Raw genomic sequence first — 491571 nt, 5'->3', positions numbered from 1 at the left:
GTGGAGCGACATCTAGCCCACGAGGGGAAGTAAAGCAGGAGACCAGGCGACCAAAGGTCCGGGCACAAATGACAGGTGTCTGGGAGCACGGATCGAGGGCTATGATCCATCAGCAGCAGGATGGGACATAGGGGTGGTCCCCTCATCTCCTCCTTTGGCAGCGGCAATGCTGGCAGCGGTGTGAGGCACTCCGGCAGTGACCACACTGCCAGCAATGCAGGGCACTCCAGCAGTGGAAATGCTGGCAGAGGCAATGTTCCCAGCTGCCTTCCCACAGCCCTAGGAAAGGGGGTCTCCACCGGCATTAGCAAGGCTGGCATTTGGTGAGCATTCAGGCAGAGCCATTCCTCCGGTGACTACAACTCACTACAAAATAGGCCTCCTGGTAGAGGGGGTCTCCCATGGGCACTCCTTGAAGCTGTGCCCAAAGTCCCCACATGATCGAAATATCTGAGCCCCTTCTGCCTCCAGCCGGTGCTGCTGCTTGCCCACGCTTTCCTTTTCCATCTTTTTTTAAATCTCCAGGGGCACTATCCCGCAGCTAACACCAACTGTGACAGGGTAGCGTCACTGGCAAGGCTGTTTCCTTCAGGGAGAGAGACAGACGGGAGAAGCTGCATGTTTGAAGCGCACAAACAAAGCTACTGTGCTTATATCCAATACATTAAAGCACAGCACAGCATACATCACCAACACAAACACTAACCTTCACCAGCACCGCCATTAATTTCCACTAACACCTGTGATTCCCCTAGACTCTATTCCTGCGGATAGAGTCTCATTAACCATTAATCATTCAATTATTGCCCAACAGGAACTTAACCCCCTCCCTGCCAACCCAAAATTCCCCCCACACACACACCTTATACTGGCAAGCTTAGATATGAGACATATATGACAGCAACAATACCCAGAAGCACTCAGTGATTAAAAACACCATATTATGGTAAGGAACATTGTAAATAAAAGGAAATTTAAAACATCTGAAATGGGATTTGATGCAACTCATGTTTTAAGCTTACAAAGCATACAGAAACTTGCAAAATGCTTGCTATGACAAATCTAGAAGTCCAATTCAAACTCAAATATAGACAATCAAAGCAACAGTAATAATATTAAAAAACAACAATTTTGAACATTATTTTCTGTTATTTATGTTTAAAATGCAATTATGTGGGCTTGCTGGTGCTTATTATAATGAAATGTATTGTTGGCTCTTGCTATGACATACTCAGAAAACAAGCTGTGTACCTTTCATTTAAATCCATTGCTTTATCAGCTCCTGCACTCACATCTGTTAATGACATTCTATATTATCATTAATGGTGCTCCATTGTGCTGCCGAGGTATTGCTCGGAGCTGCAGGGTGACATTTCTGCTTTGTATATTATCAGCTTAAAGATAACAGATGTTTTTTTTTCTAAAAAAAAGAGTCAGAATTATTTGAGATGACAAGCAATAAGTAAGTGAAGCAAGACATACACATGCACTTTTATGTGCTTGAGAAACCACTTACTTTCATCGCCCATCCTAATATAAAGCCTGCGTTTGGCTTTGAGTATGTTCTCAACACAAATGGATGAAGATGCAGATTAAATCAGCATGAAGTTCAACATCTACTCTCACGTAATGGAAATCATGAAGATCTGGACACATCCAGTGACTGCTGTGAATAGTACAGCTGGCAACAAGGGAAAGACCTCATGACAGCATGGAGAGACAGCTGACAGGAGGAAATAGACCCCATTGGGTCTGGCAAGGGTTAGCTACCCTGGTTGGCAGTATCCAACTCTTTGTTTTCAAAGGTAAACTGGATGTTGGAGACACCCGCCCAAGGCTTCTAAGAAATTAAACAGAAAAATACCCCTAGAATCTGCGAGAGCGGGGGCGGAAGATGACTCAACGTTGGATAACACAGTTAATGATGGAATGGAAACGGATATGAGAATGGAGAGTACTTCACAAAAGACTAGTTCAAGATCTGCAGTTAGCAAAGACATGGAGCAATGCAACAACGGTCAGGGTTTTGAAGATTCATCAAGGGAGAATGAAATGCATGAGGGAGAAGGGACAAGTGCCTCGCATTGATCAGTACTTCTTACGAAGTCAGTCAAGTTAGTCCAATGAAATCCAACGACAGGAAGCAAGACACAGTTCACAGGATATCAGCGCCCCTGTCATAGACGTGAGGAGGACTTGGATGCAACTAGTGGATGCAACTAGTGATAAACCTAATGATCTTTGCGAACCTGGTCAGACAAACCAGCATAACAGAGAAAAGAACCTCAACGGGCACAAGCCTGGAGTTAAATGGCCAAGAGCTTGTGAGAAAACTATATGGGACACAGTAAATACAGATCTCTGCTTTGCATTGGAAAGGATAAATGGAACAGTTGAAAAGAAGCTGGATAAATTTGGGGCCATCATCTATGCATATGGAAGCGAGAGGTTTGGAATTGAAAAAAGGAAGGAAAAATTACAAACTATTCCTGGAAAGTCTAGACGGCAGCTGGAGATTGAACGATTAGTTAGAGAAAGGAGGCAGTTGAGGAAGCAATGGAGAAAAGCAGAACAAAGTCAGGAGGGACTCCATCTGTTACAAAGGGTCATAAAAGATAAGCTTGCAACACTGCGCAGAGCTGAGCACCTACGGAAACGCTACAAAAAGAAAGAGCATGTGAGAACTAACTTTTATAAACATCCATTCAAATTTGAAAAGAAGATATTCAACAGTGAGAAAAATGCATTGTGGCAGAGAAAAGCTCTGCCCTTTTTAAATTGGCAGGGATGGGGTTAATTTCCCCTACCTGCCTGGGTTTATTATGTTCAAGTGGCTGGGGTTGATTAGTTGATTAGGTTAATTAACGATCAATCAGCGCCCAGCCACCTGACATAAAAGGAGGCCTCTGCTTCTCATTTGAGAGGAGGGAGCTGAGGAAGCAGGTTTGTGATTTGTGATTTGTGATTTGTGATTTGTGATTTGTGATTTGTGATTTGTGAATTCTACATCCAGTGAAGGCATTGCCCAGCCAGGAAACCTTTATTTTTGTAAGTTTGTTTTTTGTATTAGTTTTTTTTGTATTTAAACCCTTTATTTTGCCCTTGTGCACTTTTATTTTGTGTTATTTATAATACAATTAGTATTTTTTTGAACTGCAGACTGCAGGCCTCTATCCACTCACCAGCCTGCCACATGCATACTAAAATCATCTAAGTTTGAGCTGGAGAGATATTTGGAGGAAACACATACAGATTCAAAAAGGCAGGAGCCTATGTCAATACCTTCAGACATCCCACCTATCAATCTACCTAAATACCGAATTTCCTAAGTGGAAAGAAGTAGAGCAAGCTGTGAAAAAAGCAAGGGCATCATCATCTCCAGGGCCAAATGGAGTTCCGTACAGAGTGTACAAGAGTGCTTCTGGAGTTCTACGAATCCTGTGGAAATTGATGAAAGTGGCATGGGAAAAACAGATTGTACCAAGAGCATGGCGCCTAGCAGGTGGAGTCTTATACCAAAAGAAAAGGATTCTATAAGCATCGGTCAGTTTCGTCCTATTTCCTTATTATATGTAGAAGGCAAGATTTTCTTCAGCATTATTGCTCAGAGATTGTCAACCTACCTATTAAAGAACTGCTTCATTGATACTTCAGTACAAAAAGCAGGCATTCCATGTTTACCAGGATGCTTAGAAGACATCAGCGTAACCTAGCAACAAATTCAATCAGCAAAAAAGGAGAGGAAGGTGCTCCATGTGACATTCCTGGATTTGGCTAATGCATATGGGTCAGTGCCACATGAACTTCTTTGGGCAGCATTTGATTTTTTCAGTGTACCGATGACAATAACAAATTTAGTGAAAGCCTACTTTGGAGATTTGTAATTTAGTTTTTCAACTTCAGAATTCAGCACTACATGGCAATGCCTAGAAGTTGGAATAATGGCAGGATGTACCATTTCTCCACTGGCTTTTACCATGGCAGTGGAAGTAATTATTAGGGCATCAAAATGGGTAGTGGGAGGAGAGCGCTTGGCTTCTGGAATGCGACTACCACCAATTCGAGCACACATGGATGACATGACAGCAATGATTACAACACTAATTGGTTATTGGCAAATTAACCAGGGCATCTCTATAATTAAAGGTAAAGTAGTAAATAAAAAGTTCTACATTAATGGTGAGGCAATACCAACAGTGTCCGAGAAGCCAGTGAAAAGTCTAGGGAGATGGTACGACAGGGATCTAAAGGACACAGTTCGTGTGGGAGAAGTTAGACAACAAGCAGTGGAAGGGTTGAAGAGCATAGACAGCAGCGATTCACCAGGCAAATTGAAATTCTGGTGCTTTCAGTTTGGTCTACTGCCAAGACTGCTGTGGCCACTGACTGTGTACAAGGTTTCCTTGACAACAGTTGAGAAGCTGGAAGCTTTAATCAGTTCATACGTCAGGAAATGGTTGGGAGTTTCAAGCTGCCTCAGCAGAGTGGGACTTTATGATAAAGGAATACTGCAGCTACCAATCCCTGCTCTAACCAAGGAGTTTAAGTGCGCGAAAGTCTGACTGGAAATGATATTAGTAGATTCATGTGACAAATGCGTAAGGGAGGCAACACCTGTGTTGAAAACTGGAAGAAAATGGACGGCAAAGAAAGCTGTGGAAGATGCTGAGGCTGCCCTTCGAATCGGAGATATTATGGGGCAAGTTCAGCATGAAAAAGGAGGTTTTGGTCTCAGTTCAGCTCCTACGACATGGCACAAGGCAACCCCAGGTTTGTAAAGGCCAAGGCCCAGGCCAAGCAAGGAGAATGGATAAGATGGGAGAGTGTGGAACAACGCGAGATCGGCTGGCAAGACCTACGGACAGTGGAACAGAGCAGGATTAGTTTCCTCATCAACTCAGCATATGATGTTCTCCCATCGCCACAGAACCTAAACCTCTGGGTGGGTGAGGATCCCTCATGTCCTCTGTGTTCATCACCTGCAACAATAAGGCACATTTTGACAGGGTGTTGTAAGGTGGCCACGGCTTATCTTTCCACCAGAGGGTCTTAGCCAAGCGGAACAGCGAGGAGACGGTTTACCCTTGGGTTGTTGAGGATTTGTGGCACATGTTTCTCAGGTGTTCAGTGCGAGAGTTTGGCGCACAGTGAAGCATTGAAGCAAGACAGGAGCAGTAACCTGTGGTTGAGACGGAAAGATAAGATCTGCACACCTGTGTCCAGGTCAGTAAGCTGGGCAGTTAGGGGGGTGATGCTGGGACGCCAGAATCACTGTTGAGCCCTCTTGAGGTGTTGTGGGCTAGTCAACGAAACACAGAGGATGGAAGGTGCCCACTTGAAGACCCCAGAGATGTACCCTACTTAGCTCAATCCAAACGGTTGTCATGCTGATGCGCAGGAAAGCAACCACCAAGAAAAGGTGTTAAAGCTGATCCCCAATTACACTTCAGCAATCAACACCCAGGACAGATGGAAAACAACGCAAATGGATGGAGATGCTGGCACATTAGTTTACTGCAAAGCTACGTCTTAGTTGGTGCTTATCTTGGCGAGAGCCGAGTTCAAATCAACATGAAGTTCAACATCTACTCTCATGTAATGGAAGTCATTATTTTTTTTTTTTTGGTAGCCAGGCATGCAGACTAGAATTAACTGTTGGATTCTATTGTTTGTAGAAGTAATCCAACAAATCACTATGATGGTGGCTAAAAGTACTGTTTGATAATTTAAACTCTTAATACTGTCTTAAAGTGGTTACACCTAATCTTACTTGTCATGCATGTCAATTTGCTATTTATATGCAGTTTTCTGGTAGTTTAGTAGGTTTAAGAAAGCTGTCAGTTTGCATGCCTTACTTTTAGTTTTGTCTGTTACGGTTTCACTTCCTTAGTAATTTCACCTCAACTGTGTTTTTTGGACTCAAAGAAGGTCATAAGAACTTTAAGAACACTTACAAATGAGAGGAGCCATTCGGCCCATTAGAGAATGTCAGGTTCCTAGTAGCTGATTATTTCTCAAAACTTTGTCACATTGGGTCTTGAAGGATCCATTTAATTTCCAACTGTGGCCTCTGATCTTAGTTTCTGTACTGTGCTTAAAAGTATTGGTTTGGGTTAACTATGTCAATGTCATTGGCAGCAATGTAGTGTATGCAATAATGACAGGAAAGAAAGTATTAAAGGTAAGGACAATTTCCCTCTCCAGGTGAAATGAACCTGCCGAGACTAAAGTGCTAATGTTAATTACAGCATAGAAGGGATATATACAAGCAGTGACCATTATTGTGCTGTACAGTAGGACACATTGGGTCACCATTGAATGTAGTAAATGCTTGAATTGTAGGTATAAAAGTGCAAAAAACAAACAAACAAAAAAAAAAACAACAACATCACACAGAAAAGGAGAATCAGTGATAATATTGATTGTGCTAATAAAAGGTAAGACTCTTTCTTAAATATGAATGCTAAGACAAAATGGTTTTTAACACAAGATGGCAATGTTACTCTGATTTTGGATCAAAGTGAGAATCTCATTCAGCATCACTTTATCAAATCAATTGGAAATGTTTCAGAATATATTGTGTTTGACCTTTTTATCTATCCACTGGAATTGAATGAACTGACAAATAGTTTTTGTTATTTTAAATAAAGTGGTTTCCTAGCAACACACCTCTCTCACTTCATGTTCTCTGTTCTAATTCACAGCACTAATGTGTCCCTTTATAATATTTAGGGCGTTTTGTTTTACCTGTTATGCACTTTCTTTCACTGTGCAGTTTTTAAATGGCAGTGTCTTCTGGGTCAGAACATCTTACAGGTTTCAAATCATTTGGGGAAGGAGCTGGTTGGTTGCCAACAGGAAGGAAGACTCTGAAGAGGTGGTGATAATTTCCCTTTGCCAGTGAAATAACCAAGGATGTGTAAGTCGTTTTGGAAATAGCTATTGTAAATCCATAAATATTTGGCGAATGTGATATAAATTTTGGCGACCTGTTGCAATATACAAATGATGTATTAGTGGAATTTGATATTATTGCCAAAAATGTTAGCGTTGTTTTTTTTATCATACGCGAAAAACGCGTAATAAAAGGCTCGCAAATATTTATGGCTTTACAATGTTTATTTAACTTATTGTAGTACCAGATAGCAAAAATAAATTCAAAATTGCGCGTTTGAGTCTAGGGATGGGTCGGTATACCGGTGTTTTAATTTGCCGCTGTTTAGGTACATTACGCTATTCATATCGTTCCTTATTCTACACCGCAATTATCGTAATTCCTTTATACAGCCAGCCTCCCGCAACAAAATTTCAAATCTGCGCTGGGCTATGCAGGGTCTGCACAGATTTATGTGGGTGTTGAGAGGCGTCTACAGTGCAGCTCCGCGATTCTGTGCAGCACTGTGGAAATCTGCGCTATAAGAACACGACAAATACCTCAAATAAAATTAGCACCGACCTGCGACTGCAGCAGGATAGCCTACTTATTATCAACGTAGTTTTGTTTAAGTAAGTTACAGTATTCCAATTTTCATAGGTAAGTGAATAAATCTTTTTTGTTTGTTTTGTTTTTTGTTCCAATAACACGTTTCAGTAGTACAATACAGTTTTTTTGCTATACATATTTTATTTATCCGGTTGAAAAAAATAAACAACTCATCAATGCTCTTAAATAATAACCTGTGGTACATGTTTGTGTTTTAAGCAAAAGACCAATCACTTCCCAATTATATTTACCATCAGTTAAACAAAGTATTTATTTATTTATTTATTTATTTGTGTTTATTTATTTAATTTTATACGTTAAAATGTTTTAACAAACTACAGCACCACATCATTTTTAGCAAATAACAGATCTTAATACTGTTGCAGTATAACACTGAGAGCGTACAACTTGAGTTTTTTTTTTCAATTCCGATTGTTTTTATAAAAAAGAAGCTTACCAAGTTATTTGGCATAATAAAATACTAAATACCAAATGTTTAAATCATTCCTTGAAATGAAGTGTGGTTTGTTGGTTTTACTTTCATTTGAGCCTTTATTTGATAACTTGCATGATGTACTGTATACCGTGATATTAAGGTTACCATGGTATTTTTTTTAATGGTTATCAAATTTTATACCATCCCATCCCTCTTTGAGACTTTTATAGCAAATGGATATGCATGTATGAAATTGTTTAATTAGCTACAATCACTTTAAATTCAGTGGCTTATTGCTCATATATGCCTACTTATTGTCATTAGCTATTTGTATATTTAATTATTTGAGGACAAATTATATTACATAAAGTTTGTTCAAATAGCATGACACCACCTGACTGACAATTGCAAAATATAGTTTTGGCAGTACACAAATATTTCTGATTATGAAAATAGGTCATCTAGATCAAACCATCAAGTATATTAAACAGAGAACCCAAGAGATACCCCCATCCCATGTAATTCATGGTATGCTTTATCAAATCTTAACAGTAAAACACACACTGCAATTTAAAACCATAGATGCAAAGATTTATTCCTAAGTGGCAAGTGGTGTCAGTTCAAATTAAGCTGGAGAAAACTACTGCATGAAATGCTCAGTTAAGTAGAAAACCTAACCACAGCAGTTCAACTGAAGTGACCTCCACAGAACTGCTGTAACACATTGCCAGTTATTGATTTGTACTGGTGAACCCCACAGAGCTGCTCTAACACATTGTCAGCAATTGATTTGTACTGAAGTGACCTCCACAGAGCTGCTCTAACACATTGCCAGTTATTGATTTGTACTGAAGTGACCTCCACAGAGCTGCTCTAACACATTGCCAGTTATTGATTTGTACTGGTGAACCCCACAGAACTGCTCTAACACATTGTCAGCAATTGATTTGTACTGAAGTGACCTCCACAGAGCTGCTCTAACACATTGCCAGTTATTGATTTGTACTGAAGTGACCTCCACAGAGCTGCTCTAACACATTGCCAGTTATTGATTTGTACTGAAGTGACCTTGTCACAAAGACGGCCGGAGTGGGGGACGTCAGACCAGAAACAGGAACCCGGAAATAAACAGAGAGAAGTGGAGTTTGGTGGAGCTGAGCGAATGGTTGTTTTGAACAAGTCAGCCAAATGACGGAAGACATTTTTGGTTGTGATCCAGGACTATTATTCATGTAAGCAAATCCAGAGAAGCATAACTTAGCAAATGTAACTTGAGGGTATTTAAGGCATCATATTTCATACTTGTCTTTAGGAAACCACTAAACACCTTAAATGGTTAACACCCCATTTTTCTTCAACTTCGTCAATAGGCAATGCCAGACAGCAATTACAGTATGCTGACTATCAGCCTTTAATTCTGACTAATGGCTCTATCAATCAGCTTACAAAAGCAATAGCTGATGGGTTTGTGCTGCTATACAATTTAAATGGGAAAAAATGTTTGATAATGTTTTATTTTAAGGGCCTTTTTTTGTTTATTAATTCTTAACATTGTTAATTTTTAGCTAAGGGTTAGGGTAAAGGTTAGGGTAAATAAAAAAAAACTGATTTAATTTGCTAAACATTACTACAGTAACAATTTGAACCGATTTCAAGCATATGATCGACTGGGTATTGATCATCTATAGGGCTCTGATGTTTGATTGATCATCCATAGGGCTCTGGTGTTTTGCAGTTAACAGAAAATAAATGTACATTAACATGTTTATTAGCTGTTTAACAGACCTTAAAAAAGCATGACCGATAATGCTACCACAAAGCACAGCTTTAAAAGACAATATAAAGAAAAACATCAACTCTGGATAATTTGTTTAAAATTTTTATTTTTTACCAAAATCACTGAAACACATGGAAAGTGCATTACACATTGCGTACTAATATTGTACATGGTTTCTACAGCAAAATTAGAATTCAAGACACTAATATAATGATTTAATACCAGGTTCAATTCTGAGCATTTGATATTCATATAGTTATTTGTAAATTTACGGATAAGTATAAATAATGTTCGATTTTTAAAAAAAAAGGCTAAACTGTGTTCCTTTTGGCTAAGATTTTTTTTCCTAATATCTGGTTAACTGCAATATTAAAATGTAACTAACACTAATACAAAATAGCATATCAGTGTACGATTCCATGGCTAGATAGGAATCGTTTAAAAATTACAAATTACGTTTGTTGCAAATAACTCCATATATTGCTATTTATTGTGTTTAATTTAGGAATAATTTACAATAACTATAAAATATAATTTATATGATATGTATGTAGATTCTATATTAAATTTATAAAAATTTATTAAAATTTCATTGTATTACCTAAATATGAACTTATCTTAATTTTGCATACGTAAGAATAAAAGTAAACAATTAAATATATAAAAATTATAATTTATAAATTTTTTTAAGAATAAGAATACTAATTCATATTGTTTAAAATTATTAATTTAAATAATTATAAATATTATAAAAGATATTGAATAAATGTATGAATATCATACAATAAGAACATTATATTTTCCAACCCATTTCAAGTAGGATGGCTGTATAACATGGATATGTTGTTGAAAGCTGCCTTATGAAAATGTTGGTGAGTCTAGACCTTAGTTAACAGAAATGTAACTTTGTTGTACACAGCAGACAATAGAACTTTGTCTATTAAGAATTGTAGAGCTCCACAATAAAACCCAGATGTGTGCCATTTCAATACTATCATGGTACATACTGTATAATTTCCTTCTAAAATAGAACGCTTTCACACATAATTCCTATTAATTATGTATAATAAGAATCAACTTGCTGTACCCTTAACTTTTAAATGACCAGAACTGAACTACATGGAACAGAACATAAATAAGACAGTAAATAAATACAAGTAAATCAAAAATACAATTCTACTGACATCTCTCTACATACATTTTACAAATCCAACAAACTGGTAATCTGAAACAGCAACCTTCATTAAACATTTATGTAAGACAGTTTTTTTTTTTGTTTTTTTCCTGTTTATAAGCAAAGTGTTAGGTGAACGCTCTTGGCTTGTGATGAAAGCTTGTTCATTGAACTTCGAGCCGCAAATAGTTACACATTTTCTCATTTCTTTTGCAAAAAACATGGAAGATAACGAATATTACATTGGTAGACGTGCATTGCAAGTTGTTTAATATACCTTGCAATGCACTGCTTTCAACAAACTGCCCTTTGTGAGGTTAAAACGACCATAGTGAATCTCAGGGCTTGAGCTGGCATGCTGTATGACAGGTGCCATCCCAACACAACAGATTCGAATAATGGACAGTTGAAGTGGTTTGAGTGCCCCATTGAGTTTGTGATGCTACAACTAGAGAAGCAGATATGTGCTCATGCCTTATAAGGGTGACACTAGCATGTAAAGAAAAGGGAATGAAACAGAAGCAAATAAATTTATATTCTAATTTGCCCATTACACATTTCAACTAAACCACTAGGATGGATATATATATATATATATATATATATATATATATATATATATATATATATATATATATATATATGCATTTCCTAGGAAAAAGGATCAAAAGCCTAAATTTGATATCCATTTGAAGAAACATGCAGGGGAGTTTCAACAGGATCTATACCTGTTTCAAATACAATTCTTCTGTGTATTTCTCCTTAGGGTATGCTTTAAAGCTGTTTCTCTTCACAGTATACCACCATTGAGATTGTTTTTTTTAACTCTTAAAATTGTTTGTGCAAGTGGGAAACAGAAATAGAAAACTGTGTATCTTATTTTGGTGGCTGTAGTTAAGGTGCAAAAGGGTAATAATTCTATCAAAAAAAAATGCAATAATTGCAGTTACAAAACCAAAATATGAAAAATAAAATGTACATTCACAAGAAGAAGTTCTTTTTGCTCCAAACATGGGGGGGGGGGGGGGACTGGGATTCCAGGTGAACTACACTGCACGTGTGTTTTGTAAGTTCAGAACAGGAAGTGCACACTCAACACACACTGAAGCTTTCATCGTCGTACACAAACACAGCACGGCCAGAGCCAGTCGTCACAGTCGACTCGCACAAAAAACAGTGACTATCACAGAGTATATTCTGTCGAACGGAATATTATTTCTCAAAGCAGTGCTGTTCAACAAAATGCTCCTGTGGCCCACCTGTACAAATTAAAACCACACCAAGAATACATACAAACTGTACACACACATTAGCCTTAAAATGTACCAGGATAACTCTACTTTGGTTTTCTCTGAAAAAAGAAACCTTTACAAAAAATGTATTTGATTACAATTTATTATACAAATACATTATTTCTATGCTGTCAAAACACAGTTGTAAAATAAGATTTTTATTTATTTATTTATTTTTAATCCAAGTAGCTCTACTATCAAAATATTCTGCTAAAAAGTTGAACTGGATAAAAAATACTTCATTGTTTTCTATAAAATATAATTATACATCATCTGCTGACAAAGAAGGTATATTGATCTTTGCTCTGGTGAAATAGGCCATCTTCTCCCTAAAGATGGGGATGAAACAAATGTGTGGTTAGCATTGTAATGGCATGTTAAACATCACACATGCAGGACCTAGTAGCGGGGCTTTAACAGAGCCCGACGGACTCCTTTTGGTATCATTAGAAGGTCTATGTCTGTCAAACCTTAGATATTTAACTTATTTTTTATTATTATTATTATTTTTTTTTTAATACAAAACTGTGTTAACTTCCCACTAAAGCAAAATCTTCATAAACAGGTCAACAGTAGGTGTGTGCAAAATCACTTAGAAGTCCTTGCCACAATTACCTCTCTTGGCCACAAGATGGCAATGCACGTCAAATAAAAACATTGTATAACCATAGCATATATACAATAGACAAAAGATGCATATTTTGAAACAAAACTACAAAGATAATAGACAGAATAATAAACTAAACACAGTCTGGAGCTCACCTGAATGACTGAACTTGTAAGGGAACTTTCTGACTCTGCTCCCGTAACCTGTACACCTCCTTAGACGCCTTCCTCATCAGCTTTTCAGCTTTCAACCCCTGCTTTTGTTCCTCTTTAGACTGCTCAGCCTATGAACAAAATTAAGTCTGTTTTAAATGGATTAGATTAAGTTTGTTTACCGTAACACAATTTTATCATTTTCCTTCCACTAATTCAACTCGTAGTGTCATTATAGACTGTGGTATTAATTAATCCTCATCCAGCGCCCTCGGAGTACCTCATGAAATTCAGAGTTCTGCTATTGACATTTAAAGTCAGTACCACAAAACTCCTCGATTACTTGAAGGGCCTCATCCACACATGGTAGCACTACACAGCGACACAGTACATGGCATGAATACTTCAAGGACGCACTTATATTTATCTGTGCCAAGTCATTGAGTCCAGCAGGGCATATTCAGTGGTTACACCTCAGTAGAGAAATTCTTAAACTATGACATTAGAGAAATTGATGCCTTCTCGAGAGTGGAAGCAGCACTCGAATCCTCCGTTTAAGTGCTCCATGTCTCTGGTTGCTATCAGAGCAACATTCTGATGTAAAATGCTCTGTTAGGTTTCAACCAGGATATTTGTTTTAAATGTGCACTGTTGAAATTTGCAACAGTACTTAACTGTATTTCCAGAACACTGCCATTACTTGACCCAGAATTACTTACACTAATGCTATAGCTTGCCAGAAGCTTTTTTTTTTTTTTTTTTTTTTTTTTTTAAATACCGCTATGAGGACAAATCATAGCTACTGCTCACAGAGGACCACCTTGTGTTTTGATTGCAAAACTGTCCAACCACGATCCAAATGCCTTAAAGTTTTGGAGGTTGGTTCAGGGGCGGTGGAACTCTGGGTGCTGTACATCTGCTTCCATCATATACAGGGGTTACAGTTTTGTTCAATTGCTTTCAGTACCCCCACTATATAAACTGTTCCAGTGCCACTAGGTTGGTTATATCTGACTAACAAATTTCAGGTTGATGCGACTAAAAAGAATCACAGAATGCAGCTGTGTACAAATACTATGGCAATCACTACAGCAGGCAAACGTAAGCCACATGACCTCAATACTGCACCCAGAGGTCGATGTCATGGTCACTAACACATTGCGAGCATACAGTGTTTATATAACCCTGCAAACACCCACAATTAAACTGACCTACCTGTTTTTCTGCCTTTTTGAGGAGTTTCTGAAAGCGCTCGTCCTCGAGGATGCAGCGAGGGAGCTCTGTCTCTCCTTGGGCCTTCATTTCATCCAGCCTCTCCCTCAGGTCCCGCAGAGCCTGCAGCTCATCGTCCAGGCGACTCTGCCGGGTCCGCGATGCCTGGAGATCCAACTCTAGGTCCAGAGAGGTTCGGACAGGGTGCTCCTGAGCCGCCCGCCTCATCACTGGCTGGCAAATAGTCTGTGACCGGACATCAAGAATGTCAGGCCTGGGTACTAAGACAATCATTTATACTGCAGTGGATGCCAAAAGATTTTCTGCTGAAGTTCACCTCAAGCTAAGGATTAAACTGCAGGTTGGACTTGACTTGATATTTAAACACTAAAAACACTAATAAAAAGTCGAACATGATTTTTTATTAATTTATCTATAAAAGCATCTGATTTTGTTTCCAAAATTGACATGCAACCCCCAATATAAGGTAAGAAAGGCATTATTGACTATTTCTAAATTGATACAGTACCTCAAATGTGTCTGCTTGCATTTGTGTATGTAATTATATGGGTAAAAGTTAAAATGTGTGACCATATGCTGTGTTGTTGAGAACTTTAGCTGGGCTTTATTGTGGGCAGGAATGAATGTAAAGACTTGTCAACAGAGTGTGAAAATCTTAATCCTTCAATGAAATAATCCAGTAACCATATTAAACTTTAGATAATAGATAATGTTCAAATAGTTTGACATTAATAAAAGGTCTTGTTTAGAAGGGAAGCGTTATGAAGTGTATGAGAGCTCTGAATATTATACTTGCTTGATTCCTGAATACAAGTTCAATTGTGTCAAAAAGATGTACGAAGGGCAGATTTTTTTGTGCATCAAAGTTTACACTGCATATTAAACATTACACACACACGCACAAAACATACCCGTTTCACTCTCAGACTGCATCTTTCGGAAGCGTTTCTTACAAAGGGAGACTTTTTGGCTAGCGTTGAACTGTCACTGTCGCTTCTGTTCAACTGTGAACATGAAAACAAGACAGAAAGGTTAAATGGCAAATAAATAAGATACTCAGTTCTCAAAACACTGATGCACATTTCCTGCAAGAACCGACATTTCTTATCTCAATAATCCTATACATTTTTGCTGCAAAGTGCAATTTATCTTGCAATTCCATGTTTTTTGGGGCATTTTCAGAAGCTGTCAACTTCCTGTTCATAAACATAAGTCAGTGAGCTGTAATATGAAATTCAAAGGATGTTTGTTAAAGAGTTGTATTCAGGAGGAATCTCACTAAGGTGGGACATCTCATTTATGAGGACATCCTCTACCAGAAGCAGCAGATAAAACAGTAATGGTTGAGTTTTAAATGACTAAATAAAAGTCTGCTGTTTTGCAAAGCATGATCTTTCAGGAAAGTTTTTTTTTTTTTTTTTATTACAAAAGAGAAATGGTTTATTGATTTGGGGGGTGGGGGGTGGGGTGTTAAGACTACTTCAAGGGGGGTTACAACGATAAAAACTACAAAATGGGTCCATTTCTATGTCCACTCACCCTGCAGATATACTGGTTGCGCTCTCCTGGTGAAAAGGTTTGGGAGCGTACGATCATGCTGTTCCTCACAAATGACCTTTGCCTGGAGTTTAGGTTGTTTTTGTCCTTTGGCCTGACTGGCACATTCTCAGGAACTGTCTCCTCCGTGTTGGTCTCTTTGTCCACCTATATAGCAAGGATATTACACAGTGTATTTATTAAAGCATTCCAAGATTCATCTGATTCACAGGATTAAAACACGGTGTTTATTAGTACTTAGCAAGTTTTCAGAATGCACATGTTACAGTAAAAGTCAGAATTCGGTCAATCTTAGTTTTACCGGTAAATGTCAACATTTACTAAATTGCTTTTCGGACATTTACTAGTTAATCGGATGATTTACCAAAGTGTATGGTAAATGCAGGTATATCAAAGAATGTATTTATTCCTGCATATAAATGGTCAATTAAACAAACAGGATTATTTCGTCAAAGAATATATTTCTGCATACACATGAAATGCAAATTAAATCATTTAGGACCTCTTTTTCAACAGACAATCACACTTTAGGTATTACACAAAATGTGACAAATACAGGCATTAAACATATATTTGCTTTCTGCACCATGGTAGACTATTGTGTGACTTGGAATTAAACAGGACTCCTGAAGACATACAATGCGAGAAAGTGAGACTTCAGTCATTAGCCAAAGGCACTTGGTTATTCTTGAGATTTACCACTAAATGTCCAAAATAAAGTGTTATCATGGTTATTTCTGACATTTACCGTTTTGCTTGGTACATGTTGACATTTACCAGTAAATATTAACATTTGCCAATAATCACACTTAACGTAACACATACATTTTTCTTTTAAAAAAGCTCCTTGTATAGCTACACACTTAAAACAGCTGAATTGAAGGAATTAGTTTAGCTAAAAGTTATTCAACACTGTACCTTTCAACACTTGCTGAACAAAACAAGAAATAGGAGGTGGTTTTGTCAACAAAAAGAATCCCTGGTTACATAATTCAAGGGTGATATCACCAGACTGAATGGTTTGTAAACATGGATTCAAATTGAAATGTAAAAAAAAAAAAGGCCCAGTTGTGAAATTGCCCCGTTTCAAGACTGAATCTTGAAAAATCATCAGAGCTTGTACCACGAGTAAACAGTTGGCTTGCAGCCCAGGCGTGTCTTCTACATTGTGCACAAATCATTTTTAAATTCAAAAAAGGCATTTGGAAGAGACATTTCTGAAGGAACTTTCATTTCCTTTATACCACATACACCAATATATACTAAGCCAAAATAAACTAAACAAAAAAACCCCTCCACACAGTAGAACAGCCTGCAAATCTGGCAACAATTAAAAAATAATTTACACAGATGAAAAAAAAAAAAAAAAAAAAAAAACCTTACTCCCACGCCAAGTGTGCCTTGAGTCCTATACCCTAATATACAATCTTAACACCACTATTTTAATTTCAATCACCACTGGCCTTTGTGTATAGTAATCCTGAGTATGTGTGGGAGACGCTGGCAGGATGGAGCAAAGTTGCTACTCTGTGGCAGCTCCACTCCCACATAGTCTCACAGAACACTAAACTGGTACATTTTTGAAAAGCAGAGCTCAATGATAATCCACATTAAATTATTGCAAAATTACATTGATGGGATAGTCAACATTTAATAAGTCAGTTTATGCAGCACTAGCTAAAAAAGCAATGACAACGTAAGAAAAAAAAGGCACCAAGAATATTATTAGGCCAAAACATTGACTTAAATCCAAAAATACTTACCAATGTTGGTCCTTCAGCTATCAAAATACAATTTCCATCGGGGTACGATTGGGCGCTGGCAGGAAAATCATCATCTTCTGCCATCAGCTTAGCTTCAGCTTCCTCCTCCTCCCCCACCTCCTCTCCCTGGGCCAACTCACCTGTGTCCTCTATAAGCATCTCCACCCTGGAAAAAAAAAAAAAAAAAAAAAACGGCCATTAAAAATCAACATTCCTAGAGCGAGGATTGTAGTCATTCATTAGCTCTGTAAAATTCCCACTGGTATTGAGTTTTCAGCTATATATTCATTAGTTTAAGTTAGAAGGGGCTACTGTTATACTGTTTGTGTGGGTGCAGTTTTCATTTCAGTCCTCCAACTACCCTCATCATTTTACTATTTAGCATAAGATAACAATTAGACTCTTAATTTAAAATAACCGGGGGTTCTGCATCAGCTTGTACAAAAGCAGTGAATACAAACAATATTGCTCCAGAAATATCTGGTAATAAACATACATCTGTATTACTAGCAGCAGATTTTTTTTGTTTTTTGTGAATTTAGTGCTCTAGGAAAGGGTACTGACAGTGATGACAGTCAGATACGTGTAACAGAGGATATATTTCAAGTACTGTAGCTTGAAATCCTGACCGTTTCAGTACTATAGGTCAATCTACAGTACCTTCAATTTAATAAAGAAAAAGGTTTGGGTCCTACAACCTTACTAAATCAATGTCAAACTGTGATGTTGACGGCTAATATTCTTTTGGAATATTACAATGAAACTGTATTTATTGCATGAATGTGTTTTTGTATCAAATGCAACACTGATGGTTGTTTTTAGGCAAATAAGTGTGTGACTGAAAAGGGCCAAGGGTTTAGAGACGGTGCTGTCAGAGCTTCCCTTGCAGCTCTGCAAGCATTTCATTCTGACCACAACAGTTCCAGCAATCTAACCCCTCTGTTGCAGAGAATGACAATTGTTTAAAATAAACGTGGCGATTTTGTGACATGGATTTATGTCCACTGGGACCCAGGTTAAGACAACCAAACTTGTGAGTCACATCTGAACCTGACCCCCAGAGGCATGGATTTATGTCTACACCCTTTCTACTATAAACCAGCTAACTAGCAGTGCACGGAATTTATTTTCTACAATGTGGCCTGGTAACAGAGGTTGCAATCAAAAAGCCTTTAGAACTCTCGGTTAGCAATCAATAAAAACTTAAAAGCATAAGTGCTTGGAGGTTGACAGACTATCAGTATGAAAAAGGTGAAAAGATTACTAAAGCCCTGTTGTCAAGTTTAGATTGCATTCCTTAAACTTTAAGTCACTTTTTTTTAATGCAGCATCCTTGGGAAACCATCTCATTATCTAACACAATTCACACTGTAAATATACACATCATAAGACCAAATGTAATAAGAGTTTTTTCTCAGTTTGCAACTTCAGTTAGGAACGATAATTACACAAATAATAATAAATAAAATCTTTGACACAACCAAAAAGTTTAATAAGATGTAGTTAACGGAACGTACAGGTACATCTACCTAACCCCTGTCACCAAGCATCTCTTTTAAAAGAGACAGCTGCCTCATTATATTCTTGCAGATAAATACACTGAAATTGAAAGTGAAGCAGACAAAAGCAGGAGACAAAAGGCATACTGACAGTTTGATCCCACTTTGAGCACGCCAAGTTATCTTGCACACTCCGTTACAAACGGCCCAGGAAACTGAACTGAAAACTCACCAAGAAAATAAAAATAAACTACTACTCCCCTTTGATCCTTTGTGATCTTTGATGTCTCCAACATCATGCTTTGTAAGCAGACACCAAAAAACTGGCTTCATTAATATTTTACATGATCTTTTCCAGACACAGTTAATATTCTAATCTTAACAGCACTGTACCATTCCTCCATCTGCCCGTCTTTCTCTTCTTGTGCAAGTTCCTGCTCTACTGCCTCCAGCTCAGCAGAGGTCCTTTGCAGCAATGCAGATACAGCATCCTGTTTTACACACAGAAAACACAGTGTGAGTTTATCTACAGACACACATGACACTAAGAAGCTTTATTGGAAATACTGCACTGCACCCTTAACAAGCACTGGGTAAGCGGGGCAGTGAAATGGATTTAAAAATTAATTTCAATTCTGCCAAACTCTCAATTTCAAATCACAATGGGCATCACAGCATATCAGACAGACCAATAGATAGCACTTTGTTTGGAGGGTTTTCCGAATCCAAGACTGCACAAAATATTCACGTTTCTCAAGGAACATGTTCAAAAGTGATGAATCAATAGGCAATTCTGGAGAACAGACTTTGCTGGATATTTCCACCGTGACTTCACAGCAGGAAATACAGATGCAATCACTGAGAAATGGTTACGCTTTCCTCCAGACCAATTTAAACAGCTTGCAAACTTGTCACGTCAAATCAATCTCGTCCTGGCTGCACAGGACAGCGCTTAGAAAAGACAAAGTTTAAATTTATTGCCCAAACTGTACATTGTCTGCTCTTTCCCTCATTACCCTTTTTCTTACTATACGTGTATAAGTGATATGTGTTACTACTAAAAGATTGGCTGCATGAATGAATACGTTTTGAAAGGATTAAATCGTTACACCTGTAACACAGTACACCACAATTAAATCAATGCAGTGTGGTATAAGTGTTTGTGATGGCATTCCAGTGAGCAGACTAATTGCATCTTAAGAGGCTTCTGAAATGACAAAACTGCCCAGTTAACATTAACCACTATTAAATTTGCGGCGATTATCACATCACACTTTATTGCAACCTGCAAAATACTTAGCTCCCAAGGACACTGTTTAAATAAGGATAGAAATGATTCTAAATGACATTCAATCAGATCTTAGAGAGACTTGTACAGCATACTGCAGCAATTGTAAATTGAATTAGAGGTGAGGTCTTCCCACATCTTGAGCCCTTTGCTGCAAGAACACAGGTAGTTACTGAGTCTATGAGCAGTGTATGTTTAATACACTTGTCACTGATTGGGGGCCAACTCTTAACCAGTCTACAACTCTGGTGTGTGTATAATCAAAAGGTAGAGCTCTAGTACAGCATGCGAAAAGCTGGAGGAGAATTAAAGTATTTGCAGCCAACAATTATTCCATAAATCCCATCATGCAATTACATTCACTGTATAGAATACATCTGGCAAACTAGGTTGAAGAAAGTTCTTGGGTTTGTGTGCCTTGCCTTTCAGAAAGTATGTTACTTCCTTGGTCATTTCTAAAACATTTATCTTTCAAAACTGCACATAATCCTGGTTGAACATGCTTCATTGTCCATCAAGTGATATTAACTCATTTTCAATTACTAAAATGTCAGGCTCCCCCATCTATGAGTTTCAAGTTTACTGTGCTTATCGCTATGCAACAACAGAAATACACAGCACATAAGAAAAGCAGCCATACAAAGCTTTGACATATGATTGTCATCTAACTCTGAATTTAATGGTCAAGCTGTATGTGGGATTCTGTTTTTTTTTTTTTTCTTTTATATGCTTGTTAGCAACAGCAAAACCATACCATACTTACCAAATCCACAATGCCCAAGTGCTGATCTGGGAGAGCCAGAGCCATTTCTTCATTTTGTTCTTGGTTCTTTTGACTTGAGATTTTCTTACAAGGCAACAAGTTGTACCAGTGGCTTGAGATTTCACCAGACAACAAAAGGTCTGCTAAGCTTATCTCTGTTCCAGCCTGTAAGGTGAATGACATTTGAGTTGCACAAGGCAGGCAGCTTCAACACATTAACTGCCATCTAAAATAGTGCACTGGCATGTAAAACAGTGCACTCATTTGTTTAGACGATCACTTCAAAAAAAAAAAAAAAAAAAAAAAAAAGTTTTGTCATCACCGATAACTTCTGGTGAAGACGATATCTGAAGTGGTCTCGATTGTGTGAACCCACAATAATATAAAGAAAAAGCTTACAGTATGTTAAAAGCAAAAAAAAAAAGGTTTATTGACATTGGGGTTTGTGTGTTTTGTTAGAATAATGAGGTATTGGCTATAAAGCAGTTAAGCTACTGTCTAACTCTGCTTGTATATCTGACTAAGAAACATGAACTGTTTTTACTTCTTTGACATGGGCTATTAATCGCTACATGTGAATAAGTACATACAAAAACATGAATGTGTATATCTAAATAGTTTAGAAATTCATTATTCAAATAGGTTTACGGTATTTTAATCAAGATGAATATATCTTATTTCATAGGTGACAAGTAGTGAAGTTTTGTTAAAATACAAAAAGAAAATAAATTAAAATTAGAAGGTTGTTTACAAGGTAAATTCGGTCAATGTGCGCTAACTGGATTGAGAGGGGGCCCTTTTCATATGAACTGTCCCGGGCCCCAAAATTCCTGGCTGCGGCCCTGGTCCTACCACACTATACCTGTAATCCAAAACTTAATTTAATTGGAATGAATGGTTACTTAGGAATTCCAGACCATAATTTAAACAAAACAAACAAAAAAAACCACAACCCATTCCTAAAAACAGAGATTGACAACAAGCCTTACTTTGAAATAGTCAAAAGACCATACAGTATTCTAGCAAGCAAGCTATTTTGATAAAGAATGTCTACTTCATTTTCAGTATGTTTACATTCAACAACTTGTTTTATTTGTAAACATACATCATCTGTCTTTATGTACTGCATTCATCATTAAAATACTGCTTGTCAGAAAATATCAGAAGCACATACCAGACATTCCTCCTGGCAGGTGTTGCCCACAGTGCAGACATCTAGTCTCACGGTCTTCCTCCGCAGAGTTATCTGGGATACTGCAGCCCTGAAGATTTCATTGAAGACAATGATGTCTGCCATAGTGAGGACTTTAGTGCGGAACAAGCAGCTGGTGTCATTTGAAGAGGGAAGCAAGGCAACTCTAACGTACCTATAATTCCATCAGAGAAAACAGGACAATGTGATTTTCACATGCGCAATCCATCTCTTTAGAAAAAGTGCCCACATTTGAAAATACTGCGAAATAAGAACAATTCTACAAAAAACATGATCAAATTTCAAAAATGTTTTTAAAGATTTTAAACCATATAGGACTTGGTGTATTGTATGTATAGTGCGGTTACATGACATAACTGCGAGTTCAAAACCATGCCGGCAAAGGACATTACAACGCCGACCATTACAGCGCTACGATATCACCGCGCCACACTACAATTCCCAGAATACACTGCAAAGTTCACAAAAGCAGCACTTACCAGGAACTCGGACACACGGCGCAATCAGTGCAGGGTTCACCACAAATTTTCAGATTGCAGAAGACTGTAGATGCCCGCCCCCCCCCCACTGTTCCTATAGAGCTCCATCATAACTAGACTAGTAAATATGTTAAGGAAATCCTCCATGCAATAAAAGCATGTTTTCACAAGCATTTTTTACGTAGTTGGGCTGCATAACGATTGTTTGTTTTTCACTTGTTGCGGAATGATATTCAGCATGTGCTTTTATATATATACACACACATATTATATATTATATATATATATATAAGCTCAAAAGAGTGTGTGTGTGTGTGTAATATATGTGCAATATGTCACAGCACTGTTATGGGCAGTAACTGTAATGGTCTGCACCGTGTTGGATTTGCGGTGATGATATGGTACAGTACATATTGACAATGAAACATAGAAGGTACAATAAAATAGAACCTTAACCAAGTGCAAAAAATAGCAGAAGTTTATTGACCTTTTCATGCATGGTGACCTCATATGAGGATGAATAAAAACTCTCCTAGTCTTTATATGGGGACATATGGAAGACTGAAATGCATGACCTCCTATGATGTTTACATCCCCCCCCAGAAAACAATATAATTTTTTCTTCCCAAAACTACTTTTTTCAATATGTTATGCATGAAAAGAGTTAATAGGTGCAATGCCATCTTTTTCCAGTTTTTGCTTCTGTACATTAGAACACAATCTGTTTTTTCTTGTGCAACGACTTACATAAACTATTATTACAAGTCTCATTTTTTTAAATGCTTATACTTACAGTTTTGTACCATGTGGCACCAGAAGAGTGTTCTGATTTCTCATCTGCATTACAATTATTACAAAACTGGAATTAATAATATCATATCTGTAAGAAAGGGGAGGGGAGGGGAGGGGGGGGGGGAGAGGAAGACAAATTGAGTAAGTAAAATAGAGGAATTAACAAATATTTAAAAATGTCCATTAAGGAACAAATGTTTAATTAGATATACGATGGTTGAATGATCAAATTACAATAACATGTGTATTTATTTACAGAGGCAGGTGACAAATTGAAAATCTGCCATGATGTTCACAAACTAGAAGATATATGATAGTCAGGAAGCAGTTAACTGCCCCATGCAGTACTTTTCTTTTATAGAACCTCTTACTTGAGTCCAATCTGAACTTGAGCTGCCTCTAAAGCTGTGAGATCATCTTGAGTATAAACCGTGTCTTCCACTTCAACTGACCTGATAACAAGAAAGGAGACAGTGTTCGCTTTAACAATTTATAATACAGTAGATTGCCACATTTACAGAGAAATATATTGATTTATTTTGACTCGCTTTGTCCTTAAAAAAGTTTACCATTGTATTTTTGCCATGCTTTTCCCATGGTTATACTAAGCACTTGCCATAGTTTAACCTGGTTTGCCAGGTTTATTAAAAAGCTTTACCATAACTCACTATTTTCTTTTTACAATGCTTACCTCTGTTTTCACTACATTTTATTATACTTTGCTATGCTTTTACTTCTACAAGGGTGTGCATTCTTTAAAAAAAAATAAAAATAAAACCAAACAATTAAACATTTATCTTTTAAACAAGATACACAACACTGAACATCAATGTGACATCAACCATGTTATTTTTTCTGTATTTTACACTTCACCGTCTGATGCTGTTGTGCTTCACATTAAGTTTAAAATCAAATGCTAATAATAGACTTTTTTGAAGACCATCTGCCTGTATTAGCGTGGTGATTGATATTAACTGTACTTGGTGAATGACATTTGTAGAAAGACCAACTGTTTCTATGGACATCCCAACTTTCGCTGTAGATTATTGATCATTTCCAACCTCGATCAAACGCTACCTTAATCCAATGACAGTTGAGGGTGCTATGTCAAATGCAGCCCAGTTTGTAGTGGACAGGTGTCCAAATTAATTTGAAGACTTGAGAAAATAGGCAGGCAAGGCCATGAAATCCTTAAAAGCTGTTTTTCATGCTTTTATTAAAAAGCGAAACAATCTAGTGGAGGAGTTTCAGAGTGAAAGCAAACAAAGAAAACATTGGTCACATTTTCTTCTCTCTATCAGAGCAGACGTACTGTTTGGCAGATGCTTCATATACGCCACTGTCTCCAGCAACCGACTCGTCAGATACAGCTGCAGACACACAAGCTGTCTTCCCTTCAAGCAAATGACCTTCTGCTCTTCTTTGCAAATCAACATCTGTGCAGAGATTTAAAAAAAAACAAAACAAAAAAAAACCTTTTACTTTAGTTATGTTACCGTTGCCAATTTTTTTTTTTACATGCAGAGCTGTATCTACATGAGAAGAAGGCCTAGCTGGGAAGGAAGCCAAGCAGAACTACAGACCTCTCCAATAACATGATTGCCTTGTGTACTTTACATCGATGTATTGTGTAAAAATTGCATTGTACAATGTAATATAGTAAAAAAATATATATGTCAATCAAATTGTACATTTTAGGACTTTTTTTACACTTGGTATCCTTACTGCTTAAAAATATGTATTGGTTTCAGTTTTCACAAAGACAGTTGAAGGTGACAGTCACAGTAAAAGCGCTGTGTTTTCTAATACTTTTATATGCAAACATAGGTCTTGTTGAACAACTTTGTGGTAGTTTGGACCATTTGAAAGACACTTGACTTAATGGCAGCCTGTTTAAATTTCAATTTTAAAATAATTAAAAATGTGTTAAATTCCTTAAATTTAGAAAGCAGGAGGCTGGCCTCTGACTTTGTGAAAGCCACCTGCATAGCCGTAGGAACGTTTAGAACATAAGTCCACACATCTTGAGCATCGTACCAAACTCTTTAAAAAGACCTATGCGGAGACAGGATTGCCGAGAATGACTAGAATAATCCCAACAAAAACAAATTATAATATGCGATGTGTATAAATTACTGTACTAATACTGTTCAGCGTTCAGTAGATCTGTGCACCATGCTATCTTAGGGAAATAGATGCAAAACATTGAAAATTATCTCAAATTGGCAAATGATCACATAATAGTAAATACACTTCAATGAACTGTCCACCTTTGTGCAATTTTCTCAATCTCTGTATTTTAACATATTCCCCCCTAAAAATAAATAAATAAATAAAAAAGCATGAACGTTTAAGTAATTTTAAAATTACACTTAGCATTGTATAAAAAAAATATTTAAAATTATTGTACCAAAACTATCAGCAAATTGTAAAACAAGCCATATATTTTTATAGCTTTTTAGAAAACGTCACTCTTTACAGTGACTGTACTTATGGTGAATGTACCTTATAGTCATCCCATGAACAGTATTAGGTAAACAAGGGTATCAGTGACATATACAGCCTGCCACAGTATCATGAAAAAGTAGGCAGGTGCCTCCATATACCCCAAGATTTGGATACCCTTTGTGCTAATTAATGACCTCTGCGAGTTTCATCTCAACTGGACAAGCGATTCTCTAGATATACAAACAGATGTACAGCCATCTAATATATCCTTATCGCCAGGAATGTGCATCTGCAGTGGAGGGATAATAAATAAATCATTAAATAATAAATAAAATTAAAAAAAAAAAAAAAAAAAAAATCAAGATATGCACCCTTGAGCTAAACAATACAATGAGAATCGTGTCTCCACAGCAGAACACAAACCGGCCAGTAGAGGGCAGAAGTGCATAAAAAACAGACTAGTAAAAATGTACAGCATGTGTCCAACTGCATTAACAGTTTGAGTCCTGCCAGGTTGCCTGTGAATCTTAACAAATATATTAAAGATGCAGGGGTCTACTTAGTCTCATAATGAAAGCTTGGATGGCTCCATGATTGTCTAAATCCAAAATATACATGAAAGCTGCTTCAAACTGATTGCAATTACTGACTTAAAAAAATAGGTTATTATCACTACTGTATTTTTCATTCATGTTGCAGCACTGTAGCTGCTGCAGTAGTTACCCTACTGTGTTTTACAGAAAGAATGCTTATGATCTGGTAAGTTTACAAGACAGACTCCCACATTCTTTAGAATGTATTACACATCTACCTCTACTTGCCTTTGTGCTTAAATAAATCTTTTTTAAAAGGCATTTCAAAAAGACTTATTCACATATGCAAGTTGTGTCACTTTTACAGAACCACAGGTACTGCCTGAATAAATGGGTGGTTTAAGTCTGCACATTTGTCCAGGTGAAGACTGATCAATAGGGTTGATGGACAAGGCAGCAACATACATTTTGCTCTATATCATGATATAATCTGTCACCCACTTATAACAAACCACATTACTGAAACTACTTCAAAGCTATAAACAGTTATTATAGGCAGAATATTTACTCGCAGGCACACAAGGAAAGTGTGTGCGCGTGTGTGTGTGTAAACCTTGGGCAAGTAATGTAAATATATTCAATCGATATACATTATTGTGTTGAAGATGAGAATGGCTGAAAAGTATGGTAGAGTGGGATGTTGTTGACACAAAAAGTAGTGTTGCTTTGCAGTGCAAAAGCATGGCATACCTTCCCGTAATGTGGAGAGGGGACGTCCGAGTCCTTCACTGTGCTCCTTGTCTCCAGAAAGAAAATGTCCAGCCCCTGTTCCAGAATCCGATAAAATGTGGTTCTCATAAAAGTTGAGGCCTGCAAAGTCTCCTGCAATTTCAGAATCCCCAAAGTCTGAGGCTAGGGAGTCTTTTGTCAAATGTAAAAAGGCTCCCTCCAGGACAAAGGGTGACCCTGGAGGGGAAAGGGAGGACAGCGAGGACCTGGAGGAAAGTGATGTTATCGATTTGGGAGGCTCTGTGGCCTTAACCGTGTGGCCAGGAGCAGGGGATTCAGAAGAGTCTGTGAAATGCAAGTTGCCGTGGGACTTGACCACCTCATTCTCATGAATGGTGGTGATGGATCCTGAGGGACTGTAACCAGTCTTTTCCTGCAGCATTAGGTCTAGTTTGTATTGGTAGTCCAGGTCTGTGGTCTGATCTGCCTGGTTGTAGTAGAGATCAGTGGAACTGAGGGAGTTGAGAGAGCCCCTGCTGGAGGTGTTGAGGGAACCTCGGCTTGATGCCAGTGAGCCCAGACTGCTTCCTGAAGACACAGACAATGTGCTGGCAGATAGGCTGGGGAAAAAATGTATTTGTTAACTTATTGGCACACTCACTTGAGGTTTTCTCAGACAGCTTGATGAAGAACAAAAGTCCACAGTACTTTAAGCTTATAGTGTTATAAAGTAGGAAGAACATAGATTTTTAATGTTCATGTATAAGATTAGATGAATATTCTAATAGGTTTACATTTTTAACACAGGAGAGGCACAGCCACGCATATCTATTTCATTTTAGGCAATGTTTGTTGAAAATTCAAATATTTGGATATTTGTCACAGTACTGTGCAATTGCAAACGCGTAGCCACAAATCAGTGATACATGTAAAAGTTAGGAATGACTTATGCTTTGACACCAGCCAACTCAAATACTGTGTTTTTTTTGTACCAACACACATTCACTATAATGATAAAGTTTGAAATGATGACAAAGTCAGCGGAAGTAGAAGTAACACAAGTTCTGTAATTCTTTTCATGTTTATTAATGTGTCCATTAACGTCATCTCTAGCCTAGAACGAAAGTTAATTCCTGATCAATTCAATCTTAAACTGAAACAGCATACATGGGTACTAAATGTACTCAATTATTGGTGCCTACAATGTAGTAGGTCTTTTTTATTAGGTAGCCCATGATTAATATAAACATCGTGGGCTGTAAAAACCACACATTGTTTCAGTGCAATATGTGCAAAATTCTTCTCCAATGGTTTTTGTTTCTTTTATCTGTAAATGACCCTAATCCCCCCTAGATGTGTACTCCCCCACTGGACAACCATGTTCTTTGAGATAAAACCATCCAAAAATAGTACAAAATACTCTCAGAATATATCAAAATACTCTCAGAATATATGTTATAAAGCCTCACCTTTTAAGCTGTGAATGTAAGAGCATTGCAAGTCTAGTAGACTCTTCCAACTTCTGCACCAACTCCCTTCTCTTCTCTTGAACTTTCAATCTAAGAGAATAAAAAAATGTTTGAAGCTGCAGGGACTTAGCTTTTCAAGTACAAAAGAAGGTAAGTAGGCGTTGGTAGTACTTTCATTTTTAATTTGCATACCCCCCCTCCCCCCCTCTCCCCAGACAGACACACTATGCACTGTACAAACCCCCAGTTTTTCAAACGGGTAAACTTTTTTCTAAATGCTGCCTAATTCTCATGACATTAGCTGCCTTTACACTTGCAATGTGTGCCAACATTTGATAAGTTCAAGGATGAGCTAGGACGTTGATCTTTTAAAGATGTGGGGAATCATTCTGTCAAACTCAGTACATTAAACAGTGTTTGTGGATTCTGTGTCCTCCTTTTGTCCTCCCAAAAAGTCATCCCTTGTATTTTTATGGAAGGATTTATTAAATAAAATAAAATATTTAAAATCTCTTGCACAGAATGCTTAACCCCTTTGCAGCCTCCATCAGCTATGTTTGATTCCCCTAATGGTTTCTGGGTAATCGCCATTGGCTGTGTTTGACTTTACGCAATGTGTCCCTTTATAGCTATGTAACGACTGTACAGGATTCCATTATTAAACTGCACCAAACTTCAAATTGAGACAGTCAAGCCCTTTGTGAACCTGCCAGGCTGGTCTCCATTTGGTTACACAGTTTGATTGTACAAAACTTAAAAATTGGTGTTACTTTTGTTCTAAGGTTCAGCTGAAAAATAACACTGCAGAAAATGTTATAGGAAGATTATTAAGAAAAAAGTAATATGCCAAAAGAAAAAAAAAACTCAGGGGAATACACTTCCAAAAGCCTGGCAATTTCAGCTACAGGTCACCATATTGTTTGAGACTGGTTGTTGTGGACTTTCGATTTTTTTCATAATGACTAAACTTGTATGCACGGGTGAAAAGGATAACATTCTGAAACTCCAAACCTGTGACAAATGCCACAATGGTTAATATATCAACAGGATCCAACTGAAACCCCGGTAGCAGCACACTCACCTCTCAGCTAGTGCCTGGCTGGGTGTGCTTTTGGCAGACAGCAAGTCCTCTTCTAATTTCTGGCGCTCAGTCTCCAGGTGTTCAAGCTCATCCTGTGTGCGTTGACGGGGCGTCACAAACTGCAGCTCCTTCAGGAGCTCCTCCTTCTCATTGATCAGCATCAGTTTCTCCTTCTCCACGTCCAGGGCGCCCGGCCACGCCTCGCTCTCCATCTTTGCCAGCTCAATCTTCAGATTAGCCATGCTAGAAGCAAAACAAAGCATCAGCTCCAGTTCTCTCCTACTCAGAATACCGGTATATGAAATTTCAGGGGCCCCAATCTACACACATTGATTCCAGAAGAGGCAATATTAACAGCTTAAGGTATCAGACTGAACTTGGATTTTGTAAAAATTGAAAAGCCTGTTACAGCATTAATTTCATAACTGATCATTTCCCCGCCAATCAAGATTAGAAATGTAATTTGTAATTGCACCAGATATAACCCCCATTACCTTCAGTAGTAATCTACTGAGCAGCCAGAACAGGTCATACCTTAAAATAACCAGCAGGTGGTGATATTTATTTGTGAATTACAGTAACAATGAGAATGCCTCAATGTGCAAAATAAAACATTAACCTGACAACACATTTAAAAACAGCATCTTTATTAACCAGTGTACTTTGTTAGGTTTGAAGGTATAAAGAAAACTTGTGTCTATAAATAGCCTTCAAACTACATTATATGTATTTATATTTGTATACAACCTCAGCTAAATCAATATAAAACATAGCTTTATGAAGCAAGTAAATTTGTGTCATTTAAAACATTTCTTTACACAGGAACTACAGCACCAGGGACAGAAAAACTATACAAACTACATGAACTGTCAATGTCAGTTACCTCTGCTGTTGCATATACTCATACTTTAAACATTTGTCAGGTGAGGTGCTTAATTTGAGTGACAGAGCACTGACAACTCATAAAATGAATGTTAAGGCTGATAGATAGAACAACAATCTAAAAATAATGACAGTGGCAATATCAGCTAGGTTTATATGGATGCATAAATTATGAATATTGAGTTGTGTTAACCTTTGAAGATTGATATGCAATAATTTCCAAGCCAGAATGGGGGTTAAATTAAATTCTGGATACACAATTAACTCTCAGTACTCTTCACCAGTCAAGCAGCTGCTGTTGCTGCTGCTACACACTCGTCTCAATTGGGTAACAATAACAGGGACTGGGATATGGATAAAAAATACCTTCGCTTGGCTTCTTCATACTGCAGGCTTAGCCGGACCTTTTCAGCGAGGTTCCACCTGCTTCTCAAGCCAAGCTGTAACACAGACAGAGTATGAGCCACTGACTGAGCACAACTAGATAGCACAAAGCTATCTGAGAAAACAATGTCTATAGATCCCAATTTGATTAAAGGTCACCTGGAGTGAAAGACATCCTTCTCTGTCCTGTGACTAGTAATTATCCTCTCCTGTGATGTATTAATCCATTCTTGAATAAGGCAGCCTAACACACATCTATTTCATTTGTCTCAATAGCATCTCAATATTTTCTTATAGCCACAATGCTAAAGCTAAATATATTTAGCCGTGACAACCCTACTTTTTCATTATTACAATATGAAGAACTTTATCTTGTGTCCATCTCCCCACCCAAAATGTATTTTTGTATCACTGTAGCATTCTCCAATCACATTACCAGGTTCGTCACCGAAAAACATCACATGTAACTACTTTAGTTGACTGGTTTTCATATCGTTAACCCCCACCCCCCCACCCTAATTAGCATTCCACTGCAAAAATCAGCCTAGTTTGTGTGATATCGTGCTCCATAAGCAGCTTATTTCCCATGCTGACCTGTACTTGACTTGAATTCAAAAAGCCTAAGAAGGAAATTCTTTGGAGCAACAAGGCTAAACATTTCACATAAAGTATTACAAGGGAGAGAGAATTACTGCAGCAACATCCATTTATATGTATGCAAAGAAATAAATAAAAATGCATTAGTAAATCCTAAATCTTAAATTTCCCTAATATATCCCTGCATTTACATGGCACATATTTCATCACGGTAGAGAAGCGGTGCAATTGGTTGATTTAGAGATTTCTAAAACACCAAATCACAAACCGGATAAACCGTACCTCACACATGACTGCAAGACAACATTTTATACAGTAGAGTGCCACATTGCTTCTGGTGTTTTGATTTCTTTTGCATATGAAATCAAACCACTGTTACTGAAATGTCTACCGGAACCCATAACATTAGTACAGTATTTCATGTTTGATTTTAAAATATCACATTTAAATTTGTCAGTTTTTCGTTAAGTATATGGAAAACTACAAAGTGATGTAATATGTCAACTTAACATTATTAAAACAGATTTCACTCGACTTTGCGAAGCAAAATTTGTTAATTCTACAGGGTGATTCAAAACGTTTGGCCATAGCTGTAGATGACAAATCTTAAAATCTGCACATATTGTATATCTAAAATGTCTTGATCTGCACATCTTTCAAAAGTTGTAAGAGGCGACTGTTTCAACACCCAGAGGCAGTTTATAAAGCAGGTGGTGATGCAAACTCTTTCAGTAAAACTCTTCTCCCACTCCTCACAGCCTGTCACAAAGACGGCCGAAGTGGGTGGCGTCAGACCAGAGTCAGGAAATAAACAGGCAAGAGAGAGGTGGAGTTTGGTGGAGCTGAGCGAATGGTCTCGCTCAGCATTTAATGAATGAACAGACAGAAAATAAATGGTTGTAACAAACAAAAACAGGACACGGCACATTCGCCAAAATAAACAGAAAGACAAAATGGACTAAACAAAACACGGTGAGCAGATATTTAACTACGACTACTCATATTATTATTATTATTATTCTTATTACCTCTGTCTCCAATCCCGTTCTCCACTCACCGAACACACAACCCTGAGTGAGTGAAAACATGCTGCTTTTATGCAGCTGTACCGAGACTCGATTGCTAATCAATCATTCAATTGGAGTCGCGGTACAACTGCACGTGAATTAATAAAGTGCAATTCCCCGTGCTCACATATTACATTTTACTTGCACATGAAGTGCTGTGCAATCCTCGTGCCTAAATACAAATGTACATTTTAAACACTCATGTTACACAGACCCGTTTATATCCCATGTACCAATGACTATACACCAACATTTAACACACCACTTGCAACATATAACAGAAAATACACACAGTGGCAGGCACTTTGCAACACAGCCATACAAAGACACTCGCCTCTCCAGAGATGTCAGTCTGAGAGCCAGCATCAAGCCTTTGTTTGGACAGGGAGAGGTGGGACCCTGCTGAAGTGGAGCGCAGATCAGGTTCGGACCTTCCTATGAACTGGTCAGAATGGAATCGCTCCTTCAACTTCACCAGGCTCTGTGATACCATACAAATAAAAAAACAAAAATGATCAGACCACACAAAGGCTGGACAAGTTTTAATAAATAACAAAAGAAAACAAAAATAGCTATTATCAGTTAGTTATAATTAGGGCTTATAATTTTCAGTTTTAACCGATAAAACACCCGATACAAAAATATGAAATCGGTGGATAGCCAATAAACACCGGAAAACACAGTGGAAATGATTCCTCACTTGATGTTGACTTTACCCATTTCCCCATTCAAAAATAAAACCTACTGCAAAAATAATAATAAATACAACTCCCAGTGCTGCGGGGCAATGTCCCACCTTCCTGACTTGTATCTATCATTGATTCGTTCTGAATACTTTAAACCCGCCTCAACTACCGAGTGACAGCACATTCCTACATTTCTATTGGAGACTCTGCTTGCAAGATTTAAAACGAGATTACAATCACGATGGAGGCTTGCTAACGGGATTTAAAGTTGCATTACAGTTAAGATACACAGGATTTAAAACAGAATTGTGGCGAAATGTATAAAAATGCCTCCACACAAAAACCCCAGAAGAATGTGCCCATGACCAGAGGGATTGCGTTGTGCAAGACAGAAAAGGAAAGAAAGTACAACTTATAAGTACTGTCGAGTTACTACTATACATATTGTGACAGAAAAATAACGCTCAAGCATTTTGGAAAATAACCGGAACACTAAACGTCAGAGTATATCAAAAATGAAAGCCCCAAAAACACAACGATTTACATAAAACTCGAAAATAGCTAAAAATAAGCACCGAAAAATACAATTAATAAAACCCCCAAAATAGAAGCCCTAAATATAGAAATATGGTGTTATAAAAAGTTTTAGAACACCAGTTGGTTATATGTTTTTTATAAGTTAATAACCTCTTAAAACCAATAACTGTCACACTTAAGATTATTAATGTATTCTTAAAATAAATTAAAATTTACCAGTGATGAATGTTGGCACACTCTACTACCACATTTATAAAAGTAAGAGATTGCCACTTCAGTTTTTAACTTTTAAACAATTTCCAAACATTATTCTATAGGTCTACATTTTTAAAAGATATTCTCTGCTCATCTGAACGTTATTCACTTATTCAAAGATTGTGATCACATTTTCACAAATGAATTCATAACAAAAATAGACCACAGTACCTGCATCAAATCCTGCTTCTCTTTCTCTCCAGAGCTAATAGCTTTCCGAATGGATTTGAGCTCACTCAGAATGGCTTTTGCTTCCTTCAGCTCATACCCGCTCTGGCCTCCACACATTTTTTGGTCAATTCTAAAAGTAAAAAGAGGAAGTTGTTGAATACTGACAGCTCTGGCTTCCTGGTCACGGTTTAAGATTCTAGTCTGGTCTGTGAGGAATGTGCATGTTCTGAGAACATGTCGTTTAAAGCATGAACATTGCTCAAAGTCATGGAAGCCTTGCCATATATATGAGGAATCCGATGTATAAGTCAAGTCCTATGGTTGGCACCTCTTTTTGGAAAAAGCTTTGCTGTGCATGCTTTCAAGAGCGAGATAAATATTACACACATAGAGTAAGCACTCACATATCCGACCCTATCACATGCTTACTTCAATGACGGTTAAAAGTGTGTGACGCTTATCTGATTATTTTATTTTTGCCCATTCCAACCCTTGTCCATTTTTCAGGGAATACAAAAGATACAATGTCAAAAATACATAGCTGAAAGGACTGTGTTGTAAAATAAGTAGGCTTCCGTTTAGATGTATTGTAGGTGGTTTTGTTGGTACACTACTATATCTTCAACAGAAGTAGTACTTTAATTCAGAACGATAAGATTATGAAACTATCACTTGCCAAAAAAGACTACTGTGGACACGTGGACTGTACGTACTTTTAAATCTGGTACGCATTGTAGCAGTATGCAAAATTCCCCATTAGCTCACCCAACAGCAAAACGAAATCAAAATGTTACCCATGCACAGAACTGTGTAAAACATAAAAGGCAATGGAATTTAGCAAAATATTAAAAAAATTTAAAAAAAGGTTTCCAGAATTAACAGTATCGAAAATCAGTATTCAAAATTGCAGAATACAGTGCTCGATAAGGCCCTAATGTCACAGTTCATTTGCAAATGAAAATGCACAAAAGCAACTAAATATCACAGATTAAAATTAATAAAATACAGCACAGTACAGTAATCCGTCATGTATCCGACAGAGGTGGGACCAGAGTAAGGACAGATTATCTGTTTTAAATTACAGTAGCTGGTCTCGTTCGCTTTGCTGCTGCATTTTCGTCATGTGAAACTGGAAGAAGCTCTGTGCAACTGCACAATAAAAAAACAGACCGATTTGTGCATACGAGAGAAAAAAAAAAAATTTAACACTGAAGAGATGGGCTTTGTATCACAAAACTGGCGAGAGTGGGAAATCACATGTGACGGGTATGTGATTTCATTTGTTACTATATATATATATATATATATATATATATATATATATATATATATGGGAATCAATTTGTTTCTTAATTCAAAGTCTGTACAATGCGACTGACGTGTGTCTGAGTGCCGTATATCCCATTGTTGATTTTATGTATGTATGTATGTATTTTATAATGCAACTCAGGTCAATCAATATTTTCATAATTCTGGTAGGAGACAGTTACTGTGCTACATGCTTGGAAGATGGACTAACTGTAGCTTTAGCAAAGACAGTGGGTCAGATTATTATGCTTTGTATCTGTTGTAGACTTTTACTCCACATTCCTTTTTAGCACATTTAGTTTACAAAAAGGATAAAATAAGAAGAAAAAAAAACCATGAAATTACTTATAAAACCCTGCATGTCTAAATTGGTGACTTGGTGTGTTTTTACTTTCTAAAATATGTGCTGATGACCATTTGGAGTCCTGGCCATTGCAAATCTAGCCCTGTGTGTCATCATCATTACACTACAGTACAACAGTCATTACTAATACTAGGATTAACGTCTTCGTGCCAATTAAAAAAATATAATTTTTTAAAAAAATGGCACTAGGACACTTCCATAGGAAAGCTATTTTGTTTATATAATTATAATAATAATAATAATAATAATAATAATAATAATAATAATAAAAACAGTTTAGTTCACATGCATATTTTAAACAATGCCTGTATTTCAGAACAAAGTTTCCCTTTGAAGTCATTCGATTTATTAGGTTTATTATAAAAGGTTCTAAAAAGACTGAATGAATGTCTAATAAACACCCACTGTTTGCCTGTGGTATGCAGTTGACAACCTTTCAAAAATACTGTGAATTTTTTTTTTTTTTTTATCAAAACTGCTTGCAAGTAAGCAAGCTGATTTAAAACAATACTTCATTGTTGAATTAACCTTTAATCCAAGCATAATCTTGTGAGTATTATTACTTCAGTCCCACCTACTGCAATGCCTTTACTGAAGTCTGAACGATAACAGAAACTTTAGCTGGCAATCTGTATTAAAAAATATTCCCTTTTAAAAGTACTTTTTTTTTCTTTGCATGTATTGCTTTAGATGAATATCAGAACTGCATTTTTATATTAAAAAAAAAAAAAAAAAAAAGAGCAAAATATTGTAGCGATCTCAGTTAAAACAGGCAGGCGTATCACACAGGGAGAGGCAATCCACACACTGGTGGAGGGTGGGCAAGAACCTGGAACCTCTCGCACTAAAGCACAGCGTCGATACCAATGTACAAAACTGCCGGCTTTATTATACAGCTTGTCCGGTATATCAGTATCAAAATTAATCTTTGCCAAAGGAAACATTTGCACTGCAGAACAATTAATCTCCAATGCCTGTTTGAGAGTCTATGCAATTTACAGAAGCTACAGGCCACACAATAAATTATTAATTTACTGGTCAACAATTCTACATTTTACAAGATCTGTTAAAGAATAGAACTGTTCAGATATCAGCACAAAGATATTTTGCTGCCGATACTAACTTATTTATTAACACGATTCTAATATAACAGATGTTAGAACTAGTGTCAAATAAACCTGTAGCCTACAGATTTTAGCAGGTCCCTGTTAATGCATCATCACTGTTTATTGTTCTTGTTTGTCTAAAGCAGGTAGCCACAGGATTCCTTTTGTTAACAATCCAATCCAAACAGAAAGGCACCAGGTTATTCACCACCCAATCACACTTACTGTTGTAAGGTTTCACAGCCTTGTTCTTTGTACAGAAGTTCTTGTTTCATTTGTGTAAGTTCTCTCTTCAGCTTACTTACCTGTAAAAAAAAAAATATGAGACACTAGTAAGTTTCTTTAAAATACAGTACATTGTTAATGAAAATTAAGGGATTAATAGCACTGGTATAGCCAGGCATGACATGAGACTTGAAAGCTTTCCCAAATGTGCTGCCAATGTTTCCAAAATCCTAAACTATAAAAACAGTGCTGGATTTACTTTAAAATCGAAGGCATAGGAAGGGGCAACTTGACTTGCTCTTTCTCTTGGTTGAGCAAAGCCAATTCTATTTATTATTTTACAAGGCTGGTCGCCGAGATCCTCTCCATAAAAGGACAAAGAAATACAACAAGGAAATTGTGATTTAAACAAAAAATATACCTGCTGGTGGAATTTGTCTGAAATATTAATTTGAACACACACTGACTGAATTCAATATTGAATAGATCTGGAAACTAGTTAATACAGATTATACATGCTGCTGATTTCATACAGATTCATTCATGCTGTGCTGCCGAAATCACACCGAAAAGATGTGGAAGACATTGTGCAAAATGTATCTTTTATTCTTTAAGTAAAAGACACATCGCGGTGGTTTTGATTAACCTTTTGTGTGAAGCTTATAAAGGTTTTTGCTCAATATTATATAGGCAGTTACTTAAAACCACTACACCTAATTTTTCAAGGTAAACTTACTCTGACTTTTGTAGTTGATATTTCTGCTTTTAGAATGTCAGGGTCATATTTTGTACTTGAAGAAGATCCTGAGAATACTGCAAATTAAAAAAAAAACACAGAAAAAAGAAATAACACAGTTAAATCATCAGCATTGGCCCAGAGTTTCATTTACATTAAATTCAGCATTTTAAATAATGCGGTGCTGGCTACACAACGTTAAAACCATCTAAATTGGTAACCTGTTTTGATGTGTTTACATTTACAGAATTGTCTTTACTTACATGTTGTCATTCCCTTTGATTTTCTTTACCAACTCTTTTCATTCACCAGCTTAAACTATGGTACACACAGAGGAAATGCTCCTATTAAATACACATACAAACTCGCCAGAAACAGTGATCTGAAAGGTCCTACAGGCAATTCACATAAATACATACATACAGTATAATTTCAGAACAACAAATGCCTGTTTTTAACAATCCAAACAGCAAGAATCAAATGGAAATTAACCCTATCAGAATGATCACTTTAACAGGATTGACCCAGATACAACTGAACTTTCGCCAGTGTGAATGCGTTATTTTCTTGGAGAAAACAAAGACCACGGTTGGCTAATTCATAGGTAACCTATTGTAGATTAAATCATGTATGACGTATGCAATTGTTGCCTGCCTGCCCGCCATCTGAAGATGGTCAGTAAGAGAAAGTCTTTGTCTCTGAAAAAACACAATCCTGACTGTAAAAGAAAATTGCAAGCCACAATCTGGTTTTTCAAAATAAAGGACATTAAATTACTGTATTCAGCATGGAAGTGTACATTATTTCCTTTTTCATTTCTTTACTGTTTTCTTTTAAACATACCATTTAAATGTTGGCCAACGTGAAGTAATCTACATAAAAGTACTATAATTCAAATTAGCCATTTCTTCATTGCAGCAAAGAGCCAAATCCTATTATAGTGAACAACCTGATATAAAAAACATTTCTCTGTTCACTGAGAGAGAGAGAGAGAGAGAGAGAGAGAGGAGCACTGATTTAAAACCCCTTTATAAAATAGAATACAAAATAAAAACTAAATAAAGCCACTCTTTGGAGCCACTCCAAAACAAAATAAAACAAAAATACACTGGTGCAAAACACAAACAGATCCAACATTTCTCATTCCAGTTTCAAAAGTCCAGTTCAAAGGGGTCTCAGTCTTTTGGAGCGTTTCTCACATGAGCAGAATAAGCTGCCCCCCACCCACCCTGATACTGCCAGTCCAGGCAGTTTCCCCCTCAGCTGGTGTAGCAGGGGTTCTATAGAGAGGGTATAGAGCATCCCTGAGAGGGAGCTGCCCTGCCGTATCCCCCTCTGCACAGGGAAGGGGACAGTCAGACCGTTATTAATCTTCACAACACTAAAAATTGTAATAAAGGAGTCTTATAAAAGTAGTAAAAAAAAACAGGGCCAAAACCAAAAGCTTTTAAAACACAAAATAGATTCTCATGGTCAACTCTATCAAAAGCTTTTTCCTGATCAAGCGAAATTAAACCAAAATCAACATTATAGACTTTGGATACATTAAAAAGATCTCTTAATAAAAACAAATGATCAAAAATCAATCTCTCGGGCACACAGTATGACTGGTCTGTGTGCACCATTGATCCAATGTTGATCTTTAGGCGATTAGCGAGAGCCTTGGAAAGCAGTTTGTAATCAGAGCACAGCAAGGAAACAGGACACCTGTTCTTGATGTCACAGAGGTCTCCTTTCTTGGGTAGCAGTCTTATCAATGCCCTGCAGCAACCCATCGTCAGCTCCCCATCCCGAACACATTCCTGCAGGACCTGGTACAGGTCCTCACCAACATAGCTCCAGAACTTTTTGTAGAATTCTGCAGAGAGTCCATCCAGTCCAGGAGCCTTCCCTTTGGAGAGCTGCGTCACGGCCGCAGTAAGCTCTGGGAATGCCAGCAGAGTGTCCAATCCGCTGCTCTCCTCCTTGTCCAGGCTGGGGAGACCCTGGAGAAGTGGCTCCATCTCTCCCAGGTCGCAGCCCTCAGCCTTGTACAGATCAGCATAAAAGCTCACTGCAACACGCCTGAGCTCTGCAGGGCTGTAGACCTCCAATAAAATCATGTTTGAACGCTTGCTGTTTAGAAAATCAAATAATTGTGCTCTTATTAAAATTAAAAGTTTTCTTAATAAAATTAGCCATTAAAAATGTTTAGATGAGGCTAACACTTTCCAAACTGAGCTGACATATTTTTTAAGTCTGAACCTTTTTTTCTGGTCAAACTCATTCATAGACGCCAACTGGGTTTACCTGAGCCCCGAAGCTATCCCCCCAACACTGCTCCCTTCCAGCACCGGGTCTTCAGAGATGAGAACTGCGGGTTGAGGCCCGCCTTTCTCTAGTCCTTCAGACTCTGCACTCAGCTCCACCACAGCGGAGGGTTGAGACCCTACACCACTGTCGTGAGAGACCATAAAGGGCCACCATACAGACTCCTCCTCGCCCGCCGCCGGGTCGGCTGCAGGAGGAGATGTTCTTTTTGTAAGTTTTTTTTTTTTTTTTGTAACTGCAGTGTACACACCGTCCTTGTCTGCGTCGGCCGGCGCTGCAGCCCCCAGTTCAGCGGCAGCAGCGCTGGTATCCGGCTCCTCCGCTCTCTTCCTCTGGGGCTGAGGCTCTTGTCTCGGCGGTCCTCCACCTCCGCTCTCTGAACCACCCTGGTCACCTCCCCGTCACCACCACCACTACTACTTGTCCCTGCTTCAGTTTGTAGCTTGGGGCAGGTCCGTTTAAGGTGCCATTGTTCCCCGCAAGAAAAACATTTAAATACCTCTGCGATGGCAAAAACAACATAATCCCTGCCCTCGATATTAAAACGGTTTTTTCAATTAAAACAAGTTTTTTCTGGGTTATCAAGCAGTATAAATGCTTCTCCTAAAAGACATGACGTGTTTAATCTCAGGGTTTTTACATCCAAGGGGAATCATTTTGATCGGTGACATTATTTTACCATATCTTGAAAGCTCTCTTTCAAGCAATGATTTATTAATTAAAAGGGGGAATATTTGACAATATTACTTTGGCAAGAGGCGTAGATAACGGTGTTACAGTTACCAAAGAATCATTCAACATAAATCCCTCTTCCATAATTTTCTTAACCGGATTTTCTTGGTTAAAGAAAACTACTATAGCTTTGTTCATCTGTGAGGTGGATTTTATCTTTTCAAAACCAACTACCCGCCCCACGGCAAGCAGCACATCTTCAACAGAATCATTATTTTCAGAAAAAAAACTTTAAAACCATGGCGCCTAGTAAGCCCCCTTAACCCAACACAACCCAACACACCGAAGTGGGAGCCCATCTTTGGTCACACGCTGGCTAAAAAACATTTAAAGTACTAAGATAACAAAAAATACTTTAAAAAATGTTTAATAAATAAGTAAATGGCAAAACAGCTCACCACTACTGCTCTCACACAGCTTGCAAACCCTCCTTGCAGCAACCCCTCCCAAAATCTTCAGAGAGAGAGAGAGAGAGAGACAGAGAGAGAGAGAGCGCGAGAGCGAAAGCAAGCGCAATTATTCCCATATTCTGTTTGGTACTCACAACTTGTCCGGGAGCTGGATTTTTCTTTGAAGGCATCATTCAATCGCAAATACTCGTCTAGGGCCAGCACCAGCCTCTGCTCCTTAACTTGGTAGAGCTCCTTCTGAGTGCTGAGGGCATCCTGCGCCACTGTCAAGTAGTCCTTCAACATCAGCTCCTGCTCCTTCCGCCACTGCTTCCGGGGATCCTCCAGCTGGGTCGTCTCTGAAACCACAAACAGGAATTAAAGAGCAACTCCAACACACAACTATTATATTGTACATGTGCTTGCCTTAGTAATCATTCCAGTAAGGTACTGTAAACACAGTACAGCTGACTACACGGTAGAAGGATTGCCCTGAGCGACAACTAAGGAGTTGTTTTTAAAAAAAAATAATCATAATGTATATTAGTAACAAACATCCCAACCAAGGCTTTATTTAGAGCCATCAGTATCAAAGTAGATTAGCACGATTGACATTCACTGTATGTATGACATGCAGATAGGATGGATGGACATAAAGACTAACAGGTTCCTTGTTCTAAACGATACACACCTGTATTACGATACAATATATAATAACAGTTCCTCAATACATAATTAATAGATATGCCTCAAAAGGAATAAGAAATTAACTCAAAACTGAAAACTATAGGAGCATTTATATATTAAATACACAAAAAACCTACTTTTTACTTGACAGTAAGAGCTGACAATTCCAAAAAAAGACAGAAAATTGTCAGGTAAGGCCACCATGTTCTGACAAGGCTTTCCAGCACACATTGCTTAACTGCTACAGTGGGTGGGTTCACTTGAGACAACATTTATCACTGGAAGGCTGATTTTAAAACATGATATTTATATGCAATAGAAAGCAGACCCCCCCCATTTAGATTGTAGTCATCTCTGTATATGTTAATGTACTGAACTTGTGTATTGTAGGTATTGCGTGTGCTAGAACTTAAAATGACTGGAATGTAAGCATCTGCCTTTGACACTTGAAACACACACACACACACACACACACACACACACACACAATCTCCAATCATTATATTATACTGTTTTTTTGTTGTTTTATTTATTTATTTATTTATTTTTTTAAAAGAGAACATGTCATTTTAATATTATACCAAAATAATTTTTATTCACTCAGTCATTCGTCTGACATTTTTTTAGAATATCTGTCAGGTTAGATTTTAAAGCTTGTCTTACATCAGTTCCTTCAATAGAATACCCCTCCCCTTTGTTACCTAAGCAACACTTTTAAACTAAAATCCAGAATTAATTATGGTCAAACAGATACAGGCCCAGCCCCTTAAATGCCACTCTATGTGCCTGTATACAGCGACTAGATTGTGTCCTATGAAGAGCAACCAGCTTTCCCTGAGGAGGGTTTGTCTGCCTCTCATTCAGATCATTATTTCTATAAAAACACTTCTCCTGCAATTTTCAGCCCCATTTAGTTTGAGTACAGATTGTATCTTATTACTTGAGTGGAACTGCTCAATTATCAATTACTCAAATTAGGCTGTCATTAAGCTGTTTATTAAGTGGTCTGCTGCCACTGGTAAGCTATTCCTTAATTATGGAGTATCAAATTGCCAGTACAAGGTCATGTCCTTCCAACTATGTTTTCTGATTGGACTACAGTCACTAAATGTAAAATGTACCCATTACTTGTTCCTTGTAGTATTTTCAGGGAGATTTTCCTTCCTTGGGCAAACAATTTGAATTCAGCACACAATGCATTATGTATGTTATTTATAATATGGGAGAAGGGTCTGTACATGTCTGTTTTTGGAATTATTGGGACAGGTTTTTAATGGAACCAAGACTGTCTTTCCTCAGACCACTATTTAAACTGTCTTTACAGACAGATAGAAAGATAACACACTAATGCCTGATTTCCATCTGCCATTGGGATTGAGACATTTTAAAACTGAACCACTTTGTTACCATCGGCAGCAGAGTGATACCAACGTGATTTGAACTTTAACGCATCTGGTGCGATAGCAAAAAGTGCTTCTTGTGAAAACATGTTCTCTTCTATAACACATGAGTTCTGGAGCTCATTAGCTTCTTCTACCTTGAATGAAAAATGAATATAAGGATAAAAAAATGTCAAACTAAATGGAAGCAGCCAGGAAATGTGGTACACGAGCCAACTACTGATAAGAGAATGAACAACCCATTTGTGTAACAGTTGTAAACAATGGACTGCAGGAAAAAGGAGGGCTGGGAATTAATCATACTATCAAGAAGTTGGTTGAATTAATTTAAATTGATTACACAAAGCACAATACACAAAACCACTCTTTGATCTTTGAAGATTGGATTGCAGACTGAACCAATGCCAGCCCCTGTTTGATACTGGTAATAATGGTTTCAGAAGCAAATGTGGCATAAGACTTGTTAATAATTTGGATTATTAAGTTGCTTAAAAAGACAAATGCAATCCACCTCAAAACAGAACCATATTTTGCAACATTTTCTTTATTACAAACTTTTCTTGTGCCTGTTACTGTATATCCACTGTACAACCATTTTCATCACAAATACAGCATCTGTGACTTCCAGAACATGAACACACTTACAAAATAAAATTCACAAGCCAAGAGTTACAGAAAAACCGGAAAATCTCATTAGACACCACCCCCACCCTCACCCTTTCACAAACATTGAGAGAGGAAACCCCACCCCTCCACTTTCTTGAAACAATGCAGTGAAAAAAAAAGCTGGCACCAACATTTAAAACAGGAGATGACCAAAGCAGAAAATTGGTCCTCCCAGGAAATGCCTGAGATCAACTGAAGCAGCCAGACTCCTTTGCAATCACTGAGAAATACAGTAAAAGAAGCGTCAGCTGTACTGTAGCCGATTGAATTGAGGCTGTGTGCAAATGGAACATTGTTTTTTTCTGGCATAGCCTGCTGCTTCTCGAACATGGAGGCTAGTGTTTATTCCAACATTGAGATAAATATATAATATGTTGTATTGTCAGTTATCATAAGAGCCTTTACTTGAATTTAAAACCTATTCTTGTATGTCAACAGGCAGTTCAAATGACACTTCAACTGACTTTTTTTCTCAAGGCTATACTCTTTACACCCTTTTTGCACAATACAGCATTACATTTAGTCCCTCATGGGAAAAGAAAAAACAACAAAAAGAATGTGTCTAAACCGTGAGAAACACACACTTTGTATCTGAGATACGACGTCTGTTCTTTTAGGTCACATCAGAAATTGCATTACTTAAAATAAACAGAACAACCAACCGGTGCTACAAGACTTAACTGAATTACTGATCTGAGGTTTGTTATTTACTGTGGGGTCAATTTTAATTCTACTTTCAACACTTTAGACCTTAAAGGAATAGGAAATCTAAACTATAGGAACATTTATATATATACTGTGGTGAAGTGACGGACGATTAAGGCTGGTCAGTGGCAGGAATAGCAAACAGAGGCAGTAACTGCACTTTTATTAATTACAAAACAAACAAAAACGGGACCAAAACAAAATGTTTAAACAAAAACACCCAAGTATAACTCTGTGTTTAAAATTACTGTTGAATTGACAACAGAACTGGCAGAAGGCACAAGCGTTGTTGTCCATCCATCAACAGTCCAAAGCACCTTTGACCACTGTTCCATAGTCCAATTTCTGTGTTATTGTGTACATTTTAGCCTTTTAGTCTTGTTCCCCTTTCTTAACAGAGGTATTCTTACTGCATCACATCCTTTAAGTCCCGATTTCAAGAGTGACCTTCGTACTCCACCCTTACTTTACTGTGCATTCGGGACTCGAGTTACAGAAGCTTGGAAACACTTAACTTTACTTTCAACTGGACCGGCTTCTGTTTTGTTCATAATGGCAGAAAAAAAATAGCGAAAAATAAAATCTGAAGATGAATATTGAACCTTCTTATCGGAGTGGGAGAGTAATGTATTTTTTTGTTGAACGCAATGGAAAACTCCTGTGCCTTATTTGCCAGTGCCCAGTTGCATAAAACATCTTATTATTAAGTATTTCACTTAAGTGTATTTTTCACTTAGCTAAGGGAAAAACTTAAGGGTATTGCACAAAATATCTTAACAGCTCTACTTAGTTAAGGGAAAACACTTAAGTACGCATGGACTATTTAAGATTTCAACTAATAGGTGAGTACCTTACTGTACTCTGTAAATCCTGTCTCCATGGCAACATTTGTGCAGCTAAGGAAAATTACAGTACGGCTGACAAAAAAAAAAAAAAAAAAGAAACCCAGACTGGACAGAGGAGGAAAACATAATACTTCTTATGGAAGAATATAATAAAAGAAAGCAAATAAATAAATAACAGGCAAACTATGTCCGAAGATATATTCTGATTTCAGAAGAGCACCACAAAAAATAGGTAAATCTACAAAAATTGTACACTAAACATATTTGTTTGAACAATTTGTATGGCTGTGTTCAATATAAGTGACAGCAGTATCTTGTATTTAGCAGAATTAACCATTAATCTCACTAAAGATGTTATGCAACCGGCCTAACGTGTTTTTTTTTTTGTTTTTTTTTGTTTTTTTAACATAGTAATAAAAAGCCACTAATTGAGAGAAAACAAAGTGCTACTGCTGTATGAACAGGGAACAATGCATGATTTCTTCTTCTTGGGGTTGTTAATCTGCTTCCAGCATTGTACAGACATTTAAAAAAAGACAGTATTTTGGTCAAATCAATGGTTTGATATTAAATGCTCGTCATCCATTATATCCAAAGGATTTTCTCTCTGCAAATCATTCTGCCATGTGTGGCTCTGTCCTCTTTAATTCCAAAAACGCTGCCATACCGTTTTTTCGATTTAAGGGGCCTCAATAGGACATTTAAGTATTTTCATTTAGTTATTTCCTAAAGTCGTTTTGTGCAACTTAAGTGAAATACATAAATATAAATATTACTTAAGTAGAACATTTTGGAAAACTAAGGGGGGAATTTCACTAAAGGTGCTACGCAACCCTTAAAAGTTAACGCTAGAACTGCTACGATAGTCATGCGTTATATGTGCTAATTTCCATTTAAATATGGTGTTTCTGCTAAGCAAATGTTAGATATTATGTTCATGAATACATCTTTTGAATTGTATCTGAAAGTTTGTATTTTATTTTCATATCGGAGCTGATTAAAATGTACCAGTCAAAATGACTGCTTTCGGTAAAAAGCAAATGGATAAACGGGCGCAAATATTGACCAAATTTGCCAAACAATCTGAGACCGCGACTCTAGCCTACTCCTAACAAGTGGCCTGGAACATTGCCCATGCAAAAAACCCTACTCCGAAGGCGAGTTTGTGCAGCTCTCACATCACACAGTAGAATGTATCCATCTCAGATCTATATAGTGACATTGAACTACAGCTGCATTCAGAACAATGTGCGTAGTAAAGAATGCCAAAAGTCACACCGAGTACAGATCCTGCCTGTATGTGGTATAAGAAAATAAACGATAGTTAGCTGCTCACCCAAAAAAAACAAAAACAAAACTATGCTTTTACATATAGTGAAAATGTATTTGTTTGGATATCAATATACATATGTACTGGAAAAAATAAAGGCCAGCTACATTTAATAGTGTGTGTGTGTGTACGATTGTAATTGCATTAAAAAAATAAATCGGTGAAATGCTAAATTAAACTGGGAGCTGTCTAATAAGGATGAGCAATACTTGAAGATAATATCCTTAAGATTAGGTGGCCAACCTTTCACAGACCAAGAGCCAAGGAAATAAAATGTACAGTGACAAAGAGCCACAAACTTTAATAAGTGTTTAATTTAGCATTTCACTGCTTATTTTTTTTACTGCAATTACAATCGTACACACACACACTATTAAATGTAGCTTTCCAGTACAAACTCACCTTCAGAGTAGGGTTTTTTGCATGGGCAATGTTCCAGGCCACTTGTTAGGAGTAGGCTAGAGTCGCGGTCTCAGATTGTTTGGCAAATTTGGTCAATATTTGCGCCCGTTTATCCATTTGCTTTTTACCGAAAGCAGTCATTTTGACTGGTACATTTTAATCAGCTCCGATATAAAAATAAAATACAAACTTTCAGATACAACTCAAAAGATGTATTCATGAACATAATATCTAACATTTGCTTAGCAGAAACACCATATTTAAATGGAAATTAGCACATATAACGCATGACTATCGTAGCAGTTCTAGCGTTAACTTTTAAGGGTTGCGTAGCACCTTTAGTGAAATTCCCCCCTTAGTTTTCCAAAATGTTCTACTTAAGTAATATTTGTATTTACGTATTTCCCTTAAGTTGCACAAAACGACTTTAGGGAATAACTAAATGAAAATACTTAAATGTCCTATTGAGGCCCCTTAAATCGAAAAAACGGTATGGCAGCGTTTTTGGAAATTAAAGAGGACAGAGCCGCACTTGGCAGAATGGGTTTGTCAATTACAGATGATGTTTCTCTGTACTTGTTGATTATGCTTCGGATACACGTTGAAAAATCGAGCGATGCAAGCTATTTCACTCAATGTTTTTCATTCTTTATGCAGGTTAAGGTTGTCATAATAGTAGAAAACACTAGTGGAGGCTTTGAGTGAATTATTGATGTCACAGTAGAAAAATGCAACATGTATAAGACTTTTGCACAGCAGTGTGTGTGTGTGTAATATATATAATTCACAGACACCCCCCCCCCCCCGATTACCAGTTATATTATTATGGTAGAAAGCACAACATATCCTTTGAAAATAGCTTCACTTTATCATGTTATCATGTTATCAAATGTTGCACAAGGTTACTGGTCCATATAAAAGAAAAGTAATATGCAGGCACCAATTTATTTACAAAAAAAAGAAAACAAGCAAACAAACAAAAAAAAACAAAAATGTCAGAAAAGGTTTTCAGTTTGAAAATAATCCCCCACGTTCAGGGAAAACCACATTCCAGTCAGGTGGATTAAAACAACCGCTCCACTGTGGCTGTTTGGCATATCACACTTGACCTATCTTTGAACCTTCTCATAGGCAGTTTATCTCCTGGTGATTCAAACAAAATAAATACTTTCAGAACAATATTTCAAACTACCAAACCAACCTCAAAAATACAGTTAAATCTCCTATTTGTGTCCTGGTGTCTGAATACATCAAACTCAAACTCACAGTGGGCATTCATGTTACAATATTTTCTGTTTCAGTCATCATGCAGACCAACACTCTACCCACAGTCCCTCATAAATGTAAGAATACATTAGTGGGAAATCCCCCATAGATCAAATGTGGCAGTGTATTTCTTACATCACTAAGAGACAGTACAGAGTAGCAGAATGTCCAAAATCTTCAGGGCACAGACTACAAACTTTCCATTCACTAGGTTGGTTTGCTTCATTAAATATTTTTACAAATTTAGGAAATTTATATATTATGTAAATAAAAAGAATTAACATTTTAATTTTTATTTATATGTCTGAAACGGAGGGGATAAGTACAAACATGAGTCTCCTTTAAATTCCAATCAGATGCTGACGAAAACGGAAAACTTCACCTGACCACTTGACCAAATCCTTTGGCATACATTGTGCTTGTGAGCGGGAACATTATTCAGCCCTGGGACAGTGTTGCAGGGAGACAGGTTATTGGTTATACTGAGGCCTTATTGAGGCTGTAAACAAACCATGATGTGATGAGTAAAGATAAAATGGGGCACAAAGTAAATCTAAAATAAAACATATCACATCTACTGTATACTGTAAAATGTATAAGAAATTAAAGTATACAAATATTTCAGCTACTACCTGCAGCAGTTTACCAAAACATCTCACATTGTAACAGGGCAAGCAGCCCTGTACAGTATTTATTTTTAGAAAGGGGTTTCCCCCACCGCCCCTGTGCAGTTTATTTTGTGTTTTGTATTACGATTTGTTTGTGTTTATTATGTATATAAATGTCGGCAAAGGTTGTGGATTTTGTTATTGTATTTATGACGGCATAGCTGCGTTTGTTTTGTTTTTGTGTTTTGTACCACGGACAGGAAGTCCCATCCACAATTAAAAACCTTGTGGAGAAGGTGGCCATCTCCCTATTAATTGTTTAATTTATTGCTAATCTGGAGATGGTCACCTGCATAAATACCTGCAGCCAAATAATTGTTAGGATTGTTGGAAGCAAAGCAATAGCGTCCATCTGTTCGGTTTTGTAAACAAATCAATGTGACCTTAGCTGCAAGGCTTGTTGTGAAAAACCACCGGTTGCAGATTTTGCCCCCTCTCCCTTCATGAAGATCCATCTTCATTTAAAGTAAGAACACAAAGTTATGATGTAATGTATGGTGTGACTGGGTGCAATAAGGTTACATTTAAAATCAGAAATCAGCCATAACTTAACATGCCCTCATGAAGGCAGCAGATAGTCTTCACGTAGTAGAAGTATACTGTTATATATCATGCTCTACATGTATAAGCCACCTCTTACATCATGTTGTCTTGTGCCAGCCCCTTTGGAAAATTGGAAACAACATGCTTTGTATTTGTAAAGTACAACATAATATGCTGTGACACTTAATATCAACACTTACTGTTAGTGTGGTCAATATAGTAGATGCCAATTTGAGGATCGTAAGCAGCCTCCCATCCCCACGGGAGTTCATCTCCCACACAGTCTGCAAACGACAAGGGCTTTGTTAACCTGAAAAGAGAAAACAGACAGTAAACTAGGGCTCGGACAATGGATCAGTGCATTGAAAATCGGTCAAATACCAAATCAATGGATCAAAACAAAATTAATAACATGAAACCGTGTGTCATTTTATTAATTAAATTTTATTAGGACAAAATTAATTACGTAAAACTGTACTCTAGTTCCCCACCTTTGCTTCCTTTGTTTAACTATTTCTTTCAAAACCCCAGCCCAAACACACCTACGCACGCGCAATTTCTAGAATGAACAAAGGAACTTAGGAGCGTGAACAGAACGAATCCAGTGAAATACCAGTATAGCTGCTACAGGATTAACACTTTCTCATTAAATTATTAACAAGGCAGCTGGACGTTTGGAAGTTCTAAAAAAACAAAATGGAAAAGGTAAAATATGTGAAATTTTGCTGCGCTTCCCTGGCAATACCATAAACCTGCGGGACCATTTAACGAGGTTCCACCCAACAAAATATGACAATGTGAGTACTAAAAAACCAAAGTGGCATTGTACTTTGGAAAGAAAATTGAGCTAAAAAGCACCAGAGCAAAATAAATAACAGACCAATAGTGGATGTTGTTACACAAGATGTTAGACCTGTTAACATCATGGATGAGCTGCATTTAAAAATCTGATAGTGAATCTGGCTCTGGACTACAAAATGCCCTAGTCGAAGATTTCTAAGGGCTCTTTCACACCTAGCTCGTTTGGAGACGATAATTCGCACTTGAGTTTAGTTGACACCAAAGTTTGGTTCGTTTCGGCAGGTGTGAAACGTCCAAACACATCAGAGCGCACATCAAACAGTGGACTAGAATTCACTTCAATAGGCGGTCTCGGCCCGATTGAGAGGGAACTGTAATACGTTTCCACCTCAAAGTCGGACATTGTGAAAGCAATCGCAATACAATCCAAGATGCAAACGAAACCGAACAAACTGATGCAATGCATAACCCACAGTACACTGTGCGTGGAAAGCACACATAGGTGTGTGTGTGTGTGTGTGTGAACTGTATGGTGAAAACAATAATTACACAACGCACATAATGATACACGAAAACACTGGTGTTCCTCAGCGATATGTCTAACACAGGTTTCATGCTAACATTGTAACAGCAGATGTCAAACAAACCAAATGAACATACATTATGTAATTGCTACAGATACAGTATTTAATAGCCGCTCTGTACATTTATATCGCCAATTGTCTTCCAAACATGTAGACCTGTCTATAACCGATAAAGTTCACTGAAAGAACAGTTGCAGGGAGTGCACGCATGGGAGAATCATGGCTTTGAAAACGGCTATGAAGCTGCTTGCAAAATTAAGAAGGATTTACAGCTGGAGATGGTGAATCATTAAAACAAACAACACTGGACAGCTATTTTTAAAATTGTGCTTGATTATTAAATGTAATTTCAGTATCAACAATCTACTTTTCTCCAAGGACAATTGGTAGTAGAGTAGGCTACACTGTTGCAGAGTATCTTACCATAGGCCTGTTTTTCTTATAGTTTACAATGGTTAATTCTTGTATTTTGTTTAATAAACAGAAATGTAATGTCCATCTCAGTGATGTTAATAAACTCCATATAAATAAATAAACTAGAAATTAACTTGAAACTGTGACTTTCTGCTTATTAACAACTTTGGTTATTAACTTTATTTATTTATTATAAATTTAGTCGTCTCCAATTTTTTACCCCCGGTTTTCTCCCCAATTTAGTGTGCCCAATTATTATCTGTATCCTCGGCTCACCGCTCGCAACCACAGGCGCCCTATTGGCCACAAGGGTCGCTGATGCATGGCGAACAGTGAGAAATAACAAATACAAATATTGTGGTAAATAATAAATACCCTAACAGTACACACAGTTCCCACTTTGTTGGATTTTGATGCATAGGATTTTTTTCTAGCCCGGTTGCCGTCAGTTAATACATCTTCAGATAAGAAACATTTTAATCATTTCAGAAAGCGATAAACTGCAAAAACTTTTCATTTTTGTGCTTACATCGGATAACTGAAAATGTGCATTTCTACTGCGTTACGGAAAGAAGTGACACATCGCCTCTTTTAGTAAACAATGCATCAAGGGTAGAAAACACACCACGGTCCCAGCTCTACAGTAAACAAACATTAACAAAAGCACAAATTAATGCAGCTTACAGCTCCACAATATCCTCTGGCACACGCCAATCTGTACACTAACAAGCTGACCAACAGTAATTTATAAAGCCCAATTCGCACAGGACTAAAAATCACCACATAAACAGGTAGATTCAGAATTGTTACCGACATCGGTGAAATTTAGTCCCACGAGAACGTTCCATTTCTTTTTATCCCAGATGATTCTCAGAGATCCTCTGTAAAATGTAAAATTGAAGCGTGTCTTTTTACTCCTGTGCGAATATAATATTGCATTGCTACAATCTGTCCTGAGACTCTACAATTCAGTAAAACGCTACGATTGGGCCAAACCAAACAGGCTGAATATACAAAACATAATTGGAAGCTTTGAACACTGCATTTGGAGAGCTGTATGGAGATACATATCACTCCAGGATGAAATGGTTATTCTAGCCTTTGGAAAAGAATGTACAATGAAATGAAAAGGTGCTCAGTTGATACACTTCATTCTTCCTCCTTCCTCCATCTTGCACGAGTTATTTACATCCAGTGCCTTGTTTATAAATCATGCACAAAAGCGCTTTCTTGGGCCAGAACATCACATTTCCTTCTGAATTTACTGACTAATTTACTGACTAGGGTACCCGATTTTTAGTCCTGTGCAAATCATACTTAAGAAAAAACTCACAAACCTTCTTTACAACCCTTCCCTGAGAAAAACCAGATGCGGTCCCCGGGCTGCCAGTTGCTCATATGGTGCACATAACTTATAAAAACACAATACACGTGAGAATACTCATTGTTGATTTCCAATTGGCTGAACAAACAAGCATGTTACAAACACTGAACAGAGTTCTCTCTAGGAATGACAGAGAGCACAGATTTTTTTTTCCCCCATTCGGGAAGGCAGTACTATAAACACACTGGCATTGGAGGTTTACACATGAACACATTTTCTGCTACTCAAAAGCCTTATAGAGCACTGTATAAGGTCGATTATGTCACTCAAAACAATAAAGAACCCCAAGATAAGGACATTTTTATCCATTATGGCAAATAATTTCCTACAGATCAGATGTTTCATTCAGTTGAAATGTAGACCAGTGACAATAACAGATTCTAAATACACATCATCCAAAGATTAAAGTAGGCAGACAGAAAAAGGGCAAGGCAGAGGTGTGGGGATAAGAAAAGGGCTCGGCATTGTGACATAAAACAAACAAAAAAAACCTAGTTGCAAGAAGAAGTTCATACATTTGGTATGAAGCGTGAACTTAGGAAATGAACCGTACTTGGTCTCGGTCCGTTTGAAAAACACACAGAGTCTGGTTCGCTTGCTAAATCTCAATGGGAACAACAGCTGGACTCTGTCCTTCTGTACAAAGGAAACCAGCTATATAAAGTAATCTGATGAGGAAGTCAACAATTCGCAGTTTAGTTCAAATTCTGTGGAAACAAGGAGAGCAAAAAAAAAGGTCTCGGGGGGGGGGGAAATACATTAGGGTTACCAGACATCCTAGGAAAATTGAGATTGTCACTTTTCAACCTTAAATTTGTTATCCCGGTCAGAAACAGTAAAATTGTTAATTGTCCCGGTTTTGCTGTTGTATTTTGTTCTTAAGTATCTGTACCAGCATGTTCATTTAATAGCACAGTACTGTAGAGTCAGCACTCGCATATCCAACAGTGACGGTTAAAGCGTGAGACGCATGTCGGATTATTTCATTTTGGTCAGTTCCAACCTTTGTATGGTTTTTACAGGGAACACAAAAAAAAATACAATGTCACAAATGCATAGGTGAAAGGACTGTGTTTTAAAATAAGTAAGCTTCCATTTAGATGTACTATAGTTGCTTTTGTTGGTACAGTATTTTAATTCAGAACGACATGATTCTGAAAATATCACTTGCCAAAAGAGACGACTGTGGACACGGACTGTAATACAGTACATACTTTAAATCTGGTATGTATTAATCCCCTATTTGACCCAACCGTAAAATGTTACCTATAGAACTGCATAAAAACGTAAAAGGCAATGGAATTTAGCAAACGATTTTAAAAAATCAACACCTTCAGTTTCCAGAATTAAAACAGTAACCAAAGTCGGTATTCAAAATTGCAGAATATAGTGCTCGATAAGGCCCTAATGTCACAGTTCACTTGCAAATGAAAAAGCACTAGAGATCATAAATTTTAAAAAACAACAAAAAAAAGAAAACATCATAGTATCTAAAACTTTTACATTACCATAGCTTGTCTCGTTTGCTTTGTTCTTGCTGCATTTTCATCATGTGAAACTGGAGGAAGCGCACAATAAAGACTGATTTAGCTTGCGAAAAAACAAACAAACAAACCAAAAAAAAAAGCAGGCTGTGACAGATGAACAAGTACATTGTAACACTGAAGAGATGGGCTTTGTATCAGAAAAGTGGCGACAGAGTCGAAAATAGAATGACAGGCAAGTGCATTAATTTGTTACACACACATATATATTGATTTTATTCTTAACACAAGGCCGGTAAAACGTGACTGGACATGTATCTGGGTAAAGGATATCAGAGTGCTGACTGTATTAGGTTGTGTGTTAGTGCCATTCAAAAATAAAATAAACATTATTATGGATTATTTGTTTAATCATTTTGATTATATGTACACAATGTTTAAATTGTAATAACTGATCTATTTTTTAATCTGGCTTTTTGTACATTTAACGAGTACAATATAAAAAAATAATGAATTGTTATGATCTGCAATAAATTCACCCAATGTTTAATTTTTAAACTATTATTGTGTTATTTTAGTTAACGGCTTCAAACTTGCTACAGCATCAGTGAATTGAAAAAATTAACTGAAAAGAAACAGCCCTGTTTTTCACTCTTGAAATATGGTAATCCAAAACTACATGGACAGTGCGAAAAACTGAAGCTCCAATAGAAAATTTGGTCAGACACCAAAACCTTAGCCGAACTGGACAAAACCAACAAAAACAGCAAAATATATTCAATCTTTTCTGAAATTACTTTGTTTGATGCTGACATTAGGTGAACCGTGCAGAACTAGGTAAACTGCATTATTTTCCTACTGTAGGTATTCATTAAATTTAGGGTTCCCCCAGGGCTTTCTTTCACAGCAATAGAACATGCTATATTAAAAACTGAAGCAATACATCATAGCTGTCATTTTTCAATATGCCTTGCAGGATATTGTAAACATCAGGTTCACACACTATATAAAAGGAGCCGAGTGCACTTGAAAACTGCATTGTGAACACAAAAAATAATAATTAAAAAAATAATAATAATATTTCCTCCATGGGGCTAGGCCTTGCCGCATCCCCACTGTCGAGTGACCATTCCAGCCATGTCGCATCCCACTGTTGAGTAGACCCTGCCGGCTGCGTAGGCCCACCCACCTCAGCGAGTCGGGCCTTGTAAACAAACAGTGCTCTCCCCTATCTATTTCCACCATGGTTTTTTGCCATCTGCTTTCAACTAGCCCACTGCGGCTTCGGCCCTGGTCTCCCTGGTCTATGGTATGTGCTGACCGGGAGTGTGACCATGCCCCCCCCCCCACCACCCCGTGCTTTGGTACCGCAGTGCATGCGTAGCCCTTGGTATTTCGGTATTTAGGTGGGCACAGTACCCAGCACTACAGCGCAAATACACGGACACGGCACCACACTGTACACGGTGCGCACGGTCATACCGCTACAGTGCTAGTGCACAGGTACACGGTGCCTCACGGTGCTAGAGTGCTAGTGCAAGGATGCATGGTACACAGTGCATGCAGTGCTCACGGTACTCTGTGCGCATGGTGCCTGGCGATATGGCATTAGTGCATGGGCGCACGCCGCCACATGGTACATGGTGCATGTAGTGCTCGCAGTACTCTGTGCGCACGGTGGTCAGCACGCACTGTGCATGCGATGCAATTGTTGCTTGATCGCACGGTGCTACATATATTATAGCTCACGGTGTACTAAGTGCAAGCATCATTCGGTACACATTGTGTTCAGTCGGTACAGAACACGGCAATATAATGTCGAGCAAGACCAGGTTCCACACCTTTACGTCCTGCAGGGCCAACAACTCTCAGGAGGACAGGCACACCCTCTGTGCACGGTGCCTGAGTGTCCAGCATGCCAACTTGGCCCTCGAGAAAGGTGGCCTGCAGAATCTGCGCGGCTTTTCAGCCCCAGGTGTAGAACAGGTTGCAGACGGCCTCAAGGGCGAGTTCTGTGGCCTCAGTGGCCGGACCGTTGGCAGCTTTTGGAGCCCCAGTGCCCCTCCTCCATGAACTGTCCCAAGACTCCTGCTGGAAATCCCCGGTGCACAGGCCCCCCCGTAGTTGCTCCGTCGGTGGGAGGTTTAGCCAGAGACCCAGTGTGGCCGAACACGCAATGCAGGGTGACGGAGATGCACCTTAAAAACGGGCTTACACAGCAGAGACACAGGTAACCCGCCCAACAAACACGGCTGGTATACCGACTGCCTATATGGACGCCGTGCTGCATGATGCCCAAAAAAAGATGCCGGCTTTCGCCCCATTCTAGACGCTGACTCATCATTACATTCTCCAGTCAGTCCCGGCCAGACCACCACCAATTTTCACGTTCCCATTCGTCCAGAGCACAGGAAGTATCTCAGCTTCGCCTTCCAGGGAAGAGTTTACGAGTTCGCCGTGCTGCCATTCGGCCTCTCCCTAGCTCCTCGTACGTTTTCAAGTCCGTGGACAGGTCTGGCGGGTCAGTGAGCTGCAGGCAGTGTCGGTGCACAGCTCCTGCATGCGTATTAAGGACGATGGCAGCAGGGTGTCACTTCGTACAAACCCTGCTTTCCTGCCCAAGATGATCACAGCCTTCCACATTAATCAGTCTGTGGAACTGGAGTCCTTCCATCCACCCCCATTTTTTTTCTTCGGAGGAGGATAAGAGATTGAATTTCCTCTGCCCAGTGCGGGCACTGAGATGCTATATGGATAGGACAAGAGCCCTGCATCATTATGACCAGCTCTTGATCTGTCACAGCACATGGACCCTATGATGAGTCCCCTCATATGCTGCCGTTCCTTCTCCTTTGTGACGGCTCTGGTACACATTATCCGATGCATAATGTTGTTGGTGGGCGTCTTCTCTTTCAGGGAACCAGGGTTACAGTAAGTAACCTAACGTTTTTGTTTTTCAAACTGCACTAAAAAAGAAAAAGAAACCTTGAATATCAAAAAAAATAAAGAAACAATGTACTCAATTAAAAAAAAATACTTCTTTGAAAACAGACTCTACAGTTAAATGTAAAAAAAGTTGTCAGGATTTTAATGAAAAGAAAAATGAGGTATGTTATTTAAAACACAACACGGGGACGTATAAAGCTAGGTTTTTCCAAACCCCGCTACTTACCGTATTCCTTCAAATTTAAGACCCTCAACTGAGGAAAAAATTAAACATGTTTATTGTGTTGCACACTGTATAACACTTAAGATGCCGTCTCTGTTGTACACATACCACTCACTCACTTACGGCATCACACATCCTGGCAACAGCAAGCACGTCACAACACTCCACGGCATCAAGTAACATGTAACCCAGCAACCACAACAGCTTTGAACTGTGGTATTGCTTGGCATAGCTTGAGGGCCTGTTCAGCATTTCCGATCTGTCCAAGCTGGTACTGTTTGTTTGAAATGCTGAAAACTGTAAAAGTTTCTCTTGGAATTCCACAGAAAGCTTGGTTTGTTATAATTTCAGCAGGAAGTCATGTTGCTGCTTGTGTATTCAGGCAGACTTCTCTGTTGTCTTTACTCAGCAGTTAGCCATGCTGCTGTTTGTGTACTTGGATAGTCACATCTTTTGTTGGCGATTTTAATACACACATCACTATACTGTACTCGAATTTAAGACACAGGCTATTTCTGAGAAGCAAAACATGGTTAAAAAAAAGTGAGCCTTAAATTCAAAGGAATATGGTACTCTTTAAATAACAATAACATTATGGCCCACAGCTATGGTAATTTTGGGTAATATATAGGCTAAAACTACATCATAATGTCTCAATAGCAATGTCTTCTCTGTCCCATATCAATATAATAATAATCTTTATTTTTATATAGCACCTTTCACAGTGGACCAACATCACAAAGCACGTTACTACATAGGTGTGTGAACTATGCATTAGCTGTAGAGTCACTTACAAGAACATCTCACCCGAAAGACGGAGCACAAGGAGGTTAAGTGACTTGCTCGGGGTCACACAGTGAGTCAGTGGCTGAGCTGGGATTTGAACCGGGGACCTCCTGGATATAAGCTAATATGGCTAATTTAAAAAGTTGGAAGACAGTAATATTGAAGTTCAGGCTTTTCTAACTTCAGCCAAATATACGAACAACAACATCATCATCATGATACTGTAACAATTAAAACACAAGCTAAATTAACTCTACTAAAAAAGTCAGTTTCTCATCATTAGTAAATAAGTACTTTTTTTTTTTTTTTTAATTTAGATTCTGAAGAATCTATATAGTTTTTTTTTTTGTCCTTGTACACACAACATACCCTCTACTGTGCCTGCAGCAGACAATGTAGGGCAATTTTAATCACACATACCGATCACCACTAATGTTAATGTAAATATATGGGCACTAAAGAGAACCACAGTTTACTTCTGCATTCCTGCCAAGCTGCCATTGTAAATATCTACAATAAACGTTAGAAATTTATGGCAAGAATGTCCAGTCGCTATAGACAGTAGTACACGTTTGATCCATGGTCATAAATAAAATACGACCTTTGCACATTCAGAAAAATCTGACATTTAATTATGGCTAATCTCTTAAGATCAGGAGAAGAACTAGCTCTTAATCAGTAATGTATAAATGGTGATCATTGGGTACACAAAATTTGTGCGATAAAAGAAAATGACACAAAGAAAACAACTCATTTAAAATAAAGAAATTTTAGCCATTTGTATCAAGGTGGCTTATATTTGGAAGTTTTAAATGGAAGCTTCATAAAACATTGATTGGCTTCAAGCTGCCTACCACTGTGCCAGGTACACAGCTTAAAGGTTACTGCATGCATGTACAGAACACAAACACTGTACAAAACTACAGTAAGCATTAACTCACTTCAACTTTAAATCACTTCGCCAACTAAGTACTACATTAAAATCATTGGAAGTGCAACAGACCAAGAAAAAAAAAAAGACCCAAGGGAAAAAAGTTCCCAAATACAATAACATTTTTGTCAAAAAACCTCTGGTTAGTGGAGTGAGCATTCATGCCTCTAGTTACCTTGTCTGCATGCTTCAGTTATAAATGTTAAGCTTCTTAAGATAATTGTGTTCTTCCTTTAGGTCTTAAATGTACAGTATCATTAAATGTAAGGTAGGATAGCCAAATAGCATATTGCATACAGAACGGCAAAGAGTCTACACTTTACAAATTGATGAAGCCTTTTACTGCTGTCATACAGTGTTTACTTTAAATGCATAGAAAAAAAAAAAAGTCTGTGCCCTTTTAGCTCTTCCCTGATCCCTAGAATCCCATATTTCCTCACGAATATTCATATCAGACCACTCCACTACTCGCAATGTTCCACACGCTTGCTTTCATTTCAAATATTATTTTCCAGGGTGAAGGGCATTCTTGAGTTCATTGCTATGCTGGTATATGAAAGACTGCCGCAAAGAGTTTTGTTCTGCAATGGAAGGTGACAAGAATATATTTGTCTGTAACATTTAGCTGTCAGTATCCCATCCATGTTCAGGACCGGGTACACAACAAGCGATTTCGCAAGTCTCATCCATCTCACACATAGTAGCAAGCTACTTTTTAAACGGCACACTTGTGTGAGTCTTCTTCTGCAGATTAATCTAGAATCGTTGGCTCACTACAACAATTGGTCAGAATTTTTAATATTCATACTTTATTAAAACATCAAAATCAGCATGCAATACGAAAAAAGGCATTGTTACCAATTTCAGAGACAATACAGTGTGTGGTCTTCGTTCCCCTAGTCTAACAAAGAACCCTTAACAAGCCTTGTTATACATAGCCTGTGGTTACATCATACAATTCTGTCTCTTGTAACTTTTCTCCAGTACAGCTTTGGTATCTTCTCGGTACTTCTAATAAACCCTCACAATTCATGCACGTGACACACACCATGCTAATAAGATATATTGCTACAAGAGATTACAACACCAAAACTGCCATATATCACACTGAAATAAGAAATGTGTCCTTATCAGGAATTATCCACATGCTTGCCTTTACATTGTATATAAGGAAATACACAGACAAAGCATAGCAAGATATAAAGTAGAAAAAATATTACAAAAACACCTTTTCTTGCAACATTATGCTGCAATTTTTTCAGAAATATCCTGCATACTATGTTAAAGTAAAATGTACAATATACCTCTGTCATATTGTGAAACTGCTATTCAGACACTGCACTACACAAATCCTAAATGTATCTTTGCCTTCTTCCATATACAGTAAACCTCAGTTAACTCGACACGGGGATGCCATTTAGGGTTGACTTATCCAAGGTGTTGAGTTAACCACGGGCGCACCTGAGCCATGGCATTAACATGCATGTAAGTAACAGAACTCACATGTTTAGAGTATTTACAAGTTTATTTTTAGTTAAAAGTCCTTACGAAATGCTTGAAAGAACAGAGGTGAATGAATCAATTACAGTACTGTACAAACTCGGTAAAACTCGTATAGTTCAACTGAAATAAGATTTAATAAAATAACTACATCGTTATTTTTACGAAAACAATCCAACCACAAACTGTGCACAAACTGTTGACTCTTCATTTAGGTATTGGCTTGTACTGTCTCATTTGACGGCTTAAATAGCAAAAGTTAACAAATACATTATACAGATTTAACTTGGTGAACAAAAACAATAATAAACAACAACTTAGTTTCATACAGAACTGTTTCGCATACAAAAACACGTGCTTTGAAAGTTGTGCTAACAAGCTTTTTGCTTCACACTCATTATGAACTGACACTGTAACCAGCTGCACTTGGCAGTTGCAAATGAATGAATGAATGAATGAATGAATGAATGATCCATTTCTGGTCAGAGTGTGAAACGGTAGTGTCGAGTTATCCACTAGTCTTTAATAGTTTTTATCCCTTCTGTACCGGTTTGTAGGGAATTAGTAGACCGGGGAAAAAAGTGGGTCGTGCAAGCGCAGTAAGGCAAAAGGAAGGCGCGGCAGCAGTTTGATTAAAGGGGAGGTTGACTACATGAATCAACATTTTCTATCTGGTCATTTTATTTGCCAGATCGTATAGTAATGTGTTCACACACCACTTTAAATTCTTGACAGCGATCCACTTTTTCCCCGCTCTACTTATTCCCCATAAGTGTCGAGTTACAAGTAAAGCGTGGAGTTGACTAAAAAAAAATTGAGAGAGAGGCAGGATGCATATATTTTACATGGAGAAATAAGTATAATTAACTATGTTAATTATTGTTAATACACAAGATATAGTATAGGATTAACAATTTTCTAGTTTCTAGATTATTCAAATAAAACAATTACACGTGCCCATTCTAGTATTCATACATATTTTTTATATATACTTTATTAAATGTTTTGCAGTTTATTTAAAATGCCATGACATTGCTGTAATGGCTTCAACACCTACACAATACACTGCATAGACATGGGCATAAATGTCAATACACCCCATACGGACCAAGTACTGGTGCTTGAAACCAATGAAGCGTCAATGTTCTATTCTGCAAAGAGCCTGTACTGAATTTTCCAGTAATTTGTAGTTCACTGTAAATTAATTGTTAACAGTGAATGCCGCTGGGGTATTGCAGTGCAGTGTACAGAAACAGCAAAACAAAAACAAATTCTATTATGGTGCCTACTACATTATTGTTTACAGCTTACATGTTTTCTCTTAATTGTTATCGCCAAAATGTTTCAGAAACATTTATAAAATGTAGCCAAGTTTAGTAAAGCATAAGCATATATAACCATTGTAAAACCCAGTTACAGTAAAGTACATATATTTTTTGTTTAGGGGTGGGGGTCTGGAAACACTAAATTTGGGCAGTTGTAACAGTAAATAAATGAATTACAAAGCAAGCAACAGGTTACGCATGCTGTAGGTTTTGCTGGTCTCTACTACCCTGCCCCTGCTTTGTCCATTTCTTCATTCAGCTTTACTCCCAGATTGCAATGCTTTCAAATGCAATAGTTTACTTCACTGCTGCACGATGACAAAACACACTTGTGCGGAAATCCAACACTCCCCAATTAAAATTTCTCAAGCTACATTAAAAACAGAGAAAGTGCAAGAATTCAAGGATCTGAGGAGAAATTTATTATATTTTATTTTTTGAGAATAAACATTTTTGGCTCAAGGACTAGGTCACTTGGATAAGGTCTATAAAATGTTCCTTTTCTTGAGGCCCTGACAGCGCAAACCAGGAATGCAAAGGACCCGACAGACCCTGGTATTCTCTCAGCCTCTTAAAGCTTATAAATCTGGTATTTGGGGCAGCGAAATTTCAATGTGAATTTTGCCAAGTGTGTTCCAGTCCCTAGCAAAAAGGCTGCTTACACTAGCCAGAGTCCCTCTGCTTCATTAAGCAGGGTTTGGTTGCCATGGGGAGGTCTCAGGGATGGAAAAACAGAAAGCACAAACCATGCTTGGCTGTTCCCAAGCAAAGAGAACCTAACTGTTTTAGTTTAAAAGATGCAACACCAGGAAAAAGCCTCCATTGGGGTTTATTTCCTAGGTAAACGACACCAAGCACTGTACTGCTGTAAACATACTGAATGCCACATGCCTGCCAACAATTTCACATTATTGCTCTGAAATCCTGGATGTCAGAATTATAATTTCAAACTGATTACAAAAGCCAAGACGGCAAAGCCTTTGACCTCAGTTGCAAATGGACTCCAGATCCCACCGGTAATCCGAGACATGGTTGGGTCGCGAGTTTTGTTAAACCGTGCAGAAAATATCTAAATAATCTAAAATTTGGTTAAGAACAAATGTGTTATTTGCATTTGTAATTTGCACAGGTTTATAAACGTGGGATACAAGAAAAAGTTTGCAATGTCATAGGAAATATCGAACATGAGTTGCACATAAAATGGATACAGTAAGTGAAAAAGTACCTGGTTTTAACAGCTGGACAGATTACTGATGCAACAGTTTATTTTAACTGGACAAGACTGGGAATGGAACTTGACAGAGAATGATAGAATATGCATACCAAATATAAAAGATGCAATTTCAAACATTCTGTGGTCTGAAATGTGCAGAGATAAAGCAATGTCACACTGAAAAATTTAACGTTTCGTGGACACCACCTTTAACGGAAAAGGTGTGCAACAACTGTAAAGGCACGATCTCAAAGTGTGTGGTCTGTATCATTGATACAGTGTGGCTAGATCAAAGTAATATAGAAAATAAACTGCTAAAATATTGGTCAAAGTGAAAAGCTATGTTTGATTTGGAATTTCTTTAACTTACATGTACACCTCAATTGTTTAATGAGCTACAGATTGGTGGCTGATCTACAAAAATATAATCTTTCCTCACAGGGACCCATAATTACACTGTAACACCAATACATTCACATAAGAGATTGGTAAAATTAGTCAAATACATTACCAGCAGATTTAAATCTATTTGTTTAGGGAAATAAAAGTGCAAACCTTGATCAGTGGCTCAGCTGTTTACTGTATGGCATGTAAATGTGAACTACATCTAAACCAAAAGAGTTATCCAAAGACAGGCAACAGTGTGTACAGTCCAACCATACGTACAGCAAACTACTGACTCTGGGGAAATCACAAAAGATCATTTCAAATCTGTTCTTGTAATCCCTTGATTTAGCAATCAACATGGTAACCAAGCAGATAAGACAGAAACCCACCTTGAAAGAAAAGGTAGCACAAATAAAACCATATACAATTAACTTATAACATTACTGTACTTTCAATAAACTGCTCCAATTCTAAAGGGATGTGACAGGGTTGCTGGAACTAGGGGTGCTGGGGGAGAGAAAGCACCCCTGGCTTTGCATGGCTTCCATCATACACAGGGGTTATAGTTTTGTTCAACGGCTTTCAGCACCCCCACTATAAAAATTGTTCCAGCACCTCTGGGACGTGATAACAGTGAGAATATTATAGAAAAAGACCAACAACCAGTTACTGTACCTTTCCCCTAATGGTGATTTAATATAGCTCACTAAACACTGTATGCCTTGTCCACAAGCATGTGGTTGCAGTTAGGAGTTCATGGAATGTTATCAGTAATGTGCATCTTTTAGGTTATGAGAAGTCATGCCTGCTTGCTTTGAGAGCACTTTTTTGAGAAATTCAAATATATAAAAAATGAAGATATCTGCATTTTATGTTTGTGTCATGAAGATTGTTCTTTTAAAAAAATAAAAGCCTTGTCCACATTTGTACTGGTGACATGCATTTCAAATTGGCATTGTTTAATTCTTTATTTTTTGGGGTTCTGTGGGTCATCTATTTGATCCCCTGAACATAAACCTGGACATTCCTAACATCTCAGAATATCGTCAGACATCTATAGAATTAAAGCATCAAGGACCACAATGTAAATTCATTTTACAGGTTTATACTCTATAGCTATGTTTATCCTATAAACAAAAAGGGTGACATGTCACATGTAACTAAGAAATACAGTTATTACAGTCTGTCCTCAAATATTCCAAACCGTCGCTATAGTTAACTGAGCATTGCAGTTAAGTTGTAATAATACAGGTTGAAAAACAAATAATTGTAATTGCAGTTAAGTAGGACCATTAATTCATCAAGTAAACTCAAAAGTCTAGTGATCCAAAAAAAAAAAAAAAAGTTAGACATGTATCAATACATATGCAATACAAAAATAAGGGATTAGCATATACATCTGAAGAAAGCTGGTAATACTTCTTAAGATACATACACCATTGAACAGAGGAACATTAAAACAGAACACAAAAAAGTCAGCTCTTAAACCAAAAAAAAAAAAAAAAAAAAAAAACTTTGGATGCAACATTTTGTGTGGGATATTTAACAAATCGACTACTTAGCCCTAACTCAGTCACACAAATTTAAAAGAGGAAGTATGTCCTAACAAAGATTAACCATTAAACAAAATGATAATTACATAAATTAAATTTCAATACTGTGGAAAAAAAATGTTTTCATAAAACTCCTGTAATCAACACCACCAGTACAAATCATAATAAATGATAAACTGAATATTTATGGTATGCTCGGGTTTGTCATAAGATATTTATGCTGCAACATGCCAGTGATAAGATAAAAGTGACTAGGCAAAACAGAATGCTGAGACTGTCACAGATGCAATGTGTGCAATTTAAAACCCTGCATGAATCATTAACCTCTGAATAATGTTGCTCCCCCAGTACCGAACCTACTCTAAGTCAGCGATAAGATATATAAGCCTAGCTCCCCACCCTGCCATTCAGCTCCACAGAATTACAAATATACATTACTGACATATGAACTCACCATTTTTGGAATGCAGCACAAATATGGCAACTTGTCAACTATTTTACATTTGCCTTTCTGTTTGTTTATTGGTATTGACTTAGGCACCATATGGAATTACTTTCTTGCAAACTAGTCTGCTAAATTTACCACTTAATCACTACTGTTTTTGACTTGCCAAAATTAGCATTCAATATTAAAAACATCAAATAAAATCAATTTTGTAAGGCCTAAATGATCAACAGTTTTCTACGATATCATGGGCAACATCCCCATAAAAGAACAGCTTCAGTACCTAACGTACAGGCATAAGGTTGGATACCTTGAACAAGTTACTACTCAGAGACTTTTACATCACAGTTTTACCACTGTTTGATTAACAATATGAAAGTTTCTAAAGAAATTAAATACAATTAACTATTTAAAATTAGGTCTTTGTGTAAAATGTTGATTCAGCTACTTATCACTACACCGAAAACAAAACGATGAATGGGACCTCTCAATACTTGTAATTCAAATCCATGTAATTGTGTCGATATTACGTTTACATTATCATTGGTCAAATTGTTTACATTAATCAGGAATTGAAATAGGACTATATAAATCATATGATTGTTGGGTAAACATTTATGCTTATTTTTTTTAAAAAATGGATTGGCATCCAAAAAGACTTATATGAATGTTGCTTGTATTTTTTTACCAAAACACTTCTGTTCAAATGAAACTATGCATCGAAACTGCAGAATTCAAACCAGTTTAAAGAGAATGTGAACTATGCATCCACAAGTATCGAGTCAACACAACAGGAAAAACAGGTTTGTCCAACTTCTTTTTAAATGTTTTACGACTTATCTGCCTATATTATTCCTCAGTATTAAAAACTGTAATATTGCCCACAGGCCACATATAGTCCCCAGGGACTCAAGGTATTGCTCACCACCACCCCCACCCCACCAAATGTACAGTATTTTTGACCTACATAACTTCAAGGAGTGGATTCAGTGAAGTTAAATAACTGTTTATTTTAGAATGTAATTAACTGTCTCTGGACAGTGCCACATCAGTAGCTTTGTAAAATGAGTGCAACAAAAGTAAAACCCAAAATGTCAGTGTTTTTTTTCTTTATCACGTTAAAAATGAAAACTCCAATTACCATTATGGCAGCCACATTTTTATATATATATATATATATATATATAACACACACACACACACACACACACTGCTTTGCAAAAGTTCCAGACGCATTCAGGAGTGTAGCAGGGGGAGATCTGTGCCGACTCTGCTGGCGTGTTCACAGGGCTGCAGGAAGAGGACGGCAGTCGTCCAACAACCGCCTGCGAGTCATGGCAGTGACACGGGGAGGTGGGAAAGTGGGTGTGTGGCGTAGGCGAGTCTTGGGAGATTGCTGGCCCTATAAAATAATGCTCAGCTGTTTCCTCAGGTCTGCCCACTTAGACGCGCCGAATCAGGACCGGGAATCAGCCGGGAGAAAAAGAAAGAGTTTCACAGCGAGACAGTGGGAGCAGGGAACCCTTGGGCAGACCCCGGCGTATTGTAAAAGAGCAGGCTAGTTAGCCGGCAGTGTAGGACGGTGATCCAGGTCGCATGGGTAGCGGCGACTGGGATATAGCTGTCAAGTGCAGCACCTTTTTTTTCTTTGTAGTTTTGTTACTGTTTTATTTTCTGTTTCTTGCCTTCTGTTTTGAATTATTGTTTCGAAGCACCTGCAAGGGCGCCGGTATTGTGTACCATCGCTTGGTATTCCCGTGGCTCTGTTTACCATCGTTGGTAAGAGGACCACGGACCCACTGCGGGGGAAAAGAAAAAGAGCACCCCGAAATAAAACTGGGCACCTGTGCGGTGTTGCCAAATCCACCTGCCTGTCTCCTGTGTCAGTGAATTACCCACAACCCTTCCACACGTGGTGTCAGCGGTGGGATTCACTGGCACTGCCCCAAGCAGTGCATCTACAGAAGGAGCAGACTGGCAATGGATGCTACCCAGTTTGCCGCGATGATTGACCTCCTGCGACAGACGCTCACCACGGCAGTGCAGGGGGCAGCTAGACCCACAGCTCCCTACAGAGACCCAACAAAATGACGGCCGAGGATCGACCTGACGCCTACTTGGAGGTGTTTGAGGCCATGGTGATCTCGGCCGGGTGGCCCCAAGCCCAGTGGGCTAGCTGTTTGTTGCCCCAACTCACCGGGGAGGCTCAAGCAGCTGCGAGGACGCTGTCCCCGGAGCACATGCTGGATTACCCCCTGCTGAAGGCAGCCATCCTGAATCGTGTGGGAGCCACCCCGGAGGGCTACTGGAAGAAATTCCAGGAGGAGCAGTTTGCGGCGGGGGAGCACCCCCGAGCTATTGCCCACCGGCTAAAAGATTATGCCATGGGCTGGCTGAACCCGGATGCGGTCACCAAAGCCAGGTTGGTGGAGTTGATCGTGGTGGAGCGGTTTCTGGAGTGTCTGGCCCCGGGACCTCGGCTATGGGTCCAGCGACAGGCACCAGATACTCTGGATCGGGCGGTCAAACTGGCGGAACAGTACCAGGCGGCGGAGCCAACGCCAGCGAGATCTTCTGGGAGGAGCACAGCTACCAGATCGACCCCTCAACTGGCCCCGGAGAGGGCGAAGGGACTGGGGGGAAGGGGTAGTCCAGAATTTGGTCGGGGGGTGTCTACGCGAGCTCCCGGCCTGGGAACTGGGGCAGGGTGGACATACCAACGGGCTGCTGCAGTGTCGGACCGGGGTCTCACGCGGACGCCTTATCGGCGAGCCCCTTTTATGGCTCCAGTGTTTCCCCCTTTTGCCAAAACTTCGGGGAGAGAAACCAGCCCACCGAGGTGTTGGGCGTGCAGGGAGGTGGGCCACCTCGCCCGGGACTGCCCCGTGATGGAGTGTGACCTCAGCCAACCAGGTAGGCGCATTCAATTACCTCATTCACTAAAGCACACAGGTTTTGTTATTCCTGTGACAGTGGATGGTACAAAAACCCAGGCTATCCTGGATTCAGGGTGTGGTCAGTCTCTAGTACAGGAGAGCCTAATCTCACTGGGGCATAAACGTATATTGGGACGGGTGCATATTAAATGTATTCATGGGGATGTCCGCTCCTATCCCAAGATCAATGTGTGTATGACTATTGGCCAGCAGGTGACGCAGGTGCAGGTAGGATTATGTCCTCGATTGTCGCTACCAGTAGTTCTGGGACTGGACTGTGAGCAGTTTAAAGATTGGTTGACTGCCCTGACAGCCCAGTCCTCTTTACTGGCTAAGAAAGAGGAAGTAATTGGAGAGATTTTTCCCTTTCGCGATCCAGAATGGTTTTGCCATAAATTTAAACCCCGTAAAACTAAACGGGAGCGTCGGATCGCTAAGAATGAGGGCTGGCAATGGAGGGAGTCGGAGAAGTTTCAGGTGGGGGCGGTTGGTGAAGAGTCCGGGGGGGAGGTCGCGGAGCCAGCGTAGGGGTTTGGCTTGGCTGCCTCTGCTCGGGATCGACCTGACCCCGAGTTGGAAGCCATTGGAGCCGATTTCTTAGCCCGCTCCCGTGACTTCCGACTCGAGCAAGGGCGTGACGACGTGCTGGGCAGGCTCTTTGACCAAGCAATGGTGGTTAATGGTCGGGTGGTCAAGCCCAGACGCGCTGCCACGTACCCCCACTTTGAAATTGATTGAGACCTGCTGTACCGTGTTGATAAATTACCCCAGACCGGTGAAGTGCATCAGTTGCTCATTCCTCAGCCCTTTAACGAAGATTTGTTGCAGCTGGCTCACGCTATTCCCCTGTCTGGTCATTTGGGAAGGGATAAAACTAAAGCAAGGCTTGTGTCATGGTTCTTCTGGCTGGGCCTGGATGGCGATGTCAAACGGTTTTGTGAGCGGGTGTGGGGAATGTCAAAAGGCCAGCCCTAGAGCCATTCCACTAGCCCCGCTGGTGCCTCTGCCCCTAATGGAAGCTCCATTTGAGCGTATTGGGATGGACATAGTTGGGCCATTAGAGAGGAGCGCGGTAGGATACACCCACCTACTTGTCAGTCTGGATTACGCTACGCGTTATCTGGAGGCTATTCCCCTCTGATCTATGTCCGCTAAGTCTGTTGCCAATGAGCTTGTAAAGGTTTTCTCCTGGGTGGGGATTCCCAAGGAGATACTAACCGATCAAGGCACCAATTTTATGTCCCAGCTAATCCGCGGAACATGTAAGCTTTTGGGAATTAAGACCATTAGGACCTCAGTGTTTCATCCTCAGACCAATGGTCTGGTGGAACGTTTTAATAAGACCCTTAAGAGCATGTTGCGCAGGTTTATTCGTAGTGATGTGCGTTACTGGGACCAGCTGATTCCTCCTCTTCTCTTTACGATCAGAGAGGTTCCCCAGGCTTCCACTGGGTTTTCACCATTCGAGCTGCTGTATGAGCGGAGACCCCGGGGCGTGCTCGATCTGGTCAGACAGATGTGGGAGGAGCAGCAGGACAATTCGACCAATACCGTCCGGTATGTGTTGGACCTGCGCAAGCGTCTTGAGTCTGTTGGGAAATGGGCGCATGACAATTTGCAGCAGGCACAGCACAGACAGGAGACACAATATAACCGAGGAGCCCGGTTGCGCACATTTCAGCCGGGGGATAAGGTACTTCTCTTATTACCCCGTTCTGAGTCGAAACTCTTGGCTAAGTGGCAAGGACCCTTTGAGGTTACACGCCAGGTTGGGAAGGTGGACTATGAGATCTGCCAGCTGGAGCGATGGAGAGAAAAACACATTTATCATATAAACCTCTTGACGCCTTGGTTGCAACCAGAGGCATTGTTAGTGGTGCATGCAGATGACGTCACGGACCTGGGACCTGATCTTTCTGTGTTGGCAAGAAAAGGATCGGTATGGATTGCTGAGAATCTGACACCAACGCAGAAATGTCAGGCTCACGGTCTGGTGGCGGAGTTTCCTGACGTGTTCTCTTCCGTCCCGGGGCAGACTCTAGTAGCTCATTATCACATTGATATTGAGCCGGGGGCGCTAGTTCGCCAAAGGCCGTACAGTATACCTGAGCGTAAAAGACAGGTAATAAAAGCGGAAATTGACGAAATGCTGAGACTGAGACTCTTCTATTACCCCAAAGTGACTGGAACAGTCCGATCGTTCCAATTTAGGACCATGTCCTTTGGGTTGCACGGAGCCCCCGCCACTTTCCAGCGGATGATGGACCGCATCTTGCGGCCCCATCAGCAGTATGCCGCTGCTTACATAGATGACGTGGTTATCCACAGTGAGGACTGGCCGTGTCATCTGTGTAAGGTGGCGGTGGTGCTGCAATCCTTGCGGGAGGCGGGGCTCACTGCTAACCCAAAGAAGTGTGCCATTGGGAAGAGTGAGTCGGAGTATTTGGGGTATCGAGTAGGGGGCGGACAGATCAGACCGCTGGTTGCTAAGGTGAAAGCCTTGGCTGACTGGCCGGTTCCTACAACCAAAACCCAGGTGCGCTCTTTCTTGGGACTAGCGGGTTATTATAGAAAGTTCATCCCGAGCTTCGCTACGCTCGCTGCTCCCTTGACAGACCTCACCCGGAAGGCTGCCCCAAATACGTTTCAGTGGACGGAGTCGTGCCAGAGGGCCTTTCTCGCCTTGAAGCGGAGGCTGTGTAGTAAGCCAGTGCTATGCAGCCCGGATTTTGGCAAGAGGTTCACCCTGCAGACGGATGCGTCAGAGACAGGTCTCGGCGCAGTGTTGTCTCAGGAGGTTCGGGGAAGCGAGCACCCAGTCCTGTACATCAGCAGGAAGCTCCTTCCCCGCAAAAAAAATTATAGCACCATCGAGAAGGAGTGTCTTGCCATAAAATGGGCAGTCGAGTCACTCCGGTACTACCTCCTGGGGTGACACTTCATCCTGGTTACAGATCATGCCCCCTTAGTATGGCTTCGCCGGATGAAAGATAGCAACGCCAGAATCACATGGTGGTACTTGGCCTTGCAGCCCTATGCCTTCGGGGTAGTCCACCAAGCAGGAAAGCTGCATCAAAATGCAGACTTTTTCTGTCGGGAAGGCATGGGGGTGTAGGACTTTCGAATGAACCTGAGGGGAAGGATATGTAGCAGGGGGAGATCTGTGCTGACTCTGCTGGCGTGTTCACAGGGCTGCAGGAAGAGGGCAGCAGTCGTCCAACAACCGCCTGCGAGTCATGGCAGTGACACGGGGAGGTGGGAAAGTGGGTGTGTGGACTTTCCCCCTCTCTGAATGGCTGAGAGGAGAGTCTTGGGAGATTGTTGGCCCTATAAAATAATGCTCCGCTGTTTCCTCAGGTCTGCCCACTTAGACGCGCCGAGAGTGCAGAAGCTCCGATTCAGGACCAGGAATCAGCCGGGAGAAAAAGAAAGAGTTTCACAGCGAGACAGTGACAGCGGGGCACCCTTGGGCAGACCCCGGCGTATTGTAAAAGAGCAGGCTAGTTAGCCGGCAGTGTAGGACAGTGATCCGGGTCGCACAGGTAGCGGCGACTGGGATATAGCTGTCAAGTGCAGCACCTTTTTTTTCTTTGTAGTTTTGTTACTGTTTTATTTTCCCTGTTTCTTTGTGCCTTCTGTTTTTAATTATTGTTTCAAAGCACCTGCAAGAGCGCCGGTATTGTGTATCATCACTTCGTATTCCCGTGGCTGTTTACCATCGTTGGTAAGCGGACCACAGACCCACAGCACCATCTGCGGGCAAAAAGAAAAAGAGCACCCCAACATAAAACTGGGCACCTGTGCGGTGTTGCCAAATCCACCTCCTGTGTCAGTGAATTACCCACCACCCTTCCACAGGAGTTACAATGTATATCGATGTTGTGAGCATCAGAGGTTTACTCTGAGCCTCCACTGGTGTTTTCTGCTGTTGTGCAGCTTTGACTGTTGTTGATGCTGCTTGGTTTGGGTGGGGGTAGTCCAGGCTTGTCGTTTAGCAGTCTTTGGTTCCCATTGATCAGGGTCTTCAACAACTTCTGATAATGGCAACTCAGGGTGAACCGTGCATGGGCAGCTGGTGTGAGGTGTTGTGGTGGCTAGTCCATCACATTTACCCAGTGGTTCTCAACAGGGGGGAGTGAAGCAATCCAAGGGGGGAGCAAGAAGCATCCACAATAAATAAAAAAATCAAGTTAAACATACATACATATATATATAGCAATAAAAAGGCCATTAAAACTGATGTAAAGCACGGAAAGGTCAGATAAACAATGTGCGATTGAGACGCGAAAAATTCCAAAAGTAGAAACACAAAAGACTATTGCACAGCAGTGTATTATATAAAATGTTGATGAAGGCTATATTTGCATCTTGAGCCATTAAAAAAAAAAAATAAATAAATATCAAAGCGACGTCAATTTCATAATTCCTGTAGAGGAAAATATACTTTAATTTTGACCCATTCGACTCCGAGACTTTCAAATTTAACACAAAATGTCTCGTTTTCAATCACTCAACAACACCCACAGTAGAGAGATGTTCATTAATGATCAACAAAATGAGATTATGTTAAAAAAATAGAAATTGATGTAAAGCTGGTACATTTGTATCTGAGAGGAATGGGAAATTAAAGACATTCCTGTCAATGACTTTCAAAAGCACTCGACAACACCCACAATTTGTGTTTTTAGGCACTTTTAACAAATCTGTCTTTGTGAAGATTTACACAATGAGAGCACCAACCAAAAGAGCGACACACATCTTCAACTCTGAAACCGACTAATGAAAATAAATAAAAAAGTAAGCATGCCCCATTGAAACACATTTTCCTAGATAGGTTATTTTTTGCAGTTCATTGTCTACCAGTTTAATTCACCATTCCTGAATTATCAAAAATAAATTTATATTTAAGAGTCTTTAATATTGACAATGTACATTATTATTACTCATTAAACTCACTTGCGTTTATTGTCTTTTTTTTATTACAGATACTAATATCCATGTAAAAAAAAAGACAGGCTTCAGTAAGTTAAAGGAAAATAAAATAATTCCATCTCAGGTTTTACAAACCCTAGATGGAATTATTTTCCTGTAACTCACTGAAGCCTATCTAAAATGTTCCCTTACTGATATGCAATGAGGTTGTATGCTAAAATAGCTGAGGTGCCTGTTGCCATCATGGTACTTACACTTTGGCAAAATTCCATGATGTGCTTATAAAACCTCAATTACAAAATCACAAACAACAAAAACACTGCAGAAAGTAGTTACCCTAACAAATATCTGTTAGAGAAATGCAGCCGACAAATCCAAACTTAGGCTAATCATTAAAAAACAAACAGTTAAGTTAGGAAAAGACAAATCTTTCCTTTCAACGGTTATGGAAGTAGTGTAAATGAGCTGCAGTACAGACATTTGCCAGCTATTTCTAATATGAATCTTCATAGCCTGTCAACTAGAATGTAAATCTTTAACCCACAACCGTGGGCTACAAATCCAAGACATAATCAATTCTGTCAGCATATTTCATTGAGAAACACTCTCTCTTTAGTTACTGAACTTTAACTATGGCGTTGATCTGTCAAGCTTTAAAAATGACAAACATATTGAACATTCCATTTAAATTCCTACTTTATCCAGTTAAAACTTCCAAAACTTGTTTCTCTACATCAGGCGTCTCCAACCCTGGTCCTGAAGAGCTACTGGGTCTTCCGATTTTGTTTCAACCGACCTCTCAGTTACCGAACTGCACCAATTATTGGCTCAATTAGTCAAGATTAACAATTTTTCCAGATCTTTAGCCATTTCTGATGTAAAGACACTTAGAAAACCTGCAGGATCAGAGCTCCCCAGGACCAGGGTTAAAGATCCCTCCACTACACTGTCCCACCCTCCAGTGGGGGAGAAATGGTACACAACCATCCAATTAAAAATCATTAAAAACTTTACCATCTCTTACTTATGAACAAACACAAGCATCCCCAGGGAAAAATTAATTTTACTTTTTCACCGATAATGGAACTTGACATGGAATCATACAGCTGTGCACCAAAATTAAAAGACAAAGTTTGTGTCTGGGTCATCGATATTGTCAGAGGTTCAAACAACTGTTTGAGAGAGAGAATAGATTTTTACTTGTTAATGGGACTTACGTCAGCTCAGTATTAAATATTAGTACAGATTAAGTCAAATTGATCTGTAACTTGTACAAAAGGTAAAAACAATGTGGCAGTGAAATGGTAAATTTCTACTGGACAATCATAAAATACAACATGGTATTGACTATAAAGACACTCCGTACGTCAAAGCCTGTGGTCAGTATGATACCTACCTGTATATCATAACGCACATCATATCCGTATGGTGGCCATCTTAGGTCACTGGTCAAAGGGTGCCATTAGATCCCCACCCCCAGTGATGTGCTACAACAGGTGACTGCCAATCACCAGGGTTAATAAGGGCCAACGAAAATGTCACTAAATTTTTAAATAGGGAAGATTATGGGTTACAGCCAAGTGACTGATGAGAAAAGGATTCCCCAATTGCAGAATAGCTACAGTAGCTGTCAGTAAGCGATCTGGATTTTTGAGGTTTTTTTTCTTCTTGTTCGTCTGTTGGGTACGAAGACACCAAAGGTGACTCACTTTCATAGCGAATGCTGAAGAGCACTATGAAATAGCCTCATTTGAAATCAAACCTGCCATTGTGTAAACCGGTGTCTGGAATGTTACAGATAATGTTTATTGTATGTTGCTGCAACACCTTGAAAGCCTGCTGTCTATAAATGAGGAGCTCTATTCTGTTGATGAGATTGATCTTTGGTGTGTGTCCACCAAAGCAACGTTGATTTGTCAATTATTTTTTGGAAATTAAATGCAACATCTATCAATTAAAACACACACATTTTTAAGTTCTCTGGCAGACAAGTTACATTAAATCAGACAAATACTGTAAAGTACCGCATTTATCATGTGTGTTTATGACTACCCGCACTAAAGATAATATTATCAGGCATATAAAAGATATCTACATTTACACGGACCTAAAATGTACAAGCAGTACTCTGAGAAAAGAGCCGCCATATTTTCTTAATCTCTTGATCTACAGTCTCCACCTCACATCTTGTAAAATAAGCAATGCTTACTGGTGTCAATTGTGCCCTCCCTTCCTCCATCCCTTTCCCCAGGCAACTAAACAACCCCTTGTCCGTTTACAAGACACTCCCACTACACAAGTCTATGTGGCAATGATGCAGACAGAAAACTCATCTTTTACTTGACATTTCCTAACAGAGGCTATCCAGCAGAAGTTATCAGCAGTTTCCTCACTCACAGTCCTCACCTGCTCCTACACTGCAGCATCCCCACCAAAGAATTTCAGAGAGGCTACAGTTTGAATGGCCACCTCGTCTCTATACACAGCATCACAGCATCCGTTTTCAAAAAATTCACCGCACAACAGTATTATTGTAGAGGGGAGATCCATTTATTTGTTTTGGAAAGCAGACTAGCAGTACTGAGAGCAAATGACATCACTTTCTAACAAGAGCTCAGTTCATTAACCTTAAAATAAACAGAAACAAACAAACCATGGGTAGAGGCTGGGGTTAAAACTGGTGCCATACAGTATGTTATGGTAGAGATTCCAAATCGATTAGTCATTCTACTGATAGCCTTGATCAATACAAACTCCAGGATTTTCAAATCCTACCAGTAAAGATGCCAACTGTAGTTTGTACCGGTCCAATACTACACTGAACAAAAATATAAACGCAAAAAAGATCCCAGAAATTTTCCATAAGCACAAAAAGCTTATTTCTCACAAATTTTGTGCACAAATTTGTTTACATCCCTGTTAGTGAGCATTTCTCCTTTGCCAAGACAATCTATCCACCTAACAGGTGTGGCATATCAAGAAGGTGATTAGACAGCATGATCTTTACACAGGTGCACCTTGTGCTGGGGACAATAAAAGGCCACTCTAAAATGTGCAGTTTTGTCACACAACACAATGCCACAGATGTCTCAAGTTTTGAGGGAGCGTGCAATTGGCATGCTGACTGCAGAATGTCCACCAGAGCTGTTGCCAGAGAACTGAATGTTCATTTTTCTACATTAAACTTATTTTAGAGAATTTGTCAGTACGTCCAACCGGCCTCACAACCGCAGACCACGTGTAATCACGCCAGCCCAGGACCTCCACATCCGGCTTCTTCACCTGCAGGATCATCCGAGACCAGCCACCTGGACAGTTGATGAAACTGTGGGTTTGTACAACCGAAGAATTTCTGCACAAACTGTCAGAAACAGTCTCAGGGAAGCTCACCTGCGTGCTCGTCGTCCTCAACAGGGTCTTGACCTGACTGCAGTTCGGCATCGTAACCCACTTCAGTGGGCAAATGGTCACCTTCGACGGCCAGTGACATGCTGTTGAAGTGTGCTCTTCAAGGATGAATCCCGGTTTCAACTGTGCTAGGCAGATGGCAGACAGCATGCCATTCATCTGCCGCAATCACCTCATGGTTAAGCATGATAATGCATGGGCCCATGTTGCAAAGATCTGTACACAATTCCCGGAAGCTGAAAATGTCCCAGTTCTTCCATGGCCTGCATACTCACCAGACATGTCACCCATTGAGCATGTTTGGGATGCTCTGGATCGACGTGTATGACAGCGTGTTCCAGTTTCCGCCAATATCCAGCAACTTCGCACAGCCATTGAAGAGGAGTGGGACAACATTCCACAGGCCACACTCAACAGCCTGATCAACGTTATGCGAAGGAGATGTGTCGTGCTGCATGAGGCAAATGGTGGTCACATCAGATACTGACTGGTTTTCTGATCCATGCCCCTACCTTTTTTTTTTTTTTTTTTTTTTTTTTTTTTTTAAGGTAGCTGTGACTAACAGATGCATATCTGTATTCCCAGTCATGTGAAATCCATAGATTAGGGCCTAATGAATTCATTTCAATTGACTGATTTCCTTATATGAACTATAACTCAGTAAAATCTTTGAAATTGTTGCATATTCTGTTCATATTTTTGTTCAGTACAGATGGTATTCTGGATAGATTGTTTCCAGAGTCGCTGATCATACCAGTGGACAAGCAGTTTTACAGAATACTGTATATAGTTTATTAAATTCAAATTAATCTTCACAATTTTATTTATTTTTTGGCCTGGCACTACTCCAAAGGCAAGACATTCTTATTTTACACAAAAATCCTACTTCAGAATACATGATTTAAACAAGTAACATATAAGGTTAACCTTTATATACAAGTACAGCACATAAAGCAAGTGAATACTAACATTAAATATTCTGTAAACACTTGGGATTCAAATTTAACAGGAAAATACAGCAGTGTAGAGCTCAAAGTAAAAAGTTGCCATGTAGGCTCTACGGTACGGTAAATGACCACGACTGGAGTTATGCGTCCCAAGCCGTAGGCGAGGACGCTAACGAAAGTCAAGGTCATCTACCACGCGGTAGAGCCTGCATCGAGAGGGCTCTATCGCCATAAGAAAACAATTTATTTCTTTATTTGCTCTTTAAAAAAAACTTTAATACCTACATTTACCTTGGACTTCTGATATTTCACCAGGTAACATTCTGCCGAGAAAATAGTCCCTAACATAATTAGAATAGAAAAACGACATACATGTAGAGAAAACATTATTATTATTATTATTATTATTATTATTATTATTATTATTATTATTATTGCTAACATATTTATTATTGAGGTCTTACTCTTATTATAATTTATCTGGACATGCACAATTGTTGAACAGTCCGTGTAGTATTGATTCTGACTCGATTGTAGGCGGGGCATCATTCAGGCAGGCAGGGAGTGGATTGGCTGGTGCGGAAAACACTGAAACAGAGTTGGGAGTGTGACTGGCTGGTTTTGACAAAACGTGTTGTTTGGATCCAGCCTATGACAGAATTGGGGCCCAGTCGTGTCTTCCCTCTTATTTGCTGTTGCTGCAGTAGCTATGATGTGAGTTCTCATTACAGTGTCTTGTCACAGACATGATTTTGCTAGCCTCTAGACCAGCGTCATAAAGTATGTTTAAGTAGCTTTTTATGTTATCAGATTAGACTGTTAAGGAAAAAAAGGCGGTTTGTGTTTACAGAATATTTGATTTTAAAATGCAATTCACAGTTAAGCACTTCTACATTCCAGCGGGCATTTATGCAAAATAAAAGCCAGCTAGATCTGAAAGCTGATTGGCTGTTCACACACAATAGTTTTCTAAATGTTAATAATGCAAATGAAAGTTTTCACTTCCTTTCAATCAATGGACAGGTGGTATTGAAAGGTATTAGGCTAAAGGCAGAGAAAAAAAAAACCTGGGACCTCTCACACAAAAGCATGGCGCCGATACCGCTACAATACATTAATGAATGCATACATACATAAAAAATAAAATAAAATAAATAAAAATATGCGCATGTATATTCATTTATGTACTTGTTTAATTTAGTATAGCAGCTACGCTATCCCTTTAATCCTCTAAAATCGCACCAATCTCTACCAACACATTACGCTCCATCGGCAAAGCAGTGCGAGTCGCTGCACCCACATCAGACCCTTTTTTTTTTTTTTAAGAAGGAGCCTGTTTGAAATAGGTTCCCATCTCAATTAGGCCTTTTTTTTTTTTTAAACAGACAGGACCACTTTAGATGGAAAATATTAATTCCAACCCTTTAGATTTTTGCACGGGGGTATGTTAATTAGGTACCCACTTTATTTGCATAACATTCCTCATACTGTCGGAACTGGGTTTGTGCGACTGTTCTCATCCTTCCTGGATCTGGGATTTTCGACCGGAGAAGTCTGGATAGTCAGGGTAAATGAGTCTGGAATATGGAATGAGATATTTTACTATGACTCTGTGCTGGAGGAAGTGACTTACCAACAGTCCATTCGACACAGACAGGAAGTACCGCAGTAGAATAAAACAAAACCAAAATAGAGTAAACTGTTTATGAGTTTATTTTTAACAGAAAAAACATTGCACTCTGCCTTCATTTGAGGTCATTGTGCCAGAGTATTTCTGCAATATTGGGTTATTCCAGCAAATCATGGAGGGAACCTCATGTGACCTTCCCTGTAAACTTCTGGGAGATATTCCCTTCTCGTGACAATAGCAGCTCGAGCTGGACACCCGTGGCAGGGAAAAACAAAATAATAATAATAAAAAAAAAACCAAACACTTAATGTGTTTTGGGTTGAGAGTTTACAGCCCACCTCTAAAAACAACAACAACCAAAAAAGTTGTGCTCTCATGTTTATAAACACTATAACACTATTTTCAATAAATGTTATTCACAACACAATGTATTACAGTACTTTTTAAATGCCTGACACTTTACTGATGCATGCACTGAACCAATATTTACAGGTCCAAATGAGATCGCTGCCCTGTGCTGACCGAGAAGAAAACCTATTCACTAACAATGTTGCCACAGTTTCTTTTACCTACAATGCACCAGCAGTAAGCTGCTGCAAGTTGTTAAAATGTTGCCAAAACGTTTTCAAAATAACAGATTTAATATTTTCAGCATACTTATATTAATCTAGAGTTATTTTTTATTAGATTATGTCTTCTTGTATTTTTTTTTTTACACATTAATTGAGAATCAGTCTCAACTAATATAAATCTCGCGAAAGCATACATTCAAGCAACGGGTAGTAAGTATGCTTCGACTCGTCTTAATTCTAACCCAGTCCATTTCACCTGTTAAATAATAAAACTAATATTTTTAATAACATTTTGAATAATTCATATCCAATTAAATGCTATTTGTCGGCAATTCATGCAGAAAACCAGTTGCAGTCCATTTCTTGCATCCATGGGTTTTGTAACCATGTTAACATATGTTGGGTTTTTTTCTCCTATAGTAAAACAAGGAGTCCTTAATTGCTTTAGAAAAACATTTCAAATGATTTAATTATAAACTGAGTATTATTGCCTTGGGGCCTACCACCTAGTCATGAGGCCTGAGCGACTAGCACACAGTGGACATAACCATTCGATTAGAATACACACAAAAAATAAAAAACGTTACAATAAATAAATATAATACATTGAAACATATTTGCATATAACTGAGACACAGTATGTGCAATATACCCATTTTACTGTATTGCATATTCCACAATTTAGTAGCCAAGGAGACCTGTCCTGATAAAGTGCAGCACGTTCAACAGGCATCTTGATGAACTCCGCCTGCACACAATCCAAAAAAGAAAACGTGCTGCAAACACTGAAAACAAACACACTAAACTGAAACTATTACCTTCAATTGCATATCAAACACATTAACTGTTCACCTAACGAGCTTTTTACTGGAAAGGTGCTCAACATGTAGATTAGACATTAACTACGACTAAACAAAGTAAAGACCGCACTATTTGTGGCAAATGCAAATGCATATGCAAAAAAAAAAAAAAAAAAAAAAAAAAAAAAATCTTATGATTTGTTGGAATAACAAGTACTTTATTTAAGAAATTGCGTTGCTCAGTACTACATAACATGTTATGTCATTTGAAACAAGTTTTACTGGAAGTCACTTCCATTATCCGATCTAGGAATTCCAACGCTTCCATTTATTGTTTATGTATGTCATAAATCAGCTGTATTATTTTCTATGAGTTAACTTAAATGTATTATTATTATTATTATTATTATACACTTTGGTTTGTTGTACGTACAAATCTAAACAATGAATCTTAATGTCACTCCATTGATTTTCCTATCCTAACAGTAATATTTCTTGTATTCCTTGGCATGTTTTTATAGCATCGTTTGCTTGTTCGTCTTGTGTAAGATCATTATAAGCTCTGCGTAATGGTGCTCTGTTTTTATAACGGTGCGTGTCAGTTTGGGATACTTTTCTCCTCTCTTGAGTTGCATACCTGTCTCTGGGGTCGATCCAGCTGGTTTGCTTGGTGTTGTGGTCGATATAAAACACTTTACCATCATAATCCCTCGCTTCTTCCCAGCCATCCGGTAACGGCAGCTGTCCATTCCCCTTTCTAGGCATGATCAGTTTCTAAAAACTCCTCCATATGTACAGAAAACACACACGAAAACCTCTATCTACAATCTTCAATACATGGCCATTCTTCGCTCACTCCAGTCCTCCATCTTAGCTCTTAGCAGCAGCCTGGATAGACCTGACTATTCCCAGCCAGCACCTCATTAGCATGTCGTTAGCATAAATCTATTTGCATGCACATTCCTCAGTGCAACATTCCACAGGGTTAACCCCTGCAAGGCAGCAATGTTGACAACTAACTTGTAGTTCCAGTTTCAGCATAAAGCCATACCCTCGAGTCTTAAAAAGATTAAAAAAAAAAAAAAAAAAAAAAAAAACAGATATAAAAATAATGGATTATTATCTGTCTGTAAATAAATAAATAAATAAATACAATTGCTGGTTTATTAATCAAGACTTTGAGTAATTTTCATTCTTATCAGTTTTCTGTCAGCAATGCAGATACTATTCGGTGTTGCAATATACCACCCCCCAGAGATAACCACAGTCTCGTGCCCAGTCTCTTCACTGCACAGATAACCGTGTACTATTTAAAGAGAAACGCTTCTATTTAAACATATCAGGAGGTGTTATGTTAAACTTTGTTGCGGGTTGAATCTGGTGCAAGTTACATGTGTACCAACAGCCAGCCCGCCTATTCTCTCTTGTTTTCTTTGTTTAATTAACAGCGTTCGCTTGTAAATGTATAATTGACACCTGTTGTATCAATAAAATAATATTCCTATCACTGTAATTTGTGTTTATACTCTCTGTAATAAAACCTACTAAGCTCAATCACAAATATACCTACGCTGCTACAGCTTTAAAAAAAAAAAAACTTACCTGTGTGTTGCTCTTTTTACACTGTTTACATTGGGTTTCTAGGCTGAAAAAAAAGAAAAAGAAAAGGTTTTTATTTTTTATTTATTTAAACATAATTCTGCCTGCCGATTTCTCCACTTGCATATTAATATTCGGTATTCCAGGTGAAACTGACATGACAATAACCTGCATGTCCAATAAAATTGATGCCTGTATGTACACTACATGTTTTAACTGCATTCCTGTATTTCAACTTGGTTTAAGTCACTCCATCTTTCTTGAGGCCTGGATAATGATTTGTATCTATTTATTGAGATAACTAGCATTGAAAGTTAATTACATCCAAGATTATAGTTTGAAAAAATGTAATATGTAATGATATTTTTGATAAGTTTAGTTCTTATAAGGATACGATTTTGTCACGGATGCCACGAAAATCGTGAATCTGAGTAAAAGTCCGTGAAATCTTGGAAATGGATGTAAACATTTAAAATGCAGTGTGTCATGCATTGAAAATACAAACATGCGAGTATCTGTAAATTGGTCGTGTAGCACGCAGCATTTACGTGTAGCTATGTAGATCAGCGAATGAGATTTGTAATTTGTAGCTGAGCAAGCATGTAAATGAACAGATCGTATGTTAATGTAAACTCTCGGTTGTGATCTTCACATACAGCGTTTGTTAATTTATTTTTTAAAACAAAAAAATGAGTTTGCATCTTCAAAAAATATTAATGAAATTTCTTGAAACTTTTTTTCATACATGTACCCAAGTAGTCTGTTAAATAAATATAAATACTCACTTTCTCTAAAACTAAACATTGAACATATTTTTTATTTACTGCAAACTGTAGATAAAACGAGAAGTTTATGGTGAAAGGCTTTGTAGGTTTGGGGTGAAAGGACCTTTAACTAGGTTTTGTACTCTAAAGTAACATTTAAACTTGCCAGCAGTCAAAAACAAGAGTCTTTATATTATTGTATTTGTGTACTATTTAAAAGCTATTGAGTATGTTGATGTACATTATTTGGTGGCCTTTCCGTGACATTTCCGTGAATTCTCTTTTTTTTTTTATCCGCAACTCGCCCAGTGACAAAAACCACCGTGACAAAATCGTATCCTCTACAGGACCAACATTCATAATATTTCAATCCTAGAACGCATGCCACCCAGTGGACAGATGGGGTAAATCCCCACCCCCAGTTCCATTTCACAATCCTCAGCCCCAATTCACCAAAACTATCCTTAAACATGCTCGGCAACAACACAAAATACCAATAGGTCACAGATGTAACCCCAGGTCCATGACAGAGAAGACGACCAACAACCAATATTTTTGGGTGCAGTATATCAAAGCCTTCGCGAGGGAGCATGAGCGGACAGCAGTTGCAACCTCAAGGACCCTTGTGCCTAATAAAGGCATAGAGGGATCTACCAGATTGAGTCGTTAGAACATGGTTAGTGTATGCGTTGTAGCCCAGCTAGCTGCAGTACAAATATCAGTCAATGAGGCACCTCTAAAGAGGGCCCATGGCATAGCCACTCCTCTGGTAGAGTACGCAGCCACCCTTTCAGTTGCTGGCAAAGGTTTGCAAATCAGATTCTCCTGGACCACCTGGGGGCCACCAGGAGAACTGTCACCTCTGTCACACACCAGCATCAACATCCTCAATAGTCCTACCACTGAGCCCAGCAGCCAGAGGGCACTGAGAAAAGCTGTAGGATCTGCCCTGATAGAGAAACACACCCGCTAAACTCCACCTCTATAGCTCCCGCAAAATGAGAAATATACAGGGTTTCCTGCTCCAGAGCCAGGAGGAGAAACTGCAGGTTCTTCTGGGGGAGAGAGGGAGCAATGATAGCTGCATAATCTTTAACATCCTGTCATAGAGCCAGAGTCCCACTGTAAGATGTGCTCAATATAACCGTGTTGTATCTGTTCTAATGTATGTTGGTGTATTGTGTTGTAGCTTTGGCAATACCTGTTCTGCTTGTCATGCCAATAGAGCATTTGAACTTGAAATTGTACTTGAGAGAGAGAGAGAGAGAGAGAGAGAGAGAGAGAGAGAGAGAGAGAGAGAGAGAGAGAGAGATGCTTTCCAGAACCTTTCAATTAAAATATAATATGGTATTTTGCTGAACTAATATAACAAAATATGGGTGACTATTACTTTATATAAATTATCATGTTATGCACATATGTAAGAATTGGCTTTTTGTGGTAATGTACTTTTTTTATTTCAAATAGCATATATCTATAATTGTTTGTGCGATTTATTTTAATTGCAAATATATATATATATATATATATATATATATATATATATATATATATATATATATATATATATATATATATATCCTGCCCACTATTACAGTTTTGTTACAGGATACATTAGTTTGTCTCTAATGTATTCACAATTTTAGATATAGACTGCCCCTGTTCTCAATGTCCCAAATTCTGGGAAACGTTGCTTTCAGATAACATCTAAAATTTTGGGTCAATTTGGTTTTCAGATAACGTCCCAAAGTCTGGGACACTTTGGTTTTCAGATAACGTCCCAAATTATGGTACGCTCTGCTGTTCCGAATTCAACCCAGTTTTTGGGATGTGCCGCTGTGACAGAGATCGAATGAGTCTTGGTGTTAGATCTCCCTCCCGACCTGCGATGGCACTGTGTAAAGGGAACAGAGTACCCTGGACTAAATGACATGATTGCCCTGCACAATAGGAAGTTAGTGTTGCTGTAATTTGTTTGTGGAAGTGGGTTTATTGTGTGTCTTTTTGGTGCTGATTTGTGTGATTGAATTATTGTTTACAGACGGACGCTCAGGTGAGACATGCTGCCTGCTAGGCTTGGTTGAGGGGAAGGGCAGCAAGTGATTTAAAAACATCCGCGGGAGATGGCTTGAGACGATTACAACGCCATGCCAGAGGGGGTTGGCGTATATCCAGGAGGAAAGGGTCAGCTCTGCAGGAACAACAGCTGAAACTGCAAGTGGTGCTTGCGAAGGCAATGCCCAGCCAAGGCCATATGAAGCAGGAGTCGACATCGTATGACTACCGGCTCATAAGTAGGTTAGTTTAGGGGATAGTGATCCAATGTGGATATATATAGCGAGGGTTACGTAGTGTAGCCGATTCCTGTAGCAGGACGCCTCGTTTTTATAAGCCTAGCGCTCGACCTGTGTGGCAACTTTTATTAGTAGTTTTTGTACTGTGTTTAATTTTGCCTTTTGTACAGCTTGCTGTATGTGTCCTCTGTGCGTTACCATGGCTAGTAACATCACATGACCACCTTTACTTTCTTTCTGTTTTTGTATGAATAAATCCTGCACGCCTGTGCTGGCATTTTCAACTCCATTCCCAGTTGTCTCTCTGCATTGCTTAAACAGCGGAAAACCAACACATGTGACACGAGCATCCGGTCACACCAGGATTAGGTGGAAGTCGGCCATCTAGAAAAGGGGCGGAGCTGCGGTACCCGAACTCAATTACCTGGATGGGAAACAGCGTGACATCCGCGGATTGGAGGAGCGGATGCGCCCGTTAACCAGGAGGTCATGAGGGACCATATAAATAGGGGTCGTAGTGAAAGTATCTGTACCTTTGTAAATGGTTAGAACAACCTAAAAGGAGAACTGGTGATAAAAACGTGAGTGTTGTGTTTGTTCGTTTGTCTTGTAAACTGTTTTTTGTTTGTTTGTTTGTTTTCTAAGACTACTAACATGATCTGGAGCTGTAGCCGAAGGCCAGCACTTCCCTTACCACAACCAATTGTATTTCGCACCACAAGCACTAAAATCACTCACTAAAAGAACTGTGTCTGTGTTTTGTGTTACATGTGGATGTTAAAAGAACAGGAATTTTTGTTACAGGTCAAACCCGAGGATTATAACTAAAGTGATACACGCTGCTGCGACACTTTACAACATTATTATTTACTGTTGTTTGCCATTAGGCTCAAGACATTACCCAATCAATAAACACCCTTGCACCTGGATACCGTTGTCTGTCTGTTTCTTCTGCACTGCTGTATTGTCTTCACCTGCACACACTGACAACTCAGTTTCTAGCTCATGCTCAGTTTACTATAAAAATGTACACCAGAACTGGATCATGAATTAATTTAAGAGTAACCCTTAGTGCACAAATCAAAGTTAATGTATTTGTGGCTCTACCCAGAATTGCAAATACTATGGAAAAAATACATACATTGTAAACTATTAATAATTACATCTAGTCAGAGATTACAGACATTCTTGTGCAAAGTACAAATAATATATTAAATGTGCCTCTCAACCATTAACTGTATAATCCTTCCCACTTGGACATATTTCCACTGGCCATAAAAGGGTTAACTGCAAGTGATAAGATGACACAAGTTAATTGTATTATCTGTATGACCTACGTGATGCCTTGTGGCAAAGTGGTTAACAGTGTGCAGGTGCAGGAATGCAGCAGTGATCAATGAACAGACAGACAACAATAATCCAGGTGCAATGGTATTTTATTAGTAAATCCAATGGTCTGAAGACACAAATGCTGCAAACAATAACAATGCTAACAGGAAATACAGTGGTGTGTATTGCTCTGTTTTAATCCACGAGGTTGGTCCCGAAATAATAACAGTCCCGTTCCCAAACACCCACACGAAACACATTTTCCCTATTACCTGATATCTCATTCTTAATTAAATACCAGGTGGTAGTAACTAACGCAACAAACATATACAGAACAGTACATGTATAATTTGAAATCAAACAAGACCAATTTATGTGTTTCTCAATTTCTTTTCATTATTGTGTGAGAGTAACTGTTATTTTCCTTTCACAAAACAAAAATGCACACTTTTTTTGGGTCATTTTATTTTGTCTATAACCCCCTATTAATTTGAATCCTGGGGCAGATTTAATCTAAATTCGGTCGGCTGCTTTAACTTAGACGGTATACGTGCTGTTATTAAAACAAACATGTACAAGGCCTTGCAATTTCTTGGTGTTAACACAACAATTCTATAAGCATTTCTTATTCATCATTTTTTACGCTCCTGAGACTATCCATTATTATTATAAAACGTAAAAGCAATCTAGCCTATAGCCTACCACAACAACAACAAAGGGTTTGGATACTTCTACATATGTATGCTTCAAAATACACAAATATCTGCACGAGAGGGTTTAATTGTTGCATTACAAAATACTGTAAGAACAATTCTATAATTGATAATTTAGAGTTTATCTAGGTTGATTATATTCTTATTAAAAATATTTAATTAACATGTTACAAAATGGAGGATTTACTATGAACACACACACACGCTAGACACAAGGAATATTTCATCAATAGTAGTCTTTATTAAGTACATAGATATTAAACAGAAATAACAAAAGTCAGAAAGTCAATCTCTTAGAAACAGAAGCTCTCGGCAGGCCAATGAAATAGACGAGTTGCTCACTCACACACACCCCCACAGCACTCGGCAGCAGCGCGCAGTCTGTGACCTATCTAGTAGCTTGCTAATACACACACACGCACACACGTTTGCATTTCTGTATTTGTGGGGACTTCTAATTGACTCTCACTATATTTTTATTATTTCTAACTCCAGTCAGACAAAACTCCACACAGGGTGAAAATCAACAACAAACCTTTTTTTTTTTTTTAAGCCATTTTTAGTTCTTAAAAACATGTTTCACAAATTGGGGACATCCCAACAATGTAGTTTTTTCAGGAGTTACTATCTTTATGGGGACAGTCTCACATTTTTTCTGCACATTGATAGTAATACCTACACACACATACAGCCTAAACTGAAATGGTGCAGACAATCTTAGAATATATCACATTAAGCTTACTAACGGTATACGGTTTAAGGATATAGCACATTTACTTTTAAAAATAAATTGTTCATACAACAATATGAGGTAGATTACTTATAGTTACTTCATCAAGGTGCACTAAAAGTTGTTTCACATGCAACGTGTGCGAACTAAACAATTAATAGTTCAATTCTATGTGAATGTGTTAAAATTCATTAATTTAGTTCCATGAAAGGAAAATGCAACTGGAATTATACTCAGCGGTTCTATGAAGCTTAGATTTTTGGCCGGCTGGTTTGGAACTGAGTCTGATCAACAAACAGCTGCAACAAAGTCTTCAATCCCGATAGGATCAACAACAGCACCCATCCACTCTGTCGTCTTTATTGAATATTTAGCTACACAGGTAACAGGGCACAGTCTGTTTTGGATACTGCCTCTATGAATTTTATGACAGTCCTCCAGCCGGGCCTCAATCTCGTCGCTTGTGGTCGCTTGCTTTCTCTTCTTGGGTCCTGATCTCAGGCAGAGTCTCGGAATTTGCTACTACTTTTAGTAGAGTGACAGCACCTAGTTTAGGAATTGATGTGGAGTGCACAATATTTAGTTTTGCTTGGATATTTATAGTCTTTTCACTCTACTAAGTAGCTATATGCATGAGGTAATTTCTGTCTCCTGCCACTTAAAACTCACAGTCCTTTGATGTTTAATGTCCTCATCCACTTGGGACATAGATGCTTTATGTTTTCCTTGCGTCAAACAGGTTGTTTTTACAGTTGTGAATTATCTGTACATATTTCAACTGTCCTTTCAGCCTAATCCAGTACAGAAGCCACCTAGCCCTGGTCACCCAGTTCAGTATGTCTACCAGGAAAGAGGTTCTTTTTCTTCAAGACACAGATTAGTTGGTCCAGTTACATTTCTAATACACTTTCAGGTATTAATTTCATATTCAGGGAATATGCACCACAATACCAAGCATTTGTGCAGTTCCAGCACTTTTCTTTTATTTCAATGAAAGTTGGTCTGATTCGTGGAAATTATACCTTCAGTTCCTTCCTAAAAGGCGAAACATCCCTGCGTTATATCTCGCCTCTCATTCTGAGGCACCTTAAATTACAGGAATTGTTTTATTTGATGCTGTGTGAGAGAAACTGCAAACTGGGAAGCCTTACAATTTCTGCAGCTTCTCAGAACACATATCAGCTTTAGCATTTGATTGAATCTGGACTACAGGGGTTGCCGTTGTGCGGTGACCCGAGGAACCCACCCATGATTTTGGACCCTGTATAGAGACCCCTAGCACACAGAGCATTCCGATGTGGGAACAGTTACTTCCAGATCATTGCAATCTGCGTAAGTTACTTGAGGAGTTCAAGGATGTTTCTTCTGACTTGCCCGGCAGGACTAATCTTGTTAAATATGACATTATCACTCCCCCAGGTACCATGGTTCGGTTTGTGGCATTTACATTGCTGTTTTACCTTTTCTTTGGCTTCCACATTCTTTTTTTCAGGGGGGATGCCAGCTGGTTATTATTATTTGGCATTCCCCCCCTCCCCCGCTTTACAAGGGAACAGCACACTATTTCATATACTGATTCATAACTCCTACATATTAATATTAATAACTCGCAGATCATTTATATAAGACTTAATTTACCCATTAGCATCAAGACTTTCATGTGGTGCAGCACCATTCTTTTTCAAGTTTGTAAGTGGGAGTTATAAACCATTATATGAAGTAGCGTGTTGTACAATGTAAAGGAGTATTTATGAGTATTTATGACAGCTCTGCTGTCTGAAGTTTCAAATTCACTATCATAGCATTTTAATAAAGTTTACAAACTCTAGTATAAAACATTTTCCTGACATATATAGAATCATATATCATTGATAAAGCAGCTAAAGTTTATATTGAGCATGTTTTACATGATTTTGATCTTAATAAATCTTAACTAATGTAACAAATTCTGATGGGGAGGTATTGGGGATTTCTAAGCAATATACAGATAAGCGTGACGTCTTTGTCATAGCTGATATAAATGTGTATAAGTGCTCGAAAAATTTATTTTTTCAAAAACGTTTTTTGTCCATACTTGATTAAAATGTGATACATATAGAAATTCTTAAATTATCCTGTGGCCATACATTAATTTTTATATAGAAATGATACCCATATATACAGTGTAATCTTTTGAATAGTTAATACAAGCATGTAAATCGCATTGCCCCAAACCTTTAATTATTTTTCCTAAGAGATGTGTCTATTATATTACATACGAAACATATTTGGCATTGTCTGTTGAGGCAAGGCACTTTAAGGCCAGCGTTTATTAACTAATATATACAGGTGCGGGTGAGGGTATTTTCATGTTGGATGCAAGTGTGTAAAACGCATTGCCCCAAAACATTCCTTATTTTTTCTAAGATATATGTGACCACATTAAAAAAAAAAAAAAAATTAAATTACGTGAGGCAACACGCTCATCAAGTATAAATGACACGCTATACACACCTTTGGTGATGTCATTATAATACTGAAAATAAATCATTCATTTGCATTGCTCCAGACTTTTAAGGATTTTTTTGAAGACACATTTGTCTACACAAAAATGATCAATGTTATGAGGCAAGATGCTCTTCTTTGATAAAACAGCCTTAATTAAAAACCGTATATTGCCTAAAGGGAAATATAGATTACTGATCCATCCCATGTGAAAAATGCTTACTCCAAACGTTGGCTGCTTTTTCAAACCAATATAATTTTATAATATATGTGGCGAAATTAATTTATACTACAAAAGCCAGACTATTATTAAAAAGGCGACAGTAGAGAATTTGAGGTTTCATACAGCAGTGCTGTCGCGAAGAGTTCAGAGTTCCGCTAGTTTACCACAGACCTAGCTGACTAAGTTTAAGTAAAAATGTGGAGTTTAAATACGAAAATTTGAGTTTCAAAGTATAAATGTCTACTTTTTATTTTCTTTTTCACATAGCCCTGGGAGTTGTGGCCGGTGGTGGTATTCTGATGCCACTAGCGTAGCCAAGTTGTGGTCATTTGCCCCAGGTCGCCCCGTCAGGATTGAGTAATGCAATTTTTTTTTTTTTTTTTTTTGCCAGGTGTTCATTCTTATTGGCTGGATATAGGCTAAAACCCGCCAAACAGTTACCGTAAAATAAGAAAATACTAGTAACAAAATGAGAAGACTTCGCAGTTATATTTGGACAACCCCCACAAGACTGTTTTAACCTTGAAATTACCACATCGAAGTCACCGGAGCGTCTCTTGTTTTGAGAAGCCGTGGCAGCAGGCCACCCGTAGACCAAGATTCTCCATTTTCGATCACTTGCAAAATGTAGCTCTGTGCTGCTGCTGGTAGTTGGGCAGCGAAAATGTCTTATATGAGATTACGAACCACAGCACCCCAATTTAATTGAAAACACCGTCACTGAAATTATTTTTAGAGACTGATTTTATTGTTTTATTTGTGTTTAGATTTGCATTTTACCTGTACAGGCCCATGTACAGTTTTCAAAATTCCTTTGGCATTCCTTTATGAATTATCAATATTTTTAGCAGCAGTTTTTGCAACCGGTGTTTTTGTTCAATGCCACGCGCTCGGCTCTAGTCTAATAAATAAAAAGCGTTATTTAAACCAATGATTATTATTTCCAATGTCGATGTGTTTTGAGAAAAAAAAAAAGTAACTTATACAGTTAGTTAAATAATAATCTATATTCACAACTAACTAGAGACGGTACGTGCATTGTTTTATAAACGTTTAAACTCTAGGCATTGACATCTAGGCACCACATAAAGCTTGCCCAGAAATAGTGTTTGCATTATTAAAGAACTGAAACTGTTACAAGATCGTGGCATTTGAGATGCAATAATCTCTAATTTAATATCTAAACATTATAGTAAAGGAAATGTTTCATACAATTAAATAGGGAAGTGTGTGCACAACTGAAACATAACAAGAATAAGACTGTATTAATAAAGTCCAAACATGGCAATGCATTTATTCAAAGTAGTATACAGCATGCATTGAACAACCTCAACGAAACTACACTTACACGTAGCACTGTATACATAAAAAAAAAAATGGCTGCATTAATATTTTGCCCCAGTGGCAAAAAAATCCTGGCTACACTAGTGGGTGGTGCAGTCTATAACAAGCCACGTCTCACTTTGTCTCCCGCTCAATACTTCCACTTGCCAGCTCTGACCTTAACATTCGTATACTAATTGGAAAGTATTTTCTTCTCAGCGTCAACGAAGAGCAGTTTAAATAGGAATTACAGTAGTAAACAAATTAAGTTAAAAACACATTACAGTTTAACAACACCGCATTATACATTCACCTATACCTGCATTTTTCAATGTAAGTTCCTCTCTTACTTGGGGCTCCTGGGATTTGTAGTCGTTTAGCTGAACACGTTTAGCGGAACACAGGTCTGCCTGCACATTAAACTACATTTCCTATAAGTCATATAATGCATTTCCTATAAAAGCTTTGTCATGCTCTGCCAGCGCGGGAGAAAGGGGAAGTTATTGCTGTTCACTGAGGGTTAAGCATTACTGCCTGGAGAATTTGAAATGAGCGACGATAAGTTCAATACTACTGCTCTGCAAAACGGGTAATTTCAATTTCAAATACATGCAAATATTTGGTCTATCAGTGTCTACTGTAACCGATGGTAGCGTAGTACTCCTGGTACCGAATGCATTCAGCATCAACGCTGCTGTGTTCCAAAAGTTAACTAAAGAGTTGTTTTTTCATACTGTTACGTATTTGGAAGGGCTATTTATGACAAGGATAACAACATTGCTTAGGCAAACAAATACATAGTTTAAGATGCTGGTAGGCAAGTTATGCATAACAAGATACAGCAGAGACGCACAAGGAACAGTACAAAAAAAGCATTTTCACGTTTGCTTAAGTATAGTTGCTGTTTTAAAATGTTTGACTTCATTCTGCTAAGTTTATGCCTTCACACTACTGTAGTGCTGTGGTTTTACAAGGGACAGCTAATTGACCCCAAATACTTACCAGTTAAAGTTAGGGCTGTAAATACGCCTGAATGTTACTATTCTTTTAGAAAGCGAAGTGTTTTAATTTTAGAATTCAATTCAGGTAATGACAATGTAGCAAATGTTAAATTTACTTCGGGTTCGTTGTAGTTAAGTGTGTGTGTGTGTGTGTGTGTGTGTGTGTGTGTGTGTGATAAGCTAACCAGTGTCTAACTTAACTGGATTTTCAAAACGATCAGAAACGTGCATTACTTAGGCTAAACCTGCAAAGTATAACCACAAAAGAAACTGCTTAATGGCTATCTGGGCCATTATCTAGCCATAGCCTTAGGATGTGCTGCACGTTTTTATTTTAATCCTGTGTTTTTTTTTAGTTTTATTTTAATATAAAAGCAGATCAAACAGTACCATCTGGTGGAGAAAAGGCAATATGCATACCCCCTTACTCTGTCACACAGCAGTTTTTTTTAGTCTTGACATTTTGCTTGTATTTTGATATTGGAGTGCCTGTGGGAGCTGACTTAAACAGTGGGTTCTAAGAACATAACTGCTGGCCATAACCTTTTCTACAAAAGCAAAGCTGTGCCTGTTGATTCTTTGATAATCGCTAAAAAGTAATCACACTTTCTGAAACTAAAGAGAAACTCTCACAGGCATCCCAGGATCTTAAAAACAAAACGCGAAATGAGTATCTTTTAAAATAACAACAAAAAACATCCTCATGAATCTTTCAACAATTTCTATTGACAAAACAGGAACATTTATGCCACAGTGAAGTCCACTACACTCCAAGAACATAACCTATTATATAAAAAGACTACATATTCTAGAAAAAAAATTACAAATGATTTAAGGGCCTTGGCCCATCAAACAATTTCTCTTGCTCTGATTGTGACAGTCTGATACCAAGTATAGTGGATATAACAAGGTCGAAGGCATGATCAGTATATTTTTAAACGCTAGTGCCATTTGATAATGACTGTACCGTGTGATAGTTGACCGCAGCGGGAGTTATGCTTCCCGAGCTGTAGGTCAGCTATCACACGGTAGAGCCATCATTGAGAGGGCACTGTCTATCAGAATATATATACAGTGCCTTGCAAAAGTATTCAGACCCCTGACCAATTACTCAATTACAAATGGTACATTGAAATTTCGTTCTGTTTGATAGTTTATTTTAAAACACTGAAACTCAAAATCAATTATTGTAAGGTGACATTGGTTTTATGTTGGGAAATATTTTTAAGAAAACTAAACTAAAATATCTTGCTTGTATAAGTATTCAACCCCCACACATTAATATTTGGTAGAGCCACCTTTTCGCTGCAATAACAGCTTTAAGTCTTTTGGGGTGAGTATGTACCAGCTTTCCACACAGTGTTGGAGTGATTCTGGCCCATTCTTCTTGGCAGATTTGCTCCAGGTTGTTCAGGTTGGTTGGACGACGCTTGTGGACCGCAGTTTTCAAATATTGCCACAGATTCTCAATGGGATTGAGATCAGGACTTTGACTGGGCCACTGTAGGACATTCACCTTTTTGTTCTTGAGCCACTCCAGTGTTGCTTTGGCCTTGTGCTTGGGATCATTGCCCTGCTGAAAGGTGAATTTCTTCCCAAGCTTCAGTTTTTTAGCAGACTGAAGCTGATTCTCTTGCAGTATTTTCCTGTATTTTGCTCCATCCATTCTTCCTTCAATTGTAACAAGATGCCCAGTCCCTGCTGATGAGAAGCATCCCCACAGGATGATGCTGCCACCACTGTAGGGATGGTATGTCTTGAGGTATGGGTAGTGTTAGGTTTGCGCCACACATAGCTCTTTGACTTTTGCCCAAAAAGCTCTATCTTGGTCTCATCTGACCACAAAACCTTTTCCCACATCGCAGCTGGGTCACTCTCATGCTTTCTGGCAAACTCCAGACATGCTTTCAGATGGTACTTTTTGAGTAATGGCTTCTTTCTCACCACCCTCCCATACAGGCCAGTGTTATGCAGGGCTCTTGATATGGTTGACTGGTGCACTGTTACCCAACTCCCAGCCACTGAACTCTGTAGCTCCTTCAAAGTGATTGTTGGCCTCTCTGTGGCTTCACTCACAAGTCTCCTTGTTTGAGCGCTGAGTTCTGAGGGACGGCCTTTTCTTGGCAGTGCCTGGGTGGTGTGATGCAGCTTCCACTTCCTGATTATTGATCCAACTGTGCTTACTGGGATATCCAAAAACTTGGATATTATTTTGTACCCTTTCCCTAATCTATGCATTTGTATTACTTTATCTCTAACTTCTGTTGAATGCTCTTTGGTCTTCATTTTCCTTCAGATTCACAGCCTCACCAATGATCCTTCAACAGTGGGGTTTTAATGGTTCACAGGTGGAGACCAATGGTAACGTAATTGTGTCCTTGTTTGGGCAATTTCTTTCATCGGTGCAAACTGGGAGCTTCCACAGCACAGGGTTTGAATACTTATGCAAGCAAGATATTTCATTTTTTTATTTTTCTTAAATATTTCCCAACATAAAACCAATGTCACCTTACAATAATTGATTCTGTATGTATGTATGTGTGTGTGTATATATATATATATATATATATATTATATATATATATATATATATATATATATATATATATATATATATATATATATATATATATATATATATATATAGATCTATCTATATCTATATGCTGTATCTAGCTATCTATATAGCTGTAAAAGTTTGTATGGTTGCTTTTATAATGTTCCCCAGTGTTCTGAAAAAAAGGACATTATTTCTAAGACACTAAAAAAAAAAAAAAAAAAAAGTAGATTTTTAGTGAATTTTTTATAGGAAGAGTCAACTACAGCCAAAAAACACCTAGTCCTATTTTTGAAAGCATTCTTACTTTACAGCATTTTTTTCACACCTGCCTAAAACTTTTGCATAGTACTGTGTGTATATATATATATATATATATATATATATATATATATATATATATATATATATAATATATATATATATATATATATATATATATATATATATCTATATATATATATATATATATCCGACTTCTGAAAGGAAACAGAACACCGAGGCTAAAATCGTACCAGACTCTGAACTTTGCTGACGTCGTCAAACACCTTTCTGCCGGAAAGACGTTTTGGTTTCAAGAAAATAGTCCTAAACATTTTTTAAATAAAAAAAAAAAAAAAGGGTGGCATACATAAAAAAGGGGAACACATTTTTTTTTAAACTTAGTAAATCAATTTAAATGTATTAACTTGTTAGAGTTTTGACCCTGTCAGGACCAAGCATTTTTCAGTGAGATGCTCCCCTAGGACTCCCCTAGGACCAGGTGTTTTTTGGCTGTAGTTGACTCTTCCTGTAAAAATTCACAAAATCATCTACTTCTTTTTTACAGTAGTACCTTAGAAATGATTTCCTTTTTTTCAGAACACTGGGGAACATTATAAAGTAAGAAACCATACAAACTTTTAGCTATATATATATATATATATATATATATATATATATATATATATATATATATATATATATATATATATATGTTTGTGTGTGTTTGTGTGTGTGTGTGTGTATATATATATATATAATATATATATACAGTGCCTTGCAAAAGTATTCAGACCCCTGACCAATTCTCTCATATTACTGAATTACAAATGGTACATTGAAATTTTGTTCTGTTTGATATTTTATTTTTTAACACTGAAACTCAGAATCAATTATTGTAAGGTGACATTGGTTTTATGTTGGGAAATATTTAAGAAAAATAAAAAACTGAAATATCTTGCTTGCATAAGTATTCAACCCCTGTGCTGTGGAAGCTCCCAATTTGCACCGATGAAACAAATTGCCCAAACGAGGACACATTGACCTTATCATTGGCCTCCACCTGTGAACCATTAAAGTTGCTGTCACATTTTCTGGATAAAAACCCCACTGTTGAAGGATCATTGGTAAGGCTGTGAATCTGAAGGAAAATGAAGACCAAAGAGCATTCTACAGAAGTTAGAGATAAAGTAATACAAATGCATAGATTAGGGAAAGGGTACAAAATTATATCCAAGTGTTTGGATATCCCAGTAAGCACAATGATCCCAAGCACAAAAGCAACATTGGAGTGGCTCAAGAACAAAAACGTGAATGTCTTACAGTGGCCCAGTCAAAGTCCTGATCTCAATCCCATTGAGAATCTGTGGCACTATTTGAAAATTGCGGTCCACAAGCGTCGTCCAACCAACCTGAACAACCTGGAGCAAATCTGCCAAGAAGAATGGGCCAAAATCACTCGGACACTGTGTGCAAAGCTGGTACATACTTACCCCAAAAGACTTAAAGCTGTTATTGCAGCGAAAAAGGTGGCTCTACCAAGTATTAATGTGTGGGGGTTGAATACTTATGCAAGCAAGATATTTCAGTTATTTATTTTTCTTAAATATTTCCCAGCATAACCAATGTCACCTTACAATAATTGATTTTGAGTTTCAGTGTTTTAAAATAAAATATCGAACAGAACGAAATTTCAATGTACCATTTGTAATTCAGTAATATGAGAGAATTGGTCAGGGGTCTGAATACTTTTACAAGGCACTGTGTGTGTGTGTGTGTGTGTATTTTCTGTATTCTGCTTAGATACATGAATAAAGTGTTATTTTATGACCCAAGGGACCTTACAATACTTTCTCACAGTTTTGTTGAAAATGATGTTTGGGCAAATTACAAGACATTGTTTCACCTGAGTGATTGCAGTGACATAATACACATTTATTATAAGGGTCTTTTGTAAGCAATAATGGACACTACTCTCTGTTATTTTCTCAAAATAAATATTTATAAATAGAGTAAGTTCTTAATACCATTATCAGTTATAAGGAAAAAAACATGCCTGATACATTTAATTCATGAAATAGTGTCTGCTGTATATACCCGTTTCTTGATATTCATAAATGTTGTAAAAACATACATATATTAAAACACGAGCCAGAATACATGTCCTAATATAATTATAAGTCAAATATATCAGATTTACAGTGTTTACCATTTTTTTAAATTTGCTCTAAACAGTTCCTTTTGATTTTTTTTGTTTCCGCTTTTCTTTCTGCCGGGCTGCTGTCTCCTTGCTTTAGACACTAAATGCTCCTCTCGGTGACATCACATGAAAAAAAAAAAAAAAACTTAGTCAACGTCAGTGACTCACCTTTGCAGTGAAATGTGTTTCAAGCCTGTACTGCAAACTACGGTGGCCCTGTAAGTCATCAAAACAAAGTGCTTTTTTTTTTTATCGTGTTTACACAATAGTGGTCCTAGAAGCTCACTTCAGAATGATTGTGTTAGCACGATCCCAGTCCCTAAAGGGTTAAACCCCTAGTTATTATGTGAATGTTGCCTGAGAAATGAACAGAGCAATTACTCAACAGTCCTTGTACGATGGAGTCTGAACTGCTTGTTATTGGAGCGTCATTTGAGCTGACACGGAGTGGATTGGCTGATGCGGTAGTGACAGGAACAGGATTCACTGCGTCTTGTATTTGTGTCTTGTATGGAGGATCGAGCAGAGGATAGTATTGTAGATCAATTGTGTTTTTGTTGAACATTTGTTGTCCAATAGCTGCAAATTGGATTATTAAGATGCCTGCTCTGATAGAGGTGTTGCTTTTGATAAGAGATTGGTTGCTTTCATCGATGCAAAGTATTGGTTGGCTGGTTTTGGTGGATAATAAAAATAATTTGGACCAATTGTCTTTGTTTTGTACTTGCTGTCCAATAGATGTGAACTAAGCTTAACAATTTAGCAGGTCAAAAAGAAAAAAACCAGCACGTGCATGGATTGGTTTTAAACTTGATTCACAGTTGGTGCTGAGACGTTCTTGCGGGCATCTACTGTCTGTTAGAGCCCGCTAGAATTGGAAGCTGATTGGCTGATGGTACTGAATCGTTTTCTAATCATAAATATTAAATACACTTACAGTAAAGTAATATCTTGTATTTGAACAATGTTCTGAATAAATAGATGTAACCGTGATACCTTAACTGTGCCTTATTGTTTTTTTTTTATATTGCAGAGTACATCAGTTGTCTTTTGTTCACTTGTTATTGACATGCCCTTCATCTTGTGTCTTGATGAATAAGACATCTAAAAGCATTCCACTGTAGCTGTACATTGTTGTGTAGTTCAATGTTGTTTTTTTTGTGCCCAACATTCCAGTCTTTAAGAAATATCCCAAATTAGCCCACTTATAGTTTACCCAGCTTCAATGGCAGCTTGAAAAGGTAATTCAGCCCACCTGTTGTGTGTGTGTGTGTGTGTGTGTGTGTGTGTGTGTTGTATATATATATATTATATATATATATATATATATATATATATATATATATATATTATAATTATTGGTATTAAATATCAGAATTAATAACAGTAAAACAAGCTGCACTTTGAATTTATTGGGGCCATAATATTCATTCTGCTGACTGGTTCAGTTTGGACACTCGATTCAAGAAAAAAGTGGCATGCTGCTTTTGAGCATACATATTCTAACCGCTTTCACGAAAGCACACATTACTAGTTAAAAAACAGAACTACTGTGTTTTGATTTACTAGTGTTCTCCCAACTCATATTAACCAATGATGCGTCATTCCCGTGGCGTAGTGCTGGGAGGTGTATAGTAAAAAGAATGGCAACAATAATACATCATAATGAGTTGATGAGACAGAATTGAGTTGACAGAACGGGCCAGCTGACGTGGAGCAGGTTGGTGAATGGGTTGTAGATCAGATGTGCTTGTGACGGACACCGGCAGGAATGATGGCGGGTACGGAGGCAACTTTTGCTTTAAGTTTATTAAATCTGGAGCAGCATTGCGGCAAAATGGGTTGGGCAGCACAGGAATTGCCGTCAATGCTGTCGGTTACACAGCATCTTGCTGTGAGCTGTGCTTTGAGCAATTGAGGAACCCTTGACTGTCGTTTTAGTTTTGTAATGCACTAATAAGTGATTATATTCGATTGCTATTGTAAGGTAAACCAAGAATAGTTCGAATCTGCTGAAGCCAGTTGATGTTTTATCTTACACTTGAATTCCTGGTAGTGAAACTGAAATTCTGAATAAACTGTTTGTTAAAGCAAACTGAGATATTGTTTTAGGTAATACATTAATTTTAAAAGATGTATTTTTACATTGTTTGCGCTTCCTCTTTTATTGAGCTGTCATTCATCTCTTCAGAAATATTGTCTTGCATATGTTAGGGATGGGAATTTTAAACTTAACCCTATAAACTCTAAAGAAGCGGTTAAACATTGAATAATATGCTAGACGTATAAATCTGTCGTGGCAAATTTCAACAAACATTTTTTAATGTATTAGTTTTAGTGATTTTTATCCTGTACAGTAGTTCACCACGTGTCTATCCGACTTCTGTGGTGCCAGAGTAAGGGTGGCTATTATAAAAAGGAAGGAGTTTGGCAGTTGCCTCCCAAGTAGTTTTTCTGATTGATGCAACAGAAAGATTGACGCTGGGACGGCTTTTGGTCGATCTGGTGCTTTAGTGGCACACTCTGTTCGTGCTGTAGTAAGCATGGTATGGTATCCAGTCCATGTGGTAAGGTCAATGACAAGCATTTTTTTCTGACGTTTGTTTATATATATATATATATATATATATATATATATATATATATATATATATATATATATATATATAATATATATATATATATATATATAATAAATAAATAAATAAATGGCATTTCTAACAAAGGAATGAGGTGAAGCAATGTTTCGAGGTATTTTGAGGAACCGGATGAAAGAACCGTGGTATGTAAATAATTATTCCAAACTAATTTGGCGTACCACAAAAACACAAGTTCAGTGCTTCACCATTTGAAAGGAAAACATTCAGAAACTACTGGAGCTACTGTGGTTAAAAAAAAAAAAAAAAAAAAAAAAAAAAAAAAGTAAAAAGCAAACATCCATAACATTTGCTGTAGAGTGGGCCGAACGGTGCGCGATCATGTTATCCCCTACAAGGACAGTGTGTGTGTGAATTGTAAATGCAGCAGTTTTGAAAACTATGTTAGATTATCCCAATACTATGCCTCCCCGTAAAATAATAGCGAGGCTGGAAAAACTTAAAGAATTGTGCTGCAGCTGTTCGTAGAATAAGTTGTGTTTACCACAGACTCATGGACCCCATTCCCCAATCTTCCCATAAGCGGAAGGCTTTTTTCACTTGAAATTGTTCTGTATTATTTTGGTCCGAACGGCCGTTTTTGTTTAGTACCATATTTGTTTGTATATTGGAACTATTGTACTGAAGGGAAGTACCTCCGAGACGCACTTCGGACAGGTAGGCCTGGCATCTCTTTAACAATTTAATGTAAAGCTTGTGCGAATACATGAATTTGAATGTTTTGTTATTTAGTAATACTTGACCATATACAGTGAACTGCACACAAAGGCAAATATTGTGCTCATTGCTTAATATACTTGATTGTGTGTTTGCCATTTATAAATAGGACTTGGGGCAATGTTTGGGAGATTTATGTACACTGTAGGATGTAGAGGAGAGTGGCGTTGGATTAGACTACCAGAGTACTCGGAAACTGTAATGCTTGGGTACTTGAGCAATATATTTATTGAAAGTCCCACCCCTACTATCAGACTACAAACTTTTTAATCTCTGAGGCAGACTTTTTAATATCAATCACAGTGCTCTTTACAATTCCAAAATCTTGTGCTATTTTACCCTGGTAATTACCCTTTCCAGAAGTGAAACTATTTCCAACCTTTTTTCAATTGTAAACATAACTCTATCACTTTTTTTAAATATCGCTTTATCTCCACTGACAACTTTAATTACTACTGTTTGATTGAAGAGGAAATTTTAAATATAAACCTTTCAGTATATACTTTGTATTTTTTTTTTTTTTTTTTTTTTTTTTTTTTTTTACTTGTAGTTAAGTCTTTTGATGTTAAACATTAGTTACTTATTTTTGGGTTTCTTTGTTTGGAAAGTACTAACCAGGGCTGTCAGTGTACATCATAGTCTAATATAAAGAGTGTGTGTCTATGTAGATATGGTTTAAACTCTAACACTGCATAGCATTTAATCGTTCATAAAAAAACTGACCAAAAGCACATCCTTAGAATTTATGTATGTTGTGTGTGTGTGTGTGTGTGTGTGTGTGTGTGTGTGTGTGTGTGTGTGTGTGTGTGTGTGTGTGTGTGTGTGTTTTTTTTTTGTTTTTGTTTTTTTTAATCTATTTAAATATATAGGATAGGTACTCTAGAAGCAAAACCAATTTTAACTTGACGCATTTTTGTTCTGTGGCAGTTACCTTTTGGTTGCTGCTTCCAAGGCTGTTTTCTCTTTATTGCACCATTACATAATCATACTCTGAGAATGAAGTTAAGGTCATGAAGGGCAAGACAATGTTGCCTTCCTGGTGCATGAAGATTCAGGGGCATCAAGGCAGTTCTAGGGGGCAAGGCAGTGTTGCCTTCTTTGGGGAAGATGCACTAAGGTGTTTCACCTGTTGCAAACAATTTGGAAGTCTAGGGTGAAATGCACTAAGCTAGCACAATGCTGATGGCGACTTTTTAGGGAATGCTTTGCGGCAGCATGTTTTTTTTTTTTTTTTTTTTTTTTGCGGTTTAACCTTAGATGAATATGGAATTATGGGCGTTCCTGCATAAGTTTGTAAAATGGGGGTGGAAATAGTGCAAATGAGGGTTCACAAATGTTATGAGATGTACTAAAGTTGCAGACAATTGCGACACTTACAATTGCATCAGTTTGTTATAAACTTTTACAAACATTCACAGTCCGCTTTTTCTTGTGTGTTGCCAGTTGTTTAATGCATGTGAAGCGAGCACCCAAGTGAATGAATGGGGGGATGACACTGAATTACAAAACAGCAACGGTCATTGGAATGTCTATGTAAATTAGCAGTGTATATACACTGAAGGCATGAAATGAGTTATGTGTATTGCACCGTTGTGTTTAGTATTGAAATTAAGCTTGTTCTGTCACAGTTCAATTTAATTGTCTAATCCCATCCTTTCTGCAGTGCTTGAACTGTAAATTCACATTATTATAATTTTTATTGTCGGGACTCGGGATGAATTATTCACCCATTTCTTACTTGAACATTATGCCAATCCTTGAACACTTCGCTGCCGCTTTAGAAAGCTCTTCTTTTTAAGTGAGCTGGAATGGTGCTCAGACGTAAAAAGCAGTGACACTGCCAGTGAACACTTGTGATTGAAAATTCCTGGAAGTGCGGTTATGTTGAGCTCAAACAGCGTCCCTTCCTCTGTTTGCCCTTCATTAACTATTGATACAGTACGTCTTTCTCGTGGCTTAGTGCTGGGAGGTGTACAGTATAAAGAATGGCAACAATACATTATGCCAATGAGTCATTCTCTCAGGACGAGATTAGACAGAATAAAATAGAATTGTGACAGAATGGGCCAGCTGATGCTGAGCAAGTTTGTAAATGGGTTGTAGGTCAGAGGTGCTTGTGCTGAGAGACCGACGGCAATGACAACTGAGCTTGCAGGCAATTTTTGTCCTAAAATTTTTTTTTTTTTTTGAGGCACTGCATCAATTGCCGCCAGTGCCTTCATTTATTTTGCGCCCTACAATTATACCTTATAGCTAAGCATTATCTTGCTGTAATACTATTAATATCTTTAGTGTAGAACAGTCAACAAAGCAGGTTATTGCTTTCATATTTAATTGGTACTTGTGTTTCACAGGTCTGCTGCAGGAGGGCAGTGCAAGAAACGAGAAGACTACCTGGAGTGGCCTGAATATTTCATGGCGGTTGCCTTCCTGTCAGCTCAAAGAAGCAAGGATCCAAGCTCTCAGGTAAGGCCAAGAATGGGGTGGGGGGGCAGGGCGGGCGGGCTCAGGGCTGATCAATATTGACTGCCTCTCCCTGTGTGCCGACCTACCGGCTCACTGTTTTTTGTGAGCTGAGTCAAATATTAATGCTAATGCAGTCAAGACAGGCCTCCCAGTCTTTGTGTAGGCGGTATTAACCCTTTGTGGTCCTACAGGGTGTCCGCAGGTCCTGAAAGTCTTAAATTGTCTTAAATTCATTTTCCTAAATTTCAGGCCTTATAATGTCTTAAATTGTCTTAACCTCTTACGCCCCCTGAGACCCACGGGTGGGACATGGTACTGCAATTACACATTATATTTCCAAAATCATCTGTAATATTACAAAAGCAAAACATAAAAAAAAATTGACTATCAGAAATGTTGTCTTCCTACCGTCAAACAGCGAAGGAATTTTTCGAATTTGCCATTTCACCGCTGAGATATTCCCTTTGCAATGTGTCTTGTACCTCACGGTTCAAAAACAACTCCGATCGACTAGCTGTGCGTTTCGCTGCTCTGGCCTTACATGTATCTGTTGATGGTGGAATCTCACTGATCACATTGTAGGGGAGGTCACAAGCTGTCCAATCATACCTTGACTTTGTAGCCTAATCCATTGAAGAGTAATCGATGTGCGTATGTTAACAACACATTTGCAAACGAGAGCACAGTGTTACACACATAGGATCAAGGTTTCTTACCGTTTTCTGATCATTTTTCAATTTGTAAAATTTATAAAATCGAACGAAATGGCGAGCAGTGTTCCAAAGCATCCCAAAAGAAGTCGATTCAGTCTTTTTGAAGTTTTGGAGGCGATGGATAATAGTGAAAGTGATGGCGAAAATGACTTTCTGGGTTGAAGAGTGCTGATTCTGTGTTTTGAAGCAGCATTTGAAGATGGATTGGAGCCTCTTCAGGATTTGTAAGTATAATGGATCCACACATTATTATGCTTAATTTTCGTTATGCATTTTTACTGTAAATGTTATTAGAAAATGCAACCATTTGACTCAAGAGGCACATAAAAATGACATTTTTTTAAATAATTATTGCATAGTAAAGAGCAACACCATGTCTCATCTGTGCTGTGCTGCTGTATACGGTCCCTGATCTTTACGATGCAATAAAAGTTGAAAGAAGTTGCTTTTCGGCCGTCTTTATTATTTTCTCATTGATGTTCGTTGATTTAGAGTATTGCATTGGAGTGTTTTAGCAAACTTTTTATATTTCACCTAGAGAAAGTGTAGGTTTCTTAGCCTTTCAAGATAAGCTGTCTGCCTGCTCCAACAATCACACTCTGTTCCTTTGTTTGCCACATGTCAATCAAAGTAAAGATGAAAGGAACTGAGTTGTTTTCAGTCTGGCAGCCTGATTTAGAGCAGCAAAGGTGTCTGTAATCTCATTATTATTATTATTATTATTATTATTGTAGACATTTAGCAGACGCCTTTATCCAATGATCAACATATGTTCACCTGTCAGCAGTGCTTAAATGAGGGTTACCACTTTATTTTGAAAAAAAAAAAAAAAATCTCATTATTTTGCTTCTTGACATTTACATACTTTCAAGCAAGTAGTAAGTGAGTGAGTAACAAAAATACAGTCAGGTACTGAATTCAGAGCTACAAAAAAATCTCAGTAGCAACATTCTCCTGCACAAACACACAGTTATGTGAGAGCTATATGCCTGACAGTTATGGCATATGAATTGAGAGTATTTGTCATGCATAGTCATCATGGATACATTTCGGGCACCCCAAAGCTCTCCAAAAAGGCCACCTTTTGAATGAAATATTGGACAAAAAAGTAAAAAAAGGATTACAAAATCTAATTCATGTATCAATGTATAGCATGTGAGGTGCCAGAAGGTAACCTCCCTTTTAGATCTTGCTCAAGAAACTAGTGTATGACTGGCCATAAAGATTCAACAATATTCATTTTTGGAGAGGTTTGGGGACTCTTGGGCCTAGCTTTGTAAAAACTCATATAAAATTTGATCCCTTTATTCAATCAGTTTCAAATTTTTATCCAGTGCAGTAGACATGTTGGGGAAGCACTGGTAAAAAATCTGGCTCTTCATGTGCTACAAGGTGAAAAAATTACGATAGAATATAAACAAATGAAAAGCATTTGTTTTTTTTGTTTTTTTTCTGGATATCTCCTTCCAGTGTGGTACTGAGTAAGACTTATATCAAATCTGAAAACTACAAAAATGAAACAGCTGGACCTGCATGTGCACTTTTGGGTGGGTGATCATGTTCAGTCCAGGTACCTGGGGTTGCAATTCATGGGGCATGTGACAGCTGTGGATTTACTGCAACATTTCAAAGTAAGTCAACTTCTCAAAATATTGTTTAACTGTTATTGATTGCACATGTTATGGAATTCTAGTTGTCATGTTGTTTTGCTTATGTTATGTTTATGGCAAGGTATCATGATCTATTCAAACAGTAACAGTAGCATACAGGGAACACTAACAAAGATGCCATCACATTATTCAGAATATTTTGTTACCACTTGAAGAAAAAGAAGATGACTCTGCTTGAGGTGTCAAAGTTTAGAAAGATTCAGACTAGTTTGCTGAGCAAGCAGAGGGCAAGTCAGGCAGCTTGATGGCACAGCTCATCACCAAATCCAACATGCTGAGGAGATAAGGACAAAATAATTGATATGAAACAAGTTGAAGCAGAAATCGAGAGTAGGATCACAGAATTGATACGCATACCATGAGGTGTGTGTGCGCACGCGCACAGGTGTCTAGTTCCTCTGTATTCCAAGGACCTGTATGTCTTCCTCATTCACCTCCTCCTCCCTCTTTCCTTCCCATCCTCCGAAGTTCACCTCTAGCCTGTACTGTACTGTTCTGGTTTTATTCAGTTTTAGTTGCAGATGAATGCAAGTGATTTGAGTATGAGTGGGGAAATGGCAAAAAAGACAACATGCATGTTGAAATCAATTTTCAGTCTCCTGTTGGTCTAATTGAAAAGGTATGAAGGTCTTTAACAAATTAAATATAAACAGATATGAACGAAGTGTACCTAAACTTAAGTAACTGGTGTCCTTGTAGCTGCTTGCTGTCCATTGACAGTATGTACTGTACCTCAGTGTACCAAATATTTGGTATATTTTATATTTGGTTGGAATACAGTTTTTTGTTCTTCACTTTTTTTGCATTTTATTTATTGCGAAATTGGTCTTCCACAATACATAGCCCAAATACCACAGAGATAACACAGACAAAAGACGGTAGTTGCTTCAAAGAGTATCACAGACATTTGCAGAAATTTTTGAGATGTTATTGTAATAAAATGTCTTGAGTGCATTTATGAGGAGTTTGGTGATAAAACAAGTGATCAGGAGAGTTTGAGTATGCATGACTATGAACAGGTATTTGAAAAATACAGTGAACAAAGGGTGGGGCTTGGCTGGAGATGTGGTACTGATGTCCTTTTGCTATGCAGTGCCCTTTCTAAACCTGTTTTACTTTGGGGGAGTATTTTAAACAGCGTGTGTAAAATAAACAGCACGTGTGAAAGTAAATTGGACCAAACTCTCCTGACAAGTGCTGAACAAATGGACCGCTAAGGGTTAAAAGCTGAACTAATACATCAGGATTAAAAACTAATGTTCACCCAAGGCTAATTCAATTTGAGGACTAGTTGATGTCTATCTCGTTAGTCCTGTGAGCAACTGCTTAAAACAGATGTACACATACTCTCACATTCAGTCTTGCTTTTTTTTTTTTTTTTTAATTGCAGGAAAAGCCAATTCCCTTTCAAGTAGGGATGCACAGAATCCAAGTTTTGGGGCTGAAATACCGAATCTACAAAATCTGTCAAGAAAACTGTTGAATAAAAAATAGACTGACAGATACTAACAAAGGACGCGCACAATCTGTATATCCCTGAATAAGATTTGTTTTGAAATTTACACAAGTTACCACTAGCCCCCTCCTCCCCACAACAGAAATGTCAAAATACAGAACTGTTTACTTTACCTTTACATGAAAGCAGAGCTGCATCTTTTTGTCATAACCCACTATTTTCTTTAATGACTTTTCAACCCTTGTCAACTGATCTGAGAGCTATGAGTAAAAGATTACCATGAGTGACCTGACTCTCCCTATGAAGTAAAACCCTTGCTTGTCAGGTGTGTCGGGTCCAATTTTATTTTCACGTGCGCGGTTTGTTTTACACGTGCTGTTTTAAAAGTAATTTTATTCAATGTAAAACTGGTTTAAAAGGCACTGGATATCAACAGGGCAGTCGGTACTGCATCTCCAGGACCACCCCTCCCGTTGTTCGCTGTATTTATCACATAACTGTTCATAGTTGTGCATATTACTAAATCATCTCCTGATCACTCGTTTTAATGCTATCCAAGTCATTATTTCTTTACTATAACAGCTCAAAAAACAAAACGCAAACACAGCTGTCTTGTTTGTTTGTCTGTGTTAGGTCTGTGGTGCAGGGACTGTGTATTGCTGAGTTCTGTCCCCCCCCTTTTTTTTTGTTCAGCTCCTATCGGTCTCTCGGCCATTGAAAGGTTTTCTCTGCTTTTTCCAGAGAAAAAAATAACTAGACCTGTGCTTGACATCTTTCTGATGTCGGACAGGGTCTGACATAGGACTGGAAAGGGCAAATTGTAACGTCAGATCTGGTCTGACCGCAAAGGGTTAAAGCTAAAAGTGCTTTTTTTGAACAACTCGCACCATTGTAAAGCATGCACAGTCGTATTCTGATTTTTGAATGAGTGTGTGAACAGGATGAGCCAAAAGAATTAAATGTGGGGAAAACCTATAGACGTTCTAAACAGGCACAAGTGTATACACGCTATTGCGAGGACCCAGTGTCCAGCCCTGTTAACCAGAATGGCAACTGCTACGTATTTATCGGTTATCTGGGCTGGTTCTACAGATAGTTCCATTACTGAGGCAGTGATATGCTTTGAGAAGAATGCTGTGGTGTTGTACACACACTATTGGGGTTCGGATTGTTGGGTAGGCAGATGCAGAAACCAAATCAATGTATCTGAGAATGAACATTAATGTTTATTGTATCCTTTTTTTAATTGCAGTAAAAACAATTTTATCAGTTCATTTTTTAGGAAAATAAAATTTAAGATTAATATTTTAGGGATCCCAACAGCTGTTGATTCCGACTCAGGAACTTCACATAAGGACTAGCAAGTTTCAACAGGCACTAGTCCATAAAGCTAGTACCACAATTTTGGTAGTTTCTAACCCTGTACATTATCAACTGACATGCTGATGTGGGGATTGAGTACTAAAGCAAGAACACTTGTTGGTTTTTCATTTAGTAACTCATCTAACTCTTTGCAGTCTTTATTCAGCGCTTCAGCTCCAATTTATTTTCACACATGCTGTTTGTTTTACACGCTCTGTTTTAAAATATTTTGTTTTCAGAGGAAGACTGGTTTAAAAGACAGTGTATAGCAAAATGACATCAGTACTGTATCTCCAATCAAGTTGCTGTTATTTCCTTTCCATTATAATTAACCACTGGCTCTTCTGAATTAACCTCTGTATTAACACAATATCTTCCAGGGTTGCAAACTGTACAAACTCTCTTTTGAAATGGGCCCTGTCTTAGCTGGCACTCGTCAACGGGGGGGGGGGGGGGGTCTTGGAGAAGCTTGTTTTTTCCTGGAATTTGTCACTCTCAAACCAAATCTTGTGGAATCCCCTGCAGGACAGTTATGGAAAGTCTCGTACTTATCCATCTCAGTCTGCTCGCATAAATACACTAATCTGGGCACACCATGGACCTTTTTAATGTCTGTAATATAATATGGATTTGCCCCCATATCTGCCACTTTCCACTCCTCCATGCTGTAGCTACAGTGAGTGGGTATTTGCAACAAGATTAGACAAGGAGTCAACCTGAACACCAGTATTTATTTGATGTATTCTCCACACCGTGCCTGGCTCAAGGGTTTTGATTAATTCCATGACACTTAAAGATAACGAAGACCGAACAAGCAACGGAATTGTTACGTAATTTTTCTTTGAAACCGGAGAATGTGGATGCCATAATATTTCTGAATAAAAACCGAAAATAAGCTCTGGAGAGAGCACAGACTTTGTTACGTTGGACTTGGAAATAGTTATTCTTGTGTTCCCGGTTGGAATTTTTTTTTTTTTTCTCCCTAATCCGGTTGCTGTCAAGACATCTTAAGGTAAGACAGTAATATTTGTAATGTTTTATTAACTTTTAGTGGGGGACCTCGCCGACAGTGTGACTAGACATAAATAATTAGAAATGTGTAGTTTTAAATTCAACTGGAGAAGTTTACTTTTTGTGATTTAGGAAATCGATGTACTTTTGTTTACATGTTTCTTTTGCGTTATGAAAAAACGATGCAGTAATGCATCGGGTCTTTATGGAAATGATGCATCAATAATAAAAAGAATATAGTCCCAGCAGTGGGCTAGAGCAAGATTAAGCCAACATGCACAGTTCCCTCTAGTGTCTGGCAGTGTAAACACTTCCACATGTTTCTGAACTTGAGTGAACCATTTTTCTTTTGTTGGCCAAATACTTTAAATATTGCAATAGTGTATTGATTAATTTCAATATTTGGGATTAGAACTTCCTAGTTCAGCTGCCATTTTCAATCATCTAAACAAGTCGGCTCTTTGAAACCTGGCCTGTTGTATTAACAGAATACAGAATGGGTTTCTGTGATCGATCAGACTTTCCTCCATTTGGAAAGGCCTGTTTAACTCATGGCTCTGTTCACGAGGATACTTATGGACAGGATGCAGGTTCTTTTTAAAGATCAAAATGTCATTTTGAAATGTTTCAGCTCCAGGTATCTTTTTAAAAATGTACCCCTGGTACCCCCCTCACATTTTAGTAATTTCATTGCCTTGTAGTTTTAACATGTGGGATATCCCTACAGTACTTGTGTACCCTAACATTTTCAAATGCTGATCGTTCTACTATATTTACAGTGCGCACCCGTTTTCTCATTAATCTGTTACTCAGTAAGCTGTTGGTTAGTGCTGTAACAGATTCATTCTATTATAAAATATGACATACACTAACGCTGTGTTGCTTGTTATTAACTATCATGTATGTGCAGGGTTAAAAGCAAACTGCAAGGGAAGCAATATGCACGTCCAGTAATTACTGAAGTATGTGATTTAGCCTACAGATATGTTTTTTGTTTTGCTATATACCACTAGAAAAACCATGCTGAAGATTTTTTTTTTTTTCTGTAGCTGTGTAACTAACTGAACAGCATTACTGCTTCTCAAAGTAAAAGCAAGTGCAAGCAGACTGTACTGCATTCGTGCTTTAAGTATAAATAATGCAGTCTGTTTTTTTTTTTGTTACTCCTAGATGTGTTGCAAGCTGTTTACTGCATTTTTTTTTACAATTTTAAATACAGAATTGATTGTGTATTGTTTCCACTTGTTTTGTTTAAAAAAAAAAAAAAAAAAAAAAAAAATGTGCTTTTAGTGATTTGTTTCTGGTGTAATGGTGTTTTAAATATCTTTAGTTTTTGTGGTTCATTGTGGTAGTCTACTGGATGTTTCATAAGGCCATCACTCATTTATCCCGGGGAGGGGGGTGGGGTCATGTGACGGGAGGGTTAGGTAAACGAGAGCAGACCTGTACGTTTCGTTATGAGGTACATTATGTAATACAGATGCATAGTTGACACACCCTAGTCTAAGTTGCCTTGGATAAAGGTGTCTGCTAAATTAACAAATAACAATAAAGAAATAAGTCAACATTACTTGAGATAAGCAGGTACATTTGATCCCTGCATCATCTCTGCCATGTACAGGCACAGCTCTGCTCTTGCAGCTTGTCCCCTCCTGAAACAGTAATGACCTCATTATACAGAAGTAAGCAGACACTGTGTTTATTGCATGCATTTGTGTTTTACTGAAACCCTTTCTCTTGGGTAAAGAGTGGGGGCAGTTTGTTTACCCGCCTGGCCAATAAGTAAATCAAAAAGAAACCATAGCTTTTGAAAACAGCCCTAAAATGCTCTACTACCATTATTCTATGACTAGCGTTTTGCTTAGGACTTTTTTTCTCTGTGCTGCCAAGACATTTAGGAAGACTTGTTGATATGTTTGTCTCAGATATATATATATATATAAAATCAGTGCCTTGCAAAAGTATTCAGACCCCTGACCAATTCTCTTATATTACTGAATTACAAAAGGTACATTGAAATTTCGTTCTGTTCGATATTTTATTTTAAAACACTGAAACTCAAAATCAATTATTGTAAGGTGACATTGGTTTTATGTTGGGAAATATTTTTAAGAACTAAACTGAAATATATTGCTTGCATAAGTATTCAACCCCTGTGCTATGGAAGCTCCCAGTTTGCACCGATGAAAGACATTGCCCTAACGAGGACACAATTACCTTACCATTGGCCTCCACCTGTGAACCATTAAAGTTCCTGTCACATTTTCTGGATAAAAACCCCACTGTTGAAGGATCATTGGTGAGGCTGTGAATCCGAAGGAAAATGAAGACCAAAGAGCATTCTACAGAAGTTAGAGATAAAGTAATACAAATGCATACATTAGGGAAAGGGTACAAAATAATATCCAAGTGTTTGGATATCCCAGTGAGCACAGTTGTATCAATAATCAGGAAGTGGAAGCTGCATCACACCACCGAGGCACTGCCAAGAAAAGGCCGTCCCTCAAAACGCAGCGCTCAAACAAGGAGACTTGTGAGAGAAGCCACAGAGAGGGCAACAATCACTTTGAAGGAGCTACAGAGTTCAATGGCTGGGAGTGGAGCAATGGTGCACCAGTCAACCATATCAAGAACTCTGCATAACACTGGCCCGTATGGGAGGGTGGCAAGAAAGAAGCCGTTACTCAAAAAGTACCATCTGAAAGCATGTCTGGAGTTTGCCAGAAAATATGAGAGTGACCCAGCTGCGATGTGGGAAAAGGTTTTGTAGTCAGATGAGACCAAGATAGAGCTTTTTGGCCAAAACTCAAAGAGCTATGTGTGGCGCAAACCTAACACTGTCCATGCCTCAAGACACACCATCCCTACAGTGAAGTATGGTGGTGGCAGCATCATGCTGTGGGGATGCTTCTCATCAGCAGGGACTGGGCATCTTGTTAAAATTGAAGGAAGAATGGATGGAGCAAAATACAAGAAAATACTGCAAGAGAATCTGCTTCAGTCTGCTAAAAAACTGAAGCTTGGGAGGAAATTCGCCTTTCAGTAGGACAGTGATCCCAAGCATAAGGCCAAAGCAACATTGGAGTGGCTCAAGAACAAAAAGGTGAATGTCCTACAGTGGCCCAGTCAAAGTCCTGATCTCAATCCCATTGAGAATCTGTGGTACTATTTGAAAATTGGGGTCCACAAGCGACTTCCAACCAATCTGAAGAACCTGGAGCAAATCTGCGAAGAAGAATGGGCCAAATTCACTCCGACACTGTGTGCAAAGCTGGTACATACTTACCCCAAAAGACTTAAAGCTGTTATTGCAGCGAAAGGTGGCTCTACCAAATATTAATGTGGGGGGGGGTTGAATACTTATGCAAGCAAGATATTTCAGTTTTTTATTTTTCTTAAATATTTCCCAAGATAAAACCAATGTCACCTTACAATAATTGATTTTGAGTTTCAGTGTTTCAAAATAAAATATCGAACAGAACGAAATTTCAATGTACCATTTGTAATTCAGTAATATGAGAGAATTGGTCAGGGGTCTGAATACTTTCGCAAGGCACTGTGTGTGTGTGTATATAATTACATACACACAGAGTGCTCATCCTTAGTGGCGCTATAGTGGAAAGCCATAGTTACAAGACTGTGCTATTTGTTTTCCGCCTTGTGAGTATAAAAGGGCTACTTCTAATGGCATTGTGGAGCAAATGGGAGCCACGACCCTATCGTGTTATAACAGAATCCGCACTATGAGGCGTGTTATAATGGGTGAGCACTGTGTAATTTGAGATATAAAAAAATAAATAATAGTTTATACACAAGTCTTAAACTTTTACTACATATTCTACTTCTGAGTGTTTTTTGTAGTTTTGGATGAATTACCACTGTTAATTTCATAATCAGATCATGGCGGGGGGGGGGGGGGGGGGGGGGGGTTTGGCCCTGCTCTGCTACAATAAGCCAAAACCAGAAAGCAAGAGTACTGAGAAATGCTTGCTGTGGGAAATCTTTAGCTCCTCTAATTAAAGCCTTTCTCAGCATGAGTCTCTGAGGCAGTGGAATATCAAGCACCTGCTAAGGGGACTTTGGAATAGGAACAGCCAAAAAGTTTTTGAAAGTAAGTAGTAAAAATGAATCTTTTTTTTTTTATGCAAGAACTTCTAAACCTTGCCTGACTTTCAAGAAAGTAGGGTGAAGAAGAAAAAACATGTTTTATGTCAGTTTGATCATAACTAGAAGCAATAAAAGTAGGTTTCTCTTTGTCCTTGTGAAGAAAGGAAATTGGTAGCTGTTTCATGTTGCAGACGAGCACAGTTGTTTATGCAGCACAGTGAGGGGCCAAAGCAGGTATTTTCACTTTGGCATTGCTGCAATAGGGAATCTGACCTTGCTGAAACAATGCGTTGAAAAAAATACTTGTTTTAATAACAGAGTGTGGCTTTCTTTTTGTACTTCTGTACATTGTTTTATTAAATAGAATTCCTTTTTTTTCTGGTATTAAAGATTGCAAATCACAGGATGTTTTTTGTAAAATGTGAAGCTTGAAGAGCGTTGCAGGATGTACAGCAGGTTGATTAAATTAAGTGATTGAATTGCAAAACAAATTGCGTTTTGAATATTGATTAGAGCTAGAAGTATGATAGTTGATGACCAAGACATACATCAACAGTATATGCAGATTAGTATAGAATAAGAATTACAAATCAAATGTTTCATCGCAATTTGATATGCAATTGTCCCTGTAATCAGTATTGTTGGTTATTGATGCTAAATGGTGTTAAACAGTGTTAAGTTTCATTACAGCTTTCCAAATCTGTGCAAAAATGTTACAGTACATACAGATGGACTGACACTCCTGTAAATCACCAGAATCTGATATTTTCAATATTGTAAGTATGACATACAGATGCACGGATGTACAAGCAGACAGATTCTCATTTATCTCCGGAATCTGACATTCTCAGTAACTTAAACTAAGTAATATGAAGTTTCAAGACAACTGGATAAGCAGTTCTCCAAATTCATGCAAAAATAGAAGCGTGATGGACAGATTAATAGACCGACACCCCAATGCAGTATATCCCCAGTATCTGATACTCAATAACCAAGTAATGTTAATGCAAAGTTTCATGACCAGTGAATAAGCGGTTCTCCAGATATATCCCAAAATGTGTACATTTGCAGAGGTACGACTATACGGATGCACAACTGCCTCCACTGCAGTATATCCCGTAACACATTGGAGGTGATTTCATAGTGAAGGTAGGGTTGTATTTTTAGAGCTTGTTTGTTGTATTTAGTTGCCGTGCTTTTGATATTCTCTGTCCAAATGAATGTTTTGATTGTATGCATTTGGACAGGTGAAGAACATTAGCATACCCTGCTACTGCTATTTTGGGGGGATTTAACTGTACATTTTGTTCCATGTAACTGTTTTTGTGCAAGAAACTTTTAGCTGGACATCCAGATCTCAAAGCACTTATTTACTTTTAATTATGTTATAACTGGTAGAGTACAGGGGTGTTCCTTTTTTTAACTTCTTGTAGGGACAAAATGCTAGAAAAATCAACTTGTCCTTCTTTAAAAACCTACTTGTCCCCTCCCACCACACAAAACCCAGATTAAAAAGTAGACTAACTTGTAGAATTTTGGAGTTAACAGCAGCGTTCCTTCGAAGGTTAAAATGCGTGCATTTTTTCACAGTAACTGGCAACATCCTTCGCACTGAGTTTACTAACTTTCGTAAGTTTTATCATAGTCAACCTAACTGAGACTCCATCTCTAGGTAAGCCTATCATTTTGAGAGCAAAGCATTAACATAAGCATATTTGTGTTGGTCTTGCAGCTGATTCTCTGATTTCCCTCTGTACAAATGCACGTCCCATTCCTGTACAGGGAGGAGTCCTGCTCGGTGCTGCTCATGAAGTTTGCAGTCGTATAATTGATTACTAATCAGTGAAGCAAAATCTTTCTGCATTATTTAGAAGTATAAATATTACTGGTACTGGTAAACAAATAAAAATCACAAGGCTCATAATTTGACTTTTTTTTTTTTTATTTCCCTTAAAAAAAATAAAAATAAATAAATAAATAAATAAAATAATTCGAAAATGTCATCTCATTTATGAAAACTGTACTGCGCTAAGGTGGTGCTTTCCCGAAGTAAGCCAGCCAAATTAATTGCAAGTTTTAGTTTATTTCTTTACATGCTTCCTGCCATTAATAACGCTATAATTAGCAATATTAAACCATGGCTGTTTCTTAATTGCAGTATATTATCGCACAATGAAGAAATACACTCAAAACTGTTTTTCTAGCTGTACATTCATAGGAAATGTATCGCTTTACTGTGTAAGGGATGTAGTCACTACACAGTTTGTTTCATAAAGAAATTCTGTCCTGACACACCTCATTGTTTGCAAAATTTACCAAGGCAGAATCAGCAAAGAAACAGTTGGGAGGATTATGCGTTTACATTAAAGGAGTGTGATTTTAAATTACAATCTGGTGATACACAACACTGAACCCATGTAGAGCAACAGGTCAGTTAACAGTATGCCGGGGTTTTTTTTTTTTTTTTTTTTTTTTTTTTTTTTTTTAAATCAGTGCTTCATATTTTATCCTGGTTATTGTAATCCCAGTAAAACTTAATTTGTGCAGTACTGTACATAGGATTACTCACATGACATTGCTGGTCTGTACATAGGATTGCTGTCACATTACATTGCTGGACTGTTAAACTGTTTTCATATTTGTTGTAATGCCAGCAATAAGATAAACAGGTCCTTTTGCAGACTGAACTACAGTGTTAGTGGAAGACTGTAAATATGATTCTCACAACAGTGCTGGACATTTTATTTTCTGAACTGTTTTAATATAATTTCTAGGTTTTCCTGCTTATTTTAATGCCAGCAATGAACCAAGTGATGTCTATAAATATTATGACAGGTCTGAAGTGTCTTCAGGTGCATTACTTGCAGCAACAACAATCTTATTGAAAATCTTGGCTTTTAATAAAAATAATTGTGGTAATATTTATTAATGTACTTATTTTAACTATCGGCATTATATTTATGTTCAAATGCCATGTTTATTAATACGTTGAGAAGAAGTGGGGGGATGACGGAGAACTGGCTTTTTTTTTTTTTTTTTTTTTTTTTTTAAACAACTTTGCTGTTCTCAAATGGAAAATCAGTAACGCTAAAGATGGTTACAGTTGAAGGCAGTGCAGATGCCAGTGTTTTATACAGTAGTTTTAAAACAATTACATCTACCAGGCTACCAGTTAAGCATGTAGTCTATATCTGTGATAACAACTGACAGGGCTTTATTTGAGATCTCAGACAGGCTTCGTTAAGGTAAACATACGCTTCATAAAAATTCTAGATTTATTTTATATAGATAAATCGGAGGATGATTCAGAATCCAAGGCAGAGGGAAAATAAGTGTCTTTATACTTTAAGGAAGTGTTCCTTTCAGTGCAGTCTGGAACACATTTGCTAGTAAATTTAAGTACAACTATAATAAGCTTTTGCCTGTTTTTTTCCACTCTTTCTCTGTAAGCTGAATCCAATTCCTGATGTAGGCCTACAGGTGTTTTAGTTTGTTGCATACAAAATCATTGCCAACTATTACTGCTGCTTTGTGGGATTCAGATTTTTCTTGACATTCTTTGTTTTATAACTGCTGAACCCCAGACTTTTAAATGACATGTGTATAACCTGTCAGGCAGTGTTCCCTCCAAGGCTAAAATGCACACATTCTTCACTGAAACTGGCAACAACCTTCACACTCAGTTTACTAACTTTCGCAAGTCATTATCCGAAATAGCAACCTCAATCGAGACACCAGCATCTCGATAAGCCTATTTTGAAACCATTTTTACAAAACATTAACAAGCATATTTGTGTCTGTCTTGCAGCTGATTCACTGATTACCTTTTGTAAAAATGCACGTCGCATTCGTGCCGCACTCTCTCGGACTCCAGCGAATCTATTGGTACAGGGTGGGCGAAGCAGTCGTCTGGCTGTTCTGCCTCCTATAGAGATTGCCAATGCTGCTCATGAACTTTACAGTTTTTAACTTGTTGTATAATTGAATACTAAATCAGTGATGCATAACCTTCCTGTATTATTTACAAGTGTAAATACTCCGGTAAACATAAATAAAAATCACAATACTCGCACTTTGACGGTTTTAGTTTTATTTACCTTTTAAAAAAACGACCATTTCAGAAGTCATCTCCAGCGTTTTGAAACTGGTAAAAATGTAATCAGGTCATGAGCCGATTTCACGTTTAAGTGTATAGTAATTGAAGAAGACATACCATGTCCTTCATTTTTTTAAATTAATTTTTTTTAGTTCATTCATGTGACTTCAACGAAGAAAAAAAAGCAATGTTTTAGTAAGACGGAGCTAAAATAAATCTGATTATCTATGAAAATGGTGCAATAGTATTAAAGCTTTGCTGTAATTCGCGTGGGCATGCAAGAGTCACTACATTAAATATAATGCCAGTTGTAAACACGTAGAGAATAAGAAAGCAAATAAGACAGCAACAATGATAAAGCACTGCATTCTATGCTGAAAAACTTAAGACCTAGGTACTGCACTCAAGGCAGAGCTTTCCCGAAGTAAGCTAAATTAATTGCATATTTCATTATTATTTTATATTATTTCTTTCCACGCTACCTGCCTTTTTAATGAAGTTATAATTAGCAATTTTAAACCATGCAATCCTTAAATTGATCGCTTTACTGTGTAAAGGATGTAGTCACTACAGTACACACCGTTGGTTTCATAAAGACGTTCTGAGACACGCCTCTTTTTAAATCTTGCAAATAACGCTGCATAATTAGGAAAGAAACAATTGAGAGGATTAATTATGCGTTTATATTAAAAGGGGCACTATTTAAATTACAATCGGGTAATACATAGCAGTGAACCTGTTTTAGAGCAAAGAGTCAGTCAACACGCCGTTTCATATTTTATCCTGGTTATTATTATAATGCCAGTAAAACGCTAAACTTAATTTGTGGAGTACTCTACATAGGATTACACTCATGACATTGCTGGACTAAACTATTAAATATTTTTTATTGCCATTTTAAATGCCAGCAATAAGCTAAACAGGTCTTTAAAACGCCTTTTATTTGTACACTGAACTACTGTGTTAGAGGAAGACTGTAAATATGATTCTCACAACTGTGCTGGACATTTGGTCTTCTGAACTGTCCTAATGCAATTCTCAGGTTTTCCTGCTTATTTTAATGCCAACAATGAGCCAAGTGATGTCTATAAACATTAACAGGTATGAAGTGTTTTCAGGTGCTTTACTATTACAGCAACAATTGTGGTAATATTTATTAAATGTACTAATTAACTACCAACATATTTGTTCAAATGCCATATTTAATACAGTGATTAAAAGTGGGAATACATAGAATTGGCCATTTTTAAAAAACTTAATTTGGTATTCCCAAGAAGGAAACAATTGGAGGCAGTGCAGATGCCAGTGTTTTATGCAGTAGTATAAGCAATTTTGTGCAGGCCACCAGTTATTTATGGTAACAACCGACAGGGCTGCATAGGATCAGAGGATGATTCAAAATCAGGCAGAGCCACAAAAATGTTTAATAATTGTTTAAATTTTAAAGTAAATTGTAAAATTGGTGAGATACTTGTGTTGGAATATTGTTTCAAAATTGTATAATGCATCAAAAATATATTAAATGGGTTAACGTGTGGGCGAAGGTTTTTCACTGATAATTTACTCTGTCAGTCAAAATGGCAAGTTTCTCAGTATCTAAAAAGCTAAAAAAAATTTCTATCAAAAGGCACACAATATTTACAGTAGGTTTGTGACCAGAAATATGAGTTCTGGTTGGAAATCTCCCTCCCGACCTGTGAGGACGCTAAATAGCGAAAGGGGTAGACTTTGGAAGGGCTGGCCTGACAGTTCATTTCCTGGGTTGGAAATCGGTAAGCCTGGAAGGCGGCGATGCAGGAATGTATTGACCCGGAAGGTAAACGAGGTAGCAGCTGCAGGCAATAGAGACAGCTGCAATCGCTTACCAAGGGGTCATGCGTGATAGCATAAAGGGGCCGGAAAATCGTAAATCTTTTCCTTCGCCTGGTTTGTATTAAAGAACTGGAAGGACCGTGAGAGACGCAGAGAAAGCGTTGTGAAAGTATTCATGAGTGTTTGTTTTTCGTGTTATTAGTAATTGTCTTGTTTGTATCACTAGACGACTAAACCCGAATCCAGAGCTGTCGCCAAGGGCCAGCACAAAACCGGATCAACACGGCACTACTGTCACGATTTAACATTGTTAGCACTAATTGTACTGCACCAAAAGCACTGAGAGCACTCACTTTGGACATTGTGAACGTGTCTGTCTGATTGTGTGTGTTAAAACGTACCGTGCTTATTATTTACAGGTCTGCAACCCCATTTTTCATTGCTCAATACACATTGGTGTGTATTGCAAAAGCTTTATTATTTACTGGCTGGTCATCAGACCATTGGATTTAAAAACAAATAAAAAAATCTATTTCACCTGTACTTTTTGTTTTCTGTTTGTTCTTTGGGATTACTGCACCAGCAGTGCATTGAAATAAATGCACACCCTTGAGACTAGCCATAAAGGACTGAAGATTTTCATCTTTGTCATTGTTAATTGCACCTTTCATCTCCTGGTTTTTGATTTAAAGAAATTCCTTTCTCTAAAAAGCCCTGCTCTATCATCAGTTGACCAAGTAAGATTTCTTATTTCTAGAGCTTTTGACTAAGCTTTGTTTCTGCAGTAGCTACTGTAAATATAAATATCAAGACATTAACCTTAAGGTGAACTTACTTGGTTTTGTTGATCATGTTTAATATTGCAGTGAATAATTACCCTACAATAGTGTTTTCAATTATATATTTTGTGGACAATATTTAGAAATTGCTAATTGTTCCTTCAAAATGCATGTAACCTAAATGATAAACTGAATGTTTAAGTTTCAAAGTTTGATCTGCTGAGTTAAAGAAATCTTTTCATATAGTAAAAGCTATTCATAAATGTTACTGACTTCACTAACAGTATTGAAAATTATTATTGAATTTTAAACTGCATTCCTTTTATGAAAGAAAAAAAAAATCATTTGCTAACTTTTGTGATGTCAGTTTCTCTGCTTTCCTTTGACACCTTTTCTTTTGATTTTGTTCTGGTTTTAAAATGTACCTGTGGCTTGAATTTGTTCTGTAGCCTTGGCTTTGAACAGTGATTGAACAGTGCATCAGTGTTTCGTAGGCAGTTCTCAACTGAACATCTACCGCACAAAAGGATGAGAAACAGTGTGGAGGACTTGGCTTTGAATTTTGAATGTCCTTTTCAGTTACCAATCTCTGCTTTTCCTATGACTCATGGGTTTCCTTGTGTGACTGCTGTCAGAAGTGTAAAACAGTTTTTTTTTTTTTTTTTGTTTGTTTGTTCAACAAGTACAATCAAAACACCCATGTAAAAAATGTAATACACATTTACCATCATTTGTCGGTCTGAAATACAGAGAAATATGAAACCTTTGCATTAAAGGTGCTGGAGTTCAATTATTTTGTTGCCATTTGTTAAACAGCTGTTTTGTGCATTTGTGCAATTATAATGTAGAAGGTTGTTGTGGTGGGTTAAATATTGAAAGCGCTCTTGGTCTCTAATAGTCAGAAAGCAAGCCGCATGAAGCGTCATTTTTGTGCAGATTTTGCAATTTGCATAAATGTGACACCTGATGGCTTTAAATGCGAGATTTAAAACAAGTGTGTGCAATTTAGCACTTTAAATACAGGGTTCAACATTAACCATGGCCGGGGCCAGTAGAGATCGCAGTTTTGCTGGTAGTTATGAAACAGCATAGGTCCGACTGGGCCAGTTACATTTAACGTACATGTGTGTGGCTAATATATGCTTATGCTCCCATAGATTTGTAACAACATATCGAAACGTTAGGGCAGCTGGCTCTTTGAGCTAATATATATATATATATATATATATATATATATATATATATATATATATATATATATATATATATATATATATATATATATATATAATTTTTTTTTTTTTTTTTTTTTTAAAGCTCAAAGTTCCCGCAGGCAGGCACCTCATACAGGGCGAGGTAATCCACACACAGGCAGAGGGCGGGCGCAAACCTGGGACCTCTCGCACTCCGGCATAGCGCCGATACCGCTGTACAAAAGAGTCGGCACCTTCGCAACGAGTGTATGTCGGGCTTATGTCTTTGTATGTGATTACGTCATCTACCAGCCCTGCTGCTGCCTCCCCCCGTGCGCACTACACTATATATGTTAGTGCACATGGCTTCTGTTTCACGAATCCTGGAAAATGGGCCAATGTGCCAAAAAGCTGAATTTACAAACCATTTGTTAAAAACGTAACTACGAAACAATCCTAACTTTCCTGGCGCACGTCATATTTGTTGTACAGACAGACTCTGAGACGGCGAACCGAAGTGCGGTGTTGGTACTTTTACAAATCAGGTTTTCTACAACTAACCAACCAATAAGCCAAAAGGAAACCACTGAAATCAATAAATTATAAAGTAAGTAATTAAGAAAAAAAAAAAAATGAAAATAAACATTGAGTGGAGGCTTTATTATGACAGTGAAAGTAACGTTCTGCCTTGTTTGGCATCAGTTTCCCAGACTTGCAGATAAAACAGCTATATTTGTAGTGAATTCAACATTTTGTTTACATCATATCCAGTCTCACAGGAAGATGTCCCGATGGATACCCAAGTACGCGATCGAATTGTGTAACTTGTATTTGGGATCCGATGTGTTCAGGTCAAAAATGCCTTTCGCAATCTTTCCAGACTCGTTGGTATCTGGCACTGACTTGCGGGAGAGACAGCACAAGTGACAACGCTCTAAGTAGGATTGTTATTTTGTATTATGAATACTCTTTATGAGTATTAGAGATGGAAATTTCAAATAGTTTCCTATTTGAATACACAGGGTTTAACATTTTTGTGTATTCGATTAACCGAACTCTGGTCCCTTACGCTACCAACCAAGAGTAAAAGGCAAATGCGTGTGCACAAGCAGACAGTATAACAGTGTAAGCCAGTAAAGTTTAGCCGGGTTCACAAAGTGTTCAAATAATGTCCAAGACGAGATTTCTTTGTTCAGTACCATATTTCCTTAGGCACACGTTTTTCCTTTTGTTTACTGAATTAATACAGAACTCAATGAACAGCAATGTCACAGCGCGTATCTCTTCCATTTAAAGCAACAGTAGCATAATATTGTGCAAACCACCAAATAATTTGCTGTAGTGTATTCAGAATAAAATAACACCTATCATATAGCAACCTAAATATTCTACATCTGCTTAATTCTAACAAGAAATATTTATAAAATAATCTTAAGTGTAAATATTGTAACCTGGCCAAAACGATAGAAAATGCATTACAATAGTTTAACATTACTAATTACAACTAGCCACCAAGTACTGACATCAGATGAATCAAAGTCAAGTTACCGTTTATTCAATAACCTGTAAATGATTAAAAACGAGGAACATTCCTGGTTGTACTTTTAATGGTCAGTGCAAATGTTGACGTTAATCCATCCATTCACAGAAATTCAACAGTAGATGTTTTACATTGAACTGCAATCCAGAGTTAAATAACTCCTTTCCCACTCGTTGTCTTGACTTTCTTATTAGTCACTGCATTGTTCTGCTTAACATGTAGTATGTCTTTATATTCATCATAACGTTAAATTACCTTTCTAATTTCAATGTTACCCAAGTTTGGATTACCGTACTTGTTTTAGCCTTGCTAAATGGTTGAAGTAACATATATTGAAAGGCTTTGTTTAGCCACTTTCCTTTCAGACGTGGGCTCTCTTTGGTTACCATACACAGTTAGAAACATACTGAAAATAAAAACCATCATGAAAAAACATACAAATATATTGGGCCAGATAAAATTGCATCTGGGCCAGTAAAAACACTAGCTCGGTGGCCTGATGGGCTAGTAGTTAAAAATCTAAATGTAGAGCTGTGAAGTAAACGCCCCGGTGTGTTTTTTTTTTTTTTTTTAAACCATATTTGCCAGTAGCCATGAAAAAGCTGCCAGCACACAACCTTATAGAAACGACAAGTAAATTACAACATTCCAACAGCGTTAAAGGTTGTGTCAATGGGTAATAAGTTTGTATTGTAATAATATTAAAAATAAAGACGGCACTGTAAATATCAGGACACAAGTGTGTCTTAAAGTAGGCTTGCAGCACAACAAAGAACAAACATGGTTTTAAAATGAATAAAAGCAATAAGCATCATTTTTATTAACACACTATATTTATTGTTTGCCCTCAAAACGTGTATATTGGTTATCATGGACAATCAATGAAAAATTAACCAGCAACGAATCCTCATTGCAAAACAACCAAATGAAATACTGTGTTAATACAAAAAATAAGTTTATACTGTTAGCCCACAACACACTCAAAGATACTTCAAACTGTTTAAAGATGAACAATAGTCAATTCAAATACCAGTTTTATCACAAAATCAAGCAAAAGTGACTAATTTGTTTTTATAACCTGTACATTGATAAGTAAGAATGCTGGAAAAAGAGCAAAATAGGAATATTCATTGCACAAAATACTGTTAATATATAAAAAATAACAGCAAAACATGTACAAATACACAAAGGCAACCCTGTTAATACCAGAAAACAAGTTTGTATTTTACTTTCAGAACGCTAAAAAAAAAAAAAAACTTCAACTGGTTTTAAAATGAATAAATTGATAAAAAAAAAAAAAAAAAATAATAATAATAAAAACCTGATCCATGTAACTTTTTAAAATTAAATGATTGTTTTTTTTAACATTCATCCTGAACCTCGGGGTCTCTTCATTGCTGTTGGTAAGGTGGCTGTACAGCCATGTGTGTGTGTTGGCTGGAACATTCAGTATGATGTGCATTATAATATTCCTAACCTGCTGTTTTAATAGACTCTGCGTCCTATTTACCATATTTCCCAGCAGCCCTGGTGAATATTTGAAGTTTTACTGTGTGAGAGAATGAATAAGAAAGTTATTAAAAAATTTTCCAAACTACAACTAACGAAGAATCCATCTTGACTAGTTTAAGGGAGCACTCTTTTGACACTATCAATAATGCACACCTGAACACGTGACCAATGGAAAACAAATGGTCATCTGTCCGGGTCCAAGACTGTACCGTAGAGCTGTAAATCCACCCACTGGAAGCACAATATTATCTGTGTGACCTCCAGTGCTAATGCCTGTCCACATCATAAGCGAGTCTCCTCCAATACTATCTTATTCAACATTGTTGAACTGAGCACTTCTCGGGCTCTCCACACTCAAACTTGAATAGATTTAAATCTTGTGTCATTGGTGAACAAAACAGGTGTCCAATGACAGCTGCCAGAGAAACTATAGCTCCTTTTTTTTTTTTTTTTTTTTTTTTTTTTTTAACCTTAAGCCAGTTTCTGGCAGTTTGGTTGCCTTATGGTGACTCCAGTTGTCCTGAAGAGGATATTGAGCCCATGTGCTGTGGACTGGTGATTCCTCTGTGCCATTGTGGTGTGGTTAACCTTGCAAGACCATGTTCAGGGTGCATGTGCACAAACCTGTGGTTTGATAACTTGCCCACAGTCTGGAACAGAAGGGGTCGCACCAATTCACCAGCTACATGTCTCTGTATCCCCGGATTCCACCATTATGAAGAGCTGTGACAGTCCAGACTACTCGAATTAATAAAACATATTTAAATAAAATTAATCTTGGGTCATTGGTGAACAAAACAGGTGCCCAATGACAGCTGCCAGAGAAACGGTATCTCATTTTTTGTTTTTTTGTTTTACCTTTAAACCATGTGCAGTGGACTGGTGATTCTTTGGTGCCAATAGAGATAGAAAGGTCAAGAGTCACATTAGTAATGACTTTCTCTAAACTTTTGCCCAACATTTCTAAGATAGTTTGGAAACACTTGCGGAGTCTAGGTAATTCAGAAAAAATGAAATATTTCTTGGACCCAATTGTAGCATTCAAAAGAGAAGCTGATTTAGATGATATTTTAGTTAACAGTAAACATAAAGGAATAATTGACAGAATAGGTTCTACAAATACTTGCACTAGTACATGTAAAATGTGTAAACAAAAATATAATTAAACCTAATAACACATCCACTAAATACTAATCTACTGTAAAAATAGCAATGTTTATGGAATAGCCTGTGAAAAATGTGATTTGAAATAAAATATGTTAGAGACTGGAACAACTTTATATAAAAATTCAGAACCACTTTTCATTTAATTAGAAATAATAATAATAAAATGAACCAATAGTACAGCACTTCACTAGTCAAGGACATGACAAATGATGTAAAGTTTTTAGCATTAGAACAGCTAAAATTGGACAGTGACCTATAGAAGAATAAAAGAAAGTAAATGGATAAATAGGCTGAACACAATTATGCCAGCGGGACTCAACAGAAAATAATTAACTAATTAATTCCAATAAATACATAATTTAAAACATAAACAAAATTAATTCAAAAGCTGTGGAGGCTAAACCGAGGCTTGTCCTCAGAGCCTGTGTAAAGGAATAACTGATAGATGAATGAAAAACAATATTCGTGAAGTCAATATTTATTGCAGTAGTACAAGAACAGAATTATTTGAAGAAAGCAGAGACAAATGCTCTGGGTCACAACAGAAAAATAGCTGCAATCACTTTTGAATAACATAGAACACGCCCCTATAATGACGTCATTTAAGACCTCCTCCCCACTATACCTGGGTACGTGGCAATTTTCCAAGCCTCACAAACATTCCTTTGCATCTTGTTATCTCTGAGATTCTTCCATCCCCCTCCATGCAACCAAGCAGAGCAGAACCAAAGACCACCTCACAAATGCCCATAAATGGTCATATTTGCTCTTTCTTAGTCAATCTACAATTTGAGACAGACCCTGCATTTCAAAATACCCCACCTAAATTCTGTACTCAATATCTCTCCATTGAAAGTACCATACTTTCCAAATATTCTAACAATGAGTATGGACTTGTATTTCCTTAGTCCAGAACTCAAAAACCCGAAATACCACTCCCAGCTTCATTGTTCAATTTGTAACAGAAAACATTTAAACAAAATAATCAGTTTTAATATGAAAATTGTTACAAAATTCCTTACACCTGCAATTCTTTATGCCTGTAAATTAGAATTAATATAGATTTAAAAGTAGAAGTACAAATTGTCACAATATATAGAACACCATTACATCATGTAAGAATAAAGCCATGGATTTGAATATAAACAATAACAAGTAGTTGTCATGCTGTCAGACATCTATATATACCTCCAATGTTTTGATTCAAACACAATATCCCTTAAAGATATGTACAACATATCGAAATGTTGGGCAGCTGGCTCTTTGAGCTAATATATATATATATATATATATATATATATATATATATATATATATGAATATATCATATATATAATATATATATATAATATATATATATATATATTATATATATAATTACACATAGTATGTTTTAAAGAATGTAGATTATAATGGTATTTTCCTGGCGTGGATTCTGACTTGATTCTTGTGAACTTATTTTCATCCAGTATTTTAGACATTTTAATTGAAACGTACAAATAGCATATTGTTGATCATTAAAAACTGTTATGTTCAATACCTCCTGCAGGGCTATGTATATCCAGTGACAGGGATATAGTGGGATGTCTCACTTGGTTCTTTAATTGTATGTCTAGTGAACCATTTATCTAGTCCAACTGAATGCTTGGTAATCACAGGTTTTTGAGAGTATATGATTTTGGGGCCAATGTGGAGGTGCCGGACAACACATGTTTGTCACATGTTTTACAGGTAAATAAAGTGGATGTTGATCATTTCCTAAATTTGACGATTCCTTAAGGAATGAATAAAATAACAAACCCAATTGAAAAGATATTTATAAATATTTGCGTTGACATGTTTAAAAGGGGATCTAAATGGGATCTAGCAGTTGGTCCTGAAGAATTGCTGAAGTAATGTCTGGATTGGTAGTTTTAATATCGGAGATTTCTGTTTTAGGTTGGTGCTTGCATTGTGAACCCTGAAAACAAGATAGTTGGGATTGGCTACAACGGGATGCCGAATGGCTGCAATGATGACCTTCTCCCCTGGGCTAGGACTGCTGCTGACAAGCTAGATACCAAGTATCCGTATGGTAAGCGTTATTATTGAAAACTACTGTGCATTACTTAAACGTCAGTGGCAATCTAAACATTGTTTAAGTTAAGTTCTTCCAATACTGCAGATGCTGATAATTTGTTTTCTCTTAACACTTGGCATGTCTACCTGCTTGTCCCGATTTGATTGAGAAAGTGGGTGATAGAACAGGAGGCAGCAACAAAGTGACTGGTGAAATGTGTGGCCTTAATCTGTATCAATCTGCCTTTCTATATACAGTGCACTTCTCTCCAAGAACCGGGATTCATGATTTCATTTTCTAAATATCTTGGTGTCTGTGAATTAGATAATCAATTCAAATACTGTAAAGCCATAAATATTTGGGGAATCAACCCATAAAACCTGTTTTGCTCCAGAAATGTTGACTTGCAATATACAGAGCATGTATTGTTTAGTGGAATTTGATGTTCGTGCCAAAAATGTTTGCATACGCATAATAAAAGCCTGGCAAATATTTCTGGCTTTACAGTATATACAAAATATTTTAATGAACAAGCAGTGTTTTTGTTTTGTTTAAGAAATTAGTTGTTCTACATTGGTAGTTAGTTGGGCTACCGTTGTTGTATAGTGGGCTATAAATATTGCATTTTTGAGACTGCTTCATTATTAGTCTGTTTGAAAAGGAAACGATTGTCTAAATCAGGGGTAGCTTGATAGTCAGTGTGCAGGATTAAATAGGTACCAAATGAAGAGATTGCAGTGATATCATACTGTAATTAGACTAAAAATGGTATGTCTGGTTTCTTTATAATTTTACAAAGGCAATTATGCTTACTGCTTACATTAATTATAATGGAATAATGACCATCTGTTTTTAAATACATTTCACAAGTTATTTTGGGGGTGGATAGATCTGGGTTTACATGTACAGTTCCCTTTTGAAGTATTATACTTAATGGTCTAAACTTGGTATTCCATGCTGAGTGAAGAATTGATACTTTTACCAAGAGCTGGTTCAGAATAGTATAGCTCTTGTTGTGTATAATTAAACCGAATATTCTAACATAGTGTATAAGTGGTTGATTCTATCTGTAAACCTGCCTATTTTGATAGGCAATTGCCACCTGAAGTATTTCCAGGTGAAACTAGCACCCTGTTAGCTTACTGTAATAGGGTCAACATTCACCACTGCATACAGTATATGTGTTTGTTTAAATCCACAATATGTTAATTGTGGACACATTGTACAGTACAGAATTTAAAGCTGGTTTCACCTGAAGAGGGCGCTAGTTCCACACATTCAGAATGTCGATTGATTTGATTTCAGTGCCAACAAATCTTTCTAAGCTTTTTATATGAAAACCTTTTTTTTTTTCTTCTTTTGGGGGGGGGGGGGGGATGGGAAAAATAATTCACCATTTAGACTGTGCAGCAGCATATTTCTGCATGACTGATTACAGGCACAGTACTGGCATAGTGTTGAGGGTATCTTCTATAACTGTGCCAGCACTTGCATGGAGTCAATCTCCATAAGAAACTTGGCACATTCTTTATACACCAGATGCATGTGTAAAACAATCCTTTTAAGACAGATGGGTTCAGTAACAGTGAGAATCTGAGAAGTTTAAGGTATAAGAGGATTTGTTTGTCTGTTCTGCAGCTTCTTTTAACCCTTCTTTTCAGTTGTAAAACTACTGTATGCAGAGATTCTGTTTAACATAAGGACATGATCCAGGTGACTTTCTTTGCACCTACTGTCACATCTTCCTATTAAAATCTGAAGCATGCTTGCTATTCTGTTCAATGCAGTAAAATTAATTTCAAGCTAGGCTAAACCATGTTTTAATTTGGAACCCACAACAAAACAAATCCTGTTTTTTACACAATTAATAAAACCCCACAAATATGACTTTGTTTAACACCTCAGTCCCAACAGAATAATTTTCTGAACAGATGTTATTGTCATGCAATCTCTAAAGTTAATCAGAGATGAAAGACTGAATAGCATGGCGTACTGTATGCCAGTATGTGAAGGACATAATACACCACTCGCAGCTTTTGCTTGTCGGCGCATTGTTTGTTTGCTGCCGAGACTACACCTGTTCAAGTCAAAGTTGAGGCAGTCTGGCATTGAGTCTTAAACAGAAATGTGTGTGTTTTTTATAGCATTGGGTCAAAACTATTGCTTAACATGCATAATCTGACTTGATTTTAGATTAACAAAGCAAGAACATGTTTTCGTTCTGAGGAACATTGCTAAATTGGAATATAAAGGTTAGCAAGTCAGTCCTGCAGTCCTTTTTATCACATAGTGCTAGTGTGTAAACTTACAGTATGGAGCTTGAAGTAAAGGAGACTTGAAAGTAATTGAATCCAGTTTGGGCTGTTTTTGAAGCACTTGGATACCTTTTTAACAATAGTGTGGTAAAAAGTTGCACTAACAGGCACAGCTACAGCATTCACATACAGTACCTTGAAAAAGTGTTTGCCCCCGTCTGATTTTTCTGCATGTTTGCATATTTTTGACACTGAATATCAGATCTTCAACCAAAATCTAATATTACATAAGGGACCCTGAGTGAACAAATAACACCATTTTAAATACTTATTTCATTTATTTATTTATTAAAGTTTTGCAACACCCAATGCCCCGTGTGAAAAAGTAATCGCTTAGACTCAATAACTGGTTACGCCACCTTTAGCAGCAATAACTGCAACCAAACGCTGCTTGTAGTTATTGATCAGTCTCTCAGAGGAATTTTGGCCCACTCTTTCATGCAGAACTGCTTTAACTCAGTGACATTTGTGGGTTTTTCAAGCATAAACTGCTCGTTTCCGGTCCTGCCACAACATCTCAATGGGGTTTAGGTCTGACTAGGCCATTCCAAAACTTTTTTGTTCTTCAACCATTCTGATGTAGACTTGCTTGTGTGTTTCGGGTCATTGTCTTGCTGCATGACCCAGCTGTGCTTCAGCTCTGATACAGAGAATAATTAATGGTTCCTTCAGTGATGGCAAGTCATCCAGGTCCTGATATAGCAAAGCATCCCCAAATCATGACACTACCACCACCATGCTTGACCGTTGATAAGAGGTCCTTGCTGTGGAATGCAGTGTTTGGTTTTCGCCAGACATAACTGGGCCCATGTTGGCCAAAAAGTTCCACTTTTGACTCACCTGTCCATAGAACATTGTTCCAGAACTCTTGAGGATCATCCAGTTGCTTTTTTGGCAAACTTGAGACGAGCATTCATTTTCTTCTTGGTGAGCAGTGCTTCGGCCTTGCTACTCTGCCATAAATCCCATTTTTGCCCAATGTCTTTCTAATGGTGGAGTCATGAACACTGACCTTAGCCAAGGTGAGAACGACCTGTAGAACCCTGGATGATGTTCTAGGGTTCTTTGTGACTTCCTGGACGATTTTACGCCTTGTTCTTGGAGAGATTTGGCATGACTGCCACTCCTGGGAAGATTCACTAAAACTGTCCTAAACTTTCTCCATTTGGACAATAAGGCTGTGACTGGTTTGGTGGATCCCTGGAGCCTTAGAAATGGCTTTGTAACCCTTTCCAGACTGATAGGCATCAACAACTTTTTTTCTGGTCTTCAGGAAATTTCTTTTGATCGTGGCATGATGTGCCTCTAGAACCTGTGTGCTGACAACTTCACTGTGATGGTAAGGGCCAAAGTTAGTCTGATTTTATATTGGACAGGGCTGGCCCAATTCAGGCCTGAATGTTAACCAAAGTATTCAAACAGCTGACCTTTAATTGGGTTGTTAACTATGGGGCAATAACTTTTTCACACCTGAAAATTGCATGTTTGATTACCTTGCACACCAAACAAATGAAAGAAGCACCAAACTTTGGTGTCATTTTTTCTCTCAGATGCCCTCTATATACTACTACAACCCACAAAAAGATCTGACCAAATTAAATGTGAAAAATGTGCAAAAATACAGAAAATCAGACAGGGGACAAATACTTTTTCAAGACACTGTAGCTGACAAGACTGCAACCACTTAAAAAGGGGTTCACTGAAACCATGCTCTCATACTTTTGTGGGTTCACCAGTGAAACTATTGCCATTTTGTATGTTATTTCAAAACCAAACCAAAAAAAAATTGAAATAGCTCCTAACCTTTTGTTATTGCTAATAAAAATAAATAAAAAAACCTGTACAATTTTAAAGCCTTTTTTCTTGTTGAGCATATTGGCAATGTCATTTAAAATGTCTTTTGTACTACTTTCAATATCTCTTCCTTCAGTGTGCCACGCAGAGTTGAACGCAATTATGAACAAGAACTCTGCTGATGTGAAGGGATGCACAATCTACGTTGCCTTGTTCCCTTGTAATGAATGTGCAAAACTCATCATCCAGGCAGGTAAGAAACCCAGCGTGATAGTTCTGGCACTTTTCTAGTGCAGTGTGTTGTTAAATAACTCATTACAAGGGGTATTTGTTTATTGCAGGATTCACATTTCTTTTTTACAGAATTCATTGCTTTTTTTTTTTCATTGCTTGACAAGGCACCCATTTCTACCTTTCCAAGAAAGTATTTCATTTAGACTTGCAAGTTTTTAGTTTGGGTATCAGCAAACCAGAACAAACAGAATGCAGGTCTCAAAATTAACGAAGGCCGTGTGGCAACTGCTGTAACGCCTGTTCAAAATGTGTATTCACAGCCGTCCTGGCTGCAGGGTCCTTTCAGCTACAGCAACTAGCGACTCCAGCATTGGATCCAAACAAGAACATGATTCCGTGATCTGCATGGCTATTTGATGGGGTGGCGGGGGGGCGCAACAGCAAACACAACGAACGCTAACCTTTCAAGTTAAAGTATGAAATGTAACCATTCCCTTATGGGCATTTGCCACCTAAAGACCCTGTAACCTGAATAAGATATATCAAAGGATGGAGACCAAAACATTGTTATGGGATTTATGCCTGCCTATTGGTAGGTGTCACTGAGCTCTTTCTATCAAAGCTGCCGATAAGCCCCCCCCCCCCCCCCCCCCCCGGTCCTGGCCACCGAGGGTACATAACCATCGTGCAGGAGAGCCTCACTCTCTTTTCGCTTCTCAAGATTGGTATGGTACGATCTCTTTGTGTTGCATTGAGCCCTTTTTTATGGAAAAAACTCTGTGTAAGCTACTGCTAGTTCCCATGGCCTCGCTGCTTTTCCCGGAGTTGGTAGTTTTAATTCATAGCCGTTTTATTCTGTTTTTAACCACACCGTGTAACAATTTTTTTTTTTTTTGTTCCTGGGTAGTAAGTGTTATTTCCTAATTGCTTATCCTCAAAAGTATAGAAAATGGCTATTATTCCCCACAAACTTTGCTTTTGTGACCAGGACAGTGATATTTCAAAATATCACTATTTCCAATGGGAAAACGGGCAAATGTGTGTCTTTTCGTTCACATAGTCAGAAAAAAACAACATATGAATCCAAATTAACATGTATTTATACTAAAGTAATACAAAAATGACTACAAAAGATTTAGAAGTGAGTAGTTTTTTGAGATTTACGATTATACTGTAAATACAGTATAATCGTAAATCTCAAAAAACTACTGCCTGCTCTGCATGTCAGGCTGCTTCTTTTTGTCTGTATTGTACGTCTTAGTACAGTAAGTATTATTGTTAAGAATTGTTTGTGTTTTTCACCCTTTCTTACTTGGGAGAGCACTGTTACTCCACAGGGCTGGGATTGCCTTGTCCCCGCTGTTGAATTATCCCACTAGCTGCCTGCGGGCCGCCGGTCGGGCCTTGTTTTGATTGTAGCTGTGTGTCTCTGTGCTTGCGCAGAGGACTAGCTGCAGCACGGCTGCTTGCAGCTGGACCAGCCGTATACTCCTCACCAACGCTCCCTCGTTGAGTTGAGAGGTATGCAGGCTGCGTTGGCCTTCACCCCGAGTGTAGGTCTTACAATCAAACAGACAGTGTGCTCATCCCCATCTGTACTGTAATATTTTACTGTTTTTGTATTACTCTGTTGTGAAAGTCAATCTCCCGCTGCGGTTTCGGCCCTGTCCCCCTGTTGTACGCTGAGTGCTGCTCAGGTGTGTGACTGGTCAGGGTAGGCACCGTGCATAGCTGCCCTGGTGTTTTTTAATACTGCGGTGTGTAAGACTCAGCCTATGCTACTTGGGTAGCACAGTGCTTATTGACTCGCTGTACTGATAAAGGCTAGCGCGCTGGTGCTGCACGGTACACGCGGTGCTTGGTGCACATTATACTTGGTGCTGCATGGCGCTCGGTGCACACGGTGCGCACAGTATCTACTGCCCTGTGCTTCGTGCACGCTGTGCACACGAGACTTGGTGCTGCACGGTACTCTGTGCACACAGTACTCTGCGCTTTAGACCTTGTGCTGCACGGCACTCTGTGCACACTGTGCTCTGTGCATTTGGTGCTTTGACGGGCAGGTCGGACTTCCATGCCTGTGAGACTAATATCCCACAGGAGAACAGGCACAGCATGTGTGCGCAGTGCTTAGGACCTGAGCATGCCTCCTCAGCCCTGCAAGGCTCTTGCGGCATCTGCGCTGCTTTTCAGCCCTGAGTGCTCACCAGTCGCCTGGAGAGAGTCGCACAGGGGCGTTCTTCATCCCCCGCAGCGGGTCCCTCCCCGCCACTCCTCCCACCGCAGTCACAGAGCCCCTCGGGAGATTCCCTGTGCGCAGGCATCTGTGTCTACCCGCAGCCTCTCAGTCGTCTACGGCTAGACTGGTGAAGAAGTCCCTATAGGCGCAGGATATTCTGGACATGAAAGCTTAGATTGGTCGGATCATGGAGCTTTTGGAGAGGCAACAGGCCCCACTGGCTCAGGCAGTGGCAGCCACGTCGTTCTGTCTTTCGACTGCATGACATGGCTCCCCGAGCTCAACCCTTCCCAGCTTTCCCTGATTTTATGGAGGAGGTGCACTCCTCCTGGAACCACCCAGCCACAGCGTCGGCTCAGTTGAGACACTTCTCCACGTGGAGCTGGTGAAGGAGCATCTAGTGAGGCTGGGCCTCACCATCAACGATGCCAAGAGTCTGCTAACGCTGGTGCAGTGCATAACATGTGGGGATCTGGCTAGACTCCACTACGATGCGCGCATGCTGTCGGACTACAGAGTAGCAGCTCTCCAGCACCACATCTCCCTGTTTTGACAGGAATCGAGGATTCCCCTTGTTTTGTGCCAGCAACTACTGGGTCTGATGGCACCAGCGGTATCAGCCATCGAGCTGGGTTTATTGTGCATGCGCCCGCTACAGGCATGGCTCAATGCGTTCCACTTGCATCCCAAACGCGACAGGCACCGTCAGCTGACAGTGTGTCTTACGGGTGCGGCGGCCCTGCACTCGTGGAGGATTCCCTCTCACCTTCGCCAAGGAGCCCAAATGGGAGTGGTCTGCAACCGCAGGGTGGTGACAATATGCTGGAGCTGCAGACGATGTTCCGCACAGACTATACAGGGGCCTTTGATCCCTGGGGTTGCATTGCAGGCTCCTGATTTGGGCACAACAGAACCTGCTGTCCCTTTCTGGGCGACGCATGTTCCAGGCGTGGAGAATTGGGCAGTGGAACGCATCTCGAGGGAGGGCCCACATCTGTCGGAGTGGCGGCACCACCCTCAGGTGGTGGAGCGCATTTGGGAAATGTTCGGGAAGGCGCAGGTCGGTCTCTTTGCCTCTGCGGAGACGACACACTGCCCCCTATGGTACTCCCTCCACCGCTGCGGTGGTCCACTCGGCGTCGATGCCCGAGCCCACGTATGGCCAGAGCGCTCCTTTACGCGTTCCCGCCTTTCTCGAAAAGGTCCGGTCAGAGAAGGCGTCGGTTCTCCTAGTGGCCCCCAGGTGCCCCAGGAGAATCTGGTTCTCAACCCTGTGCCAGCTATTGAACAGCCCGCCCTGAGAGATCCCGCTTCGCTGAGATGTCCTCAGCCAGACGAGAGGCCCACTTTGGCACCTGGAGCCGGGCAGGCTCCAGTTATGGGTCTGGCCCCTGAAAGGGACCGCTGGTCAGCCTTAGGGCTGTCAGACGCGGTTGTGGGTACTCTGCCGAATTCTAGGGCGCATTCCACTAGGTTGCTGTACTCCTATAACTGGAAATATTTTCAGGATTGGTGCCGTGCTAACCGTTATGATCCAATCTTCTGTCCCATGCTTGTCATCTTGCAGTTTCTGCAAGATCTGCTTGAGGCTAGTAGATCACCTTCCACACTGAAGGTTTACCTAGCAGCTGTTTCTGCTTGCCATGCCCCTGTTGACTCGGTGTCCCTGGGCGCGCATTTTCTGGCTACCTGGTTTCTCCGAGGCACTCTGCGATTGCGCCCTCCTAGGAGGGTTACTCTCCCGAAATGGAGCCTTGATTGTACTGGAGGCTCTCACACAGGCCCCTTTTTGAGCCTAAACTTAATTGAGTTGAAGCACCTATCCTTGAAGACAGCCTTCCTCTTGGCTATCCCCTCTGCAAAGTGGGTTAGACGCTGTCTGTGCATAGCTTCTGCTTGCGTATTTGGGATGATGGTAGCAGTGTCACTGCGTGCAAATCCAATTAACTGAAAAGTGTTGTGCATAATAGTTAAACAAAAAGGCAAAACTTATATTCAAATAGAACACTTCAGATTGTGTGTGTGTGTGTGTATATATGTATGTGTATATATATATATATATATTATATATATATATGTGTGTGTGTGTGTGTGTGTGTGTGTGTGTGTGTATATACTGTGTGTTTGTGTATACATATATATATATATATATATATATTATATATATAGATTAATATAATTATATAGACTTGTTTTTAACATTTAACATCAGATTTTTTAACATTGTAATAATAAAATACTATATTAGCAGAGAGAATTTCTGTCTGAACTGTGGTTGTTCATTACTGTTAACATTTTCTGTCCAAAAGCAAAATATTTCAATTGATCTCACAAATCCTGACTAGTTTATCGTATTAAAATACCATTTTAGTGTGCTTACTGCAGTGATAAGTTACAGTGCCTTGTTCTTACTGATATTTGAGTATTTGTGTTTCAGTTACTGACAATCACATTTGCTAGCGACCATTGTTTAGTAGGGCGGTTTATATTAAAGATGACATCACTTATTTAATAGCTTACTCCAGATAATCTCATACATGGCCGTTTTCAGAACGGTGAATAAAAAAAAAAGCATGGCGATATCACCTGAAATAATGTACTGCTAATGGCTTCTAGTAGACTTGATTAGTAGACAAAATGTGATTTCATTTTGTTGTGTGTGTGTAATTTATATATATATATATATATATATATATATATATATATATATATATATATATATATATATATATATATATATATATATATATATATATATATATAATGTGCTCCCTTGAGAGAGATGTACAACATATCGAAACTTTTTGCTGTAGCCTGCTGGTTGACCAGAAAAAAAGATTTTTCTGAATCGATACACTTTTTTTTTTATTAAGCTCAACTGTGTTTTCTTTCTGTGATTTTAATAATTGGCTTTATATATAAATCCTACATTTTGCTGTCAACAATTGTATTGAACTGAACATATTAAGCAAGTAAAACATGGACATGTGCAGCTCCCAAACTCAGATATACATTTACAGGTGTTGTGGCATTTTGACATACACTCTTTTTTTTTTTTTGTAGCACTTCAGCATATTCCGGGATCCGCAAAAGAGAGATTTTGTTGAAGTAACAATTTATGCACATTTTTTTCAAACAAACTTTTTTTTATTAAATGCTGTAGTGGTTAAACTGAACACTATTTATCATGAGGTGGTTAAATGTCAACAAAACGTCTAAAGAAAATGTACAAAATGAAATTTACTGGTTGCATAAATATTAAGCCCCTTAAGTCAGTACATAGTGTGGAGTAGTCTGCATAGATTCTGCATGTAAAATAATTTGAAAGCGTCAAGGAGTACGCTCAGGTGCCAACAAAATATGAAAACTTTGCAGAGGAGTGACTGTGTGTGTGTGTATATATTATATGTATGCATATATGTATGGGTGTGTGATACACACACACACACACACACAGTGATTCAAGCTCCTGCTGCTTGGTATTAAAATACAAGGTCTCTATAGGCTGCGTATTGAAATTGGATTGGAGTTTTACCCTTTAATGACGCAAAGTTGTATAGCTCCCCTATCCTACACAGTGGGGGTAGAAAACTGCATCTCTGTGCTGTCACTTCATTAAGCAGCATCTCCATACTCCTTTTTTTGTAATGCTGTCTCCTCTATCCTTATAGATGCTTTGTGATAGAAAAATCTGTTCCTTTAGCACCTCATGTGATCTATAAGAACTAATGCAAACAATGTAATTTTATTAATTTTATGTTCGTAGTGAACCCATTTAAAACACCATAGGCAAATGTTTTCATGAAAATAATTGATAGCTACTATATTGTGTGTGTATATATATAATATATATATATATATATATATATATATAAAATATATAGTAACTTCATATAACGAACACCAATTTAACGATCAATTTTTTCCCCAATGCAAATTAGCCCTTGTAGAACGTAAACTAATCACGTACAGAATCGACCCGGATATAACAATCTCAGTACTGACTGAAACTGAACTTCCAGTGTCAAGTGTGTTATTCTCTCAGTGAAAACAAAGACCATGGTTCACTAATTCAAAGATGACCTATTACAGTACGAATCATTCGTGACGAACACAGTCATTGTGTCAGTCATCTTCAAACAAACTGCAACCAGGCAACGGCCATGAGGAGCAATCTACGCTGGATAGTTTTTTCATGAAAAAGGACATGCAGTGTTTACGCTAGGCCGCGCCAATGCCCCCCTAAAATAAAAAATGTCCCGCTGAATTTCTCTTAACGCGCCTGTGTGTCTCCCTTCCCAGACCAGGCGCAGTACCAAAAATACATTTTGTATTAACATGACATGTCTGATGGCAGGCTAATCCTTTTTTACTTGTTTGTTTACACTTGCTTTTATCATAATTAAACTCCCATGCCATTATTCTCCAGTCCAATAGAATGCGCGCTCACCCTCCAGTAAAGCCTGGACAACATTCCGCTTGTTAACAACATGGCCCGGCGCAAATATAACCCTGTATCCCTGTTACACCCTACCATTACTTCTGGAAGAATAAGTAATTAGCTTCGGCATTAATTGTTGAAATGTAGGCTATTATATTTGTGCTTAAATACTGTGAAATTCATCTGCTGAAACTTACCTATCTGTCTTCTGTTTGGAGACACGGAGTGACATAGCAAGTGAATGGGAGAAATGCGTACTATAGTACAGTTTATAGACAAAGTGCAGTAGATTTGTGAAACAAACCGTGTCATTGATTTAAAAAAATATATATATAAAAAAAAGTAGCCTACGATAATGTTATGTGTTTTTTCTGTGACAAATGCTAAATTTCACGGCCAAAATAATTCAGCATGTGTTAAGCACCAACTGTCTCTTGGCCATTTCACCAGTAGGCCTATAATGGCATGATAAAAACAAAAAAAATTAATAAATACATTTTCATATATTGTATAGTGTATGTGATTTTATATAACACTGTATATATGCAAGCAATACATCTTGCTGTGAACACAACTGGAATCGGAATAAAGGAAATTATTTTGTAATACAGTTCGTGAGAAATTCTGAAGTGGCGGACAATGCATTTTATTTAGTACCACTCGCCAATCTATTGCAAACTTTGTCTTGTAATTGTTTAATCATTAACACCAGACTTATATGCTGTGACCGAGCATTCAGTGCACACATGACTAATTTACATATTAAATATGTACGTTTTAAATAAGCTCTGTTATAAATGTCATATAAACAGTTGGGCGGTTACTGCAGTCTGTCTTTGGGATAAATATATATATATATATATATATATATATATATATATATATTTTTTTTTTTTTAAACATGGCAGGGAGGGGGTTAATCCTCCCTGCCAAAAACATGTGTGAATGCACATTTTGGTTAATTAAAGAATGAAATTATCACCCACACCTGGGGATCATTGCAAATTAGGACCAGGTGCAGGGTATAAATAGTCAGCAGCCAGTCTACTTGGGGCTGCTGAGTAGAAGGGAGCAGAAGGTGCGCTCTTTTCCTGAGCAGTCATATATTGTAAGTTCTGCATTAACCTGTGTGGTTATTTGTTTTATGCCAGGTAAACTGCATAGCTGTCTATATATATATATATATATATATATATATATATATATATATATATATATATATATATATATATATATATGATATATATAATATATATATTTTAGAATTATTTATCTTGCTTGGTTTAATTCAAATGCATTTAAAAGATACAACACCATGCTGCCAATATATGCAAGTGTGCGCACCATCATATAAACACATTGCACTAAAAAGCTTTCTCGACTGGTGTATTGAAACGTCACTGCTACACGCAGCTGACTGACACACTCGCACAGCCCACCTCCGTTAAAGAGGAACGCACCAAAAGACTGATTGCTATAACGCTTTCTTTCTGTTTCCATCGCGGAAGCTGCATTTGCTGCCAGTGCCATTAGTCTCGTAGCCTACTTTTAATATTTATGTGTTTAGTGAGGCGGTTAATGGATCAGGGCAGTTATGTGACTGTCAGATATGCGACGTTCCACTGTGTGAACATTTTATACTATAAAAACAAATGCCCTTACAATTCATGTAGTACATTTGTTATTGTTTTAGCCCTGCAAACTCGTAAGAGCAGACAAGTGCCGTATCTGTTCTACCAGTGACAGTATGTTGTATGTGTCATTAGGGTTGCGTTGGAAACTGAAAAGGGAAGGAAAGCTATGGAAAGAGCAGTTGTATTACTAGGTTATTAACGTTTGAAAGTGTTATACTTTTTGTATTGTGTAGAACTACAATAAAATACTTTAACCGCTTAATATTTTTTTAATCACCTTTGGCGTGGCTTAAGTTTTTCCACTGTGGCTAAAAAATTGTTTTAGCCATAGTGGCTAAAATTCCTGGAGGGAACGTAGATGGTCCCCAAGAGCTTTTATTTAAGATTTTGCAGAAGCCATTACTGTTTCTAAGAGCTGGACTTATGCATTTAATTTAGGTTAAAAGTGGATGTAATTACTTGTCCCATGTGAGGGAATGCAAATTTAAGAATAATGAAAATAATGTTTTAATGTTGTCATTATTGTTCGTCATATGTTTATGGGAATGAGGCATTCCTTATACCAAGCAGAATTGTACTTTTACCCTTGTGCAATACACTGACTCAGCTTCCCATAGTAAAATGGGTAGGATGAAGCAATTTTTTTGATGGCAGTATTCGGTACTGTTCATGGTTTTTCATTCTTTCTATGCTATCGATTCCTTGCTGGTAAAAGGGTTATTTTTTTATTGCAAGAAGCGAGAGGTCATCTCCTTTCTTTACTTTTATTAAAAATAAATAATTGTAATTCTCCTATCGGTTCCCAGAGACTCTTTATTACAGTGCCTGTTAAGCATGCTTTGAGAACCTGCTATTCTTTAGGAAAGGGTATTGAGAGGTGCCCAGGTAATAAGTGTTTGTGGCCATGGGAGTTGTTGTGATTTCCCTCTTAAATGTCTGGCTAGCTAGAGGAAATGCAACAGTATTTTAAGCAGTGTTCTGTGGATTTTCTCAGGGCAAACTCGGTAGACAACTGAGGAGCAGACAGTATATTGATACAGTATTGTACAGTTTTTTTTTCCTTTTGGTCTGTACCCTGCTCGACCATCTGTGCTCATGTACTACCACCTTGCACCTGGAACTCCGGATACCAGACCAATAATAAAAACCAGATTGTGACAGGATTGTTGCACAGTGATGCCTTATGCAGGTACCAGTCATCGGGTCACAACTCAGGGTTGCTGACCTTTAAGACTGGATTTGCAACATGATATACCTAAAGTCAAAAGTATCACACACAAATCTAGTAGGTGCATTTTTAGTTTTATTGGATAGAAATGGCAAGCACATCTAGAGCACAGACCCTGTTAGAGTTGCTCTCTTTAAGTAAAGGAATTCTGAGGGTCATGTGTACTTGAGATGATACAGTAGATGAGTGCCTAGTTTTAAATGTCAATAGTTTAAAAATTAATGTAATTCTTGTAAAAAAAAAAAAAAAAAAAAAAAGTTATCCTATGTATTTAAATAAATGAATCCATGTAATGCGAGACTTTGCTTGCCAAAGTGGAATTTAGTTTAAAAGCAAAAAAAGAGTAGATCTAGACATTAAATTAAGTTTTTTTTTTTTTTAATTGATTCTTTTGGCTTATTGTTTATGCAACATCTGTCGCCACTAGCAACTCGGCTCTCACCTGCCAGAGCTCATGCTGTTGATGTGTCATTCTCATTGTGATGTTTTGTTCAGTAATTGCTTGTATACCTCCAGAAAGTTGAGACGTCTAAGGTTGTTGCCCTTTCCTTTTACTTCACTACACCCAGTGAAAACTAAGTTCAGATAAGCACCATCAAGGTCTCTCTGTCTAGCTCTCTCAGAGAGAGTGTGTAGTGTTTTCGGGTTCTCCTGGGACAGAAATGAGACTGTAACCGTGACTAGATGAAGGCTCAAGCCATTTATTATTTACAGTAATTAAAATGAGCACACAATAAAACCATAAAGTGAGAGGAAGGGGACTGTGAATATAAATGTTTTTATGAATATAAATGATTTTATATTGTTAGTATTTTTTTCCTTTGATCCCTTTTCTCTCTTCTCTCACTCCACACACTCTGTTCTCTGTTGCTTTTGCTGTCTCTACCCCTGGTCTTTTCCTTGCACTCCCTTATATGCCCTCGCTTCCCCCAAACCTGCTTCCCAATTTTCATCCACACACCATGCAGTCCCTGCACGCATACACCTGTTGAAGCTAGTCCTGATGTGACATACCTAAGTTGGAATCAATAACAGTTATGGCTCCCTAAAAATAGGCTTACATTTTATTTTCTTAAATAAACAGGATTTTAATAAATAAATAAATAAAAATAATATAATAATAATAATAATAAAGGTACATTAGTAAACACTCCTACAGATCGATCAGTCGAAAGAAAACTGACAGAGACGGCACCAGACGGAATGACGGGAAAAAATCGTCGGCTGTATCGCCTTGCCGACCACAAAGCTCCACTTAAAATTGTTTTCAAATATGTTAATTATATGTGTTGCATTTTACAAAAATGCTGGCTGGTTTGTGGAGTTGGAGGTTAACGTCTGTGAGTGATTACTACCCACAATAGTTAATGTATTCGCGTACACATGTGGTCTTCACTAAATTTTCACTGTAGCCCTCGGGATGAAATTGTTAGCTAGGTGGCTACATTTGTATTTATTTATTTATTGTTAAATTAGCAGTGAGAGAATCTGCCAGAGCTGACAGACACTGAATCTACTAGGTTGGATACTAACGAGAGCATATAATTCAAACTCATTAGATTTAATTCACCTCGGGCAAGCGTTGTGCTTGACTAGCTGTAGGGGGGGAAAAGCTGATCTTCTATTGGTTACAAAGAACCCCAGACATGCCTGTCAATACAGCCTCTGGGCAAGGCACAGAATAATTTTTTAAACTTAAGGTATTAAGTTTTTTGTAAATTAGAAAATAAGTGATACTGATTTCTTAATATATGAACCAGACATTTTAAATGCAGCAATCTAGTAAAGTTTAAAAAAAAAAAAAAAAAAAAAAAAGTAGCATCTAAGATATTAGTGGATTAATTGAAATCATGTTGTGTAATTTTGTAAAATTATTTGAGACTACTATGTGGTCAAAAGTGTACTTGCTGGCATGCTTAAAATAAATAAATAAATACTGTTTAGAAGCATTTCAGACCGACTTTCCCGGGCAATTTTTTTTCTATAGATTCATGTTGTTAACCTAGTTTGCCATTTACCATATTTATTTTTTATAATTTTTATTTTTTTTTAGATTTAAATGCTATGTTCAAAAAAAAAGTTTTACTAGATTTGAACAGAAGTGATAGTAGATATTTATTGGACATGTACAATCCATCGATTTTGTGAAAATATTAAAACATTAAGATTGATAAATATGTTTAATGATAGAAATGAAATGCTTATATATGAAATTGTGTACAAAATCCTGACAACTCAAGCAATCCTATCCAGACAGTGCACTGGTATATGTCACATGACTGTTCTGCTCCAGTGTAAAATGGACTAAAAATATATCAATTTGAAGGCTATTTCAAGCCAGTTTAATAGCGTGGAACGATCTATGGTGTCAAAAGCAGCACTAAGATCTAGGAGAATTTAAATTGAAGGGAAGCTAGAGTCAGAATTACGAGATCATTTACTACCCTAACAAGGGCAGTCTATGTGCAACACGAAATCCAGATTGAAATTTTTCCAGTACGCTATTACAAGCTAGAAATATATGTAATTGGTTGGCAACAACTCTATGAAACCTATTGTATATTGGCCTATAGATAAGTGCTTCAGGATCAAGGTGTTTTTTTTTATTTTGTTTGTTGTTTTTGAGCAAAAGTTTTACCACCATGACTTTAAATGCAAAGGGAACTCTACCAGAGAATTATAAATTAATTGATGCATGTATTAATGGCACAGAATAGTTAAATCAGATAAAGAATGGTCCATAGTAGAAGGATTCTGAGAAATATGATCCCTAACGTCAATTTTATTATTTAAAATGTAAGAAATCATTACAACTAATATTAGACCCAGTAGTGGAGGTATTAGTAGGTGGATTTATTCATTTTGATCTGTAGACGGAAAAAGAAAGCGAAGATTGTTTTTGTTTCAATCAGGTTAGAGTAATATAAAGCTCTAGCTTGGGACAAAACCTTCCTGTATTTAACCTGATGGTTTTTCCAAACAAGGTAATAAACTTGCAGATTGATACCCTTCCATCTACATTCCAGTTTACGACCCTTACATTTAATATATACAGTGTTTGTTTGTGTGTGTGTGTGTGTGTATATAAAGTTGACAGTGCATAATTGCATGGCCTCAGGACCGGTGTGAGGTCATGCACATAACCATACTGATGGAATACAATGGGATACAATGACAATGGGTGTATGTGTACATGTATATACGTCTCATTTTGATCAGATTCATAACTTTATTTTTCACTTATATTTTATTACAAGTAACTTAAATATTGAACACATTCAGAAAAAGAAACCAACTTGAAATAAATTATACACTCAATGCAAATGACACTGTTCCCTGGCAACGCACGATATGAAAAGTAAAGTAATTTACAGTATAACAGCCCGCATAAACAAAGTTATTGTAATACTGTACAGTTTATCAGGTGTGTACAGTACCTTACTATAGATCTTATGATTGCATGTAGCAAAAAAATACTTGATGGAAGTATTCGGCAAATTTGACTGACAACTATTTGCCTCCATGATGGCCAGAGGTGAAAGTAAGCCGGTACGGCCCGGTACTGTGTACCGGTTAAACATTTTCTCACGGTCATTTTATATTTCGATTTATCAAAGTGGTTGTTTAGCCTACATAAGTTTATTTGTATTTTAAGCCCTTTCCTGCCTCTCCCAGCTTCTTGGTTGTCCGGGTTACTATTGATGTTTAAGCAAAAGAACTTGAAGTCACTCGGGTCCCCTTCAAACAACTTACAATGACAGAGGGGTGATCGCATTGGTAATCGTCACTCTTGCAGGGAGCGACGCTGACTTTGAAAGGGGGTTCCACATACCTGTCAGCGTTGAGCCTTTAAAATAAGGGAACTTTTGTAAACTGAAATCTTAGTGGCCTGAATTGAAGAGAATACCTTCTAAGACAAAAGCATCCAACTATTGCACTTTATTATTTGGTAGAATGATAGGCTGTGATACGCTGCTGCTTCTAACTGTTTTTAAAAAGGAAAAATGTCAAAGAACAACCATGAGATTCACAATCAAAACTAACTGTACTCGGAAGTAAACATTTTGCACATAGTTTAGTGCATATTCTTAGGAAACATGTAGAGCAAAAACAACCTTATTTTTTGTCCCAGTCAGAAACAGTTGAGTAGGACAAATTTTATTTAGGTTGTGTTAGCGCCATTCAAAAATAAAATAAAACAATCTTATCAATTTTTTTTTTTTGTTTAATCATTTGGATTGCTTATCATGTTAAGGGTAGTACTAATAGCTGATCTCCTTTTTAAATCTTTTTGTATGTGTTTTGAGATTATGTAACGAAAACAAGGTTATCTGAAGTAAATACACCCGATGTTTCATTTTTAAACTATTTTTGTGTTATTTCAAGTATTGTGTTATATTACTTTTTAAAAAAAAAATGCTGTGGCTTTTCTGTTCCATACCACATCATGGATCGTTATTGGTTTGTTACCTGTTTGACAATGTGGTCAATAATCCTTACACTATCAGGGCACTAGAGCAGACATGCTGAAGAGAGCTTTGAAACCAGAAATTTGAAGTTATAAGTTTAAAAAGTTGCCAGGATGTTAACAATGAAAATAAAAATGAGTTATGTTATTTAAACAGTTGAAGCAACACGTGGAGACTTGTAACACTATTTCAGAACCCTGCCACTTACTCTAACTTTTAATGTAAAAATTCTAAATGAATAATATTAAATGAATAAAAAATTCTTAACAATACATATTCTGGTAAGTATATTAAATAAAAATTCAAACCGGATTTAGGATTTTATTTTCATTCACTATTCTGTATGCTTTCGTGACTTTTTTTGCCTGTTGTAAACAAGTTGTGGAGTTGATCTTGTTTTCAAGTTATTCGGTTTTTTATTTTTATTTATTTATTTTTTTAAACTAGTTTAGGATACACACTGCTCAAAAAATTGAAGAATGTAAGTGCAACGTATGTTGATTCATGTTGTGTGCCGAGCGCTCTATTCTACCTTCAAAATCTGTGAGACTATTCAGCAAAAACACAGGATTTTCACCAGGGGGGTGGTTGGGTGCCTATGCAACCTGCTTGTCCCTCAGTGCCACGGCTACATTGACTAACCTGTCCCTAAAGACGTGTGCAATGCAGTGTGACCAGCAACAGATGTGTTATAGGGGTCACGAATCCCAGGAACCTTCAGTATAGATAAGACACACTTCCATTTGAACAGTGAGCATTGTGGGCACTTAAAGCCAATGTCTAATTTGCAGGCCAGCTACTGTATACAGAGCAGTGTATTAGTTACAAGACATCAGTTTTAAAACCTAGCATATTGAGCCACCTACTATTTGACCTTTGACAAATCACTCCATCTCCCTTTGGTTTTCCTGTACCAAGTGGTGAATCTGATCACACTACTGCAAATGAGACTGCTTCTCAAAAAGAAAAGCCTAATGCATGGTTTACCCCATGGTGGTTTAAAGCTAAGTGTCTCGGGGCCTTGACATTTGATTATATAGTTGGTTTACAGGCACTATCACATATTGGATAAAATCAGATACTGCCACTCTGTGCAGTATAGGAGCCAACACTGTCATATTGAAGACAGTTATTACATTAACTTTTGTTTCTCTACAGGTATAAAGGATGTGATTTATCTGTCCGACAAGTATCATGATTCCCCAGAAATGACTGCCTCAAGACGGTTGTTTGACTTGGTGGGAATTAAATACACGTAAGTCTTCAAAGGTTTTTAAGTGAAGATCATTTTTCCCAAAGGGAGCCAAAGCAATAGGGGGTACATTTCAGGTGAAACCAACATAGGTTTGAGCTTTTAATGTGTGACAAGCTTCTCTAATTATGATTTTTTTTTCCCCCCCTGTTAATACTTTTTTTGTATCCTCATTCAAAAAAGTGTACCCTCATATGCTGATTGTCAGTCTGTCACACTGTACCAGGTGAACACGATAACTGTCTTCACCAAACGTTTGATACGGCAAAAGGTGATGTAGCAGTTACAGGCAATAACACATAGCAGAATAAAAATCCCAGGGAAGCTAGTTCAGAGCCATTTGTAAAACCAAAACAGTATGATTCAATATCTTCTCACTGTTGTCAATGTTAGCCTTTTTGTTTTTTTTGAAAATGCTAAACACAATTGCAATGTTATAACAGGAGAGTCTGAAAAATAATTGCCTAACTATTGTTATGATCATATTTTGAAACTGTGTTTAAAAAAAAAAAAAAAAAAAAAGTTAGTAGTTCTAAAGTGAAGCATTTGAATGGATTGTCTGCTTCATTTCAAATCTTATTTTATTATTTGTAAAAGTGATCGATCTACTTTTTATGCTGGATTAACCTGCCATGATTTAATAGATTGTATTCTTTATTTATGTATCTGAGAATTGCCCAAGTTACTTGTCATTTTGAGACCCTGTGGATAAGTGGGTGCAGGTGAAGGCGATGCTGCAGGGTAGAATGAACAGACAGACAACAATTTACAGGTGCAAGGGTGTTTATTGAATGAACAATGTCCAGAGCCTGACGGCAAATAACTGTAAATAATAATGCTGGAGTGATACAGCGACGTGTATCACTCGGTATTTATAATCCCCGGGTTTGACCCGTAACCAGAAGTCCAGTCCTGCACACCGACACGTAACACAAAACACACACACAGTTTACAGTGAGTGATATTAGTGCTCATGGTGCACACAGTTCTCTGTGAACAAAAGGAAAGTGCTGGTGTCTGTTTGATGCTGGCTGATTAGCGACAGCTCTGGATCGTGTTGGTAGTCTAGAAATGACAAACCAGTTTTTACTTACCTCCTTGTGCTCCGTCTTTCGGGTGAGACGTTGTTGTAAGTGACTCTACAGCTGATGCATAGCTCACACACCCTAGTCTCTAAGTCGCTTTGGATAAAGGTGTCTACTAAATAATAAGTTAATAATAATTTTATTCTATTCTAAGTGTTATTTGCACAAGTTTAAACCCTGTCAGTCCCGTTTGTATAAATCTACTTTTACCTTCTGCATTAAAGCATTTTAAAAGAAAATCAAAACAGACATGCATTCTCTGTAAAATGAGTGTTCAAGTAATGCATGTCATTATTAAAACATAACTAAATTTACAATTACAAAATTCTACTTAGTACTGTACAATAACTTTCTTTGGCAATTGTGTACAAGTTTATAATGTTCTATTTATACATACATATATATCCGGTTTCCTTTGCCCCACCCCCCCCATCTTTAATCCTTTGTAAAAATGACACCTAATTATCTGACGCCCAGTTACCTAAATATCATACGTGTTACTTTTGAAATTAGTTTCATTTCTTTATTTCCAGCTATGCAAGTTAGGTTTCACAAAATATGCAAGTAATACTTTTTTTGGATTGTAATGTGGTTAAGGAATTAAAAAAAAAAAACTGAGAAGGCAAGAGGATGGGGTAGATATGAGGGGGGATGCAAGGCTGTAAAGTGTCCTGGAAAACTATTCTTAACCGTGGGTGGAAACCCTGTTTTACAAGTAGATGGTACCATTACTATATGCTTCACTCCATTTCTGATTTCAATATTAAATCTTAATTCACACAGAACGACCATTTTGAAGCAGAAACACACACGACACAAAGTGACGACTCGCTGTTGATTCAAACACTTCCACCTCTGTGGGTCTAATAGTATAGATTTTAATATTGTAAATTTGTAGATTTGGACTGCCTACTGATACCACCTCTTCTAAATCACCATTGTTCTACCCAGCCATTCTGAATTTGTGGTAAAAGATTAACTAGGGAAACACGACTTGTGGGACATATCTTCAGAGGTGCAATTTAATGTTGATACAGGGATCCAGTATATTTTATCTGATGTCATCCACTGCCATAAAGGTATACAGTACCTTTGATTTCCATTCATCTATTTTTCTATACTCTGTCAGCCCTGCATCTCAACCAGCTGATAGTAAAAGCCCACCAACAGCAAGAACGTTGCGACTCCCCAGCATTGAATAGCTGTTGAACACGATAACCTTGGTGATGAATTCCATAAGAATTCATGTCCAGACTTCTCTTTCCGTGTGGTGCACAGTAATTGGTTCCCTCACAGGTCCAAGGTGCTAGAAGAGATTTAGGTGACATGTTATGAATTTAAAAATAAATAAATAAATAAATTCCATCAGACCTGCAGTAGGAATTGAAGCTATGTCAGAAGAACAAAACAAGCATTTATTGCCCTTTTTTTTGCTTTCTTTAACTTGCTCTTTTTCTTTTTTAGGCAATTTGTGCCAAAGCACAACAAGATTGTCATTGATTTTGATTCAATTAACCACTCGGGAAGGAGCCAAATGTCCAAGTGAATTATTTCACCTTGAACTGGCAGAGCTTTTACTGCAATTCGTTTCTGGGGCTGCTACAGGCATAGCTTTATATTTGTTCTTTTTTATGTAGTGTGTGTATGACATATTATATATATATATATATATATAATATATAAATATATAATATATATATATATATATATATATATACTAAGCATAACTGAGTAAAATGGTTATGTATATACTGTTTCAACAAGTTCGCCATCGATCATGTTGACATTGGCCTTATGTGCTTTCAGTCTTTGTCATCATGCATATTTTAAATGTTTTAATGTCTTTCTTTTCTTGTACCCTGTTTTGATCATATTTTAGTTCTTTGATTTGTTCTACACTCTTCATGTTATTTAATTGTTTAATAAAGTAGAACAAATTTTTTTTCTTCTGTGTATTCAATCACGTCCTGTGCAGCTCGACCAGTGGAGCTACAAAGCAAAATGATTTTTGTAAGAACTGTCTTACCATTGTTTTTGAAATATCTGTGTTACAAACTGAAGTGTAAAACACAAGAGGGAGCACTGGTAATATTGCTAGTATTCATATGTATGAAAATGGGTAGCACTTCTTTTAAAGTGTCAATTAATCATATACAGTATGTGGTGCACTTCCAATCAGTGTATGTCTCACATTTGCAGTTTAAGAAAAAACACACTTTAGAAAACCGGCACTTTCATTTCAAAACAAGGTATCTGCTGCTACACTAGGTTTGCAAGCCCTGGTTTGTGTAATGGTGCATATCCATGGTCATTTCCCCTGGAGATTGAAATTGTCTCCATGCCTTCAACATTTTCAATACCCAATCAGCTGCTTCCCCTGTTGTCTGTCATGGTTTGACTGAAGCCACTGCTAAGGTGAAATAGACCATGAAAAAGTAACATATATGGTGATTAGAAAGTAAGTTCCCATTTCTAATCACCCTGACAAGCAAACTGAGCGTTGTTTAACCTAGTTTTGAAATAAAAAATACTTGTAACACAGTACAGTGTTGCAACGAAGTGCATGACTGGTACGATTTAAGATTCTTTTTTAGCTACAACCCCTTAAAGTTCCATATGATATGGAATTTTAGTAATCCTCTACTCCAAGCCATTCTGTAAAATAACTTTTACGGTAATTGTAATTGATTTAAACTCTATTATAGAGCTACTACATTTTCACTCTAGGAGAAATTGTTTCTTAGGTCACATTTTCAATATAAAGGGCTATACGCACTGTAAGCATTATGAACAATACATGTATTTGTCTTGTCAAATAATTAATGTCTTGAGTGAAGTATTGCTTTGAGGTGTGTGTATTTTTTAACTTGGTTACTTTTCAGTAATGCTGTAGTTTTATTCCTTTTTTTTTTAAAACAATATCGTGAATTGTGACATTTGTTGACACTTGTTCACAAAATAAATGTCTGATTTGAAGATAATGTGATGTTCTTTTGTTGTAAATTGATATGACAGGATATTAAAGTTTGAGTTTTTGCAAGCTAGAACACATTTGAGAAAAGCCCAGAGTACTGCTGAAATTAGTTTGAAAAACTTTAAAATGTTGAAGCATGACTACTGTAGGATTGAAAGACCTGGTTTAATCTGTGTAACAAAGATACATTGAAGGCATGAATGAAAAAAGAACATAAATATATTTGCAAACAATTTCATTCTAATAAAATAATGCCATCCTGCAGGAATTGTTATATGCAGACTGAAGGATAGGTTTAAGGCAGGATTCAAATGGGTCACGTTCATAAAAACTTTTACCCCAGTGTTAAAAAAAATAAATAAATAAAACATTTTTTGGGGGGTGGGGTGAACATACCAATATATACAGTAATTGGCAATATGTTATGATTTATGGGCCATCACCATGTGGCGTCAGAACAAGTTTTTAAATTATATATACAGTATGCTGGCAGGCTGTTCATAGCCTCTTTAGTATTTCTAAATCAAACCTAACAGTGGAAATGCATGCATGTGTCTCAGTATTTATATTGAAGTGAAGTCTTAATTTCAAGTACTGTACACTGCCTATTGATGGCAGTAATGTTAATAATATAGTTCCCTCAGGGTATCCCCATAAAATATATAAAAGACTTTGTCCCATAGGAAAGACTGCTGCCTCTTAATGTTTCTAAATTCCGACGCTTCTTGTGAGACTTGCCTGGAATGTTGTGTGGGCACATGTCTTCAATTTTGCTTGGTGGTGCACCAGCTGCATTATTAGTAAGACATCATTAGATGCTTTATTGGTCTGCTTCAGTGACCAAAATCGCAGGGCAAATGATTTCCACATATTACGTTGGGTTTAAATTCAATTGTCAATTTACTGGAAGGAGAAGTTGCCAGTAAGCCTTGAATCCTGAAAAATGTGAATATCATAGTTTGCTTGGGGGTAATAGAATTAGGTGAAATAAATAAAAGCAATAAGAGTCGAGCGGGGACATTTAGTTCCCGTCAGGCCTGGCAGCTGATACAGCGGGTGATTCAACGACCTCTCACAGTGAGCTGCTAAGATTTGAAGATGGCACTGTAGAGGTATACATGTCCTGCCCAATTAAGTTATCTTCTTCTGATCTATTCATTTCAACGAAGAGCATGTTGGGCCTGGAGACATTTTTGCAGTAATGGCTAGGGTATTGTGCTAAAGCTGCAGTTCCAACATTATTTAAAGAAAAGCTTTCTGAATAGCAAGCTTTGACAGCATGCACAGTACACATTGATAATGAAGTCACTTTGCCATTAGAGCTACAGTTGAAACTTGTCCAGTTAGAGGGCAATCAACAAGCAATATGTTTCCAGCAGTACCACCACAAGCCATAATGATACTATTAAACCCTAATCAGAAATTGTCACGACAGGCTGGGATTAAATTCTACCATTCTTAATTGGAGTCTCAATAGATTTTAGTGAACAACCAGTCTTCAACTACGACAACAAGTGTACTTCTAATGTATATTGTGGTTTCGACTTGCTTGGATCAGATGAGCACTGAAAACTACCTGATGTGATACTGTCCGAATGTTGGAAGTACATACTTGCCGACTTTATATTAAGGTAATGTATTGAGGCAATCTCCCAAGTGCAGACCTTTGACAATCAGAATGCTCCTTTAAAGATAACTTAGTAGTACCTAAAACACAATAATCCATGACAGTTATACACCAGCGGCTCCTAAAGGAATCCACTCTTAATTGGATGTAAAGCACAGGTACAAGTTCTGAGTACTATTATTTGCAGTTTATTGACTATTACAGTATATATGTTAGGGCTCCAAACTGAAATACAACCCCATCAGGATCGGGTTGGCCTCGGCGCGTGCTGTGAATTGACATTTTTAGAACCCAGGAATATTTACGTGCTTGGCTTGGGGTTGTCTTGGGAATGACTCCATCACAGTGCTGAAAATTCACTTTACCTGAATCCGATCTGAAGAACAAGCTCCAATACCAGGAGATCCACCAGCCCTTCATGTCAAAGTGAGACTACTTTGAATTACAGATCTGAATTGTCATTCCTTCATGTAAAAGTGAGACTTGTTTGAATTATTCTCAGGGTAATCCCAAATGTGTCAAAATTGGTGGGTGGGGGGGGGGGGGACAAAAAACCTTATGAGGTAATAAATACATTGTAGGCCTATGTTTTTAAATACAATTATCAAATCATCTGATTTATATACATGTTACATAAAACTATCAAAGAAAACAAGTGTACAGTTCTTCACATAAACCATGTTTATTTTTTTTTTCATCTCCATGTAAAAGTGAGATTAGTTGGATTTATTGTCAAACTATTAAAAAAAAAAGGAAACAATATATTGAGTGATTCTAATGCTGGCATTAGCTTGTTTCACATCACTTATATCTGTGTATATATATTTTTTTGGCAAATTTGCTTTTTTACATTATTACTGTTTACCACCTGGACTTATATGGGAAATCTGGTTTCTTTCAAAGTGCAGCTGGTATGAAAGTATTGGATGCTAAATTGTGTTTTAGATTCTCAAAAGTTCAACATTTACTAGAAATATTTTTAGAAGCTACTGATTAGGTGTTGAAACACACTGTTTCAATTTGAATGTCATCCTGTTGTAGAAAACCACACATTTGAGTTCAAAATTAATACCGATCATAAACCTGTTAATTATTTTGATGATCTGCTTTTCAAAATCTTTGACTGTGTACTTTATTATTTCTGCTGGACTTTTGCAAATAAAGTCATTTTCTCACAATAAAAATATCTATAAAAATCCATATAAACAGATTGTGGGAATCGCAGGAATCGTGCTTGTTGCTCACAAGAAAATCCTGTTCTTCTGATTTAATATCACGTAATCTCCAGCAGAAAGGTCATACAAAATATAGACACCCCCCTAACACACACACTGTACATTTATGGACTACTTCAACACTAGAACCGCCGACAACAGTCATTACACTATGTAACACAATTTTTGTTCCTGGGTAGTAAGTGTTATTTCCTAATTGCTTATGCCTCAAAAGTATAGAAAATGGCTATTATTCCCCACAAACTTTGCTTTTGTGACCAGGGCAGTGATATTTCAAAATATCACTATTTCCAATGGGGGAAAACGGGCAAATGTGTGTCTTTTTGTTCACATAAAGTCAGAAAAACAACATATGAATCCAAATTAACATGTATTTATACTAAAGTAATACAAAAATGACTACAAAAGATTTAGAAGTGAGCAGTTTTTCGAGATTTACGATTATACTGTATTTACATTTGCCCGTTTTCCCATTGGAAATAGTGATATTTTGAAATATCACTGCCCTGGTCACAAAAGCAAAGTTTGTGGGGAATAATAACCATTTTCTATATTTTTGGGGCATAAGCAATTAGGAAATAACACTTACTACCCAGGAACAAAAAAAAATAAAAAATTGTTACACAGTGTTATCACGGTACATTTTAAACATCAATATTAAAATGAAAGACAAACTCAGATACAACTCAAAAGTTTTATTCAAGCACATCATATCAAATATCTGCACAGCCGAAACTCTGTATTTAAATGAACAATTAAACATAAAAAGGTTTATTTTCTAACTTAACACATATAAAGTACTACTTCAAAAAATGAAAAACTATAATAAAATAAACATTTCAAAAGAAACTAGTGTGTAGGCAGGTATATGCACATACAAAACTGTAAAAACAAAAGTAATTTTTAATCTAAAATGAAAGTATCATGATTTATCTTGCATGTGTGTCACTCGCAGCACAGAATCCAGGTTGAGCTGCTGCAGCCTGCTGCTGCTTTGCAGTTTTCTGATTGAAATGTTTCTGCTGAAACACTGTGGCTAGCTTCAAGATGAAATCTCTTCTGCCTTGTACAAAACAAAACAAATGATGGCTTCCTGGTCAGATAACAACAGGTGTGTGTGTGTGTGTGTGTATATATATATATATATATATATATACACTAGAACAAAAATATAAACGCAACATGCAACAATTTCAAAGATTTTATTGAGTACAGTTCATATAAGGAAATAGGTCAATTAAAATAAATTCATTAGGCCCTAATCTATGGATTTCACATGACTAGGAATACAGATATGCATCTCTTGGTCACAGATACCTTAAAAAAAAAAAAAAAAGGTAGGAGCAGGGATCAGAAAACCAGTCAGGATCTGATGTGACCACCATTTGCCTCATGCAGCGCGACACATCTCCTTCGCATAGAGTTGATCAGGCTGTTGATTGTGGCCTGTGGAATGTTGTCCCACTCCTCTTCAATGGCTGTGCGAAGTTGCTGGATATTGGCGGGAACTGGAATACGCTGTCGTAGACTTCAATCCAGAGCATCCCAAACATGCTCAATGGGCTACATGTCTGGTGAGTATGCAGGCCATAGAAGAACTGGGACATTTTCAGCTTCCAGGAATTGAGTCGTTCTTTTCACTTAATAAGCAGACACAGACTTTTTAATACCCCCTCCCCTAAATGACTATCAATTGAATAATCTGCATTAGTATGGCTGACTTTTTTTTCTTAAATCAGAACTGCATAGCAACACATTTCCTGAAAAGTATGGCAAACAAGTCGTGAGGAAAACTGGCATAACTTGTGCATGTAAATGCTGCTGTGTAGTCTAAACAGGTGGCAAACCCCTGATCACATGATATTGTATCACTAGGTTTCTGTAACACCTTTTATTGGTCTCTTCCGCCCTCTGCCTGATCTTGACTGAATTACATATAATAAACCCAGTTAAAAAATGTCAACAGTGTTTGTAAACCGACGAAAATCGCTCAGTGAGAAAGTATTAGTAATAATACTGAATTCAGATTATGATTTAAATTCAAATACATGCAATTATTCCACTGAATCGGATGCCAGCGAGTGTGTAAGTGAAGACATAAGCAAAGAATATTTACCATCATCATCAAGTGACAGAGAAGAGGCAGCGCCAAGCTCTGTGCGTTGCTGCACGCTTCAAGGAGTATCTCATACGCTGAAGCATTAGATACTCACTCCCTCTGCCCCCACAACCTGTTTACCCAGATATGATTTATTCATCTTTCTCCCTTTTTTTTTGTTAGGACATGTTGTTGTGGTTGTTCCACCCCGTTGTTTGTTGTTTATTGCCTACATGTTATTTTTTTAGCTCTCTCTCTCTCTCTCTCTCTCTCTCTCTCTCTCTCTCTCTCTCTCTCTCTCTCTATATATATATATATATATATATATATATATATATATATATGTTTATTTGTGTATTTGTTTTATTTATTTACGGTAAAAATTATTTGTCTGTATTTCGTCAGTATTCATTACATACATACAAAGATAGCTTTCGGCTAGGTTGTACGCTGTACTCATAATAATCAAGCGCATGCAGAAGACAAAAAAAAAAAAAACCCACTCCCGTTGGACTGGCTGTGCATTTTAGAACTCACTACTCAAAGGGTTAAAACGAGAAGAATTCCCCTTCAACTTTAAAGTCATATGCATTTGACGCATGTCTTGGCTGAATATGTCACACTATTCATGTGCTGTATGCAGTTATTATTAAGAGACAGTTGCAAGAATTACCAGTAAGAGTCTGATCACATTATATTCAATGGATGGAAGTAGTGCTCTGTGAATTTCAAGAGCAGACTTAACTGTTAAAAACACAGATAGTTAATTGTAAAGTTGGCAAGTACAATGATGGGGACATGGACAAGTGGTTTGTTACATATTGTACAATTGTATCAAAACTATAAAAAGGATTAATGTGTTACAGTTCTGTCAGGACTTCTCCACAGGTTTATTTTGTTGCCGAGTGTTCGTTGAAAACTGTCTGCAGTAACGAGGTTCCACTTTATGTCATACATTAACAGCTGTTTCTGTATTGTTTTTAATTCAGATTTATATCACCGATTAAATAGTACTAATCACTATCACTAATCTGAACTGGTTCTAGTCCCAACTGATCCGTAGGCTATTATATTCCAACATTTTGTCTCAAATAAAATATTGAGGTGTTTAATATTTCAATACTGAACATTTGAGTTTGTCTGCGTTAGTGTTTGGAATTACAATAGCTCATGCGTTAACAAATGCACCAATAGCTTCACTTAATTGATTAGCCCATGAAAATTACACAGTGTTAATAAGACTCTTTGCACCTCAGATTAAAATAAACTGCTAAACTGTTACACATTTTCAGATTTTTGAACCTACCTAAATTATCACAGATCAATGAACACAGTAGAATTAACTGTTGTTAAGCAACATATACCACACAGGACTCTTCTGTTAACACTACATTTACAACTGAAAAAAAAAAAAACATGCTATATACTATAGCTGATTCCAATTGCGACTGTGACAAGTAAGAGGAAATCCAACAAGAGGGAACACAACCAATGAAAATGAACCGTTGTAACTTAAATACCTCAAGAAGCTTTCTAATTTCAAAAATGTACATGAAAAGATAATATATAAAACAAATGTTTAGATACAAGGGCTAGAGTTAAAATAATTAAGTTTTAACCAAGGGAATCCATTTATCGAAATTGTACATGAATTTCATGTTTATTTTTATAAATGCAACAGCAGCTCTCTGATCTCCAGCTTTATCAGTCAAACATGCTCCACAGCTTGAGTAAACACATAACAGTGTAACATAATACAGATTAATTGCAGAATAGAAATGGATTGAAGATAATCCTAATTAAATCATTGTTTTCAGGTATTGTCCCAGAGGTGACATTGTCTGTCCCTTATGGCCAGTAAATAAATCATGGTGCCAGTAACAATGTCAAACAATGACAATATTTTCATATTATAAAGAAAAATGCTGTTCTATTTTCTGAAGAAAACAAGTTATTTTTTGCTACCATGTTTTGACAAATGATTCTTGTGACAAATGATTGTGTAAGTTTAAGACTAAAACAACATCCTAGAAGTTTTGATATTGCTTGTGTTAACACAGTACTGTGGATTTCAAAATATAAACAATGAGTATAACTATTAATAATCTACAGTTATTACTGTGAATATAATGTGTGTGTGTGTGTGTTGAGATAATGTTTGTATATATTGTACTGATAAGGAGAACTATCTAGATTCACTTCTTATTGATATTGAATTGGAAATGTCCTTGAGGTAAAGGATCTTTAAAGAGTAAAAAGCAGGCTTGCTATTGATCAATTCTTTGTAGGTGTAAAAATTAAAAGTAAATTGGATGATTGATTTTGTGGATGCAAATGAAAACACTAAGTCTTTTGCTTGTGGTGCACTGTTGCAAAAGGGGATTGTTACTTTACATTGCAAAAGGGGATTGCTACTTTACATTGCAAAAGGGGATTGCTACTTTACATTGCAAAAGGGGATTGCTACTTTGTAATTAGCCTAATTTTTAAATGCAGATCAGGGCAAATAATCAGTATACATTACTGTCACTAATTAACTTTATTCCATAGCATTGAGATATGCTAAAGCTCATTAAACATAAGGTTAGGTTATTGACTTTTCTAGGGTGTCTGGTTTCAGTGTTTCCAAATCATATTAATACTGTATTCCTTTGAATATGACACAGTTTTTAAACCAATTTTTCTTCTCAAAACTGGCTTGAATTTGAGTATAGTGATGCGTGTAAAATCGCCAACAAAAGACATGACTGCCTGACAAAAACATAACTGACCGATGTCGAATCATCCATGACACAGAGGCAGCCATTTATAGACATGTTAATTTTACCAGTATACACTATGCTTTACCAATATGCCTAATAAACGAGTTCTCTTTCAGTTCAAAAATAGCCATCAACTAAAATGGGTATCGTCGTCAGGTGAGAGGATTCTGCTGAGCTTAATATAAAAGCTGCCTCTAGGCCTCCATAGCTCTGATGTCAATGCCCCGCCCCTCGGGTGCTGAATAACTATGCAGAGCGCTGGAAGATCAGTCTCTTTTTGCTATCAGCCTCTGATCGGGATTGAGTGTAAATATATCTTTGTTCCTACAACACTCTTAAATAAAATAAAATTCAGTGTTTGTACCCTCCGTTGCTTTAATTGAGCACGGGAAGCTGACAGCTACCCCTTCCTTGGGTTTATCTCGCTGAAACTACAGTCGCTAAGCGTGGGCCGCAAAATCACTGGGCTCACTTGATTTTGGCGCCTGCATTTAGCTCTCGTATTTCGGCGTATCGGATGGCACTGCCCCTTAAGCACTCGGCTGAGTTGCTTACTATATTGAGCAGTTTTTTTTTCTAAAACTTGTTCTATTTCAGCTTGCTGGCTCTAATCCAGCCTTTATTTAGAGAGCCTTGTTTATTGTTATTAACTTTGTTAATTAACATTCTTGTTTTTCTTTCTTTCAGGAAGAAACCACAAGGTGTATGTTGTTGGCCCTGGGCCTACTGAAACACTACAGCAGCGGTCTTTATTAGACTTTAGCCTGCTCCAGACACCAGCTGCACACAGAGTTTCCTTGTTAGCTTTGATCTCCTGATCTAAATTTTAATCAGATCAGAGGGATTATTCCCCAAGGGTGTCTCACCACCTCCCCGCAGCAATTGTGCAAGTACACGTGCACCCATGCACATCCGTGCCCTGCACACCCCGGTGCACATTAGTGCCACGTGCCTTGTGCACCCCCATGCACACGTGTGTCCGTCCACATCCATGCTCCGTGCACTCATCCGTGCACCCCTGTGCACATCGGTGCCCTGTACATGCATGACCCGTGCACATCCGTGCTCCGTGCACTCATCCGTTCACCCCCGTGCACATCAGTGCCACGTGCACCCATGCCCCGCACACATCCATGCCCCGCGCACCCCTGTGCATACCGTGCACACCCATGCCCGTGCACTCATCTTGCACCCCCATGCACATCCGTGCACACCTGTGCCCCGTGCACACCCAAGTGCATGCACAGCCTTGGACACTATGTCGGGCTTTCACGATTGCGGCTCTTGCAGCCGGAACATGCCTCCAGAGGACCCACATGAGTTTTGTGTCCCATGCCTCGGACCAGAACGTGCTGCCTCGGCAACCCGAGCACGTACACGGCCGTGCACACTATGCCAGACTTTCATGAGTGCGGCTCTTGCATCCGGAACATGCCTCCAAAGGACCCACATGAGTTTTGTGTCTCATGCTTCGGACCAGAACATGCTGCCTCGGCCTTGACCGACAGAGCATTTTGCGCTATATGCGGGAAGTTTCAAAAATGGGTCCTCAAGGCTAGAGCCAACAGGGCAGTGGGACTGGGGTCATTTTCCAGCAATTGATCCCGCTCTGAGTCTGTTCCCCCTTCGGGAAGGACAGCATTATCTCCTGGCCGCCTACAGCGCTCGAGGTCACCCTCCCCGTCTCTTGATTGAAAGCTCTCGCTCACCTACGAGGAGAGTTGGGCAGCGTCAGCGCTCCCGCTTAGAGGAATGATCACCTCCCGCTAGGAAGCAAGTGCGCTCCAGGTCTCCTAAAGGGGACCAGCCAAGCGGAATCTCGACCCTCACGGACCAGATCGGCCTCTTTATGGAGGTAGTAATGGGGCAACAGTCGTTCATGATGAGCATGTTGTCGACCTCTGAGCTGCAACAAGAACCGGAGACAACTTCAGGGCCTGTGTTTGAGGCTCTAGTTGAGAGAGCGGCTCGATGCCTTGGGGTGGAATGGCCCAGAGATATGTGCAGCTGCTCCCAAAGAAGCCCCCTCTGCCCGCAAGGGGTCCCTTCCAGTGGGGGCGACAGCCTCCGCCAAGACCAGCTCATGCTCCAACAGCACGCCTGGCGGCACCGGCTCCGCAGTGCGGTCGGCATGCAAAGAGGGGCAACTAGAGCCCTAGGGAGGGCGCAAATCACCAGTGACCAAAGGGTCCCACAACTGCGCCCCCGGAGCAACATCCCTGATGGGCCGCAGCAGCTTTCGATCCCCTTCTCCCCCCTCCAGTTACTCTACTGGCAAAGCAGCACCAATGGGCTGGTTACCCTTCAGTTCCAGTTAAAACCACCCCCCATTTGGGGGTGATAGTAACTGCAGTGAAGGACCCACTCCAACATGCGGCTCTCAACACCGAAATCCTTGCGCTTCTCTTGACACGTGCCATTCACGAAGTAGATCCTTCCTTTTGCAGGGAGGGTTTCTATTCAAAGTACTTCCTAGTGCCCAAGAAGGATGGCAGGTTTCACCCTATCTTGAACAAACACTTTGGGTGTTACGTTTCAAGATGCTCACGCACCGCCATGTCGTCCAGGCCAGTGGAAGAGAACACGTAGTGTTAGTCTCTGGATAAGACTGTTGTACTCTCTGAGAACACTCTCCAGCGTTACTGCTGTGATAAGAGTATCCCGCTACGATCTTGTACTGTTTAAAGACCTTCTGTTCATAAAGAACAGTATTAGGACATATGTCATTCAAAGCCAGATGCTGAGGCGCTGTTCCGTGTATTTTTATACATGTTTTGACCAATTTTTGTCCTACTGCCGCATCCCCTCGCGACTGCTCTGGTACACAGTACCAATTTAGATAATGGCTATTTTCGAATTGAAAGAGACCATAAGGTTGCGGATGCAACCCTGGTTCTCTGAAAGAGAAAATAGCCATCAAGCAGCGAGGTCACTTCAGTAGCCCTTGCGGCCTGAAACAAAAAGAGGCTGAGCTTCCAGCGCTCTGCATAGCCCACGCTTAGCGACTGTAGTTTCAGCGAGATAAACCCAAGGAAGGGGTAGCCGTCAGCTTCCCGTGCTCAATTAAAGCAACGGAGGGTACAAACACTGAATTTTATTTTATTTAAGAGTGTTGTAGGAACAAAGATATATTTACACTCAATCCCGATCAGAGGCTGATAGCAAAAAGAGACTGATCTTCCAGCACTCTGCATAGTTATTCAGCACCCGAGGGGCGGGGCGTTGACATCAGAGCTACGGAGGCCTAGAGGCAGCTTTTATATTAAGCTCAGCAGACTCCTCTCACCTGATGGCGATATCCATTTAGTTGATGGCTATTTTCTCTTTCAGAGAACCAGGGTTGCAAATGCATCTTTTACTTGATGTTTTATTTTTTGTGGGTGGGAAATTTGGGCTGCATCTTAAACTTAAGGCTGTCTTAAATTCGAAGGAAAATAGTGTATGGTTATGTTGGCTGATCATTACTGATCAGTTTTCACGGTGCGATGACATCATCATCACATCAAACCTCCCTTTACAGAATAAAAGATTTATGCAAAAATGTGAAATAATAGATCCACAAAAGCAGATTCAGGAACAGAAAATATGTATTTATGTTTTCCAGTTATTTTTTTGTTGTGATTACAAACATTACTTTGAACCGCTGCTTTTTACAAGCGTTGGAGATAACTAAGGACTGTTGCAATTTTACTGGTTTTTTTTTTTTTTTTTTTTTTTAAACTCTTTGCTTACGTTACTACATCTACTGGACTCATTGACTCACAGTCAGTGTATTATTGTGCAAAATTACCTGTTTGTGTTATTCTTTTTTGTCTATTTTTTCATTGATTGCATACTGAGCCTGTGCACATAAATATTCTTTTTGGGTTCGTTTCAATTCTCATAAAATTTGTTATGTGAGCTGTTTTTCTATTTTCAGGGAGGTGTTTATAATCTCTCATTTATCATTTAAAAATAATAATTTGAGAATTGATTTGTCTTTTAGGATGGCTTGTTATAATTTTAAAAGCTGACAGGTTGGGTTACAGTACTTTCCTTTGTATTTCAATAATTGAGTAATAATCCTTGAAGTCAACATAATGGTTATATTTTAAGGGGATTATAAACCTATAATAACTTAAAAAAAAAAAAAAAAAAAAAAAAAAAAACTTTCAGAACGAATAATGTTTCTCTGCCCTAGAAAGTTAATGTAGGGCATGTATTGTAGCGTAAATCACATAACTGACCTCAAGCAGGAAAAGGTCAGTGTCTATTTTGCTGCTGTAATTGACTGAGTTTACATGAGGCTCAGTTGTTCTGTCTGCTGCTTGGAACAAGACTGATCCCAGTGTTTCACTGAAGAAAAAGGGCTTCTACAATTCCTTCTTCTTTTGGCATTAACCAACAAAGTGGCATTACATTAAACAAGTGGACCTATTTCTCTGGGCTTATTACTAAATTAATTAATTAATGCTCCTAAGGCTACACTACCTGTCCCAGATTAACTTGATTGCTATTTCAGCCTTGTTTGGTGTCAATTTGAGAGCTTCATACCAAAACACTATATATCCATTTTCATTGTTTTTAGTAAATTTATATATTTGTTTTTATTTCAGATACTTAATGTAACCGGTATATAGTGTACTATTAATCCTACACCAAAGATATTGATCCAGTGCCACGTTTTCACTGCAGCCACTATTGTTTAGAGTGTATGAATATGTAGTTTTATTTTATTATGCGCACCAACCCTGCATTATTTTCTTTCTCTGTTATTTGTTATTTTATATGAACTGTTTTGTAGTTTTGAAGTATATTCATTATACTAATTTGTTTTAAAAAGGAGGCAATTCCGAAATGTTTCTGAAGTTTTGTTTTTTTTTACCCCGTAGAAGATGAATGGTGAACCGAGCCATCTTTTGCTTATTTTCTTTCATTTTTTGTTATACAGAGAGAAGCATCGCCGCCTTCCAGCATTTGATCTCCAGTCGTCTTTTTATCAAACCATTCAGTAACATCGACACAGTGCAGATGTAAGACAACTGGAGTGTGAGCGCAGGAAGGAAAAGAGAGACACAGTTTTCAGCTCTTACTAGCCAAGGAAAGAGACACACACACAGACCGGTTACTTTAGCAACAGGCATGGTTGTTTTTTCACTATTAATGTTATGTGAATAAAAACAATAAAACAAACATGTAAGCATTTTAAATCTACCTCAAAAAAGTAAAAAAAATAAAAATAAAATTATGCAAAATACTACATATCCATATCTCTACCAACAGCTTCACAAGTCCCTCTTTCTCTGAAACTTTCTCTGCCTTCTCATAAAATATATCATGATTGTGCACGAGATCCTCCGGCATATGCTCCTCAGCATGACAGAGGTCAGTTGGCAGAATGAGTGCAGATCCCTCGCAGGATTTTGCCGTTTCAGAATGGCGCTCTCTTTTCTGGCTCTCTCTTCTCACTCTTGGATGCCTTACATTTTCTACCGACAGGTGATGTTACCGCTGTCGAATGTGATCATTTTAACTGATTTGTTCAGCCCAGTTATGATCCAACTTTCACTCTGAGATAATGTGCGCTGCCAATTGTGATGCAAGTGTGATGCTGACTGGCCGATGGGATGTATCGCGGTTTGATGAAAAATCGGAAATGTCAGAAGTCGCGTTTTGAAACCAAAGCTGTTTATTTTTTTAAATTTAGTCATTGCCAATTTATTTTTATTTTTTTTTATTTTCTCCCAATTTGAAATGCCCAATTATTATTTAGGCTCAAGCTTACCGCTACCAACCCATGTGCTGTGCTGTCAGCTGCCCGCTTCTTTACACACTGCAGACTCACCATGCAGCCACCCAGGAGCTACAGTATAGGAGGACAACGCAGCTCCCGGACAGCTAACTGGCAAGCCCGAAAATGCCTGACCAGACTACAGGGGTCGCTGGTGTGCAGTGAGCCGAAAACACCCTGGCCAACCTAGAAAGGTAAAGTAGATTACAAGAGCCATTGGTCTTTGCTGGTCTGTAAAGAAGAAAATCAGTCTGAATGTTAACAAGAAACAACAATAAACAATTATAATTGGGCAATCACATTTTAGTAAAGTTTTGTTTCACACCGGAAATTATACTAGTTGGTGCTGGAACAGGTTTTTGGAAGTATGACTTCTTCTCTGCCAATCCGGAAGAAAGTTTTTGTTACAGAACTTGTATGAGTTTAGAAATATAGATTTTTTTAACTACCTCTATATTTCAGTACCCTTGCTGACTGTAATGTCACACAGTGAACAATATAAATTCAATGTTTCATGCTGGCTCTGAGTTCAGACTGTAGTGATCCAGCCATACAGATTCAATCCATTATTCATAGGAGAGCAGCAAGAGCTGTGTGAAGGAAGAACCTTGGGAGTTGAAATAGGAGAATAAAGTGTGTGTGCCTTAGGAAAGAGGACAGGATCTCCCCTTGGCTTCTAGGACTGGGAAGTAGTTTTTCGGCAGAGATCCCCTCTGGCTCACTGAGAACCTTGTGGAAGGTGAGGCCAGTGTGGCCGAGCTTCTAAGTTTGGGAAGTGAGCTTCACTTTCTCCCAAAAGAGGACCCTTGGTTCCCTGCAACAGCGCCACCAATGCAAATGAAAAGAAGTAGAGGTTAATTAATGTACTTTTTTTATTATTGCTTTGATGCGTAATTAAAGACTCTCAGCGGAGAGGAAAAACCCTTTGTGGGAGGAAACCTCTGGTGGTGTGGCAGAGAAATGGCCTCCTACATCAGCCATAGTAACAATAATCCCCCCACCCCCCCACCTCCCCGTCTTGCCCAGCTGCACTGGCTACCGGTAAAGTTCAAAATAATTTTCAAAACTTACCTCATCACCTACAATACCCTTCATCACACAGGTCCCAAGTACCTCCTCAACCTGCTGACCCGCTATGTCCCTACCCACAAGCTGAGGTCCTCCGACTCTGGCCTGCTTGTTATCCCCAAGCAAAAGTGCACCACACTTGGAGAACACTCATTTAGCTTCATGGCTCTGACTCTTTGGAACTCTATCCCAGCTTTGGTGGGTGATACTCCCACTTTCGCTCGCTTTAAATCAACTCTCGAGACCCACCTTGCTTTCCTTGCTTTCCATGTTCTTAAACCTGATATCTGCTATTAGTTGCTGCTACTATTTCATGTATTATGTTACTATCACGTATTATGTACTTTCCACTGTATTTAATTGTAGCAGGGGGAGATCTGTGCTGACTCTGCTGGCGTGTTCACGGTGCTGCAGGAAGAGGGCGGCAGTCGTCCAACAACCGCCTGTGAGTCATGGCAGTGACACGGGGAGGTGGGAAAGTGGGTGTGTGGGCTTTCCCCCTCTCTGAATCACTGAGTAGCAGGTCTTGAGGAGATTGTTAGCCCTATAAGTTAAGGCTCTGTTGTTTCCTCAGGTCTGCCCTTTTAAACGCACAGAGAGTGCGGAAGCGCTGGTCCAGGACCGAGAACCAGTCGGGAGAGAACTGAAACGGAGTGTTTCAGAGTGAGACAATGAGGGCGGGGAACCCTTGGGCAAACCCCGGAATATTGTAGCTGAGCAGGCTAGTTAGCCGGCAGCGTAGGTCGGTGATCCGGGTCGCAAGGGCAGCGGCGACCGGGATATCGTTGCAAAGTGCAGCACCTTTTCTTTGTAGTTTTGTTACTGTTTTATTTTCCCTTTTTCTTTTTGCCTTCTATTCTTGAATTATTGTTTGAAGCACCTGCGAGTGCGCTTGCACCCTGAACTGTTTACCATCATTTGGTATTCCCGTGGTTCTGTTTACCATAGTTGGTAAGCAGACCACGGACCAACAACACCCTCAGCGGGCCAAAGAAACAAACACCCTTGAAATAAAACTGGGAACCTGTGCGGTGTTGTCAGGTTCACCTGTCCGTCTCCTGAGTCATTAATGGGTCATGTTCACAGGTGCCTTCCACATTCATGTATTTTATATTTATATATATATATATATATATATATATATATATATATATATATATGTGTGTGTGTGTGTGTGTGTGTGTGTGTGTGTGTGTATATATATATATATATATATATATATATATATATATATATATATATATATATATATATATATACACTTTATATCATGTATTATGCATTTCTCTATTTAAAGTATTATAGCTTTTCTTATTATTATTGCATCTTGTAAAGCGCTTTGTGATGGTGGTCCACTTTGAAAGGTGTTCTATAAAATAAAGATTGATTAATTGATTGCTAGATATTACACATAAGCTTTTGCTGGGCTGCTTAGCTGGAGGGAAGACATCCGGTCGATTTTTTGGATCCATGGGAGACGCAGGTATCCATTTTATTAATACATTTTTCTTAGAGTTTAGTTTGGTAAGTTAAATAATGTGGTTTTAGATAGCAAGATTTTTTTTCTATAATGGAAAGTAGCAAATACTCACAACCCAATTGATTTGTTTTATTTATTGTCTAAGTAGTATTCAAGTTTATAACTTGGGTCTGTATACGGAGCATAACTCAAGACCAAGCGAAACAGCAAACAAAGAATAAGGACCGTTTAACTAGGGAGATTGACAGATATTTTGATGGGACAGATCAGAAAGGTTACAATGTAAGCTGAATATATACAGTGCAGTTTACTATAAGTGCAATAGAACCCCCTGAACCACACTTTAAGATTACAATTATTGATGGCAAAGACAAAGCATACATAAGCTAAAAGAAAGTAAAACAAATAAAATAGATATAAGGTATGTATAAGGTGAGCATTCGAATTCAAATACCTTACATCCAATAACATTCATTTTATTGGATAAGATTCTCAAAAGAACAAAGGACTGGATGAGCATGGGGGCTGATTTTAGAGTCTCATCCAAAGAGATTGGTCTCTCCTCAGCAGGATTAAAGAACACTGAGTTATCTACTGTACAGTATGTAACCATTGTATAAAAAAGTAGATTTTGGTTTATGGTTTAGTTACTCTTTTATCTTTCACAAGACCTAAATATGTTCTTAATATACTGTAGATCTAAATGGAAAAAGAATAGAAGACTCAAAAATATTTTATTGTTATGAATGAGGTTCTTCTAGTAAGGATGTACTACTTCACAGGAGAGGTCTTCATGGGACCGAGGACCTGAGACCGGACCCATTCCCGAATGGGTTCCAGATAGAACATTTTTATATAACACTCAGGTCGGGTTCGAGTCAGGTCTATTCAATTAATGTTAATGTTTTATAGTGTATCCAATCTTCATAATGCATTACTATTAAAGAAAGGTGATTTTCTTTGCTAATATATATTTTTTTCTGTTAATAAACTTCTCACAGTAGTGCTGTCATGCTGCATTTTATACCCTGTCGAATTTTGCATCAAGTGTTTCTAGCATTGCCAGGCATACATTGAATTGGCACACATTTCTAAGAACAGCATGTCTAAGCAAAGTGAAGTGCAAGTACAGTACTACCCCGTTATAATACGGTTGTCGGGATCCATAATTGGAGATTGTCTTACTTGTGTTTCGCTTTATAATGAATATTAGCATTTTTTACCTGAAATAATTTACAATGGCCAAATTAATATTGCAGCGTAACTGTGCAAAATGAAGGAAGGAGAGACACATAATTTGCAGGTAATCAAATCCATGGTTAATCAGGACTGTTATTCCTGGTCTGTGTCAGCCTGGGCCACAACAAAAACAAACTGTCTTGCACATTCACACAGCAGCTTCTCTGACTCAGCTGTCAGCTCTATTCGCTTTGATGTGTGCTTTCATGTCCACGCCTTACAGCTTCCCTGCTTACACACACACACACAGGGTCCGTAGACCAGTCAAGTAACAGTATAAATCTCTGGTCATTACTATATATATATATATATATATATATATATATATATATATATATATATATATATATATATATATATAATATATATGAAAAAAAAAACACAGTGCAAGCACAGGAGCTTTATAAGTACTATATGTCCCAGTTTCAACTTAAATGGGTTTAAATACAGTTATGTAAAACAACAATAAAACCCAACGTTTGTGAGTCAAATTGCATTATATGGGAAATGGGAGCCACAACCTTCCTGTGGTATAACCAATTCTTCACTATAACGGTTGCGTTATAATGGGGTAGCAGCATTTGTGCAAGTATTTGTAAGTGAATGTTTTGTTAGAGTTTTTGTTTGTTAGTTTGTTTGATTCAATGATTCTTTTACTTTTAATTTTCTTTCATATTGTGCCTTGTTTGTGTGTGAGGTAAAGTGCCTCAGGAGTGGAGTTCTGAACTCTAATCCTGCTGTGTGTGTGTGTGGCTCTGTTTATATTCCCTGCAGAGTATCTACGGCCAGGTGCAGTTCACATTTTTGGGACTATTCATTATGAGGAAAGCCTGTAAGCACATGAATCACACTATGTAACACAATTTTGTACAAAGATGACTACAAAAGATTTAGAAGTGAGTAGTTTTTCGAGATTTACAATTATACTGTATTTACAGTATAATTGTAAATCTCAAAAAACTATTCACTTCTAAATCTTTTGTAGTCATTTTTGTATTACTTTATTATAAATACATGTTAATTTGGATTCATATGTTGTTTTTTTCTGACTTTATGTGAACTAAAAGACACACATTTGCCCTTTTTCCCATTGGAAATAGTGATATTTTGAAATATCACTGTCCTGGTCACAAAAGCAAAGTTTGTGGGGAATAATAGCCATTTTCTATACTTTTGAGGCATAAGCAATTAGGAAATAACACTTACTACCCAGGAACAAAAAAAAAAAAAAAATTGTTACACGGTGTCATTATTCTTGGGGAGGTTTGGGTTGGATCTGAGTCAATTGCTACGAGTTTACTTTGGAACGGGTAGCAATGATGGTGGTTCCGGGTCAGATCGGATTTGTTATTTTGAACCCGTGAACACCACAGTCATAGTGCCATTGAGTCAGCAGATGTACACATTTTAAAGCTTTTTGGTTTTGGACACATTTCCAGGCCTGCTTCCTTGAGTGTCTTTGCCACTTTTATATATATATATATATATATATATATATATATATATATATATATATATATATATATATATATATATATATATATATATTAGGGCTGCTAATTTTTTTTTTACAATTTAATCATGCACAATTTTATTTTTTTATAGAAACTGTAATCAACCAATAGAAGATCTGCATTTTTTTCTGTGGCAGTCCAATCATAAGTTAATGGAGGCGGGACATAAACAGTTGATGGCCTTGAGTTGGTTAAACCAATGTCCCTTTTTATGCAGGTGTCCAATCATGAGTGAGCAGAGGCAGGCCATACACCATGGAAAGTAATCTCTGTTTCAGTTGAAGGTCTTGAGAGTTTAACTAATGGGAAAGTCAAAGATCTGCCCTGGTTTTGCAGCCATATTATCATTAATGAGCAGAGGCGGGACATAAATACAGAATAGCTGAATTTTGCGTGCTATTGCTAATATTATAAAGACTGCTATTGAGAACTTTGAAGTAATAATAATATATAAAAAAATTCATCAGACCACTAAGGCATTTTAGTTGATTTGGTTATGAATTCATTTTCAAGAAAACTCTCAGAAAAATTGGAGATTGTTAAAGGGAGGTATACACCACAAATACCCAAACTGACACAGGAAGGGATGGAATATATTCGCCACTTCAACATTCAAATTATGAAAGGTAGCTGTGGCTTACCGATAGCTGTCAATTAAAAAAAATGATACTGCTGGAACTTTTGTTCAGTACAGAAAAGGCGATGTCTATCGAAGTCAGCACAAAAATATGAGCTTTCCCAAAGTCACTTGCAAGCCACTGTTACACTCAAAACTTTTGGACAAACCAGGACTGATGTTCAACTGAATGAGCAGAAGCATAGGGATACAATACATCACAACGAGAAGTAAGAAAAAATCGTTCTTAAATGCTTGATTGATTCTATTGTTTACCTTGGCATGCAAGAACTGGCATTCAGAGGGCATGATGAAGGCATCAGTTCCTCAAACAGAGGTAATTATTTGGAATTACTTTCTCTGATTTTTGACTATGACAACATGTTAAGCAATCACATGTCAATAGCCCCAGTATTCTTAGGTACTGCTAACAAGATTCAGAACTAATAAAAGGAGTACAGGAAGCCAAGTACGAGCTCTAATGGTAGATTAAACAACTGATGATGGATACACAGCTCAGCTGCCTTGTGTTTTCATGTATGTGACTGACAGTGGCCCAACAGTGTGTTACATTTACTGAAATAAAAATAATAATAAAAATGCTTTTAAAAAGACTGAATTCCTTTTGGTCTTTTTTTTTTTTTTTTAGTATTACTATGCAAGGCAGCCGCTATACCATGTGTGGATGTTACTGAAAAAGAAATTGCAATGAATTTCAGTATATCACTTCTGAAAAAGTGATATGACAGCTGAGTTGCAAAAAACGACACTTAAACTTGGTTGCACTGCTTTCCTCATTCCCTTAAAGTAATGTGACAATATGACCTTTCAATCTGTCAATCTCACGTACTCTCTGTCTATATTCAGTCAGGGCACATAGGGTACTCCAGACAAGTTCTCAAAGCTAGTGTAGACTTTTAACTGATGTTAATGATTCCACCAGGTTGTTGGGTTCTGGATAATTCAGTCAAATCAACAATATAGACAGCTAAAGAACAAGTGCATTCACCATCTTTCTTCTCACTCTCTGTGTGCTCTCTCTCTCCTAAACTAATCAATCCCTGAGTCAATCATCCAGGCATAGCAAGTCATATACTAAGAAATTAACATTGTATCAGTTCAGAAATGACAGTAAATACAATTTAACTAAGAGAATTACTTATTAACAGTTCCAGTAATGATTTTTACACTAGCACAAAACTAGTGAGTTGTTAAATTAGCATTTTGATTTGCTAACTATTTTTTTTTAACATTTAGGCTTATTCTATTAAAATAGAATACATTTAAAATCTGGAAACATGTCCTATACATTAGACGTCACAGTCATAAGCAAAACATGGAAGATGGTAGCCTGCTCCAAGTGTTCTCTTGTGCATACATTACCTTTTGTTTCCATGCAAGACTATACTAGACTTAGGATCTATAAGTGAATCTGTTCAAAATCACAGGGGAAGGGGGAAATGGTGTATGAAGTTGCAGGGATGAAAATTAATGTATGTTTAAATACAATATATCTGCATAAAACATAATATTAGTATTGTAAGGTTTTAAATAAATTGTAATAATTATATGTGCCCCTTTAAATGGTAAAGACATGAAACTGTGAACATTCCGTGATTTTCCTGTGTTTAATATAAGGCACCGGGAAGCTCTGAAGGTTGTGCTCCAACTATTTTCACTCTACTTATTTATCATCACCCATTTATTTTCACAGTCTTGCTGTGCTTTCAAATTACCATCTCCTTCCCAACTACCACCACCTCACTCCCAGCCTCGTCCTATTAATAGCGAAATGCAGGCGCCAGCGGCAGCTGTAACTGTAGAAAAATGAAGTGTAGCAAGGCAGTGTTGACGGACTGTCAATCAAAGCAGAAATTCACAAATCAGAGCTAACAGGTTGCCTACCTGTGGGCGGGATGTAGAGCGAGAGCTCTGACAATAGGGCAGTGTTAAGGTCATGTGATCGCTCTGCTGGCAGATGTCAAAAGTGTGTTCAGTATTAATAAAATTACAATATGTCGAATCCGCTACCAAAGAATACATTTTGCAAAGTATAAAAGAACAAAAAAGGTAGCTACAGGAGTTTGAATGTATTTTTACCGTGGGCTCAGTTTTGAGGTGCTGGAATGTGTTTTTTTCTTTTGTAGAAGCGTTTTCATTAAGTTTTCTACTTGATAACATTCATTTAAAAATTCAATTGATGCCTATTGTGAATACGTTTTTTGTGACTAATTAGCTATTAACATTTAAATTATTGAGTACTTTGATATATGTTTCAATATAAACTAAATTAAGTTATTAATCCAACTCATAAATCTTGTTACATAAGAGGATTTCTATCTTTTACAATATTTATTCAAATGAATAAAGGACAGTTTAGATTAGGTTTATTTATATTGTTACAGGTTTAAACATATAAAATGTTTTTAATTTGACATTTTCCCAAGGAGTGCTAATAGTGGGCCACAGTTAGTCTAATGCAGCTGAACAGGTGCGCCTCAGGCAAAATAAAGTTTGGGAACCATTGCCATAGACAAGTGGATCTTTGACATTATCAAATCGTTGAAAAAATTACTTCTCAAAAGGGCTCTATTTTTAATTTAGTCACACATCTCCGTGGATACAGAGAGAAAAAAAAATAATTGCTAAACCTCACAATGGTGGTTTATTACTGTCAGTAGCAATAAAGCCAGAAAAATCATTCAAGGTCCTTCTGCATTTCCTCTCCCAGTACATCCAAAAAGAAAACAGGACTTTCAGCCCCTTTCAGAGCACATCACTTGAAACAAATTGATTTTAACACTAAGGTTCAAGATGGTCTTGCTAATCTATTATTCTGCTAACGTTCCAGAGCTGGTGACAGTGTATATAAACATAATCCAATTTTTATGCTTTGATCTACCAGCAATGCCATACATTTCTAAGAACTCCCTATCACGTCAAAACTTTTCATCTCCAAGAATTTCCTTTCGGTTATTTAGCAGTATCATCAAAGAGTACGGCAGGGGAGGTTGCTTTGTAGAGCAAATATTTAAACCTTTTCAAATCCAGATGCAAAAATGAATGTGCACTCAAGATAGCAGATATTTTAATTATTAAAGTTGGTAATTTTAACCCTGAAATTGGTATAAAATAGTAATATTTGGAAATAAGTCAATACATTTATAACATTTTTATTAAATCTTTAGGTCTCGGTCTGTCTGTCTGTCTGTCTGTCTGTCTGTCTGTCTCTCTCTCTCTCTCTCTCTCTCTCTCTCTCTCTCTCTCTCTCTCTCTCTCTCTATATATATATATATATATATATATATATATACAGCTCTGGAAAAAATTAAGAGACCACTGCAAAATGATCAGTTTCTCTGGTTTTACTATTTATAGGTATGTGTTTGGGTAAAATGAACATTTTTGTTTTATTCTATAAACTACTGACAACATTTCTCCCAAATTCCAAATAAAAATATTGTCATTTAGAGCATTTATTTGCAGAAAATGACAACTGGTCAAAATAACAAAAAAGATGCAGTGTTGTCAGACCTCGAATAATGCAAAGAAATTTTCATATTAATTTTTAAACAACACAATACTAATGTTTTAACTTAGGAAGAGTTCAGAAATCAATATTTGGTGGAATAACCCTGATTTTCAAGCACAGCTTTCATGCGTCTTGGCATGCTCTCCACCAGTCTTTCACATTGATGTTAGGTGACTTTATGCCACTCCTGGCGCAAAAATTCAAGCAGCTCGGCTTTGTTCCATCTTTCTCTTGATCACATTCCAGAGGTTTTCAATGGGGTTCAGGTCTGGAGATTGGGCTGGCCATGACAGGGTCTTGATCTGGTGGTCCTCCAGCCACATCTTGATTGACCTGGCTGTGTGGCATGGAGCATTGTCCTCATGAAAAAAACAATCCTCAGAGTTGAGGAACAATGTCAGAGCAGAAGGAAGCAAGTTTTCTTCCAGGACAACCTTGTACTTGGCTTGATTCATGCCAAAGCTGCCCGATTCCAGCATTGTTGAAGCACCCCCAGATCATCACCGATCCTCCACCACATTTCACAGTAGGTGCGAGACACTGTCGCTTGTAGACCTCTCCAGGTCTCCGTCTAACCATTAAACGACCAGGTGTTGGGCAAAGCTGAAAATTGGACTCATCTGGGGGTGCTTCAGCAAGGCCGGAATCGGGCAGATTTGTCTTTGTGAAGGACGCATGAATCAAGCCAAGTACAAGGTTGTCCTGGAAGAAAACTTGCTTCCTTCTGCTCTGACAATGTTTCCCAACTCTGAGAATTGGTTTTTCCGTGAGGACAATGCTCCATGCCACACAGCCAGGTCAATCAAGGTGTGGATGGAAGACCACCAGATCAAGACCCTGTCATGGCCAGCCCAATCTTCAGACCTGAACCCCATTGAAAACCTCTGGAATGTGATCAAGAGGAAGATGGATGGTCACAAGCCATCAAACAAAGCTGAGCTGCTTGAATTTTTGCGCCAGGAGTGGCATAAAGTCACCCAACATCAATGTAAAAGACTGGTGGAGAGCATGCCAAGACGCACGAAAGCTGTGCTTGAAAATCAGGGTTATTCCACCAAATATTGATTTCTGAACTCTTCCTAAGTTAAAACATTAGTATTGTGTTGTTTAAAAATTAATATGAACTTATTTTCTTTGCATTATTCGAGGTCTGACAACACTGCATCTTTTTTGTTATTTTGACCAGTTGTCGTTTTCTGCAAATAAATGCTCTAAATGACAATATTTTTATTTGGAATTTGTGGAATTTGGGAGAAATGTTGCCAGTAGTTTATAGAATATAACAAAAATGTTCATTTTACCCAAATACATACCTATAAATAGTAAAACCAGAGAAACTGATAATTTTGCTGTGGTCTCTTAATTTTTTCAAGAGCTGTATATACACATACATACATACACACACAGTACATCTTTGCTATAACATCCTTTATTATAACAAACCTGGCTGCTGCACCCCAAATAAAAATAAAAAAAAAACTAAAAAAAGATAATATTGTAACATATGTGAGGTCTGTGAAGTGCAGGAACGGCTGTGTTTCAGGCACGGACCACATGAGCTGCTGGGGATTGGCCGTGGAGGGGACAAGGTGGGACTAACTGGGGCTAAAGACCACCGACGAGGGGGGGGTGTTTGTTGTTGTGAAGCAGAGATAGAAGCAAATAAACAGAGCCAGAATAGTCCCACCCAATTTTTAATTTCTTTTAAAAATTAATTTGTTTTAGCGGTGTAGGTCGTGGCCCACAGTGATCTGTTAATTGTTAGTTAACAATTGGCAGATTGTCTTTGATCATTTATTAGTGTAATAAGATTGAGTTTGGCTCTGAATCGACTGAAGGCTCATTCTGTAGCGTTAAGGATTTTTGTTACAATATACACACACTGCCAGAATCCCAGTCAGTATGCATAGGATCATGCCACCTCCACAGGGAAGTCAATTCTTTTGTCTTAATAAGAAACACATGCTGTGTAACTGCCTCCAAAACGAAAATCATTTTATGTTGCAACAAAGCTGGAATCTATATTGATCATTTGAAAAAAATAGTAATGCAGGCATATCTCTGTCGTGAATATAGGTTGTGAAAACGCACTCTGTTTTTTGGCTTGTTCACCAACCACGCGGCAAAGCAAAATTGAATAATAATAATAATAAAAAATAACGAAAAAAATATTGAAGATCTCATTAACTTTTCATGTTGGGTTGATTTGGAATAAAAACTCAGTTTGGGATTCTTGGTGCACTTTGAAACAATTCATGTCAGATTGATTTTGAATAAAAATTCAGCTTTAATTTGGGATTTGTGTTTTTTATATACTGCTTTTTAATTATTTAACCCTTTGCAGTCCTATGTCAGACCTAGTCCGACATTATAATTTTCCCTTTCCAGTCCAATATCATCAAAAAGACATAAAGCACAGGTCTCTAGTCGTTTTTTCTCCGGAAAAAGCAGAGAAAACCTTTCAATGGCTGAGAAATACTGATAGGAGCCGAATGAAACCGAAAAAAAGGGTGTATCTCAAAGTCCCATCCACTACAGAGATAACACAGGCATAGCAAAGGAGGTAGCTGCTTCTGCATCCAGGGCTCAAAGAATATCACAGACATTTGCAGAGCTTTTTGAGATGTTATAATAATATAATAATAACTTGGATTGCATTATTGAGGAGTTTGGGGATAAAACGAATGATCAGGAGAGGATTTATCAGTATGCATGTCTATAAAGAGGTATGTGAAAAATACAGTGAACAAGGGGTGGGGCTTGGTTGTAGATACAGTACTGAGTGTTTTTTTGCAATTCAAAGCCTTTTGAACCTGTTTTGCTCTGAAAAAAATATTTTAAACAGCACGTGTGAAATAAACAGCGCATGTGAAAATAAATTGGACCTGACGTGCCTGACAAGCGCTGAATAAATGGACCGCTAAGGGTTAAAGAATTGAATAAAGCAAAAGCAGAATACTGCATACATGAGACGAACAGGTACCTGCAATTCTACTTGTATTCACAAGCTGATCTCATTAACTTACTCCAACAGTTTATCCTTCATTTTGATTGTCCTTTCACTATAACAACCCCTCAAAATAACAAACAAAAGGCTTGGACCCCAACAGGTTTCTTATAGCAAGGGTGAAAAGTTGGCATACCCCAATGGAAATGTATAATTTCTAGAAATGTCTCGAAAACAAAGAACTATAGGAAAAATCTTTTGTAGAAAAAGTTTTGCTTTTGTGGATAAATGGGAACCCAGTGGGGAGCACGACAGCCAAAATGGTAGAAATGACAAATGACTGCTTCCTAATGCAATTTATCACAGCACCGACTAGAGGGGAGGCATACCTTGATTAGTCTTTTCAAATAACGAAGACAGAATAACTAAAACGTCAGAGAACCATTGGCAAACTCAGATCACAACATGGTCTCATTTGAAGTGTTTTTTAAAAACCCAAAAGTAACGACTAAAGTGAAGGTTTACAATTATAAAAAGCCAAACTATGAAGGAAATAAAACAGAGACTAACAGATGTAGATTGGAGTAAAATAGAGAAAACATGTAGTACTAGATGCACAAAACAATTACATCCCAAAAGTAGACAAATCAAAATCTAAAACAAAATTGGCAAAATGGTTTAATAGATCAATAATAAAAAAAATATCCAGGAAAAAGGCACTTTACAGTGTGTTTAAAAGGGAACTAAAACCAATTACAAAAAGGTTTTCAAACATTATAACAGCAAAAAAAAAAAAACATTCAAGGAGGAAGTAAAATGTCTAAGAGATACAAATGGCAAAACCATAGATGAAGAGAAAAAAATTGCAAATATATTCAATGATTACTTTTCACAAGTGTTTACAAAGGAGAATACGGACAACATGCCCCACATGCTGACCTGTTCCTAATCAGTTTTAAATAGCTTTAGCATAACAAAGGCAGAAATGTTAAAGGGACTAGGAGCTCTTAAAATAAACAAACCCCCGGGGCTGGATGAGATCCTCCCAGTTGTATTCAAAGAAATAAATAAGTTATTTACAAACCGCTAACCAAGATCATGCAACAATCTCTTGAGACAGGGGTTATACTGATAGACTGGAGAATTGCAAACAATCCACAAAAAGGGAGACAAAACTGAACCAGGTATCTACAGACCAATAAGCCTGACTTCTATTATATGCAAACTTATGGAAACTATATTAAGGTCCAAAATGGAAACTTACCTATATGGTAACAGTATCCTGAGAGACAGTCAGCATGGTTTTAGGAAATGGAGATTGTGTCTAACTAACCTGCTTGATTTTTTTGAGGATACAACATCAACAGTGGATAATTGCAAAGCATATGACATGGTTTATTTAGATTTCCAGAAAGCTTTTGACAAAAGCCCTGCATAAAAGACTAATCCTCAAACTGAATGCAGTAGGGATTCGAGGAAATGCATGCACATGGATTAAGGAGTGGTTAACATGTAGAAAAACAAAAGTATTGATTAGAGTAGAAATCTCAAAATGGAGCGAGATAACAAGTTGAGTACCACAGGGTTCAGTATTAGGTCCTCTGCTCTTCATAATCTACATTAATGACTTAGATTCTGGTATATTGAGCAAACTTGTTAAATTTGCAGACGACACAAAAATAGGAGGAATGACAAACACTGTTGCAGCAGCAAAGGTCATTCAAAATGATCAAGACAGCATACAGAACTGGGCAGCCATATGGCAAAATACATTTAATAAAAAAAAAAGTGTAAGGTACTGCATGCAGGCAATAAAAATATCTATTGCAAATACCATATTGGAGATACTGAAATTGAAGAAGGAATCTATGAAAAAAATCTAGGAGTTTGTGTTGACTCATCAATGTCCTTATCTAGGCAACGTGGGGAAGCTATAAAAAGGCCAACAAAATGCTTGAATATATAGTGAAAAGTGTAAATCAGGGGAAGTAATGCTAAAACATTGCAATGCATTAGTAAGACCTTGACCTGTAGAATAATATGTTCACTTCTGGTCACCTTGCTACAAAAAGGATATTGCTCCTCTATAAAGAGTGCAAAGAAGATAATTATTCTGGGTTTAAAAGGCATGTAATATGCAGACAGGCTAAAATAATTTAATCTATTCAGTCTTGAACAAATAAATTACGTAATCTGATTCAAGCATTCAAAATTCTAAAAAGTATTGACAATGTTGACCCAGGGACTTTTTCTACCTGAAAAAAGAAACAAGGAACAGGCGTCACAAAAGAGCCATTCAGAACAGAAAATAGGAGGCACTTTTTTACACAGACAATTGTTGGAGTCTGGAACCAACTCCCCAGTAATGTTATTGAAGCTGACACCCCGGTATCCATCAAGGCTGCTTGATAAGATTCTGGGATCAATAAGCTACTAACAACCAAACGAGCAAGATGGGCAGAATGGCCTTCTCTCACTTTCTTATGTTCTTAATCTGAGCTGTAAATCTCAGCACAAAGGGGACACAGCCAGAGCACTGTTTTTGTTTGTTTATTTGTGTACCAGAGAACTAGCGAGTCAGGAGCTGCAGCCCTGAAGCCAGCACTGACCTCACACCACGGCTAGCGCTGCAGAGAACAGCACCACTGTACTACAACCAGAGCACTTTCCCATGCAAGTGTGGATTATTGTACTGTGTTATCATTTTGTGAAATTTTGTTTGGGACTGAAAATCTGCTGTTGTACCCCCATACCACTGCTGAAAAATACTAACACAGTACATTGATTATTATTAATTAAAATTTGACTATTTTGATAATTGCAAGACTGTTTGGACATACATTTTGTCACAAACACCACTCACCTCCTGACAGGCATTATACAAAGAGATGAGGTTGAAAACACAAACAGAATTGACAGCAAACCCTGACGTATGCGGGCACAGCATGGTACTGCAAGTATTCTTTCATTTGATGTACCACCGTACGTTCTGAAGCTGAAGTGGTTAAATGATTGGATAATTGTATTGAAAACTTAGCAAGACTTACAGTTACAGGTAGTTAACAGGTATAGGTAATACTTTCCCTTTTTCTAAAGTTAGGTCATTTAAAAAGAAATCCAACCTAAATTCCACTTATTGACTAACGCAGGTGCAAGGAATCAGTCAGATAATGTCTTTCAGATACAGATGTTTCCAGTTCATAGATCAGTCCAGCCAAAATAATTATGAAGTACCTAGCGTGTGGTCCCAATTGATATTGATATTGATATTAACTATCAAGTTAATCCTGTCGAGTTGCCCATTCAAATAAATGGAAAGAAAGTAGATATCCTTGCAAGAGAAAAATCACAAGTTGGGTGCACAAATCAAAGACTGTGGGAAGAGTGCAAAGGGAGTAAAGTGTTCAATAAATCATGAAAGACGTTATGAAATGGTGCATTGCAGAGCAGATCAACATAAAAGCAACACATCTGATTACACCGCGTAACAATTTTTTTTTTTTTTTTTTGTTCCTGGGTAGTAAGTGTTATTTCCTAATTGCTTATGCCTCAAAAGTATAGAAAATGGCTATTACTCCCCACAAACTTTGCTTTTGTGACCAGGACAGGCAAATTTCAAAATATCACTATTTCCAATGAGAAAACGGGCGCTTTTGTGTCTTTCCATTCACATAAAGTCAGAAAAAAACAACATATGAATCCAAATTAACATGTATTTATACTAAAGTAATACAAAAATGACTACAAAAGATTTAGAAGTGAGTAGTTTTTCGAGATTTACGATTATACTTTAAATTTACAGTATAGTCGTAAATCTATGCTGCCTCAGGGCTTGGACGGCTTGCCATCATTGACACAACCATAAATTCTGCATTGTATCAGAAGATTCTAGAGGAGAACGTCAGTCTGTGAGCTGAAGCTGAACCAAAAGTGAATCATGCAGCAAGACAATGATCCTAAACACATGGATATTGAATGTTGAATCATTTGTGGATAAATAAATGTTGAAAAAGTATCATGTTTTTGTGTAATTTGTTTAATAAGGTTATCTTTATCTATTATTAGGACTTAGATTAAGATCTAATAACATTTTAGGTTTGAAATATGTGAAATATGTGCAAATCCTAAGGGGTTCACAAACTTTTTTCTCGGCACTGTATGTGGGTATGAATATCATCTGTATAAATTAGATTTTCCAGAAGAAAGACATCTACTCTATCAAACATAGAGAACAATTCAACCAGCCAATATTACTGTTACTAAAATGCAGCCACGCTTAATATCACAGTGGAATATGGCAAGCCAATTTATCATTTAGAGGTATCTCAAATTAATTTATAAATATTTGAAGATATCTTTAAATCCTTTCCAGATATCTCTAAATAATTAAAGATCTCTCTAAATTATTTTAAGATATCTAAAATACGTTTGGAGATATCTCAAAATGAAACAAATTAAACGGAGCTTTAAATGAGATATCAAAAAAAGGATTTTCAGATATCAATAAATCATTTTAAGATATCTCTAAATAATTTTCTGTTCATTTAGATACATCTCTAAATCATTTAGCGATATCTCTATATAACTTCCTATTCATTTAGATATATTTCTAAATCATTTTAAGATATGTTGAAATAACTTCCGGTTCATTTAGAGATATTGATAAATAACTTCCTGTTCATATCACACATATTTTAGATGCTTCCGATACCAGGCTAAATTGTCAATCGAATAGCTAGTTCCTTATTCGTCCCTCGATAAACAGTATGTCCAATGATCTGCAAGGATTACCTCAATACACTATGTCTCCGCTGTGCGTTGGAGTTCGTCTCCTGCTCCCCAGAATCCATCTGATTTTTTTGGCTTCATCCATGGCTTCCCTAACCTCTCCACTTATCTGCAAGCTAATTTATGGGCAGGGGTACCTCAAAAGGTGAGACCAAAGGCCAAAGAATATAGTGTACAATATGTATATTATAGAAGTGGTGTCTAGTCTTTTTAATAAATAATCTATTGCATGTATTCTGACAGTATCAAAATTCCCTCTCTAAAAAATATCAGTGGATGAAATACCACATAACTAGAATCCTGACATTTTTCTTTACGCATCTCTTTGTCAAAACAGCTCTGTTCCGTGTGGGTGCATAATTATTTGTTGCAGTAGGCTACAGGCTTTTAAACTTGACCTTTCGATGCAAAATGTTAGATGTTTTTAATGAGGAACAGCTTCAAAGTGATGGCTATAGGATATTCCCAAAGAGCAGTATTCAATGTGGAATTGTTGTGTATAATATACCTCCAAAACACCTTCCAGGTTTGTTACATCATCAGTGCTGACCATGCTACCCATGGTGGCCCTAACTTGTTTGTTTTACATTTGTATCCAGAATACTGTATGTAGAAGATGAATCAGCTTATGAAGTGAATTGATGTATTGTTTGTATGTCTTCTGGGCCATAGTTGTACAACAAATCAGTGAAGGATTTTTTTCTACCTGTGCTTGCAGTTTGCATCTGAATGGCTGACCTGCCCCCTGGTACTCAGTTTTAAAAAAAAAGATGCACAGCATTTAAAGAACCTGTATAGAACAAATCTCTAAAAGGAATGGGTATGTGGCACTGTGAATGCTATATAGAAGACTGGATTGCGCCAGAGGCTGAACCCTCAACAGCAGTATATCAGCCCCATTCAGTATGAGCATTTTCCCCAGGGCCATCCTTACATCTTACTAGGCAGTGACTGCTGAATTTCTGTCATTTTAATGTTGGATTTACTTTTGACATATGTATGTTTGTATTGGCCAGTATCGTTAAAAAAAAAAAAAAAAAAAAAAGCAACAACAGTAAATGCAGTAACATAGAAGCACTCTTTTGCATTGCACCATAACTACAAGGATACACCACACACACACATATATATATATATATATATATATATATATATATATATATATATATATATATATATGCCAGGCAATAAAAAAAACAGACTGCATCTCTGCTATATATATATATATGAATGGTAGTAAAGATGGATCAATATATTAACCTAAAAAGAGGGATCAGTATGTACAAGTATAAAAACTATTAGAAGAGCAGTGGGGAAATAGAAACAGAGTAGCTGTAGACTAAAATATTCAAGTCTGCAACTGATCATTTATACTGGTACTATATCTCTTTGAAATAAACATCCCTGTGAAAGGAGCTTGTATACATTAGTAAATCCGATGCTGAAACTATAACCCATAAATCATTTCAGCTTGCAACTTCATATGGTGTTATAGAAACTCCTTGGGCAAAATGTAACACCTTCACTTTGACCTGTGACCTAAGATGGCTGCCATATTGAGGTAGGATATGGCATTCCCCTTAGATGATGGTTCAGGGGGTGTTTTTTTAATTTTTGTTAACGAAAACTCCTGTTTCTAGTTTTGTAAATTTTGATCAGAATGCTCCAACCATGTTGTAAATTATTTAATTGAACCAATTAAACACCTAGTAGTCTTAATTTCACCTATTGAACCTTAAGTGTGACCAGAATTAGGTACTCATGTTCTAAATTTCTATATGTTCAACACGTTCAATATATATTACATATGCAACTGTCAGTGTTTCATATATATATATATATATATATATATATATATATATATATATATATATATATATATATATATATATATATGACCATGTGTACAGTGGCAAAGTGGCAAAGTGGTACAATGTCAGATTTTGGTATAGGTGCAATGAATTGTGATCAGATGGGTTTTTCTATTGTCAAAAAGAGGTACATTTAGCATTAATTATACAGTATTTCTTTTGCAAACTTAAACTGGAAACAAACAATCAATTTCTCTAAAAAGAAAAAAACTATTCATGAGAAGTCCACCGCAAAGTTGCACAAGTAAAAAAAAAATGTACAAGACCCATTGTATTGCATATGATAAATATTTGCTTACTATTTTCTTAAAAAATATAATAAAATGACTAAAATATAATTAAAAATGACATAAAAGACTGGAAAACATAATTAATCCAATGAAAAAAATGTAAAGACAGCATAACGTATCAGATTTGAATGGGCGCTTCCCTGCTTTCTTAAAGGAAGTTGTTCAGGCATGCGCGAGCAAGTGCACTGCTCAGAGTACCACTTTTTAACGCATATCTGAAAATAACATTACCCGGTTAAGAAATTAAAGTTGCTCTCACCTCTGACCATAGCATCTACTTTGACTTCAATTCAGGTAAAATCTGCCAATCTGATTTACACATTGCCGGCACTGTATATATACCGTGTTCTTAAATAGTACATTTAGTATTATTTTTATTATTGGTTTTGCAAAACAGAAATGTTGTTTCACTTTCATTGCATTTGCACTTTTATTGGCTGTAATACAATGATGCATTTACAAGATTGTGCTTCAGTTCATCTGATTTCAGATAACATATTTTTTGATCTTTTCTCTTTTACACAAAAACATTATATTTATGTATTTTCACTTTGTGTAGGTTCATAATGGAATAAAACAATGATGTTCACACAGATTTCTAGTTTACATACCCCAATGGAAATTTATAATTTCTAGAAATTTCTTGAAAACAAAGAATTTTGGGAACAATCTTCTGTAGCAAAAGTTTTGCTTTTGTGGATTAGGAAAAAAAGTTACAAGAAATAGATGTCTACAATTATTTATTTCAGTATATTTTTTTCAAAACTCCAAAAATGAGAATTCAAAAGTATTCATACCCTGACAAGGAAAATGAAATTAATAGCTAGCCGAGGCATCTACATCAATAATAACATCTTTTAAATGAGCTTTTGGCATGATTCTTTAGTGATGTTTGACCATTCTTCAATGCAAAATTGTTCCAGTTCATTCAAATTCTGAGGATTTCTCTTGTGCACAGCCTTCTTCAACTCATAACAAAGATTCTCAATCGGATTTAGATCGGGACATTGACTATGCCATTCCAGAACCTTGATTTTGTTCTTCTTTAACCATTCTGAAGTAGATTTTGATATGTGCTTTGGATCGTTGTTTTGTTGGAATGTCCAGTTACGCTTGAAATCAAGTTTTGTAGCGGAGGGTTTCAGATGATTAGCAAATATATTTTGCTATGCTATGGAATCCATTTTACCATGTATTGGAACTACATTTCCTATGCCATTAGAGGAAAAATAGTCCCATAGAAGGATATTACCACCTCCACGCTTGACAGCAGGTATGGTGTTCTTTTCTTTGTACGTATCATCAGACTTTCTCCAAAGGTAACGACTATCATTGTGACCAAATAGCTCGGTTTTTGTTTCATCACTCGACAAACAAAACCGTTGACTAGAACTCATATCCATCATTCAAATGCCGTTTTGCAAACTTTAAGCAATTGTCCTTGTGACGTTTTCCTAAGAGTGGCTTTTTCCTTGGCCTGCGACCATTGAGACCTTCACCGTGCAATACTTGACCTATAGTTGAAATGGAAACCCCAGTCCCACTTGCAGCCAGTTCACTTTGAATATCTTTAGCAGTCAATCTCAGATTTTTATTAACCTTCCTCACAATTATTCTACTTGTTCTTGGTCAAATTACCTTCTTTCTTTCCTACCAAGGGAGCATTGTGACAGTACCATGAGTCTTGCAGTTCTTAGTAATGAAACAATAGCTGAAATTTGGATGTCAAATGCTTGGAAATCTTCCAGCTTTATGACAATAAATAATTTTCTGCCTAAGGTCTTCAGATAGTTCTTTACTTTATCCCAGATTGACTTATTGGTAATGACAGCAATCATCCTATGCCTAATTATGTTATACTCTCTAAGAATGTTCACCTACAATCCAGCATTTTCTAGACTTTTCTAGAATTAGGTTCTGCATGATCGTATTGAAACTTCTAGCTCCTTGTAGACAATACTATCATAGCATCAAAGGGTATGAATACTTTTGAATTAGCATTTTTGGAGTTTATATATTATTTTTGTTATTCTTAATCTAGCCCCAAACTTCACCTTGAGTTTCAAGATAATTGCTGAATTATGCTCTTAAATTAATACATAGGATGATTTTCCAGCCATGGTTGACATCAGGATGTTCAGCCAAACCATGTCTGTATAATGTGCCTGGTCACACATTCCTTTGTAATTATGGTGAATCTGTAGCTTAAGCTACATTAGATTAGTTTTCATACTTGGGGGAGATGCTGATATTGAAACCAGTGGGGCTGGAAATGAGAAAAACAAAATGGCTCTCATGTGTCACCATTTCAACTGGGGAAATATTATTAAGGAGAATAGTAAAGCTTGATTAGATAGCGAATAGTGTTGAACACTGTACTACAAAAAGGCTAGAATGATTCCATAAAGTATGTGTAACAAACAGATGCAATTTTTATTTTTTGTTGCAGGGGCTTAATTATAAACCTATATTGCCACTTTAGCATTGGGTTGTTTGAACAGCACTATGTTAGCACATTAATGGTATACTTCTGAAACAAAATACATTACAATTGATGGGGGTAATTAGTGGCTACAGTGATCTGCCTCTTTAATTAGCTCCCCATGATTTTATTTAATTCTTATGTTGTTCATTTTACCTTATTGAACATGCATGTTTTTGCCTTCTTAAGTATCATTCATGGGGTTAATCTGCTTGTTATATAATTTTTTTGAGGAGAGACTCAAAGATTGCAATCTGGTTGAGCGAGAGAGAGGAGCAGCAAGAACAGGATGAAGAAGTGCTTGTGGCATCTGTCTTAAGAAAGTGAGAATATTCATTATTTTACTTTTGGGTAAATAGAGGTGTGGTTAGTTTTCAGTGGAATTTCTTGTTGTGATTCTACTTTGTGTGGTCTAAATCGGGAAGTGGAAACTTATTTCTCTTTTGAAATTCAGGCTAACCCATTCACTGTAGGGTTGCCGACATGCATGTGTGTGGGTCCTATAGATACGCTCTATTGACGTCTGCTGCCGCTGTCATCTGCGCTTTCTCTCTGTCTGTGTTTTTTTTTTTTTTACATATGCGGGAAGGCTTCTCCCCATTGTGAGCTTGTTTTAAACCCTTTATGCTTTGTGCTTTGTTTAATCTTTTTATCAAAGCCCAGACCTGGGATGAATATTAAAACTTAGCTATAGTTTATACCTCATTTTAAAATAAAGTATTTCTTAATGCTATATACTTGTAGTTAGCAGGCATTATCTTGGCGTTGGTTCACCCTAGAGGTCTTGGCTGGTACTGCAGCCTTGCCATTTTAGCAGACATAATTGGCTACAAAAATGTTTTATACTGCCCCAGTTTGCCAAAATGTAAGTGTTGTTACTGAACAAGCTGTTTAGAGATGCTGAAAATTATAGAAATGACCCCTAAAGGTTGGGTCAATGAGTTTGGCAATAGCCATCCAGATGACACAGACTAACTCAGAGATAAGCTAATATAAATACTATTTTGTGGGGTTTATTATTACTGGGTTATTTGTAATGTTTAAAGTAAAATGGTAAGTTTGTTTATATTATTGATTGAGGACACTGGTGAGCTTGTAATTGTCTTAGAATTTGAAAGTGTACCAATAAATATTTCCTGTGTTAACTGTTATCCTGTAGTATTGTTTGTGTATCTTATAATGTGACAGGGGGGACAGTGGATGGGACTCTTATTATAATTGCTGAATAACTCAGATTTTTCATTTTATCAGAGAGTGTTCTTTTTTATTGTGGAATACTAGGATCCCTTGTGATGATGTACACCCAACTGTGCATAACAAGGCTCTGATTCTATTGAAGTTTTCTGGTGACATAAATCACCAGCGCGCTAACTCAAGAGATTTATTAATGTCACCAGAGACCCTGTGTGACAGGGAAACCCCGTCTCTTGAGTGCATGTGTGCTTTTATGGAAGCAGCTGGGATGCACAACAGAAGATGAATTTCTAAGCAACTAATTGAGCAGGTAGGCTCGCCCGGGGCTGAGTTAATCGGGGGTCCTGATTGGCTGGGGGACGTGCCTAGGAAGGCTGTGCGGAGCTCAAAAGGCGTCTGCTCCACAGCTCGAGGCGGCTGCACTGCCATTCTTCACAGACTGGTGCTGTGTTTACATCGAGGAGGAGAACGTCTGCTCCATGGAGAGAAATAGTACACGAAACCCTTCCACTCCAAGACTGTGCTCGTGAAGGCATTGTCTAGCCGAGTCCATTTGTAGAGGTCAGAGTCACCGAGAGAATCCCCGGACTCCGGGAGCCCAGAAGTAGGTCTAGAGTATGTTGATTCCAAACAGTGTAGAGAGGGTTTGCATACAGTAATAGATTAATGGAGCAGGATGATCCCTGTAGTGGAACTACCACTTGCCTTATTGCCTTATTACCTGCGTTCATCAAGTTTCCCATTCTATTCTATAAGCTGTTCCTCACTCTAGCGTTTCAGATTTAATTCTCTAAGGCAGTGCTAGTACTATGGAATGTGAAGTGAAAGTGGGGGGAGGGTCAGGTGACATTTCTATCCAATTGCATGTCATGTAGTGATTTCAATCTACTTGTGGGCATTTAAAAGACTGAAAGACAGATATATTGCGGGAAGCCATTCAACTTTTACAAGTATATATATATATATATATATATATATATATAATATATTATATATAGATATATATATATATATATAATATATATATATATATATATATATATATTATTATATGTTTAGTTTTGTAATTATATATTTTATTATTGCTTGTTTAGTTGTAGTTTATATAGTTTTTAGCTAAACATGGAAGCATACGTGGAGAGCAATAACGGGAGTGATGAAGATTTCGAAGTTGGTCTGGAGGATTTCGATACCAGCGACAGTGATGTTGCCTTATCACTCATCGATGTCTCTCCGGCACTTCCCTGGAGGGACCGCAAACCGGCGACACGGGATCCCATAGGGACGACTGCAGTGACAACCGGGGCACAGGCGGCTGCAGCAGCAGGCAGAGGTCCGCCACTGGGGACCGGTGCAACAAACTCCAGTCACCCAAGGAGAGCAAAGCAGTGACCAGGGGGAGCACAAGCAATGTCTGGGAGCAGCTCAGCGACGTCTTGGTGCTTGGGAAGAGCGGAGTCGGGGACCAGTGGAGGAACTGTGGCCGGTGATGCAGACTCCTGGGCTCCAAGTCTAATCCAGGGAGGTACCTGGCAGCGCCGGACTGGGTTGCTGGCGCTGGAGACAGCGGGGCTTCTCCCTCAGGTGCTGGAGACATCGGGGCCTCTTGTGCTTGCTCCCATTTCTTGAGCAGCAGCTCCAGCTCGGTCAGCTCCCGCTCCGGTAGCTCTAGCTCCAATCTCCACTTCTCATTTTGCTCTAACTGAGCAGCGGTGTTCCTGTTGATCCTGCCAATCAAATCCTCTAAACTTTCAATTTTACTGGGTCATTGGGGCACCCATACTTGCTGACACCAAATGTTATAGAGCTGCACGCACACTTACCCCTACGGGCTCTTTCCACAGCAGCCTTGTGCAGACTGACTGCACCTCTTAAATACCCTGCACCAGGTCCTAATTAACAATAAAATAATTAAAGAAAAACGTGCATTTGCACATGTTTTTGGCAGGGAGGATTTTAACCCTCTCCCTGCCGTGTTACACTATTTACTGATTGTTATTAGCAGCATTTTTGTTTTCATTGTTAAAAAAAAGAAAAAGAAAATACGTGTTTTTATCTCTGTATTGAACATGGGTATGTAGTACACAGGATCATAAAGGGTTAATGAAAAACAAAGTTTAGGTCATTTATTTGTGTTTTATTCATCATATGTTAACATTTTAGAGCAGTTACGGGTTTGAAAACATTATCTGGGTTTCATTTTTACATCTGGAGTTGAAGTGGTTAAATCCGGCAGTAGGATTGCCATTGTTGGTACCTTAGCGTTAGGACCTGTGTTGTTATTAAATCTGTGTGGCATGTCAGCACCCACGGCTCTGTGTCTGATTTAGTATTATTCAGTGACAGCCCACGTATGTAATCTCGCTTTGTTACTCCCTGTTTGATTTATTTTTTTTGTTCTTATTCTCTACAATAATTACTCAATTTTAAAGTATTTAGGTTTTTACACAAATTGATATGTAACACATACAGCAGTAAAATAAAAAATATGGTAAACAGTAATTTAACATTCAAATTACATTCTGCCATGACATGTCAGATTACAGCCAAAACCATAGTATAGCAAATTTATCAGGATTAAATAATATGTAATCATAACAATATGCAATCACTCATTGCTTTAGGATCAAGCCACTTTAATTACCAACAATTAATATTAATCATAATGGGCTTGATATATACAAATTGCAATATCATATAAGTCTATGGTTAATAGACTAATTACAGAATAAAAAGTATATCTACCAGATATTTTGGACGCTTCCCCTGCCAAGAAGATGGTGTTTGTCGGATGTAATTATCTAACTTTCACTCTGCCTTAAATAGACTCCCTAGGGACTGGCATTCCTGTTTTCTACACAGCACATTTGTCCATATATGGTCCATATAAGTTTTCAAACCAATGCCTTCCCCTAGATATAAACACCTGCTCTCAGTACACTATGACCCACCCAAAACATGTTATATACGTGAGGTACAAATTAACAATTAAAAAAATGTGCTTTCAAACACATACAAATGTTTTTGTAATTATGTTTAATTAAATAATTGTTTGCTAGCGGGCGCTCGGTTGGGACATGCTGCCTGCTGTGTTTGATCGAGGGGAAGGCAGTAAGGTGGGGGTGAGTGTGCCCGCTTCCTTAAAAACATCCGACTGAGATTGGTCAAGGATGCTGCCAGGCCATGAGACTTTGCGCTATGGAGGTCTGGAATCCCGCTGGAGAGAACTGGAGACTGCTGACAACTGCAGTTTGCTTGGCCACATCCTCTGATATACCTTCGGTAGCAAGTGCAATCATGTATCCTCCAATCCATGACTGACACATTGCCTACCACATTAAGGTGATGTCTTCTGGTATTGTGATTCCGCCCCCTTTCAGGATGGCCGACTTCCGACTGACCCTGGAATGCACTGCCAAACCATCCAATCCAGGGCACACTGTTCTTGATATACAGCGTCCTCACAGGTCAGGAGGGACATTGTTGACTCTGATTCATTTGCTCTCTGTCACAATTCTCCAACAATATTTTAATGTCTGTTGCTAAGAATTACAGAAAACCTTGCAAAGATGCAGTACACCACCACCCTCCGATATCAAAACAGATTTAAGTAAGCAATAAGACCCAACAGGGTAAGCGGTATTGGATGCAGGTGGAGGGCCTTATAGCCTCTGGAAAGTCAGGTATTTCCCCATACCAGGGTCTTATTGCACTTAGAAAATAGGCAACTGTTACAAAAAAACAAAGACAGAAACAAGTTTTGTGGTTTAAAACCTGAACATTAAGGTCTCCATAAACCAAACACAATGTGATTTTTAAATTGGTGGCGAGACATAGCGACATGACCATAAGCACCAGAAGCGACACAGAGGCAATGCAACAGGTTTGAAAACCGTCATTTATACAACTGTTCAAAATTGCTATTGACAAAATTATGATCAGGACTGGTACATACATTATTGCTTCCTCTGCCATTTTGGATATTTCTTCATCCTGCTGGACCATGTGCATTGAAGCTGTTCTCGCTCAATGCCCTAGTTGACACGTGTCAAATCGCAAAAAATAGGATTCGATCCTATTTGTTTCACATCGCTCCAGTGTCACTCCTGTGTTGCCTGCTGCATCACATGTGGTGTGAAAGATACTTATCAAAAGAGGTGTACACTCAAATAGAGGAGACGAGGAGTGATCAACAGTCCTAGGTAGGAACTGTGTTACAGTGGGATGGAAGATAAGGAAAAGAAGTGCACCCAAAACAGCCAGTGCAGAGCCGAGTGTTTCGAACAGGTTTGAACCTATGGAGAGACCGCCTTAACGGACACAGCAAGCACAGTGGAGGGCGGGGTGTGGAGCCAGGACACCACACAGCTGCAGCCCCTCATGGGTAATTCAAGGGCAGCAATAGTCATAGGGGACTCAATAATTAGGAACATACATATGCCGGTGTGTAGCCATGATCTTGAGTCATGCATGGTGTGTGCCCCGGTGCACAATATCACAACACGGGTGGACAGGCTCTTGGCCTGGGCCGGGGAGGATCCAGTTGTCACTGTTCATGTAGGAACAAACGACATAGGTAAACGGAGTTGGAGGTTCTGCAAAAATACATTTATAGAGCTAGGGCAAAGGATTAAAAGCAGAGCCTCTATGCTAGTTTTCTCGGAAATATTGCCGGTGCTAAGGGCAGGGACAAGATGACAAGCGATGATTAGAAGTTTTAACACAAGGCTAAAAGACTGGTGTAGGCAAGAGGGCCGGGCACAGGGGAACCTCGATGGGCTGCACCTGAACAGGAGGGGATCCAGTGCACTGGGGGAGAGAGTTAACAGAGTAATCAGGTTTAAACTAGGGAGTTGGGGAGCAGGGAGGATAGCTAAAATGAATAATGGTGCTTAATTAATATGTGCATCAAACAATTGTATGATTATAAGAATGAATAAAATGCTAATGTATTTGTATTATTATGTATTTTTTTTTTGCAGCCACTTAGTCGCTATTTATTTTCTGTTCATCGATAGTCAATCGCCAATAATATGCAAATTCTCTCCCAAGCAAAGTATCATCCAGTCTCTCATCTATTCATCCATAGTTAATCATTATAGATCTGATGGGAAGCAGCTAGCTAAGCAAAGGTCTTGCTAATTTACACATCAGTTACGTTCAGTTTAAGGGGAATTTTGAAATCCCGTTCCGTCTCAAAGCATCCAGTAGATCTGGAGCCAGATGGCCACCCTAGAGCATACAGTAAAGTAGGTAAGATTTTTTATTTTTCTGCCACTGCTTTTACTTACATCATTGACAGAAGAGTCCAAAATACTTATTTCTATCTTTGTTGGATACTGTAGTCTACTTAAGCATTGACTGCATCGGCTGGCTTTATTAGCGGTGGCAGTGTTTTTTTATGAATACATATTTTACTTTATCATACGTCGTTACTAAAATGTGTTGCTCAGTGCCATTAAAGAAAGTCACTCTTCTTAACTTCATCTTTAGATGACAGTTTAATAAAGATTACCATGGCAACACACTCGGCACCGCAATAGAATGCATGTTAACGGTAGGTTCCACGCTCATTGACAGAAAGTTAACCCGGCTTGAGTTATCTAGATCAAATTAAACTCGATCTACGTTCTTGAAACCAAGTTTGCCAGTTAAGTTATATTGAGTTAACTCAAACTAGATAACTTAAATTAAGCCTGGCTTTATTAAACCACGTTCGTGAAACAGGCCCCAGGAGTCCTTAGGGAAGCTAGAGAATAGATTTTTAAACCAATATGTTAAATATTCAACAAATCTATATGCAATAGAGCCATCCCACAGGACTGGAAAATTGGAAAATGTTTTTCCTATATTTATAAAGGGAGACAAAGTTGACCCTGGGAACTACAGACCTATATGTTTAACATCTATCATACATAAAATCAAGAGAACTGTAATAAGGAGCAAAATGGAGGAATATTTATACAGTAACAATATTATGGGTGACAGCCAACATGGCTTTAGGAAGGGTAGATGTTGTTTAACTAATTTGATAGATTTTTTCAGGAGGTGACTACTAGAGTAGACAATGATAGTGCATATGACATCATCTAATTCGATTTTCAAAAAGCATTTGACAAAGTACCGCAGAAAAGGTTTTATCTAAAGATTAAATCAGTAGGAATAAAAGGGTAAAGTAGCAGCATGGATTCATAACTGGCTACAAGATAGATAGGAAGCAAAGAGTTATTAGAGGCATGGCATCAAACTGGAGTAACAATTAGGAATCAGTATTGGGACTATTGCTATTCTTAATCGATATAACTGATTTGGACCAAGACATAATCAGTAAACTAAGCAAATCTGCAGATGACACAAAACTGGGAGGGGAAGCCAACTCCCAATCAACGACTTTAATAATACAAAGTGTGAACTGGAGACTCGCCACACAGGCTCGCTCGGGTTCTTTTCCCTTCAAAGTAACGACCGAACACACAGGAACTTTAATAATATAAACATTTACAGTACAATTGTAAATCTCGAAAAACTACTCACTTCTAAATCTTTTGTAGTCATTTTTGTATTACTTTAGTGTAAATACATGTTAATTTGGATTCATTTGTTGTTTTTCTGACTTTATGTGAACGAAAAGACATACATTTGCCCGTTTTCCCATTGGAAATAGGTAAATTTCAAAATATCACTGTCCTGGTCACAAAAGCAAAGTTTGTGGGGAATAATAGCCATTTTCTATACTTTTGAGGCATAAGCAATTAGGAAATAACACTTACTACCCAGGAACAAAAATTGTGTTAGATAGTGTAATCAATTAATGTTTTTTCCTTATTAATAATGCATTTTTTTTATATTTACATAGAAGTTACAGTAGCAAACGATCAGAGAACGCGATTAAATGGTAAAAAAAACAAAACAAAACAAAAAAAACATATATAAAACTGATGTCTAATACCAGTAAATCCAATGTTATAATTGCAGCCGTCTACTACTCTCTACTGTGTGAAATGCTCACCTGTGTTTTTTTGGTACTGCTTTCAGAAAAGCACATTTTTCATATCAATTACGGTATGTCATCATTACCACAGATTACATTTTTCATCAAGACACTGAGCAAGAGTAAAACAGACTGATAAAATCACCTCAGGCAGATCAATCCGACAAAGCTCCACTTAATGGAAAAACTTCTCCCGAGCGCTCTATATCACACAACCCTTTACACGCAGCGTGACGAAAGTCCCCATAGAGAATCAGTGGAGTTGAGGAACTTAGTGTAATATAATGTGTTTGATATAAGTGTATCAATATAAACCAGCCTAAATGTGAACAGTTATATCGCAACAGTATCGATATTGTTCTGGTATTGAAAAGTGAGTTAGGACGGAAAGTGGTATTGTATCGGTATATGATAGTCTGCTTTATTTTTTAAGTTGTCAGTATATTAAATTTAGTTAGATTTGAATTCTCTGTAAACTATCATTAAATTGGTTTACGCAGCATTGTAATGTAATTGACCAAGTGGAGTAATATGCCTTTTAGGCATAACAGGCACCACAATGGTCTCTGAACCTGGAGGTGGAGATTTCATTCCCAGTTGTTACATATACTGTGTATTTTGTAAAGGATGGTGTCATGCCCTGACTTCGTAGGAGTTCCTTACATCTTAAATTTTCACCTGTTTTACACATTTTTTACACGTTTTACACATGGTCTGTATCATGATAAATCATACTGATTACTGACAACTTTTGAAATCCGTAACCCCCTCTTGGGTGGAGCTCTGCCCCCCCCCCCCCAAAAAAAAAAAAAAAAAAAAAAATTAATTAATGCTCTGAAATGATGCCACTTTTCTTTTTTCCACAAAAGCAAGGCAACTGCTGATGCTCATTGTATAGCATTCCCAGGCATAAACCAGTGTTAATCCTTGACTAACCTTTTTGCTAATTGCCAACTGAAAAGTGCTGCGAGCAATTTCAAATTTAATAACCAGACATAATGATATGTTCACCTGCTTTTTAACATTACCATGGAAACAGAAACTGAAATAAACTGGGGACAGTACAAATGCAGTTTTTAAACCATATTTATTTAGTCTTTGTTTTCAATTGTACAAGGTAACAATACAAAATTAAAACAATATATCCATCACCATAGTAAATGGTAGTAGGCAAAATGTTTGTTACATTGAACAAAATGATGTTTAATGACGATAATCTAGAGGAAGGGGGTGGTACTATCATCATATACGTCTGTGTGGGTGAGCTTTTTATGTTGACCTGCATACCTGGCTCTCCTCCAGTTTATCCTATAAATAGAAATAACTGTTTTCGATTGCATACTAGGAAAGTGTTCCCAGAAGCCCACTTTACAGGGGCTGTATTGTACAGTAGTCAGAAAATGTAACTGCAGATTGATTTAAAGGTATATATACACCTTAGAATATATATATTTATTTAACTCTTTAAGCTATTTGTTTCTTGTAAGCTCATTTAATTATTTATTGTAAAAAAGTGTGTATTATTTTTTTTTTTAATAAATACTACAATTAAATATACTTTGGGAATAATACAAAACAATTATAATATTGACATTATTATATGGGTTTGGGTTGCCTCCACTTGTCCTGAGTTGGAGGAGTTTGTTGTCCACTTTGAAGTTTTTCTTAACATATCACACAATAAACACAAATAGTGGGTATTCAAGAAATTCAAAGCTGTTCTAAAAGTAAATTTGATCAATTATGATGATAGATGGTCTCAAATGGACAAGATATACAGAAACAAAAATAAATCTGACAAAAAATGTGATTATTCTACTCTGCAATCTATGCACATTTATGTGTTTATACAGTATGATGTATCGTGACCCACTAGACCTACAGTTATGGCCAAAAGGTTTGCATCACCCTATGGAATCAACTAATTGTGTTTCATAAAGTCGAATAAAACCTACTGAATAAAATGTTAAGTTTAACATATTGAATTACATACTGCTTTGTAGTTTTCCACATACTTAACGAAAAACTAAATAAAATGTAAACATTTGACATTTTGAAATCTAACATGAAACACTTTACAAACAATGATGGCTTCTGGTAGACTGTTGAGATATATAATTTTGTACTTTCTTTGATTACATGATGTTAAATAAATGATCTAAGTTATGTTCATATAGTTTTTTTTTTTTTTTTTTTAATTATTATTATTTCTCAATCCTTTTAGCCAAAGCTGTAATAAAGTGTGTTAAAGTTCTGTGCAACTATTCTGCAACAGTGCAGAACACTTCCTTCCAAAACCACAGATCAAGCCAACAGACATGTGTACAGTATTGTGACAAGCATTAGGCCTGCTAAATCTACATCTACGTCATGCTTACTGTGATTGAACCTAGGTGTTAGAACAAAAAGCTGAACTGCAATGGAGTGACATTTTAAAATTGTTTAAACTTTTTGCCGCCTTCCACACACAGCGGGCCATTTTAAGGTTGAGGGCTACAAATATACGTAATATTTGCTTATACTACATTAACCCTATTTCAATATCGGGACCAAATTGTAATTGCTCATTTAAACAGAGGGGTAGAGTTGGGTACATTAAGGGTTCTGTTTCCCACAATCAATGTTTATTTGCAGGAAAAGGTCCCAATAGCATTCCAGACGTGCATGGGTTTAAATTGCTTGCACACCAGTCAGCTGTTCAGTTAACTTTTTTTTGTCTACCTAAGATTTCTCTTTACAACACTTTTTTGACATGTACATACACAATGATTGGGTAATTAAACTCATAAATCTATCTGTTCATGGGCACCTAGGATTTTTTCTGTAAAATATTAATGCAGATACCCTTTGCATGAGGTTAATTGGCTATGTTACCATGGGCACAGGGTCTGTGGGCACTGTTTGAAAAGTACTTTTGAGTTCAACTCACCAACTGTCAACCTAGAACAGGTGTGCTTCTTATACTTATACAGTGCTGTGAATCTGAGCTTCCTCTGGGGGATTGACCTTTTCTGTTTAAAATGTCAGACATAGTCAGCACTGTTTTTTATCTGGTTAGTTTTTCAGCTTCAAGACATGATTATGTTGGTTCGACACAAGCCAAAATACATTTGTATTAAGTAAATGGGACTCATGTTTTTGATACATGCCTGCAGTGGTTCCCATTCTTTTACAACCTTACCAAAATCCTTGGCATTTAACAATTTTTCCACATGACCACTAGCAGCTTTGGACCAAAGATACATAGATAGATAGATAGATAGATAGATAGATATATTGCTATAGATACATACATACATATATATATATATATATATATATATATATAATATATATATATATATATATATATATATATATATATATATATATATCACGACTGCTCAAAAGTCAAAGTCTTCAAGTTTTCAAAAGTCTGGTTCTGGGTGGGGGTAGTCCAGGCTTGTCGTTTAGCGGTCTTTAGTTTAGTGATCAGGGTTGTGATCGTTGGCAACTCGGGGTTAACTGTGCATCATGTGTTTGTAGGGGGGCTAGTCCCCCACATTTACCCAGTGGTTCTCTCACTTCGGGGGGTTGAGAAGAGTGAAGCAATCCGAGGGGGGGGTGCAGAAGCATCTCAAAAAAAACAAAACAACAAAAAAAGTTATATATATATATATATAACTTTTTTATTTTATATTTATATTATATATATATATATAAACAAATTTTGTATATATATATATATATAGATATATATATATAAATATATATATATATAGTTAATATATAATGTCATGTAAGGCACAGCACGGTCAGATAAACAGTGCGCGATTGAGACGTTAAAAATGCAATGAGTAGATTTTGTAAAAATGTCTAAGACTTTTGCACAGCAATATATCTATATCTATCTATCTATCTATCTATCTATCTATCTATATATATATATATATATATATATATATATATATATATATATATATATATATATATATATATATACGTACATCAAACCAATGTATACCACGATCAAGCCTAAACTTCCTCTGACTGCACGACTCCCTCCACATCATGAGGCTGTGCCTTCATCAGGGGAGACAATTTTGTGTAGAAAGCTGCATTAGCTTGGGAATATTTCATGGGCCTGTGATTTGCTCATAGCCCACTGGTTGGGCACTTCTGGTATATGGGAATTGTGGCCATCCCGTTTATTTTAGCAAATGATGCTTTCTTATGATCAGACACAGCTTCATCAGTATTCTACAGTCTTTGCAAATCATTCCCAATGTCACAAGTTTATAATGGTGTTAACAGTTGGAATTTAAACCTTGGTTAGTACACTTTATAGCATGAGTTGTGAGGCAGGCAAAACTATAAACTAAATACTACAAACTATTGTTTTTAATTGTTGATTTTGATTTGGTTTGTATGAACGGACCATAAATCCAATTAAAATAAATCAATAACAGACTATAAATCCAATAGTGTGCAAGGTGTAAACAACCACAAATGTGACAAATAAAATCCCCATTATTTTTCAGATTTTATTTTTATGTATAAACACTTTACATAAATTAACTCCTCCGAGACTAATAATTGATGAATACTTAATTGGAATTCATATAAAAAAAAATCCATAAACAACTTGTCTCACATCATTTACAAAAGTCTGGGTTTTCCTTTTTGCTTTGTAAGACATGATTTTGTTTATCAGTTATTTTCTTAGTTTTCTCTTAAAGGCAAATCATGATATCGATATTTGATATCTGTAGCATTTCACTGGCAGCAATGTCCTTTTATAAAGCAGCACAGTAGAAGCAATTTGATTTATTAACAGCAGTATTTTCCCAGTTTTTGCGTCTAACTGAGATACATCAGTTCCTATTAAGAGCGAGACTACTTTTTTTTTTAAAGCAAAGGTCAACCATTTAAAATGAAAACAAAGATCTGGTTATAGACATTGCCTAGTAAGAAAACCAATAGGCCTTTACACATATTAGTCCAGCTGAGTGCAGTGATATGCATATGTAAACAAATTGTTTTTAAAGCAGATCACCTTTTAAGGTAATTTTATTTAAAAAAAAGTTCTTGCTTTTATTAACTACCACTCTTCTCCTTGGCTCCTTTTCTTGCAGAGTCCAACAAGGTTGTGCAACAGAAATCTGTGTCACGGCCTTGTTAAGGCATAAGTAATAGTTCTGTTCCTACGTTTACTCTGTTGTAGCTATGTGCAGCAACACAGCTCTGTCTCCCTAGTGGGGGAACAGCCATAGACTCTTTGGCAACTGATAATGAGCAGTTTGTTACCTCTTTCCTATTTCACTTTGTCTTAGAAATTGTATGTTGTTAGCACTGTCTGCTAACTCTGGGTATTGCTCTACAGAGAGTACATAGTACCCATCATAACCTTGTACTTTTCCAGCACTTAGCAACTGTCGTTTCTCCCCTTCTGTCCACAGTCTGGCACCTTCCTCACCATCGCGCACTCTTTGCTGCTCCCTTGCCCATGCACTTGAGAGGGCTCGTTGTCTGGACTGCTCTAATATGCGGGCTTCCTCCTCATCCAGGGTCATTCCGTAGCGCACGTGTAGTACTAAGGCCCCGTATTGCATTTCCACATCCGCAAACCTGCGAGTTCTACCATTCACCACTGTGGTGGACTGAGAGACTGTGACATTAATGCCATTCTCCAGAGCTTTGCGTCCACTTGTCAACCTGAGAGTGCCAAGGTCAATTTCTGATGAGCTGGTTTTGATAAAATAGTGAGTGTCTTTTCCCTCGATGGTGAAGTGCAAATTCTCAAGATAAAAGGCGTTGTTCAGGACGGCTGCAACTTTGATGCAGTCCTCATTGGCAATGTTGAGCACGTTGGTCACAACTCTCCCCTGATTGACAGCCAACATAACCCCTTTCCCTATGAGAGATTTGACTGTCGCAAACCAAAGCCATGACTTCTCTCCGCTGGATTTGCGCCTGCTGATCTGAATCTCTGGCATCTTTCCAAAAGAGAGGAAGGCCCTTGCTTGTCTTACTACTTCTTGCTGGACTCCAGAAATGGACTGTGAAAAAAAAAAAAAAAACAGAAGTTGTTTGCAAATATGTTATTAAATGGTAGAACACAGTTTCATTTAGTAGTAGATGTATTTTAATATCAGAAATGTATGAATAATATTAAATGTATGTGGTATGTATTTCTATGTTTATTAATACATTGTCTAAAACCTGTTATCATGTGTGATACCTATTGTTCAATTTTAAATTTTAATTATAAAAGAGTAAAGCATGTTATATTTTTTTACTTATAAATGCTGATGCTAATGTTTCCATACAACTTTAGCTATACACACAAATTCGCTCACTGGCAATACTGCAGCCCTCATGGATCTTATGATGATTCACCTCTAATATATTCTTAAACATTTCTAATGTTATTCTTATGTGAAGCAATTCCTGCAACATCAATGTTTGTTTTTTTGGCAGTCATTGCTTTTTTCTTGATACTGAAACCACATTTTATGCTGGAGATGCACAGAAATTCAAAAACATTAACACTGAAGTCCTCATCTCATAATGACTTGAAGAATCCTTGTGGGCAAACAGTGATGTGAGCCTCATTACTAAATGTGCATAACTTTGGGGATTTGTCTACTCAGTAGCACAGTTCCACATCAAAAGTTCCTTCTCTAGAATTCCTTGCTTTTGTTCAGGTTCAACTCTTATCTTTAACAGATAAAAAGCACTGTATGAAAACAACTGAAGTCCTTCGTGATTGCTTACCGGTAAGTCATCCCACAGCTGACTCTTCTGCAGCTCATAGGAAGGTTCTGTCAAATCAAATTTAGGGATAGGGAATCCAGGAATGGCATTGTGCAGATGGAAACCAAATGTCACCAGCCAGCTGTTGACATCTATAATGAACAGAAGATGGGAAAAATTATAAGTAATTCAGCATTTTGATTAACACATGCTGGGTAACAGCTGTGGGTGTCAGCTACTCAAAATGCTATTCTAACTAAGAAAGAACAATAAAAGAGAATTCATAGCAAACCATGTACACCCTAGAAACACAGGGTCATAAAAATAAATGATAAGCATCTGGGTAATTGCACAGGATTGCAATGCACTTAGTGGTATGCTAATGCTTAATGTTATTGGACTACTAATTGCAAGAAAGATAAATGAACAAGCAATACAAGGGGACTGAATTCCCACTGTCAAAACATGCGTTACACTTCATGACACAATTTAATTAAGCTATTAGGCATCAAAACATGTGTTCTTACAGAAATATGACATTGAAATAATGATGTAATCATCCACTGTCACTTTATGGGCATTGTATGTTGGTTTATCACAAGCAAATATAAATTGCAATACTCAGAACAAAACTGTATTTTATTCTAACAGCAGGGTGAAATTGTAGGGTTAAAAGAGTATTTTGGTGGGGAAAGCCATGGCTGAATGCAAAAAGTGACTCAATAAATTAGAACAATAACTTAACTTGGACATGGAGGTATTTAGAGAAAAACTAATACTATGAAACTAAGCTTGCAGAACATATGAGCTGAATGATTACGATTGATAAAGTAAAAATGTAACCATGTAACACAATAGCGTTTGTTTCTACATATAGTGCTTCAAAGGTAGTACCTGATTTCCAGTATGGTACTTTAAGAAAACTATAAACTATTCCTTGGCTTTGAAACTTACACCACGTATCTTAAAGTCTCAAATTTCCTACCTGTGACATATTCTTTTACATCTTGCACTTTGCTGACAGGGTTGTTGTTTCGAAACATGTACAGGTTAAAGGGAGCAGGATCCTTCCCCACTTTCTTCCAGATGGTGATATCAGGGGTAGTCCAGCGTCCTGCTAGAATGTCATAATCTCTCTCTCCGAAGTGGATCAGCTTGGTCAAGGGGTCGTACAGACCACCATGAAAACCTATTACCAGCTGGAAGTCAGGGTTGGAATCAAAGTAGATCTCCCCATAGGCGGTGTACTGAATCTGCTTTATCATCAGACCATTACTGCTAAAAACAGCCAATGGCGTGCCCGTATTGTCACAAGCGATGTAGAATTCTTCCCCGCTGCTGATTTCCATTGCAAAGAGGTGACCCTGGAGGTCATAGTAGAAAGATGTGATCTCAGAGCTGGAGTGGTTATAGACGTGAGTTATCCTGGTTAGGTAGTTGAGGTCTGCATAGAAGAACTGGAGATGCTGACCGGGGCTAGTTCTGGTGGAAACTCTCCTCCCAAGGCCATCATAGCGGTACTGGACTGTCCAGCCGTTGCTTTTGCTATAGACCCGAATTAGGAGGCCCTTGGAGTTATACTCGAAGATCTCTGCTCCTCTTTGGTGAAGGAAACCGTCTTCATCCAGTCGATATTGCACATCCCCCAGTCGTGTGATCCTGTCTCTTAAATCATAACGGAGGGGGGTAAGACGGGCGCTGTTACTAGGATTGAGCAAGTGTAGGTTGCCATTCAGGTCATAATTGTACCGCCACATGATCTTCTCATTCAAGTAGACTGTCTGAAGTTGACCATCCACATCATATTCATAACCATACTTGGTGGTGTTGGCGAATGGCCCAATTTTGATCTCTCTCTTGGTGACTCGACCCATGTTGTCATACTGAATGGTTATCCAGTACATCAGTGACCTGAATATTTCGTACTGTATTTCTTTAATGCGACCGTGGATGTCAAAGTGCTTTGTGTACGTCATGACAGCGGTTGAAATGATTTGGTTGATGTCGTAGTAGATTACCCCGAACTTGCCGAACTGCTCAACCTTTCCAGAGATGTCGTCAAACTGGTAGAGGTCAATGGGCAAGGGTGTTTCATTAATTACACCCTGCATACTGGTCACTCGAAAGCTGTTGTCGTAGGTGTAATCGAAGCGAGCATTTACCATCCCGTCCTCGCTGAACCGGAAAATCTGTCTATCAATGAATGGGCCGATTTGCCTGTACCTAATGGTGCAAATAAAACCTTCACTTTGTAAGTTCACTGTTTTAAGCACTCCCGCTGTCTCGTCATAGGTAAAGCTGACCCGGGTGCTGTCATACAAGATTTCCGAGAGCTTTGTCTCCCTCCTGTATTTGTATAGGATCCGCCTCCCTGTTCCCAGGTGAGCTACTTTCAGCAGCTGCCCATCTTCACTGTAGTCCACAGTGACAGAGGCATTACTTTCAGGAGGATTATAAATATTTCGGTAATATCCAATTGAGCGAATGGTCTGCATTGTGTGGCGGGCAACACTTGGCATTGTTATGGCAGACAACTGATCTAATAAATTATATTCAAAGATGTACTGGCGTTGGCTGTGGAGCAGCAGCACCATTGACTAGAAAAGAAGAAGACGTAATAATTATACACATGGGTATTAAAATGCAACCTGCATGACAACAGGTATTACCATTCCATTTCGGCAATGATTTCCTTTTTTAATTGAGTTATCCTTGATCTACAAGTCTTTACTGCTGCCCTGTTTAATGTACTTTGATGCATAATTCTAAAGGGTTTTGCAATTATCAGCTCTGTTCTCATAATGTGCTAATACTTATGTTATAAGGTAGGCTCCATTTAATGTCAAATTCACTGAGCAAAACAGCAGGTAATTAAACACATTTGCATATTGGCAAGCAGCATGGAGATGTAATATAAAATAAAGTCTTAAATTTACAAAGGATACAAACAGGTCTTGTAAATATTACATAACCACCACTTGTCCCTTAATGGTCACAGTGTGTTTGGTGCGTCACACTGTTTCTGGAAATATAACTGGTTGTAATGGTTACAGGTTGTAATACACAAATGCAAGCGAACACAGACAATGTAATCCCAGTGTCAAAAGGCTGCATTGCTGTTGGAAAACCATGATTGAATGAAAAGAGATTCATGAGCAGCACTGGGATTTTATATTAAAGAAAGTCTTTCAGATTTACAAAAGATATTAAAATGAAAAACAAAAAGCAGTGGACTCTTCCAACCAAATTTGGCACTGAATTCTTTGCAGCTCTTCTCAAGCTTTCAAAGCAATCACTGATAACTTGTTACTGATAACAAAGAAACTGTAACAGTGTGAAAGACAGCTTTCTATGGTCCCTGATGGAAAAATTAAAGGAAAGATTATACATTTTTATTGACTAAAATCGAAAAAGGTGACGTAGAAAGTGCATTACACGATTTATTTATTTATTTATTTTAACAAATTTATTAAATCGCCAATTATTTTATTATTATCTCCCAATTTGGCCCTGCCTGTCTAGTAGCAATAAAGAGTTATTTTCGTGGAGGACAAAGTGGGGTTATTGTGGTATTGTGTTATTGTGTCTACTGTACTGATTTAGAGTGAGAGTTACATTGTTCTCACCTTTTCAAGGTATGTGAAACTCCACATCTTCCCATCAGCAAATACCCGGGAAACAATCCTCCCCTGGCTGTCATATTCCACTCTTTCACTGGTGGGGCCCCTCTGGATGCTTGTGATCTGTCCTGTGGCTGAGTAGGTGACATTGACAGACATTAGCTTGCTGCTCGGCACCCAAAGGGTTGGGTGACCCGAAGAGTCATAAATGATCTTAAGCAAAAATTTCCGGTGGTCATCATAGATCTTCTCTGTCCGTAAAGTTCGATCATAGTCAACCGAGAGGAGATTCCTGCCATTCACCTTTTGTAAACAGAAAACAGGAGAAGTCAATCAGTGACTCTCAGCACCACTCACATACTGCTTTTCAACAACCTGCCATTATTTAAACACCAATTATCGTGAATGATTCTCTTTGACAGTAAGTTAATTTGGGGAGTTATTAGATTAACCGCAATTTGAAGACTTTCATTTAACTAAAAGACACTCTGACATTTGTTCAAACTCTTTTAAATGAAGCCCCTCAGAGTGTATCCATGCAAAGTTTTCCACAGCAGAAGCCATTCACTTAAAGAGGACAAGCTTTAGAAATGGAAGCAGAGCAAATCATTTTCTGACCCCAACCCAATTTACTGTACATAAACAATGCAGTTAAAAATATGTCTTTTTATACTTAGGGAATGAATACCTGGTTTCCAGACGGCTGCCACAGATGGAAAACATAGTACACCGATGATAGGCTAATTTTTTTTTAACATATTAATATATCAACACATAAATCCTATAATGCTATTGGATTTCACTTATGCTTTTACTTTACTGGAATACAGATTTGAAAGCTATAATCTGTATGGAAAGTAATAAGTTGGGTAAATTGTGTACAGAGAACAAACCATTACAGGCTATTCCCTGTTCCATACTGATTATTTGTGTTCAGAACTCATTGGGCTCAAATTAGATGATTGTCTATATCCTATAAAAGAGAGACAAGTAAAATTTTGTGCACTGAAAACAAACAAAAAAAACAAACAACAATTCTTGATGTTTGCTTACCCTCAGTTTCCTTCCAAACACAATGACTTTGCCCCTGGTCTGCTCCTTGCGAAATCGCCACTCCACAAGATTCTGCCCATTCTCCCCAGGCAAGGTCATATTCCGTCGTGCCACTGTGGGGTTGGCAGCACCTGCCAGAATGTGGGGCTCAGTCTGATAGTGGGTGTCCATGCCATTCGCATAAATGACCCTCAAGGAGTTATCATAGCCAACTTGATAACTGTTTCTCAGCTGGTCTGAAGAGGACAATAATTCACAACACTTGTAAATGGAAAAAAAGGTTTATTAATTATTAATAGTATTATTGCTATTATTAATGTGTTATTACATGGTAGGTATTTGAGTACTTGTGTACAGTGGAAAAGAAAATACTTAGAAGACACAGCACTGCAGTTAATGCCTTTGCTCATTTTTCGACAGGTGCGATGGAGTTCTCAACGTTCGTAAAGCTGACAGAATCTTGTTTCTTTATGGATAACTCCGTTGGTAGTGCAGCACTCAGATACACCATTCTGGATTGTTATTGTATGAGAGTGTGTCAGAGTAATCCGTTGGTAAGATTTAAAGCAGTTAGTCTCTAGCCTAGAGGGGACTAATGCAGACTTTTCTCTTTATAACAGATGTTTAGTAAATGCTATTATATGTTTCTTATAGATGACAGTTAGTTACCATATTAATTGCTCTATCTTGCAAAATCTTTATAAAAAAACATGCAACATAACATGTCATTAGGCTATTTTACTTTTTTTTCTCCGAGTGCTTCTGAGCATAGTATGAGTTAACAATGGGGCAGTTATAAAAGGCTCAGTTTTACAGTTACAGTAATTTTCTTCTCATAGTTAATTCAACTTTCGGGTGCCTTTTGTGTAACTTATTTAGGGCCCTCTAAAACTTTCTATACCTTGTGCTGTATATTAGCAAAGCAATTAGCATATAATACTGATTTATAATACCCCCCCCCCCCCCCCCCCCCCCCACACCCCAAAGAGATAAGTAATGCATTCATATAATTTCCTTAAGATACCAAAACAATTCACAATGTTCTTTAGAGTTAGGGCCTGACTTAAAATCTTTTAAAGAACGAAGTTACTTCTTCCCAGAACCAGCAACACCGACAAAGACGATATTGGATACTTTACAATAGAATACATCAAATGTATGTACTGCAACTACCAACAATGGGACATGAGGACTACTTAATTATTTATAAAAATAACGTGAAACAACACTGAAAAGCCTTGTAGATGACATACTGTGTCTTAATGTAATGGCAAATTGCTAGAGGTTAGTTTACATTGTCCTGGTGTAATTTGTTACTTTCTCTCTGAATCTACAGGAATCTGCCCTACCTTGAACCAAAGTGTAGAAGGAATCAATAGATGACAGGTTTGTGGTAATACTGACGTCTTCATCCCTGCTGGAAGTCTCGATGTCCACAGTGATGGCCCTTTCCATGTCCCCATGGAGGTTGGTGACCACCCCAGTTGGAAAGGTTACATTTGTCAGGCGGCCTTCACTGTCATAACTAAAGGACAACATTAATTAGACCAATGACCTCAAATGCAAAACCATGTAATCCACTTTTTTTTTTTTTTTTAACAGGCAAATCGTTTTTTAAGGACAGTTCCAGGGGGACTAAAATACAATACAGGCATGTTACAGACATTAACCCATACATAATGAATCAGTGAAAGGGAAAGTGAAATCCCCCTTTATCTCAATTCTATATATTTTGATAACCACCATTTTCATCTTTAATAATGTTGTAAAACAGAAGTGTAATCTAACATGTAACTAAAACATGGTCAATCTGGAGCTTGTATTTACAAAGTCATGCACAAAGCCTTATTTCAGAAGCTTATAAGCTTCCATTTGAAAAGTAATATAGCAATTTTCTCATCTTAATTACAGCTTATAATTTAACTTATCTCTCTAATATATTTCTCTTCTGTTACTTAAAGATATAACCCTGAACTTTCTCTCACCTGTGCTTTTCCAATATATATCTCCTCTTCAATCTTCCTAATTGCCGTGCAGCACCAGTTTACATTTAAGCATTGTGTAATGTAAACAACTCACGACACAGTATACCCAACAACAAAACAACCACAGAGAAGTTTTTACTTGGTTTTTTTAATTTGTGAGCTGCTTCCCCTGCCTTTCTTTAAGGACAGCACCCAGTTTCAGCTTTACTATTGGTTACTGTGTTCCGTCAACACACACACACAGACACACACAGACTCACACACACACACAGTGCTCACTAGGATAGCTACTGGTAGCCATTGTGTCTCACTGATATCTTGGGTGATTTCTGATAGTCTGGTCTGCTTGTTTTCTATGGCTGCCAGCAACATCACACTCTTATTTATCTCTCAGTTTCTACTCCTTTCCCATTCCCTATCAGCCTACACAACAGCTATGTGTGGTGCTTATGAATAAGGGTCTTTGCTTTGTGACAGAAGCCATCTGTCAGACGAGTTCACTTCATAGGAAACCACTATGCCAAGGGCAGTGAATAATAGCTAATGAGGCTACAAAGTAACTCTAAAATGTGTTCTTGGAGTTTAGTAATCAACATGTATAAAGAAATGCCTCATACAGAATATATATATATATATATATATATATATATATATATATATATATATATATATATATATATATATATATATATATATATATATATATATATATATATATATATATATATATATATATATATATATATATATATATATATATATATATATTAGCTCAAAGAGCCAGCTGCCCAATGTTTCGATATGTTGTACATATCTTTCTCAAGGGAGCCTGTGTTTGAATCAAAACATTGGAGGTATTTATAGGTGTTTGACGGCATGACAACTACTTGTTATTGTTTATATTCAAATCCATGATTTATTCTTACATGATGTAATGGTGTTCTATATGTCACATCTTTTACTTATATCTTTAAATCTATATTAATTCTAATTAACATTATTTTATATAAACTTTATTATTTATAAATATTTATATTATCATGCAATGCTGGCTCTGAGGATCAGCCTTGATATGGTCTCCCCAGTGCATCAGCATGCACAACTTTTGAATTAATTTTGTTTATTTAATTATTTTTAACTTTGATATATTTATTGGAATTAATTAGTTCATTATTTTCTGTTGAGTCCCGCTGGCATAATTGTGTTCAGTCTATTTATCCATTTACTTTCTTTTATTCTTCTATATGTCGCATTGTCTAATTTTAGCTGTTCTAATACTACAAACTTTACATCATTTATGTCATGTCCTTGACTGGTGAAGTGCTGTACTATTGGTTCATTCATTTTTTTTATTTCTAATTAATGAAAGGTGGTTCTGAATTCTTTTATATAAAGTTGTTCCAGTCTCTCCAACATATTTTATTTCATCACATTTTTCACAGGCTATTCCATAAACAACATTGCTATTTTTACAGTAGTTAGTTTTTAGTGGATATTTGGTGTTCTTATGTTTAATTATGTTTTTCCATGTATTTACAAACTTTACATGTACTAGTGCAAATATTTGTAGAACCTATTCTGTCAATTATTTATATTTATATATATATATATATATATATATATATATATATATATATATATATAGTTATATATATATATATATATAATCATTTAGATCTACGAACAACATGGTAAAACTATGTTGTTGTAGGTTTTTGGTACTGTATAACTAAATGTGTCTTTTTATAATGTGTCATACTCACTCAAAGAAAGTTGTCCATCCAATCTCAATGCTTTTAGTTGCTAGAAGACCACTGCTGCCATGGTACGTGAATAAAACCAGCTCTTGACCCTGGGCAGTGAGAGTTTTCAAGCCTCCATTGGTTCCAATGGTGAGCCATATCACTTGATTGTCAGGAGAAACTATCCTCACTGGCATGCGGTTGGGATCCCTCCGAATGCGGAGTGTATTTCCATTGCTGTCTGTCACTGCAGTGATGTCATTCTCATTACTGTAGCTAAAGTTATACATGTAGTCCCCAGTGACTAAGCTCAGGGTATACTGATGTGTACCATTGACGTCAAAGATATACAGTTCTTGGTCTGCAGGAGAAGCAACTTCGTAGTGGTTCATCGAGTTAAGCAGAGGCTTGTTCTTATACACTGCACGAATCCGAATGTTACCCAGATCAGCTATGTACAATGTGCCGTCAGGAGAGACCACCAAAGAGGAAGGAGCATTGAGCTTTGCATCTTTGGCATAACCATCCCCGGTCTGGTAACAGTCACAGTTGACATCATTCTTGCAGTCGCAATCAGAAGGGATGCCTGCAAGCAGAGATATTTCACCATTGGTTGTCACCTGCCTAATGCGGTTAATTTTCTTTTCATCCGTCTCTGCAATGTAGACTACACCGCTGTATGACACTGCTATGGCACTTGCTGACTCCAGTGTGGTCTGGACGGCCCGCTTGCCCATTGCGTACTCGATTCCTGGAACCTGGCAGTGCATGGGCCGCCCTGCTGCGATGCGCACTTGCCGATTTGCAGTTATCTGCAGCACAACGTTGTTGTCCAGGACGTAAATGGAGTTATCCATGGGGTTAATAGCTAGGTCTGTTGGCCACTCCAGGCGCACCTGAAATAAGATAATGAAGAAGCCGATTTGTAGTGTGCTTCTGGGCAGTGGTTCGACAGTGATGTAAAGGGATATTTTACTTACAAGGTTTAATAGGTTTGGGCATCTGTATTGCCTGGTCTGATTTAATTTGCATGTCTTTAAATTATTTTATGGTTTGATGTTTCCTCTTTGTCTTATGGTAGCTGGTCCTTGTTATAAATAGCCTTCTGTCTAGCACAGATTATATGGAGCAGTATGGGCAGTTTTAGATCAAATTTTGCACCAGTACCTAACTTCTTTAGAAAGGTAGTTCCTTGCATTAACATTAAAAAAAAATCAGTAGGTCCTTTTTTTAAAACATAGAACTTTGATTGTAAAGAATAATTTTCCTCTAGTGGCAGCTGCACTACAGTTCAGATAGACAATAATATACACTATAGGGAAGATACCTTTCTTCATTCATGCACTAGGCGTGACAGCTCAGTGAGCTTGAGCCATATGCCCCAAGGGCTCCAAGTTTTTCAGTGATAATTAAATTGGTGACAAGTGCTGTCTTAGTTTGTTTTTGCTCCACTGGATCTAAATACACCCTGCAAAAGACAAGTGGTTTCCCTCACCCAAGAGTAAGGACTAATGAATAATTTGAACTCCTCACTGGGGATGTGGCTTTGACAGCAGTGACAGTGCTGAGGAACTACACAAGGTTGGGGAAACCAAGTCTGTAGGCCTAGGTTTACAGAAACAGACTGCAACAGCCTGCAGGATGCAGTACAGAGGGCAATTGGATGGCATTAACCAGATGTTCACAGTCAGTCAACTTAGCTATGGAAGGGTATCTGGATACATTAATGAGGTACCAGCTGATTGTGGGTGTAGTAACTTATAGAAATGACATACAGTATATTTTTGTGTACAGTTTGCAAGACAAGATTACTTATCCAGGGATATATATTTTTAGACATGATCTTAAAGTTTATAATAATAATATACCTAATGTTTTAATTAAGTTAAGGTCAGGGTTAAAAGCCAGCTCCAGATGAGCAGTGACATTCCACAAGGTGGTGCTTCAGCCATACAGGTGACATCTTTTGATGTAAGTATTCCCAAGAAAATGTGGACCGAGTGGCATATACAGTAGATTAAAAGAGTTTAAATTATCACCTGACTAATATGCATGCTGGTGTCACATGTCAATGGTCGGGCTGAAGTAAGGTCGTTTGATCCTAAGAGTGTTGAGATGATACCGTTCTGATCGACTTTTCGAATCATTGTCCCATCCACAAAGAATATGAAACCATTCTTGTCGACTGCAATTCCTGAATACGGAAAAAAAAAAAAAGACTACAGCTTACTAAGGAAAACATAACTGCTACATGTGTTGGAATTGGCTTAAAATTATTCAGGTCACTGAAAAAGCACAAGTTTAATAATTCATATTGTGCTTTCTAGCCTCCTCTTCAATTTATTCATAAGTGAACTCAATGTGAGATTGTTGTAACCAAACTGATTATGTTTGCCTCAGAAAAACAATGCAGTGTTGTTTTTTTAAATATTCTAAGAACTTAAAATGCTTTGCTGAATTTAATCTACAATTAGTTTACTATAGTTAAAAGGCATTTTAAAATCAACTTTAGAGGCCAGAAATGAAAGAACCAATATTTATTGCTATGCCAACAGGGCAGCTCAGTGAACTAAAATGCCAATGAGATACAGTGGGTTTAAAAAGTAAAACTGTCTGCTTTCTGCTTGACAAGGGAAACTGCCACTTTCACCCTTTTTACATTTAGCCAGAACCAGTGATGATGTAATGAATGGCTAAGGACCTATTTGCAGTTTTTCAAAGTAAAAAGATAAATACTTAAATGAATAAACCCAGTAACACCTTATGTATGAAACAAACATAATAACAAAAATACAGTACATGAATAATCCTAGAGAGTCAGTTTAGACAGTTCATAGCTGAGTTGATGCCTGTACCTTTAGGTCCCATAAGTAAGCCCTCTATAGCTTTGCCTCCATCTCCACATCTCGCTTCATCAAATGGCAGGCACTGCTCCCCAGTCCCTGCCACCACTTCAGAATTCTGCAGCAAGTCTTTAGCGCCAGTCAGCATCTTTGTACGGTAAATCCTGCGTGAATTCGTGTCAGAGACATAAAGCTGTCCGGTGACAGGGTCAGTTGCCAGGTAGTATCTGTGAGTTGGATTGGTACTGCAGAATATAAAAGCTAATGTGAATACCATTAAAGAGTCTTTCACCAAACATTTCAGATTACTTACACATATGCAAAGAAATGTTTCACATTGTATAACAAAGGCAAATTGAATAAAGCTATAAGGCCCAGATTTATAAAAGGAATGCACCTGTTTTACGACTGTAAAACGGGCACTGAGGGTTCTGAATTTTTGGATGGGATTTATAAAACACACGAAATGGCATAAACGTGCACTTACATGTGATTTGCGGGGCAATGTCTCTGCGCTTTAGCCCTTGATGCATATGTAATTCTGTATATGCATATGTAATTCTGGGGCGTTTCTGAACGAAACCGCTAAAATTGGGAGGGGATTTTCCAAAGGAGGTCTATTAAATATTCCGTCTAATTTATTAAAGCTGCCGGTAATTGCGGGCCTCGTATTTGTGCGATTATTTTAAGAACTCTGAAAAGCAGGTGTTAATTTGCTGCAGTCAGACAGTAGGCTACATAAAAGGCAAGGTGATGTGGCAGACTTGTCTGCAGCAAGAAGGCGACACCGTTTTCAACGACAAAGAAACATTTAATAACATTTTGCAAACAGCTAATTTTTTAACCTTTCTGATCAAGTCAGTTTGTTAATTGCGGTTTAAAATATTGTAATGTTCTGCAAACTCCAATTTTCAATACAAGTTTCATAGCTTACATGACAAAAAAGAAAGTCTGCAAATACAGAATATAGAATCCATGTAAAAAAGGTTCTTACAAGCAACTAAAAAGGTCTCCCCAGGGTGGCAAAGCAAGTTTCTAATGAGAGCCTTTACTTCTAGAGTGTAGGCATTATTATAAGAATGGTGGAGGAGATTAAGAAAAGATGGAACGATATTCCGAGACGCACTGAAGAAAAAGTCTCATATACATGTATTACAATGAGGGCTCACCCTCTCCTGTTTAGTAATGCCTACAGAATTTATGTTTTGTAATATGGCATTCTGGTATTTAACAATATTGGTTCAGCTGCATTGATAAATTCGAGTTTGAAAGAAAAAGGTAAAAAAAAAAAAAAAGGACAGATGACGCAGTTAGTTTGTAGCTAGAGAAAATACACTACAGCTGGCTGTAGGCACATCTGAATAACGTAGTTATATTATAAACCATACAGATATGCTTTAAAATTATAGAGTCAGAACCTACCTCTTACATACCTAAGAAATAGGAGAGTTTAACTGCATAAGAATTTAAGAAGACATAAGTTGTAGTTAAACTGAAGACTGTTCATATGAAGCTGTATGGAGTTATTGTTGTTGAACATATTGCTGTACAATGAAAGGATTTTCCACCTGTTTGACTGCCATGGATGTAAGTAAATAAAACGTATTGTTTCTGAAGTTTGAAAAGTGTATACGCCTGGAATTTTATTACTTCTTATACAAAATAAGAAGTTGAACTAATATGCGACGCACAATAACTAGATGATGCGTCGTAATGTATAAGCAACCTAGACTACAAACTCTGAAGTGGTATATTTGTTTTTTAGAAGCCACCACACATTCCATATTTTATTCCTTTGTCTTGGTGATGTATTTCGAGCTTGTAACACATCTTCATGTGTTATAAGTACTGCTTGTACCAAAATCTCCAATTCCATATTGGTAAATACACACGCAGGGTTAACCCAAATCCACTATTTATTGTGAGAGGTGTGTAATTCTCCTCCGCTAATTGCAGTGAGGGGTATTTAAATTGTTTGATTGTGGAATTGCCTGCTTTACCTAATTAGTCTTATAAAATAGGTCGTTATTTTGACGCTGAGTGCGGCCGTATTGAACACACACATTACGTGTCTTTTTGCGGTCCGTTTTTCCCCTTTATAAATCTGGGCCTAAATATTAAAAATTAAAAATTAAAAAAAACAGATATCATGACATTAACTTCTCCAATACTGATATTCATACTAGTCTACAGAAAAAGGGCCTTTGTCAAATTGAATATAACAGGGAGTGACTGAAAATCACTACTGTATGATAAGGCATTAATCATTGGTCAGATCATTTCCATCATTATTGCATCCCGTTGCTTGTAAGCCTATATAACAGGGCTTCACATGTGTCTTCTAGTTTTCATTCAAACTGAGCTCTCAATTACTTAACTAAACCCTTAATTCAACTCTTTAGCTGAGAACAATTAAAAAGGTCTAAGCAAATTATTAGTTCACTTAAGGGTCTAGTTAAGTAACTGAGAGCTCAGTTGGAATTAAAACCAGAAAAAAAAAAACTCATGGAAGTCCTGTATATAAGATAATGTAAGGATATGCACACTTTAATGACAGTCAACTACTATCGTCATATTCATTAGGCCACGTTTATTTGCATCTGTGGAACCTGCTTAAAATAATATAAAGCCACTTCACAAATAGCAAGAAAGGGCTTTGTGACACATTTTGATTGGAAATGCATGTCTATAAAAAACACCTTCAGTGCTTTTGTAGTTATTCACCAAGAATAATATTTTACTAGGGTATTTTAAAGATCCATTGAAGCAGAATATCCTAAATTACTATATAAATCTGTGAACTTGCAAATACATTATTTGCATGTTTCATATTAATGAGTAGAATGAAGAGCTGCTTTAGGCAAAAGCAAACATAGATGAAATCGCTAAAATACTAGAATGCCACTGCAAAGTTCCACTCCATTTGTATTGTCTAAAAAAAACAAGCTTAGCCCAGCTGTTGAGATAACGATTTACTCTGTAAAAACAGACACAAAAGAAACTGCTGATAAAAGATGCAGTGCTGTACATCCATCAAAACAGCTTCATTAGAGGGGTGTGAGTTGACTGTTGCTAATGTTTATGAGGCTCTACAGTATATTAGTCAATAGTGGGTGGTTTTATCACATTCCAAATTAAACAACCTATTCTGACTTGCACTTCTGGGGATAATACAGCATGCATTTTTATGACTCCCCAACTGCATTTAAAAAAATTCAGATGATGACAAACTGATGGTTACACAACACTTAGGGAGTTTACCATGTAAACTTTTTATTTTAAGCTTACCTATGTCTGAAATCTTTATTTCTTAGAAGAATGCAGGGAGATAGAAAAAATGAAAGGTATCAGTTACATACAAAGGGAGAAGAGAAATACATGCAAATAAAGGACAAAAACAGGAAAATATTAAAAAGACTTTTACTGGACAAACAGGAGAATATTAAAATACTTTTTTTAGATGACAGATAGATCAGACCTTCCAAAGATACAGTTCGTTATCACAAATACCAGGTACTGCATGTTCTTTTTATTAGAGTTACACTGGTTCATTTGGGTGTGTTAAATATTGCATGTATTAGAAAGGATACAATTACAAGGACAGACCAAGCTCTGAACAATATAGCATGCTTAACAGAAAAATGATTTATTGAGACCAATAACTTACCTCAGTTCCATGACACTTGTGACATTCCCTGAAGGAAATATACGCCGAACATAATTGAAGTCACCGACATACAAACTCCCGTCGATGCCGCAAGCTAGTGAAACCGGCGCCAGCAACTTGTTCCCCTCTGCCTGGCCATTGCAGCTGGGGCATGAGATGCTTCGTCTGCGCCCATTACCCATGATGGTGCTTATCACAGGGGGCTGCTGGGAAATGAACTGATTCTCCCCGTTTCCTTTGTACAGGATTCCTGCGGTTAAAAGGAAGAGCAAATATCTTTCAAAAACAAAGTTCATTCATGAGATTTTAAGAACTTAAAATTACTTTTGCCATGCCAACAGCCAATGAAAAACTACTACAATTATAATCTAAACATTTTTAGAAACTAATTACGGTTTCAAACATGACTTGCTCAGTTCATTCTGAAAATTTGCAAATTTGTTAAAGGAAATTTTGGTACATCAGAATTTAAATTTCATCACGCCTACATTTGAAATGTATGTTTTCAGTAATACAAATTATATTAATTTTACTGTTGAATAAGTGCCTGTAATAGGCTCCACAGCAATATGAATTTAAAAAAAGTAATTTCAACCTGCTGGTTTAGATACACCACACATCACAATCACAACCATCCATAGGCAGTCTCTGTGATACAGTACAATTACAGTACACAATTTGTTACTGAAAATCTTTACAAGTCAATAACACCCGCTTCTGGAAATAGGCCAACTTACTTTGAAAAAGAGTTATTTTAAACTGCCATCAAACCCCCAACCCCCAACTCCCTACCCCCCCAAAAAGCCTTTGTTAAGTCAAGATCTTGAGAAAACTGAAGTGATTACTTTCGTTTTCCTGACATAATTTATCTATCTCAGAAAAATGGAAGTAATGAATTCCGTTTTCTCAAGGTCCTGCGATAACGAAGATCTCGACATAACAAAGATATTTTTTCCCCCGATGGCCTCAACGAGCTGCCACAGTCTTGCAATGCTAACAAACTAAAGACAACAAGATAAACCTTTAGCAGACCAAACCATGCCTAATGCATCTCCTAACTTGAGTGCCCTAAGAGCACCAGTCATTATAGATAAACATTAAAGTACTGCGCAAATACAACTGTTTTTGGCTTCAAAGAGGAACTTCAAAGGACGATTACATGCTGTGAGTGTTAATAAATTATTCATATTCAGCAATGTGTTAGAATTCAAGCTCAACCAAATCCTAGCACAGTCCTCATTACTACAGAGATCAATGACTCCATCAAGATCTGCTGTATGAATGACTAGCTAACAACAATACACGCATGTCATTATAAATCTCAATATTCTGTAAACCATGAGAACCCGTATGCTTGTTTGTTATTTATTGCTTATCTGGTTTCATTGAGTTGGGAAGGCTTAAAGAAGATCCTGTAACTTTACAAAATAACAAAGCTCTCACACCACTTTAATGCAGTACTGGATGGATACTACTTTGATAAAGGCAGATCAGGGTTAGAGATGATCAACGTGACTTACAAGGTGACACACTCAGCACAAACATACTGTGTTCCAGTAACATGCATACACATATTTGCATGTTCATTTACAAGCAGTTGGAGGAAACTTATGGAATGATTTATCTTGCAATTATGTTATAAATATTACCACAGGTAAAACTTAAGCATAACATTCCTACTTAACTAAACTAAACAAAAAACAGACACAAAAAACACATCCCCAATTTGCCATGAAGCTCTTTAGTCATAAAGCCACGGTTTTTTAAACATCAGATACTGATGAAGTGGACAAGTGGGAAATTTTAAATAAGCCAGACTTGAGAAGCTTTAAATTATTGCACAACCAAGTTTAATTCAATTTAATGTACAAATAATGCACAGCTTCCTGGCTGCTGAAAAATGGGCCTTTTATTTTTCCAGTGGTTGAAAAACAGCAATAGAATAATGGCTGATGAAGGAGACTAATGCATCAGAGCCTCAGTTCTGCAGTCTCTGGCTCAAACAACACAAACGGGATACACAGTACAGTATGGAAATTAGTTCCATGTAGAGAACTGAAGTTTATTCAACATGAGCTGGACAATTCACAAGGTCTGCCACAGTGCAGTTAGTTGGGGTTCTTTCACTGATACACTGATAATCTGTGCATTATATGTAGTACTGGTTTTAAGCACATGCAAGCCATGTAACTGCATGGGCCCCGATGCAGCAAGGGGCCCCTGCTGTTGTCAGTACTTACTTAAAAAAAAAAAAAAAAAAAAAATATATATATATATATATATATATATATATATATATATATATATATATATATATTTTTTTTTTTTTTTCTCATGTGCAATAGAATGAATGAGTTATTAGCCATTTGACCGTTCTTTTATCTATGCCACATAGCCATAAACTGGATTACTCAGCTATAATTGTAGAATTTGCAGCAGTGAAAGCACAAAAGGCTATTTTTAACTGGCTCTATGATTGCATTTTTTTTTTTTTTTTCGATTGCTGTAGTAATGTGCAATATATTTAATAGTGTCGTTGTTGCCGTTTGAAAGTCATGGTACTGTAGCGTAGATTTACTGGTAAGAATAAGGAATCTGACTATATGACTGCATTCAGGTGTACAATGGTAGGTGTTTTGCCTGACTTGTCCTTTGAATTTGCTGTTAGTCTTGTTATAATGTTCTGAGCCCTGGGATGTTTGTTCACTTTTTATACTGTAGCTCTTGAGATGAGTCTAACTAAAATTAGAAAACTTTGAAATACCTGTAGAAAACTACTTCCAATAAATGCTGCATTACACATATTTTCAGGAGTATGGCTATAGGTCTTTAAGACATCAAAAATAAAAAGCAAACATTGAACGAAACACATTTGAGGATTTAATTCAATATTTTGGGCAAGAAGCAGTTTGTAAATTGAGAATTCTGAAACCGATGAGAAGGTTACAGGGGAAAATCTTGGATAGGTTGTGTCTAATCTAACAGGACATACAGTAGCTTCAGTGGTACTCTGCTGTTTATCAGATATGTGTGTTGTTTATGGAGACACTAGTCCAGTGGTCACATGTTGGGCTGTTTGGAAGACAGCACCCCAGGAATTTAAAAAAAAAGAAAGAGAGTCAGGATTACAGAGAGGAGGAATCAAGACAATCTAATTATACAGACCTTGCTTGGATCTGCGAACCACGTTGTCTTAAAGATATCATTTTGCATACAATCTCTTGCCAACACAAACAATGTGTGGCAGTCAGAGATACAAGATGATGACAACTGTGCAGAAATTGAGCATCAAATTGTAGTAGTAGCACTTGTAGGCAAGGAATGTTGCGATCTAAAGTCTGCTGGAATAGGCAGGAAAACTCCATCATCTTTATGGATGAGAGGACATTGGCTCAAGGCAAGCAAGGAAAATGACAAAAAAAAAAAAAAAAAAAAAAAAAGCTGGTGCAAAAATTTCAGTTACTGCCCTTGTTAGATTTTCCAATGTAGCATTGGATAACTAACATTATCGATAACGTATTAATCAAATCAAGATAAAAATGATACTCACTATAGTAAAGGAATTCTAATTCCCAGATGTTTTTCACTTAATTGTATTAGTTTTTCTTTTTCCCTTGCATTGAACTAGAATGACAAAAATCATATAAAGCGAGATATAAAGCTAAACCTCTCAAAAAAAATTAATCCCTCTAATTTGGAAAAATAAGATTGGGTGCAAAAGGCATTTGTTTTGACTTTGAGATTTATTCATTATCCTATCGACCGTAACATGTCAGCTAATAGAAGCCATATAAGGTCTCTTTAGGGTGTGTGGAAGACTTGTCTGACTTAGTAATGCCCAAGTTCATGTAGGTTGAGTTTTGGTCCAGTTTAGACCATGAATACATTTTGCTGCAGGTGAATTAAATTAGTTTGTTTTAGGTTGCAGAATTCCCATTGTTGAGTTGATTAAGCTGATAATACTGCAAAGCAGAGTTAAAGCCTTTCTCTTGGGGTTAGCTACTATACCAGGAATAAAGAGTAGTCTAGTACAAGTTCAATTAACTTTAAACATGATCAGATAAATAATAATAATAATAATAATAATAATAATAATAATAATAATAATAATAATACTAATACTATATTATTATTATTATTATTAATAATAATAATAATAATAATATAATAATAATAATAATAATAATAATAATAATAATAATAATAATGTCTTTAACTTAGCCCTTTATTTAAGATATGTTTCATGATTGTTAGCAATTATTGTAATATTCTTGTTTTAACATTTAACATTTTCTTTATAGTTGCCACTTTGGGGTTTATTTATGTATCTGTTCTATTATATCATGTTAAAATGTCTTCTTTTAAATAAACTGGTTCATTTATAAGAAGGCACCAAACAAGAGCCCACAGGATTGATGCAGACATACTGTAGACTAAGAATGGATGCTGGCAATGTGTAACAGTAGTAAGATAGCAGAGCAGTACTAGCTGTCACTGTGTTAGATAGAGATGGCACAGTAATGGACATGATTGCATTGTGTGTGGATAAAGTAATAGCACATGTTGCCATTGTGTGAGATGGAAAGGACAGATAACAGTGCATGACATTTTTTGTGTGTAATGGATGGGGACAGTAATAGTGCATGTGACCATTGTGAATCAAAAAGCGGGTCCAGTGACAGTGCATGTTAAGACATGTTAGATAGAATGGATTTATCTGCTGCGCCGACATGATCAGGTTGAGTTAAGGGTTAAGGAGCTTGGGTGCCCCTGACAAAAAAACAAACAAAAAAACAAAACAACTAATAAATGGACTGCAGGCCCAACCAACTTCATGCAGCACTCAGATTAAAGGGTCACAAACTCCCAAAGACAACTGGCACAAAGCCTAAGAGGCTGCAGGACTTAGTGTCACTCAAACCGGCATTACAAGAAAAAAATAGTCTGTTGAGGATTATTCTTCTGGACAACCAGATGTATAGTGGTGCGTTTATTAGCTTTGTCCCTTTGGTTCCACGGCACTGACAAATAATTCACGTATTTAGGAAAGAAACACCGTGAATAAAAGGGTTAAACATATTTGTAATCTTTGTCTGGTTAGGATTCCTCCTTCTGACAAGCCACAGACCACCATTTTCCCTAAATAGCTGAGTTCTGTAATTTTCAATCCTACAAGTCAGCACACTGCGTTATTGCACCCGATTTATTCTGTCACTACTTTGAAAGATTGGTCCCTCACATTTCTTCTCTATTATCATGAAATGGGATGACGAATAACATTTCATCTTCGTTAGAAAATGTATTGCAACTTTTCAGGGTGCCCATGCAAACACCTATCAGTGTCCCCATTCCCCACCTCGATTCGTTTCTCTGGCTCATCCAGCCTGTCATTACAACTAATCCCTTAGTTTATTCAATTAGACACGCTTCGCTTTGAAAAGTCACTAACTGCCAAACTCTACTCCTTAACAAAATTTAAAACCTGGATCGATTCACCCTCTGAATAGGGAGTGACATTCATTTTTTGGCTGCAGAAGGGCTGTCTTAACATTTTTGTAATATTTTATTCTTAATGCTGTCTGACTCACACAGTACAGTATTTTATAGCCAAACACCTTTGTACTTGTTTCTCTTAAGCACTTACTGTAGGTATCTTTTTTAATTAACTGCAGCATTTGCATACCAGTCTTAATAGATTTCAAGTTTAGAATTTTACAAGCTAAAGGACACTTTTTTCTTAAAAATTTCAGGTAACCATTCTGAAGTTCAGATATAATTCTACATTTGAAAATTCTCTTCGTTTTATTCACAAATTGCATACATTTTTTGCACTTTTAAAATAGTTTCTAACCACCCAAGCCTTAGTTAACTCTTCTGGGTGCTAATATATAAGGATCAACAAATTAAAAATAACACAATGGCATTTGAAACATGACCTCTTACCATTCTGGACATCTAACACGTGATGCTTGTCTGGTGTCCAGCCACCCATATTAGAAGCATCCAGTTCATATCCCTGTAAAATGGCAGTCCTTTTCTCCCAGAGGATCAGGTCCAGACAGGATTCATACTCAAACCCGATTGATACTAAAATGACAAGAATGTAAGATGCAGTTGACAATGAAAGGAATACACTTTTACCAAAGAGTGTCTTTTCTTTTATCTAGAACTTCAGACACCTAACCATAAATTCTGAGGTAAAGCTTATCACAGAAAAAAAGTCTTAGTTTTAGCTGGTGCTTGTCTACTTGACATAGATTTTCATTTTTACCTAGGTCTCTTATTTTTCATACAGCTCTCTTATGTAGCAGAATAAACAGCACTGTACATGTACAGTATGTCACACTCTGAGCTTTTAAGTCTAGTTCTCCTACATCACCTCTCCCATACCAACACTTTGAAACAGTGCTCACATGGTGCATCAGAGCAATCCTTTTAAACTCAAAAGTCTAGGTTGAGTCAATTGCATTATGGGACTGAACCTTTGACTTTCCCAGATCAATAGCTTCTAAGTCTTTGAATTAGGCACAGTACAAATATATTTAATTGGTATTAAACCAAGATGAATAGAAAGGTGAGAATCAAAGTTGCAGCCTTTTAATACAAAGGCACCTTTACCAGTCATTACATTATGTATGTGTGTGTATGTGTGTGTGTGTCTATATATTCATATATAATATATATTATATATATATATATATAATATATCTATAAATAAGTAAAAATAAAAATCTGCTATACAATGAAGATCTTAATCCTCTTAAACTGGTAATTTTTTTTTTTAATCTAATAATTCAGGAAATGTCACCTCTTACCACAACAAGTTGCAAATATTAATTAAACTGTATGAAGAAATCCAATCGCAAACAGATGACTCATGATGCTTGGGAAACACATATTGGTATTGGGAACTGATGACTGGCCTACATGATATTTTAGTGATGTTCTGTTATCGTCCCTTTGGTTTTATATTTCAGTTTTATATGAGGCACAGACCTTTGACCATTCTAGTAGTAGAGAAACGGGCCTTCTCATATAAAACTCTAAAAGCTATTGCTAAATACAAATTAAGTTGACAAATGTTGAACCTTGTATTCCGCTATTATTTTGCCTTGTCCTTTGTAACAAAACACAGGCACTAATTTGTCAATTATTGTCCTTTCTATATGGTAACAAAAATGACACAGAACTCACCAACTGCTTCAGACAAGCCGTAAACCTTCTGATTGTAAGCGTCTGTCTTGTCCCATATAAAGGTATAGGATAGGTTGGGAGAGGCTGGAAACCACTTTTGAAATAGCCTACCCACCACGGCTACCATGAGATGGACCTTCATGAGGTTGAATGGGATATTAGTCTGGGTCATGGTCACTTTAAGGACAGGCTTATAACCTGCTGCACGGGAGCTCAGGTAGAAGAGTTTGAGATCAGTGCCTGGGATTGTAGTCTCCTCTTGTAGGACCTGAAAAGGAGAGTCTCAGTTTCAGAACTGGTGGAATACACAGCTCATTATGATATTTCGTAATGGTACATTTTGTCGTACATTCTTACTGCTTACTGCTTGCTATGTATGCTAATGCAGCGTTTTTAGTTCTTTTCTTAATTATCAGATGACACCCATCTGGTTCAGTATTTCATTAATGACTCCCATTTCCAAAAGCTGAGAAATACTGTCCAAAAGGTAACAAATACCTCTTGCTTGGTGCTTATTTACCTGTGTCTCAGGAATGATGGGGCTCTCTTCAGGTGATGACCTGAAGAACGTGGATAATGGAGATGAGACAATGAGAGGGCTGGGCCTTACAAACCCACTCAGATCGCAGCTGGGAATGTCATTCTCTTCTTTCTTCATCACCAGTGTGTCCATAACATAAAACACATTCCAGGGGATCCACACAGTGCGGTACTGAGTTAGAAATGGTGCACGCTCAAAGCTCAGAGTCAGTGAGGTGCCACCATTGGCCAGCAGGTCAAACCTAACCAAGAGCCAAAACAAAACTCGGTAAAGTGAAAGATAATGAATTAACAGAGCATAACCTGCAATTTTACAGCATCCAATGTATCCCTTCTCACTTTAACTGCAAAAAAGGTTAAAATAAGGCCAACGTTTACAGGCTATCCCTCCAGACATATAAAGCTAGCTAACCCTTCCTGATTAAATGGTCCTTGTTCTGCTTTTTGAATTCTTGGGGCTTGTATGTCCTCTCAGGATCCTATAGCACTCTGTACATACTGTACAAAAGTTCCAGTGTGTAATATGACTAATGTATGATAATGCCGTTTTTTACTGCGTTTGTATAAAAGCTGGACCCCCACTTCTCTGACAAACTACAGTGTTTACTACCTCTGTGTTGTCCATGAGAGAATTATTGCTTTGGAATGAAGGATTTTAACTAATGCCCTACATTCACCATGGTTCCATTACCCAGGGGGTGCACTTCTGCCTGGGAAGACTCTGTATGCAGTGCAGTGCTCTACTGCCCTGACTGATCTCATACAGCAGCCCTACTGCTTTTTTTCCAAGACAATGTTGGCTCAAGAACTGAACAGCTCCTTAGGTCAGGCAGTACAGTAGATGCTTTAATCTTTCCTTTTTTCCTAGAAGTTTTGCAGAGATCATAACTGCAGCCAAGGGCACACTAGTGGTTTTTTTTTCCCCCTACTCCTATGTGTCCTGGAAAGGTAACCCACAGAAAAGGCTAGTTCTGAAGAAATTTGTCAACTTTTACAGTATACACATCCATCTTGTAACTCAAAAAATTATCACATTTTATTACAAATGTTCTTAATCTTAGTTTTACCTCAACATAGACAAGAGGTTGGTCAACATTAATTCAATAAAAAAGTGTAAGCAGATGGTGAAAAATATTAAATAAAATTAGTAGACATGTCTAATTTGCCACATTCGACAAAGCAGATAAAATAGACGTACATTCCATCCTGCCGGGCAATGGTGTATCCGTGCTCTGGATAGTGCACAAATGAGACATTAACTCCAATAAGGGGGGTTCCATCTGCTGTTAGCACCTGACCTCTGATGATGGACACAAGGCTGCAGAACAAACAAACAGCAAAACAAAACCATTAGAATCTGTTCTCCCTCAAGGCAAGCATGACTTACAGATAACGCAATCTAAAAGCACCAATCTATCGTTATTCATGAAATAAGCTGAAGAACACTCCCAATTCCTTGCCCCTTTTAACCAGGCATAATTTATATTCTCTAAGTGATTCTGAAATTATTTCACATTTTAATTTGTTCTCTGGAGACTTATCAAGATCAATAATTTAGTGATGAATGTTTAAAAATGAGAAACTATATACTTTTCAACCATATATCACATAGTTGGCAAATACTTAAAGAAAACTTAGAAGTCCAATTCATTTTGAAACAATTTATAAACCTGTAGGGGCTGGCAAGTGAAAGATTTAAAGGGGCGTTAAGAAACATTTGTGCTTCAACTTTTAATCAACTGCTGTGCGTAACTGCATTAATGCTGGTAAATCACAGCGAGTACAGGAGTTCCTGTGCTAATCATCTTCCTATACTCTGTGAGATACAGTACAAGACACCGCTATTAGCTATTGGTTAATTTTCAGGTCATTACTGGTTTCTAATGAAGCAGACCATCCATGCCATGTTACTACAATGCATTGAACAGTATTAAACCCCCCTTCATAATGTATTCAGTTTCTCAGGTTCAATCCACTTAAAAGTTTAACCTTTTCTTCTACCAACAACCCAATTAATCTCGCTGTCTTCCTGACCCAACTTGACAGTATCTCTAGCTAAACCTCCACATACTCTCAGGTTTTAAGCTAAAGATAGAAATACAGAATCCTCTCTGTCAAGGACTATCACTAAATAGAACATAAGTTTAGAACTGGCATGCACTTCAAACTTAATTAGTAGCAACGCTTGCTTTTATTTGATTAGGACTGTCCACCTACAGGGCAAAAAGATTGTGACCCAAAAAGGCAAACCCTCAATATTTTTCAACTGCCGCTTTGAACAGTGTTAAAAAGCCTTTGTTTAAATAAAAGGATTTCTCCATTGGGCTAATTATTTACAAGAATTTACCAGTGACTAAGCAGTAGACTAGTACATGACTCAATAACAGATTATCTTTACATCATCCATCTTATGCTGCTTGGTGGCATTCAGCAGAGGCTCAAGGCTATCTTTTGCATTAGTGCTGTTGGGGGCATCTTTTTGCTGTTTTGTATTACTTCAAGACCTAAAGTTGAACAGTCCTGGGTCAATCCAAATGTGAGTACTGTAAACAGCCATCTTAAAGAGCTGCAGCCATAAAGCCATTAAACTTGGTTAGTTGTGCTTTTTTTTTATAAGTATGCATATGCTTTCCTTGTCAATAAACCCTCCTGTCTCCATCTTTACATTTAGACATCTCTCCTGCCACACAAGGCCCAGCAGAACACAAAAAGAAGCATTATGTTTGAGGCAGTGCATTTCCAATTGCTTCTCTTTTTCTCAGCTGCATGGAACACACGGTGCAGTAACCAAATGCTTGTGAATTAAAAGAAAAGATCCCATATAGACCAATGATCACAGCTAACCAAGCTTGACACAAGCTGATTGGTTATAGTTTAGGAGAATAAAAAAGGCTGTCATGCAGTGTGTATAGATAACTTTATCTATATTGACGCAAAGCACAGATGCTGGGCTTCTGCATGCCTGGCTAGAAATAGAAAAAAGAAAATGAATCCTTTCCAGTGCTTGTATCCTATGAAATACCTTTTTTTTTTGTTTATATCTCGCAAAAATAGGACCAAAAAATTACTAACAAGATGTCAACACACTTTACAGAGATGCTCCCAAGCGTATCATTTCATTATGAACTTGCAAAGGAACTCTTAAGTGGACATTAGGGATGAATACTGTAAAACAGGATTTATTTAGGCCATGTCTTTATCCAGTACACTCTTTTTCAACTACATGCTGACTCACATACAAATACTGATTACATTCAGAACAATATATATGATATATATTTCTACAAACACACAAAAATGTCAAAACAATTGATCAGATAAATGAATAGGTGTATCATTTTCCAGTCAGTGTCACCTTTTGTTAAATGGATTTTCCCCAGGTATGACATGGCTGCTGTCCGGCCCAACAAGAAAACTGATTCTGTCATAAAAGGATTTGGCAGCTTGCTGAGGGGGTGGCTGTTGGCTCTGCCCAATAATGTCACTGGGGTCAGGTGATCCACGGCAGTACGGCTGATTTTGGCATGAACTTTGTAAACAGCAGTCAGGATCCATACAGTCAATCAATCCATCTGCAAGCACAAAGTCACTCAAGTGAATATATGATCATTGTTGCTGATGACAAAGACAAGGGATTCAAAACAAATGCTTTGTTGCTGCTCTTTGATGTTTGAACAGCTTGAACAATGCTGCTCCTTAAATAATTTTAGTATTGTGGGAAAATACATAGATTTTGCTAAATAACACTGTGTAACAAATTTATTTATTTTTTGGTTCCTGGGTAGTAAGTGTTATTTCCTAATTGCTTATGCCTCAAAAGTATAGAAAATGGCTATTATTCCCCACAAACTTTGCTTTTGTGACCAGGACAGTGATATTTTGAAATTTACCTATTTTCCAGAACATTCCAGATATATTCAGTGCTGAGTAAACTTGGAGTAACTTCTAGAACTTTCTAGAACTTTCCAGTAATATAAATAGTAGTATAAATACAGGGGCCTTAAGCCCAAGTTCAGTTTAGTTCCAGCTGCCTAAGTGGATACGTATCTGCATTTTTCTGAGATGGCATCAAGAGGCTGCAATGGTGGCATTCCTGATGGGTCTCCAAGGCAGTTTTACCAAGTTTCCCTGCTATCTTTGCCTTTGGGACAGCAGGGACACCAAGGCGCACTACCACAGGCGGGACTGGCCACAGCGGACCGAGTTCTCTGTGGGGAAGAACAACGTCAAGTGGGAGCCACTGGTGGACCCCCGGAAGGTGCTGATGCCACCACTGCACATCAAATTGGGCCTTATGAAACAATTTGTCAGAGCTCTAGATAAGGAGTCGGCAGCTTTCAAGTACCTTCAAGACTTCTTCCCTAAGCTGTCTGAGGCAAAGGTCAAAGCTGGTGTCTTCGTCGGACCACAGATAAAGAAGATCCTGGAGTGCAATGAATTCCCCAAGAAGCTCACTAGTAAGGAGAAAGTGGCTTGGAACAGCTTTGTCGCAGTGGTTCAGGGCTTCCTGGGCAATCACAAGGCCGAAAACTATGTGCAGCTGGTTGAGACTCTCGTGAAGAACTACGGCACAATGGGCTGTAGGATGTCCCTCAAAGTCCATATCCTCGATGCTCATCTTGATAAATGCAAGGAGAACATGGGAGCATACTCAGAGGAGCAAGGCGAGCGCTTCCACCAGGATATACTGGACTTTGAACGCCGCTACCAAGGACAGTATAACGAGAACATGATGGGAGACTACATTTGGGGGTTGATTCGTGAAAGTGATTTACAGTATAATTGTAAATCCCGAAAAACTACTCACTTCTAAATCTTTTGTAGTCATTTTTGTATTACTTTAGTATAAATACATGTTAATTTGGATTCATATGTTGTTTTTTTCTGACTTTATGTGAACGAAAAGACCGTTTTCTCAATGGAAATAGGTCAATTTCAAAATATCACTGTCCTGGTCACAAAAGCAAAGTTTGTGGGGAATAATAGCCATTTTCTATACTTTTGAGGCATACGCAAATAGGAAATAACACTTACTACCCAGGAACAAAAATTGTGTTACATAGTGTAATTGTTTTATAATCCTGGATATTTACAGTCAAAAACACACTGTAGAAACGCAAGTGAATTATTCAAGCACTGTAGTGTTAAAAAGGGGAAAACATTTACTTTATCTAGGATTAATTATTTGACTGTGTGACAGGACAGCGTCACTGGCACGGCTGTTATTACCAGGTAGGGGGACTAGGAGACAAGGAAGGTGCAGGTTTAAACATGCTCATGTGCTCTTTAATTATAAATAACAATACGCGACACACTAAACAAAACAAAACAAACGGCACAAGGGCCGAAACAAAAGGATATACAAAACACTGACATGGATGTAAATACAGCACAGCATGGAACACAGAACACAGCCTTTCCCTGTCACACTGCCTCAGACTGAAACTATATATATATATATATATATATATATATATATATATATATATATATATATATATAGACACACACACACACACACACACACACAAAAATAATCCACATACTGTACTCCTCCACCTGGAAGTACTGTGTTGTTTACCATAATCGTGCAAAATATGTTTTCTGTCTAGAGTAATGTTCAGAAAGAACACGAAATGTGCCAAATGTCTTTTAACTCTCAGATACATATTTAAGATTTTGTTCTTCCACAGGTAATATCCAGTAGACTCATACTCAAATTTAGTCATTCATCTCTGTTAGTTTATAGAAAGCAAACTTGCATCTGGAGTGTAGTCTGTGGGTCATAAAACTACATGAGATTGACACCCCCTGAACTAATCAGCTGGAAATGCATTTTTACAAGCCTCTCTGCTAACATCAATCAAGGAAGGAATCTCATTTTCATCATTCAAGATGCAAGGCTGCAGTGTTTGTTATTTTTCATACAGTTTACCGTTGACTTACCCAAGCAATGATGGATTGTTATGAATCAGGCTCCACATAACTCGTGAAAGCATTTTTCATATTTTTGCTGTTTGTACTCCTGGAACGACTGTTATTTAGTATTGCTAACTTGATTACCCCTTTGCCCGCACTATGGTAAGCTGCAGTGGCTTTGTAGAACAAAGGCTATATTTTAACCCTGTCTTCCAACACCACAGGCTTATATTGTTCAAATATTTTATTCAGTCATTAATTATTTGCATATGAAAGGTCAGCTCTTGAGAGGCCTGCCATGCTGCAGACGTTTCCTGAGAAAGTCCATTATTTAACTATTTAACTGCCTACAATAGGACCTTCTAGAGCTATCCAGGGAAACAAAGCTGTCATTTATATAGAGTAACACATGTTTCAGGAGTATTTTTTCTCAGACTATTCATATTAATATTTAATTATGTTCACCCTGTATTCACTCAAGGGAAATTAACACTTTCAGATGTGGCCTCTGGGATAGACTAGGCTATGTGACCTGGTCTTGTGTTACCTTAGAAAGACCCAGAACAGTGAGGGCGGATACTGATCTGCTTGGAGATATTGTACACGGGAACAACTTTAAACCAGTCTGTTATTAAATGACTGTTATTTTCTTTGAGATTCCACAGAAAAAGTAAATATAAAAACATAAGAACAAAGTGTAAGTGGTCAAATTGGAAACAAATGCATTGTAAAATGACAAATTTATTTAAAAAAAATAAAAGTAAGCTGTTGCGCAACACCCCTTACCTCCTTCATTGTCCTTATTATCTGTGCACAGGGTTTCCATGGCAACATCACACCCAGCTCCTCTCCATCCAGGTTGGCAGAAGCAGTGCCAGCCGTTCTGGTCCAAAGTACACCTTCCATTACTGTTGCACAATCCAGGGCAACCCTCTGTCAAAGGAAAAAAATAAATAATGATCAAGCAGATGATTTCAGTACAGAATGCACTTAAAAACAACTTAAAAAAATAAACAAACAAACAAATCAATAAATATCCACATTTGGTGAACATACTGACAATGAACTGGAGACAGGCCTTGGAAAATGCACAAATACTGTAATTTCACATGGATATAACTGCAACCAAAAAATTACGTTGTTTAAAGTCTTCTCAAAGCCAATGAAACTTGAGCAATTTGGTAATGACAGCAAATCAAGCATCTGGCCAGACTAAAAGGTTTTCTTTTTTTGTAAATATTAAACAAATAAACAACAAGGACGGTTAACAATGCAATACCTGCTTCTATGTAAAGGTTTTGGATAACCTAGGTCTGTTTCTTCCCCCCCCACTGTAACTGGCACTTTATTATTAAAGCCACATTGCTTTTCTAACAAAATAGGACAGGGTTAACACCTTGTTGTCATCAGACACACTATTAGACAAAAGTAGAACCAAAAAAAATAATTCCCTCTGGCCTCAAGGTAGCAGAGCATCCACGTCAAGTTACAGCAGATTCAAAATAAATGCAAAAAGTATAGGGTGTTTTGTGCCAGCTATACTTCATGCTGAAATTACATTCCTTTCAACGAAATAAGCGTTGTCCAGGAAATAACTAAAGCAGCATAGCATCTATTCTAACAGACATTAGGATTCAGGCTGCAAATGCACGGAACAGGACCGGCAGGATTTCCAACAAAGCGTAATAGCTGTGTGTGTTTCACTAGTTAGGACGGACAATAATGAAATACCATAAGGACCACAATAAAACACTGATAAACTGAACAAAAAGATGTTAACGCCGTGCTTCAAGACAGACAGCGGACAGCGATTGCTGGAGACAATCTCCCTAGGGCTATTGTGCCATTACCTTTATATCCTATCTTGTCTGCTATTACAAGCAAGGAGGGAAAATTTGGGAAACATAATTAAAGCATATCCTTAAGATCTGTAAATGACTTCTTGACAAGACATATAAGCAAAAATCAATCAAATAAATAAAATGCACAAAACAACATTGCTTCCTAGCAATGAGCCATACAACCAAAGTAGTTGATGTGAATTCTCAATTTTAATAATTTGACAAATAATTATGATATTTTCTTCACAGTTGTTATTTTTCTGTTTTGAAATTTGAGTTTTTGGCAGATCTACAATAAGGATTCATGGTTTTGCAATTAAAAAAAAAAAAAAATGTGTTGAAAAAGCTTCCTTTATTTATTTATTTGTTTCCATAAGGATGCCGTGTATTTTAATGAGATAACATCTTTATGACAGTTAAATGAGTTTACATTTGTAATGTATTTTTCTGACACAGACCTGATAATTCAACTATAACAACCAGCACCATAAGCAACAACTTGATCTGTCATCATCATTTTTTTATTTTATGTCTATTACTGCTTTTAAATGCTTTTTGTGAAATGGTTTGCAGCTTTAAAAAAAAAAGCACACACACACACACACACACACACACACACACACACACACACACACACACACACACACACATATAACACTTCAACGTGGATTTTAAGTAAATACAGTAAGAATTGGGATATTCATTTAAAAATGGTGGTTCAAGAAAAATCTCATCACATAGGGTGGTGAGCTATATTGTTATCGCTTTTTCATAAGGCAGCTGTTAGAAATTACTGCTTTTCATTTTATGTCTTTAAGCATCAATCTGCTTCCAGCAAAAAATGCTTAGTTTAGAAAAGAAAATGATTTCCCTATGAATGTGGAATGGTTTTCTTGTAAGGAAACAGTACGTTATGGTCTAGAGGTAAGTTTTGTGTGAGACATGATGCTGTAATCCCATGTTAAATAACTGAATGGCAATTGTGGGAATGGAAATATCAAGAAATGTTATTTGTAAACCAGGTGTGTTACACGAGTCATACAATAACAGCACAACAAGGAGAGAACATACAATACCTTTAACTATCTTATCCAGATAGTGAGCTTGAGAAATAGAAAGGAAAAAAAGAACAGACAGACATTTGAGAACATGCTGGAAAGGAAAGCTGCAATTACCACATTCAAATAAAAGGACCATGTATAGCTAACATAGACACCACACAACAAGAGACAAAAGAGCCAGGTTGCAATTCACTGTATATTACATTACTTTCAGTTCTTCACATTGTAAATGCATAATACACCAATCAGAGCACTGTCAACACTATTTTAATGTTATCCCGAGGATGGTAGTATTCCTCAGATTGTTGGCCATATACAGCAATAACTGTTGTAACATTTCAAAGCAGTTACCTGTTACCTGTTACCTGTGTTCTGGTGCCTCCATAGGTTTTGTTCTTTTTTTTTTTGTTACAGCAGCAGCTGTATGACATGTATTTTAAAATGAGCATGTACCATATTTTAAGTTAAAAAGCAATAACATAATTTAATGGTAATAAACTTAAAATGAATACAAATACAAAAATAACAAATCTGACATAAACACAATTAAAAATATTAAGCAACCATACGTTTTCAATATAACTTGATCTGTAATAAATCCAAAATATCTAATTTAGAACAAATGCATGCGCATCTTAGCAAGTGTATTCTGTTTCATGTCTTTTAAATTAAATGAAAAGAAAGGGTACAGTTATTCAAAAATAACAGATCATTTTTGCAAACAATTACGAAAACTAGATGACACATCTTTTCAACTACTATAACAATTCCTCACATTTTCATTCATCACTTTGTCATCTGTTGTGTATAAATTATTTATTTACCATAACACCCTGTTTTTTTAAATGTTCATAATGTCAAAAATGGAACTTGCAGCATGTGCTTGTGAATATGTTTGCCATAGTAACAAAGTAAAAATGACCACTGTACAAAGACTAATCTCAGCTAGAAGATGATTACAGGTCACGTTTTTACAAGCATAGGTAATGCAATCAGACATTAAATGTATGGTTGAAAACAATCAGAATCTCTTTAACCTTAGAATTTGGCGATTAATTCAGTGGAGGCCAGAAGGTTTGCTAAATTATTATCTAGCTAAATCTTTGGCTCATCATCATATAGAGATCAGTTTTATCATTAATCAATTGGTTCTTGATGCTATGATAAAAATGGCACTAATCTGTGAACAATTATACAACATGTCTGCAGAGTTCAATTAACGCATCAATTTCTGGTTGATTACCTCATACTGCACATAAATCTGGCATAAAAGATTTACTTGTCCTGTTTTAATCAGGCTAACAGCTATGTTTTGTTTTACTTCTTTTCCAATATTTGCATTACTAGAAGAGAAACTAGTTAACTCTAAAAGCATCTCTATGAACTTAATTTAACGTTAATAGCAAAGATAACCCAGATGTTTTATAAAATATTAGCAAAATTAAGTAAACAATCTATATCATTCATATGTGGAATGGCTATAGATAATGTATGTATACACATAAAAGTGATTTGGATTTGCAAATGTACACAGACTTTATATTGCTTTTGAATGTCAGACAGATGAAGTGAATTTGTAAGTAGTAGAGCCCTCCTGGGACACTTGTCAGGCTGTATCTTTGACTAGCAATAAGAAGAAACTCACACTAGGTAAGAATCATTGCACTTATTTATTGATTTTAAATCACAGTACACAATGTTATTTGTGCATACAAACCCAGATAACGGATTTAGTTGTCAATTGTATTCTGGTCAAAATTTGAGGAGGTCAGTGACAAGAATGAGGGTTCTTACTAATTCATATACACAATACCTATATACAGGGCCGGATTAAACTACAGTGCCTATAGAAAGACTACACCCCCTTTCAAAATTTTCAACTTTTGTTTCCTTGTAGCCTGCAATTAAAATACATTAAAATAGTGTTTTTTTCACTTATCTACATATCCTACCCCACAACTTCCAAGCAAAAAACATATTCTAGAAATTTATAGAAAATTAATTAAAAATAAAAACTGAAATAGCTTGGTTGGATTAGTGTCCACCCCCCTTGTAAAAACAATAGTAAATTAGCTCAGGTGTAACCAATCGCCTTCAAAATCACACACCAAGTTAAGTGGCCTCCACCTGTGTTAAATTGTAGTGATTTTCAGGATAAATTTAGCAGTTCCTGTAGGTTCCCACTGTTGGGTAGTGCAATTCAAAGCAAAGACTCAGCCATGAGCACCAAGGTACTTTCAAAAAAACTGCAGGACAAAGTTGTTGAAAGGCACTGATCAGGGGATGGGCATAAAAAAAATATCAAAGGCCTTGAATATCCCTTGCAGCATGGTCAAGACGATTATTAAGAAGTGGAAGGTATATGGCACCACCAAGACCCTGCCTAGATCAGGCTGCCCCTCCAAACTGGATGATCGAGCAAGAAGGAAACTGATCAGAGAGGCTTTCAAGAGCCCAATGGTACCTTTGCAAGAGCTATAGGCTTTTATGGCCAAGACTGGTCAAAGTGTGTATGTGACAACAATATCTCAAGCCTTCCACAAATCTGTCCTGTACGGCAGGGTGTCAAGAAGGAAGCCATTACTCAAAAAAGCCCACCTTGAATCCATTTGAAGTATGCAAAAAAAACACTCAGGAGATTCTGTAGCCATGTGCCAAAAAGTTTTGTGGTCTGGCGAAACTAAAATGGAACTTTTTGGCCTAAATGCAAACCTTTATGTTTGGCGCAAACCCAACACACCACATCACCCAAAGAACACCATCCCTACTGTGAAGCATGGTGGTGGCAGCATCATGTTATGGGGATGTTTCTCATCGGCACGGACTGAGGCACTTGTCAGGATAGAAAGGAAAATTAATGGAGCAAGGTACAGAGAAGTCCTTCAGGAAAACCTGCTGCCCTTTGCAAGAAAGCTGAAATTGGGACAGAAGTTCACCTTTTAGCATGACAACGACCCAAAGTACACAGCCAAAGCTACACTGGAGTGGCTAAGGAACAAAAAGGTAAATGTCCTTGAGTAGGTCAGTCAAAGCCCCGACCTAAATCCATCGAAAATTTGTGGCATGTTTGAAGATTGCTGTCCATCACTGCTCCCCAAGGAATTTGACAGAGCTTGAACAGTTCTGTAAAGAAGAATGGTCAAATATTGCCAAATCTAGTTGTGCAAAGTTAGTAGAGACCTATCCCAACAGACTCACAGCTGTAATTGCTGCTAAAAGGTGCTTCCACCAAGTATTAACCCAGGGAGGTGGAGACTTATCTAATTATGACCTTGCAGTTTTGTTCAAGGCGGTGTCGACTTTCTATAGGCACTGTATATGCAAATTCAGCACAGAGAATCCGCTTATGTGAATGGCAGGGAATGAATGATGATGATAACGATTGCAATTGCAGAAGATTTATGTTTAGGGCGCTCAGGGCCCGAGTGAAATATATATACATTTGGCTGGAGGTCTCGTCCGTGGGTGCCCGACGGCTACCTGCGCGAGGCCGGCTGGAAATACACAAACAGATACATGCATCCCAGTGCCGCAGATAGGATGTGGCTATCAGCCACCTCCCCCCGGGACGAGGCATGCTGCAAAATGGTGGCTGGGGAGGATGGAGGCCGAAATAAAAAAGAAGCAACAAGAATGAATAGTACACAGATCTTTTACGCGCTCGCTGATGACGTATTGGTTATGGACGGATTCTCCTTCCAGAAAAGCAACCAAGTTTACAATTCAGCACGGAGAATCCGCTTAAGTGAATGGCAGTGAATGAATGATGATAGCGACTGGAATTGCAGTTAATTTATGACTGTGAAGGGAGCTTAAGGCCCGAGTGAAATATATATTTGGCCGGAGGTCTCATCCATGGTTGCCCGACGGCTACCTGCGCGAGGCCGGCTGGAAATACACGAACAGATACATGCATCCCAGTGCTGCAGATAAGTGGCTCTACCCACCTCTCCCCCCGAAATGACGAGGCTGCCAAATCATTAATGAATAATGAAAAATAATTAACGCTCTCCACAGTGGCACTCTGCCACCTAACCCCCAAATATTGAATTTAATGAAAATCAGCAGCTGAGACACGGCCCGTTCCCCAGAGCATGACTTCCCAACACTTGAAGGAGTAGGCGAAACAAAAAAGAAGCGACAAGAATGAATAGTACACAGAGCTTTTATGCACTTACTGATGGTGTATTGGTTATGGGCGGATTCTCCTTCCAGAAAAGCAACCAAGTTTACAATTACGCTATAGCATAGGGCCTATATCAGAATTGGCCCCCCCTCGAGGTTGCTGTTTGTTTGTGGGCAGATGGTCCCACACACACAAGAAGAGAGGAACACCGAAGCTAGCTTTTAGTTAATTTTGGTATTTTATGACGGCTATGCATTTCTTTCTCAATTATAGCATACCTAGTCTCTGAGTCTCTCACGCAAGCAGCTTCCTGCTAATGTACAATACCAACTGCCCATCCACCCCTAGTCCTACTATGTCAATGGCATCAGTCTGCAGGATAAAATGTATGAATCAGGCTCAATTTTTGTATTACTTTATTTTAGTTTTAGGGCTAACTTAGAAACCTGTCCTATCTCAAATGTGCACAGTATGCCTCTTTCTAGAAATGTTCCTTTTTCATTCATTACATTGTTTTGTTCTATTGAATGCAATGCAATGCTACTACTGGTCCGTAGAAGGAATCTATGAACAGGTTTGGAAAAAAAACAAACAAACAAAAAAAAAACACATTGTTTTTGTTTTGCTATATACATATATAATTCAGCTTCTATTGTATATACAGTATTAGCCGCTGGGCTGTCTGGTAAACTAACAAAACCCATTTACCTCAGTGGATGTTATATTATCCGCTTGCTAATGCTTTTGCAATTTACTGCTTGAGACTGAAGCTGTTTTTAAGTCTGTGATCCATACTGCATCATTTTGGGTTCTATGTTCCCATGGATGTTTAAATGTTAATTTAAATGAACATTAACAACAATGAGATTTCCTTATTATCACTCGCAGGTGATTTCTGTCGTATGGTACAAGGCAATAAAGGCATACAGTTTAACAAGCCTCATGCCTAGCTATGATCAGCAAAGAAAAAAAAAAAGCCTACATAAAGCGTTCAGAGAAGTTATCTAATTCAATTTGAAGACACTTCCTCATCATTATTGATTGGTACTGAAAAAATACGTAAATTGAAAATAAAGTAAAAGTTAGCTGGGCTTGTTTGTATCCGAATATCTCATAGGGAGCTCAAAGCAACCCACGAACACAAATGAGTGAGTCTCAACGGGGCTGACGGACCACCCTGTAGTGTATTAACTACTCTTAAATATAAACCGTGTTCACAGTGCTGTATTGGTGTGTGACAGGGATGACTGAGGTGGTGACGTCAGGCCAGATGCAGGAACAAAACACAAGGGAAGTACTGCAGTGCAAAAGGCACTGGGTTGCCGTTTATTTTTAAACACAAAAATAAATAAAATAACAACAAAAAAACACTGCTCACAGTGCAAAACAAATATTCAAACAAGACAAATCTTGAACACATAAAACACAACAAAACTCAGGTGAAGCTTGGCATTCGCTTTCACTGATCCTGTAGCCTGTTTTAAACTCACTCCGCTCGCTCTCGTTCTCTCCTCTAAACCATCCAGAGCGCAGAAAACTGCAGGCTTTTATACAGATGACCATCTCCCGATTAGCAACAATTAATCAATTAATTAACTCGGGAGATAGTCACCTTCTGCACAAGTTTGTTTTTTTTAATAAACAATCAAAACAAAACACATAGCTTTTTGCCGTAATTTATACACAATACAAAACAACACAAACACAAAATACCAAACAATAACAAAGATACGGCTTTGCCGTCATATTTATAAATACAATAAATAAACCATAATGCTAAAACAAATCCAAAATCATAAACTACACAGGGGCGGAGGGGTACCCCGTTCTAAAATAAATAAACAATACTTTATATCTGCAGGGCTCCTAGCCATCACATGGTGCATAACCATGGACTTTATAAAAACAATATAAGCTACGTGGATGCACTTTTCTCACATTTTTATATGGCAGCTCCACAATCGGGAGAATATATATTTTTCCCTTCCATAATGAATTATAAATGAATTATATGAATATAATTTATGAATTATAAAGTGCAACGCCCAACACATCGAATATAAAAGTCTGCAAAACATAAAAGTGCCTACTTTTGACTTGAAACTAGAAAATTAATGGTTACTATGCACAGACATGATGGAAAATACTGTACAGAAACTGTATCTGTATTTATCAGTTTTTTTTTTTTTAAATTGTGCAAACTCCATGGCCGAACATGTATTTAAGAAAAATAAACCCATGCTTGGTTCTTCTCAGTGATGTGAACTAGTGGGCTGGAAATGTCTTCTCTGCTCCCCAGCTCCATATATAATTGGCTCGCTCCGCTCCGTTCACTCTTTGTCCCCAACACAGGGCCGGATTAACCAATATGCCAACAACACCATTCGCCAGAATATGCACAGGGCCCCCAAAATATGGGTTATTGTAAGGCCCCCACGTCCTTTAATCCGGCCCAGCCTATATATACACAAGTATCAAGACAGTATGGAAGTTTATGGTGTCTAATTTATAACATGAAACTCGTTTAGCTCATTTCCAAAATCATTGCTGTGGATGCATTCCTAAATATGTATTAATGTCAGTCCACAATTACTTAAATTAACTACATTTAATCTATGAACATGTATACATATTTTTTGGATATAACAATGACTGTTCAACTCTATAATAATGAAACAGCTGCAGTTTTGGTAAATGACGACACTTCTGTAAACAGATGGCCTCACCCACCAATGCTTAAACGTTAAAGACTTCTTTTAAAAGAGGTATCGACAAATCAGAAAAAAAAAAGACTTGGCTTAAATAAATCTCCTATTAAGTTCCTAAATTACACTTGTATGGTGTTCACACACAAAAAGAATGATACACCATTATATAGTAAAGAAAAGACATTCACAAGATACATATTGCTTATATAACAAGGACTTTATACACAAATTAATGTTAAAAGTGGTACCATTCACGTCTTTCCTCATGATAATTTTAATGTACTGTGCTAGAGCTTATCTCCAAACGTGTTCAAATGGGTCCAAATTATAGTAATATCTTAAGGGATGAAAATGGGTTGCTAAGATACTGCATATGAGGCTGTTGTAGGCAAACTGTAGCATTTAAAGTGGAGGAGTATCAAAAAGTAAAAATCAACATTTTGTCCCACGGGCATTCCTAAAGCAAAAAACTCCATTGCAGAGTGCAAAGTGGTTTCTGAAATGTCGATTTTTTTGGTCCTTTTCATCATGTACAGTAAAGTTTATTAACATTTTTCATCTGTTTCTGCCACTTACACTTCACATAGATGCAACACTCCCTATTTTGTTGAAACACAAGTTTACAAGGAGGGAACTGACAAAATAATCAATGCGATACATGACACAATAGGTCTAAAACCTGCTGTGGTTTATTGACTGATGGTTGTAAATTATTGTGTTTTTGATAACATAAATGTCACTTGAAAATGCTTCAGGGTAAAAACACAGACTGTTTTAAATATACAATAAAAACAAGTAAAAGTGTATCTCAAAATACTATTACCTGTAAAAAAATACATATGTATACATGTCGTACTGATGATTATTATTTATTGTTAACGTTAGATGAAATTAAACCCTGCAGAAGAAAAAAATGAATGTTTCTAAAATGTAGTAGTGTAAAAATAACTTTCTTAAAAAAACAAAGTTCAATGCTCCTCCTGAAAAAGGTAATGAGAGAATCTCAATCCAGCCATCCTGCCATCCTCATTTGTGAAATAGCACTCCATAAATATTTAGCATATCCCTTAACCAAGTATAGCAAAGTGTAATAAAGCATAGGTAAGCAATGTAAAGCCCAGTGAGGTATGGTATAGCAAACTATGGTAAATGCAAAGTATACCCAAATGAAAAGCATATTCTACTTTTAAAAGGGTATCATCTAAATATACTTTTTATATCATTTATTTTATTATATTCATTGTTGTAATGTTGTTTTATTATAAATACACAGACTTTGGTTTCTATGATGACGAAGAATCTTTTAATATTCATTTATGGCTTTTCCCAGATTTGGTGGTGAATGCACCACTGATTTTTCAAGCACATTTTCCACAAGGTTCTTAAAGAGCATAAATAATGGTTACCTTTCAGACTATTGCTCACAGATGCACTTGTAAGTTGCTTCCTGGTATCTATATTCCAGTGTGTGTTACCAGAAGACAGCCACATTATTACAGGGGAAGGAGCGCTTTCCAAATTCACTTTTGATTTGAGAGATGGAATATGAAGCCCACGGTTAAAAATGACTATATAAAAAATATGAATGTAATATTCTCAAAAACTATTAAAATGATACTATAACTATAACTGTAATGGTATGCTTTGCATTTATTTGCATTTAGCATTTTATATGAAGCATGTTTTTGTTTTGTTTTTTTATTATTTGAAATGGAAATAAAAAAGGTACAGGCTTGCTTCCATCCACAGAGTTTATAAGTATACCTGTTTACAGGTTTCAATATATTCTAAGTGCAATTAACTATTGTTATGATCTTATCTACTTGAACATTTTTCTTCTTTGATCCCCCGCTCCAAGCAACCTAAGAGTGTATTAAATGAATTTGCAGTGCAACTGCTGATTAAGCAAACAAGCATATCTTTCTTATTGTTAACAATCGTCATTTCCATTGCACTGGAATATCAGAATGAAAAGAAATAACCAGTTTTTCTTGAAGCTTAAAGGAATTAAGATCCTCAATAGGTCAAATTTCCATTTGAATAGGCTGAATGCATGTACATGGAAATCAATGTAGCTCGATAAACAAGTAAGTGTTTAAGACAGTCCTAGCAATGAATAACACAAAGGACTGCCTCTAACATAGAAAATTAAAGGTAATACAACTGTAGTACTCACAATGTTGGTTTGTTCTCAGAATGCAACTTTAAATTGCTGAAGAAATAAATGTTACACAATACGGTGAATAAAGTACAGCCTGTAAAAAAGTTTCAATGTAGCAAACCTACCAATGGTGCAGTGTTCTCCGTTCCAGCCCTGGATACATTCACACTTGCCATCTTTGCAGGTGCCATGCTCCGCACAGCGAGGGTGGCAGGCTCTCTGGTCACACTCTGAGCCCGTCCAGCCTTCCTCACACCGGCAACTCCCACCAAAACACATTCCATGGGAGCCACACTCCACAGTGCAGATTTCTACCGTGAGAAATAGAATACCATGTTCATAGATGTCTTTTATCAATAACTTCATCTCATAGCTACATCAGTCTATTTCCTGTTTTTGTCTCCTTTGTTTAATTAATATGCGTTGCAGTTCTATTAGACTTTTTGGTCAATATTTTGTTCATTTTAGTTTTAAGTATCCAAGTAATAAGCCTACAGCTCTGGAGCAAGCTAACATTACTTAAATTATTTAAATCAATACACACAAACAAAAAAAAAAAGCAGGTTGACTGTGTAGTGTGCTTTAAATGTTATAATAGGAAATGCAGAATGTGAGCTATCTACAGATTTCAATTCCTTAACTCTTGTACTGTAGTTATAGACTCCTGCTACTCTTTCCCATACACATTACACACTACACATCATAAAGCTGATAGACCACATGGTGCCAGGGCAATTATCTGACTGGATGTATTGCACTTCTCACAATAAGGAAGAACAAGAAAAAGTAAATATAATTAAAAATATATGGTATACAATAAGTGGCAAAAAAGCATTATATCTGTGTAGCTTCTGGCAGTCATTTGAAGTGTCTGGGCTTCACTTCTGGTTTATTTCTTATTCAAAGGAGGACTTTAGTTGGCAAAGCCAATGTCTTAATCATAACAAAAGCCGCCAGCAAAACAGCAACACAGATCTAAATTCTCTGCTTGCTTCTACTGCATCTACTTCACTTGATGGATTTTACAATAGCGTAACATAACTACTTTTGTTTTCTTCAAACCAAAGCAGATATATTTTTTTTGAGCGGGTAACTGCCCCCAGACAACAAATAAATATATACATACAGTACTAAACTCATACTGGTATACATGTAAAGGGAATCAAATCAACATTTCAACTGAAGATGTTTTGAATTTATTTAATTAACAACTGTAAGAAGGTAAGTTACATTGCATAGAAGGATGGTTAGAAAACAGTATCTAGAGATCAAACATTGATCCAGTCTTCCTGTGCCTAATGCAGCAGACAATTTGATCCATACATTTGTCTCATCAAGAATTGATGACTACAATGACATATTTCTTGTCCATGCTAGTACTTTGACTTGTTAGTTTCCAGTACAGTGCAAATGATGCTGCTTGAGTTATTGCAAAACCAAAAGTTTGCCATCAGATCTGTCTGGTTCCAGCTGCACTCCACTAGCTACTAGTGTGCTTTAGTATGCTTTACAATAATGTCACTGACATACATACTGTCAATGGTTTAGGTCATGGTTTAAGTTATTGGTTAATGATCTGCTGCAAGTTCCTAGGATAAGAGGGTATCAAACTATTATGCACCTAGACCTAGAATTTCATGCCAGAATCTATACAAGATTCCGAAATGATTGCCATCTTTAAAATGGCTTCTATTTCCTTAACTGCTAGCAGTTACAGGTTTCATTTTTATATGACATTGTATTAATATAAAAATCCTGTACAACAGGGATGTTAAACTCCAGTCCTCGAGGGCTGCAGTGTCTTCTGGTTTTCATTCCAACTTAAGCTCTCAATTAACATAATTGATCTAATTATTTGTTGAATTTGACATATTTAATATTTTTCAATGTCTTTTACAGTTGATGGTTTTAAAAAAATGCACCTGATTCAAGGTACACTACCTATGAAACATTTTGAGGGAAGTGTTAAATGTGTCCAGTTAATCTCATAAAATTAGACCAATTAAGTAACCGAGAGCTTGGGTGGAACAAAAGCCAGAAGACGGTGCGCCCCTCCAGGAACACCCCTGGAGGGCTGCTGGTTTGACACCCCTGGTATACAGAGAAGGCCTGTGAAGTGTCCATGCTTAGGGTTTCTTGTTCGAATTTGTAGACAAGGTTACATAGCATGTATTGTGTGATTGTTTCTTTCATGGCTTGCTATGTGCTTGGGATATCCTCTTTGTGCTGTATCACCTTTTTAGGGCATTTCTGTGTATATCCTTCAGGAATCAATCTATTCTGATCTGACAGGAGACATTGGGACAAAATCTTTTTAATGTGGGAGTCAGTTGCCCCAGTGCTGATTTAGTGTTTGCCATCTTATCTGTTGGGTTTTGAAAAGCTATGATTGTGGTTAGCTCTGACACCAAAAGTTATAGAAATGTTGTACATAAAACAATACAGCACAATTAAAAATACTGTATGTTGTAAAATAGACACACTAAAGCACAGTGTATTATTCAGTGAAAAAAATATATGCACCACCCCCCTGTATCATTGGCTGTTTGATGAAACTCTCAGGGTTCACTCAATTGTACTTACTCGGTTGAATTTTTTTATAGGACAGCTTCCCCTTCGATAGGCTGATTGACCTCAGAGCTTATTAGGATATTAATTGTGCTTGGGGAGGAGGCCACTGGATTATGTGGTCCCTTTTTACTTGTGAATCAATATCGATACATTAGAGCAAAGGTGTTTATTTGCTTTTAGCACACCAGCTTCCAGCATGGTATGTCGATCCTCACAACAAACTTATTAGTTAAAGTAAATTGAAGTGGAAATGCTGAGTTAATTAATGAGCTAACCCCCTACTGCTAGGTGAAAATGAAGAGATGTGCAGGTGGGGGGCTTGGGTCTTCATACTTCATACTAAATATTTAAATATTTTTTGTGTTAAGTAGTCAACAACTTATTTGTTTTTATTTCGAAATTTTCTGTAGATGGGTAGAGCATTTTCCTGTCTACAACATAATGTGTATGTTTCTAGAAAATAAGATAAAAAGAGGTTAAGTTTTATTGTATTTCGTGAATAAACTGTCAATTAATGTACTATCCTTTAAACTTTGTGGGATCTGGGTTCCAATCCAGGTTAGGTCTTGCCTGAAGTTCACAAAGATTGGACACAACTTGCAAGTTATGTCTTTTGCTGGGATTGAAACAACACTTGGATTTAACTGTACAGCTACTGTTACACTTGTGATTTGATTCTACCCAGAGCGAGTATAACATATTTTAACATACTGAGAAATGTCCTATATTCTGTTAATGTAGTTGTATATTGACTGTTTCTCACCGACTGAGCAGTCCGGGCCAGTCCAGGTGGGATCACATGTACAGGTGCCGCTTTCAGCCTGGTAGCTTCCATGCCCAGAGCACTGGTCAGGGCACATGGTTTTCAGTGTTTCACAGCTGGTGCCTCCCCAACCTGGATTACAATGACACTCCCCATGGATACACATCCCATGGTTGGAACAGCTTGTCCCAGCCAGGTTGTTAGTCGACTATATGTATTTTATTTTCAGTTTTTAATAATTTTTTATATTTATATATATAGTGTGTGTTTCACAAAGAGAGAGATCATCAATATATATTATATATAATATAATATATATATAGATATATATTATATATATATATATATATATATATATATTATAGATATCTTATATTTATAATACATATCTATAGCCTTATGTTTATAGATATAAATACATCTATACTAGCAGGTTCAACTTTTTATTTTACATCACTGCAAGCTAGGGTAATAACATTTATAATTTTCATCACTACCTGTAAAGCTAAATGTGTAACCTGTAATGTCTATGGAAAGTTGTGTCGATGTGAGTGGTTTAACTCTCAGCTCTTTACAGTTACTTTACAGAATGACTGCCTTCATATCTAATTAATTTCAATGCTGTATACTTAGAAACATGATATATATTAGTATATTGGATTTAGGTTTACTGGTCAGCTGTTTTGAGTGGAATTATCTTTCTACTAGAGCGGACTGTGTTGGTTGAGTTACCTTTTATAGACTTGCATACAGGTCTGCATTGTTGAAAGAGTTAAATTATAGCAGGAGAAATGTATAACTTATACTGAACAAAAATATAAACAAAAATGTAGTGTTGGTCCCATGTTTCATGAGCTGAAATAAAAGATCCCAGAAATGTTCCATACATTCAAAAAGCTTATTTCTCTCAAATTTTGTGCACAAATTTGTTTACATCCCTGTTAGTGAGCATTTATCCTTTGCCAAGATAATCTATCCACCTGACAGGTGTGGCATATCAAGAAGCTGTTTAAACAGCATGATCATTACACAGGTGCACCTTGAGCTGGGGACAATAAAAGGCCACTCTAAAATGTGCAGTTTTGTCACACAACACAATGCCACAGATGTCTCAAATTTTGAGAGAGTGTGCAATTGGCATGCTGACTGCAGGAATGTCCACCAGAGCTGTTGCCAGAGAACTGAATGTTCATTTCTCTACCATAAGCCGCCTCCAACATCGTTTTAGAGAATTTGGCAGTACGTCCAACCAGCCTCAGAACCGCAGACCACGTGTAACCACGCCAGCCCAGGACCTCCACATCCAGCTTCTTCACCTGCAGGATCGTCTGAGACCAGCCACTTGGACAGCTGATGAAACTGTGGGTTTGCACAACCGAAGAATTTCTGCACAAACTGTCATAAACCTTCTCAGGGAAGCTCATCTGCGTGCTCGTCGTCCTCACCAGGGTCTTGACCTGACTGCATTTCGGCATCGTAACCGACTTCAGTGGGCAAATGCTCACCTTCGATGGCCACTGGCACGCTGTTGAAGTGTGCTCTTCACGGATGAATCCGGTTTCAACTGTACCAGGCAGATGGCAGACAGCGTGTATGGCGTTGTGTGGGCGAGCGGTTTGCTGATGTCAACGTTGTGAACAGAGTGCCCCATGGTGGCGGTGGGGTTATGGTATGGGCAGGCATAAGCTACGGACAGCGAACACAATTGTATTTTATCGACGGCAATTTGAATGCATAGAGATACCGTGACGAGATCCTGAGGTCCATTGTCGTGCCATTCATCCGCCGCCATCACCTCATGTTTCACCATGATAATGCACAGCTCCATGTCACAAGGATTACATTTTCTGCATGTAGGCTTGCAATTTAAGAGACTGTCTGTCTTTCTACAACACCTTATACAATTTAACATGTCTTAAAGGAAAAATGTCATTGATGGACAAAGAAGTTAATTAAACAGGTGTGTTTCAATTGTTAACCTCACTTACTTGGTTTCTGTAAAATCAATCACTGATATCTCATTATTCAAGCCGGATTGTGCAAATTTTTAACACACTGTTAACACTGGGGCTTAGTGATCTGGTTGTATGGGCGTGAATTAAATTTCTGCCTTCTGCTAGTCTATAACAAGCATACAGGCTGGTTTCCATAAAATGGGTAAAACCACAACCTTACCAATAAGGTGGACTGGAGATCAATGGGTGTTTCCGCTTACAAGCCAATTGTCTAGTGCCGAACTTAAGCAAAACATTTTGTCAATCTAATGAACCTTAGACTGGCTGGACCTCGCCTACAGTCTCAGATCGGTCTAGTCTCAGACAGGCTTTGTCTGGTATTTGATCAGTAGGGATTACTAGAATACAGCAAGATCTGTAACTCCTGCATGGCTGAGATCTGAAGTAACAATCTCTCAATTGCACATGACTCATTCTGCACTGCACTTAGTAGTATATTTTCACTGGGGGCCTCAAGAAAGTTTGATTTTGTAACCATTTTTAACCACCTTCTTCACAGTTTTCTCCTCTGTAACCAGTATTGCAGGCACAAAACCCCATGATGCAGATGCCATGCCCCCCACACTGAACGTCGATGCACTGAGTGTTTGGCACGTCACACTCAGTCCCTTTCCAGCCACTGAAGCACAGGCAGCGTCCTTTGGAGTACTGCCCATTCCCACTGCACAGCACAGGGCAAGCAGCTATGCATAAAACAAATCAACATATTAGTACACAAACCAGAAACCTGTTTACTATGCTTTGTAGCAACATCTGCATTGGCAAACATGAAACTTCCAACCAAATCACAGCACCTTAATATCCAGAAACCACACAAGAAGAGTGAAATACACATCAATTTAAAAAGGTAAGTGTACATGTTCAGAAGGCAATTTATATGGAAATGGATTTCACAATTTATTATGGGGATTGACTCAAGATGTAATTTCAAGGCTTAATTTCAAATGTCTTTGTTTAATACAAATTGACACCAGTCTCTTTGCTGTTCCAGTTGGACAGAAGGCAATGTGTACTCTACGCACGTACCTCTTGAGCAATCTGGTCCAAGAAACCCAGGAAAACAATGGCATGTTCCAGAAACACACTCTCCGTTCCCATGGCAATTGCGAGGACACTCCATAACAGACTCTACAGGGACATCATAATGAATGAATGGTTGAATGAATGAATGAATACCTCCAATTAATATCTAAATGATCCAGCCCTGACAGAGGGCAGACAAGTCAACAACTTTGTAACTGTGACTGTGACTTTGAACCTGACAAGCTACTTTTTCAGCTAGACAGATTATGGCACAGGACTGTTTCAGAACTAAGTTACTAAAGAAAACATTAAGAGTTTCAAAGATTTGATTTGAGCAAATAGTTGTGAGAATCGGGCCCAATGAGACTTACTAAATTATCAAAATCTTTTTCAAATTTTATTTTAAAAAATCCGATACCCATTTAGACTGTTTTATTGCAGTTACATGTAATCTCAGATGTAAATATTGCAGCTGTCAACACAGTTGTTGTCATTTTTCTACACCTGACAACATTTTCACTAATATGTGAAAGTGAACCATGTTTATCAAATATTTTGACAGAATAATAATGTGAGCACTTGTTGACATCATGAATTGTATCCAAACTAAAGCAGTCATACTAGTTTTAAGGTGTCTCTGGCTTTATTAATAAAGCATTGAAGCGTTGTGGTTCCACAACACAATTAAATACACATACCAATGTTATAAATTTGTATACTTTGTTAAAAGGTTTGTAAGTGTAATCTTAATCCATCTGTCTGTAAACACAGTAATTAGCAATGTAACAAATACTGGTACTGTACAGTTCTTGAAAAGGCAAGAGGGATTATAATTATAATATTTTCAACAATGTTTCGCCATCTAATCGATTAAAAAAGCAGTCCAACTTCTTTGCCAGAACAGATCTTGGTTTTGGAGGCAGGAGCCTTCTCAAACAAGCTCCTTCAGTTCAGTGTTGTAACCCTTTGATGTAATTATAGATCATAATTATCATAACCCTGGTTCCCCGACATAGAAATGTAACCATTACTGAATGGGATATAACCTCTTACAGCCTGAATTACCTGAGCACTTATAACAAAGCTGCTCCTTTAAGAGCCCCGTATGCCTCAGATGTTGTCTCTGCCCCCAGGAGATAAATACGAATGACTCAGCGCCATTTTCTTTTCAGGCCTGCTGCGTAATGGTTACATTTTTATTTCAGGGAACCAGTTTTATGATAATAGCCTAACATTCCCTTTCAAGTACAAAATGTAACCATAACTGAATGGGATAGAATATCCAAGCCATCACAAGTGAAGGACTTGCAGCACCGACAGATGTGGTAAAAAGGAAGATAACTGCTTTCAGCATTCTGGCCGAGGAAAGAAGAGGATCCATGGCATATAACCTAATATTCCCTTTCAAGTAGGGAATACTAACCATTACAAATGGGTGAGTATACCCAAGCTGTCACAAGAACATGATATACAACACTGAGCTACAAAGCTTGCAAGCTCGCTTGAGCTAACAGTATTCCAACAATCTGAAAAACATCTAATGTTCTGTTGTGAGGGTGGACTGGGAAGCCACCCTCAGTACTCTAGTGCCAAAACCAGGATTCTGTGGATCCACAACATTCAGTCGATAGAACCTGGCAAACGTATGGGAGGACGCCCAAACCACTGCAATGCGTATGTCCTGGATAGATGCACCTTGGAACAAAGCCCATGAAGTCGCCTGACCCCTAGGGGGAATGGCAGGTGAGCTTCTCAGGAGGGGGCAGATTGGCCAGTTCATAAGCAGTCTGCACTGCACCTGTCAGCCATTTAGACAGAGCCTGTCCCTGGGACTTAGCCCCATAACAAACAAAAAATTATTCTTACTGCCTCCAGCTTTTAGTCCTGTCAGCATAATACGCTAATGCCAGCACTGGGCAAAGCATATGGTCAGGCGCTCCCTGTCAGATTGGAAAGGAGGGGGATTGAAAGCCTCCAATTCCACTGACTGGTTAAAGAGGAAAGCCGAGATGGTCTTCCTAAGTCAGATCGACAGGCTTTCGAAACTAAGAGTGCCTGCATTTCACTCACCTGCTTAGCGGAAGTGATAGCAAGCAAAAAAGCTGCCTTGAAAGACAAAAAGTTGAGCTCAGCTGAATGTATGGGCTCAAATGGAGGTTTTGTCAGTGCATTGAGCACTACATTTAATCTCCAACGAGGAACTAAATCCTTCAACGGTGGTCTAAGCCTCCGGGTGCCTTTCAAAAATTGCCCCGCCAAGAAATTAACTCCTGGGGAGACTGAATCGATTTTTACATGGCACATCGAAATGGCAGCCAAATAGACCTTTAGAGTAGAGTGAGATTTCCATTCATCAAAAAGGTCCTGTAAAAATTGCAGTATAACTGCCATAGGGCATGTTGTGGGTTCAAAACGACACGACCAGCACCATGCCTGGAACATGCCCCACTTTTACCCATACTGGGAACAGGTGGAGGCTGCCCTTGTGTTTTGTAGGGTGTCAATCACCCAGTTTGATAGCCCCAGACAGCTCAAAAGCAGCCGTTCATGGGCCAAACCCAGAGCTGCAGGCTCAATGAGTTGGGTTGCCACAAAGCCAGCGCATCTACCCCTAGAGGTCCCCCCTCTCCTATTATGAAGAACCACAGGGGACAGTGAGTTGACCACCACCGCTTTTTTTTTTAAATTGGAATACGGCAAGCTGAAATGACAGGTAGAATAACAACTTATGTGCCTAATATGATATATATATATATATATATATATATATATATATATATATATATATATATATATATATATATATATATATATATATATATATTACTTTTAGAAAAAAAAAAAAAACATTTTGGTTTTACAAGTTTATATGTAGCAATTTACACATGTTTACACAATAGTGTTCAATGGAACTGTGTCTGTGTTTACAACCCAGCTTCTGGATGCAGGTACAGTCAGCTAGCAGACGCGTACGCTCCTCCACAGAGTACAATGCAGCCGTCATACTGGAAGTAGTGTTATATATTATTTTTATGTAGTATTAGAAACAAGGATTTAGATTTTATAGTTTTATGTGTACATATACCTGTTTACACCTGTACAGGGGTATATGTACATACCTGTTTCTTTTGAATGTGTATTTTACGACTGTTTGTAGTTGTGCTGTATATGTGCTCATCTTAAAAATAAAGCATTTTATGTTTAATTTTCCATTTAAATACTGTGTTTCTGTTATATATGATGTTCATGAATACAACTTTTCAGTTGTATCCGATAAGATGTCTTTCATTTTCATAACGAAGCAGAATATGTATGGGTCAAAGTGACCCACGTGGCGGTTCTAGGTAGTTTGAAAATCCGGTGGTTCTAGATCCCAGTGTAGTTAGACAAAGCTGTAGAAACTCTTAATACACATCTAGAAACAGTGGCCTTACAGTGGCTCTCAAAAGTATTCACCCCCCCTCCCCCCCCACTGGACTTTTCCACATTTTATTGTGTTACAATATGGAATCAAAATTAACTTAATTAGGAGTTTTTACCACTGATCAACACAAAAAAGTCCATAATGTCAAAGTGAAAAATAAAATCTACAAACTGTTCTAAATTAATTACAAATACAAAACAGAAAATAACTGATTGCATTGATTTCACCCCCTTTGCTATGACACATCTAAATAAGCAACCAATTGTCTTTAGAGGTCACATAATTAGTTGAATGGAGTCCACCTGTGTGCAATCAAGGTGTTTCACATGATTTCAGGTTAAATACACCTGTCTCTGGGAGGTCCCACTGTTGGTTAGTACATTTCCTAACAAAAACTACATCATGAAGACAAAGGAACATTCAAAGCAAATCCGGAATAAGGTTCTTCAAAAGCACCAATCAGGGGTAGGATATAAAAACATTTCCAAGGCATTGAATATCCCCCGGAGCACAGTAAAGTCCATTATTAAGAAATGGAGAGAATATGGCATAACTGTGAATCTGTCTAAAACAGGCTATCCTCAAAAACTGAGTATCTGGGCGAGAAGGGCACTAGTCAGGGAGGCCAACAAGAGGCCTGTGGCAACTCTAAAGGAGTTACAGTCTTCCACTGCTGAGTTTGGAGACATTCTACATATGGCAACAATAGCCCGAGTGCTTCACAAAACTGGCCTTTATGGGAGAGTGGCAAAAAGAAAGTCATTGTTGAAAAAAACTCACATCAAATCTCGGCTAGAGTTTGCCAGAAGGCATGTGGGAGACTCTGAGACCAAGCGGAAGATGATTCTATTGTCTGATGAGACCAAAATAGAGCTTTTTGGCCTCAACGCTAAGCGCTATGTTTGGCGCAAGCCTAACACCGCACATCATCCTGAGAACACCATCCCTACCGTGAAGCATGGTGGTGGCAGCATCATGCTGTGGGGATGCTTCTCTGCCTGAAAAGCTTGTGAAGACAGAGGGCAAAATGGATGCAGCAAAGTACAGAGAAATCCTGGAAGAAAACCTGCTGAAGTCTGCTAGAGACCTGGGACTTGAGAGAAGATTAATCTTCCAGCAGGACAATGACCCCAAATATACAGCCAAAGCCACACTGGAGTGGCTTAAAAACAAAAAGGTCAATGTCCTGGAGTGGCCCAGTCAAAGCCCAGACCTCAATCCAATTGAGAATATGTGGAAAGAGTTGAAAATTGCTGTTCACCAAAGGTCCCCATCCAACTTGACGGAGCTTGAGCAATTTTGCAAAGAAGAATGGGCAAACATTGCAGTGTCCAGATGTGCAAAGCTGGTAGACACTTATCCAAATAGACTCATGGCTGTAATTACTGCCAAAGGTGCCTATACCAAATATTGACTCAAGGGGGTGAATACTTATGCAATCAATTATTTTCTGTTTTGTATTTGTAATTAATTTAGAACAATTTGTAGATTTTATTTTTCACTTTGACATTATGGACTTTTTTTGTGTTGATCAGTGGCAAAAACTCCTAATTAAATCCATTTTGATTCCATGCTGTAACATGGGGGGAGGGTGTGTGAATACTTTGAGAGCCACTGTATACCATGACAGTCAGCTACTACTTCCTGAAAACTACCGCTTGCATAGAGAACAGTTAAGACTTGCAATGATATGTGTACATTGTAAAAAAAAAAAAAAGTGCTTTCAACACCTTTTTTTAAAGTATAGTAATAGACATATTTTGTTGTGTTTTATTTCTAATTTCTTGATCTAATAAATGACACAAATTAATTAATTATCTCTGTTCTCAGAAATCAGTACTTTGATACTAATTGTATATATGAATCTAGTCTGTATGCATCCAAAGGGTTTGTCCGGTCCCTAAATACTCTCTTCTCATTCCTCTACTACATTAACAATTAGCTAGTAGTAGTATGAGAGCTATGATATCTACTAAAACGATTTGCAATGAAAATTACTACTTGTGGCTGGCCGACTGTGTTTGCAATCCACCTTGACAGCCGTTGTTTAGACAGGGCTTGTCCGTGGAACTTAGTATATCTGCCATGGGACAAGTCGTGGGGTCCAGTTCACATGAATGACATCATATCAGAATACACCTCATTTATAACCATACTGGGAGCGTGTAGACGCTGCTCTGGCATTCTGAAGCACCTCAATGACTGTGAGATATCCTGACATGGCTCAAATGTCTCTGCTTAGGGGCCAGACCCAAAGCTGCAGAGCTGTTGGATCTGGACGCCACAGAGTCCCCTGTGTTTGACTCAGAAGGTCGTGACAGGCCTGCAGCTCCCACGGCTGACCGAACAGGGGCTGTGCTACTAATAGCCTTTTCACACTAGCACACCCAAACTGAGCCGAGCCGAGCACACCCGAGCCCTCAAGGTATGGCTAGTTTTCACATTTCACAAATATGGGACTAAACCGCAGCGCAAAACAGTGTTGTGAGAAAAAAAATAATAAAAAAAAATAAAACAGGACTACAAAAAAAAGCGCATCCATGCCAAGCGGGTGACCGCTTTCCACTACGGAATACAAATGGGAACAATGAGTGGATTCCTGGGTCGCAAAGAACCTCTCCCAAATGAGGTTCACAACCTCTGGGTGAAGTCACCACCTCTGGAGAGGAGGTCTGCTGCGCAGTTCCTCACCCCTGGCAGATGAACTGCTTTTACTGAAAGCAAGTGGTCGTGAGCCCACAGCAAAAAACTCCCGTGAGACCGAAGACCCCCCTGTTGTTGATATAAGTCACCACTGTGGTGTTGTTTGTACGTATCAGCACATGTCACATGTATCTCTGGAAAAAATTGCTGCAGGGACAGAAGAACTACCTGCAGCTCCAAAACATTTATGTGAAGATCCTCCAATGTGGGTTCCTACACTCCCTGTACTCCCTGCTTATCTGCATCGTGCACCCTATACAAACTGTCCAGAGACCTGGAGACAGCCTGGGCAGTTGCTGCACAGGATGATTGCACATCGTGTAAAAAGTCTGGGAGAACCGGAGGGGCCAGGTGCTGACACACAGCAGCGGGCACCCTATCAAATGTGTTCAGGCTTATCTTCTGTGGCCCAAGGCTCCTGCAGAGCTGTGGTAGCACGTCTGATAAGGGAGACAAGACATCTGATCGTCCCGTCAAAAAGGGACTGCTGCTGGTTCATAGCTTTAAAAAGCTTCACCATTTGCCCCACAACCAGATCAGTATCAGAATGCCTGCTACAGCGGCTCCTGTTCCTCTTCTTTGGAAGAGGGGCGGGGGAGCTCTCCAAGCCAGATGAAGGAGAAGAGGATTTAGAGGAGCGCGGACTCTTGGTCCTGCTTCTACCCCTATCGGTTCGTTTCCTAGTTCCCTGTGTAACAGGGAGTGGAGACTGTTGACCGCACTGCAGGAGACAAAAGGGGCGAGTCATGCTGCACTGGCGTCAGAGATGCAGATCGTTCCCTGGTTCAGCGGGCCAGCCTGCTTTCCAGTGCCCTCTTACATAACTGATCACAAGACGCACAAGTGGATGTACCTGTTGTGCTTACCCTCTGCTGGAATGTTTCTTTTGCAGCCAGCACAAAGGTGAAACCCAGGCATGGTGCAAGGTTGAAAAAACAGTTCAGCCGTGCAATGTATGTGCACAAGAACAGACAGTAAGCTGACTGGTGCTGAAAACTGTTGGGTACAGTGTACACAAAAAACAGAGCACTGGTAACGGTCTTGGTGTCAAACCAGACCGAACCGGGTCAATGGTATGACTGGTCTTAGTACCGACTTTGGAACCGACCAGGTCACTTGTACTGGCTCTGGTACAAACCAAGTCACTGGTACAGGCTCTGGTACTGACTGGTACTGACCAGGTGACTGGTACTGGTTCAGGTACTAGCACAGTAGGAACCGGCACAGAGGCAGACTCTAGTACAGAGAGACAGCCTGCGTGCGCACTGGATTTCGGAAAGAAAACAGAAATGATTAAGACACTTGCTAATATATATATATATATATATATATATATATATATATATATATATATATATATATATATATATTATTTTTTTTTTTTTTTTTATGAACGGGCGCTAGCAAGGGTACAAGGCCATGGAGGGGACTTAAAAAGTACCTAAACTAACAAGAAAAATTATTGCTAAAAACTAAATAATTTCAATATGAAATAAAGAGAGAAAACGTGAAGTAATCAACTTATCTCAGTTTCTTTTTTATGACAAAGTCAGAGCTCACTCATTCCTCAGGCAGGCTGAAAAAGAAAATGGCGCTGAACCTTATTTGTCATTCGTCTTTATCACCTGGTTGCGGAGACAATGTGTGACACATATGGGGCTCTTAAAGAAGCAGCTTTGTTATAAGTGCTCAGGTAATTTGGGCTATAAGAGGTTTTATTCCATTTGGTAATGGTTACATTTCATACATGAAAGGAAACTTGCATGTATAAAAAGGGAACGTTTAAAAATTATTTTAAATAAGATAAAATATGGCAGGGATATTTATTTTATCTTTTCAAAACAACACTGCATGCAACAGGTGTTTGGATTTTTTTTTTAGCAGAGCTTACCTATGACAATAGTGTTAAAGGACACCTGCTCAGGATTTTTGCCATCATTGTAAAACGCCAAGTGCCAGATTCCAGAGTCAAGGTATTGGATGAACCCTGCCTCGTGGAGACTGACTGACCTGACAAGGCGGCCTCCGGTCTTAGCCTCAATGAGACTGCGCTTCTCTTTTGCTATTAACCGGCTGCCATCTAGGAGCTCCACAAAGTCATACTGAAAGAAAAGGAAAAAAAAAGGGAAAACATATAATATTTGATCTGTACATATATTTCCTTATAACATGTTTGTATGGAAACATTCTTCCAATTTTAGCTGTGCACTTCAGAAAGCACCAGTAAAGATAAACTAAATTATCTGTATATTAGACACACATACCATTTTTTAATCTTCCAACTATGTAACCAACTGCAAAATAGGCATTTTTCTGAAGAATGATTCATTTCGCTCTGCCTTGTCTAATGGATTTTTAACAGCACACAGCAAGTGAATCCTCAGGAAAATGAGTTTTCTTTTTCTGACTCAAAAATCCACAAAATGTTAATTAAGAAATTAATCAGCTTCCAAAACTTCGTGCTAAGCACACGATTCTTTCAGTTCATTTTAGTCATGACAGTAGGAAAACAATACATTTCTGAGTGAAAATTAGAACAATTACATTTCATTCAAATTGTGAAAACCTTTAAGTAGGTTTTTATTTCAAACAGTGATTATTAGCTTGCTGATTTCTGGTCTAACTGGTGTGAGTTTCTTTCTCTTAGAGAAGAGTGAAGACTGTAATGAAGAAGCTAAGCTTTCATCCCTTGATTCGCCAGCAAGCGTAAAGTATATGCCAGGATTATCTGGCATGAAAGCCTCTATTCATCTTAATCACACAAAGGGAGAGTAATGATGGGGGAAAGGAGCGGCCTTTTGCGTCTTTCTCCAGTTTTTTTTTTTTTTTTTTTTTTTTGCAGCTAACATGGTGTTTTGATGGAAGTATCAGAATGTCTACGATAGAAAACACAGTTTAGTAACATTCCAAAGACATCTCACATCTTTCAGAAAACATTACCTTTTACTGATTTGAAAACGGCATTTAGTTTAGTTAATTGATATATCACTCAATGCACTCCTTGCTAAAGCTAAAACATTTACAAGTTAAAAAAAAAAAAAAAACCTTAATGAAAATAGATAAATCACTGGTCATTACTTCTCTACGCTTCCTTAAAGAAACATATTGATCCTCTCTAGCAATCAAACTGACATTTTAGAAAGTGTCACAAAAGACAGTCTGGCAGATATTGATTTACATTGTATGGACAGTTGCTGCCAGTTACTTTAAAGATTTATGGTTTGTCCTTCTAGAAAAAGTTCCAACATAACACACAGCTAATCCTGGCTTTTTTTATTTTGTAACCTTGGTATTTTATATTACACATTTCTGAAACTGTTGTAACTGACTTAAAAGAGTACAGCACATCGGCTGGACTACATGAAGGACTAGCAATAAACTGTTTATTCTGAGCGCTTAAATCATTACCCACAAATATAGGTGTGTTTGTTTTACAAATAATGGAGGATATACTGAACAAAATGTTTTTGCTCTTTTGATTCTTTCATTATACCTTTCCAAGCTGAAAGCAGTTTAAAAGCCCAGATGACTATGTGAAAAAACGACATACTCAAAGTGACACGGTAATTAAACTTGAGTTCTGTCCCATCCCGTCTCATCAAAAATGTTCTTGTCCAATCCCATCCCCTGAAAAAATGTTCAATTAAAATTTTCTTCCCATCCTGTCCCACCAGAATTTTTCCCATCCCGTACTGTCCATATATATATATATATATATATATATATATATATATATATATATATATATATATATATATATATTTTTCATTCCCGTCTTGTCAAAAAATGTCATGTCCCATCCCATCCCGTGATATTTAAGAAAAAGAAGAAGCTGATTTCTTTTAACCTCTAGTTGTATGACATACCTTTTAATCAGGATATTTTTCAGGTTACCCTTTTTGTCTAGTGTTTTCCATTTTCATCATGTTCCTAGTTGAATTTTTAAAATGTCATTCACTATTGCCTTATTACCTATTACAAGAATAACAAGAACCACACAAACCTACTTCAACCATTTTATTATGCCTAATATGTTGATAACAGAAAAAAACAAAAACTCGAGGACCACAGTCTTTTGAGTTTCACTCCAACTTGAACTCCCAGTAAGTTTATTTAATCCAGTTATTTGCTGAGGTTGACATATTTAAAATTAGTTTAAATCTTTTACAGTTTATTTTAGCAGGGGTGTCCAATCCTGGTCCCGGAGGGCCGGTGTCTCTCCTGGTTTTTGTTGCAACTGTGCATTAAATTACCTCATTGAACCAATAATTGGTTGACTTAAGTAATTTAGGATATGGGTAGAACTAAAGCCAGGATTGGACAGCCCTGGTCTAGAAGCAAGCAAGGCTGAATTGAATGGGTGGGCTAGTGACACCACTAAATGGGGTGTGTCAATTAAAATGAGTGTGGTTGATACGAGAGTTATGTCTGTCTTGGTAAATATATGGATACCCAGAAGTCTGAGTACGCATTTGATTGGTTTAATTTTACAACACCTCATATTGATTGGTTTAATATTACAGCATCTGAAGTTTTTGTAGCTTGTCTGACAAACTAAAGTTTGGTACTGCTGTTCCCGCAGCTTTCAGTCTTGCTCCCACCATTTCCTGCAGCCTTCAGTTCCGCTCCCATCCGTTCCTGTCAAATTTAAAACTCTTTGTTCCCGGTCCCTCCCATTCTTGCCAGCTTCATTTCCGTTTCCATCCATTCCCTCAAACATAAAGAGAAATGTATTCCGTCGGAATCCCGCGGGAGTCCTGTCCTAATGTCACTCTAATCCAAATATGCACAGAGGAGCAGCTCATACAAACAAAGATGCAAGGCATGAAATAATACCCTGCTGCCTGATAGCTGAAGTCAGTCTTTTTTTTTTTCACATGGAAACAGCATCCCACCTGTGTCTAATCATTTTAAATCACAGAAAAATTGAAGAGACTGATTTATCTGTCCAGAAAACTTGTACTTAAGCATGTATAGAAATTCTAGAGGATTAATTATGGGGAATGAAAAAAACCTGTTCTGGAAGAATTAAAGGACATTTAGGACAGTGACACAGTAGGCAAGCCTATAACAAATTCTCTTTGCACACCTTGTAGGCATACTTTTCAAGGCTGCTGCAGATCACCATAAAACTCAAGACACACAAATACTAGCGCCCAGCGGCTTTGAAAAGTGCACACAGCTGCTATAAATGCAGCTTGCAAAAGTGCAAAGCCATAGACACCCCCTGATTGTCACTTCCCAGCTATTTATATAATTATTTTTTGTACCTGAGTGTGTGAAGGTGGTAGGCCTTTTCTTCCATATACTCCAATTAGAGCATCTTTCTGAAGCGAGATGTTGAACTTCAGAAACTGCGGTTGATCGATGAAAACCTGCGATCTCCAGAAGACCCCGGGAGGCACCTCTAGTGTTGCACGGCGACCTACATCCACCTCTCCGGAATCTATGGTGTTATTTTCTTGAAGAAAAACACCAAGTTTTCCTAAAAAAAAATAAAATAATAATAATAATTGAAAAGTAAGACCTCAAAGCATTATTTTTCAACAGTCCCTGTTTTAATTCCTAATATAAAACAGCCATATGGCTTGACCATTTTAATTCTACTTGTTAGACACACAGGGGTAGATGTAGAGGTAGATGGAGGTAATTGCTATAGTTTAGAGTAGAAGTAATATGGAGATTTATTACAGTTGCCATCTGTTTTGTTGTGTCTGCCTGTCTTTGGTGTAGCTGCTACTATCACTTTGTTCGTATGTGATAACAAAAATTAGACCACACTACAAGTTCAGTTGCTGCTGTTTTAAGGCCAGATTTATAAAGGTATTAATTCCAAAGGTGCACTTAGAATTTTTTTTTTACTAAAGATAAATTTAAATGTTAATGTTACATTGTGGATAAAATAAACGTTTCTGCAGGTGTCAATTGCACTTCGAATGATGGGCCTCCTCTTGTTCAGCATCTATGACTCATTTAGCCTTGCTGGAAATTCGAAACGTTGACGTACGGTGTTGTGACGCTATTTATAATGAAATGTAATTACCGAGCTCTCCTGTACAATAAACTAATTCCTAGTTTCATTCACAAAAAATAAGAGGGTGTATAAAAACAGAGGGTGTATGAACTATGCATCAGCTGCAGAGTCACTTACAACATCTCACCCGAAAGATGGAGCACAAGAAGGTTAAGTGACTTGCTTAAGGTCACACAGTGAGTCAGTGAGTGAGCCGGGATTTGAACCAGGGACCATCGGTTTAAAATATGCTTTATTTTAATTTAATTTGCTGTGCATTCAGTATGCCTGTGATTCCTACATTAACTCCCAATCAAAACATATTTAATTTTAACAGTAAATGAAGTGAAAAAAAAAAAATCTAAAATCTCAAGTCTGCCTTCTCCTGAAAATATTAAAAGTACAGTATTGAAAACATTGTTTAGGATAATGAATACCGATATATTTATTATGTTTGGCATATTAAATATGCAAACCTACTAACTAAATAATTCTACTTATGTACACCTTTGTATTTAATTAAGAAGGAACTACAGGTTTGTTAATGTAATTAGTACATTTTTATATCATAGTCTTCCTTTGCAGCATGTTTAAATCTTGTGACAAAAACATGCATTATGATTGGGTTGCATTAGGTTGTTGCCTGAGTTGTCAGCTTGTCGACTGCAGGCTTGTCTCTTGTGTGACCATCGCAAACTGCAAGGCAGCATGCAGGCAACAAATCTGTTGCTCCTGTTGCTATCAACAACTCAATAGTGTGACCTGGCCTTTAAGGAGACCACTAAAAGCTTTGACAATCTTACTGAGAGTATTTCTTTTGCCACTGAAAGCCTAAAAAAGCAATTAGAACCATTAGTATACAAATTCCTTTACAAACAATGGGGACAAAATCATTGAGTATCTTCTGCTACAGTTATATGTTCTATTAAAGAGAATGACATTGACAAAAACAATTTTCATTTGAAATAAATATTGCTTTGAAGAGCTCTTTAAAAGGAATCAAAACTCTTCCTTACATAACTTATAAGCTGAAATTGCTAGCGTTATTTTTAAAAAACTATCTGACTGTTTCAGTAGCTGTAAGGATTTAACATAGCTTTGTCATGAGACTTCAGCTGTGTCAGCAGAAAAACATAGCTACCTTTTCAAAATGTTTAGCTCTTACAGAGGCTATAGAAGCAAGTGCAGTGAGCACCTGGCTATAACTAAATGAAAAGGCTTGTGACAGGACAGGGCTGACGAGCAGTGACATCAGGAAGAATAACAAAGCACTGCAGGTACGGTGCAATGGTGCTTGTACCGTTTTATTTTCAAATAAGAAAAATAAATAAAAGGTTTTAACAAAGAAAAAACTTGCTCACAGAGCACAAAAATAAAAGGTTTAAACAAAAATAAATCTCGAGCACAAAACACAACACTCAGGTCCGGCTGGCAGTTTTAGTTTCATTTAAAATCTCTCCTCTCGCTCTCCCGTACTCTCCTCTGTACACCCTACCCGGAGTGCAGGGAGCTGTGGGTTTATATATCGGTGGCCATCTCCCAATTAGCAACAATTACACAATTAATTAATTCGGGAGATGGCCACCTTCTGCACAAGGTTTTTAAATTAATGTGGATAGGCTTTCCATCCACGTTGCAACATAAATACAAAACAAAATATGGCCACGCCATCATTTTTCCATATAACAAATAAATCATAATACAAACACAAAATAACACGATACAGGGACGGTGGGGGAGACCCCGTTCGAAAAATAAACAAAACAATACATTTAAACAGTAGGGCTTTCCTACCACCCTGCTACAAGGCTATATAATTTTATTATTTTTAAAACATTATTAAATTCACCCTATACAATTTACAATGTGTTTGTTGAAACTTTGAGAAGTCTAGACCGGCAGGGACCGTGAGGGCTTTCAGATGAGAAAAATGATGGCTATTAGTCTAGTTTGTTAGCACACCAATAAAATGAAATTGTATCTCATGTAACAGTCTCAATGTTAAGAGAGATGGTGATGGCATCTACTTTGGCTGAAAAGCATCTCTGACCCAGTAGCTGAGCTTTTGGTTTATAAATTGCATGGCAAATAGGAATAATTTGCATATTACTGGGGGACAAATGTGGGCTTTACTTTATTATTGCAAACACACAGCCAGTGGAAAAGGTTGCTCAAAATGGTGTTCGTCCATGAAGCATACCTTCTGTAACTTTATCAGGGGGTGGATAGCAAAACAAATGTTGAAAAAGCCCTTCATAAAATGGTCTATTGTAGAAACTGATGCCATTTAAAATCCTGATGGGCAACACTAATTAGCAAGTAAGATACGGTCACAATGGTCTCTTCCAGTTCCTTAATGGATTTATGCTGTGTTTTCTGTAAACTTCAGCATCCATTGTTTTACTTGATACAACTTAATCTTAGAAGCTATTGTGCCAGTGTAGACATTTTCAGAATACGTCATTTAAAATCAAAATAATTAGCCTTATTACATTAATAGGGCCCTTTAAATGTTTTAAAGACAAGCAGCTGCAATATCACAATTACACTGTAAAGAACCCCACAAGTAAATGGTCTATTGTTGTGATTTTAAATCCTCATAAGCAGCACTAATTACGATGTCAGGAAGCAGGATAAGACCATTTACACACAATCAATACGAGCCCTTCTCTTCCTTAAGGTAACCTTCGCTCCGTTCCTCCCACCATGAGATGTCTTCGCTGACAAAGGACATCCCCATCTACAAACAACCAGACTGTAGGAATGTCCCCAGTTTGTTAGCATAAGCAAAACCGAAGTCATAATGTAACATTCCTCTTCACTTTTTGATATTGGCCTTTAATGGAGTCCACGCTGACCCGAAAGCCCCTGGGCTTCATAAAACAGCAAATGAAAGGCAATCAGTGCATATATTTCACTTTCAATGAAATAAAAGAAAGGGATTGCTGGTCATATTTTGTAGCACTAAAGCGAACGTGTCTGGATACCCTCTGGCTGGTGATCGTTTTGTCACATTTTAGACCTGTAAGGAAGCTGCACTACCTTGAAGGGACAAGGCTTGTTGTTGCCAATTTCAATAAAATGTTATCACTAAAATCAATCATCTTCAGAGATGAAAAGTTGAAAAAATCGTACTAGTCAGTATCAAAGGAATCAATAAAGAATTTGAATGCAGTCCTTAAGGAGACTGTAAAGTCAAATTCCCTTGTGTATTATAGAGCTATCTTTATACTCTATATAGCAGTACACATACATGAGCAAATATGAGCAAGCAATGAGGATAGAAATATTTATTTGACATAAAAATATGATAAAGAACATGAAACAAAATCTTACCATTGTCACCCGAAAGTACTGTTATTGCGTTGGTTGGAGTGGCTTCAGACTCAACCTGCCCATTTTCAAATGTGTAGTTTTCAGTCTCTTTAAGCTGCCAGTTGAGTCCAAATAGATTCATGGCTTCAAGAAAAGACAGGAATGCAAGTTCAGTCAATGTATGGTTTTAAAATGCACAGCAAACTGAAGTAACAATTAAGTGAGTGATTAAGCAAAGAGAAATAATGGAAAAATAGAACAAACCAATATCCTGTCTGTTCTTCAGACATACATTATTACATAAATCCAATATAAGTATATAAAACAATTTAATATAACAAAACAAATATAACAGCAGGTCACATGCGTCCACTTTGATGAGACTGCATAATGTGGTGGTACCAATCATTTTAATTGTGATGGTGTTTTTATAATGTGGATTCTATCTACGTTATTGTTGTAGTTTTATTCATGTTCAACTCAATACATGTACTTTTAAGTTCTACCAAAGGAAATGCACATTTTCATTTGTATCAAAGGAAATATAATGACTTGAACTCTACAGCAGACCAAGTAAAACCAAAATTATTAATACTCATAATTTCAGTATTTATTGGAGAACTTAAAGTACCATATCAAGGTCCTTTCTTTTCCAAACATTTTGTTCTGTAACCCAGGTGTACACGAACACAATTCACCCTTAGACGGAGGGTAAATAAGCACAGTATAAATTTGTTCAATACTGATGCACGGTGTAATAACATAGAACTCAAACAAAGCAGTACAAGTGTCAATAAAAGAAAAACATTTAAAAACTAAGCCACGTGTCCATAACTTTCAAGCAATAACATGCCCTTTCATATTTGATATTTCAAGTGTCTGCAGGCAGAAATCTTTCGGTTCTTGACAGGCATGTGTGTGTGTACACAACATTCTGTATAATGTGAACAGAAGGTAAAGTTTAAATATAAAACTTGATGCTGGCTTTCCAGGTGTTTGAGTCCAGCAGAAAACAGTGCAACCCAAGGAAGCATCCCTAATTAAGAGAGACTGCTAAGTGATGGCTGCATTTATTTTGTTAGTACAGTGGTAAAAAGCACCACAGTGACAAGGACTGTGGAGGCCAGCGACCATGTCGCTTTAGAACTCCTGATCAGGATCCCGTTGAAAAGCAAGAGCCCAGCACCAGCTCTGCTTGAGGATTATGTGTTGCTGTATAAATCTAGGTTGTTTAATAAAAAGGGCAAAAGAGTAAGTGGGTGTAGCATCATGGTGACAAAATGTATTTTCTCAAATGTTTCGGTTTATTGTGAACATTGGATATGAAGCGTGTCTTTGAGTTCCAGCAACCAGCTTAAAATCAATCAAACCCACAGAAGCACATGACAGTCAGTAAGTTGTGGAAAACCACATTATCATCAGTAGATACATTTAGACTGTGATGGCAGCAAAAGTGATACAGACGATGATGACTGAAAATGAAAACTGAAATGAGGTCAAATTAATTTAATGTTCAAATTACAGAAGATCTTGTTTTTCCTTTTTTTTTTTCTTTTTAGTCGTTGCCAATTATTTTTATTATTTTCTCCCAATTTAGAATGTCCAATTATTTTTTAAGCTCAGCTCACCACTGACACGGCAGGGGCAGAGACAAACACATGCTGACCTGCAAAGCGTGTGCCCTTAGCCGCCCGCTTCTTCACACACTGCAGGCTCACCATGCAGCCACCTCAGAGTTACAGCATCTGTTGAAAACGCAGCTCTGGGCAGCTTACAGGCAAGCCCGCAGGTGCCTGGCCAGACCACAGGGGTCCCTGGTGCGCCGTGAGCCAAGGACACTTTGGCCCGACCTAAGCCCTCCCACCCTGGATGGCGCTCGGTCAATTGTGCACTGCCCACTGTGAGCTCCCATCCACGGTCGGCAATGAACAGCCTGGACTCGAAACGGCGACACCAGGCTATACGGCACATCCTGCACTCCATGCAGAGCGCCTTTACCAGATGCGCCACTCAGGAGCCCCTTCTTTTTCATTTTTGTATCTGAATATTCATGAATAGTTAACAATCTGAAAGCATTTTACTTTCCAATATTTATTGACAGGATTTTGTAACAAACATATATAAAGTGTTAATAAAAGCAGATAATAGGGTCTGATAAGAAATGCTGGTGTTACCAAAACAGGCATTTAAGATAAAAGCAAGGGCATCTGAAGCCACATGGTAATATCCATCCTCCTACAGGGCTGCCTTGTGATTAGGCACCCATATTTTTCCATAAATTAGCTTTTCTCTTAAGTGTCCTGCTGAGGGCATATGCAAATGGATTGAATGCGTAGTAACGAGTAGTTATGAAATCCATTAAGAAATGTTACGCTAAATCTTTTTCAAATAAATGGGATTCAGCTGATAATATCCAGTCTGTTGTCCATTGTTAATAAAATATTTTGAGCTGAGTCAGTATGGTTCACCATGACAGCAACAACAACAAACAGTAGATGCAGTAGATTCACTCAAGTGACAATGCCACAGTGGGTATGACTCTTCTAAACTATGTAAAAACAGGCCAAACTATAGATAATGGAAGGCAGATCTATAGATCACAGTCAAAATCAACAACAGATCAGCACAGGAACATATTTGTTTCCAAAAGCCTCTTTAGCATTTGCAGAAAGACATATTATCAACCTTTGTAGAACTGAACCCCAGTAAAACATTGCATATTACAACAGATTTATATATATATATATATATATATATAATTCATAAACTTGTGCTATCACTTAAAATGTAATATCTGCAAAGACAAGGTCTTTGACTATTTTGATATTATCAAATACCCAAGGTATTTTACCTTTCAAACTTTCAATAATTGTAATTTCCTCTTACCATTTCTTTGAATATATTCATTGGGAAATGCAGCTACTGGAGACTACAGACAACGTGTAAAGAGGTTACATTCCTGTATCTTTTTATTTCATCTTTATAGACCAGACAATAAACGTGTCTATGAATCAAATCATAAAAAAAACAGCATACATTTTTTTTTTATTTGTACTGTAGGGTTCTATAAACCCCTAGTACACTTGAAAACATGTAAGCTGTGAGATGTTATCAGTAAGTTAGGGTGTTTATACAAGCTGTTTTCACAGCTTCAAGTGGAGTGAATCAGTCATTCCATGCATCCAGGTACCTGACACGCATTCTTTTTTTTTAACCCAATAATAGTTTATTCTTTATCTGTCATTTGCGGTATGCACTAGGGATTTTAACTTGTTTAAACATTCTTAACCCCCAAACAAACACCTTCATTTTGACACCTAAGAACTAAGAACCACATCTAGCGTTTTAACTCAATTAGGTTTCCTATCAAATCAGCTATAAATTCAATTCCTCTTCTCAGTTTAGTATAATGTAGGTTATCAGATAAAACATATGGTCCCACAAATAAGATAATAACTTAAATCAATACATTGAGAACTGGGTCATCTTGCAATTAAGTCACCGATTAGTGTCCTTATTATTACACCTAATTATCTTCACGGATATGGCATGAAATCTGCTATGTTTAATTCCCTGCAATTATTTGCTGCTCGCCAACAGAAAGAACCAATTCTTAACAGAAATTGCTATGTTTTAGATAGGGTTCAAATTGCTAGGAATTGAGTGCCAGTTACCTATGAAGTAAGACAGAAGAATTGCCAACAGAACTGAAATGCCAACAGCACAGAGGGCGGTGCACTTCCAGCTACAGAACTTGGAGGATTTCTTGAATTTAAATGCACTCCTCGAGAGTGTGTTTCTTGGCAGGGGCCGGGTTGGTGGGGAGTAAACAGCACCAGTTGCCATTGTGTAGCCTGGTGTGGCCGTGCTGAACAGCGGTGTTGTCCCTGTGCCAGTCTTAAAGAGGAAGTGCCTGCAAAAGTATAAAGAAAGAATATACATAAAATATTATTCAAATACAGACCAAACGTTATATATATACTTGAATTAAACCATTTGGTTAATATAATACGTGCACCATGCACCAGTTTGGATATATATATATATATATATATATATATATATATATATATATATATATATATATATATATATATATATATATATATAGTTGTTCTTTTTTTTCCATGCACCACTTGTTTAATATAATACAAACAAATGTAGTTTTAAAGAGGTCCCTTTAGGTGTTCAAGAACAACTGTGATTGACTAATAGACCATTACACCAATGTTAATTAACCAGGTCATCTAATTCAATCAAATGCATTCGGTGGCTGCTACCTATTAACTTTTTTTTTTTTTTTTTACCCTAGTGAAAACCCACAGTGTTGATAAATTGAAACCTTCATCACTCCTGGTCTAATAGCTAAACGTTCTGGGTTCAAAGTAATTCCGGACAATTAAACCTGATCCTCTAATTCAAAATGAACAGTTCTGACAAGAGATTGCAGCTCTAAGGCTACAGTATATATCGTTAACTTGGGAAGTAGAAATGCTTGCAGTATAAAGCTACCATTATTACATCCATCAATTTGCTTTTGGAGCACTATACAATCTTGAGAGATCTACTTTGGGGTTCCTTTTTTCTTTCTTAAAACAGGTAGTTCCCATCTGAATATGTGGTAGAAATATAATTCAAATAACCATCTTGTTTAAACTAGGGGTGCACCGATATAAGGGAAAAAATACAGTTGGCTATCGGCAGTTTTTGTTATTTTAGCCAATAATGTACACAATATTCATACCTGAATTTCTTCCAGCACAGAACTTACGATACTAATGATGCAAGAACACTGAGACAGTCATTTTCCTTGTGCTCAGAACAGCAGTGTTTGGATTTTTTAATTAAAATATCTGAAGACAACAATAGGATAGCCAGGTTTTTTGCAGCAGAACAGACTTGATGCTACATTAAATCCACTGTTGAACTGAGTGTAGAATATTATTCTGATGCTTTTTAAAAAAGCTTTCTTCTTTGAATAGTTAAGACTCTGGAGTGTTTGCATGCCTGTGCAAAACAATTCCTCTTAGTTTGCGCAGACTGCATGGTTATTACATTATTATTATTATTATTATTATTATTATTATTTATTATTATATTATTATTATTATTATTATTATTATTATTATTATGTTTTTAGCAGAGGCACCTTTATCCAAAGCGACTTACAGAGAATAGTGTGAGTTTAAAATATGCATCAGCTGCAGTCACTTACAGCAACGTCTCACCTGAGACGGCACACAATGTACTTCAAACTGGCCTTTTTTTAGTTTTTGTTTATCTGCATTGGTTGCAGGTGTATTCAGCAGCATTTTGAAGCAGAAATTGATCACTGTGCCTTCTTTTGTTAAGTAACAAATTCAAGTTGACTGAATTTTGTAAGCGGAAATTTAATATTTTTATGACATCTTTTTTTTTTTTTTTTATTAAGTGGACAATTTAAGTTGCATTTTTAACAGTGTATGCTTAAAATAAGAATTGAACTAATGTTGTTTTTTCTACTGTACAATATAAGCAGCATTTCTAATACGCAATGTTTGTACTAATGCAAAATGTTATTTTTGTGTGACTGTATTGTAAAACAAATGTATACTGTACAAATGTATGTGTACAAATGTAAGTGTTGTCAAGCACACAGTATAATACTATGTAATTTTTTAATTCATTTTCTGAAGTAAATGCAACAAGTAAACAAAACCTGTTAATTTTTGTCATAAATACAACAAGTATACAATATCTGTTTTTTAACATTTATAATTATAAAACAGTTTAAATATAGGCCCTATGCCTTGTTCTAGTAGTTTACAAAGCTTAACTGCCCTATCTATTATATCGGTATCCTATCGGTATCAGTCGATATGGGTAGATAACCATCGGCTATTTGTATCGGCCAAGAAAATCTTTATCGGTGCACCCCTAGTTTAAATAAATACATCAGAAAATATGTTTAGTAGCTTGTGAACCTATTTAAGTTCCTTTTCATTTTCAAATAACATAAAAAATAGCAAAGTTAAGCAATTCTCAAAATCAGCATTCTTTTTTTCTTTAACTTAAAAATATAAAATCATAAAGACATGTTTCTACAATTACCACAATATCTACTATCCTGGTTTAACGCTTCTCATTAAATACATAACTCTGCCAGATAATAATAATAAAAATAAATAAATAAAAAAAATTATTTTTTAAAAAATTTTCTTTTTGCAACAACCGTTCTTGGTATGTATTAATATTATTATAATATTAATATTAATAATAATAATAATATTAGCCTAATAAGGCTTTGAATGCTTATGGCTTTGAATGCTTATAAATGACTTAAAAACATATATTTTGGGCACTAGTTGTAATGCATTTGTCCAAACGAGCATCTTTTTTTTTTTTATTTAAATAGACATATCCTTTATGTTTTAATGCTCTTACTAGTCTTCAAAGCTTTCAATAAATTTCATAGAACTACACTAAAAAAAAAAAAAAATAGAAATAGCTAACCAATTAAAACAGTCAGCGAAAAGCATACTGAAAGCGGGTAGTGAAATTGATTTAGACCATTTTTAAAGTACGGCTTGCATAGAAATCTTACTGTAACTGAGATCTTTTTAAAATTGTCATTCAAATCAGCTATAGCTGGAAGCTGCAAACTAATAATGTACAACCTAAAAGTATGTACAATCATTTTAGCATTTAAATTTAACAAGAAATAAATCTGAATTTGTTTTGGTCAAGTAATCTTACATTTCCCTTGTACTAAAACAGCACTGGCGTAATAAGCTTTTCTCACATCATTATTTTTTACAATGTTAGGGTTTCCATGTCAACAGCTAGTATCATGTGAACACTTAGAGTAACATACCCATCCCCATAACCGCCATCGTGGCATGGTGGAGTAAATACATCCATCTCTATAAGGTTGTCATGCCCATTTTCGAGAACTGCTTGCTTTGCTAATTTTCTACACATAGAAATGAGATAAGACAAGCAATTAGCATGTTGTTATTCACCGTGACTGCAATATTCACAATAGTGTGCATTTATATAAGTGTTGTCCCCCCCCCCCCCCCCCCCCCCCCCCCCCCCCCCCCCCCCTCTTATTTGGTTCAAGTTCAATTTTTAAAAACCTATTTTTAGACTATATAAAATAACAAAATAAATAAAAACATCTTGGCAATAAGTTAAATAGAACTGGAATGTATCTTGCAGGTTATGTGCTGTGACTATTACTTCCCCACACAATGATCAGAGTGATGCTGTTCCTGTGAATGCATTAAAAAAAAGGGAGAGAAAATTCTTCAGGCTCTTAAGTAGGTCCCCTACACAGCATAGTATAATGCAGGGCCAGGAATGAGACACAACTGAATAATTTAAATTCATATTCAAATCAAATTTGAATTAATATCCCTATGCACCACAGGGAGAGAAAAGGAAAAAAAAAACACCTTTCAAAAGGAACAGCTTTCCGTAAAATGCACATTCTAGATCTGTCCATTGACTCTGCTCTAATCCCTTCCACATCAGGAATGTGGAATGGGACAGATTGATTTGTGAATATATGTTAATCAGGAGCCACATGAAACACTGCCAGCAAAGACTGCCAGAAAACAAAAAAAAAAATCATATGTCTATAAAGAGTATTAAGAAAATGCAATGATATTATATAAGAAGACATTCAAATAAGGTTAATGTGCACAGTCCTAGGAGGAGGCCCTCCAGGAGATTTACAATAGTGAGAGATTGGATGGCTGCTGGAGTGGAACCAAGCTAAGGCTGGCCAGAGTGAGGAAGTGAGCTTGAACGACAGGGAGGGACTGTTAACTGTATCAGAAAGAAGGATGGGAGCTGCGGTTCATTACATTCATAGTTAGTAACAACACACTGTAGTGTTTCTATTATCAGATTTTATAAGCAGTGAGTGAGTCATATTTAATAAACAGTAAAAAATACAGAATGTAAAGGGGCCTATAAATTCCTGCGATAAAGAATGTCTTTCCCAAGTTTATCATACATGGATAAATGGCTGTACTGTAGATATCATGGTAAAAATATAATTAAGATTTTGGAGCGTGTGAAAAAAATCAACGTTAATAATACAAGACTAGCAAAAATAACTTGTTGCAGTTATGAGCCGAGTCCCTCTAGTTTTAAATGTAACCATTACTTCATTCCCTTCATAAACAATGGGGCAAAAAATTCTCCCTTACAATTTTAACTTTTATCTTTTATCTATTAATTAATTGGACCTATCAAATTAAGCATATGTAGAAACACTATTGATAGTATAACTGTGGCTGTGGCTGTTCTTGTAGTATATATTCTCGTGAGATAATAAACCAAAGGATCATTTCAATCCCTGAGGTGCTGGCTGACCTTTAATGAAGAGGGAACGCTTTGTGTTTTAGTTGTGTTTGATGATGAGTTCCTCAGTTGTAAAGATGCATTCTAGGCCCTGGAGAGCTGCCTTGAGCAGAATCGCTATGCTGGGGTGAGTCTTCCTGAAGATGTACTCAGAACACTCAGAGAGGTACTTATGGCCGCTACCAAAGGCTGAGATTACAATGCACACACAGCCTTCACAGGGGGTTCCCACCACATCCTGGCCGCCTAAACACTACTCTATTGTATGCAAGCTACAAAAGGGACTTAAATACTACAACAAACAAGAAATGTTATTAAAAAAAAAAAAAAAAATACTGCAAGCTAAAACCAGATAATATTAGAGTGATTCCGCCTCACTAATTACTAGCAACCACTGCTACTGGAGAGCAGTAGTCCCTTTTTTACGTGACTTCAGCAAATGTATAAATATTGCTGAGATGAACATAATGAATAATAACAAAACTACCTCAGGGACATGGTATCAAATGCTTCCTCCAGGTATTGCAATGGTAATGTATTTGTTAACAGCACAATCCAATTTAAGGAAAATATCTTTTTAAATCTTCTTAATGTAAGATTATGTAATTTTATGTATTTTTTCTTTTCATTTTTTATCTTCAAGTGAAATTATTAGACTAAAATGACAGGTATAACTACATTCACATGGAATTTTTGATACTACAATTACATTACAAAACAATAATTAAATAATTTATATTTTAATAATTTATATAATTAGTGTTTATTGCTTAATATTTGTAAATGTATTTTAAAACATACCGTAACCATTTAATGTTTATTTTAATGTTAGGTATAATTTACTTTAATTGCATTTTAAACTTGCAAAATAAGTGATCTAAAAACAAAAAAAAAAGTTAAATATTAAATAAAAAATGTCATTATTCAACCATAAATTACATTGCAATGGACTTTTGAATATCATTTTTTTTTTTTCATGCAGGCACTGTCTCATACTGGCCCCATTTGAAGGTCATGTTCTCGTTTGACAAGATTACCTTTTTTGGACAAGATTTGCAAATGCTGTAACTGTAAACTTTTGAACGCAAAGAGACTGGCTGACCATTTATTTTTAATTAGAAATGCTGGAACAAATTACTATGCGAATCCAGATATCTCTTTTCATGTTTTTGAAAGCTGCTCTCAAACAAGCAACATTAAGATTTTTTTTCAGCCACTCCTGAGTGTTCTGAAAGCACCGACCACTTCATCAATAGATTTCCATTACAAGAGAGTAGATGTTAAAAGTAGAGTAGATGTTAAAAGTAGAGTAGATGCTGATTTGAAAACTCGGCTCTCGCCAAGATAAGCGGCAACTAAGACGTAGCTTTACAGTAAACGAATGTGATCCATCTGCATCTCCATCCATTTGCATTTCTTTCCATCTAATGATGTAGATATCCTTCTGCCTGGTGTTAATGGCTGAAGTGTAATGCTGGCTCCAGGGAACAGCTTATTTAGCCTCCCCAGAGCATCAGCTCGCACAACGGCTGCGATGCTGGCTCCGGGGATCAACCATAGCGCGGTCTCCCCAGCGCATCAGCATGACAACTGTCTGGACTGAGCTAAGTAGGGTACATCTCTGGGGTCTTCAAGTGGGCACCTTCCGTCCAAGTTCAATGTTTCAAGTAGAAACAAGATTGAAACCACTAGAAATGCTTCAGATCAGACCTTTCCGTGCCCATTAATTGAAACTAAAGTGAGAGCAAAAAACAACAACTTTATTTTAAGCTAGACATTAAGGATTTAAACATTGTGAAATTTAACTGTGAAGATTTTGATTAATCAGAGGAACAATGACACAGACCCAACGGGAGATGGCCTAAAAACACCTCAACACTGCTACTTCAGCAGCATCTGCTAGCTCTTCCAGAGCAAATGCAGCAGGTGCAAGTGGAACACTGCTATGGTGCTGCAGTATTTTTAGATGATCCCCCCGGTGTGCATCGGTTGGTATTTTTTTTAATAATTAGCCTGTTCCTAGCAGACTCCAATGTGAAAGTAATGTGTGGTTCTTGTCTTCCCTGTGTAGCTCTTTCTTAAGCATACTGTACAGTACATGCCAGTCAGCACTCAAAAATACTATAAACATATTTTTTGGAGGTTTACTATAAATCTTAACATTCATATAAAACAGCCATCTATGATCCAGTACAGCCACATTTAAAAATGATTAATATACCAGTGTTCTCAATAGCATTAATATACTCTCCTCCAAGCGTTCCTGACTGATACAAACTTGTCTTTCATTTCAGTTGCCACTGTCAACAATTAAGACTCACTTAGTCTGATTTTTTTTCTTAAATTAAGTATAAATTCAATTGCAGTAGATTTAAATTATTATTTTTTAAGCACAACAATTTTTTGACCCAAGTTTTGACCCAAGTTTCTTTTACTACTGACTACTAACTATTGGCCCGTTTGTTGTTAACACTGTATATTGTTTTGGAAAAATAAGGCTGTGAGTTAAACGATGTAAATGAAGTGTGTATTATCTTTGAAACACTAAAAAAATTGATTAAATACATGGAGTGCAAATAATTCAAATTGCATTGTAGCCAGGCACTATTTAGTGGCCGCATTTGCAGAGTTAGGAGTACAGAGAGCAGTATTCACTGCATGACATTTATGGAGCACGAAAATACAAACCAAACAAAGGGCAGCAAAATTCTCTTGGCGCACGGAAAATAAAATAACAGTTTTCTGAGAAGGAGCTGAGAGCCCTTACGGCTGAGGTCACGCATGGAAGGGAGTTGTTTGGAAAAGCACCAGCCAACATCAGTTATGCTACAGGGTTCATATACTTTTTCAACATCAAAATTCCATACTTTTTCCAGACTTTCACTTGTTCTTACACACACACACACACACACACACACACGACAACCCGTCACCGAGGAAACTCGATTATATATATATATATTATATATATATAGATTATATATATATATATATATATATATATATATATGGTGTTTTTAAATTTACGCTGATAAAACCATACGGTTGAAAATGCAGGTTGGTCAGTACATTCTGTATAATAAATAAAGAAGTAATCGGCACTTAACTTGTATGTATTTATTTTTAAATGTATGGTTTCAACATTTACATTAATTAATTAAAACACAGTTTAATGTAAATTAACACTTCTTCAGTATTAAAGAGATATTCACAATTTGATAAATTATACCTGTTGTGCACTTGTAATCACTTAGCAGGTCAATGAAAGCTATAGAAAGCCTACTTTCACATTGCCCTCCACTTCAAGTAAATTAATCCGCATTTTTCCTTTTTAATGCCTTCTTCCTTAAACAGCTGCTTCCCATGATGACTAACATGCTTTACAGCCAGTGACCTGCTTTAATCCCAAAGATTATCTGATGGGAAATTACCTAGAAAGGTAATGCAACCATATCTGTCATCTAAGCATTTGATATGCCATCAGTATGTTTAACCAGGTCATGTTTCATCAGTGCACATTAAGTGGCAAGAAATTATCCTCTTGTGTCTTCAGTTGTTGACTGAGATTTTGGTAACAAATAAATCATACGCACCTATAAAGACAGCGATTTAAAATAAATAAATAAATAAATAAATAAATAAAAATAGAAAAAACCTGTGCCACAATGTTGTTGAATCCTGCATTACATTACCTTCTAAATTATAAGGTTACAACCACAACCACAGATGTTTTGAAAATGAAAGCTAATCTACATTTAAAAGATTCACGTAACGTGTTACTAACTAATTTGTTCATAAATATGTAAGCTTGCACCTTGCCTTTTCACTGTATTTAAATGCTGTACTACTGTACAATTTTGAAGAAATTAACTAAGTAGTAACAACAGAACCAAGGTTTTAAGACAAAAATATACACTGGGGTTGTTTAATTAAACAGTGGCATTAGTTAGCCGTGTGTGTGAGTGAGTGTATATATTATATATATATATATATATATATATATATATTATATATATATATATATATATATATATATATATATATATATAAGGCAATTTCCTGTTGTCTTATCTATGTAATTACGTCAGTTATTGTATTTCATCTATTATTCATACTGCTACTGCCAAAACAACGAAGACGTTACTTGGATCATGGTAACGTCACAGCTAGCTATTTTCTCCTGTTTTTGTTTTCGTTGTCAGAATTTTAATTATTATTAATAGTAATAATGATCTTCCTATTATGTGTTCATTTTTAGCATGAGAGAAACCAGACTTAACATTAGAACAACATAATATCCATGACAGATTAAATTAGCATTTTATAGACACTGAATAAAGTTAATATCTTGTTAGGCCATTATATGTTATCGTATAAAATCGTAAAGTTTTTAACAGTTATTTAATTTCACTTTTGGTCTATAAACTTCATACCTTGAAATTGTATCCACGTTGTTCTGTACTGTAGGTATGTGTACTCCACTGTCCAATACGATTTTGCTGTAGGTCTTGCGCGTAAGTACACGGGGCAGTGCCTCAGTCATCTATCGGGAAGCTCTATTAGCAATGGTTTCCTGCTTTATGAAAGATACTAATAAGGTATGTGTTAAAAAAATACCGGTAATTATATACGAGTTCACTCAGGGTCGGTCATATACTGCAACATATTTTATTAGAAAAATGCTACTGCATTAAATAAAACAAAATAAATAAATAAATAAATAAATAAACTAGTAGCATATTAAGAGTTTTGGGTAACAACATTGCTACCAAATATACGTTATCTTTGTATATACAAATCACTACACAACACTTTGGGTAGTTGGTTACTGTTTAAGCAAGACATTTCAGAATGACGTGCTTGCCTTTTTTTTCGGTCCCATGAGATTCTGGCTCGCACAGAACAATGAGTTTTTGTCCCAGATGGCTTTCCATAGAGATGACAGTGGCTGCATTTCTAAATTCCACGCCGAGAAGCAACAACTCTCAAAATCGTTCCTAAACTCACCGTTGAGAGGAGGGACGCACATCGTTGGCACAACGCTGACTCAACGAACTCACCGACTCTCAGAGCTGGTGAGCTGATCAAAGGAAAGATGGTGACACGCACAACCGCGATCAAGATGTTATAAAAAAAATTATGAATGGGATTTAAATGTAGATACTGATACTGCAATCCGCCTTCAAAACGGTAATTGTTAATATACACATTAATAGACAAATACATATGTTTATGTATTATTGGATAACAAATAAAACACAGCAAATATGATAACGTAACTATATATATATATATATATATATATATATATATATATATATATATATATATATTACAAAGTTATGCAACACATTTAATAAAAACTTGTAAAAAAATATTTTTAGATTCTGAAGATGCAGGCCGATATGCAGAATCACTCATTTAAAATTTTACTGTTTAGTTTAGGAATGCAACGAAGCGTTTCAAAATACCTGGACGTCTGACAATTGTGAGGTTTTTGCTGAGTCAACAACGCTCAACAGTACCGTTGAATTTAGGTACGCACACAATGCGTGCGCACCCATGATATGGTTTGTTTACTTTCTGCTGTCTAAAACTTTTAAATACAGGCTCAAGAGCTGCTGTGTTGATCCTGTTTTTTTTTTTTTTTAATATATACTAACCTCATATAATACAAAGCTCTTTTTCATTTGCCATTTAAACGGTCATGCATTTCTGGTGAGGCGGTAAATGAGTGGCATGTATTTTTATCATTTGCATCGACAGCACTAATAACATACACAGGTACCCGAAAATACGGAAATTTTAAATTACCCGACTCTACTCATTTCTCTTTTTACTATCCAAGTACCAGTTTATTGAATTTGAGAATTTAAAGAAAATGTAGAACATATGACAATATAGTTGTAAGCGTGGGTCTCTGGCCAGCGTAATAAAAACAATGTTAAAATAAGCTTTTGCATTAAGCTTTTTCTTAACTAACAGGATATCAATGTTTTACAGAAAACAGTAACGCAGCGAGCAGCAAGTACACCTCAATAATAACTGCGGCGATTATTCTCAGGTACTAAATCAAACAAAACAACAAAACAGTGCTCTACAATGCGACTAATTTGGTTGCATATGACACTAAAAATTTTGCTTGTGTGAATGTCAGTTTTAATTTAGGCGCACGTGTGTCACTAGAAAGTCCTAAAGTTTGACTATAAAAAGTAAACGTTTTTTAGCTGAAATTATAAACAAACACACATAGCTAAATTCATAATTCAGTCGTAATGTACTCTAGGAATGTAGTTTATTGGTATCCACTGCCCACTGTTAATCACACTGAGCAGCCCTGTACAGTATTAATTTTTAGTACGGGGTCTCCCCCTCAGCACCTGTAGTTTATTTTGAATTTTGTACTATGATGTATTTATTTGTGTTTAGTGTGTGTGTGTGTGTGTGTGTGTATATATATATATATATATATATATATATATATATATATATATATATATATATATATATATATGACGGCGAAGCGCCGTGTGTTTTGTTACTGTTTTGACGGCGTAACCACATTTTGTTTTGTTATTGTTTTTATTTTAAAACGTGTTCTGGCAAAGGCGAGGGAGTAACTCGTCCTCTGCCAGGATTGATTAACCGCGTGCAGAAGGTGGCCATCTCCCAAATTAATAAAGTGATTAATTAGTTGCTAATCGGAAGATGGTCACCTGCATAAATACCTGCAGCTCTCTCCCCTCAAAGTGGGTGTTCGGAGGAGTGGACGAGAGTGGGAGAAGAGCGTAAAAAAATAAAAATAAAAATGAAAACGAAACCAAAACTTAAAGGATCTATAAAGGCTACTGCCCAGCCGGACCTTTATGTCTATTTTGTGTTCGTGATTTATTTTTGTTTAAATATGTTGTTTCACTCTGTGAGCAGTGTTTGTTTTGTTTAAATATTTTATTTATTTTTGTATTTAAAATAAACGGCGCGCTGCGTCTCTTTTTGAACTGCAGTTACCCTGCCTGTTTATTATTCTTCCACATTCTGGCCCGACATCACCACTCAGCTATTTCCTGCCACACATGGAGTTAATCGTGGGATCACCAGCGCGGAAGCCCTCCTCCACAGCATGGGAGTGCAGTACTGCTGTTGCATCTGTGGGGAGTGGGGGCATTTCCCAGTGAACTGCCCCCTCCCACCAGAGGAATGCCTGTTGTGCCCACCCCCACTACAGCCCAAGAGGGAGGAGCCTGAACGTCCTGCGCCTGAGTGGGAGGACCCAGAACATCCACAGCCCAAGAGGGGGGAATCGGTGCGTCCACAGCACAAGAGAGGGTAGTTGGTGCATCCACAACCCAAGAGGGGGAAGACCGAACTTCCACAGCCCAGGTACCCACCAGGAGAGGGAGAATACCTGCTGGTTCCACTTCCACCAACATGGGAGGACTGCATGCTGCTCCCACCTGCACGAGCAGAGGGAGAATACCTGCTGGTTCCACCTCCCCCCCCCCGTGGGAGGACTGCGTGCCGCTCCCACCTCCACCAGCAGAGGGAGAATACCTGCTGGTTCCACCTCCATGGGAGGACTATGTGCCACTCCCACCTTCCCACCTCCACCAAACAGAGGGAAAGTACCTGCTGGTTCCGCCTCCACTATCGTGGGAGGACTAAGTGCCGCTCTCTGCTCCCACCTCCACCAGCAGAGGGAGCGTGCCTGCTGGTTTCCCCACTGCAGCCAGAGGGGGAGGAGCCTCGGCCGCCTTTGCCGCCAGAAGGGGAGGAGCTCCTGCCATCTTTGCAGACAGAAGGGGAGGAGCTCCGGCTGCCTTTCATGCCTGAAAGAGAGGAGCTCCTGCCGCCTTTCATGCCAGAAGGGGAGGCGCCCTTGCCGCCTTCGCCAGGAGCTGCCTCTGTCTTGACCACCACCACCCAAGGGAGCAGATCAGGACCTGCTTCTCCCTTCACGACAGGACGGACCAGGACAAGAGGCTGCCGGGCCTCAGCAGCTCTTGCATAGGTTGCTGAGGGGAGCATGGGGGAAAACCACCCGGCCACAGTAGCTGCGAAGAGGGCCAACCCCATCACAGCCGCTAGTCCTGGCTCTCCTCCTGCCGTCGCCTCTGAGGGTCTGCTGCCGCCATCACCTCCCGAGGGTATGCCGCTGCCGTCGCCTCCCGAGGGCCCGCTGCCTACCTTTCATAGTGGCCCACCATCACAAAGCGCTTTACAGGGTAGGCTGTGAACTGCGCATTATATGCAGTCACTTACAATAGGACATTGATTTAACATCTCATCCGCAGGATGGAGCACAAGGAGGTTAAGTGACTTGCTCAGGATCACACAGTGAGTCATTCAGTGTCAGAGGTGGGATTTGAACCGGTAATCTTCTGGTTACAAGCCTTGTGCCCAGTTGCATAAAACATCTTAAGTATTTCACTTGTGTATTTTTTCACTTAGCTAAGGGAAAAACTTAATGGTGTTGCACAAAACATCTTAACCGCTTTCCTTAGCTAAGGGAAAATACTTAAGTATGTCTGGAATTTTAAATATTTCAACCAATAGGCGAGTATCTTACTGTACGCTGTAAATCCTGTCTCTACGGCAACGTATGGGCAGTGAAGTAAAATTACAGTATGGCTGATAAAAAAAAAAAAAAAAAAAAAAAAAAAAGAAACCCAAACTTGACAGAGAATGGAAAAATAATACTTTTGGAGGAATATAATAAAAGAAAGCAAAAATAACAGGCAAACTATGCCCGAATTTGACAACTGCCATGAAGCAGAAGAAATGTAATGGTAAATCGCAGCATTCACAAGCTAAAAAAAATGAAAATGTCAGTTGTTGCAAAAAAGGAGTTTTCTGATTTCAGAAGAGCATCACAAAAACAGGTGCTTCTACAAAAAATATGTTTGTTTAAACACTATTTTTATGGCTGTGTTAACAACAAAGTGACAGCGGTATCGTGTATTTAGCGAAATAGACCATTACAATCTCACTTATGATGTTATGGAACCGACAACATTTTTTGAGTATACGTTTTTATAGTGCAAAAGACAACGTGCTTAAATACAGTAGTTAACTTGATATAGTTAACTTACACCCTCTGTCATTAAAAGTGAGAGTATAGCAACCATGTTCGTAACATAAGAACTCCCCCCCCCATGTTCCCCCCCCACCCCCCCCCCCCCCCCCCCCCCCCCCGTCATTTTCTCCCCCTTCCTTTTTTAGGCAGGTCACCTCCTCCAGAACCTCAGCAATGACCCAGCTGCTGCTTAATATAATTGGAGTGAACTCCCCCATTTTAAGCGGGATTCCTGGTGGTATGGAATGCGAGATACTATTAAAGGTAGCAATGAGGAACTATGGTGAGAACTAGTGTACAATAGAAACATGTACAGTATATTACAAGTGTAATAAATACTTAAATAGACAGTACTGTAAAGTAATGGTATAGGGTAGTTAATTTGAGTGTCCAGTAGTTTGCTACAAACTATATACATTTAATAACTTACTATTTACTTCTTAAATGCGCACTTGGCAAGCTGACATTGTTACAATGTATGTTACCAGTCAATTTATTATAGCAAAAAATGGGGGACAAAGCAGAACTGAAAACATAAAGAGAAGAAATAACTTATCTTCAAAAGGAAGTTTTAATTTGAGAGGCAGAAAAGAAAATTAGAAATAAAAAAAAAACGTGCAATTGAAAAAAGTAATTTAAATCTGCAATCTATCATTCTAAATGAAAAAAAAAAAAAATTAATTACAAGTGGGAAACTGTCAATTGACACCCCAAATGCACCTGTGCAATAATGCTCTTCAGTAAAGCAATGAATGTTTATTACCCTCCTGTGATTAAAAATACAATTTAAAACTTCAGTAATAATTAACATTTTTTTAATTATCTTAAAACAGTGTTTTTCTAATCAGTTAACATGCAATACATAACACAGGTTTATAAACTGTTGTTTATTTTTTAAGTAAAAATGTTAATTACAAAAAAAAACTTTGTGTTTATTTCTCAGATCTAAACACTAAAATAAGGCTAAAATATTTAGTTCACACACTATTGAAACCAATTCTACACAAAATATGTGTTTAACAAATATGAGTTGTGTAGCTTTTTCCACAGTCTGAGTAGGATACTGTGTCTCTCCCAAATATTTTAACGTGGTGCCTGTGTTTCTCCTAATATTCCAACACAGTGCCTATGTAAAAATGAATAATCACACTCAGTACTGTGTAAAAAAACAACACATTATGAGTTGTTTTTAACACATTTAAGTGAAGAAGAATTTTCAGGGATAGAGAAAATCTTTTGATATAATGGATGATGAGCTTTTAATAATAATAATAATAATAATAATAATAATAATAATAATAATAATAATAAAACAAAGTTTTTGACTAAAAGTTCTGTCTTTTTAAATGTCTGCAATGCTGGAATTAAAGTTACAACCACAAACAAGAATTCACTTCTGAATAATGAAATAATGCTGTGGATTTCCAAAAAGTCGCTGGATTTCCCAGGCTAGATTTGAATTAAGGTTTTAAAAAATGGAAAAATTAAACTGAAAAAATGTAATTACAATGGCATGCAAGAGAAGGATTTGAAGGGTTAAGAAATGGTATCATCAGCCAGTTCTCTGTCTCTGAAAATCCTTCTGTGAAGTGTGGCTCTGTCCTCTTCAATTTCCAAAAATGCTGCCATTACCTTTTGTTTTTTTTTCGACATAATGGACCTCAATAGGACATTTAAGTATTTTCACTTACTTTTCCCCTTAAATCATTTTGTGCAACAGTTAACTAACTTAAGGAAATACTTAAGTACAAATACTACTGAAGTAGAATTACTTAAATTCCCACTAAGAGATTTCCCTTAAGTTGTTTTATGTAACACATTTAAACTTAGAGAACATTTAAGGGGAAAACTAAGGGGGCAATTTCACTTAAGATGTTTTATGCAACCGGGCACTGGACTTTAACCACTGGACCACACTGCTTCACAATATAGCATTTAAATATGTATCATACTCTTAAAACATTAATATATGTAACATTATTTTTTTTTAAATCATTACCCGTAAAAGATCCAGGTACCCGGGTATTTTTCACAGCGTGTACCCGGTTCCGGATTTTCTACCCGTGATGCCTTCGAATATATATAATATTGTACTTGGTTGGTTTCCGGAGTCTCAATGATCAATTGAGCATGCCTGGGAATTGCCAGAATAATGTGACCAACAAGTCTGGGATTTCAATAAAAAAAAAAAAAAACACCACCCAAAATTATTCACTATTTCACTAATTCATTATTTTAACTGAAATACTTCATAACCAAGCAATGTTTTTTTTTTATTTGTAACTACACTATATAAGCATTCAGGCTTTAATAGTTTTGCAGGTTGATAAAATGGTTGTTTTTATCAAATGAATTATTTGTACAAAAAATTATATTAAACTAACATGTTGTAACAATGAGGCAAACAAACTGGGGTGGGGTATTGTTTATTGAATTTATTTTATTGAAATGTTCTTATAAAATAAACCGTGCATTTGAGACCAGAATACTTGCCTGGATTGCTTCCTTTACCTCCAAGTTACAATATCAGTTTAACATTGTGTTGCAGCATAATGAATACCAATTTTCATTTTCAATTCAACATCAAGCATTACAAACATTGCAATATACATTGTAACCAGGTAGGCTACATTCGTCTCCTTCTCTGAGACAGTGACAGATTTTTTTAAGAACGTCTTGCTCTTTAGCTAATTGATCAGCTTTCTTTTGGGAAAACTTGCCGTTTCCCAGTGCAATCTGGATGCAGTTTCTGACGGCTTAAGGCTTTCGTGAGCCAGTACTTCACAACAAATGCCACATGAGGACCTGGATCATCCTTGTCAACAATTTTTTTTTTTTTTTTTGTTGTTTCTTTGAGCTGTAACTGTTTTCAAAATCACAAGTAACCCACATAAAATGTCACCATATGCTTTACTTTAGAGCATATTAAAGCAGACTGGTGATCAAACAATCTTAACCGTGTACACTGAATGTCATATTTTTTAGATCATTTTTAAACCTTGCCTGGCCCGACCCCCACTTTAGGAAATGTTGCTCTAGAACAGTGGTTCTCAAACTTTTTGAACCTTGCCCCTCTTCCTCTTGTATGTGGTACTTGCACTAAGAACTACATCTCCCAGAATACAATATCTTCAGTCACTAGGAAACCGTAAACAAGAAAAAAAAAAAAAAAAAAAAAAAACACCAACAAACATTATCCAATCTCTGGCTAGCCCTGCTGTCTTTGCAGCAAATCGCAGTAAGAATAAGAATATTTTGAAGCTACACAGGTTGAAGCGTAAACACCCCAGTCCAGCTACAAATCCAACTGGAACCATCGTCAGAGGCAACTGCTGAAAAAAAGGTACCTATAATATTAAACAAACTAATGTTAAAAACATTTCCACTTTTTAACTTTGAGTATGTTTAGTTCTATACTCCTGCTTTGCCCTGCAAACTACTGCTCCAGTGAATGTGACTTGCCATCTACCATTTAAAACACACACCAGTGCCGTTGTCTAACCTGCTGCAGATTGAGTACTCCTTGCAGGTTGAGCGTCAGTGAGAGCGGCAGATGAGACAAGGACAAGACAGAAAAGGACTTTGGCTGTTTTGGGGCTTTTTGAAAGTTATTACAGATTACTTTTGATCACATTGTTACTTTTTACTGTTCCTAAAGTAATTGTATTGCTACTATATATTGCTCAGTTAGCAACTACTTTGCTGCTGTCTGCTATTGTTGACTACATTGCTGCTAGTCACACTGCTTTCAACTTCACTGCTGTGTATTCCACAGCTATTATAAACTAATAGTTAGCTATGTGTTTCTCTAAATTCTTTTCCACTGTTGATCCCCAGTTCTGTACCCAATGTGTGGATCCCTTACTCTAGTCAATCTATTTCAACATTTCAGGGAAGGGAGAGAAATAGATTCTGTCCATCTCAAGTTCTTATTCCTGTGTTGAAGTCTCTTGCTGCTAGTAGCACCACTGCACAAACAGCTCTTTTAAATACTTGTTCCCTATCTTTCTTAACCAATATATCTTGGAAAATATGTTTTACTTTGTTGCTTTCACTTAAACTTGGCACTCTTCTGGAGATTTCTCCCCATACATCTGGCTACACCGCCTAACTTCTCTTTTCTTGACAAACCTCATAATTCAGGAAGGGGTGGTGGAACTGCTGTAATTTTTTAATCCTCCTACACTGCTACTGCCCTATTTTTTGACAACTATTCTTCTTTTGAATATCTTGCAGTAAAATTTGCATTTCCATTATGTTTTATTCTTGTGGTACTTTATTGTCCGCCTAAAGCTAGTTCTACTTTTATCCTGAATTCTCTGATTTTTTTAACTGCTTTATTTGCTTACCAGTAGACTCATCATCATGTATGACTTCAATCTACATATGGACTCCCCCGCTTATCCACCTATTGCTTCTTTTCTCAGTATCATTGATTGTTTTGGACTTTATCAACATGTTCGATCCCCAACTCAACCATGGCCATATTTTAGATCTGTACTAACCTCTGGTCTTCAAGTTCTTGACCTCCACGTCAATGACATTGCTGTATCTGACCACTACTTGATTCAGCTGATCTTAACTTATTAAGTGTATCTACTCACAAGAACAACAACTTCTCTGTCTCATACCGCTCTAAACATGGTCGTGATGCCAATATGACTAATCTGATCTCTACATCTCCTATAGTCGGGCCTCTTCCTGTATTGTGTGTTGAACTTTATAACAGTTGTCTTACAAACATCTTCGACAATGTGACATCTTTAAAATCTAGATGAATTCATTCTGATCATTACTCCCACTGGTTTACACCTCAGCTTCATAAAGTAAAAGCCCAGGGTCATCGCATTGAGCATAAATGGCAATCTACTGGTCCATAAAGCAATGTGGAAAGAACACACACACAACTGTGTCCTTGCCCTTTCTGAGGTGTGGTCACTAAGATTATCAGGGAAGGTTGTAACAATCCAAGAACACTATTTAAAATCTTCAGTGTTCTCCTAGGTTCAAATACTGCCCCAAATACTCCATCTTCTTTTAGTGCTACCGACTTTGCTTCCACCTTCAAGGAAAAGGTTGACTCCATTAAATGTTCCTTTTCTAGAATTCTGGAAATTACGCTTGTCCTCCCTCCTCAGTGTTGCCCAATACACCAACACTTATCCATTTCTCCTATACTAACCCAGATGAGATTCTTGACTTGATTACTATATCTAAGCCCACAATCTGTTCCCTTGACCCATGGCCTTCAAAATTATCTCAGCACTATGGGAAGGATCTTGCTCCAGCCTTAACTCATGTTATTAATCTTTCTTTATTTCTTGGTCATGTCCATTCTGTTCTCAAAACTGCAATCGTTACCCCTGTTCTAAAAAAAAAGCATTGCCCTGTCTTAACAACTACTGTCCCATTTCAAATATTTATTTTTAGTCTGAAACATCAGAACATACTGTGGCCAAACAACTACAAGACCATCTTACCACTAACAGCACATATGAGCTCTTCCAATCTGGCTTTAGGCCTAACACGGCTTTAGTTTGTGTCTTAAATGACCTCTTGTTAAATTCTGACTTGGGTGCACCCTCTCTATTGCTGTCTTTGGACCTATCAGCTGCCTTTGATACTATCAGTGACTCTGTACAACTAAAATCTGTTGTCAGGATAGATGGTGGTGTTCTTGATTGGTCTGTGTCTTATCTATCCGGACAAAATCTGCACTAATTGTGGTGTCCCCCAAGGCTCGGTTTTGGGTCCACAGCTCTTTAACATCTACATGCTGCTCCTGGATGAGATTATTCGTAGACACAGTGTTCAGTTTCAATCATATGCAGACAAGAAGCTTTTATAGGCAAATCAGTTTTTGTGTTTATGTCCTGATTTTATGATTGGTTTGTTTATTTCTCTGTTAGGATATTGTATTTTTATTTTTTTAGCTGTGTAAAGTGCCTTGATGTGCAGGTCTTAATATTTTTTCCACTTATCTGCACACCATACTCCACACTGTTAAGGGGAAAAAAAAAGTTTTATTGAGAAAAAAATTATATATTAAAAATACAAAACTGAAAGATCATAATTGGATAAGTCTCCACCCACCTGAGCTAATAATAGGTGGCAGCATCTTTGGCAGCAGTTACAGCTGTGAGCCTATTGGGATAGGTCTCTACCAACTTTGCACACCTAGATTTGGCAATACTTGAATATTCTTCTTTACAGAACTGTTCAAGCTCTGTCAAGTTCCTTGGAGAGCGTTGATGGACAGCAGTCTTCAAGTCATGCCACAAATTTTCGATTGGATTTAGGTTGGGGCTCTGACTGGGCCACTCAAGGACACTTACCTGTGTTCCTCAACCACTCCAGTGTAGCTTTGGCAGTGTGCTTTGGGTCGTTGTCATGCTAAAAGGTGAACTTCCATCCCAGTTTCAGCTTTCTTGCAGAGGGCAGCAGGTTTTCCTCAAGGACTTCTCTGTACTTTGCTCCATTCATTTTCCCTTCTATCCTGACAAGTGCCCCAGTCCCTGCAGATGAGGAACATCCCCATAACATGATGCTGCCACCACCATGCTTCACAGTAGGGATGGTGTTCTTTGGGTGATGTGGTGTGTTAGGTTTGCGCCAAACATAATGCTTTGCATTTAGGCCAAAAAGTTCAATTTTAGTTTTGTCAGATCACAAAACTTTTTGCCACATGACTACAGAATCTCCTGAGTGTTTTTTTGCATACTTCAAACGGGATTCAAGGTGGGCGTTCTTGAGAAATGGCTTCCTTCCTGCCACCCTACCATACAGGCCAGATTTGTGGAGTGCTTAGAATATTGTTGTCACATACACACTTTGACCAGTCTTGGCCATAAAAGCCTGTAGCTCTTGCAAAGTTGCCATTGGCCTCTTGGTAGCCTCTTTGATCATTCTCCTTCTTGCTCGGTCATTCAGTTTGGAGGGCCGACCTGCTCTAGGCAGGGTCTTGGTGGTGCCATACACCTTCCACTTTTTAATAATGATCTTGACCGTGCTCCAAGGGATAGTCAAGGATAGTCAAGGCCTTTGATATTCAACACCTTTGTCTCGGAGTTCCTTTGAAAGCACATTGGTGCTCATGGTTGAGTCTTTGCTTTGAAATGCACTACCCAGCAGAGGAAACCTACAGAAACTGCTGAATTTATCTTGAAATCATGTGGATCACTACAATTTAACACCAGTGGGGGATACTTAACTTGGTGTGTGATTTTGAAGGCGATTGGTTACACCTGAGCTAATTTAGGATTGCTATTACAAGGGGGGGTGGACACTTACCCAACTAAGCTATTTTAGTTTTTATTTTTAATTAATTTTCTACAAATTTCTAGAATATTTTTTTCACTTGGAAGTTGTGGGGTAGGATGTATAGATAAATGAAAAAAAAAACAAGAAAAAACTATTTTAATGCATTTTAATTCCAGGCTATAAGGCAACAAAAGGTGAACATTTTAAAAGGGGGTGTAGACTTTCTATAGGTACTATATATATATATATATATATAGTGCGTAGCCCATTACCATTCAATAGTGTACTGTACTTATCGAGACTACTGATGACTTTAAGGTAATGCTGCATTTTAACCCCTGAAAATACACTTTACTCTCTCTGGTGTTCAAATTAGAGGGAACGTTACTTCCAGACCCAGAACCTTGTCTGGAGCACTGTGTACTTGTGTATACATGAAAACAACAACAAATTAGAAATAAAAAAACAACTGAGATAACACTGTTTTTAACCCAAAGCTAAACAATCTGTCTTGTGAAATGATAAATAAATCAGGCCTTAGATTATGTAATGTTCATAGCACAGCACCAATAAAAAAAGCAACAAAACAAACAAAAAAAACAACAGCAACAACCTTGAACCTTTGTTTTTGTAAAAAGTGCACACATATCCTGTGATTCATGCAACTGGTGATTACTATGACTACCATTCCTAACTGGGATAATTGAGATTACAAAATCAATCAGTGAATGTGAAGGCAGAGATATAGGTTAGAATAGTGTTGTTTTAAAAGATAAAGGAAGACTTTGACTTAAAAATAAGGCCTGTTTCCCTCCCTAAAACTGCTAAGGCTAAATCTGTTATATTTATAGTAGTTAAAACTGAAACTGTCGCACAGTCACAATGTGAGAACTAGAAATCTATGTATAGATGTGCATTAAAACAGCTGCCACTTGTGATTTTTACGATTATAACATGAATCAGATTTTAAGTTTTGAAAACTAATTAGCAGAGTAAATTAAGGATCAAATGTGTTGAGTTTCTGGAAACGTACACAGTTATAACCTTGCAGTAATCAATGTAGTGCGACACAGCGAGAGTGCACTACACTAACTGCATACATGCCAACAGTCCCTATATGGTCGGGACAGTCCCCATTTCCTAGAAAATGTCCCGATACATAGGAAGAAAGTCCCGATATTTAACCACAGGAAAAAAAAAAATGTATTCTGCACAGCAGAGTTAGTGAAAACCACACACTATGCTCTTCATGCGGCTGACACATCTGCTGATCACTAAGGTAAGAACGCTTCCTTATGTCTATTTTTACTGTCATGATGGTTGTGTTGTGTTGAGTTGCAGGGGGTACGTCTATTATATGATAATGCGTGTTTTTTGCGTATGACTCCTCCCATGTGTATGATCAGTATGACCCTCCCCCATGACGAGAGTCCCGCTGAACAGTTTCCAAATGTTGGCAAGTATGTAACTATGAAAGAAAACTGTGCACTGCACAACAGCAGTGACAGCATGTTTGTACTGTGTATGTGTGCAGTTTACAAAGCCATTGGACTATTTTGCCCATCCAATATAAAACTATCATAAATTACCTTTACAAACTAAAAAACAATATTATTTGAGCTCTTGAATTTAAACATGACTTAATTAGTAAACATCCCAATCTTCGTTCGAATATTCAGTCTCTAATGGATATTTTTAACACCACAAACTGGAAAGTTTCCAGACTTTATCTGGACCAGGATGTGGAACAATTCATCCCATATGTGTTTTAATTGCACTTTTCACTATGAAGGAAAATGTTTACTTTTTGTTTGTATTTGTTTTCATGTTACACTAATTGATATGTCACATACATAAAAATATTGACGTGAGTTAGGACGGTTTGATAAAAATAATAGTAACTATCAGATTTTCAATTATTGAATACTTACTTGTCAAAGGGTAATTGTATTTACTTTACTTGAAGGGATTACACATTGACTCTAAAATTGCACTATAATACATTATACTCCAAAAGCAGAATATGTTAACCATTGAAAAGATAATTCATTTTTAAAGCAGCATTTTAAAAAAATGGTCCAATAATAAACAAGTACAATAACCACACTTTCCATGTATTGTTTTGGTCCCTGTCTAACAGACTTATCTTTCATTCCACAAGAAGATCTGCCATTGCTATTGTTTCTGTACTCTATTGTAGGCATTATAATAATTACAATAACTATAACAGTAACTGTAAAAACTAATGAAAACACAGAACTTGTAAAAAAATAAATATATTTCTTTATTATGCCACTGAACACACTTTACTTTCTTCAGATAACACAGTTCTAAGAAATAGTCTTTACAGGACTTTCAATGCCCAAATTTATAAAATGGACAAATGTAATTTACTTCATTTAAGATTATGTGTAAAACTTACGGCAAACTTAAATACTACCCTTTGATTCAATGCTTTCAGAAATCACTTCTACAAACAGCCCCTACTGTAGGGTTGCTTTCTCAAATGTACATGCTTTTGCAACTTGGAGTAAAAAAAAAAAAAAAATATATATATATATATATATATATACGACAGCGAGTGGGAGAAGTACAGGCGTGGAAAAGTACAGAGCAGTTTCGAAGCAGAAAGGAGAAATTGCATCTTGAATTGCTTTAATCAGAAAACAGAGGACATTGGGGAAACACAGCCGCGTGTGTTTTTCTGATAACAAACAAGCTGAAACTCGGAGCAGCTGATTCAAATTCAGCGCCGTTTTTGAGACACGGGCGAGGGGAGGAGCCGACAGCACAGCAGAACAACGCAGTTAAACGAGGCAGTCTTCCCAACGACAGCGAGTGGGAGAAGTACAGGCGTGGAAAAGTACAGAGCAGTTTCGAAGCAGTTTGAAAGCAGGTTGACAGCTGCAGAAGAAAACTAAACTTCAAAAAAAAAAAAAAAACCCTCAACATGGTCTTCAAGCCAGTAATCTGTGACACCTGCTTGATGTGGGAAATCCGAGAAAACCCAGCGGAGCTAAACCAAGTGTGCGTAAAGTGCCGCGCGATCCAGGATTTGCATAAACTAGTAAGTATGCTAGAAATGGAGCTGGAAGAAGTGAGACAGCAACAGGATCTTGAGGAACTGGCACACCCACAATTCATGGAAGTCTGCATCACCCCTAACAGACTGAAAGCCACCAGGGAGATAGAAGGTCAGAACAGCTGGGTTCAGGTAGGCAGAAGCAGGGAAAAAAAGAAACTTCGTCAAACACAACCACCAGAAATCAAAACAACCAACAGATTTGAGTCACTTCAGAATTTTGATGAGCAGAACCAACAACAAGAGAATGAAAGGAACAACATCCAGGACCCTATTGACAGTGGTGACAAGACAGTAAAAAGAAGGGAGGTCATGATTGTTGGGGACTCCATATTGAGAAACACAGCAAGTTCAGTTCGCAGTTTGGACCCCCTTACTACAACAGTGTGCTGCCTTCCGGGAGCCTCGGTCAAGCACATCACTGAGAACGTTCTAGAACGAACAGGAGATGACCCGGTAGTAGTCGTCCACATCGGCAACATTGGAAGATACAGACCAAAATCCCTGCAAAACAAATTCAGAGAGCTAGGAAGGAAATTAAAAAACAAAACCAAAACTGTGGTATTTTCTGGTATATACCAGCACCTTGCAAAGGACCATATGGACAGCTGGAAATAATAAATCAAAACCAATGGTTACGTGGTGCACACGGGAAGGCTTCACCTATATTGATCATTGGACCACATTCTACAACAAGGACTATCTGTATAGACGGGATGGACTGCACTTAAATAACAAGGGAACCAGTCTACTTGGAGAAAAGATCCTCGAGCAGGTTCAGAAGCATTTAAACTAGAAAGGAAGGGGGGAGAAATCAACAAAAAAAACAGAAGGGAGACCGCATCAAAACAAGGACAACAACTCAGGTAAGACAACCATTAAATGTATTTATCTAAATGCTAGAAGTATCAGAAACAAAATTCTAGAACTTGAAGCTACTGCACTAACAGGTAACTATGATGTGATAGGTGTTACAGAAACTTGGTTATCTGAGAGTGATGGGGACGAATATAATATTTGTGGGTATACACTGTATAGGAAAGACAGGCAGGACAGACGAGGAGGAGGGGTAGCGCTATACATAAGAAACAGTCTTGAAGCCCAGGTGTTAAACCTGGACAAAGAAAATAAAACCGAATCAATATGGGTCAGAATAACAGACAAAAATTCAAAGGGCATAATAATAGGAGCATGCTATAGACCGCCAGATTCAGACGGTGAGCACAATAATCTGTTATACAATGACATTAGAAATGTGTGTAGCAAAGGAGAAGCCATACTAATGGGGGATTTCAACTTCCCCCAAATAAAATGGGAAAACCCGGTGGGTAGCGCGAAGGATGAAATAGAAATGGTGGAAATGACAAATGACTGCTTCCTAACACAATTTGTGAAGGCACCCACTAGAGGGGAGGCATGCCTTGATTTAGTCTTTTCAAATAACAAAGACAGAATAACTAAAACAGAGGTCAGAGAACCACTGGCAAACTCAGACCACAACATGGTCTCATTTGAAGTGTTTTTTAAATCCTCAAAAGTAAAGACTAAAGCTAAGGTTTACAATTTTAGAAAAGCAAACTATGAAGGCATGAAACAGAGACTAACAGAAGTAGATTGGAGTAAAATAGAGAAAACACCCACAGAAGAAGGATGGTTGTTCTTCAAAAATGTAGTACTAGAGGCGCAAAACAATTATATCCCTAAAGTAGACAAATCTAAATGTAAAACTAAATTGCCAAAATGGTTTAATAGATCAATTAAAAAAAATATTCAGCGAAAAAAGGCACTTTACAGAGCATTAAAAAAGGACCAAAAAGAAAGTACACAGAAAGAGTACACAGAACTGCAAATGCAAGTCAAAAAGGAAGTTAGAAAGGCCAAGAGAGAAATAGAAATGAACATTGCTAAGGGAGCTAAAACCAATTCCAAAATGTTTTTCCAATATTACAACAGCAAGAGAACATTCAAAGAGGAGATTAAATGTTTAAGAGATACAAATGGCAAAATCGTAGATGAAGAGAAAAAAATAGCAAATATATTAAATGATTACTTTTCACAAGTTTTTACAAAGGAGGATACTGACAACATGCCCCACATGTCATCCTGTTCCTATCCAGTTTTAAATAACTTTAGCATAACAGAGGCAGAAGTGTTAAAGGGCTAGGAGCTCTTAAAATAAACAAATCCCCTGGGCCGGATGAGATCCTCCCAGTAGTACTCAAAGAAATGAAAGAAGTAATTTACAAACCGCTAACCAAGATCATGCAGCAGTCTCTTGACACAGGGGTTGTACCGACAGACTGGAAAATTGCAAACGTAATACCGATCCACAAAAAGGGAAAAAAAACTGAACCAGGTAACTACAGACCAATAAGCCTGACTTCTATTATATGCAAACTTATGGAAACTATAATAAGATCCAAAATGGAAAATTACCTATATGGTAACAGGGTACTGGGAGACAGTCAACATGGTTTTAGGAAAGGGAGATCGTGCCTAACTAACTTGCTTGATTTTTTTTGAGGATGCAACATCGATAATGGATAATTGCAAAGCATATGACATGGTTTAGATTTCCAGAAAGCTTTTGACAAAGTCCCGCACAAAAGATTAATTCTCAAACTGAACGCAGTTGGGATTCAAGGAAACACATGTACATGGATTAGGGAGTGGTTAACATGTAGAAAACAGAAAGTACTGATTAGAGGAAAAACCTCAGAATGGAGTGTGGTAACCAGCGGTGTACCACAGGGATCAGTATTAGGTCCTCTGCTATTCCTAATCTACATTAATGATTTAGATTCTGGTATAGTAAGCAAACTTGTTAAATTTGCAGACGACACAAAAGTAGGAGGAGTGGCAAACACTGTTGCAGCAGCAAAGGTCATTCAAAATGATCTAGACAAGATTCAGAACTGGGCAGACACATGGCAAATGACATTTAATAGAGAAAAGTGTAAGGTACTGCACGCAGGAAATAAAAATGTACATTATAAATATCATATGGGAGATATGAAATTGGAGAAGGAATCTATGAAAAAGACCTAGGAGTTTTTGTTGACTCAGAAATGTCTTCATCTAGGCAATGTGGGGAAGCTATAAAAAAGGCTAACAAGATACTCGGATACATTGTGAAAAGTGTTGAATTTAAATCAGTAATGTTAAAACTGTTGAGTAAGACCTCATCTTGAATAGTGTGCAGTTCTGGTCACCTCGCTATAAAAAGATATTGCTGCTCTAGAAAGAGTACAAAGAAGAGCGACCAGAATTATTCCGGGCTTAAAAGGCATGTCATATGCAGACAGGCTAAAAGAATTGAATCTGTTCAGTCTTGAACAAAGAAGACTACGTGGCGACCTAATTCAAGCATTCAAAATTCTAAAAGGTATTGACAGTGTCGACCCAAGGGACTTTTTCAGCCTGAAAAAAGAAACAAGGACCAGGGGTCACAAATGGAGTTTAGAAAAAGGGGCATTCAGAACAGAAAATAGGAGACACTTTTTTACACAGAGAATTGGGAGGGTCTGGAATCAACTCCCCAGTAATGTTGTTGAAGCTGACACCCTGGGATCCTTCAAGAAGCTGCTTGATGAGATTTTGGGATCAATAAGCTACTAACAACCAAACGAGCAAGATGGGCCGAATGGCCTCCTCTCGTTTGTAAACTTTCTTATGTTCTTATGTTCTTAACTCCCTCAGTGCCATAGTGACCTGCCTGCACGTCCTGTAGAATGTCCTGAGCCATGCGCGGCGACTCAAGACAGTCACAAGACATTACAGACTTGAAAAATCAAATGGTCCAAGTCCTTGAGTATTTTGGCAGGCAGCAGGCGCAAGCCCTTGGCCCTGGCTCAGCCAATAACGCCGGCCCTAGAGCGGACCCTGCCTGCACTGGTGGTCACCCGATGTTCCAGATGGTTAGGGTTAGGGGTTAGGGGTTAGAGGTTAGGAGTTGGGGTTAGGCAGGACCGAGGATGTCACTCCCCAGAGGGGCCTATCGGCAGCTCTGACATAAAATGCTCAGTAAATACCAGACCTGTGGCAGGCATAGCCCAAAAGTATTATTGTTGGTCGTCTTCTCTTTCAGGGAACCAGGGTTACATCCGTAACCTAAAGTTCTAATTTGCCATGTCAGTTTCCACTCAAACACTGTTTTTGTGAGACCATGACATATGTTGATACAAACGTATACCCTCACTATAATTATACATGCACAAATATTGTGAATAGAAGACATCAAGGTTAAGCCACAACTCCCATCAGGCCATTTGAAGTCAGATAGATTTGGTACACTACTCCTTTTTCAAAAGCACAAAGCAGAAACATAGCTGAAGCTTGGACTGCTCTTATTTTGGTCATGTTTTGAAATTCAGGTTATCATTAACCTTTAGTAAAAGCTGCACATAGTGGTGTGTCTTTACTGATATTGGTGGCACACTCTATTTTATGATCTGCTGTCTGTTTCTTTGACGGGTTGTCAAACAGTAACTGTAAACAGCCCACTCCAGTAAAGCCAGTGTTAAAATCTAGATAATTTCTTGTAAGAGATGTAAATTTGTTATCTACATTTCTGGTACAAACAATGCTCATAAATAAACCAAGACTTACAGGAAACAATGTCCTCAAAATTCAGCAGCTGTGCACAACTTTACCAATCGGTAAACTGTGCCAGCCATTTTTGTTTTAAATATTTCATACTGTAGGACTCTTACACACTAGCTGAGGCATCAGGATTCTGGAATTGATACAGATACAAACCACAAAAGGTAAAGGTAAAAGTAGAGGCTGCAGCTCACCTGCTCTCCAGCGGCACATTGCTGCCTAGGACCCAGCTGTCCTGCAGCTGGACGGATTCGGGTGTGGTTTGCAGCTCGGCGGGCAGTGCGGCCGGGGGGGCCGGGCTTTGTTTCTTCCGACTGGTCAAGGAGTTTCTGTTGAGGGAGGTGACACACGGGTGCTGCTGTGATGGGTGCTGTTTGTGTAATGGTGGTACTGGCTGTAAGGTTGATTGGCCTTGCTGGTTGGGTGGTTGTTCTGAAATAACAATAAATAAATAAATAAATAAATAAATAAATAAACAAAAACAAACAAACAAACAAACATACTTTAACAATGGGTTTTACCGGGCTAATATGCTGTCCAGTGTAATTAAGTGCTGTTGTTAAGGAATGTTTTCTAGAGATCAATGAATGTCATTACAATGTAACATCTGAACAAAATTGCTTCAGACTGTTGCCTGCTTTCACTGTTCAATGTTGTAGCCACCAGCCATATGAACAACCATTTAATACACCCAGTGCATGTAGCTCTACAAATGCATGCAGGGAAAATTGATCACTGACACAATTCAATATGAAAGGCTACTATTTTCTTCTAGCCACAGGCATACACTAAAATTAGCACAAGATTACATCTTGACAAACAGTCAAGCATGAATATTGTATGTTCTTTACCAGAAGGTCATTCAGTGAGGCAGATGTTTCCTTATGGGTGCTTAAAATAATGTTTTGATTACAGCACAGGGATACTCATACTACAGTGATTTGCAGAAGTATTCACCCCTACCAATAATGTCACATTTTGCTGAATTACAAATAATGTGTGCACAGTTTTTCAAATTAACTTTTTTTAATCAAAGCTGTAGTGGTTAAACTGAACACTGTTATATGAGGAGGAGGTTAAATGTCAGCAAAACTTGCAAAGAAAATGTACAAAATGGAATTTACTGGTTGCATAAGTATTCAGCCCCTTCAGTCAGTACTTGGTAGAAGCACCTTTTGCAGCAGATACTGCTATGTGTCTTTTTGGATAGGTCTCTGCTAGCTTTGCACAGTAGGATGGTGAAATCTTTGCCCATTCTTCATGGGAAAATTGCTCCAGTTCTGATGGAAGTTTGTTGGGGATCGTCGATGGACTGCAATCTTCAAGTCTCGCCATAAATTTTCGATGGATTCAGGTCAAGACTTTGACTGGGCCACTCAAATACATTAATTTACTTCTTGTTCAACCACTCCAGTGTGGCTTTGGCTTTGTGCTTCGGGTCATTGTCCTGCTGAAATGTGAATTTCCTCCCTATTTTCAGAGTCTTAGCTGACTCAAACAAGTTTTCCTCAAGGATTTGCCTGTACTTTGCACTATCCATTCTCCCCGCTGGCCTGACAAGCTTCCCAGTCCCTGCTGAAGAGAAGCATCCCCATACCATGATTCTGCCACCACCATGCTTGACAGGTGGGATGGTGCTGACTGGGTGATGTGCAGTGTTCGAGCTTGCGCTGGACGCAATGCTTGGAATTTAGACCGAGAAGTTCAATTTTTTTCTCGTCTGACCACAAAACCTTTTTCCACATGTCAGCAGTATCATCTAAATGCTTTTTCGCAAACTCCATACATGCTTTAAGATGAGGCTTTTTGAGTAATGGCTTCTTTCTTGCCACATGTCCATACAGGCCAGCTTTGTGTAGGGACCTGCTTACTCTTGAAGTGTGAACACTGACTCCCACACAGAACTTTGCAGATCTCTCAAGGTCGCTGGCTTCAGAGTGACATTCCTAACCAGTTTACTGCTTTCCCGGCTGCTCAGTTTGGGAGGACGACCTGATCTGGGTAGTGTCTGGGTAGTATGATGCATCTTCCACTTCTTAATGATGGACTTCACTGTGCTGAGAGGGATAATCAGCACCTTTGAAATTGTCTTGTAACCTTCTCCTGCTCTATGCCTCTCTACCACTTTATCCCTGACTTGTTTCGAAAGCTCCTTGGTCTTCATGGTTGCTTTGTTGGATCACTATGTGAGTTGCAGCTTGAAAGTCTTTATATACCTGAGGGGAATTATCTACAAGTTAAACCACTTTGAGTACACACAGGCTGAAACTAATGTTGTGACCTTTCAAATAAATCATTTGCACCTGAGCTGATTTAAAGCTGCAGTAGCAAAGGGGTTGAATACTTATGCAACTGAGATTAATCTGTTTTTCTCTGTAAATCGTACTTAATTATATTCTATATGCATTTTTTAACTTTATCAGTGTGAAGTAGTTTGTGTAGATTCTACATGTAAAGTCTAATTTGAAAGCGTCATGGAGTATGCTCAGGTGCCAACAAAATGTGAAAACTTTGCAGGGGGGTGAATACTTATGCAAACCTCTGTATATAACTAATGACCTTAGCATCCATTAGGCCACATAAATTAAAAGTTTTTTTTTTTTTTTTTTTTTTTTTTTTATTTCACACCAACTATATAAGATTGTGTAATATATGTCTGAATGCGACCATCAGAGAATACTTTTATATAGCAACCCACAATGAACATGTTAGAAAGTACAGACCTTGATTATTGACTGATTCTCTCCATTTAACCCAGGAGTACCCAATCCTGGTCCTGGAGGGCCGGTGTCCCTCCTGGTTTTTGTTCCAACTGTACACTAAATTGTTTAATTGGACCAATTAAGCTTCTAATAAGTGCTTGATTGGTCCAATTAACTACTTTAGCACCCCTGCTTTAACCACTAGAAGGTTTTCTCACATGACCAAACAATGGGCAAAGTATATATTTTGTCTGAAGATAGGCTTAAAGAAAATCTTAACTGTTTAAAACTATTTCAATAACAGCCAACTATATCCTTAACCCTACAACTAAAGAACAACGCAAATACAGAAATTAAACAAAACAAAAAACTTTTAAAAAAGCACAAGTGAATGTGAATTTCAATTTCTAACCACAAATATAATAAAGAGAAAAACACTTGACGCCCCTAGAAATTGCTCACTAAGTGTACAGCAATATTTAACTGTTGTCCCACAGCAAGCTTTTCTCATTTTTGTGGTCTCATTAATTAACTAAGTGTTGCTTTTCCAAAACAATAGAGCTGAATGGTTGCAATTAAATGGTAACTGCTAAAACCACACAAGCAGGGAAATAATATAAGAGTCAGCCAAAGACCTTTTTCAGAATAAATATAACACTTTCAAACTCATCAAAGCATTATTGCATTGTGCATTTTGGGATATTCTATATATGTGCACCATTTTCCTCAAAGAAATTAGGTTAATGCTGGATGCAGGATAAAATATCTTTCTCAGTTAGAACACTTTAATAACTACAGTTAAAAAGACAGAATGAGATTACTAATGCTAACCTGACCATGTCCACAAAACTATCTGGGAGAACAATTGCCACTTTGATAAAATTCTATACCTCCCACAGTATCTGAAACAATGAAGGCTGTTAATGGGGAGGTCACCTGGATATTTATATATAGACAGTGATCACTTAGGACATGGGCAAAACAAGCTATCCAGCAGGGTTGTTTTTAATGACTTGCAGAAAATCTCAATGTAAATATTGTCCTTGTCAATATGCTTTTATCCTCAAAAACATGCATATCTCCTGTGGATAGCATGGATGAAGGGATGTAAAGCATTTTTTTACAAGAATCAAAGTAAAAGCATGCTCACTATTTAGATTTTATTCTGCAGTGTCTTGATTTCACTTTTTACATTAATTAGTCAGGAAGTCCAGCTGAGATACAGCAGTGAGGTCCTGTCAGCACTGCTGGGTTGCTGGGGTGCAAGAGGAGGCAGTGACTCATCTGAGGGTCCGTTCAGTAATCTGGTGCCCAAGAGCTGAAATTTGGGCCTCACTACTGACGATGCTGTTCCACCCATTTGAGAATTTAAATGAAAAAAGATCAAACTCATGTAAGCTAACCAAAATAGATTTATTCACTCCTACACATCTCTCTGTGTGAGAAAAAGCGTTATTCGACAATATAACATTGATACCATTTTCAAAGGAGGGGAGAGAATGACATTCCAAATTAAGTGCAACTTGAAACTGTTTAGCTAGAAATAAGTTATAATAATGGGTATTGTTGAGCACTCATTTATGTACAGGTAGCCCTGTGTCAGAACCACTTGTCTTTTCATATTCGATAAGAGACAGAGTCAACTGCATATTAACTTATAGACTATAGACTTTTTTTCTGTATTTATCCTGCTAAAGTTATGCTGCACAGTGGAGATAAATAAAACAACGCCAAGGCAATAGCTGTTAGCACTTAAACTAAATCATAGGCTTTCTTCTGGGATGAAGTAGAATATAAAAATGTATCTTGAAATTTACTTGTTCACAGTACGTACTATATTAGTTAAGGGGTTTAGTTTCCATACAGAACCTTTGTGCTGATGGGGTTTGCCTAGATCCTTCATACCATAAGAATGAGGTCTTACTCATTTCAAATCCCCAGGACAGGTACCACACTAGATTAGTTACTGCTGTAACTGACACTTAGTAAGACCAATATTATCTATGATAAATCATAAAGTATTTAAATTCTGTTTGCTTGTGTCAAAATATACTCCACTGCTGGTTTTGGCTCCGTATGCATGTCACACTCCTAACAGAAACAAAGTACTCTATTCTATGGTCAGTTATAATGAATACTGAAACGATATGTAAAACAATCTGTCACAGACCACACAAAATTCTCACATTGAAACGTGTCAAAATTTGTGGTGAAATGCTAAAGATGGAAGAAACAGCTGTACTGTATGTTTTATGGCGTTTACTTTGAAATCACATTAAGATATATGTTTCCATCTCCCAATTCTTCAATGTCACATTGTCATAGTTCCGAACAGCAAGATGATGTTTTAAAGACTTTTTGATAAATATTGCTTGGCAGAACTGAAATTACATCCTTTGTCGATTAGTTATTAATGCTGCAAGTGATATCTATCAAACAGTGTTTTATGAAGCCTGTGCAATTTTATTGCTAAGCTGTTTTCACAAATCTTTTTTTTTTTTTTTTCAGATTAAGATATGCTCAGCTTGGTAGTAAATATCTCCTTTAATTTTAACAACACAGTAAGAAAAAAATACAAAACCAAATCACTGTTTTTTCAACTAAATTGCACAAAATTGTTTTTGTGATACATCTTGGAACTCATTAGGTATATTCTGTACACCAAATAGCGAAGTGGTCTATTTATGTTAAATGTATAGCTACTGCTTACAGAATGCATGCCACAGCTCAGTAAACTGTAAAATAAGCCCATTTAGGTTCTGCATAATGCTTATACTTGCATACAGTAGATCTAAATGGAAACAATGAAGTATCAACATTGTAATCATCTGGAAATTTAGCATATGCAGAAAATATCCAACAAAACAAAAATGAATGGGAAATATATCCCATTATATAATTTGGGGCAATTCAATTTGAGACAGCTGTCAATAAATAATGCTTACTAGAGGTTAGTACAGCAATATACAGCCCATATCCATATCCAAGTGGTGTAGCATATCACATCCCTCCCCCCACACACACACTTCACAGATACAAGAGATGCAGACCTGTCAACTCTCCCTTATTTGCTCTGACTCTCCCAGGACAGATTTTCTCCAGTATTTTGCTCAAAACCCCTTTATGTCAGCAACCCTTTAATTTCTGCAAAACTAATGTGCAGTCTGTGGTTACCGCCCTCCCCATCTGTATCTAGCTGGATTTAGGACCCAGGGGAGTCCTGTGGCAAGCATGCATTCAATACATGAGGCAAGCTCACATATTTATGATAGCTTCACGTGTGATAAGCCCTCTCGCTAAAAAAAATAAAAAATAAATATTGATCCAAACTTCAAGCTTCCTGCATAACAACATATTCTCACATAATCCTAAGCAATGTTGGAAAAAGGCATACTTGTGAACTATGCAGGACTAGTTTTAACAGTGGAACTTAGGAGTAAGAAGATGTTTGCGGTAAGCATAAGAGATCACAAAAGCCCCCAAAAGCCAGTGATGCTCAGAAAATCAGCACTTCAATTATAACATATTTTATTGTCAAAGAAAAAACAGAGATCAAGAAAGTTACAATTACAGAGACCTTTACATGTTGTGACTAGTTAAACAACTCTGTAGTAGACATGTTCCCAGACTCACAAATTGCAAGGTATTCTGCAGGAAAGTCTAAAAGTCATTCAGTGAAAGGCAATTATACTATAATTTCAGCATCAACATTGCTTTAGAAATTCAGACTGATTGATAACTGTGACTGGGTATCCCCAGCCCCTGTGTTTATTTATATTACTATGATTTCAATGCACTGTTTTGTGTTTATTTGAAACACTGTTTTATTGTTATTATTGTTTGATGTGCTAGATGGGGTTAAAATGCCCCATCCAGATAAAATCGGGAGAATGCGTGGCCAACAGTGAGTGATTATTGACAAACTGGCTGTTGAGAAAACCCCGTGCCGAATGCAGTCGAAGAATAAACGAGGTAACTGATAGCCAGTTAATCCCTCAGCCACAATATAAAAACAAGCAAATGGGAGGAAACTGGCTTTGTCCTGTAATGCGGTTTTACTTTGCCCCGTCTTTTACCGTCTGTGTTAGTGATGGTGGTCAGCATAACCTTTGAGTTGTGGCCTCATTTGCATGTTAGCTTTGAGCGATGGCGCAGATGGGGGCACCTGCATTTCAAACTAATCAGGTAAGGGGAGGTTCATTTGAAATGAAGAACATGGGCTGAAAAGCTGTAATTCGATTAATGTTTAATTTACATGTGTTAATTTGTTTATTAGTAATTATCCCCTGCACCTGGCTATCACTGCTGGTGTGTGTAGGAGCCCGACTTCTGGAGTGTGTACAGCCGTAAGTGTAAAGGAAAGGTAGTGTGAAACATTTTTTGAGTTGTGCTGTGAGAAATTGTTTTGTTTTGTTTTTTCAACCAGTAAACAAGCTTACCTGTCTGGTGATTAGAGAAGGTTCCAGCTTGTGTTAGTTAGTGCTCAAAAAAGAGCTAGGCTTTGTTTTTGTTTTGTTATTTATTAAAAATAGCGCACAAGCACTTTTAAAAATCAAGTTTCGTGTGTGGCTGGGTCATTAAAGTGCTGCAAAAGAACCCGAATCACTATATACACACACACACACACACACACACACACACACACACACACACACACACACATACACATATATATATATATATATATATATATATATATATATATATATATATATAATATATATATATATATATTATATATAATATATATATATATATATATATATCACCTGAGATAGCAGGGAGTTTAGTTGTTTAGTTATCCCCTGCACCTGGTGCTAATTGTAAATTGGAGCCAGGTGCAGGGTATTTAAGAGAGGCAGCCAGTCTGTTCAAGGTTGCTGAGTGAAGAGCCTGACAGCGAAGAGTGTGAGTGTGAGTGTGAGTGAGAGAGAGAGAGAGAGAGAGAGAGAGAGAGAGAGAGAGAGAGAGAGAGAGAGAGAGAGAGAGAGAGAGAGAGAGAGAGAGAGAGAGAGAGAGAGAGATCAGGATCATGATCGTGATCAGTTGTATTGGAATAAGGTATTGTGTCAAACTGTGTGAAGCCTGTGGAAAGTTTTGTGTTTGTAACAGATAAACTGCTTAGCTGTCCTGTGGGTTAGTCAGGGATATATTGGTGTATAGTCAGAGCTCCAAAAGAGAGCTAGGTGTTTGTTTCTGTTTTGATTTACAGAGGCTAGCATTTGCTTTTGGACACAAGTATGTTATAACTTTTGGATTTCGTATAAGGCAAAAGTTAAGTTAATCATTTATTTGATACATGAAGCCCAAATATGCCAGTTTCACTATCAATAGTCTGTCAAGGTGTTAGAATGGAATTTATTGTGATTCACTTCTAACAGAAAAATTGAAAATGTCAGCACTATTCCAGTTTGACAGGAACACACTTGGTAAGGGCACCCACGCAGGTGCTCCTGGTTCCACCTCATCAATACCGTGATTAAGCAATAATCCAATCAGCTATTGACTGGCTATTGCTGAATTGATGGGACCAAGCCAAGGGCATATAGAAGACTGTGTTAGCTTGGAAATTTAGTTCTGTTTGGTAATGCGAGGGAGCGAGAACAAAGCCAGCGAGGAGGCACTAACATCTCTATGGACATTTATTTATTTTGTCATTGAGACTCTGGTCTCTTAATTTCTGGAACCAGACAGTCCTACATGTCCCATGCTGTTCACAGTACCTTAAAGGGGAACCCTGGTATTACAATTATATGCATGCAAGAGAACTTGCCAAACTGTCTTTGTTGTTTTCAGTGTTAATGGTTGCCCACTGAGATTTTAAAGACATCATGTCACAGAACAAACTGAAAAGATAATTTTTATTTTGCATTACAAATGTTCCAAATAAATTCCCCATAACGAACATTATCATTAGCTTAACCGCATTTGGGTGCAATTGTTAGAAACTGTTCAACAGCTTGATAGGCAGGGGTACAGAACTTTAACAATATCAACAGAGGTTGGAGAACTTTTGGATATTATGGCTTGAAAAGCTATTTCACATCATCCATTGTTGGGATTTGTTGTCAGGGCATGTTAAAAGACCGGAAAGTAAACAAGCACAGACCTCGGAGAGGCAGTGGAATGGACAATAAAGACATAGGAACAAAGCCTCTTCAGTTTTAAAGAGAGACTAAGAAATGCTTTCAGTCCGAAGGTGGACCATGATGACCCCAAAGACAATTAAACACCAGGGCAGTACCCAGGGCATAAAGCTAATTTAACTGCGAGGTTTGCTATAAAGAAGTTTTGCATCAGTCCACGAAAGAGAATGAAGCGTAAAGGCTTTGTGAAACACCATAAGGGCAAGCCTGTTCCATTCTGAAAAATATTCTTTGTTCAGAGACTGAGATAAAATTGAAAATGCCCAGATTCCAGATTGCACAGCACAAAGCATTAGCTGTAAGATGTGTGTCAGTGAGCAGTGAAGGAACACTCCATTTCTTTAAGGGTCACTACAGTGCTCTCTCTCTCTATCTCTCTCTGGCTCTCTTTGTATTCTAACTGAATGTAATGACTGTGTCTTCTTTAGGTTCTCAGCTGCTTAAGCTTACAGGGATACAGCTTTCATTAACAATAAGCAAGAAGCAGTTGAATTCTATTTTCTGAATTGTTAAAATCAATGCTCTTCTACATTCTGATCAAAGAGCAGACCTACTTGGTTTGAAGCTTGTGAAATTAAATACAAAATAAAATGATTGGTCAAGAATGCCAGAGAACACAATGCATAGGGAAATTAGGTATCTAAACATAAAATTACGACTCACCTGAATCAAATTAAAATCATCTTTTATTGACTGCCAAAGAATTTAGGAGACAAATAAATCTGCCGTTTACCTGCTTTGGAAGAGACAGTGTTAAAATTAAGAGATACAAACTTTAATAAATTGCTTTGCAATTTGCTGCTGCTGTCTTAATAAACATACAAAGACATCAGGTGGTAGTCAAACTGAAACTCATTACTTCGAAATTACTTCTGGCAAAATTGTATTCAAAACACTTCAACAAAAAGCAGTGGCTGAAAGTAAAGACTGTAACAAAAGACTAACAATAGACCTGAATTCATTAGCTTTTTCAAGTCGATCAACTCACATTTTTCACAACCACCTACGGTTTGGTATTTATTAAAGCCAAATATCAAAAGGTGATGACCTTTACCAACTGTCTATATTATTTTAAGAACTTGTGCTTTCAGAATATTGACCAAGTCAGTAGCATATCATTATCTGTGATCAATATGAACCTCCAACAGTCAACAATACATGTAAATAAAATGATTTTTAGTCATTTAAGACTTTTACAAGTCTAATTCAACTGGGAAACTTGTCAAATAAAAACCACTGCTCTGCCAAAAATCCAAAATGTCTTTTTATTAAAAAAAATAAATAAATAAAAAGTGGAGCTGTTTGTGTATAAATCATGGGTATACATCTCAATTCTGTTTACAATTGGACCATGGAACGATGGTCAAAGGTGCTTTGGACTGTTGATGGACAACGACACCTGAGCCTGCCAGTTCTGTTGTCAATTCAGCACTTGTCTTCTTTCTATTCCTTAAGGATATTATCTTTAAGTATTGCTCATCCTTGTTAGACAGCTTTTTGTTTTCCAGTCCTGGGTTTGTCAATTACAGATGATGTTTCTCTGTACTTGTAGATTATGCTTCGGATACCACACCATGAAAATCGAGTGATGCGAGCTATTTTGCTCAATGTTTTTCCTTCTTTATGCAAGTCAAGGTTGTTATAATAGTAGAAAATACTAGTGGAGGCTTTGAGTAAATTGCTGATGTCCATAATGCATCAGAGTAGAAAAATGTAACATGTCTAAGACTTTTCCATAGCAATGTGTATATGTAAGGTATAAACATAAGAACATAAGAACATAAGAAAGTTTACAAACGAGAGGAGGCCATTCGGCCCATCTTGCTCGTTTGGTTGTTAGTAGCTTATTGATCCCAAAATCTCATCAAGCAGCTTCTTGAAGGATCCCAGGGTGTCAGCTTCAACAACATTACTGGGGAGTTGATTCCAGACCCTCCCAATTCTCTGTGTAAAAAAGTGTCTCCTATTTTCTGTTCTGAATGCCCCTTTTTCTAAACTCCATTTGTGACCCCTGGTCCTTGTTTCTTTTTTCAGGCTGAAAAAGTCCCTTGGGTCGACACTGTCAATACCTTTTAGAATTTTGAATGCTTGAATTAGGTCGCCACGTAGTCTTCTTTGTTCAAGACTGAACAGATTCAATTCTTTTAGCCTGTCTGCATATGACATGCCTTTTAAGCCCGGAATAATTCTGGTCGCTCTTCTTTGCACTCTTTCTAGAGCAGCAATATCTTTTTTATAGCGAGGTGACCAGAACTGCACACAATATTCAAGATGAGGTCTTACTAGTGCATTGTACAGTTTTAACATTACTTCCCTTGATTTAAATTCAACACTTTTCACAATGTATCCGAGCATCTTGTTAGCCTTTTTTATAGCTTCCCCACATTGTCTAGATGAAGACATTTCTGAGTCAACAAAAACTCCTAGGTCTTTTTCATAGATTCCTTCTCCAATTTCAATATCTCCCATATGATATTTATAATGTACATTTTTATTTCCTGCGTGCAGTACCTTACACTTTTCTCTATTAAATGTCATTTGCCATGTGTCTGCCCAGTTCTGAATCTTGTCTAGATCATTTTGAATGACCTTTGCTGCTGCAATAGTGTTTGCCACTCCTCCTACTTTTGTGTCGTCTGCAAATTTAACAAGTTTGCTTACTATACCAGAATCTAAATCATTAATGTAGATTAGGAATAGCAGAGGACCTAATACTGATCCCTGTGGTACACCGCTGGTTACCACACTCCATTCTGAGGTTTTTCCTCTAATCAGTACTTTCTGTTTTCTACATGTTAACCACTCCCTAATCCATGTACATGTGTTTCCTTGAATCCCAACTGCGTTCAGTTTGAGAATTAATCTTTTGTGCGGGATTTTGTCAAAAGCTTTCTGGAAATCTAAATAAACCATGTCATATGCTTTGCAATTATCCATTATCGATGTTGCATCCTCAAAAAAATCAAGCAAGTTAGTTAGGCACGATCTCCCTTTCCTAAAACCATGTTGACTGTCTCCCAGGACCCTGTTACCATATAGGTAATTTTCCATTTTGGATCTTATTATAGTTTCCATAAGTTTGCATATAATAGAAGTCAGGCTTACTGGTCTGTAGTTACCTGGTTCAGTTTTGTTTCCCTTTTTGTGGATCGGTATTACGTTTGCAATTTTCCAGTCTGTCGGTACCACCCCTGTGTCAAGAGACTGCTGCATGATCTTGAGTAGCGGTTTGTAATTTACTTGTAAACCACGACGGGCGTGCGGTTCCCATGATATATACCATGCGTGGGATGGTGATAACTTATTAAAAATAAATTGCACATGTTTGTTTATTGTTAATTTCTTCATCAAAAGTGCCATCTCACTAGAAACTAGAGGACTGAGTACAAGCTGTGATGATGGGCGGAGTTTCAAATGACATTAAGGAAATAATGAGACCAGCTGTGATGGAGACTGAAGCCGGATCTTGAGGTGAGATTGTAAACTCGTTATATGCGAGGCACACATATTGTAGTACGTTTTCATCCTTTTGGCTCTCAAAAGATGTTTTTGTTAGTTGTCGGACACCCTCGTGTCCTAGTCGTGCCAGATTAAGTTGATGATTGAACCAGACTTTACGCACCAATCCGACCGCGGTGTCAGGGGACAGTACCTCAGTTTCTCGCAGACGTTTAAAATCCAGGTCGGTAATTCGGGGGGTCATGTCTGGTCTTGTCTTTTACCTGTTTTTCTAAGAGTTTTCATGACTGACAGGAATACATTATTGCTGGTTTTAAACTCGCTGTCAGCAGAGATGTTAAAACTTCTACTGTTTAGTCCAGCTTAGTGTTATAAAACTGGAGACTGAATAATGGTCCCCAGTTGAACTTGCTCTGGCATAAAATTCCCTTAATGTTTTTGAGATTTTTTGGACTTATTTCCATAAAATTAATGTCCATATTTTTTTTTTTCTTTAAGTACATTCACCAGCCCATGCTGTAGTTTTTTTTTTTTTTTTGTGTGTGTGTGTTTTTCAATCTTGTGTCTACTGTTGCTGGTGCACTTATTTGATTTATTTATTTATTTTTCAGATGGGCTGCTGTCTTCACTCAGAATGTACCAGTTATGTGGAGTTTCACCCCCAATATATATTAAAGGAAACAGGTTCAATGCCACTCATTACTGACTGTGGTTTTGTAACTAATAACAAATAAAACAACAGTTTGTCATGGAATTTAGAATGTAGCGGTGCGTAGTGATTTATTCAGTGTGAAGCAGCTCATCCAGACCAGGAAGGAGGCGTAGTCACAATGCCCGAAGTCATCGCCCTAATGTGGTACGCGATGTGTCAGTCATGGATTGGAGGAGATGTGACTGAACTAGCTATCGCAGGCGACGTGACTACGGGTATAACAGGGGGTGTGATGTAATCTGTTCCTTTGATGTGGTTACTAAAAGGACCCGTTTGGGAAACGGAAGTAATTAAATACCGTGAGTGTTAAGGGTTTTGATTGTTGCTAACTGACTGTGCTTGTCATTATATACGGCTAACCTCCGGGAGCTGTAGATAAAACGTCAGCAATTACCCGGACAACACTTCACCACTGTACACAAATAAACCTGTAAATCACCAGTTTCACTAAGAGCACTCACTCTGGACTTGTGGCCGTATTGTGTTTGTGTGTGTCTTGTTTAGTGTATTATTATTTTGGGACTGAACCCCGTGGATTGCCTGAGCGATATACATCGTTGTGTAGAGCCAGGTATTATTATTTGTCAGCAAAGAGCTGCTTTTTCACTGTCTTGTGTCTATCATTTCTGAGCACCACATTACCACTGCACTTGTGCACTACAAACCACTTTGCCACACCCTTCCACAGTAGTGCTTGTTCATTTTCCCTGTCTCAGGCAAACTCATTTGCTCTCTTTTTGCCTGTACAGTATACCATTGTTTTGTTGATCATTTATTTAAGTTTAGCAAATTAAGTCGATAGGATGTGCTTGATTTTTTGTCTGCCTTTCTCCTGCCTTAACAACTTTGTTTAGAAAATGTTATGCAAAGTATGTTAGTGAAGTGGTCTTGAAGTCTAAATGCTATATTCATGTCATATACAACACATTTTTAAACATATGCTGGCAGTGTGTAACAGTTAAGTTTATTAGAATAAACTATTATGGGCTACTGTTTTGTTTTCTCTGTTGGCTAGTGGAGAAAATGTGTTTAGCAGCCGAATTGAGGGCAAAACCTGTTTAGACACATTCGCACATCCCTGTGCTATTGCACTACTATATCATTGTAGATATAACTTCTTGTGATCCTATAATTCTAGGTGATGCAAAACTTTTGGCCATAGCTGTATACAGTAAACAGAAGAGGATTATAACCAGACACTTTAATATCAGTGCTACACTGATAACAGAACTGTAAAAGTGTCCCCTGGGTTTTCACATCAATTAGAAATGTTTAATAAAAGCTTTTCAAAAGAGCTGAGCAGCATACAACCTACAGTCTGAAATATGTTTTGTCACTTTTGAATGTTGAAAATGCAGTATTCTAAAATACAGTACATTACAGCAACTGAAGGAAAGAAAAGCTTGGTTTTTCACCAAATAAACTAAACTGTATAATACAAATGATAAATATCCTGTAATGTTTTTTAGAATCTTAATGAGCTCAACCTAACACTATCCTTATCCCTTGATACTATAACAATTAAAATTTCTAATTATAGCTAGGTTATGTGCCACAGGCAATATCCAATGTACTTTACTTCATTTGTTCACTTAAACAAACAGGCTCTGATTGAAAAACAGACAGTGATTGCTTTTGCACAAGGCGTATATAACTGGGATTTATTTCTAAGTAAATGTAATATTATTTAGGAATAGTATGTATGGCTAATTCACAGGTAAAAAAAAAATAATTAACCATTCCCATGATGGAATAGCTAAGAAAATGGAAACCTGTAAAACAGCAATAGCTGTAGATAATTGAAAATAACACTTAGTAAGAGTGGTTGAAACAAAGCCATACTAAGGGCCTCATTCACTTAATGGCAATAAATGACCGGAATTAACGCATGGCAGGGGGAAGCCACACTGCGTGCAAAAATGAACCAGCGGTAGCTCTATTCAATAAGCTAATTATATACACAAATAAAGCAAGCTAAATGATTAATTTGCAAGTTGTCACAACACACAGAATTCAGCACGCAGAATTCAACATATGGAATTATGCATGAGGTTTACACACAGCACTATAGTATATATATATATGTGTGGGTGCTGGAAAGAAAAGGTAAGCATGGGAGAAATGTTAACTGCAAACCTAAATGACAAAAAGCTTTTGTGTTTTTCTTTATAAAAACAGATTTTTTTTTTTAATGCAACAGTAAGGTAAGGGGCTTTCTGCGTGCAAAAACACGTTACCGCTGTTTAGTGTATGAGGCCCTAAGACTGTTGTTTAATTTGATTCAGAACCTTCATTAGTTTTATGATTTCAAACACAGTGAAAAGAAAATGTACAGTGGTATTTATTTACATATAATAAACAAACACCATGAAGCTGTGTATTGACAGTTTTTCTGCTTTGTTACAATTTTATTTACCAACAAAGATGCTTTCATCTGTGGCTCAGCTTGGGACGAGGATGTAATTAAGTCAACACAGTGATTCAGTTTAAACCACTAATTGCATGTGCTTACTTGGCTCATAACTCAACACTTTCACCACAGATGCTGGTCAAAGATTTGTGTGTATGTTTTTTTTTTTTTTTTTATTATTATTATTATTCCAGCTTTTAGTATGTCATGCTTTGAGTACACAATGCAATAAACCATGAGCCAATGGTCTATTTACTCCACAGCAAGTAACATGGAAAACTGTACGAAAATGCAGAAATTGGAAAACAGCCAGAAAAGCTGGTGCTTAAGCAACCAAGACTGAGCAGTGCCCACGTGTGTTTCAATCTCAGTCGACCACAGTAAATGTTATTGGAATTTTTATGCTGTAAAATTGCTGCTTTCATGCCCAGTGCATCTGACAATAGGAATCCTTACTCAAGTTTGAGAGTGGGACTGACATGTCTACAAGTCAGAACTGTGCATCCTGTTAAAATGTGGTTAGTACTTGACTGAGTTCCTAATAGGGTAACTGACATTAAAATACATGTCAGCCAAGTAGTCAGAGAGAGAGAAGCTCACTGAGCAGGCCTTTCTGATGATCTACAGAGTAAAAATAATAAAAGCTTGATTTCATCAAACAGTCAGTAAGAAGACATGAATTTTAATGGTTTTATGGTCTGCCACATTATACCACAACACAACGTCGCTGTTCCAGTTTACAGATATGATATTGCTATAAAGAAAAAGTACAAGCAACTCCATGATAATTAGCTTAGGTTGGTGACATTTCTGCAAATTGCATCCTTGAGCTACATTTCCATCCAGACTAATTAATTTCAGATTTTTAAATTGGTACAGAAGGAAAACAGATTGTTTTTGCAAAAGCTTTCACATTAAGTGTTGTCTTGAAATTAGTAGCCTAAGCAACCATGTGTATTTAATTATCTGTACAGTTAAATATATACTTGTGTGGATGACTGACAGTGCTATAGCTCTGGTCTAAAAACACATTAACATGTGCATTATTCAGCTGACACCTTGGAATCATTTAATTTCAGAGAATGAAATAAGAAGCTTACTATTTTATGCACTGTATTTTATAACTGAACTCCTCTATGACGTATTTTGTATAAACGAACCACACACGCTGAATTTAAAAGCAATATACTAAGCATCAATAATAAATAAATAAATAAATAAACCTGCCACATGAAAACAGGTATAGGAGGTTTGGGAAGAAATTATGTAATGTTATTTATATTGATATATATTTCAAGAATGTACCAGCTACAGAGCCCCATGTGACATTCAAGTGCCAAAATATGTGTGCGTGTGTGTGTGTGTGTGTGTGTGTATATATGTCTGCAAAGTGTCTGCAGGTTGAATTTTAAAACATATAATTTTTTTGTTAGTTTTTAGATACTACACATTTATATTACTTATAGAAACGTTGGAACAATATATATATATATATATATATATATATATATATATATATATATATATATATCACAAAGTTACAGACCATACATTTAGATTTAGAAATTACTGGGTTATCCAGCACCTGAGGTGAAAATGGATGGCTTTTCTGTTTAATATGAATGGAAGATCAGACATAATCTTTAACTGGGTTTCAGTAAGCGTGGTAAAGCATGTTAACAGAGTTTGATCCTCTAGTTATGTCTGCAGGAAATCTACCATAACTTTTTGGCAAATTGCACTAACAGCTGATCTACTGCAGTATGACAGGACTTTTGCTTACCTTTACAGCTTTGTGTCTTTCTGAAAGGCCTCCAGAGACATGCATTTAAATGTTGGATTCAATAACAGTTTAAAAACATCAAAAGGATTATGCATGTCATTAATAACTACAACAATATAGCCTAAAGTAGTTTGTCTCAGTTTCACAAATACATAATAAATACATATACAGCACTACTATTTAAAGGGGGGTGGGGGGCGTTATTTAAATAAATGTGCATTTGTACATAAATTAAATTACTTATTAAAAAAAAGTTACATGTTTTACAGAAGCTTAAGGTATTTTTTTTCCTGAAATTTGATAAACAAAAATCCCAGAGAAAACTGGGAACTCAACTGATTTACTTGGATTCCAATCCAATTATTTCATTCTTCCATACTTTTTTTTATTACAAAATATCTTTAGACAGGGCAAAATACTGTACATATAGTACACTGGCTTGTTGTGTTCCTAGTCCTTATCACCAGGAATACAATTGTTTTGTAAATTAAAACTTTTACAATAGCTGAGATACTGCAGGGTGAGTGACCTGGTTTGACAATAATAAGGCTACTGAATAAAATGTTTTTGTTCCTACTCCTATCAATAAGTCTTCATTACAAGCTGACTTTATAATTCTGTTACAATTACTGACCGTCAAAAAAACCCTAATGCTAGTTTCACGTCTCAATAAACTACAGTATAGAGTTTTAATACTGCAGTAAACACTGATTGCCTGTAATAATCTGAAAGCATCTTGCTTTTTCTTTACTATTATATTTTGTCAGCCCCTAAATACTTGTACATCAGAAGCAACACAGTGTGCTGTACAAGATAGCAGTAGGAATGATATGAGAAGTGTTCAGAATGCAAGTGGATTAAAATTCACTTCTTATATGAAACACAGATAAAATCCAAATCTAATCAGATGTCATCTTAACCTTACCACTACATTCATTTCACAAATTCAGTGATAACACTGGCACTTGTTTTGCTTATAAACACGTGCTAATATGCAGATACTGATGTGAGCTTATTAAGTTGCACAATGATTTTCATGATTAGAACCAATGGAGGGTAATCTGTTCTTACCGTTACTTGGAACAAATACAGGAACTGGATCAGACTCTATTATGGGCAAATACAACCCAGCAGTGTATTCTTCATCGGTGTCAAATTCATGAACTGGCTGGGTGGTATTATTACTTAGCAACCGCCTCTGGTTGTCATGGAGATTGGGTGATGGAGGTTGGGAATGAGAACATTCAATGACTGACGGACTGGATGAAGAGGATGGCATGGGAGTACCTAAAAATAAATACATAAAATAAATAAACAAATAAGTACTTTAGTAAACAAATACATCATTTAAACTTAAACACAAACAAAGAAACAATACATAAATAAATAAATAAATAAATGCAAAAAGAACAAAATGTGTCCTTGGGATACTTAAATAAATGTGACCATATACAAAGACTGTAAACAAACAAACAAAAAAGTTGTTTTGGGGCCAGTTCTCAGGAAACCGACATAGTTCTGTCCCCAAAACAATACTAGACTTGAGCTGAAGTGGCCGTCCAGAAGGCTCAAGTGGTTGCCTTTTGTTATCAGCAAGTTATGAAAAAGCCAGCAAACAGGACTAGCTCCAATTCCATTAAAACTTGTTATTTAGGAATGATGGCTGAGGGAAAGCTTTGAGATTTCACATCCCAACTAGTGGCTGCAATCACTGAAAGCCATCACTGTTTGCATCATGATAAATTGAATTGCCAGTTACTTGGTAACAAAATAAATGGGAAACGAAAACAATGTAAATGCATTGTTTTTATTTCACTAAGGAGCACAGATTTTACATGTAATAGGCCAGCATGTTGCATGACTAAAGATTTTAAAAGTAAATAGAGGTGAAGCAACAGACTGGAGAAATTGTATTCAAATACTTTTTTTTTTTTTTATTTATGTAAAGTGTAATTAATCTGTGATAACAATGACCGATTCAAGGTTGCTGATTACCTGACCCCGAACCTCAGTAAAACAGAAAGCATGACTAAAAAAAAAAAACATAATAATAATAATAATAATAATAATAATAATAATAATAATAACAACAACACATGTATCTATGAACAGATAAAAAATGTTATCCTGCTCAATGACAATCATTAACATTCTAATAGACTGATGATTTAGAGTTTATGTTTTTAATATATACATGCTCAACACCTTATGTTATGCAATATCCACATCTTGCTTTCTATTTCATCATCACTTGGACTGTCTTACATTTTGTACATTAATTAATCATTTAATGTACAAAATGACCACTGTTGTGTGGTGCTCATCTCTTTTGTACAAGTGAATGCTGTCCCAGGCTACACTAATTACTGTTCTCTATAAGGGATTCAGCATTGTTGGAAAGGATAAAACTGCCTGAAGAAAAAGGAGCTGTTCTGTTTTAATTAATTCATGTTTTACTATTTTCAGCAGACTGAGCTCTCATTCTATTGATGAGAACAAAGCAAGGGGAGTGAGGTTTTAAGAAAACGGCTAAATCTTCTTCACAAGCAAATTCTGAGCAAACTGTGGAATGGTACAAGCATCCAGAGCACAATTCTATGGTGAACCATTCCACAGTGCCCTTAAAATCATCGCGACAGCCCTTCGGATCCTTTTTTTAATAACTCTGTGCTTATTTTAGAATCAGTTAAGCAGATTATGATCTCAGCCATGGTGGTTCAGACACATTAAGCTACCTCAAATTAATATTACTGCAGGACAAGGTGAAAGGTTTATGAATGCAATGAAGCCCTAGAATTAAACAAGAACACTATTTCACTGCAACAATATTTGGCAATTTGAAAAATATATACATGTTCAACACCTTATGTTATGCAATATCCACATCTGAACGTTCTAGCCAATACACACAGTTCCACTAAAATACAAAGTTGTTTTCTGGTATTAACAGGAATGCCTTTTAGTGTATTTGTACATGTTTTGTTGTTATTGTTTTTTTTTTTTTTGTATTAACAGTATTTTGTGCATTTGAGTCTTGCAATGAATATTCCTATTCTGCTTCTTTTCCAGCTGTGTTATATACCAATGTACACTTTTGCTTGACTTTGTGATAAAACTGGTACTTGTATTGACTTTATTGTTAATCTTTAAACAGTTTGAAGCATTTTTATGGGTGTTGTGGGCCAACAGTATGAACTTATTTTTCGTATTAACACAGTATTTCATGTGGTTGTTTTGCAATGAAAATTAGTTGCTGGTTAATTTTTCATTGATTGTCCATGCTTACCAATGTACACGTTTTGAGGGTGAACAATAAATATGTGTTAATAAAGATGATATTTATTGCTTTTTATTCATTTTAAAACCATGTTTGTTTGTTTTTTATTGTGTGACGAGCCTACCTTAATACACGCTTGTGTTACGATATTTACAGTGCTGTCTTTAGTGGATTTTGCTGTTTTTATTATTATTACAATACAAACTGTTATTACCCACTAACACAACCTTTAATGACGCTGCTAGAATGTTGCATCTGAAGTATTTGCAGATGTTAGTGATCTTACATAATAAACGCAGTCTCAAATAGTCGCCGGTCTCCAATAGGCACCGAGGCTACTGACAAATATTGTAAATAAACACTGGGGCGTTTATTTAAAGTGTTACAGTATTATTATTTTTGCTGTTAAAGAAGTACACTTCAGCAGTTGCCTCCCAGGAAATACACACTATCGCTATTAGGACAAAAAAAGGATAAGAAGATATTGACTCTCTTATCTACCGAAAGATGTTAAATTATACTTTAACAGACTGGAAGATTTGATGGGTTCCAGTTGTTAGATCAATCGGTAAAATACAGTATGAGATCGGTTCAGTGGGTTAAACACAGTTATAAAGAGATCTAAACAATATGTTATACACTTCTCACAGGGAAATAAGGAAAGATTACATCCTTGAATACTGAAATCTTGCCAACGGTACAAAAAATAAATATTAAAACCTTAAAATAAGATCTCTTCTCTCTCAGGTTCCCATTTGCTCATGTATGCGTTACTGTAAAAAACATTTCCCACTAACACTTTCTCTCACTCTGTCCGTCGCTTCATCTTTTTATTCATTCTAATTGTACAATCATTTTGTCTTATAGACCCCCTGCCCACCATCCAACCTGTTTGAACTGGCCTTGGCATTTATCTCACTGCTGGGTATCACATGCTTGTACAGTCATCCTGTTGTGACAGTTATCACTTAATTAAAACCCTCCATGCAAATATAACTGCAGCTTGTAGCTTTGTGTCTGAGTAAAACAAGACTTATGACTAAAAAGGCCTTCCACTCCAACCTTTCAAGTAGTAGCTGAATGGATCAATTGTGGACAGGTATACATGTTATTTAAATGTGAATGAACATAAAACAAAGCTGCATAAAACAGGCTATATAAAGGAACCTCGGCAATTCAAAAATAAAATATTTTATCCCATTCATGTTAGAGAAAAGCAGGACCTGGGTTAAAACTACCAAGACTCTTTCAAGCCAACATACAGTACACCTACAGAATTCATATTACCCGTCAATTCAAACTCAGGTATTTGTATCATAAAGGGGGGAAGCTTCAATCTTCAGCAGAAAGAGTCTACATTGCTGGTATTTGTCATTAACATAACTGTTTCTGTGTTACCTAGACTGTAAATAGCTCCAGCATTCTGGGCTTCCACTATTCTTTTCCTTCAGTCCAAGAAGGATTATATGACAGGCCACTCAGCAAGAACCATTCATGGAAATAGGTAGTCAACTAAACAAAAAGAAGGCCAACCAGGGAACTGAAGCACCAAGATTTAATGAGGCAAAACATTAGAATTACAGAAAGGTAGTCCACCTATGATATTTTACAAGCAACATATATGCCTAAGATGAATTTTATACTGTAAATGACTTTTTATTCTAGTCGACATTTTGTAGTTTTCAGAGTTGAAAGGTGGCATGTATGTAACTCTTACTTTTTTTGCTGTTTTTTTTTTAAATTTCTATGCAGGGAATTAAATGTGTTTGGCAGATCTAGAAAAACAAAACAAAACAAAAACTTATAGTGCTATAATTGGCATAAGAGAAAGTGAGGAAGATGATTCCCCAAAATACTATAAAAATTACAGAAATGCAGTAAAAAGGTGAGGATAGAGGTTGCTTTTAGCTCACTGTAACAAAATCTGTGACAAAGGTCGACAGGAATAAAAGTCATCACAATTTTAACCACTTAACCATAGAGGCATTGACTGCATATGTTAACAAGAAACAGAAACAAAGCACGAGGTGCTAAGGTCATTTATTTTCTTTACTGCTAGAAATGCTTGCCATCTTTCTCAGTGGTTACAGGTTTAGGCATATGAAGGGCATCAGTGTAAAACAAATATTCTATTAAGACAAGTTAAATGTAGCATCAGTATTCCAGCAAAAACACATCTCTGTTAAACAGGATCCCATATAAACACAATCTTCTCATAACAAAACGTATAATATTTTAAATACAATACAAATCTAGGAGAGAAATAGTACATTAAAAAAAAAAAAAAAACACACACACAATACTAAAAAAAAAGGCTACATTTGCAATGGCAGAATTTGGATTCCGGTGCAAATACGTTGCAAAAGGTTCAAGGTTCAGTCTTGCAGAGCGGTTTATAGAAAGGGATTTTAAGTAATTCATGTCAGTACCAGAAAGAAAGCACTAAGAAATATTAGTATAATGTACAATGCAATCACAAGCAGTGCCTAATTTAATTTCCTGCGTCAAAAAAAATAAAAAATAAAATACAATGTCACCATAACAATAGCCTGGTTATAGCCAACATGATGAAAATTCTGTAACTTACCGAGAAGAATGTATATTTCCATTCTTCTTACAAACAGCCATGAGATAAAATATGAAGGAAAGTTTCCACCTCACCTCATTTGTTCTTAACTCCTTGTTCATTAGTTCACACACTCTGCCCTAAAAGCAGGACACAGACCACATACCACTTCTCTTCAGGCTCTTTCAGTGACGAGGAAAGCACAACGCTTTCCCCATGTAATCTTTATAAAACCTAGCTGTAAAAAAAGCATGTATATCAAGCTGTTTCTATACTTGCAAAGCAGAGAAAGCTCGGCCACTATACTGGCAGAACTGGTGTGTAGCAAACAAACAGCCACTCTGAAAACAGCTGTGTGGAGATTACTTTGGAAAATTATTCAGGCTTTATCGTGGTGGTTTTGATATGAAAGCGCTACCACTTACAGGCTAGCTCTATGGCTGGATGAATGCCCTTCTCTGAATATATTTTGCACTTAAGGGGGTATTCTCAGAAATCTTGCCAATCCATGCATCTTCCATTAACTTGTATGCTAAAATAAAATAAAAACTAGAACTTATTTGCCCTGCCAGACAAAAACTGTCATAATTCATTAATAACACTGCAATGCTCAGGTTTCCTTCAAAAAGCAGGGAGAGCAGCCTTCCGAGAAACTTCTCTCTGGGCCCAGCATTATTGACACTAAGGGACCAGCAGGGATGGGTGGGTGGACAAATGAGTGACAGAGCACCCTATGAGTTCTGCCCGTGATCCCCAGGGAATGCTGGAGCCCTTCAAGGTCATAACCTCACTGGTTGTATTTTATTGGGGACGGGGGCTGTAAAGAAAATGCAGTATAATAAAGCCTCTCCATTTAACTCCTAACTACCTTCAGAGCCTCTGGAAATGAAAGTCTTCTGCTGCACTTCAGGGAGCTGTATTTTTTTATTTATTTTTTTATTTTTTACTGCTCAGTGCTTCTTTCAGAGAAATGCTTAATGCAACAATAGATCCCACAGTCCTTCTTCACAGAAGCCTAGCACTGCAGTACCTGCTGCAGGCAACACTAAAATCGGAAATGTATGCTTTCCACTGGGAGGCCAGGGTAGGGATGGGAGACTGGTAGAAACAAAAATAAGACACTGGAGATTTAAAGAAAAAAACTAATATTAAGTATATTAATTATTTAACGGTAAATGTGGAGATTCCAGTATCGGTATGTGGATGATACTGACATTTAATCCGAGGGGCATAAAATGCAGTGAGTCTTGGTCTTGTTAAAGTAGTGCCTACAGATTAGGTTTCCCGAGAAACAACAGTTGACTGTGTCCTGCTGCCTTCAAAATGCCAAGCCTGCTGACCTGCTATTGTACATGAGCTTGTCAAACATTACAGAACAACACAGCTAGTTTGGCACTCAACTCACTTGGCAATTCATACACTCTGGATAACCCAACTGATATGCCACAGTCTACATCAAGGGCTTGCTAACATTTACAGCAACATGGTCAATAAGAAAAAAAAGAAGGACTAACATCCAGAATCCTAAATCAACGTCTTATAGTTCCATAGCACACAGGCACTCAGATAATTCAAATAATATACAGCTCTGCTTTTTTTATTATTTGGCAACCTGCACTGCTTCAGTCATTTATATGTTCTTCTTCTATCCAACACATATACTGGTTGGTATGCAAGGGCCCCTAAAAATAGCATCCTTCCATTTGCACTCTACAGTACTTGGTGACGGAATCATACAATTCTGACAATGGGGATATACTGTATAGTGAAAATTAACACTCAAAATAAATAGTACTATTTTTACAGAAAAAAAAACTGCATTATGGTTCTCACGGCTGTATGGTTCTTTTCTAAATCAAATTTGAAAGAACAATTCTGCAGTTCCATTAGAGTTAAGTCTCAGAAATAACCACTATCAGACAGATTTTTTCAGTCATATCCCACTATGCATCAGAGTTGCCCTGCTTCCCATATACATTATAATGTCATTCCACTAGTCTCAATCAGTCAGTGCTGTATATTAAAAAATGCCACACACCTGTTGAAACAAATGCTATTTTAATATTTTAAGCACTCAACTGTTTTTTTCCACCGTTACTATAGAGCTACAACTCTCCAGCCTCAGCACCCTAGCTTTGCTCAAACTGTTTAAACATGATAAACAATGTCCAATAAGGTGTCTCTTCTCAGTAGAACTGTATAGGATAGAATTGGATTGGCTCGCTTTGAAGTAAAATTGCAATAGCGGTGAGCATGCATCAAGTATTAAATGGAAGGCAACAGCCTCTTTGAGATTAAAAGTCCTTCACATTAATTTGGCTTTGTTTATTTATTCTCACAAGCCTCTTCCTGTTGAGTGAATGGAAACAGGAGGCAGAAGAGTTTTGTTCACACATGCCTGGTGAGATTCATGCTGCAGTAAATTCACCTACAAGATTCACAGAGATCGACAGCATTCTTTCCTAGACATGACATACAAAAACAGTGTATTAAATTTGAAATATTAAATATTGTATTGGTTATAGTAAAATTATGCTTGAAAACTATCAACTGTTACGTTTTGCTGAGAGAGATGGTACAGCTATGACCACAACTTTTGCATCACCTATATTTATTTTTGGATTGAGACAATACAGTAGTTGAGACTTGTACAGTAGTATTTAAGACATGTTGGATTTGAAATGTCACAGTTTTTCATTACGTAACTACAAAAAACTGGAAAACTACAAAACTGTATGTAATTCAACATACTAACGTAGAATTATTCCACAGGCTTCATTCAACTCTGTGAAGCAAAATGATTTAATTATACAGGGAGATGCAAAACTTTTGGCCAAAGCTGTACAGGTGTACTCCACTTATAAAAGATCCTGTTAGAATGGAGTTCCATTTACAACGTACTGAGGAGGCATGTCCCTGCCAGATAACATGGGTTTTAATGGGGAATTATCTACTGCTTAATACATAGTTTTCCTGTATTATAGGCATGTTTTTTGCATTTATTAAGTGCAGTTTACTATATACAGTACCATTTTTTTAATCAGTTTTCCTGTTCTACGGGTAGATATTTTGCAGAAATAAGGTACATCAAGGACAGTAGATGACAGTCACTGCGGCATTTGCTATGTTTACTTTTATTCTATGTTTTTGCTGGCACAGCCATTGTACAGTATAAAACGCATAAACCTTGATTTACTATGGTCTTTATGGCGATGTTTTCATATATTTGACTAATAATATTAACGTTATAGTTTTACATATGTTGTACTGCTGTAAACTTTTTGTTTAAACAAAATGACCACAATACACATACAGCACCCCCGAATCAGAGTGCTAAAATCTGTTCATTATTCAACATCGAACAAGCTGAGTCTGTCCGCCTCACAAAATTCTGCCTTAACTAACGGATGGTCAACATTTTGCATTTTTATATATATATATATATATATATATATATATATATATATATATATATATATATATATGCTTTTGGGATATTAATTTGTTAAGTTTGTTCATAGAATGATTTTTTTTCTCTTGGGCCAGGTTTTGACATGTGTTTTTATCGATATGTTTTCATACTAACTTTTCTACTTGATAACATTAATCCAATTTCCGCCTACGATATGATTAATGTTGCTGAAGTATTTATTTTCAAAAGCTTTTCCTTAGGTTGTGCTGCACAATGCTGGGCTTTTTTTTCTTGGGGGGGTAGTCTTGCACCAGGGTAAATCACAGTGCCGGCACTGGGTAGGGCTAAGACTGCTAAACACTGTGTGAATAAGTGAAGAAAAACTAATCATGTGTATTATATATAAACCTGTGTCAGTGTTTAACATGTATACACCTCTGATGTGTTTAATCAAGTTTACAAATATAGCCACTTTTTCTTTTTGTGCTCTATAATAACATATACAGGCTTTGTAGCTATAAATATATTCTCAAAAAGGTAGGAAATTCTTTGGAAAAAAAAAAAAAATTAGTTAATGCATCACTTCAGAATGATATTAAAATGACAAAAGTAGGGAAATGTGATGTTAGGTTTTTTAACCCTAAATACATTCCCTCCCACCCTCTTAGAAGCAGTGGAAGGGGCAAGGCAACACAAGCAGCCACAGACAGCCATCATCAGTTAAGAAGAACAACATACAACTCTGCAAATAACACAAGAGACATTCATCATCCTAGTCCACTAACTGTAAGAAGCCTACTGCCATGGGTAGTGTATATCTCGGCACTGCTTATGCAGGTCTAGTAGGACACGAATGCATAATAATGGCACCAACATGACACTGAACCTCTATGAATTCCTCTGCCATGTCTAGTGTGGCATCCACATGTTTGATGTGCGTTAGTTTGTTGGGTGGGGAGTGGGGAACTGCATGCAGGGCAACATGAGGGGAAGTGTATATGAATGGTAACTTGTGAGACACAGGTGCATGACAGGACTACCAATAGTGCTATAATATATATCTATGTCCTAGCATAACTTTCTGTTGTATGGAACTGCAGACGTTCAATAGCATAATAGTCTTTTGCAAGAGAGGAAGGGGTGATGGGCTGGCATTAGTATTCATAGTAGCATGGATAAGGGGAATGGGAGCACTATAAGAACAGGACACCCATGCAACAGAAGTATGACACAATGATATTGTCACCTGCAATATCATGAGGTGTGAGGTACAATGCTACATGGGCGAGTGGAATGTACTGTGTCATGTCAGTTTGAGAGTTTTTTAGTGTCATGCTGGATGAGCAACAGAATACAGACTAATGGGAGGGGTAGCCTCACTGTCACAGTTGGGCTGTATACATTGTGCTGTAATACCAGCATGTTCTGTATTCTCCAGTGTTTTAGGACTACGTTGGCAGACAGAACACACATGTCTTCGTAAATATCCATCCTTATGCAGTGTGCCTTCTCCAACAACCTCGGTAGCCTCCCAGTAGGTCTCTAGGGAGCACTTAGAGGTCATACACCTAATGGACCATGATGATGGATGTCTCTTGTGTTATCTGCAGAGAGTTGTATGTTGTTCTTCTTAACTGATGATGGCTGTCAGTGGTTGCTTGTCTTGCCTTGCCCCTTCCACTGCTTGTAAGGAAGTGGGAGGGAATCCAGAGTTAGGGTTAAAAACCCTAACATTGCATTTCCCTACTTTTGTCATTTCAATATGAACTCTAACTGATGCATTAACACAGTTCTTGATTTTATATATATATATATATATATATATATATATATATATATATATATATATATATAATATTGATAAGTACCTGTGAAAGAGAGAGAATGAATCTGCGCTGCAAATCTACCTCCCAACCTAGGAGGGCGCTATGTAAGGTTGGTGGTGCGACTTCACAGGGATAGGCCGGCCATCACCATCTTGGTGAAAGGGAGTAGCTGTGAGACTGCAAAGCAACTATTATGATCGCTGTGATGTGCGAGGCGATTGGATAAAGCATGGTGCCGTGCAGATCATGGGAGGAGTTTGGCAGACAAAGGTGTTGAAGCTAAGTTTACACTGAAAATCTAATTGTGTCAGAGCTGTGTTTGTTTTGTTTTGTGTTGCAGATGGAGATTGACTGGGAGCTGAAGCTGCGAAAGCCAGCACAAATTCCAGATATCACCAAGCCCTGAACATTTCACTGAACACTGGACACTGTACAGGACACTCGCACTGGGAACACTTCCCGTTTTCTGGGCATTGTGGATTATTGAGTGTGTGTGTGTGTTGTCACCGAAGATGATGATAAACATTGATTCATTGTATATAGACCCTCTGTTTGGACTGCCACTCATTCCTGCACGTACGAAATTCACATTTCAGCAGGACAATGACCCGAAGCACAAAGCCAAAGCCACACTGGAGTGGTTGAACAAGAAGAGAATTAATGTATTTGAGTGGCCCAGTCAAAGACCTGACTTGAATCCAATTGGACATTTATGGTGAGACTTGAAGACTGCAGTCCATTGACGACCCCCAACAAACTTATCAGAACTGGAGCAATTTTCCCATGAAGAATGGGCAAAAATGTCACAATCCTACTGTGAAAAGCTAGACCTATCCAAAAATACTCATAGCAGTAATTGCTACAAAAGGTGCGTATACCAAGTACTGAGTTAAGGGGCTGAATATTTATGCAACCAGTAAATTTCATTTTGTACATTTTCTTTGCCAGTTTTGCTGACATTTAACCTCCTCCTCATACAACAGTGTTAAGTTTAACCACTACAGCTTTGAATAAAAAAAGTTTGTTTGAAAAACTGTTCATACATTATTTATAATTCAACAAAATGTGACACTATTGGTATATATTTAATTTATTCACATCTTTGGATAAATATTAAATAAGGATATCTACATTTTAAGTAACAGACAAGCCAAGCTGTTTATTTTGGCAAGCTTGTTGGTTTTGCATCTTTGGCAGCTTTTTTTTTTTTTTTTTTTTGCACAATTCTTTAATATTCATCAATCAGCTGCCCAAAGCAATATCCAGCAATCTAAATATCCATGGGCACCTCAGTGAGATTCTTATACAGTATGCAGATCTGCAGGGGCATAGTGTTTGGGGATGTGATTACTGAGCTTTCTTGATCAAAAGGTACATGCAGAGAAGATTTCCCAATTTACATGCTAAATCACTCCAAAAAGACCAGAGCTACCACATGAAGATGTCTGGAACAGAAATGAAAAAAAAAAAAAAAAAAAAAAGGATTTGATAACTTTAGGAGGAAAAGGAATGATCCTCTGTAACAAGGTGATGTTATATACATGGGTCATCACTGCATAATACTGAGGCAAACACAGAGTATTGGGTGTTGACATGCCGCAGAGTGCTGACACTAGACTACTAGCAATGGTAGCCATACTGTCACATTTAATAAAGAAAACAAAAGAAAACAAAAAATAAATGTTTTCCACACAAGACAAGTGCTAGTAAAAGGAATGTCCCGCTCCAGGAACGAGCACAGTCTTGCAGTGGAAGGGTTTCGTGTAGCAGTTCTCTCCATGGAGTGGACGGTCTCCTCCTTGATGCAAACACAGCACCCGTCTGTGTAGCATGGCGGTGCAGTCGCCTCGAACTGTGGAGTAGACACCCTTTTGAGATTTGCCCAGCCTCCCTGGCATGCTTTCCAGCCAATCAGGACCTCTCGGTCAACTCAGCACCGGACGAACCTACCTGCTCAATCGGTTCCTTAACAACGTCTTCTGTTGCAGGTCCCAGCTGCACTCAAGAACCACACAGCTGTAAACTAGCACTATTGTTAGTGCTAGTTTGTTTTCCAGTATCAGTTATACTGAACAACCATTTTTGAGTTACAGCAAAAACAAGGCTTTAAGTAATATTAGTGCTAGCACGAACACAGAATTTTCATGTTCGGATATTTTATCATAATTTAAATATTCATTTGGATATTTGTTTGCTTTTCAAAAAGTAATACAAGCCATTATACTGCTCTGAACACAGGCAGAGACAGCATAGCAGCAGGGGCAGGGGGCGTGGCCATGGCCCCTGTGTGTGTGTGCTTTTATTTTGCAGCAAGCCCTTATAATATGTAACACATTAAAATAGAAAAATATCCCAGGAGTAAAGAAAAAGTTATGTAGGACTTTCATTACCACAGTGAATCATCTGATGTGTTTATTTTTTGCTATCTAAAACTTTTTTTGCTATCTAGATCTTTTTCATTTGCCATGTTTTGAAACTGTCAGGCAAATTCTGGTGAGAAGGTGTTAATGGTAACTTATTTAGGTTTTAATATTTTTCCAATAGATATCTGCATCTACAGTGCTATTACTCAAATGTTTATTGTGTTCATTGTTTAACACTGGGTTGAATTAAGTACATTATTTTTTTATAATTCAGAGTAATACTCAGGGCTTGAATTTCAGCTTGGGATTGCGGGAATCGTGCATTTTCCAAGTTACTCCTGCATATCTGCAACTTTCAGTGCAGGAAAATCCTGCAGAGATATTTTAAGACACCAAGCTACTGTATTTTCCACCCAATTTAGAATGCCTGAAAGGCTACAATCTCTAAATAAATAAGTAAAAGTATTGCTATCTTTAAGTATTATAGAAACTCAGTACACTGCAGTAAGTAAACAGTTTTGAAAAAAAAAACCCAAAAAACGATATTAAGTCTATCTAGGTGTTGTTTTGCAAGAGGTGGCTTTCGCTTTAACTCTTGAAACTCAGCCCCATTCATTTTGGGGCATCAGCGCACCTAAAACTACGCACATATTACTCAGGCACTGTAAAAACCACCTACAGACAGCAGGCTTTTCAAAGACGTATTCAGTGTGTGCATGCAGTACTCTTAACCGGAACTACGATCGCCTGAAGTTAAGCCTCTCATCATATGACAGAGTTCACAGCTTCGTTTTGAATCTGTTGTTCCGTCACTGTAGCAGTTGGACTGAAAGGGACGGTATCATTGGAAAGCTTAGAAGCTCAGCTGCCCCCCCACCCCCCACGTTCATTTAATATTGAAGTTCAGTGGAGCAGTTTTTTTTTATTGTTTAGCCATCTATTATTACAATATATACAGTGCCTTGCAAAAGTTTTCACACTCCTGACCAATTCTCTCATGTTACCGAATTACAAATGGTACATTGAAATTTCGTTCTGTTTGATATTTTATTTTTAAACGCTGAAACTCAAAACCAATTATTGTAAGGTGACATTGGTTTTATGTTGGGAAATATTTGTAAGAAAAATAAAAAACTGAAATATCTTGCTTGCATAAGTATTCGACCCCCACACATTAATATTTGGTAGAGCCACCTTTTCGCTGCAATAACAGCTTTAAGTCTTTTGGGGTAAGTATGTACCAGCTTTGCACACAGTGTCCGAGTGATTTTGGCCCATTCTTCTTGGCAGATTTGCTCCAGGTTGTTCAGGTTGGTTGGACGACGCTTGTGGACCGCAATTTTCAAATATGCCACAGATTCTCAATGGGATTGAGATCAGGACTTTGACTGGACCACTGTAGGACATTCACCTTTTTGTTCTTGAGCCACTCCAATGTTGCTTTGGTCTTCTTTCTTGCCACCCTCCCATACAGGCCAGTGTTATGCAGAGTTCTTGATATGGTTGACTGGTGCACCATTACTCCACTCCCAGCCACTGAACTCTGTAGCTCATTCAAAGTGATTGTTGGCCTCTCTGTGGCTTCTCTCACAAGTCTCCTTCTTGTTTGAGCGTTGAGTTTTGAGGGACGGCCTTTTCTTGGCAGTGCCTGGGTGGTGTGATGCAGCTTCCACTTCCTGATTACTGATCCAACTGTGCTCACTGGGATATCCAAACACTTGGATATTATATTGTACCCTTTCCCTAATCTATGCATTTGTATTACTTTATCTCTAACTTCTGTAGAATGTTCTTTGGTCTTCATTTTCCTTCAGATTCACAGCCTTACCAAGGATGCTTCAACAGTGGGGTTTTTATCCCTAAAACATGACAGCAACTTTAATGGTTCACAGGTGGAGGCCAATGGTAAGGTAATTGTGTCCTCGTTAGGGCAATTTCTTTCATCGGTGCAAACTGGGAGCTTCCACAGCACAGGGGATGAATACTTATGCAAGCAAGATATTTCAGTTTTTTTTTTTTTTTTTTAAATATTTCCCAACATAAAACCAATGTCACCTTACAATAATTGAATCTGAGTTTCAGTGTTTAAAAATAAAATATCAAACGCAATGAAATTTCAATGTACCATTTGTAATTCGGTAATATGAGAGAATTGGTCAGGGGTCTGAATACTTTTGCAAGGCACTGTATATAGCAGTGCCCAAACATGATTATTTTAGAAAAATGTTTTTTTTTGTTTTGTTGTTTTTTTTTACATATATTCTCATCTCTACCACATATAGTATGCCTGATCCTGTTGCAACTTACATAGTATGAAAGGGAAATATTGTGGCCTTTCATTTGATATGTTACATGCATGCAGTACAAACTATCAAGTAGTTAAACATACATAACTGAAAACAGTGAAAAACAGGTGGAAATAGGGCTGAGTGCAAAGAGTTAAAAAAAAGAAATGGAGCACTGGTTAAAAAGAAAACCAGTCTGAATAATGATGCAATATATATATATATATATATATATATATATATATATATATATATATATATATATATATCTATATATATATTATATCTATATATATATAGAAATATTTATCGGAATCCCCCCTAAAATTATGGAACCTAAAATGTCTTCTGAGCCAGCAAATCAAGGCACTTTTTCAATGGTCAGTTTAAAGTTAAATGAAAGTCCTATTAGTTCACTTTTAAATACTGAATTACATACATCTGTGTACGAATGTATTGTTTACTAATGAAGGGCTTAGTTTTTACTGAATCTGCCCTGCAACACATGACAAATCTAAAACCAAAATATTGGCTTACAGTCTAATTGGCCTCATTCTGACGCGCAGTTGGCTTCTACAGTTAAGCGGTTTTGCAAGTACTTAATTTAGTACTGTAATTAGAAAATACCATATTATTTCCTGTTTTCATAGGTATACTATGACCCTATCTAAGATATGTGGTAGACTAAATTATTTGGAAAGGGGTACAGGGCCACTGCATTAAAGAATTTTATGACCTTTTTGATGGTGCCAAAAATCTATGTGGGACTGTCTGGGAAAAATGCCAGAATACAATAAATGTGTCTAGATTTTTCAGTAGGGCATTAAGGACACCAACTGTCAATCAAAAAAAAAGTTGATGTCAAAATGATGTTGTCACATTTTCAGTCATACATTTAAAAAAAAAAACAGAAAAAACTGCAAGACTATATTTTGCTAAAAGCTAAAGGGAATGAATTTGACTTGAATTTACAAATATCTCTAAAATAGATAAACTCAAGTATTTAAAGTCATAACAGTGCCTTCAAAGTTGACTTGATTAATGAAAGGCAATTGAATTTCTAATCCACCTGTATGTAAGAATTCAAATGTAATAGTGTCCAAAGCTATTCAGCTTTAATGAACAAACAAACCCAATTGCTGTTGCTTTCAATACGATGTACTGTTAACAATTATTTTGGCTTTGATACCTAATCTTGTAGTGTTACCAAAAACAAGCAAAGTGATCAAGAACAACGAGACTGAAAACACAAAGCTATGCAAAATCCTGTCCTGGTAAAGGATAAGATGTAAAAGGTAAACACAGTACTGTTTATACAGATGAATAAAAGAATGAGTTCTTTGTAATAACCCACCATCCATGGTAACAGTTTAATTAGGAACATGCTGGCACAATTTGTGATCCATGTTTCATATGATCCCAGCAGAGGCTGGCCTGCAATCAATCTTTGTATTATTGTACCTCATGAAGAGACCAATCAGAGTAACTGAGGGATAGAAAAGCGCTGTAGAAAGACATTGCTGCTGTGATTGGGGAATGCATTAATCATGGATCATCTTCCTTTTGAGGATAAACACGCCTTAGGATACGGACAGGTAAAAATAAATGAAACCAAAAGGATGGCTGGAGGCCCTCAAAATGGCATGCATGACACGCAGCTGTGGCTACAATATAAAAAGATCATAAAATGAAGATGTTCACACAGTCTAGTTTAAGCCATTCCAGCTTTATTGTGTTGTGTGTATACCACACTAATTTATTTATTGCTTTGCTTTATTAGACTCCTTAAAAATTAGCTAGCCTAGCTGGTGAAGTAGCTAACAAAATGCTTGGACATGTCTGGTTTTGGCTACCTTTTTTGCTTGATCCATTTTTTTTTTCCAGAATAAAAAGACTGAGCTTAGCAGGGACGAAAACATCTGCTATCTCAGACCAGCTGACTAAATCCATTGTAAACTGTATTGTAAACTTAGCACTGAAGTTCAGTTTTGTGTTTGAATTGTAACGACTGCTGGCTGCAGACATTATAATATGCTTATAAAAGCATTTACATATCCAAAGGATATTAGCTTGTGGGGCAGAAGAAAATTCCTGCATGTCAATGGAGAGGGCAGGGAAAAGCCCTGCATGTAAATAAATGTACTGTGCTGTTAAATGTATTTATAGTGGGTTTATTTAAAAGAACGGGTTGCTGATGGTGTCTTATGATTTAAAATGTATTATTTATGTTTATTTAGAATGGGTGTTGCTGTGGTATGATTTGAATGTATTTTGTGTTATTTAAAAGAAGAGTGATTTTCTTTACTATTGTTGGTTTAAATGTGGTCTGGCGGAGGCAATGTTAACGGTGTGGTCGGCAGCAAATTAATTAACAGAGTTCCTGTCGACCACGCAGATATTAATGATCATGATTATGTACTTATTTATTCAATAATTATCATCAGGTGTTAGTTTTCAATCATGGTAATTGTCAATAATTAGCAATACATGGATTTCATACAAAACACGTGGATTGCCAAAATACCTTTGTCAAAGTACAAAATTAGTTTTTGCATGTTATTTTTCATTATATGTTATGTAATAATGTGTTGTTTTATTATAAAGTTCAATCTCTAATTTATATCTTTCAATAGAACAATTAGAAATTATAGAAATCACTTTCTTTGTGGTTTTTCAATTTTATTAACTGCCCAAATACTTTTGTCTGTGAGTGAGAGAGAGAGAGAGAGAGAGAGAGAGAGAGAGAGAGAGAGAGAGAGAGAGACACACACACACACACACACACACACAATACCGCAGCTCAGCAGAAAAAAGGTGCCTAGAAGTAGTTGCTCTGTGCATTGAATGATTAAGGGTTAGGGTTATCTTTGGTTCAGATGATGAAGACGTGGAGTTTGGCGGTTTCGGATCAGATGATGTAGACTTGCAGGTTGACTGATTACACTTTCTTTTTGTTATGCTACAATCCATATTTTTGATGTTTTTTTTTTTGACACTTCAAAAGCTTGTAATTCAAGCACCATTTTTTTGTATTGAACATGTTAAAACTATAGTGCTACTTTGGAAGTTAATTTATTATTTTGTGTTGTGTTTTCACACTGGACATTGCAATTTCTTTTACAACAACTTTTATGTTAGCGTTTTTTACCTACAAATGCATTTTTTTCAAGATGTGGTTTTGCATTAGACACTACATCTTTAAAGTTTAATGTTTGTTTTGTGAAAAGATTTGAAATGACAAAAGTAGACATGCTGCAGCAGCTTTGAATTATATTTCACCAGTTATAAAACATGTTAAGTGTACGTCCTGATTCTTTATCGTGACTGTGCTCAACCTTTGAATTTTAAGCATGCCTGATTGTAAATGTAATCTATCTACCTAATGTTAAAAATACTCCCTCTGAAAAAATGCCTGTAATTTCACCCCTACCTGAGTCAACGCCCCCCCCAACACTTTTGCCTTAATGACAATTTTAGAATCTGTGTGTGTGTGTGTGTGTGTGTGTGTGTGTGTGTGTGTGTGTGTGTGTGTGTGTATATATATATATATATATATATATATATATATATATATATATATATATACACCAGTGGGGTTAGGGTTATAAAAATAATTATAGGAAAAATGTTACCTTTTTTAGCAAAAGTTTTGCTTTTGTGTATAAGGAAAAAATGTTACAAGAAATATGTTTATTATAATTTTTTTTTTTTTTTTTTGCAAAACTCAAAAAAATGCTAATATATAGGAATGAATTACCCTGACAAGGAAAATTAAATTATAGCTAGTTCAGGCACTTTTAACAATAATAAACTCTTTTAAAAGATTATGATATTTGTCAATGAGCTTTTGGCATGATTCTTAAGTGCTTTTTGACCATTCTTCAATGCAAAATTGTTCCATTTTAATTCTGAGGACTTCTTTCTTCACTTCATTCTTCAACTCATATAAAAAATTATCAATGATTTAGATCGGGTTAGATTTTGATGTGTGCGTTGTTGTGTTGGAATGTCCAGTTGCGTTTTAAACCAACTGCTGTTGTGGAGGTTTTCAGATGATTGGCCAATATCTTTTGGCATGCTATGCAATCCGTTTTACCATGTATTGGAACTAAAGTTCCTGTGCCATTAGAGGAAAAAACAGCCCCACAGAATGATATTACCACCTCCATGCTTGACAGTAAGGGTATGGTGTTCTTTTCTTTGTACGCCTCATTAGACTTTCTCCAAACGGAACGTCTATCAGCGTGACCAAAGAGCTCGACAAAACCTTTGACTATCCATCATTGAAACACCGTTTTGCAAACTTTAAACGATTGTTCTTGTGATGTTTTCCTAAGAGTGGCTTTTTTCTTGGACTGTGACCACTGAGATCTTCACCATGCAATGCTCGACCTATGGTTGAAATGAAAACCCTAGTCCCATCTTTGGCAGTTAATCTTGTATTGTTATTAACCTTCCTTACAATTCTTCTACTTGTTCTTGGTGGAAGAACGTTCTTTCTTTCAGACCGAGGGAGTGCTTGAGTCTTGTACTTCTTGATAATAGAAACTATTGTTGAAATTGGGATCCTGAAATGCTTGGAAATCTTCTTGTATCCTTCTCCAGCTTTATGACAATAAATAATTATTTGCCTAAAGTCTTCAGATAGCGCTTTACTTTTTCCCATATTGACTTTATATATATTTGTATGAGCTTAACATGCATCCTACAGCACTCAGTATTCCCAGGTGGTCTCCCATCCAAGTACTAACCAAGCCCAACATTGCTTTGCGTAAGCATTGCATGGTAAGTTCGATTTGAAGAGCTTTTTTCCGTCAGAGATGTTGCCCAGGGGTCACTACAAGGAAGTAGCTCTTCTTGACCCCCCCCATATTGACTTATTGGTAATGACAGCAATCACCTATACCTAACCCTTTTATACTCGCTAAGAATGTTCACCTATAATCCAGCATTTTCTAGACTTTTCTAGAATTAGGTTCTGCATTATCATATTTACATTTCTAGCACCTTCTAGATAGCATAGTATCAAAGGGTATGAATACTTTTGATTAGCATTTTTTAGATTTATACGAAAAAATTGCTGAAATAAATAATTGTAGACATCAATTTCTTATAACTTTTTTTTTTCCTCATCCACAAAAGCAAAACTTTTGCTACGAAAGATTTTTCCTAAAATTCTGTTTTTGAGAGAAGCTTGAAATAAAAGGATTCCAAGTAACCCTATAACATTTGACAACACTGTCTGTGTGTGTGTGTGTGTGTGTGTGTGTGTGTGTACATATATATATATATTAATTAGACAGATAGATTGATAGGCAGATAGTTTTTTTTTTTGTAATTAGTTACATACCAATGAATATGGAGCAATGAAAATCACATCATACAAAGCTGTTTTTTTTTTTTTTTTTTTTACAGATTGATTTCAGTAGTCTTTTTTCCCCAATTGGAGCGCTTGCCAATGATCAGGTGTTGGGATACTTTAGGAATCAATTCTAGTTATTTTAACCTTGGACTGTTCACACTTTAATATAGTATACCTCCTCGTTTTCCTGTCTTTATCCCACCTTGTCTGGCCCCGTATCGATTTTTTTTTTATTTTTATTTTTGAACACTGCAAATACTATGTGAGTGTAGCTCAAATTACATCTGTGACTGTTCCTGACAACAAATGGATTGGTATGTTAATGTATCCAATTTTATATTTTTCATAACCAAATTGTTTTGTGGAGGATACTGCAGTAAACGCTGTAGTAAAAGTTTCTTTATACTACAACATAAAAATACATTTTCATAAGGGATAATATTCAACATAGTGAATGGGCTTCAACAAGAGTAGTACTATTATCCACTCCCTCTGCTGGGATGTTTATCTACATAAAATCTTCACTTTAAATTAATCCTCTTTTAAATACCATTATACACAGTTGTAACAATGGCTATTTTTCACACAATTATTGTTTTGAGCTCCCCTAAATCCCTTGTTTAGAAAAATACAGGGTATTACTGCTTGTGACAAAGTAGCTGTCTGCAGTGTCGGTGCATGCACTCGCTGCCGAGGCAGGAGATCGAGACAGAGGTTGACGTTGATATGCCCCGTGGGCACATGTGATTTATTTACATATCAATACACTGAACAGCTCACGTGGCACTACCAGCAACGGTACCGCACAGAGTACATACAACACAGTGTACGAAAACTATGGTGGGATCTACAGTCTCTGAACTAATGTTCTCTATTCATTAATAAACCAACTCTGGCTACTTGCCTGGCTGTCGCCGGTTTTGACTTGCTTACTCACACTTCGATATCCAACCCTGGCTCCAGACAAGATGGATGGGAAACGTTAAACACTATTTGCAAGATATAAATGGTACAACAAACCAAATATAGAAATACTTTTTTTTTTTATTATTGCCATAAATGAACTGCTAGCCAGGGTAAAATGTATACAAAACAACATTCAGAATTACCGGCCTGCAGACATTGCTCATTGTGAAAGTAAACCAAGTACGACCCCCAAAATGTATCTATGTGGGATATGGACTTTAAGTTTGTCAAGAGAATGTTTCATAAACAAGAACACAAGAACAAACAAACTACAGATAAAAGTGAAAATCCTCAGAAGCAGATTAAGTAAATGTTAATTCGACATCACTGTCCGATGCACAAGCATTTCCCAATAGATGAAAAAACGAAGTTCGCTTTTGGGAGCGGGGGGAGAACAATGCACAATCATGTGGACACACAATATGCAATCAAAAATGAATACAAAGTTAATTAAAGACAATTAGTTATTATAGATTTGAGCTTTTCAGCTCTAGCACTATGGTGGACTGACAAGAAGTACTCATATGCAAATAAAAAACTACATTAAAGTATGTTTTAGAATGTATGTGACTAAATGTCATATGTCAGGTAAACAATAAAAATGTAATTGCCTATCTCCAATATAATGAATGTCCATCTTCATAAGCAGGGGTAAAATTAGCTGGCCCACAAGAGAATCTGATTTGCAGTACTAAATACCTCTTAAAGTGCAGCTGCAGCTCAATCAAGGCATATTCAAATGTAATGCCCTTTGATTCCCACTGGAAACCCTGCAAAATGATGACTTATTTGGCACTTTCTTTTTGTCACTGGTGCCAGGAGAGCAAGCTAATAATTAAAAGGCACTGAAGAGATGCCACCCACATAAAGTGAGTACGTCACTTTGCCTATAATTTAACAGTAGGAGAGAACATTACTTCTGGCTTGTTTTTACAGATGAATCTAGGCCTTTATAATACAGTTGCTCACTTGGCACTTGGCTGCTTGTAGGCTTTGCATTATCTACCCAGCACCTACACAAAAAACGCCATCACAGTCCTGGAATGAATGGGGCACCGGCATAAGATAAGCCACAATTATTTCCTGAACATATCAGCCAATAACCTTTCTCGTGACTCACTGCTTGTCTGACAATAATATCCCCAGATAAAGAGAGTCAAAAGCTGCACACTATCAGTGGCTAATTACATACAGCGACAGGTAAGGCAGAGGGTTCAAATCTAAATTGCTGCTTTATTCAAGACAAGCTTTTTTAGTCAGCATCAGAACACCCACTGTGGCCTATTATGTATTAATTTGTGGGTTTTTTAAATTATATTTTGACTAAACAGTTCCAACTTTGTTTTTTAAACATTGAAACGTGCCGAAGCAACACCCATAGGAAAAGACTAACAACTGAACTATAAAAACAGGATAGTTCAAACCACAGATTCAGCTTTGGTCAATTTTTTTGTTTTGTTTTTGTTTTTTACCTAAGATTACTGATTGCAGTTGGGTTTCAGAGTGCTGCATGAAACAATAATGTGATTTTCATCTGGTTAGTCTTGAACCTGTCATGCTGGGCATTTGGATTTAAAAAAAGTGTGGTGATTTGAATATATATTTTAATACTGTTATACTTAATTTCAAGTGCTTTATTACAAACACTATGCAATTAAATGCTACAACCTATCAACAATGTTGGTAATTTATAGACAGTGAAACTGAAACTGTTATTTACTTAGACCTGAGCTAAGATACAGTATTCTGCATCCATAATAACTTCTATTCACACTATTTTGTTGTTAATGCAGTACATTAGATTTTTTTTGTACTTGGTTTTATTTTATTTGTTTAACAATGTCCTCTACTGGTTCATGTAAAACACGCAGTAGAGCAAGGCAAGTTTAAGGCCATATTGGACCTCTTTATGTGGGGTACTGGCACTCATTAGTACCTCATTATAACAATAAAATAAATGGCTAATTTTGAATTTGGTACATATGACAATAAATATAATAATGCTACTACATATACTAATAATATTGATATTAATAATTGTGCAATATGTCCTTTTGAAACTGGTTTCTACAGAACAGTACAAATCCCCTACACTCTCAAGCTCAGTGAGGCTGGGACTGGATAGAGATTGCCTGTCAGTGCATCCTGTTAAGCCGGTATGAGCTTTGGTTCAGTAATGCCATGTTAATTAGCTGTGGTCTGAAGTGCTTAAGGGGACACAATTGAAGTGATGGTGCTGGGACATGAACTCAGTAACTTTGGAGCGAAAGGTCAGAGCACCAGTTCGTCACTGTGTTAAACTATTGTGCTGGCTTTTGTGAAGGCTCACAAGAAAGCCATTTGAGAAGCCAGAAAAGTACTGATTACTGAACAAGCTTGCTACAAATATACTCATTTACAGTATATACAACACATGTTTTGTTAGATTGTGCATTTACATACTTATAGTCATGCCCTGAATAATCTAAATTGAAAACAAAGTTATTTTCCAAATAGGAACAGGCAGAATTGTATGTCAAAAGTGCATTTTAAAAAATTTAAACCCAAACTATCTGGCTCACTAAATGTACAAAATATGTGCTGAATATTACCACTTACCCTTTAAAACAAAGTTCTGTTGGAAAAAATTTGATCTGTATAATATTCTTGTTTAATTTAGATATATAACCACAGCCGGGGACTGACACATTCTTCAGGCATTTACATATTTTTTTTTTTTTTTTTTTAATACAGCAGTCACATTTTTCCCTTTATTTATTCAATGAGATAAGATATCCATGGTTCTGTTTTCTGTTACAATGATTGTAGGATTAAGAATAACCTGATCCACAGACCATGACGAGTCTTGTTAAGCAGGCTTCTTTCAGTCTTGCTTGTCGTCTATAATAACAACCATGTAGAGGTGGCTGGGTCACATCCATGAATAAAACACGCTTCTAGTAGGGGTAGGAATAGAAGCTTGAACACTTCATCACCTCAAAAAACAGATAAGAGATTACTATCGGGAGACTGCTATACATTAACCTGGCTAAGCATAAAAAGAGCCAGTGTCTCTTGAATGACAAGTATCGTCTCAACACATTATTTTTGTGCCAAATGCAGATTCATACCTTGCATTCAAACATTAACCCCACTTCATAAAGAATGATTAATTTCCTGTAATTACCTGAAAATTTAGCAGCTGGGATTTGAGCCACTGAAATCATGCTTTTGTTGCAGAATCATTGGAGCGCACATTCTTCATGGTTTAGGAAGACTCCCACATTCGTCAGGGGCTTTCAAAACTACAGCACCATGAGAGCCTTGAGAAAGTGCTCCCATTCTGTTTTCAATTCCCACAAATGATGCATGGATCTTCAAGCTGGCTCCCAAGATTGGGGCTACTCAGATATCTTCTGGTTTTCTTTTTACAGCAATCCAGTGAAGATGGAGCTTTTCACTGCTGGTTTTTATTTCAATTTCCTTTCCATATTTTTAAACCTCCTCAAAAGACAAACTCTTATCTGCCCTCTCACAATGATTACTTATTTTTTGGAAACAAGGTTCACAACTGTTCCCCCTTACAACATTCACACAGGAGCTAACTCCTGGATGCTACCTGCAGTGCTACAGCACAAAGAGACCATGTAAATAATTAACAGACTGCTGTGTAGCATTTTTAATAGTACAGCAATATATATATGTCTCTGAAAGTGGAATAATTGAATCCATAGCAATGTATTTATCCATATAGCCATGTCGGTTTATGTTATATTAAATGGAATCAATTAATTTTCTGCATATTAATCTGTGCACAGTTCCTTAAACAAACCAGTAATGACTATGCCAGGATCAATACGTTTGTCCTACACAGGAACCACTCAATATCTTTTTGGTTTTGTTTGAGTGATTAACAATTAAAAAATAAAGACATAATTAAGGACTGGCAGAGAAACAGATGCTGTTTGACTATGAATCGAATGTAAAATAATTGCTTGGGAATACAGTATAAAATTCTATGATGAGTCAATGCATGCGTACGAAATGTTGTTGGTTTTCGCCATGTTAATAAAAATAAAAAAAACACTTTTGAAGTAGATTTCAAATTTGCCCAAGGCCTTTTGAAGAAAACGGCAACATTAGCAAATTATGACAATACGTAGTTATTATGACAAATGATATTTTCTCAGCACTGTCCCGTTCGTTGTTTCACGCACATAAACATCGCTCTAAAGCAGCGTATAGCGTAACACCGGTTACTTTAGAAATACATAACATTACAACATAAAATATTATCAAGACATATTTTTTTGCCTAACTCTCTATATACCACAATGCTTTGCGTGCAGTGAGACGGAAGTCTCCATTGAAAATCAGCGGAGTCGAGTATCTTGTTAAAATGAGTATCTTTTGAAAACGACCTTCTAAATATTATTGTCTGAAGCAGCTTTAAGGCTGGATTTTCATTGATTAAAATATTCGTGTGTGCTCCTATTGGTTACAAAGGTTGCCGTGTTTTCGGCACAGTGCTCGATTGACAGTTGGAAGTTTGTCTGTTGTTGGGAAGTTTGTCTGTTGACTGGAAATTTGCAGGTCCGTACAGCCTTTTGTATTAATGAATTGACAAATTAATGAATTAATTATTAGATGAATTAACAAATACATTTACAAATTACTGTATGAATTGACAAATTTATGGACAAATTGCTGGACAAATTGACCAATTCACAAATTGGCAAACAAATTGACAAATTCACGAATTAAGAAGCAAATTGACAAACTTATGGTTGGATAGTTTTGGCACAAATGGTGCTCCATAGGTATCGGTGTGTATTAGGGCTGCTAGGAACGCCCTACCTTACTATTTACAGTATTTCTACCAGACAAACAGTGGGCGTGCTCTTGTTTTCCTGCTCGTGTTAACTAGCATCTGATTTGCTGGTCCCATCCTACCAGCGAATCAGTTTTGAAAATTCTTTGTAAATACCCCCCACTGTGTATTCAATGTGCACAAAAACAAAACAACAACAACAACAACAACAACAACAACAAAAAAAAAAACACAACACCTTGTATCCAGAGCAGGACGACAGGCTTGTATTCCTGGCAAACAGCCTGTAAATAAATTGTGCACATTTAAAAAAACGTACTGTATATAGCTTGCGCTGCTTTGGAGTTTGAAAATGAACTGTTATATAATGAATGTTTAACAATATTCAGTAATATTAAAAATAATTACATAAATGATCAGTGACATTAAACGCAATTTTGGAGTAAGGATCAGCTATTAGAGGGTATGCAATTTGTGTTAAGTAAATCTATTATTATGATGATGATGATGATGATGATGATGATGATGACGATGATGATGTTTTAGGCCGGGATTTCTGCATTGTTTTTCACATATAGTGACGTTTACGTGATACAGCATTAACAAAATACAATGTGTGATGATGCAGCTGTCACTGAAATAAAAAAAACAAAAAGAAAAAAAAAAAAAAACGTTTTTCATAAACTCGTGTCTAGTTTATATAGCTTACATTCCAAAGTACTGTAATCTGTTTGGAATACATATTTTATTTACACTCCTGTAGTATGTTAAACCTGCTTTGCTTGTTGCGAATGTTGTTTTGTTTTCTTTTCTCTTGACACTACCCAGGTGTAATTACCCCTCGCATTCAGTTGCTGTGCACACGCTTTTACTGAACTGCAATGATATTAAAATGATAACGTACAATGTACGGTACAATCATCGATATTTACTAGAACGATTATATTTTGTGTGCCCAATTAATTGATTGTTATTTTGAGGCTTAACTGACAGCCCTAGTGTGTACTTTCACTACAAAAAATATATATAGCGGGAAATACAGGACCATAGGATGTACATGTGGCAAAAGCACAACAACGAAAGCAGGAACAACTTCAAAATGTGCCCTTTTGTACTCGGCACCCGATGGAATTAAAAAACATCAGCAGTCAACAAGCAAGGTCACTTTAATAACATACTTTTTTTTTTTTCCCCAGTGCGGCGCCCTCCCTATACTGTCCTCTGTTCCACCCTCAATTATCAGTATATAATTTCAGTACGTTTATTAGAATGTACACGTTATAGGTTATTATACCACCAGAAAAACAGGCTACCTCGGGTAAAGTTGACAACGGTATTGGAATGTGTTTTCTTAGATTATAAATGAAATAACAACAAAAAAAGCAATATGCATAAAGAACATCATGCCCATACTGTTTTACTCTATACTTACAGATTGTATAGTACAAAATTATTTATTTATTTTGCAGACTATTTGAAAAATAATTGAGAATAGTTAGCAGTATGTGTGTAAAGCAAGTATTTTAACTGTATTGAAATACAGATGCTTCATATCTTGTAATTGTGTACTGTTCTAAGTACATTTAAATACATAAATAAAATGTGTAAATAAAGCAGGAGGAAAAAAGCTTGCAGTCCCATTTTGACAGACTTAAATAAAGGTATCATGTTTTGCAACTATTAGATGGTAATATAAGGACGATTACATTAAAATTATTTTTCTTCCACCATACTTGCTAGAATCTTGCTCTTTTTTAAAGTCTGTAGCTTCCTTGTTTTGCAGACCATATTCCACAGTGAAAGAAAAAGACATAACTTGTTATTTTTTTCTTTTTATTCAGTTAACAAAGTAATTGAAAAATAACAGCTACTATCGTGATAATCGTTGTATCGTGAAAGAGTGGGCTCTCAACTATTCGTATCATGGAAATTTACTATCGTTTCATCCCTACGGTATTCATAAACAGTGTATTCAATACTGTACTTTTAATTCTAGGCTTTCGAGGCAAGGAAAAAGACCTGAGATTTTTTTAAACAAATTTCATTTTGTTTACTATTAAAATGAAATATGTTATGATTGGGGGTTAATGTAGGAATGACATGCACACTACATACATGGCAAATTAATTTAAATTAAAACATTAAAAAAAAATACGCTACCACATGGCATATTTGTATTGTAAGATAGGTTTATTCGTTGCTTAAATATGTTACTGTAATCGTGGATATTAACATTTGCCTATCCACATACACACTGTATTACAGCTTGGTAGACTAATTAATTGGATGAAATGCAGGAATCAGAATTTATCATATGCTGTCTGTCTGATGACACGGGCTAGCCTTATTATCATGTGCCACTACTATCAAATTTGATTGGCTGGTGTTGAAAATGTTGCCCCCATGTTGCCTGAAAAATAGAACATCGACCTAAGTGGGAGACACGTCGCTGGCGTGTTGCCGGTGTGGCTCCGGATTATTGACCAGGGTGGTCACATGAGGTAACAAGCCAGCAACAGCTGTCGTTCCCTTGTTGCTGTCGACAAATGTCGACCATGTGACCAGGCCTTTAGGTGTCTGCTTTTGTTTATTTATACAACACTGAGGGTTCCAACAAATAATTATTTCCACACAACTCAATACTGAGTGCAATTCAAAATAAATGGCTGCTTAGCGCTGCCTTTAAACAATCTCAAATCCCACTTTATTCAAAAAATAACAAAATAATCTTTCTTTGCTTAATTGTGCTACAACTGCCCATACTAGTAACAGATTCTATATGCCTTTTGTTTAGCAAAATAACAATTTTTCACTCATAATCAGATTTCACTCCCAATTCAGACTCTTAAAATAACTAGTACTTTTTTATCAAGTGTGTGGTTAAATAAATGGAAAATCGCTACTTGCAAGTTATTTTTTAATGAGAAAGGTTTAGTATGTATTTCCTATTAGATTCCTATTAGCAACTGTTAAACTGTTTCCAAATGTTATTTGAAAGAAGCATTTGTTTGTACTACTTTATAAGAGTGCACCATGCCTATAACAATAAATAATAACTAATGGATTGAGAATGATATTACTCACATGGCACCTTTATTTAAAAACAAAATCAATATTAAGATTTTAATAAATTATAAACAAATATTTTGAACATGCCCAACAGCGTCTGGCTAATTTCTGAGTAATCGTGTCTATGTATGCTCCGTTCTAAAAGAATAAGATGAAGAAAGCTTAGTATTCCTTTCATTGACCTCATTCCACACAACCAATTGGAACTCCATTTTCAAAAAAGACCCACGGTAGGGTGGCTGCCAGCTTCAGTTCTACCTGATGTTCATTCTTTGAACTGCCAATCAAAGTTTGCTCAGATGTCTACACCTCTGTCAGAAAAGTTAAATTAGGGATATATATATATATATATATATATATATATATATATATATATATATATATATATATATATATATATATATATATATTGATATATCAAGTTAGAAATTTCAATCTTTACAATTTTTTGTAAGGATTAATTTAGAATTATTACTGGTATGTAAAATATTTGTATTACATTTTTATTGCAGCAGAATTGTTTCTTTCTCATTTTTTAAAAGGTCTATTTAGTTTGTTCCAATGCACCACCATGTACCATGTTCGCTAGATTGTTCGCTAGATTTATCAGCTATTTTCTACACCATGGATATGCCAACTCTTTAAATACAATGGTTTACTTTTATATACTTACAACATGAATATCAACAGAAGCAGCTCAATACAAATTTATTGCAGCTCCAAAAGGGCTGGTGCTGGAGTTTAATCTAAATGCACAGAAGTTTTGGTCTGCTTGTATTAATTATATTTTGAATGATTTGTTTTCTCACTCAAGACTCCTGACTATTGTCTGTACATGCTAGAATACATGTCTTTTTGGCCTATACTTCAACAACATTGTAAGGGTAAAACCAAAAAAAAAGTAACATCATTCTTTTGCATAATAAAGCTTGATGATTACCATCTCCAACTATAAAATATGTAAAATACTGGTTCAAGACAAGCTTTATCACCTGCCATTTTACTCATCATCACCTAACACACTCTGGTATCTGATCTCCTTGTTAAATGGCCATTTGGAAGGGTAGCTGCAACATAGAACACATGAACTACTATACAGATGAGCCAGCTTAAAATTCCCAGCTTTGGCACAAAAGCCTGCCTGCTCCATTCACAGCACAGCCATCTCAAATGACATAATCACTGTGCCACAGCATCATAATGTAGCAAAGCCCTGCTGTATTGGGACCACATAGAAATGAGGATTGTTTGCCTTCTAACCAGTCTGATTCCTGGATCATGCTGCCCACCCCCTCTGATGTTACAGACACCAGTGTGCAAGAAATCAATAAAGATATTGAATGTTAGAAATGGTGGTTGTTTAAATGTCCTTAGGAATATTTAGTGCAGTCCTACAGGGAACAACACTGCTATTACTTTTTTTTTTTTTTTTACTTAGCTCTTAACCTATTTTTTCTAACAACTTTAACAATCACTCTTCATTTAAAAGTAAGTGGTTCATTAAAATTTCATGCTGTCTAGTAATCACTAAGAAAAAAATGAGGCACAGCTATGAATAAAATCTAAAAGGAAAAAGAAAGATCCATTCAGTGATGCCAGCGGAGGCCTGGACCAAATTGTCTTGATGTTTCTCACATTTTGACTGTAAAAAAAATTCTAGCAAACTTCTGATTGATTTTTTAATTTTTTTTTTTTTAATAGGGAAAACCACAAAATTGTCTTTAGATCCGGTAAACAATATACAATTAAAAATACATATTTTACATGTCTTTGGATAGCAATAACAAATTGCAGGGCACAGTTTGACCAACAATATTTTGCTAACTAATTGAAACACACTTTCATATGAGGATCAAAACCCCCTTTCTAGTACAATTCCTGCGCTTAGCACTGATTAATTACAATTAGGCAGAGCACAGTGAAGCTGCAGCCGGCACAGGAGTAATCAGTAATGTTTGACAGTTCCTGTGTGGTGAAATTGGGTTGATATGCGATAGGGTGCAGCAGTGGCTGTTACATAGCTTTGTGTCTTCAAGAAAAGTATTGGGATCACTTCTTAAGTTGAAGTGTAAATCACCTTTGTGGTATTTCTCATCTGACATAGTATACGCACTAAAATTAGGCAAAATGTTTCCTATCAGAATAAAAAGCTTATATATAATCATACAGTACATTGATTAATGTATACTGTAGGTTGCTCCTAACTGGAGGTAGATTGTTATTATTACTTAATTATGTTAAGTGTATATCACTGCTTTTATTTTCATTACTGCACAGTTGATATTAAGCTAGCATGTCAGCAATACATGTGTGTCTTTCAAAAATATTTAGCAGGATTTTCCATTACATTTTTAATTATCGGTACTTATGTTTATTATATATAATTATAGGAAATATTTTGGATGTTACACTAATTTGAAAAAAAAAGTATACTCTCCATGTTATTATATTTTCTGTTTCAGTCTTTCACAAACAAAAAAAGTTCACTTTAGAAGTTCAATCTAATGTTTTTATTATTATTATTATTATTATTATTATTATTATTATTATTATTGAATATAAATTATAATTTATTATGGTTATGTTTGCGGTAGCAAGACAAATCGATGAAATTATCACATATTTTCTTGTTTAAAATTTTCTGTTAAAAATGTGCCCTTTGATGACCCAGGTCTGCTGATTAATTAAATTAGGGGGAGGCTGATTGAAAACAAAATGAACACAAGCGGGGTTGTAATCAGTAATCCTTGACATTTTTGTGTGATAAAGCAGAGTAGGAGAGCAGCTGTCATAAAGTAGCCAAGTGGCTTTTTCCACCTCTACCAAGGTCACACTTCTGGTTCTGGTTGTGCTTAAAACAATTATGATGGTGATGCATCTAACTGTTTTCCAGGCACTCTGTGCTCACCTTATCATCCCTAGCCCATGAGGCCTTGGTATAACACACAATATCATCATGCAATTCCACCCCTCCAAAAACACACTGCAAGAATCTTAAACCAACCCCACCCAAACACAGACACACACACACACACACACGCACACGCGCACGCACACACGCACACACATACACACACACACCAGGTGTCTTTGGCACTAATTTGCAAGAATAAACTGTACCAGCTGTGGTAAGGACATCACTTTTACGGTCTCCAAACACCAGACGTGATGCAATGTTTTAACTGAAGCTGTTCCCTGATTGCTCAATGCTCTAGTTGATGAGCGACAAAATTACAAAAAGTAGGATTCAATCCTATTTATTTTGAGCTGCTCCAGTGCCGCTCCTGCGTTGCCTGCCACGTCGCATGTGGTGTGAAAGATACTTAGCAAAAATATAGGTTCTATACATTTTGACGCATCGTTGCATAGTTCCGCTTGACACATCGGGTCTGGTGTGTAGCAGCCTTTAGGAACTGAAGTTAAACAAATGAAAAAATATATACATGTAAAAGGTTTAAATGTACCACGCATCAAAATTAAGAAAGGAAAAAAAAAAAACACAAATTACAATTCACATAAGGAAAAAAGACTAATATAATTTACTTTCGTATATTTCTGGTACCGTGCCTTTTTCCTTTTTGAAACAAAATAATGTACCCCTTAATATCAAGCATGATATTAACCTTTTAGTCCCTACCAATTAGGTTACAACTGAAATAAAATACATAAAGCTGCAAATTAATTGCAATTAACTTATTTTTTACCATTTATTTGACCGAAATAAAAATTAAAAAAAATGTAAAATTACTAAGTATAGTTATGTATAGTTTACATTAAGTAACTTTATATAAAGACGCAGTTAAATGCTCAGGCTTTTTCAAATCAAAACAAAATAGTAATCTTAATTACAGTTTGTATTAGCAATATGCATTTCACTAAAGAGGATGTCTGTTAAAATGCTTGTCAATAATTATTTGGCTGAAGCCAGAAATAAAATGAGTGCATAGTATTTTATCAAATTAGATTAGAAAATCTGAAGTTTGATCCTTTAATTACTGATTGGAGTTGAAATGTTGATCTTGTTACAATGATCATTGTACAATTCTATTTAAAGTTTTTGAAATACTCAATATCCACTTTAGCTAATGCCAAACAAAAGAAAAGATTCTCCTCATTTTGCATTTAAGCTCTAGCATTTACTTGGCAGTCTCTGAACTAATGAATACCTGGGTATCAGGTTTCATACCACTCCAGCCAGCTTTCCTATTATTTTTTACAAAAATGTGCTCTATATAGTCTACTCTTAGCAATATGACTTAACCTTTATGCTATTTTCTGAGTACTTCTCAGACTGAAATAATTACACTTTTTATTCTTCGTGATAATTTTTCATCAGCTTAAAATAAGACTGATCTCAAAGCTATTAATAATTAAAAGTTGCCCACTGGCATTTTGAAGTTGGTTGTGGAATATGTAGGCTACTACACTTTACAATCATTGTAACAATCTAATTCAGAAACAGATTAACAGTGGAAGTTGGTTTTAGACCAGCTCATAAACCCATTTTCTCATTTGTTAATTAACGTACGTGTGTGTGTGTGTGTGTGTGTGTGTGTGTGTGTGTGTGTGTGTGTGTGTGTGTGTGTGTGTGTGTGCGTTTTATCTTTACTTCATGATGTGCAAATACAAATAAACTTACTGTTGCATCCTGATACCTTTGCTGTTCTGATTGTTTCTTTCACATGTTCATATTCCAAACTGTAATATATTCAACAGAATAATAAAAAAAAGAACCTGTTATAATATTGTATGCGCTAATAAGTACATAAATTAATAAGAGGAAAAGAAATTAAGAGATAAAAAAGTGAAGCTACGTACTGCAATTATTCACACAGTCCCTAAGAGAGTAGCTCTTGGAATGGAATGTTCAAGAACATGGCATGTTCTGGTGCACCCCCACCCACACACACATGTTCTCCCCAAACACCATATGCATAATTAAATGACTGTTTAACAAAGGAATAGATTACTTAAAACATTGCCCTGGGAGAATAAAAAAAATTACATTTAATAAATGCAATGGCTAGCCGTGAAAACGTGGTGTTTCATCAAATGTTATGTATGCAATTATTCAGGACTGGATGTAATTTATACTTCTGGACATCCTTGTTATGTCTTTGTACTCATGGAATGTGTACGGGAGACAGAGCAATTATTGTTACTACATATAATTGTTACCTGATAGAAGGTTTTTAATATACAGCCTTTTACAAAAGCATCGCTGTTTTTCTTCATTCGTTTTGTAACTAAAAGCCTGGGGTTGTATGGTCTAGAGCAGTGGTTGTCAAACTTGGGGGCAAGGATTGTATCCTGGGGGTGATGGAAGGTTCAAGATTTTTATTTATTTATTTATTATTACAGTATACATCTTAACCTAGGCTATACAGTAAACGTGAGGATAATTTATTTGGGCTTTATTGGCTTTTTTGATTGGATCGCCAGTGACACTTCCACCAATCAGAGGGTTGCAAGAACAGGTTACAGAAGCGCTGGAAAGGACAAATAATGTGTCAGATATTGAAGTGGATATGAGAATGGCAGTGATGAAGCCAATCTGCTTGAAAACATTAAAAGTAGACCGGACATTTCCATCAGTGGATTTAAAAAAAATCTGGAATTGATGTTGCGATCAGACCCAGTGGTAGTGTAAACCTGCTACTGTAGTAGGACTGTTCTTTTTTTATGTTAAGCATTTTCATGTGGTTTATTTTTTTTTACAAGAGTTTAATTAAGTAACAGCTAAAATTGTTTGTGTCAGATCTGTTGAAAGTCTGTAACAAAATGGTTGATTGTTATGGTCGATATGCTGTAGAAATGACTATTAGTGCTGGCATCGTGCAGGTATCGCAAAGTCTGTAAACAAAACAAAATGTTAAAACATTTTGCACCTTATAAAACTGAGCTGATTTTGCCAGAGCATGCTAGTCTATTAACCAGTTTGAAATGATTCAGAAGCAAATAAAAGCATTATTGTTAAGGATTTCACACGTGGCAATACTGCCCTACAATTACTGCATGATCGTTCCCACTGTGTTATGTTGTGAAGCACAGTTTTAAAACTGAGAGATAAGCAAATGCTTATCGTAAAAATTGGTACCTTAAAATTAAGGGGCATATAATAACGATAAATATTGTACCTGACTAGAAGGCCTTCTTTGTTCTCCAAGTTGCTGCAGTGACATTGTAGATGCTAGTATAACGAGTTGCTGTAAATGAGATACTGTTTTAGCAGACATTTAATTAAGTAAACATTTCTTTAAATGTTTTTGGAATTAAAAGTATTAATGCAAAACTTTTGGGCTGTGTCCCCCTTCCTCTTGTCTGTGGTACTTGACCCCATACCCCCGTCCCCCACCACAGATAAGAAGGGGAAAAACCAACATGCCTCTGGCTTCTCTATATGTCACTGCTGTTTTTTTTTTTTTTTTGGGGGGGGGGGGGGGGGGGGGGGGGGGGGGGGGGGGGGGGGGGGTCGCGGTTTGCATTAACCAGCCACCAATTTATTGTAATAAAAACAAACTTAACACTGCAAATTACAGTTTACCTATTGTGCATAAAAAAATAGTTTTAAGTTAATATATATATATACCGTACAACGGGAAATTTGGGCTGGTATTAAATTTGATGGATTTGCTACTTTTCTTATGGAAATATTTAACAATAAAGCTGAAAAAAAGAGATGCTTTTATTATGCAGTAATAATAATTTAAAAAAATTTTTTAAAAAAAAATTAAAAAAATCCTGAACCTTCCAGGATACAATCTGCACCCCCCAGTTTGAAAACCACTGCTCTAGAGCTCACCTTGTGGATTTTATCTTAAATCACATGCTTAGTACAGATAGCTAGACAGCTTATGAGGTCTTAAAAAGAAATGCAGTCATAATTATCTATGCACAGAAAGACCCTGCCATTTTTAAATGTATGTGGCTTGTAACAGAATGACCTAAAATAGCAAATTTGCTCTATTATTTATCTGTTGATGTATACTCTCTGCTTACTATGGGGTGCCACTTGGCTATTACTCTTTGGCTTAACAGCTAGCAGTGCACTAAGGAGCTTACTCTGTCATTGTCTTCAGGACTAGGTGACACAACCAATGTGGTTTGTCTTAAATATAAAAACAAGCATTTGCTGTTATTCTACAATTTCCAGTAACACCCTCACAAACAATGCAAACATGTTTTGTGATGATGCACCTTTCTTTCTAAAAGGTAAGTACTATTATATAATTAGATTTCCATTTGCCTTTAGTACTGCTGTTTTGGGATTTGCAATGCAGTTCTCAATGCAAGTTTCCACAGTACTTTTGATCTTACAGTAACCATTCTTGTGTTGAGAAAATTATAAATTCATTAGTATTCTTGAGTGGGGTCTCTTTCCTGAAAATGTTCTATAGAATTCAAAGCTGGAAATTTGCCTTTTCAGTCTAGACACTTATGCCAATAGAGGCACTTGTTATAACTAAATATCTTAGAAGTATACAGGGGGGCCGTGAGATCCCTCCATTACCAGATTCAGACTGGGGACTACACATGCTCTTTCAGCACTAGATGCTTTAGTTGTATACAGCTTGATGGAACAATCCTCCAGGGAGACATCACCACACTTAAAAAAAAACTTGTGCTGTTTAAATCTTTGGCATAAGGTGTCTAGTCAACTTTGGCCAGTTGCCAGAGAAGAATTCAACAGGAATCCTTCAAGAATACTGATTTACTGACAACTTCACAGCAAGAACAGATGAACATACAAAACTTGTCAATGGAATAACAAGTCAAATAACAGCTGTTACAGATATACTGACATTCAGAATAATACTAAATTAAGAGATTATACCACTCACTTATTTTTTTTTTCAAAATTCCACCTGTTCTAGCTTATATGGGTATCCTTTTCTTAAAGCATTTACGCAGGTAGTTGCATATATTCAACAAACAAAAAAGTGAGGATAGTCTAGACTTTCATTTAAAGCATCTGAGGTCTTTACTCTTTACTCTTTACTCGTAAATCCAAGATTTGACTGGATTATATCACTGTAAAACAGCAACACCCAACTGCTGGTAACACAAGATCGTCCAGATGATCTCATAAAATTGTCAAACAATGATCGCTGGAAGATAAGTGAGGATGAGATCCTTCAACCCACTACAAAATCTTTTATTGGTGTTGTTGGGCTTGACTTCATAGTTGTATGCTTTGATGCATGATATATACTGGAAAAATATAATCCAGTAGAATCCAACATTACCTACTCCCCAGAAGCTCGTTAATGTTTACTGAGGTCGTGGTGGTTTTTAGACATTATTAGCTTTTACTAGCTTCAACATAGCGGGGTGGTCATTTTCTGTCTAAATTCAGTTGTCTTAAATCACAAATTCCTACAGTAATTCTGTATTTGACAACATTCATAACTTTAAAAGTACTATATTTTAAATCAAACAAATAACTCAAGAGATTTTTTCTTTACATATGTAACAACTGTACCTGTACTGTCCTTGTACCATAATTGTGTAAAAACTAATCCCAAACTGCCAAATATGACAACATAGTATTACTGTATAAACGCAAAACAGTTTTGATCAAAAGTATTTTGCCATATTATTTTAAATGCCATTTTTATTATCTGCATCATATCAAAACTACTAAAACACAACTGTTTTGATAATAATAATAATAACGATACGCCTAGCAACAGATTACTTCAAAGCAATCACACAGCAGATTATTTTATAGATTTTCAAAAAATCTATTTAAACATTTACAAGATGATTTGCCTCTAGAAATCCACTGACATTTGGAAGGTACATTAATAAAAATTGCTGTGCACGTTAAATATAACACTGAATATGTTCCTCATTTAGTGGAAATTAACCTCATCTATGAAGTGCAGGTACCACATTGTATGACTATAATTAAGATGAAACTGCATGAGAAGTTTTGCAAATGCTACAGAAAATGTTAGTACATGTACTTGCCATATGTGAATCATCTCAATGCAGAATGCTGTTAATTAATAAAACAGTACATGGCTGGAGTAACTGGACACATACTAAAACAAAACACAGTAAACTCTGAAATAATGCACCCTTGTACTTAGAAAATTTATGTTAGATTTACCTGAACATGTATCGGTATAATATGAGGAAAATATGTTTAAACTTTGTTTTTACCCTGGTGAATTGTTTTCAAGTCACTCTTTCCTGACCTCGGAATAACTGACATGAAATTCACCGAATTGAAGAAATTAAAGTTTATTTGAAAAGGTAATCTGACACTAAAGAATTCCTAGCTCAAATCTGCTTCCAATTACAAGTACTCTTATGTACTACCAGTTAGGAAAAATGGCTCCTACCATGCACCTTTTTCAAACAAAAAAGAATTAGCAATGCAAAGTTAATGTCTAACATTTTAACCTAAAAAAAAAAAAGCTCTATCTACAGTAATTCCTTCTCATTAAGTTTGCAAACTTACACCATCCATACTGCTTAATAGCACATTCATCATTACAGTTCCTACTTGTTTCTTAATGAATTAGTCAGTCACTGCTTTGTTTTCTTGGGTATCTTGACAGAACACACACACACACACACACACACACACACACACACACATATATATATATATATATATATATATATATATATATATATATATATATATATATATATATATATATATATACATACACACACACACACACACTGTCAGCAAGGCCTTGGGTATGGTACATTAAGGCTGCACATAAGCATAAACCATAGCACTATCATTTTATTTTAACTATTTCCACAATGAAAGGTTGTTACTTTAAAAACATCAATTTTTTTATTCATCAGTATCAGGTAATTATTATATAAAATATATATATATATATATATATATAATATAATATAGATATATTATGATATATATATATAGATATATAACGATATATATACGATTGCTACATATAATTCATTCACAACATAAGATATAAACACAGAGAAGAAACCACACATAGTCACAGACCTATACTACATTATTCATTTGTACATTATTAAGATATTTGAAATATAAAAAAGTACATTGCAAGCAAAGGTTCACACAACTGAAATAAACTCTATATAAAATTGTCAACAGCACAATCATAGTGGCTCAAAGAAAAAAGAAAAAGCTGAGCCTTTACCTTGGATAAATCCTTCAATTGGTCCCTGAGGGGTTAAGTAAGACCACCTTTTCTCGTCAGATGCTAATGTAGCCTCTATCCTGGTTTAAACTGATTGAAGTGCCTCCTGCTCCCAATCCAAATACATAACCACACTGCAGAAACAGCATGTACTTTCAAACAGGGATACTAATGACTTCATGGACTGCCAAAAAGTTATAGTTTATCCCGGCTGATCTGCAAGGTTAAATGCTGGACACCCACCTTTCTGCTGGCGACTCCTCTGCTCGCTCTCTCTATCTCTCTCTCTCTCTCTCTCTCTCTCTCTCTCTCTCTCTCTCTCTCTCTCTCTCTCTCAAACAGCGGGACCCTGGTGCTGGCAAGTTTAACCACTCTATCATGTATCGTGTTACTAAGTCTGGCCCTCTTGCAGCACAGAGAAGCAGTAGCACAGGATAGGCTGAGATTTGTCTGTTTACACCCAGGCTGGGGAGGGGGTTGGGCTTGTCCTCCTTTAACCATTTGTAACCTCATGTTTGTCTTCAAAACATCTCCCTGGCCTCTACCTCTGAAAGGAGCAGTTGCTGCTTTGACTAATAATAGCTCACCTAGTTATCAGTTAATCAGCTAGCTCCTGGGTTTTTTTTCAGCCACCAATTATGCAAAATAACGTAATCCCTGGATGATTTCAATCAGTTTATAGCCTCCACACATAAAACGAGTCCCTTAAACAACATATACATGATTCTCTCTCCTTCTCCTTGTATATATATATATAGTGTCTATAGAAAGTCTACACCCTCTTTCAAATGTTTCTCCTTTTGTTACCTGCAATTAAAATGCATTAAAAGTTTTTTTTTTCATTTATCTACACATCCTACCCAACAACTTCCAAGTGAAAAAAAATAATCTAGAAATATGTAGAAAATTAATTAAAAATAAAAACTGAAATAGCTTGGTTGGATAAGTGTCCACCCCCTTGTAATAGCAACCCTAAATTAGCTCAGGGGTAACCAATCGCCTTCAAAATCACACACCAAGTTAAGTGGCCTCCACCTGTGTTAAATTGTAGTGATTCACATGATTTCAGGATAAATTCAGCAGTCCCTGTAGGTTCCCTCTGCTGGGTAGTGCATTTCAAAGCAAAGACTCAACCATGAGCACCAAGGCGTTTTCAAAAGAACTCCGGGACAAAGTTGTTGAAAGGCAGAGATCAGGGGATGGGTATAAAAAAATATCAAAGGCCTTGAATATCCCTTGGAGCACAGTCAAGACAATTATTAAAAAGTGGAAGGTGTATGGCACCACCAAGACCCTGTCTAGAGCTGGCCGTCCCTCCAAACTGAATGACCGAGCAAGAAGGAGACTGATCAGAGAGGCTACAAAGAGCCCACTGGAAAGCCTACATTGAATCCTGTTTGAAGTATGCAAAAAAAAAACTCAGGAGATTCTGTAGTCATGTGGCAAAAAGATTTTGTGGTCTGACAAAACTGAAATGGAACTTTTTGGCATTAATGCAAAGCGTGATCTTTGGCGCAAACCCAACACAGCGCACAACTTAAAGAACACCATCCCTACTGTAAAGCATGGTGGTGGCAGAATCATGTTATGGGGATGTTAAAGAGATAATTTGTACAAGTCCATTATTATCACATCCTATAAATACTTCTGTTTAAATGCCTGTCACACTTTCTTAAACAGTGCCTTAAATCAAAATCCAAGAAGTAACAGTACTATGAATGATCTCATGCATTGCATCTCCCTGAAAGTAAAGAAAATGCAATATTTGCAAATATGCTGTACTGGCATGTATTCACTTCACCTGACAATAGCTTAACCACAATCCACTGAGGTTGTCCTGAGGGATTTCTGCACGGAAAACAGAACATTTGTCACAAAATAATATCATATTGATGGTGTATTTTTAGAAGATCACTGCACAAGTTTTATTTAGTCTTTGTCACATGAGCTTGAAGTACTAACTCCCTTAATTTGTTAAAAGTGCAGTGACTTCTATGGTTTTCAAAATAGTTGTTACCTTATAATGCATGCTGAATAACATTATCAGATTAGGGGAAAAAAAAGTTACAAGAAATAAATTTTTGTTGGCCAAATTCCAAAAATGCTAATTCAAAAGTATTCATACCCTGACAAGAAAAATTAAATTACTATCTAGTTGAAGCACCTTATACTTCTTGATAATAGAAACAATTGAAACAGTTGAAATTTGGATACTCAAATGCTTGGAAATTTTCTTGTATCCTTCTCCAGCTTTATTACAATAATAATTTTCTGCCTTCAGACAGCTCTTTACTTTTTCCCATATTGACTTATTGGTAATCACAGCAATCATCCTATGCTTTTATACTCTTAAGAATGTTCACCTTCAATCCAGCATTTTTCTACAATTAGGTTCTGCATTATCATATTGAAATTTCTGGCACTTTGTACACAATATTATCATAGCATTAAAAGGTATGAATACTTTTGAATTAACATTTTTGGAGTTTTGCAAAAAAATATCAGTTAAACTACGCAACTGTTGCTGATGTGAAACTGAATACAGTGTATATTAATTGTTCAAATTCGTATAGTACTTTTACATGCAAAAGACATATTTACTTAAGGTTCACACTACATGTATTTACTAATTTCATTCTGTCTTATACTACCTGATGTGGTTTCTCTTTCTCCCGACTCTTTCATCCAGATTCACACTTATACTCTATAGAAAATGTGTAACTGTGTATGTCGGTGAGCAGTTTTGTCACTGTAATTAGCAGATATGTCATTTGTTTGTATAGATGTTTGTAAAGTGTAGCGCTCTAGGTATGAAAACACTATGAGCAAATGCTTATGAAATGTCTTTGCAGTGAACCATACACTTATGCACGTATTACTGTATAGCATACTCTGTCCCTTTATCAAACAATCTTCAATGCAATGGTTATGTACTGAGGGCAATGACACTGTATGAACATTGCTATGGCAACATACATTTGAATACTATTATTACCACTTCATACCGTTCAGTTTGCTTGCGTATCAGGACCACTGATAATGCTGTAGTCAGGTAATGATCCTGTGAGGTTTTCTTGATAATATACTTGCACTATCATTATTTTCCAATGGCTGATTTTGTAAGAGTTGATCTTCTCTCAAATGACAAACTATTAGTTGACATATTAGTGTACAGAATGTTTCCAGTATCCAATGCATATCACTGTATTACAGCAATTATATAGACTGCTTTAAATGCACCTGCTATCTGACATATGACACATGCAAATTACATAAGATTTAGGGCCAACTGAATATCCCATTTTCAACTGAAAAGTGAAAATCCAATATTCTTTAAATCGGAACTTGTACAACAGCATGCCATTACATTATTCAGAAGGCAGCCAATAAGGCATAATGAGGTATTGATTTAACAAGTATGTTCGGAAAACTGTCAAGGTAACAGAAAAATTTAACTGGCTTACACATTTCTGAAAACTAAAACCTCTATTTAAAAAAAAAAAAAAAAAAAAAAAAAAAACAAGGAAATATCCACCAGAGGATTTCAAACATCAATAATAATAATTATTTAAATATAAAACTGTTTAAAAGATGCAATTGACAATTTATTTAATTTAACTAAGTGCATCACAAGAAAGCTAATGTTTCTAAAATAAAAGTACACAACCTTTCCTATAATGTTGAGTTTGATGCTTGCCTTTTAATTAACTGACAGTTTCGAGGCAGAATGTAATAATAATCAATACAGTCAATTACATAACTTTAATGGACACAGGTGCGATTAATTTATTGGTCAATTCAAAATCACTGTCATGGTGGAACCTGTCTCATTACTATAGATAACGGCATCATTCTTGGCAGTAGTCTATTTTACAGACAGCTGATTATTGTTGTTTTTTCCTCTTGTATGGTGTTTGCAATTGTTTGGTCAGTATAAAGGAAGCTTGCACATTGAACTGAATCAGAATGAACATGCTTGGCCATAATGGGTGATTCAAACACTTACTGTGCACCTCTTAGTATATAATCTAATCTGTAGCAGCATTCTTAAGATATAAAATATGTATAATGTTATTTAAACGTTACATCAAAAAGTCTACTAGTCTACTAAAAGAAGATCAGAGCTACAATATAACACTTTTGTTGGAGTCAACATATTTACGTAAATTTGTAATGGCTAGTTTAGTAAGTAGGTGAATGTAGACTGCACTCTCTTAGCCAAACCTTGGTAATCCCTACTGACATACAACTTTGACCATGCCATCATAATGAAACGCATGCTGATATCAGCTGTAGAAAACAAGCTTTAAGGTCATAATTCTATGATGCATGGTTTTTGCTAACATGTATCTACTTTTTTTTTTTTGGTTTGTTTTGTTTATGGTTCAGATTTGACCATTACTCCAAACATATTGCTTATATGAATAGGATCCATTCAAAAGTCAGATTAGCAAGAACCTACTGTACATTTTCACTTACCCTGGACTGTTCAGGATTAATAACCTCCCTATTACATGTTATGGTAATTAAAAGACAAGTGCTGGGCATGTTAGCGAAGACAAATTACTACAGAATTGCTAGTGTCCTGTTTTACAGTAAATGAAAAACATACAAGTGTCCTCTGGCAGGAATGGGATCCAATTTCAATTTACTTAGAGAACATGGTGGTGCAATTCTTCATCCGAAGGAAGTGATTTGACAAGCTTAGTTTCATATTTTGCCATATACTATATTTTCGGCAACTGCTGCATAATTAAGCAGCCTTTACATATATTACGGCTTCTGCTGAACTTGTTAAGATGCCTAATTTAATACGTTGGCTACACACCATTTCAAACAGACACAAGGATGACATATGGGGCCATATTCCAAAGCTTGCCCACAAGTTTTTCCTCCGTTCTGACCTATTAAATTAAGTGTGGTATTTAACGACTCTTCTAGAATCAACAACAGTCAGAAAAGTTTTAGGAATACCAAACTCTATTTAATAAATCAAGACTAATACAGTCTAAATAAGGCCCACTTTAAATTGACATTGTAAAATTGACAGCAAAAGAACATACAATTCCAGAACGCATGACTATAACTGAGACCAGAGCAGGGTTGTGCTTGCAGGAGACTGTCTGGCAAAAAAAGATCTATTTTTTTTCTGTAGCAATCAGCTTGCTTTAAAACATTTATTGAATGGACCCCCAATAGAGATGTTCATCCTTTCAACTTGAACAAGTTCATACAAAACAATACTCTAGTTTATAGTTGTTAATTTATAGTGCAATGGTGATTTGCAGAGTCTGGCAATACATCCATTACCTTTCTTACTGTAAATATATATATTCATTTAAAATATGTTTTTTTTTTTTTTTTTTTATTGCAATAAACTAAGGTCAGCTTTTTTATCAAGAAGACGTAAAAGTTTTTAACAAAAAAAGTTTGTCTAGCTTAAGTCTCGCCAGCTGCACTATGCATTCTTTGAGATTGCAAAAGACAGCTTTCTTTTCAGTGCCTAGGATTTCAGCTGCTTGTGTCTTTTAGACTCCCTGGTGTGAGGGCGCATGGACTAAACATTCACTCAACTACTTTATTTTGATTTTGACTTGTTTGCCCCAACAAAATTTCTAGCATGAGAGCAGAAATAAAAATAAAATAAAAACAAGTGGGGTTCAGCAAAATCCTCTTCAGCTCTGTTGCTTGTCATGCAAATCCAGGATAATTGTCATCCCATCAAAATAAAAATGTCCAGCATTCAGAGATACAAATTTGACTTTCAAATGGTCTAAAAATAATAATAATAATAATAATAATAATAATAATAATAATAATAATAAAAGCTGGCAGGGACTGTCCCATTTGGAGTTAATCAGAGGTCCTTCTGTTTTATGGGAGAGGACCGACGAAGGTCTAACAGAAGGGCATCAGACCCGGTATACAGCACATTACAGCTCAGTTAAATGGAGCAGGTGATTTCCCATTTCCTTCATTACCCTGCGGCACGGTCAATCACAGAATGGCACAAATGGCAGCAGGAATTCAAATCCAGTTATGAAAATGAATACAGTAGCAGCAGCAGTGTCACAAAGAAAAAAGAAAACAAAAAAAAAAAACATGTCTACTGTTTATTTCAGTACAAGCTTTTTTTTTTAAGCAGATTTGCGAAATGTGCATGAAACTATGAAACTAAAAGAAACACTGTCAATAAAAACAATAAAAATAAATACAAATAAAAATAAATAAAACTCTAGTGGCTTCAAATGCGTTTATGCAGAGTTTGGTGTTAAAATTAAAACCAAGATCAACAATTTGAATTGTCTATTTATCCCAGATTTATGCCAGAATTGAAATTGGATTTTAGAAAACATTCAGTAGTGTAACCAAAGAATATCGGACTCAAATATAAAAACTGATTGTAGATTTGCAACTGAGAGCTGGCACAATTATACCTCCCAAAAGATTTTACTAGTTTAAAGATGTACCACCCTGTACATTACCAGGATTAAACAATTGTCAAATGCACAAGAAAAAACAAATAATTCTGGATCCACAAAACAGAGCAAAAAACATTTTAAACCATTGTATGTATAACCAGGGGCGACGACACCATTGTATTTAAGAACGCTAGTTTTGGGGCGTTTTGACATTTGTGGTGTTAAAAAAAAAACTAGCAATTTTCTTACTCACATCCTAAAATATATCGTTCACATATGAAAAATATAGTATGTTTGTGTCACTCAATTCATGAAACAGGAAATATTTATTTGTATCTATATTGTACATGTTCATACGGGTCATCATTTGAAAACTGTTTAATTCTTTAATTCTCACAGGCACAAATGAACCCCTGTGCACACTTGTATTGTTTTTTTTGGTTTGTTTTTACTTAATTGCCGCGTAAATTTGAAAATATCTGTTGTACATTTTTATACTGCTTGAACATCACAACTCGCAGCACATGTGTGCTTGGGTGGCACGGAAGCCTGTTAGTTCAAAAAATGGTGGGAGAACCTTTGTGTGCCTTCAGATACAACAAAGTTAAGTATGTAAAGAAAGTGGAAAGCCAGTATGGTCTCATTTCTGATGAAGGGAATTCATTACAGAAAAGGTTAAAATATGCAAGCATGTAGTAAACAGGCTTTAAAGTTCACATAAGATATATATGTAAATGTACACAAAATGTACATTTTCCAGTAGTAGGAACAAGTACTTACATTAACTAAATGAACCATCTTCTAAATCAGGAAATGTAAACTATACAAGGAACTGTGATAATGAAATTAAGAAAGCAAGAAGCATTATAAATCACAAATCATTCCCAGGCATTCATTCTTTCTCCTAAAGCATAATGATAAACAATTTAACTCACTGGTGATATCATTCCAGTTCCTATTCAGGTGCATTAAGTAGCAGCATTTCAAAGCCATCAATACCCAAACCCTCTAGAGTAAACATAATGGAAGCTCCTGCCTGTTTTTAAATTTCAGATTAAAAATACGTAAACTGGATTACACTTTACAGAAGTTAAAAGATTTTCCTTCCATCTCCACAGAGCGCAATCAATCTGTTCATTATGCATGAAGGTGACAAGCTAACACAGTTTTCTTTGAGGCTCAGCTTTTCTGTGATTGATCAGGAACGAACACTTGATTGTGGCTAATCATCACTACAGGTGCTGGAAACAATGACTTTCACATCCATCTTTAACCCTTTGAGTAGTTTGAACATACCGGTATGTTCGCTGGTTTTGAATTACTGAATTACTTAAATTTGAATTACTGAGCCTACAAAACCCTTGATCACATAATACTGTAACACTAGGTTTCTGTCATACCTATTTGTTTTATTTATTTACAGTAAAAATGATGTGTCTGTATTTCGTCAATGTTCATTGCATACAAACATATAACGTTCAGCTTGTTTGTACGCTGTACATATAATAATCAAGCGTATGCCTAAGAAAGAAAAAACCTCACTCCCGTAGGGCATTTTAGAACTCACTGCTCAAAGGGTTAAGAGGATATTCTGAACATGCAGGGGATGCCCCCCACTCTACCCTCACATATAGACATTTTGGTAGTGTTTGTTTCCTCTACCATCGCCAAGGGTAGGGAATGCTCGTGGAATACTCTTGTGACAGTCCAGTGCCCTTTATCAAGAATTACCCATGCTGGGAGTTTTTCTAAGCATGTGTCACTGACCATTCTTGGTGGCACATGGAACCCATTTTGAAAAGTATAAGTATACAAAAAAACAAGTGCAGCCCTCCTGATGCGGACCTCCATCTTGTGGAATAAGAGGCACCACCTGATAGGTTTTTTTTTTCATGCAATACTTTTATCTCTGTTGTATATCTTTACATTGAACTTGACAGAAAATAAATTACTAGTAAAACGGACAAATCTCGGAAGATTTGTGATCTCCACCGAAAAAAACGCTATAAGTCAGACAAGATCAAACACCAGGATATACAAGTAAGAAAACAATTGTCAGTCATTCTTTCTCCCCGTCATAGTGTGATAACTCAATTGTGCCTGTCAGTCTATAAAATATGACTACTTTCTTTTTTTCTCCTCATATTAAGTTCTGAAACCATTTGCAGGGTTAATAACTCAAACTACACTTCCCTAACTGCCAACTGAAGCACCAGCAGACTTTCATTATAACAACTGCAGAAACTGACAGTGAACAAATTATTACCATCAAATTTAAAGTCATCTAAAGGCCATTTACCACATTTCGGATACATTTACCAGTGTACTTGTTATAATAAATGTAAGAAGAAATGCTTGAATGCTTCAAGTATCTGTTTTATTATATTGAGTTCTGGAATCCATTTGATTTACCAGCAAATATGTGTCCTTCCATTTCAGGCTTTTCTGCGACTAAAGTAAACTAGTGACCACAAGGGTTGTTCCAAACTATCTAGTTTATTTTTAAGGCAGTGTAAATCGGGTTTATCAACTATTTTTCCTCTTTGAAGTGGTAAAATAACATATCTTTTTGTGCCTGCTTCAAACTTTATGCCCTACAAATGTAAAACAGAATAGAAAAGCAGATGAGGGCCTAATTAAATAATAAATCCCTTCTGGTGTGTTGTGGTGTTTTCAGCTTTTATTAGGCTAACAGTCTTGGAAACTGGAATGAAAGTTGTTCTGTAATTTTTATTGTTATATTTTCAGACAATTTCAGGTACCACAGGCTTCAGAGGGGGTTGCTAAATTGGTTTTATAGAGATTTTCCAGATTTCTCCTGGAGGTCTGGTTTACACTTTATAATTTACTGCACTGTGTGGGAGATACCAAATCCATAAACTTCTACTGACACCTGGTGCTGTGGAATTTGAGAGTTCTGTTCACTCGAAACAAGTGCAAGTCATGATACACTGTGGCAATCAAGTTTACCTGTTTTAAAAAGAAAAATCCTCAAAACATGTCAACTCAAACTCTGGAAAGTTTGGAGGTCTCTCAACATTTAATTTTAAATATAATAATATATATATATATATATATATATATATAGATATATATATAGATATATTATATATATATATATATATATATTTTAATTTCAGACCCAGAATTCTTGATAATGACTGAACTGAACCGCTGCTTGATTTAATACACAAAATGTCTGCAGTCTTTGCTTTACATTTTCAGCTAGGGTGACGCTAAACCTCAACAGCAGAAGAGACACCATTGAGTAGGAAAGCTCAGGAAAAGAAAAGGCACTGCCTCAGAAGAGACAGGGTGGTACAAAAGGGGGCTGAATATTTTATACTTCACTGGTAAATTAACTTGAGGGGTAGTCAAAAGAAGGTTTGTGTTTCTTCTGTCATTCCATTAATTCAATTACATAAACCCTTGCAAGCCTGCAGCAGCAGGACGGATTGCTCTTGTGTAGTTGGGTATTTTAAAATGCAGCTAATTCAGATTTCAAAATTATAATTACATGTTTATGAAAACAAATTACCATATAGTTAGTTAAAAATATTATGTTTATGTTTTGCTACTTTGTATCCTTTATAAAGTATACATGGTTCAAGACAGGCAGTTACATATATATATAAATTTGACTGTCTCTAATACAGCAATATCATTTTTTTCTCCTTCCAAACAATGTTTTTTTTTTTTTGTATGAAGGGGAAAATTGGCATATTGTTATTAAAAAATGCATGATAAAATGAAAAACCTTTACAGTACTTTATTAAATCTACTTACCTGAAAAAACCATCAATATCAAACCATATAATAGAATGCATGAAAACAAAACATAGAGAAAGGGTAGATACCCTACAGTTATATGCACATTAAGGCTATAAATAATGAACATATGATGGCTTTGTTTTATTGTGCAGTATATTCTCCATACCGTGATTGAATGAATGGATGAACACCACAACCTAATACAAAGGCAATATTTACACATGAAGCAATGCAGATAATGTGCATGATAATCCAGTAACTACTTAGATTCACACAGTGGGCTTGTGTGCTGAATGATCAATGATTTAATTTTTCTATTGGCACTGACTAAGAACAATGACTGTCCTCTAACTTCCTCATTTCAATTGGAAAATAATGCACTGGGACTATTTTGTATTATCCATTTTGATTAGTTTCAATGACTGAGATACACTTTTATCTTTCTGACTTCCATTATTGCAAACCTTTGTCGCACACCTGAGTTCCTTGAGTTCTGAAACGAAATGGGATTTTTTTTTTTTAAAGTACAACCCACTGGTAGCAGTAATGTGAAAAACTATTTCATCCAAAGAACACTTAAAGGTTAGCGCTCTTTTACAGAGAGCAAAATGTCAGCAAAAACCGATGAAAGAATGGACGCCAATATTAATACAGCCCCAAGAAGCTTGTTTCTCTTTTGAGTTTTCCTAACTCTGGGACATTATTAATTTGGTTGTCACAGTGCGCCTGGTCAACAGCCTCTATCACCTCCCAAAATGGAAGAAGCCAACACAGTTCCCACCCTGTGACAAGAGGTGTTCATGCAAAACAAAAAGGAGTTTGAAACTGCTGCAGTTTAAAGTGCCTGGTCACTTATTCCTCCCACAATTATTTATTTAATTTGTGTCTCAATTTATGGAATTACTTCTATAGTATAGTTTAGAGATATGTTAAACAGAACCAAAAAATAATGCGGGGTGGGGTGCAACTGAATATTATAAACCTAAATGTATCATCATACAATAAATGACTACAACAATGTTTTTACTTGCCAGTAATGTACATAAAACTCAGTACTATTTTCTTTCTAGCACACATAACAACCAAACCCACTAATGTCTCTCTTAGTGAAACACATACTGTACATGCTCCCGCAGTTGAAGGGTGTGTATGAAATTGAGGTACACTGTTTACAGGGTGGTGCCGTGAGTAAAACAACATAAGAAGAAACCCACCCACACAACTGACGGCATTATTTATGAAAAACTACAAAGACACATATTACAATAAATGAGATTTAGCTATCTCAATGGTATACTGTTTGACAATGAGAAAAGTAATGATTGTGTAGGAGTCCATTTTAAACCTATCCCTAGAGCAGATTGAAAAGGATTCTCGTAACCATTAGATATAATTTATAGCATAAATACAAACATCATGATAAAAATATGGAGCTTTTAAACTAAAGCTAGCCATTTATTTAAACAGAGACACAAATTAATACTACTTAAGCATCTCATTACAGTACATTTTCATTCAGCATGGAGAATCCTAATAAATGAATGGTAATGAATGAATGATGATGACAGCAATTGCAATTGCAGATGATTTATGACTGTGAAGGGTGCCCAGGGCCTGAGGTGGTGGCTGGGGAGGATGGAGGCTAAAACAAAAGAAGCAACAACAATGAACAGTACACAGAGCTTTTATGCGCTTGCTGATGACGTATTGGTTATGGGAGGATTCTCCTTCCACAAAAGCAACCAAGTTTACAATTTGGCACAGCGAATCCGCTTAAATGAATGACAACGAATGAGTGATGAGAATAGCGATTGCAACTGGAGATGATTTATAACTGTGAAAGGTGCTCAGGGCCCGAGTGAAATATAAATTTAAAAACAGTTAGATGCATACCAGTGCTGCAGATAGGATGTGGCTATGAGCCACCTCCCCCCAAAAGACGAGCCCGCCAAACCATGAATGGAGAATAATAAATAATTAACGCACCCCTCAATTGGCGAGATAAAATTGGCCAAAACATGAACAGTCACATGCATCCCAGTGCCACAAATATGAAGTGGCTGTAGCCACCTCTCATCGAAATGACGAGGCCGCCAAACCATGAATGAATAATGAAAAATATTTAACGCTCTCCACAGTGGCACTCTGCCACCTAACCCCCAAATATTGAATTTAATGAAAATCAGCAGCTGAGACACGGCCCATCCACCAGAGCATGACTGCACCGAGGGATAGAGCCCAGCCTCTCAACCCCGACCACGCACCCCGCAGAACTACTAAATACGAACCGCTCAGCACTCAGGTAAGGAAAAACCCCTACTCACATGTTTTTTTTTTTTTTTTTTAGGGGGAAACCTCAGGGCAGCCCTTCCTCAGCAGTCAACTCTCATTTCGGCCACCCAGCGCTTGACTGAGCAGCCAAAAGAAAAAGAAGCAACAAGAAAGAATAAAACATAGAGCTTTTATAAGCTTGCTGATGACGTATTGGTTATGGGCCGATTCTCCTTCTAGAAAAACAACCAAGTTTACAAATCTTGAAAGAATAGTATAAAGTCTATTCTTTAGCTAGAAACTGACAAGTCTGAAAACGGCAGACCTGATGGGGACAAGGGTCTGATGAGCTTTGCTGTCCGAGCTACACTGCTGGAAATCCGATGGATTAGCTAAAAGATTTCAGGTCTCAGATCTGAAACAAATAATTAAGGATAAAAACTGACCATAAAATAAAGGTGTTCCTGTCAACTTGTGTGTTTTTTATTCAGGGAATATCTTCAGAAATACATTTTCAGAAACAACTGTATTAGTACCAAGATCCATTAATGCACAGACAAATAGATTTAATGACAATAGGTGCATTTAGAGCAGCTTGCTAATTAACAGGCTGTCGTGACTTAGAGTAAAAAAAAAAAAAAAAAAAAAGAAGAAATTTGGCACCAGCTTAGACATTGACAAATTGGTTAGAAAGCACTCTGTCATAAAATAGTTCTTATAACATGTAATATTGTTTCAGTATTAAAGCAGCAATAACAATAATTTTGGTAAATGTATAACAATGATAATGTATTTTCTGGGTCTAGTTGGAATTAATTTCACCATTCAAATTGCCTAATATTATATTTCAAAACATGTATCAAAAAGGTCCTAACTAGACCTAACATGTTCTACAGACAATTGTTTTTAAACCAAATGTGTTTATTTATTTTTTGTTTACCCTCGGTCTGTCTTTGTATCACACTCATTATGTATTAGAAGCTAAGTTTTGGAAACCACAATAGATTAAATACAAAAAGACTTTTCTCTGGAAAGATTATGTTTCAAAAAAAGGATGTTAAACAAACTGGGAATGTTAAATTATGTCTTAAAACTTTAAAGACACTTATTTCTAGACATTAGTCAAGAAATCATGTTGGTTTGCCAAATAGTACAGGCATGTTATTTTTTATATGAATGGCAGCCAAACTGCCTGTGGCTTTATTGTGAACAGACACATGTCAGCCTGAGAGTTTGGGACCAAGTACAACTGTCCTTTAATCATGAGTTGGCATACTGTCAAGTTTTTTTTTTTTTTCAGAAAAAAACAAGGAAATAGGGAATAAGAATATTCTCACATACCCTAGCAGACCATATACAACTGCTAATTTTGATTTTTTTGTTTTTCTAAACAGATGAACACACCTGGCTCTGCAAAAGCACAATAATTTTCTTCAAACTTCTTTTTAATCACGTTCCCTTGGCTCCTTGCCACTTGGTGTATAGACTACCTGGCTACTTTGCATCATGTAAAATGAATGATACTGTATCTTGGCTCATCACATTGAATTCTTTTTCAAATGGTGCTTCAACACTTTTGTCAGGTAGAAGTACAAGAAATGTAATCTCATTTCAAGAAGAAAAAAAATCAGCGTAAGAATTCTTAATAGAATTTTCTAACACTGTTAAAGTCACATTTCAATCATGTCACATTTAAAATCATGTCTAATGTGACAGTCTGAATGTATTACAAATGATCTGGTCATGCAGAGGATGAACAAGAAATGTACATTTACAAATGACCTTTATAATCCTCAAATGCTTAGTTCTGAGAAGTGCCTGTGATAACTTGTAATATATTGCTAATCTATCTAAAGAAGAGCGCTGCAATATGACATACTAGCCGGAAATCTGTTCTGGAGTCTTGTGAAGCAGCAGATTCAATGTGGCAATTGTAATATGTCTTCCCATCACTTCAGCCAGATGCCCGTTGTGAATCAGATATAGTACTTAACACTGATGTTGCTCCAATTAATCAAAAAAAAGAAGAGAGTTGCACACTGCAACTTGCTTAAATTAAAGTTCCCTGGCTTCATTCATTCCTGCATCCCAGCTGTTAAGAAAAAGGCAATCTTGGATCCAATCCAATTTCCTTAGACAAACTCATCTGAAAACACTTATAAACAACTGACAAACTTTATTTTAAGTTGGAGTGCCAAAGGCTAAAAAGATTCTCTCCACACTCTCTGATGGCTTGACAGCACATATAACAAAAAAAAGCCCAAATCAATAAAGATCTTCACTGGAGTGATACCAGTTCAAAGGGCAAACCCTGTTACTGCTATTGGCGGGCATATGTTTTTGGCATACGATCTTGTACTTCCTTGATTTATGATCAAGTTCCAGGGCAGGATATAATGAAATGTAGTCCTGCAGGCCAGTGCTGTAACTTTAAATTAGTCATGTTTTGTCTACTTTACATCGTAAGTTCATAGTATGAGATAATTTAAATCAGTGGTGTCCAATACGTGGATTGCAAAGGTGGATCTCGGAGCAATTCAGAACAAGCACAAACATATAAGCATACAACAGTTTTTGTTACAGCTAATGGGGAAAGCCTTCTGTGTCATCCAGTAGCACAGATGAAAATATCCTGAAAGTTTCTGCATATAAGACAAAAAAAATGCTTGTGCGAACATACATGAAAATTTAGGCACACATGTTCTACTACAAATTCCTAAAGGTTGTCTACAAGAAATCCATGTTTTGCACATTTTGTCAGGATGAAGGGGAACTGATGGCAGGCAAGACTGCATTTTTAACAGGGAGCCAGAAGTTCAAACGTGAAATATATTAAAATACCGTGCTTCAAAATGGCACGCAATGTGCGGAGAGGCATAGATCCTGAAACGTCAGCCAGACCATCCCGCTACCATAAACAAGCAAGTAACACATTCTGAGGAAAATGCTACCAGGCAGTTAAATATCATTTAATTTGAAAAAAAAAGTTGTACATTACAACTGTATAATTGTGTTGATGCAAAATTATTGAAGATATTCAACAACACATTTGCACAGAATTGTATATATTTTTTGTGTGTGCCTAAATGTTTTGACTTAGGCGCACATGTGCCTAATCAAATGTTAGCGTAGAGCCCTGCCTACACCAGGTTTCAAGACTCCCATTAATAATTGTTGGTCATAGCTTACTTGTGGATCGTGGAGCCCACTGACATCCACCAAAATGGATCGCAATGTTTGGTGTATTGCCCACCATTGACTAAAATATTTGTGCAAGGCTGTTCCCAAGATTTATCCTTTAATAGAAAAAACAAAAACAAAAAAACAATTACACCGTGTAACAATTATTATTATTTTTTTTTTGTTCCTGGGTAGTAAGTGTTATTTCTTAATTGCTTATGCCTCAAAAGTATAGAAAATGGCTATTATTCCCCACAAACTTTGCTTTTGTGACCAGGACAGTGATATTTCAAAATATCACTATTTCCAATGGGAAAACGGGCAAATGTGTGTCTTTTCGTTCACATAAAGTCAGAAATAAACAACATATGAATCCAAATTAACATGTATTTATACTAAAGTCATACAAAAATGACATTAAATATAGTATAATCGTAAATCTCGAAAAACTACTCACTTCTAAATCTTTTGTAGTCATTTTTGTATTACTTTAGTACAAATACATGTTAATTTGGATTCATATGTTGTTTATTTCTGACTTTATGTGAACGAAAAGACACACATTTGCCCGTTTTCCCATTGGAAATAGTGATATGTAGATTCATTTATACTAAAGTAATACAAAAATGACTACAAAAGATTTAGAAGTGAGTAGTTTTTCGAGATTTACGATTATACTGTATTTAATGTCATTTTTGTATGACTTTAGTATAAATACATGTTAATTTGGATTCATATGTTGTTTATTTCTGACTTTATGTGAACAAAAAGACACACATTTGCCCGTTTTCCCATTGGAAATAGTGATATTTTGAAATATCACTGTCCTGGTCACAAAAGCAAAGTTTGTGGGGAATAATAGCCATTTTCTATACTTTTGAGGCATAAGCAATTAGGAAATAACACTTACTACCCAGGAACAAAAATTGTGTTACATAGTGTAATCGATCATAACACATACATTGATGAACGACTAAGATAAAGATAAAACAAATATTTGGCATATAGACAATAGAGACACAGTAAATACACTACCGGTCAAAAGTTTTAGAACACCCCCATTTTTCCAGTTTTAATTGAAATTTAAGCAGTTCAAGTCCAGTGAATAACCTGAAATGGTACAAAGGTAAGCGGTAAACTGCCAGTGGTTAAAAAAAAAAGTTTAGGTCGTTGTCATTTCAGATTTATACAAAAAGGCCTTTTTCAGGGAAGAACAACTTACAGCTGTTCTGCAGCAATGGAAGTAAATTAAGCCTTGAAAGTTGATGCTAACAATTCCTACAGGTGTCCCAACTTTTGTTGATTACTTACAAACCGTCTGTCTGTATAAAAGCAGTGTTGGAACAGGCTGTGTTACTACACCCTCTTAAGCATTATTTGGACAGTATTGTACTGTAGGAAGTAGTATATTGCTATCATAATGGCGAGAAAAACGCAATTAACAAAGGAAGACAGACAGACCATTATAACCCTTAAAAGTGTAGGTCTTTACAGAAATTGCAAAGAAAGCCAAGGTGTCAGTGAGTACAGTTTCCTACACCATCAAAAGGCACTTGGAAACTGGAGGAAACTCTGACAGGAAGAGGTCTGGCAGACCCAAAGCCACAACAGAATCAGAAGACAACTTTCTGAGAGTCAACAGCTTGCGTGATAGGCGGCTCACAGGACAACAGCTTCAAGCACAGCTTAACACTGGTCGAAGTAAGCAAGTCTCAGTTTCAACTGTGAAGAGAAGACTTCGAGCTGCGGGTTTGACAGGTCGAGTGGCAGTAAGAAAGCCATTGCTAAGATGGCAAAATAAGAAAAAGAGGCTTGCCTGGGCCATGAAGCACCGCCAGTGGACTCCTGAAGACTGGAAGAAGGTCTTATGGACCGATTAAACAAAATTTGAAAACTTCGGTTCATAACGCAGGGTTTTTGTACGCCGTCGAGTAAGCGAAAGATGGTTCCTCGGTGTGTGACACCAACTGTCAAACATGGAGGAGGAAGCGTGATGGTCTGGGGCTCTTTTGCTGGATCCAGAGTCGGCGACTTGCACAGAGTGGCACCCTGAACCAAAACGGCTACCACAGCATTTTGCAGCGCCATGCAATACCCTCTGGTATACGCCTAGTTGGTCAGGGGTTCATCCTACAGAAAGATAATGGCCCAAAACATACCTCCAGGCTATGTCAGAACTACCTTAGAAGAAAAGAACAAGATGGTAGGCTTCAAATCATGGAATGGCCAGCACAGTCTCCAGACTTAAACCCCATCGAGCTGGTTTGGGATGAACTGGACAGAAGGGTGAAAGCAAAGCAACCTACAAGTGAAAAACATTTGTGGGAACTTCTGCAACAGTGTTGGGAAGAACTTTCCTAACAATACTTGATTTCCATTGTTGAAAGAATGCCTCAAGTGTGTTCTGCTGTCATATCTGCAAAATGTGGCTACTTTGATGAGTCAAAATTTTAGAATAAATTTTGTTAAACAAAATGATTCCATGATTTCTTTTTTAACTCCAATTGTTTATTTGTTCTATGCTTTAATTTCAGAGTAAATTGAGACATTAAATTGCGTAAATTTAAATAAAAACTGGAAAAATTGAGGTGTTCTAAAACTTTTGACCGGTAGTGTATATATGAGCAAAACCACTACTGTACAGTATATCCAAGTTGCCAGGGACAGTCAAGTACAGTGTGTGCACTATTTGGACCTCTAAAACACTGACAACTTTTGTCAGACAACATAAGGCATGAGCGCTAACCATCAAATATTACCATCAGAGGAGAAACAGAAGGTGTTTTAGAGTAGAAAGTGTTTCATATGCATTGATGAAGAAATCCATCCCCAATCTTCAGTGGAAAACAAAAGCACAAAAGGAAAAGGAATCCAAACGATGTGATGCTTTCTATTTGTGCTGTTTCTGTCATGTGTTCCGAAAAGAATTAAGCACAGTAACTTTCCATATAACTAAAACAGGATGAATTATAACATCTGATAATGCATTTTGACTGACAAAGCCCTACAATCCTTACTTAAGCAAAATTATTTTAGTTTAGCCCTGATGTATTACAGCAGCTCTTCACAGCAATGTAAGACTTCATAATGTTCTCAGGATGTAAATAATTTATGATCCTGTGTCTTATAATGTAAACAGCAAAATAAATAAATAAATAAAATAAAGAATGGTCAAATGACTAAGTGGGTTTTTGTGTATCTGTGTATTACTACGTTTTACACTTTTCTGTATGATTGCATGTTATGTCCAGTATCAAACTGGAGGATACTGTGCTTTCTACAATGTATTTGCCTGTTTCCAAGATTCCTTAGTCAAAGCATGTTTAAACTAAAATTACTACTGCACACTAAAGCTGTGGCACTCAAAATCAATAGCTAAAGTAGAGAATGTTTATTCACAGTCTTAATACTGCACTACAGATTATTTGGCTGCTTTTTAAAGCTAAATTTGGTTGGAGAGAAAACGTTATCCATTTTATGTGTATTACGTGTATTATCTATACTTTATTGCTGTGAGAATGAAATATATTGACAATAAAAAAAAGTCTCAACTGCTCAATTTACAAATGTTATTTTTGCCTCCGTAATTGAACCAAACCTTTCACCAAATACATATTTTGACATTTCATTTATCTTACCAATTTGAAACCTACAGCACTAATCTGATTAAAAAAAACAAAAAACAAAACAAAAAAAAAACTGTAAGAAGGCATTCTAACAACAAACAACATCCTACATTTGTTGCCTTGCTGCAACTGTTTATTTACTAATTCAATGCTGGAGGAAAAAATACAAGTAATTAGCTCCTTGTAGACCTCAATAGATTTTACAGACCATATGCAGGTTCCTGGTGACCCTTGTGATAACAGTAATCAGACTTTTGTAAGTAGTAATCTTATTTGGCTTTTTCTGGCCTAAAGATGAGCCCTCCAAGAATAAATGAGATAAATGTATGCTATAAGCAACACCCAGAGACCAGTGGCATTCTTATGAATATATAAGCAATAGGCAGTTTTTCTGTGTTTTTTTCTTTAACTGAAGGAGATAAAAAATACCACTTTTTAATTAATATTATTTAAAAAAAAAATACTGTAAATTAACTTGTTCTGAGAGCTGCTGCATTTATTCTTTCTGTGTGGGTTTGAGGATGCATACATTTTAGTAAACAGATACTGTAGCCTACTTTGCAGTGCTTTACTTGTTTCATTTTAAAATGATACAAATAAAACAACAATGTTATGTATAAAACATATTTAGTAATTAACTTATGAAAGCTTTTTTTTTTTTTTTTGCAATTAAACTACTCAAATGATTTGGATTCTACTCCAAAGCAAGTGCTGGTAAAAGTTAATCTTCACAAACCAAGCACATTTATGTGGGCAGGACAGTTTCTGACCCCTCTTATCCCAAACGGCTGGTTTAAATGTGATCTGAGAAACCGCCAGAGCCTATTTCAGTTTAAACTGACCTGTGATGAATTTTAACATCAATGATCGGAGGCCATATAAAAAATAAAACAACCATTTCCCTTTGTTTCTTTTAAAGAGATTACTAGATGGTGTAAATCGGAAGCAGACTTCAATTACTGCTGATATTATTGGAAACTATTATTAGCAAGCATGTGCTAGAATTACTACAAACAGAATTTGTCATAGCATGCCCTCTACAACAAATGCTTAAACAAAAATATATTTTATCTACTGTCCTTTACTTCCTCTATCAGATCCTTCTTTTGATACTACTGGTTTCTTGCCAATATCCTCCCAAAATTAAAAAAAAAAGGCATTTTGGAGGTAAAACAAATAAAACGATTCACCAATAGAACATTGCTTTAATTTGAAATGGTTCGCCCATCTTCTGTCCATTTTTTATCAAAATAATGAGATAAAAAAGCAACAAAAAGATGGTAGTTGTTTTTGTATTAATCCTGTAGAACAGATCATCATTACGATTATCTTTGGCATTCTGTGTACACGCAATTCCATTCTGTGCATGAAGAGCCTACTAATGCATGAGCATAGAGACTAAGCTATTGAATGATCCACACCTATTCAATATTTAATCCCACTATTGAGGCTGCTAAAAGGATACAGTGAAGTAACAAGATGAATGAATTCTGACCTCAAACTTGTTAAAACGCAACCTAAAACCATGTATCTTTGTGACCTTTGCTGCAGCCCGTAGCCTACATTTTTTTATTCCTCCTTGGCTGGGATTAGTGGACTGATCAATGCTACATTAGCAAACTACAGGCTTTAGACAGGGAGCATACCAATTATTCAGCTTTTCCACATCCGCTTTAAGGTGTTGTGGGATTCTTAATTAAAACTTAAAGCAACCTGCTTTTTGCAAAACAAGATTTACTGCCTTTCCTAAAAAAAAGTTTTCATCTACTTAACAAAGCAGTCTATTCTAGCTGAGTGTTCTGAATTAAAATCATCTATATTAGCCAGACACCACTGAACCTATTTTATCTGTGTAATTATTTAATAAACCTTTTGTTCAGAATTTTAATTATCTTAAACAGAAGTAGGGAACCAGTTGCTTAATTAGTAAAATTGACCCTCCTAAGGACCTGCAAATAATGAAGGACCTGCTAAAAACTTGCATTGGAATGGAATTGGTAGAAGCTTAACTGTTGCCTACTGCTGAGCTATAGTAGAAATACTTTTAGCTGGAATGGGATCTTTTTTCACCAATATAGGCTACAGCTGTGGTACATTTTTTGGATTGGTTAACTTTACCGATACAAATTTAAAAACTTCCAGAACCAATATACCAACATTAGCCCTTTTTTTTGTAAAAGGTAGGCATAACCAATGGTAGGTTTCCATTTTAAATCCCTATCCATTCTGAGTGGAACACAGTTGCTGTGCAGTCAAAGAGCTAATTGACTTGTATGTGTAAATGGACATGTCATTTCCATAAAACTAACAAAACTTTGTATCTGCAATTAGCAGGTCTCTTTCCAATTACATTATTACCAGATGAGGTAAAACCCCTTACCAGAAAGAATTAGTAAATATAACTAAATGGCACAGTCCTACTTGGGACTTTAAAACTGCTTTAGATTAAGTCCCAAAATTAGAAAAACATGTTTTTCTTTTTTTAACCAAAATTCCTATGTGACACTATTGCAGGGATACAAAAAATATAACTGATTCATTTTCACAATATTATATTAATGTCATAAGTAATGCTCCTGGATCCAAGTTAACTAAACTTTTTTTTTTTTTTTCATATTTAGTAATTAAAGTTGACATTTGCAAGCCTGCAATTTAATATGTTTTACTATAGGCATTGGGAATACTATAAGCACCTGGCTTACTGACAGTAAAGCTGGAATGACTTTTGCTGAAATAAATACATAAGTCATTGAATTTCATATAATTAAACCTATATTTATTGAAACCAGGTGATGCTTTCTATTTTTCAGTATTGATTGTATCATTGTACTGCACTAAAAATAATCACGGTATTACCTTGACATATAGTTTTTTAATCAGTGGACATTGTCTACATTTAGTGCCATATTTAAATTGTCCAGTAAATGCATTACCAATATATGAGAATATGTTATGAGGATGTTTAACTAAAAGTTACACAACAAAAAGGGGAAGTATATATTTACAAACAAATACAAAAGTGGGGTAAAGTTTTGTTCCGAATGGTAATCTAATCAGACAGTTTTGATAACACAGTACCAGGAAGAACTGTGCAGGCTATTAACAGACCTGATGTAGCAATTACAAATTACAATTACAATTTAAAGGAATTAACATTTCCTTGAGCACTCACAAATAGGAAGAGTTACAGTATATTCTGACAGGAGCGCTTGGCAATAAAGAATGGCAGGACCGGATTCCTTTATGCACTGCCTGTGTTCACTACTTCAGGCCTTTTTAAAATTGTCACTTCTACAGATGAAGCCCAAATGAACTGTAGCAGTTAATAATTAAACTGCTCTTTGAGAAAATCAGCAATAGGTACTGCGAAGGCTTGTCGTGTCCTGACAAATACTGCAGCATCTGTTAAGCTCAGAAAGGAGAGCCATGTGAGCCTTAGAACAGCTGGCTCTGCACATTGCATGGGCCGCATGGGATCTGCTCACCAAAGCCCATCATTCTCCACTGGTTTATAATGCCAGTACAGTGTGCGTAACATAAAACTAAATAGGAGGGACACGGTCTATAGATGTCCTTAAAACGCATCAGCTGCTTTACGTCGGTGACCTTTCATTCATTCATGCAAGCAGCAGTATTTTTTTTTTTAAACCAGCAGTATTGTTTTTTATGTCTGATTTTGGTTAACATATCAATACCAATACAGTTGAATTATTATTAACACAGTTAACTATACAATCTTACAAATGTATGGCACACTGAATGTACACTTATTTCAGTATTAATATTTTTTTTTTTTATTTAAGTCAGTGAGTCAATCATAAATTTGGTTACATTTTACAAAAACAATGCTAGCTGTGGTTGATCTTTTCATTTGGTGGCCTCATCATTTCTTGAGTTTTCAGTTTATATAAACTGTAAATGGTACCAATGTTCAAATGCTTCTTTGGTACAAGATAATGTCACACATTTTAAGTAGGGCCCTTTTAGAACTGTTCATCACTAAGCAAGTTTAAGTGTAGGTCATCCAACATTTTTTCTCAAGTGACCCATAAAATGTAATTGACCTTCATGTTTAGGCATTCATTGGCTGCAATGTATCATTTATCTAGGTAAAATTCCTTCTAATTGGATTTTAATATGTATATACTATGATGTTCCAACCAGGTTAATAGTAAACTAATATCTGGTACCTACAAACCTGATTCTAGTCAATCTATATCTGCTTCCTGCTCAGTTAATCATGTAAGAAACACAAGCTTGTGGATGACAGCCCCTCTATGGGAATTAAAAATGTAAGTTTTCCAATTTTGTGTTACACATCACAGCCTGCTAGAGGCTGTTCTTTGACCCTTATCAAAATGACAGTTATATGCATTATATTTATACATAACAAATAGGACCCTTTCATGGATAAAATGTTTGGTGCATCAGTAATTTTTAAAATAAATTAATTACAAAACCAAGAAAAAGTTCAACATTCTGTGCATTCCAATGAGGTGCGACTGACGGTATAAAAGGGGACGTGGCTACGTGATCTGTTTCTTTTGTTATGGTTAAGCTGAACCAAGACTTATTAGACTGCTACCACGATCCAGAGCACTAAACCTGGACAACAATTCACCACTGTGCACGAGTAAATTGTATTTCACCAGGAGCACTTTAGCACTCACTCTGGTCTTATGATCATGTGCATCTTTGTATGTGTTCTACTGTTTATTCTTTGGAACTGTGTATTATTATTTTGGAACTGCAAACCACAAACAGTGCATTACTGTGTATTGCCTGGGATTATTCTTTGTGGTCACCAGACCAGGATTATAAATAAACATTTTTTTTTGGATCGTGAACTTTATTGTCTGTCTTGTTTCGTAATCACATCACCACTACGCCTGCGCACTGCAAACCACTTTGCCATAATTCACATTAAAATTCCAACTGATTTCATATGTTAAAGAAGTTATTTTAAAGCAGCTAGCATATATTTACATACTTGTAACTAAATGTGTCAAATAAATTGATGTTCTAGGTGGTGAACAGATAACATGCTCTTCACATTTTGATAAATGGTGTACTGTATATTCTACTGTAAATTCTTCCAAGATTGGTCCGCCGAAGGGCATCAGTGCTACTCTTTTTGAATGCTGTGTAAGTATGTCTAGTGGCACAAGACAAGTTGCGGCTCTTGACTTGCTTTAAATAAACTGTCATGCTCAACCAGAGAATTATATACTGAGCATCAAAAGAAACTTATAATTTACATGTCGATAAAATTCACTAAATTTGACTGAAAAATGACAGTTGCAGTGACTTTTTATTGTGCTGATTAACAATTGACATCACGAAGATGCTGCAAAATGATCTGTCGATCTTGGGCAGGTGTTGTGACTCTTGGTCTCCCAGTTTGTGGCCTGTCATTTGCACAGTGTGTCTGGTTATACCGTATCGCCAGGTTTGAAATTGCTGGCTGTATATATATAATCAGCTACACTGGCTCACGATCAAAGTCAAAAGGTTTTCTTTTATACCAGGCCAGAACTGAACCGATGTCTAAATAAATAAACCACACTTTCTACTGCTTTTCTGTATCTTATCAATCCCATACAAGAAATCAAACTGAGATCTGACTATCTGCTATGCGCACCATTTCTCCTCAAAGATCTGGAACGTTCGTGGACTCCCACGAGCCTGGGCTACATAATCCATTTGGTTTACTCACCTGCCAATCAAACCAGACTAATGTACCATGTATTTATTAAATTCCTGAAGATGGCCACAAACAAACCCCACTGTTTACTATATAAAAGATTGTCCAGCCTGTTCATGACATACAGTAAGAAAGCAGTTGCGTTTCTTTTACATAACACATCAAAGTGGCTACATCTATTAGAGAACTCATGATATAAAGTTCCAACCTTCTGTTTGTATATATGATTTTAGCTTGCATGTGTTCAATTCGGCTGCCATGAGATGTATAATCCCAATCCCAAACTGGTGTGTATCTCTTAATTTTGAATCCTGGAAAATAAATACTGATGGCCAGTTCATGAGGTTACACCTGAAGCTTAGCCTTGTGCAGCTTTATTTTACTGCTTTTAAATACCACTGATAGTTGATTGCTTCTTTGTAAATATCAGTATTGCCAGGGTATATGTTATGGGTGAATAGCATGCAGTGATGATATTGATATTACAGTGGTTTGTTACTTCACTTGCAAAGAAATCGCTTCCCTTTGGTGACATCAATTACAACTTACTTCCAACGTGATAAGGAGTGAATAAGTTCTTATAAAAAATGATAAATAGTCTTTATTTTGTTTTAACTGTTTTATTTTGGGGGCACCACAAGGACCCTAACTTTCTGTCCTCTTTATATATGAATTGGCAACAATTGCCCACTGGTTATTTATGATTGTGGCAGGGCTGATGCCTGTTCCTGTAAATAGTGTGTATTGTGGTGGTTTGTAGATAAAATGTGTTTTTGTTTGATTAGCTATGGCAGGGCTGGGAGGTTGGACTTCCCTCCCTGTCTAACTGAAATGCCATGTGCAGCAGGTGGCCAGGTGTTAACTAAATAATTGATGATCAATTAACACTGGCCGATAGATAGATAGATAGGATAGATAGAATCTGCAGTCACAGACAAAAGTATTTGGGCAGTTAAATGAGAACCACAAAGAAAGTAATTTCGAAATGTTCTATTGAAAGATATACATTAAAGTAGATTCAGCTTAATAATAAAACAACAGGTTATTACATAACATGCATAAAGTGAAAAATAACATGCAAAAACAAATTTCCTACTTTGACAAAAGTATTTGGATATTAACATATATTAACATATTTTGTATGAAACCCATTCATTGCTAATTATTGGCAATTTTCACAATTGAAAATCAACACTTGGTAATTATTGAATAAATAAATATATAGTCATCAGTGCTAAAAAATAAATTGGAAATTTGAGATTTAAAAATGCAACAAAAATGGTAAAAACTAAAGAGTACAGCAACAAATCTCAACTAAACGAAAAAGGAGAAACTACCAGAAAAATAGCAGAAAGACTCGGTTTACCAAAAACTACTGTGTGGGCTGTTATCGACAAACACAGGAGAACAAGAACAACTGCAACTAGCTCCAGGTATGAAAGACCAAGAAAGATTTCTACAAAATCTGGAAAAAGAATCGCTCCAGCAGCCGGGAAAAATCCTTGGATTACTGCAAAAGATTTGACATAAGAATTGACAGAAGATGGTCAAGAAAGCAACAATATATTTGGAGGAAGAGAGGAGAAGAATTTAAAGATAAGTTAATCATGCCCAGTGTTAAACATGGTGGCATTTGTGTGATGGTATGGGCTTGTTTTTCTTCCTCAGGCACTGGCAACCTTTGTATTGTAGAAGGATCAATGAATGCTGCAAAATATCAATACATTTTGCACTCTCATTTGTTACCCGGTGCTAGAAGGCTTATTGGACGGAAGTTTGTATTCCAGCAGGATAATGACCCTCAGCATTCTACAAAGTCTACAAAGGAATTTCTGAAAAAAAGGAAGATTACACAGTTATGGATTGGCTACCTCAGTCCCCAGACTTGAATCCCATCAAAATGTTGTGTACTTGAAGGCTTCTGATGCAAAAAAGGAAACCAAAGTCGATTGCATTACTCAAAGCTGTATGTGTTGAAGTCAGAAATATCTCCAGAAAGATGCCAGGAACTAGTTTCAAATTACAGAAAAAAGACTGGAACCTGTAAAGGAAGCAAAGGATGGGCACACACAATTCTAATGTAAGTGTGCCCAAATACTTGTCAAAGTATGCAATTAGTTTTTGAATGTTATTTTTCATTTTATGCATTAATCATTTGTTGTTTCCTGCCGCATCACATTACGGAAACTGCTCTGCTCCGGAATGTAAATGATCTCCTGCTTGATGCTGATGCTGGTGCTCAATCTGTGCTTGTGCTCCTTGACCTAACAGCTGCTTTTGACACCACAGACCAGTGTTTCCCATCCCTGTTCCTGGTGGCACAATGTGTCTGCTGGTTTTTGTTCCAACGCAGCGCTCAGTTGCTTAATTGAACAGTATCAACAAACAAAGAGCTTGAAAATAACAGTAACCGCCCAGTTAATCACTTTTTTTAGTTCAATGAAGGGTTCAATTAAGAAATTAAGCGTTGTGTTGGAACAAAAACCAGCAGACACTGTGTGCCGCCAGGAACATGGTTGGGAAACACTGACATAGACCATAGCATTCTTCTTGACTGCCATCATAAGTATCCTGGGATCTCTGGAACCTGTCTCTCCTGGATGTCCTCTTACCTATCTGGATGCATGCAGTCTGTTGTCTATGGTGGATGCAGTGGTGTTGCAAACCCAGTCACTTGTGTCCCTTAAGGGTCGTTCTTGGGCCTCTTCTCTTCAACATCTACATGCTTTGCTTGGGTCACCTCATCCGCCAACATAGCCTAATGTTTCACTCCTATGCTGACGACAACCAGCTCTACTTAAAACTCGACCCTGGAAGCCCCTCTGCCATGGTCCAGCTCTCGGCTTGCATTCAAGACATCGAGGCCTGGATGTCTGCCAATTTTCTTCAGCTCAACACTATCAAATCTGAACTCCTTGTAGTAGAATCTAAAACTCAACTTAAGAATCTCAATATAGCTACTCTGAACCTCAGAAAACTGTCTACTGCTGCCTTCCCCCACTGTACGAAGCCTTGTTGTACTTCTGGACAGCAACCTCTCCTTTCATGCCCACATCTCCTCCATGGTCAAATCTTCTACCTTCTTTGAAACATTTCCAAAGTCCGTCTCTACTTTTCCGTCCTGGATGCGGAGATACTCTGTCATGCATTTGTCTTCTCTCAACTCGAATACTGCAACTCTCTATGGTGGTCGCCAGGCACGTGCCTTAAACAGACTGCAGCTAGTTCAGAATGCCGCCGGAAGGATCTTTATCAGATGTTGTGCCCAGCTTCACTGGCTAGCTGACCCATTATGTCCCTGCCCACAAGCTGAGGTCCTCCGACTCTGGCCTGCTTTTTATCCCCAAGCAAAAATGCACCACATTTGGAGAATGCTCGGAAAATGTTTTAGAATTTTCTTTTCACATCCTAGCCTTATATTTAATGTACATGCACTGTTGTTTTTTACTGTATCATTTAAAGTGCTTTGTGATGGTGGTCCACTATGAAAGGTGCTATATAAAATAAAGATTGATTGATTGATTGATTGATTGTGTGCAACCTGTGTGGTGAGACCTAAACGAAAGGTATTTGATAATGGAATTGTGTTTTGTACAACCGGTAAACGGCTTTAGGATTTATTTAAAAGTTTAGCTAGTATGCATAAATGGAGTTAGGTTTTTGTTTTGTTTGTCTTCCTAAAAGGCCAGTGGCCAGACTGTGTATTTGAGTTAATAAAAGTGCGCAAAAGCACTAAAACTACAGTTCTGTCTGAAAAATATGGAATAGGTAATATGTTTACGCTTTAGTTTCTGCTGCTGGCCAGCCTAGACCACCCTTCACAGAAAAAATAAATAAAATATATATAATATATAATATAGAGATACCTATAATAAGATATATATATATAACTATATATATATATATATATATAATAGACGTAACTACAAGTAATTAGTGATCTTCCTGAACTGCTTTTTACATACAGGGAGCCTCTGCAAATGAGATGTTCGATCTCAGTGGGCTTGATCCAACTGCATTAATATTTTTATAATTAAAACATAAAAGACACAGTTGGGAACCCCACTAACAAGATCTGTATCAACCAAAACCCCCCAGACTTGTATGAAAAGATACCAAAGGAATTAGCCAGCAGGGATTGAAACCAGGTCAGTGCACAGCGGTGTCTTTTTGAAATCCTTTATTCCAGAGGCATCAAGGATGACACAGTGCTGGCGTCAATTTCACCCTAAGGATGTGGTTGCAGGTGCTATCAGCCATGTACCACACATTGTGATCTCATGAGATGCATTTTTCTCTTATTCACTGTTTTGCTTGGATTAAAAAGACTGAGGGGCGTGGAAAACATTAGCAGCACAGAACTTAGTTTACCCTTTTGGCACTCAGTAGTTTTTTCTTTACTTGTATTGTATGTCAAACACAGTTCTTTTAAAGAATAGGTTCGCGGTTGAAACACTTCTTTGTGGGACAAGGCTTCCAAAGGCCCTGCAAGAGGAAACAGGCCAAAATTCCTAAAATATCCTTTGTAATAGTGCAGCTCCTTTAAGATTCTTCTGAGTTGTGAAAAGCCACATTGGAATCTCTATTACTGGAATTTAAAACTATGGATTGACAAAAATGCATTACATGTGATTTACATCAGTGTTGGTCTGAATTATCTATACAAAATGAAGAATATGTTTTCAGATGGCCTCCCCCTTAAACAAGAGTTAATGACTTATGTGGACAGCTAGAAATAATATATTCAGTCTTGGACAAGGACTGTTTCAAATTATGCAGGCTTTCAAAACACAATTACTTTTCCTACTTTGATGTTAACATAGCACAGTAGAGTGCCAACAGTGCAGCCAAGTAAACAGTGGCTAACCTTAGGTTAAACAGCCCAGACCTAGGAAACAATGATAGATCAAAACATTGAAACTGAAACACATTCCTCAGAACTGTTTCCTGAGTGGTTGCTGCTGCAGGACAGTATTTTCCAGACTATACAGATGGGACCAGGCAGGCATGGATTTTATATGGCTAATTCCAGCGAAATCTATTAACAAAAGTAAGCCGATTATCTCTTGCATTAAATCAATGAATGTGATAGAGCCACAAAATAATGATTAACTATGAGAACAACTCCCATTTGTTTTGATGGTAGCTCAATGAAAGCTGCTAGGACAGAGATAAAGGATTGATTCAGCTATCACCCAGTTCGGCATAAATCAGTAATATCTACAACTCTGCAATAACAGAGTAAAAACAGGCTTAGCCACAATAAACATATTACCTGTCCCATATTTTTCAAATCTAAACACCATGTGCCACTTTTATTTAAGGAATAATCCTTTCAGCAGTTCCAGCTGTACTTCACAGGCATAACTGCAGCTTAAACTGTCCAAACAGTTACACATTTTTGCTAATGATACATTATTTCTAGGTGCTAAACAAAGAAATAATTTAAATTATCAGACAATGCAAAAATGCCTATAGAAAGTCTACACCCTCTTGAACTTTTTTTCATTTTGTTGTGTCAGTGTCTCAGACTTTCATGCATTTAATCTACTTATCTACACACCATACTCCACACTGTTAAAGAGAAAAATGTTTTCATTGAAAAAAAAATTATATTATATATATATATATATATATATATATATATATATATATATATATATATATATATATATATATATAAATACAAAACTGAAAGATCATAATTGGATAAGTCGCCACCCCTCTGAGTTAATACTTGGTGGAAGCACCTTTGGCAGCAATTACAGCTGTGAGTCTGTTGGGATATGTCTCTACCAACTTTGCACACCTAGATTTGGCAATATTTGACCATTCTTCTTTACAAAACTGTTCAAGCTCTGTCGAGTTTCTTGGGGAGCGCTGATGAACAGCAATCTTCAAGTCATGCCACAAATTTTCGATTGGATTTAGGTCAGAGCTCTGATTAAGCCACTAGGACATTTACCCTTTTGTTCCTTAGCCACTCCAGTGTAGCTTTGGCTGTGTGCTTTGGGTTGTTGTCATGCTGAAAGGTGAACTTCCACCCCAGTTTCAGCTTTCTTGCAGAGGGCAGCAGGTTTTCCTCAAGGACTTCTCTGTACTTTGCTCCATTCATTTTCCCTTCTATCCTGGCAAGTGCCACAGTCCCTGCCGATGAGAAACACCCCCATAACATGATGCTGCCACCACCGTGCTTCACAGTAGAGATGGTGTTCTTTGGGTGGTACGCTGTGTTGGGTTTGCGCCAAACATAACACCTTGCATTTAGGCCAGAAAGTTCCATTTTAGTTTTGTCAGACCACAAAACTTTTTGCCACATGGCTACAGAATCTCCTGTGTTTTTTTGCATACTTCAAAACAGGATTCAAGGTGGGCTTTCTTGAGTAATGGATTCCTTCTTGGCACCCTACCATACAGGCCAGGTTTGTGGAGAAATTGGGATATTGTTGTCACATGCACACTTTGACCAGTCTTGGCCATAAAAGCCTGTAGCGAAGTTGCCATTGGCCTCTTTGTAGCCAGTTTGATCAGTCTCCTTCTTGCTCATTCATCTAGTTTGGAAGGATGGCCTGATCTAGGAAGGGTCTTGGTGGTGCAGTACACCTTCCATTTCTTAATAATCTTCTTGACCGTGCTCCAAGGGATATTCAAGGCCTTTGATATTTTTTTATACGCATCCCCTGATCTGTGCCTTTCAACATCTTTGTCCCGGAGTTCTTTTGAAAGCGCCTTGGTGCTCATGGTTGAGTCTTTGCTTTGAAATGCACTACCCAGCAGAGGGTACCTACAGGGACTGCTGAATTTATCCTGAAATCATGTGAATCACTACAACTTAACACAGGTGGAGGCCACTTAACTTGATGTGTGATTTTGAAGGCGATTGGTTACACCTGAGCTAAGTTAGGATTGCTATTACAAGGGGGTGGACACTTATCCAACCAAGCTATTTCAGTTTTTATTTTTAATTAATTTTCTACCAATTTCTAGAATATTTTTTTCACTTGAAAGTTGCGGGGTAGGATGTGTAGATAAATGAATATATATATATATATATATATATATATATATATATATATTTATTCCAGGCTATAAGGCAACAAAAGGTGAAACTTTTGAAAGGGGGTGTAGACTTTCTATAGGCACTGCACACACACATACACACACACACACACACACACACACACACACACACACACACACACACACACACACACACACACACCAGGTGTCTTTGGCACTGATTTGCAAGAATAAACTGTACCAACTGTGGTAAGGACGTCACTTTTAAGGTCTCCAAACACCAGACGTGATGAGATGTTTTAACTGAAGCTGTTCCCTGATTGCTCAATGCCCTAGTTGATGAGCGACAAAATTACAAAAAGTAGGATTCAATCCTATTTAGTTCGAGCTGCTCCAGTGCCGCTCCTGCGTTGCCTGCCACGTCGCATGTGGTGTGAAAGATACTTAGCAAAAATATAGGTTCTATTCATTTTGATGCATCGTTGCAGAGTTCCGCTTGACGCATCGCGTCTGGTGTGTAGCAGCCTTTAGGAACTAAAGTTAAACAAATGAAAAAATATATACATGTAAAAGGTTTAAATGTACCACGCATCAAAATTAAGAAAGGAAAAAAAAAAAAAAAAAAAAACACAAATTACAATTCACATAAGGAAAAAAGACTAAAATAATTTATTTTCGTATATTTCTGGTACCATGCCTTTTTCCTTTTTGAAACAAAATAATGTACCCCTTAATATCAAGCATGATATTAACCTTTTCGTCCCTACCAATTAGGTTACAACTGAAATAAAATACATAAAGCTGCAAATTAATTGCAATTAACTTATTTTTTACCATTTATTTGACAGAAATAAAAATTAAAAAACAGTAAAATTACTAAGTATAGTTATGTATAGTTTACATTAAGTAACTATATAAAAAGACGCAGTTAAATGCTCAGGCTTTTTCAAATCAAAACAAAATAGTAATCTTAATTACACTTTGTATTAGCGATATGCATTTCACTAAAGAGGATGTCTGTTAAAATGCTTGTTGCATCCTAGTTCATATTGTATTTTAGTTATATTATTTGCATTCACTGTAAACTATAGTTTATTTCTATATTAAGCTTGCATTGTGACCCTGTACTGCCCTGTACAGTTCTCTTGGATAAATATATGTGCGTGTGTATAAAAATAAAGAAGTATGATTAATCATCCTGACCAGCTGTACCTTTTTTTTAACTTACCGTAACAGCTTTGTTATTTGATCTCACATTTATCTGTGTTGCTCTTATTTCTTTTTGCTCAGGCTTTGAACATTTGTGGTGAGACACTCATCGTGTATCGTGTATCGCTGTGTAGGAATGAGGAACGAGGAAGCGAACAGTGTTAATCCTGATGAAAATTACTTATTTTATATTAATGTTATCATTAATTTTAATCTACTAATTTAAATAATTTCTAACCACATTTAAAAACAGCATAGTATAGAATAACTTAACTTGAAAAACACAAATACTTAGTGACAAAATGTATGGTATAATAATAATAATAATAATAATAATAATAATAATAATAATAATAATAATAATAATAATAATTAATGTTAAATATGATGCAATCAAAAAAGCTGAATGACTTGATATTTAGATTTTTCTAAAGAAACACATAAACAAAGTTTGTACTTTAATAGTTATCAACACATTGCTTAGTATTTTTCCTTTCTCAGAAATGTGGTAAGAAGATTTGGTTAATGAAGTTAAATCTGATATCCCAGAAACTCATGCTGACATTCTGCTTTGTCTTTAAATGCAAACAACTTAGTGGTAAATACAGGTAATTGACTTTCAACTGAATCTGTGTATAGATCTGAAATACTTTCATGTCCGTCAAGCAGTGATGAGTTTTCATAAGCATCGTGATACGAATCGTATCGTAGCTTGTGTATCGTCACATGTATCGTATCGTGACCTTGGTCTATCGTCTCACCCTCAGTGAACATGCAACTTATTAACCAAAATGAGCGATTATGTGTTTTTTCCCCTTCCAGTTACATGTACTGCTTTACCTGTCTCCAAGGTTTAATCCTTCGGGAAACTGTGATGACTGTTTTATGTTTGGAAAAAAAAGTATAATTATAACTGTATATTATTTTCTTCGTAAATAAGCAAACTAATGTGCAAACCGCAATAAAAGAACATTTAGTTTGGTACCGGTAATTAAAGATATTAATCTGTACAATTAGGAACAATCTGGCCCTCAAAGGACTTACAAGTTTTTTGAAATTAGGTCCCTTGACAACTAACCACCTGAAATCCTGACTGCTATAACATAATTCCTAACAATCTATTCAAATACTACTAATGATAAAGAAAGCGAATTCAGCTTTTTTTTTTTCACTTTCAAAATCATAAATTAAAACAATGTTACTGCTACCATTGTTTTTTTTTTTTTTCCAAGGACAAGAAAAAAAAAGACACTTACAAAAGCACACGTCATTACTTTAAAATCGCCAGGTACTGTAGTTTTATAAAACAGGCCACTTTAACACATTTTCTATAAAGACAAATGCATTGTGCTTAAAATGGATTCAATAATATATTTTTCTTATAAAAGTAAATTAAATACATCACCAACCAAGAAAATATATACCCTTGCAAATGTTACTATAATGGTTCAATCGACTCTCACTCTAATGTTAGCAATCATATAGCTGTGGTAGCATTTTTTTTCTAGTTTCTTAATAACAAACATATTAAATAAATAACATATTTAAAACATGTCATGTTACTGTCAATAGCCATAGGTAACACACTAGTAATATAACACACTAGTAATATAACACTACTAGAACCTTGGTTTCATTTTTTTTTTACTAAAAATACAAAATGACCTGTCACACCTCTTACACTACAAACACAGATTTCATGACCCATATGAACTCTGTATATATCACAGCATTAAAAAGCATTTCCTGGCAATTGTGTACCTCATTAAAAAAGAAACGTGAGAAAAAATAAAATAGCCATTTTTATAAGGACTGTACCTGTATGATTAAATTGAAGCAATGCACAAACATAATCTGCTGGGTTTTCTTCTACAACAAAATTGATGATTTTTACGATAAACAAAAAGCCATTTTTTAATTAGCCATAATTAGGAAATGCCACTGTAACTTACTCCCTGAAGGACAATTTATAGTTTTTTTTAGTTGGTTTTGTTTTTTTTGTTTTTTTTACTATTTCAGGTTGCACACATCATCCCTACTAGTTTCAAGCATGATCAAATTTGCACTTCAAACCACTGAACCCTATTAACAAAGCACTGTATGTGCTCACTCATCCATTTTAGCATTATGAAATTTCTCAGACATCTTGGAGTGGAAGTTACAAAGATATCTTTGATTACAGTCTAGCCCTAGATGTAACTGTATAACAACTTGCTTTGCATCCCTACAGAGAACAATACAGGTGATGCAGTCTTATGTAGATTTTTTTTTTCTTCTTCTACACAGGGAAGCCATCAAACTCATTAATCCCCTAACTATGGCTGCAGCTTTTTAACTCTGCCTGTCAGTACAATATCAGAGAAGTAAAATGTATCGCTATTTAGGCAACACTGCATTTACAATAACTTATTATTCAACATCATAAACATTCCATGCACAGAACTGTTCCTTGTTAAATACCAATTCCTTTTGTCATTACATAATGTTTGGACTCCCTCTCCCTACAAAGTGTGTAGAAGAACAAAGTTGGGGTTAAAAAAAGGGTGAAACCGACTCACCAGTCTCACTGTCGGACTTGTTTTCATGTTCTGTGTCAGTTAGAGTAAGGGCCGAATTGGAGCGGCTTGACAGGCATGAGCTGCGTCCCGACTTGACTCCTCGGCCCCACAATCGCATGGCGTGCTCGGGAGACATCACTTCATTTTCGGTGTCGGCATCTGACCCTGCACCCACGGAGTACCCTCGGTGGGGGAGGCCCATTTCTGCACAAAAGGCCAATCCTCTACGAGTTGCCGGTTCACAAATCCCCAGCTGCCTCAGGGTAAAATTCTGCCCTGTTTCAAGGAAAATAAACAACCAAAATTGGAGGCAAACAGTTGTGTAAATTTACGTTTTTCTCATAAATCACCAGAGTTTTGTTTATCAGGGCCTCTGGATGTTATGCCTAAGTGGTTTCTTTTGTTTCTACAATTTAAGAGCCTTCTCCTACATCCTCAGCTATCAGTGCTGTTTTGTTAGCTACTTAAGTAACTATGAAGTCCATTCAGGTGTTGGATAAACACAATCGGACAGGTAAAACAAGGGAGGGCAACATTCTTTTAAGGGTTCTAAACAGCGGTGAGTTCCTGGCTTTAGAATTGGAAGAAAATTGATAGCCTGATCCTTTTAAAGATTATCTCAGGTCACTTAATATCATATACAGTGTCACCTAAACAGCATAAATCCACAGTGACATCTGTCAGAGGCAAACCCACAATCTTCTTTAATTAAATGATTTAAAAGGGCTCATCAGACTTATTCAAATTTGTAAAAGCCATTCTTTAATCCACAATTTTTTAGGTGTCAAAGAAAAAAAACAAAAAAAGCGAGAACATAAGTTTTTTTTTTTGGTTGAGTCAGCAAAGCAAGTTTTGTGAGTTCATAAAGTTACACAATACACTAGTCTACTGTAAACACCACATATTCGTACCGTAAAGAGCAATCACCAAATTAATAAATCCCCTATGTGCAAATAACATGTTTCCAGTTTTATACTGTAGTTATTTTTGCTTTCAGAAAGACAATCAAGACAAATTTGTACACTTCATTCTAAAAAGTAAATTATGGTCCAGAAAAATGGGTGAATCAGTTACTGTCAATATTCTACCTCACAATTTACCTGGTAAAAGTTAAAGCCTAAATATCTAAAGCAAACATTATTTCTATGCTGACTCCTGCTGTGCTTTCATATGCCTAAATGATTTTACTGCTGTCAGCTGAACCAGATAGGCCTATCTAAGTCACAAACTGCAAACTCTTACAAAGGACCTTTCTTAAATTATTAAAATGATATGCTATAACTAGCCACAAGTCAAACAGCCTCTGTTACATATTTACAGACTTAACACCTGAGAACAGCACAGTGCTTTAATGCTTATGCACAATGACAGCATGACAATGAATGGAGTACAGCAGTCCCTTTCATAGAGTCTTAATCAAACTGCAATACGCAACACATATATTAGGGATTTCTAAGCCTGGCCCTATCACATGTCTATTTTTTTTTGTTTCCAGATCCTTAAATATTTATATTAAACCTGCATTGCTCTTAAATGCACACAGAAGATCAAACTGATACTCCAAACCACCGCACTAGATGCCAGTATGCCTGTTGTGATTGTTCTGGGCACATGAAGCTACAATGCGTGTTCTGCAATAAAACTTGGACAATACAGTACATTTCAATGATTTATTCGACCATGTTTAATATTTACACATCTTCATAGATGACCACAAGGGAGAAAAAACGAGGAAAAAAATGCAGTTTTTTAAAGGAAAAATTATATCTAAAAAGCCCTCTGCTGAACTAATGTTATTTAGGTTGATTTTCATTACATGAGATTATGTGTGATGCTCGCCAAGATAAGCACCAACTAAGACAGAATCTATTTTACTGTAAACTAATGTGATCCATCTGTGTTTCCTTCCATCTGATGCTATAGATATCCTTCTGCCTGGTTTTGATGGCTGAAGTGTATTGCTGGCTCCAGGGATCAGCCTATTTTGCCTCCCTGGTGCATCAGCACACACAATGGCTGCAATGCTGGCTCCAGGGATCAACCACACTGCAACCTCCCTAGTGCATCAACATGATAACCGTCTGGACTGTGCTGAGTCGGGTACTTTTCTGAGGTCTTCTAGCGGACACCTTCCATCCTTGGTGTTTCGTCGACTAGCCCACAACACCTAAAATGGGCTTGACAGTGATTCTGGCATCCCAGCATCAACCCCCTCCGTCCTCCACTCAGCTAAGCCCAGTTTACTTACCTTCCTTTACATCGACGTTGCTTTCTTTCTGCTATGCTTGAGGTCCCCACCCCAGAATCTTTTCGTCTCAACCAGAGCCAGCTGCTGCCCCTCTCTGCTGCTTAGATCTTCACTATGCGTCTCAACTCTTGACCATTGAATCTGATGCCTCTGAGAAGCCGGGTTGTGAGGTGTGCCATAAATCCTCGACAACCCACCTCCACCGAGTAAACCCGGACTCTCCATCCTCGCTGTTGTGGGTACCGAAGTTTCTTCCTTTCATTCGTCTCATACACAGCATTCTCCCATGGCCCTGTTAACTCTACCAGGTGAGCAAGGTGTGCTGATCCAGACCACAAGACAATATCAGGGTGAAGGTTAGTGGTGGCAATCTCATGTGGGAAAATAAGCCGTCGTCCAACATCTTCCAACATTTTTCAGTCTCTAGCAGTTTCCAGTTGTCCTAGACAAGTTATGGTTTTAATACCCTTTCTTGGTGGTTGCTCTCCTGGACAGAGGAATGTTGTTCTTCGTGTGTCATATATTGCTGGAATTGGTGGCAACCTGTCATGCTGTGCTTGTCTTCCAATGCTAAGACCAGACATTGCAGAACCTGGTCATGACGCAACGTAAACCGTCCTTGGCGAAGACCCACCTTATATCCTGTGTCTTAATGTAGGTGGCAATGAACACAAAAGACACCACAGATCCTCTCCTACCCATAGATTAAGGTTATGTAGTGATGGGAGAACATCATATGTTGACCTGATGAGGAAACTGATCCTGCCCTGTTCCACTGTCCATAGATCTCATCAACCGATCGTGCGTTGTTCCACACTCTCCATTCTCCCTGCTTGGCTTGCTTGGTATTACATTGGATCCCACAGGTTATGCTATTAAACTTTTTCAATCAGTGGAATTAAGCAATAATGCCCAGCAGAGGGAAAAAGCACTCAGAGAAATTAGTTATTTAACAAAAGGTTTTTTTTTTTTTTTTTTTTTTTTTTTCTCTATGTGGCGTGCAGGGATATTACCTCCCGCCTCAGGCAGGTTACCAGGACCATTTCAGGCAATCAACTTGCAAAGAGCAGTCAATGTGCTCTCCATAGGACAAACAGAAAAGATTAATTTATCAATTTTCATTTAAAGTTGTGACATCAAACACAAAAGCCCAGGTTAGAAGCAGCAACTGGGGCAACCTTGTCAAGCATCAAGCAAATAGGCACAGTTGGAAAGGTGCTGGGGCTCAACATTCACACAATTGTTGCTTCTAACTTAGCTTATTTTTTTTTCAACGCTCCACTTTACATTGATATGCTCATTCTCTTATCTGCTGGGTTTAACCAGAATAAAGATGCTAAGACACATGTCCAAGGAAAGTCTTCAACACAGACTGAAGTGTTCTTGGTTATCCTTACAAACACTAATACAGAGAGAAAGACAGACGGAATGGGAGAGGCGTCATCACAGGCGCAGACAGGTATGCTTTGGGAAGACACACGGACAGCATGCAGGTAAGGCACAGGTAGATCAGGGCACACATGGACAGACATTTAGCCCATACATACAAGAATATGTGCAAGAGCATGAAGCAATATATTTCCAACAATGAAGATGATGAACAAGACCAAAAGGGATAATAAGAATGCAAGGTAAGTGTATGGGAAGTGACAATTGATGAGGCAGGCATTGCAAATCCAGCGCTGGGGTGTTGGAGCCTTTTTTTTTTGTTTATGCATTGTCAATGTTTTTTGTTGCAGATGTGACTTTTGAGCTGATAAGGGAATGGTCACAATCCCCTTGAAGCTGTACAAAGAGCATTTCAATGTCAAGTGGAGGGATGAAAAAAGGAAGCCAAGTTAGAAGCAACACGTTTCAGTAAATTAAAACGATAAACTTCGCATCCCGCGCAGAGGGAGAACACAAACATAGAACAACATTAAGTGGGGTTGGCATTGCAAGGGAGATGAAGGGAGGTTCCACAGGTCCGATCGAGTGACAGTTTTCTAAGCAGTATTTGTGAATGCTTATTCACCATTGCTACACCCCGTTATAAAATTTACTTTGTTGCATTTTTATTTTAAATTATTCATCATTTAATCATAAAATCACAATTTACAAGATTAAATACGCTACTATACCTCCTGGGCTCTGCCAATAGGGTCACACTGGGATACTGCACGTCGATTGGCTCAGTGGATATGTCGAATTTTGCTAAATTAGAAACCTGGCGCATAGCACGTTATGGAAAGAAACGATCATTTGAATTGTATGTAACATGGTGTATATCGTGTTATGAGGACATATGACATTGAACATCAGAAAGTAGGCACTGTGAGATGAATGATCCTGCTTTCAGTTCAGTTTAGATGCGAATGGCGTATATCGCATTTTGCATCTAAACTCTTCATATATATATATATATATATATATATATATATATATATATATATATATATATATATATATATAGTGAAAGGATTGGCCATAGTTTGGGTTTGTGCCCCTTTAAAAACATGACCCAGAGATAAAACTTTGATTTTAGCGCTACTGCACATTTTTATTTGAAAATAAACAAAAAAAAAAACAAGCTCTCAGGAGCACTGACTACACACACAGCAGGTCCCTGACTGACTCGCAGGACAGATAAGGATGGGTTTGTCCCTCTGGCGCTACCTTCAAGGGAATGCGAACCAGCGAGGAGGGATCCAGGTGGCTTGCCGGGAGCAAAAAATGGCAGGCAGAGGTGCGCGGCTGTGGACTGGCGCAATGACAACTGAGGCCTCAGGGGGAACAGAGTGGGGGAAGGGGGAGCACATGCGATGTCCGACTCCTAAGTAGTGACGTCTTTGCCTTTTGAGGAGCGGAGTGAGGGACCATGCAAACAACTGTGGCAGGCAGTCCTGTGACCTGGGAGCTAGGGCAAGAGGAGGGAGGTCCAGGCATTCCACCCAGGGGACCGACGAGCCCGGGGCAAAGGACCGCGTCCAACAGTGCCGGACTGGTGGTCGGGGCTGTGGTGGAGTTATGCGTCTCACCCCTTCTCCGTTATTAGTAACCGTCAGCGGTGTAGGCAGAGGCAGCTCCTGCTCCTGCTCCTCTTCTCCAGGTGATGGAGGCAGAGGCAGCTCCAGCTCCTCTTCTCCAGGGGATGGAGACAGAGGCAGCTCCAGCTCCTCTTCTCCAGGTGATGGAGGCAGAGGCAGCTCCAGCTCCTCTTCTCCAGGTGATGGAGGCAGAGGCAGCTCCTGCTCCTCTTCTCCAGGGGATGGAGGCAGAGGCAGCTCCTCCTACTCTTCTTCATGTGATGGAGGCAGAGGCAGCTTCTGCTCCTCTTCTCCAGGGGATGGAGACAAAGGCAGCTCTAGCTCCTCTTCTCCAGGGGATGGAGACAGAGGCAGCTCCTGCTCCTCTTCTCCAGGGGATGGAGACAAAGGCAGCTCTAGCTCCTCTTCTCCAGGGGATGGAGACAGAGGCAGCTCCTGCTCCTCTTCTCCAGGTGGTGGAGGCAGAGGAGGCTCCAGGTGGTGGAGCTCCTGCGAGAGAGTCCTCGACCTCCGCTCCGTCGAGGACGAGGAGAAGAGTCCACCCCTCCGTCCCTCGAGCGAGAGAACCCGAGGTCCCCTACCCTTCCTGTCTCCCGTCGAGGTCGATGAGAGGATACGGTCCACCACTCCGTCTCCGCGCAGTTCAGCTCCTGCTTCTGCTCCTCTTCTCCAGGGGATGGAGGCAGAGGCAGCTCCTAGCTCCTCTTCTCCAGGTGATGGAGACAGAGGCAGCTCCAGCTCCTCTCCCTTCTCCAGGGGATGGAGGCAGAGGCAGCTCCAGCTCCTCTTCTCCAGGCAGATCCTGCTCCTCAGAGGCAGCTCCAGCTCCTCTCTCCAGGGTGATGGAGGCAGAGGCAGCTCCAGCTCCTCTCCTCCTCAGCGGGGATGGAGGCAGAGGCAGCTCCAGCTCCTCTTCTCCAGGGGATGGAGGCAGAGGCAGCTCCAGCTCCTCTTCTCCAGGGGATGGAGGCAGAGGCAGCTCCTGCTCCTCTCCTCTTCTCCAGGTGATGGAGGCAGAGGCAGCTCCAGCTCCTCTTCTCCAGATGGTGGAGGCAGAGGCAGCTCCTGCTCCTCTTCTCCAGGTGATGGAGGCAGAGGCAGCTCCAGCTCCTCAGCTTCTCCAGATGGTGGAGGCAGAGGCAGCTCCTGCTCCTCCCTGCCTCCTCTCCTCTTCTCGCAGAGATGAGGGAGGTCCACTACCTCCGTCTCCCGTCAGAGACGAGTGGAGAAGAGGTCCACCTGCAGGTGGTGGAGGCAGAGGCAGCTCCTGCTCCTCTTCTCTTCTCCAGGTGGTGGAGGCAGAGGCAGCTCCTGCTCCTCTTCTCCAGGTGATGGAGGCAGAGGCAGCTCCTGCTCCTCTTCTCCAGGTGATGGAGGCAGAGGCAGCTCCAGCTCCTCTTCTCCAGATGGTGGCAGCAGAGGCAACTCCTCTTGTTTGGCTTGTCTTGCCAGCACCTATCTTTGGAAGAGAAAGTCCAGCTCTGCTGGTCTGGCAGCCCCCGCTCCTGTCTCCATTTCCTATTCAGTTCTTCCTGAATAGATGTATTTCTTTTTATTTGTTCCAGTAGTTCCTTTAATTCTGGATCCATTTTTTATTTTTATTTTCTGGGTCAACAATGGTGTTCCAAGGTTCTGACACCATATGTGATAGGATTGGTCGTAGTGTCGGGTTCGTGTCCCTTTAAAAATGTGACCCAGAGATAAAACTTTGATTTTAGCCCTACTGCGCACTTTTATTAAAAAATAAACAAACAAAACCTAGCTCTCACGAACACTAACTACACACACAGCAGGTCCCTGACTGTCTCGCAGGACAGATAAGTTGTTTACCTGCTCTAAAACAAAACACACAATTTACAAAACTAAACACCAGGCAGTACTTACACCGTGACTGTTCGGACACAGAGTACTTCTTCACATGTCCTTCTACTGAGCAGCCTACAGCAGACTGGCTGCACTCCTTTTAAACCCTGCACCTGGCTCTAATTATCAATAGCAGCCAGATGCAATTAGCTTTTTAACCCAATCCCTGCCATAAAACAAACATTCTTACATTGCAGGCCCCCTGTCCTGCTACATCCGTTACTCTCTCTCTCTCTCTCTCTCTCTCTCTCTCTCTCTCTCTCTCTCTCTCTCTCTCTCTCTCTCTATATATATATATATATATATATATATATATATATATATATATATATATATATATATATATATATACTGTATACAGTGCCTTGCAAAAGTATTCAGACCCTTCCTATGGTGTCCCATTTTGTGAAATTATAAAATGATGCACACACACTTTCTTAAACTTAATATTTTATTCCAAACTTCAATGCTCAAAATAAGTTACAGTAAATGTGAAAAAAAACTAAAGGGAAAAACTGAAATATTTTTATTGCATAAGTATTCAGACCCGTCAACTCAATATTTGTCGGAAGCACTTTTGGCAGCAATTAAAGTCTTTTTGGTTAAGTCTCTACCAACTTTGCACACTGGCTTGGTGCAATTTGTGCCCATTCTTCTTGGCAGATTTGCTCAAGCTCTCTCAAGTTGCTTGGGGATCACTTATGGACAGCAGTTTTCAAGTCTTTCCACAGATTCTTAATATGATTCAAGGACATTCACTTTCTTATTCTTAAGCCACTCCAGTGTAGCTCTGGCCTTGTGCTTTGGATCATTGTTCTGCTGTAAGGTGAATTTCCACCCCAGTTTTAAGTCTTAGCAGACTGAAACATGTTTTCCTCTAGTATTTGCCTATACTTTGCTACATCCATTTTCCCTTCAATCCTAACAAACTTTCCAGTCCCTGCTGAGGAGAAGCATACCCATAGCTTGATGCTAGCACCACCAACGGCTGTAGGGATGGTGTTGACTGGGAGATGTGCTGTGTTAGGTCTGCGCCAAACGTAATGCTTGGCATTTAGACCAAAAAGTTCCAATTTGGTCTTGTCTAACCACAACACCTTTTGCCACATTTTTGCAGGATCACTCAGGTGCTTTGAGATCACAGATGCTTCCATGCTTGCTTTGAGATGGCTTATTTTTAGTAATGGCTTCCTTCTTGCCACCCTGCCATATAGGCTAGTTTTGTGAAGTGTTCTGGATATTGTTGACTAATGTACATTTTCTCCCATCTCAGCCATTGTAGCTCTGTAGCTCTTTCACAGTTGTTGTTGGCCTCACAGTGGCATCCCTCACCAGTTTCCTCCTTGCCCGGCTGCTCAGTTTGGAGGGACAGCCTGATCTAGGCAGTGTCTGGGTGGTACAATGCACCTTCCATTTCTTGATGATTGACTAGACTGTGCTCACAGGGATATTCAGAGACTTTGATCTTTTTTTGTAGCCTTCTCCTGATCTGTGCTTTTCAATGATTTTATCCCTGACTTGCTTTGAAAGCTCCTTGGTCTTCATGGTTGAGTCTTTGCTTGAAATTCACTACCTGACCAAGGAACCTCATACAGACAGGTGTTTTTATTCTGAAATCATGAGAACTACTAATATTCTACACAGACAGAGGCCATTCAACTAATTGTTTGGCTTGTTAAGGTCATTTTGTGCTACTACATTAATTTTAGGTTTGCCACAGCAAAGGATTTGAATATTTATGCAATCATGACTTTTCCATTTTTATTTCATATTAATTATCTATTTACTTCTTTCTTTTTGTTTTTGCTTTGAATGTGTGGAGTAGGTTGCGTATATAACACATATTAATTCCTACTTCAAAGTGTCATGACTGCAAGCTTTAAAGCAACAAAATGTGAAAACTGTGAGAGGGTCTGAATACTTTTGCAAGGCACTGTGTGTGTGTGTGTGTGTGTGTGTGTGTGTGTGTGTGTGTGTGTGTATATATATATATATATATATATATATATATATATATATATATATATATATATAGATAGATAGATAGATAGATAGATAGAGTAAGGTAGCAGGGATAGGGTGGATTTCCCCTTCTTAAAAAAATATGTGCAAAGGCATGTTTTGTTTAATTTAATTCTAGTATTTAATTGTATTGTTATCTGTTTTATTGTTAGTTATCTCCTGCACCTGGAGATCATTGTAAATTAGAACTAGGTGCAGGGTATTTAAGGTGTGCAGCCAGTCTGCACGGGGCTGCAGAGTAAACAGCCCGGTTGTGTTAAATCATAAAAAGGTAGTGTGAAACCTGGTGTTTGATAATCTGTGCGTGTTTTGTTTTCGTGTTATATGTCAGGTAAACAGCTTAGCTGTCCTGCGCGTTAGTCAGGGACCTGCATATGTTTAGTTAGTGCTCCGAGGGAGCCAGCTGTTTCTTTTTGTTTCTGTTTCGTTTTGTGAGTGTTATTAAAAATAGCGCATCAGTGCCAAAAAAAAATCAATTTCTGTGTCCTGGGTCTGTTTTTAAAGGGGCAATGAACCACAGTGAGTTGCAGTTCAGTTACTATATATATATATATATATATATATATATATATATATATATATATATATATATAAATTCCCGATTGTTGAGCTGCATTTGTGCAATATAAAAACATAAGAAACATCCGTGTGTGTGTCCATCTATCTAGTTATTGTTTTTATACAGTTCTACAGTTATGCACCATGGAGGACATGAATACATGCGTAGGGTGTTGAAATCTTCTGTAAATATCTGGCCAAGATGCTTACATTAATAAATGACAAAATACATTATTTTTTCCCTTCTGTTCTTCCTGTGCTCCTAACACGGGTGCTTACGTGGTTCCAGACCCTCTTATTTCAGTCAAATGTGGTTGGATTCACAAAAGGAAAAACAACCATCTCCTCCCATCTTGCAGTGTTTTAAATTTAAAGAATTGTTTAATTTGATGCTGCGTAAGAGAAAACACAAACTGAAAAGCTGTATAATTTTCACAGCCACTCAGAAAGCACACCAGCCTTAGTGTTTGATTTCATTTACCCCCTGGACTAAACAACAATGCTTTACATTCTTTTGAAGAATGTAGCCATTTCCTGTGTTTTGCTTGGTAATAAAATTACAAATTCACATTTTAATTTAAAACCACCAATCACTAATTCTAAGTATAATTATGCACACAGCAAATCATGTGGCATTTTCATGTGGATATTTTAATATATAATCCAATTACAATAATGACACATGTCATTTTTTGGATTTCTGTACTGAAGAATGCATATCAATTGTTTTCTTATAAAATGAGTCTCCATACTACACTAGGTTTTGATTTGTTATTGTATCCTTTTCATGTAAACTTATACTGCATAATATTTGTTTTCTTTTTTATTAAGGAACAAGGAAAAAGTCTTAGTTTACCAGCATGCTGTCAATGTGAATAACTGATTCCATATTCCAAGAGCTGGAAACACAAATATTTAGGTTGGCTAAAAATTTCCAAAATGTTAAGTGGTACACAGAAATGTAAAATACCAACAGTATAGGAATTCTTCTTCTACAGTTCCAGTATTGGTACACACATTGAAAAAGCTGCAATTGGCCAAGAGTTAACTGAAGAATACAGCAGAAAACGCATTATTAGTAGTAGTAGCCATAGTCATAGTATTGAACAATAACAGCATAAAACACTTGCAGGAAAATATATTTGTGCCTCATAATAATATTATAATAAAATCATGTTCAATGAATTGTGCTTTTGCCACTATTTGTATTATTATATCAATTCTCAGCTGTCCAAAGGTTAAAACGATTTATGTTATTTTTGTTACTGATTATGCTATGTTTTTAAAGTCTCCTAAGAAAAAACAAGAAATGACTTGCTTCAGGTGGCATGCAATTACTGTAAAATAAAATAGGGACGGTTGTTTAATTGCATTTTATTCCATTTTAAATAAACACTAATTAACATGCAATACAATTTATCATGATAAGATAATTACGTTAAGTAATTATGCTTTTTTTTTTAAATCAAATATTTATTGTTAACGGTTGTTTCACAACAATTAATAACTCTGTAATTAACGATATGCAGTGTTCTTCCTATATATAAAATATGCATGTAACAAATCATTTCCTGACATTTTAATCATAACATACACTACGTTTTAATATAAAGCTGATAATTACACCATTACCACATTATCTATGATTTACTTATTAAATAGGGAAAGTTGGTTCAAAATGAATACGATTTATTAACAATTTTTAAACTACTTCAATTTTATTTGCTTGTATTCCCTATTTTCTAAAACAACTCATCTGACTATTTGACCTATTATGCGTACATCCGTTAGTATTATGATTTTTTCAAAAAGGAATAATACAACAAAAGAAATTACCAAACCAGGTTTAATTTACTGGATTGGAAGTAGTATTGCAGTTTCTTATTGTAATTATAGTTGGTGTTTTTCTTTTCTTTTGAGACATAAATTGTGCTGCAAATTTACTTTTTTAGGCTACTTGTGTCTAACAGTAAAATGGCTGGATTTAAAAAAAAGAAAATCTCTGATGTGGTTCTCATACCACTGAGTTAAACTTTAGCTCAATAAACCATTTGAAATCCTTCAGTAATGCTTCAGTTTGGTCATTGAATAATACTTGATAATATAACAGTGCAGGTATTAAGCAACTAAACCTGTTGAGTTTAAAAGGAGACTAAATCCACAGTGAAAAAACAATTTAATAACATAGCCCAGAAAACAATTTGCAATGTGTATTGCAACCTCACAGTCCAAAAACAAAACAAACTTCTTCTACTGCTCACCTTGCTGGGAATACTCATCTGCCTCCCTGTGAACCATTTCTTTCACTCTGTTTCCGTACAGCAGCCTTGAAGAGTCATGATCAAAAGCTTTGAGGGTCTCGCTGGAGCTGTAAGATTTTTGGGTAGGCACTCGACACCCCTCACTATCCACAGAGGAGTTGGTGTAACGACGTTCTTTGTCTCGCCTGCTCTTTGTCAGCGAGCAGTAAGGCCTGCGTTCTTTCACATCCATACTTGAGGCATTCTGTGTCCACAGCAGTCTAGCTCACTGGAAACTCCACCCTGCATTCAGCTTAGGTTTACCTGGTCAAACAGAAAGCAGACAGCGTCAGATAAGACTAATCTGAGCACTTAATCTTCAAGGATTCACAAATCTCCGTGGAGTCTTATGTGCAAACATTTGCATGCATGAACTCCTGATACGGATGGCGGACGTGAAAAGGGGACTCTTAATTGATTACTAGCCTTCACTGTGGTACATCACAGCTCATAACTTGCATAGATACAATAAACACAATTACAACCAGAATAAAACAAAAACACAATCATGCAAAAAAAAAAAAAAAAAACAAACAAAAAAAAAAAAAAACAACAACAACTCAACAGCTGCTAGGTTAAATTGACTGTTCAGAGAAGTAAATGCACTGAATAAAATAACGGAGCAGCAAAAAAACAACGTCATGTTATGAAATTACTGGTTTTGTTTACGGCTGCACCCAAAAGCCCTTTTTGCATTCCAGTCAGTGTTAATGCAACATATTTTGCTCACACTCCAAATCATGTAATGAGTCTAAATATTTTGATAAAGGTTTTCCGGTTGAAATCTGTTCTACACTTTGGCACGGGCTAGGATGCTTCACTGCACTGCAAATACTTTGATAAACAAACCAGATTTTTCAGTCAGGCTAATGAGAAAACAAATGTTTTCCTGCATATATATATCCTTTCCAATGAATCTGTTTCACTGATCAGAGACAAATAACACTGCCAAGCCAGTAGAATTTATGAAAAGTTTGGGCGTTTAAACTAAAAAGGAAAGAATGATTAATAATTGTTTTGGTACTTTCTGTACAGCTCATCTCCAATTTTGGCCTCTAAACATGTACTCGTTTTTCTTAGAGTCTGTTTAGACTGACTGGTCTAACTAACGTTAAGAAATCACCCCTTTGTGGGAGCGAACATTTGAACTGCTATTTGGAAATTCCATTCCTTGGGCCAAATCATGTTCTGTACACTGCAATTTGCATATATGTTATGGAAAAGAAAATAGTTGTTTTGAATTAGCAAACATAGAACCTTTAACACTCCTACTTGCCTTGCAATTTTGAAATGAAATGAAACTACCATTTTTTTCAATGGTACAGCAGATTTATATCCCAAAAGAAACAGTTAACATACACCATTAGAGAGGGTAACGCTGCCTACTCTCTTTGTTTATTATCTTGTAAACATTCACAGCAGCTGATAAGGACCAAGGAATGAGTGGACATGCGGATTGTCATTGGAGCTGTGAGTAAAGCGTATGAGAAACTCAGATTACTGTCTAAATGATCAGAGTATCCCGTATAACAAGGCAACATTACGATTGTAAACACAAATCTTTTCACAACAAAATGAAAGCAAGAAAGAAAGAGTTTATGTTAATGTCAGCTAAGAACTCTTAAAGTACAGTATAAGCATAAAATAATGCAGGTTTCAGATGAAACACACCATAAAAGAAAGATGCACTAGTGACAGCTTTTTTTTTTTTTTGCATATACATAAATCTAAATCAGAAGCACAATACCAGGTGCTGCTGATGTTGGATATTTTATCTGTAATTTGTGTTGTTCAGTACATCCAAGAGAAAAAACAAACCTAAACAAGCAATAAACAAACCTAGCAAAATACCTTTTTTGATTATCTCCAGTGAATTCAACAATTCCGACAACTAATCACACATAAAATATATTAAAAGCAAACACAGAAAGACTGAAAAAACATAACACGCAAAATGAAATTTCAACCGCAGTAGCCACTGGATTCAGATATATCAAAAGTGAAGTCAGCTGGAAAAATGACACTTGGTGAAGAGGTGCTCAGGATGATCTGTACTCATGGCCTACCATTACTCAGGCTGATGAATCTTAATACCTGGTTATAGTCGGTCATCATGGACTGCGACTCTGTCTAATGATGGGTGCCTGCCTTTTGAGCTCATGAACTGTGCTCTACAGAATGTGTCCACGCGCTAAGGACATTCAATGTGACCTCAGACTGTAGATACCAATACAATCTGGGCTACCAGTGAGCCAATTACATGTTAAACTTATTTGCTTCATCAGTTACTAATAGCCCGGGCAAAACAGGAGCACCTGGCAGTTTTCATTAACCACAAGACACTGACAGTTTTCTTTTTTTTTTTTTCTTTCTGAGAATTACTTTTACCCACATTAGGGGTATGACTCTCCAAGTGGCACTATGCAGTATTAAAATGTGTCTACTCAACTATTATCCCCAGCACTAATTACAAATTCATAATACTGTAACAAAGAGAAACGCGTTTCTTCATTGTTCTTCATATTATTCTGGAACATTACAGATCGCTACTTTAATTACTCATTAATTCATTATAATTATTGCCTGGTTAACCTGAAGTATGATGAATGATCCAGTTATGTATTTAACAGCAAAAACAACTCTTTCAAACATACCCCATATTGCATCGCTATGAAATGACCCATATTCTGTGTATATTTAAATGATCTGCTTTGCTACAAGCATTTCCTTTGGAGGATTACCTGCTGAAACAGCACATCTTCCTTACTGAGCTTCTTTGTTCCATAATTACATTTCAGAAAATCAGTGCTAAATATTAACGGAGATCCCTTTGACCCAGCTTTCTATAAATAAAGGTAATAAAAGGAAACATTCCCTTTCACATCTTATAGTATGATACTCTCCCCTCCACCTGTTTTTTTTTTTTTTTTGTAAATTGTTTTTGTGATCTGGGCTCTTTGATGTTTTACTGAGTCAGGCATTAGGACACATTTATCCTGGCTTCAATACTGTGCTGCTGCCATCACCAATAACAATAGTAAGCTTTCAGAGTTGTGAATAATTCACATCATTTGTCTCTTCTGTTCTGTTCTGTAGTAAGAACAGAAAGAGGAGAAAACAAGGGCACCTTTATAACCGCTGCTGACGCTTCCACTCCGACACCAAGCTCCCTGAATGATATTCCCATTGTCTGATACACACTTTGTCCTCAGCAAAGGCTCAACAGCATTTTTTTATTTTTTTTTGCACAGGGTTGTAAGGCTTTCAAGTTGTAACATCTACATTCTTTTTTTTTATAAATTTTAATCTCAGGTCGTGGCTTGCACAGCCTTATCTCGATGCACAAAAACAAATGACAAATGTACAAACACAAATAATAATACTGAATTAAAACCCTTCTAAATAAAATGCAATAACTACCATATCTGTGTCTGTGTGTATTTAAATGATACATATTTAAATACTATATAGTACACATACATTTAGTCCCTTCAGATTAGTGGACTTGTGTAGCCTTTTTATGTACTGGAAACATTGAAATAATAATAATAATAATAATAATAATAATAATAATAATAATAATAATAATAATAATAATAATAATAATAAGTCTGAGTTTGAATGGTTATTAATGTTAAATGTGCTTCATGCTGTGGGATTCTTTGCGATATATTGGTAATATTCTACTGTTGTTGTTTTAAAACATGGCATCCAGCAAAGCAGCATTGTGTGAAAACTCTGCCAAGGAAATATTTCATTCAAAGTAGGAAGCACTAGCACACTCTCTTAATGCGCTCCACAAATATTTTTTATTTAACCCAAAACAAAACAGGTAAACGTTTTGTAAGTGTGTGGGTAATGTTTCTCTCATACGGATTTAAATCTGTATGCTTTTTGGTGTGTGTATGCTTTTTCTTTGTTAATCCACTTCATTAAAATAAAAACATGTTTATGGTTTTTAGGCTCAAGACTTTCTGAGGTACGCCGCTCACTATAATTTAGTAAATTGTGTTTTATTTCTATGAATAAACTAAAGACTACTTATTTGATCTTTTGGTAATACACTATATCTACGCAGTAAACTGACATCTAAGCTTTCCCGTATTGGAAGCCACGCAGTTATTAATAGATACGTTGAACAACATAGTTTATATCAAATTTTTAATTAATATAATATTAAAAAAAAACACAGTACACTGGCTCATGTACATTGAGAACATATTTCATCTCAGTCCCTGACCCGTCATATAGATATATATATATATATATATATATATATATATATATATATATATATATATATATATATATATATATATATATACACACACACAAAACAATAAGACATGTTTTAACTTGATAATCTGTAGCATACATACATAATCTGCTATTACAGAATCGTTGTTTGGCTACTTGGGAGAACAGTGTGAAATTGAGGCTGAAAGGCTGTCTTAACCCTCAATAGGCAACTTAAAGTAACAATGGCATCAAGGAAAGCAACCCATAATTTCAAGGCTGTAAGAAAGATGGCATTTCCAAAGGTGACAAGGAATAAGCTAGCGAGTAGCCACAGATACAGCTCCAAAACTCACTTAAGCCGTGTTGTCTATACACATTAATAAACACTGGATGACAGTGAAGTGATAAGGAACACATTCATATAATAAAAACAACAAAACAAATTACCTTACGACTCGGCTTTGTATCTTGTTATGAGGAAATTGTATTTCTTGTTTAGGTTTTTCCTTTGACAATTCCTACTGTATTTCTATGTTATGAGTAGCCACATAATTAACACGAGAAAAAATATTGGTTCCTGGGTACGGGTTTCACCATCAATTCATCTAAGAAAATCTCATGCTATATAAATAATCTGAAAACTAAAAACCTTTAATGTCTTGCATATTTTAATTAATGCTTCAAATGACAGATTAGTTTGTTTTAAACTTTTAGATTATAGCATGTGTAGGTTAGAAGAGACAGTGCTTCTTTCATCTGGAATGATGGATTTATAGTTTACAGAGATAAATCTCTGTGTCAGAAACAGAGACACAACAAAGATCAATAAAATGAGGCCTCCTCCTGCATGATCGTGACCACTATTTCAATAGTCCACTGTGGGCACTCTTCACCAAGAACCAATCCCCTAGAGAAATTCCCAGATCAAGTTTCATTTAACTTGAAACTTGAGATAGTTGTTCACATTTGACCAACCACTAATAAATTTTCTACTACATTCTAATTTACTGCCATAGTCCCTGCATGCCGTGAAACCCAAGCTCTTTCCAGATTGTAAGGAAACGACTCACCTCACCCGCAGCTGTGTGGGACAAAGTGGAACCCACCAGACATGGATAGCTAATCCCAGCTCCCAAAAAAACAAATTACGGCATATAGGTTAAACTGTTTTTAAACTGCTACATAGGTTTTTTCTGATTTGATTTTGGAAAATAACAGTTAAAAAATGCACGCTTAATAAGTACGTTACATTTTAAAATCGCATAGAGTTAAACAATGAATTACTGAATTTGTTCTCTGTCACACGGTTTTCACATAACTGCATAAACCTGTTTTTCAAACCTTCATATACAAACAAAGTTAACTTTTTGCATGACAGAATATATCTCCTGTCCAACTATTTTGAACATGTCCCTCCAGTTGAACTAAAATGCCTTTATTATAGTTGGGATTCCTTTATTTTTGGGCCTAAGATTAAAAAGTGTTGCTGCATACCATAGCGTTTTGTTCAATGTTGTTATGGAAATTACTGGGTATTTGCCAGATTGTTCTGTTTCATTGTAGGCTAAAATGCATCACAAATAAGCACTTCATTTATAGATGTTTACAAAGAAAAATACTGATTTGAATTCAACATGAAGTATTTTAGGTTCATCCATAATTTAATATTAATTACTATTACCCAATGTTTAATGTTTTACAGTTGGAGTGTGATGAATGCAAGGAAGCATGTAAGTTGATAATGACTGTGGTTGGTTATACATGTATTACAGATCAACTGAAATGAAAGCAGGTTTTCACTTTACCACGTTTGGAAACACAAGTACACAATGGGTTTAAGAAAACCCCCACAGAAAATGGCATGATGCTTTCGAAGTACCTCTAATTGAAACAGTCAAACTGATGACTGAACTTGTTTTTTTTTTTTATTACCTTGATCATCGGTACATACTTTCTTTGTCACATGAAACAATCTGTTATATAAACATTTTCATCTGCATCCTAATTTCTTCACAGAACATCATCTGTTGGGTATTTAAAATGCTTTTTTGTGTGTTCCATATGGTTACAAACAACAGCAGTGTTGCAACATGAAAGTGTTCATAAAACACTTCCCCTTTGAAAATCCTCCCCAGTCACCTTACTACTAAATGGACTTTCACTGAAGTGGCTATACATGCATTTTTAGTTTCCAGTGTGCTACTGTTAACGCCCCCATTTAAAACTCTTTGCATTTTAGATGCTAACCTCAAATAGATTATGTGTCATTTTGAAATGGCATGTAGAACCTTGCTAGTTTTTTTTCCCAATTCAAAAACCATTTCCGTTTGAGGCTCACGCAGCTCTCAGCATTCTAAACGAGTTATGACAGGGGCAGGTTAAACAGAAGAAAATTAAAAACAATTCCAGGGACTCTCCTGCGTGTATTGTTTTCTCATATTTGTCTCGTTTGCAGCATGATCTGATAACCCTCTCTTATCAACCGCGTATTAGAAGGTCACACTCACATGGGGATATATGTATTAAAACTGTCCCATGAGAACAACTGGCTTAAATACATCACACAATCTAATAATATCAGTATTGTGTATTTTGACCATAGGTTAAAAAAATAATGAAAAAAACGTACATCACATCAAATAAAAATGGTGTGTGTGTCTGTGTGTGTGTGTGGGGAGCAAGTTTCAAAGTTTTTACTCCAAACTGTAAATCAGGTCATTATTTCAAAATGACAAAACACCTGTGCAAATAAAATTTTGGGATTGTTCATATTTTTATTCGGGACAGAGCAAAGGTGTTATTTTTTACCCGTTATTTTCACTTTGAACACCAACATACTTTCAAATCTTTGTTTGGGAGCTATTTTTTGTTTCTTCTGTGACACTGAGAATAGTCCAACTTGCCAAGGTAGCTTAAAAAATGCCTGAACCAAGACGTGGTTTGAAATTGTAAACTGGATTACTTTGCTTCAGAAATGACAGTGTGGCTAATACCAAGCGGACCATATCCAATCTCTTTGAACAGTGTAGCAGAAGAAAATTCTAAAAGTGGGTAGGGTAACTGGTTGGGTCAAAATCTGAATACAAAAAACAGATGCATTCTAATGAAATAATTATACTGTAGAAAGCTTTTTTGCTCTCCCACTTTAATCATGCTGATAAAATTAATTTGGCAGTAAATGCTATGCAATCATTAGATTACCAATTGCACCTATTAATTGGCCAGCAGTTTGTTGCTGTCCATCTGGATGTATAGCGACTGACAAGAAGTACAGTATTTTACAAAGCATGTATTGATTTGATACCTTTTTACATTTTCCAGTATAATAGGTAGCAGCTCTGTGATAGTGGCAGTTTTCTTAAACAATACAGAACTTGGGGAAATGGAACAATGGTTTCTTTGCAAGAGGCAGCAGTACTGTAGGCCAGGCATTATTCAGCATCCAGCTCCTGATGTAGCTGTATCCAGGGGTACTATCCAACTCTCAAGTCTTCCTGTAAGGGTTACTCACAAGTATTTGATTCCTGCAATCCACACCGGATGTTGACAGGGAATCAATGCTACATAAACCTGGGGCTATGGTATTAAAGGTTACTCACTACAACAAAGAAAAACAAGGCTACATTGAAATTCAGTGGAAAAAGCAGGGCAACTATTTTACATCAAACCATATTAAAGATAGTTGGCTAGCCACAGAAATCACCATCCTTTGAGATTCTGTTACATTATATTGGTGCTTAGTGCATTTTACTAACATCAGAAAGATATGCATTTCAATTACCAGTATTGCACATTGCCTATTACCCAGTAAAAAAAAAAAAAAAAAGAGTAATTCAGCAAAGGACCATAGCATTTAGATTAGTGCCTATTATCACATTGTGTTTCTTAATTCTGGTTAACTAAACTTTTTTCCATGCTTCACAAAGCTGTTAGCTAATGATCTGTGTGGTTTGTTCGATTTTGAGCACTCTGTATTAATCAGACTCATAACATCATATTCTTGGTGGTGGTCTGTGTCTGTGGTATGAATTCCTTTTAATAAAGCAGGGCAGCAGGTTTGGAGCAAGCACTGATTATCTCTCTACGGTACAGTAAATACAATCAGTGCAACATAATGGACGGCACACTTTACAGTGAGCTCTGATGCTGCTGGATAGCAACTAAGCTATACCTTTTGGTAATATGTAAATCAATCGGTAATAATGCATTTGGGACTTATTATGTGTAAATTCTGAATGCATCCCCTCAAGGAGTTTTATCCTGTCAAAATAGAAAAAAATAAAATGATTTTCTGTTTTTTATTTTATTATATAATGTTTGATATTCGTGAAACTGTTCTGGATGGTGGTGGGGGTTGTTTTTTTTGATGAAGGGTTCTTGTAAGATTTTGTTGAACAAATATCCTATTTAGCTAACTTACATACAGTGCATGCAAAGTAATTGCAGAGTTTAACTATTGTTGTTTTGCTTAATTGTCCAGTTACTGCATTTGTTTCTCTTTTTTATAGGTGCTCAATCTGCAACTGTACCCTTCTATTTCATATAAATCAGATTGTTTATTTGACTACATTTTATCCAGAAAAAAAAAAAAAAACACATTAGGAATATCATTTACTGTTGTTTAACTGTCCATATGGGAATTTTCTATGCGTGTTTTACTTTATTTAATGTTTTCAAATTAGTCATGGAAATAACTAAACCCCAAGTAAGAGGATACTATTGCCAAACTAAATACTAGTTCAGGTAATACCAGTGCTGTCAGGAGTTGGCTGACCCCATTTCTTTTGTCTTGTATGTTTTGAGGATTTAGGCTGGACAAACTAACATCCAACAATTTTGAATGAAAGTACATTTTATATAAAATTGTTTCACATAATTGTTATATAGTAATTGTTCTACTTAGAAGCACATGTAAAGTGCGTACCTATACAAATCATTCCGGCCACATCAGACCCCTTTTGCTTGTCTTAAATAACGCTTACATAAAACCTTAGCAAACATCTACTTGTATATATAAAAAAGATATTTAAAAATGTCACCACAGAAATCATTTCAGCCGTAGTTTTCTTCATAAGTAAAAGGCCAGGCTCACTTTACAAACACAGACACAGCATTATTTATTATAATGCATCAAAAACACACACAAACACAGAACTCTAAATCTGTATTCCTGTATCAACACAATTAAGGGTCTATTCATAAAGGGTTAACAGCTGTCTTAAAAGGAAAACGGGAGTACATGATCAGATTTCGACAGCTGCCTATTTAACGACCATTAACGGCTATTCATAAAGGACGACTGACATGTGTCAGTACATGAAGGAATATTTAAAACTAATTGAGATAAAGGTTAAGAAATACTCCATTAGTATAACGATTATCGGTTCTGAACGTCAACCTGCTAATCATAAACCTGAATGACAACTAGATGTTACTGAATGTTTGGTGTGGTCAAGTCTAAGCTAACAGCCTCTTAAAAAAACAAAGTGATCACCATTGTCCAAACAAATCATCCCCCCCCCCCCCCCCCCCCCCCCATAAAAAAAAAAAAAAAAAAAGAAAATGTAATTTTTTTTTTTTTTACAATTATTGGATTATTAGACTGATGTGCACTGTTACACAATTTGATGTCCCCGAGATTAACACGCTTTCCACATGCCTAATATTTTTAAAACTGAATGTACCATATTAATTTTCATACTACATCTGGGTTATGCCAGTTTGGAGCAACTTGTTATTGCCAGGATAGGTCAGGAGGTGCAGTTCAGTACAATCCTGACAAGGTGTGCTGCACATCACGACTGCATGTTGTATCTTGCACAGCATTGTCGTCAGAAGAAGGGGACCTAGTTGTGCCTTACGCCCACAGAAAACTACACCGCTGTACCAACACCGGCAGAAGCAGCACCTGTTCCCGCAGATATGAGCAGACAAAGCAGCACAGAAAGAAATTCTTACATAGTTAAATAAAAATCAAACAACGTTTATTTATAACATCTGGGTTTTGTTATAAATAGTTTATGTTCATTTTTTTTTTTTAAACACAGTTACAGGTAACTAGCTTTCTTCAATGAATACTAACAGTAGATGTGATGCCACACTGGAGTTTTTCATGACTTTTTATTAAACTGTAGGAATTAATCAAAATAAACCTACATTCTAACAATACATATTTTGCATTGGACTCTAACAGTATTTTATATTTTTATATAGTAAATTTTGAAAAAAAAAAAAAAGACAGCATATTTGTATTTATTTGTATTATTAATTAACTCACAGGTTCCCATTATTATGGGGATCAAATCAGTAATACATTTCCATGTGCCCGAAAACACCCCTTCCTTCGCCTCTTTGGTATGCTTGCATGTACCTCGGTATTGTCAACAGCTACCGAGGGCCCTCAGGTACACTTACAGGGCTGATGACGTCATTAAAATTAGACATTTTGGGGGTTGAATTTCACTTTTAAACAGCGGAGACATTTACAGCAACATGCAGAATGAGGTTTATCAGATATGTTTTCTTTTTTTTTGTTATTACTCATAATAACGGAATGAAGAACTATTTTATTTATAAATGTTTATTTTGAGAAAATAAATTGAAAGTAGCATCCATTATTGCTTCTGAAGACCCTGAGAATAAACGCTTATTACGACATCGCAATCACTCAGGTGAAACAGTGTCTTGTAATTTACCCAAACATCAATATTTTTCAACAAAACTTTCAGGAAGTATTTTAAGGTCCCTCAGGTCATGGAATATGTTTAAATACATGTATATGTTTTTATACATGTATCTCCAAGCAGAATTATGACAGGATAGCGCTGTGGCCCAAGATGTTACCGACAGGAATTAGAGACTCAGAAACAGAAGCTGCAAAAATAAAAAGTAATAAAATAAAATAAAATAAAATAAAATAAAAGGTTTAACAAAAAACTGCCAGTAGGCTGGGTGTTCCAGCACAATGCACACTGCACAATGTACACTATACACTGCACACACTCCTCCAACAAACGAAGGAGGTCTGGCTCTCCCCAATTAGCACTCAATTACCTAATTGGGGAATGGCCACACCTGTGATTGTCGGCAGGGACAGATTGAATTACTAGATTTAACTCCACGGTGTTCTGAGAAGGGATTATGGGACCTAGGCTGCTTGAAAATAAAAGACTGCTGGACTAGAAATTGTACATTTCTGTTTTGTTTTTTTTTAATGAAAAGGTTCTTCTCCATGTTTTTTCAAGAAATAGGTCAGTCATGACAGAAGCCAGTTGAATTCAAGGCAGCCTATTGGGGTCAGCCAGAAAACAATGGAATTCAATCAAATCAGATAACGTTCACTGTACATCTTTTGTGTATTTATTTTTTTTAAACTGAATGCATAAGCCAGCCAATGTTTAAAACAGGAAGTCATATTTCTACATAGCTAGTCCTTGAAGGTTATATTTATTTTAAAATACACAGTACATATGCATAATACTGTGCAGTAGTAGTATTACAGTAAAATGTTAATGTCCACAATGCAGCAGTACACTGTACTTTATTACAATAACACTGAAGAACATATTGCAAATTACTATAATTGTAAAATCTACATCCACCATATGTTACAATGTAAGTGCAACATACAGGCAGACAGGTTCCTCCATATAGCCCCTGATACAGATACTATGCTAATTTGTGCTAAATAACATCCTAACCAAGTTTTATCAAAACTGGGTAAGTGGGTCTGTAGCTGCATGTAAAACTCTTAAGTGTGACATATGTACATTAGGGTGCCTCCACTACTGTGCATCCCTATCTCCATTGGGGATCTTTCATTTAACAAATTCATGCTAACAATATAAAATGATGCTGCTCTTCCTGCCTTACAGAATTCATGCATGAGTCACAAAGGTAAATTAAAAGAAGCAAATTGCTTTTCTTTCAGGCTCTGGAGTCACTGCTATTTTTAAGAATGGTCTCACACCACCCATGCTTTCCAGACTTCAAACTAGTGCTACACCTACAAGCTGCTGACACTTCAGTATGATGAATAAAAAATGATTTTATAATGAACAAGATCAGAAACCAACATGGACTACAAACTTCAGATAACTCATTTTTGGAATATAAAATAATAATAGCATCAGTAATAAAACAAACTACTGTATAATGAGATGGATGCATTAACTGTATCAATTAAATATCTGATTAAAACCAAGATTAACTAAGATAAAAAAATAAATCAAGCAATATTGAAACCGAAGAGAAGAGGGTGTATTAACAGTATATAAGTATATACTAAAATAAATGTCAATACTATATAACTTATTTTTGCATTGAACCGGAATGTGACATCCAGTGATTATGGATTCTAAAAGAATTGAAGCATGGATATTTATGACTGTACAGCTTCACTGGTAAATTCCATATTAGACACCACTGCTTTTACATAAATAAACCTGCAAAGAAAGGCATCACAGAGCACAGGCACACTTTTATTTAACTGACTACAGACATGATAAAACAACCCTTTGTCTGAGTAAACAAAGCCTAACCTTTATACTCTCCCGTTAGGGAATATTTACAGATCATCTGCTGTATGTAAAAGCTTGCAATAAAAATGAACATCCCTTCAATCGCAGATGCATTCTTACTTTTGGGATGTCCTTATTCAAAAGGCAGATTTAGAGTATTGTACTGAATAGCACATGAGCTGGCACAGCGCCTCTGTACGCTTATGTGTAGCACATCTCACGCTGAAGCACTGTGGGTCAGTTTAGGATTTGTGTTTAGCATAGAGATATGGCAAATTTAGCAAATCTTGACCATGTATAGTGTAGATGGTGGGGGTGTCGCTTTCCTTGGTGGTGGGGTTAGTGGTTACCCGCCGGGAGATAAATGCAAATTTTTTATTTGCTGAATACTCTACTGTTGGCTAAACTGGAACTGCCAGGCACTGGTCACAGAGCAGCCTGGGGCTAATCCAGGCCCGCCTTCATCCCAGCAGGGGTTTCAGTGTGGAGCAAAGCTTGTGGAGCTCCTGCAGTGACTGTTGCTATATGCAAGACAAAAAAATATCTGGGAATGTAGTTCCCTACCATAACACATTAAATTACTTCATGAACTGTTGAAGAGAACTAAGAGGAGAGCACAAATCTGCCTCAAAATACCATTTAAAATTCCACTTTGTGCAGCAAACAGCAGTTCTGAGTATACATAGACTATTCTGTATTAAAGGTAGCAACAAAGAGTTGATGAGTCGACTATAAAATTGAAAATCAACCTCAGAAACTGGTAGTCAATTGACTAGTACTGTGTGTTTAAAGTGTATACTATCAGAAAACTAGCAGCGCTATTTTTTTATTATTATTATTGTATTCTGCAGTTTTAATTGAAACAGAAAGTAACTGTTAAGTGCTGTTGCTGATGGATGGAAGTGCAGCTTCATATGAATGACATTTAAGAACATTACTAAACAGTTAAAAAAAAAAAAAAAAAAAAAAAAGGTAGTTTTAAAATATATGTACACAAACAGCAAAGCAACTGCACGTACACAAACACAGCACCACACATTACCAAATACATTATTTAATAATACTGTATTAGTGAAGTGAAGATTAGTTGACTATATTTATTTTGACTATTCAACTGTGGCACAGCAACTGTTGTTTTTTTGGTTTGTATTTACTTGCCCCAAAACCTCAGTCTCAGGAATACATATCCTGTTTTTACATACAATTAAATAAATGCTAAAGTCATCTTTACCTATTAAGTGGTAAATATGCCAAATATATGTACCAAATTTTATTATTTATTTATTTATTTTGCTAAATACAATTTTACTATTTTATTGTAGATGGCAAAGCACTTACAAATAATTCATCTGTGTGTAAATACATTTTAATTTTAGGCAACTTTTTTTTAAAGACTAAGTCTTACAATGATAATCATTTTTTAAATATTTTTAACAAATAGATAAGGATTATGACTACACAAATCCTACATTCTGACAACAGACATGATGACTTTTCATTTGAGCTAAGGTAATGGGCATGGTGGAATGGATCTGACCTGTGCTCCCCATTTTATTATTTTTCACAGTTATTTTAAAACAATGATATATCTTCAGTGTGCAAAAGGTACATTCTAGTTATTAAATGTGATATACAAAATCGATCGGCGACAATAACAGTTCTCCCAGTCTGTCAGTGATAATACTGTTGCGTGTACACAAAAGAAGAAATTCTGAGAACACAAACAATAAAAATGCATAGTACCCTACTGTTGCCTCAAGACACAAGGAAACTCACATTAAAACATACTAATATCCATATTTTTATATATGAATCTCTTTTGTGCATTTTCTTACAAAGTAGATTATAATGTAGTGTGTGTATATCCATAGACTGCACTTTTTCATTTGATCACCATGGTATCTCCAGTTTTCAATATGGCGGTCTTCTACCTTACACAATGGATAAATCAACCTACTGAGTCTGACAATGCATTGTGGGTGAAACAGGGGTGAAGGGGCAGATAGAGCAGTGCAATGACAATGGTGAGACAGACAGCGATGGAAGGGCTTGTCAAGGACATAGTCAAAACCAGCGCCCCCCTGGCTGGAATGACTAAGGGACTTGCAACCTTGTTCTGCACTGATTACTTATCTCAGTTAAAACACCTTGTCATTTATTTATTTAACACAGGTGAACATGCAGCTTCTAAAATATATACAGAGTTGGGCCCTAGTGGTTACAAAGTGAACATCAAATGGCTGCTCAAAGTAAACAAGAACTGAAATATCAAAGCACGTGATATGCTTTTGAGAGCCACTGGTACCAGACACCCGACAATTTAAAATCCAAAATGTGCCCTTTTGATAAAGATTCAAGTTAAGAAGCTTCTTCCAAATGGTAAAACTGGAGACCTGAGATCTAGTCATTACATCCTGGATCACAAAATGGGACACATACACTGAAAAACTACAGCTTGTCCTAGTCAGTCTCTGAAAGGACAAAATGCTGCTTCAAATCTAAATGTATATAAAAGAAAAGCCCAAAAGTTAATTGAGCAAAAACATTTTGTTGGAAAGTTCCTCAGACATTTATTTGCTTCATTAAATAAATAAAAAAAAATGTAACACTTTACAAAAAGTAGAAAAAAGTGCATAAATATGAACAAAATATTATTCCCTTAATGTATTTCATGGAAGTAATCGTCAATGTGAAAACAATGGCGGGTAAGCCTGTCTGACACCAAGAACACGAATCACTGTTTTTTTTTTTTTTTTTTTTTTTACTGGTTGAACTGTGATATAGATGTTACTTGCTAAGCCTTAATTCATTATTGTTTATTTTGATCACTTAATGTGAGCCAGATTGCTGAGAAAGAAAAAAAAAGAATAAGAAAATTTGCATAAAAATAAAAGATTCTGTATATGGGTCTCTCTTTTAGATACTCAGATGTTTATCTGCTTTGTAAGCAAAGCCTTTGCGATTATCTGTATTACATCAGTATTTATGTGCACAGTTACATATAGGAATTTGGATTGTTGGTGCTTCAGTAAAAAGCCAATATCTTGTAATTCAGGATATGTGCAATTGTTTTCATTTCCCTCGCTTTATCACTAGCTACACACATGAATGCCGGTACTGTGCAGTCACAGGCTTTAAATTACCAATGTTTTACTGATTACCAGTGTTCAGTGCCACCCAGCGAGTTATTGTAAAAGGAAATGGCAGAAATTCAGAAGTTTTTCTTTTTACAAGAACTCTATTAAATTGGCTACTTGCAAATTAACCACTCTGTCTATCCTGTGCTGTAACCAAGCACTGCTTTTATTATGATCAGCTTGCCTTCAATGTTATTCCTATAGGTTACTTCTTTCTTCTGATTTCCTCAGGTACTGTAGGAAGACTAGGGAACAAACTGAACACAGAAGTACTGTTGATGGAGTATGAGCAAGGAGAAGTGTGGCAAGGTGCATGCCCTGCCGATGTACATGTCTATGTGTTGGTGTGGGCAATATTGGCTTGGCAGGGAGGGGGTTACATTTCTGAAAATAAGTTTGCCAGTTTTTAAACGGGTCATATTTTTTTCATAAACATGTACGTATCAAATTATATTCATCTCCATAAAAAGTTATCAATATAAATAACTGCCATATGCATTTTTGTAAGACGAGTTTCTAGCTTTGCTATGTGTGCTGTAATGAGAAAAATGGCAGTAATAACCATTTAAATCAGGGCCTACTGAATGTGGGGTTATGCAACTCAAAGGAAATGTAATTGTATCCATCTGGTAATATTACAGCAACAACAATTAATTTAAGAATATACATTTAGATATAGCACACTAGTCCTCTATAATGCTTATAATGTATTTATTTTTTTTTTTTTTTTTGACTAAATGACAATTGGATGCATTTTGAGGGAAAGCAATTAGTCACATAATGGACCAACACTAATGAAAAACCAAAAAGGAAAAATGTAAAACCTTAAATACCAGTACTTAGGAACTAGGTAGGAATCAGGACATGCACATATAAAAAGATGAATGTGGTTTCACAGATCCCTTGCATATGAATTTGTTATACACGATAATACAACAACTGAAATCAGTGCTAAAAGGAAACACCTTTTTTAAAATATGCAGCAACTATCCCTTCTGTAGAGTTCTGCTCATTCTTTCAACAACTCCAACACCCATCTTCAGTTACAACAATGCACTACTGTTTCTTGCAACTGAAAATAAGTTTGTCCAGCTTAGCTTACTGTTAAACTCTAGGATCAAAAGATTTACACTTGATTTACAGTGCTATAGTTTGATAGTTTTAGTTTAATACTTCTATCGCATCTTGGCTGAGTAGGAGCTGGCGACCATGACATCTGGACTAGAATCCCACCGCCCTACTGATTGATCCATTAAAAAGCTGTTTCAGCCACTTGTACCATCCTGCTATAAGGCTGTTTATAAATACACAGCCAATAGGTTCTGTTAACTTATTATGTTAGATACAACTTAGATGTTTACATGGTTTTGAGAGAGCTAGATAAATAAAGGAAACTCAGACCTTCTTAAATTCTTATGCAGTTACAACTCTCCTATTTCTTATGCATGTGTGTATTTGACTATGTATGATTGAAAGCATATCTGTACGGTCTATAATATAGATACATTATTCACATGTGACTACAACCAGGTGTACTGTACTTGCTTTAGCTACAATCTAACCGTGTCACCTGTCCCTATGTCCTTTTTTTTTTTTTTTTTTTTTTTTTTTTCCTTCTTTTTTTTTTTTTTTTTTTTTTTTTTTTTTTTTTTTTTACCGTTTTCTTTCAAACTTGAATTTAACAATACTGTCTGAACCAGTATTGTTAAATACCAGAATGCCATATTACAAAAAATACATTCTGTAGGCATTACTAAAATAACAGGAGGAGGGTGAGCCCTCATTGTAATCTTTTCTTAATCTGCTCCACCATTCTTATAACAATGCCTACACTCTAGAAGTAAAGGCTCTCATTAGAACCTTGCTTTGCCATTGTGGGGAGAACTTTTTAGTTGCTTCCAAGAACCACTCTCTATTTGGAGACTTTCTTTTTTTGTCATGCAAGCTATGAAACATGTATTGAAAATTGGAGTTTGCAAAACAATACGGTATTACAAACCGCAACTTACAAAACTGACTTGATCAGAAGGGTTAAATTAGCTTTTGCAAAATGTTATTAAAAAAAAAAAAACAATGTCTCCTTGCTGCAGACAACTCTCCCACATCACCTTACCTTTTATATAGCTTATTGTCTGATTGCGGCAAATTAATGCCTGCTTTTCAGAGTTCTTAAAATAATCAAGCAAATACGAGGCCCGCAATTACCAGCAGCTTTAATAAATGAAATTTAATAGAACTCATTTGCAAAATCCCCTCCCAATTTCAGCGTTTTTGTTCAGAAACGCTCCAGAATTACATCTGTATATACAGAATTACATATGCATTAAGGGCTAAAGTGCACAGAGACATTGTCCCCGCAAATCACATGTTAATTGCGTGTTTATGCCATTGCGTGTGTTTTATAAATCCCATCCAAGAATTCAGAAACCCCAGCAGCCGTTTTACGGTCATAAAACATGCACACTCCTTTTAGAAATCCGGGCCTTAGTTGTTTCTGGCAACTTGGGGACTCAACAGCACCACAGACTCCTAATCACTCCTTGCAGATCAGTCATTTCCAGCATGCAGTAAAATGTAATCATATTGTGTAGATGGTGAATTTCATTGCTGTGCTGACTCAGTCCTCTAGGGGATTGCAGGTTTTGCACAGTCATGACTTGTTCTGAGGATCATGTTTTTCTAATTTAGTTATAATAATCTATTTAGTGGTATGTAGTGGGTTAGAATCTGAGTTTACAAAATGTGCTTTCACACAGAGCTGCTTTTTTAGCTAACCAACAGCTAAGCAAATAAACCTAATGGTGCAGTACTAAATAAAACACGGCTGTCAAACATTTTCTTTAATTGTGGATATTTACATAAGTCAAAATTGTTAGACGTATCTCTCAAGAAAATAAACATGCAGTTCTACATGGCATTAATATAAACAAGCTGTTGAGCTGTCTTAGTTTTTTTAGCTTGAGTTATGTGATTTAGGCTGTCAGAAAGATTGAGGGGGAGTGATGAAGAATACTATAATGAGGGCCGACATTGTTGCATCAAGACAAACAGCATTTCATTTGGTTTAATTTTATATATATATATATATAAAGTTAATTTATATTTTTAAACACCCATTGAAATTGTTTTGTCAAAAAAAAAAGTATCACTGCTGACTTTCATAGAATTTTAATCAAATCTGTCAATTTTTACATCATTTGAATAAATTATTATTATTATTATTATTATTGATTATTACTATTATTATTATTAATAATAATAATAATAATAATAATAATAATAATAATAATAATAATAATACAGTACCAAATATATCAATTAGCTAGACTATAAACAGGAAATACTTGCACACTACATTGGATGCACAATACTGAACCATCTTTTAAAAATGTTGCAAATTGTGGTAGATGTGTTTTGAAAGATGTGTAATAAAGACAAAACTGGAAAATGAGTTTAGTTCAAAACTGTTTAACATTTGGCATTTTTTCTGGAAATAAACTCTGACCTCAAAGTGAACAAGGTTAAAGGTGTCTTGACAACTCTTTCATACACATTTGTCTTTGAAGCACAGTGTGCCACAACAATAATCAATTTTAATTCCTTAGCCTCCATTTACTACATTTTCTCATAGTACTCTATGTACATTTCTTTATCAGTTTTAAATAGATATTTCAATATAAATATATTCTAAACACACTATTGTTCACACAGGGCCATTCTTTTAATGATTCAAATGACGATAAAGTAACCACCTTAAATATAAACTACATTTACAGTAACCGTATTTTTCTTTTAACCATTGTAGTAAAGGTGTTATAACACATAGTTCACATAAAAGAAATGCTACTGCTGACAAGAACTTACCTTTTTTACAATCAGCCAGCTGGAAACAGGAAAATAATTTGATCTGCATTTGCAATATGATCTCCTACCACAGAATGTGCTACAAAGTACACAGGCTAGACAGAGAAAATGTCATAGTGGTCGGTGTAGATTCCTTTAGCTAGGGGGTCACGGGTTCATTCCCCAGTGTGGGCTAATGTGACCTTCATGCTAGAAGCTTGTTTAACAGGAGTACTCTGGGGTCTGGTAACTGGCTATCCAGAAGGTGGAGGAGAACTCCTCCTTCAGGGAAACAAAATCACCAATGGGATGCATTCTGGTCTCACAGCTCTCCTGATGAAGAGATTCTTGGCAGCCAACAGCTGTATAAACCCACAAAAAAAAAAAAAACTCACCAAGACGTTAAGGCCAAAGCTGAGAACACCATGGAGCCTGACAAATATATTATGGTGTACATCATGATGCTTGCTATTTTGGCAAACATGAAACATGACATGAAAAAGTACATGTGAAGTTTGACATTCATACATACAGAAATAGGTGCCTTGACACCCCTGGATTCATATACACTCAATAAACTGCACTTATTGCAATAATGTCCTAACCATTTTCTTTACCACTTTAAGGTAAATATATATGTTTACCATTGTCAACATTAATTCTGTAGCACTGAGGCAATACATAGTGTGGAAATACAAATATTTAGCAACGATTATAAGTAGAGAAACACAGAGATGTATGTATTAGTGGATTGCTAACATAGCAATATTAACCTAATAGTTTATATATTCTTAGCAATATAAGTAATTCCAGCAAATCCAACAGTTTGTGCGGCAAATCCTATTGTAATCACTAGGACTGACATTTCCTCATCCAAAACCATGAGGTAAGAGTTTTGTTTAGTAATATCTGCATGTCCACGGTTTTCACTAATGGGGAGAATGGACCAGTGTATGACAGGCGCCAAATACAAATGGCAATGTTTAATAAGCCTTGGGGGAAAATAAAAAATAAAAACATCTGCAAACTGAAGAAACACTGTCATCTTTTAAGATCATCCACTGTAGGTGAATCACATTGCAGCCTTTTATTAGTTCCCTTTCAAGTTCTTTAAGTGCTGGTCATATCAGAAAAATGGATTGCTCTCAATTTTCCTGAGCTGTCTTTAAGATAAGGCTCTCAAGTGCTACTGTAATTCAATGCAGAAACTGATTTATGACTGCTTTGAGTCACCCACGCAAGGAACTTTAACATACTGTAATTTACTTTAGAAACTAGGACAGTAATATTTTAAAATACATCAAAACCAAAAGCTTGATAAAGTATTCATAATTCAAAACTAAGAGACATATACTTGTGTTTTTATTACATGCTACAACTATTATTTTCCAAGGGGCAGAACTACAGAGCACACATCACAAATCCTAGTTTATGTGGCCAAGGTTTTCATTGTTTTGGAATAGAGTACTTGAGAGAAATGTGCATTTATCAGAAAATCTGTCAGATCTGCAGGAACTACAGGTTTTTATGTGATACTGTTACAGCCTTATCCTGCAAGTCATACCTCACGCCTTGTCCCTCTGCACCCTCAGCATAAAGCTCCCTATGCCATTGTGGCCAGCAGGAACTAGAAATTGAAGTCTTTCTGCAGTAGGAATCAAGATAAAGCCAGGTCTTGTAAGGCATTCTCAAACACAGACTGAATTCTACAGAACAATGGTTCCTAAAGTCCTTTTCGTGCTTAGTTCTTGGCTATAAGCCCTACGTAAAAGTACATGAACTTCAGGCAGGCACACTAAACCCTCAGGCAAGTAGTGTATTATCATGATCTAAATTATGTAAGCTGTACCTGCCCCACAGGTTTAGCAGTCTGAAACAACAGACATACATAAACTGAAACCACATTCACTGTTCCTGTCATTTTACTTTATAAAAAGCACACAAAAATGAACCCGATACGCTGTAATTACTTTGAGCATTACCTCAGTATAATTGATATGCAATATTTTTTGTACCTGTGGAATGATATACTGGTGCAAACCCACCATAAGCTTTCCTTGTAACCTAAACATCAATCCTGTTGATAGGCCATCTCCAGTTTTGGTCCTTGCACATTTGGAATGTGCACAGCGCAACAGCACTGTCTTTGATCCCCAAAGAGATTGCATGAAGAGAGGGGTCAGATAATGATCCAGCTGTCAGGGCTCTGAACAATTCCACACTGAGGGTTTTGAGTTAGACCCTGTTCCTGCTCATCACAAAAGCCTTCACACTTGTCACCTAGATAGATGTACAGTACTTCACAGTTTTGTAAGAAAATTGCATTTGTGCCTCCAATTTACACTTCTTCACTGCATCATACTGTACCTACTGCCAAGCCCACATAACTGAAGTATGTAATTTGTTTTTAAAACTCATTCCAGTCTAATGGTCACATGTTAAGGAGCTCATTCTTGGTTTAAAAGATAGTTACTAAAGAATATTTCAATACTGCAAAATACATGACCATTTAGTAATACTAATATTTCTCATGTTCCAAAAGGTAATTCTGCACTATTTGGTTTAGAGAAAAGCTATGCTCCCCAATACAAATCTTGGTTTTCATAATGCGTATTTTTCCTTTAAAATATGATGTTGTTTGCATAAAAAAAGCTTTATTTGTGCATTATGCAAAAGGAAAACAAATAACTGTAGAAGTTGACTGGTACTGCTCACCCATCTTACAGCTCTAAAGATATTTTTTGTTATAATAATGTGGTATACATTTAACAGACACTGTTAGATGCTTTCTCAAGACCACTGTGTCCATTATCAAAATGACTGTAAGTCTGTTTTATCTGTGCATAGCTACTCAGCATACAAGTACCCCTTTGTCCTCTCCTTGTGCCATACTCTGTCCTACAGTTATAAACCTGTGTCAATCTCAGGGACAATACTGTTCCTAATAACATGTTCTTTTAGATACCAAATGCAAGCCCATGTCCTTCAAGTCTAAAGCTTGAAGATGCCAGTAAGAAGTCTGGCATCACACCAGAGCACATACAAGTGACAGCCTCTTGCACTTCATTTTAAACACAGTCTTTTCTTTTAGTTATAATGATACAGTGGTGCTTCATAATACTTCACTGTCCATATGGGTTGCCCTCAAATCTAACAGCACTGCCACCCCTCATCTGATTGAAAAACTAGGTTGTATTTGCTTCCCCCGTTAAGTATGCTGGTAACATCATTGTGGTGCAAGCACTTTAGCTGTTACTGGTAATGACACAGTCTTGAATACAAGTCACTGGGTTCAAAGTGTTACGTTGTCATTGTTTTTTATCTATTTCTTTTTTAATAAAGGTGACCGGGTTAAATTGTGTTAGCTGTGGCATTAAGAAATAAGAAAACTCCTGAATGAATTCTGAAGTACTGAATGTTGTATCACATATTTTGACTTGAATAACAGTAAGACCTAGAATATTATAAAATGCAAGCACTACAGTACATGTACAGTAACTAAGGAATACAACACCATGTGTACAACACCTCCAAGCAACACAATTATCTTAACCTAGTTTTGGTTGGTTTCTTTATTAAGTCAATTGTATTTCAATATTACTGACAGTTGTCAATTGTGGAACAACGTGCACAAGTCAAAACCTAGACAACTTTACTTTAGGAACCAAAGTGAGAACTTAAAAAAAAACAACACTATCTTATACTCAGGCCTTTTTTCCAAACATTTGCTTTTAACTAATGATACATACTAACGTAATACTTAGATAAGAGTTCAGAGGTGTGCTTTTTTATTTATAGTCCACTGCACTAACACATTTTTGTTAGTTTTAATGATGTGACAGGACATTGTTTCTGTGTTTATTCAATGACATGCCAGTGAACAGCAGTTAACGATTTTTTATTAGATTTTGATTATAGGGATTATACTGACCGCCACAGCAGTGATTTCTTCTAAATACCAACTCTGACGGACAAATAATCCGAAAGTAATTTGTCCCATAAGCAGTGTAAGTCATGACATAATCCAAATGCACTGTAAAAGTGTATGGGCTTTGGAGTCTACTTTACAGGCCCATTTCAAATATATGCTCTGATATTAAATGAAGCTCCTGCAACATGTCAGCATCACTTAAAGTGACCATTCAATAAGACCTAGGGTTTGTTAACAAAAAAAAAAGATGGTAACTTATCCTGCTTTTAAAACAGTAAGTCAAGTGCTTGTAGACCGTTACATAAAATCTTTAAATGTTTCTAAATCAAATTATCTTTCTAAGAATCAACATTTGTTGTCGCCAATAAGTAGGACAAGTGTGTAAATGAATGCTGCTGAACATCTGGAAACCTTTGACGATTATACCTACATCTACCTGAAGGGCACGAAAAGGTAACATCAAAAAATAAGATTTTTATCTTCAAAACTATTGTTTATCTAATGTTATCTAACTATTGTATTTTTAATATCTTATATTTTTTTATTAAAATACCACTAATATCTATTTTTTTTATGGCTACATACATCAATATTTTTTGGTCATACAAGAATGATGTGTTTCGCAATTAAGGGATATTGTTATCTTTAACAGCCTTTATGTTTTCTATTGAAACCTCCCTCTAGCAAGGTACAGGTTGATGTATTGTCTGAGTGCTGCATGATAGACACATTTATCACTGCTGGATTGATAATGAATAGGAGAGGTTGGATAGCCTCCTGTCCATAAAATAACAGTCGTCAATCTGATGATGAAGGGGTCAACACAAGGTTTCTTGCAGCAAATGCCATTACCCATACTTCCTTCCTTCTCCCCCACAGTAGGAGTTCTTCATGGTGATAATTACTTGTCTTCAAGTAAGTCCCTTGGCTGTCTTTTCTATGACAGATTAGCTATCAAACTTTATGAACATTTCCAGACAACTTTACTTGCCATAACTGTCTTATCACACAACAATATATTGTTGGAATTGAGAAAACAGGCACATGGTATCATTCCAATTACTGTAGATACAATTTCATAAATTCAACTCGAGTGTTTCCATAGTAACCAGCCAGAAGTTACGGTAGAACAGCGGAAATTATCATTCTGAAGTCATTCTGCGCTGTAATTCGGAATAGACGGCTATTGACAACTTAAAAACAAACTAAAAAACTTTAAAAGCAAGTAGAATCCCCTCACCCCAACATCAACAAGGACGAAAGGAGTGTTGAGGTGTATGTGCTGCCTTATGGCACAGACAGGGGGGTTTAAAATAACTGCACAGCTTTAAAAAATGAATCTGTGTTATAGGATTGCTACAGCACTACAGGCCACTGAGTTTCCCTGACTTGCTCGGTTAATCAGCTTAGACGGCACGCGAAAAATAAATAAATAAAAACATGTTCTCAAAATATCTCTTACTTTCTCAAAATAAGACATCAAAAGAAACTGAAGCAACAGTCAAATCAATTTGCATTTGGATTTGGAAAATCCACATCTGACCAACTCCATGAAAATGAGACTGAAACTGAAGATGTGGAGGAGGAGCTAACAGAGTGTTAGTATTTTAGCCAGTAACTGAAAAATAAATAAATGTGTTCACCTCCCTGGATTTTTTTATATAGTTGTCTTCCCTGGCATTTGATTAATATAGTTCTATTTCCTGGCATTTTATGTACTGCAAAAACCGGTATATAAGTCACACCGATGTATAAGTCATCCACCCCCCACCCCCCTGCCTGCTTTTTGAGACAACAATTTCCACCCTTTTTAGGACCCCCTAAAATACCTAAAAAATAGACTTATACAAAAATGTTTACAGTATATAGTTCCCTGACTTGTTATGTGTACATTTCACTCACTGGCCTTTTTGCACTGACATTTATTGTATATAGCTCCCTGGAATTTAATGCATAAAGTTCCCTGGAATTTGATGGAGTTAGTTCTCTGGCACAGCAAATGTATACAGTTCCCCTCCCACAATTTAAAGATAATAAAAATACCCATTACATGAAAACAAAGCATGCAAAACAAATGTCTGTACAAAACATACATGTCTCCTCATATTGTCCGTGTTTGAAAATGTTGGCCACCATAAAAGCTAACTTGGCCACAGGTTTTGAAAGCTAGTGGCCAAATGACCACCAGCATACAAAGTGATTTGTCCCACCCTGGTGCCACATCTTTAGCCAAGTGTAAAGACACTTATAAAACCTGCAGGATTGGAGAACCCTGCCTTAAATCAAAGCAGTACCACTATGAAAATATGGTTTACTAAGATAAGCTAAATTAAATTAAAATGCATCAAATAAACAACATTTCACGGTGTATAAATGTGTATAAAGTGCTAAGTTAGCTGTAAATAAAATGCATAATGTAACAAAATTAGGTAAGGTTTCTAGATTTGTAAAATGCTATACAGAATAAACTATACTTGCAATGCAACAGTAAATAGCTATTTAGTACTGAATCACACTGACCATTTATAGGAGAAAAAAAAAAAAAAAAACACCTACTGCATTTAACCACATAGTTGAGCCTACTGCTGATGTTTACAGACAGGTGATACTGTTTCCAAATTTCTTTGGATCAGTTAGCCCTTTCTTATCCAGTGGATTGTGGGACATGAGAAGCCTAATGGCATTGCAACATTGTTTACACTCTCACTGACAGATACATAAATAAACAAATACATGTCCAATAAATAACTGTTCAAAACTAGCTTAATAAGTTACTGTGGCAAAGTGGTTAGTAGTGCACAGGTGTAGAGGTGATGTAGTGCTTAACAACAGTCCAACAAAAGTTCCAATGGTAAAAAACAAAGCTTTACTAAGGCTTTTAAATAATAACACTGACAATACACAATGATGTTTATGGTCCGCAAAACTCTGGGGTTCAGTCCCAAAATAATAATAACAAACACACACACTTTAAGACAGCTATACATTCACCAGTCCAACAGTGAGTGCTCCGGGTGCAAGTGGTGTGAACATGAAACAAGCACTTTACAGTGGTACAGTGCAGTCCAGGTTTAATAGCGACCGCTCCCAGATCTTTAGCCCTCTAAAATGACAAACAAGAGACTGTTAAATAGACAGATAGTACAACACTAAACACTCACCGTTTCTCTTTATTCCTCACGGCTGGTCCGTAAACATAATGGAGGAACAGATCATTGGGGCCACTTCCCCTAAATACCCTCCGTCACGGTGGCGTGGCCAATCCCGTCTCCTCCATTCCGTGACTGACACATCGCCTACTGCATTAAGGCGCTGACTTCTGGTATTGTGGCCCTGCCTCCTTCCTGGATGGCCAGCTTCCGATTGACCCTGGAATGAACTGCCAAACATCCATTCTGGGGCACTGCTCCGGTTATACAATGCCCTCACAGTTCACGAAGGAGATTGTTGATTAGAATTAATTCGCTCTGTGTCACAGTTCCCTTTCAATTCGAAGATGACCGCCAGCATAATTATTGGAAGGCACAGAGAAGCAAACAATTCTATTAACTACAGCCTTACATTTTAAGTGTTACTTTGAACTACTGTACAAAAACTTGGTCTTACACTAAAAAACTATTTTTCCTTATTCCTTATTTTTCAGTCCATTTAGCCATCTACTCGCAATGTAGTTAGCTATTGTGTTCACCATCTCCTCCCACTAGTATTAGGCCGTTATAGTTTTCTGTAAGTCTTATTTTCAGTCTCTTGTGCTCTCATTAAAAATTTAAAAACCAAAAATTGCCAAAATTTATATTTTTAAACTGTACCTATATTGCATTAATTCAAATAAAGAAATGATAATATTGTATATTTACCTTCCAAAAAATATGGTTGACAGCTAGGTACATTGGTAGGTTAAGTTAAGGGGGACTAACATGGCACAGAGAAATCCTAAGGTTAAAAAATCCAGTAGCTTATTCACCAGCCACAAACACGCACTGCAAGCGTACCTTTTTTTATGACAGAAGAACCGTGTTGAGAATTTTAAGAAAACAAATTTGAGACAATATTTATGAATCAATGGATTCTACCACCATGCATGAGCTTAGTTATAAATAACAATTGATACAGGATACGCAGGTTACTTCATTTTCATTATCGTATTGCGTTTCTTAACAACTATAAAACTGGTATCTAACGTGTAGCTTAGTGATCATATATAATCGTGCAGAGCAAATCCTTGGGTACATTTTTCTATAAGCAGATCCTTGACTTAAGAATTAACTTTAAAAAGAATTAAAGAATCTTTGCCGATGTGTTATGAAAATGCTTAAATGGCAACAATCGCCCTGATTTCAGCGCCTGGGCACCGATGAAGCGATCTCTTTGTTGTGCCTTCAAGCAGTATTGCCAGTTTAGCGAATTTCTCGCCAAATCTAGTGACTTTAAGGTCTAACTTGGCGAACTTTGTTGTCAAAAGCAACTAGCTACAAATCTAGCGATTTCCAGAGCAGACATCTGAGAATTTCAGAGATATAAAATCGGTAAAACGTTTCGATTATCCTGTATTGGCAACGTCCTTTTATAAGAATCATTGTCAGGGTAATTAAATGAAATCCCATAATGCCACGCCCCATTTGAATATGGAATTTCAATGTGTCCTTTGCTCAGCAACCTCGAGTCTGTTCCCAGGGGAGGCCAGATTTCGTGTGACACTGCACCGGCATGATTACCCCACCCCCCGCGTTCCTGTAACATCAGCAATACATTTGCAGAACAAGAAACAGCGATCCAAGATGTTGAACATTTTACCACTAAATAAATGTGAGGTATAAACTGTAATTATGTAACGTTTTTGCCGCCCCCTTCAATTTGCTGCTATAGGTGGCCGCCTATTCTGCCTCTATGGTTATGTTGGCCCTGGCTCCACCTTGCTAATCAATCAATTTTGTTTGTCAAATGCCTTGAGAGGCTTCAGTAGATGAAAAGGTGCTACATATAGTAATACAACAAATTGCACTGAAGAATCCTAACTATTTTGGTATAAAATACAATATTCATCTTCATCTGCATTTACTAAACGTGTTAGTCCCAGAAAACTCCTACAATTAAAGCTGCCCCTCAGTATAGTGGAATGGTTTATGGGATTTCTGACAAAGAAATCTGTCTTTATGTACAGCTACATTACATTCTGACTTAATCACTGAATGAGATGTAATTTAATGTAGCAGTTTTCCAGTGAACAAAGCAGCAGTGATTTTAAAACTGTTGCTGTACTCTCAGTCCCAGGTTACCTATTCTGCATAGGTCGAACCCTATTCAGCATGCATCATTACACCAGTGAGGTTTCATTTTCTTTTTTATGTAATTTTATTTAACCCCTGGTTGTAGTACAGATAGATGCTTTACATAAATATGTTATTTAAAAAGATGTTTTTGAAATTCACGCAATAATAAATCTGGAGGATTCAGTATCAGACATCATGATATAATTAGTTCTTCTGAATTAAGAAAACTTACGAGGCTTCTTCATCCAAAAACATTTTTCTTGTTACTGACATTTGTGTGAATTAAATGGAGATAGTTATTTGAAAAACACATATTTGTTACAGTAAGTGGAAGTGTACCATATGGGTTCTACAGCAAGAAACAAACAATGAGCTTTCAGTTGAATCTGAAACAAAATCTGATTATGATATGGCAGTGACATTTTGTATAATAAATACAAAAAATACATTTATAATACTACTAAGACTACTATGACTATAATAATAATAATAATAATAATAATAATAATAATAATAATAATAATAATAATAATAAAATCAGTGCATGGGTTAATAAACAAGTTATATAACAATACTCAAACATTCACAGGTCATCTATGGATCCATAAATTGTAAGGCACTTATGGCTATTGATAGTAAAGCCTGTGCATCATTTTTGTGTAAAATGTTTAAGCAAAGAAAAGCTTTTCTTTTTATTAAATGTGGAATCAGCCATTATTTTTTGCATTAAGCGCAGAGCTCTGACTACCCTTTAAAAAAACGCTGTATCAACATAGCTACATTACTTTCTAGTGTAACTATTTCAGATTAATGAAGTTAACATACAAAACAGTACACATTATAAATAATGGTAGTAGAAATAGACAATTTTCTTTTGAAAATCCCCCATTCACGACACGAAGATCAGTGTAGTAGAACATGTACCAACGTCTCTGCGGGTTGCTGTCAACATCATAACTATTTACAGTTTTTTTGTTTAAAAGTTCTTTAAATTTTTCTTTTAGCACCCAAGTCAAATAATGGCTTGTGCTCTTTCCAAATCAAAGTCTAAATAATTCTCAAGAGCTTCCACTGAAAGAGTCAGGGCCGTGCACAGTACTGTATGGGATACCAAGCGCTCCGCATGGTTTTTTTTACCTTTCATTGCACAAAACTACTTCATAATATAAACAAAATGGATAGGGATGAAAAGGGAAAATGTTGTCTTTCACACCTGCGTTTTAGAAACGTACTGCTGTTATTTTTTTGCGTTTTATTAAAATGTCCTGCGTAGTTTTTCTCTTGATTGATTGTTACTCTAACTGGTTATGGATTTAAATTTGTTTTGCTTTGACACCCAACTGGTACAAATCAGCATGAAAAAAAAAAAAAAAAAATATATATATATATATATATATATATATATATATATATATATATATATATATATATATATATATATATATATATATATATTGTATATTGCATACACTGATGTAATCAATTGACTATGCATAATAGTTTTTAAAGCATTACTTGCAATGTTACACAGCAGTCCACAGTTCCACAAGTATTACTGCGTTTCTTTTTTTTTTTTTTTTTTTACCCTTTCATAATACCGGTGAATAATATATCGATAGTGAAAAATCAGGCATCGCCCCGCCTTAAAGGCAATAAATGATAACCTCTAGTGGGGTTCAGGGTGTGAGAGTCAGGGCTCCACTGCTGTCTATCTGTGTGTCACTCAATCTCCACTTACTATTTAAACCAGTCAAAACTTCCTTCTTTGTGTATTTTTTCCTCCTCCCTCCTCCTTCACTCGTCTATCTATACTGCGTTGCCTTTGCATCGGTCTCCTGGGGGGGGGTGGCAACTGATGGCAACTGACAAAAGGGAGGTTCTTACCGCATGAGTCAGAGGGGACCCCTGGCCACACTATTCTTTTGCAGCTTGTGCACTTCACCTAACCTCAAACCTGAGGCTCTATTGCTTTCCGTTTTCTTTTTTCTGTTCCAGGGACATGGCCCACTCTACGCTATAGTCCTCAAGTCCCAAGCTACCTCCTCTAACCAACATTTTGCTTTCAGGATCCCTGCGGGTTACTTCTATGCGCCCGACTTGAGGTCTGTGCCTCACCTTAACTAAGGGCAGCTCTTGTAGAGACAGGGAATCTTCTTTCTGTCTTTTCCTTTCCATGCTCTTCAACGCTGCCAGGGCCCTTCAGTCCAATGCCGCTGCACCCGGTCGCAGAGGCCGAGCCTCCTCGCTTCGACTCTCCACTGAGTCAGAGGACTCTCTCCTGTTTATGTGCTTTCTGGTTTCCCAGAGGTCTGCGCCTCTCCTCCAGGTAGGTAGACTCTCCTCCAAGCAGGACCGGGATCCCCTCTTCTCTGTCTCCTGAACTCTTCTCAGCCCTGGTTTGCACCTCGCAAAACTGTTGTCACAATGACGTTTTTATACTGTGTAGTATTTCCTATTGCAAACACACCAAGGTGCTGTCCTGGCTTGCATTGGTGCCTGAAACTCAACAAAGAACCCCTGGAATGACTTTTAAAAAAGCCCAAAGGCATCCAAACAACTGAGCTGGTGAATACATTCCACAGTTTTCCCAAGATTAATGGCTGGTTATATGAGGCTTTGTTTCTTGGTTAACAAAACTATTTCTACACTTTTGTATTTTCTCTGTTCTCTACATTTGCTGGCCAGTACGTTTTGATAGATCTATTCTATGTAAGCTTTCAACTTGTATTAAGCTGTACGTAGATTTTCTAAAAAACAGTAAAAAGTATTACCAGTACTTAATACAATGTGTTACAGGTCACCGAAAGGCCACCTAATGTATGGTGAGTTCCTGCCACTCTTGACAGAAAAATCTGTTCTGTAGAGAATCTGTGCAGTATCTGAGCATTTAATAATACAATACAATCAGCACTCACATATCAGACGCTATAATATTTTTACTTCAATGATGGTTAAACGAGTGCAACGCATATCTGATTATTTCATATATATAGTGCTGACTGAATGCAAAAACTTCTAAAAATAGGTTTCATATTACCGCACTAAGCAAGTCCCTGGCATCAGAGCAGTGTTTCTCATTAATTCTAGGTCAATGATTCTGATTGGAAAGCTGACCTCTATTTTGAAAATTATTAGGTATTTTTAGGTCAGGAGGTCTCAATGCAGGCTTCAGGACATATATAGTATTTCAATCCAACAATGACTTGCATCCATTGAGCCTTTTTAATTTCCCCCCTGTGGTTTTCTATCTTAAGTATTTAACAAATGAAAGTCGCTGTACTTACCAAGCCCATTTACCAGATGACTTGGCAAATCGTTTTTAATTACAAGGCCCTCGCTCCTATTGCCTTGTTGTTAACTATACATTTAACAGACTAACATGCCGTCAAAAAAAATTATCTTTTGTACTTATTTTCTGGGCTTAAAGTGTTCATACTTGGACAACACAGTAATATTACTGTCAGGAACATGACTGGCAGATTTAGAGACCAGAATACAAATTCAACAAGATCTGCTTAAAAAAAAAAAAAAGTTTTAGAGAACGGAATATAAAACAGAATATATTTCCATATATTTTTATCAAAAATATTTTAAAAAGCTTAAGTGTTCCATTTGATAACAGGTTTAATTTTGTTTCCTGCAAAATAATTTTTAAACTTAAATTTTCATCAAAATAGACAATGATCAATTTGGAAGAATGTCCTGAAGAGACTACACTGGATTAGTTTTTTGAAGTCATAACGGAAGAACTACATTTTCTTTCAATTTACTTTAAAATTTAACATTGCTACCCTGTTGAGTAAATTAGCATAAATAAATTACATTGGGGATGGTGGAGTCTGCATTCATGGTGGTTGTGCAGCAAAAAAAAAAAGAACCAAAAAAAACTAGTACGATATGTGATCGTGTCATCACCACAACATATATGACAAGACTGGAAAAGCCTCTTTATCCCTAAAATTGTTTATTGTTCAAATTATATAAATGTATTTAGGCCTGCCACAAGCAAAAGGACAAAAGTAGAGAAATTAATTTCATAATTTGTTTACTTTAGGAATGTCAACTGCTTTTCATATTTTATTTGACTTAGTTATCAAATAATTTCTTACGGAATCACAGTGGGCCAAGTGACCTGGGAGGAAATGTACAAAAAATATATATTTCAAATACGCTTTATTAAGATGTATTTTTATGAACTGCACTATTTTGTAATACATGTATGCTGATGAATTTGATACATGCCTAAAGGTATTAGGTGATATTGACAAAACAGGAGCTGTGAAGGGCCCTGCTAATCAATTCTCCCACTAAGGTGCAGTGAACCCAGTGCACGAACAAAAGACAAATCTGCACTCATTCCAGTGACCACTATGCTCCACCAATTCCAGATTGATTAAATCAAACACTGACTGAAACTTAATGAACTTTATCCTTGTCAGGACTAAGAACACTGCCACATAATAACGTATCAGTGCATGTACCATGTTAATGCCTAAATCAGAGCAGTGCCTAATGTCTACTCAGGCACAACTCGCTCTGCCTGTCTTTGACTTTGAAAAATATTAAGACATTCTACAATAAGTTTAGAAAACCAAATACAGGTGACCACAGTTACTGTTATTTGTAAAGCAGATGTCAATTTTCTGCCTGATCCACTTTCAAGGGCAACTGATTCCAATATGTTGATTATAACAAAGCCAATTAAATCCCTTTTATTACAATGTTAATTTTAGCTGAAGGTGTCCACACACTGAAAAAGTCACAGTGTATAAGAATTGTTTTTCTTTTGCTTTATAGGTCAAGTATAAGAACACACATGTCAAACCGCTTCAATTAAAGTCAATATCTCTAACCTGTTTCAGCAGTTAGAGGTGGACGCAGTCCAGACTAAAACCACCAACCCTAAGGGACTCTGGGGTGTTTGCATCATAGTGGTATTGTTTTCATCTATCCCAGGTCAAATGCGGTAAACTTTATAGTTTTAAATGATGCTGCATGTTATGTACTGAATGAAACAGGTCTACAAAAGAATCAATAAGTGTAAAGACTGGAAACAAAATTAGCGAGGCCTGCAGTCTTGTACTTATTGTCCAGGGAAATTAGATGTTGGTTCAGCTATTACAACTCAGACAAAGGTTTTCCTACTTTGATTTACTCTTAACCACAATGGAAGCTTGTGTAACTAGGAAACAGCCGTCAGAATTAATGTATTTCAAAGTGACTGCTTCCCTTTTTCAGCCCCATATTAACCAACACATATCACGCGGAACGATTATATATTTTGTGAAATTGACCATGATATGGTCTGAGGCATGGTTATTACATTTAGGGCACGTCTGGAAAAACACACAGCAAAGCTACCTGATGGGAGACTTACATTTTTCATCAAAGACTCTATGGATCTGATCACCAAATACTGGCTCAATTATATCATTGTTAAATGCAGTACAGTGACCTTGATGCCAGTTGTTATTGCCACAGACACTATTTTTGTCTATACAGTTCACTTTATTCTTCCGTACATGCTTCATACAGCTACTTATTGCTAAATGTATGTCTTGCAGAGTGGCACCAAACTAAGTCTGCAGGGATACATAAACAGGCTGTTAACATCATGTGCACACCTCCTATACAGAGCCCGTTGGGGACTTAAGTGAGTTGTTTTGTATTTATAAAAAATAGGTCAGCACAAGACACAGCATGCTGTCAGATCTGACCTATGAACAGGAGACTCACAATCTTTACCTGTAAACAAGACCACAAATGTGACTTTTGTTTTGCAACATTTTAGGTTGATATTATCAGAGTACCATGCGCCTGTGCTATCATCTTTTACTATTTACATTCCAATGCATACATGAAGGGAAGGGGTGCTAAACTATATAAAATGAGGTTTAAATTGGCTCCTGACAGTTACAGTAAAACATTAAAAAAATCTGATTAATTGCTTCATACCAACTGGATTCATTCAATGTCATTTTGCATGCACCGTAAGAGCTAAAGACTGATACATGGTGGGTACCGGTCACACAGCAGCGGGAACATGCAGAGCTTTAACAAGAACAGGCAAGCACACATTTTACATGTTCAATTTGCGATTGCAACCAGATATGCTGTACACAAATGTGATCTTAAAAAGCCCTGAAGACTTTCCCTTCACTATACTACTAACACAGACAGATACAATACTACTGTTATGTGATAAAACGTAATATACAGCAAAAGCTAAATATGTAAAATTTTATGCCCATTAACTTCCGATCCTTTTTTTTTTTTTTTTTTTTTTTTGGTGGGGGGGGGGGGGGGGGGGGGGGGGACGGGTCGGACGACCACACTGTGCGCGTTTTCACAAAAGAATATATAAAAAAAAAAAAGTTACTGCATTTTTTTTAATGGAGTATAACAGCAATAATTTGGTTTAGTGGAGGGTAGAAACATGATAAATGGATAATGAGCTAGTTAACACTTTTCACAATACAATGCAATCTCCATTAAACACATTATTGCTTACATATTCTATAGAATTGACTATATTTTACCTCAAGCACTCTAATTCACTGTGCTGCTAAGTAGAGTTTGGGTGGCGTAGTAGGAATTGTCTGCTTCTGGACACTGCCCAACCCTTATGGGACCTGGTTTAAATCTGACTTCAGGCTTGGGAAATTGAGTGCAGAGCAGTCCAATTCACGAAACCACACGCACAAAAACTGGCAGTGACATACAATTTCATACTTAATGTCGATGACATTCATCCCCTGCCACAGCTGTAATCAAACTTAAAGCTATCAGTAACATGAAAAGTAGATCCACACTATAAACCTGTAAAACCGATTCTGATACTTTTATTGTCTTGTGCTAAACAATGGAATTACAATTAAATACACACTTCAAGATATATCTTAAGCACATCTATATGGATGGACAGTCAGATTACGATGTCTTCAGTGATTCTCGAGATATATGCAAAACTCTGTGACATACATATGTATTCATGTATGTACTATATCAATGGCGGGAGATCACTGTCAAAAATATTTGTATGTGTACAAATCAAAAATACGAGTACCACTCAAAAGAAATTACGAGTACAAATCAGAAAATAAAATACTACTCAAGAAAAACTACGGGAAGGAAAGGACTGGCTGCATGCTGGTGAAATTGGTAGGTGGAATTTTCAAAGTGGGAATATGGCACAAAGTTGCCAAACAGATGGACAGTCTCAGTCACAGCAGAAAAGTCGCCACCCTTTGGATTCTTATCTCTTTGGATTCTCATGAATGACCACATCGGCGGGGGGATGGGAAAAAAAGGGGGAGTTGACTACCCTGTGTATAAGATCTTTGATGAGACAGACTGTCCATCTGTTGGGTGACTTTGCGCCATATTCCCGCTTTTAAAATTCACCTACACATTTCTATGGAGCGCCATTTGTGCCGAAACTATCTGGCCGTTAGTTTGTCAATTCGTTTCTTAATTCATGAATTTGTCAATTTGTTTGTCAATTTGTTAATTGGTCAATTTGCCCAGCAAATCGTCCATAAATTTGTAATTCATACAGTAATTCATAAACGTATTTGTTAATTCATCTAATAATTCATTTGTCAATTCATTAATACAAAGGGCTGTACAGACCTGCAGATTTCCAATCAACCAGACAAACTTTTCAACAGACAGACAAACTTCCATCTCGCACTGTGACGGAAACACTGCAACCTTTCTAGCCAAAGGGAGCACACACTAATATTTTAATTAATGAAAATCCAGCCTCACTTAAAACTGCTTCAGCCAATAATATTTAGAAGGGGTTTCACAAGATACTCTATTGAACAAGATACTCGACTCCGCTGATTTTCAATGAAGACTTCCGTCTCACTGCATGCAAAGCATTGTGGTATATAGAGAGTCAGGCAAAAAAAATTCAAGGTGTACGAAATATTGCTGGTTTTAGTTCTGACAAATTCATGAAGTAACAAACTAACTGACAAACAAATTGACAAACTAACGGCCGGACAGATTTGGCACAAATGGTGCTCCATATATTTCACCAGCATGCAGCCACTCCTTCCCTTCTATCAGCAATGCAAGGTGCTGGACGCACGCACTGTTAAATACTCATCGATTGTTACCCCCGTCAACAGCCTGTCCTGACATATATGACGTATTTTGGACAGTGATTTCACGCTCTATCCAACTTGTAATTTTGTGAGTCGTAGTCGTAACTTTGTGGTTTGTACCCATAGCTTTTCTTGATTCATACTCATATTTTTCATTTGTACTCGTAACTTTTTTTGAGTTGTACCTATAATTACAGTACAAATTCTTTACGCATATGAATATTTTTGACCGTGATCTACAGTGATGATGCGTACAATATTGCTTCTCTATACTTCCTGGTTACTGACTGCGCTGAGTCAACTACAAAGCCAAGTTATTTATCGTGGTGGGTCTATTCTAGTTAATTTACCCCTATTTCACATATACTGTAACAATAAACATCAAACAAAAACACTTACCATTCAAACATATACAAATATACAGATATGTGTTCCTTATGGATCAATCGCGCGCTTAGAAATCTAACATTAATGCATTATGTAGAAACTTTGAGTTGTCTTATTTTGTTCCTCAATAGGAAATCCAGCAAAAAGCAGGGAAAGGGGTTAGAGATGTTCCAGAATTTGGGACCATATGATCACCCTAACTGTTTTTTTTTTTTTTTTGTGTTGTTTTACTTTTTGAATCCACTACTCCGCTGTGCTATGTATTCGTTTCACTCTTTATACCAAAATTAATTTTTCAATGCACTAATGATGGAAAATGTTAAACCTAGAAAACCAGAATGCACTGGGGTGTGAAAGAAAAGTAAGGAAAGGCCAGGTGAATTTGGGACCATATGATCACCCTAACTGGCTTTGTGTGCATTTCCTTTCTGTACTGCTCCAGTGTTGACATACCTTCCAAGCCTTCACTTGTGTGGTATGTGTTTTATTCACTAAACACCTAGATGCCAAGGTGTTCACTGAATAAAAAACGCTTTTTTTTGTAGGCTACCAACAAAGATATATGGCCAACAGAGGTAGTGATGTATTATTCCTTCTGTTAAAAACATATACTTTATTGAAAATACAGGTAGTAATCAACCATTTTCCTCCAAAGGCAGCCATTGTGAAGTACTTGATATTAGAGTTATTGACACTGACTGGTCCATCTATTAATAATAAATGGCTTCATTTAAATAAACACAATTTAAGATATATACCCTGCTGCTCTCTTACTATTGAAAATCTTTTCACAGACTGATACCATATTATATTACTAATAAAATAAAAAAGGAAGGTCTTTTACATAAAAGGGGAAAATAAGATTTAATAACACACTTCACACCAATTATTTATTGTGTCTTCCCCATCAAGACAGATGTTTTGTTTGTTGTCAGCTTTCTCTTTCTTCTGTTTGTCTCAATCTAAGGCTATATTTTGTCACATAACTCAAGACTGAGTTTATTGAATGAAACATGCTCTTGCATGTTTGGTGTTGCAGACACCTATTGATTTTAGAGGTCCTACAGTTATGCAATTCTTTATCAATATTACACATGAACACATTAGCTACAGTATAATGGACAAATGTGCCAGGAGTTACAAAATGAGACCGTTACAAATGGTTCTTCACCTATGAGTGATATAAAGGTGTCCCTCTAAACCAGGGCATACCCCAGAATAATAGGCTCATGTTTTGTTCCCCTATTGGTAATTGGACACCACCAATAAACTAAGTGTCAACAGCAGAGAAATCAATTTATTCAGGGATCAAAAACCGGGTTTCCACGTAGTTTCGAAACTCCAAATTCTCTCTCCACTGTTGTGACTTATATGACGTAACACGCACATTCCTCATGCTTAGTGCGCGGCTAAAACATTGTACGACTTTAAGGGGTGGGTAAATCATCTTCTCACTCTAAAAAGCCATGCAATTGACCAAAAAGAAGAAATGTCAGAAAGACGTACTTATGCTCATGAGACTTCAAAAATCCACTTTGTGACCTCACGAAAAATTTACTACTTCAACTAAAGGCCGTAAAAAGCAATCCTTTATTATTATCTGAGATCTGCTGGAAGTAGCTCTGGCAAGCTTCTTTGACCAAATAGGAAAAAAAAAAAAAACAGTACGAGGGGTTTAGAAACCTCTTCATTCTGTTTTTTTTTTTTTTTTTTTTAATTTTATTTATGTGACACTATTTATTCAACTTTTCGAATTATTGCTAATTGACCCATAACATGATAGTGCTTTATAATTTAGTAGTTCTATAAGCAAGGTTATAAACAAAATATTGAAGCTCCTATAAATGAAATATGCAGCTCAATAAATAAATAAAACTAACTTTGCAAAGCACAGAAAGATATTTCTTTCATCCATTACACTTTTGTTATCTTCATGTTTGGTCATTAGGTGTTCCTATAAGTGAAGACTACTGTATTTACATATAATTTATGTTTTTAAAAAAAGTGCACAGAACACTATGACGTAAGGAATAGAGTCTACGTTAACCTACATAAACAACAAACACAGTATATGAATCTGACAAAGACGTCGATAATTCACAGTAGTGACCGATCTTTATTTATTTATATCAGCAATGACAGGACAGCAATTTTTAAGTTTTAACACACTGCTTTCTTACATATATAACAATGTTGGCACATGAAGTTCATAATTGTATTATTATTAATATAACATTACCCTGGATAGCATTTGCCTTTGTAAGTTTTCATTGCGCCCCTCCATATTAAGGCCAACAAGGTAATGGCCCAACATATCTGTACCTTCTGCGATTAGTAAGCACTAAATACAAAAAGGTTTAATTAATTGCACATAAGTGTTGGCAAGGGTCAAGAAATGAGTACAACACATATACTTAGAGCTTGTACATCATAATTAATACATGGTGATTAAAGGTTGAGGGCTAATATATTCATCCAGGTAAGAGTTTGATAATAATTGTGTGCATGTTATTGTGTAAATGAACTGTATTTACTTACATCTGTAATAATAAAGTGTTGCACTTACAACCCAAACAGTGGTCACTGAATTTGAACTTTATAATGCAAACACAGCTAAGTACTTATTGTAATTTGAGAGGTCCTTAGCCCACTACTAATTTATTTTCACACTATTTTGCACATTTAAAGCTTTGTCTATTTTGTTTGGCTTTAAAATTATTTAACATCACTTTTTATTGGAATTTGCCCTCTCTGGGTCCCACAGCAATCACTGAATAATGAGATTCATTTGTACAAGTATAAACTCTCTGTTGTCGAGTTAGGCGGGTGGCCACCAGCTGATCAGTGTGGATGAGGGGACTCCAAAGGTTGGAGTGAGAGCGAGAGATTCAAGAAAAAGGAACCAAACTGTAGTAATGATGGCCAAGAGGACCGGGTATAGGTAGCAGCAACTGAGATGTTGAGCCCTTTAAAAAAAACTCTGCTTGCCTCCACTCTCTTGTGTGTGTGTGTGTTTTTTTTATTTATTTCCAAAGGAGAGGGAAACAAGCCGGACCAACATGGACGGCAAAACACAAAATACACATTTCCTCTGCCTGATCTTCCTTCAGATAAATTTCTCTTAATGTATTACAATCAGTTTATTTTAGTTTAGATTTTCTTGCACTATAAATGATACATTTACACAGAGCTGTTCTTTCAGACCACAAACTGAAGCTTGCGGAAACCTATGATGTTTTCAACTTACAATCTAATACAATAAATACAAATACATATAAACAAGTTGTGTTTTGTTTGTTTAGTTAAATTAAATGAAAGAGGTTTCAAACCAAAGACTGGTGTTTATTATTAACAGTCTAGGTGACATGGTTTTCAATATAAAGCTTAATTATTCACGCATGCTTATTATAAGCGCATATGCGATATTGTACTGTTTGTCACAATTTATAGGATTCACAGTTAAAGAAAAGGTTGTGTGTGTGTGTGTGTGTGTGTGTGTGTGTGTGTGTGTGTGTATATATATATATATATATATATATATATATATATATATATATATATATATATATATATATTCACAACTGTCCAGCTCTACATTAAAGTTGTTTTGGAAAGCCTAGGTGATGCAATTTCGAACATCAAATGAATATCTAATGTCAAACCAACTTTACAACTTAGCTGTGTTTATGGATTATAGTTTTATGAAAGCGGGATAAGGCTTTTGATGGGACAAAACCCAATTCAATTTCCCAAAGTAATTACCGACCTATAAATAACTCACCTGGAATGTCAATTTCCGAAGAGATGAGCTTCCAGTTTGTCATTTCTGGTGTCGTCGAGTGCAGAAACGTTGGTCGAGCAGGGTGTCAAATTGCTCTGGGAGAAATCTGGACCCACCGCTCCTAGACTCAATGCGAAGCAACAACCTAATGTGCGAGGGTACTTAGACATCCACTGTATCAAAATGGGCTGCTAGGTGAAGTGAAGCACTGGTGAGTCCAGGACTTAAGTGACATGGAGTGGAGTCTAATCGTGCTCTGCTGCTGCTCGTGGGATGGGCTGTTGTAACAGAGGAGATACATCTCTCGACATAGGCAAATACAAGAGAGCAAGCCCAGGCTAAGGTGTTCGGGTCTCTAGCTGGAGAATATATCCATAGGCTAAAAAATAAATAAGTCTCTGAAATTACTGGCATATTTTATTTATTTTTCCTGTGGTTGCTTTTCTTGTCTTTTTCTGTGCACATGACTACTTTGTATCCGATGTGAAATACGTGACTGTAAACTTGTAACACTAGAACAGTACTTTTTTAAATAAACTTGTTATTTTGAATGTGCAGTTCTTAGGAACAGTACTGTTGTTAAGGATATGATCTTAGTTAAGATGGATCTTAATTATGATGAGGAATTTATTGTCAGTCTAAGAAAGCATACTCTACAAGTCTTAGAAATCAATTTTCGAAATTCAATCAGTCTGCATGTTTCTTTTGTCTAAGTAACTTTGCTCCCCCCCAATCTGTACAATCGAAAAAAAAAAAAAGTTTAACATTGTTCTACTATGGCTTAACCCCTATGAAAGGATTGCAGCAAACAGGCTATACAAATATGAGTTGGTGGATTGTAAATCTGCGTTAGCTCAAGCATGCAACTATGCACTATTCACCTATCAAAGTTCACAAATCACTTCAAAACTCCAGCAGAGTCTGAATGAACAGGAATTATGGAAATAGGCTGTCTGAAAAAAGCCTGCGTCTCAAGTATTAGGCTTGGATCTAGGGTGCTTGTTAAGAAAGAGAATGTTGGAGACAATCCCAGACACCTGGCTTTCAAAGGACCACCAGGGGGATACGCAAGGGGGCCCTAAAAGCACTCTGTGAATTAAAGCAGGCTTAAGCCCCTATATCAGTTTGTGGACAAATCTCTGCTCAGGAGCTTTGGGAAAGTTTGGCCAGTTATAACCCGACACTAATTTCAGCTCAGTTCACAGGCAAAGCCATGTAAAAGTAGACGTTTCTTTCCCTACAGACCTAGCATATTGTTCTGCGCCAAGTCTGTCTTCTGTACCCTATGGATGCAAGGGGAAAAAAGAATTCTTGACAATGTGCTATTATAACAAACTGAATCTCAGCACTCCAGCGTCATGGGCACTCGACTGGGCCTCTCACATTTCCCGATTCAGAAACCTCAAGTGAAGCTGGTTTTCTACAAACTATAATGAATCTTTCTTGAGATTTCCAAAGAGCCTTACAATAGAATAAATGTGAAACAGGTCAGTGTCTTCAAATGTCATTAAATGACATAGATAACTTGTACAGAAACCCCAAAATATACTACAAAACAAAGATGCTACAAACACTAAAATCGTCATAAAAAAAAACTTTGCTTTCAGTATTTTCTGACTTCCTAAAATTCAAACAAATTCAACTCAACAATGTAAACTCAACGGACTTCTCCAAGAATTCTATGCCACAGTGAAAAAGTCATATAATTCTTATTATTATTTTAACAAAATAATATTAATATGTAAGAATATATCACATTATAACTTCATATATTAATATATTAAGAATATATATATATATATATAATTATATATATATATATATATATATATATATATATATATATATATATATATATATATATATATATCAATATCTGTATATTGTTAAAAAAAGAAAATAAATATGTGCCAGCACTGTGTTAAATACACAGTATAATATGACAATGTGAAGGTTTTATATGCAGAAGAAAAAGGTGCTTTTCTTTTTAACCAGTGCTCCATTTTTTTAACTCTTTGCACTGCCCTATTTACACCTGTTTTTCACTGTTTTCATTTACGTATGTTTAACTATTGTTTGTACTGCATGCATGTAACATATCAAATGAAAGACCACAAAATTTCCTTTCGTAGTATGTAACAGGATCAGGCATGCTACATGTGGTAGAGATGAGAATATATGTGTTAAAAAAGTATATAAAAACATTTTTCCAAAATAATCATGTTTGGTCACTGCTATATTTCAGTCTAGCATCTACAATGACGGAGCAGTAGTCTCAAAACGAAACTTAAGCTGTGAACTCTGTCACATGATGACAGGCTTAACTTCAAGCGATCGTAGTTCCAGCTAGGAGTACCACATGCGGTGCCTACAAAGGTACCACGAAATGTTCCTGTCAGGACAACTGAGGAAGTCAGCACCTCCGGAGACTTTTTTTTTTAAGAAACAAAAACGCTTATTCACTCAGCCAAACATGAACTACTTTAGATGTGTAATGGCTGCAGTATAGGATACTGACCTTAGGTTTAGGGTTTCGGTGTTGGGAGAGGATTATTCATTGTTTTATTAACAACAGTATGATAACCAATCAGAGTGCAGTGTCCTGACCTGAACTTTTTTTTTTTTTTTGTGGTACTTTTGTAAGGACAGAGTACCACATACACACACTGAATATGTTTTTGGAAAGCCCAGATTCTGTACTTTTAAACAAGCCATGTAGTTGGCTTTTACAGTGCCTGAATAATATGTGTATAACCTTCGCTGCGCTGGTGCCCCAAAATGAAAGGGGCTGAGTTTTAAGTGAAAGTCACTGCTTGCAAAACAACAGCTAGATAGATTTAATATCGTCTTTTTTTTTCAAAACTGTTTACTTACTGCAGTGTACTGACTTATAAAGTGATATAAAGTCTCGCAGCACTTAAAATATCCAGCACTACTTTTATTTATTTATTTAAACTACAACTACTCTGAATGCGGCTCATAGTGCTTTCGTCGCCAACATGAACCTTAGAGCTGTTGTAGCATTTCAGGCATTCTGAATTGGGTGAAAAATACAGTAGCCTGGTGTCCTAAAATATCCCTGCGGGATTTTCCAGCACTCAAAGTTGCAGATATGCAGGAGCAACAGGAAAGTGCGCGATTCCTGCTATCCCAAGCTGAAATTCAAGCCCTGGTATAACAGATACACTACCTCACTTTCAGGGTTACCCTGGCCATGTTTACAGGGGTTGAGAAACTGAAGATGTTTGAGAAAAAAACTTGGCCTAATAACACTATGTAACACAATTTTTGTTTTACAATTTGGGTAGTAAGTGTTATTTCCTAATTGCTTATGCCTCAAAATTATATAAAATGGCTATTATTCCCCATAAACTTTGCTTTTGTGACCAGGACAGTGATATTTCAAAATATCACTATTTCCAATGGGAAGCCGGGCAAATGTGTGTCTTTTCGTTCACATAAAGTCAGAAAAAAACAACATATGAATCCAAATTAACATGTATTTGTACTAAAGTAATACAAAAATGACTATACAAGATTTAGAAGTGAGTAGTTTTTTGAGGTTTACGATTATACTGTATTTGCCCACTGTATTTGCACACACAAAAAAATAATTGTTACACAGTGTAATGGGTGTTGCTAACCCAAGAACTGAACACAACACACACATAGATCCTTAAAGTTAAATCATTGTTTGCCTACCTTCAAATACAAGTCAGGAGACTTGTTAGCCAGCATGTTATGTCAGCTTTACTAATTTCCTATTTAATTAAAAAACAATTCACTTTTAATGAGTCCAACTAAATACTACTAAAAAAAAATAGTAAAAGAACTAAAAAGACATGGAACAATACAGACCTTTCAGGAGAGCAAAACACTGATTTCATTACTGCATTCTTCACCCAAGTGATTTTTCCCACAGCCTTTTCTATTTCCATATCATCTCAAAAAGCAAAATACGCTTTAGTTTAAAATAATTGCAATGATATTTCTTTCTGAAGGTTCAAAAATTGTTTATTTTCTTCCAGATGGCAAAATGAAATTACATAAATCCTGTCAGCAAGTCTAAACCTCAATCATACTCTGTTCCTCCCCACAAGCCTCCCAACCTGTCTATAATGTTATCGATGTTGGCAAACAGCTGTAGTTTACACTGTGCACATTTCAGTAGAAAATATTTTATACAAGCTCAAGATTCCTCTGTTCAGGGGGAAAAAAGTTGATGTAGGGAGTAAAAAGGAATGTTATATCCTATGTCATTAATGCTAAAAAAAAAAAAAAAAAAAAAACATTTAAATGTTATAAGTCTAAATAGCTTTCAATATATCACTTAAACATTTCTGTAAAAGATTTCTACACACCATCAGCCTATTTCATGTGTACAGTAGAAATACACAAACAAAAACATTTTTACCGACAAAAAAAGAAAAAAAAAGAAATCCTAATATGTACAGAAAACATGCTATGGGAACTATACACATACTGTGAATAAACAACTCAATCAATGTGTGAAAATATTTTAAAATAACGTTCACTTACAATATTGCCCCATGTTAAAACAAAATGCACTTATATCCATATCTCTGTAAATAGATGTATTAGGTTTACATGAAAAAAAAAAATCTGAAACCAGCCTATTTAACATATTCCTGATGCACTGTTGCAATCAAACAATCCAGACTTTTGCACCGTTTGTAACAGCAGGTCTGAACGTTGTGCAGGCTAATCAAATCCATATTACAACGCTGATACTTTCTTATAAGAAAATAAGAACAAGTCATGTTAATAATAACAATAACAAGAACTAAAAAAGAAATAATGAGGTTTCAAAACAATTCTTAGAAAATTTGCCTCAATTCCAGTCAGAACCAGGCCATCTGGTCACCTTATGGCAATTTCATGAAAATCACAGAAAGGGTTATAAAATGCTGCCCAGTGTGTCTGGAAATTGCAGGAAACCCCTTTGTGTAAAGCCAGATCCCTCTCTTAATTCGGGATAATGGGATGTATTCATAAAGTGTTCCTGTGCCAGTTACTGGAATGTCAACACTTTATGAATATGGCCCAGTGTAACTATTTTGCTCAAGTTAATAGCAATACTTACGCAGTGAGCAACATGACAAGAGATGTGAGCCAGTGAATTTGGAATTTTTTATTATTATTATTATTATTATTATTATTATTATTATTATTATTATTATTATTTTGCTCGATCACCTCAGTTGTTTCGAAACTTACCAGTTAGGAACCAGGAGTGTGTGTCTTTCAGTGAAAATGACAATGGACAAGGGCTTAATTATTGTGCGCGTTTGCTGTGATTCCTTGAAAGAAGCAAACAGGTGTGACATTAGAGCAAGATGATGAGCATTCTGTATTATATTGTATAAACAATGGTTTCAAAAGTCAATAGACCTCAGTACAGTTTGTATATTACATTACAGTATATACATTTGAAAAGTTTTTCCTTGCACTTTGAGATACCTCTTTTGTTCCGAATAAGGGTTATTAATATTGTGTCCAACACTACACAATTACATCCTAAATAATAAGTCAAATTAACATTATAGAGAGGATAACAATAAAATAAAAAAAAAAAACATGCATGTAGACAGTATTTAGATCGTACTTCTTTAATTATTTAAGCAATAATCAATGTAAGTTGATCTAATAACTGTCAAGGCTTCAAACTAATATTCCATATATCTGTGGTTAAACTAGACTATCATAGGGCTTATTCAAGGATGATTCTGTTATAACCATATCCTAGTCACTATATATTTCATGGAAATTACAAGTGAAATGATAGAACATTTTGAAGCACACCAATTGTATTAGGTTTCCTCAATAGAGACCTATTCCTTGCAGTTTCGATTAGTTTATGGGCAAATAACCAACAAATTATCTTTACTCTGAGTGGATGGTGATAAGGTAAAGGTGCTTGATTCAGTACTTTGAAGTTTACTAATTAGCGATTCATGCTTCAGAGGCAGTTAAGTCAGGAACACTATAAAGTGCAGAAAATCAATTAGTGTGATCTGTCCAAGCACTCCATATCATGCAGCCTAATCAGATTCAAAGAAAGATTTTTTAATCGCTCAAATATTAGAACATGGACGTCTTCTCTTTAGAGGTACACCGAGCGTATGCACTGTGACAATTGGGGAGGGGGAGGCCAGTTATCTAGGGCTTGATAATGAGCTTAATTAATCAATACCTGGTGAATTCTTTGACCTGAACATTTGAATCCTACTTCCCGGTGTTAGACAAAAATATACTGAAGCACAAAAACACGCATGTACTGTTCTTGGGCCTTTAGTTTACATACATGATCTCCTTTTGAAAATGATATACACACATGCAATAAAACAGTCACCACCTTGATTCTTTTGTTACATAAATACATGTAACCAGAAGTTAAAGTGGGGTGGTACACGTCGGTATGCATACCGGCAAGACAAAAAACTGACAGTATGGCATGCCGGCAAAGAAAAAAAAAATCTAGGGCAAAAAAAAAAATTATATCAATGTTATACTGCTGCAAAACACTCTGCCTGGACCTCTTTAGTTTCAAACAAAAAAACATTGACTTTAGTGTCTCTGCATAGCGCGAGTATGTTTCACCCCAGGTCATGCCCTAATTCTCCGGAAGCACTTCCCTTGTAGGTCACTGTAACCGCAACTTATGCATGTTGGAAATCGTACCAGTTTCATGTTGAGCTTCATCTGTTTTATTTGTGTACTAGTTTTATGACGTAAAAATGAAAACAGCACTCTAGCCAAAGCAATCTAAAACTGCGCAATCACAGAGTGACGATAAAGACAGGTTTGGACAACACAAAAACATCAGACCAACAAAAAGATGTTGGCACCAAGCCCGAACTAAATCAGCAAACTTCTTATCAGCCAGGATCTTCAATATCTGGACAAGAGCAATGAAAACTTCTCCACAAGTATTAACTCTGTTGATTACCCTGATTGTTGAAGTAAACAACAACATCTGGAATACAAAGAGAAATATCAATAGTCGTTTTTTTGTTGTTTTTTTCGAAAGGTTTTGTCATGATGCAAATAAATGAAATACTGTCTATTCAAAGTGTTACATGACCTCCCCCACCCTTGTGTGTAGCATGTAATAGATTACCAGTGTATGTTCACTTCATCTTTTCAGCTGCTACATTATTACTGAACATTAGATGTAGAAAGAAAATACAAAAGTGCAGACCATTTACAATTAATGGAAGGTTGTGTTAACGTTTAAACATTTCAGGTTTTAGAGGAATGAATATTGTCTGTGCCGATGTCACTGGAAACCAGAGCAAGTTAAGGCAAGTAATAAAAACTGGCAAAGCTGTGGAGCAATGATTTGCATTCCTGGAGGGTATCTGTTGCTTTACGCAATAAAGGTGTATTCAAGCTTATTGTTACATTGCTAACCCCTTCAATACCTCCAGTGAAGGTTTCTGCATTTGAAGAAAAGGAACATTTGTGCTAGTTGCAAATTAAATACATAACCTAACTTTTTTTCCCCATTCTAATTGTTCCCACTGTGATAAAAGCAGTGCTAGTCTCAGGAGAAATAGAACTTAGAAACCAAGTATTGGGATCATATTCAGTAGATGAACCATAATTGACAATAGCTGGGCTTACAATTACATAAAGAACCTCACAGAATACCAACTAATATGAGCTACACCTTGGCACAAAACATACTTATGTTAAACCCTATTCAATTGACACAATATTTGGAATTTTCTTTAAATCATGTATACCAGTATCAATACAGAAGTTTGACAAAAAATAGCCACACCTACCATATCACTTTCAATAGGATGAGGTCCATTATGGGTGGTCAAGGCAGAACTACGGCAACATGATGAGTGTTTCCATAGGCATACTTAGTCATTTCTTTATAATAATATACTGGAGGTTGAAATCTACAAGAAAGTCTGTTCGCCAGAATGGTTCATGGTCATTACTTTTGAAACTGTTCCTTCTATGGTACAGGTATGCGGATACAGAAAGTACATAAATGGATTTTACTCATTTCAAACGTATTTGTTACGATCAGACACATTTCCAGGATCTCTAAGTATTGGCCTTCTACTGTATTCTTCAGGCTATTGGCTAATAGAGATTTTGACCTGAAGCTACATACTTAAAGCAGGATTAACTGTTAAAATAAGTATAATATTTATACTTGTTATACAGTGTAACCCACTTTTTTTTTACAATTCTCAAATACTTTATTCTATGAGCAGTCACTGTAAGTGTTAAACTTTTTTTTTCTTTCATGAATCATTTTTGCTGTATTCTTTTCTTAGAATACTACCAGTTACTGAAGGACATTAATGTTTTTGTGTCATGAAGATCCAAAGCATTTGCTGTTACTTCAACTAAAGAAAGGAAAAAAGAAAAGATTCACCACATACAAGTGTAATTATAACTTCAGCCATGTGTTCCTAATGCCAAAGTTACATAGTGTTAACTGTGTTCTTTATTTCTCATTAATAGGCATGTCTGGCTCCACTGTTATTACCGGATTAAAAAGTTATGAGAGCAGGTCTTGTTAGAAATAAGAGCTTTAATGGGAATGTTGAACCCACCCCAAAACAGGATATGCACTTGTCTCCTTCAAAAGAAGAAAAGCACAAATATATACATACTGTACTGGACATAGTGTTAAAAACAAAACAACAAAAAAGGGCAGTGTTTACAGAAAGTATTTTTGAAAAAAAGGAAACATTTCTGAAAAATAAAGTTCCTTTACAATTTAGAAAAATGTCTGTCTTTATATATATATATATATAAAAAAAAAAAAAAAAAATATGACTAAGAAAAGGGTCTGAACCATCATTATAGAGTCCACACATGTACATCTATGCACTATTTCAGTTGACCAGTAAAAGCTGGATTGTTATAAAAAAAATCTATAGTTAAACAATTGCCTCAGTATCAGACCCCCCTCATCTTAAAGCTGTGTCAGGATGATGGCTTGCAAGATTTAAATACATAAAATCATTTATTACATCCTAACATACTGTTTGCCTTTGGATAGGTTACTTCTAAACATTTTTTTTTTGTTTATACTAATCTACTAATAGCATATACTTACCAAGAAATTATTATTAATTTTTACTTTACTAATTTATATGTAAACCTCTATGTGATTCTCAAATGAAGAGATGTTGGCATTCATTTTTTTTACAGTTAAGTTTGCAGATTGTGACTTTATAATGTATTCGAGGTATCGTATAGCAATATATAAAATGATGTCGATTTAAAAAATATCAGCAACCTAAAAAGCTATTTTGTCTTATTTTTTCCTGCTTATTTATGTTCGGTAACTTCTTACACAGTTTCAGGCCAATCCAAACAGGATTTGTGCATCTTAAATGTGACAGATCTTTTTCACAGGGTTGCAATGACAAGTTCTGCTGACACCCTTCCAAACTGCTGAGACTCAAGGGTGGTGCTGCAGGCACACTGGTTCTCGAGGATGCTGCCAAAGCAATTCCTATGTTTAAAGAGGAGATAATCCTGCCTGCCATCCATCTATCAAGTTGCATGTGTCTATTAGCTGTATAAAAGCAGAATATTGAAACACTTTTTTCACGTCAGGCATAAAGTATTTTTGGAAGGCGCCCTAATGTTACCCTTTAGTGCATTATGAAAGAGAAAACCATGAATTTTTCATGAAGAGTTCATGTGAAAAAGTAATGCATTGAATTTAACAAAAATCTGTAGGGTTCAAAAGAAGTTTTTATTTTATGAATATGCACAGAGGAAAATCAACAATGGGGAGAAGTTATACTGGATCTTCTGCTTCTACACAACAGAAACAGTGTATTCAACATCAAATGAAGACTGCTTTTACTAGTAAATATTCTGCTTACAGGCTTATAGGATATTCTGAAATGTTCTCCCGTTATACTGTAAAATAGGTTAATGTGTGTTCTATTTGTATTTGCTGCAACCAAAAGATTTTTCAAATATACCAATTTGCAAATATCTATCTATAGATGACCATAATATCTTTCTAATAAAGGCAATAAGACAGTTGCACCATTAATACACATTTTACCCTCAGTATATTGTTCTGGAACTTTCAATCCCTTTACAATGATTTTTGGTTTTGAGTGTTGTTTTATTTATTTATTTTATTCCTACTAATGTTTAAAGTATAACTTAAGGAATGTAGTTTTAATATGCAAGGTATTAAATATATTAAAATAATAGAGTGTTTGGTAGGAACTGAATATTGTGGAATTCCACACAAAAACAGGGAATTGCCAAATTTTCTGGAAAGTACTACAATAAATATCATATAAGAAGTTTGTATTCTTTAGATTTCATACAATCTACTACTGTAGGTTGCTACCCTGCCTGGATATTCAGTGCACAACCTCTAGCCAGATCATATATCAGTTCTAAATGAGCGTGTTTCATTTATTTTGCACTGATTAGCTTATTTAAACAGGTCAGTCCTGTATGTTGCTGTTCTGTGGTGGTGCACATTATTCATGTATTACATTTACTGAATAGACCAATTAGCTTTTCCGTATAGTGCACCTGTAAAGTAACAATTAGCTATAATAAATGACAACGCAGCATATGAATTTACAAGCAGTTTACTTATTGCTCCTTTCATTTCAATGAGGAAGTACTAACTCACTGAAGGCAACCGTATAACATTTTCTACAATTTGCAAATCAGTTTCGCTACAAAAAATGTTAGAATACTGTAGTTATTATGAAATGTATAAGATTTTTTTGTTTTGTTTTTACCTATGCTTGTTAAACAAAATGTCCAAATTTTTTTTAAAAAATTCAATAGTTGCCATAGTTACCATTCAGAGGTTTTTTTTTTATTGTTATTGTTTGTTAAATAAAATTAATAATGCAATTGCACAATAAATCTGCTTAATATAGATGTGACATTTTATCTTATTTCAGATCAAATAAAATAAAAAATGTGCATTTATGTGTTTATATGAAACCCTATTTTTTGCTCCAATTAATTACTTCGTACCGATGCATCTTTAATTAAATTGGAAACTAATCATGAATTATCATTCACATATATTACAAACAGAATGTAGCATGTGAAATTAAATAAAACCATTGAAATGGTTCAATTTTGCCTATTGGTTTGACAAAGATTCAAGGTAAAACAGTTGCTCTCTTTGCTGTCAAACACCTTAAAAGAGTCACTGGTCTTACTGGGAAACAAATTACATTTCAAGACTAAGAAGTGATGCTATCAATCACCAATAAGTTAATTCTAAATAACAGGACAGTTTTAGACACAGGCTGAGCTACAGTGAAAAGCGGCATCAGAAATTGATTACAACTGCACTTAAAATGAATTCAACCCTCTAACCCGTTTCTTTGTACTGAAACATTAATCTCAATTATAAAGAGAGCTTGAAATTGGTAATGGTATGAAAAAAATTAAAAATAAATCAGGTTTTATAAAACATTTCAATTAATCAGCAAAGATAATGAAGTGTTTTTTTTTTTTTTTTTTGTATTTGTTTTAATTATTATTTTTTTCTTTCTGAATTCCAAAGGCTACCGTAACTCTTGAAATAACAGCCATGCTTGATCAAGTTCATGAATATCGGTTGATCTCCCAAAAAAAAGTTTGAAAATGTTACATTTTAGTAAGTCAAGGGCTATTAGAAATTAAAATGCATACTTACTGTGCGTGTGTGTGTGTGTGTGTGTGTGTGTGTGTACATATATATATTATATATCTTACTGCAGAGTATTTCCTAATATACATGTACTGAATTTAAATAGCTAATTATCAGTATGAGAGGTGTTTTGATTTTTCATCACGCTCTCCAATAAATAGTATTTAAAATAGTTTTTTAAATGTACTTTTCTAAAAAGGTCAAATTTAGAAAGGCAGGGAGTGCAATGCAATACTTCATAGTCTAGGTGTGAAGTCATGTAGCTTTTCAGGACTGATTTATCAGTTGCTAATTACAACATTCCTCCACTTTTTCTATTAACAAAAAAAAAAAATGAAAGTAACAAGCACACTACCATTCGTATTTACATATTCATAAGTAGCCTATTTCTCATCAAACTTTAGTTGTATTTGTTATTCCGACTGACATAGCACGGTATTTATCCTAATAAAAAAAAACACATTTTGACTAACGTATTACATTTTCTCACTGGAATAGTACATTTATTTAGGGTAGGATGCATTTTAATAAACCCAAGCAAATGCTAAAATTAAGTACACCAAACTATACATTTTAAACTGATTTTCATTGTAGATTAATTTTAATTAATACTGCCAGAGAGTGCAGCATTTATTAAAGACAGGACAATTTAACAGGCAGCTAGAAGCAATTCTGTTCTTGTGATTCGAAATTCTGAGTTATTTTACTGAATTTAATCACTTGGCTCAGAGAAGCTTAACCTGAAGTAGAACCAGACTGGATGTACTTCAGCTTATCATCTGTCTCTCTTCTTTTCCATGATTTTTAAACAAAAGCTTATTTTGGATGCTCCGTGAATCTTTCATCAAACTTTCTTATTTCTCAGTTTTCACACCAATTAAGGAAGACCTCATGGTCTAGTCTAGTTAAGTGCAGTATATGTACAGAACAGAAAATAAACACGGAATAGACACACTACACTGATATACTCGTGCAGTAGTCTTCAGTTGTTCAGATTTTTTTGTATGTAATATTTCTGTAACAGGCTATGTAGAAGAATACAGCTATTTATTCAGTAGCAACTGATTAAATAGCAAAAGGTGCATTTTCGTAATTTAACAGTTAAAAAGGTGTATGATATGATAACAGGTTTTAACAAGACTTGAGGACTCACACTTCACACACAAATATATTTTTCACAGCGTGGTGTCTAACTTTTTAATTAATGTTGCAAATAAGAGTGAACAACCCATCTACTGAGTCAAAATATAATAACACCTGTACTGCTCGATACAAGAGACTTTCAATCATGACAAATAATTCAATAAATGTTGGCCTAAATACAGACCAACAATATACAGTTTACTCCTGCCCCCTTATCTACACGCAGTATAACACACAGTAGCTGTATTGCGTGATTATATATATTCCCAATTAAAATCAACGCAAAAATCTATGCAAGCTTTAGTGTAATATAATATACAATCTGGCTGGTACTATACATTGAACATAGATTTGTTTGTTTGTTTGTTTTGTTTAAGTTTCCGTGGGCAAGTGTACTTTACATCCTGCTGTGCACAAGTAAATTAAATATAGAGCTGTACGCTTGACACGTTACAAAACACAGCAGTTAATTACAGCAGAAACAGGTATACATTATTATGTTTAAATCGTGTTCTTCTCAGCCATGTGGTTCTGTCACCAAACGTTTAAACCAATTGCCTTAGACAGAAAGCAAATATGCAAGAAAAAAAAAAAAAAAATAATAAAGTGTGTCTGCTGTACAACTGATTCGAAACCTATCCAAGTTCAATATAGATGCTGTATCTTTAAGGTGAAAGACATTCGGGAGCTCAAAACAATACAGTATTTGTTTAATTCACAGACCCAAGAAAAATCGGCAAATATGACTCTCCCATCTCTCTCTCTCTCTCTCTCAGAGAAGAGAGATCGTCTCTCGCTTATATATATATATATATTATATACTATATATAATATATAAATATAATTATATATATATATATATTACTTTGGAAACCTGACATTTTAAAAAAATGTGTCTGGTATACTTTGCTCAAAACAGGTATTGTTTTCGCCTGAACTTCTGAATGCTTGGATAATCTGTCACTTACAAATTCTACTGAAATGATTTCCTTCAAAAATATTAAAACGATGATAATGATACTAGTTTGAATTCAAATGTCACCTACTGTATGTTTAATAATAACACACCAAAAAAGTTTATTTTATTGCTAGTAATTAAGATAATTAAATAATATATTTTTAAGAACCAATTTGTCTTCTGCTATTTCAAGAGCAAGACGACGTCCTTACACGTCCTGATAATAATCTAAGGAGGTATACTAATCTGAAATTATATTTTATCACTTGATATGACCTGGCTTCCTTATTGTCAATACTGTTGTTTGTATACATATTAAGCATTGAATCGTGTTTTACACATGGATGCTGTTCTGTGCACTTGTTCTAGTCATGAAATAGGAATTGTTATGTAAAGATACAAAGCGATGTGACCTAAACTAAATAAACAGATCTATTTTAGACTGTAATAAATATTACTATAATAAACAGAGCTCTTATGTGTTTTAAGCAACTCCTGTCGTTTTAATTACATCGTGCTAGGGATACAGCGCTTTGCCACGATCAATTTAACCTTATGTTTAAATGTGTTTGATAATATACCGTTAACTATATAAATAAAATAATTATAACATAAATCGTACAATTTCGTTAAATTGCCTCAACCACGTTAACTGTATACAATAGGGTTTTTCATAACATTGACTCTTTATTCTGTTTCCCTCATAGTACAAGTGTGTAAAAACAACAAAGCAGTTTAGAGGCCTTACCTGCTATAGTTTAATTTAGCATCCCATTGTCCTGAGCCGTGGCGAAACTTCACCAACAGATGTCCAAACTTCTTTGCTATGCTAGAAACTGTACTGCTTTGATTAAGGGACAGCAGACAAAACAAAACCCCAGCAATCGCTCTCTTTTCGTTTTTGGGGTGAGTCCCGGGTTTACCTGTTTAAGAATTTCGATGCGGAGTGTAGGTATGACGATATTAAAACAAAGACACTGGACAGACGGTACCTAACCTGAAGACACAAGAAACAGTGATCGCACAGACTCCACAGATGAAGCTTCTGAAACTGACAGACACACATGTGAAACTGCGAAGGACCATACCAACCAACCCCGACCCTAAACAAGGGTAGACAGAATTAAAAATACATCTTCACAGTGAAGCCACGGCTTCCGCTAACTACCTCAGGTCTTCTGTGCCGCTGCACAGTCAACAGTGAACAGCCTGTTTCTAAAAATGCAACGTTAGCTGGGGTTTATTTGTAAAGACGAATGAAAAAATACGCTCTGCTTATAAATGCCCTTTAACCATCTCCCCCTTTTCAGTGTTGGCTGATGTAAAGTGCCAGCCTTTCTCCTGCTGTGTCCAATCAGTGTATCTACCACTATTGGTAATAACTTAGGGGTCATCCATGACTAACACTTCATGCTGATGAATGATTCCTTGCCGCTTGCTGCCCTGATGAGGGTGTCTGCATGCTTCTGATTACAAACGTTAATGAAGTTTGGGCTTCATCAGGCTTTCATATTGTGTCTTCTTACTTGTGTGAGTGCAGTCGCTCCTTTGTACTTGGTGGACCAGGGTGCCGTTATTAAAATGAATATTTTTATTTATTTATTTTTTTTTAATTTACGCACTGTGGAGATTACTTTTCACATAGTTTCGTTCTTTCATTCAAAATAATAATATTGGTGTTCTCATTACAACTACTACTACTGATACTAATAATAACACTTTTGTAATAATAATAATAATAATAATAATAATAATAATAATAATAATAATAATAATAACAGAAAACTTTGACCGCATGCGTAATAACGTTGTAGTTGTTGTTATTATTATTATTATTTATTATTATTATTATTATTATTATTATTATGTTTGATAATGCGTGTTCCAGTTTTCTCTTGGCATTATTATGATGATGATGGTGTCTCTTTTCCATTCTTGTGATTGTTTGGTGCTGGATAGCACTCTTGACAGCAAAGAATGCAAAGTAAGGTGCAGAAACAGTTCACTTCCCAACATCCCATGCTACAATCTCAGGCTCTTTTCTTTTTTGACTACAGTACCTGCAAAGGCGGTCATTGCATGCCAATTGTTCTCCATTGTGTGGTGATTTTGTAATGTGGGATTGCTTTCCACTGAAAGCCATTTCTAGATCTAAACCAGGTCTCCATAGATGATGTTAAAATGCATTTTGCATTGTTCAGATTATGGGAACATTGTATTTAAACCCTTCTCTAAATCATAACTTGTAAGGGAGATGCTTTAAAGTGTCTTGGGTAACATTAAACCATATGTCCTTCCGTTTCCCTATCCAACACCAACCAGAGATAAGGCTAAAATGACTTATAAATCCTCTCTGCCCCTACAACTCTGATTGAAAAAAAATGCCCCATTCTTTGGCTAAAGCCACTCGCAAGCTCAAAGGGCCATGAGAGAATTAATGGTGTTCTACAGGACGGGACACTATAACAGGACAAGCTCCAAAAGATACTGTTCTCAGTCATTTTAGAAACAAAAGGTGGACAGGACTTTACAAAGTTAATACTGCTTCCATTACTAATAGACATTACATGCCGTTTGATGAGTTGCCAGACCTTGACTAGTCAATTAATGCATCGTAGTGTTCCTTACATGAGGCTATTAATATAGAGACTCCTTCTTCTGTCACCACAATAAATCCTCCCTCCAATAACAATTAGCTTGAAGCTCAAATTAGGGGGCTAAAAACATTTACCACCTTGATTAGTGTACAGTGAAAGTAGCTAAATGCACTGTAAATGCTGCAGGTGAGTGGGACAGCATTTGTAATTATAAAAAAGGTGATTTACTGACCAAATCAATTGGATATTAGGTTAAGATTGTTCAGTTGTAATATCATGAATAAGGGGAACTGAACTTTCAAAACATCCTGTTTTGACTTGATGAGGACGTATGAAAACCAGATGCTGCTAGCTCAAGATACTGAAATATTTTGAGAATAGCTTTTATAACATCCTCCCTACACTGTAATATTCAAGTTTCAACTTGCACTTTCCTTACTACAATAGTGAGGGTATGAGTAAGCCAGGTTATTACTGAGTTGGTTTCAATTACATGTGTAACACAGAAGAGCAGAGCCTCCTTGCAATGCTGGGTTAATTGAAAATAGAAAATTAGTTTCAGCCTTTGTAAGTGATAATGCAATACCCTGGTACCCTTTATTGAACTGAGTTCATCAGACGACTAGCAGGAAATATGGTCAAACTATACAGTATTAACTAGGAAAATGACACATACATCAAAGCTCATTCTGAAATATCTGTCATAGATATCTAAGGAAAATAGTTTTCTTCAATATATACTGCAGTATACATTTCTCAGGACTTATCCCAAGACGTCCTGTGGCAGAGACTCAGCAAGATTTTCAGTTCTGGACAGTTCTGCACATTGAGTTTTAATGGGCTCACTTTGCAAGTGAGCCCACCTCTCCCCTAGTAGGTTAGCTGGGGAGCCAAGAAGTCAATCATGGTCCCTATGGTGATTTGTTTTATAACTAAGGATGATTCCTCAAACAGTCTCTGACCTACCAGTCCTAGTGGTATCATTTTATGAAGTCTAAAACAGAAGGTAACAAAGGCATTCTTGTTAAGTAACAATATGCTGTTCAATTTTGCCAAATTATTAGTTTGAATGGGAAAATCCGAGTCATTTTAAAAGAGGAAATGTACATATTATAATAGATTGCTTGAATTGATTTTTGAATCAGTTTAGAACAGGAAGACGACATTATTTACATCAAGTCTAGGCTGTATTTTCCACAAGAGTACTGTTTCAGCCATTTATTTTAATTTATTTTGTTTTTTAAAATGTATTTGTATTTGAAATCATTTGTTGTTTTATTGAGCTTTTTTCAATAACCATTTTTACAATATTAACATTAGATGACTGAAAGGCATGTGCTAAAATAAAAAGACTGATTAAAATAATAATATAGAAAATAAGTGCAACAATGGCGTGTAGGAAAACGACATTCTATTGCATTTTACTATCCAATAATAATAATAATAATAATAATAATAATAATAATAATAATAATAATAATAATAATAATAATAATAAATAAGTGCACAATGGCGTGTTAGGAAAACAACCTTCTAATTGCAGTAAGTTGTATGTACTTCATACCATTAAACTTGATGGACCATAAATATACAGAATATATTTTCAATCACTATTTTTTTCAAAAAGATTAAAAGAAATAGTACTGAACAGATACAGATAGATATTACATTTCTATTCAAGTTTTACTCTAACAATACATTTACATTTGTAGTACAATTGTAGAAAGTTGCTCTGATCCTCAGTTTACCTTTCCACCAAATGGACTAAAATAATTTGCTTCAGTCAAACATTGACTGAACGGAATGACAATAACTTTTTCAAACATTACTGAAGACCCACCAACAACATACAGGTAGTGGACAAAAAAAAATGGAAACATCTGGGTAAATGGGGGACACCAAGTAAATTGACACCTGGATTGCGAGCAGCCAGTCTCATCAAAACCGGTCCGCCAAGAACTCGACAGAGTGGGATACCATAGTCAGGTTGCAGTGCACAAACCGCTCATCACACCTGACAATGCACGTTTGCGAGTCCAGTGGTGCAAAGAGCACAGGCAATGGACTAATGAGCAGTGGAGAAATGTGATATGGTCAGATGAATCATCCTTCACCATGCACTTGACAAATGGACAAGTGCATGTGTGGTGCCAACCTAAAAGAACTCTACAGCACTGAGTGCTTGGTTCCAACAGTGAGGGGTTCTTGTGGTTCCGTAATGTTGTGAGGCACATTTTTTTGTCCACTACCTGTATATCAGGGGGTGTCACAGATAGCTCCGTGGTGACGTCAGGTTAGGAAGTAAATCGTTAGGTTACTCTCCATAACCCTGGTTCCCTGAGAGAGAAGACAACCACCAACCAATACTTTTGGGATTGTGCCCGCCTAGGAAGATATTCGCTGAACATTTTGTCAGAGCTGCCGATAGGCCCCGCTTGCCGAGGGAATAAGTAGTCGCTCCGCGGAGCTCAAGCGGGGGCGCATGCTTCTTCAACATGGACCGGCATGGCTCAGCCACTGGGACCTGCAAGAAGTTTGCAGCGCGTCCGATCAGGGCCGACACGGAACTTGAAAACAGGGGGCACACTAGCCTCCGAGGGAACCTCGGACCTGGGCTCTGCCTTGGTAGAGAGCACAGGCTCCTCTCTTTCTTCCATCTCAGTAGGGAAGGAGTCCTCGTTCCAGGAGACCGCTATCGAGAGCATGTCCTCCTCCTCTATAATCCGTGCAGGCATTTCCAGCTCACTCTGAGCTCCCCTAGGGGAGACAGGGGCTGGTACTGGGACGGGCGCTGGCGGAGCTGCAGCCAGAGCATCGGCAATCTGCTGCTCTGCCAACAACTCCAGGACCTGGGCCATCTGTGCTCTCAGGTCCATTATGTCCCTCACCTGCCCTGAGCGCTTGACCCGCTTTGGCGTCTGTGGAGATGGGGAGCGGCTGCGAGAGGGTGGCGGCTGAGACTGTGCGCAGGGGATACTGCAGGGGCTATTGGACAGTTAGAGGAGGGGGGAACCGGGGCTATTAGGGTCGCTGACGACTCAGTCACAGGATGAACATTCTGTCCCCATGGCCTTGTCAGGCCTTTTGAGCAAAATGTCTTGTTCCCTAGGGCTGAAGTGGCATGTTGGACACCAGGGGTGTAGTGCTGGGGGGTCGCTCCTTCACTTCTGAGAGCACCTCTTCCGTACTTCACGTGTAGAATACTGAACTGTTTTGCTCTTATTAATATATGAAGATTTACATGTGTATAACCCATACAAATCAGCAAATAATACAATAACCGTAAGAAACCCTAGAAAGATAAATAATGAAAAATGTCTGAATATAGAGTGCCTAGTCTGGAACAACAGGTGTGAATAATGTAGAGAGGTGAAGGGGACCTGCATGAACGCTGTGCTAAGATGTCAGCATTTTATAATTAGATGTAATAATTGGAACAATCCTTATTTTTAGACTCATATATAATAAATAATGTAGATTAAATAAGCTAAACATTTATTTAAAAAATAAAACTCAATTGCAACAAGCAAATAAAGGGTACCTGTGGCCTTATACATCTTTTTTTGCAAACGGATGCACTTCTGTTTAAAAAAAAACAGCCTCATTCGCTCTTAAGAGGCTGCAATAGGATAGTGAGATGAGCTGATTCTGTACCAAACTATTTAATATACTAGAAGGGGTAGTGGGGGAGTGTTGCGCATAGGATTAATACTAATGACAGCATTTTAATCATGTATGTATTAGTGTATGAAACTGAATGTGAAAATATGTACAGTATTTTTTTTATCTGTATTCAGTTGTAATAGCTATAAGTCTAGTTGCTTTACAATAATACCTCAATACCTGTTTGTCTGAATTTGTAATCAATTTGTACACCAGCTAGCCCTTTCAAATATTGTAACTACTAGTGATAAACTGCAGTTCTGTTGAGTGTATGGGGAAACGGGGGTTGAGGGGGGGGGGGAGGGGGGGGGGGGGGGGGGGGGGTAGAGCTTATCGTTGGGTCTCTTCTAAATATAGCAGTACACCACTGCTGGACACCCAAACACCACAAACACAATGTATGCCCATCCTCAAGACATGGTAGCTGGGGTATAAACCATGGGCGCTTGTGACGGAAAGATGAGTTCTGGTGATGAATCTTCCTCCCGACCTGTGAGGGCACTAAAGAACGAGAGGAGAAGTATCTGGAAGGGCTGGCCTGACAGTTTGTTTCCGAGTCAGGGAAGTGGGTCAGCCTGGAAAGAAGCGAGACTCTGTTGTAAGACCATATTGATTTGAAAGGTAAACGAGAGGCAGCTGCAAGTAATAAGGCAGCTGCAACCGTTTACCTCGATATCATGCGGGATTACATATAGGGGCCAGGGTAACGCAGATCTTTTTGGGTAAAACGCTGGAGAGACAGAAGGATCGAGAGAGGAACTCTCAGTAAAAGAAAAGAAAGAGTGTTGTGTGTTGTTTGTGTCTGTGTAAATAACTCTGTGTTTTCACCACTAGACAGCTAAACGCACCTAAACCCGGAGCTGTCGCGAGGGTCAGCACGAACCGGATCACCACTGCACCAACCGTCACGAATTACCCGTGTCTTCACCACCGCACACACACGTCTGCACTCACCCAGGACTGGTGTTTGTTTTGTTCGGGACTGTGCCCTGTTATTTCTATCCCCGGGCTTTACACATTGTTGTGTATAGCCGGGGATTTATTATTTGACGGTCACCAGACCTGGATTACAAATAAAAGCACTTTTTTTCACTGAATCACTGTTGTCTGTTCATCACTCCTGCACCGCATCACCGCGACATCTGTTCTCCTTACCAACCACTTTGCCACAGCGCTGCACTCCGTCTTGCATGGAGTGCAAGGCACTGGAGCTCCTAAGCACTATTTGCCTATTTGCACTGAGGTACTGAATCATTGAGGGCACTGCATGTAACAAGCATTGAGTGCACTCTGCACCGAGCGCATCGAATACCTTGTGCACTGAGGTACCAAAGCACCAGAGGGCAACTAACGCAGCGGTGCCTACCCTAACCATGTGTAGTCAGCCACCTGGTCAGTGCACAGCATGCACCAGGAGAGACACACAGGCCGAAGACGTGGCGGGTGAGAAAAAAAAAGAAGGGAGGACACACTTTTTTTTTTTTTGAAGGCTCGACACACCAAGGTGGGCGGGCCGAGGCAGCCAGCGAGGTCTATTCAACAGCTGGGCAGGCTAGAACACAGCCTCAGTGGAGGAACACACAGCTCGACGAGTCACTCAATGACGGGGCGGCAAGACGAGCCCTGGTGAAGGAACGACGTTCTCTCTGAAGGTGTAGGTTGAAAGACAACACATGCACACACCAATACTGCACAGGTAGTCACACTCATACGACAGATAGCCGAGAAAAGACGGCCTGCGTCACAAGTAATGCAGACCGCGAAGAACAAAGAAACAAGACACTAAAAATGTAGCGACTGATTCCACGAGAGCGGCAAGCCAGCTCTCAGAACGAATGCAAGGGTACTGCAGTGGACTCGGAGGATCTCTTTCAAACACATACTCGGTTTAGTGACACAGAAGTGTACTTTACCGTAGCTGAGAGGCAAAAGAACAAGTGAGCTCGGCAGGCAGGTCCAAGGAGTTCACTCCATGGAGGGGCCTATCGGAAGCTCTGACATAAAATGTTCAGAGAATACTTACCTAAGGCAGACATATTCCAGAAGTAGTGGTTAGAGGTCGTCTTCAAATTGAAAGGGAAAAACAACACACAGGACAGCAAGATCAGTGAAATGCACTGCTTGCGCATTTATTATAAATGAATGATCAAAATAAAAGGTTTTAATAAAACACAAACACTTTTATAAACATAATGGCACGGTGGCCAAAACAAATAGATAGACAAACAAACCCAAACAAGAAGTATTGTGCTGGTCTTCCAGCACGCGTAGCAATTGCTATTATTTTCAATTACTTCTTCTCTTTTGCTCTCCCGTTCTCTACTCACTGAACACTCACCCCCAAGTGAGTGAAACACTGCATCTTTTATGCAGCTGTACCGAGGCTTGATTTCTAATCAGTCATTCAATTGGAATCTCAGTACATCTGCACGTGAACTAATTGTGCTCCCTGTGCTTCCATACTGCTGTAAAACTAAATTAAAAGCTTCTAGCATATATTTACAATATTTGTCAGCAGACCCAGCTCGTATTGGAGACCGGCGTTTCGATTAGATCACTAGCTTCACATGGTTCATGAGGTCTCTGACAAGCCGCTAACACACAACCTTGTAGCAACATCGTAATTCAATTGAAACATTCCAGCAACTTTGTTGAAAGATTGTGTGTCAGTGGGAACTAAGTAACAGTTTTGTTTTATTACAAAATTACACTGTATTGTACAACAAATTATAAATATAAAAAAAATAATAATAATAATTAAAGAATACCACAGAGATAAAGTAACAGGAAATGGGAATGAACTATGAGGTTTCAACTGGAAATGACAGGAAAAAATAACCACTAACAAGAAATAACAAGAACAAGTTAATAGTATAAAAAAACACATTTTCCTACTGGGTTAATGTACACATATTTGTATAAAATGTCTTGTTCATTAGTTTGATGTTATACATAATGTTATTATAATTTGGTTACAACTAAAGTCTGGCAAAATACAATATTTCTTACCTCAAATTGCCGTTGATCACCTCTCTTAGCTCAAGCTATTAAAAATAAAAATAAAAATCTAACTGCCTGGCAAATGCCTCTGCATGTGCAGGTTGTTATTCCCATTTCACCCAGTGAGAATGAACTAGTGACAGTGGCAGAACAACATCTAAACAATTGGTTTGTGATTTACTTCTCATAGCCTATGTTATTTTTAAAACATAGAAATACACAGAAAATAAATTATATTATAATTATATTTTATAAATGATATTTATATTAGGAATTCTGCATATGTAATGATATTCAGAGATGAGATGTAAAAATAAATAACTGTGCCCCCCTTCGTTAACACCTCAATGTCGTACAGATATTTAGCTGTGCAAGCCACTGTGCACATATTCCTTGCTTTTTTTCCCCCCATTAATATTTAATCAAACTGCAATCTGTAAAAAAAAGTATATGGAGATCTTGCCATTCTTTATAGAGCTCCATAAATTATGTTAAGCTCTATATATTTCTATAGATATTTCCTCAACATCCCTCAAAATTCTCTATAGAATTCTATAGGTTTTGTCAACCTCATTAGAACTCTATGGAGAATCCAGAATGTTCTATAGAGATTTTGTCAACCCCCATAGAACTCTATAGAGATTTCACAAATTTCTATAGAATGCTATATAACTCTAGAGGTTTCATAATTTTCTATAGAACTCTATAGAGATTTCACAATTTTCTATAGAACTCTATAGAGGTTTCTCAGTTTTCTATAGAATCTCTATAGCATTCTATAGAAAATTTTCATAAGTATACTTTCAGCATGCTTAAAATTATCAAAACTTTTAATGGCGCAATAACTGCAAACAAATATGCATTACATGTAGGCCTACCTTAATTTGTGTTTTTTATTATTATTACTTATCAATCCAGAGAGTCACTTTCATCGCTGCCACTTATTAGCAGTTCATTATGCTCAAGCTCCTCCTCATCTTCCTCAGCTTCAATGGCAATGATAAAGCCCTGGCGTTTATTTACACTATTTGCCAGCAGACTCTGGGCATATTGTTGACAGGCGATTATTTGAGACCCGGCAATTATTTTAATTTTTTACGGTAATACACATTTTATCTCCACAACATCACTTGTGCTACTTAGCCCAATTGATACCATGTGCACCACTGTGTCCACACCAACGATAACACACCACATACAACACAAAATATCCACAGCGGCGGGGGCACTCTGCCACAGGGGGTCAGATAAAAGCTACATTTTATAAAATTATAAATATATTATAAATTATATGTATGAGAAATCCACAACACTATGTCTTTAAGTACAATCTTCATTTGTATGACTCTCAGTATAATATATTAACATGTTGTGTGTAGGGAGGGTGTCTCATATTGTGTAAGACATGTCCTTTGCTCGGTTTTTGCATCCAGAACTGCTTATACAGCTGGTTTCACAGACCGCGATTAGGACTAATCATGGACTACTTTACCTAAAGTAACATTATGTATTCCAACATCAGTGCTAATCTGGTTTTATTATACCAGCTGTAGGAAAATCCTGATATGCACATGTATATTAAAAGGTCTTTGCATCTGACCTCAGGTAGGCGAGTATTGCATATACAGTGTGTGTGTGTATATATATATATATATATATATATATATATATATATATATATATATATATAAAAATATATATATAATATAATATATATGTCAGTGGTTGACAACACAGTGTTTTATGCCTACAGTGTATCTAAACCTCACAGGTCATATTGTAATATACAATAGGTTGCAATACATTATACAGGATACAGTAATTGTAATATGCATTGCCACGGCAACATTATTTCATACAATAATCAACAAATTATAAACAAGGGCTACCACCTGAGAAAGACATATGACTTTACAGTACTTTAAAAAAATATCATATTGGAATGATTATACAAGTAAGCACAGAGAGTTACAAAAAAAAAGTGGCAGGTAAGGTATTTTTGATAGATCTATTCCTTTGTAGAAGTGGAATAAACTAGAAACACACAAAGACAGAGGAAGCTTGTGACTAAGCTTGCTTACTAAGCATTTCGTTGAAAGTTGTTATTATCAAAAGCCAGAACGAAACCCTTCCATATAATGATATGAATAATGAAGGCTCAGTATTGAATCACATTATCATACCTTATGGATAACATTAGATATTGCAATGTGTTTAGTAAGCTTGTGTTCCATCGTAACAGAGGCACTTGTAATTAATGCGTATTACAAATATGTACAGTAATTGTACAATTAATATTTATTTATTCATGCATTTCCATATGCTTTGTAAAAAAAAGTCTGCTTTCCAACAATGAATAGAAGCTTCACAAGAGTTACAAAAAATAACATATTAAAGATATTCTCAAGTGGAATAAATGTCAGCTGAATTACACTAATGTACCCAATTTTAGATGTGGAATTTAGAATGTTGTTATTGTTGGCTGTGAATTACTGTCCGGTTTAAACAAAAAACAAACCAAATCAACATCTGGTCTTCAGCTGCCCTGCAAATATACCAAACTGTATTTCACAAATCAATCCCCTTTATACACTTTGAATTCCCTACAAAGGTTCACTTTAAAACTTGTTTAAGACATTTTCAAAGCACTCTTATTAACATTTTCATCACCTATGAATTAGTTTTAAACTACAGTATATTTTATTTATATATTTAGAGAGAAATCACTCAGATTGACAGCAACTGATATAAAAAAGTCAACAGTCTTTTTTTTCCAGTAGAACTGTACAAAATTCTATTCTGAATAATATATTAAATGATATAGTATGCTCTTTCAAAATACAAGTAAGGTATGTCCAGACTATAATAAAGTATAACCATTTTAATTCAACCAAAAACACTTAAAGTACTTAAAAATATATATTTTTAAACACATTTGACCTTTTATTTCATGCTGCATGCTCTAAACCTTAGTACCATTTGTATACATTGATTACTATAGCAGGATTTAACTTTCTTTAACCAGTAGTGCACACAATGCGACAACTCCTACTCAGGGTTTAATTCATGGTCAAAAAATGTTTCCATATGCAGGTTTCAGCAATTTAATCTAGTAGCCATTTTATCTTTTAAATGTAGTAAATTATGTTGTAGATTTTAGAAATGATCAGTTTCTATATACCAACACTACTAATGCTGTATTTATTTATTTTTCTCTGTAATTATATATATATATATATATATATATATATATATATATATATATATATATATATTATATACAATATATAACACCTGACTGAAGATACAGTTGGTGTCGAAACATGTTGTTTTATTATTTGCATGCAATGTTTTAATAATAAAGACAATAACTACTTATTAGAAATAAAATATGGAGTGGATCACTTTCTTTAATTATAAGATGACCACATAACAAGAAGTTCCTGACGAATGTACTACCAAACCTGTCTCTACGGCTGTTTGACAAGTGAGAGTTTGAAAATTATATTTAAAAAAAACGTTGTCTCAGTAGAAACACCTGATACTACAGATAGTTATTTTTTATCTTCAATTTTAATCTTATATAGACATAATATATGATATATTATATAATATATATATATATATATAGTATTATATATAATATTGTATTAATAAGTTATTCGTTTTACAATATAATTATTATTACTCATCATCACATTACATTTGTGCCAATTGCTCACGAAAATAAATTTCATCATCTTCTTAAACGTCGATATAAGAAACTAAAAATTTAATTTTTCTGTTTGTAAATTAATTATTACCATTTTAAGGTTGTTGTTGGATTTGAAGCATTATAATAAGTTGAAGTTTAAAATTATATAACAGTGTAGTTGGATAAATGGAGCAGTGCCTGGAATATCAGTCTGTTGATGTGCACGTGGCCACCAGGTTGACCACTACTTTAGTAGAACCCTTATCACAGGTAAATGATGCTGAATAGCCTGAATTCTACTGTAAAACATTGGGTCCCCTTTAATATTTACCACTGATTTTCCAAATGTGTTTTATTTTGTACACCCCAATAAGAAATTACAAAAATGTATCTCTTTTCTTTCTTTATCCATACAATTACACTCTTGGGAATAACATACAGTAGTATCCATCGGTTTTCAAAGCAAATAAAACTGAAATGGATTGTATGCGCTACATGATGCTGTTAATGAAAATATTAATGAAAAATTATCTTTTTTTTATGTGCCATTCTATGACATTCAATTGAAAGCAGATTTATTGATTTTTTTTTTTTATTTACTAACAACCTTAACACATAGAAAATGTCACAAATATCACACTAAATAAATCTTATCGACTTATTTGTTTATTACCTGTCTGGGTCTTTATCAACTACCCCCAATATCTTTAAACAACATTAATTTCCAATACTGCAGATTGCAGCTGGGTGGACAGTTGTAATTCCATAGGCATCCAGCCTTTCCCATAAATTGGGAACGTATTTCTCTGAACACTGCTGTCTTCTTTCAAGACAGGCTCGAGAGTGTTACTCAATTAGCTAAAATGCGTCCATATGTTTCAGGGACAAAAACATTTTTCTTATCCTTTCGGAGTTACAGAACAGCAGTGCTGACCTTTCTGGGCAGACTGTTCAATTGCTGGTGGCTTTTTTTTCAGTCTCCTTTTCAAATTTGAAAGAATGCTACTTTTTTCTGTTATCTTTTTTTTTTTTTTTTTTTTTTGATTTGATACATAATTTCCTGCAAAAAAAGTAAATAATAGGACACATTTTATTTACAGTGGAGACTCAAAACAGGCTTGTATCAAATGGTCAGCCAATACAGTCCACAAAATGTCAAACGAATCATGCTGCTGCTCAAACTATGTCAATATTTATACCTATAAAAATATATGTGGAAAGATGTCTTCTCTGAACTATGGTACTCATTTAAAAAAAAAAAATAGGTTTGAAGTAATGCTTTAAAATTCTCAATGTCAGCTTCCTCTACACACACATTTCACAGGGTTGTTGCAACCATACTCGCATTCAGTACTTACTAATTTTCTTGTGGTTATCCCACAGGAGGCCAAAAAGAAGACATAACAGCATGTAGCAATGGACTACACCAAACATTTAAAATATGTAAACAGCACAATGTTGATGAACAAGTATCAGAGTAGATATTCCCTTTTTAATATGCCCAGTTTATGAACACACTGCAGTTGGCAGTTATAAAAAATACATTGCAATGACCAAACTCTTTCATGTTTAAGATGTAATAAACTAGCTTTAAAGATTAGGCCTATCTCTAAGATTATGGTCCCTTTTTCTCCCCAAAATGCTAAGGCGAGTGAAATCATTTGTTGTTTGAAAAAAACAAACAAAAAAAAACCTCTATGATAATAACCGATGATCTGGTCTTTAAATGCCGTCTTTTATATAATGAAAAATACATTTCATTAATTAGAAAAACTGGAAAGAACTAATCCCACTAGAAAAATTAGTTTTCAACAATCCTTTTTTTTTTGCTCTGGGAGAGAAAGTCAGACAATACCATAACAGATGAGAAACATAAGCTATCGTCTGCAGCCCAGTGCACAGCAGGAAACTGAGCGCTGCTCTGACTGTGTCATTTTTTAAATCCCTATCCTGATTTTCTCCTGCATCTGACCTCATGCTGAGATGAAGTTATCACAGAAGACAGCTTTACTCTCACCAACGAATCCAGCCCTCGATCCCTATTATCCTCAGCAGATCAAAACATTGCTTTCATCAAATAGCATTATCTACATACAAGGCATGCAATTGCTCAATAATTTCTTCCAAACTATACCATTCATTCGAGGGCGAACAGAGTAATGTAATTCAGCCCTCTTGCTTAGAAACTCCAACTGCATGCATAGGATTTAAAAAAATAAAAATAAATTTAAGAAAGGCCCCCCGGGGAGGGGACTATTAAAACATTTTCCCTCCTGCTATAATCTTTAAATATGTGTAATTGTTGGAACACCTCTGTGCTGTCTGAGTGCCAAAAACACTGGGTCTGAAAAAAAAAAAAGCTGTCAGAAAAAATCGAATCAAAGCGCTTGCTGGGAGTTTCATCTATTAGCCATGGATCTCTGAACCCTAATAGGACAAACATCATCAGTGTGATGACATGATAGAAAAATATAAAATGATAATAACGTACTAATTATGACAGACTTTATGGAGTGTTGATGCTTCAGAATAAATGATGTAAACAAGGTAGGTAGTTTGTGTTTTCTTATTGTCCTGCTTTGGCACCAAGAACTTTTCTATTTTCTAAGAGGTGTAATACTGCATGCATACCATAACAGTTAATGTTTTCAAAGCAAAAAGTGGAACAGTGTTATTTCTAGCCCACCCGTGGTGTTATTCAGAGTTCAAGAACTTTTATCATCACGCTGCGCAGAAAGCATGAACGCTGTCCTGCATTTTTAATATCACAAGTAAAAAAAATATTTTTTGAAACCCAACATTGTGGGCTTTTGCTTTGACTGTTTTCGTTACGACAGGCTCTTTGGATTTTCAGATGGGTCTCCCAGTGGTTCAATATCATAAAGGCATAAATACATGTTTACAAATACAGCATAATTGAACTTGGTATTGCCGTGTTATACAGAATTGTGACATGTAAGTTCATCTTTAAATATGATAGAAAACAGTCTTCTAATTATCAAAGATAAATGCTGTCATGTTATATTTTACATGTCCCGAATACAGTCCATATTGCCCACATTGTCTGCTCCAAATGAGCTTAGGAAAACCACCAAAAGTACTAATGGATGAAAATGTACATTTGATTGAACATTAACTCAAATGTCTTTGCATTTCTGCTCACTCTTTGTTTTTCTAATCACCATGTTATTATGGGCTAAATTGAAAATGTAAGGTCAATTTCACCCCAACAAGATTTACAACATTACTATTTAAAGACACAAAATAGTCACAAGTACAACCCCTATTCGTCTATTCATTATTTCATGACATTTTAGATTTTAATATCCAGAAATGATTACAATTAGCAGTAAATTGACCCATGCTATAACATGTATTGTATACTAGTAAACTAATGTCACTGTTTAAATAATCTAAGATACTTTCCAAAAATATACATTTTCTTGCACTCACCTGATAAATGTCTCCAATAGGTAAGTGAACGGGAGTCAAACCAGCAGCGTTTTCTATTGTGCCTTCCTTTGCACTTCTGGCTGATTATGTACCTAAAGAAAATAAAACAGAAGGAAAAAGTGACCTCATTGGAAGCTTGCTATTTGAGTATGGGAATGTAATATGTCCTCAGTGGCTTACATATTGTATTTTGCAAATTGATCAGGGCTTGTCTTCATTTACCCCCCACCAAGTGCTATGAACAGCTAATTATCAAGTGAAAGTATTTTATTTCAGATAATTAACGAACTGAAAACACACAATTTGAAGTGTTGGAAAACGGTATTCTTGCATAAGCCCATTATAACTCTTCGTGTATAACAAAAAACATAAACAACAAGTGTTTTTACCTCTTCATCTGTTGCTATGGGACTGAAGACTAAACAACAATCCCTGTTCCTTATGGCAGATTTAATCTCTCACTATATTACGGAAAACCACCTGAGTTTAAGCCTGGCAGTGAATTGAACCTGTCTGTCTGATTTATGTATTAAGCATAGTTGAAGATTCAATGGAAAAACCTACATTAGGCATACACACTTGATTATTTGTGTTACAAAGTTATTGAAAATTGTCTCAGAGGGAGTGAATCCAGGCAGGAATGGCTTTTGTGTGGTTGCAAAACAATAATGAAGCAGTTTAATCAGTTGTACAGAATGGTGATACATCATAGTAAAGGAAAAAACATGTTCTTATAGAACCTCGGTGTATCATTAGTTCCATTCTGGGCTGTCCATAAATATTTTGCTTGATGTCGCGTCTCCTGAAATATTTGTACTACATTACACAGGGTTTAAAACAAACCTTGATTTCGCTGTCTAAAATAGACTACAGATTTATGAATCATAAAACACAAATTGGATTTAGTTCTCATAATGAAACAGCTTTACATTGTGAGATGACAAGAAGGTTAAACAGAGTCTAAGATGAAGTTATAAAACATAGCTAACACTGAAAATGGAAAATCACTCAATAACCCTGAAAGAGGAATGCATAAGCTGCTACCTATTGGTATATTGAATCAGAGAGTTGCTAATCACGAGCAGGTGTTTGTTCGGCAGTTGTATTATATGCAACCTTTGTCCATATAGTTCTGCTTCTTTTGGCAAATAATCTAGTAATCAGTTTAATAAAGCCAAACAACATGGAACTGCTTTTTTTTCCAAACAAATTTCTAAAGTAATGTGCCTGCTGTAGATCAAACACCTTTAGGCATCAATGAACTACTTTACAGCTGGCTTCCTTCTACAAATACTGTAAAATGGAATGCATGCCTTGCAGATAAAAAAGTAAATACTAATTATATGAAAATGATGTCCTATGGATTTCCTCTGGTGTTTGCTAATCTATAAATATCAAGTTTCATATGAAAAACAAACATATCTTTTTAATAAATCAAGTAATTTATACAATAAAATTAAAAACATAGAAGGCTGTGTGGTCCAGCGTTTAAAGAAACAGGCCTGTAACTAGCAGGTCCCCAGTTCAAATCCCAGCTCAGCTGCTGACTCATTGTGTGACCATGAGCAAATCACTTAACCTCCTCGAGCACCGTCTTTTGGGTGAGACGTTGTTGTAAGTGACTCTGCAGCTCATGCATGGTTCACACACCCTAGTCTCATATCTTATAAAGTGCTTTGTTATGGTGGTCCACTATGAAAGGTGCTATATAAAGATTATTATTATTGAATATACTACAAACTATGTATGGGTTGATATATCGTATATATATATATATATATATATATATATATATATATATATATATATATATATATACACACACACACACACACACACACACACACACACAGTGGCTTACATTGGACCCCTGACCAATTCTCTCATATTACTGAATTACAAATGGTACATTGAAATTTCGTTCTGTTCGATATTTTTATTTTTCCCAACATAAAACCAATGTCACCTTACAATAATTGATTTTGAGTTTCAGTGTTTTAAAATAAAATATCGAACAGAACAAAATTTCATTGTACCATTTGTAATTCAGTAATATGAGAGAATTGGTCAGGGATCTGAATACTTTTGCAAGCCACTGTATATAATGTTGTGTGCAAGGGGGACGGCAGCAGCAGGGTTAGTATGTGACGTAATCACATACAAAGACATAAGCCCAATATACGCTCCTTGCAAAGGAGCAGGCTCTTTTGTACAGCGATATAGGCGCTATGCTTTAGTACGAGACGTCATGGGTTCACACCCGCCCCGCCCTCCGCCTATGTGTGGATTGCCTCGCCCTGTGGGAACTGAGGTTACACACAGTCTCTACAGTATCATTCTTGCTATTGTTTTACATATAGCCTGTTGTACATACCCTTTTTTGCCCTCTGGTAGAATCCTACCTCAAAACTAATAGCTGCTGTACCTGCCTGCGCCTGGGCCGTTTAGCAGTGTGTCATTTCAGTAGCATTTCAGTGTTTCTTCTTTTTCCTTGGCATACAATAACCCTATAACTTGATAAAGTAACCCCCTTCACTCCTGCAGTGAAAAAAACGCTGTGATTAAGATTGAGGAGATCTTCAGATTGGATCAGAGCCTGACTGACAGAAGAGTACTTTTGTCAGTCAGCTAAATTAGAACCTGTTAAAATTTGCCAGTTACTCTTAGCTTTTTGTATTGCAGATTAATCTGTAATATTTAGGTCACATACAGTACAAATAATAATAATAATAATAATAATAATAATAATATCTAATAATTATTATTAATAATGTATTATGAAAAACTTAAATTTCCTAGAATTAGAAATCTCAAATCGCAATTGCAAAAGCCTATTATTATTATTATTATTATTATTATTATTATTATTATTATTATTTTTTTTAATATCAATGGTCACACTTACATTACCTTTAATACCTTCAATATAATGTTGCAAATTGCATTTGTGTCATATCACACCAACTCATAAAAAGGTGCTGTTGACCTCTATCAGAAAATCAGAAAGCACCTGGTAGATGGTCTCAAGGAGAATATTTTAAATTACAATTTTTGCACCTCTGTAAAATATCGAATGGTTCTTGAAATATTCCCCTTGAAAGCTGGGACAGGGTAATCTGAGCCAGGACAAACTTATTACATGTAAAATCGTATGTGTATTGCAGGAAAAAAAAAACACTTTCCGAAACCATTACATGGGAGGGGGGAGGTGGGGGGTTGTGGGTATGTTAATAGCAGCAGCTGGAAAAGAAAAATATGTTGTTGTTTTTAGTCCTCCATGGGAAGCATACTTCATTTGGACATGTAAATGTATTTTACACTTGAGATAATGGTAATTAATCAACCCCAAGGTCCACTGTTGTATTAACATCCATTAAATGTACAGATGATTACTTATTTTGTGGGTGTTAAGCAAAGAACTGAAGGCTGGTGTTCCCAAAGGATTCAAAATAAGAACAAAAACAAACAGTGACAATGATAATAACTAAACAAAGAAAGAAGGAAAAACAATGTTGGAATGTGAAGGAAAGAAACAACAGATCACTCAGCCTAGACATACTCGGACATACCCTCCACTTTCAAGTCTTTTTGGTGTCTCTCTAGTCTTTGTTTGTTATAAAGATGCAGGACAAATAATAACTGTGGCTTTGGAGTGAAGTTAAACTGTATTTCACTAGACAGGAGCAATGTCTGTACAGGAACAGACTGGTTTGTGCTTGTGTGCTGATTGTCTTCCATTTTTTGGCCAGGGGTTCCCCTCTGGTTCAGTGAGACTGTCCTGGAGGAGGTGCAAGGAACTTCACTTGCCCCCAGAAGGGGGATGCAAATTGGGCCCAGGGTGATAAGTGCTTGAACTGGGGGTTTAAATCGCAAGCTAATGGAAGTTATATGCTGTAGAGACCCTAATTTGAAGCAAGTGTTAAGGAAAATGTATCAAGAAAAAAGCAATATAAAACTAGCAAGCAACAAGGACATGTGACAGGAAGGAGCAGTTTATTGTTTTGATTCGTTTCTTGCTAGTTTAAAGTTAGAGTTGTTTTATTCCTCTTCAGTTCTCTGCCACTTTCAACTGCTCAGCAGATTCTATGAACTACATGGGGGCCAGTTAGAGGAGTCCAACATAAAGCACACTACTATTCACGGCACATAAACTTAAACCAACTGTGATCCAGCGGTTGTAAAATGGCAAGAAGCTTTCAGAAATACAGATGGACTCCAGTAATTCGAAACGCAAGATGCAATGAAAAGAAAGTTTGACTCATGCCAACAGAAAAACAAAAGTAGAAGGTTGGCGATGTGTTTTTCTTGCAGCCACCCGCACACTGTAATGTTTTCTATGTACGTTTAAAAAATATTTTTATTTCTGTTAAGTATGTACAGTATATGTAAGGCATTGCATAATTTCATAACGTGGGAATGCGGCACCACATATTTTGTGTTAATGGTGAACTAAGTAGGCTACGGTAAGAAAAAAAAAAAAAAAAGAAAATATGCTAAAAGCATTTAACATCATAGTTTATTACTTTCGAATTGTACAGTCATGTGTCCAATGCAGCAGCATGATTTAATTTTATGACTGGGAAACAGCTTAGCTGTCCGGTATAGCTTAGACCTGCAACAGCTTAGTTAGCGCTCTTGGAAGGAGTTAGGTTTTTGGTTTTGTTTATTTTTGTTTTTGGAGTTTAAAGAAAACATACAGACCTGCCCTGTTTAAAACCCACCTGTGCTTGTGTGGAGTACTGTTCCTTTTACACAAAAGACAAGTGAGGACAGTCCTGCATGTGACAAGCTCACCCCGGGTTTATCACATCTGGTGGCAGTGGTGGGATTCAAACACCTCCAGAGAGACTCAGATGGGATTTTAGTTTTATGTATACAGTGCCTTGCAAAAGTATTCAGATACCTGACCAATTCTCTCATATTACTGAATTACAAATGGTACATTGAAATTTCGTTCTGTTCGATATTTGATTTTAAAACACTTAAACTCAAAATCAATTATTGTAAGGTGACATTGGTTTTATCTTGGGAAATATTAAAAAAAAAAAAGAAAAAACTGAAATATCTTGCTTGCATAAGTATTCAACCCCCACACATTAATATTTGGTAGAGCCACCTTTCGCTGCAATAACAGCTTTAAGACTTTTGGGGTAAGTATGTACCAGCTTTGCACACAGTGTCGGAGTGATTTTGGCCCATTCTTCTTGGCAGATTTGCTCCAGGTTGTTCAGGTTGGTTGGCCGACGCTTGTGGACCGCAATTTCCAAATAGTGCCACAGATTCTCAATGGGATTGAGATCAGGACTTTGACTGGGCCACTGTAGGACATTCACCTTTTTGTTCTTGAGCCACTCCAATGTTGCTTTGGCCTTGTGCTTGGGATACTGTCCTGCTGAAAGGTGAATTTCCTCCCAAGCTTCAGTTTTTTAGCAGACTGAAGCAAATTCTTTTGTAGTATTTTCCTGTATTTTGCTCCATCCATTCTTCCTTCAATTGTAACAAGATACCCAGTCCCTGCTGATGAGAAGCATCCCTACAGCATGATGCTGCCACCACCATACTTCACTGTAGGGATGGTGTGTCTTGATGCATGGGCAGTGTTAGGTTTGCACCACACATAGCGCTTTGAGTTTTGACCAAAAAGCTCTATCTTGGTCTCATCTGACCACAAAACCTTTTCCCACATCGCAGCTGGGTCACTCTCATGCTTTCTGGCAAACTCTAGACTTGCTTTCAGATGGTACTTTTTGAGTAATGGCTTCTTTCTTGCCACCCTCCCATACAAGCCAGTGTTATGCAGAGCTCTTGATATGGTTAACTGGTGCACCATTACTCCACTCCCAGCCACTGAACTCTGTAGCTCCTTCAAAGTGATTGTTGGCCTCTCTGTGGCTTCTCTCACAAGTGTCCTTCTTGTTTGAGCGCTGAGTTTTGAGGGACGGCCTTTTCTTGGCAGTGCCTGTGTGGTGTGATGCAGCTTCCACTTCCTGATTATTGATCCAACTGTGCTCACTGGGATATCCAAACACTTAGATATTATTTTGCACCCTTTCCCTAATCTATGCATTTGTATTACTTTATCTCTAACTTCTGTAGAATGCTTTTTGGTCTTCATTTTCCTTCAGATTCACAGCCTTACCAATGATCCTTCAACAGTAGGGTTTTTATCAAGAAAATGTGACAGCAACTTTAATGGTTCACAGGTGGAGGCCAATGGTAAGGTAATTGTGTCCTCGTTAGGGCAATTTCTTTCATCGGTGCAAACTGGGAGCTTCCACAGCACAGGGGTTGAATACTTATGCAAGCAAGATATTTTAGGTTTTTTATTTTTCTTAAAAATATTTCCCAACCTAAAACCAATGTCACCTTACAATAATTGATTCTGAGTTTCAGTGTTTAAAAATAAAATATCAAACAGAATGAAATTTCAATGTACCATTTGTAATTCGGTAATATGAGAGAATTGGTCAGGGTCTGTCTGAATACTTTTGCACTATATATATATATATATATATATATATGTTATCTATATAATATATATATATAATATATATTTATATATATTGTCCTGGACGTTTTAAATGGTCAGAGGGTGCAAAGTAAGCTTCTTGTAAGAGATAAGGTTGAAATCATAATTACTAATAATTTTTAATTCCAAACACTGCTGTATAAAAATGCAGACAGGTCATTATGATTTTTATGTTTTCACATATAATGATAATGAGTTAAGTGCTGCTGGATGGCAGCCTACTAGATTCTTTCTTGCATCCACACAGTAGATAAAACACAGATAAGTCCACTGACAAGCACTTTCTGCTGCCTTGGCAATGTGCCTGCCTTGTCCTAGAGGACCACTATTTTTCCAGAAGGACTGAAATTAGCCGCAATGCTTATTTAGTCCAAGGTCCCTTTTGAACAAAGATTATACATTGAGACGCCAATTTGTCTGGGGTTTTGGATATGAAAAGTGATCCAGTAGAGTAGAGACCACCAAACTCCTTTAATTGGGGATGGAAGCTTTTGGATTAAGACCTTCCTTCATAGGTGAATATTGGGCATTAGATCACCAGGCCCCCTAGTCTACCCCCAGATTGGTAGAAAACATAATAAATACTACTACACTGTATATCATCTGGATGTAACATGAGCACACATGAAAAAGTTAACTTTTAATGGAACACTTTCTACTCTCTCTCTCTCTCTCTCCCTGTCTCTTAATTCTCGACAGCTATTTTATAGCATAATTTATTTTGCAGGAAAACTGACTGTGCCCTCTTATGGCAGCACATAAATACAGCAGTTTACAATTAAAATGTAAATAAATGTTTTACTAACTTGTCAAGCATAATACATTAATATAAAATGTACAGCTACGACCAACAGTTTTGCATCACCTAGAATTTTAGGATTGAGACATAATAAAAAAAAATAAAATAAAATGTGTATATATATATATATATATATATATATATATATATATGCACAAAAGAAACGCAACACTCAGGTCTAATGGACTTAATCAAATATTTTAAACATAGATATCAACCAAAATCACAGAAAATGTGAACAGATCATGAGCATGAAAAGTGACCCACTGTCAAAATGAAAACATTACAAAGTTAGTATCGGGTATAACCTCCCTGAGCATTAACACAGCATAGACCTGATCAGCCTCTTCCTGTACAGCTGGCGAAGGTAGGCTTGTCGTGGTTCTCGCCTAGGGTTTGACACTGGTGATTTGGTCCCACAGATGTTCTACTTCTCAGGTCAGAAGAAAAAGCTGGTCATGGCAAGACCTGAACATTGTTTTCTCGACAAGTCATGCAAGTATAATCCTGGCACTGTGTGGTCTTGAATTGTCCTGTTGGAAAATCGACATTTCTGGATTGGCTTGCAGGAAAGGAAAAACTGTTGCCTCAAGGACTTTGGTATCGCTGAGCAGTAAGGTCGCCCTTAATCTGCACGAAAGGAGCTCTTGTGTTAAAGGAGATTCCTCCCCACATCATCACGCTTCCACTGCCCCTGCAGTTGGTTGGCTTGAACAATGCAACATTCAGCACAGCGGTCCTGGGCGGGTGTGGTGACCCTCTGCCTTCCAGGACGTGACCTGTCCCTCACAGAGCCGGTTTACTGGTTTTTCTGGACTAGTCTGTTGGTTGTTGAAGCAGACCATCATTTTCCTGGCAACTTCTGTCACAGACAGGTCACCTTCAATCAGGCAATCTTCATTACTGAAGCAGGGCATGGTCATATCTTTTGCTGTTCTTGCATTAATTAAAATCATGTCTTTTCGAATGGATATTTATACAGATTCTTAATCAACTCATTTTAGAAATTTTAACTCAACTCAAATACCAAACACTGAGCGTTTTTTATGAAATCACATGACTTGAGCTCAGTATTTTGCTATCTGCTCACTATTTAAAATGTAAATAACATTACGTATGTGCCCAATGAGTATTGATGTAAAACTTAGACTGTTGCGTTTTCATTGTGCATCAGTGTGTGTGTGTGTGTGTATATATATATATATATATATATATATATATATATATATATATATATATATATATATATATAACAAAATTTAGATATTTTATTCAACATCATGTAATCAAAGAAACAACAAAATTATATCACAAAAGTCTATCGGAAGACATAATAGGAGAACAGTTTTTTTTATGTTAGATTTATGTCGTTTTTTCATTATATGGAAACTACAAAGTAGTATGTAATTCAACATGTTAACGTATCATTATTCAGCAGCACTGGCAGCGGTAACTTTTTATGATTGGGTGGCAAAGCTTCCTCAGTGCTATTTTTAGTGTTCTTACATAAACATAATCCATGAGTTAATCCTGAAAATAATTAAAGCCCTACCGAAATCGCGTCAAGATCTTAAAAATATGCAGCTCAATTGCGGCCAAAGCATGAAACAAATCACAAAACGAAAGTCTGCAACAGTTTAAAAAAAAAAAGTTATGTTTGTCAGTGCTGTAGACCATGCTTGGCAGTATCTGAAAAGTGTAGCGAGCCCATTTTTGTTTGAAATATAATGCTGTGGTGTGAACTGTATAATATACCAGTAGGCTGGCTTTTGTGTTCCAACTTCATTTACTGTGAAATACTCTAAATGCACCAGTCAGTCTACAAAAGTTACTGGACTTGATTTTTTGTAACTGATTTACTTACTGTAAAACATTTCTACATGTATATAAAATTTCCATTAAAAAAGAATGATAGTTATTTCACATTTCTGCCATTTCAGATTGGTATTGTTATGAAATAAGAAAATTAAACACTGTTTGTATGGCTTTTTTTTTATTACCTTAATTACTAAGGCACTAGAACTACATTTCTGCACTTTTTTTCATGCTTTGGCTCGAATTGATGTGTTTAAGGCAGTCCCATCTTCAGATGTTCTCTAAAATCCATTCAGTCTTGCAATTGCTACAGCTCAGAGAAGCGTCTTATGATGCTTCTTGATTAACTGAACATGACTAACAATGCTGAGGAGGTTATTTTAATACTATAATTTAATTATTATCTACTAAACTACACGTTAGTGATGATTGTGCTGTTTGTTCAGTAACTTGTTCACGTGTTCAGAAAGTATATTCAAAGTAATCAGTCTGCATCCAGGTGTTTGGTTTCTACAACTTTTCATTCAAGCCAGAGACTAGTTGCTATTCCTGCTGTACTTACTGTATTGCCGTTGACATTGGCAGACAACATTCAGAGGATATGACTAGACATTAGGAGAAAATAATATTTTTTTTTTACATATTCTTCAGGTTAAAGGAAATCTCTGATCCATCCAACCAACCCCCCCCCGCGGTTCCGCGGTTCCGCCACCTATGTTCAGCAGGTATAATTCGACTTTATGAAGCAAAATAATTCTATAGGGTAACACTTGTAGCTATAGCTGTACAGTGATCTATGTCTACATTACTTCTCCAAGTGCTTGTGCCTCTGTGTGTGTGTGACAGCACAGTACAGACGGGTTTATACTAATCTCTTTTTCACAGTGCAGCATGGAATATTTATATTTTACCACTGCTTCAGTGGTAATGCAGCAGAATCTCATTCCATACACAGACACACTGTGTGTCCTTGTGGTGCATGGCTAGGCAATGTGACATTCTGAATGAGCCCTGGCACAAGAAAATGACACACAGAGGTCTCTAACTCTTTGTGGGGCTGCCAGCAGCGGACATATCACACGCTGTGTTGTTGTTGCGGCTGCTGCCCCCTGCTGTTTGGCTCATCTGCAGCTCTGCAGCTGCCCTTTACTGTAGGCATGGGCTTCGGTCACCAACTCGCTCTCCTACACTGTTTTGCTTTCAGTGAAAGTTGTTGACTGACAGCTTTTCTGAGCCTAACCTTCTCCACGCCTGTCAATCATTGGAGTACTGTTATAGTACCAAGTCTTTTTGGAGCACAGCTGCCCACTGCCACTCTGTGTTCTGAGATTTGCTAATTTCTTTATTAAGCTTATTAAATATAAAAGGTGTTATTTTAGCTCCAATATTTGACCTTTATCAAGTAAACGTCCAAATAGATGAAATACATTTTAATTCTTAGTAAAAACCTATAATGTGATGTATTATTAACAAACAGTTGTGGCTTATTATGTTGTGGTGGTTGTGGTTGGGTTGGGGAGGTGTTCCAGGGAAAGCGGCACAGCGAGACTCAAGTATAAAACTAATGCCAGACCCTGTAGTGCAAATGAGGTTCACAGGAAGCCGATACATTAGTTCTGTAAATGACTGTTGAAACGAGTCTGGCTGTTTTGTACAGTGGTTATGGTCTTGATTGGCAAGTTCACATTTTTTGTTTTTCATATTGTATGCAGCAAGCAGAGTATATAATCATAGTGTAATGCATACTATGACCAGCCAAATTATAATTTAGAGATATCTCAAATTGCATTTTAAGATATCTTGCACTATTTGTGTAGATATACCTGTAAATCATTTGCAGATATCTTTAAATTAATATGCAATATCTATAAATAAACCCATTTAAAGATATCTTAATTTCATTTTGGGATATATCAAATCGATTTACAGATATCTTAAAATAATGTTTTGCTAGCATGGTACGCCAAACTGTAATTTAGAGATATCTCTAAATAACTTCATGTTCATTTAGTTACAGTATATTTCTAAATAATTTTAAGATATCTCTAAATAACTTCCTGTTCATTTACAGATCTCTAAATGATTTAAATATCTCTCTAAATGACTCCCTGTGAAAATGCTATCTTAAAATGATTTAGAGATATCTCTAAATGAGCAGGAAGTCAATTCGAGATATCTTAAATTGAATTCCAGATATCTGAAAATGACTTCAAGATATCTAAAAATGTATTTAAAATATCTTAAAATGTATTAGAAATATCTTTAAATAGTTACAGATATGTGTACATTAATTTAAGATATCTGTACGGTTTTATATAAATTGTAATAATTTTATACCCCTTTAAATGGCAGAGAAGTGAAGAATCATTGAGGCTGTGTCCTTGTAGCTATGTAAAGTTGTACCCAGCAACAGGTGCCTGCTTGTCCAGGAGAAGAGACTGAGAATTGTAACTGCGCTTACAGCATTACTGTGCTTGCATTCTGTACTGTTTTGAGATTTGCTTTGTTCCGGAAATATTTTGATTGAAGACTACCTGAACACTGACTTATTATTTTTATGAAGTAAACAAACCTTACATATTGTTTGGCTGTCCATACTGGCAACTGGCTTATGAAACTATGCAAATTTCACAGCAAAGAAATTACACATCAGTCCCAGGAACCCATCTTTGCAAAAAGCTAATTGTAGGGCTATTCTCAATTCTCTTTACATTGAAGTGAGTGCATAAAAAAACAATTCACTGCCATTGGTTCTCTCTAATAGGGCACTTCAACATTCATAAATCCTATTTTATAAAACATTAACATGACATCAAATATTTATAAATATTAATGCTTGTGTTAATATAATCTAAGGTCTAACAAGCACTCATAGCCCTGCCAAGTCTCCTATGACAGGCGACTCTGAGGTATGCACTAGTATTGTTGGATGTCGGTGGCACTACAAATGAATCTCTGTTTTTAATGCGTTCGTAAACAACAGAACATATGTTTATACTCAACACTCGATTACAGAAACACCAAGATATGCGTATATCTGTAGGCTTTCAAGTGTTGGTGTTGCTGAATAGTTGCACACTATTTATATAGGTCTAGTGGTCCGAAACGTAATACCAAAGTATACTATTATATAACCCTTTATTACCCACCTAGAACCCAAGTAGAACAACGAATAAACAGCATTACTAGCAACAACAACACAATTTGCAACCAAATTTGTCAAGTGGTCTTGATAATCTAACACACTGGTACTAATGTGGCCCCTACGCTTACTGCTTGATGCTATTGTAATACTCCTGTATGAATATATGTAGTATTGTTCTGCCAACAGCTTATATAGCAGCCCTTATGCTACCATTGCCTGCTACTACAGAACTTGTAGTAGCCATGATAGTGTCCCTGTCATTCCACTGAAGATCATTTGGTAAGAGGAGAGCTTGACAGCTTTAGTAGTTTGAGTGCATCTGCTTCATTGTTTTTTTTTATCCAGTATCTAAAGAAAAGCTCTGGAAAATCTAACAACAGCTGGGGGATCCCATAGACTAAAAGACACCATCCTTACGATAAATTGACCTTGTCCAACCTATTAGCTGGAGGACTCACTCACAGAACCTTACCAAGCTAATGTTTCAATCGAAGTTGTTTTATTATGTACTTGGCTGTAACACTTTGGAATTAGTTTATTTGAAAGCAATGTGTTGTTGAAAGATCTATTTTTATATTTAGAAAGGACTAGATTTTATTGACTTTGCAACCTTTATATACTTTCTAGATCTCAGCTCACTGATAATGAGGTCTGCAGAGAGATGCATCCCCTCAGAGGCAGAAAGTAGTAACACAAAAAAATGTTTCAAACAAAGATACACATAACATAATTGAACTTCTCCTTTGTGCTTCGGGAACCACAGAAATGATTAAGTGAATTTAATTTCACATAGTGCCCACTTGACACAAACCAACATAGCACTGTCCCTTGAATCCAATCTTGAGACAGAGCATATTTCTCTGCAATGATTATTGGAACAATTACAGTCTCCTGGTGTAAAATGATGTCAAGAGTGAACAGTGCCCTTTGTTCACATGTGCTCAACTATTCAAAGCCACCGTGTAATAGGAGTGGACAGGACCTTTCGTTTCGTATGGAAATTCAACCTTTAACCAAGGACAATGAAGAGGGTGCAGTACAGGTTAGCTGCAAGTGACTTGAATTAAGCCTCCAGCAACATTAATTAGTATTATAAGTTGCATGAACCTAGCTTGATAAAGATGCTGACCTAATTCATTTTAATCATCAAAAACTGGATCACATGTTTAAAAACCCAGTCACTGATGTAGGCAAGCGAAAATTCTTTTGTACTGTATAATATTATGGACAACAACATTTAGCTTGGGGGAAGGAGATGAAAAGTGATAGATAAAGCCAGATCAATCTAAGTCATACCTGTCAAGTCTCCCGTTTTGACTAGGACCCATCTCCCGAGTCAGTTGAAATCTCCCACCCAGGTGGGTCCTTGCAAATTAGATCCCTATATATAGTATATCTCCCCCTTAGGAATCTATTAATATATATATAATATATTATATAATATAATATATAAAGCTATATAATCCCTATCTTAGATTGGTTCCCTCGAACTCCATCTGGTGGCCAGTCTACTCCCTGCCTACAGCGCGACATGCTGCGAGTATGATTGACACCCGGATGTGAGCATGAACGAGCATTGAACAGTGACACCTGCTGTTATGATTCCAACATGACAGAGTCTTGAGAGATTGCAAGTCTGCCACTTGGGCATATAATAACATGCACCCCAAAACACACCCTTGATTCAACATCATCATCTCTAAGGCTAAACTAAAGGATGCTTATACTGAATTCTAGTTCAGTTTCTGACCGACTAGAGGTAAAAAAAATTAAGGCCCCTTCTGCAGAATGGGTTAACACCCTTCCCTCATGCCGCTTGCCTCGCTTAAAATACCCTTTACAAAAATGTCCTGGTCAAGTGTCCTGTGTGCAGTCAATGTTTCCACTTTTCCAATTCCCACTACTTCTAAACCTTGGTTTAATAAGTAAACTGCTTTGTATATACACACACACACACACACACACACACACACACACACACACACACACACACACACACACATATATATATAAATGTATGCCCAAATATACGTAAACACAAATTCCTAAATTGTAAACCCATAGCTTTATATTGAAAAATGAGTATTAAAAGTGGTATGGGTCTGTAATAGAGTGAGAATGAATCTTGGTTATAAATCTGCATTCCGACCTGTGAGGGCAATGTGGAAAGGGAGCAGTTGCCCCAGACTGGATGGTCTGTCAATTAATTCCAGGGAAAGGTGGAAGTCGGCCATCTGGAAAGGGGGCGGAGCCACGGTACACCAAGTCATCGCCTCAGACGGGAAGCAATGTGGCAATCGCGTGTTAGAGAGAAGGTGATTACATTCATTAACCAAGAGGGCGTGGCTGACTGTACAAAAAGTGACTGGCTGAGAGAACTGCGCCTTTGTTATGGTTATGAACGAAACACTAAAGGATAGTATTAAGAAACTGAGAGTGTTTAGTGCTTGCTTGTTTTGTCATTTCTACAGTGCCTATAGTAAGTATTCACCCCCCTTGGATGTTTTCACAGTTTATTGTGTTACAACCTGAAATCTTGATGCATTTAAATGGCATTTTTTTTTCCTTTGATTTACACAACCTACTAAACACTTTGAAAAGGCAAGAGGATATTTATTGTGAAACAACAGTTAATGTGCATTAAAAGAGTTGTATAGAAATCAGATCAGATCAACCAAAGCTGCTATGGAAATCAAATCAGATCAACCAAAGCTGCTTATGAAATCAAATCAGGCCTAATTTACTGACTTTGTGATATGACTTTATTATTTCAATTTTTAAAGTATTTTGAGCTATAATCAAGACTTACAAAAAGTAGAACAACTATCCTGCATGTCTCTTGTAGGTTTACATTTCCAGATATAATGTTATTTCATTTTGACACTGGTTATGTTGCCACAAATACAGAGATTAATTTCCTATGCAGTAAGAATAAGGACTCCCAGCATTTTATTACAATTTTGTAATATATATATATATATATATATATATATATATATATATATATATACACACACACACACACACACACACACACACACACAGTTAATGTATAGACAGGGATTCAAATATTCAAATTTAAAAACACGGATGTGATAACTTGGATTGTGAGCGCTAATGCGGAGCACATATTGTTGAAAGAAAATGATTAACAGCCCTGCATCATATTCAAACTGTGATTTTTCTATAAAAGATTTTACCTTTTTAACATGCTCACATACAAAGTAACCCATGATAACTAGACACTACCAACGCGGTATACAGCAGATTTGGGTTCAAGTGCATTTAAATGCAAATACCTGTAACTTTTAAAAATGCAAATACAAATACAAATGTGTACACCTCAGTTTAATTTAAATACAAATGCAAATAAAACTGCTACCTCAGAAATGTAATTGCAAATGCATCTGACAGATTCTTCAAATGTATTTGTCAAGTACGGTATATATTGAAACTCCTCACCAATAATTGCAAACATGGAAGTTTGCTCCCTGTTATAACAAACTCATTTAATCGTGCTCCTTGTGTAATTATTTGTGCTCTGAAATTACTTCAAACACTTGGAAGTTGTCAATGAACCCTGAGATTACTTTAACAATGTATCACTAATAGCTGTATTATTAAATGCAAATGTATTTACATTTAAATGTAAATGCACTTGCACATGGACCCAGCCCTGGTATACAATACAGTACATTCATGGTCGCTTAGCAACCACAGCTCATTGCTATATATTCGGCCTGCACAAAGCAGACAGAGTTCAGACACGTCCAAGAGCAGAGTGAAACTTTAAATAAATCCCAATCAAGAAAAGGTGGCTTGTTTTGCGTTTATTGTCAATTTCAATCATATGCTCACTCCCATAACATGTGAAAGGCCACTGTTAACAAATATGTTTTGATTGAAATAAATCTGTGTATGACTTTGCAACACCACTGCGAATTTTAATTTTTTTTTTATTTTAACCGCTGCATGTAGGCTGCAACCGAAAAGGGAACTGAGCGTTGTTGGTGACCTTTGTAATACAATAAAACTTTCAAATTACCTGCATTTTTAGGAGGTTTTACTTCAAGTTTATTTAAAATTGTAATTCAAAATACATTTGAAACCTACAGTACAGTAAAATAAATCAAATTTACTGTTAACTGTATAGCAAAGAAAAGTAGCACAGCACGGTCTCTTAAAAAATAATAAAAAAATAAAAACAAACAAACAAACAAAAAAAAAACATTAGCCTCTTAAAACAATTCAGTTCAATGGAGTAATGTGTGAATGTACTATATATTTTTATATACACTGTAAATCAATTTTATCTCAGACACAAAGGGATATATTTTTTATAATAGGGTATCCTATGGCTTTAAAATTGTTATACACTCAGATCAGAAACTGTGTTTTTAAAGACCAGTATTTTTTTTGTTTGTGTTAATGCTAGTATTGTATGTTATTAGATCGTAATTATTTCTACCATCCAATGTCAATCTGGCCTAATATAACCCAAGGGCCAATATTTTCTACAATGGACAAATCACAGTTCGATTGCACTATCCACAGTAAATGTATTATATTGGATATTTGCCCAAAGCGAAAATGAAGCCAGGGCTTCTTAAGCACTCACAAGTTGTTTGTTTCTTATTTTGTAACATTAACATTTAACTTTTTCCCTTTCCTAAAATCTGCAATGTAAATATGCCCCTCAGTGACTTTAAATATTTGTGTATACTTATTCCAACTGGAGATAGTGCAGAGTACTCATTTATCCACAGACAGACAAAGCCCTTGTGTAAACAATTAAGATTGCTAACCTAAGTGTTTCTCTTAGCTATAAACTTTCAACGCTAATGGATGCTGTAAGAGAAAAGACCCTTTTCATAGGTTTGCAGTAAGTAAATGTTGCTGCGTGTAACACAGATTGAATGCAGAGTCCGGGGAGAGGAAGACCAAGTGCATGGGGCTTGACCTTTATAGTGAGAAAATTTAAACTAAGCGATGCTTGTTTCCATGGCACTAACCGAGACAACTAGACCTACTGGTAGGAGTCATCTACTGTGAAACAATACATTTGGTCAGGCACTGTATTGCTGTATAAAAGGATATGAAACAACATACACTATACACAGTACATGCCATCTCTATACATTTTTAAGAGATATAAAGTAGATGCAGTCCTCATTATCCAAACAAGTCA

General features: G+C 37.0%; 3 protein-coding genes across 4 annotated transcripts; 1 reads left to right on the top strand and 2 right to left on the bottom strand.

Moving 5' to 3' along the window:
• Positions 1-11915: 11915 nt before the first annotated feature.
• Positions 11916-82194, bottom strand: LOC121297405 (protein WWC2-like). Of its 2 annotated transcripts, XM_041223725.1 has the most exons (23): positions 81868-82194; positions 50230-50339; positions 41673-41876; positions 38087-38163; positions 37351-37430; positions 34348-34477; positions 33033-33179; positions 31017-31090; positions 29769-30011; positions 28688-28777; positions 27240-27838; positions 24821-24944; positions 23880-23960; positions 23510-23596; positions 22199-22391; positions 21025-21189; positions 19367-19464; positions 17475-17640; positions 15694-15858; positions 15066-15158; positions 14137-14379; positions 12925-13052; positions 11916-12491 (listed from the first exon to the last, which is right to left on the bottom strand). In XM_041223725.1, exons 1-23 carry the CDS (start codon positions 81993-81995, stop codon positions 12425-12427), a joined length of 3492 nt encoding a protein of 1163 aa, XP_041079659.1. In that variant the 5' UTR covers positions 81996-82194; the 3' UTR covers positions 11916-12424. The 2 variants fall into 2 exon arrangements, with proteins under 2 accessions (XP_041079659.1, XP_041079665.1); XM_041223731.1 differs by lacking the exons at positions 41673-41876; positions 50230-50339; positions 81868-82194 and adding an exon at positions 38350-38529.
• Positions 82195-93141: 10947 nt separating this feature from the next.
• On the top strand, positions 93142-151357 carry dctd (dCMP deaminase). Its single transcript, XM_041223713.1, has 6 exons — positions 93142-93278; positions 104437-104548; positions 128905-129040; positions 133271-133387; positions 148538-148634; positions 151181-151357. The coding sequence occupies exons 1-6, from the start codon at positions 93238-93240 to the stop codon at positions 151260-151262; spliced, it is 585 nt and encodes a 194-aa protein (XP_041079647.1). The 5' UTR covers positions 93142-93237; the 3' UTR covers positions 151263-151357.
• Positions 151358-200194: 48837 nt separating this feature from the next.
• On the bottom strand, positions 200195-458848 carry LOC121297390 (teneurin-3-like). The gene is made up of 33 exons (XM_041223701.1): positions 458437-458848; positions 402633-402935; positions 390655-390930; positions 315869-316084; positions 297780-298017; positions 272070-272168; positions 268891-269129; positions 265238-265360; positions 261159-261373; positions 257780-257990; positions 249765-249866; positions 249236-249421; positions 248012-248039; positions 246724-246905; positions 243515-243700; positions 234410-234436; positions 232279-232425; positions 228929-229145; positions 226772-226891; positions 225554-225815; positions 225034-225301; positions 223783-223926; positions 217840-218089; positions 217461-217481; positions 214185-214417; positions 213369-213523; positions 211351-212225; positions 208952-209127; positions 207603-207838; positions 206556-206852; positions 203915-205526; positions 202951-203081; positions 200195-202232 (listed from the first exon to the last, which is right to left on the bottom strand). The coding sequence occupies exons 2-33, from the start codon at positions 402862-402864 to the stop codon at positions 201477-201479; spliced, it is 8460 nt and encodes a 2819-aa protein (XP_041079635.1). The 5' UTR covers positions 402865-402935; positions 458437-458848; the 3' UTR covers positions 200195-201476.
• Positions 458849-491571: the final 32723 nt, after the last annotated feature.

Source organism: Polyodon spathula, chromosome 2 (genome assembly GCF_017654505.1).
Source record: "Polyodon spathula isolate WHYD16114869_AA chromosome 2, ASM1765450v1, whole genome shotgun sequence".
Taxonomy (NCBI): Eukaryota; Metazoa; Chordata; class Actinopteri; order Acipenseriformes; family Polyodontidae; genus Polyodon; species Polyodon spathula.
Note: the sequence above shows the minus strand (reverse complement) of the source record. Positions and strands in the feature narration are given on the sequence as shown.

What these genes read in the sequence shown, in the direction of transcription:
- LOC121297405 (XM_041223725.1), bottom strand. Translation starts at nt 81,995, where the DNA reads ATGCCTAGAAAGGGGAATGGACAGCTGCCGTTACCGGATGGCTGGGAA. An exon ending in TATGAAGAAGCCAAGCGAAG is followed by an intron (nt 30,012 to 31,016) that starts GTATTTTTTATC and finishes TTTTGCTTCTAG; the next exon opens with CATGGCTAATCTGAAGATTG. An exon ending in GCAGTCTGAGAGTGAAACGG is followed by an intron (nt 14,380 to 15,065) that starts GTATGTTTTGTG and finishes GTCCGGTCACAG; the next exon opens with ACTATTTGCCAGCCAGTGAT.
- dctd (XM_041223713.1), top strand. Translation starts at nt 93,238, where the DNA reads ATGAGCGACGATAAGTTCAATACTACTGCTCTGCAAAACGG. An exon ending in ACTACTGCTCTGCAAAACGG is followed by an intron (nt 93,279 to 104,436) that starts GTAATTTCAATT and finishes TGTGTTTCACAG; the next exon opens with GTCTGCTGCAGGAGGGCAGT. An exon ending in AGATACCAAGTATCCGTATG is followed by an intron (nt 129,041 to 133,270) that starts GTAAGCGTTATT and finishes CTCTTCCTTCAG; the next exon opens with TGTGCCACGCAGAGTTGAAC.
- LOC121297390 (XM_041223701.1), bottom strand. Translation starts at nt 402,864, where the DNA reads ATGGATGTGAAAGAACGCAGGCCTTACTGCTCGCTGACAAAGAGCAGG. An exon ending in TGGACCAGATTGCTCAAGAG is followed by an intron (nt 249,422 to 249,764) that starts GTACGTGCGTAG and finishes TTTTATGCATAG; the next exon opens with CTGCTTGCCCTGTGCTGTGC. An exon ending in CGGAGAACACTGCACCATTG is followed by an intron (nt 234,437 to 243,514) that starts GTAGGTTTGCTA and finishes CTATTTCTCAAG; the next exon opens with CTCACTATCTGGATAAGATA.